Below are 487,587 nucleotides of genomic sequence, written 5' to 3' on the forward strand. Positions count from 1 at the left end.
CACCAACAAATCTAAATTTTTGTAACAAATTTTACCTAGGGTGGGATATTCAATTATCGAGAGATTTTGCAACATTGCTGTTCCACCCTCAGTTTTAAGCTCTGCCTATGAGACTACATATCAGAGAGTATGTCCTTCCATGCGCTGCCTCTCTCCCCATAATACACTTCTGTTATTTGTTCTTTGATTTTTACTAGCCTGGTGATGGAAGGGGAGGGTTTATTCTCCATTTTTCTCATTCTATCTGAATCTTAGAAACAACTTTTGTCCTTGTGCGATAGAGTTAAGGCTTTCTCGGTGATCTTGTCTCACCTTCAGCCTTAGGAGACAGCTCATGCTCTGAACCTAGAATGGTTTTCTGCCCCACAGAAACTCCAGGGCTAGCAACTTTTTTCAGTTTTCTTCCCTCAGCAATGAGTCTTCATCTTTCTCTAGGAAAGAACAGAGTTTTTGCTCTTTCTCCAGTGGCTCAGTGTTTTGTTCACCAAGGAAGGCAGACTTGGTAGGAGGGAGAGTGTTTTCTGCCTCCTATAGTAGACGTTGCTGTCTTTCCCTAGACCTGCACGATGAAGGAAGCTTTTTCTAGTTTTCCACCCTCCTCCAAACATTCTTGTTAAGACTGTTTAAAGTCTGAGGAGAAAATCTTGAGTATAAGTATGAACTCCTTTTCTATTTGTGGTTCCTCCCTCTCTACACTCATAGTACTCCTCACTTAGCCTTTAGCATTTTAGCAAAGCAGTTCTTCCCGGTTCGTATGTTGGCCTCACTTTTCTCCCATGCTCTGGCCTAGATAAGGCAGAGCTCATTTCCTGTGTCTCTTTGGAGGTATCTATCTTTCCTGAGTTTTCATGCTTGTAGGTTTCCCTGCAACTTTAGCTCTCTAATGAATTCAGAAATAGTTATGACTTTGTAGATTATCTGGCTTCTTCCTATTTAGAATGGAAGCAATGTTCTTTCTAGCTTTCTATAATCCATATAGACTCTAGACTAGAAGAAACTCAGTTATTTTTAAGGTCTGTTTTAACAGATAAAGCATAAGTGGGTAAATGTGTGCTAATTTTCAGCTAAATTCTTACAGCCATAGAATTTTTCCAGTATGACTCAAAGAAAATGTACTATCAACCATTTCAATTCTATGTGGGTATTTAGAAACTGGGGAGAAGGATGAGAAGAGTATTTACTTTTTCTCTTTATTGCCTGGAATATCACAGAACCTTTGTCAAAGTCATCCAGTGCTATAATATCAGAAGCTATGATAGTCTGATGGAATGAAGTAGTGATGTTACAGTGGGTAAGTATAGAAGATTTAGTAACTAAGTAAAGGATATCAGGGAAATAGATGAGTTGGCACGTGGATGATAGAATTCATCAACACGCGGGGGAGTAGTTAAGCAAAAGCATGAGTGAGTTTTGAGATGATGATAGTTGTACAATGAGTGCACAGGTAGATGGTGGTGCTGAGGAATTCCCAGGCATTTGACTGGGTAGCTGAATGATTAATGTATTAATAATTCACTTAAAAGGTGCTTGAAGGCCAGGCACAGTGGCTCACACCTGTAATCCCAGCACTTTGGGAGACCTAGGCAGGTGGATTGCTGAGCTTAGGAGTTCAAAACAAGCCTGGGAAACATGGCAAAACACCATCTGTATGAAAAATACAAAAATTGGCTGGATTTGGTGGTGCATGCCTGTAGTTCTAGCTACTTGGGAGGCTGAGGTGGGAGAATCACCTGAGCCTGGGAGATTGAGGCTGTGGTGAGCTGTGATCACACCACTGTACTCCAGCCTGGGCGACAGAGTGAGACTCTGTCTGAAAAAAAAAAAAAAAAAAAAAACTCATTTAAACAAACCCAGTAAAAAAAAAGGGGGGGGGTGCTTGAGGCATAAATAATATGTCAGAATGGTAACATGACTCTGTTCTTTCAAAATTGCATCAAACCTCTTCCTAGGTATTAAAAATTTAAAGAGATATAGAAAGTTAACCATTCCATGTTAAGGATTGTATTAGGCTGTTCTTGCATTGCTACAAAGAAACACCTGAGAGAGGGTAATTTATAGAGAAAATAGGTTTAATTGGCTCATGGTTCTGCAGGCTTTACAAACATGGCACCAGCATCTATTCGGCTTCCAGGGAATCCCCAGGGAGCTTTTACTCATGGTAGAAGGCAAAGTGGGAGAAGGCACATCGCATGGAAAAAGGAGAAGCAAGAGAGAGAGATTGCGGGTGGGGAGGTGCTCACAGTTTTTTTTTTTTTTTTTTTTTTTTTTTTTGGAGAGACGGAGTCTCGCTCTGTCGCCCAGGGTACAGTGCAGTGGCGCGATCTCAGCTCACTGCAACATCCGCCTCCCGGGTTCAAGCAATTCTCCGGCCTCTGCCTCCCGAGTAGCTGGGATTACAGGTGCACGCTGCCACGCCCAGCTAATTCCTTTTGTATTTTAGCAGAGACAGGGTTTCACCGTGTTGCCCAGTCTGGTCCCGAACTCCTGAGGTCAGGCAATCTGCCCGCCTCGGCCTGGCCTCCCAAAGTGCTAGGATTACAGGCGTGAGCCACCGCGCCCGGCCCCCACACTTTTATTTTATTTTATTTATATTTATTTATTTTTTTGAGACGGAGTCTCTCTCTGTTGCCCAGGCTGGAGTGCAGTGGCGCGATCTCAGCTCACTGCAAGCTCCACCTCCCGTGTTCACGCCATTTTCCTGCCCCGGCCTCTGAGTAGCTGAGACTACAGGCGCCCGCCACCACGCCCGGCTAATTTTTTGTATTTTTAGTAGAGACGAGGTTTCACTGTGTTATTCAGGATGGTCTGGATCTCCTGACCTCGTGTTCGCCCCGCCTCGGCCTCCCCAAAGTACTGGGATTATAGGCGTGAGCCACCGTGCCCGGCCCGCCCCCACACTTTTAAATGACCAGATCCTGTGTGAACTCAGAGAGAGACCTCACTTAACACCAAGGGGGATGACTCAAGCCATTGATGAGGGATCCACTCGCATGATCCAAACGCCTCCCACAAGGCCTCACCTCCAAAATTAGGGATGACAAGTCAACATGGGAATTGGCGGGGACATACATTCAAACTATATCAAGGATTTTGGATAAACTTTTGCTTTCTTTTCTTTCACCCTGTAGATCGTAAGACTTTCTTTATGTAGGTCTTATTGATAGTCTTAGCTCTTAATTAAAATCTTAAAATAATGCGATGCTGTTAGTATTGGAACTTAACACCATGAAAATATACTTAGTTTTCTATCCACACTTGCAATGGTCAGGGAAACTCTTTGCACAAAACTCTGGGGGTTGAAGCACGATTCTCTTATCTATAGACAGAGGTAAGGGCATCCTAGTGCCAAATATAAAAATTGGCTTGGTTCACCAGGTATGGATGGAGACCCATAACTGCTCATTGGAATAGGGGCTTTGAGGGCTAAAACTCAAGTTCAAGCTACAGGAGAACATCTTAAATCTCACAAAGCTGGCTTCTGTGACTTTTTAGAGTGATCTAAGGCTTCAGTGGAGTTTTTGAGGGGAGAGGGATGGAGGAGCACAGCTTTCCATAGGGACAGGAAGGGCCGCATGGAGGCTCTGCTCTGGAGAACTGGGAGTGGTGACAATTAGCACTCTAATGCATGAAGCTCCTGAGGGAACTCTCTCAGCCCTTCTGTGCAAAGTCAGCCACTAACACACTTCCGTAGGTCTGCGGATCAGCCAATTTGAGGGCGTCTATGAAGTTCCTCCCAGTAGTTTTTCTCTCAATCTAAACTAGTCTCAGGTGATTTCTGAGCCCCTGAGTCCGAGGAGTCTGGGATCCTTAAACTCCATCATCCATCATTTTGTTGGAGGAGAGCATTCTTTACAAAACAACTTAAACGTTTACTGAAATAGGTAAGTCCACTTTTTCAGGCTCTGATGAATATTTTAGACCTCTTAATAGAAATTTCAGCAGAGGGTGAGTGTCAAGAGAAGTTTATAGAGAGGTAGAAGTCATTCTTACATGCAATTTTAGGAAGTTTGGATCAGAAATATGAACCACGAATGATGAAATCGTCTCACCCTAAGTATTGAAACAAATGTAATAAAATAATTTTGTTTTCCAGAAGCTGGAGAACTAACTACACTTTCATTTTATGGGTTTCTCAATTTCAATCTTTATTACTAGTAGAAAAGAAGAGAGAGTGAAAACAGAGGTTGGGGAAGAAAATAATTATTAATTTTTAAATAGAGATACCATGGATGAATTCTACATTATTTTTGGGAAAGACACTTAGAGGAGAAACTCGTAGCTATAAAACTTTTACTTAGATGTTGATTGATATCCATGAACATGTGGCAGGAATATATTACCTTTCCAAATATGTATATTTCCAGATAAATTGTCAATTGTTTTAATGTCTTTTCTCTCAATTATTTCCCTAAGAGTATTTTGATTTTAATTTTCCTTTCTATGATGGAAATTTTAAATGTAAGATGATGAAATAAATTGATAGATGTCTACAGCTCTCAGAATATGAACTGGTACTACAGTTGATGCCCCTGACTCAGGCTTCGTTAATCTAGAGTGTGTTGTAGAGTTGAGACTATTGATAGTCACTGTTGAGACTATCCAGACTAAGGAAATTATGTGCAAAAGAATACCCTAGACTTAGATATAGAAGAGAGGAGATATAAAGAAGATGAGCATTTACAGAATGAAACCATGATAAAACATATCGGCAAAGGCGAATTTTAGGATTGCACCATATTTGAGACACTGGGTCTAATAATTGGACTCAGATTATATGAAAAGTCAACCAAATCAAGACAGGAAATAGACAACAAGGTCTCAAAGAAGAAAGACTAATTGTCTTCTCAGGATATCTAAAACCATCTTTGAGATCTCACCCACCCAGTGGCACTTGGGTTCTGGGTGTCCAAATGTTAGGATGATGGAAATACTTCTGCCCATGATGGATGCATTCAGCGTATACAACCAAGTGCTCAACCGCAGGTCAGATGCACCTTCCTCTAAATGAAATGAACATTTCTAATGACAGCCCAAGTCTGTAAAGGAAGGTGTCTGGTTTATTTAGAGCAGCATGAAAGAAAAACGTATGTTTTTTTGTGGGACTTAACCTTCATGTGCTCTGTTGAATACAGAGTATTCAGAGCTCTATTTGCCTCAGCTAAGATTGTAGAGGACTCCAATAAGAAGGGCAAATAGGATTAAAACTCAGTGGAGTATTAGAATCATGGTGTACTCATTTTCTGGAGAGAAAGTTTTTGGCTTTTTAGTCCTTAGCTTTAGGGAATTATCACTATAATGAATAAGAGAATATTGGTAATATGCCCCGAAGCCTCAGTATGTCTCAGAATAAATTTACAAGGCTCTTACAAGGTTTTATTTAACCATGCACTCTTTGAATTGATGTAAATATTGGAAAGGATTATATTCAGAAATATATTTTTGGAATGTGAGACATTGAGGAATGCTTTTCTGGCGTGCATACCTCCTGAGTCTTTCCAAGTCAACACTTCCCTCTTCCTAATATGGAGGAAAAGGGAGAAGTTAATGTCTTAAGCCAGCCAGTCAATAGAGGTAGAAAATTATGTTAGATACTTTAAAATGTATAATACACTGACTGGGGTAGGATAGCAAATCATGGAACTCAATGTTGCGAATGGAAAATATACCTAGGTGTCAAGCCCTGGACATTTGATTCCTTGCAAGAATAAATTGAATATATTTCAGTCTTGGTCCACAGAGTAGCAATGGAATTTAAATGCAATTAAAAATAATAAAACAAAAATGTGAACAGCAGCACGTGAAGACATTTCCAGAGCCCCACAAATTATGATCCTGTCTGCGTGGCACCAACACAGTGATAAGTTCTGTCAATGCCTGATTGATCTTTAACTATGGGTCTGGCTTCTCATCTTTTACTTGATGAACAGTGGCTCATGGTTCCTCCAACGTCTTCTCATTTCATTAAAGCAGCAATAGGGGGAGGATGTGGCAAAAGGCTGAAAAGGAACTTTAGGGGAGAAGTCATTGTTGCTTGGGGCTGTACCCTTTCTTCTCAGCATTCTGCAGAGCTGTAGGGAGCTGAGCATGGATGGCACCCCCATCTCGGAGATCAACTCTTCAGGGTTAAATAAAATTCTAACAGACTAGTTGGCGGAATGATTGCATAATTTCAAAATACCAGATGTTTACAACAAATATTAACATATATCACTGCCTAAGAATTTACTATGAGTAAGATATTTAACTTCACTTAAGATCTTGCCTTTCCCTGTGTTCTTTTTAAGAAGGGGAGAGGAAAAGGCAATTTTAGAACAGGGGCCACATCTGCTGGAAGGCAGGCCTGAATATAGAGAGCTACAGAGACTTGCATGGAGCTTTTTGGCTCATAGATAAGGGGTTAGAATATAAATTCAGAGAAAGGAAGGCAGGAACGTCTATATAGCCCAATTTTATCTACCCCATCCAGATAAAGGCTAGTCCAGGTTTGAACATCTGCTAACATGGTTCTGTGAATTTTTCACTCTTCATCTTCTTCAGGTGACATATATTTTCAGTCAAAGATATTATAAGATGGTAGTCGATTGAAACAATAAGAAAAAGAGTAATGGGTGAATTTACCGAGATAGGATAGGTTGAAAAAGAACATTTAATTTGTTGCAATTTAGATTTAATTTTTATAATAAAGAAAATAGATTCCATGGAATCAATGAATTGATTTGCTTTACTAAAGAGAGATCTTGACTGATTGAAATTTAACTGTTAAATTAGAGTTTTTTTGTTATGTAAAATGAACTGTGTGAGGAATCTAAACACTTATTTTTTTGTTCTTTCTTTGTCGTTGATAGAAGAATATTTCAGTCCTGATATTTGCTGTAACTAATAATTACTGGATAAACAGAGAAGACACATGGAGGATATTTTACCTGGGTCCAACAAAAGTAATTTTGTTTTATTTATTTGTTTGACAAATAAAAATTGTATATATTTATGGCATAGATTTTAAGAAATCTTGTTACAAAAATAATATGTATGTGATGTGATGCATATATTAATTAGCTTAACTTAGCCATTCCAATAAAGGTAATATTTATCTAGAAAATTTTGAGCTTTGCTATTCATACCTCTTCTCTGATTTTTTTCCTGTAATTTTCAGGTTATTTACATCTAAAACTCCAGCTTTTACTATTATGTGATGTAAAGGATCAGTGTAAGCTGTTATACCAGTTGATAATGTTTAGGTACTTTATATTATAAAAGTTTCATTTAGCATTATTGCATTTTTAAACATTTCACAAAAAAGGACAATGTGCAACATAAATGTAATACATTTCAGGAATTAGAGACAGGGCTTTAAAAAAGATAATCATTCACAGAATATTTCAATAGCACCTGTCTTACTATATCACACATTGTTTTCTATTTCTTATGGTCACAGTGATTATCCTACATTCACCCCAATTCATAAAACACAGGAAGCAGTAATTCCTTTTTTCATTGTGATCCTGTTTATGGAGGTGAACCACAGGGTATGCCATTTTTCAGTACTGTGTTCTGAGCAGGCAGCGTGAATTGGTTATTTTCAATGGTCAAAAGAAAGCTCAGAACACATATAGAAAAAATTGATTTGATGTTTGTTGAGTATGAAGATGATATAACTCTAAGAATGTAAAATAGAATTTTATTGCTTACTAAAGCAACATTAGATGCCTGGCAAAAAGGTAATGTTGTTGGTGTTGGACAAGTACTGTGAAGAGCACAAAAGTCACACTTGTACACCACAAAGAGCTAAATAGGACTATTAGCTGTGTTCATTGTCCAATACTGGTTTTGTAACTTGGCTGCATGCTTGTATTAAGAGGTTTTGGTAGTTGTGTTTGTACAGACAAATTGAAGAAATATTCTCACATTTTTTCCTTAGTTAGTTGACCTCAATGAATGTCACCGGTGTAGGGAAAGTATAGATTCCACAGATTAGAGCAGTAAAGATCAAGCTCTGGCTTCCTATAGAAGTGGTTGGATATGAAGCATGTTACCTGACACCTAGTCCATTCACCTTGATATAAGAATAGAAAGCCAGTTATATTTAGCTGGAAGGTGAGCCCAGAATAATATGGAGATGGTTTTAACTGAAGGTGCATTAAAATCATCTGGCTCATACATATTTCCTCCTTCAACTGGCTTTCCAAATGCAGATGATATTTACATTTTCTTTGTCTAACATCAGTCCATAAACATTCGAAACAAGATATATTTTTTGAATATTAATTATTTTGAAACCCACAATAGCCATGGAAAAACACAGCATACTTGATGGGTTAACATATCAGTGAAAGATATTTAAGTATTAGCAGCCTATTTTAATAAAAGACTGCTGGAAAACACAAGGCATGATAATAAATGCTATAGTTAATAAAATAAAGTTAGTCATAGAAGAAGAGCAGATTATGGATTGGATGAAAAGTATTCTGCCCAGGATAAACTTAAATCTTTACACACTTAGACATTATAGATCTTTTTGTGCTTAAAAAGGACATAAAAATTTGTATTTTATATAATTAACTTGGAGGTTAGAGTGTAGGATTTTGGGAGTGAATGGAAGTTACATTAGGGAAATTTACAAGTAAGGTCTGGCAACTCTAGCAGATGGGAATAAAGAGGGAAAAGGTAAGTGTGGCTGAGAGTAAGGAGGAGATGGGGGAGATATATAATAAAGGAAGAGAATGTATTCTGTGGCATACAGAAGAAGAGGGAAAAATAAAAGATGATTCATTGAGAGAGTAGGAGAAATCTAATTCTGCCGATAGTAAAAAAGAACTCAGGAGGGAATTTCATTCGTGGATAGAGGAGTACAGGCATTGGTGAGATATTTAGGAAACATTCATTCAGCTTTTCTGGAATACACTTGGAGCTTTGAAGAGAAATCTAGAAGGTAAATGTAAAATTGAGAGTGAGCCATATAGAGTTGATAGTAATTATTATAGCTAGAAATAAAAAGACTTCCAAGAAAAACTGTAGAAGTTGAGTACAAGTTCTGAGCACAGAACTTTAGCAAATGCTCATACAGCAGAGCAGGAGAAGGAGGAAGGTTAAGAATGGTGACAAGGCAAATTCGATTGGAGGAAAATCAGGACAGAAGTCCATGACAGAGTTGAGAGTTTGAAGGAACAAATAGGTAACATTGTTAAAAGCTAAGTAAAGAATGCAAATAGAATAAAAATATCTCTGGAACTGATGATGGCAGGTTATCAGTAACCTTTAAGTTTTCAAATTCTAAAGATTAGTGAGGGTAGAAATGTTTACAGTCTCAGGAATAAATATTAGGAAATAAATCCAGACAATGGATTCCAATCATTAGAGATGTGAAATGAAGGGGTATTTAGAATGCTATATACACAGTAAAGCTTCCTAAATTGAGATGCCTGTATATTTTCTTTTATAATGAGGGAGAAGGAGTTACTCAGGAACAAGAGGAACCTGAGGATAGTAGAGAGGGAGAGTAAATGAAGAAAGAATATTCTGAAAGAGAGCATGAAGTCAAGACTAAGGATCATCAGTAAACAATGGACACCTGCCTGTTTCGGCACTTCTGTAGCTTTAGTCCTTCAATTCCTTTAATTTCATCAAGGACCCTTCAGCTGGCCAATATCAGGCACATTTCACACATGAAGAAAATGAGGCTTAGAGAAGCTAAGTATCTTGCTCCAAGTCTCAGGAAGCAGAACAAACACATGTGTATCTAAAACAGGAGCTGTTAGACTCTGAAGTTCACACTTTCTCTGAGATGAGACACTGTCACTCATTTGTAATGTGACAAGGACTTAGTGGAGAGACATGTTGGGTGGCTGAGAGGAGCACAGTGAGTCATGGGCTTGCAGGGTCTCCAGTGCGGCAGAGGAGCAAATGATACGGTGAAGATCACTGTGTCTTTTCCCTCATGATAGGTCAGCTCTCCGTGAAAATTAAGGGTAATATTCACCCTAAAAATCCATCATCTAACAACGATGACACTTTATAGGTGTTTGCCAAGTTAATGGAAAAATGTCTAATTCAGATGCAAATCTGGAATCTAGTCAACAATAGTTGACAGGTTTTCTTTTAGTGAAATGTTTTTGAGGTTTTAGAATTTGAATTTGAATGTCTCTTTGAGGAAATCAAACGTATTCTCAGCCTCATTATGATTTTAGAAAAGCACCCTGAGGGGTGCTGGTGGGAGCATCAGGACAGAGCAGTAAAGGAGGAAATGTTGGAGAAGGAAGGTCTTGAGGAGGACATTAGGGAGAGTTTAGAAAAAATGGTTGTGAACTATGAAAGGGATGAGTATTTCTGGAACTACATGTTTTGCTTAATCCTTTATCACATAAGAGAGTTGAAGTATTGACAGTCTTTCCCTTGCGAGTAAGAGACCCTAGTCTGTCTGGACCTGTTTCTGTCCTTAATGCCTCCTGCCTCATTTGTTTCCTACTTTCCCTTATTGTGAACACTGCAATAAAAAGAACGCTTATGAAGAGGCAGACATGGAATAAGAAGGAATTGGTTCTATTTTTTTTTTACAATGTAATTTGTTTTTATTTATGTTCAAAATTGATGCTATAACATTAGTTTTACTGACAAAGCACTTGCTGAGCAAAAGTAAGAAGGGAATCTCCATTCCAATGTACATTCAAGTGAATTCATATCTCCTTCTCTGTCTTGGACAATGAAGAAGGGTACTTAGACATCTGCTTTCTCTTCCTCCCTTGTATCTAAAAAGCCTAAGCATTCATATGCATGTTTATTTTCTTTGGCAGCCATAGCAACAGCAGCAAGTTGAAAAGAGCAAAAAAAAAAAAAAGAGAGAGACCGAAGTACAATTACAATCCCATCCCACAAAAAGGTCAAGGGCTACCTGAAAGACCGGTGGCCCCAGGATCCTCAAAGCATCCAAACCATCCCTATACTCTCAGGTATGTTACAGATTGTCTCCAATTTTATTTGTATCTGAATTTGTGGAGAGGATGCAGGGAAAATCGTGTTTGTTGGCTTACCTGTCCCAACACAGAGATCATGTTACTACTAAAATCCATGATTCTAGAGTTGTATTACCAGTAACAGTTCAAAAAGTACTTTCCCCATATGTTATTGATAGTAATTATTATAGCTAGAAATAAAAAGACTTCCAAGAAAAACTGATGTTAAATGAACATCAGTTCAAAGAAACTTTGATGTTAAATATACTCGTGAGTTATGTAATAATGTCCTCTTGTATATATAATGTTTATCAATAAACCAACATCATGAATCTGCCTAATAAAATAAGGTTTAAACGTAGGTTTCCAGTTCCAGATTTTTCCTCCAGGCCTTGCTTCTTCCAAATCTTTCCTTTTGTAGTAGATTTACACATTTCATCAAGATGAGTCTAGTTGACATGTTTAAGGTAATTTGTTAACTTTCCAACCATATTCTTCTTCACTGCTTATCATTTTACCGCTGGTTGTCATTTGCAATTTTCTCCTTGCCCTGGAATCTGAAGTAAGTTGGTGAAGATGTAGAATTCCTAATGTTGCAATGCATTATTTCCAGGATTTAACTGGCTTCCCTGATATCAAATTGTGTCTTGTAAAGGCCATAGTTTGTCTCTCTGATGCAAAGTAAATATAATGCATGTTGGGTCAAGACTCTCATTTTGGCCAATAAATGATCTAAAATACCTGCCTAGGGCTGGCTGGCATGTACAGAATGCATTCAAACAAGTAATTCTTATAGTTATTCAACAGCTTCTGTTTTTTTCTGACTCCCTTCACAGATTAATAATCCTTGAATATTTTAATGGGAACAGATAACCAGACTTGGGTGAGTGAATTTATTCTCCTCGGCCTGTCCAGTGACTGGGACACTCGGGTCTCCCTGTTTGTCCTGTTCTTGGTCATGTATGTGGTGACCGTGCTGGGGAACTGTCTCATTGTCCTTCTGATCAGACTGGACAGCCGACTCCACACTCCCATGTATTTCTTTCTCACCAACCTCTCCCTTGTCGATGTCTCCTATGCCACAAGTGTAGTCCCTCAGCTGCTGGCACATTTTCTTGCAGAACATAAAGCCATCCCATTCCAGAGCTGTGCAGCCCAGTTATTTTTCTCCCTGGCCTTGGGTGGGATTGAGTTTGTTCTCCTGGCGGTGATGGCCTATGACCGCTATGTGGCTGTGTGTGATGCCCTGCGATACTCGGCCATCATGCATGGAGGGCTGTGTGCTAGGTTGGCCATCACATCCTGGGTCAGTGGCTTCATCAGCTCTCCTGTGCAGACTGCTATCACCTTTCAGCTGCCCATGTGCAGAAACAAGTTTATTGATCACATATCCTGTGAACTCCTAGCTGTGGTCAGGCTGGCTTGTGTGGACACCTCCTCCAATGAGGTCACCATCATGGTGTCTAGCATTGTTCTTCTGATGACACCCTTCTGCCTGGTTCTTTTGTCCTACATCCAGATCATCTCCACCATCCTAAAGATCCAGTCCAGAGAAGGAAGAAAGAAAGCTTTCCACACGTGTGCCTCTCACCTCACAGTGGTTGCCCTGTGCTATGGTGTGGCCATTTTCACTTACATCCAGCCCCACTCCAGTCCCTCTGTCCTTCAGGAGAAGTTGTTCTCTGTCTTTTATGCCATTTTAACACCAATGCTGAACCCCATGATTTACAGCCTAAGGAATAAAGAGGTGAAGGGGGCCTGGCAGAAACTATTATGGAAATTCTCTGGGTTAACATCAAAGCTGGCAACTTGACTCATGAGTATGACTTAGAGAAAACAGCTTTGCCTCAGTGTTCTCCACCCAGCTGAGATCTGACAGGTGTAAACTACATTGCCCTGGCAACCAGGAAGGAGATGACGTAGCATGTACTGTGGATGTTATGGAGGAGGGGGAGTGGTTCAATTGGATGGGGTGTGGGACGTGGGGTTATATTTATGAACAGTGGAGTTAGATACTGCTGTTATAAAACCTCCCACACTTCTTCCACCTCCACTCTTACAGCCTGACAATCGTTGAAAAAAAATTACTACTTACTGTTTTGATTTGTCATATCGTTTGTAATGATAGACCTACTCATGGATCTTACCTTGGACCACTGGTACTTACACATCCACATTTTATAAAAGGTTATGGGGCTTCCATTGAAAACAAAATGCATTTTTACATTTGAAGACTCACTTTAAATAATTTGTAGTGTATGTCATCACATGCAGTAATTGTGTGAGTCAACATTCTGAGAAAAGTGTTATTGTCAAGGCTGACTAAAATGTTTTTGTGCAGGACCTACAAAAGGTGAACATAATGTCTTCTCCTGAGTGCTGGAGCTAATTCAGTGAAAAAATATCAACTCAAGGTCTTGTTTCACCTCGATAGGGTGACAGTCAATGGTTGTTTGTACTGAAGACAATTATTGACCAAGAAAAGTTAAGCTTCAGGTGCTTCTTGACAGTATTCAAACAGTTTGAGAAGGATTTTACTGCATATATAGGTATATCGTTGAAAATATTAAAAATGATCAATCTCTGAAAAATCTGTAAGCTCTTTCTCAGAATCTTCAGAAACACACAAAAAAGCACACAAATTATGAGATACTGTGAAAAATGTCAAAGACATAGTTAATTTAAGGAAAAACTCTTCAGCCAAAGTCAATGAAGGGTAAGATAATTTAATATGAAGTTTGGAACGTCAAGGAAGGTCAGTCAACTATGCAAATGTTACCCTCAAGTCTTCACATTGAGAACTTCTCTTGCCACCTCCGTCTTCGTCACCTTCACACACACAACAGAGCCATAGGTGAATTTTTGTAAATCTTGTAACCTGGGCTTGTCTGAGAATGGACTTCCCTTTGAAAAGGAGCATAACTGATGTAAAAGGAGAAGACATAATTGAAAAAGTGGAAAGAAAAGAAAGAATATGATCATAGCTGCTCTTCCTACTCCCTTGAAGGAGTCAGTCTTTTCTTCCTTTTGTGTCTTCTTTAAGTCAGTTGATTTGCAGTTCTTACATTTGTCAACACATCATCATAGAATCTAAGAGTTTTTACAGTGTTGAAGGCATATAACTCAAAGCCCATTTGACATCTGAATTTTATATTAATAGTAATGCAATCTTAAATTTTGCAAGATAGGCAGGCATCCTAAAAGATGACAATGCTGGCAAATTAAATTTTTATTTTAAGTATTATCAGTGGAGTATCTATTCTGTGTCAGTGTCAATAAATGGTTGTTGCACACAATAGTCAATATGATACCATCATAACAAGGATAATCTCACATAGTAGGGAGGACAGATGATGAAACAATGATAATGCATTGTGGTAAGTGTTACAGTGAAGGGGAGCCCACTGGAAATGATTGCAGAAGGCTTCCTATAAAAGGACCCTTGGATTGAGACCAGAAATGTAAGAACAAGTTATCCAGAAGACAAGAAACCCAAAAAAGAAACAACCTGTACAAAGTTGTAGAGATGTGAGCAAGCATGAAAGTCCAAAAAATGTTGGAAGTTCAATTTCAGGGCAGAGAAGAGTGAGAGAGTAGTGAGGACGAAGCAGACGGGTTAGACACGGTCAGATCCTGGAAGGCGTCGAATGTCTAAGTATCTTTTAACTTTATTCTAATAGAAAACAATAGTCCGTCAAAAATTTTTAGAAGGAGTATAGATTGAAAACAATTACATTTTAAAAGTATCACTCTGGCAAATGAGATAGTGGAAGAAAAGATTAGAGGCAAGATGACCAGCCTGTCTGCTGGGTCTGCTTCAGTAATACTCTTGAGACATTCGAGACATCTGAATTAAGTTAGATGCAATTGGAAGGAGACAAGTAAAGTGGTGTCATTTAAAAGTGATGTCAGCTAAAACACTTCATCTCCCAGATTGGAAATGCCATCTGAATATCATTCCTCTTCTAAAATGTGAGGATGCTGTCTGAACATTCTGTAAATTGTGTAGTAAACTGGAAAATTCACCATCGTGAACATGCTCTATATGAAATGGTATGGGAAAGAGATAAGAAGAAAGTAATCAAAAATACAAACATACACATAATACATCAAGGAGGAAAATACGTGAAGATGCTATATCTTCATTTCTGCCAGCGGTCGTGTGGTCACGGTGTTCGTGACATTTCTCCATCAACCATCACACAATCCTTTGCCTTCAAACAACTCCTAAGCATGTTGGGGTTCTTCCTGGAAGGGTTATCCAAGTCTTGATATCTCAGGAAGCAGAAATGCTGAGAGTGGGCATTAGGTATGTAGAAATAGACTACTATAGTCTCATATTCTGTATTAGTCAGGTTTCTTTAGAGAGACAAGACTAATAGGATAGATGAATATATGAAAAGGAGTTTATTAAGGAGTATTGACTCACACGATCAAAAGGTAAAGTACCACAATAGGCCTTCTGTAAGCTGAGGAGCACAGAAGCCAGTTGGAGTTCCAAAACCTCAAAAGTAGGGAAGCCAACAGTGCAGCCCTCAGTCTGTGGCCAAAGGCCCGAGAGCCCCTGGTCAACCACTGGTGTAGGTCCAAGAGTCCGAAAGCTGAAGAAATTGGAGTGGAGTCTGATGTTTAAGGTCAGGAAGCATCCAGCACAGGAGAAAGATAGAGGCCAGAAGACTCAGGCAATCTAGTCCTTCCATGTTCCTCTGCCTGCTTTTATCCTAGCCATGCTGGCAGCTGATTAGATGGTGCCTACCCAGATTGAGGATGGGCCTGCCTCTCCTAGTCCACTGACTCAGATGTTAATCTCCTTTGGCATCACCTCCATAGACACACCCAGGAACAATACTTTGTAACCTTCAATCCAATCAAGTTGATGGTCAATATTAACCATCATATATTCCATCTATTAAATTTCAATTTTTATCTTTTTTATTTGATAGAGTTTTTAATTTCAAGGCTGCACTTTCTCGGTAACTTTAATCTTCATAAATTAAATTAGTTGGATCACCTTAAGACTACACACACTTCTAATTCATAGCTGCTTGTGAAGGACATTCCCAATAGAAGGCATGAACATTGTCTTGATACAGGAATACAAAATAAGATGCTATTCTAAACTTTATTGTTTATTTAGCCATTAAATAGAAAAAATTTAAAAAGACACTGAAAAGTATTTGAAAATAAAATATTTTTCATTAGTTAATAACCATAAAAACACCACTGAAGGTTTTCCTTAAAAATCTAATACATATAAAAATTACAGTTTGTTCAAATAAGAATCTAAATAAGACCCATATATTCCAATTGTCTACTATGCCTCTGAGAATTCTTTTACTCTATCAATTAATAAATTTATAGTAAATTAGTAACCTATAAATTCTACTTTTTTACTGTTGGAATTATTTTTTAAATAAAACTGTATCATTTGTTCCTGTTGGATTTCTCATACAGTCTAGATTTTTTGATGACATCCCTATAGTGTAATTTTACATGTTATTTTATTTCTGTATCTCCTGTTTAATCCAGAGGTTTCATCAGGTTTATTTTTTTTTATGACAATGGTATTTCATAGATGGTCACATGTACTTCTAGCAAGAAGCACACAATGTTTGTAGCAAGAAACACAATGTTCCTTTTTTTCTGGGGATTATTACAACTATTATATTGCATAGGTCAGGAGTTTTCAAAAGTGCCAAATATCTATTGACATTTTGGGCTGAATAATTATTTGTTATGGGGGCTATTTTGTGCATGGTCAACATTCCTAACATCTACCTACTAGATGGCCCTAGTACTCCCTCCCAACTAGGCAATGCCAATATTGCCCCTGATAGAGAAGTACTGACCTAGCTCTATTAATTTTTTAGGGGTTTCAAGGTGGTGAGAGTCTATCATCCTTTTCTCTTTATTATCTAAAATACATTTATAGAGAGAAACTTCCACCTCATCACTCTTTCATCCTCCTGAGGTATAGTTGGTATGAGAAAGGCAGAATAAATTTTTTAATTTTTCCCCTTTCGTTGCCACTTTTTAATACAACAAATGAGGTGAGGTTTTTTTCATTATAGTTATGAACTCACTGATGTGCATTTATTTGATGTGTCTTAATCCACAGCAGTTATTGTCTTTATTGATGTTCAAACTGTCCCATATTTGGTGAACGTGAGCCTATTTTAGTTTCTTCTTCCTGTTGTAAAAGTAGGAATTCCACAAGTTCCACCTTATCTTACAAAGTCCCACAAACTTTGTGACTCAAAACATTACAAAATTATTATCTTAACATTACAAAGGTCAGAGTCTGATACGGGTTCTACTAGGGCAAAATCAAGCTGTTGACAGAGCTGCGTTTCTCCCTGGAGACTCTGGGGAACATTCCATTTCTTGCTTTCTGCTTTCTGAGGTGACTTCCACTCCTTGGTTCCTGGCTCCTCCTTCCACAAGGCCAACAGCACAGCAAACCTTTCTGTGACTCTGATCCTCCACTCCATTCTGTCCTCCATATGATGACAGAGAAATGATCCTCTGTCATCACATATCTTTCTTCTGACCCTGATCCTCTTGCCTTGTTCTTTACAAGAAACTTGTGATTACATTAGGGCCACCCAGATGGTCCAGGACAATACCCCCATTTAAAAATCCTTCATTTAAATGCATCTGCAAGGCCCTTTTGTCATGTACAATAGCATATTCACAGGATATTCCATATTCACAGGATATTCCATATTCACACAGGAACCTTAGTGTGCTACTATTTGCTACCCCTCATTTTTGTACTTTTATTTTCAAAGATTTTACATTAACATAAGCTATGAATACAAATAATTGCTATGCTCTTTCAGCTTTTGCTGTGCAGAAGCTCTTTAGTTTAATTAGGTCAATTATCCTGTAGTCTGTTAAATATTTAAAAGTGAATTTTTTTTTTACTTTGTTATTCTTTTTTTTTATTATACTTTAAGTTTTAGGGTACATGTGCACAATGTGCAGGTTAGTTACATATGTATACATGTGCCATGCTGGTGTGCTGCACCCATTAACTCATCATTTAGCATTAGGTATATCCCCTAATGCTATCCCTCCCCCCTCCTCCCACCCCACAACAGTCCCCAGAGTGTGATGTTCCCCTTCCTGTGTCCATGTGTTCTCATTGTTCAATTCCCACCTATGAGTGAGAACATGCGGTGTTTGGTTTTTTGTCCTTGCGATAGTTTACGGAGAATGATGATTTCCGATTTCATCCATGTCTCTACAAAGGACATGAACTCATCATTTTTTATGGCTGCATAGTATTCCATGGTGTATATGTGCCACATTTCCTTAATCCAGTCTATCATTGTTGGACATTTGGGTTGGTTCTAAGTCTTTGCTATTGTGAATAGTGCCTCAATAAACATACGTGTGCATGTGTCTTTATAGCAGCATGATTTATAGTCCTTTGGATATATACCCAGTAATGGGATGGCTGGGTCAAATGGTATTTCAGTTCTAGATCCCTGAGGAATTGCCACACTGACTTCCACAATGGTTGAACTAGTTTACAGTCCCACCAACAGTGTAAAAGTGTTCCTATTTCTCCATATCCTCTCCAGTACCTGTTGCTGACACCTTTATCTTAGAAAATAAATTAGGCTACATCTCCTTCTTAGAACAAAATCCAAACTCTTCCTGTGCGGAGCCTGTTATGGTCCAGCTGCTCTTCCCTCCCCATTTGCACCTGCATCCTGTCTCCCTTCTTTCACTGCATGTGTTCATCCATCAAGGGTTGGGAGAAAACAGATAAATCTCTATAAAAAGAGAATGTATTTTTCTACAAGTCATATGTATTGATGGAGAAAATGATTCTAGACCTACAAGATATTTGTGTGTGTGAAATCTTGGACTTAATCTAATTTATTTATACATATTGCTTTTCAATGGAAATTTTGAATTCTATAGATTACTGTCATCAATGACTCGGCTAAAAATTGTGTAAATTTTCAAAAATAAAGCTGTTTTGATCCCCTACTTTTCAAAAGAAGAAAACCTGCTTTCGCAGTGGGCAAAAAGGGCAGTGCTGTCTTGGGAAGTTAGACTGTAAGCTTCTTGAGAGCAAGGAGGATGCTCCTTGTCGTCACAGTGCCTAACAATGCTGTTAAATTCATGCTCATTGTATAATTTATTGATGGACATGTTCTTTGCTATTTTAAGAGTTGCCTTTTATGAAGTATGTAAAGATCATACATGTTAGAATTTAGGATATTAGAAAATAAGGCTTTTTAAAATCTCCAGTGCAGAGATAATTGGTTAATAATACTCCTCAGTATATGGAATAACACGAGGGCCCTCTTACTAATTTTTGAAAATTTATTACAGTCATATATTGCTTAACAACAGAGACATGCTAGGAGAAATGTGTCATTAGGCGATTTTGTCATTAGGCAAACACCATAGAGTGTAGGTACACAAACCTAGATGGTGTAGTCTACTACACACCTAGGCTAGATGGTATAGCCTGTTCTCCTAGTTTACAAACCTGTACAGCATGATAGTGTACTGAATACCGTAGGCAATTTTAACACAGTGGTAAATATTTGTGTTTCCAAATATATCTAAACATAGAAAAGATAATGTGTTGCTATGACGTTCCAATAGCTGTGAAGTCACTAGGCAATAAGAACTTTTCAGCTCCATTATAATTTTATGGGACCACCATAGTATATGAGGTCAGTCATTGAGCAAAACATTGTTATGCTGCATATTGCATTAATTCTCTTTTATCTTATTCGTAATGTCCATTTCTTCCTGGTCTTTTGGCCAACTATTCTAATTTGTTTAATGCAATAAAATATGTTTGAGAGTGCATTTATGCATTTTTAAAAAAATGCATTATGTTGTTATCTGTTTGATTCTATGTATTCATTTTCTCCATTCAACACTATATTTTTTGGGTTTTTTTTTTTTGTTGTTGTTGTTGTTGTTTGTTTGTTTGAGATGGAGTCTCACTCTATTGCCCAGGCTGGAGTGCAGTGGCGTGATCTCAGCTCACTGCAACCTCTGCCTCCCGGGTTCAAGCAATTCTCCCCCTCAACCTCCTGAGTAGCTGGGACTACAGGCGCATGCTGCCTTGCCCGGCTAATTTTTTGTATTTTACTAGAGACGGGGTTTCACCGTGTTGCCCAGGCTGGTTGTGAACTCCTGAGCTCAGACAATCCTCCCGCCTCAGCCTCCCAAAGTGCTGGGATTACAGGTGTGAGCCACTGCGCCCAGCCTCAACACTATAAAGATTCATACATATTGCTAGTCTACAATTTCTAATTGTTCACAATGAGCAATTATGAATCCATGGTGTTCACAATATTCTAGCTTTCATTCCCGGTAGCTAAATATCCAATTCCCCAGCACCTTGGGATTCATATCATGACACAGGCTCACTTAAAGACCTGTGTGAAAATTTCTTTGGTGTATTTACAGAGGAACCGAGTTGCTAGGTCATAGTGATCCCCAGAATGGCTTTATAACTCTATACTCCTACTTCAGTGCACAATCTTTCCTTATGTACAACTTCAACAACACTTGGCATGTTTTGATTTTTTTTTTAGCTAAAAGATAAAATTGTTTTATGTTCCATTACTCTGAAAAGTAATCAGACACGGAGTTTTTTTCTCATGTTTTTCTCATGCTGAGTTCCTGATTCGCACCCATTCTCACTCTGTATCATTCTGTTCATGCCTTCCTTGTCTCAGTTCATGGTAACTTCGTCATTGCAGTGATGAGTCCATTCACCACTCCTTTTTCTCATACGGGACTCAAATCTGCAAAAATATCCTGTTGCCCCTACCTTCAAAATATGTGCGGAATATGATCACTTCTCACCTCTGCAGTCACTCCCTGGTGTGAAACACCACCATCTCCCACTTGGGTTACTTCAGTAGAACAAACTTCTCTGCTTCACTCTTGTGTCCCAGCAGTCAGAGGGAACCCTTTAAAATATAACTCAGCTTTGGGAGGCCGAGGCGGGTGGATCACGAGGTCAGGAGATCGAGACCATTCTGGCTAACATGGTGAAACCCCGTCTCTACTAAAAAATACAAAAAATTAGCCGGGCGTGGTGGCGGTGCCTGTAGTCCCAGCTACTTGGGAGGCTAAGGCAGGAAAATGGCGTGAACCTAGGAGGCGGAGCTTGCAGTGAGCCAAGATCCCGGCACTGCACTCCAGCCTGGGCGACAGAGTGATGCTCCGTCTCAAAAAAAAAAAAAATATATATATATATATATATGTGTGTGTGTGTGTGTGTGTGTGTGTGTACATATATACGTGTATATATACACGTATATATATATACGTATATATATACACGTATATATATATACGTATATATATACACGTATATATATATACGTATATATATGTATATATGTATATGAGTATGTATATGTGTGTGTGTGTGTGTGTGTGTGTGTGTGTGTATGTATATATATATATATATATATATATATATATATATATATATATATATATATATATAACTCAGGCCATGTCATTACCCTGCTCACACCCTGCATTTACTAAAAATAAAATCCAAAGTCTTTCTGTGGAGATGGGCCTGTTTTCTATCTAGACTCTTTTCCTGGGATGCTCTTTCCTTAGATAGCCACTTCCTCACCTCTGTCAATTTTTCATTCAACCATCATCTCTTCAAGGAGATTTACATGACTGACCTATTTGTTACAACAAACTTCCTTCCTGACCCATACTCCCACTCCTTCTCCCCTTGATTTATTTTCCAAAGAACTTATCTTTTCTAGCATTCTTTGCAATGTATGCATTTTTAAATATAGGTTTCCCTTCACTGCCCCATATATAAGCCCCTTGAAGGCAGGGCTCTTTGTTTTTTAAACTAGTATATGCCAAATATCTAAAATAGTGCCTGTCTTATAGAAGGCACAAAGTAAATATTTTCTGAGCGAGTGAAGCAAACTGTTAGCTATTTGGGTTTTTATTGTTGTACACTGCATGTTCATTTTCTTTGCCCATTTTTCCTTTGGGTTTTTTGCCATTTCTTTACTGATGGATATATTATAGGTGTTAGCCCTGTTGTGTCATACCTACTGCAAATACATACTTCTAATCTGCAATCCCTCTGTTCACTTTATCCATAGAGTCCTTTGTTGAACAGAAGGTCTTCATTTTGAGGCAATCAAATGCATCACTTTTTTATTCTGTGATTTGTGCTTTGGAAGTTTGTTTTTCTAAAAAAATAAAATCCTGCATGTAGGTCACAAAATACTATATTTTTTATTTAATTAGGTTTTTAGTTTTACCTACTATAATATTTCTTTAGTATATCTGACATTCACTTTTAAATATTTGTTAAATATAGATCCAGTGTTATGTTTTCCAGTGTTCCATTTATTAGACAATCAATTCTTTACTCATTCATTTGTAGTAATTTTAGTGTGTATTAAGTTTACCTATGTCTGGGTCTGTCTTTGAACTCTCTATTCATTCCTGTTTGTTATTTCATCTGTTCTTACACCATGCAATTCTAGCATTCTATTTTTTAAATTTAATAAGTCTTCCTACAGGGTATGTAAGATATCAAATAACATGAGCATATCCATTTTATTTGGTCTTTTTTCAAAGTTAATTCTGCTATTTATAGAGAGATTTATTTCTTATAAAATTTTGACTAATTTTAGTCTGAAGTTTCCCAAAAATTTCACCTGAAATTTTAATTGTTTATAGATTACTTTTGGAGAACTGATCTTTTAATATTAAATTGTCCAAGACAAAGCATGAAATGTCATTACAGTTATTCAGAAACTCTTTAATGTCCTATTTATAGTTTTAATACTTTCTCCATATTTGTTCAACAAATATTTGTTAAATATATTTTACATGCTGGACACCTTTCTAGGCAAATGAAAATATCTGTCCTCATGGAGTTTACTTTCAACTTAAGGGAAACAGACAATAAAAATAAGAAATAAGATACATGTTATGTTGGATGGTGTTAATTGCTAGGAAGAAAAATAATAAGGAAGGTAGATTAAAAATACTGGCCGGGAGTGGTGGCTCACGCCTGTAATCCCAGCACTTTGGGAGGCCGAGGCGGGTGGATCCCCTGAGGTCAGGGGTTCAAGACCAGCCTGACCAACATGATGAAACCCCATCTCCAATAAAACTACAAAAATTAGGCAGGCGTGGTGGTGCACTCCTGTAATCCCAGCTACTCAGGAGGCTCAGGGAGGAGAATAGCTTGAACCTGGGAGGTGGAGGTTGCAGTGAGCCAAGATCATGCCACTGCACTCCAGCCTGCACAACTGGAGTGAGATTCCGAAAGAAAGAAAGAAAAAGAAGGAAAGAGAAAGAAAGAAAGAAAGAAAGAAAGAAAGAAAGAAAGAAAGAAAGAAAGAAAGAAAGAAAGAAAGAAAGAGAAAGAGAAAGAAAGAAAGAAAGAGAAAGAGAGAGAGAAAGAGAGAGGGAGGGAAGGAGGGAGGGAGAGAGAAAGAGAGAGAGAAAGAAGGAAATAAATAAATAAATAAATGAATGAATATTGGGAGGACTGAAAGTTCTGGCAAAGAGTGCCATAGAAATCATGTATATTCTCTGTTAAAAAATTCCTACTTTATACAATTCCAACTTTATAATTTGTGTTGCTGTTATAAGTGACATTTTATTTTATTTTTCTAGTTGGTTATTGCTGGTGTACAGAAATTCCATTGATTTCTTTCTTTCTTTTTTTAAAGAGACAAAATCTGACCTTCTCCCCCAGGCTAGAGTGCAGTGGTGAAATCATAGCTCACTATAGCCTCAAACTCCTGGGCTCAAACCATACTCCTTGCTCAGCCTTCCAAGTAGCTGGGACTACACGTGTGCATCACCAATCATTGCTAAATTTTTTATTTTTTGTAGAAATAGGGTCTTTCTAGGTTGTCCAGGTTGGTCTTGAACTCTTAGTCTCAAGCAATCCTCCTGCCTTGGCCGCCCAAAGTGCTGAAATTACAGTTGTAGTCATTGATATCTCTGAGGTGGTCCTGTGTCTAGTTCTCTTATTAAGGCTAATAGATTGTTACAAAAATTTTCCTAGATATATAATCTTATCATCTGTAAATAATGATGGTTTTGCTTATAGTCTTTGTAAATCTTAATTATTTTCTTTTCCTATAGCATAGGCCAGGACCTCTAGTATCCTGTCTAATTGTAAGCTGTGAGAATAGGTATCTTTTCTTATTTCTGATTTAAAGAAATGCATCCAGAGAGTCTCCATCCAGTACACTGCTGTGGATTTGGAATATTTAACCTTTACCAAGTTAAGGAAGTTCCCTTCTAGTTCTATTTTTAAATGATTTTTTAAATCGATGGATAAATACTTCATCAAATGGTTTTTAATCCATTTATTGAAATAATCATATACATTTTCCAGTTTCAGTCTATTAAGTAGTTCATCATATTAGTCAATTATTTTATGGTGAGCTATCCCTGCATCCCTTGGGAAAACCCATATTTTATTATGATACATTATTGTTTAAAAATTATTAGATTGCTCTAGCTAATATTTTATAATATTATATTATATCATTATATAATATTTATTATATTTATATTATATGATATTTATTATATTTATATTGTGTATAAGCCCTAGTGGGCTTATAATCCCCTTGCCTAGCCACATTCTTATTGCTTTATAGAATAAATACTATACATGCTCATAGAACGAGATTAGCAGACATATGAATCAGATAGGGCAGAGATAATCCCAAGTAAAGACCAACCTGTAAAGCACAGAACTTACAACAATAAATATTTATTTTCCTTCTCAAGGATCTTCTGCATGTTAGCTGTCCAAACAGTCAAGTAGTCTCACCTAGGCTATAAAGAAGGTTGTGAAATGCCATGTATTGCATTAAAACTTGGAAGAAAAAAGTGGAAATTGGATATTGATGGACAGAAGACAGTTGATATGATTTGTATATCTTTAAAAGATCCAAGATATTCAATTACCAGATTAATAGAAATCATGAGAGCTCAGCAAGGAGGTTAGCATTTCTATACTCAAGCCACAACTATAAAAATAATAGAAACTCTCCTGTGTACAATAACAACATAAACCATGAAAGAATAAATATGAAATAAATCTAATGATACACATGTAGGACATTTAGTGAGAAAGCTCTAATGATTTTTTAAAAGATATTTTTAAAAGTCCTAAAATAAATGAAGTGACAGCTACTTCTGGCAAAAAAGCAATTAATATCACAAAAGTCAAATTTTCTCAGAGTATGTGAATTCAAGGAAATAGCAATCCAAATCTAGAAGACACTGTTAAAAATGGTACTTGACAGATTGATTTAAAACCTCACATGAAAGAAAAGCCATCAAGCAAGAGTAATTAAAAGATTTTTGAGAAAGAAGTGAAATAAAGTGAGAAAGTACCTGTCTTACACCCTATCAAAGCATATCATGAAGTAACTACAATTAAAACTATGGTATTGGTGTAGAGAAAGACAAATGCATTAGTGAATCAAGATGCAGTCCAAAAAGAAACTTTCACATGTGGGAATCTAATATATCATATATTCATAATTTCAAATAAATTTAGGAAAATATATACTACAAAAAATGATGTTGTCACAAGTGTCTATACTAAAAGGCCAAAGAAATGTCATTTTTTTGCTTATACACCATAGGAAAAAATTAATTCGTAGATCTGAAGGTGAGGAAGTGTATTTTACAAATGAGTTTCTATTTGTTTCCTCCTAGAACTGTATAAATAACGGTAAAAAGAATAAGAAATTAGATAAGAAAGCCACAAAGTAAAGAAGACAGTAAGTAAGAAAAAAAAATATAATGAGAGATATCAGCAACATTTCAGGAGCTAGAAAGCAAACTTCTTCTTTTCCCTGGCCCTGCACTCCTTATCTCTTTTCTTTTTAAGATCCAGAGCTACCTCGGGCTCTAATGAATTTCTCTCTCCAACTCCAGCACTCACAGGGGTGGGGAGCTCTGTTTAAGCAGATTGTTCATTGTGCTTAGAAAGTGGTTCTCAGACCACTGGCCAGAAAAAGATACCATTGTGTCAGCTTCAGAACAAGCCAGGGAGAAGAAATTATAAGCTGTCTTTCCTAGGGCTATGCCAGGTAGCTGAGCAGACAGTAAGAACAGCCTGCGGCTTTCATATTAACAATGCACACACGGAAATCTCCACTCTCACCCTTGGGTAAGGGGAGATAGAGAAATGCATTGCAATTCTACAGGTTTTGCTGCACAATGCTTAGTATCCTCACTAAAGATCTATTATTAATGCTTCTGGGAAGTAAAATTTCTAAGTTAAAAACCAGGATAAGGTCTGTCTTCCTCCAAGTAAAGACAAGACAAAAGTTCTAAGAAGGTTACCGAAGGTTGTGGTAGAATTCCAAACCCGGAGAGCAAGCAGCCCACTATAAAGCAACATCTCACTGGGGACTGGTATAAAAAAGTTTCACTGCCCATGCTCAGACCAGATTATCCACACAGAGCATTCCAATGGTCTCCTAAGTTGCCTGGACCAGGAGCTATTGCTCAAACAGAAGTTGAAATGGGCGAATTGGAATGAGGAAGTAGAGATTTAATCACATTTACAAGCCCATAAAGTGGGATCAAAGTTCTCTCCATCCAAAGGTGGCATCACTGAAGACTCAAACGTAACCCTGTTGGGAAATTAAAGTTTGGTGAGCCCCTTCCCATGCTCCAGGGACAAGGAGATAAAACTTGTATTTGCAAAGTTGAATGTAGGTTAGGATATTAGGTGCATACATGACCATACAGAGGGGGAGGGAAAATAAAAGAAGTCAAATAAACAAAATATAATTGGCCGCCTGAGATTTCATCCCTAAAGTTAGAGAAAGTTATCTGTTCCAACTGCACTTTCTTCAAATTCCACGACTTTCCCAGCCCTGCCATCCTTCCAAGGTACAGGATGGCGTTCTTCACTCTCCACAGGTGAGTCAGGAATTTTCCTTGATTCTTCAACATTTAATTGTCAACACAAATGATGAAACCAGGTTTCTGTAATCCCTGGCCTTCTCCCATAGTCTTCAGGCCTGAGGGTATGGTGGCTTGATAAAGTTGTCAACCAGTGGAAATCTGTCCTAAGAAAATGTGTTCTGGGTATTCAAATTAGGAAGCCAGAACTTTTCAAGTGATTTAAGGGTTCTCAACCTTTAGGATGGGGCTAAGCTTCCTAAGGAGTGAGCACCAGGTCCTTTTTCCTTTATGACCATTAATTCTTTCTTAGAGAAGAGTTAGACTTTTCACTTTCTCCCATAGATAGCTTACAATAAGTTTCTTCATTTATTGATTCTTATTTACATTTCAGTATCCACTTCCCTTTCCCCATTTTCTCATTTTGTATAATTTTCTCTCTCAGGTATTTATCCATCTATTTATTTATTTATTTATTTAAATTTGGGATAATTTTTTTGAGAAAGGCTTTTAATGTATATATATATATATATCACAGTACATGAAGATTTTTTTAAATTGAGATGAAATTTACACAACATAAAATTAACAACATTAAAGTGTACAACTCAGAGACATTTAGTTCATTCACAGTATTGAGGTTCCATGTTTGTATGTGTACAGGCAAGGAGGCATGAAAAGTAATGTGTGGAAAGCTTGAGCATGTGAGTGTGTCTGTATGTGGAATCCAAAGGGGGCGACATGGAGAGCATTCTTGTGATTATGCAAAGAACCCCTGGTTCTTTCCTCCCTCTACAGGGATTTTGAGGTAACCATGTGGCCACTCAGCATTATACCTCTGCCTTTGGCATGATTAGCAAGTAACCTGGAAACACAGCCCCCTTTTTATTCTAGTGTGACTGTAACTACACAAATAGTGGGAGATATGTTGGCATGATCTATAAGCTCTCACCACTACAAAGAATAGATTCTAAGTTCCCGATGGGAAACAGCTAAGAAGGAACAAATCTTTCCAACTGGGTAAGACTCATCTCTTCAGTACAGGATCTCTTATCAGTCTTCAACTTTTTCTTGTTTTACCTACACAAAACTATGCTGAAGTTCAAATTTTCTTCTGAAGGCTAATTTTTAAATATAAGTACTCACCTTTATCTACTTCTGATATTAGCTCATTTGTAATTAACAAGTTAAAATTGTATACATTTATGTGTACAACATGATGTATTTATGGTGTACATGTTTTGATACCTGTATACATTGTGGAATGGATAAGCCAAGCTAATTAACATATGAATTGCCTCACGTGCTTATTATTCTTTTGTGGTGAGAATACTTAAAATCTACTCTGTTAGCAATTTTCAATTATATCATGTATTGTTATTAATTATAGTCACCATGATGTATAATAGAGCTCTTGAATGTATTCCTCCTGCCTAATTGAAATTTTGTATTATTTGACAAACAGCTCCATCGTATTCCCATTATTTTCCATAATCAGAGCTCTTTAATTTTTATTAGAGGGGAAAAACAGTCTCTCCAACATGTACCCACTGTAAGCTGTTGTGCTCATTACTGTATCAGACATAAAGCATGATTACCTTTTCAAATGTGTAAAAGAGGCTAGTTAATCATATACAACAAAAAGAATCCCTAAATGAGGAAGATGCTGGTGTTTCTCCTCTTTGACCTGTTCCCCATGAGGCTAGAAAGCCAAATGTCACCTTCATGGGCAAGTGGGGATAAGCGTACTCCGGTGCACTGTGACTCTTGGAATAGTCAGTCTCTGAACTGAATGAGATCAAAAGTAGAAACTCAATTAGTCCTCTTGATTCATCTGATTTTTACATTCATTTACTCCTTGGCCTTTAAACCAGGCTTATCCAACCCATGGTCCATGGGCTACATGGATGGCTTTGAATGTGGCCCAACACAAATTCATAAACTTTCATAAAATATTATGAGATCATCTTTGCAATTTTCTTTTTAGCTCATCAGCTATCATCATTGTTAGTGTATTTTATGTGTGGCCCAAGACAATTCTTCTTCCTTTGAGGCCCAGGGAAGCAAAAAGATTGGACACCCTGCTCTAAACAGTGACTATCATTGTGCATGACACAAGGCCATGCTATAGATAGGAGTGGCACAATGGATGCACACCAGATTCACAGATAATCCTTGGTTTCCTACTGACTCCCACTTTCTAGGCATATCACCTCCTTTTCTCACCTGTAAAATATAGACAACAAGCAAAAGTTTGAAATGATGTTGTGATTACACTATATTATATTATGTGAATAGATGTATATTTAGCATAATGACTGGCACAGAGTATGTTCTCAGAAAACAGTAAGTATAAGGTTATCCCAATGTCATATAGAGATCAATGCACTCACAACTTAATTATTCTCCTAATATTCTTTCCACCCCATGAACTTTGGACTTTGCCTAGCCAAGAGTGCTTCAGGAGCTTGCTTGTTTTCTTCCCACCACTTTCCACAAAAATAGTAGACAAATTGAAGAAAATTTTCTGAAACCAAATCCAATCATTCAATGATTTACTGGGCAATTGAGTTGGGTAAGTTATTTGAAACGATTTTACGAAGAAACTGGTTTTGCTTTGACTTTAATGCCTGTCACCTTAAAAAATATCAAATATATTTTTTGTGGGGAAAAAACCCAAATCGACTACATTGTTTCTGAGCAAAAACAACATGGCTTGAAGTATAAATACTCTCCTTTTGCATAGGTTTTTGGAGAAAGGTAGAAAAATACATTTTGTTTGTTCAATGTTTGTTCACTTTTTTTCTTTAAGCCTTTGTTATAGAAGTGTCAAGTATAAACGAATCCAACCTTAACCATAATTTCCACATGGATGCCACCTGTGTGCACGTCATCCCCAATGATAGTATCTGGAAAACTTGCTGCATCACAGTTGCGTTTGAGCTCTTGGTAGGCAGCACTAAAGAAAGGGTATTTGAAGTAAGTCTTGCATACGATGTAGGACAAATCACTGGTATTCCTTTAAAGAGCAGGTCACCATAGAAACATTTCCGAGAAATTCTGCATCCCATTTTGGTATGTTTTAAGTTTTATTTGTGATATACATAGTTGTTTAGTTCATTTGTTTAAATCCTATAACAAAATAGTAAACATAAACAACTAGTACTTCCTTCAGTATTCATACTGTCAGCAATAAGCAATTGGAGAGTGTGTATGTGTGTGTAATATATATAAGTGTGTGTGTGGATAGATAGATAGATAGATAGATAGATAGATAGATAGATAGATAGATAGATAGATGATAGAGAGTTATAATTCCCTTCTAAACCTGAAGATTTGCAGATATCTGCAGCCATCATGATGTTAGGTGGGAAGGAGAAAATGAAGGAAAAAAGCAAACGCTCCCATATGGAGGAAATATAGTTCAAATCTTCAGATTTAAAATAACACCCCCAGAGAAGGTACTTATAATGAATTTTTTAGAAAACTCCATTGCCTGTCAAAATGAACCTAGCAACCCCCCTCAATCTGAACTGTATTCTGAGAACTACAGTGTAGGAAGCCCTAGGTTGGGAACAAAGTAGTAGGAAGAGGAAGAACGGATGGGTCTTACACTTAGTGGTATTATGTAATATAGTCTCTTCAGCTGTTGGTAAATCTCTAAAAAGCATTCGGGTACCACAAGTACATTTACACCAGGATAGATGGACATTGTAAACATCACCAGTGCATATTTGTATCAGGCCTTTCATGACTAGGAAATTTCCTGACTCATATGTCTCTAGAACAAATACTTTTTATGCTAGTATAAAATGGGGCAGAACAAAAAGAAATTGATGTACAAATAGATATAGCACAACAGAAAATTACAAGAAAGGAAACAAAATAATTAACAATGTTATTATTTTTAGTTATGGGGATTAAAATCTGTTAACTCTGAACATTCGAGCAAAATATTGCTCTTAATTATAAATTACCTATTTGTGATATTTTGAATCCTTTTATCTTTTCACACCATGAACAACCTTACACCTTTAAGCATTGTGCATTTTTTTCCCCAGTCTTATAGCTGAGCATTAATTGTCTGATGATTTTGGGATGGATGACTGAAAACTCTCAGTGCAAGGTATTGAATGTGGTGCCTCATGTTAAGTGATCATTTTCACGAATTTTTATTTGACACCCAGTTTCTGAAAGCTCTATGTTTTTAATAAATTCCTTGGTGTCTCGGACCCTATTAAACAAACAATACTAAATCCTGAATATTTTATGAGCAACCATCTGAATATTGCTGTCTGCATAATAATGAACTTTAAAGTACCCGTATCCCCTGTGTTATAAGTCATGTGATCTCTGACAGTCATTTCAATAGTTTTTAGGCTGAGACTAGAACCTTTCAATAAATTCAACTGTGGTATGCTGTCCCTTATGGTTACATCATGACTAGGGTAGAGCCATTGGAATGCCAACCAAATTTTGGTGTAAATCCTTTATGTACTTTTGCAAGATTCTCTCCAAGACCTCATACCCTGTCTAAATTCTTTGGTTATGAATCACTTCCTTCAGTAACTAAGCAAATATTTAAAAAGTTTTGATTTGGTGTTCAAAGAACTACTACTAATGTGAGGTGATATCTTCTTGTGATTTTTCTTAGCATTTCTCTGGTAATTAGTGATGCTTAACATTTTTTCATATACCTGTTGGCCATTTGTATGTCTTCCTTGGAAAAATATCTATTTAGTTCCTTTGCCCATTTTTAACCTTTTTTGGGCTGAGCTGTGGGAATTTCCTGTATATTTTGAATATTAATCCCTTACCAGATACATGGTCTGAAAATACTTTATCCCATTCTGTAGGTTGCCTTTTCATTTCATTGATTGTTTCCTTTGCTGTGCAGAAGCTCAAAAAAGTAGTTTTTTAAAAAAAAAAAAAAAACTACTACCTATGTCACTATGTTCTAGAATTAAAGCCTTATCTTCTATCTTTCTATCTTCACTGGTGAGAACTGATCCATTTTCTACAAGAAATGAATAAACTATCCTATCCCTGAGAAAACATCAATATTGAGTAATAATCTGACGTCACTAACCACTTCATTAAGTTCACCTTGTGGGGGATAAGAGATTAATTTTAGCAATTTTGTATATCTTATCTTCGTGCAACACCTGATCCCTGGAAGTTGGCCACCTTGTGTTGGTCTTGGCTTACTGGGCCCCTTGCATGAGATAGGCAGGGAGGAAGCATTTCCACTTGACACTCTAAAGGCAAAAGGGCAAATTACAGAAAACAAACTCAAAATTGTTCAGTTATAAAATGTCTATGAAGACTATTCAAAATGTTCAAGATCTCATGGATGCATTCCACTGAGGAGAGGTGAGTAGAGTTGTGTCTGAGATGTCCAGAGGAAAAACCCAATAAACAAAAAGAAGTTAGATGGTGGTGAACAGCAGTCAGAACTCAGACATATATTTCATATGGATAAAAAAACTTTCTCATTTCTTCTGTAAAAACTACTAAACTGAATAAGACTTTAAGTCTAAATACTGCATTAATTTCCTTCCCCTATTTAAGAGCAGATGTTTGGGAGAAGAAATTATATTCCAATAAACTGAATTTTAAGAATGTAACTTCTTTTTTCCTTGATTTCCCTGCACAGCTGGGTCCCACTGTGGTCCTCATGCCTGGATGCATTGTTCAAGCAGAGTTTGGATGGTGATTTGGCTGAGACATTCTAGGTGGACTTTATGTTCAGATGGGTGGGTTCTCCATATGCCCTACGAATCATCTTCTAATCCTTCATTTCCATGACTGGTTATTTCTACATCTTTAGTGTGGTCCTTGGAAGCTCATGGGTCAGGAAAATAAAAACCAGACATGGGTGAGTGAGTTCATTCTGCTGGGGATTTCCAGTGATTGGGGCATTCAGGTATCCCTCTTCGCCCTGATCCTGGCCATGTATTTGGTGACTATTTTAGGAAACACCCTCATTCTTCTTCTGATCAGACTGGACAACAGGCTTCATACCCCCATGTACTTCTCCCTTAGTGTTCTGTCATTTGTGGACTTTTGTTATACAAAGAGTATTGTCCCACAAATGCTGTCCCACTTGCTCTCAGCCCGAAAGTCCATCCCATTCTACAGTTGTGTGCTCCAGCTCTATGTTTCTCTGGCATTGTGTGGGTCTGAGTTCTTCCTGCTGGGGGCCATGGCCTATGACCGCTACGTGGCCGTGTGCCACCCACTGCACTACACGGTCATCATGCATGGAGGGCTGTGCCTGGGGCTGGCGGCCAGCCGCCTGGTGGCTGGCTTCTCAAATTCCCTGATGGAAACAATTATCACCTTCCAGCTTCCTGTGTCACGGTGTTATCAATCACTTTGTCTGTGAGACCTTAGCAGTGCTACAGCTAGCCTGTGTGGATGTCCCCTTCAACAAGGTCATGGTGGCCATCTCAGGGTTTCTGGTGATCTTGCTTCCCTGTTCCCTGGTTCTATTCTCCTATGCTTGCATAGTTGCCACCATTTTGTGCATTCGTTCTACCCAGGTACGCTGCAAAGCCTTTGGGACCTGTGCCTCTCACCTCATTGTGGTTTGCATGTGCTTTGGGGCTACCATCTGCACCTACCTGGGGCCACAGTTGGCCTCCTCAGCAGAGGAAGAGAAGATGATTGCTCTCTTCTATGGAGTGGTGTCACCCATGTTGAACCCCTTGATCTACAGCTTGAGGAATAAGGAAGTTACGGCTGCTGTCCGGAAAGTTTTAGAAAGATGCAGATAAAGGGTCAAGACTCTAAGAACCTCTTGTTATCTATCATCAAAACCAAAAAGGAGATAAGATAATTGTAGACAGGACTCCCACACTTACACTAAAAGAAGACTATTACGGTCAAATCCTTGCATTTGAACCAAGTGTTCCTCCAAATGCTTAATTTGTTTTATATAGGCCAATATCTGAAGATATACATGTTAGGGATCGATAATATGGCTTCTTTGTAGACATCTTCTCTCAGATATCCAGTGACTTGGGGGCTTCACCTGCCCACTTTTGGTTTTATCAGTTTGTCAGTGCATAAAGGAATGGTCCCCATTATCAAGCAGACCTGACTCCTGATCCTTGTTCTGTCTCTCACTGCCTGTGCTCTCTGGCAAGTTATTTCAATAATATATGCCTTAGTTTTCTTTTTTGTTAGATAAGAAAATTGTACCTAGCTTCCCGAATGGAAGCCACTTTTAATGGGAATAATTTCCTCATGAAACAAACATAAGGATATGCCACACTTATTAATAAACACTTATTAATGCATTTATTTCAGTACAGTCAGATTGTGAGAGGCAGAAAATATTGAGAAATCATGGTTTAAATAAAATAGACATTAATTTAGATTTAGGCAAGGTAAGCCTGCCTAACTTAAAGTTATAGGAATTGAGGCTTCTTCTGTTTCTAATGCACTATTCTAGGCATATAACTTCTACCTCATAGTTCAAGAAATGGCTTGAATTTCAGCCAACACATTCACATGCTGTCCATCAAAAATAAAGAAGAGGCCAGGTGGGGTGGCTCATGCCTGTAATCCCAGCACTTTGGAAGGCCAAGGCGGCGGGAAAAATCACTTGAGACCAGGAGTTTCAGACCAACCTGGCCAACATGGTGAAACCCTGTCTCTACTAAAAATACAAAAATTAGCCGGGCATGGTGGTGCATGCCTGTAGTCCCAGCTACTTGGAAGGTTGAGGTGGGAGAATTGCTTGAACCCGGGAGGCAGAGGTTGCAGTCAGCTGAGATCATGCCACTGTACTCCAGCCTGGGTGACAGAGTGAGACCCTGTCTCAAAAAATAAATAAATACATAAAAATAAAGAAGAGAGGAAGGAGCATACCCACTTCCTTTAGAGACCTTTTAAAAAACTCACACAAAAAAAATTGTTGCACAAATTCTGCTGGCAAAGTTAAACTTAGTTACTTGGCCACATACATACTCAAAGGTGATAAGTGTTACTGTTAGTAATCATGTGCCTAAAACACAATCAGAGCTTCTGATATTAAGAAGGAAGAGGAGAATAAATGTTGATAGATCTAATAATTTGTGACCATAGTACTTGCAAGAAAATTAAACACATCAGGTCAATGAAAGACGAGGTGATAGGACAGCAGAATGAGATACAAAAGGAGCTAAGGATTCCAGGTAAAGTAGGGACACACACACACACACACAAACTATTTCAGATTTTAAAAGGACATTAAAGCAGTAAACAGCAAAAATTAATAATATAGAAAAGTTAATCTGTTGTTTGGAATCCAAAAGAAGATAACTGATACAGACAAAAAAGAAACAACATATGGATAATTAGTATTTCTGATGAAAAGACTGAATAAAAATATTTTTTACGTTTAACTATAATTTATAAAAATGTCATTTAAATAAAGGAAGAATTTGTTATTTAGATGAAAGAGCCTTGCCATGTACCTGAAAATTAAAGAAAAGTAAAAGTATTTATGGATATATTGGTAAAAATGACTGAATTTCAAGTATAATGAAAGGATAATAAAGATTCAGAAAACAAACAAAACAGAAAAGTCACTTAGAAAAATGTTAAGCAAGTGCATTAATTTTCTAGTGCTGTGTAACAAATTGTAATAAATTTATAAGTTTAAAAGAACACAAATTTTTTATCTTAACATTCCTGCTGGTGAGAAGCATAGCCAAGTTCTGAACTCAGGGTCTCACAAGGCTCAAATCAAGGTATCAGCTGGGGTTGTGATCTCATCTGGGACTCAGAGTCCTCTCTCAAACTCACCAGTCATTGGAAGAATTCATTTTCTTGCATGTGTGTGACTGAGGTACCCATTATCTTGTTTGTTGCTGGCTGGTGGCTCCTCTAAGCTCCTGGAGGCCACCCTCAAGTCCTTAACCCATGGCCCACTCCTCTCACGACATGGCAGCTTGCTTCGTCAAGAATGACAGGAGAATCTCTATTGTGTCAAATCTCTCTGATGGCTAAGAAAGTCTGGACACTTTTGAAGTTCTCACCTGATTAGGTCAGGCTCACTCAGGATAATCTCCCTTTTGTGTAAATCCAATTCAGCTGATTAATTACATCTTCGAATTCTGTTTTTCCATGTAGTGTAACATTATCACAGGGGTGAAATCCCATCATATGTCACAAGTCCTGCTCATATTGAAGGGGAGAGTATTGTACAGGACATGTACACCAAGAAGTGAGACTCTTGCGGGCCAGGTTGGAATTCAGCCTATGACAGCTAGAATCGGTCTTTGAAATATTAGATGACAGGGACAATAACATCTTTCTATAGAATCCTGAGTGAACATATTGTTAAATAAAAGTTGCATACCTAGTTAAGCCATCATTCATTTTTAAAGGCTATAGATATATACAATTCCATATGCAAAAGTTCAATAAAATTATTACCCATATACCCTTCATGAAGACTGTAAAAACTCTAACAAAAATGTAGGCCAGATGCGGTGGCTCACACCTATAATCCCAGCACTTTGGGAGGCCGAGGTGGGTGGATCAACTGAGATCAGGAGTTTGAGATGAGCCTGGCAAACATGGTGAAACCCCGTCTCCACTAAAAATTAGCTGGGCGCGGTGGCAGTTGCCTGTAATTCCAGCTACTTGGGAGGCTGAGGCAGGAGAATCACTTGAACCCTGGAGGCAGAGATTGCAGTAAGACGAGATTACGCCATTGCACTCCAGCTTGGGAGACAGAGCAATAATCCGTCTCAAAAAAAAAAATGGTAGGAACAACTTAGGATGGCTTAAAATAAAATGCTGGGAGGCATGAAAGTTAAGTTGTGATAGGATAGGTAGCAAACTAAAGCCTTTTGAGTAGATAATTGCGTTTTTAAAAAGACTGCAAATTGACAAGGCAGCCACTCCAGCTCAACCAGAAAAAGTGGCAAGCTGCGACTTGACTAACTGGCCACGTGGGTACTTGAACCAGCCAATGAGGCAGCAAGAGAAGGATGTGAGCGTCACTCTGGGCTCTGCAGAACTCCAGCCCCTGCCACTGCCTCACTCCTATGCTCAGTGCTGCAAGCTGGAATTTTTCTACACTTAAAATGCCACCAGCAGTTGGAAGTTCAGTTGGATACACCCCTTCAGACAGATGTTGGGGGTGGGCAGTCGTAGTGGAAGCTTTCATTTCCATCAACTTCTCTTAGCATTTCTCAAATATATTACTGTCTTCTTCAAAGAGATGGAAGGTATACTCCATGCCACCACCAGCAAAGTGTCACAGATATGCTCCATCATGCTGCCTGTCATGTATGGTGGAGGTCTCATCAGCAGTATCCTGGTGAATAATTTGGCAGTTGTTCAGTCATGATTGTTGGTGTTGCTTGTCAGGCTGTAGCTTGATTGTGGCTTCTTTCTGTAGCATTATACAGGAACTTTACTTGTGTATAGGAATCATTGGAGGTCTTGGGCTTTCCTTTAACTTGAACCTAGCTCTGACCATGATTGGCAAGCATTTCTATAGGAAGTGACCATTGGCCAACAGACTGGCCATGGCAGGCAGCCTCTCTATGCTGGCCTCCTCAGTAAGGCTTTCTTTGGTATCTACGGATGGAGAGGAAGCTTCCTAATTCTTGGGGGCTTCCCTGCTAAACTGCTGCGTAGCTGGAGACCCGATGTGACCAATAAGGTCCAAGCCAACAAAGGCAGGGAAAGAGGTCTAAAGAATTCCTTCAGGAAGCTGAAAAATCAGATGCAAAAAAGGTGCAGGTGATACAATACAGATCTTATTGGAGGACACCCAAAAGAAGGGAAATGATTAATCTTCCAAACAATTAATACATTCTTGTACTCATCCCTGTTTACTCAGAGAGATTTTTTTTGCTGTACCTCTCTGGAAATGTGCTCACATTTTTCTGGACTCTTTACACCTTTGGCCTTTCTCAGTAATGATGGCAAGAGTCAGTATCACTCCAGGAGAAGTCTGCCTTCCTTCTTTCCCTTCTGGCTTTTGTTGACACACAGCAAGGCCTTCTATGGGACTTGCAGCCAACACAAAGCAGATAAGGCCTCAAGTTCTCAAGTTCAGTATTTCTTTGCTGCTTCCATTATCATGAACGGAATGTGCCATTTGCTAGCACCTTTATCCACCAGCTATATTGAGTTCTGTGTCTCTGTGGGATTCTTTGGATTTACCTTAGTGGCTCAGTTCCATATTGTTTGAAATACTGATGGACCTCATTGGACCCAGAGGTCCTCCAGCACTGTGGGTTTGGTTTACCATTGTGGGATGCTGCTGTGTGGGATGCTGCTGTGTCCCCCTGGGGCCACCATTTTTAGGTAATCTCAATGACTTATTGAAATTACAAATAGACATATGGGCATATGGCATAATCTTAATTATTGCAGGTGTCTAGCTCTTCATTGTTAGGTGATAGGTATCAATTATCAACTTTTGGTAAAAGAATAGAAAGCAGAAGAGAAACAGGAAAAGGAAAGTAAAAAGAGAAGAACAGCATAGATGTTACTGAGAAGTCCAAAGTAGTTACTAAAGAAGAGGACTCCCCTAACTAGAAAGGTACAGAAGATGGCCCCAGTGAAGAGGAGAGTCCAGGCTGTACCCATTCAGCTAAAGGGTAAATGGAGCAGTTCATGACCCAAGATATCTGAAAATATTCTCCTGGCCTGGGATCTACCAGTGGTGCTCAATGCAGATAACAGACATTTGTGTGGAAACCATACCAGGTGTTCATTGATGGAATTTTTGTTTCACTCCTTACCAATAGCTTAAATTTAAAATGCCATATGCTTTGGGGAGGGGGTGGTTGATGGTAAAGGATGAGGGAAGGAAGTAGGTTTTGTTTTAATCTTAGCTTTTAACAGTGTCATGAAGATTTTAACATGTGCCTTACAGTTTAGTCTTTAGAAATCTTCAGAGAACTTTTAAAATAATTCTGCTGAATTCATGTATTTTGAGTGTTGTGTTAAAAAGAAAAACCATAACTAACTTGAGATGAATTTAAAATTTAAAAGTAATCTTGCTTCTTTGGCATTTGTAATGTATTGTCAGATATGGTCACTGGAAGATTTATGAATAGAAACGTTGGTTGAAAGTTGGAGATTTTATAAAATGCTGATGAATATGTTTTTCCAGCATCAGTAGTTTTTCTGGCATATGGTTCTGCTATCTATATATTTAGGAAATTTGAAGCATAAAACTTTGGAAGCATCTTGGCTGTTCTAGCCAGATTGTACTTGTCGACACTTCTTGGGTACCATTTCTTGGGATACTTATTAGAAGTCAAATAAGTACTTAAGGGTTGTTTTTATTAAAATACTACTTTGCTCCCCTGTTTAAAGACAGATTTTGAATGGTTATAAATTATTGCCCCTGCTCAAATCACTTGGTATTATTTTTCTCACTGTAAAGGTTAGTATTAAAAATTTCAAAACTATGTATTTGTGACTTCTTAGTAAATACAGCACATCCAATTAAATGTAGACATATTTCAAACATCAGTTGAATTCAGTTTAGGTTTTCCCAAAGCCTTGGTTAAATCATGAGACTATTGGATCTTTTTTGTGAAAGTTTTCTCCTTTGATTCACAGAGGTCTCATTTATATCTGATTCTAGCTTAGTGCTGTGTGTGAGATATACTCTCTGTGTGTTTGGTGGGGTTTTTCTTGTTTTGTTTTGCTTACTTTCACTTTTAGTTTGAATCTTTGCAAATTAAAGAGGGCCAGAAAAATGTGGCACCAAGCAAGCAGATAAGGATAAGGTTATGAGAGAAATTGCTAAGTGTGCCTAGTTTTAATGACTATTTTTTTTTCTTTTTTCTGAGAAGGCCTTAAAGAAAATCATGGTATACTTAGAATTATTGGACACATACTTACTCTCCACACAAAGCTAAAAATTATGTGACCCATTTCACTGACCTGAAAAGTAGAGAAGTAGAAGTAGATTCTACATCAGGATAAAAGAGGGGGTGGACCAAAACAAAAACTAAATATTTCTTATATTCAATGCATTTAATTGACAGAATGAACATATTAGATACAAAACCTTGTGTAAGAGGCTGACTTTTCCAAATAAACTTCTTTTATGGAAAAATAAAAAGCTGTACATTTCTCTCTGTTGAAAGGAAAGAAATAAAAGCCAAAGTGATAACTTAAAAATGAAGCTGCCACCCACAGGGGATGAGGACTTGGATGGAGCCCAGCATCAACAAGTAAGTTTTAATTAGGTCTGATTAAGCACTTCCCTCTAGGAGGCCATCCTAAACAATTTCTTCCTGCATCACAACCCTGTTTATTTGAACTCAGCAGGAAGTTCATACTTTACAGGTGGTCTTTCTTCGTCTTGGTTTTTATCTCCATTTGGCTTACACATCTGAGCAAATTACTCACCTCCTGTGATTCCAAAATCAACCCGAAAGTGATATTACAAAGTTATTGTCATGAAAATGTGATCAAATAATAGGTAGCCAAAACATAGGGAGCAGAGATTTAGAGAGTTGTGTCAGACATCTAATAGATAAAAATATTTTATTTTTATAAACTTTTGATGTTTAAGGTATTTTCTACCTTATAAAACTTAGTTATCCATCATTTTACACTCTAAATAAATGTTTATTTTCATACAATCTTTGTTTATTATTTTATGTTCCTTTCCCTAAAGGGTACCTCGTAAATTATCTGTTTCATACCCCACAAAACCTGAATGTATTTTTACCTGAATTATTTAAATCATAAATTTTTCATTTTCTCCTGCATCATTTCCATAAGCACAAATTTCATATGCCTTTGCCATCTGAAGGAAAAATGAACCTCCTTAAGACCACATCACACCTACCACTTGAGAATAAATCATTTTTAGATTTAAAAAAATAGATCACATTATGTATCACCTTACAGACATGGTCCCATTTCACTATGCTCCTTTACATAGAGATTCCCTGAAGGAACTAACTGCACCTTTCATTCCCATGTTCTCCCCTTCAATCACTGCCCATGAGGTGGAAATTAAAGAAGAAAAAATAAAATTAAAAAGAAAAAGAAACAAACTTTCCTGTATTCAGCTGACTTATCCCAGAGGCAGCAACAGACATGGCCCAGACCCAGGAAAAGCCTCAATAAACACTATCTGAGAAACTAGGACACAAAGGAATGTGCTCTGGAGACTCTCCCAGCACTCCCTCAACATAGGAAGGAGAAAAACAAATTTTCTTTTCTCTTATGGTATGAGTTTATAGATTTCTGTTCTCTGCAACTAGTAACTTCAAATTTTCTGTTTTATCTAAGCAGTACAGTGAAGGTCATGAGCTGTTTGAGCAGGCCTGAGCAACAGCCACCTGGGTGTCATAGCGAAGGTTATGAGATAAGCCCATGCAAGATGCTAGAGCAAAGCCTAGATAACAGCCATCTGGGCTGTGCATCAAGGGTCATGTGTAATTCTGGGTTATGCACCTGTCACAATTTGATTAACTGCCTTTGTTCTGCCTCTGTATCCTTGCTTTCATGCCTTTACGCTTCATGCTACTGTACGCTTGTTTCAAGCTAGCCCACTCCCTTTCAAAGGTGTGTATGTAAGTCAAGTGCTGTCTTTGTTCTTGGCCCAGTTTTTGGATGTTAAGTCTGCTGGGTCTGCGTGCACTCAATAAGGATCCTCTGGTATTCACCCCGTGGTCTCTCTTGTCCTCCTGATTCCTGCAACACTCAGTCTAAACTAAGATTTTGATCCCACCATTCGTCCAAAATAGCTAGTGTATAAATCACTAGAATTTTTCATGTTGCTAAAACCAATGGTCAATTTCAGTCCTCATCTCACTCGGCCTCTCTAGCAGCATATGACACAGTGGATCCCACATTCTCCTTGAATTCCTGTTACCTCATCAGAAAGTTCTCAGACTCCTGTGCAGAAGCCACATTCTCTTCTAGATGTCTATATATTAGATGATTAAGGATTCAAATACAATCTCAAATCCAAGTACACTAATACCCAAGTTGATCTCATCTAATTTTATAATATCAGTAAACACTAAGGACTCCCAAATTATACACATCCAGCGCTGCTCCAGTATCCAACTGCCTACTTGATAACTCTATTTAGATTTTCACATATGCAAGCAAGTCTCTACTTTTACTCCCCTCACCAAAATATTCCTCTTTCTTATCTTAATATATGGCATCATAATTTTTATACTCTTGTTTCCTCCATTTTCCTCATTACATATTCAATCCATAATAAGCAAATCCTATTGTCTCCACATTCAAAATATTGATTTTAGAAGCCATGTAGAATTATGCAAAGATTACCTGCCATGAAAAATTAAAGAGCTTCCTAAGCAAAAAAAAAAAAAAAAAAAACATAAATAAAATCTCTTTTTCAGTGTTTGAATCTCATCTTTCATGACAGGTAATTTTTGATTGAGTGTTGGACACTGTGTTTGGAAAACTGAAGGAGTAATTTGAGGCTCTACATAATGTTATCCTCCTCAAGAGAGGATTTATTTGACTTCTATCAGGCAATTATCTATGAGCTTCTTTATGAAGCATTTTTATTTTTGTAATTTCTTCTTACTCCCAGAGAAGAATACTTTAGAAATCCCAGCTGACCATATAGATGTTTAGAAAAGATCTGTTCCTTAATGAGCCCAGAAAGGTAGCTGTTGCTTTCTCAGTTCTTTGAGTCTACCATAAGTTCTGCCCATTTTCTTAGTCTCTTGACCACTGTTAGACTCAGTAACATTGGTTTTAAGGCATTTTTCAGTTTTATGATTCATGGTAAAAACAATTCCAAAGAAATATAGACATTGACACAATCAGACATAACTATAAAATAACTGATTAACATATTAACATGTTTAAGAAAAGAGAAACCATGTTGGAGAATATTATCAAAAATCTGGAGTCTACTAAAAGGAATCAAATGGTGTTTTTAAATTTAATTTTTTAAAATAAAATTAACAGTCTCAATAGCAGACTAGAGAGAACTGCAGGGGATTTGTGAAGTAGAAGATAAGTCAGTAGAAAATAACCTGATTCAGGGGAGAAATAAAAAAAGAAGAAAAATTTAAAACAGCATTAGTGATTTATGGGATACGCTAAAAAGGTTTAACATTTGGATCATAATGAAAAGGTCTAACCTACTTGTAATTGCAGACTCTAACTGAAAGAAGAAAGATAATGGGAAAAAGAAATTTGTAAGACATAATGGCAAAACATTTTCAAAAATTTAATACAGTCATCAAAACACAGATGCATAAAGTGTTACAAATCTCAAACGGGAAAAATACAATAGAAACATACCTAGGTATATCAGAGTAAAACTGCTGCAAACCAAAGGTAACACAATTTTTCTTTTTCTTTTATTTATTTATAATTTATTTTTTAATTTTTTTGTGGGGTTGGTGCGACGGAGTCTCACTCTGCCGCCCAGGCTAGAGTACGGTGGCGCAGTCTCAGCTAACTGTAACCTCCATCTCCCTGGTTCAAGTAATTCCCCTGCCTCAGCCTCCCAAGTAGCTGGGATTACAGGCGCATGCCACCACACCTGGCTAACTTTTTTGTATTTTTAGTAGAGACGGGATTTCACCATGTTGGCCAGACTGGTCTCGAACTCCTGACCTCAGGCAATCCACCCACCTCAGCCTCCCAAAGTGCTGGGATTACAGGGGTGAGCCGACGCGCTCAACCACAATTTTTCTTTTTAAAGTATTCAGAGAAAGAAATAAAATTATCTTTAAAGAACCAAGATAGAAGCAAAATGTTTTCTTCCCTGAAGGAGGATGGGAAATCTCTCAGCTCCTACCATAAGCCTTGCAAACAAAATCAACATTTGTTTACCTCTGGAGAAAGGTCAGAAAGCCTTCTTGCCACTTGTCCAGACAAAAGTGAGTTGCTACTGAGGGAAAAGTAGAAGTAAAAGCAGTTTGCTCTTAGGGAAGAGGTAGAAATCCATTCAAGCTAGGATCCTGCCCTGCTACTAGGAGTCCACTAGGATAAGGGCAGAAACTCCCACCCATGACCAGTCACAAATAAAAAGTAGAGTCTGGCTGCCATGACTGGTGAGATGAGGTAGGAACACCACTTCCCAAGTCTCAGGTTTATAGGGGCTGACTAGGATGGAGGCTGGATCAGGGAAAACAAGGATATCTTTGCCCCTGTCACAAGCCTTGCACCAAGAAAAAATCAACAGCACCTATTTCCGGGAAAGAAGCCAAAGTATGGAGATACCTTGTATTACAAAGGCAATGCTACGCTTGGTAAAATTTGGGTAGAGCAGGAACACTGATTAAAATCTCCTATTTAGGTTCAACAAAGCATCATTCTTCATGGTCAGAAGAATTTGAAATCTGTGGAGCACTGCAAGTAATTATAGTAACAATACCCAAAACACCTCAACCACTTACACACATAGTCTGACAGAAGGACCAGCACCCCATTTTTAAGTATAAATACTCTATAGCCTAGTCTCTACTGTTCTTTTACCAACAATTTCCAGCATTTAATAAAAATTATATTTCAAAAGCAGCAAGAAAATACTTACTCATTGTTAAGTGAAAGCATTCAAAAGAATCAGAACCAGGAATGATCTAGACTGGATCTATCTATCAAACAGGAATTTTACCCTAACTATAATTAGGATATAGCAGAAAACATAAGCAATGTGCATGAGAACATGAGAAATTTTAGTAGAGCAATAAAACTGTTTCTTAAAGTAAAATAGAAATGCTAGAAACAAAAAAAAACAACATAAAAATAGATTATTTCTTTGATGGAGTTAAGACTATCACACAGGGAAGAGTCAGTGAACATGAGGTTATGGAAACAGAAATTATCCCAACTGGAATAAAAAGAGAAGAGTGAGTGGATAAAAATAGAACAAGCTGTACAACAACATAAAACAATCTAACAGATGTTTAATTTGAGTCTAAGAAGAAGACAGAGTAACAAGGCAAATGAAATATTTTCAGATATCATGGCTAAAAGTTTTGCAAAATCAATGAAATAAATCCCAGATTCAAGAAGCTCAGAGAATCCTAAGCAGGATAGAGAAAAAAATCATATTCAAATTGCCAAAACTCAGATACCAAAATAAAATCTTGAAGATGTGTATAGAAAAAGAAATATTATACACACATACAAAGATAAAATTACAACCCATTTATCATCAGAAATGAGGCACAGCATAAGACAAAGGAGGGCACCTTTAAAATGCTGACAAGAAAAAAACTCTCATCTAGAAATCTATACACAGTGAGAATTTCTTTCAAATATAAGCATGGAATACTTTTTCAGATAAACAAAACTGACGTACTTTATCACATGTGAGTACACTGCAAGAAATATTAAATAAAGTTCTTCAGGAAGAAGAAATGTGATACCAAATGGAAATTTGAACCTACAAAAGAAATGAAGAGTGCCAGAGATGGCAAAAATAATGAAGGCAAAAAAGATTTATTTTTATTAATTGTAAATAAGAACTGACTGAATAAAGTAAAAGTAGTAACTGTATTGTGGAGTAAAAGTAAATGTATTGTGAAGTTTATAACACACTTAGAAATAAATGCCAACAACCATAGCACAAAGATGAGAGGGAAAAAAATGGAAGTGAACCGTTGTAATATTTTTACATGTTTTGTAAAGGACTATAATATTATTTAAAATTGGACTATGATAGACTAAATATTTATGTTTTAGGCTGGGCACGGTGGCCCGCGCCTGTAATCCCAGAACTTTGGGAGTCCGAGGTGGGTGGATCACCTGCAGTCAGGAGTTCGAGACCAGCCTGGCCAACATGGCGAAACCCTGTCTCTACTAAAAATATAAAAATTAGCTTGGCATGGTGGTGGGCACCTGTAATCCCAGCTAATCAGGAGGCTGAGGCAGAAGAACTGCTGGAACTTGGGAGGCGGAGGTTGCAGTGAGCTGAGATCACGCCATTGCACTCCTGCTTGGGTGACAAGACCAAAACTGCGTTTCAAAAAAAATAAATAAAAATAAAAATAAGTTATGTTTTAAAATTTAGAGCAACTAGTAAACACATTTAAACAAAGGTATAACTAATAAGCCAATATTAGGTATAAGATGAAATTATTAAAATTAATTAATAAAAAGGCAAAAGTGTAGAAAAAGAAAACAAAAGCAAAAGCAACAACAACAAAAAAAACAAATAGCAAAATGGTACACCTAAATACACCTTCATCCTCTAATAGCAGTAAAGGTAAATAATCTAAAACACAATGATTAAAAAGCAGAGAACAACATATAGAATTGAATAGAAAGACCCAACTGTGTGCTCTCTACAATCAATGAACTCATTTTTAATATAAAATAATAAATTGATTAAATGTAAAAAGATAGTGAAGATCTACCATGCAACACTATGTCAGAAAGCTGGAGTGACTATAATAATTTCTAATAAATTCCCATAAGAAGGTATATTACCAGAATTAACATAGGATATTGTATAATAAGGGAGTTGATTTTTCAAGACAATATAATAATTTTAACAATTTAATAATAGCACTAAAAATACAGAAAGAATAGACAAACCCATCATTATTAGTGAAGATGTTAACATAATTTTCTCAGTATTTGATAGATCAAGTAAACGATAAGAAAGTCAGCAAATATGGACGACCTGAACAACACCATCAACTAGATTAACCTAATTGACATTTTTATAAAATTCTACTCAGCAATAGAAGACTACAAATGTCAACATATTTGAAATTGAAATTATACAAATATTTTCTTTTAACATAATGATATTAAATTAGAAATAAGGAAGTGATATTAAATAAGAAATAAGGAATAAACCAAAACCTCTGGAAAAATCCCCAAATGTATGAAAATTAAACTCTATACTTCTAACTAATCAATAAGTCAAGGAAATCACAAAGAAAATTAGAAAACATATTTCAAATTGAACAAAAAACAGAGCCTAGAGAAAAATGTGAAGCACTAAACGCTTTTGTTAGAAGTGTCTCAAATCAATGACTCAGAGTTTTACCTTATGAAACTAGACTGAAAAGATAAAACTAAAGACAGAAGATGCAGAAGAAACAAAATAAAATATAAAATGATGCAGAAAAACAGAAAAATAGTAGAGAAGTTCAATGAAATCAAAAGCAAGCTTTGAAAAGATCAATAACGTTGAAAAATCCGTAGTCAGACTGATCAAAACAAAGAGAGAAAACACAAATAAAGACACATACAATTAAAGAGAACACATCTCTACAGATCCTGCAGACATTAGAAACAACACTAAGGTAATAGTTTAATAGCTTTATACCAAAAATTCAAAGAACTTGAGTGAAATAGTTAAATTCCTGAAAAATCAAAAGCTGCCAAAGCCCACATAAGAGAAAATAGGTAGCCTGACTCCCTATCTATGAAGGCAATTGATTTTTTTTTTTTTTTTTGAGACGGAGTCTCGTTCTGTCGCCCAGGCGGGAGTGCTGTGGCGCGATCTCCGCTCACTGCAAGCTCCGCCTTCCGGGTTCACGCCATTCTCCTGCCTCAGCCTCCCGAGTAGCTGGGACTACAGGCGCCCGCCACTGCGCCCGGCTAATTTTTTGTATTTTTAGTAGAGACGGGGTTTCACCGTGGTCTCGATCTCCTGACCTCGTGATCCGCCCGCCTCGGCCTCCCAAAGTGCTGGGATTACAGGCGTGAGCCACCGCGCCCGGCCGGCAATTGATTTTATGGTTAAAAATCTTCCTTGTGGAAAAATCCAGGTCCAGATGCCTCCACTAATGAATTCTACCACATATAAAAAGATAATATAGTGCTACTTCTACACAAGTCTTTCAGAAAATAGAAAAGAATACTGACTATTATTTTATGAACCCAGATTTACCTGATAACAAAACCAAATATATAAGAAAAGAGGCTGGCCACAGCGGCTCACACCTGTAATCCCAACATTTTGTGAGACCAAAGTAGGCAGATGCTTGAGCCCAGGAGTTCAAGACCAGCCTGGGCAACATGGCAAACCCCATCTCTACAAAAATACAAAAAAGTTAGCCAAGTGTGGTGGGGTGCACCTGTAGTTTCAGCTACTCAGGAGGCTGAGATGGGGGGTGAAGGGGTGGCCTGCCCCTCCACACCTGTGGGTATATCTCAGCAGGTGGGATGAGAGACTGAGAAAAGAGATAAGACACAGAGACAAACTATAGAGAAACAACAGTGGGCCCAGGAGACCGGCCCTCTGTTCCCTCAGCACCGGTCTCTGAGTTCCCTCAGTTTTTATTGATTATTATTTTCACTATCTCAGCAGGAGGAATGCAGTAGGAGAGCAGGGTGATAATAGAGAGAAGGTCAGCAAGAAAACATGTGAGCAAAGGAATCTGCTTCACAATTAAGTTCAAGGGGAGGTACTATGCCTGGATGTACACGTTGGCCAGATTTATGTTTCTCTCCGTCCAAACATCTCAGTGGAGTAAAGAATAACAAAGCAGCATTGCTGCCAACATGTCTCGTCTCCTGCCATAGGGTGGGTTTTCTCCTATATCAGAACTGAACAAATGTACAATCGGGTTTTATACCGAGACATTCAGTTCCCAGGGGCAGGCAGGAGGCAGTGGCCTTCCTCTATCTCAACTACAAGAGGCTTTCCTCTTTTACTAATCCTCCTCAGCACAGACCCTTCATGGGTGTCGAGCTGGGGGACGGTCAGGTCTTTCTCATCCCACGAGGCCATATTTCAGACTATCACATGGGCAGAAACTTTGGACAATACCTGGCTTTCCAGGGCAGAGGTCCCTGTGGCTTTCCGCAGTGCACTGTGCCCCTGGTTTATCGAGACTAGAGAATGGCGATGACTTTTACCAAGCATACTGCTTGCAAACATTTTGTTAACAAGGCACATCCTGCACAGCCCTAGATCCCTTAAACCTTTATTCCGTACAACACATGTTTTAGTGAGCTCAATGTTGGGGCAAAGAGGCTAGGGTAAAGAGGTTAGGGCAAAGTTACAGATTAACAGCATCTCAGGGCAAAGCAATTGTTCAGGGTACAGGTCAAAATGGAATTTCTTATGTCTTCCCTTTCTACATAGACACAGTAACAGTCTGATCTCTCTTTCTTTTCCCTACAGGGCGGATCACTTGAGCCTGGGAGTTTGAGGCTGCAGTGAGCCATGATTGTGTCACTGCACTTCAGCCTGGGAACAGAGCAAGACCCTGTCTCAAAACAAACAAACAAAAACAAAAGAGTCCAATAACCTTCATGGACACACAACCATTCTTAATAAAATGTTAGCCAATCAAGTCCATCAAGTTACAAAAATATAATAGATTGTGACCATGGGGAGTTTATGCAGGAAATGCAATGTTGATTCAACATCCAAAACTAATTCTAATCAATGTTATTTCATTTATCAACAGACTAAAAGGAAAAACCAATTCATCATCTTAATAGATGCAGAAAAGACAGTAAATATAATTCAATACTCATTAATGACAAGGACTGTAAAAGACTAGTTATAGAAGATACTTCTTAACCAAGGATGGTGTCTAATGAATAACTTGCAGCTAACAACAGCTAACATTATGAAAGATTAATTTTCCTCTAACATTGAAAAAATGACCTGTATGTTTATACTCATCATTTCTCTTCAACTGAGAGTCCTAGCCAAAATCATAAGGTCAGGAAAAAATAAATAATAGGGATACAAATGAGAAAGAAACAAAATAAAACAATTTTAAACTTCAGGCAATGTTATTATATACATAAAACATAAAGACTCTACGATAAAGCTTGTAGACATAAAGGAGTTTGGCAAGGTTGCAAGTGGCAAAGACAATATATAAAGTAAATATATACACACACACACACATATACATATAAGTATAAAAAACACACCATTAAAAAAATGAAGTAAGGAATTCCATTTCTTCATAGCTCCATAAAAACAACTAACAAGGCCGGGCATGGTGGCTCATGCCTGTAATCCCAGGACTTTGCGAGGCCGAGGCAGGTGGATCATGAGGTCAGGAGTTAGAGTCCAGCCTGACCAACATGGTGAAACTCTGTCTCTACTAAAAATACAAAAAGTAGCCACCATGGTGGTGCGGTGCCTGTAATCCCAGCTACTCAGGAGGCTGAGGCAGGAGAATCACTTGAACCTGGGAGGCGGAGTTTGCAGTGAGTGGAGATTGCACCACTGCACTCCAGCCTGGGCAACAGAACAAGACTCTGTCTTAAACAAAACAAAACAAAAAACAAAAAACAACTAATAAGATGGCAAAAACTGTCAGAATTAGCTTTTGTTTAACTATGGATTCTAGCCAAAAGTTTAAAACAAACAATGGAAGATTAATGAAAACAGAAGCTGCCACATTGCAGTAACAGAGTTTTGGGCATTTAAACTACCCACCTATCCTCGCTCACTTCCCAGATTGGTGTCAGCTGTGAAGATAACAACCCACACTTCTGGCACAGATTTAACAATGTGCGTGAGAAAGAGCAATATGAACCTTATTCTCAAAGAAAACTGGTTACAATTTTCTAACCATTTGGAAGCCAACTAAAGGGCTTACCTTTGTGTTTCTTGAATGGAAGTTTTCCCAGGGCTGGGGTAGCTTCCTAGGTACCATTTGCTGAATGCAGTTAAAAGCAAAAGCATTGGTTGCAGCAGTCTTGGTCTAGGGATAAAAGTGGTAACAAGCAACAGACAGAAAAGATTGGGAAGAAAATAGGTTGGGGAAGAAGGTACATTGGAAAATAAGGGATTTTTTTATAACTCAGGTGTATGCCAGAAAACAAAGAAAGCCAGGTGTATATCCAGAGCAGAATGCATGCTCAGAAAAGGCCTGAGAAGGCCCTAAGATTTCACCTCTGAATGACCTTCAGGGTCTGCCCAATAACAATTGACAGCTAAAACCGAGTTGTAATGGCCAAAGTGTGGAGGTGTGCCCCAAACAGAACTAGTGTCAACCCCAACAGAGAACAATAATAAAGAATAAAATGCTCCTTATAATAAAAACAAACAACAACAAAAAAAGTGGACATAACAACAAATATACGTGGACTCCGAAAGAAGAAGGCAGATAGCCAAGGGACCTCAGGCACAACACACAGGTTCTTGGAGTTTCCCTATTGCCTCCCGTATGTATTGAACAGGAATCTGCAGAAGACTTCAACCTGAAACCAATTGGTATAGGAAAAAAAAAAAACTCCAAGGAAAGCCTGTACAGCTGAATTCTAGGATAAGATCGTGTCAACATGTCCCAGAATACAGCCAATGTTTATCTGCTAAATATCTCCATTCTAGAATTGCTTGTATAAAATGTTGACTCCAGGAGTCAAAAATGATTGTCACAGTAACTCACAGAATCTTCTCACAGTAGATGGACATTTTCTATCTTTGGAGGAGAAATGTGGTCCCCCTCAGTGACAACCATATCACAGCAGCTTAAAACCATGTTGAAAAATTGTGGTTAATATAAAATAATACATTTTAGAGAAGTCAGTTTTTCTGAGACTTGGAGATAAATCAAGGCCAGAGACTTGAAAGAGATGCCTTACTTTTATTTGCTACTACTTGGTTTTCATACTTCAGTCCTGTAAGAGAAATTGTACTGAAGGCTGCTTGCTTAATTACCATAAACATGTGTGGCTCTCCACACTGAACTGTTTATAACTTTTAATATATTCATCTACCATTGCATCAAATCACAGTGAATCTGATAGCTTTTCTTTGTGAGAGGGCAACTTAAGAGTTCTGCCGGCTACAGAAGAAGTGATTTTTAGTACACTAGAGCTTTGTACCAGAATGTGAACTATTGGTCAAATGGTACCCATGGGCAGCTGACAAAGTGACAATAATTCCATCAGGATAAATTTACTTAGTGAACAAGTTGACATAAGTATCTAAAACAAAAACTGTCATTTAAACTTGTACTAAAATGTACTAATATCAGTCTCCTTTGGGCATCAATATCACATTTGGAGCACTTGCATGATCATCCTGTTTCAAGTAAGCCAAAGATGGAAGAATATTCGAAAGTCTGTATATAGAGATTTCACTGCAGTACATTTTTCTCTTCATCTGTCAAAAAATATGGTTCTTTCCAAAGTGCGTGGTCATAAGTGGACCTTTTTTTCCTATGGAACTAATAACATATAAAACAATTAAGATCACCACAATGGGCAAATGGAAATTTCTCTTGGATCCCACAAGAGAACTGAACTGCCATTGTCAAGGTTCTTTTCTCTTGGGTCTTGGCAGATATGTAGGGAAAGTCTTGGTACTCTATAAAGCCCTCAGAATCCAAAGGTCTTCACAGCTCAGTGTGCCTAAAATCACTGCCATGTTCACCAGGAAGGTGATGGGCACCCTAGTCCCAGGGTGCTGGACGAAGCAGCCTCGTGCCACATCAGATGCAGATGTGGTCCTAGTGCCTAGGGCTCTCCTGTCATCTTATCCTGGCTTTCAGCTTGAAAGCAGTGGGGCAATCTGTACCCAGTCACTCTTTCTAGGTTTAGAAAGTGGGTTCCTCACATCTATTCAATACCTGAATCTTTTTCTTCTGCATCTTCCTATTTTAGAATTGGTGAAGGCTTTGTTTTCACATTTCATCCTATCAGAGGCTGCTGTGCCAAGGTAAGTGCTCCCTCTCAGAGCATTACTTTCTCACTATGCAGGCAGCCCTGTTTCAGGCTCCTACAGCGCAGCAACATTTAAACTCTAAAATGTTTAATGCCTCTCTGTTCTATCCACTCTCAATTCCTAGCAATCGGTCCGGATAATATTCTTGTCTCCTGAAATCTAAGTGCAGCCAGTTATGCAGTGAGCTGAGGGAGCAGGCTCCTCTTGCCACTTTGGAGACATCTCTCTGTGTGGGATCAAAAATTAGTGCCCCAGATTATGATCCCAAACTTTAGATCCCTACCATTGACCCGATGACCTGATATCCCTGTGCTGCAACCACCACATCTTCCTGGCAACTTGTTTCTGGTGGTGGCTACAAAAACTGCTGCTATCTTGGCAGGGGCGGAGGTTAAATGTTCATCAAATTCAAATTACTTGGAACCTACGTATGTATAGAACCCTGACAAAGTTGGGGAAAAGTGCATAGCAGCAGACATAAGAAACAAAGATGTTTGATTCTAGACCAGTGGTAAATCTGCTATGAGGGGTAACATGTTTGAGTATGCTTAATGGAGTAAAAACTATTATAAGTAAAAAGGCTGTACATATTTTGCAGTAAGGTGATACATAAAAATACCAGTATGCAATAATTAGTGCCAGTGCACCTTCATTCAGTTAATGAGAAATAAGGAATTCTTTGTTTTTCTTGTAGAGCTTCCTCTAGAAGTGAAAACTTATGTAACTTGTGAACAAGTATAGCTAAATATGTCCATCTTTGTTTCTTTGACAAATGTTATAAGCTAGAATGATTTTTCTCTTCTTTGTGTGTATCTTTAAGTGTATGCTATGAGGGTGCTTTCTAACGGGTCTATGAATCTCTGGTTTGGCAACCTTGTCCCATCCTAACCCATCCTCCCACATCAAAAACAAGAATATAATAAGAGGATGTTGTCATCCTGCTGACAAACAGTGATTACTTATTGTCTATACTTCAGGATAATTCTTAAATGCCTCACTATTCCATGATCTGGTCCGTGACAACAGAGTCTCTCTCTTTCTCTTTCCATCCATCTCTTTTCTGCTCATTCACTCACTCACAACTTGCCCACTCACGCAGCAATTATGAGTTGAGTTCCTGAAAATTTCAAACTGTTTCAGATCTCCGTGCCTTTGTTCACTCTGATTCATCTGCCAAAAATGCCTTTTCCTCCTCCTAATTTATATTTCAAAACATATCCAATCATTATTCTCAGATACATTTACCAAGCATTTCTATACATTCATTTCTGTTATGTGTGTCTGATTGAATATGTACTTGTATCATGTTGCTTTCTTTTTAACATTTGGGTTCATCTCTAATAGTCTCAGCTTATAATAAAATTTCAGCAGGATTAAAGAACACTTCCTAAAATAGTCAGGAATTTTAAATGTAAAATACATTGGTAAGTCCAAAATGTGATATTCTTCATCAGTGTGTTTCACTCTAGTGGTTAAGGACATGCCTTTGTAGTCGGACCTGGGCTTTATGATTCTGATTTTATCACTGTCTAACTTGGAAATATTATTTAATCTATCTAAACCACAGTGTCTTCTTTGAAATTAGAATAGCAATGTCTAATTAACATTATTTTGTGGATTAAATGGGATATTGCATGAAAAGAACTTCCCAGCACCTATTAAATACTCAATAAATTATTATTAGAAGATTTTCTGAACTGATAGTAAGACAGTTAGTAAAGATAGTAAGATAGTTAGTAAATGATGCCATCTAACTACCTTAGTAAATGGCATCACCTCTAGGTAATAAGCTCTATATTTGGGGTTCCTCCGTGATTTCTTTCTTTCTCTCACCTTCCATATCCAAGTCACCAATTACTGTTAAAGATTCTGCTTCTAACGTGTATCTTAAATCTGCTTCTCTGGAACCACAGTATTTAAGTTCACTGTCACCTATTCTGAGTAGCCTCCAACTAGTTTCATAGCTCACAGCTCATGCTCTTGCCTCCAAGGAGTCCGTTTTGCAACGACAGAGTTATCTTTCCATTGCGTAAATCATATCATGTCCCATTCACCTTTAATCTTTTGCTTGTTTCCGACTGCTTTTAGACCACTGTTCAGATCCCTGATTGTTATAACCTCTGGGGTCCTGCACCTTCTGGCCCTGGCTTCCTGCCTTCTTCCTTGGCTCCTTTCCCATCCATCACAGCATGGCAATCATATCTCCTTCAGCACAGCTCCCTACAACCTCAGCCCTTCAAAGAGCTGGGGTCCTAGAATCCTTCCCAGCCTTAATATTACCTCCTCAAAGGTCAGAGGGACCTTTCCTGATTACCTTAGTATTATGTTGTGTCTGTTAACCTTCATAGAAAATATTTCAAATTTTATAATGCATCTCTATCTTTGTTTGCTTGTCTTTAAAAATCTTCACTCAGTGATCCCCATTTTCACTCTCAAGAATGTCAAATTCCCTGAATGAGCCCATGTTTACTTTGCTCATGGCTTTGCCTTGGATCACAGCAGATCCTCCCCTCCCTCCAGTTAGTGTATTCCTACCTTCATCACTGCTCTAATATGGGGGAAAATCCCCTTTCACGATTATTGCCATTAGTTTATATAAAATTTCATTTACATTAACTCATTTGGATTTTGATCCTCAATGAAATAAGCTGAATAAATATTAATATTCACATTGACGGAAGAGAAAACTCAATCTCAGAGAGGGTAAGATTTCAAGGTCATAGCAAATCGGTGGCAGACCTTAGACTTGAATGAGGTCCAGGAGGTCTTTAATACTGAAAAGCCCAAATCTCTGCTACTCACTTTCTCATGTACCTCATAGGTGATGACAGCTACTCTCTATCTCCAGGGATGGTAGATGAAAATAATAGCATGTGAAGGATAAAGGAGTTGTAAGGAAGAACTTCCAGAGCTCTGGGTAGGTGGAGAGACAGGAAGGTCAGGTGTATCTTTTGGAATTGGCAATTGTTAGGTGTCAGATGGTGCAAGATATTAGAAGGAGCGTGGGCTTTAGACTGAGACTTGAATGTGATTCCTGCCCTGCTACCAGTGACAACGTGGTCAGTTACTTAATTCCTCTCCAAGACACGATTTCTTCATCTTTAAAACAGATACAATCACACACACACACACACACACACACACACACACACACGGCTATGTGGAAATTAAATTACGTTGTGTGCCTCACGTACCCAGTTCATGGTCTGACCTGTAATATGTATTAATAAATGATAACTATTACTGATAGAGAAGACAAGTATGGAAAAATATAGCTGGGCCATGGAGTCTGATCAAATGATTTTTCCTCCCCAGGAGAGCTAAGCCCTGTGTCTCCAATATGGAGTTGGAGAACCAGACACGAGTCACCAAGTTCATTCTGGTGGGATTCCCTGGGAGCTTGAGTATGCGGGCAGCCATGTTTCTGATATTCCTTGTGGCCTATATTCTGACAGTGGCTGAAAACGTGATCATCATCCTATTGGTGCTGCAAAATCGGCCACTGCACAAGCCTATGTACTTCTTCCTGGCCAACCTGTCCTTCTTGGAGACCTGGTACATCTCTGTGACTGTGCCCAAGTTACTGTTTAGTTTTTGGTCTGTGAACAACAGCATCTCTTTCACACTCTGTATGATACAACTGTACTTCTTCATTGCTCTCATGTGCACAGAATGTGTGCTTCTGGCCGCCATGGCCTATGACCGGTATGTGGCCATCTGTCGCCCACTCCACTACCCAACCATAATGAGCCATGGGCTCTGCTTCCGCCTCGCTCTTGGTTCCTGGGCCATTGGCTTTGGCATCTCCCTGGCGAAGATCTACTTCATCTCCTGCCTCAGCTTCTGTGGTCCCAATGTCATCAACCACTTCTTCTGTGACATCTCTCCAGTACTTAATCTCTCCTGCACAGACATGTCCATAACTGAGTTGGTAGACTTTATCCTGGCACTGGTCATCTTCCTATTCCCACTCTTTATTACTGTCCTGTCCTACGGATGCATTCTGGCCACCATATTATGCATGCCCACAGGAAAGCAGAAAGCGTTCTCCACTTGTGCCTCCCATCTTGTGGTGGTCACCATTTTCTATTCAGCCATTATTTTCATGTATGCTCGACCTCGAGTTATCCATGCCTTCAACATGAACAAAATTATTTCCATCTTCTATGCCATTGTCACTCCTTCTCTCAACCCTTTCATTTATTGCCTAAGAAACCGAGAGGTCAAGGAAGCTCTGAAGAAACTGGCATATTGCCAGGCCAGCAGATCTGACTAGTCAATTACAGCTGATTAGAAAGAAAGGTCTGAGTGGGTGCCTGTATGTCTTCCTCCATCCTTTCTCCTTTAACGACTCAGTTAGGACACTGCCCATGTTAATATGACATCACCATGTCTACTTCAATCTCAGGCGCTTGGGTATCTGCATCTGTGCATATGGTCAGTGCTCTAAGGCCATACACCTTCTAGAGAGCTAGAGAAAACAGTTCTCAATGGTTGTGACCCCAAATGGGGTTTCTAAGACTGTGAGTAAATTTATAACTGAGTTAAGTAGGAAGAGAGATGGTGATGGGTGAGTTAGCTGTTTTTGGATCTGCCATACACTAATAGCTCTGGGGCCAACAAAATAGGTGGTAGCTTCCTGATTTCCCATCTTTCTAAGACAGAGGTAGCAACTCCCTCAACAGTCTCATTCTTGATGTTCTGGGAGTGAATTTTGGTGGCAGAGACTGCTTCCTGAGTTTTTGCAACACTTTTTGCAAGCACTTACTAACCTGTATTAAATCCCTTTCTGCTTAAACTAGTTAGAGTGCTTTCTTTTATCTGTAAGTGAATTGTACCTTACACAATTGTGTTTTGTCTTCTGATATAACTCACACAGTTGCCTTTTATTGAATTTTATATTTCCCTTCTAGGTGCCACAATGTATCCTTTAGTGGATGAACATAAAATAGATGATAAATAAATATCATCAAATATATGAATTGCCAAACAATAATTGCCCTCATTACTTCTCTTTTCTTTTGATCTTGATATCCTCTTGTTCCCGCCCCGCACCCCCCTTCCCGCCCTCTCTTTTATCTTCTCTTGGTTTTCCACTTTCTCCACACTCAACTCAGAGATAAGTAACAGGTTTCAGGAATTGACAGAGATTTTCATTCCATGCCATAGTGATTCTCAACTTTCCTTACCTATATATCTAACACCCTCTACACACACGCTAGAACCTCATTGATCAAATGTGCTTTACACCCATAGAAGGTACATAGATATGCTTGCTCTTGGTTCATAGTTTTGCCATTGGCAAAGGGAGATATATTTTTAAGCTGTATTCAACATAGTGGGCCAACATCAGTGGGAATTTAATTCTTTTATTGTAACAGTTTTAAACAGGAGAGTTTCTTGCATTAATAACATCTTTTAGCTAAGAACAAACCACACTTTCAAGAATGCTTTCTCTTTCTTCTTAATTAAGAAACGTGAGGCAGAATTATTTGTTCCATTTTATAAACTTCCAGAACAGATGTTCAAGGAAGTAAATAACATACAACCACAGACAGTGGGAGAGCAGAGGTCAAAGTCCCAGTTCCCTGAATCCAAACCCTGGGTCTTTCTCTAGTGAATGGGCTCTCCCTAGAGAGAAAACATACTTCTTTAGAAGCCAAGTATGAAAGCTAGTTGTAAAGGAATATAGTTGGAATTATGAATTACTATACCTGCAGAACAGTAATAAAATAAAAATGAAAACATGTGAATTATAGGTCCCAGAGGAAAAAAGAAACAAAAATAAAATGCAAGCACAACTTGCTTTAGGGAATAAATGTGCAAAAGAGAACAATGCTTAAAATGGAAAGGATTTAATGTTTGCTTCTGGAATGTAGTTTGGTCCCTTGATGCAACAAGTAAGTTGTGATGAATATATTTCTATTTAAAATCTAGACACACAAAAAAGAGATTATTTTCTGAAAACTTCAAATGAATCAAAATATAATTGCATAGTCATATAGGGATATTAAATGTGTGCATTAAGAAAGGAAAAGACATGTTCAGTAGGGATTAGGAAATGAAAGATAAAAAAACTCTGGCAATAACTTGAATTTTAGCCCTGGATATATATTCACCATGTGACCTTGGCCAAACCATCTATACTTTTGGAAACACTGAGTCTTTATGTGTAAAACAGGAGTAATAATAGTTGCTTGGTGTTTCTTACGCAATGGTTATGAGGATCAACTACCATGATGGAAAAGACATTGATTGTTAAATATCTTGGGCAGTGCATGATCTAAGCAAGCTGCCACTAGATTAGGGTTTGCATGGGAAAACTGTTTGGGAAGGCTATGCTCTCTGGACCTGTCTAAAACAATTCCACACCTAGTTGACTCCACATACTATAGTTATAGTTAACCTGGGAGGCTACAACTATCAGAGGCAGTTTATTTCTTTATTATTTCTCATGAATATCTTGGAAAGGGAGAATGTAGAAGTAGGGTTTCTTGGGGAATTCTATTAAATTTTTTTTTCAAATAACAGATGGAACATTGAGCTCCTTCCCCTTTGTGGAAGGAATACCTAAGTGCACAGGCTCAGCAAAGTAAGGACACAGACCAATGTAGAAATCTGCCTCAACAGAGAAAATAATGTATAGTGGATTACTGGTTAAATTCACATAGAAACAAGCTATTTCTAAGGTGACACACAAAGCAAGCCGGAAGTTTCAGGGCATTTGGTGATCTTGTTGGGGTAACCATCATAAAAGGCTGGTAGTCAGTTTCAGTAGTTTATCCAGAGAACATGCCCTGAAGATTTGATTATCACCATCCAAACTCATAAGGAACCCCACAAAATAAAATATAAATATATATTAATTACACATGCAGTATATATTTTAAATCACTATATTTATTCATTCATTTAACTAATATATATTAAAGATCTATTATGTACGTGTAGGGATACAATAGCAAAATATTAAAACTTGTTACCTTTGTGAGCAGAAACAGATAGCAGATAATACCTTTGTGTGTGTGTGTGTGTGTGTGTATACATATATATATCTAACATACATACATATTGTAATGGGTTGAATGGTGGCTCCCAAAAATATATTTTCACACTTTCAACCTGGAACTTGTGATTGGGAACTTATTTGAAAAAAAAAGAGTCTTTGAAATATAATAAAGTTAAGGACCTCAAACTGAGACCATTCTGGATTATCCGAGTGGACTCAATGTCCAATGACAAGTTCCTTATATGAGAGAGAAGAGAAAACAGAGAAGGTGATGTGAAGGTAGAGATAGAGATTGGAGTTCTGCATCCACAAGCCAAGAAATACCTTGGGCCACCAGAAGCTGGAAGATATAAGTAATGATTCTCCCCCCCTAGAGCTGTCAAAGGAAGAGAGCCCTGATGACAGCTTGATTTTGGACTCCTGGCCTCCAGAACTATAAGACAATATATTTCTGTTGTTTTAAGCTACCAAGTTTGTGGTAATTTGTTATAAAAACCCTGGGAAATAAATACACATCCCAATTTGGGTGGCAATAAGTGCTATGGATGGGGAGGAAGAAAGCATGAAAGTATAATAGGAAGTGCTGCTGGAGATGAGAAATTTTAAATAAGATGGTCACAGAATCACCAAGTGAGGAAGAAATGTTTGAGCAAAAACCTGGAGAAGCTGTGAGAGTAAGATATATGGCTACTTTGGCAAAGAACATTCCAGGTAGAGAAACAGCAAGGGAAGATATGGAGTCTTGTGTAGTATGTTTGAGGGACATTGAAGAGACTGAGCAGCCAGAGCAGTGAGAAAAGGGTAAGCAGGTGATATGGTCTGGCTCTGTTTCCCTACCCAAATCTCATCTTGATTGTAATCCCCACATATCAAAAGGGGAACCTGGTGGGAAGTGATTGCATCATGGGGGTGGTTCCCCCATGCTGTTCTCATGATAGTGAGTGAGTTCTCACAAGATCCGATGGTTTTAAAAGTGTTTGGCAGTTCCCCTCCCACTTTCTCTCTCTCTCTCTTGCCGCCATGTTAGATGTGCCTTCCTTCCCCTTCGCCTCCTGCCATGATTGTAAGTTTCCTGAGGCCTCCCCAACCATGTGGAACTGTAAGTCAATTAAACGTTTTTAAAGTAAATTACCCAGTCTTGGGTAGTTCTTTATAGTTGTGTGAAAATGAACTAATACAGAAAATTCATACCAGGAGTGGGGCACTGCTATAAAGATACCTAAAAATGTGGAAGCAACTTTGGAACTGGGTAATGGGCAGAGGTTGGAACAGCTTGGAGGGCTCAGAAAAACACAGGAAGATGTGGAAAAGTTTGGAACTTTCTAGAGACTTGTTGAATGGTTTTGACCAAAATGCTGATAGTGATACAGACAATGAAGTCCAGGCTGAGGTGGTCTCAGGTGGAGATAAGGAATTTCTTGGGAACTAGAGCAAAGGTCACTCTTCCTATGCTTTAGCAAAGAGATTGGCAGCATTTTGCCCCTGCTCTAGAGACCTGTGGAACTTTAAACTTGGGAGAGATAATTTTCTGGTACCTGGCAGAAGAAATTTCTAAGCAGCAAAGCATTCAAGATGCAACCTGGCTTTTTCTGAAAGCATATAGTCATATGCTTTCATAAAGTGATGATCTGAAATCTGAACTTACATACAAAAGAGAAGCAGAGGATAAAAGTTTGGAAAATTTGCAGCCTGACTATATGGTAGGAAAGAAACAGGCATTTTCTGGGGAGAAATATAAGCCTGCTGCAGAAATTTGCATAAGTAACAGGGAGATGAATTTTAATCACAAAAACAGTGGGAAAAATGTCTCCAGGGCATCTCAGAAATTTTCACAGTTGCCCCTCCCATCACAGGCCCAGAGGCTTAGGAGGGATAAATGGTTTCCTGGGCCGGGTCCAGGGCCCAACTACTCTGTGCAGCCTTAGGACATGGAGCCCTGTGTCCCAGTCACTCCAGCCATGGCTAAATGGGGCCAACCTATGGTTCAGGCTATTGCTTCAGAGGATGTAAGCCTAAGCCTTACTGGTTTCCACATGGTGTTGGGCCTGCGGGTGTGCAGAAGACAAGATTTGAACTTTGGGAGCCTCTGTCTAGATTTAAGAGGATGTATGAAAGTGCCTGGATGTCCAGGCAAAAGTCTGCTGTAAAGGTGGAACCCTCATGGAGAACCTCTACTAGGGCAAATGCAGAGAGAAAATGTGGAGTGGAGCTGTAAGAAAAGGGCCATCATCCTCCAGCCCCCAGAATAGTAGCTCCACAGTTTGCACTGTGCACCTGGAAAAGCCACAGCACTCAATGCCAGCCCATGACTATTGGGGGAACCCTCCCCCAATATTTCAACGTAGGTTCTTTCTATTTTCCATAAGTGTCAGCCATCTGAGAAATAAAGAGAAAGAGTACAAAGAGAGGAATTTTACAGCTGGGCCTCCAGGGGTGACATCATATATCAGTAGGACTGTGATGCCCACCTGAGCTGCAAAACCAGCAAGTTTTATTAAGGATTTCAAAAGGGGAGGTGGTGTAAGAACAGGGAGTAGGTCACAAAGATCACATGCTTCAAAGGGCAAAAAGGAGAACAAAGATCACACACTTCTGAGGAAACAGGACAAGGGCAAAAGCAGAACTCCTGATAAGGGTCTATATTTAGCAGTGCACATGTTGTCTTGATAAACATCTTAAACAACAGAAAGCAGGGTTCAAGAGTAGTTTGGTCTGACCAGAAATTTACCAGGGCAGAGTTTTTTCCCCACCCTAATAAGCCTGAGGGTACTGCAGTACATCAGGGCATATTTCAGTCCTTATCTCAACCACATAAGACAGACACTCGCAGAGGGGCCATTTGTAGACCTCCCCCCAGGAATGCATTCCTTCCCCAAGGTATTAATTATTAATATTCCTTGCTAGGAAAAGAATTTAGCGATATCTTCCCTACTTGCACGTCTGTTTATTGGCTCTCTGCAAGAAGAAAAATATGGCCCTATTTTTCCCGACCCCGCAAGCAGACAGACCTTATGATTGTCTTCCCTTGCTCCCTGAAAACCGCTGTTATTCTCTTCTTTTCCAAGGTGCACTGATTTCTTATTGTTCAAACACACATGTTTTACAATCAATTTGTACAATAGTGGTTCTGAGGTGATGTACATCCTCAGCTACAAAGATAATAGGATTAAGAGATTAAAGTAAGACAGGCATAAGAAATTATGAGAGTGTTATTTGGGAACTGATAAATGCCCATGAAATCTTCACAATTTATGTTCCTCTGCCACAGCTCCAGCTGGTCCCTCCGTTCAGGGTCCCTGACTTCCTGCAACACATGAAAGCAGCCACAAGGGCTGTACCCTGCAGAGCCACTGGGGTAGAGCTGCCCAAGGCCTTGGGAGACCACCTGTTGCATAAGCATGCCCTGGACATGAGACACAGAGTCAAAGGAGATCATTTTGGAGCCTTAAGATTTAATGGGTGGCCTGCCAGGATTCAGACTTGCATGGGGCCTATAGCCCTTTGCTTTGGCCAATTTTTCCCATTGGGAATGGGGGCATTTGCCAAATGCCTGTACTCCCATTGTATCTTGGACATAACTAACTTGTTGTTGATTTTACAGACTTATTGGCAGAAGGGACTTGCCTTGTCTCAGATGAGACTTTGGACTTGGACTTTTGAGTTAATGCTGGAGTGAGTTAAGACTTTGGGGTACTGTTGGGAAGGCATACTTGTGTTTTGAAATGTGAAAAGGACATGAAATTTGGGAGACTCCAGGGGTGTAATAATATGGTTTCACTCTGTGTCTGCACCAAAATCTCATCTTGATTGTAATCCCCATTTTGTCGAGGGAGGGACCTGGTGAGAGGTGATTGGATCATGGAAGCAGCTTCCTCCATGCTGTTCTTATAATAGTGAGTGAGTTTTCACAAGATCTGATGGTTTTAAAAGTGTTTGGCAGTTCCTTCCTCACTTTCTCTTTCTCCTGCTGCCATGTAAGACGTGCCTTGCTTCTTCTTCACCTTTTTGCCGCGATGGTAAGTTTCCTGAGGCCTTCCCAGGCATGTGGAACTGAGTCAATTAAGCCTTTTTAAAATGAATTACCCAGTGTCAGGTAGTTCTTTATAGCAGTGTAAAAACAGACTAATACAGCAGGGTAGGAGATAAGATAAGAGAGACAAGAATAGGCCAGACACTGTTGAACCTGTAGCCACTGTGAGAAAATATTGGGTTTTACTCTGAATGAGATGGGAAACCATTGGTAGGTTTAGAGCAGTGGGGTGATATGATCTTTTTGCTTTAAAAGGATCACCCTAGCTTTTGGTGAAGAACAGGCTTGCATAAGGCAAGGGCAGGAGAAGAAAGAATATTTATGAGTCCATTATGGTATCATGGTGACACACAGCGGTGGATATGATGAACAGTAGTTGTGGAAATGGGGTGAAATGGTCTGATTTTAGATGTATTTTGAAGATGGAGACAATGCAGCATGTATATTCATGTCCATGTGGACCAGCTTGATAAAATATTCAGAGCACACTTTGCAAAGAGCTCTCATTAGTTAGATTTTGCTGCAAACAAACCACCCCAAAACTTAGCAGCTTAAAATTATTAAGTTTAAGTCTGTAGTTTGAAGTCTGTAGATTTGCTGGGCAGGTCTACTGATTATGTCTGGGCTTGCTCATCTGCCTGCAGTCAACTAGCAGGTCACTGGGAACATGCCTGTGAGGTCTTCCCTCCACCTGGTCTCTTATCCTCCAGCAGGCTGTCCTGACCTTGTCATATGGAGATCAAAGTGCTCTAAGAGAGGAGAAGCTTGACAAACCTCTTAAGATCTATACTCAGCATTCACATTCTATTGGCCCAAGCAAGCCCATATTCAAGAGGTAGAGCAATAGACTCCACTTTTTGATGAAAACACCTGAAAAGAATTGTGGCCTATTTGTAGTCTGTCACAGCTTTTTCCCTGAAACAAAAATAAATTTTAAAAACGACCTTTTCCAAACTATTTTTCCACTGCTTTTTTATAGCTGTTAACAGATGCAACTCATTTTATACATGTCACTATGAATTTTTATAAGAGGCAACTACAAATATGAAAAACAGTACCTCTATAACACTGATGGAAAGAGACAGTAAACCTGAGGAAGCACAAAAGATAGGATCATTTAAATTTTTTTAGAAGTTTTCATTTAAGCAAAAATACTAATATCCTAAGTCTACAGCTCAAAGCATTTTCACAAATTGAACACAGCCCATGGAACCAGCACCTGCATCAGAAGAAAAAGAATCACCAGAAACTACACCCCCATGTGCATTTCCAGTCATAATTCTAAGAGTAACTTTTGTCCTACTTCAAACAGCAGAGGTGGATTTTGCCAGATATTTTAGTTAAAAAAATGAATTAGACAATATGCAATTCTCTGTGTATAGCTTCTTTCACTCAATTTTATGTTTCTGAGATCTTTCCTGTTGTTCCATGTAGTTGTAGATAACACATTCTTATCATAGTATAGTATTTCACTGTGTGAAAATACTATTATTAGTCAGAATGGTGATTATTGAAAAGTCAAGAAACAGCAGATGCTCGTGAGGCTGTGGACAAATAGGAATGCTTTTACATTGTTGGTGGGAATGTAAATTAGTGCAACCATTGTGGAAGATATTGTGGTGATTCCTCAAGGATCTAGAACCAGAAATACTATTTGACCCAGCAATCCCATCACTGGGTATATACCTAAAGGAATATAAATAATTTCTTTATAAAGATACATGCATGCACACTTATGTTCGTTGCAGCACTATTCGCAATAGCAAAGACATGGAATCAACCCAAATGTCCATCAATGATAGACTGGATAAAGAAAATGTGGTAAATATGCATTACGGAATACTATGCAGCCATAAAAATAAGTGAGATCATATCCTTTGCAGGGACGTGGATGAAGCTGGAAGCCATCATCCTTACCAAACTAACACAGGAACAGAAAACCAAACACTGCATGTTCTCACTCATAAGTGGGAGTTGAACAAGGAGAATACATGGGCACAGGGAGGGGAACATCACACACCAGGGCCTGTCGGGGATGGGGAGGGGAAGGGAGAGCATCAGGATAAATAGCTAAGGCATGTGGGGCTTAATACCTAGGTGATGGGTTGATAGGTGCAGCAAACCACCATGTAACACATCTACCTACGTAACAAACCTGCATGCTCTGCACATGTATCCCAAAACTTAAAATAAAATTTTAAAAAAGAGAAAATACTATAATTTATTTATCCTTCTCACTCTTTTTGTATAGTGTCCAGTTTGGGACCATCAGGAATAGCATTGCATGGATATTCTAGTACATATCTTTGCTGAACCTATAGATGTATTTCTGTTGGGCATATAACTAAGACTGGAATGCTAAATCACAGGATATGAATATGCCCAGCCTGATAACATATTGTGAAATAGTTTTTCAAAGTGGGCTGTACCAATTTACACTCCCATCAGCACTGTATGAGCAGTTGAGAAGGTAGTTTTAAATGATTAAAACTTCTAAATTAAGTGGAAACATTCTATTATAAAGAGACATGCATGCATATGTTCAGTGCAGCACTATTCGCAATAGCAAAGACAGGCAATCAATCTAAATGCCCATCAATGATAGGCTGGATAAAGAAAATGTTGTATATATACACCATGGAATACTATTTAGCCATAGAAAGAATGAGATCATGTCCTTTGTGGGAACATAGATGGAGCTGGAGGCCATTATCCTTAGCAAGGTAACACAAGAACAGAAAACCAACTACCACATGTTCTCATTTATAAGTGGGAGTTAAATGATAAGAACACATGAATGCATAGAGGGGAATAACACACACTGGGGCCTATCAGAGGGTGGAGGGTGGGAGAAGGAAGAGGATCAGGAAAAACAACTAATGGGTACCAGGCTTAATACGTGGGTGATGAAATAATCTCCACAACAAACCTCCATAACACAAGTTTACCTATGTAACAAACCTGAATTTGTATTCCTGAACTTAAAATAAAAGTTAAAAAAATCAAATGAAAAGTTTTTTTCCAAATGGAAAAAAATTCCATGCTCATGGATAGGAAGAATCAATATTGTGAAAATGGCCATACTGCCCAAAGTAATTTATAGATTCAAAGCTATTCTCATCAAGCTACCATTGACTTTTTTCACAGAATTAGAAAAAACTGCTTTAAATTTCATATGGAACCAAAAAAGAGCCTGTATAGCCAAGACAATCCTAAGCAAAAAAACAAAGCTGGAGGCATCACACTACCTGACTTCAAACTATACTGCAAGTCTACAGTAACCAAAACAGCATGGTACTGGTACCAAAACAGATATACAGACAAATGGAACAGAACAGAGACCTCATAAATAACACCTACACATCTACAACCATCTGAACTTCAACAAACCTGAAAAAAGCAAGCAATGGGGAAAGGACTCTCTATTTCATAAATGGTGCTGGGAAAACTGGCTAGCCATATGCAGAAAAGTGAAACTGGATGCCTTTCTTACACCTTATACCAAAATTATCTCAAGATGGATTAAAGGCTTACATGTAAGACCTAAAACCATAAAAACCCTAGCATAAAACCTAGGCAATACCATTCAGGACATAGGCATGGGCAAAGACTTCATGACTAAAACACTGAAAGCAATTGCAACAAAAGCCAAAGCAGACAAATGGGATCCAATTAAACTAAAGAGCTTCTGCACAGCAAAAGAAACTATCAGCAGAGTGAACAGGCAACCTACAGAATGGAAGAAAACTTTTGCAATCTATCCATCTGACAAAGGGCTAATATCCAGAATCTACAAGGAACATAAACAAATTTACAAGAAAAAAAAAACCCCATCAAAAAGTGGGCAAATGATATGAACAGACACTTCTCAAAATAAGACATTTATGGAGCCAACAGACATATGAAAAAAAGCTTATCAACACTGGTCATTAGAGAAATGCAAATCAAAACCACAATGAGATACCATCTCACGCCAGTTAGAATGGTGATCACTAAAACGTCAGGAAACAACAGATGCTGGCGAGGATGTGGAGACATAGGAACACTTTTACACTGTTGGTGGGAGTGTAAATTAGTTCAACCCTTGTGAAAGACAGTGTGGCGATTCCTCAAGGATCTAGAACTAGAAATACCATTGACCCAGCAATCCCATTACTGGGTATATATCGAAAGGATTATAAATCATTCTACTATAAAGACACATGCAAACATATGTTTATTACAGCACTATTTACAATAGCAAAGCCTTGGAACCAACCCAAATGCCCATCAATGATAGGCTTGATAAAGAAAATGTGGCACATATATACCATGGAATACTATGCAGCCATAAAAAAGAATGAGTTCTTGTCCTTTGCAGGGATGTGGATGAAGCTGGAAACCATCATTCTCAGCAAACTAACACAGGAACAGAAAACCAAACACCACATGCTCTCACTTATAAATGGAAGTTGAACATTGAGAACACATGGACACAGGGAGGGGAACATCACATACCTGTGCCTGCCAGGGGGTGGGGGTGCAAGGGGAGGGAGAGCATTAGGACAAATACCTAATGCATGCGGGGCCTAAAACCTAGATGATGGGTTGATGGGTGCAGCAAACCACCATGGCACATGTATACCTATGTAACAAACCTGCATGTTCTGCACATGTATCCCAGAACTTAAAGTATAATTTAAAAAAAAGAAAGAAAAGTTTATTTTCATAATGAGAAATTCATATCACATTAAAATATAATAATATAATAAAATATTTTAAAAGTAATTATAATGTAGATACTTTATATTTACACATGAATACAAACAACTGGGACTAAGAGTTATTATTATAATCTTATTTTTATGTTTATTTAGGAAGTTACAGGATAGTTACCTCTGTACCCATTAGGAAGAAAAATTGGGGGATATAAATAAATACCTTTATGCTTGAGTTTGGAAACCACTTGGAAGAAGTTGTAACATCCAAGGATTGTGAATATTCAAACACAGTATATCTAGTCTAATCTATCTAAAATTACAACTCTGGAAATTTAGATTGCAAATAATACCCAATTAACACTCCTGAAAAAGCCTCTCACACATAGAAAGACAAAAATTTACAGGTATATTGATAATTAGCTATATAAAGGAGCTCTTAACATTTAGTTTGTGCTTGTCTCGCAAACTGGGAAAAGAGAGCTGATGAGAATCCTCAGCACAGTCAGTACAACAAACTTAAGATGAGCAACACGGTCAATGGCTGTGATGCTGCTCTAAGAAAAGACATAGAACTTTCCATGTGTCCTTGCTGCCCCAAATATGTAGAGATATGTTCATTTCCAATAATGTTTTACACTCTAAGAAAATCAGAAGCAGTTGGGCCAATGAAAAGTAACTTCCTACCTCTGGTGACAGTGACAGCATGGCACGTGGGGTTATTATAGGTATAAGTAAGCTGAGCCCTGGTCACAGGAAGGGAAGCTGTGAGAACTATCCTGCTTGCCCAGATAATGTTTTGAGTTCCAACACTTGAATAGACATCTAAAGTCAGGGCCAAGAATGGTTAAAACACAGCCAAGAGGCTGGGTGCGGTGGCTCACGCCTGCAATCCCAGCACTTTGGGAGGCCAAGGCGGGCGGTCAGGAGTTCGGGACCAGCCTGACCAAAGTGGTGAAACCCCGTCGCTACTAAAAACACAAAAAAATTAGCCAGGTGTGGTGGCGGGTGCCTATGGTCCCAGCTACTCAGGAGGCTGAGGCAGGAGAATCACTTGAATCCGGGTGGCAGAGGTTGCAGTGAGCCGAGATCACGCCATTGCACTCCAGCCTGGGTGACAGAGCGATACTCCGTCTCAAAAAACAAACAAACAAACAAACAAACAAACAAAAACATAGCCAAGAGAGCTGTTATTTATTCTCTCTAATCACCTGTACCCTGAGAGTATGAGCAGACTGCATCCTTCCTAGGAACCAAGAGTGGGAAATTGGGGACTGCTTTCCTATTTTGTCCACTATAACTTAATTAACTGTTTTTTTTTTTCTTAAATAGATCCCTATGTTAACAATCTACTACCTTGTATATAGTGGGTTTCTCTAACCAGATCCCTCTAATCTGGGAATGATCACCAGACCGAAGCCCAAGACTGGCACTGCCTAATGCCATAGTCTGGGCTGAATGAAACAATTATAAGGAAGGAAACTGGTCCTGTTAAAACTTATTTTGATTTGATTTCATGAAAGAAAAGATCTGGAAAAAGATAGGAAGATGCTTTGAACCTCTGTATTGAATCTTGGCAAATTTCACCTTAGTTAAAGATGAGCTAGAGCAATGACAACAGCACATACCTATGGACACGAGGAAGCCACAGCGTGGAAAGACCAAGGGAAAGAGTGTATTTCTGAAAATGGCATATGGCAGAATCTACAGGAAATTCAAGGAAACTGTTTTGCATTCTCCCAAGAGTCCAAGGATTTATGGCTTTTATCATTAAAGTACATAGTCAGGGAAAAAATAACATGACATATATGAGATGAAGAGTCTAGTGTATAAACAGGAAACAGATTATTAAGAAATGTTTTAGATGCAAGCAGTGGAGGTTTGACTCAAGCTGGATTAAACAGTAAGGAGAATGTATTGTCTTGAGTAACCTAACAAAGGATGGACACATTTTAGGCGAGCCTTGATCCTCAGGTCGGTTGTATCTCCAACATCCCGTTTCCTTTTATCTGTCTTTCTGCCTTCCACGTAGTTTGGTTCCACTTGGAACTGACTTCTTTGTGGTCATAATATGTCTGTCAGCATCTTCTGGGACCCCAGACTTCTTCTAGTAGGAAGAGAATGCCTCTCCTGGCACTTATTTCAAACAAACAGACATTTCTTTCCTAGAAACCCTTATAAAATTTCTCCTCAGGTGTTATGGGTTAGAATTTAGTCATATGTCCATGCCTTCCCCTGAAACCATCTCTATGCCCAAGAGACTGAAACATGCTAATGGGCTTAAGCGAGTCAGGGATTACACCTGGGACCAGAAATGGAATCGACCTCCAAAGCTCATGGGCTACACAAAGGAGAGTACATACCTGAATTAAAATTGTGATTCTGTTACCAACAGGAGTGTGTTAGTCCGTTTTCACGCTGCTGATGGGAAATTTACAAAAGAAAGAGGCTTATTGGACTCACAGTTCCACATGGCTGGGGAGGCCTCACAATCATGGCAGAAGGCAAGGAGGAGCAAGTCACATCTTACGTGGATGGCAGCAGGCAAAGAGAGAGCTTGTGCAGAAAAACTCTCGTTTTCAAAACCATCAGATCTCATGAAACCCATTCACTATCATGAGAACAACATGAGAAAGACCCAACCCCATGATTCAATCATCTCCCACAGGGTCCCTCCCACAACACGTGGGTATTATGGGAGCTACAAGATGAGATTTGGGTGGGGACACAGAGCTAAACCATATCAAGGAGGGAGCAGTTGATGCTGAATGGCTCAAAATAGTACATACCCACTATACTACTTCATTTTGGTTGTGTAAAACCCTCATTTATTTTACTTCCCAAGATGAATGGGGAATTTCTAAAATGCTCATGCTAAAAAAACAGAAACAAAACAGAATAAAACCAAACACACACACACACACTCACAACTTCTCACACTACTGCTGAATGGAGATAACATAGAGTCCCATCGATCACATCAAGCTCCAGGTCTAAAATAAAATATCAAGCAGTCCTGTTCATATGTGCAGATAAAATTGTTGGTTTTTTTTTCCTTTTAAAATGTCTTAAACTTGGAAACAGACAAAATAAACTTTGATTGCCTCTTTTTGTTTCTGGGAGGATCTCCTGTTCATTGTCTCCCATGGTTACATGTGAGTTACACAACAGGGAAATTTGTTTTTCTAAGCATGCTCTGCTCACCAAGGGCATCTTCACTGGTTTATTTAAGTATTCAAACTCAAAAGACTCCCGAAGGCCACATTAGCCACCAATGACTCAGAAGGATATCAGATAAGAACAGCTGCTATTTAGTAAGACAATGTCAGGCATTTCTCTCAGCAGAAGCTTTTGCATCAGCAATCTGTGTACTGGTCCACATAGCCGCCCACAGGCTGTCCTCTTCATAGGTGACAATTTAGATCAAAGGTTGAGATTCACATTGGAGGGTGCAGGGATTTTCCTAACTTAAAAGCCACATGATCCATAGGAACCAGTATGTCCTATAAGAACTGCAGGGACATAGATTGCAGGATTCTCATAACAGGGACGTGCCCCTTATAAGAATCACCAAACACACCAAAAAATTGCCATGCCTATTAGAATAACTATTTATAATTATTTTATTGTTACTCCAAGTCCAGATGTAACTTAACAATCAAGAGTCCTTTTTTGTTTTGTTTTGTTTTTTCAAAATCATTGTGAACCAACCATACAGTTGACACATTCCATCTTAGCTAGTTTCCAGGTTAACAGAGTCAAAATCACATAACTAAACAGTCCAGAGCACTTAAATGAAGGTGCTTCCTCGCTGATCTACAAGGGACCATGGTGTTTTAGAAACCCACTTCTCAGTTCACTTTTAGCATTCTGCAGACACTTTAGAAGTTGAGTTAAGCAGAGGCTATTAGCAATCTGGCGTGGAATTTCTCTGTCAATACTACCACACATTTCTCTGTCAAAACTCCCACAAATGTATAGTGGGGTTTTATTCTCTTTGGTCCCATCAATTTGGGCTAGTGACCAAAGTGAAATACTTGATTCTAAAATTAGGTTTGGGAATTTCTGCATGGCCTAGAAATGGGCCTTCAATGTTCATTCCCCTGTTTCTCTTCAATGACGTACACTTTGTCTTCTACCCCTGAAAAAGAAGAAATAATGATCCCATGAGGACTCACTAATAAGCTGCACTTGGCCCCGGGGCTGTATGTCTGTGAATAAATGACCTTCTATAACAGGAATAACAACTTTGTGTCAGGAATAACGTGTATTTCAGAAGTTCCCTGAATGGAGTTACTTTGGGCTACAACTAGAGAGTTTAGCTTTTTTCTTCATGCCAGCTCAAGACTACCGGGGTCTTTGACAGTTTGGATTGCTGGTTAAAGGCAAAAAAAAAAAAAGCTTCATTTGGACAAGGGAGACCTATGTGCCATCCCCCTCTGCCTTCAGACACTGACAGTCGAAGGTCATTTCTTTCTATCGGAACCACAAGAAGTACTTAATGTACTCTGATAGTCTAAAATTTTCCTATCAAGTCTATTTTCCTATCTATCCTATCTATCAAGCTAGTTTCATAGTCTGACTCACAAGACAGCATAGGTGGCATTTTAACCAGCTGTTTTGCAAACACGTAATGCAGATCACTAACGTCCCAGCATGGGAAAGAGACATGCCCACGACCCTCCATCCTATCTCATTGTAGCCGATCTCACCTCTTAGGGCCTCCTTGCCTCACGCATCTCTGGTACCAGATTAATTATCAGTTAGGAACCTTTCCAATATAAGTAACAGAAAATTCAGCTCAAAGTGGCTAAAACAATAGACTGTATTCGTTCACATAACTAAACAGTTCTGATGCCACAGGTGAAGAGGCTAACTCACTGATCCTCAGTGCACAAGGTCAGCGGTTACATTCCAGCTGGCTTTCTGTGCTGTGTATCATATAAAGGAAGTCCCTCAAGGGCTTGGCCCCTTGCGAGGAGGGGACTCCATGGCTTTTCCTCACTCTTGTGCTGAGTCTTCTCCCTCTGTCTTTATTTCTCTTCCCAAAGCCATCCTCCTTATCAAAACTCTCCGCTAAACCCCAGTTCCCCCGCCCACCCCATCTTCCAATTCCTCTTGGTGAAAATGCAGCCCCTTCTACCGGGAGGTCTTGCTGCTCCTCAGATCTTTTCTTGCCCAAAGCTTCAGCCAGACAAGCCTTAGTATTCACTGCCATTCAATCCCTGAGGATGAACGTGGGTTCTCTAATTAAAATTCAATTTTTTTACCAGTGCTAACCTCCAGCCTGCTTGTTCCATTTCTAGATTGCCTGTTAAATAACAACAATTTTCAAAGAAAAATGTTGACTTTAATCAGAGAAAATACAGGACACTGATTGTTGGGCTCCAGCCATGGCCTTCAATCAGCGGCTATTAGTAAGTGTTTTGAGAGGCACCTTTGAATTGGTCTCCCTGGAACTCAATGTCTATTTTATAGACTGTTTGTTTGTTTCAGGATGCATCTAACAAAAATATTTTGACTTAAGGCCACTCTTTGACAGAAACACAGACATATATATATATATATATATTTTTTTTTTTTTCTGGAGGGCAATTTAATATGTAGACCCTTTAATAAATAAACACATAGATAAGTAAGTATGACAAATATTTATTGCATGCTGAGGAAACAGAGTAATGGAATTCATAAATTCCATTTATGAATTTTAAACTTGAAGCTAGAGAAACACAGTATACACATGTTGACTTCAGATTATAAAAAAGTAGCATGAAGAAAATAAAGAGAATATATTGATTCTATTAGTCAGGTTCTTGCCAGGAAACATAGTTTATCTCAGATGATTCCAATGAAGAGATTTTAGTGAAGGCACCACTTACAGAGATGTGAACTGGGATACAGGAACAAACAAGGGATGCTGAGGCACCCAGAGACCAGCAACATTAGGAAGCCATTAACATCTCTAAGAGCTGGCAGAACAGGCAGCTCTTCTAAGAGCTGGAGGGATTCAGTTATGCTAGAGACATAGTATAAAGCACAGGGAGAATTGGAAGGAAATCCTGCTATCTCAGTCTCCTTTTGTTCTTTTATCTCCAAAGGGAGACTGAGATAGCAGGATTTCCTTCTAATTCTCCCCATGCTTATTCTGTTGGCTGAATCTATCCAGAAACCAGGCAGCAAAAAAAAAGTTGGGAGATGTAAATGATAGGACCCAGTCTCTTGGGGAAAGAAAAAGTCAGAGAGCAGATTTGGGGTAGTGGGGCAGGGCAGGTCAGGGTAAGCATAGACTGCTTTAGGAACAATGATCAAGGGAAGGACAGGAGGAGGTAGCATTGTACACAAAGCCCAAATGATGAGCTGGAGCCAGCTGTGGGAAGTATAGGGCAGTGGCTGCAAAAACCTGTCTCTGGGCTAGACTTCTGATTTGAAGCTAGTTCCTGGTGTGTAAACTTGGATGACTTTACCCTCTCTGTGCCTCAGTTTCCTCATAATTGAAACAAAGCTAATAATCACACCGATTCCATTGCATTGTTTTGAAAACTCCATTAAATACAGATAAAGTACTTAGACCCATGCTTGGTATATAGTCAGCGCTCAATGAAATATTATTTTATTTGTATTTGGGCAAATGTTTATGAGCAGAGCAAGTACTGAGTGTAAAAGTTTGTAGTGAGAACTAGAGTAGCATGTCCCATGAATAAGGCTGATAATGATGTGGTTAAAGTAAAACTTGCAGTATAGGAATTCCAATTAGAAACTTATACTAAGAAAATGAAGTTATGTAAAAGTAAAAATGGGATGCTCATTGCAATGTTGTTTATAACAGAAAAATCAGGGAATGGGACAGCATTTCAAAAAATATAGTTCAATGGAGTAAAATGTAGCATATTCTTATATTGGAAAAGGTAGCTAATGACATGGAAAGTGGCGTATAGTGATGATATATTATTGTTAGCTCAGCAATAATATAAATTACATATTTAGATTTAATATTATAAATTTAATGATTTATATTTAATAATATGAATTAAATATAATTTAATTGCACTGCACTCCAGCCTGGGTGACAAAGTGAGATCTTGTCTCCAAAAGAAAACAAACAAACAAAAAGATGTCTGGTGTAAAACATGGCTTTTGTAGGAGGAGGCTGGCCATGATTTACTTGATATTAAAAATTATCAGAGATCTTCTGGATCAGAGCAGCTTCATCAATCTTTCCTTTTGTTATGTTGTCATGGTAACAATAGGGCTCAGGCTAAAGCAGCCCTTATAGTTCAGTGTAAATCATATTTAACATTTGAGAAGTTTCCCCTTTTGACTCATGCTTTGACTGAGACGTTGAAAGATCCGCATGGTGTGCTGAGACAATATGGTCAATAACGATCTTGATCCTAAAATCTAGATATACTAAAATTTAAAAGGTGTTTGTCTAGGAGTGGATGGCTTGCCGGGTTTTTGTATCTCTTCCTCTTCACCCTGACCTTGCTTCTTCTTCACTACAGTGTATTTTCTACTTTTTTTCCTGTTTAAAAATGCTGTATCACTTGTTTTTAAGATAAAATAATTCCCTGTCCCCTCCACCCTGCAGATTAAAATGCTAATCTGATGCTGTTGGCCTCCTCTTCAGAACACCTCAGTGTTTCTCTCCACCACCTGCAGTCAGAGGCAGGGTCCTGTGCTTCGCAGCATCGCTGTACCTCTCAGCGTCACCTGTACCTCTCAGCATCGCCTGTACCTCTCATCATCGCCTGTACCTCTCAGCATTGCCTGTACCTCTCATCATCGCCTGAACCTCTCATTATCGCCTGAACCTCTCATCATCGCCTGTACCTCTCAGTACTGCCTGTACCTCTCATCATCACCTGTACCTCTCAGCATTGCCTGTACCTCTCAGCATCACCTGTACCTCTCAGCACCGTCACCTGATACTCCCAACTAGCACTTGATGTTCTCAATCTTCCTGTAGTTTCCAAAACACAACTTGCTGTTTCAGGCCTCCTTGTCTTTGTTCAGGCTGTTCACTGGGCCTAAAGTATCACTTCCTCTTCAGCTATTCGTATTTTTTATTCTTCTAGTTTATTTAGGCATCACCTCCTCCAAGAACCTTACTCACTAGCAACCCCTCTTCCCACCCAAGCCACTCAGCTGTCCTATCATCTATTCTCTGAACTCAAAGAAGCAGGAATCTTGTGTCATTCATCACTGTGTCCCTAGAGCCTAGCATAGCACCTGGGATATAGTTGATGCTCAAGTAACATTGTTAAACTAAGCTGAACTGAATCAAGGGGGATTTGTGCTTCCTACAAGAGAGAAAAAGACAAAACATTTTTCTGGGGCCATGTACAGGTATTTTTCTGATACGATTCTAAATGTCTTGAAAATTTCCTTAAGAGAAGCATCCAGAAGGTCACACAAGCTGTTTCTAACTGACTCCACAAAGACTCAGCTATGAGTTGTTTGCTTTAGACAGACTGCAATCATAACATGGGCTCAACAGATCTAGAGGCTTTTTAAGGCATCAGCAAACATGTAGCATGCCACAAAAGCAGCAGGTGGGTTTATTGAGGGAGAGAAGCCAGAGTGTCAGCTTCTCAAACTCAAGATGTTAAAAACTCATCATTTTTTGATTCCTTCATCACTCACAAAAACAAAACAGACTCTAGTTTTCTCCAAGGTATCCAGTTTATTGTTTGTTCCCATTTTCCTTGCCCTCCACTTCAATTTATCTTCCCTACATTTTTTGATGCTGTGTGTCCTCCATCACCGTGTCCATCATCCACCTTCAGGCCACCATCATCTCACGTGAACGTGATGTCACATCCCTTCAACCTGCAGCCCTGTTTCTTTCCTATCATTCTCATCAAATAGCCTCACTACCAGCAGACATATCTTTCTAGAACACAGGTCTGATAATGAGTCTATGTGTGAAGAAGTCTTCAGTGTTTTCCCTGTTACCTACTGAATGAAATCTAAAGACCTGAGTTTGACATTCAATGTCCTCTACTATCCTCCACTATTTGCTTTTTTATGCGACTAAGCAAAATTGAGCCCATAACCCGAAATTCATCTAAAATACCCCAATTTCCATGAATATCAGTGATGATTTCTTCAACTGAAGGTCATATCGGACCCCTGAATGTTCTCATTTTTAAGTTTTTTTATGGTTTTAAGCCTTTTTGTTTCCTTTTTCTTTAACAGCATCCATACATGATTTATCATTGTGTATCCTCAAACAACTATCCTATTTTTTTGTGTATACAGAGTAAGCCATCTATAAATATTTGTTAAATAAGGCATTTGGGGCTAATTTCATAAACATTACTCCAAATAATATTTTTTGAGGCTACACATTAAATTATTTATAGTCAACTTCCCAATTGAAAAACTCTGTGGTTCTCTATAATTATTTAGCTTTATTGTGATATAATTGATATGTGAAATTTACATATTATATCTCAATAAAGCTAAAAATGTTAGATAATCAGAGTTTTTCTGCAATGTACAATTTAGAAAATGTACACAATGTACAACTAAAGACAAAATGTGCAATTTAATGTACACATTTCATTGAGCTTTGACATATGCATACACCAATTATACCATCCTTTACAAGGTATCTAAAGTAGTAAAAGTCATAGAAACAGAGAAGAGGGTGGTGGTTTTTAGGGGCGGGCTGAAGAGGGAAACAGGGAGTTGTTGCTTAAATGCTTAATTTTAGGTATCGACTAGGCAGGATTATGGAATATCTAGAGAACGGGTAAAGCACTGTTTCTGGGTGTGTCTCTAAGGATGTTTCCAGAGGACAGTAGTGTGCGAGTCAGTGGACTGAGTGGGGAAGATCTGTCTTTAATGTGGGTAGGCACCATGCAATCTGCTAAGGGCCAATTTGATAGAATAAAGAGGGAGAAAAGGATTGTCCTCTCTCTCTCTTTCCTAGAGCTGGGACACTCTCCGCACCCTGCCCTTCCACATCAAAACTCCATGCGCTCTGGCCTGGGACCCTGAGACTGCAGCACTTACACCAGCGCCCCCTGGACCCCCAGGTTCTCAGGCCTTCAGACTTGAACTAAAGATTAAACATTCTGCTTCCCTGATTCTGAGGTTTTTGGACTTAGACTGAGCCACAGTGCTGGCATCCCAGCAAGTCTGCAGCTTGATGGCTTGTTACCATACTCCTCAGCCTCCATAATTGTGTGAGCCAATTCTCCTAACAAATCCCCTCTCAAATTATCTATCTATCTATCTATCATCTATCTATCTATCTATCTATCTATCTATCTATCTATCTATCTATCTATCATCTATCTATCTATCCTCACACATATCCTATTGGTTCTGTCTCTTTGGAGAACCCTAACACATGGGCATAAAGTTTCACTTATGCAAGATGAATATGACATAGAGATCTGCTATATACAATACAATATTGTGCACTTTAAAATATGTTAAAAGGACAGATCTCATGTTAAGTGGTCTTACAAAAAAACACACACTCAAAAGAATACAAGTACATTTTTAGAAGTAATAAGATATGTTTGGTTCCTTGATTGGTTTGATGGTACCACGGTTGAATGTATATGTCTCTAATGTATTTTTCCAATTAGAACTGTTGTACATAACAGGCTACCCATCCTGATTATTCATCTCTGCCACTCAAAAATATTATCGTTTTTCTTGAAACATAATAATGCATCTCATGCTGTAGCTATTAGTTTATGTTCAGCTATACCAACAGTAGACTGTTGTATAGTATCAGAAAAAAACGTGTATTTTGTCTTATGTACACGATAAATAATTAGTCCAGGACAAATAAAATAGTGCAGTGACCTTCTGGGGAAAAATACTATCAATTTTCTCAAGTAGTGTTTGTTTGGTGTTAGTACCATCTAGTGGGAAATGTGAATAGTGTTCAAGAATTAAATCGGCATTGGAGAGTTAGTATTGAGACAGGCCTTGAACATTCACCTGGTCCAATATTCTCTATTATTCAAAGGAATAAACTGAGATTTAGAAACTTCAAGGACTTTCTCAAGATTTAGGTAAGGCTGAGCACCTATTATGTGAAATAAACTGTTAGGTGAAATGCAAAGAATTGTGTTTACCACCAACATGGAGATATAAGATATTAGTAAGTAAAATGTGATGATAAAATATTTGAATTATTCAATATGAGTAAAAAACTACTAATAAAATGAACACAAATTTCTATAAGAACTCAGAAGAGTAAGAAAAACATGCTAAACGTGCCGTGAGTAAAAATGCAGTTTTAGAAGAAGCGTAATTTGTGTTAAATCTTGAAAGCTGTGTAGGATTTGGATAGCTAGAGAAGCAAGGAAGGAATATTTAATGCAATGGAAAGGAGAGAAAAGGAGATATTCAAGGAACAAAAAGCAAAAGAGTAAGATGAGAAAGTAAAAGGGCATTAACTAATTTAAGTGAAATAGGTATGAGTAAATCAATTTGATATGAGAAGATAAAGAATAAATCACAAACTCTAATCACTAAATTGGGTCAGTGTAATGAAGGACTTTGTAATTCAAAGGCACAAAGCTTGGAATTGGTAATTCAAGTTCTTAAAGTAGCAGTGGTTACAGTTTCAAATTATGACTACATATCAATAATTTTTTAAAAGGCAAATATCTTAATGGTTTATGAAAGAGTACTTCTGGCTTGAAATAAGATTTCCACTAAAGGAACACACATTGATTCAAAAGGTGTTATATTTCAAATAACTTAAAGGGAAGTGAAAATGATGTGCTTTGGAAAATTGTGTTGGATGATTCACAAAGTAGCTCTGATGACAAAGACACTAAGGTCAAAGACGTAGGTGAAAAGTTAGAATGAAATTGTGGCATGAAGTCCAGCTGAAAAAGGATTCTGACTAAATCATTCAACTTTATTAAGTATTACATGTGACTTAAGTGTGGAATAAAATGAATAAATGAAATAGAAACATAAAAAGAAGTGTAGTAATAACTGCCATTTATTGCTTTTTGGCATTATTGGGATTGTGCTTTACTCTGTCTCAGTTATTTTTGATATGTTCTGCATTCCTCACATTTTTATAACATATTTTTTGTATAATCAGAAAAATACATTTTTCAAAACTGAATAAACAAAGAAGCTTTTTGCATTTAATTTTTCTTTAAAAGTTATACATTGACATGGTTTAACATTCTCAGGAGTATATAGTGAAGGAGTTTTTCTTGCTTGCCCGTGTCTTGGGAATGGATCTTGACTCCTGGGAGACACAGCGTAAAGGGAAAGCCATAAATCCAACATTATTATTTTTCTAGCACTTTTAGTGGTTTCGGTATGTTTATTGAGTAATCAAACTTTGCCTTACTGATTTGTGATGTCATAATCATCATAAACAAAATTTCAACATATATTGAAAATTATGTGCTTTATAATTCAACATATATTGAAAATATGTGCTTTACTTAAAATCTTTTTATTCTGATCCATTGATGTGTCTCTCTAACCATGCACCAGTAACAGTCTTCAAATCACTCTGATTTTATAATGTTTGAAAATACAAAAGACCAGGATTCCTCATAACTCTTCTCTTATAGAAGTGTCCTGCTGTTCATTCTTTTTTCTTTTCCATGTGATTTCAGCATCATCCTGTCTACAGTTAAAACAAATCCAGTTGCAACTTTCACTGGGTTTGCATTATAATTATTAAATTGCTTAGGGGAAATTGGCATATTTATAATGTTCAGTCTTATTCAAGAACATGGTCAAGTTTGTTGCTTTAGTAAGCACTGTTACTAAGCTTTTTTCAGATAGTATTTACATGTTTTGTTAAATTTTGGAAATTTAATTTTCTTATTTTATTAGTAATTTGATTTTTTTGAATTGTGTTTAGAAAATAATGCAGGCATTCATTTTACTTTTGGAAATTAGGTTTATTTTAGGCTTGATATGTGGCCCTTCCTTCCTTCCTTCCTTCTTTCTTTCTTTTCTTTCCTTTCTTTCTTTCCCTTTCCTTATGAGTTTTCTACTGGCATTTAAAAAGAAGGTTCGGCCGGGCGCGGTGGCTCACGCCTATAATCCTAGCACTTTGGGAGACCGAGGTGGGTGGATTATCCGGGGTCAGAAGTTCAAGACCAGGCTGGTCAACATGGTGAAACCCCGTCTCTACTAAATATACAAAAATTAGCCTGGCGTGGTGGCAGGAGCCTGTAATCCCAGCTATTCAGGAGGCTGAAGCAGGAGAATTGCTTGAACCTGGGAGGCAGAGGTTGCAGTGAGCCGAGATCACGCCATTGTTCTCCAGCCTGGGCAACAAGAACAAAACTTCGTCTCAAAAAAAAAAAAAAAAAAAAAAAAAAAAAAGAAAAGAAGAAGAAGGTTCATTGTCTGTTTTCAGGTTTCAGAGACTGTGAAGTATTAATTATATCTATTTTGTTAATTATGCTATTTAGACCTCTATGTGTTTTTTCCCATAATCTGATACAGAGTGAAAACAGTTGAATTCCTCACTCCTGCTAGTTCTATGTTCCTATTACCTCTTGAGTCACTTCTAGATTTTGCTTTATAAAGGTTGACTTTATTTCATTTGAAGTTTATGTAGTTATAACTATAATATCTGCTGTGTTAATTATATTATTTGGTCTTATTACATGCTCTTATATGACATTAACTTTTTTGTCTGATATTAAGATTACAATTCTTGCTTTACTCTGATATTAAGATTACAATTCATAATTTTACTGTTTAAAAGTGTAATACTAAAGTATTGCATAGTGTCCCTAAGTACAAGAAAGCTGTGATGTGCTTTTACAGAGAAAATATAGGTGTTAAATAACCTTTGGCACACCATGAGTTCAATGTTAACAAGTCAACAATGTAGTACTTCCAAAAACAGAAACAGAAAAAAAGAAAAAGTATGCCACTACTCATGCTTTTCTTTTTAAATATTATAAATCTCTTTGCTTTAACTCTGTTTCTTGTGAACAGAGTAAAATTGAACTTTGTTATTTATATCGAAACTCTAAGTTACTTTAATAAGTGAGTTTGTCTATTTATAACTGAAATGTTTATTTTAGGATAGAGCATTGGATTTTATGTTAAGCTTGGTGGATTTGTAGCTTTAAAAAACATGTGTTGTATGTTTTATTTTTTGTGTCATTCTAACATTGAAGATTTAAGATCATTCTAACTTAAGATTTAAGTTTCATTCTGGAGGTTATGTTTTAGATCTCTAATTTTGTGCAATATCCTTAAGCTTCTGTTTCTTTACATTGAATTAATTACTTCCCACATGAATGTAATTACCTGTTATGGACAATAATGGAATTTGTCTATATACTCTTTATCCTGCCTTCCTGTCTCTCCTCTCTCATCTGATTTTAGTTGAGCATATTACCATTCTTAGTATTTATTCTTATCAATTAAATGTACTTATATCTGTTTTACTTGATTTGCCAGATTTAAGTGAAATACTTTTGCTCTCAGACATTAAAGATGAGGAAGTCAGCATTACACAATCTCCTATCTTCTTTTCTTCCATTTTTTGTCATTTGTACTTATTTCTATATTTTCAAGTCATGTTTTTGGCATTTGCATTCTGCCCTGCCAGCTAAGTCCTCATATTTACTTTCATCACAGTCCTACAAATAAAAAGATTCAATGCTCACTGCCACTTCTGTCACTGATTTTCTGGGACTGACATTCTTTGGTTTCTGTTATGTTCTATACTATTTGTGTCTTTTCATTTGTACAAACATTTGGCTGGGTAAAAAACTTGTGTGATACTTTCTTTCCTGGAGGATTTTTGTAAATGTTCCTTCACAAACTTTAGCTATGCTATTGGATATTGCTATGAAAATGTACAAATCTAGACTGACTCTATAAGTAGCTTTACTTTTGCCTAGCTAACCACATGATTCTCTCTTTATATTTTAAATTTAGTAACATTACTAGGATGTATCATTATACTTCCATTCTGTGTCAATTTCCCAAGGACATAGTTTGCCTTTTCAATATCTAGATTCATGTCTAATTTTTACTTCAGAAGAATATTCTTGAATTATAACTTAAACTACTTTTACTTTATGACTTAAATTTTCTAGAAAATGAACATATCAGCACTCTTACACCTATCTTCCACATTTTTCATGTGTCAATTTAAGAAAAAAAGACACCAGAGAAGATTATCTCCCAACAAAACAAATGTATTTGGGAGTAAATAAAGAGAATTATAATCTGGGATGTACTATGGCAAATACAGTGAGGGAAGAGTAAAGGAAAACTTTTATTGCCAATGGTTGAAGTTTACGTAAACTGCTCAGAAATAGAGTTCATTGGATTCATTGGCTCAAAGCCAGAGATATTGGTTCATTGGTGGAGATGCTATTACTCGGCAAGTGTTAAGGGAACATCTTATCGGAATTGCTGCAATCCTAAAGAATGTTTAGTGATAAACCTTATCATAAAAGTATGTGTATATATGAGAAACATGCAAGAATTTCTCGTGGGGTTATTTTTTAAAGTCCTTTAGACTGTGTGTGTGTGTGTGTGTGTGTGTGTGTGTGTGTGTGTATCTCAGACAAGTAAGCATGAGTTCCTTTCCTTCATGCCCTCCTGACCCCAATTTGTGTGTGTTTGACTGGTTACTTCATCCTGGTATCGGCAGCTTTCACATTTCCCCATTCTGATCAAGATCTTTCTCCAAAAGCATTGCTAATTCATTTTCATTCTCTATTTCAATTTGGGTATACTTGCTTTTATTATTTATATGCTCAATATTCCTTTGTGTGTTTCCAGCAATGTCTCTATTCTCCTTATACCTGTTCCAATTTCAACTTTATTTCTGAAGTATTTTTGTACAAAATTTCATTTCTACTTTAAAATTTGTGTGATCATACTTTATTTCTTTTTTATTATACTTTAAGTTTTAGGGTACATGTGCACAACGTGAAGATTAGTTACATATGTATACACGTGCCATGTTGGTATTTATTTCTACTACATCAAGATATTTGAGTATTTTTGAGTCTCTGCAAAGTCTTGAGTCTCTGAAAGCTCTTCTTATTTTGTAAAGAAAAGGGCTTCCTTTCAGAAGTGTTTGCCTACCACATTCATCTGTATTGTAAAACAAAATTCTCTTGTGATTTTTTTTAATCAGCCATTAAGTTTTCCAGCTTTTTCCTTGTAGAATAATTTGTAGATGCAGATATTCTCTTTATTTACAGATTCCGTATTTGTAAATATGCCTACTTGCTAAAATGTGTTTGTAGCCCCAAATCAATACTCAGGCTACTTTTGTGGTTATTCAAGGGCGTGTCCAGTGTGGCAAACATTTGAGTCTCCAGATGTGCATGTTTCTGGCTGAGATCAAACAGGACAACGCTCTGTCTTCTTGGTTCAGCTCTCAAACTGTAAACTAGCGTTCTTTCTGCAGGCTACCCCGGTGCCACATTTTCCATGTTCTTGTGCTTTTTGTTGATAATTTTACTGTTTAAAATGGCCCTCAAGTGTAATATTGAAGTGTTATACAGTGTTCCTAAGCACAAGAAAGCTGTAATGTGACTTTACAGAGAAAATAAATGTGTTAGATAACCTTTGGTACCGATTTAATGTTAACAAGTGAAAAATACAGTACTTCCAGAAAAAAAAAAAAGAGAAAATTTACCAATCTGTATGTGAGACTACTCAAGAAAGTGCTAAAGTAGCAACTATAGTGTGCTATGAAGCTATGGCAGAGATGAGTGACTAAATGTGTGCATGCATAAAATAACAGCTAATAAAAAGAAAACAAATAACAGTCACAACAGCAAAACCACAGTGGGCAGCACTATTGTGAGGTTGAAAGCCAAAGAAATTTATGATCATATTATCTAAGATCAAGAAAATCTTAAACCCTTCTCAGCTAGTGCTGGCTGGGTCACATGTTACCAAAGGAAATGCAGCATGGAAAATGTTAAACTTGCAGGAAAGATAGGTTCTGCAGGTAAGAAAGCTGGAGAAGAATTTTTAAAATAAAGGCTAAGTGTTATACAGAAAAAGGATTACATGGACGAGTTGTTTTTCAACACTGATGAAACCAGCTTGTTTTACAAGGATATTGGCAAAGGAACTCATATAATGTGAATGCAAATTGTATTTAAGTTGATGAAATGCTGCTGTGAAAGGTTTGCAGGACTGTAACCCTGTATTTATTTCCCCTAGGAGCAATAGCTGAGGTTTTGTTAATTCCCCTCAGAGCAATAGCTGAGGTGATTGTATAGAACATAATCCCTGTAAATAACAAGAATTACATTATTCTGGTTTTCTTTATTTTTAAAGCAGATGACTTTATTCCCCAGACAAGCATGTTTCCAGGGATTTGTATGATGGAAGAGCCAAAACCAACAGAACATTTCCTTATGATCCAGGGTTTTCAGTGTGTTTGAGCTTTACTTTCTCACAGCCAGGGAGAGTGTGCAACTTCAGGTTTTGTTGTTGTTGTTGTTGTTTTTAACAATAAAGAATATCTTCTTTTAGCCTTTTCTACAAAGATAATCCTTTTCATGCAAATGACACTTGCGGCATGGCTCCATATTTAGTCCATCTCTTCTACTTTCTGATCCAAGCCAGCTCCCTGGATGATCTTCCAAGAAACATTCCAAGCCAAATTCAGTAATTGCTTTAGCTTACTGCGTAGAGAGAGGTAGAGAGAACTCACCCTGTGGTCTCATGAAGTTCAGGAGAAACAGTTCAACTTCCTAAATGCTAAGCTGATTAGTATTAACATGGCAAGGTACCAGAGGAGAAAGACATCTCAGAGAGATCGAGTTAGAGATAGAGAGAGACAGACAGAGAGAGAGAGAGAGAGAGAGAACTTTGACAGAGAGACAGAGAGAGAGAGAACTCCAGATATCTTCAGAGAGTTCTCCTCAAACCTGTGGCTGAATACTGATCAGCCCATCTCTATAAGAAAACAAATGTGGCTGGGGAAAAACCATCAGAAACAAACAGGGAACAGTTATTCTCAGAGCTCACACCAGGCCAGGAAGAGTTCATGTCCCCATCAGCTAGAGTGAAACACCTCTTAACATATGGCCATTGAATAGAGTCCTGGAAAGTGGCAATAAACAATGGCATCAATAGTTGGATTCAATGGTGGTAATAAGAATAACCCCAGATTAAAGACTGCTGTGGGCTTAACAAGGATTGCTAGCAAGCCCCAAAGGTCATTCTTAATGGGAAATTATTAAGTCTTTCACTTTCACCATGTGAAGGGGTTGCTGCTTATTCCTAGTTTGATGGAAGTTTTATTATGAGTAGATTAATTCAATTTTTTTTCCTTTCTATTGTGAAATTTTTAAATATATAGAATTTTAATAGAATAATATAATGAACACCCATATCTCCTTCTACATTAACTAATTCTTAATTGTTAATATTTTGACATTTTCTATATATTTATTATCCATTTATATTGCTTCCTCTTGATACAGATATAGATGTAGATATAAGATATAAATACATCAGTGGATATATATATTATATATATGCTGAATCACTTAAAAGTACGTTTTAGACATTGTGAGTAAATCTTAATAGAATATATGTACACGTACATGCACACACACACACCCCTATATACCACGGAATAATTTAGCAAGTATTTTCTAAGAACAAATATTAAATACAATATCATTATCACACTCATGAGTTTAACATTAATATGATAACACTATCTAAAAATGCCTCTTTGGGTTTCTATCTTGTTATTCAATTCAGGATCTAATCAAAGATTGTTTCAGAGCATTTAGTTTCTTACCTGTTTAGTCTAATTTTATCTCAAACCATTCTCTTACTCTTTGTCTTTCATGTCATTGGGATTCTTTGAAGAGTGCAGTCTACTTGTTTTGTAGAAGGTCCTGAAATTTGGAATCCTCATATCCAGATTCAGATAAAGCTTTTTTGGAAGTAATTCTACATAGACATGTTGTATGCTTCTCAGTGCATCACATCAGGAGACATATGATGTCAGTGTGCCCCATTATTGATAATGCTATTTGGTGATTTGTTTAAGTGTTTTCCACCATTTCTTCATTGTAAGGGTATCTTCTCCTTTGGGAATTCATAAGTACTCTACAGCATGAATCTGGGAGACTACCTGAAGATCCTGTCAGAGGTGTTTAAACCAGAGAAACTCTATCTTGAATAGGGGCTGTGTAAAATAAGGCTGAGACCTACTGGGCTGCATTCCCAGGAGGTGAAGGCATTCTTAGTCACAGGATAAGACAGAAGGTCAGCATAAGATACAGGTCATAAAGACCTTGCTTATAAAACAGGTTGCAGTAAATTAACAAGCTAAAACCCACCAAAACCAAGATGGCTACCACCTCTGGTCATCCTCACTACTACACTCCCACCAGCACCATGACAGTTTACAAAAGCCATAGCAACGTCAGGAAGTTACCCTATTTGGTCTAAAAAGGGGAGGCATGAATGATCCACCCCTTGTTTAGAATATAATTAAGAAAGAAACACAAAAATGGGCAACCAGCAGCCCTCGGGGCAGCTTTGTCTAAGGAGTAGCCATTCTTTATTCCTTTACTGTCCTAATAAACTTGCTTTCATTTTATGGACTTTTCCTGAATTCTTTCTTGCATGAGATCCAAAAACCCTCTCTTGTGGTCTGGATTGGGATCTGTTTCCGGTAAAAATCCTATCTCCTAAGATATTTTCAGTCAATTATTTTAGCATCCACTGTTTGCTTGAATAAATTATTAAGTTGGCTCCAAGGTAGTCATTTCATAATTCTTTCAATTCTTTTTACATTTATTAGTTGGCATTCTTTTCTCCATATCCACCCTCCATCTTTACCTTGCTCTCTGCCCTGTAAGACTGATCTGTAAAAACTACGGCTCTGCAGCCCTCTGGCTTCCTAAGTCTGGCTTATTGGAAGCAAAGACAAGAGAAACAGGAAAGAGGGAGAACTGTGAGGTCAAGAATTTATTCACTTCCTGCAGGGTAAATATGGACTGAACCAACTGACTCTGATTCAAGTTCCTATTTAGCCAACCCTTCTACATAGTCATCCTTGTCTCCAGGTTCTAATAACAGCCATCCTCTCTTCTCATTTAGGCCTAGAGGTTGTATAGGAGTTTTATTACAAGCTCAGAATCCTGCACTATCCTGGTATCTTGCACCCTTGCTTGTGGTTTTCCCATATTCCTCTCATACCTTTGTAAATAGTCCTTTTATTAAACTTTTCTCAAATGGCGTAACTTGTGTCATTGTTTTCCTGCTATGACCCTTGGTGTTTCATTTGCTTTGCTCACTTCCTTTTATTTCTCTTTCACAAGAATCACAGCTGCATTCAATGGCTCTTCCAAACTTCTCTGGATTCCTGCTCATTTTTCCTCATGATGTTTTTACAACAAATCTTTTGGACATCTAGTCTATCTTGGCATTTGCTGCTTGGAGGACCTAGACAAACATTGTAGTTTATTAACTTCAAGCATTCCCATGCCATAGACTTTAGTTAAAGCTTATAGAAGAATTGAAAGAGTTGAATATGTTGCCATCAATTTAGTATCTATCAAGAAAGATTCTCTTGTACTAGCATTTCAATAAAGGTGCCTGAATTGAGTGTGTGTCAAGGGGGTGGTTAGACTTGGGGTTAAAAACAACTGGGAAAGATATAAGCTAGCAGCATATGTTAAAATCAGAACCGTATTAACTTGAAGAAGTTCTAACTCATATCCTTTACTCTTATGTCTTCAGTTAATGTTGCCCTGTTTTTGTCTTCCTTGCTGTTTCCAGGGAAAGAATATTCAAGGCATTTGTTTGGATGGTGGAACTAGGGTCTATGTGTAGGTCTAGAGATGGCACATGCACCTTCATGCTAAACTCTCCATCAGCAGAAAAGTGGAAAAGACTTTAGAATGAGTTTTAATTTCTGGGGCTGTCACTTATATGACCTTGGAAGAGTTCTTTAGCTTCGATGAACTTGTCTCTTATTTTATGAACAGGGAGGTAATAAATATTCACTTTTAAACATTTTTTTGAGGATTGGTGAAACTGCCTATAAAGGACTTAGCACTGTGCCTAGAATATTGTAGGATATTTGGTCTATTATTTTTGTCTACATGTGTGAATTAGAAAAAAGCCCAATCTATTGATAAGATGTTTGGATCTCCAGTCTCCAAGGAGAGTGTCTCCTCACTCCACTTAAACACCAATGCTGGTGCCCCACAGCTGTGTAACCAGGACTTGTTCCCAAAGGCCAAATGCCTGTGGTCTCTGGAGCAGTTGCCTGAAGAGTGCTGCTGCTGTAATTAATTGTGGTAAAGTTTTAATGAACCCCATAAGGATATTTTTTTCTGACACTTACTTTGTAAAACCTAAAATAGTTTCTATTCCTATGAGATCAATTATAAAGTTTTTTTTTTTATCTTTACCAAGATGCCTGAGACAACTTTCCAGCTGTGTCTTTTTAATGAATTCTCCACATGGCTCCTGGGCCATTGGTTCTTCCTACACTGAGACAGCAGGAGCTCCCGGGGAGCAAGGCATGGAAACTTCTGAGATCCAGAAGATGATTTCCCTGGGAAGGCTCAGAAGTGCACATTCCTTTCAACTTAGAATCTCTCTAGATTCATTCACAGCCACTGAGGGAGGGAGGAAGTGATGGAGAGTACTCCAGAAGGCCTTAATATGTCTCTTATAGATCAGGCCTTTCTCATTAGTTTTATATTTGAGTCTAGACTTTGGGCCTCTCAGCTCTGTCTTGTTGACTAGCAACTAGAGGAGGTGTGCTATAGATCAAATCCTCAATATAGATATGAAAAGCATATCTATACTCTTACTAACCCCAACCCCAGACTCAGGCTACCTCTGGTCTTTAATTAACCTGATGGATGTGCCAAATGATCCCTCACTCCCAGGAAATGTGCTTATCCACATACAGGCCAGTTTGGACATTCAATTGAACGAATTACTCAATTTGTGATGAAAAACATTTAATTTAAGCTACTTTGGAGAAATAAGTTTAGGTCTATAAGGCCAATTTATGAAATAGACTGACATTTATTGCTGAAGTAACCAATTCTTTTGAGCTTTCATTCACATTGGTTTTTACACTTACCATCTGTCTGACATCTCAGCAGCATTGAGATTAAGGTAATTGAAAAAAGAAGCCAGGGTGGATTCGATTTAATATAGACAGTCCAGTCAGTAGAGGTATTGCCAAGATATATCTGATGGAATTTTATAAAGAGGCTTCAGCTCATTATTGAAAGGTAAACAATACTGACACTTATAAAATACTTCCTGGAAAAAAGTAAGCCAGCAAGGTACTAATAGTCAAAAAAGTTTCCTGGATATGTTAGGCAATTTTGTTTAGATAAATTCAATTTAATTTATATAGGGTGATCAGATGGTCAGAGGTTTTAGAGAGAAAGTTCTTAGAGTGAAGAATTAGTTAACAGAAATATACAATTTTAGGTGATTATAAGTGGTCTCTTAAAGCAGAGAACATTTATCATACATGCTTATCTCTTTTTCCTCCCCAGCTACCACTAAAATGGCAAAAAAGCAAAGGTATAATCCACAGAAAAATATAAAATTAGAGGGAAGACAGAAGCAGACCAGAGAAACTGCAGATTTCTTTTTCAATACAGAAAGGCACAAGGGGAGTAGTAACCAACTTATCAGATAAGAAGCTACCAGCTAACAAGCACGCAAAAGAGAAACCACTTAGAAGCACAGTGCATTCCTTTCAAGGGTCCTCAGGAAACTTCAGACTAGCAATAGTTGAGAACGAGAATACAAAAAGGGTGAAAACAGGGGTGTAAGCTGAAAATCTATTATTACAGCAGCTGAATCCTCTGTCCTCTTTACCACCACCACTCGGTTAGGCAAAAACGTGCCCTAAGCAGGAGCCTAGAGGTTATTCTATGGAAAAATTGAAGATAAGGCTTAGATTGCAAAATCTTAGAGCAGAAGACAGTGAGGCTTGGGACTGAACTCAGAGAAATCAATAACCAATGTGAAGACCCAGGGAGGAGAGTACGCCCCATGATGCTCCCTGCCTCTCAGTCTTTCATACTCAGGTACATTCTCTTCTTTCTCATTTTATAAATTAACAATATGTTAGAAAGATCATTCATCATGACCAGTGGGATTTATCCCTGTGATGCAAGGATGGTTCAACACACAAAAATCAATCAGTGGAATACATCATATCAACAGAATGAAGGACAAAAACCATATGATTATTGCAGTTGATGCTGAAAATACATTTGATAAAATTCAACATCCCTTCATGATAAAAAAACCCTAAAAAAACTGGTGATAGAAGGAACATACCTCAACATAATGAAAGCCATCTATGACAGACCCACAGCTAGTATCACAACAAATGGAGGAAAACCTGAAAGCCCTTCCATTAAAATGTGGAACACGACAAGGATGCCCTCTTTCACCACTGTTATTTGACGTAATACTGAAGGTCCTAGCTAGAGCAATCAGACAAAAGAAGGAAATACAGGAATCTGAATTAGGGAGATACAGTAGCTGTCAGTAGTATATTTGCAACTTTTTGTAAAATTATTTTAAAATAAATTATTTGTAAAAATTACATAATATTATGACAAAGAGAAGAAATTTTATTCTTAAAACAAAGTCATCCTTTGAAACTATTAAACTTATAGTAAATTTTTTAGATGTCAACTTAAAATAATGCAAGGGAGTTTGGAAGTTTTCAAAATTCTTTCAATGCCAATGACTTATATCATGCTTGAATTTTCTACCTAAACATAAACTCATTTCTCTAATTCTAATTCCAATTAGATATCTTAACCTATTTCTATTTGAAAACAAAGGAATTAATAATCATATAATCCACTGGATGAATTTGTAAAATTTAAAATCAATGAAAAATCTAAAAGAATTACAGTTTCTCCATATAAAAACCCAAACATTAAATGGAAACATATTTGTAGCAAACAAAAACACAGAATCCATAACTCTAATGAATAAAAAGTGCATGTAAATTAATAACAAATATTGTTATATGCACGGTTTGCTGATATTAACTACTTTTTTCATTCATTCAGCAAGCATTTATTGAGTGCTTTCCATTGGCCAGGTCCTGAGCCAGGCACTCTGGATAGGAAATGCAAATGCCCAATAATACAATAATGTTACATTCAAATTTCCTAGTAATCAGACATATCCAAATTAGAAAGTTGTAGTTTTAGACTATCAAATTGTTGAAGACAGTTTAGAAATTATATGCAGGCACACTGAGAGAAACATGAAAGCAGGGAGTTGTTTAAAAAATTGGTTGGGAGGCCGAGGCGGGTGGATCATGAGGTCAGGAGATCGAGACCATCCTGGCTAACAAGGTGAAACCCCGTCTCTACTAAAAATACAAAAAATTAGCCGGGCGCGGTGGCGGGCGCCTGTAGTCCCAGCTACTCGGGAGGCTGAGGCAGGAGAATGACGTGAACCCGGGAAGCGGAGCTTGCAGTGAGCCGAGATTGCGCCACTGCAGTCCGCAGTCCGGCCTGGGCGACAGAGCGAGACTCCGTCTCAAAAAAAAAAAAAAAAAAAAATTAGTTGGGAGGGAGTGCATCAGGATAAATAGCTCATGCCTGCAGGGCTTAATACCTAGGTGATGGGTTGATAGTTGCAGCAAACCATCATGGCATATATTTACCTATATAACAAAACTGCACATTCTGCACATGTATCCCAGAACATAAAATAAAATAAAATAAAATTTTAAAAAAATTAGTTAAAAATGGAAAAATTAATTGAATCAATCTTTTTAAAGAATAACTTTATAATATTATAATAACTACCTCTTTATTTTTCAACTTAGCTCTAATGAGAACTCTGCAATATTACTTTATACCCAATTTACAGATGGAAAAACAATTTGGAGATGTTAGTTATCTTGTCCAAAGCCACATAGAGAATCATCAGTTAAAATTATATTGATTGATAGATTGCCTAGATTATCATGGTAAGTGGCAAACAGCATCAGAAATTTTATGTATAATGTGAGGTCTATTAAGCTAAAAATATATGAAAATTGGGAAAAAGAAACCACCAAATGTCAACAAATCTACCTTTGAGGTGTGGCCTGATGGGTGAATTTCATTTTCTTCCATGATGAGCACAGGTGGTATTTTAAAATAAAAGAAAGACAAAAGCATTTTAAAAGTTGTTCTGCATGAGAAGCACTAAGGCCCGTGAAACTCAATCAGACAGCAAGACCATCTTTCCATGTGACACTAATGTGCCTCCTAACGCTTCCCAAAGGCAACATAATAGACATGGAATAGGGCAGTGGTTAAGAGCATGGAATTTGATGTGCATTTAAGGTTACTTAAGCTCTTGGATTTTTAATTTTCTTATTCATATAAAGTCATTTCATTTTGGGTATGCTGCATGAGAGTATATATACAAGGTTCCTGCCACATATCAATAATAGAACCAATGTTTCAATTATGGTTACTAGTAAAGCTTAGAAGGTGGGTGTTGTTTTTCTAGAGATAAATGTGTACTCAATTCAAGCCTTTCAGATACAGTTAACAACTAAACATGTAAAGAATACATCTAAGAAGAATATACAAATTTAAGTTAGATAATTTTTATTTATTTCAAGTGAATTCAAAGGGAGGCTGACTGATAAGTAATTCACTGTAATGGATAATTCCAACTCCTCTGTAGTTGTTCAAATACTGAGAACTGAGCAAGATACACCAAATCTCAAACCTCTAAACTCCTCTGAGTGACGAAGAGGAGATATCTTATGGCCTGGAGCCCTTGGGGATATTGAACATTCTGTACGTGGGTCCTTTCCATATCAGTAATCATTAAATCTTATGATTTGCAACCAGATATCAATCTAGAAAACTGAAGAAAAAACTTGCTTTGAACTCCAGTTTCCAGGCACTCTTGAATTCTCTTTGACTTATGCCCATTCTAATTATTAAAATATGAAACTCCTCTTACTCTCTTGATCAATGATAAATCAATAATCTTTGATTAATATACAGGCATTTCAGATTTTTATACAGTTATGCAGGTTGTTTTTAAGAACAGAAAAGACATTTATATTGCTACTTTCCGTGACAATAATGTGTCCAGACTTGAAAACATGAAACAACTTAAAAATTAAAAAGCCTTGGGAGTGGTGGCTGCTATCCCACAATAACACTGGGTCACAAATGAGCCCTCCTGGATACGGGTACATGGCTTATGCCCAGCCAACATTTAATGTGGAATGTTGGTATAAATGTGAGGAATTCAGCATTAGACTTTTGCAAAAGATCTATTGGTTAATTATGTTATTAAAGATTAATCTATAAGCTATTTGTCAAGAAAGAGGGAAGGACAAATTAAAATTATATTTTTCTTGAAATGAAGAATCAGGCTACCTGTGAGAGAAGGAATCACTGAGTCAGTGGGATTTCTGCCTAAGGTAGCCTACGCATGGTCTCACATTTGTGCCTTCCTAGGGATAGGTAGACTGGGGAGGTAGAGGACATGTGTACACAACATTAGTTAACACCGGAGCTTTGGGATCTGAGGCTGCTGATAAGTTTTTGTTGTTGATATTCTGGGTGGGGGTCATTCATTTATTTTTGCTATTTGTTATCTCATTACCTCAAATCCCTTGTTTGAGATTCTTCATTAAATTATGATCTCAATTAAATCTGGAAACAATTTACATTCAGAAGAGAGAAGATACCCTGCTGTGGAGACAGGACCCGAGAGAATATATGGAAGAAAAGTGACAATGAGGAAAGGTTAAAGATAAAAGTAAGAGAGGGAGGTGAGAAGGCAAGCATGCAAAGAAAACGACAAGGGAGATGGGAGAAAATGATGGAGAAGAAAGAAGTCAAAGGGAGATCAGGAGAAAGAAACAGGATAGAACGTAGGCAGAGGAAGAAGCTCTGCAACTGAGTTTCTTGCAAGTCATTTTAATAGCAGTGGCAATTCATGAGCAAAAAGATATGAGTACAGTCTGCTTTTCTAAGGCCATAAAAACAAGATTTTTAAATAAAAGTGCATATTTCATGAAAAACGTAAAGAAAGTGACTAACATATAATGATCTTGATGTTTTTCAATTAGTCACTATGAAATAAAACTAAGCATCATTTATTTTTTCACTTATTTATTCAGCAAGTCAATTGAGCATCTAACTACTGTGACAAGCTAGTGGGACTTCAGTATAATGGACAAGCAGACATAGTCCTTGCCCATAATGAACTTCGCTTCTAGTAGAAGAGGCAAAGAAGCAAATAATGAAAAGACACACAAATTCTAGTTTACTGTATGTGCCGCTCTGCTAGATAATAGCAATGTGGTTGGGGGAGGAAGGGATAAGAGCTAATTAAAGTGATAACTCTTGACACAGGGACCAGCATATGTAAAAACACTGATGCTGGAAATAGGTTAACGTGACCTAGAATTTGTTCTAGGTTCGGTGTGGCAATGACACACTGATCAAAGATGAGAACAACCGGAGTTATGATTTAAGAAGCAGGGAGGGCCAGATCATTTAGTGCTTTTAAAGCATTCAAAGGGAATTTGGATTGTACATTGCTCAAAGAGAGGGCACTGAAGATTTCTAAGCAGGAGAGATAATATACTATATACTAGTATATACTGTACTACATATACTATATACTAGTATATACTGTACTACATATACTATATACTAGTATATACTGTACTACATATACTATATACTAGTATATACTATACTACATATACTATATACTAATATATATTTTACCAGATATACTATACTTTGCATTTTAAAATACTAATAGGATACTTTTATTAGTTTAGTGGATTTTGTCAAGTTTGCCCAGAATGAAACCTCACAGAGGTTAAGAAAGGCACAGATCAAGTGTTCTCATTTAACCAATAATGATTTTAAGACAAAGGTTCCATTTATTTCTGTTACTTATAAGATAATTATGTAAATAATAAAACATTATGTATAGTACACTACAGGCTGTGCGGTCCAGAACGGGAACCAAATCTAAGGTTATACAATAAAATTTTATTTTGTATAGTGAATCTGTATCTGCTTACATCATTCAATTTGGAAATAGTGTGAAATATATAAATTATAAATATGAAGGTCAACACTCTCTCTTTTTTTTATCCATGCACCCCAGGAGACTGTAGATTGTGGTGGTGGCATTAAAGAGCAGGTGAACAGACTTCAACTTTGGAGAGTAAGATGAATCAAGAATGACTCAGTTTTTCATTTGAGTAACTTGCAGGTGGCAGTGATGCAACTTATCATGATAGGTAAGACAAGGAAAAGAAAATTATGCATTCCGTTTTGAATACACTAGCTTCAAGATGCCTGGGTTCTCATCTTAAATCTGCCCTTAGTCTTAATGAAGTCATATCTTCTCTAGCTTCAGAGTTACCTTTAAAATGACATCTGTGGATAAAATCGTCTTTAAGATTCTTTGCATGCCTAAAAGTTTCTTAAGTAGCACTTTACATTTATGCTGAGCTTTAGCATTTGCAAGGTACATTTTGATGCCTCATAAAAGGTATAGTACTCTTTTTATGCTGGTAGCGCATGAGCCATGCTTTCAGAAACATTTCTTCATTATCTACGGTGTCAACCAAATGCTTAGCAGTTAGAGGCAAAGATTGATAATTGAGTGGTTTTCAAAAAAACAAGAGATTTATAATCCTTTGGGTGTATACCCAGTAATGCTGCTATAAAGACACATGCACACGTATGTTTATTGCGGCATTATTCACAATAGCAAAGACTTGGAACCAACCCAAATGTCCAACAATGATAGACTGGATTAAGAAAATGTGGCACATATACACCATGGAATACTATGCAGCCATAAAAAATGATGAGTTCATGTCCTTTGTAGAGACATGGATGAAGCTGGAAACCATCATTCTCAGCAAACTATCGCAAGGACAAAAAACCAAACACCGCATGTTCTCACTCATACGTGGGAATTAAACAATGAGAACACATGGACACAGGAAGGGGAACATCACACACCGGAGACTGTTGTGGGGTGGGGGGAGGGGGGAGGGATAGCATTAGGAGATATACCTAATGCTAAATGATGAGCTAATGGGTGCAGCACACCAACATGGCACATGTGTACATATGTAACAACCTGCACGTTGTGCACATGTACCCTAAAACTTAAAGTATAATAATAATAAAATTAAAAAGAAAACAAGAAATTAACAGACATACAATTTATCTTCGTGAATTATATTTACTAATGCACTCAATATCTAATACTGTTTTTTCTGCATTTGAAGGTGTTATTGGTCTTTAAGTCCATACTGTGGTCCCAGGAAATATGAGATTGTGTTGACTTTTGTCCTATAATTGGAGAAGAAGCAAAAAGGTGCGAAATTCCATTAGTCTCCCAATCATCAGCCTTTCTGAGTGTGTTGTGGAATTAAGAATAATGTTTATGGGTTGCCAGAGTATAAGATGTGCTCCCAAGGTACTGTTAAAAGCTCTTTTGAGCACAGTGGATTTCTGCCTCTGAATTATCGATGAGCCTCACTTCGGAAATCTTTGGTCATCTGCCATCTCTGCCCTTGGAATGACATTCTTTCAGTTGAGCCCTCATTTCATTTATAGAATAACAATTACTTTTAATTTTCACAATGAAGTTGCTGCAGATTTGTATTGTATTTCTGATTAACAGCCTTGTACCCCTTGTAAGGGTCAATGAAATTGGGAAATTATGCTAAAAAGCTGCTATATTTTTCTTGAAGGATAGCAACAGCTTTCTGTTAGTAACTTTGATTTTATTTTATGTTTACTATAAGTATTAACTTAAATGTAGCTTTTTACAGAAAAATATTCTTGTTTCTAAAAAATAGAGTTAGCATTATTGATATGGTTAAAATGAGTACCTTAGTTTGCCTCCTGGGATAACATAGAGCATAGCTTGTTGATTTTCTTTATTTTTATTTTTTTAGTTTCCCACCTATCTCTCTGATCTTTCTTCTTGTTCCCTTTTGGAGATGTATCTTTCTCTGTCCATCTTTAAAATATTGGTTATTCTTAAGATACTGTTCTTGACCTTCTTTTTTTTCTCGCTAAAACTGCTTTGCTCTCCTTGAATACTCTTATCCATTATCATGACTTTAACTATCTGTTAAATCTGTACTTTGACCCGGATGTCTCTAATAAACTCCAAAACTATTTAGTTAATTCTTTATTTTTCGTCCACCTAAATATCCATCATGTTCAAAATTATATTCTTTTTTTAACTTTTGCTTTTAAATAATATCTTCCTTAGTTATTCCTCATATAATTGAGTGAAAACACTTTATATACAGCCACACAAAACAGAAGCCTGGGGAGCACACAAACCAGAAACCTGGGGAGCACCCCAGCTCTGCTTGGCTTCCTCACCACACACCAAGTCACTGAATGCTGATAATTACATTTCCTTCACATGTTCCATACCCATTCCCTCCAGCCTGTCCCCATGGATACCATCTCAATTCAGGTACTCACTGTCACTTGAAAATGCAGACTCTACAGATAGCTTGGGCTCACAGTATCCAATCTCATTCTTTTAAACAATCCTTCACATTAACCAAACATTAATCTTTGTAATAACATATCTTAGTCAAATCGTTCTACTCTTTATTTCCAATGAAGTCCAACAGAAGCTCATTTTTGAACCTCTTTCCCAGTATTATTATTGGTTTTATTGCTGTGCCCTCCTTATACCTTAAGGTGCATCCTGGTGTGTCTTTTTTTCTTGTGGTTACTTCTTTATTATTCTTACTCAGTTTTACAATTTTCACTGAAATCTCTTAACTCCTCCATGCAAAGTCAAAGCCTTCCTAGATTGGACCTAATTCCTCCGGTACCAATGGGAAAATAACTTATAATCTTCTAAATCTCCAGACTCAGATGTCACTTCAGGCATAATTGAATAGGTGAGGTCCAGCCTGGCATGTCTTCCTGAAGAGTGTCTAAACTTTCCATCCACAGCAAAGCCTTTCCCTATCCACTTTCAGAAGGATCTACCCCACCTTTCCTTGCTGCCTGCAGTATACTGTGCACACGTGTATCCCAGGTCCTACACCGCTTATTTGCATGGCTCACTTGTAGGCAGACCGTAAACTCTTGGAAGATGGAGACAGTATCTCACTAGTGTTTGCTTTTCCAGTGTCTAGGATGATCCCACACAGAGCAGATGCTCAATAAATGTAAATTGAATGAGCGAATTAATAAATGAATGATTAATTATTCAGTATCTACACATGGATAATTGTGGATATAAAATATCTATATGTAGATAATATATGAATAATTGAAAAGCATCCTGGCAATATTTTATTTAGTCCTCCAGTTTTAGGTAGTTAGTAAGCTTACTTTATTTTTGTTAAGTGCTTCAGCTATTTTTTCTAACCACTGTCCATAGTTACAAAACTTTTCTTGTTATTCTTCCAGAGATTTCAGGACAAATATTCATTGAGCTTCTTTATTCTGTGCATAGAAATACACCTGCTTTGAAACCTTTATAGTCTGTGAGCCAAAATGATAGGCATATTTCCGAGTCTCCCCTGTTAGCTCACACATTAACAACCTACATCTCTCTGGAGTAAAGAACCCAGTGTGTTCTGACAAACGAGATTTGGATGTTTCTCTCTAAAATGTTGCCCAACCAGCAAACACACACACACACACACACACACACACACACACAGATATATACATAATACATATACACATAAGGGACGTACACATAAAGGGGATAATCAGAAACATTTTCAAGGCATCCTCTGTCTATGCTTTATTATGTGAATATAAACACAGCCCTTACACCTGAGGCATCATTATATCAAAAGTTTTGTTGAACTTTAGGAGTATATCATAGTAAAGGTGAAGGTGTGAGTTACACATTTGCTGCCCTTGAAACACCAGGGCTTCTCCCATGACACCTCTTCAAGGCCAGCCTTACTCTGGCTTCTGTCTTCTCTTATTTCCTACACCCTATATCAAATCTCAGGTACTATGTGGAAAGGCCTCAATCTTTCTCACCACAGTGTGGGAGGGTTGATAGAAGTATTTTTTTTCTAATCTATCAATACCAAGTTAGAATTAACTAAGAAGGAGAAGATTTTCAAGCATTTATGACAGAAGCATGATGCTCTGCCTCCTCCAAGCTCCATTTAATCCATCCAGGGCAAGACTGAGATCCACGAACTTATCACAATCCAAATACTTACGGGGTGTAATTTGCAATGTGGCCCCTGGAGAATGCATGCTCTTGTTACTACAAGAGTTTTATGTGTAGAGATCCAGCTGGTTATTAAGCCATCACCTGCCAGCTTTTTTTTTTCTGAATGCCCATCCCCAGGGCCCAGAGAAATGGAGACAGGAGGATAAACTACTTTTGTTTGTTCTGGTAGACACAGAGTCTGACTGCTGTGTATCCTGTTTCCCTTAGGGACTCTACCTTGTCCTCAGGGACAATCCGTGAAGGCTTGAGTGGAGATAACCCCACCATAAAACCTATACTGCTGGTGTTCCCAGAGAGCAGGCTGCAGTCTGCATCAGCCTATGCTAAGAAAAGAGAGACAACTCCTGCATCTGGAAATTCCTTCTCTCAGGGGCTGCTGGTGGGAGCAAGATCCTCAGCTCTGGCCTTCAAAAGCTCCTGTGATCTCTGCACAATTTCTCTAAATAGAATTATATTTCTGAGACAAGACCAGGCCTGATACCACAGTGAGTAAAGGGTCTTTTGCAAAGTCTGGTAGTTTAGAGAAGCTAGGGTCTGGATGAAGGCAGGGCTCCAGAAATCAGTACATTGAATGGGAGATACAGAGGTAATTTATTGGCAGACAGTTTCCTGGGCTAAAGGTGGAGTTAGCATTTGCAGAGGTGGAGTCATAAGCTGCACATTGAGAATGACGCATTGATCATTTAACATTTGTGTACTTCTATGAAACATCCTGGTTTCCCCTTTCTATAGCCCCTGTGGCTATGTGGTTGGGGGAATGACAAGCAGAGAAAATTTAAGAAGAGTCTGAAGACTTGATTGAAATCTAGGATATGCTCTTTGAATGTTATTCCTAACGTAATGCCTTTCATTCGTCCATCCATCCATCCATCCATCAATTCATCCAACAAGTGTAGTGGGCATTGTGCCAGCAACAGCACCTGGTAAGAACCAGGGAAGCAGCCCTGCAAAGGGGTGGGGTGAAGGCAGGAATCAGAATATTATCCTGTTAACTCTTCACATAGATAACCACTTGCCCTGGCCATATATCAGAAATGACTTCAGTGAATGCTTGCTGGATTAGTGATGGCAAACTTTCTTGGCTTGCATGCAAAGGGAAACAGCCAGATTTTCCTGAGTTGCTTCAGGAAGTAAAACATTTAATGCAAGCTTTATTTTCCCTAAAACTAGTAAACACAGGGAAGGAAACCTCTTTGAAATTGCATTTGTAAACCTCATTTCCTAATTCATGCTTTTACGTATTTTCTCTAATCATTTACTGGAGCACCTGCATGTGCAATGCACTCTGCACAAATTACAAAATAATTGAAAACCAAATATGGAAGAGAAAGTGGGGGAAAATATGCAAAGTAAATAAATTAGAAAGTAAAACACATAAGAACATGGCTGTGATCCTTACTCTAAAATAAAATGGCTAGCCATTCTGAAAAACAACTTACTCTGTGGCTGCCCTTCTGATAGCAAAAATGTGGGTCTTGCAATCCAAGTTAAGTAAAATTCTGTGGGACTGGATATAGTATACATCACCCTGTCTGCATTTACACTAGTTCTCTGAACCAAATTTATTTTCTGCTTTACTCTGGATTAAAGGATTTGGCATAATGGCTCCGAAAAACCTTGCTGACTGAGTCAGCACCCTGTGTGCACCATAAACCCCCTCCTTCTGTTAACTGACTAATCCGGATCTGCATTTGCTCCTCAGCACATAGCTCATTGCCACAGCAGAGTCCAACGCAGGTACTGTCACAAGGGCATGACAAAAAATCAGACATGGGTCACAGAATTCATTCTCCTGGGATTTCCACTCAGCCTAAGGATTCAGATGCTCCTCTCTGGGCTTTTCTCCCTGTTATACGTCTTCACCCTGCTGGGAAATGGGGCCATCCTGGGGCTCATCTGGCTGGACTCCAGACTGCACACCCCCATGTACTTCTTTCTCTCACACCTGGCCATCATTGATATTTCGTATGCTTCCAACAATGTCCCCAAGATGCTGACAAACCTTGGCTTGAACAAGAGAAAAACAATCTCCTTTGTCCCATGCACAATGCAGACCTTTTTATACATGGCTTTTGCTCACACTGAGTGTCTCATCTTGGTAATGATGTCCTACGATCGGTACATGGCTATCTGCCACCCTCTGCAATATTCTGTCATCATGAGATGGGGAGTGTGCACAGTCCTGGCTGTCACTTCTTGGGCATGTGGTTCCCTTCTGGCCCTGGTCCATGTGGTTCTCATCCTGAGGCTGCCCTTCTGTGGGCCCCATGAAATCAACCACTTCTTCTGTGAAATCCTGTCTGTCCTCAAGTTGGCCTGTGCTGACACCTGGCTCAACCAGGTGGTCATCTTTGCTGCTTCAGTGTTCATCCTGGTGGGGCCGCTCTGCCTGGTGCTGGTCTCCTACTCGCGCATCCTGGCGGCCATCTTGAGGATCCAGTCTGGGGAGGGCCGCAGAAAGGCCTTCTCCACCTGCTCCTCCCACCTTTGCATGGTGGGACTCTTCTTTGGCAGCGCCATTGTCATGTACATGGCCCCCAAGTCCCGCCACCCTGAGGAGCAGCAGAAGGTCCTTTCCCTGTTTTACAGCCTTTTCAACCCGATGCTGAACCCCTTGATCTATAGCCTGAGGAACGCAGAGGTCAAGGGTGCCCTGAAAAGAGTGTTGTGGAAACAGAGATCAAAGTGAGGGATGCCAGGGAAAGTCTAGAGGGTTGAAGATTTGCTCCCAATGAGATTTGTAGGAACAGTGGTGTAAATGCCTTACAGTCTCATCTCTTAGATTTCTGATATCAAGAATGTATATTGATTGGATTCTATCCCTAAACGTGGAGTACCATGCAGATCACAAAGCACATGCAGACAGGCGCTGAGCCGTGTGGTGCAGCAGAGGTGCAAAGTGCCATGAACTCCTACTCCCAGGTCCCACCCCTACCCAGGATCTGCTTTCTGTTCTTTTGAGGCTTAGTTCTCTCAAGCTTCCTCTTAAATTCCTCTATTATTTCCATCTCTTTTTGCCATAAGTATATGCTGGTAATCCCATACCATATGCTACTATAAGAGAGTACTTGTAATCACACAGAATAAATACTGACCTTGGTTAAGCAGCCCTCTACTGGGAATGTAACAACAACTAAGAGTATAGAAAATGCCTGGTTTGGAACCTAAAGCCTAAGGATGATGATATTAGTACTGGAAGTTCATCTAAATCACCCTAACAAATCTAATTCTGTAAAAAGCAAAGTTTAATTGTATAGATTTTTTTATATAAAAGGCAGAGAAATATCAGGATCTTTGTTTCATTTCACTTAATTCTGCACCATTTAATTAGAAAGAGTTTGGAAAGATTTTGCATTTAAAATAAATATGAGAGAATGTTATTAGGGATAGTTACCTTTTTCATAATTCAGATCGCAAAGCCGGGTGTAGGTGACAATTTATCATTACGGTGATTACATAAAATATTGTAGTAGTAAGAAAATACTGCAAAGGAAGAAAGCATCAAGGGAAACTGACAGCTTGATGTAACATCATAGACCACCGCTTAGAACCAAGAACATGTCAAGTCTTGATAAAGACTTTCAGGAACCTCAACAAAATTCCAAAGAGAAGCTATTCCAGGTGACATAAATCACTTTTCCTGGACCCAAGTGGTCAGAATGACATGGACAGGTAATTTGTTTTATTTTAACACAAGTCTGAGTCCTAAATGATCAGCATAATATGATAATATGATTTCTTTAACACATTGAGTATGGTACCTTTTGGAATTCTCTCTTTTTTCTCTCAACCCTTGTAGTATTGTGTGAATTCAACTGTATGACCCATGATGTTATTACATTATCTGCTGCCTGTACCTTTTCTATTTTTACAATTTTAAAATATATTCTTATCACTTCATATATTTCTTCTTCCATGAAAGAAAGAAGCAAAGGGGGAACTCTTTCCTCCCACCCCCTCTCCAAATGCACTGTTTTCTTTTCAGTTCTCAAAAAGCCTAGTTGCTGACTATTCTGCTCATCCATTCATCTCGGTTAAACATTCTGCCTCTGGTGATGGTCTTTGTTTTCATATCTCCATACTGTGAGGACATTTTTTGGCCTGCAGAAATTCACAAACCTTGCTCTGCCCCTCCCAAAGAGAGCAATTTGAATTTAAAAAAAAATACTGGATCTAAATTTAACTATCAACCACTATGGAATTATTGTGTGCACTACTCTGAAGCTAGAAAGAGAAAACAGGCAGTATTTTCATATAGAAAGGACTTTCTAACTATATCTGAAAAAAATTATTACATTCCCTAAAATATGTATACTTCATGTTCTGCTTAAAACCTTTAAAAGAAAAGGGAAAGAGGAAACATATAGAATAGTTCATCTCATATAAAACATAAGCAATAGATTTGGATTCAGAATTTTTTTACCTAGGGTACAGTGGAAAAATCAGGGGGTATAATTCATCCTATGTCAGTTCTAAGTGATTGGGAAAGAATAGACCAAAAAGACTACATTTCTACAGAAAGTGACAAATATAGATAAATTATAAAGAAATGTTCTCTAGCAGGTCTTAATAGTGGCTCTAATTTTATATATATATATATATTGAATACATTACAGAAAATACCTGAGTATATGAAAAATTTCTATTAATTGTTTCCATATTTGAGTTGTAGGATTTTAACAAACTAATTAAATGTTGGTGTTATGACCGCTTTATATATACATATTTTCAACATTAATCAGTTTTTAAAGGTCTGGGGGAAAGTGAAAGAAACAATTGCATTGTTTTAGGCTGCAAGTTCTACTGACTGCTTCACAAATGTTACCCCGTTTATCTTGCATAAACATCACAATGGAGTCGCTATTATTTTCTCCACTTAATAGATAAGTAAACAAAGTTCAGAATGATTTAATAACTTATCCTATACTATGCAACCAGTAATAGAACTGAGTGTTATGGATCGTACTGATTGCAAACCCAAGCTGCTTCTTAGCAGCTTTCTGCCCAAAACATTACAAATTTTAGCTCAACAGGGGTTAGACTCAACATCCACATGATGGGGCAGAGTCTGGAACAAAACGGAGTTTACAGTATTATAGCCAAAGTCTTAACACCAGAAAGAATACATCCTGTAGCCAACCCATCTTTGGAGGATTCATTACCACCTTTGGGAAGAGTAGAAACACTCACATTAGCAGCATCATCATTTTCCAATAGTAACTCCCTCCTAATGCCTGTCTGCAAAATCACATGGCCTCATAAGGCATTGCCCCAAAGGGACAATCTGAACGAGAGACACCCTGCTGTTCTCAGTGATCATCTTACCTATGATTCTGGTCTTCTTTCTATCATTAGGTGTACCCACCTGTGTTCTTTACCTTTATGATGTGATTAATGCTTTTCCAGGAAGTGTCCCCATCTCTCCTGTGTACAGATCCGTGATGGACCTACCTTACCAGTGCTCTAGGCTGCTAGGACTGAGAAAGGGGGAACCCAGCACAGGTGCAAGCTGAGATGCTTGCTATGTTAGATTCACATCTCAATTGTGCTACAACTTGCTAAATAGGTCTGCTTCTAGGAATAATATAGCCTCCTCAATCCTGAGTTTTATTTTAGGTCAGATGTGGCTAACAAGGTTTCAGCTAGGTGCCTTATATAACTTTTATGAATGCTAAATGAAAGACTTTATGTGACTCTGATTTGAAGTGATGTATTTTTGTGAGAAGGATATAAGGACAATGAAAATGAAAAATGATTACATAGTAAGACTAAGAGCTGGTAAAATTCATGACTAAACAACTATAAAACTACAAAATCCAATTTTATTTTAATGATTCATAAATTATTATGATACTTACTGAACAATGGAAGTTTCTCAAAAAATCTCAGCTCTTTGTGTTTGCAACTTTCTGTGCCTGTCTTTGTTTTTATTTGGTTGGTGATATTGGGGAAGGTCTCCACCAAAGGAGGTTGAAGGTTAGTACACAGGAGGTTGGGTATGAAATGGTGTTCATTGTTCCTGCTAGTAGACAAAACTGTAAGAAGAATCCTACATAAAATTTTACATTCTCTATATAGCTTCAATTCGAAAAGGATTCTTGAGATAGCATCCAGATAGGAAATATATACAAAAATAATTAGTCCATAGCTTTGTTACGTTCATTCTCCTACCCACACACTAAGAATTCTCATCAACTGTGTATCTAGAATAGCTCCTCTAGGAAATCTCAGTCTCTGTATGTAGAGATAGAAACTCACCCTGGTGACACCTTGTTAGTTGGCTGAAATTTTGGCACTCATAGTAGCCAACTCCTTATATTGGTCTCCCTGGCCTTACTATTGCCCTGGATACTAATCATATTAGGAAAGAAATATATAGATGAGCAAATAAATGAGTGCATAGCCATAAATAATTTTTGAAATGACTGTGTTTCCATAGCCCGGAAAAAAGGAGGAATAAAGCAAACAGGATAATTGTCTTCATATGTCCCATCGAGAATCTTGCAGGAGGCAAACATAGTTGTTTATTGCCTTCCACAAAGTGGGGAAAAATACCCTAGAATCAAAAAGTAGGTTTACATAAAAGTGGAATTAACATCAATATGAGAAAATATTTTTGAACATTATAAGTTATGCAACAATGAGGTCTTGTGAATTATTGTGCAGCCTTACTATAAATAGAAACATAAAGGTTGAGTAAAATATAAATACGTTGAACAGGCATTTGCAATAGAGTCTTTCCAATGTCTCTTCAATCTTGAAAATTTAAGATTTCATAATAAACTTTTTCATCTTTTTAATGAGGGGCGGAGTTTAACCTGATTTTAAACAAACTTACAGTCATTTAAAGATTTTTAAATGGTAATTCTAAGATAATCTTTTTTCTGTCAAAATCCCGTCTTGTTCTTCCGAGGATTCAGCAGAGTCATCAAAAGAAAATATTCAAGTAGGAAAAAATTGTTGTATAAGCTTCATACTTGTGGTTCTCATACTTTTATTCCCACAATGCCATCACAACTTTATTTCTAGATATACATGGTTTCACATTTTAAAATATTAGCCTGATATTCAGTGATAGTGGCTCAATGACTTTTGCCTTAAACACAGGCACAGGGGCTTGCACATGTAATCCCAAAAACTGAAGAGATTGAGGTGGGAGGATCGCTTGAGCCCCGTAGTTTGAGGCTGCAGTGAGCTATGACCATGCTACTGCATTCCAGCCTGGGCAACAGAGTGGGACCCCATCTTTGAAAAAACAAACAAACAAACAAACAAAAAACCCCACAGAGCAGTGACAGATTAAACCACAAGGAGAGGAAATGAAAAAGACAAAATTAGCCCCCAAGGCAAGATAAACATCTCTGTGGATCAGAAACAAAACATAAAATCAGATGTGTGAGTGATGCAGAAGCCACGGGTTAGCCGACTGTTTGTAAGCTGGCCTGAGTGGAGATAGCTTTGCTCTTAGGAACTAAATATATTAAAGTTCTTCATGCAATAATGGGGAACTGAGGCTTAGCACCTTCCTTGAAAATAAGGTATGGAGGAGGGTGGGAGGGACTGACTTCCTTTGCTTACTAATGAAGACCAAAAAATGTACTGTGCTGTACTGCTTCCCTATGTAGCTAGCTGAAGACTTGTGAGAACCCAGGCCCTGCGCTGCAACCAAATGTGGAATCCAGACACCCACTCTGGGTGCTGGGATTCCCAATATACTCAGTCTCACTATAGGTACATAATTCTAAACCATTTACGTAAGATCCAGGTCTGGATAGGAAGCCCAAAGAGCTGGGCCAAGACAACCCCTGAGCTTCTAGATGAGAGAAGAGGGAGGGAGAGAGACAGACAGAGAGAAATGGAGAGAGAACTGGGTTTTTAAATCTATTTTCAGAAGCTGCCAAGAGAAGCAGCCCAAAATATCAACAACTGGAAAATAAATTCACTTCTGATGATGTCCCTTGTGCATGTTCAGGAATGAACAATTGATAAATATTTATGTTTATGTTTAAATGCATAAAAGATTTCTTAAAGATATGCTAACTATTTTAGATGGCCAGGGATTAAGACGGAAAATAATTAGAAAATAACAGATGGATCCCAAAAGATAACAATTACAGAGCTTAGAAATAAAACACGCATTCCCTGAAATAAGGACTAACTCTTGTTTTTTTTTTTTTTTTTTTTGAGACGGAGTCTCGCTCTGTCGCCCAGGCTGGAGTGCAGTGGCACAATCTCGGTTCACTGCAAGCTCTGCCTCCTGGTTTCATGCCATTCTCCTGCCTCAGCCTCCCGAGTAGCTGGGACTACAGGCGTCTGCCACCATGCCCGGCTAATTTTTTGCATTTTTAGTAGAGACGGGGTTTCACTGTGTTAGCCAGGATGGTCTCGATCTGCTGACCTCGTGATCCACCCACCTCGGCCTCCCAAAGTGCTGGGATTACAGGCGTGAGCCACCGCGCCCGGCCAACTCTTCTTAAATATGAAAAAAATTCAACTAACAGGATAAATTCTAGATGGAGTACATTATGGGAAAAAATGTGAAATAGAACATGGAATGCATAATTTTCCCAAAATGCAACAGAGACTATTTTTTAAGAAAATGGAATAAAAAGCACATAGAATCTAGACTCAGATATAATATCTATTTATTTTATAAGGACGTAAAAATAATGATGAAAATAGGATAGGACATTATTGCTGAAATTTTTTTCCTGATGGCTAAACACATGAATTCTCAGAACAAAAGATACTCTGAGTATCAAGCTACATGAATAAAAATAAATTAATATCTAGACATATCATAATGAAAGCACAGAACATTAAGGAGGAAAAGAAAATAATAAAACCTTCAGAGAATAAAAGAATAGCTACAAAAGAATAACAAATAATAGTGGACTTCCCCTCAGCAAAACAGATGCCAAAAGAGAATATTCAAAAGGATTAGGAAAACTGTTACTCTACAATTTCACACACAGTTAAACTGTAATTCAAGAAAAAGAGAAAAATGAAAATGTTTTCAAACAAAGTCTAAGGAAAATTACCTCCCTTAGGTCTTCAACAGAATTATTAATAAATATATTGGATAGAAAAAAAGATGAAAACAGAATAAAAGTATATAGGGTACATGCGAAGCATACGAGTTGATAAAGAATAATAGTAAATATAATTGTTGAATGTAAACAAAATAGCTTTTTATATGAAATAATAAAAGCTCTTAGCAGCTGTAACAGGTTGATGTAAATAATACCAATGAATAATTAAATCACGGTAAAGCTCTTGACTTGACTAGAAAGGTGAAAATGCTGAATAATTGTAGATTGCATTAGAAAAATTTATAATTTAGTGTGTGTTAAAAATTCAAAAGTAGATCACATTTGCCATCTTTGAGCCCCCCACCTCTGCTGCAGTTGTAGCAGGCAATACGTCTGTCATCCACTCCTCAGTGGCTTCACCAGCCTTTCAGCCAGATACAAGGCTGTTGTCCTAGTGATTACAGCCACATGAGTCACTGGTCAGCTCAGCGGCTATCCCGACCTGCTGCCTGACTCCCATAATCTTCACCCATTTATGAGTGAGAACATGCAATATTTGTCTTTCTGTGCCTGGCTTGTTTCACTTAAGATAATGATCTCTAGTTTCATCCATCTTGTTGTAAAATACATAATTTCATAGTTTTTTAATGGCTGAATAGTATTCCATTACATATGTATAATACTTTTTTTTATACTTTCATTTATTGATGGACACATGTTGTATTAGTCTGTTCTCATGCTGCTAATAAAGACATACCTGAGACTGGGCAATTTATTTTTAAAACAGGGTTTAGTTGACTCACAGTTCAGCATGGCTGAGGAGGCCTCAGGAAACTTACAATCATGGCGGAAGTGGAAGCAAACACATCCTTCTTCACACGGTGGCCAGAAGAACTGCCAAGCAAAGCAGGGAAAGCCTTTTAAAAAACCATCAGATCAGCCTGGCATGGTGACTCACACCTGTAATCCCAGCACTTTGGGAGGCCGAGGTGGGTGGATCGCGAGATCAGGAGTTCAAGACAAGCCTGGCCAATATGGTGAAACCCCATCTCTTCTAAAATACAAAAATTACCGGGCATGGTGGCACGTGCTTGTAGTCCCAGCTACCTGGGAGGCTGAGGCAGAAGAATCGCTTGAACCCAGGAGGCGGAGGTTGCAGTGAGCCGAGATTGCACCACTGCACTCCAGCCTGGGTGACAGAGAGAGACAGACTGTCTCAAAAATAAAAAAATAGCATAAAATAAATAAAAATCAGATCTCGTAAGAATTCACTCACTATTATGAGAACAGCAGCATGGGAGTAACCACCCCCATGATTCAATTACCTCCCACCAGGTCCCTCCCACGACAGAGGGGATTATAGGAACTACAATTCATGATGAGACTTGGGTGGGGACACAGCCAAACCATAACATTTCACCCTTGGCTCCTTCCAAATCTCATGACCTCACATTTCAAAACCAGTTGGCCTTTCCAATAGTCCCCCAAAGTCTTAGCTTATTCTAGCACTAACCCAAAAGTCCAAGTCCAAAGCCTCATCTAAGACAAGGCAAGTTTCTTCTGCCTATGAGCCTATAAAAATCAAAAGCAAGTTAGTTATTAATACTTCCTAGATACAATGAAGGTACATGGATTGGGTAAATACACTCATTCCAAATGGGAGAAATGGGCCAAAACAAAGGGGCTACAGGTCCCATGCAAGTCTAAAATCCAATATGGCAGTCGTTAAACCTTAAAGTTCCAAAATTATTTTCTTTGACTCCATGTCTCACATCCAGGTCACGCTCATGCAAGAGATGGGCTCCCATGGCCTTAGGAAGCTCTGCCCCTGTGGCTTTGCAGGGTACAGCCCTCCAACTCAGCTGTTTTCATGGAGGCTTTGGGTGTCTGTGACTTTCCCAGGCACAAGGTGCAAGCTGTCAGAGATGAGGCACTTGTCGGGGACTGGACTAAACGTGACTCTTGCTATGCTTTATCAAAGAGACTGGTGGCATTTTGCCCCTGCCCTAGAGATCTGTGGAACTCTGAACTTGAGAGTGATGATTTAGGGTATCTGGCAGAAGAAATTTCTAAGCAGCAAAGCATTTAAGATGTGATGTGGGTGCTGTTAAAAGCATTCAGTTTTATGTATTCACAAGGATATGGTTTGGAATTGGAACTTATGTTTAAAAGGGAAAGAGAGCATAAAAGTTCAGAAAATTTGCAGTATGACAATCCAATAGAAAAGGAAAACCCATTTTTCTGGTGAGAAATTCAAGCCCACTGCAGAAATTTGCGTAAGTGACAAGGAACCAAATGTTAATCACCATTTGGGGATTATGTCTCCAGGGCAGTGAGAGGTCTTAATGGCAGCCACTCCCATCATAATCCCAGAGGCCTAGGAGAAAAAAAAAGTTTCCTGGGCCAGGCCCAGGGCCTTGCTGCTTTCTTCAGTCTTGGGACTTGGTGTCCCACTTCCCAACCATGGCTAAAAGGGGCATACACAGAGTTCAAGCTATTGCTTCAGAGGGTATAAGCTCCAAGCTTTGGTGGCTTACATGTAGTGTTGAGCCTGTGGGTGCACAGAAGTCAAGAACTGAGGTTTGAGAACATCCACCTAGATTTCAGAGGATGTATGGAAATGCCTGGATGTCCAGGCAGAGGTGTGCTGCAGGGGCAGATCCCTCATGGAGAACCTCTGCTAAGGCAGTGTGGAAGGGAAATGTGGGGTTCAAGCCCTAATACAGAGGCCTCATTGGGGCACTGCCTACTGAAGTTCCTCCAGAACCCAGAATGGTAGATCCACAGAGAGCTTGCACCATGTGCCTGGAAAAGCCACAGACACTCAATGCCAGCACATGAATGCACCCAGGAGAGGGGCTGTACCCTGCAAAACCACAGGGTCAGAGCTGTCTGAGACCATGGGAACCCACCCCTTGCATCAATGTGACCTGGATATGAGACATAGAGTCAAAGGAAATCATTTCAGAGCTTTAAGATTTGACTGCCCTGCTGTTGTGGGAAGTCAGGAACACCAAACAGATGGACCAGCTGAAGCCATCTCAAAAGAACATAAATTGTGAAGATTTCATGGACATTTATTAGTTCTCCAAAATTAATAATTTTGTAATTTCTTATGCCTGTCTTTACTGCAATCTCTGAACATAAATTGTGAAGATTTCATGGACACTTATCACTTACCCAATCAATACCCTTGTGATTTCCTATGCCTGTCTTTACTTTAATCTCTTAATCCTGTCATCTCGTAAACTGAGGAGGATGTATGTCGCCTCAGGACCCTGTGATGATTGCATTAACTGCAAAAATTGCTTGTAGAGCATGTGTGTTTGAACAATATGAAATCTGGGCACCTTGAAAAAAGAACAGGATAACAGCAATGTTCAGGGAACAACAGAGATAACATTAAACTCTGACCACCGGAGAGCCGGGCAGAACAGAGCCATATTTCTCTTCTTTCAAAAGCAAATGGGAGAAATATCACTGAATTCTTTTTCTCAGCAAGGAACATCCCTGAGAAAGAGAATGTGTCCCTGAGGGTAGGCCTCTAAAATGGCCCCCTTGGGTGCGGCCATCTTCTATGGTCAAAACTGTAGGGAAGAAATAAGCCCCAGTCTCCCATAGCACTCCCAGGCTTATTAGGATGAGGAGATTCCCGCCTAATAAATTTTGGTCTGACCGGTTGTCTGCTCTCAAACCCTGTCTCCTGATAAGATGTTATCAATGACAATGCATGCCCAAAACTTCATTAGCAATTTTAATTTCGCCCTGGTCCTGTGGTCCTGTGATCTCGCCCTGCCTCCATTCGCCTTGTGATATTCTATTACCTTGTAAAGCATGAGATCTCTATGACCCACACCCTATTCATACACTCCCTCCTCTTTTGAAAATCACTAATAAAAACTTGCTGGTTTTACGGCTCAAGGGGCATCACAGAACCTACCGACATGTGATGTCTCCCCCAGACGCCCAGCTTTAAAATTTCTCTCTTTTGTACTCTGTCCCTTTATTTCTCAACCCAGCTGATGCTTAGGGAAAATAGAAAAGAACCTACGTGACTATCAGGGGCAGATTCCCCGATACCCTGCTAGAGTTTGGACTTGCATGGGGCTTGTAGCCCCTTTGTTTTGGCCAATTTCTCCCATTTGGAATGGTTGTATTTACCCAATGCCTGTACCCCCATTGTATCTAGGAAGTAACTAACTCACTTTTGATTTTACAGGCTCATAGGCAGAAGGGATTTACCTTGTCTCAGATGAGACTTTGGACCGTGGACCTTTGAATTAATGCTGAAATAAGACTTTGGGGGACTGTTGGAAAGGCATGATTGGTTTTGAAATGTGAAGACATGAGATTTGGGAGGGGCTGGGGAAGAATAATAGGGTTTGGCTGTGTCCCCACCCAAGTCTCACCTTGAATTGTAATAATCCCCACATGTCAAGAATGGTGGCAGGTGGAGATAATTGAATCATGGGGCAGTTTCCCCCATAGTGTTCTCATGGTAGTGAGTAAGTCTCAGGAGATCTGATGGTTTTATACATGGGGGTTTCCCCTGCACACTCTCTTGCTCTCTTGCCAGCCACCACGTAAGATGTGCCTTTGCTCTTCCTTCACTTTCTGCCATGATTGTGAGGCCTCCCCAGCCATGTGGAACTGTGATCCATTAAACCTCTTTCCTTTATAAATTACCCAGTCTCAGGTATGTTTTTATTAGCAGTGTAAGAACCGATGAAAACACCCACATTATTCTGTCTTCTGAGCTATTCAAACTGTTGCAACCTCTGCCTGTTACCCAATTCCAAAGTCACTTCCACATTTTTGGGTATCCTTATAGCAGTGTCCCACTCTCTGCTGCACCAATTTACATGTTGGTACCATATCTTTGCTATTGTGAATAGTGCTGTGACAAACATGAATGCAGTAATCTTTTTGATACATTAATTTATTTTCTTTCAGGTAGATACCCAGTATTGGGATTGCTGGATTGAATAATAGTTTTGTTTTTAGTTGTTTAAGAAATCTTAAAGGTTGGGAAGTTTAAAGTTCAAGGCATTAGAGTATCTTTATGCACTGGTGACATTGCACCTTTAAATTTCTGGTACCACAGTGGGTAACACCAGACTGGCTGGCCTAAATTCCATTCTGCATTCTTGGAGTGAGCTATGGAGATACTGACCTTGAATTCACACAGTTTGCTCACAGGCTCAGAATGCTCCACTCCTACTCCATCACTGAGGGCTCAGAATTTTTTAATGACATAGTTGTCCCTTCAATGTAAGATATCCAAATTATAGATTACACAGGAAAATATGGAATATTTTATTAATATACATGTAAAATGAGTCAAAGTAACTCCCGAGAAGATATATCCCTTATTTTGTTTAATGAAGGAAATGACCAATAGAAATTACCGTAAACCCAGAGAATAAGAAAGCAATTTTAAAAACATGTACCTGGAAAGCTCTGTCTGTATCTGGAGATCAGGTTTGCTTAGATACTCAAAGTGCAATTAAAGTGGTTTGAAAATTCAAAGCAGCTTTAGAGTACCATTATAGGAGCACTGGAAAAATAAAATGATATAAAAGAAAATTAGTAAGCTAGACAAAGGGAGACACTTCCTTACGAGAAAGCTTAATATCTTAGAAGAAGGATTCGGTAAATACAAAAGAGGAAAAAAGTGGTGCCCATGGTAATGGTTCTTAAAGTTTTCGTTTTTAAAAAGAGATGTTTTTGTCATTGGTGGAACTGAAAAGGTAACGGGTAATCAAAGAGCAATTTGAGTGAAAGAGGCATGATCTTAGTGAGCAAATTAAAGTGCTGCCTCAGAAAGTGATATGATCCAGAAATTAGTAGATGGTGAAAAACACCTCCTGTATAGAAGGTCTATGATAACATCAGCCAGAAGTGCATACTGTGAGTCCTCTAGAGGTGGATACAATGAATATTAGGATTTTGTGTCAATTAAAAGGTAGCGACATCTTAGTATGTGGAAAGGCTAGTTGCATCATACCTAACTAAATCATAAAGTTGTTATTGTTTAGATGTTTAAATGTATATAAAAGTGTGTTTATAAATGCCAAGCTGCCAAAGGGGGATACTGTACTAATTCCTAAGTTACTGTCTTTCTGCTCCAAACTCATCCTTCCACTCTATGCTTAGTGGTAGCTGAAAGTCCCCAAATTACCTTTGCCTTTTGCCCGGATGACTTCCATTTAGGTTCTACCAATAGGGGGCGCTAGAGGAAACTGGGAGCGTTGAGAGGGCAAAAGAAACTTGCTCCTCCTACCTGTGTGCTTGCTGCTCTTTTTGGTGTTACCTCAACTCTTCACTTGGGCAGTTCCCAGAGTCAGCCTCATCACTCCCAACCTGGGGCCATAGTTTTAGTGGGGTTTGTGGGGGGCACTTTCTCCTCAGAGGTTGAAGTTCCCACACCGTCTCTCCTCTGAATCTGTAAATTGTAATCACTCTAACCTCTGTTCTTTCCTGACTCTGTCCTGTCTGTTCGTCTGAGAGCTTCTTTGTTGCTGCTTTCCTTCTTCAATGTTCATTTAACCACGTATTTATCTAAATTCTCCGTTGAAGTACCAGAGTGCTTTGTTTTCCTGGTGGATTCCTGCTGGTTCAAAAACAAGTTAGAAAAACATTTAGAAATTCGGGACAATTATTCAAGTAATTATAAAAAAAAATCTGGCCATGTATGGGAGTTTACAAACAGCATTAACATAAAATATTTTTTATCTGGTGTGTTGCAAAGCAATCTAGTTATTATAGTTTGGTGTATGCATTACTTGCATGCTGAATGAACATGCCAAAGAAATTTAGGAATTGACTGCCAAGCAAAGGCAAAATGATGATGAGCCAAAAAAGTGGGAGCCAGGGTTGACAATCTTATACCACCTCTTTATTAAACTAGCAGAGGGAGAGAACAAATATAAAAGCTAAGTAACAGGATGCTAAACACAAAACACAAATAATAGAAAGCCCAAATATCTCAATATTTACACTGAGAGAAAATTGATTATATTTTCCCATTTTCATATTGTATTGTATTTCATATTTTTAAGCCCATAAAATACAGTTATATATTATTTGTAAGACTAGCTAAAACACAATCACAAAGAAAGTCTGGGAATATGAGAATGAAGAACACAGCCTATGCAAATATTTAATAAGTTGATGCGGCAATATAAATACAAGCTGGATGTTTGCACTCATGTTTATATCAGGCAAATGCACTAATTGGTATGAAGAGTACTCCATAATAATAGAGGTAAAACTCTATCAAGAATATGTAACAATCATAAATATGTATATACAACAATATAACCTTAATGTAGAAATAGGAAAAAAAATAGAATTACACTGAAAAGATTACCAACTCAACTTCTTAGTGGGGGAATTAGAAAAATGCTCTCAGAAAATAATAGATAATCCTGACAAAAATTGGAAATAAAAACTACAAAAAATTTACATGCTTGATCAAACAGATATATAAAGATTCCTACATTCCCTAAAATAAAGCATATACATTAAAGTCAATATAACAATTGCAAAAAGTGAATATATACAAAACAAAAAAACCCCTCATATTTTCAAAGAATCAGTATCACAAGGATTCATTCTCTTACCACAGGTGATAATAAATGTAAAATTAACAACAGAAATGTAACAAAAATATTTGGAAACCTAAAAATGCACTTCTTCATAATTTGTCCTTTGAAGATGAAATCAACCATAATGAAAGTTCTAAATGTCAGACTTAAAATGTATGGCTAAAATGGTGGGGGAAAATAAATTTACAGCTAAAATTACATTTATTTTAAAAGTAAGATTTATAATAAGTTAAATATTCAACTCAGAAATATACAATGACCAAAAATTAAAATAAAAATAGTATATAATTTATATAAGAGCAAACGTTATTGGAAAAATAAAGAATGATAAACATTATTAAAATAGAATCTTAGTTCCTTTTTCAAAAAATACTAATAAAATAGACTGATCAGAAAAAAAGGGGAAAAGATGTGTATATAGAATATTAGGTACAAAAAGTTATAAAAACAAGATGTAGATTTTTTAAATGACAATAGAATGTTATAAGCAAAACTTATTTCAATAAATTTAAAAGATTTGAAGATATTCCAGTTCTCAGAGGGAATGCTTTCAACTTTTTCCCATTCAATATTATGTTGGCTGTGGGTTTGTCATAGATGGCCTTTTTTACATTAAGGTATGTCCCTTGTATGCCAATTTTGCTGACAGTTTTAATCATAAAGGGATGCTGGATTTTGTCATATGCTTTTTCTGCATCTATTGAGATCATGTGATTTTTGTTTTTAACTCTGTTTATCTGGTGTATCACATTTATTGACTTGCATATGTTAAACTGACCCTGCATCCCTGATATGAAACCCACTTAATCATGGTGGATTATCTTATTGATATGTTGTTGTATTCGTTTAGCTAGTATTTTGTTAAGGATTTTAGCATCTATGTTCATCAAGGATCTCGGTCTGTAGTTTTCTTTTTTGGTTATGTCCTTTCCTAGTTTGGGTATTAGGATGATGCTGGCTTCATAGAATGAATTAGGGAGGGTTCCTTCCTTCTTTACCTTGTGGAATAGTGTCAAAAGGATGGGTACTAATTCTTCTTTGAATGTCTAGTAGAATTCTGCTGTGAATCCATCTGGTCCTGGACTTTTTCTTGTTGGTAATTTTTAAATTACCATTTCAACCTTGCTGCTTGTTATTGGTCTGTCACTCTCACCACCCCTCTTCAACGTAGTACCGGAAGTCCTAGCCAGAGCAATCAGACAAGAGAAAGAAATAAAGGGCATCCAAATTGATAAAGAGGAAGTCAAACTGTCACGGTTTGCTGACTATATGATTGTTTACCTTGAAAACCGTAAAGACTCCTCCAGAAAGCTCCTTGAACTGATAAAAGAATTCAGCAAATTCTCTTTGGATACAAGATTAATGAACACAAATCAGTAGCCCTTCTATAGACCAACAGTGACCAAACAGAGAATCAGATGAAAAGCTCAGCCCCTTTTACAATAGCTGCAAAAAATAAAATAAAATACTTAGGAATATACGTAACCAAGGAGGCAAAAGACCTTTACAAGGAAAACTACAAAATACTGCTGAAAGAAATCATAGATGACACAAACAAATGAAACACATCCCATGTTCATGGATGGGTAGAATCAATATTGTGAAAATCACCATCCTGCCAAAAGCAATCTACAAATTCAGTGCAATTCCCATGAAAATACCACCATCATTTTTCACAGAATTAGAAAAAAAAATTATAAAGTTCATATGGAACCAAAAAAGAGTCCACATAGCCAAAGCAAGACTAAGCAAAAAGAATAAATCTGAAGCCATCACACTACCTGATTTCAAACTACATTATAAGGCCTTAGTCACCAAAACAGCATGGTACTGGTATAAAAATGGGCACATAGACCAGTGGAACAGAATAGAGAACCCAGAAATAAACCCAAATGCTTACAGCCAACTGATCTTCAACCAAGCAAACAAAAACATAAAGTGGGGAAAGGACACCCTTTTCAACAAATGGTGCTGGGATAATTGGCTAGCCACACGTAGTATAATGAAACTGGATACTCATCACTTATACAAAAAATCAACACAAGATAGATTAAGGACTTAAATCTAAGACCTGAAACTGTAAAAATTCTAGAAGAAAACATTGGAAAACCCTTCTAGACATTATCTTATGCAAAGATTTCATGACCAAAAACCCAAAAGTAAATGCAATAAAAACAAAGGTAAATATTTGGACTTAATCAAACTAAAGAGCTTTTGCATGGCAAAAGAAACAGTCAGCAGAGTAAACAGACAACCCACAGAGTGGGAGAAAATCTTCACAATCTATACATCTGACAGAGGACAAATATTCAGAATCTACAACAAACTCAAACAAATCAGTAAGAAAAAACACACAATTCCATCAAAAAGTGGGATAAGAACATGAATAGACAAGTCTCAAAAGAAGACATACAAATCGCCAACAAACGTGAAAAAATCTTCAACATCACTAATGATCAGGGAACTGCAAATCAAAACCACAATGTGATACCACCTTACTCCTGCAAGACTGGCTATAATAAAAAACTCAAAAAACAGTAGATGTTGGCATGGATGCGGTGACCAAGGAACACTTCTACACTGCTGTGAATGTAAACTAGTACAGCCACTATGGAAAACAAGTGTGGAGATTCCTTAAAGAACTAAAAGTAGAACTACCATTTGATCCAGCAATCCCATTACTGGGTATCTGCCCAGAGGAAAAGAGGTCATTATATGTAAAAGATACTTGCATATGCATGTTTACAGCAACATAGTTTGCAATTGCAAAATCGTGGAACCAACACAAATGCCCATCAATCAACGAGTGGATCAAGAAACTGTGTGTGTGTGTGTGTGTGTGTGTGTGTGTGTGTGTGTGTGTGCATATAAAATAGAATACTACTCAGCCATAAAAAGAAATGAATTAACGGCATTTGCAGTGACTTGGATGAAATTGGAAACTATTAATCTGATTGAGGTAACTCAGGAATGGAAAACTAAACATTTTATGTTCTCACTGATATATGGGAGCTAAGATATGAGGATGCAAAGGCATAAGAATGATACAATGGACTTTGGGGACTAGGGGGAAAGAGAGGGATGGGGACGAGGGATGAAAGACTACAAATAAGGCGCAGTGTATACTTCTCAGGTGATGGGTGCACCAAAATCTCACAGATCACTAAAAAACTTACCCATGTAACCAAATACCACCTGTACCCAAATGACTTATGGAAAAATAAAAAATATTTGGAAAATATTACTTACACTGCCTTATGTAGAAGTAGAAAATCCAAAACCTTAATGTTCAAAAAATTGAATTGGTTACCAGAATTTTCTTCTAATCAAAGAACACCATGCCATATAGTTTTAAAGACAAATTTTACCGATCCTTAAGGAACAGCTAATTTTCATACTATGTAAAACTTATTGAGAATAGACAAAAGAAGTACAGCAATCCAGCTTGCTTTATAGGGCTAGTATAACAATGATAACAAAACTAGAAAAGTACAGTAGAAGAAAAGTGATTTATTGAACAAATCTCAAAAATGAACATAAATGCAAATTAGCCTAAGTGTTAGTAAACCAAGTTCAGCATTGCTATTATCAAACAAAATACATCTTTTTCAGATAAAATATAATTTTAGGCAAAAAAATTATAAGACATATAGAAGGCTTTTATATTTATAAAATTAGAAATAGAAAAAGAAGAGATATAATTTATGAGTTTATATATTTAATAAATTGGACCGTGGACAACATATGGGTCACAGTGATTGTTTCTCTCCAGGCATTAGATGCCCTTGGGCATCAATATGAGGAAGCAGCATCTTTTCAGTATATGAGGACACAATCTGAACACCAATCACCAACAAGCCTCTTACTGAACAGGTCTGATGGGGAAAAGCACATTAAAACCTGCTACAGGTGAGCTCTCTCAAGGTTAAAATAATAGGTTTTTTTACTTTCTTAGTTGGCAGTCATAAACATTAAAAAAACTTTAATTTAGCAAATTACATCCTGCCTCCTTTATATTTAAGTATAAGAATGGATTTAGGTAAAAGACTAAAAGAAAAATTTAAAGCACAAAGACACCATCGGATTGTCTCAGCTGGATTTCCGGAAATTATAAAATAGGGTCAGTTCATTTTCATTTCTTCATTCTCAGAAGACAGAGAAAATAGTAATAGTCACAGACCTCAGGGATTATGGTCGTCCTCACTTCACCTCACACTCCCCTTGCATTCAAAATCACTAGAAATTAAAGAACAGGGATTGCTTCTTGGTAAGAACTGTCCTTGTTTGTGCTCCAGTTAAATCTTACAAAAAGGGTTCAACAAATCCCACTGGGATGCTTTATCCTTCTTTCTGATCCCTTAACATGTTGCCCACAGCTTCTATAGCTCTTGCTACCTGGTCCTACTTTGGGAATTGGATTCCTTGTGGAGATTTGATGGAAAAAATTACAGAATATATGTTCGGGTTGCACAGAAGATAAAACTCAGTCAAAATGGGATGGGAATACTATATGGGTTCCACCTGCCCTGAAACAAGTGATTCTATTTGGAAGGTTGAATCTATATGAGTTCCACCTGCCCTAAAAACAAGTGAATCTATTTGGAAGGTTAGTAGGTGGGGATATTTTGGAGTTCCTGAAACTAAAATAAGCCTGGGGAATCTGTAATGTATGAAGAGGTCCTGGAAGTAATTGTATTCCTGCTTAAATTTCTGATCATGAATCCTACACTGACTGAAGAAAGTAACAGCAGCAACATCTTGACATCAACATCCTTCCAGAGAAAACCAGAGAGATAAGTACAGGGAGAGCCCTTTTCCCTAGGACAGGAGCAGATGGCAGTGTGCGTGATGGGTCTTTATCTCTCCACTGCAACACACTTTCATAGCATACTGAGGCATGGTTGATCTAAGCAGAGAATAACGTCATCTCTTCTGAGAGCTATCCAACCTCCACTGGGGCACTTTTTTCCCCCAATAATCTTTTTGGAATGAAAGAGTTTCAACACTAGCTTACAGATGCTTTTTACTAATTTGTGAAGCTTTACCTAACTCATATCCACCTTGTTTTCTCATTTTTAGTTGTTAATCCTGATGTAAAATGTAAGTTTTTATATTATCCAACCTTTATTTATTATACAATTTCAGAAGCACTGTAATAAAAAATCACAATGCAAACTGTAATTCTTACCTGTTAATGCCAAATTTCTGCTATTTACAGACTTAGCTACTAGACTAATTTAACATTTTTCTCTTTCAGATATACCTAATGTAGATAATTTATTTTGATGCTTTTGGTGTTGAATTTCTTGTTTAAATTGTAAGGTAAAATAGTTGTTTGTGGGGGGTTGCCTCATGTTTCTATTGCCTCATGAAATTAAGTAGTGGTTTTATAGAACAATGGGCCTAATTGACTGCAAACTAGATTTATGTTACATAAGAAGAAGAGTGACACAAAGGATTTGTTTTAAAATATGAAATTCATTTTTCTGAGCTATTTAAACATGAGAATTATCATATTTGTGAGTCCCTTTTTTCTAAATTTTTGTAGGTACATAGTAGGTGTATATATTTATGGGGTATATGAGATGTTTTGATACAGGCACGCAATGTGAAATAAGCACATCATAGGGAATGAGGCACCCAGACCCTCAAGCATTTACCCTCTAAGTTACAAAAAATCCAATTACATTCTTTAATGTGAATGTAATCCAATTACATTCTTTAATGTGAATGTAAAGAATTACATTCTTTAATTATTTTAAAATTACAATGAAGTTATTGACTATGGCCACCCTATTTTGCTAACAAATAATAGGTCTTATTCATTCTTTTTAATTTTTTTGTACCCATTAATGATCCCCACCTCCTCCCAATACCCCTGCTACCCTTCCCAGCCTCTAGTAACCATCCTTCTACTCTGTATGTCCATGAGTTCAATTGTTTTGATTTTTAGGTCCCGCAAATAAGTGGGAACATGTGATGTTTGTCTTTCTGTGCCTGGCTTATTTAATTTAACATAATGATTTCCATTTCCATCCATGTTGTTGCAAATGACTAGATCTCATTCTTTCTTTATGGCTGAATACTGCTCCACTGTGTATATGTACCACATTTTCTTTATCCATTCATCTGTTGATGGACACTTAGCTTGCTTCCAATTATTAGCTATTGTAAACAGTGCTGCAACATAGGAGTGCAGATATCTCTTCGATATACTGATTTCCTTTCTTTTGGGTATATGCCAGTGGGACTCCTGGAATATTTGTGAGTATTTTTAATAGTCTTATCAATCCAACCAGGTTACATGTGCCTACAAACAAGTACAGTCTTATATGCCCTCAGCTAAGACATGTAGCAGGACGTAATATATGTTCAGTTAATACCTGTGGATTTATATTTTGTGATTTAGCTACTTGGAGATGGGGGAAGATGAGATGACACCATTGGTCCTTCTATTTTATTGTGTGCCTTTATTATATGAAATTTTAAAAGTAGCATTGTTATCTTCATTGGACTCAGATATTGCAAGGAAGTTGAGGTGAAAGTGAATAACACTTTTCTATACATTTGGGACCACTGAATCCTATTGTTGGAAAGGATCTTGGCATTCTTCTAGTTCAACTTCTCACATGACAAAGGAATCCCATCTTGAATAGATGGTTAATTAATCTATGAATTAAAACACTCACTGAAATCTTCATTCCTAATAAAATTACTAATTTTCAAGAAGGCAATTTCAATAATGATCAGATTATTTATTGACTAAGATAATATCACCTTCCAATAATTTCTACTTTGAATTATGATTCTTGCTTTGAAGCAAAACTTATCTACCTTTGCTGATGAAATCTTTCAAATATTACTTGAATAGGGAACTCATTGATAGGAACTCAATTATGAATTTTTCTGTTTTTATTTTAGTGAAATCCAGATGGATTATGGGCTGAAGAAGGCTATAGAGTCAGGCAAAAAAACAGAAGCAATAATTTAGAAATTACAATGATTCAAACCTCAGTATACCCTCTTGGCTTTGGAAGGATTTTAAAACATTTGATAGGCCACAAAAAAAAACTAAAGAGTCACCATAAATAATAAGTAGTTATTTATTTGTACATGATAGTTAAGAAGCTATAAAATATGTTAAACATTCTATGAATATAAGTATATGGTTAGAGTTTTAGCTCTAGTTTTGGATAGAGATCAGTATTTTTTAAATCCCAGGCTATGACCCATCATGAAATAATTCAGCCAGCACTTTTACTAATGAAATAGAATACATTAGACTAGAATAAAACAGAAAACAAGCACATTACACAGAGTAAGGATTCAATTGTATATGTACTCATGTGTGTATGTACTGGGTAGACATTTATTACTGTAGGAATATAGCAGAATTTTAGAAATTTCCAAATGCAACTAAATAAATCATATGTAACAATTTCACTGCTGGGTATATATCCAAAAGAAATGAAGTGAACATATCAAAAAGATATCTTCACAGCCATGTTTATTGCAGCACTATTCACAGTAACCAAAATATGGAATAAGCCTAAGTGCTCATCAATGAATGAATAAAGAAAATGTGATATATATACACAATGGTATATTATTCAGCCATGTAAAAGAATAAAATCCTGCCATTTTCAGCAACATGGATGGAACTGGAGGTCATTACATTAAATGAAACAAGCTAAGCACAGAATGACAAATATTGTATGTTTTCACTTATATGTGGGAGCTAAAAATGTGCATCTCATGAAGACAGAGAGTAGCTTGGTGGTTACCAGATGCCAGGAGGGGTAGCAAAAGGGAAACAAAAGAGAAGTTGACTAATGAGTACAAACATATGGTTTCATAGAAGAAATAAGACCTAGTGTTCAATGGATTAGAAGAGTGACTATAGTTTACAGTAATCTATTGTATATTTCAAAATAGCCAGAAGAGAATAATTTGAATGTTTCTAACATAAAGAAAAGACAAATATTTAAGGTGACAGATAGCCCAAGTACACAGATTTGATCTTTATAAATTAAATGAGTATATTAAATTATCGCATGTACCCTAAAACTATTTACATCTATTATGTATCAATTAAAAATTGTTAAAAATAAATTTGCAAAAAACAGAAAAATATATATACAAATAAATAATATAAATACACATTTATAGTATAAGAAGTATACTATATATACAGTAGATTACTGTATGATGAAATGTACAATGAAATATACAATAGATTACTGTAGTCCAAGAAAGGTGACAGGTAACTACATTCTGATCATAAGACAACACAAACAGAGTAGACCCTCTATGGGTACAAAAGTCAAGACACAAAGATCTCTGTTTAAATCCAGCCAAAGTTAGGGCAAACTGCCATTCTCTTAACTTAATTCAAGATTATGCAATCAGTAAAAATCACAAGTTTAAAAAATAATTCATAAAACAAAGGCACAAATTGGTGAGAAGACCTGATAGCAGGATCATTGACATGGTCATCATCCCTCTTTCTATCCTTATATATAGACATAGACACCAGCACACTTCCACATGCATGGATATAAGTACCCTGCAATGAAGGAATACAGAAGGCAAGCATCTGATGTAATCATCACAAACTGAGGAAAGAGTCCATGCTATTAAGGCAATTTAAGTATTAACATATTTTGAACTGTAACGAAAGTAGATTTGAAAATAAGATGTAATGAATACTATAATATCATACTAACATTGAATTTATCATAGATGACAAAATGTCCTTGTGCTTCATTTGTAATGCATAATTTTCTCTTAGTAAGTGACTAAGATCAAAATATAATTGAAGGTGTTTTCTTAGAAAACACTCAAACAATAATATGTACAGTTGCAGCATGCTTAAACATTTGCCTTAGACATTCAGACTTGGTGAGCTCCTTGTTTCTTCTACAGGGAAATGGGGGGAAATCAGACTTCCATCACAGAGTTCCTCCTACTGGGATTTCCCATTGGCCCAAGGATTCAGATGCTCCTCTTTGGGCTCTTCTCCCTGTTCTACATCTTCATTCTGTTGGGGAACGGGACAATCCTGGGGCTCATCTCACTGGACTCCAGACTCCACACCCCCATGTACTTCTTCCTCTCACACCTGGCGGTCGTCGACATCGCCTGTGCTTGCAGCACGGTGCCCCAGATGCTGGTGAACCTCCTGCATCCAGCCAAGCCCATCTCCTTTGCTGGCTGCATGACCCAGATGTTTCTGTTTTTGAGTTTTGCACATACAGAATGTCTCCTCCTGGTGGTGATGTCCTATGATCGGTACGTGGCCATCTGCCACCCTCTCCGATATTCTACCATCATGACCTGGAAAGTCTGCATCACTTTGGCATTGACTTCCTGGATTTTAGGAGTCTTATTGGCCCTTGTCCATCTAGTGTTACTGCTACCACTGTCCTTCTGTGGACCCCAGAAACTTAATCACTTTTTCTGTGAAATTATGGCTGTTCTCAAACTTGCCTGTGCGGATACCCACATTAATGAGGTAATGGTTTTGGCAGGGGCAGTGTCTGTGCTGGTGGGAGCCTTCTTTTCCACTGTAATATCTTATGTTCATATTCTATGTGCCATTCTAAAGATCCAGTCAGGAGAGGGGTGCCAGAAAGCCTTCTCCATCTGCTCCTCCCACCTCTGTGTGGTTGGACTCTTTTATGGCACAGCCATCATCATGTATGTTGAGCCCCAGTATGAGAGCCCCAAGGAGCAGAAGAAATATCTCCTGCTGTTTCACAGCCTCTTCAATCCCATGCTTAATCCCCTAATTTATAGTCTTAGGAACAAGGAAGTCCAAGGTACTCTAAAGAGGATGCTTGAAAAGAAGAGAACTTCATGAAAGCCTGAAAGAATAGTAAAATAGCTGGCTTCAAAGGGCTTTGAGATTACATCTGAACCCATCCCTACTCAGGATACATAATCACACTCTAGAGAACCCTTTCCATCTTCTTGAAATTTTCCTATGACTACCTCCCGAGAAAGCCCATTCTGCTTTCCTCTCTCCAGCATTGAAGGTCGGAGCTGCACAATTAATAAAAATATGTTTATACTAGCTGTATAGTGTACACACTTTTAATATAATTATGTGAAATATTCTGAAAGTTGGAAATAAATGTGTATCTTTTTGTTCTGTAAATAAGACTTGAAGGCGAATTTTTGTAGAATAAGGATATGGGAGTTAGGAGAGACTGATAACAAAGTCATTATTTAATTATTCTTAATTTAGAACGTGCCGGCCAGACACGGTGGCTCACGCCTGTAATCCCAGCACTTTGGGAGGCCGAGACAGGTGGATCACGCGGTCAGGAGACCGAGACCATCTTGGCTAACACGGTGAAACCCCGTTTCTACTAAAAATACAAAAAATTAGCCGGGCGTGTTGGCGGGCGCCTGTAGTCCCAGCTACTCGGGAGGCTGAGGCAGGAGAATGGCGCGAACCCTGGAGAGGCGGAGCTTGCAGTGAGCTGAGATGGCGCCACTGCACTCCAACCTGGGGGACACAGCGAGACTCCGTCTCAAAAAAAAAAAAAAGAAAGTGTCATATTTAGGCCAGGCGTAGTGTCTCATGCCTGTAATCCCAGCACTTTGGGAGGCCAAGGCAAGGAGATCATGAGGTCAGGAGATTGAGACCATCCTGGCCAACATGGTGAAACCCCGTCTCTACTAAAAACACAAAAATTAGCCAGGCATGTTGGCGCAGACCTGTAATCCCAGCTACTTGGGAGGCTGAGTCAGGATAATTGCTTGAACCCAGGAGGTGGAGGTTGCAGTGAGCCAAGATCGTGCCACTGCACTCCAGCCTGGGTGACAGAGCGAGACTCCATCTCAAAAAAAAAAAAATGCTATATTTAAAAATAGGTCTACATATAAAATATTTGCACATATTTCTCTGGTGGTGACATTTTCTAAGGTATAATCCACGTAGATTAGAAAGAGCATGAGCCATGTCTTCACAGGAAAGAGAATGGAGAATATAACTGTAATGCAACTAACAAGAAAACCTGGGCAGATGTCATGCTAGTAAATATATAGACATATTGGAGCCTTCTCCGTTCCTTTTTCTCTGCTTGTGGAGTGCAGGGGAAAGCCATGGGACGTAGAGCTGAGAGGAAGAGAGCACAATGGGAATAACAGAGCTCATGGAAGAACTATATGTTTTCTCTCATGGGTTTGGTCAATTGTCTCCTATTGAAAATGATTAAAACTCAGAGGAGATAATCCTGAAAAGTAAGAACAGACTGTAACTGTTGTGGCTAGTTGATCAATATTACTACAGCTGGAAATTATCAGGAATAATTTAATTTTAAATTGAGGTATTTGAAGTAATTTTAATAATCTTTTTATTCAAACATGAAACTCTTCCACTTAGTTATAAAGTGATAGAAAATAATAGTGAAGAAGTATTAGGAAAGGATGTATAAAGATACTTCTGTTTCTCAACTCTTCTCTCAAATTAAGTATAACTTAATTAAGCCTAAATATGCAAACTGTATAAAAGGGAAATATTCAACTTTGTTAAAAAGATGTTTTTTTGTGAAAAAGTATGTTGATGAGGAAAATACATGGATTTTTCTCTCACAAAGCATCCCTTTTGTTAGGACATCTGTTATTGCAGACATGATCACATAACCAAAAAAAAAGTGGGGGAGTAAAAACACATGTACTTTGGGTTCAGCTAGACCTGGGATTTTACAAAGTTCTGCCAGTTGCTAGATGTGGAAACTTTTGTAATTTACTTAAATTCTTCAGAAATTATTATGTATAAAATGAGGTCAGTAATGCCAAGCTCACAGATTGTTGGGAAGATTAGAGGAAATACATGAAAATGTTTAGCAAGATCTATAACTCATAATAACACAGTAAGTAGTATTCATTAATATTATCCACTACATATACTTATTATGTCCTTAAAGAACTAGAACACCAACTTATAAGTGCAATAACAAAATATCAGATTTCCCATTTTACCAGAAAGAAGGAGGAATGTTGCAAAATTTAGCGTTTTATCTGATACAAAATGCCATGATGTCAAATAATTTATGAAGTAAATGATTCACAGAGCTTTTCCTTTGCAATCTCAGTTCTCTGAAAGAGTAATGACTATTTTAAAATACATGGATAAATACAATTCAAAATTGCTAAAATTCATATATGTGTGTGTATATATTACACACACACATACACACACACATCAGTGCTAGGTCCTGGAAACAAAAGGACGAATAGGGCACATTTCCTATTACTTTATTCATGTGTAGTAGGAGAATTAAATGGATATATGATGGAAATTATCAACTTATATAATAAGTTAATAACTGAGCTCTGCCCAGGATGCTATTGTAGCCCAGAGGAAGGATAACTCCCCCAGAATGGGAGTGTTTCAGTAAGACTTCCTGGAGTGGAAGTCTGCATCACTCTGGCATTGACTTCCTGGATTTTAGGAGTCTTACTGGCCCTTGTCCATCTAGTGTTACTGCTACCACTGTCCTTCTGTGGACCCCAGAAAGTTAATCTTAAGTAAGCATAAGTAAGAGTTAGCCATCAGGGGCTGGGAGAAAGGCGTGGTGTGGCAGGAAGGGGTGTTCCATCCAATGAGTGAAAGAAGCAAAGACCCAAAGGGAGTAAGCAGCTTGTAAGCTGCGGGGGAAGCAAACATAGCTCAGGGTTTTCCAGGTATAAAATACAAGGCAGGGACTGATGACAGGTGAGCTTGGAGAGAACAAGCATGGAGGAACACATATTCCAGGCTAATGACCCTGAAGTACGGCCTATATGAAATGCGAAGCCAGATTATAAGTATGAAAATGCCAAGTAATCAGACCTGAATTTAGAAAGATCTTCTGGAGCTATGAGGACTGAGTATTTGAATTGACCAAACTGATATCAGAGCTACTGTAATATAAAGGCTATCATATCAGTTGAAGCAAGAAATGCTGGCAGAGGCTGAACGGAAAAGTACACATGAGAATAAAGTGGGGGTGATTTCACTGGGAGATGATAAAGTAAAATGAGCATAATTTGGTGGTTGGTAAGTATAAAGAATAAATGGAGGAAAGAATTTTTTTTTTTTTTTTTGAGACAGAGTCTCCCACTATCAACCCAGGTTGGAGTGCAATGGCGCGATCTTGGCTCACTGCAACTTCCGCCTCCTGGGTTCAAACGATTCTCCTGCCTCAGCCTCCCAAGTAGCTGGGATTACAGGGGTGCATCACCATGCCCAGCAAATATTTTGTATCTTTAGTAGAAATGGGGTTTCACCATGTTGGCCAGGCTGGTCTCGAACTCCTGACCTCATGATCTGCCCACCTCAGCCTCCCAAAGTGCTGGGATTACAGGCGTGAGCCACCGCACCCAGCCGAATAATTTTTTTAAAAATTTTTTAAATTAAAGACACACAGAGAAATGTATAAATCATAAGTTAAATTCAGTGAAAGATCATGAAGTAAACACATTATGTAACCACTTTCGGGGAGGAGAAATAAAACATTCTGGCCTTCCGGAGCTACCATCATGCTCTCTCCCAATTACTGCACCTTCCCTCCTCCCACAAGATACCTATTACCCTAACTTCTAACAGCACATATTAGCATTGTATTTTCTTGGACTTTATATAAATTGGATAGGTACATAAAGAGTGTACATTCTTTTCTATCTGCCTACTTTCATTCATTATTGTCTTTGTGAGATTCACCCAGGTTGCTGTATGTAGCATAATTTATTATTTTTCTTTGTTTTATAGCATTACATTGCACAAATATTTCATAATTTATTCACCACATTCCTAATGGATATTTGAATTGCCTACAATTTTAGCTATAACAAATAATTATTCCATGAATGGTATTATATGCACCTTTCAGGAGACATATATAATCACTTCTGTTGGCTACATATGAATGGGAATACTGGGTTATAAAAACTCTAGACTTTCGGTCAGGCGCGGTGGCTCACGCCTGTAATGCCAGCACTTTGGGAGGCTGAGGTGGGGGGATTACAAGGTCAGGAGATCGAGACCATCCTGGCTAACACGGTGAAACCCTGTCTCTACTAAAAATACAGAAAATTAGCCGGGCATGGTGGCAGGCGCCTGTAGTCCCAGCTATTCAGGAGGCTGAGGCAGGAGAATGGTGTGAACCCAGGAGGCGGAGCTTGCAGTGAGCGAAGATCACGCCACTGCACTCCAGCCTGGGTGACAGAGCAAGACTCCGTCTCAAAAACAAAACAAAACAAAACAAAAAAAACCAAAAAACAAAAAAAACCCTCTAAACTTTCATCTGCTTTGGAATGAACTCTTGAACTCTTGAAAGTCAGCCTATAGAATTGTTATTATTATTTACTCATGACCTGCATTGTGTCTCACACTGAGCTCTATATTGTAAATACAATGATGAGCTCTCTCTATATATACAGTTTCTGCCCTTTGGTGTTTCATCCCTCCCTATCTTTCTCCTTGCTGGTGCTATGAACCTCTGACTTGGTTGGATGGCCCCAAAGACCTCTTGTATGCAGTTTTTTCTCTTGCACCATGATGTTTTCCTCTGAAGTCACTATCCTTACTTTTCTGATATTTGCATCTACCACCTCTTAGACAATAGCTGACTTTCATGGGCACTGTGTTGCTCTGGATTGAAAAGAAAAGAAAAAAAAATTCTGGCTGTGAAAATCTGGGTATAGATTGACTCTTTGTGCTTGCATATTTGCTATAATTATCTTAAGCCCATTGGAAAACTCTAAGTTTGAATAATTACAGTGTGGCTCTGTTCGTAGCATGTAACTTATTTTCAAAAGAGAATAACATGGCTCCCTTCTGCGATTATTTAGTTTTTGCATTTCTCATTTCTGTTTCCAGGAATAGAAAATCATCTTACGACAAGACACCTAAAAATGCTTGGTAGAATGTTAAGCAAACCAACATCACTTTAAATGTAGAGCTGTGTCTGCAGGAGAGTCAATAAAATTCTCAAGAGGACAAAGATTAGACAGAAAATAAATGGACAATTATGAGAACACAAGCTAGCAACTAGCAGAAAAACAAGTTAGGAAAACGGAAGACTATACCTGCTTTTAGGGTATTTGTCAATCCCCCAAATCACAGATTAAAATGACTCCAGAGGTCATATTTTATAAACCCTTCACCTGTGTAAGGTGTTATGTTAGAGTAAGAATGCCTTCATAAAAACTGGAACCTCTACCCATTGCTACCAGGAATCAATAATAAGAGTTGTGACTGACATTTGATTGAAGCTAAGGAATTCAGAGGAAAATAAAATATTATTTAAATTGTTGAAAGAATTAACTGCCAACCTAGAATTCTACATCCAGAAAATATAATTCAAATTTCAGATGAAAGAAAGATGTTATCACAGAAGATAAGAAAGAAAAAAAGAAACACCTCAGAGTGTTCATGCACTTCAGGAGACACAAAAGGAGATTTTTTCTGGCTGAAGAAATGCTCCCGGTGGTGTTAATGAGTGGTTGTGTTTTATGCTCCTGAACACGATGATTTTTTTTGTGTCCTTGGTTTTTTTAAGTGAGGCTGTGATACGACCATGATATGCCTATGTCATATTTTCTTTGCATGTATCCTGACGTGAATTGTTAAACTTTCTAAATTCATGGAAGGGTTGACTTTATATATTAGAAATGCTCAGACAAAATGTGATTTGGGCCCACTTTATTTTCTCTTCCTCTTGGGAATATGATGGCGTTTTTTTTTTTTTTTTTTTTTTTGAGATGGAGTCTCACCCTGTCGCCCAGGCTGGAGTGCAGTGGCAAGATCTTGGCTCACTGCAAGCTCCGCCTCCCGGGTTCACGCCGTTCTCCTGCCTCAGCCTCTCGAGTAGCTGGGACTACAGGCGCCGGCCACCACACCCGGCTAATATTTTGTATTTTTAGTAGAGACGGGGTTTCACCGTGTTAGCCAGGATGGTCTCGATCGCCTGACCTCGTGATCCACCCGCCTCGGCCTCCCGAAGTGCTGGGATTACAGGTGTGAGCCACCGCGCACGGCCTATGATCGACTTTTAACATCAACCTACATAATCTGCTCCATATCTGTTATTTTGCTTTTATGCGTTTATCTGCATGTTTCCTATTTATCTTTACTTGACTTTAATAATCTTCTAATGAATCAGGATAATCAGTTAAATTATCCAATGTTTCTTAATTTCAGATATTACAGTTTGTTGTTTTAGAATGAATATTTGATTATTTCTATAGATTATATTTATCTGTGGAATATGACAATTTTTTCAATTTTTTATATCTCTGCCTCCATTTTCTTCAAAATATGAATTATTGTTACTTTGAAGCCTTTATTCAGAGCTTTGGTATCTGTGTTATGTTTGGCAGTCTCCCAGTGACTACATTCTCTCTTGATTATTGATCAGTTTTTTTTCTTTTTTTTCAAGTTTTCAATGAAAAGTTGTAGAGGCTTTCTGTTATGTAATTTTCCTCTAAAGATTTTTGGTATTTTTTTTTCATAATTACGATTGTGGCAGATCTACTGTTGTTTGTAGGGCACAATTTCTCTTTCTATAATGTGGTCTTTATCAAAATCTCTCAACCCTGGTAGATTGTAACTCCAACATCCCCAGCACTTCGAAATTTCTAAAATCACTTTTCAGTTCTGTTCAGCACTTCTCAGCAGTCAGCCCCACAGAAACCAGCCTTTGCTATGCCTCCAGGAATCTTGCATGTTTGGATTCAGCCTAGACTTAGGAGAAACACCTATGCATACTTTGGAAGTTCCTTTTGTACATATTCTTCTTCAGTGCCCTACCCTGAAATCTCAGTTTCCACATTGGCCCTCAACTTCCCTGTTATTTGTACCCAAGGAGACTTCAGCTTTCTCCTTGGACTCCGTTTTGCTAGTTGCTGCTTGGAAAATGACTCTTGGGAGGAAGTCTGTTTGAATGTGAGGCTTGTGTCATATTTCCCTTCTCACAAGGATCACATCACTGTACTATCTACTTTCCTGCAACTGAAAATGGCTGTTCCATATATTTCATTTAGTTTTATATTTACAGTGGGAGGGAAAGACTGATACTACTCCAAGTTCCTTACAGTTATTTTCTTCTATCTCACTTCTTGATTTTCTGACCTTTTTAGGACTGGTAATCTGGCTGTTACCAATCTATATTCTCTATAGTTATTGCATGAAAATTAGCGACTGAATTTACTAAGGACACAATTACTTCTAAGACACACTCATTAGAAGCTTAAGCTCACATCAGATTGATTTGGCAGCTTTAGCTTGCTTGAGAAAGCACTGAATTTTGTGAAAGAAAAAATTCTTTGGCAAATTAATGTTCAGGACTTGGCAAATGTTTCATAAGTTAACTAATGAGTGAAGTGGCGGAAAGAGATTGTGCCAATTTAAAGAGGCACGTGTGTCCAACCATTTCAGTTCTTAGTTTTGTTTTTTAGAGTAGAGTTTGTATTTGTAGTTAGGTAAGAATTGGGACACAAGAAGAAACAAGAGAGGACTCAAATTACTAAAATCAGGAAAGAAAAAGGGGACATTGCCACTTCCTTATGGAAATAAAATGTTTATAAGAAATATGAGCAATTGTATGCCAAAAAATTAGATAATCTAGATGAAATGAACAAATTCTTAGAAAGATACAAAGTATAATACTGACTCAATAGGAAATAAAATGTAAATAGAACTATAAAAGTAAAGAAATTGCATTGATAATTTTAAAACTTTTTAAAAAGAAAATCCCAGAACTGCGTGGCTTCCCTGATGAATCCTACTAAAGGTTTAATGAAAAATTAACACTAAATCCTTCACGAAGCCTTCCAAATAGAGAATGGAATACTTCCCAGTTCATCCTCTGAGGCCAGTATTATATTCATACCAAAACCAAGAAAAAGATATTACAAAAAAGAAAACTAAAGAACAGTACCCCTTTTTATATACATGCCCAAATCCTGAACAATATGTAATACTAGCAAACGAGTTTAAATTGCATATCAAAGGTTTTACATATTATGACCAAACTGGATTCATCCCTAGAATCTGAGGTTGCTTTCATATCCAAATACCAAATCAATAAAGTATACCACATTAATTACATAAATGAGAAAAACAACATGATCATTTTAATAGCCAAATTAAAGCATTTGACAAATCTAATAATAATAAAAATACTCAACAAAATAAAAATGAAGAGTACTTTCTCAACCTGTCAAAAGGCATAGATGAAAAAGCTCACAGCTAACATTGTACTTAATGGTGAAAGATAGAATGCTTTTTCTTAAGATCAGGAACAATACGTGGATGTCCACTCTCACCACTTTGATTCAACATTGTATTGGAGGTGTATAGTGGGACAGTTAGACTTGTCTTGTTCCAATAGCTTGGAACCTTAGCCATGAGATAGCAATACCAGCTTGCCGGTTTTACTTTGCCCCAACAGACAATCCAATGAAGACTGTGAACCAAAATTTTGGGTAAAACAGTCTCCATGGCAGTTTGATTTTTAAAGGCCAAACCTCCCCAGACTCCATAGATCACTGGGGCCAAACAGTACCAAAGGAGGGTGTCATACATTAACCAGGCCCCCTGCTTAGAACTACAGCACAAAAGCCTGGATACATGCAATGCTGTTCCACTTTCCCAGTAGACATTGAACCCCAGGTTCCAAATAATGTTGGGGCCAAGCAGCATTGCAACTGTGAGAGAAAATTCTAACGAGGGCTTAATACTAGACCGCAGAACCTCTGCCAAGAGCGTCCTCTTTGGAGAGTTTGAGGTCTAGAGGATTCCCCGGGGTGTCCTCCTGTGGGGTCCAGTCTTAGAGTTCCAGACCTCTCTGGCCTCAGGTGGGCACTGGTGCCACCTTGCATGCATTCCCTCCAGAACCTACTATGAGCTTTAGAAGAATAGCCATGAACTGTAATGTGAACTGGATGCTGGGTGGGCCTTTATGTTCCTTAGCCAGTTGAGTAGATAAGGGAAGATTTTAGCATAAGAAAAGAATGTTCAAGTTGCTTGAAACACATGCGAGTTTGCTGTGAGCTGGTGCACCACACGTAGGGATCAGGGACCACGCGTGGAAAATATGTATATATATATAAAAGTTTTTCCCCCTATGGGTAGGGTAATTATAACCTCATTCCTAGGCCTTAAGACACTACCAGGGAGTGACCCCAGCCAATTGCCCTCAATTTCCAAGGAGCTACTAGGAAACAGCACTGAAAGACTGAAAAAGAAAGACAGGGAAAAAAATGAAAAAGATCCTGGTCCCTTAAGCGAACCGGCGGCGGCAGTCAGTCTTCTCCACATGGAAAGCCCCTAGTTTCACTGGCCATGGCCAGAAACCTGCAGTTGCTTCCATGTTTAGTTGCTGCCCACCAAGGGTCCTGGTTTGGAAAGAAAAACAGAAAGAGATTCCCCTGTATGGAGCAGAAGGAAAAGAATAAATCCCAAACTTTGGGCTTACCTCTTACTCCTGGGTGGCTCGCCAAAATATGCTAACGGTGGAGGGTGTCCAGGTTCTTGGCATCTTGAACAAAAGAATTGGACAAAATGCACAAACAAAGAAACGACAAAGGGCTTTATTGAAAATGAAAGTATACTCCACAATGTGGGAGCGGGCCTTAGCATCAGGGTTCAAAGGCCCTGTTACAGCGATTTTGTGAGTTTAAATGCCCTCTTCTTGGGGTACACCCCATTTAAATGAAGAGGATGAAGTAAAGTTAGAAAGTCATTTATGGTGTATGCCCTATAGAGAGGATATTTCCTGTTATAGCTGAAGTATGAATCGGCCTTATGTTTCCTCCCTCCAGACCCTATTTTCCTGCCCCACTGATCACCCTCATAATACTGAAGTTTCTTATTAAAGTAGCTACAGAAGATTTTGACGCACTTGATTCTAGTAATTGTAGGGAGATACTTTAGGCCTGAGGGTATCATTAATAAAATAAGTAAGAGAAATAGTTCCTTATAATATCTCTCTTTAAAATCAGAAATGACAGAAAAATCTTGGAAATTACAGGTAGGGATTGATGAGAAATATATTATATTGTAATTCAAATATACTTTTTTAAAGAGAGTGTCCTAGCGGCATCCTCTTTAAATAAGGGTCCAACTGAGATGAAAAATCATGAACTTAAAATTCATTATGGCTCTGTGTTTTTCTCCAAGTCTGTTGTCTACATGACAGACATGTCATTTGTCTGCCATATAATTTTAATCAAACACCGAAATGCTTAGAGTTGAGAGATCTTTATTATTATTATTATTATTTTGAAACAGAGTCTTGCTCTCTAGCCCAGGCTGGAGTGCAGCGGCACGATCTCGGCTCACTGCAACCTCTGCCTCCCGGGTCCTGGTTCAAGCAATTCTCCTGCCTCAGCCTCTTGAGTAGCTGGGATTACAGGCACGTGCCAACATGCCAAGCTAATTTTTGTATTTTTAGTAGAGATGGGGTGTCACCATGTTGGCCAGGCTGGTCTTGAACTCCTGACCTTGTGATCCCCTGCCTTGGCCTCCCAAAGTGCTGGGATTACAAGCATGAGCCACTGTACCCGGCCGAGAGATTTTTTAAAAATTGAATCTAAAGGTAGGATACATATTTGAAAGAAAAGATATGTTTTTTAAATGGAACAAATAGAGAGTGGCTTGAAATTGAAGGAAAGGAAAAAAGCACAGGGGAAATAGAATCTGATCTCTATCAGCTTCCAAATTTAAAAATATACTGCAATGGAAATTTTTGCAATTCACACACAATAAGACTTTCGGCAGACCAAGACTCCTCTCCTTGGAGGAGATACAGTCCTCTGAGGTGCTGCCTTAACAAGCTCCATGGGGGCCACATTTATCACATCATCAAATTTCAACCTTTTTGAAAGGGGGGTATGTAGGCAGGCAAAATTTTGAGATCACAATAAGTCTAGATGCTTGGAGACTGTGCCATGTGACATAACCCATATAAGGTGACTTATCTGTGAAATGTGCATGCCAAGATTCTCCTGGGTAGGAACAACCTTGCCATTCTTCCTGAGTTCTCACTTCTTTGCATAAGCAGGAACACAAGTGCACATGCGTGCACACACACACAAACAGAGGCATACACACCTGCCCCACACCTACACACGCTGACACTCATACGAATAACAAAGCTGGAGGATAGAGAGGAGAGGGGAAGGTGTTACACTGCTCAGTAGGGAAGACATAGGATGGTGGGAAGACGCTTCATATGTTGTTCTCTGGACTCCACAGGTATGTCTCTGGATAATGGGCCTCTTTTAAGTAATCAGAGTATAAAGTCTACATATCTAGAAGCCCCCTGAACATCCCTGGGTCCTGTCCCAGTCCTCAGGATAGAAAGAGATCTGGGACTCATCGTCTACCCAACCTGCTTCAGGTGCAGGCAATTCAGCTCCAACCTTTCCGCATCTCTGTGTTTTCCTGTGCATTCAAGGGCAATTTGAGGCAAATACCAGAAATAGTATCTTCCTTTGTATTAATCATTATTTATACACTGATTAGTGGTTTCCAGGAGAAGGCAGAAGACTGGCAGAAATGTTCAGGTTTAGGATGGAGGAAAAAAAGAGAGAGCGAGCGAGAACACCTTCACGGAGACCCCTTCCTGGCACTATGCCAGGTCTCAGAGTAACATCTGATACTTACAGTGTCAAAACGTTACATAGGTTTCAGACTTGCCTTTGTCCCACCCTTTTCCTATCACTTGTGGGAAGGAGCTGGTAGCAGTAGATCACTCTGGTTCATGGTGTCAAACTGGAAGAGGCATAAGAGTCATATATATATTCCTGCTGCCTCCTTTACAAATGAAGGAGGTGAAGCTCCAGGTGTTACATAGTTTTTCCTGTGATTTCTTCATTTCTTCTACCGAGAATCATCTGCTTCTGCTACATCCTAGGAATACCCTCCAGCCAGCAAAGTAACATTAGGGTTCCTTTTCTTTGTTGCCCTGGAGGGAGATGTCAGGTGCCAGGGGAAAGTCCTAGAGTTATTTGACAAGGATTTCTCTCCTATTTCTTCTAATAGCAGAGAAGCCCATATAGGTGCCAGACAAGCCAGATAAGCTTTTCCTGATTTGTGTACCAAGAATGGTTGTCTTCATCTTATGGAAACCCTTTATCAGATCCTAGAGTGGGATAACTTGACTATGGTGTCACATATTAAATTTTGGGGAAAAGTCCTGGCTAGTGGAAATACGGTAAAATATTCCTACTACAAAAATAACTTCTCTGATTCACATGTATCTGGCAACACATTAAGTGAAAATTTTGCTTTTAAAAAATAAACACAATTGAATGCATTCTTATTCCCTTTACATCCATTTAAAGGGAGAGATGTTTCTCACTTTTGAGAAGGAAGTTTTTTAAAATAATGTGTTTTCTTACAATTTAAAAATGGAAAAGGAAAACAGAATCCTGTCTGTATTTGTAACACTGTAATGACACAATCTTTTCAGTGTGGATTGTTTAAGAAACGTTCGCTACTCTCAAAAACATACCCCTAGCTTGTATTCTGGAGAGTTTGTTTTGATCCTTCCTATTTAGATCTAAAACTGACCTGATGTTTATTTTTGTGCATGGTGTGTGGTAGGGGCCATGTTTTGGTGTTCTTCGACATGGATAGCCAACCGACACAGCATAATATTATTTTTCAAAAACACCAGTGCCAACTTTGTCTTAGATCAAGAGTGTGCATATTCTTCTGGATTTTGTTTTGTTTTGTTTTGAAACAGCGTCTCGCTCTGTCTCCCAGGCTGGAGTGCAGTGGCACGATTTTGGCTCACTGCAACCTCTGCCTCCTGTTCAAGCAATTCTCCTGCCTCAGCCTCCCGAATAGCTGGGACTACAGATGCCCAACACCACGCCCTCCTAATTTTTGTATTTTTAGTAGAGACAGGGTTTTGCCATGTTGGCCAGGCTGGTCTCGAACTCCTGACCTCAAGTGATCCACCCACCTCGGCCTCCCAAAGTGCTGGGATTACAGGTGTGAGCCACCGCGCCCAGCCGTTCTTCTGGATTTTTGAGTTAACCACTCTGTGTCACTGGTATATTTGTTTATCCTTCTTCCACTGCCACATTCACTCAATTGCTGTGGCTTTATAAGTCTGGAGAGTCAATGGAGTAAGTTCTTCCATTCATTCTTCTTTCTCAAGATTTCCTTGACTATTCTGGACCTTCTGCATTTCATATAACATTTAGAGTACAATTATTAATTTTCATTGATAAAAAAACTTGCTGGTATTCTGATTTGAATTTCATTGAAAGTATAGATCAAATTGAATAGGTTTAGAATCTTTACAAAACTTCCAATCTATAAACACACAATTATATTAATGTATACATGCATATATACATATCTCATTAATTTTGTACATTGACCTTGAATCCAGAAGTTTTTATAAATACACAGTAATTTTAATAGTTCATTGATTGAGTTTAAAATTTTTCTACAAACAAAATCATGGTGGTGTAAATAATGACATTTGATATTCTTCATTTTAATTCTTATGCTTCTTACTCTTTCTTTTGGTGTTATTACTGGCTACTTTATTAATCAACATTAAATAGAAGTGGTTAGTACCTTCTTCTTCTTCGAAGAACACCAAAACATGGCCCCTACCACACACCATGCACAAAAATAAACACCAGGTCAGTTTTAGATCTAAATAGGAAGGATCAAAACAAACTCTCCAGAATACAAGAGGAGCACCTTATATTCTAATGCAAGGGGAAAGCTTTTAAACATTCACCGTTAAGTATAATGTTTCTGTTGGTTTTATGGATATTCTTTTTCAGATTTAGGAAAAGTTTTTGTCTATTTGAATCTTGCAGTCTTTTCATAGGGCATAAATTCTGAATTGTCTATTCTTTGTGGATTTTTCTTTTCATTATTATTGTATAGTATCACCTACATGCTTACACATGCTGATAACAAAATTGCTACTACCAGTTTCTACAACATGTTTTCCATTATTTTATTTTTAATCTCGGTGTGGGGGTGTGCGTGTGCATGTGTGTGTGTGTGCGCGTGTGTGCGTGTGCGTCTGCGTCTGTGTGTGTGTGTTAGAGAGAAAAAAGAGAATTTATGTTTAAGGGGTTTAGGTGTGGCACATAAGGATTTTGTAACTCGATTTTCTGTTTTCAACTAAAGTGCCTAACTCTGTCTTTTAATGCCCTATAAGTACATATAATGTGATAATTTATATACACAGACTTATTTATACTTGCTTATTTTGTGTTTTCTATTTGTCAAAAAAATTGCTTTTTTTTCTTTTTTGGCCTGCTGTTGGATTGATAACGTTTTCAAATTTCTTTTATTTACTTTGTAATTTTGGAAACCACATATTTTGTTTATTTTTTATGATTCTCACTAATTGCTAATACACAAGTTTAATACATTATTTTAACAAATCTAAAGTCACTCCTAGTTTCAATTTTCATCAAGAGTCTTAGCATTCTTTATTTTTCACACATCTCCCTCTGTTTACTTATTATTTCCAAAAGATTTAATTTTACCCTTTCAAAACACCAAAATAATCATTTTATAGCCCATTGTTTATAAAATTTACTGAGATATTCTATTTGAAATTATGTGTAAATATTGTTTTCATATATTCGATTCACCTCTGGGTTCACTTTTGTTCTTATTAAGGAATATAGGGCTATATTGAGGATCTATAGGTCCTCAGTGCCCTTCTGATTTGTATATCCAATAATATCTTACTTTGCTCTCATTCATTCAAGAGAGTTACTGCAGATATAAAATTGTGGAATGACAGCTTCTCCCCTTCTTGGCAAAGTAACAACAGTAGCTCATTATCTTCTGAACTCTTCTTGTTGATGAGAAGTCTCTGTCAGTGGAATTGTTGCTCTTATTAGATCATTGCTTTTACCTTTGATAATTTTTAATATTACCTCTTACTACTAGAAAAATTAAATTTTAAGAGAATATAACAAAGGCTTTAAGAGACAAATAAAATTATAGTTTCTATTAGAAATCAAAAAGGTTATGAAACAAAAAGGCACTATAATGAACCAAGAAATATGTGTAGATATGTATTATAGACATATATAAATATATATATTTATATGTATACATACATATGTGTATCAACTTAAAAATCTAAGAAAAACAAAGTTATTAAATTTTTAAAAATTAAGATGAGATAAATTTTAAACCGATGTCAGTCATAGGATAAACTCTGTAGGTTTTATGGATACTCTTTTTCTTCTTTTAACTTTTAAATTCAGGTGTACATGTGCAGGTTTGTTACATAGGTAAATTCATGTCATAGGGTTTGTGGTACAGATTATTTCATCACTCAGGTATTAAGCCTAGTACCCATTAATTGTTTTTCATGATCCTCTCTCTCCTCTCACCTTCTGCCTTCTGATAGGCCCCTGTGCCTGTTGTTTCCCTCTACGTGTCCATGTGTTCTTATCATTAAGCTCCCACATATAAATGAGAATATGTGGTATTTGATTTTCTGATCCTGTTTTCATTTCCTAAGGATAAAGACCTTCAGCTCCATCCATGTTCCTACAAAGGACATGATCTCATTCTTTTTCATGGCTGCATAGTATTCCATGGCGTATATGTACCACATTTTCTTTATCTAGTCTACCAGTTTTTAATATTTAGGTTGATTCCATGTCTTTACTATTACGAATAGTGCTGCAGTAAATGTACATGTTTATGTGTCTTTACAATGGAATGATTTATATTTCTTTGGGTGTATACCCAGCAATGGGATTGCTGAGTCAAATGGTAATTCTGTTTTTAGTTCTTTAAGAAATCTCCAGGGCTGGGTGCGGTGGCTCATGCCTGTAATCCCAGCATTTTGGGAGGCCAAGGCAGGCGGATCATTTGATGTCAGGAGTTCAAGACCATCCTGGTCAACATGGTGAAACCCTGTTTCTACTAAAAATACAAAAATTAGCCAGGTGTGATGGCGTGTGCCTGTAATCCCAGCTACTCAGGAGGCTGAGGCAAGAGAATCGCTTGAACTTGGGAGGCGGAGGTTGCAGTGAGCCAAAATTGTGCCATTGCACTCCAGTCTGGGCAACAGAACAAGACTCCGTGTCTAAATAAATAAATAAGAAAGAAAGAAAAAGAAAAGAAATCTCCAAACTCCTTTCTGCAGTGATTGAATTAGTTTACATTCTCACCAACAGTGTATAAGTGTTCCCTTTTCTCTCTGCAGCCTTGCCAGCATCTGTTATGTTTTGACTTTAACAGTAGCCCTTCTGACTGATGTGAGATGATATCTCATTGTGGTTTTGATTTGCATTTATCTGATGATTAGTGAGGATGAGGATTTTTTCATATGTTTGTTCGCTGCTTGTATGTCTCCTTTTGAAGTGTCTGTTCATACCATTTGCTTACTTTTTAATGGGATTTTTTTTTGTAAATTTGTTTAAGTTCCTTTCAGATGCTGGATATTAGACCTTTGTCAGATGTATAGTTTGCAAATAATTTCTTCCATTCTGTAGATTGTCTATCTACTTTGTTGATAATTTCCTTTACTGTGCAGAACTCTTTAGTTAATTGGATCCCATTTGTCAATTTTTGCTTTTATTGCAATTGCTTTTGGCATCTTCATCATGAAATTTCTGTCCATTTCTATGTCCAGAACAGTACCACCTAGATTTTGTCTTCCAAGGTTTTTATTGCTTTGGGTTTTATATTTAAGTCTTTAATCCATCGTGAGTTGATCTTTGCATATGGTGTAAGGAAGGGGTCCAGTTTCAATCTTCTGCATATGGCTAGCTAGTTCTCCCAGCACCATTTACTGAATAGGGAGTGCTTTCCCCATTGCTTTTTTCAGTCAGCTTTGTTGAAGATCAGATGGTTGTAGGTGTAAGGCCTTATTTCTGGGTTCTCTATTCTCTTCCATTGGTCTATGTGTCTGTTCTTGTACCAGTACTGTGCTGTTTTGGTTACTGTAGCCCTGAAGTATAGTTTGAAGTCAAATAGCATGATGCCTCCAGCTGTGTTCTTTTTGCTTAGGTTTGCCTTGGCTATTTGGGCTCTTTTTTTTTGTTTCATATGAGTTTTAAAGTAGTTTTCTCTAGTTCTGTGAAGAATATCATCGGTAGTTTGATAGGAATGCCATTAGGCAGTATGGCCATTTGAACAATATTGATTCTTTCTATCAATGAGCATGGAATGTTTTTCCATTTATTTGTGTCATCTCTGATATCTTTGAACAGTGTTTTGTAGTTCTCATTGTTGAGATCTTTCACCTCTCTGGTTAGCTGTATTCCTATGTATTTTATTCTTTTTGTGGCAATTGTGAATGGGACTGCATTCCCGATTTGGCTCTTGGCTTGACTGTTGTTGGTGTATAGAAATTCTAGTGATTTTTGTATGTTGATTCTGTAGGTTTTATAGGTACTCTTTTTCAAATTAAGGAATTTTTTTTCTATTTAAATTTTGCAGTCCTTTAGTCTGAGTAGTAAATGAGTAATGAAAAAAATGAATTTTGCAGTTCTTTTGTAGGAAATAAATTCTAAATTTTGTATTCTTTGTGAATTTTGTTTTGAAGAAAATGTCAAGAACATGGTGAAGAGTGAGACAAAAAATATCTTAAAGGGCAGATAAGAGACATACAAGATATGTTGATAGATGATAATATTGATCCAATAGAAATTCCAGAAAGTCTACACACAGTGAAACGTAGAGTATGGAGGAAAGATAGTCATCCACGAAAATTGTCGGTCATTTACATTTATTTAGAATTTATTTTTTATTTATTCTATTTTGTTCTCAGGGTTCATTTTTAATCTAAAGACTCAGGTCATCTTCAGTTATGAAAATTTCAATTTGCTTGAGTATAAATTTACCTTTATTGTATTCATTAAGTGGAATGCATTTTTTTAGTGATTTAAAGACAAATTGTTTTCAATTCTCGAACATTTTTGGTGAAATCTCTTCAAATATTGTTTCTTCCCCATTTTCTTCATTCTTTTGCTTAGGAAACTATCACATCTAAATTTAGCCTCTCAATCATTTATGTCTCTAAGTGGTGCTTTCAAAATGTTATCCCTTTGCCTATCTGTATTAAAATCTGGGTAGATTCCTTCATGACATCTTCCACTACACAACTTCTTCCCTTTAATGGTAGATGTGGACATTATCCTCTTTATTGTTTTTTAAAATTGTGTGTTATATTTCTCTTTTTTTTAATACTTTAAGTTTTAGGGTACATGTGCACAACTTGCAGGTTTGTTACACATGTATACATGTGCAATGTTGGTGTGCTGCACCCATTAACTCGTCATTTACATTAGGTATATCTCCTAATGCTATCCCTCCCCCCACCCCCCACCCCGCAACAGGCCCCAGTGTGTGATGTTCCCCTTCTTGTGTCCATGTGTTCTCATTGCTCATTTCCCACCTATGAGTGAGAACATGCGGTGTTTGGTTTTTTGTCCTTGTGATAGTTTGCTGAGAATGATGGTTTCCAGCTTCATCCATGTCCCTACAAAGGACATGAACTCATCATTTTTTATGGCTGCATAGTATTCCATGGTGTATATGTGCCACATTTTCTTAATCCAGTCTATCATTGTTGGACATTTGGGTTGGTTCCAAGTCTTTGCTATTGTGAATAGTGCCGCAATAAACATACGTGTGCATGTATCATCACTGGCCATCAGAGAAATGCAAATCAAAACCACAATGAGATACTGTTGTTCTATACATTTAATTGCATCTTCAATGAATTTAAGGTTCTAATTATTTACTTTGTTTTCCCTTTTTAGTGTTAAATTTGTGTTTTAAAACAAACATGTTTATTAGGCAAATTTTGAGTGGAGAAGTTTTTGTTTTTATTGTTGTTATTATTATCATCATTATTATTATTTGATTTTCCTATCTTGTTTCTCCCTCTTGTGGTCTTTAGATTTTGTTGTTCTTCACCTGACTCCAAGGGCCCCTTATAAAAATCAGGTCTTATAACACTTTCTCAGGTTCTGTTGATCAAATTATAGAGCCGGCAAGCATATTGACTTCTTGAAAGTCACTTTATCCAGCAAGCCAATAGTTGTTTTAAAACTTCTTTCATGGCCCCAATCCAAGCCCTGAGCTTCAAACAATCACATCAGTACCACATCTCACAACAACTTGCCTTAACCCCATAAAAGCTAAGTTCCAGGTATTACTGTCTGCTTCCAGACTTGGAGCATATTATGTTTCTGATTCATTTCCAGTGTATGAAGGAGTTGTCACATTTTAAACTCTTTAGGGTTTGCATTTTGTATTTTATCTCTCATATCCATGTATTTGAAGTAGAGGAGAAATTGGGAACCCATCTTGAGCAAAAATCTTCACTCTCTTCTTATGTAAATATGTCATCAGTAGAGTAGGTACAATGATAAAATTGTTCAGTGTCACTGAGCTCAACTTCTGGGAGAAAATAAAGATTGGTGAAAACAGTGGTAAATGAAAGAGGACCAGCCTCTATCTATTGCCTCATTAGATTTAGCTGATTATTGCTTTCAATGAATATCATGAAATGACAAATCTTCTATTTTTCTCAAAAGAATCTAGAGACACCAATTTTATCATGAAATCGCCTAGTTTTTAATATTAGTCAATAACTACAGATTTTAAATATCTCTAAAAGCCAAATTTGTAAGTCAACATCATAGGACTTTGGGCTGGATGTACCCATGAAATACTGATTTGTGGCCTCTGGCATAAAATTCATGCTCTATAATGAAATGTTTTTTATTTTCTCCCATTAGCTGTGAAATTTCTGTCTTAAGTACATCACAAGATTTTTCTGTCACGAGAACATGGAAAGCAATCAGACCTGGATCACAGAAGTCATCCTGTTGGGATTCCAGGTGGACCCAGCTCTGGAGTTGTTCCTCTTTGGGTTTTTCTTGCTATTCTACAGCTTAACCCTGATGGGAAATGGGATTATCCTGGGGCTCATCTACTTGGACTCTAGACTGCACACACCCATGTATGTCTTCCTGTCACACCTGGCCATTGTGGACATGTCCTATGCCTCGAGTACTGTCCCTAAGATGCTAGCAAATCTTGTGATGCACAAAAAAGTCATCTCCTTTGCTCCTTGCATACTTCAGACTTTTTTGTATTTGGCGTTTGCTATTACAGAGTGTCTGATTTTGGTGATGATGTGCTATGATCGGTATGTGGCAATCTGTCACCCCTTGCAATACACCCTCATTATGAACTGGAGAGTGTGCACTGTCCTGGCCTCAACTTGCTGGATATTTAGCTTTCTCTTGGCTCTGGTCCATATTACTCTTATTCTGAGGCTGCCTTTTTGTGGCCCACAAAAGATCAACCACTTTTTCTGTCAAATCATGTCCGTATTCAAATTGGCCTGTGCTGACACTAGGCTCAACCAGGTGGTCCTATTTGCGGGTTCTGCGTTCATCTTAGTGGGGCCGCTCTGCCTGGTGCTGGTCTCCTACTTGCACATCCTGGTGGCCATCTTGAGGATCCAGTCTGGGGAGGGCCGCAGAAAGGCCTTCTCTACCTGCTCCTCCCACCTCTGCGTGGTGGGGCTTTTCTTTGGCAGCGCCATTGTCATGTACATGGCCCCCAAGTCAAGCCATTCTCAAGAACGGAGGAAGATCCTTTCCCTGTTTTACAGCCTTTTCAACCCGATCCTGAACCCCCTCATCTACAGCCTTAGGAATGCAGAGGTGAAAGGGGCTCTAAAGAGAGTCCTTTGGAAACAGAGATCAATGTGAAGAATCATTTGAGATATCCTGAGTGTGTAAGCATGGTTCTCATGACCCTGGGTCCTGAAATTTCCTTTTTAATTCTTTAATTTACCACACCCAATACTGTTTATCTTTAGACTTCTTATAAAAAGAGAAACTGGCCTGGCGTGGTGGCTGAAGCCTGTAATCCCAACACTTTGGGAGGCTGACCTGGGCGGATTACCTGAGGTCAGGAGTTCGAGACCAGCCTAACCAACATGGCGAAACACTGTCTCTATTAAAAATACAAAAATTAGCCGGGCGTGCTGGTGGGCGCCTGTAATCCCAGCTCTACTTGGGAGGCTGAGGCAGGAGAATCGTTTGAACCCAGGAGGCGGAGGTTGCACTGAGCCGAGATTGTACCACTGCACTCCAGCCTGGGCGACAGAGCAAGACTCCCTCTCAAAAATAAATAAATAAATAAATAAAGAGAGAGAAACTAATTACTTTTACTATTTAAGGCATTGATACCAAACCTGAGATAAACTTATGAAACAGAAAATCACAATCTAATCCTACTCATGAACATAGATGCAAACCTCTTAAAGAAAATATTAATGAAACAAGTCCATCAGAATGAAGTAAGGATGTATTATAATGAAACTATGTATACCCTTAAAATGCAGCAATAATTTAACATTAAAACAAACAACAAAAATAACTTCCCCACATTAACAAATTAAAGAATACATTTCATATGAACATCTCAGTAGATCCAAGAAAGTGTTTGACAAGATTTAAGATCAATTCTTTATAAGCTAATATCGCAGTAAGACTTTCTAAACAGAATCTACCAAAAACAAAACAAAAATAAAAACAAAGCAGACGTCATGGTTAATGGTGAAATGTTAGCATCTGTCCTTTTCGGGTAAAGAATCAGACACAAAAAAAATCACTTGTTTTTCTTGATTTCACTTTTTACTAGAGATCCTAACCAATACAGTTAGACAAAAAGAACAAATACACCCATGCATGCGCACACACGCACACACGCACACACACACACACTCACACGTGCACACACATTTGAGAAAGAAGAAACAAACTGTAATTACATACAAATGACATTACTGTATATGTAGGAAATTCAAAAGAATTATAAGAAATTTTAAAGTAGCTTGATACAAAATCAATATAAAAATATATTATATTTTTAAAGCAGTAACAAACAATTAAAATGAAACTTGAAAAAACGCTACCATACACAACAGGATTTAATTCTCAAATGCTTAGGAATAATTATAACAAAGATTATACAAAAGCTCTAAAGAGACAATTAAAAATTTATTGAGAGACTATGGTAAATAAATAGATACACAATGTGTGGTATGCCAAGTTCTTGGACTGAAAAACATAATATTACAAAGATTCAATCTCCTTAAATTGATTATTAGATTTAATACAATCCCAATCAATATCGCAGCAGGGTGTGTGGATGTGTGCAGAACTCAACAAACTAATCTTAAAATTCAAGGGACCAAGGCTAGCTCAAACTCTATTAAAAGAGAAAGAGTACAACGTGGGAGGATTTGATCCTTCAGATATCAAAACACACTATATAGTGCTAATAAACAGAACAGTGTGGTATTTATACACAGATAGACCAAAAAACAAACAGAATAGAAAGAAAATTAGTGTATATTTGCTTTTATTAGCACTTGCTATATTAGAGGTGTGGCATGGCATATCACTGGGGAATGAAAAAGCTTTGAAGTAAATGGTGTTGGGACAACCAAGTCTTTATAAAGATATTCAAATCATGCAGAAAATTCAACTTCTGGTGTATTCAAGATTTAAGTGTCAAAGGCAGAACTCTAAAGCTTTTAGAAGATATACAAGAGAAGGATTTTTTAAACAATACACATAATTGCTATTGTGAAATAATATCTGATATTATAAAATCTTTAAGCTGCATTAAATAAAAATATTAGTGTATGTGACTGGGTTGAAATTAAGAACTTATGTTAATCAAAACAGGGCATAAAAAGTGAAAGGACAAGCCACAAAATCTTCTGGAAGACTTTCTGATTTATCAGCTCTCAAGCAGTACATCCCCAAAGACCAGCATATTTCAGAGTCTCATGCATTGTCTTGACTAGGTGACTTTCAATCATATCTCTTCAGTCTGTCTTTTTATGGCATTATTAAGTACTTGAAGTTTTTCCCTTTATATATTTTTTTCACATGTGTGTTGTCAGTTTACAATCAGTAATATACAAGATCGTCGTACACATCAATTTTGTCTTGTCATAGCTGTGTCTCTAGTATCTAGAGCAGAGCTAGGTACAGAGAAGATTCTCAACAATTATCTGTTGACAGACGACCAATAGGTATCCCCAGGAAAGTGTAAGCCTATCCACATTCTTCCTGAAACCAAGAAGCAACCAAGTTAGGGGGAGAGAGATGCATTTTTATGTTCTATTTATTAATAATTTCTATTTTGCACATGAGAAGATCGAGGAACACAGAGGTTGAGTAACTTACCCTGAGTCATTGAGTTAGCATAATCAATGGAAAATATAGAGTTTAAAAAAATAGGTTCTCTGGCTCCAGAGCTGGTATTCTTTTATTGTTAAACAATAGAAATTTATGTCCAAGATCAGGTGCCAAGCATCGTCGAGCTCTAGTGGGGACTTTCTTCTGGCTTTCAGAGAGTGTCTTCCCACTGTGTCTACACATGGCAGAGAGAGAGAGAGCCCATATTCTCAATACAATACTAACTCTATGTACAACTGTAGCTTACACCAATGACCCATTGATTCAAGACAAAAGATAAACATATCTCCCTTCTACCACCAGGAAGGAAAGTTATCAGGATCATTGAAGGAGGACTTTCTTTCTCTCTTTCTTCCTTTCTTTCTTCTTTCTTTCCTTCCTTCCTTCCTTTCTCTTTCTCTTCCTTCCTTCCTTTCTTTCTCTTTCTTTCTTCCTTTCTCTTTCTTTCTTTCTTCTTTCTCTTTTCTTTCTTCCTTTCTTTCTCTTTCTTTCTTTCTTCTTTCTCTTTTCTTTCTTTCTTTCTTCTCTCTTTATTTTCTTTATTTCCTTCCTTCCTCCCTCCCTCTTTTTTTTAATGAAGGAAACATTATTGTCTCCTATGGAATTCTCAACTGTGAATACTCTATTGGAAATAATTATTATTATATTGGACCACTGTCAATGAAGGGAATTAATATTCCCTTCAACCATGAGATCTAGTGATCATTAATTACCATGTGAGATATGGGGGGTGGTAGTTTTATAAACTTAACAAAAAAATTATTTGTCAAAATGTAAGTAAAAGAGAACTTATATTAAAGGTAATATAGACACTAGGCTTGAAAAACTAAAATTAGTAGGGGAAAAAAGATAAATCATTCAGGTAAAAAGAACAGCAAGAGTCATCATAATGTATGGCATCTACAAAAATTAAGATAAGACAAAAGTAGGATAAAAATAGAATTTTTAATTCTAAAATCACCTTAAAATAAATTTTAAAATGAAAACAGAATAGAAGGTTTTTGACAATACAGTATATGAATCATTTTCAGATTTTGTTGTAATGAGAAAATTTTCTGACATAACAATGTCTAAAACTAATAAAGAAACAAGAGAAACTTATTTTTTGTCTTTCCCCCTTTTATCAAGAAGAAAAATCTTTTCCAGAAAGACTTACTCTCAGCAGATTGTTTGCTCGTATTGCTTTGGCCAAGAATGAGTCAAATGGAAGTCCTTAATCCACTTACTAACAAAGAAGATGAGATCAAATTCTTGGCTTATATCAGTCATGGTTTAATCTCCCCTGGCTCATAGCAAGGACCATGTTCTCTGATATCTGCACTGCCTGAGAATCAGTATAGGGTCAGTAAGGAAGTGGGCAATGACCACTGAGCACACAACTGGCTTATCGGCCAAATGGTTTAAATTCTGAAGCTAACCTCTTGAAAAGAAGTAGGCCATTGAAGTGTGCAAATTTTCTCATCCATCAATTTTTGGGACCCAAATGATACTCTGTGAAAATAAGGCACAATGTTTAAAACTATAATGGCTACAATCTGTAAATATAATAAAAAATTATTCTCACACCAAAGGGACTCCTTTAAGAACCTAATCTGATACTGCTTAAAAAAAAAAGATTCTGAATTAGAATAAGTATTTTAGTTACACAGTAGATGCTCTTCCTTCTGCTATATTAAATATATACATATATATACTTCAAAAAGCGTGAGGAGTATGAAAACAGTTTTATAAATATATCTAAGATTGTCAGTTTATCCTTCTAGCCATATGTTTCTTTAAGATCACAGAAGTATCTTCAATTCAATTAACCAAATGTGTAAGGGATGTGATTGTATTTTCCCTGTATTGCCTAACTTATTTTCATATTGGGCAAATGTTCTTTTTACACAAAAAATAAAAGTCAAAATGCTTTCCTGAAATATTGTCGGATCTCATTTTTGCTAAATTATTTATCTGTCTGTCCTACTGTCTTTGCATCTGTATATGTTAATGAAGAAATTTGGGGGATATTGAGCTATCAATCAGAATTATTTCTGGGTGCTGTGACCTAAAATAATTTTAATTTTTTTCATTGAACTTTAAAAAATGTCTTTATTTTGTACATGTTGAGCTTAAGTCCTTCTTACCAAAAAGAAGGCAGTTTTTTTTCCCTTGAAGTGGGTAGGGAGACAGGATGATAAAGAAGTATTAAGACTTTTAAGAAACAGGCAACGTGAGTACAGATTTCCTGTTTACCACCAGCATGTGAGCAAAGGGAATGCAGACAATTTTCTCTCTTGATCAGTCGTATCCCTCATGCCTATAACCTGAACTATGCCTGACACATTACTAGTGTATGATAAACATTTGATTAAGGTAGACACTGGGGGCCAGCACCAACTTTCTAACTGTTGAACAAAGTGGAATGCAATACTATTGTCCCATTAATAAGCCCAAACATGGAGACTAAATCGCTGGAGAAGTCTGTGGCTGTAAGAGAGAAAGGCAACATCCCCCTTCAAGCCTGTTCATCTACAGTATATCAACAGTGGCAGCAAGTTAGAAAACTCTCTATTTGGCAGTATTTTTCTCTCACTTGATTTTCTAGGAAGGAAGTATGTATTCATTAGAATGCATCAGCTGCAAGTAACAAAAGTCAAGTTAATTAATTGCCCCTTCCCTCCTCTGCATGGATTCTTTGTGCCAATTGCTAAGACTGCCTACCTCTTCCACCCCCTCATATGATACATCCATTCCAACTTTTTATTGAAGACTTCCCTTAATAGTCTGCTATTCTCTTTCTGTCTGGACTGGTTCCATCCCAACAATTCCATCTGCCTTTACCTTCTGTTGGACTCTCCAGTTCATTAATCATGCCATCCTCTTTTTTGATTTACTCCTTTGTTTTGATGGAGCACCTCCTACAAAAGCTTTATAAGGTTAAGGTGAGATGCAATCACAGAATTGATGGCAAAAACAGCCCTTAACATTTCAAATCCCTTCTCATCATTTATATTATTTTATCTTCTTCAATAACCCATTGAAATCCTATGAAGGAAGTAGAATTTTTAAAAAAGAAATAAAAACAGTAAAAACTCAAGCCCTGCAAAGGAGCTATTTCTCTCTCGAGACAGCAAATGTTAAAATATGCTTAGGCCAGCTGTAGGTATAGTAATTGATATAATCCACAAACACCTACTTCAAAATTGACTCACTTAATAAAGGTCCATCACCACTGATGGAGCCATGTATACTTTACAGTATTTATTATTGCTAAAATATAAAATGTTAATCAGTGTAAATTTAACACTCACAAGAAGTCTAAGACTTTCCATGAAAAATGTTTTGCTGTCACCTTTTCAAAGATTAGAAGCAAAAATAGACAAATTATGATATATGAGTTCGTATCTATAGTAGACTGTGTTAAATGTCATTATATTGTACTCAACAAAAGGAATAAAATTGTGCTACTAATGCCAGTCTGAACAAATATGCAGCAGAATATTATTCTTAGCTCTATCCAGGTGTTGGTGAGTCAAATTTATTTTTCTGTAATAACCTCATATGAAAGATGAGCAATAAAAAATACTAAAAGTAAAATATTACTTAAACACAATCTTGAAGCATTCTTATAATAAGTGCTCCTTTGGTCTATCACAGAAGGGAGACTGATTTGGGCTGAAGTAGTTGAAGAGGGCTCCATGAGTGCTTTGAAGGATTGGTGTTATGTATGAATTCAAGTGGGTAAAACAAGATTAAATGGACTTGAAACAAGGAATAGGAATTTCAAGAATGGGAGCTGCTGGGAGATAGTACTTGAAGGAAATAGAGTGTGTGCATTGGAGAATAAGGAGGTAAGTGGAGGGAAGCTCTACTGGCCCACAGATCATTTTAAAAGAAAAATAACCCCATTAGCCTCCTCTTGAATAGATATATTTTAGTGTTCTCCACAATAGATTAAATACATTACTATTCTTGTGAAGTGCTTCTTCCACCATAGTTCAAAAACTAAAACTCTATAGAGAACTAGATTGAAAACAGACATGTAGTAAGAAAGAACTGGAAGGATTTTTGCAATCATCACTCAGTGAAAATGAGAGAAAGAGAGAGAGGAAAAAGCATGCTCATTTTATCTGTAGACCCTAACTTAGGATGAGGAAATCAAAATGTGGCTAAGAAATTTAGAGATGTTTGAGATAAAGACACATTGACGAAATTTAAGGAAGAAGATGAGGTATACCTGAACTGCAGAGTCAAAAATATTTGTAAGTGAGAAATGTGGAATGATTACCAAGAAGTCACGGCCTCTCCTCTACAGTCAAACAGCAGGAATTGGAAAGTGGGGCAATTTTAAGGCTGATAAAATAAGTAAGTTTTAAGAGAATTTAATTGATATACTATCTTGAATATTTTGTTTTCTCTCCAAGGTCTTATCTCATATACAGAAATCCTGTCCCCATCCAATTTCAAGTTAACACACTAAAATAAATCCCATGAGAATACAGAAGGAACAAAATGAATAAACATGTGAGATGCTTTGATTGGTTTACTTGCTAATAGAAAAGCAATAAATTCTATAATTCCCTCTAGGGAGAATGTGAGTAGATGCAATCTCACATGGTTCTGTTCACTGAATCATTATTTTTGTCTGGAGAGTTAGTTGTAGACAAATGATAATAGAAAAAGCCCTGGCTTGCACAAACTAAGTCTATCATAAAGTTCAGGAGAGCTCTGTTGCTGGGCTTCACCTCCCAAGGAGGCCCCTTTAGAGACAAGAATCAATCTCAGTCTATTTATCCTTCCCTCCTGTCATTGAGGTTTCTTCTAAGCCTAAGGCTGTGTTTGAAGAAAAGACTACATATTATGCCACTGTAAGTAAAAGTGGCTCATTGACGCTGAGAAGAAGTTTGCAGGTGGGAAAAGGGAACCAGAAGTGAATGACATTTCCAGCTTAAGGTATTTTTGACAAAACACTGCCCTCGTGTAGTTTCCTTCTGGCCCTAAGCCTATGTTTATAACTGGGGTCCTGAGAGGAGCTCTGGGGACCACTACTGGTCCTTACAACCATGGGGTGGCCATGGTTCCTCTCACCCTCCTGGTCCCTCATCCTCACATGCCAGTGCCTGGCTTTGTCATGACTCCGCCAGAGAAGAGGAAGAGATAATATCATGTAGGATATTATCTGGCTAAAGGGCTAAAAAGAACTCCAGAGACTACATGGCCCAGGTTCCTCTTCTTACAAATAAGAAAACACTAAATCAGAGTTATCAAGTAGTTCACTTGTCCTGAGATTGATTGATCTTCCTTCTGCCATTGCTAACTGTCTGCCCTTCCGATTCTTGAACCATTGTCTGGCTAACTAGGACCCACTGCTCAATTGTTCAAGACAGAGATGCCACTCTCTCATAGGGCAACCCAGTGCCTGTGGGGAAAAGATTCTCTTTTTGTTTCCTTATTTAGCAGAGGAACTGTTAAACATATAACGCATTTCCTTGTTATTATTGGACCCAGAAGTCACTTTCCAATGATTGTTGCAAATCATCAATAATGGTTTTTATGCACTTATTAAGTGTCTTATGATAGATAACTCATTTAATCCTCACAACCATCCTATAAGGTAGGGTTTGTTACCCACCCCATTTTGCAGATGGGGGCACTGAGGCACAGTAAGGCACAGAAAAGTCGTAAATTTAGTGTGTAGCAAAGCCAGGATCTGAACCCAGGCAATAGGGCTCTATCTAGAATCTTTGCTTGTTTTTTTTCTAAATTATGCTATTCATTAGGATCAAATTGAGTATCAAAGTAACTACTGAGATGGTAAGTAATTTTTGAGTGATTGCAAATATTTGAAAAATCTGTGCTGTCCCAGAACCCCGTCTTTGATAGCCATGGCTTCCATTCTGACTAAAATATCAATAAAAATGTTTACTTTTGATCGGTGTTAAATATCCTAAATATGTCCCCTTTTCTTCCATAAGATTCTCTCTCTCTCTCTCTCTCTCTCTCTCTCTCTGTCATAGGCATGGCAGAATAGCACTTTGAGTTTTGAAAACTTGTATTTTCTTCTTTAATACAGGAATGAGGTTACATTAAATGATTCTTTTCATCTCTTCAAGTTTCTTTTTAAACTTAATTTTATGAATCAAAATAGAAAAACAATGGCAATGAAAGCAAAATGTGTTTTGATTTAAATTCAAAAATAACCAAAAAGGAATGCAAAATAAATGTGAAAGAGTTTGCAAAACTGTAATGATTGCATTGGATTTTTAATTCCAATGATTTAGATTCTTTCCTCAATTTTGTGGTCTCCATAATGCTGTTAATAACAGCTAACATTTATTAAACCATTAACAGGTATCCTAGTGGTACTCATTCTTCACATCAGCCCTTTAGATATCTGTTGTCATCATTTTACAGATGAAAATAGTGAGGTTCAGAATAAGGTACTCAACTTTGTAATGTTCACCGTTCAGAATCAAGGTCAGAATGATTGTCTAAAGAGCACTGCTAACAATGCTTATCTCATTGTTCTTCAGAGATCATATTTTTTTTCAATTACTGCTACTTTTGTCATGCTATGGAAGAATAGAGAACAGTATCCATGAAGGCTTTTTCCTCATTCTATGCACTGAAGATCTTTCTTTGATGTGTAGCTGGAGTACACTCTCAAAGAAAACTTTATTTCAGGCAACTGTGTCTTTATTGTATCTGCTCAGGCTTTTTACTCAGAGAAAAAAATAATACTGACTTCTTAAACTATGAAATCCAAAATGCAAAACCATGCCAATAATGAAAAAAAATGTGTTCAGTTTATAGTATACTTTTCTATCATCCTTGGCTTCACAAATGAGCTGATACAACATTAGTGTGTGTGAAGAATCACCATTATGGAGTTGTCACCTTATGACCCTTGCTAGCAAACTCTTAAATGTACATTTGACATCTCATGTTAGATGTGGTTTGGATGCAGTTCACATCTAATTAAATAAGACTAACAGTTCTATTTGCTCCTTTATTTATTCCATTCCTTTAGAAATAGTTTATTTTGGCTACTACTTTCTTTCAGAAATGTCATACCAAAAAAATCACATGTAAAATTCTATAAATGCAGATTATTTTACTTATAAACTTTGATTAGTCAAACAATTCTAACCATTTGGCAAAAGGAAGCTCATGATGCATTTGTAACTGCTGAGGCATCCAAGTGCTTGCTACCCTGGGTCCCTGAACTGGGTGCAGAAACACAGAGATGCACACAGCACAGTTGACAGCCACGGGGTTTGTCACATCCCACTCCCAGGATTCTGTCTCAGGCTGCCCTCCCTCTGTAAGTTGTGACCCTGCTTCACCTCTGGGAGGTCTCCTATGTCTCATCGAAAGACTATCTTTGGAAAGAAATTTAGTCTTTTCAGTTCCCTGTTTCTTTCTTTTGATTTTTAACCGGAAATTCCCAGAAGCTACTTTACAGATGAGAAAATTAAAAGACATTGAAATGTAGTTCTCTGTATGATGAAGCTCATTTTCTTTGACCTGTGCAGATTTATAACTTGGCTTTGCTTCTGCCCTTGTTCATAATTTGGTGGACGTGGCAAAAATTTTCAACCTGGTTTAAGATCCACTTCCACTTTTAGTCAATAGATGATGTTGATTGTTTCTCTATCAGGACAACTCGGGAAAAAAGTACATGCTTCTGTAGGAGAAGTGATACTGAGATTTTTCAATTTCTACTTACTTGTTAAGGATTAATACTTTCCCATAATTTAGTGACATTTCTCCCATTTGAAGCTCTAAGAAAGTCTTCTAAGTTCAGATGTTCCTGTTAAAACTTGGTGAGAAGACCGGGCACAGTGGCTCACACCTGTAATCCCGGCACTTTGGAAGGCCAAGGTGGGTGAATCACTTGAGGTCAGGAGTTCGAGACCAGCCTGGCCAATATGGTGAAACCCCATCTCTACTAAAAATACAAAAATTAGCCAAGCATGGTGGTGCATGCCTGTAGTCCCAGCTACTCTGGAGGCTGAGGCAAGAGAATTGCTTGAGCCCAGGAGGCAGAGTTTGCAGTGAGCCGAGATTGTGCCACTGTTCTCCAGCCTGGGCAACAGAGCAAGACTCCATCTCAAAAACAAAAAAACAAACAAACAACAACAAAAAAAACAACTTGGTGAGATGCATAGAAATAGTGTAAACTTTAACTCTGTATTTCACTGTGAAGTTTTTCTAAATAAGAAATGCCCTGTTTTGTTTCCTGTAAAGCACAAAGTTCATTAAAAACAAATGAACAGGTGTGCAATTTATACAAAAGATAAGTCGCTGAATATTCCAACTTTGTAGAGATCATCAGTATAAATAATTTCATGCTTAAAGAATTTTCCTGCATATATGTGAATAGATACAAAAGACCTAAATATGTTTATATTCTAAAATATAAATCAGGTCATATAATACACACATACGTTAACTTCATGGAATGACCTAAAGATCAAAATTGTCCTTTTTCATGGCTGCATGGTATTCTGTGTTGTAATAACAGCCAAATGAAAATAATTGATCCCCAACTGATAAACTTTTAAGTTGATTCCAATCTTTTTATTTTTTTATTTTTTAAATTTTTGTGGGTATATAGTAGGCATATATATTTATGGGGTACATGAGATGTTTTGATAGAGGCATGCAATCTGAAATAAGCACATCATGGGGAATGGGGTATCCATCCCCTCAAGCATTTATCTTTCGAGTTACAAATAATACAAATACAATTACACTCTTTAAGTTATTTTAAAATGTACAATTATGTTATTACTGACTATAGTCACCCTATTGTGCTATCAAATCATAATTCAAAATTTTTAAATATATAAACAAGATTACGAAGAATAAGTATGACCTTTTGCTCACTATGCTTCAGTTTCATTGTGTTTCTTTCTCTTCCCAGAAGTCACCAAGCGCTTCTTGCCCAGAGACTTTGCCTTTACTGTTCCCTTACTGTTCCCTGTGAAGAGAATGGTCCTCCTTTGGCTCTGGGCAGGGTTGCGGCCTTCATTGTTTAGGTTCCTTTCACCTGACTCTGCTTGAGAGAGACCTTTCCTGACCATCTCATCTAAAGGAGTCTTCCTCAAACCAAGCAACTTTCTATTATTTTACCCAGATTATTTTTTTACTGTTCTTTTCACAGTCAGCAATTATTTACTCATTTACTCCTGGTGTTTTAGTGGTAGTAACTAACCATTCCCTCTCTCTGCTCCAGAAAAAAATCAGTTAAGAAATGCACACAAGAATCAGATATAATTTTAAAATATATATATTTTATATATTTTGCTAGTAAGGCTTATTGAAAAGCATGGTTCATATCTTCAAAAAAATTTCTCTCCAAATTAAAATCATAACCATTAGCTGACACCTCTCCCGACCTCCAAATGGGAAGAAACATGTTCCTGATGCCTTATGCTAAAGGGGGTGGAAATTCGTGTGGGTGAAACAGAGAAGGGGTATCCTTAGTTTCTCTTTCTGGTTCACAATCATATAAATTAGGGGACAGAGAAAAGCAGGTATATTCCAAGACAATTTCATCCAGGGGCATAACAATTTCCTCCTCTAAATGGGAATGTGAGGAGTTGAAGAGAACACTGCCTTAACTTCACTTCTTCATGACCTGGTCCCCTTCTGAATGCATCTACCTCCACCACTGTGCCTCCTGCGCTTAGAACAGTGGCTAAAACAGATCATGCACTCCAGGATCGTTTGTTAAAGGATGGATGAAGTACAAATTGACACTGGATAATATTGTTCTCTTATCGAATTAGCAAAGGTTGAAAATAAAAATACATGGTTGTGATGACCATGTGGGAAAGAGGCATGATTCTGAGGTACACATCAGTGATATATTATATTGGTATAAAATAATAGAATTTATATAGATAAAAATTAGTAGAATTTGTATTGGTAAATTTTCTGAAGCAAAGCTGGAAATAGATATCAAAAGCTTTGAAATTTCAATATATTTAGCACCTGCAAATTCACTTTTAGAATACATTCTCAATTAAAAATCATCAATATAAGCCAAACATAAGCTTGTAAGAATATTTATCTCAATGCTACCAAACATAAGAGAAATAGAAACCAAAAATTTCTGACAAGAAAAATGATTCAATAAATTATAATAAAAAGGATATTGTACTGCTTTTATATATTATTATATATTTGTATATTGCCTTTTTATTTTTTGTATATTATATATTTACTATTTTGATTTACAGACTTGAAACTATTTTCCTACATTTTCTTCCATTTTAATTCTTTCACGTGTGACTAAATTTTAGCATCAAGTGCTGATGAAGAATTAAATAAAATACTTGAAATAGAACTACAAACCCTAGAGATGGAAAATAGGTACCAGAGGTGCTTCCAGGGAGTATGGGCCAGTGGCTGAAAAAATGACGGTTGTAGGAAGTTTTAAAGAAATTACAAAGTTGAAAAGCTATTTACAAAAGATTTTCAATCTTAAATATGAAAGTAGAATTCATGTGAGAAGGTAAATGGGTTGCTAAGCAAGAATATGAAGAACAGAATGCCCTAACCACTTCATACTGGGTAGAAAAACTCAAGCATGCCCAGGATATAAAACCATCTTGTATTGCAGCATTTTGTCAGTGTCATCTCTAATTTCACTATGTTAATAACTAAGGATTCCACCCTATAAAAGAAGCAGAGTACCTGAATTCTCCTAAATGACACGTGTTTCCATGCATGTATGTGTATACAGTAATACAAGATATATTATATTACACCTTATGTTAATTTTTTTTTTATATAAGAAGTATTATAGCTATACTTTTTTTCCGATTACTCTGTTGGTAGAAGAGGATTTTTTTAATTTCATGAGCATAATTGAGTTGGTTCCAGTAACATATTTGAAAACAAATTCAACAAAGAATCCATTCAAAATAATACATTTCTTAATGCTCCCTCTGAAACACTCAGCAAATATTGTGCATCTTTGACCCACAGCTCTGACCTTCCTGTCCTAGATGAGGGTTTGTCTTTCTCTGCCACAAGAGCATGGAAGGCAACCAGACATGGATCACAGACATCACCCTGCTGGGATTCCAGGTTGGTCCAGCACTGGCGATTCTCCTCTGTGGACTCTTCTCTGTCTTCTATACACTCACCCTGCTGGGGAATGGGGTCATCTTTGGGATTATCTGCCTGGACTCTAAGCTTCACACACCCATGTACTTCTTCCTCTCACACCTGGCCATCATTGACATGTCCTATGCTTCCAACAATGTTCCCAAGATGTTGGCAAACCTAATGAACCAGAAAAGAACCATCTCCTTTGTTCCATGCATAATGCAGACTTTTTTGTATTTGGCTTTTGCTGTTACAGAGTGCCTGATTTTGGTGGTGATGTCCTATGATAGGTATGTGGCCATCTGCCACCCTTTCCAGTACACTGTCATCATGAGCTGGAGAGTGTGCACGATCCTGGTTCTCACGTCCTGGTCATGTGGGTTTGCCCTGTCCCTGGTACATGAAATTCTCCTTCTAAGGTTGCCCTTCTGTGGGCCCCGGGATGTGAACCACCTCTTCTGTGAAATTCTGTCTGTCCTCAAGCTGGCCTGTGCTGACACCTGGGTTAACCAAGTGGTCATATTTGCTACCTGTGTGTTTGTCTTAGTCGGGCCTCTTTCCTTGATTCTGGTCTCCTACATGCACATCCTCGGGGCCATCCTGAAGATCCAGACAAAGGAGGGCCGCATAAAGGCCTTCTCCACCTGCTCCTCCCACCTGTGTGTGGTTGGACTATTCTTTGGCATAGCCATGGTGGTTTACATGGTCCCAGACTCTAATCAACGAGAGGAGCAGGAGAAAATGCTGTCCCTGTTTCACAGTGTCTTTAATCCAATGCTGAACCCCCTGATCTACAGCCTGAGGAATGCTCAGTTGAAGGGCGCCCTCCACAGAGCACTCCAGAGGAAGAGGTCCATGAGAACGGTGTATGGGCTTTGCCTTTAAAACATGTGGTTTGCTGAAGCAAGAATTTTGAATATATTTTGTAGAAGAAGTTTAATATAAAAATGGTGAGTGATTGAATTCAAGCTTTGAAAATAGGGCAATATTCAATGGAATGTATGTTCTCTAAAATCGAGGAATCATCTCAGTAGATAGGAGAGCAAAATTATCAGAATATTTAGCCTTTCCTTTAAAAGTGTTAGAACATCTTTTTGCTTTTATTTTTATTTATTTACTTTTTATGTCACAGTGCCATTTTATATAATTTCCTGAAATAGGCAAAATGAAACTCTGATGTTAAAGGAGATAACAGCATTGTTTCATAATAGCTAAAACCTGAAAAGAATCCAAATATCTATCAACAGGGAGAAGTTGAGTAACTTGTATATTCACACAGCAGAATACTAAGTAACAAAGAAAATGAATGAACCTCAACATACAGTAACATGGATGAATATTACAAACACAAAATCTGGAGTGATACAGATCTGGAGTGATACAAAATCTGGAGTGATAGAAGCCAGACACAAAAGGATGTATGATTCCACGCGTACATAAATTTCAAACATAGGCAATAACTAAACTATAACGTTAAAGCTAGGATATTAGACATCATTAGGATGAAGGGAGTAGATAGTGACTGGGAGGGGTAGGAAGGCAGCTGGGTAATGGCCATTTACTGATAATCCCTTGCACTATACATTTATGCTTTGTGTACATTTCTCTTGTGTACATTTTAAAAATAATTTCTACATTTATTTTAGATTCAGGTTGTACATGTGCAGGTTTGTTACATGGGTGTATTGTGTGATGATGAGGTCTGTGGTACAGATGATCCCTCCCCCAGGTACTAGGCATAGTACCCAATAGGTTTTTTTTCGGTCCACACCCCCTTCCTCCTTACACTCTCTAGTAGTCCCCAGTGTCTACTTTTCCCATCTTTATGTCCATATGTACTCAAAGTTTAGCTCCCAGTTATAAATGAGAACATGTGGTATTTGGTTTTCTGTTCCAGTATTAATTTGCTTAGGATAATGGCTTCCATTTGCATACATATTGCTGCAAAGGACATAATTTCATGTTCATTGGCTATGTAGTATTCCACGGTGTATATGTACCACATTTTCTTTATCCAGTCTACTTCTGATGGCCACCTAGGTTGATTCCATGCCTTTGTTATTGTGAATAGCACTGTGATGAACATACACGTGTATGTGTTTCTTTGATAGAAATATTTCTTTTCCTTTGGGTATATACCCTGTAATGGGATTGTTGAGTTGAATGGTAGTTCTATTTTTAGTTCTTTAAGAAACCTCCAAACCTCTTTCTGCAATGACTGAACTAGTTTACATTTTCACCAGCAGTGTATAAGTGTTTCCTTTTATCTGCAGCCTTGCCAACATCTGTTATGTTTTGACTTTTTAGTAATAGCCATTCTGACTGATTTACGATAGAATGTCATTGTGGTTTTGATTTGCATTTATCTGATTATTAGTGAAGATGAGCATTTTTTCATGTTTGTTGGCTGCTTGTATGTCTTCTTTTGTAAAGTGTTTGTTTATATTCTTTGCCCATTTTTAATGGGGTTGTTTTTTGTTTGTTGATTTGTTTGTTTCTTATAGATTCTGAATATTAGACCTTGTTGGATGCATAGTTTGCAAATTTTTTCTCACATTCTTTAGACTGTCTATTTATTCTGTTGATAGTTTCTTTCGCTGTGCAGAATCTCTTTAGTTTAATTACATCCCATTTGTCAATTTTGGTTTTTTACAATGGCTTTTGGGGACCTTGCCAACAATTCTTTGTCAATGCTGATGTCAAGTAGGGTATTTTCTAGATTTTCTTCTAGAATTTTTATAGGTGTGATTTTACATTTAAGTCTTTAATCCATCTTGAGTCATTTTTTATATATGGTGAAAGTAGGGGGTCCAGTTTCACTCTTCTGCATATGGCTAGCCAGTTATCCCAGCACCATTTGTCAAATAGGAAGTCCTTTCCCCATTGCTTATTTTTGTTGACTTTGTCAAAGACCAGTGGTTTTAGGTGTGCAGCTTTATTTCTGGGTTTTCTATTCCGTTCCGTTGGTCTGTATGTCTGTACAACATCTTGTATCCCTTGATGAAATAATTTAGGAGTAAAAGGGAATAAGATACGGAAAGCTTTAGATCAATACTAAACTGTGTAAAAAACCCTAAAATATATTAAAGCTTTAGGATTTGGTAAAATGAAGAAAATCCATGAGTAAATATTCAAATGGCCCAGGAGACAACAATGGTTTTGAGCATTATTCAAACTTTACACTTACTCTTGGGTGATGCTAATTACTGAAAAGGCAAGATTTAATCACCTGTTGAAGCTCTTGAAATTTTTTTCATCAATACTTTTTAATGTTTGAACCAACTTGTATGTAGATGGTGACACCAAACATCCCAACACAGCTTTGTTATAACCAACATCATTTATCTTTCATGGTGGCAAAAGATCTCCTAGATTCATGAGATCGGATTGAAATGTTGTGTTTATGATGCTGATGGTGATAAAATAAATAATGAATACTCTTTGTGTAGTTGTTAGCTAAGGCAGTATATTAATAAATCAGTTTTACAAGTATTATCTTTATTTAGGATTTTAAAAACTGTGATTTCCTTTGGATGTACAATACTGTCAAGTTATTAATTTCTTTTTCAATTATTATTAGGGTGTCTGACACAGTTGGTAAATTTTTATATTTTTATAACACACTAAAACTATGATCTACCAAAAAGTCAAATTTTTACTAAAGGTGTAAATATTTAAACTTTTAGCAAGGAGACATGGTTGTTTCAAAGCTATCAGGTTAACCATTTCAGCAGATTAATATTGGAAAAAGAGGTAATTTCTACATATATATTTAACATTTATGGCATATACAATGCAAAGGATACATTGATTATTTTTAAGTATACAAGTGATAATAAAGAATGACATGTCAGGGTTAACTAACAGAATGTACCTCAAACTAAAGGAGGAGTCATTTAGAATTTGAACAAGTTATAGACAATCACGAGGTTCACCTTGATCAGAAGAAGAAAGCAGGTAAATGAAGTGGGTTAGAGCAATATTTAACAGTAAATATGGGGGGCAGATAGTCAAGCTTTGATAGGCATTAGTATAGTTGGCCAAGGTCAGTTATTTTTATGAATATTAGGACTTTTACCACATGAGGGCCCTTTTAGACAGAGCTTGCCAAGGCTTTCATCAGTTTGGGTAAGATTACTATGGAAATGAAGTGTAGAATGTCATACAGAAGGTCGTGAACTATGGTAAGTAAACAATGTCTTGTGATGAATTCATAGTTGTTTGTAGGCATATCTATAGCACATTGTTTTTCATGTACAAACCATGAGAAAAGTTTAGCTTATTTTTTAATGCTCTTCTCCAGGATTTGCTGTAATGTATGATAAGAAAGGAGAAGCCTATTCAACACTTGGATCTCAGCTATGGGCTACTCAGCTCAGAAAGAAGTTGCATTAATCAAATATGGGACATACCAAACAGGACTATTTTTATCATTTTTTAATAAAAAGAAGGAACAAATCATCATGGATACTTAGTAATATATGGAAAACCCTAAATATAATTTAAGTGTAGAAGCCATGAAAAGAGTTTTATTACTTGAAACCTAGGAGTCATATTAGGAAAGAAAAATGAAAGAAAGAAGAAAGAAAGAGAGAAAGAAAGAAAAAAGAAAGAAAGAAAGAAAGGGAAGGAGAGAGAAGTTGTTAGATAAAAATCAGTTATCATATTGAAATTAGGTCATATTTTTAGGTGTTGAAAGACAACAAAGTCTTCAGCCTTGCTGTAGAATAACAATATTTAATCACCAGTAAGATGTTTTTAAAATTTTGTTATGAGAAACTCTTTTAAATACAAAAGTCTGTCAAGAGCATACAGTATATAAAATGTCAATCTATTGTTGAACTATTACATTTCTTCTTTATATTATTAGTAGGCATTTCATCTACTAAGCTTGATAACATGTGATACATAACACATGCTACAACATCAATGAACCTGAACGACATTATGCTAATAAAATAATCCAGTCACAGAAGAACAAGTACTGCATGATTCTACTTATAAGAGTTATCTGAAAATAGTCAAATTCATAAAAACGGCATAGATTCTTGTTGCCAGGGACAGAGGGCAAGGGGAGACATGAAGTTGCTATTGAATGAATATGCATTTTCAGTAATGCAACATGAGTAAGTTCCAGAGATCTGGTGTACAACATTACGCCCTATAGTTGATCATACTACATAGTGCAATTAAAAACTTCTTAAGAGAGTAGAACTCATGTTAAAGCCTCTTGACAAAATAATAAATAAATAGATGATAAATAAACAGATAGATAAATAAGAAATCCTAACCTATGTCATTCAGGAAAGATTAGGGACTTGGTTGGGATACATTCCTTTATAATTTATTTTAATTGAGAACTTCTGGAAATATGATGCCTTAATACAGGGGAATAAATCTCAGTCACTCTGAAAGCCCAAAGGATAAGATGCTGTGGGGAGAGAAATGTATTTTATTGACACCTTTCAAGTCATGAAAACAACTTTACCTAATTATACAGCTTATAATATACACTGAAATAAAATACTCTTACATTTCTCCATGCTTAGTATTATTCATTTGTAATTATCCCACCTGTGTATCACAAAACATAAACTTTACAATCCAAGTCATTTAAGTACTGTGTGCTTCTAAGTAACTCAGAGTGTGATGAACTTGAACTGTAATTTAAATAAAAAATAATTTTAAGATAAAATGTTTTGTATTAGCTAAAATCAACATTAAGAAGGAAAAACAAAATATTAGTAAGTCAAATTTCGCAAAATAAAGTAGTAGCAGATTATGATTAAGTTGTTTTTATCCCCAGAAAGTAGGAAATATTTAACATGAAAGCAAATAATGAATATAATTTGTCACATTAATAAATTAAAGGATGCATATAATATGGCCATCTCGGTAGATCGAGAAAAGTATTTAACAAAATTCAACGCCAAGTCATGATAAAACTTTTTATAACTTATATGGCAGTAAGCCTTCTTAAAGATAACCTACAAAAAAAAAAAAAAAAACACCAAACAAACAAAAAACGCAGCAGATAGCCTACTGAATGGTGAAATGCTAGCATCTTTCCATTTAATATAAAGGACAAGGTAAGGATGCACATCATTGTCACTTTTTTTCCTTTTTCTCAGTTTCTTACTAAAGATTCCTACCAGTACAATTAGGCAAAAGGAATAAATAGACACCCATGCGTGTGCGCGCACACACACACACACACACACACACATTTGAGAAAGAAGAAACAAACTGTAATTAACGCAAAGGACACAATTGTCAGATATGCAGAAAATCTAAAATAATCTTCTAACATATTATTAAAATTATATGAAAAGTTAAGGTAGCTTGTTACAAAATTGATATGAAAATCTATTATATTTTTGAAAAGCAAAAACAATTAAAATAAAATTTTACAAAATTCATACAAGGATGTACCAAGAAACAAACTGAATAGAATATAAATTATGGAAGTAGATTTATGCCTCTTTTAGCTCTTGCTAAACTACAGGTAGCACAGCATGATCAATCATTGGAGAAGGAAGGACTTTGCAGTAAATGGGGCTGGGACAATTGAGTCTCCCTAAAAATACTCAAAGCCTGCAAAATCACTCAATTCCTGTGTATTCAAGACCTTTGAATATTCAAGACCTATTTCAAAGACACAAATATAATGTTTTTATGACATATCTAAGGGAAGATTTTTAAAAATAATGCACAAAGTTGCTTTTGTAAAATAATATACCAAGTTGAAAAATCTTCAGATTGCATTAAAAGCAAATATTGATAAATTGGACTAGATTGGAATACTGTTGACAAGTTATGAAATAGATTTATTTTTGTTTCATTTTGCTTTTAGAAATCAGGGATTCATCGTTTCATAAGCTTGAAGTTTACAATCAGAAGGTATTTTTTCATATTTAAATTACATCACTGTACTTCCTTTATTACATGTTTTAAGACAAATGGTAGCTAGGAATGCCCAAATCTTTTTGTGAGAAGATGGCAAACCAATATTTGAAAGCAAATGGCACAGAGCATTTTATCCATGGAATATTATGCACCAGGGAGCTGGGAGACACTGAGAGAATGTTTATGTACAGGTATATGAAGGCTAGAAATGGGTGTGTTGATTTAAAATTGGCTGAAGAGAAACAAGAAAGGGAGAAGAAAATCATAACACATACTGTTACACAACAATTTATTTCAGGGTAAGAAAAGAAGCTTGATAGATGTAAAATGTTCTGAGATGACAAATTAAGATAACTCAGTCTCTGAATATTGGAGTAATTCTCAGCTTTAGAACTTTCCTGCCCTATTAGGGTATGTGATTCCCCTCTTTACACGGAAAAAGTTTCTCCACTATAAGAACTCCAACTTGTCCTGAGGCTTAGTTATTTATAATCTTTCCTTGTGATTCCCTATGCAAAATTATTATCAGCTATCAGATGAGGGTCAAGAATTACATTACCTAGTAATCCACGATGAGATAAGAGTGACTTTCTGAATGTATAATTAAAACTAGAATGATTTTAACATAAAGGTATAAACAGCTTCTAGTAAATTGGCTGTAAAGTTTTAAAGTAAATAACTAAAAATCTAAGTCCCTGATATGTCCAGCACTGAAAAAGCTAATCTGTACCAGATGTCTCTGTGCTTGTTTTTATTGGATTGCTAATGTTATTATTGAATTATATTGGAGCAAGCATGGGTATTTATAGTCCATAAGCCATTATGTCATATATTTTATAAGTTATCAAGAGAAAAGCCTCACTCTAGAATGACTCCAAAGTGACCACTGGGTCTTGTTCTTAAAACACATCTAATCATATGGTATGGTCCCTGAGGCCCTACCCGGTGAAGGTCTCTGACTTTGAATCGGCTGGACCTAGACTAGCTCATAGATCTAGAACAAGTATTGGCAGTCTAGTGTCCTTGGGCCCCTTTGATCAGTCATTGTTTTTGCAAAGAAAATTTTACTAAAACACAGCCACACCCATTCATTTACACATTGTCTATGACTGCTTTTGCCAGAGTTGACCTTTTACGATGAAGAAGATGGTCCTCAAAGTCTTATATATTTTTCTGTGGACTTTTACAGGAAAAAGTCACTAACTATTGACCCAGAGAATATATAATGTGCTCTAACATATTAATTCAATGGGTACAAACTTTACTAGTATTGGCTGTTTCCCAATTATTGGAGTTAGATTTCAAATCATTTCAATAACAAATAATCCATTAAAAATTTTAGACAGTTGAGGGGATATAAAATGCTACCTGATGGTGACTGTAATTTACATTTTCTTGCTGACTAATGGTGAAGAGCAGCATTTTACATGTTTATTGACCACTTGTATTTCTTTGGAGAAGTTTCTATTCAAGCGCTTTGCTCATTTTATAAAATTTGTTTGTCTTTTAATATTAATTTGAAAGAGTTCTTTCAATATATTGTCTTTAGTTTCTTTGCTAGATAAAGAACAGTGAATTTTATCACTTTCTGCCTGCATTTCTTGTTTCTTAATGGGGACTTTGATAATCACAGTGATTAATTTCAAAGATTTTCAATGTTAATGAATTATTCAAATTTTACTTCTATGGATTATTGTGTCTTTTCTACAAATATATTTCTACTTAATTAATGAAAATATTCTTCTATTTTCCTCTCAAGAGTTTAAGATTTCAGTTTATATGTTTAAGTCAATAAATAGTTAATTTTAAGGTGGCATTTATCCTAGCAGAAAACAAAAAAGCCAACTTACACATTTTGTACGGAGCAGGGCCCTCTCCTCGTGGTGCCCTTTGAGATGTCTTACATCAGCCTCTCCTTCCTCAGTGCCCTCTTCTGGGCACTCTTGACCTCTGCATTCCTCAAGCTGTAGATCAGAGGGTTCAGCACCTGATTCCAAAGGCTGCAAAACAGGGAAAGGACCTTCTGCTGCTCCTCGGGATGGCGGGACTTGGGGGCCATGTACATGACAATGGCGTTGCCAAAGAAGAACTCCACCACACAGAGGTGGGAGGAGCAGGTAGAGAAGGCCTTTCTGCGGCCCTCGCCAGACTGGATCCTCAGGATGGCCGCCAGGATGCCCAAGTAAGAGACCAGCACCAGGCAGAGTGACCCTACCAGGATGAACATGCAGGCTGCAAAGATGACCACCTGGTTGAGCCAGGTGTCAGCACAGGCCAACTTGAGGACAGACAGGATTTCACAGTAGTGGTTGATTTCATGAGCCCACTGAAGGGCAGCCTCAGAATGAGAACTAAATGGACCAGAGCCAGGAGGAAGCTGAACACCCAGGAAGCCACAGCCAGGACAGTGCACTCTCTCCAGCTCATGAGGACATTGTAACGTAAGGGGTGGCAGATGGCCACATAGCGATCATAGGACAAAACCACCAAAATCAGACACTCTATGTGAGCAAAAGCCAAATACAAGAATGTCTGCATTATGCATGGAAAAAAGCACATGGTGCTTTTCTAGTTCGCAAGATCCACCAGCATCTTGGGAACATTGTTGGAAGCATAGGACATGTCAATGACGGCCAGGTGTGAGAGGAAGAAGTATGAGAGTGTGCAGACTGTGGTCCAGACAGATGAGTTCCAAGGCTATTCCAAGGGAGAAGCTCCAAAAGAGGAGCACTTCCATCTCAGCACTGAGCTGGAATCCCACCAGGATGAATTCTGTGACCATTGATTGGTGACATCCCATTTCTTTTTTTTTTTTTTTTAATTATTATTACACTTTAAGTTTTAGGGTACATGTGCACAATGTGCAGGATAGTTACATATGTATACATGTGCCATGCTGGTGTGCTGCACCCATTAACTTGTCATTTAGCATTAGGTATATCTCCTAATGCTATCCCTCCCCCCTCCCCCCACCCCACAACAGGCCCCAGAGTGTGCTGTTCCCCTTCCTGTGTCCATGTGTTCTCATTGTTCAATTCCCACCTATGAGTGAGAATATGCGGTGTTTGGTTTTTTGTCCTTGCGATAGTTTACTGAGAATGATGATTTCCAATTTCATCCATGTCCCTACAAAGGACATGAGCTCATCATTTTTTATGGCTGCATAGTATTCCATGGTGTATATGTACCACATTTTCTTAAACCACTCTATCATTGTTGGACATTTGGGTTGGTTCCAAGTCTTTGCTGTTGTGAATAGTGCCTCAATAAACATACGTGTGCATGTGTCTTTATAGCAGCATGATTTATAGTCGTTTGGGTATATACCCAGTAATGGGATGGCTGGGTCAAATGGTATTTCTAGTTCTAGATCCCTGAGGAATCGCCACACTGACTTCCACAAGGGTTGAACTAGTTTACAGTCCCACCAACAGTGTAAAAGTGTTCCTATTTCTCCACATCCTCTCCAGCACCTGTTGTTTCCTGACTTTTTAATGATTGCCATTCTAACTGGTGTGAGATGGTATCTCATTGTGGTTTTGATTTGCATTTCTCTGATGGCCAGTGATGATGAGCATTTTTTCATGTGTCTTTTGGCTGCATAAATGTCTTCTTTTGAGAAGTGTCTGTTCATGTCCTTTGCCCACTTTTTGATGGGGTTGTTTGTTTTTTTCTTGTAAATTTGTTTGAGTTCATTGTAGATTCTGGATATTAGCCCTTTGTCAGATGAGTAGGTTGCGAAAATTTTCTCCCATTTTGTCGGTTGCCTGTTCACTCTGATGGTAGTTTCTTTTGCTGTGCAGAAGCTCTTTAGTTTAATTAGATCCCATTTGTCAATTTTGGCTTTTGTTGCCATTGCTTTTAGTGTTTTAGACATGAAGTCCTTGCCCATGCCTATGTCCTGAATGGTAATGCCTAGGTTTTCTTCTAGGGTTTTTATGGCTTTAGCTCTAACATTTAAGTCTTGAATCCAACTTGAATTAATTTTTGTATAAGGTGTAAGGAAGGGATCAAGTTTCAGCTTTCTACATATGGCTAGCCAGTTTTCCCAGCACCATTTATTAAATAGGGAATCCTTTAACAGGATCTGAAATTGTGGCAATAATCAACAGCTTACCAACCAAAAAGAGTCCAGGACCAGATGGATTCACAGCCGAATTCTACCAGAGGTATAAGGAGAAACTGGTACCATTCCTTCTGAAACTATTCCAATCAATAGGAAAAGAGGGAATCCTCCCTAACTCATTTTATGAGGCCAGCATCATCCTGATACCAAAGCTGGGCGGAGACACAACCAAAAAAGAGAATTTTAGACCAACATCCTTGATGAACATTTATGCAAAAATCCTCAATAAAATACTGGCAAACCGAATCCAGCAGCACATCAAAAAGCTTATCCACCATGATCAAGTGGGCTTCATCCCTGGGATGCAAGGCTGGTTCAATATATGCAAATCAATAAATGTAATCCAGCATATAAACAGAACCAAAGACAAAAACCACATGATTATCTCAATAGATGCAGAAAAGGCCTTTGACAAAATTCAACAACTCTTCATGCTAAAAACTCTCAATAAATTAGGTATTGATGGGACATATTTCAAAATAATAAGAGCTATCTATGACAAACCCACAGCCAATATCATACTGAATGGGCAAAAACTGGAAGCATTCCCTTTGAAAACGGGCACAAGACAGGGATGCCCTCTCTCACCACTCCTATTCAACATAGTGTTCAAAGTTCTGGCCAGGGCAATTAGGCAGGAGAAGGAAATAAAGGGTATTCAATTAGGAAAAGAGGAAGTCAAATTGTCCCTGTTTGCAGACGACATGATTGTATATCTAGAAAACCCCATTGTCTCAGCCCCAAATCTCCTTAAGCTGATAAGCAACTTCAGCAAAGTCTCAGGATACAAAATCAATGTACAAAAATCACAAGCTTTCTTATACACCAATAACAGACAAACAGAGAGCCAAATCATGAGAGCCATTCACAATTGCTTCAAAGAGAATAAAATACTTAGGAATCCAACTTACAAGGGATGTGAAGGACCTCTTCAAGGAGAACTACAAACCACTGCTCAATGAAATTAAAGAGGATACAAAGAAATGGAAGAACATTCCATGCTCATGGGTAGGAAGAATCAATATCGTGAAAATGGCCATACTGCCCAAGGTAATTTATAGATTCAATGCCATCCCCATCAAGCTACCAATGACTTTCTTCACAGAATCGGAAAAAAACTACTTTAAAGTTCATATGGAACCAAAAAAGAGCCCACCAAATGTTGGTGATCAAATTAATTTTCTGTGGTAACTTTTTAGAAAACGTTAATGATAAAAATACTGGGAGTAAAAAGCTATTTATGTACAACCTGAAAGCATGCTAAATGTAAATGTTATGTTCTATTTCACAAGGGAGACCAGTTTGGGTTGGATTGGTGAAGAGGGCTCCAAGAGTGCTTTGCAGAATCAGTATTAAGTATGAAGTCAAGTGGGTAGAACAGTTAAAATTGTCTTGAAATAAGGAATAAGAATTTCAAGACTGGGAGCTGCTAGGGGTAGTACTTGAATGAAGTAGAGTGTGTGCTTTGAAGAATAATGAGGTAAGTAGAGTAAGCCTCTATTGGTCACACAGATTATGTTAAAAGAAAAATAACTCCAATTATACTCCTCTTGGATATATCTTTTACTGTTCTCCATGATAGGTTAAATCTATTACTATTATTTTGAAGTGCTCCCTCCACCATAATTTAAGAATTAAACCTCTATTGAGATCTAGGTTAAGAAAAGACACTCAGAGGGTAAGAACTGGAAGGATTTTACAATCGTCAAACTTTATCACTTAGTGCAAAAAAAAAAAGGATAGAGAAAGAAAGAGTATGGCCATTTTATCTGTAGGCACTAACCCACAATAAGGAAATAAATATGTGGCTAAGAAATGCTTGAGATGGAAGGCACACTGAAGAAATTCAAGGAAGAAGATGAAGTATACCTGAACTACCAAGTCAATAATATTTGTGAGAAATTTGCAGTAGTTATTTTACAATGACGTTTTCTCCATTGAGAGAAAGCTATTTTTCTGAAGTGATGCTTTAACAGAATTCAGGGACCTCTAACCAGCAGAGACCAAGAGATCATTGGCTCTCCTCTAGGGAAACTAGGAATTAGAGAGTGGAACAATTTTAAGATTGATAGAATAAGTATTGAAAGAAATTAATTTAAGACATGATCTTGGTTTTTAAATCTTCTGTGCAAGAGTCTTGTCTTTTAACAGAAATCCTGTCCCTGTCCAATCCCAAGTAAACACACATAACACATCCCATGGGAATGCTGAAAGAACAAAATGAATAAACATGGGCAATGCCTTCACTGGTTTGCCTGCTAATAGGAAAGTAGCAAATATCTTTAATTGTCTCTGGAGAGATATGATTAGAAGTATTACCACTGGGTTCTGTTCTCTCAATTATTATTTTTCTCTGCAGGGAGTGAGTGTCTAGTCAAATGATGGTAGAAAAAGCCTGGCTTACACAACTAATTGTATCATAAAGTTCAGGAGAGCTTTGTATCTGGGCTTCACCTCCCAAGAAGGCCTCATTAGCGAGGAGAATCAATCCCAGTCTATCCATTCTGCCTTTCCTGTCTTTGAGGTTCCTAGCAAGCCCAAGGGTATGTTAGAAGAAAAGACCACAGATTATTGTACTGTAAGTAAATGTGGTGTATTTGCCTTGAGAAAGGGTTTACAGATGGAAATGGGAAAGGGGCAGTGAATGAAATCACTGGCTCCAGATAGTAGCGATGAAATGCCCGTGCTATGTGGTCTCCTTCTGCTTCTAAGTCTGTATTTATAGCTAGGGTCCTGAGGGGACCTCTAGGGGCCACCGTCTATCCCAGGATATGGCCATGTACCTCTGACCTTCTCGGCCCCTCCATCCATATCCCCTCATTACCCTGTGGCAGCTCCTGGCTTTGTCATCACTGTGCCATAGAAGAGGATCAGATAACCATCCCTATAGGGTATGATCTGGCTAAAGGGCTCCAATGATTGTCAGGGGCTATGCGGCTCAGGTGACTCTTTTTTACAAATAATGCTAATTTTAAAAACTGAAGTAGAGTTTGTAAGTGGTTTGCTTACCCAGGGATGTATCCTCCTTGCCCCTCTGCTAACTGCCTAGTCCTGCACATTCTCAGAAGCGTTGTGTCACCAGACAAGATCCCCTTCTCAGTTGTTCTGGATACAGGCACCATTCACTCACAGGGAAAAGCCAGTGCCTGTCAGGGTACAGGTTCTCTTTTTTTTTTCTGATTTTAGCAGAGGAACCATTGAGCACAGAACATGTCTCCTTATGATGACTGGATCCAGACATTCTCCTTAACGATGGTTCTCATATCCCTAATTATATATCTAAAAAACCTAAGTTCTTATGTGAGTTAATGCATTTAATCCTCACAACTATGTTATGAGACAGAATTTATTACCCCATTTTGTAGATTGGGAAACTGAGGCATGAAGAGGCACAGAGAAGTCATAAAGCTAGTATGCAGCAAAGCCAGGATCTGAACCCAGGCTGCAGGGCTCAGGAATCCATGCTTGTTCATTTGTTTTTAACACTAGGCTGCGGCCGGGTGCAGTGGCTCACGCCTGTAATCCCAACACTTTGGGAGGCCAAGGCAGGCAGATCACCTGAGGTCAGGAGTTTGAAACCAGCCTGACCAACACGGAGAAACCCCATCTCTAATAAAAATACAAAATTAGCCAGGCATGGTGGTGCATGCCTGTAATCCCAGCTACTTGGGGAGCTGAGGCAGGAGAATTGCTTGAACCTGGGAGGCGGAGGTTGCGGTGAGCCGAGATCTCACCATTGCACTCCAGCCTGGGCAACAAGAGCGAAACTCCGTCTCAAAAAAAAAAAAAAAAAAAACTAGGCTGCTCCCTAGGACTAAGCTCAGTGTCAAAGTATATTATTGGAGATGGCAAGTTATTTCTGAGTAATTGCAAAGATTTGACAAATCAGTGCTGCCTTACAACCCCACTGCTGGAGGCCCCAGGGCTCCCATTCTAAGACAATTTTCAATAGAAACTTTTCTTTTGTGTCAGTGCTAAACACCCTAAATACGCCCCCCTTTTCTTTCCAAAAAATTAATCCTCTCTCTATCATTGGGATATTTAGCATGGTGGGATTGACCTCTTACTATTACAGCCTGTATTTTTTTTTCTTCAGTAAGGGAGTGTGGTTACTTCAAAGGAGTCTTCCATTTCTTTAAATTGCTTTTTAATTTTAAAAATCAAAATATAGGAACATTTATATTAGGAAATCAAAGCAAAATGTGTGTCTTATATTTAAACTCAAAAACAGCCAAAAAGAAAAGCAAGATAAACGTGAAAGTGTTTGCAACACCATGATGATTGCACTGGATTTCCAATTCCTATGCTTTAATACTTCCCTCAATTTTACGATCTCTTTAATATCATTAGTAACAGCTGACATTTATTAAATTCCTATAATGTACCAGTGCGATGGTATTTCTTCTTCACATCAGTCCTTTTGGTATCTGTGGTCAACATTTTACATTTGACAATAATGAGCCTTAGAATACGTGACTCAAATGCGTCATGTTCATTGCTCAGAATCAAGACTGGAATAGTGTTCTGGCCAAGACTGTTACTCCTGTTGCTTTCATTCTTATTCAGAGACCATATTTTTTTCTGTCACTGCTAAATTTGCTTTGCTCTTTAAGAACAGAAAAATGTATCCATGCAGTTTTTTCCCTTACTCCATCCACTGAAGATTGTTCTGTAATGTGTAACTGGAGTGGATGCCTAAATAAATCTTCCTTTCAGATATCTGATTCTTTATTGAACTTCCACAGGCTTTTCTAAAAGAAAAGTCTGACTACTTGAACTGTGAAATCCAAAATACAAAAGGATGCCAATAAATAAAAGGAAAAAAACTATTTTCCTCTTATACTGTATATTTGTTTACTTAACTTCACAATTGAACAGATGGACAATTTTTGTGTGTAGGTAGCCACCATTATAGACTTTTCTCCTTGTGGCCTCTTGTACACAACTGTTAAAAGCACAGTTGATAACCAGAGTTTTATACAGTTTGGATGTAGTTCACGTCTGATTAAATTTCACTTTCACTAAGAATTCTATTTGTTTCTTTCTTTATTCCTGCTCTTTAGAAATAGTTTATTCTAGGCTGCTGGGGTTTTTTTCCCCGAAATTCCTTACTTTACAAAAATTACAAATAAAACTATAAACCCAGATTTGCTTAATTATGAATTTAGATTAACCAAACAATTGTATTTATTTGGTAATGACTGGATTTTTTTTTTACTCCTAAAGCATCCAAATGCCTGCTACCTAGGTCACTGGGCCTTGGAACAGTAGGAGCACAGATGTGTACACCACAGATGGGAGCCAGGAGGGACTAAAAATATGCAAAATATCCATGTGCTTGGAGGTCTCAGGGATAAAAGGCTTCTCCTTTTCAGCTTGATTCATTGGGACATTAACACAACATTTGCTGTGTCCAAAAATTGACAACTACCATTCTGGCATTAAAATTATATTGTGCAGAAAATTAAACAGTTTCCTATTTCAAATATGTGCTCATTGGAAGTTCTGTACATACATATCTTTTAACTGTATTCTGCTTTCATGAATCTAAAAGTAAATCAATTATTATAAAGTCAAAAGTATATCAGCTAAACTGATGAATTTTTTATGTCAATTTCAGATTGTTAAAAATATAAACAAGGTTACAAAGAATAAGTACAATCTCCTGCTCACTATGGTTCAGGTACATTGTGTTTCTTTCTTTCTCTTCCCAGAACTCACCAAGTGCATCTTGTTCAGAGACTTTGCGTTTACTGTTCCATTACTGTTCTCTGTGTAGAGAATGATCCTCTTTTGGCTCTGGGCAGGGTTGTGGCCTTCATGGTTTAGGTTCCACTCACCTGTCTCCTCTTAAGAGAGACCTTTTCCAACCATCCCATCTAAAGGAGACCCCCCTCAAATCAAGTAGCTTTCTATTATTTTACCTAGATTATTTCCTTCATTGTTCTTTTCATGGCCAGCAATTATCTTTACTTGTTTACTCCTGGTCTTTTACAGTGGTAATGAATCATGCCCTCTCTCTGTTCCAAGTCTGGAAAAAATGAGTTGAATAATACATGAAAGAATCGGATATAATTCAAAAAGGTATTTTATTAATAAAGTCTGTTGAAAAGCATGGTTTATATTTTCAACAAAGTTTCTCTCCAAATTAAAATCACAACCATTAGCTGACACCCCTTCCCCACCTCCAAATGGGACTGAACATGCTCCTGATACCTTAATCCCAAGCAGATAGAAATGCATGCAGGTGAAACAGAGAACAGAGAAAGGTCACCCTCAGTTTCTCTTTCCTGTTTCACAAATCATATAAATTAGGGGAAAGAGAGAGGCAGGTATACTCTAAAACAATTTTATCCAGGGGCATAGAGGTTTCCTTCCCTAAATAGAAATGTGAGGTGTGGAAGAGAAGCACATCACCTTAATATTACTTCTTTATAATCTGCCTCCCTTTCAGAATGTGTTTACATCATCCACAGCTGGGCCTCTAAAGCTTAGAACAGTGGCTGAAACAGATCATGCACTCAAGGATCATTCGTTAAGGGATATACAAAATACAAATATAAGTTACAGAACATTGTTTGCTTATGAAAGTAACAGAGATTGTAATTGGTAATGCCTAGTACTGACTATGTGGCAAAGAGACATGATTCTTACACACTGTGGGAGGGAATTGCAATTGGTCAGATTTTCTAGATGGAAGTTAAAATAGGGATAAAAACCTTAGAAATGTCTGTATATTTAGCATCTGCAATTTCACTTTTAGAATATGTTCTAATAAATAATTATGAATATAGGCAAATCTTAAGTTTAAGAGAAATGTATCTCAATGCCAATAAAAATAAGAAATAAACAAAAATTCAAACAGTAAGAAATTCAGTAAATTGTGACAGAATATTGTGCCCCTTTAAAATAATGTCCATAAAATATAATTTCGATACAGGAAAAGTATTATATTAAGTGAAAAATTGTAATGTTTAAATACTCTGTACAATACCCTATTTTAATATATAAATTTGAGGATCTACGTATTTACTAAAATAAAAGACATCAAAATTGTTTTTTTAAAAGTATCCTGTTGGATTTGAACCTTTAGCCTGATTTGAAAATAAAGATAGTCCTCAGGCTGTTTCTGGAATAAATGTGAAGTGTTAACAGAACAGCACCAGGTCACATGGTTTCTCCACCTGATGAGGCCATCCGTCCTGTTCATGGCCCTTGGTCGCCCCCTGCTGGCTGGATAGACCCAGACCCTCCAGGAAGAGCTCCTTAGAAAGAGCTCACCAGCTGGGGCTGCACCTGATCCCATCCCCATCACATGCTCAGATTCCATCTGAACAGCAACAGGGCTGCTGGCATGATCACAGGTGATGGAGAAGAATACAGTTAGGGGAACCGACAGCAACCCCAGTTGCCATAGCTGGGAATATATTGATGACAAAAGACTCTGTCACACTGGAAAGTAAGATAAGCTCTGAGAGATGTCAACATATTAAGTTATAATCGAGAAAAGAGTCCAATAAAATACAATTACGATACAGCGATCATCTTTAAATGTAACCACTTAATGTAAATTGGTTTTTCTTTTGAATTTCTTATTTAAAAGACCTCAGAAATGTCACCATGCTTAGTTATTTTAAAGATATATACATGTATTCATTGTATGTAGCCAAGAATTATTTCACTCATGCCTAATTTACAATAACAGATGCTGATGAAGAAGTAAGGAAAACTCTCAAAATAAAACTACAAACACCAGATATGGAAAAGAGGCACCTAAAGTTGCTGCTAGGGAGTACTGGCCAGCTTCTGAAAAGGAGCGTCTTATCTCAGAAAGCTTTAAAGAAACTACAAAATTGAAAGCTATTTAAAAGTGATTTCAAATCTGAAATAAGTGGGTAGAAAAGCCTGTGAGGAGGTGAGGGACAGTGAGCAAGCCCATGGCAAACAGAGGGTCCCCGTCCCTGCACATCTCAGACTGAGAAGGAAGCAGGATGAGCAAGTGAAACCACCTCATAATGCAACATTTGTCAAGGTCCTCTCTTCTCAAACTACGTAAAAATCAAGATTTCACACTGAAAGGGAAGCAAGGATACTTGAGTTCTTCAAAATAACACATGTGCGTGTGTATCCCCTTATGTAGGGTATATTATAATAGATCCTGTTTTGTTATATTTTATTAAATGTTATATACATGTACACATACACACACAAATATATATACACATATACATGTATGTATTCTTATTATTCCATTGATACAATGCGATTTTTTCTCATTTTTATGAGCACACTTGGTTAGTTTTGGCAACATATCTGAGAATAAATTCTAGAAAATTCATTCAAAGTTATAATTTCTAAGTGCTCCCTCTGTGCATCTTTGACTGGCCCACAGCTCTGACCTTCCTGTCCTAGATGTCCACAAGAGCATGGAAGGCAACAAGACATGGATCACAGACATCACCTTGCCGCGATTCCAGGTTGGTCCAGCACTGGAGATTCTCCTCTGTGGACTTTTCTCTGCCTTCTATACACTCACCCTGCTGGGGAATGGGGTCATCTTTGGGATTATCTGCCTGGACTGTAAGCTTCACACACCCATGTACTTCTTCCTCTCACACCTGGCCATTGTTGACATATCCTATGCTTCCAACTATGTCCCCAAGATGCTGACGAATCTTATGAACCAGGAAAGCACCATCTCCTTTTTTCCATGCATAATGCAGACATTCTTGTATTTGGCTTTTGCTCACGTAGAGTGTCTGATTTTGGTGGTGATGTCCTATGATCGCTATGCGGACATCTGCCACCCCTTACGTTACAATAGCCTCATGAGCTGGAGAGTGTGCACTGTCCTGGCTGTGGCTTCCTGGGTGTTCAGCTTCCTCCTGGCTCTGGTCCCTTTAGTTCTCATCCTGAGCCTGCCCTTCTGCGGGCCTCATGAAATCAACCACTTCTTCTGTGAAATCCTGTCTGTCCTCAAGTTGGCCTGTGCTGACACCTGGCTCAACCAGGTGGTCATCTTTGCAGCCTGCGTGTTCATCCTGGTGGGGCCACTCTGCCTGGTGCTGGTCTCCTACTTGCGCATCCTGGCCGCCATCTTGAGGATCCAGTCTGGGGAGGGCCGCAGAAAGGCCTTCTCCACCTGCTCCTCCCACCTTTGCGTGGTGGGACTCTTCTTTGGCAGCGCCATTGTCACGTACATGGCCCCCAAGTCCCGCCATCCTGAGGAGCAGCAGAAAGTTCTTTCCCTGTTTTACAGCCTTTTCAATCCAATGCTGAACCCCCTGATATATAGCCTAAGGAATGCAGAGGTCAAGGGCGCCCTGAGGAGGGCACTGAGGAAGGAGAGGCTGACGTGAGACATCTCAAAGGGAACCATGGGGAGGGAGCCTTGCTCCCTGCAAAATATAGAAGTTGGCTTTTTTTTTTTGTCTTCTGCTAGAATAAATGCTACCTTAAACTGGAATACTATAGACCTATACATATAAACTGAAGACACAAATCTTTTAGAAAAGATAGGTAAATGCATTTATAATACTGGATAGGCATAAATTCATAAAGAAGACACAAAAGTCCCTAGATATAAAATTTTTAAGTTCGATAAATATAGGACCTCTTCACATTAATCATTGTGCTCATCAAAGTCACCATTAAGAAAGAAGAAATGCAAGCCACAAACCAAGTGATCGTATGGAAACTACATGTACCCAGAAATGGAACTATTGTTCATACAGTACATAGAAAGAACTCCTTTAAATCAGCAATAAAAAATATAAACAACCAAATTTTATAAAATTAGCAAAACATGTGAACATATACTCTTACAGAAAATACAAGGGGCTGATAAACATACAAATGCTGCTTTCCACCATTAGTAAGCAAGGAATTGTAAATTAAAACCACCATGAGATACTATTATATACCCACTAAGATGTCTGAAATTTTTAATGGCTTATTTATCATTGAGGTTATTGGAAATCTATTTCTAATATTGGAAATGGTCGATACTAGCAGAGTTTGTGCCAATAGTAGCCAAGTCACATTGAGTTAACAGGAGCATAGTACACATCCTCAAGATCAATAATTAGTGACACTTCCTGTGAAGATACACAGGTTAATGCTTAAGGCTTTGAGGGCCATCTTCTGCGTCAAAACAACTCAACTCTGACAAAAGCAGCCATAGACAATGTGTAAACAAATGGGTGTGCCCGTGTTCCAATAAAACTTTATTTGTAAAAACAGGTGGCTGCTGGAATGGTGCCCAGGGACAGTAGTTTGTGAACCCTTGTTCTAGATCTTAAAACTAGCATAGTTCCAGCTGATCCCACTTTAGAGACCCTCACTGGGTGGGGCCTCAGGGAGCATGTGATTAGACATGTCTTGCAGTCAAATTCCTGTGATCACATTGTACTTACTTGAGAGTGAGACTTTTCCTCCTTTGACACTTTCTAAAATATGCCATGACTCAATAGCCAGTGGACTGTAAATATTCATGGTTTCTCCATCACACAGGAATTAAGAGCAGGCTCCTCATACTCCATCACTAATTTGAGCCTGAGATCTTAGGATAAAAGTTTGCAACTCAACATTCTAATTGGAGCACAGCAGTCCAGTGAAAACAAGCACAGAGATATCTTGTACAGATTAATTTTTAAGAGTGGATTTAACAAGATCGTAGATTTTTAATTGTTTTCTTTTATATTTAGCAACCATTTTATTAAAAGCATCTTATATCTTGATATTGAAAAAGTCCTAGTTTTAATTATATTTTGAGAGAGCCACTCTCATCTTAGCCTGGAATACCCAGAAATGTAACTCTTAACCCTAAGCTGATAGCTGATAATAATTTTGCCTGGAAGAGAACATAGAAGGAAAAATTACTAATATCAAAACCTCAGGATATGTTAGAGTTCTTTTTAGGATGGAGTCTTGCTCTGTCACCAGGCTGGAGTGCAGTGGCACGATCTTGGCTCACTGCAACCTCTGCCTCCCAGGTTCAAGTGATTCTCCTGCCTCAGCCTCCCGAATAGCTGGGATTACAGGTGCCCACCACCACACCCAGCTAATTTTTGTATTTTTACTAGAGACGGGGTTTCACCATGTTGGCCGAGATGGTCTCCATCTCCCGACCTCATGATCTGCCCGCCCCAGCCTCCCAAAGTGCTAGGATTACAAGCGTGAGCCACTGAGCCCGGCCTGGAGATCTTATGCTGTAGAAATCTTTACTATGTAAAGAAGGGAATCACTAGACTGATACGGCAGGGATTTCTAAAGCTGAACACTACTCTGATATTCAGAGCACAAGTTATCTTACTTTCACTAATCTCAGAAAGTATTAACCTATCTTGCTTCCTTTTTATTCCTGAAATGTAAAGTGTTGTATACTAATGTATTATTGTTTCCATTTTTTTTTCTTGGTGCTCCTCAGCCAATTTTAAAATCAACCTGCCCATTTCTAGCCCTCGCACAATAGCATACGATTTTCCTCTCAGTGTCTACCATCCATTATGACAAAATATTTCACTGATAGAATTCTCTGTGACATTTGATTTGACAACAAAAAGAATGGTGACTGTCCCACAAGATAAGAAAAGCTTTTAGGGGAAATAGATGCCTACCTAGGCATCCTGGGACAAGCTGAATTCACTTTAAGAGGGGGAGAAATGTTAACTAGAATAAGCAAAAAAGAGGGAATTCTCTTCCATGAGGAAGGCAAAGGAGTGAACTCAACATAGAAACGTAATGAAGTTCAGGTGGAATGGGTCATGCAGACTCAGCAAATAACGCAGGATACTGCTAGGACTCAGTGTTAGAGGAGGGGTTTGTGCCCTGACCCAACAGGACTTATTGGCTGATTTTTTTGTTGCTTGTCGGTTGGTTGGTTGGTTGGTTTTTTTGTTTGTTTGTTTTGGTTTGGTTTGTTTGTGTGTGTGTGTGTTGTTTGTTTGTTTGTTGAGACAGGGTTGCTCTGTCACCCATCAAGGCTGGACTACAGTGGTGTGAAGTTGGCTCACTGCAACCTCTGCCTCACAGGTTCAAGTAATTCTCCTGCCTCAGCCTCCCAAGCAGATGGGACTACAGGCAAGCACCACCATGCTCAGCTAATTTTTATATTTTTAGTAGAGGCGGGGTTTCACCATGTTGCCGAGGCTAGTCTCAAACTCCTGAACTAAATTGATCCACCCGCCTCAGCCTCCCAAAGTGCAGGGATTACAGGCGTGAGCCACTGTGCACTGTCCCTATTGGCTGTTGTGATGCAGACAGAAGCAAAAGCAGCCCTGGGGCAATGGCCTTCCATTCTACTTGAATAGGCACAAGGGGATCACTGAAGGGAACCTTGTAGACCTTATAACTTATCGAAGTTCTCTGAGGCACTGATAATTTTCACTGATGGACTATGACTGCCTTCATCCCAAGAGTAGATCTGAGTAAGATATAACCTGTAGTACAATTAGGAGTTCTGGGAACTATTCTGAAAACACCGTGCCCTCACCTGAGGACAGAGGTGGGTCCCGCTATATAGCAGCACACAATAGAAACTAGTTTCAGTGGAAAGCTTTTAAACCTAGATAGGGTAACTGAATTTGTCCCCAACAGAGTTGGAACCCGGAAATAACCAAATCATGGCTAATTGTAACGATACTTGTCAGTAATAATATGGTGTACGAGCATGGGCCACAGCTGTTAGAAAGGGATAGTAAATACTTCTCTAATTCTTACTGATTTGTTCTGGAATGAAACTGCTTATACCATGATCACACTGCAGTATGGTATAACATTGGCATTGTTGGTAATATTCAACTATTTTATGTAAATAACTCGTGTTAATATTGAAACTGATGATGAAATATATTGCAAAATCAGGTTAAAACTTCCTGATACCAATGGAAAAGGATGGCCTGTAGAAGAACTTAATATAACTAACCATCAGCTAATATCTACGCTAAATTGTTCTGTATAAGGTTATCACAGGGTGCAAATAAAGGGGGAAGCCGGTAATCAGATTAGTGCGAAAACATGAAAATGTATGTGTATGTCACGACTTTATAGGATGGATTAGCTGTTTTCTTAGGTCTTTCCCTACCCCACAGTGACTCACAGATATTAGACATATTTATGCTGACACTATTGCTGTATCTGTTATATAAATGCTTTTCTAAATATAGATACTCTGAAAAGTGTGATCATTCTGGTAAAAGAGCCTAAGCCAAGTGCCTGGTGAGTGAACTGTACAAGAAAGGGTTAACTCAGTTAAATTTATATAAACTCATATAAAACTTTAAAATACTCTAATCATATCACTTAGAGTAAGACACAGAAATGGAAATTTTTCCCTTTGGAATTTGGATTCAGGGCCATGTTATTTTGGGTGGGAAATCTGAAGCAATAGCTTGAGGCCTATAATAAAGATAGCATTGATAGAACAGCATGTGTTCAAGGAAAAAATATAGGATCAAAAAATGAAAACAATGCTCAGTGGTTAAGATGAAATGGCTTTATGGGATAGGCAGAATTCTCTAAATGGCCCCCCTTAGACTTTTGTTATTTAATCAAACACTAATCTAGGTTCTGCTGTGAAGGGGCTTTGTAGATCAATGGGTCCTAAAATGTGAAGGTTACCATGGTAACAATCAGGTGAGTCTTCTAAAGGCTGGGAATTTTTTTCACCTAGTAACAGAGGAGGAAGTCAGAGAGATTTGAAGTGTGTGAAGCACTCAACAAACATTGCTGATTTAAACACGGAGGTGGTCCCATGTAGGCACCAGAGTGGCAGCAGGCAGCTCAGGCCATCCCAGATCCCAGAGGACAGAAAACAGCAGTGACAAATGGACAGAGATTTCAACCCTACAACCACAAGGAATCTAATTTTTCCAACAACCATTAAACTTGAAAGAGGATCTCAAGTCTCAGATGAGAATTGCAGACCAAGCTAAAATCTTGATTTTGTTTTAAAGAGAATCCAGCTGACCACCAGGACTTCTGATCAATGGAAACTGTGAGATAATAGATATGTGCTGTTTTAAGCCATTAAGTTTTTGTTAATTTGTTGCAACTGCAATAGAACGTGAATGGTGAATACACTTTTGGTATTAAATAAAGATCATTTGTTTCCAGCTCTAGTCCTTGCTAGATTGGTGATCCATAATTTAGCGCAATAATTCTCTAGCTCTTTGGTCTCAGAACACTTTTAAATTCTTAAAAATTACTGAGGGTCTGAAGATATTTCATTTATGTAAGTATATTTGTTGATGTTATAATAGAAATCAAAACTGACAAATTTATTATTTACTTTTAATTAATTTAAATGGCTTCCAATATAGGTTAATATGATATTCTTGATAAGATATTCTTATAAATAATATATTTTATAAAAAGTAACTTTATTTTACATTTTTGCAATTCTTAAAATATTCAGCTTAATAGAAAGCTGCATTTTACGTTTCCTTCATTCTATCTGTTGCCATATCAGCTAGCCTCTGAAAAAATTCAGTGTGCACTCGTGAGAGAACGAGGGTAAAAAAATATTAAAACTATCTAAATAGTATTGTGAAAATAGTTTTTATCCCACAGACTCTTTGAAAGCTTGTCAGAAATTTTCAGAGTCCCTCAACCACACTTAAAGAATAGCAGACAGCATATCAAAATGTCAGTCTTCATATATGTAAAATGAGGATAATGATCAGATTAAAATATATAGTCCATATAAAGCAGAAAATGTGTCACATTTTCTGAAACACAAAAAGGGCTCAATAATTGATACTTATGTCTATTTTAATCCTTTTTCATTTGTATCTATCACTTCCTACAGGAAATAGAAATTTATGTTGGCATTGAGAGATCTGTTCCTTCTCAGAGTCCCCATACCAGGTTCCATGAAAACCACCTCTCAACTATCTGAAAGTCACGGCCTCTCTTATACCTTCATGGAGATTGTAGGGAAGTATAAAGTAATAAAACCATAATCATTTTAAGAGTTTGGATATTGTAATTTGTGATGTCTGCCTCATGTTTATGACCCTTGAGATCTGTGAAAGCTTGTGCAGAAATAGTGTGATGCCATCATCTGCCCTGCCTGGTCCTGATAATTTTCCTGTAAGGACAATCAGAAAATCTTTGTTCTCCTCCAGAGAGAAGATCCGGAGATCTTCCCTATACTCCTTAGAGAGAAGACAAATAAGTATATATTATTATCCTCCTGGGAATTTAATTCTCAATAGAAACTCAAGAATGTTTTTATTCATCTGATTCTAAAATAAAAGCTATGCTCCTGGAGTTAGCTAAAGAAACTTCAGTGAGTCCAGTGAATCTGTCTGTATCTGGGATTTAATCCTATGAAGGCTTCCAGAGGGAGTAGGAGTCTATATTCATTTTAGCGGTATGTGTCTCATCTCTGTAGGGTTTATTCTAGGTCAAAATATTATCCTGAGGAAAAGTCTAGTGCTAACATCTCCTTATATAGAAGACATTCATTTCTGCTGGGAGGTGTTTTCCTGTATAGGTAGTTGAACTAGAGCTGGATGACTGCAGAAATCACCATGGCTATGCTGGAAGAACAACATCCCTGGGTGACTTTCCCTCCTGAATCAAAGTGTAGATTGCAGGTAGTTGGAATACACACCAATGTCCCTCTCCTCCTCCCAGGGAACGTCTTCCTGCTCTGCTGTGAACAGGGGTCCCAAGGCTCCCCCAGCATCTCTCGCACCATCACCTGCCAATGTCCCTTGATGGTGGAGGTCAGAGCTAGCCCCATTGTCTCAATGAGAAGGAGCTCAGAGAAGGAGGGGCTTTGTATCCAGGTCTCTGAATAAGGCTTTGAAATAGCCAAATTAATGCAAGGACTCTATACATTACCCAGCCTAAATAAAGATATACATGGCCAGGAAAACCTTTCTCAATGGAAACGAAAAATCTATCACAGTTACATTACATCTTTTTCTATCTGAAAGAGTTTAAAAGGTAAGTCTGTCATAGAATTATGTCTTTGGGGGAACTATCCCAGGCTATCACTACTACTAAGAGTTGGAGAAATAGAATAAAGCACTCTAGCTGAAGAAACATTCTGGGTTGCAGGACTGCCTGGGTGGAAAATAGCTCATACTGATCAAGAAAACCTTTTATTTTCTGATCTGCTATTGTTTTATTTATTCTATTGGAAAGGTGAAATTTTAGGCATCATCACTGTGATATTTTGTTCTCCATTCCAGTGTGTTAGCCACTTAAAGATGTTAATCTGCCTGCAATTTTATTTTTTTTAATTTTGTCTGTTTTTCAACAGCAAATGGTAAGGGTAATGACAATAAAAAGATTTATAATCCAGAAAAAATAACTAGACTAAAATATCAAGAAACGAATGTTCCTACTGGGTAACAATAGATTGAATTATCTTCAATAATATTGTTATCCTTTATATTCAGAAATTAAATATGTTTCAGACATGAGTATTATGTCCAACTCTGTTTAATAAAGATTTTGCAATATGATGTTACTATCCCCACTTGGCGTACTATAGGAATATATCTTATTGTAACAAAATAATTTAATGCATATTTATATAGAACCCTCTTCAAATACAATGTATTTATAGAAATTTAAGAATTTGTGATTTTGCCTTTCTGTTTTATTGAGTTATTGATCTCAAAGAAACACTGCCCATGTGACTGATCCCTCTTAGGCTTAGTTTGCAAAAGTTCACAATGCTCACACATGTATCTTCAAGCTTACCTCTCAGGTTATTTTACCTCCATATGAAGTACTTGCTTCAAAAATCCATTACTCTAAAATTGTCCTCAAGCATTGATTCAAAGCAGGTATATGATACTATATTTGTTTTTTACAGCTTGTGTAACAAATTACCACAAATGTGGTTGAATAAAACAATAGAAATTCATTCTCTCACAGATCTGGAATCTAGTAAAATTTTGCTCCCTTTGGGAAACCTAAAGGAGAACATATTTCATCCCTCTTCCAGCATTCCTCAGTGTCTGGCCACATCTCTGTCTGCTCTGTCGTTGCATCACCTTGCCTCTGTGTGCCTTCAGCAGTTTGTTTCAAATCTCCTTCTGCCTTTATTGCATAAGAAATGTTGTCATTGGAATTAGGGCTCATCCATAAAATTCAGGATTATCTTAAGATTCTTAATCACACCTGCAAAGACCCTCTTTCAAAATAAGGCAATATTCACAGGTGCTGAGGATTAGGATAGGGCTATATCTTTTGGGGGTCACCATTCAATCCACTACACATACAGTACATTTAAGTGGGGCCATTTTATCTACAGACGCAATATAGTCCCTACCATTATGCTAATTTGAATGTATCCTTTGCAAATACTGTTTTTAATTATTTTGACATTTCAAATAATCAAATTGTAGCTGTAATGTTTTTTTAAAAAGTATAAATTATTTTTACACTTTTTTAAAAAAGTATAAATTATTTTTACACTTTTTTAAAAAAGTATAAATTATTTTTACACTTTTTCTAAAAAGTATAAATCATGTCCTGGCCAATAGACAAAAATATATATTATATATATTTACCATATATATTCTATATGTTATATATGTATAGTTTATAGAGTATATTTAATATACATATACATGAATAACTAAATCTATAAGTAAAAATGTCATTCATCTAAGTATTATACTTTTTTTAAAAAGTATAAATCATGTCCTGGCCAATAGACAAAAATATATATTATATACATTTACTATATATATCCCATATATTTTATACATATAGTTACAGAGTATATTTAATATACATATACGTAAATAACTAAATCTATAACTAACTAAAAATGTCATTCACCTAAGTAATAAGCATTTTCTGAGTGTCTACTTTTATCTACAAGTATACTACTTATTACAAGAGATGAAGAAGTATAAGATATATTACCATTCATTATCTGGTGAAGGCATATCTCCATTCAAATAAATGACATTTGATATCCTTGCCCCTTCATCTTTGATTTTACCTTGAGAATTGTCTATATCGTCATAGTGAGGACATAACTCTTTTAACTGTAATGATTGACCAAGCCTATACCTTTAATATGTGCCTAAAGAGCCTACCCTTGTGCCTCTACTCTAATTTGCTAGAATAGAAAAGACTCTCTTTATAGGCCGTCTATCAAGTAGGTTTTCAATGGGGCCTAGACAAGTTCAAGCAGGCTGCTTCCTTTCTTTTTATAGTAACTGGTTGTAAACATGCAAGAAAATCCTTCCAAGAAGAGGCTATGATTCCACTACAATTCCCCTTCACACTTATACAATGAGGCTAGTGGATAAGCATAGTAATGACATTAGTATTTTTGAAAGATTCATATGACTTTTGCAACTTAAATATAGGCCTGCCTGAGAATTTACATTTACCTATGCCTCAAATCCTCCAAACGGATAGTCAAAATTCTCAAAATTTTATTACTGAATCCATCTTACATTCTTATGCACTAAAAAATAAAGTCAGTAACAAGTATAAACTGAAAATATATCCATCATAGAAAGAGATTTATAACTATCTGGGAGTGTGTCTGCTTTATAGAAACCTTGCCATTTGCCATGTGTGATAAAATGAAATTATATTTATACAACATTTTAAGTGCTATGTTATTGATTATTTTAAATTATTTTTTAACTTGTCATTTCTGTGTGAGTAAAGATATTATCTTTTATTTAATATATATGAAGTGTTAACTCATTCTCAATGTCATTCACCTATGAAGCAGGACTTCCCCTCAAGGCAGAAACTGAAATTGAGAAGGAAACACTAGATTAGATAAAACATGAGAAATCTGTATTTGTTGTGCTTAATAATATATGTAGAAAGATGTCTAGGTGGGAAATCTGAAGTGCAATGTTAAGATGGTTCTTTCACATGGGACCGCATGGAACCTGGGGAGTAGCAGAAGGTTAATTTGAGATTACAGCATCATGATTGATAAATTAGACATCCTCTTCCACTAGGAGGCATCTTACAGTGATACACCTTAATATATTTGGGATTTTTGCTTGTTTGATTTTTAGATGAGTACACAGAGATATATAAATACATAAATTGATTGACTTGACTGAGCACTTCTAAGTCTCAGAATTTACTATTAAAAATGTCATGAAAAAAGACAACAAATACAAACATATACATATATAATTTAATTACTGAAGCATTATATAGCACACAATCTAATGATGAGATAATACATTAAGTCCATTAGAATATTTGTATTGAATAATAGCTGTTCAAACTATGTTTCAGAGAAATATTTTGACATGGGAAATGGTTCATGATATATGATAGAGCTAGTTAAACAAATAGCATTTTTCATATAATTTTTATAATAATGATATATATGAAATAAACAGTAGAAAAGTATAACTGCACAATTATTTAAAATGATCACTTTTGTTTGTATGTTTCAACATGTCATCTCTTTAGTCCTTTAACTAGAGTTTCACGTTTTTCTAGGTTTTTAAAACTTCAAGTCAAAATCTCATACAAAGTAGGTATCACATTGTTTACACAAGGGTTCACACAAAATCTAAAATATTCAAGATTCTAAAATTTCTAAATAAGAATAAAAGCAGGAAAATAATATAAAACCTGATGGTTAATAAGGTAGTAGAATTACAAACATGTATTTTTCACCAAAAATAAAATAATAAATATCAAAACCATTTTCTTCAATGCTAACACCATAAAGGAAGTCAGTTAAGTTATATTATTTTCAGAAGAATCTTGAGAATGTATTATCCCCATAATAATTTGTATGCTTTCTCAAATTATATGCTCTTGTTTTTAATGTAGAATACCAGAAATTCATGCTATCCTCATGATAAAAATCATGATAAAATACAAATTATCATGATAAAATATAAATTATTAAAAATCCAATAAAACCCAGATGAATATAAATATCGGCTTATAAATATAATTCTTTATTAAAAGTGATTATAACTTTTGGGGGAAATGGCTGTTTTGTGATTGAAGTGGGGAGTATACAAAGGGAGCTTGAAACATCTGGTCATATCAGAAGGAAATAACTGCTCAAATATTATGGGAACATGTTAAAAAGACAGAGGAGCATGCTTAGAAGGCCTAGATATAGGAAAATTAAGCACCAAAAAATGACAACAATGAAGCAACCCACTGAATAAAAAAATCCATGAGTCTATACTGATGGATAGATAGATGACAGATAGCAGATAGATAACAGATGATAGATAACAGATAGAGAGCAGATAGATAATAGATAGGTAAGTGAATGAAGAATTTTTTATACTAAAGTTGCCAACTAATAAATGTAAAAGCAATTATAGAGTCAGAACAACACATTTTGAATCATTATTAATAACTGAGTTAGGCAAGATAATCAATAGATGCTAAAACTAGTGACTGAAAGGAACTAGTGAAGTGACATTATGAGGAACAAGCTACATATATAATAATTTTAATGGGTACTCCAGAAACTAATTAGGGAAAAAAAAATCACATAATGGAGATATCTGGGAAGCACCATCTTCACCAAGTGATCCAAGTTAGCTTCACCCCAATAACAGGACAAATTAATATCATATACTTTCTCAGAACACACAGACGAGAATACTATTTTTCCTGCAGAAAGTGAATAATTTGAACAAAAACATTGAGGAATATTGTACACTCTCAATTTGTTGGACATTATGCTAAAGAACTCTTCAAAATATCAGTGTTCAGAAAGGCACAAAAAGGCTGAGTAAATATTACAGGTACAGGAGACTAAAGACAGATGACTTTAGATATAATGCATAATCTTGGGTTAGGTCCTAGACTGGTGTGGTTGGAGGGAGAATATTGTATATTAGAGAAAAGAAACATGTCAATATCAATATCAATATCAATATTAAACATGTCAATGTCAATATTAAATTTTCTGATTTTAATACTTATATTATGGTCAAGCTAGTGGGAATTAGTTTTTTCTTACTAAAAGATCAGAAATTTAAAATTAAATTGGTATTATGTCTACACTTTAATCTCAACTGGTTCAAAAAATAAAAATTACATAGAGAAAGAGAATAAGACAAATAATAAATGTTAATATTTGCTGAATCTGTATGAAATTAAGTGGGAGTTCTTTGAAAAATTTGTGACACTATTTTTAAGTTTAAATTTATTTCATAATTAAATGCTAAAAACAGAAAGGTAATAAATCTTGGGAATTTGAAGGGGCTTATCTAATAGGAACAAACATATATAGCCTTTATCTTAGCTCATTTTCAGATAAAAACTCAAATTTTCTGACCTTTCTATCACACTTCAGTCCTTGACAGACTTCCATTAAGGAATGGGAGTCAACCAATCATGGGTCACAGAATTCATCCTGGTGGGATTCCAGCTCAGTGCCGAGATGGAAGTGCTCCTCTTTTAGATCTTCTCCCTGTTATACATCTTCAGCCTGCTGGCAAATGGCATGATCTTGGGACTCATCTGTCTGGACCACATTCTGCCTACCCCCATGTACTTCTTCCTCTCACACCTGGCCATCATTGACATGTCCTATGCTTCCAACAATGTTCCCAAGATGTTGGCAAATCTGATGAACAAGAAAAGAACCATCTCCTTTCTTCCATGCATAATGCAGACCTATTTGCATTTCTCTTTTGCTGCTACAGAGTGTCTGATTTTGGTGGTGATGTCCTATGATAGGTATGTGGCCATTTGCCACCCTCTCCAGTACACTGTCATCATGAGCTGGAGAGTGTGCACGATCCTGGCTCTCACATCCTGGTCATGTGGGTTTGCCCTGTCCCTGGTACATGCAATTCTTCTTCTAAGGTTGCCGTTCTGTGGGCCCCGGGATGTGAACCACCTCTTCTGTGAAATTCTGTCTGTCCTCAAGCTGGCCTGTTCTGACACCTGGGTTAACCAAGTGGTCATATTTGCTACCTGTGTGTTTGTCTTAGTTGGACCTCTTTGTTTGATGCTTGTCTCCTACATGCACATCCTCTGGGCCATCCTAAAGATCCAGACAAAGGAAGGCCGCATAAAGGCCTTCTCGACCTGCTCCTCCCACCTGTGTGTGGTTGGACTCTTCTTTGGCATAGCCATGGTGGTTTACATAGTCCCAGACTCTAATCAACGAGAGGAGCAGGAGAAAATGCTGTCCCTGTTTCACAGTGTCTTGAACCCAATTCTGAACCCCCTGATCTACAGTCTGAGGAATGCTCAGGTGAAGGGCGCCCTCCACAGAGCACTGCAGAGGACGCTGTCTATGTAAGGAGTGGACAGAGTGTTAGTTGGATAGGACTTTGCTTTTAAACAAGTGGTTTGCTAAAGCAAAAACTGATAAATTTTTTTCAGTTAGAAGTTTGATATAAATATGGGAATTTTTCGAATTCTGGCTCTGAAAATACGACAAGATTACAGTGAAAAAAACAGCACATTATATTTTACACTACCTTTCCCACTGAAAACTCTATGGAGTATGAACCCAGTTTCTGGATTAAATTTTAGTGTTGAGAGTCACTTCTATTTGCAGAGTGGAAGAGATGGAAAAGCTATTTTCCTTTGGAATTTGCATCATTTTCTCAGCATTTTATTGCAAATCTCCCATTTTGAAAGAAAAGCAAACAAAACCCAAAGCAAGCATAAATAGATATAGATTAAAATGTGTATAAATAAAATAGAGAAATGAAAAAGAATAAGTAAAATCAGTGAAAACAAAAGTGCTTCTTTGAAAAGGTTAACAAAATTGACAAACTTTAGCTACATTTACCAACAAAACAGTGAAAGACTAAAATTACTAAAATTAGGGATATAGAAAACATCATTAACAATCTTACAGGTACAGAAAGGATTATCAAAGAACACTGTGAACAACTCTGTGTGAACAGTTAGAAACTTACTTAAAAGGAGAAATTTCAAGAAAGTCACAATCTACCAACTCACTCAAAAATAAATAGATAATCTGAATACACTTCTAGTAAGTAAAGAAGTTGAATCAGTAATTTTAAAACTAACACCAAATAAAGTTGCCAATCACATTGCTGTAGTAACAAATACTATTTAATTTTTAAAAGAATAATTACTACTATTTCTTCATAAAAATCTCTCAAAATAGAAGAAAATGGAACATTTCCCATCTTATTCTATGAGGCCAATATCACCTGATATCAAAAAAATCAAAGGCATCACAGGAAATAAAAACTATAGACCAATTTCTTTATGAATATAGATGCAAAATTATTCAACGAATACCAGCAAACCAAATGCAGCAAGCATAATTACCAAGTGAGGTTTATTCAAAGAATGCAAGGTTGTTTAAACATTCAAAACTCAATGTAATAGACCATGTTAATAAAATAAAGAAAAGAAAACACATCTAATTATACATACTAAAGGCATTTGACAATTCCAAAATCCTTTCCTGACACACACACTCACACACACACACACACACACACACACACACCAGACTAGAAATACAAGGGAATTTCTTCAAACTGATAAAGGGTAGATAAGAAAACCACAACTAAAATTACAATTAACTGTTAAAGACTGGGATGCTTTCCCCATAAGAAACATGATCAAGGAAGTCTTTTGTTGCTGCTTCTGTTCAGCATTAGACTGGAAGTTCTAGCCAGAGCAATTAAACAAGAAAAAGAAATAAAAGGCATCCAGATTGGAAAGGCATAAGGTGAAATGATCTTGTGAATAGAAAATTCTAAGGAATTTTTTAAAATCAGCTCAAACAAATAAATTCAACAATGCTGCAGAATAAAAGTTTTGTACTCAAATATCAATTGTATTTCTGTCAAGAAGCTGAGCTTGAGACAGCTGAGTTTCCAAGTGTCTGAGTAACCAAGCTAAGCAACCAGCCAAAATAAAAGCAACGGTCAAGTGTTTAATCATTTACTGTGATCGCATAAGCAAGAGGTTGAACTAGAGTAAGTTCCAACTCCCACACTGTTTCATTTATCCCTGTGGAACTGCACTGTGCAAAGGTCAGGTGGATCGATACAGAAGTAGGGATCATCTCACAGCTGAAGGATCCCCAAGCAAAAGGTCCTAATATTTTATGAGCCTGAGAATACAAGAGAGGAGAGAAGAGGGAGAGAGAAGGGGAGTAGAAACATACTAAATACTGAGTCAGAGTGGAGAAAAGGTGTCTTCAGGGTCTCCCCTTTTCCTCATAAGATCTAGGCCAAGCTTGTCCAACCCAACTCACTCAAAACTAAATAGATAATCTGAGTAGACTTGTAATAAGTGAAGAAGTTGAATTAGTAATTTTAGAACTTACACCAAATAAGGCCATCAATCACATTGCTGTAGTGGCAAATTATACTTAATTTTAAAAGACTAATACTATTTCTTCATAAAAATCTCTCAAAATAGGAGAAAATGGAACATTTCTCAACTTATTCTATGAGGCCAGTATCACTTGATACCAAAAAATCAAAGACATCACAGGAAATGAAAACTATATTTCCAAAGACCTATTGATCAACTGTTTGATGTGGCTTTCAGGGTATTCAATAATAGGGATAGGGCTGAAGAGGCTGAAAGAATCCAGCATGGCAAATGATGGGATAGACAACAAGCCCGATTGATAGCAGTCTCTGTAAGCAGCGCCCTGCAACCTCAGGGTCACCCAGGGGGATGCTTCACCCACAGATCAAAAAAGCCTAATAGCAAACCTGCAGGTAATGGCTGCTACTTTAAGTGTGGGAAGCCAGGACATTAGAGCAAGAACTATCCCAGTCAGGGCAGCCCACCCAACCCTGTTCTCACTGCAGGCAGGCGGGTCATTGGAAAAGGGATTGTCCTGAGCTGTGAAGGAAGAAGACACTTTATGCCATAATGGCCCTAACTGAGGACTGGCGGCCATAACTGAGGACTGGAGGGTCCAGAGGTTCCTAGCGACTCCCACAAAAGGCATAGTAAGGAGTCTTGACTGATTGTTAACATGACAGGTAAGAATATTAATTTCTTAATTGATATGGGGGCCAGTTACTCTGTCCTAAATGGCCACTCTGGGTTCTTATCCTCCAAAAACTGTACTGTCATCGGTGTTGATGGCACCCTAAAATCAAAGATTAAGCCATTTTTCTACAAAAAAATTTTTATGTAATCAGAAAGACATTACATTTAGGTTTTGGTCAGTAAAATTCCTAATCTTCTAAAGAAACAAAATGTGTTTACATAACCTCCCATCCATTGCTGTTTGATTACTGTTTAATCATCCATATATTTGTGTTTTTATAAAGATATTGAAAGAGATGGAAGATGCTTTCAAGGTCCCTTATAAAGGTCAAAGTGTCAATTATCAGTAAATACAAAAGAAGTCTACAATTGAATGAGGCGGTAGACAGCCTGATCAAACACAGAGCACAATGAGAAGTGCTCTTTCAGGGAATTACTTCATTGAAACCACAGACCTCACCTGAGGTATGTAGTCTAAGCTGAAGTTATTTTGTCCCATCACATTAGCTGCTTAAGCCTGTCCTTTAATTGTACACTAAAATGCTCACTCACATTTGCATCTTAGCCCTAGCTCCCTCAACAATGAGATTATTTCCCACATCAGTACTGATCCATTTGATCCTCAACTGATATTATTTCATCAGAGAAAATGAAAATTGGGCAGGCCAGCACTTACTTCTTCTTGGCCTCTTGCTTATAGTATCACACAAAGTGATTAAAGGCATAAGTGTTACTTTCATTTTGGCCTGTTGTTTTAATTGTCTACTCCAACACCTGGAGGCTCACCTCTCTCTAGTCTGTCTTAACTCTCATATACAAGCAATGAACAATCCTAAATAAACTGAAGAAAAGAATCCAATTTGCAAGACTGAGAAAATAAAATGCCTAAGAATACATCTAACAAAAAAAGAAAGACTTACATACTAAAAGCATAAAATATTGTTGACTGAAATTAAAATTTTAAGTAAATAAAAATACATTCCATGAACTATGAATTGGAAAACAATTGTGCAGGTTTTTGGCTTAGAGTGACATCAGCAAGATGGTAGAATAAGACTTTCCCATACTTGTCCCCTCTCAGAACCATCAATTTGAACAAGTATCCATGCACAAACATATTTTCACAGGAGCTAAAGAAACAAGGTGAGTGATTACAGCAACTGTGTGTAGCACAGAAATAAGAAAACATTCATTGTAAAGAGTAGGAAGGGCAGTTTCACAATACCTGCATCAACCCTCCCTACTCCAGGCAGAACAATGCAGAGAGAGATACCCTCTGCATAGAGGAAAAAGAGGGAAGTAAATAACAGATTTTGTCTCAGACTCCAACGCTGGGCCAGCCTAGATGCCAACAGTGGGTCTGCACCAGGCAGACTTTCACAACCACAGTCTCTGAGCTGTTACCCACAGATTCAGCCTATCTGCCACTGCCAAATAGGTCCCCACAGATTCAGGCTCCTGGCTGGCCCCATGGCTCCAGAATTCAGGCGGCACATGCAGACTCAGTCTCCAGTCTCACTCCAGCACTAGGACAGCCCACCCCAATGCCAGGCTATCCCAGCAGCTTTGGCCTCCTGACCACCTATGGGACTGGGCTGGCCTCCACAGCCCCACGTTTCAGTCCTGCCCCAAACTCTCTACTGGCCTAGAGTAAGGGTTCCCCTCATAACCCCAGCCTTCAGGCATGCCTCAGTGCCAGGCCAGGCCCTGGAGCCTCAGACTCCAGCAGACCCAGGGTTTAGGCCTGCACCAGCCAACTCAGGGTCTAGGCCAGTTCCAGCAGACCCCAGCACCAAGCTAGCCTCTGTGGACCCAGGTTCCAGGCCAGACCCAGGTTCCAGGAACTGGGCCCAACCTCATAGACCCAGGTACCTGGCTGACTCACCTACTGACCTAGGCACTAGGCCAGCTTGACCAAGGACTTCAACAGGCCCACCTACAGACCATGCCAGATGGCCTGCCTAAAATGATTGGACAAGTTGACATGTGAAGGGCTTATCTAGACAACTCCAGTCTGCAAAGACTGGAATAAGTCTCTGCTTCTTAAAGTGAGCAGACATCAATGCATGGCCATAAGGATCATGAACAATCACAAAACATGGCAACACCAAAGCAACAAATGAAGCACCAACAACTGACCTTACAAAAATGGAGATTTACAAACTGCCTGACAAATAATTCAAAATAATCATCTTAAAGAAGCTCAGTGAGCTACAAGAGAATGTAAATAGACAAACAGATACAATTAGGAAAACAATACCTGAACAAAATTAGAAGTTCAATAAGAGAAGGAAACCATAAAATGAATCGAAGAGAAACTCTGGCACTAAACAGCACAATAACAGAAATGAACAACTCCATAGAGAGTTTCAGCAGCAGACTCGATCAAATGGGAAATACTTGGTGAACTCCAAAACAGGTCATTTCAAATTACTCAGTCAAAGGTGGGGGAAAGAATGAAAAAGAGTGAAAGAATGAAAAAGAGTGAAGAAAGCCTGCAAAAACTGTAGGATACCATCAAGAACCAATTTAGGCATAATGAATGTCCCAGAGAGAGCAGAGAAATAGAAGGAAAAAAAGAAGCTTTTTAAAATGATAGAAAACATCCCAAATATGGGAAAAGATATAAATATCCAGGTACAGAAAGCTCCAAGGTTTCCAGTCAGGTTTAATCTAAATGAGACTACACCAAGACATATTATAATCAAACTGACAAAAATCAAAGACAAAGACATGATCCAGAAAGAGAAAAGAAGCATATCACATACAAGGGAGCACCAATATGGCTCTCAAAAGATTTCTCAGCAGAAATCTTACAGGCCGAGAGAGTGGTTGATTTACTCAAAGTGCCAAAGAGGAAAACAAAGACTGACAACCAAGAATACTCGAATGACAAAGCTGTCCTTCAGAAATGAAGGAGAGATAAAGACTGTCCCAGACAAACAAAAGCTAAGGCAATTTACCACCACTGCACCTGCCTTACAATAACAGCTGAAGGGAGTTCTTCTACCTAAAAGAAAAGGACCCTAATTGGCAACATGAAACATGAAAGGAGATAACTTAATGGTAAAAGAAGTACACAGTCTAATTCAGAATACTCTAAAACCATAATGGTGGTGTGTTAATTACTTATATGTATAGTATAAAGGTTAAATTATAAACTATTAAAAATTACTACAATAATTTTTAAGGGATACGTAACATAAAAAGATGTAAATGGTGACATCAAATATTCAAAATGTGTGGTGGAAGGGAGTAGAATAAAAATGTAGTGCTTTCTCAGAAATCTGTGGAACAAAAAAATGAAGAATAAATAAATAAATTTAAAATGTAGTGCTTTTTGTGGCCAAAGATAAGTTGTTATCAGCTTCAAATAAACTGTTATAACCACAAGACACTTTTTATAAGTGTTATAGTAACCACAAATCAAAAATCTATAATAGATGCTTTAAAAAAGTGAAAAACAAGGAATCAAAACATACTATTAGGGAAAATCACTTAACCACAAAGGAAGGCAATAAGAGAGGAAGAGAGAAACAAAGTATAAATAAAACAACCAGAAAACAATTAACAAAACGGCAGTAGTAAGTCCTTACTTTATAAATCATCACCTTGAATGTAAATGAATTAAATTCTCCAATCAAAAGGCAGAGTGGCTGAATGCATTAAAAGCAAGGCCCAGCTTGATGCTGCCTATAAGAGAGTCACTTCATGTGTAAGGACACATATAGACTGAAAGTGAAGTTATGAAAAAAGATTTTCCATGCAAATGAAAACCAAAGGAGAGTAAGAGTAGCTATACTCATACCAGATAAAATAGACTTTAAGTCAAAAACTGTAGAAAGAAACAAAGAAAGTCATTACATAAATAATAAAGGGGTTAATTCAGCAAGAGGGTATAACAATACTCTGATGGAATGTGCTGTTGAAGATCTCTGTAGAGTTGCTCATTTTTGTCAATGTGGTTTTTGGTGCCAGAATTTCTCTTTATTTTTTTACAGTTTCTTTCTTGATCGATCGATCTATCTATCTATCTATCTATCTATATATATATATATATATATATATATATGTTTGTGTGTGTGTGTGTGTATATATATATACCTGATATATATATGTGTGTGTGTGTGTATATATATATATGTGTATATCTATATATATATATGTATATATCAAGCACAGGATCACCTAAACATAGAAAGCAAATATTAATAGATCCAAGAAGAGAGAAGACTTCAATACAATAATAGTAGAGGACTTCAATACCCCACTTTTAGCAATGGACAGATTATCCAGGAAGAAAATGTTAAACTATACTCCAGACCAAATGGACCTAACACACATATACAGACCTTCCATAAACAGCTGCAGAATACACATTCTTCTTAACTGCACATGAAACAATGTCAATGTCTAGAATAAATCATATGTTAAAGCACAAAACAATTCATAATAAATTTAAGAAGATTGAAGTATCAAGGAGCTCTTCTGACCATGATGGTATCAAAATAGAAATGAATAACAGAAGGAACTTCAGAAAAAATACATGGAAATTAAATAATATGCTCCCTGACAACCAATGGGTCAATGAAGAAATAAAGAAAGATGTTTAAAATCTTTTTAGCCAAATGAAAACAGAAGCACACCATACCAAAACACATGGGATACAGAAAAAACAGTTCTAAGAGGGAAGTTTAAAGCAATAAATGCTTACATCAAAAAAGAAGAAATATTGCATACCAACAATCTCTGTTGTGCCTTAAGGAACTAGAAAAACAAGACTAAACTAAGCCCCAAATTAGTAGAATAAATAAAATAATAACGATCAGAGCAGAAATAAATGAAAACTAACAACAATAAAAGCATCAAAAAAGTCTTCTTTTTGAAACGTTAAACAAAATCAACAAACTATTAGCTAGTCTTAAAAAAGGAGAGAAGACTGAGATAAAGAAAATCAGAATTGAAAAAGGAGACCTTACAATGATCATAAGAAACAATTATAAACAATTATGCACCAAAAAATTGGATAATCTAGAAGAAATTGACAAATTTATTGATACGTTTTATTTACCAAGATTGAATTATGAAGAAATAAAAAATCTGAAAAGATCATGATCGGGTAAAGAGATTGATTCCACAATAAAAAATCTCTCTTCAAAGAATAGCCCAGGACCTGATAGCTTCACTGCTGAGTTTTACCAAATATTTAAAGAAGAACTAGTAAAAACTCTTCCAAAAAATTAAAGAGGAAGAAATACTTCCAAACTCATTCTTTAAGGCCAGCATTACCCTGATACCAAAACTAGACAAGGATGTGGCAAGAAAAGAAAACTACAGTTTAATACACCTGATGAGCATAATGTAAACATTCTGAACAAAATACTAGCAAACCAAATTTAACAACACATTAAAAGGATTTTTCACCATGATCAAGTGGGAATCAGCCCAGGAAAGCAAGGATGGTTCAACATATGCGAATCAACATTAACAGAATGAAGGACAAAAACCAAATGATCATTTCAATACATGCAGAAAAAGCATTTGACAAAATTCAGTATCCATTCATAATTTTTAAAAAAGATCTCTCAACAGATTAGGAATAGAAGGAATATATCTCAACCCAATAAAGGCCATGTATGACAAACCCACAGATAACATTGTACTCAATGGAAAAAAATTGGAAGTTTTTCCTCTAAGATCTAGAACATGACAAGGATTCCCACACTTTCCACTTCTAGTGAAAATTGTACTGAAAGTACTAGCCACATAAATTAGTCAATAAAAAGAAATAAAATGCATTCAAGTCGAAAAGGAAGGGGTTAAATTGTCCCTGTTTGTGGATGGCATGATCTTATATATTTAAAAATCCCTAAAGTTTTCACCAAACAACTGTTGGAACTAATAAATGAATTTAGTAAAGTTGTAGGGTACAAAATCACATACAAAAATCAGTAGTAATTCCATACACTAGCAGCAAACTATCTGAAAAAGAAATCAAGAAAATAATCCTACTAACAATAGGTTATAAAATAACATATTTAGAAAGAACTTCAGCAAAGGAGATGATAGGCCTGTACATTGAAAACGATAAAACATTGATTAAACAAATTGAAGACATGCCACTGCACCCAGCCTGCATTGATTCTTTTTAATTGTTTGGTTATAAGATGGCTTTACGCTTTTAAAAATTCCCAAGGACTCAAAGAGATTTTATGTGGGTATTCGTTGATAATTATTATTATATTACAAATTAAAACATCATTTTAAAGTATTTGGTTTTTATTCATTAAAAATAATCCCATTATATGATAATATATATAACATTTATTAAAAATAGCTTTTATAAAGCCAAATAAACTGAAAAGATAGCATTGTTTCACATTTTTATAAAATTCTTTGTCTGTTTTACAAAATGACTGGATTTGTAAGTTTTCTGCTGCATCTGATTTTTCATAATTTCAAACATCACATAACATTTGGAATACCCTGTTACACCTTCACAAGAGAACAAGAGTGGGAAAAACTAATGATATCTTAAATTCTTATTAGAAAAACTTTGTTTTTTGAAACTTAATAAGGGCTCAGTAACTGTTGTTTATGGCTATTATTTCCCTTCCTCGTTGTGAGCATATACATATTCCATTTCAGACAGAGATACACTTTGGCATTGGGAGATCAATTCCTTTTTAGGGTAGCCATAACAAGTTCTATGGGAACCAAGTCACAACCTCTCTTACACCTTCATGAGAACTAAAGAGGTGTGTGAATTCATAAAACTGTAGCAATTTTATGTGTTTGGATACTATAATTTGTGATATTTCTCTCAAGTTATTTACTCTTGAGATATTTGAAAATCTGTATGCATACTGTGTGATGCCAAGATGTGTCCTTCCTTTTTCCTACAATTTTCCTCCAAGGACAATCAGACACAATCTTTGCTCTCCTCCAGAGAGAAGAGTCAGGGAACAATTATTTTCCCCTTAGGGAGAAGGTAGAAAGATATGAGGTCTCATAATCCTTCTGGGAATTTACTTCTTAGCTAATTCTAAATAAAACCCTTATTCCTTGAGGTTTAGTTTAGAGCTTCTTACTCTATTTTGATAGCATCAGCAAGTGGAGTATATGCTGCCAAATCTGGGATTTGTTCCTCTGGAGTCAGCTAGAGTTTCTTATAGCACATAACTCATCTATGTAGTGTTTATTCTAGTTCAAAGTTTACCCCTGAGGAATATCTAGTGCTTACACCTTCTTATGCAGAAGAGATTTATTTGCACTGTGAGATGGTTTTCAGTACTGCTAAAGTAGGACAGAGTGGCAGCAAAAATCCTCATGGCTATGCAGAGAGGAATGACACTCCTGGGTGGCATATCCTAAGTTCTTCCTAACTTAAAGTTTGTGTACCAGGTAGATGAAATAGAAATATAGATGCACCCCACTCCCACCCAGCTCTGGGAGGTTCTGCCTGCTGTGTTATGGCCAGGAGCCTTCTGATTGCTTAGCAACTTTCTCTCCATCAACTCCCAGTGCGGAGGGATGGTGGTCATCTAAATTGGCCCAACTCTATTAATTGAGAAGGCAACTAAAAGTAAGAGAGCTTCAAATGCAGGCAATGCCTCTGGATAAGGATATTTTGGATAAGCCAAAAGGATGAAAGGATCTTAGATAGATGAGATAGATAGATGATAGATAGATAGATAGATAGATAGATAGATAGATAGATAGATAGATAGATAGATGATAGATTAACTAGACAGGCAGACAGAGAGAGAGAACTACATATACATAATATATATTTATTATATAGATTATATACATATGTAATCTATCACAGATGAAGATATTCGAAGAAACTTCTGTTACTAGAAAATAAAATTCTGGTAGCAGCTGCAGTAAATTCTTTCCCTTGCAGAAACAGTGTAAGAGGTAAGTTTGTAATATAGTTACTTCTTTTTGAAATTTTCTAAACTATTACTCTCACTGTCAAAAATTATTCGACTCAAAAATTACTGTATGTGATATGGGATTCATCCTACCACAAAATAGAGCAGAAAGAGTGCCAATTCTTCTGATCAGAGTTGAAGAAATAAGATAAAGCACAGTTACAGCTCAGTTACAGGACTGTCCCGGGAGAGTATTTTACATACTGATCCTTCATACTATTGTTTTCTGCATTTCTACTATTTTATTGGCTCTATTTGGAAGGAAAAAATTTATTTAGGTACCTTAAGTTTTTCTCCTATATTTCAATGCTGCACCTTCTAAAAAGTTTTGCTCTTTCTTCACTATTATTTTCATGTTTATTTTTTAACAGTGAAATATCTCCAGATGGCAATGGAGATAAAGGATTTAATAATTCAGAGAAAAAAATAATTAAACTAAAAAGTTAAGATGTTACTACATCCATTTTTATATTACAGGAATTTTCTTTAGTTGTAGCAAAAATTCATGTTATGAACTTCATGCACATTTATATAAACCTCCCAAAATATATTCATATTTATAGATCTAAGACTGTCTCTCATTTGAGTTTGAGCCATTGCTCTTAAGATGCCACTGCCATAAAATATATGCCTCTCTAAGGCTGATATTTTGCAAAAGTTCACAACATAGCCTTCAAGGTCTTCAAGGTCCCTTTTTACTTTATTTTACTTTCTTATAAACTAAGTTTCCAATAAAGCAATTATCCTGAAACTGTCTTCTTATATGCAACATTCAAAGCAGGTATAAGACATTAACCATTTATGTATTACCTGTTTTCCCTACAGATATAATACAGTTCATTTGTTTAAGCTTATTCAAGTATATCCTATAGAAATAATGTCTATCAAATTATGTGGATTATTCATGACATTTTAATAAATCCATTTTCAAATGATTAACTTATAACTGTGAACGTTTCCTAGTAAAGTTAAAATCATGTCTTGGTAATTGATAGAAACTGACAAATAGAAGACATTAGTATATGTATTTTTCAACTAAATATAACAATATGTTTAACTAGCATTTTCTATTTTCCTGTTTCATCTAATACTATTTTAGTTATTATCAGGGCCATAAAGATGTTTAATACTTATAACCCATCCATAAGACTTTTATAACTGAGTATAGAAGGCATATCAGCTCAAATAGATGACATTTGGTATCAAATGCCTCTTCCTTTTTAATTTTATCTTGAGCATGCAACATATCTTCAAAATAGGAATATAACTCTTTTCACAGTTTTTACTGACAAACCTGTATACACTTAACAGGTGTCTGAAGAGCTTCCTTATAAGAATCTACTCTCATTCCCTAGAAGACTCTCTTTATAGGCTGATTACATAGACTTTCAATGAAATGTAAGGAAACAGGCTATCACCTTCCTTTCTATGGTAGCTGGTTGTAGACAAACAAAAGAATCCCCCAACTTGAGGAGCCCTGTGTCTCTGCTGCTCTCTGAGCCACCCCTGTGGATTATACATTGAGGTAGTTGATAAGCACAGTAACAACACTAGTATTTTTGAATAATCCAGATTCAATTTCTAGCTTCATATATGCCTGCCTCATAATTTACATTTACCTATGCCTGGTATTCTCCAAAGTGATATACAATATTTTCCAAAATATTTATATTGTTAAATCCATCCCACTTTCAAGAACATAAAAAATAATGTCAATAATAAACATGAATTAAATTACATCCATCATTGTAAAAGAAATAATTCATATTTATCTGGGAATATGTTAGTTCTGTAGAAAATATACTTTGACTATGAGCAATAAAAATAACATCACAGTTATGCAATATTATGTATTTTAAAGCTATGGCATTGATATATTAAAATGTTGTTTACACTGTAATGACTGTATAGGTAAAGATATCTCTGTGTAATGGATGATGTGGATCTGAAAAATCAAGTCATTCCAGATGTCACTTATCTAGGAAACAGGAGTTCTTCATGGGCCATGAACTGAAATTAAGAATAAAATAATAGATGCAAAATAAAAGACATATAATTTGCTCTTAATTATATAGGTAAAAGGATGTCTAGGAAGGAAATCCTGAATGGTGGGTTTTGAGATAACGACTTTCACAGAAAGTGTCTAGATCCTGGGCAGTAAGAAATAGTAAAATGTCCCATAAAGCTGTAATCAGTGGATTTTATCCCAGGTTTGATGGAAGTATATTAAAACAGGACCAATGACCAATTAGCCAATGACCAATTAACCTCTCAGAGTCAGCATGTCAAAGCTGAAAATCTAAACGTAGGACAATGTCATAGGAAAGGTGAATGAGAGTATGATGCCCTGATTGCTAAGTCAGAGGCTTTTTACCAATAACTAGTTTCTTCCAGGGTACTATATCTGATTTTTTGTTAGTTTGCTAGACAGTAATGGTTATAACCCATTGAATTAAAAATTCCATGTGTCCACATTAATTGATTGACAGATAAATAGAAAGAAAGAAAAAGAAAGAAGAAAAAAAAGAGAGAAAGAAGAAAGAAAGAAAGGAAGAAAGAAAGAAAGAAAGAAAGAAAGAAAGAAAAAAGAGAAAGAAAGAAAGAAAGAAAGAAAGAAAGAAAGGAAAGAAAGAAAGAAAATAGGCAGATAGGCAGATAGATCAAGCTCATTCTCACAGTAAAGCCAACTAATAAATATAAAAGGAATGAGGGAGTTAGAATGACACATTTTGCAAACATCATTACTTATAATGGAGTCAGGTAAGATAATCAATAGATGCTTTAATGAGTGGCTGAGAATTTAATAAAAACAAGATATGTATATATTAGTTTTAATATATTTCCCAGAAATTATACTAGAAAAAAAGGATAATTTTATAATGGAGATAGACGATTTCAATATTGGAGCAAATTAACATTATCTGCCTACTAATAGAAGGCATTGAGATGGACACATAGATTCATCTCCTGTTAAAAATTTAAAGTCTGGATAAAAATATGGAGGGTCAATAGAAAACCCATTCATTTTGAGAACATTCTGTGAAACAACTTGTTTGTACTTTTCAAAAATATTAATGTCTAGACAGAGGGAGAGTGCCAGATCAGAATAGATTAACTGTGGGATATTGCATCACATCTTGAACAGGAAGGACAGAAGATGCTCTATTTAGAAAAGAATATTATGTCAAGATCACATTTCCTGATTTTGATAATAGTACTGTGGTTAGATAAGTGAATACCTTTGTTCTTGGATAAAATAGAGAACTTAGGAGTAAACGGGTATCATGGATACACAGTAGTCTTAAGTGTCCCAGAAAAAATAATAATATATATTAATATAGACAAAAAGAGAACACAAGCAAATATGAAAAAAATTATTAACAATTGTTGAATCTAGATGAAATGTGTATGAGAGTATTGTTTCTAATTCTTGGTACTTATCTGAAGGTTTGAATTACTTTACAATAAAAAGTTAAAAACAAAAACAGAAAGAAACACTGAGGGAAAAGGTGAGTCAAGTAGGCACAAATATATACATGCTTCCTCTGAGCTCATTTTGAAATAAATAACTCATTTTCTTTGATTCTCCAACCCTGACCTTTCATCACACTCTGGTCCTTTACAAAGTATCATTAAGGAATGGGGGACAACCAATCACGGGTCACAGAATTCATCCTGGTTGGATTCCAGCTCAGTGTGGAGATGGAAGTGCTCCTCTTCTGGATCTTCTCCCTGTTATATCTCTTCAGCCTGCTGGCAAATGGCATGATCTTGGGGCTCATCTGTCTGGATCCCAGACTGCGCACCCCCATGTACTTCTTCCTGTCACACTTGGCCGTCATTGACATATACTATGCTTCCAGCAATTTGCTCAACATGCTGGAAAACCTAGTGAAACACAAAAAAAACTATCTCGTTCATCTCTTGCATTATGCAGATGGCTTTGTATTTGACTTTTGCTGCTGCAGTGTGCATGATTTTGGTGGTGATGTCCTATGACAGATTTGTGGCGATCTGCCATCCCCTGCATTACACTGTCATCATGAACTGGAGAGTGTGCACAGTACTGGCTATTACTTCCTGGGCATGTGGATTTTCCCTGGCCCTCATAAATCTAATTCTCCTTCTAAGGCTGCCCTTCTGTGGGCCCCAGGAGGTGAACCACTTCTTCGGTGAAATTCTGTCTGTCCTCAAACTGGCCTGTGCAGACACCTGGATTAATGAAATTTTTGTCTTTGCTGGTGGTGTGTTTGTCTTAGTCGGGCCCCTTTCCTTGATGCTGATCTCCTACATGCGCATCCTCTTGGCCATCCTGAAGATCCAGTCAAAGGAGGGCCGCAAAAAAGCCTTTTCCACCTGCTCCTCCCACCTCTGTGTGGTTGGGCTTTACTTTGGCATGGCCATGGTGGTTTACCTGGTCCCAGACAACAGTCAACGACAGAAGCAGCAGAAAATTCTCACCCTGTTTTACAGCCTTTTCAACCCATTGCTGAACCCCCTCATCTACAGCCTGCGGAATGCTCAAGTGAAGGGTGCCTTATACAGAGCACTGCAGAAAAAGAGGACCATGTGAATGAGGGGAGAATTTTGGTTCAGTTGATCTACCTTTATGAGATGTGGTTTGCTTGTGCAATACAACTCAGAAAAAGTCCACAAGAAGAGGCTTCATTTAAGAATGAAAATTATCTAGATTTTGGCCCTGAAAATGGGAACAAATTTCATGGGTATGCCCATCTTCTTATATTAAGTAGCCTTGTTAGGATACAGAATAGCTATGTTAGAATATCTAATTTTTTGTTTAAAATAATGACATATTTTAAAAAATCAGAAATAGGACTACATGGAGATAAAATAATTATTATTTTATAATTTCAACTTTTGTTTTAGATTCAGGGGGTACATGTGCAGGTTTGTTACATGGTTATATCATGTGATGCTGAAATTTGGTGTGAGATAGAACCCATCACCCAGGAAGTGAGTATACTATCCAACAGAAAGTTACATCAACACATTACTCTTCGCTGATCAATCAGGACATATGTAACTCCTACCATTACCTGGTAGCAGCTAAAAACGGTAGATTAAAATCAATATTAAGAGAAAAAACTTCCAAGAGAAACCAGAACTTTAATAAACAGTAATGTAGAGCAATGTGTTCCTACTTCACTGATTATGAGGACAATGAAATAAATGACTGAGAAATTATAAATTCCTTTTGGGAATAATTCAGAAAAGTAAACAAGAAAACATTGTGGAAAACTTCAATGAGAAGAAAGAAAGAGAGAGAGAGAAAGAAAAAAAGAAAGAGAGAAAGAGAGAGAGAGGGAGAGAGGGAGAGAGGGAGGGAGGGAGGGGGAAGGGAGGGAGGGAAAGAGAAAAGGAGAGAAGGAAAGAAGGAAGGAAGGAAGGAAGGAAGGAAGGAAATAGATAGATAGAAAATAGATAGACAATTGTATATTTCAAGCTGTATGATATGACCAACTGAATGAAATCCATTTGAAAATGTTTAAATGGTCTGGAAGGCAAGAGTTCTAAGCGTGGCTCTAATTTTACATTTATTCATGGTTATGGTAATTACCAATATGGCAAGATTGAGTCACCTGTAGGGGATCTTGGGTAATATTCAATTTTTCTTAAGGTGGGTTGTGATAACACCAAGAGATATGAAACAACTCTGATATAACCAACATCGTCTGCCTTTCATGTTGGTAAAAAGTTCTTTGGATTTGTGAAACAAGATTGAGCAACACTCATTATGCTAATGATGGTACAATCAGTAAAGGTGGCTTTTCTATAGTCATCAGCTAAAGCATTTATTTTTTAAAGTATTCTCTTTATTATAAACTTCAATAGTAATAACTGAGATTTAAGTTGGTGTTCTATTGTCTCAATTTCCTTTTATCTACTAATTTCCTTTTATCTATTAATAAATTAATGGATTTAACTAATCCATTAGTTTTTAGTGCAATTTTATTTTTATTTTATTAATTTTATTTTATTATTTTTAGTGTAGTTTTAAGTTTACAGAAAAATTAAGTGCTAAGAGTTACATATACCCTCTAAACCCTCTCCACACAAATTGTGTCCCCTATAATTAATATCATGCCTTATGTGTGGTACAGTTATTACAACTGGTTGGTCAATATTTGTACATTAACATTAAATATAGCTCATAGCTTACATTAGGGTCCACTGTTTGTGTTGTACATTCTAAAGGTTTTAACAAATATATAATGTCATGTATCCAATATTACAGCATATAGAATAGTTTCACTGCCCTAAAAATCCCCTGTGCTCTACCTATTTATCTCGCTCTCCCTCCTCCAAAACTCCTGGAACCAGTAATCTTTTTAGTAGTTATATAGTTTTGCCTTTTCCAAATTATTTAGTTGAGATCATACAGTATATAGCCCTTTAAGAATGGCTCCTTTCTGAGAAACATGCTGTACTAACTAAGGTTCTTCCATGTCTTTTTGTGGCTTGGTAACTCACTACTTTTTATCACAGAATATGCTGTTATCTGCATATGCCTGAATTAGGCTGTTCTTGTATTGCTATAAAGAAATTCCTGAGGCTGGGTAATTTATAAAGAAAAGAGGTTTGATTGGCTCATAATTCTGCAGACAGCACAAGAAGAGAGGTGCTGGTGTCTGCTCCTGGTGAGAGCCTCAGGAGGCTTACTATCGTGGCAGAAGGTGAAGGGTGAGCAGACATCTTAATGATGAGAGTGGGAGCAAGAGAGGGGAGGTGTCACACACTTTTAAAAGCCAGGTCTTGTGAGAACTATCTCATTATTATGAGGACAGCACCAAGGAGATGGCACTAAGCCATTCATGAGAAATCTGCCTCATGATTCAATGACCTCCTACCACTCCCCAACTCCAACACTGGGGACTCCATTTTGAAATGAGACTTAAAAGGAACAATATCCAAACTCTATCAGTACCATAGTTTGTTTTTCCATTCACCTATTGAAATACATCTTAGATACTTCTGGGGTTTAACAATTATGAATACAGATGCTATAAACATTTGTATATAGGTTTTGGGTTAGCATAAGTTTTTAACTCATTTGGTTAAATACCAAGGAAAGCAATATGCTGGGTTATGTGGGAAGTATGCACTTAGTTTTATAGGAAATTTCCAAACAGTCTACCAAAGTGGCTGTACAATTTGTATTCCCACCTGCAATGAAGGAGAGTTCCTGTTGCTCCATATCCTTACCAGTATTTAGTTTTGTCAGTGTTTTAAATTTTCAACATTTTAATAGGTATACAAGGGTATTTCATTCTTACTTGAATATGAAATTTTCTGATGACAGATGATGTTGAGAATATTTCCATGTGCTTTCTTGCCATCTGTATATCTTCTTTGGTGAGGTGTCTCTTCACATATTTTGTCCACTTTTTTAATGCTTTTTTGCTCATTGTTGAGTATTAAGAGTTACTTGTATATTTTCTACAAGTTATTTTTTTATATTTGTTTTGTAAATATTTCTTCTAGTCTGTGGCTTATCTTTTCATTTTTTTAAACTTCAGTTTTAATGAAGTTCAACCTATCAATTTGTTTTTTGATGGATTATTCTTTTAATCCAAAGAGGCATTGCCAATCACAAGGTCACCTGTAAAGTCTTCTGTTTTCCTCTAAGGATTTTATAATTTTGCACTTAACATGTAAGTCTATGATCCAGCTGAGTTAACTGCATAAAATGTAGTATCTCTGTTCAGGTTTGGGGCTTTTGTTTGTTTGTTTTTTGTATTTTTGCATGTTCAGTTATCCCAGCATCATTTACTGAAAATATTAGCTTTTTTCCATTAAATTTCCACTGCTCCTTTGTCTAAGATCAGTTGACTATAATTGTTTGGAATTTTTTAGGGGCTCTCTCTTCTATTCTTTTGATCTATTTATCTATTCTTTGGCCAATATGACACAGCTGTAATTACTGCAGCTTTATAAAAAGGCTTGAAGTTGGATAGTGTATTCGTCCATTTTCACACTGCTATAAAGAACTGCCCGAGATTGGGCAATTTATAAGAGAAAGAAGTTCAATTGATTCTCAGCTCAGCATGGCTAAGGAGGCCTCAGGAAACTTACAAAAATGGCAGAAGGCAAAAGGGAAGCAAGGCACCTTCTTCACAGGCAGCAGGAAGGAGAATGAATGCAGGAGGAACTACCAAACACTTATAAAACCATCAGATCTCATGAGAATCCACTCATCATCACAAGAACAGCATGGAGGAAACCGCCCCCATGATTCAATTACTGTCACCTGGTCTCTCCTTTGACAGGTGGGGATTATTTATAATTCAAGGTGAGATTTTGGGTGGGGACACAACCAAACCACATCAGATAATGTCAGTCATTCATCTTTATTCCTCTTTTTCAACGTTGTGTGGCTACTCTGGGTCTTTTGTCTTTCCATATAAACTGTAAAATCAGTTTGTCGTATCCACAAATAACTTGTTAAAATTTGATTGGGGTTGTATTGAACCTATAGGTAAATTTAGAAGTTCCTGAAATCTTGACAATAAGTGAGATTTCCTATGTGCATGGAATATCTCTCCATTATTTAGATCTTCTTTGATTTCTTTCATCGAAGTTTTTCAGTTCCCTTTGTATAGATCTTGTACATATTTTGTTAGATGTATACCTAAGTACTTATTTTTTAGTGCTAATGTAAATGGAATAATATTTTTTAATTTCAAGTTCCAATTGCTCATTTCTGGTGTAAGAAAGCAATTTGTATGTTAACCTTATATCCTACAACACAACCTTGCTATATAGTTTATTAATTTCAGAAGTATTTTTGATAATTTGGGGGGATTTTCTACATGAATAGTCATGTCACCTGTGAAGAAAAGCAATTTTATTTCTTCTTCCCCAATCTGCATACTTTTTATTTCCTTTTATTTTCTTACTGCATTAGCAAGGACTTACCATACAATGTTGAATAGAAGTGGTAAAAGAGACACACTTGCCATGTTCCTGATTTTAGTGTAAAGTATTAATTTCTTCTTATGACATATGTTACCTGTAGGTTATTTGTAGATCTTCTTTATAAAGTTGAGAAAGTTCTACCCTATCCTTACTTTGCTTAGAGATTTTCTTCATAATGAACGTGTGTTAAAATTTGTCAAATCCTCTCTTTGCATCAATTGATATGATTATAGATTTTTCTTCTTTAACCTGTTTATTTGATGGATTACATTAATTGATTTTTGAATGTTGACTCAACCTTGCATACCATATAAATCTCACTTGATCATAATGCATTATGATCATTGTAATATCAGTATTATGATCAGTATACATTATAAAACTCTATTTGGTAATATTTTGCTGAGGACATTTGCACATATGTTCTTGAGTGGTATTGCTCTGTAGTTTTCCCTACTTGTAATGTGTTGTCTAGTTTTGGTATTATGGTAATACTGGCCTCCTAGAATTAGTTGGGGAATATTCAGTCTACTTTCATTTCTTGGAACAGATTGTATAGAATTGGTATGATTTCTTCCCTAAATGTTTAGAATTCACCAGTGAAGCCATCAGGGCCTTGTACTTTTTGTTCGGGAAAGTTATTAATTCTTGATTCAATTTCTTTAATAGATGTCAGCTTATTCAGATTATCTATTTCACCTTTTGTGAATTTTGATGGATTTTGCCTTTCAAAGAATAGTTCTACATTATCTAGTTAATCATATTTTTAAGCATAGAATTGTTCAAAATATACCTTTATTATCCTGTTAATGACCATGGGATCAATAATGGCCACTTCTTCAACTCTGTATTAGTAATTTATGTCTTCTTTCTTTGTTTCTTAGTTAATGTGGCTAGAGGGCTATCAATTGTACTGATCTTCTCTATTGATTTTTCTGTTTTCAATTTCATTGATTTTTGCTCTGATGTTTATTATTGCCTTTTTTGTTCTTTGCACTAATTTGCTTTTCCTTTTTAGTTTCTCAAAATGGAAACTTACGTAGAAGCGTAGATTATTGATTTTCTTTCTTCTAATGTATGCATTGAATGCTATAAGTTTCTCTTTAAGCACTGCTTTACTTCATCACACAAGTTTTTATATAAATTGTATTTTTATTTTAACAATATTGTAAATATCTCTTGAGATTTCTTTGACCCAGGCATTTTTTTAAGAAACGTTTTGTTAAAATTTCCAATTATTGGGATTTTCCTGATGTCTTTCTGTTATTGATAACCAGCTTAATTCCACTGTGGCATGAGAGCATACTTTGTATAATTTCTATTCTTTTACTTTTGGTAAGGTGTGTTTTGTGGCTCTGAATATGGTCTACATTGTTGAATGTTTTATGTGAACTTAAAAAATGTGTGTTCTCTTATTGCTAGATGAAGTAATCTGTACATTTCAGTTAGGTCTAGTTGATTCATGGTGCTATTCAGTTCAGCTGTATTCCTACTAATTTTCTGCCTGCTGGAACTGTCCATTATAGATTTGGATTATAATCCTGAAAGACAAAAATCCCAAACACTATAATTTCAAATGTTGAAATGCCAAAAGATCAAAATCTCCAACGTCTAAAATAGCTAATGTCTAAAATCCCAAAAATCACAATCTTAATATATTAAAATTCTGAATTATGAAAACCTGAATTCTGGGGAAGAGGTCAGTGCATATTCAGATGTATGCAGGATAGTTGCATCCTGATAGTTGCATCATGTTAGGCAAAATTATTACCTTGGTATTGTCTTCATTTGCATTTGGTGGAAAACTCAGATGAGTGGACTGGCCACGTGATACAGACCCGAAAAAGCTTTTGTTTAAAAATATGTCATTTGTCTGCATTAGCATTTCTCCCAGCTGATGAAATTCCAGAAGTTTTTATTGAATTAAGGACACATTTGTCTGAAGAAGCCAGCAAAGTTAACGACTAATTTGAAAATAATTATAAGCGCAGTAGATTAGAAGACATGTATGCAATGGAATTGCTGTTCAATCACCAGTATTTTTGCTGAGAAATTCATGGTCAGTATATGAGTGCATGCAAAATGGATTTTAGCATAACCAGAACAACAAAGAAGCATGCCACAGAAAATAGAAACATTTAATTGGGAATGCTCACGTCAAAGTATATAGAATCACAGAAGAATTTCAAAAAGACCAATGCCATGTAGACTATGAATGTGAACATAGTCTCCAAGGAAAGCCATGCTCTAAAAGAACAAAAGCAGCTATTCAACACGATGCAAGGCTTCAAAAAATAGTTAACGATAATCAAAGTTGGCCAGCTTTTATGGATTACCTCTGGGCAACTGCCCACAACTTAGTCCTGTAATACACTTTTTCATATGTCAAATATTCTTTTTAGTTTTTTTTGCATTTCTTCTCCTTTGTTTTTCTTGTTTTAATTTTTTCCACTATTTTATATTGTCAGCATTATTTTTTACAATAACTATACTGTGTATTTCATCTTCATTCCCAATACTGGAGGAATAAATTGTGTAAAGACTTTTAAATAGTTCTAATTTATTTTATGCATTTTTTGCAAATTTGAGTTTTTGAAAGTGCATTATAACAACATTGACTTTATGTTTAAGCATTTTGAGTGTACATAAAAAACATTGAAACTTCCTCAGTAAATTACAAGAAGTCCTTTTGCACATCTGCATTTGTGAGAGATAACATTTCTTGAGGTCGTAGCTTCTTGGATGACTGGTATAATGATGCAACGTGTCACTCCCAGGGTTTTTGCTTGATCTTGCCAAAAGACTTAGGTTTTCCATTACAATATTTAATATGACTGAAGTTATAAATTTCGGTGTACACACAATTACCAACCATAGTGACATGCGTTTATACATTTTGCTTTTTGACCTATTTCTTTCTGAACACAACTTGTCAGTTCAAAACTGTTATACCCACGCAACTGTCATTAGTATACTTGAGTGTTCATGTTTGCAAAAATATGTATCTTATTGCCTATTTTATTGCATAAACTGGCCTATAATGCATTCTGTCGTGTTTTCATGTTTCTTAAATAAATCTCCTTTAAAAATGTAAATAAATATCTTCTTTAAAAATTTTAAGTTATTTTTTCCAGAATTATATTTTTGGGATTTTGATCTTTCAGGATTATAATTTTCTAGACTTCATTTAAGGATTTTGACCCTCTGGGATTTCAACAGTCAGGATTATGGAGTTTGAGATTGTGTCTTTGAGGATTGTGATTCGCTCCCATCCATTACTAACAGAGGGGTGCATTTATGTATCTCCCTCATAGTTCTTTCAGTTTCTGTCTCATGTATTTTGACACTTTACTAGGTACATACACATTAAGGATTATGTCTTCTTGGGGAATTGATCATTTTAGTACTATTTATTAACTCTACCCTTGACAATTTTCCTTGCACTGAAGTCTGCTCTGTTTGAAATTAATTCATTTAAGCCTTTAATCCATTTTGAGTTTATTTATTTTTGTATGTGATGTGGGTTAATATACAAAAGATAAGGGTGCAATTTATGCATGTAGATATGCAGTTTTCCTAGACCATTTATTGAAGACTATCATTTCTCCATTGTGTGTTCTTGGCACCGTTGTCAAACATCAGTTGACCATAGATGTGTGGATTTATTTCTGGCTCTCTATTCTGTTCCATTGGTCTACATGTCTTGTTTTTATGCCAGTTCCACACTGTTTAGATTATTAAAGCTTTGTAATATATTTTGAAATCAACAATTGTGGTGCCTCTAGCTTTGTTATTATTAAAGATTGTTTTGGCTATTTAGAATTTTGTGGTTCCATTCATACACACACACACCATTTTCCTTATTTATTCATTTGTATATACACACAATAAAATATTATTCATTCATTTGTATACACACACACAATAGAATATCATTCAATCTTCAAAAGGGGAAATCCTGCCATTTGTGATAATGTGAATGAACCAGAGGACATTATGTTAAGTGAAACAAGCCAGACATAGACAAATAATGCATGATCTCACTTATATGTAAAATGCAAAATAGTCGAACTCATAGAAACAGGGAGTAGAATGGTTGCTGCGATGTGCTGGGGGGAGAGAAAAATGGGAGCGTATTGGTGAAAGGGTTAAAAATTTCTGTTATAGAAGATTAATAAGGCCAGGTGCAGTGGCTCACACCTGTAATCCCAGCACTTGGGAGGCTGATGTGGGTGGGCCACTTGAGGCCAGGAGTTCGAGATCAGCCTGGCCAACATAGTGAAAACCCATGTCTACTAAAAAATACAAAACTTAGCTGGGTGTGGTTGTGCACACCTGTAATCCCAGCTACTTGGGTGGCTGAGGCACAAGAATCACTTGAACCTGGGAGGCAGAGGTTGCAGTGAGCAGAGATCACGCCATACACCAGCCTGGACAACAGAGCTGACACTGTTAAAAACAAAAACAAAAACAAGAATAAATACTGGAGCTCTAATGTACAACAATTTGACTATAGTCAATAATACTGTAATGTATACTTGAAGTTTGTTAAGATCTTAGGTGTTCTCACCACACTCACACAAAAGGTAACTATGTGAGATGATGAGTATCTTAATTAGTTTAATTGTGGTGATTATTTCAGTATATATAGATATTAAAATATCAAGTTGTACATCTTAAATATATGCTTTTTGTCAATTATACTTCAGTAAAGTTGGAATAAAAAAGGCGGTTAGAAATAGCCTTCACAAAAATTGAAAGGTCTGCCACCCTAGTGAAATTTCTGAGGTCCAATATTTGAGACATGTTGCAATATTACCTTTAAAGTAAAGGAAACATTTCTGCCACTGTTAACACTGAGAGACACAATGTTTGTGGGACCCTTTAAAACTCTTGAGGTAATATATGCCACATTTTAATGTTCATTTCTAATAAAATTATTGAACAATCCATAGACTTGCAATTTAGAATGGGGACCAGAACAAGAGAAGATTCTGCACCTAGCCAAAATGGGTCAAATGAAACTCATAAGTATGAGTGTGGAAAATAAAGACGCAGTATGGTTATGTTTAAAAATTTCTAAATGAAAACAAACATCTTGCTTGGAGCAAAATCATTTTCTCTAGCAAACATAACTCCTCTTTTGAGACACAGCTCTTCTGGCTCAATACTGAACCCTGGTAGAAACCATGTGCCCCAACATGGTACTGTAAGTCAAGGCTCTCCAACTCCTGGGCCATGGACTAGTACTGGTCTATGACCTGTTAGGAACTGGGCTGCAGAGCAAGAGGTGAGCAGCAGGTGAGTGAGTGAAGCTTCATCTGTATTTCCAGTCACTCTCCATTGCTTGCATTACCTTCTGAGCTCACCCTCCTGTCAGATCAGTGGCAGCATTAGATTCTCATAGAAGTGCAAACCCTTCCAAACTGCACATGCAAGGGATCTACACTGCACGCTCCTTATGAGAATCTAATGCCTGATGATCTGTCACTGTCTCCCATCACCCTGAGATGGCACCATCTTGTTGTGGGAAAACAAGCTCAGGGCTCCCACTGATTCTACATTATGGTGAGTTGTATAATTATTTCATTATATATCACAATGTAATAATAACAGAAATAAAGTGCACAATAAATGTAAGCACCTGAATCATCCCCAAACCATTTCCCCTGACCCCCATTCATGTAAAAATTGTCTTCCACAAAACCACACCCTGGTGCCACAAAGGATGGGGACCACTGCTCTAAGTGACCATACAGCCTGTGATTCCCAGAAGGAACAAAAATTATCAGGTCCATTAAAACATAAATTTGGGCATGCAAAGAAGCACTCCGTTATCAAATGGAAGTTATACAGATGATATTAATATATTTATTTTGTTTTTTAATGATAGTCTATTAAAATATTTGTTTAGATAGACCTTTTATAAAACAATTACTTTTTAAATATTTTATAGATCTCTGGTCATCTTGGTCTATGAATTTATAATGCAGTGTGGTCAATGGTTACCTGACTGTGCAGTGTGTTAGGGGATCAGCTGAAGCCCAGACTTTAGTGTTATGTCACACCTGAAGAGCTTGCAAAGGAAAAGGAAGATGACCTCTCAGTGTAGAGCACATGAACTGAAAGCTATAATCTGTCAACTCTCACACTGCCAACAAATTTCTTGATTCGCAGATTTTATTGAAGCAATGTTATGTAGCAATCTGCTTAGACTATAACATGTGCCTAGGATTTTGCAGAAGCCATTGTTGGTTCTTTTCTGTTTCCCTCAGATAATCATTCCTGTAGCGTTTTTAAGATGCTTTGATTTTATTTTTAAGAACACTAAAGTAGTATCATGATTCTCTGCATTTTCTGAGAGGCAGATCTAGATGATCCTAAAAGCACAGTAGAAGCAAGCTTAGAACTCCCAAAAATACTCTCTCATCTTGCCTATGCACATCCTACCAGCCTGGATATTATGCAAGAGAAGAGCACCACCCATCTTATATGCCTGATAAAAACATTTTTTCCTTTCTAGAAGTTTCTCGCCATTCTTCCCTAATCTGCTTTTTTTCTCCTTTGTGATAACTGTGTTAATCTTGGGGAAATTAGTCCTTGGTAGTTTAGCAACATGGTAAAAAGTCTTAGGTTAATAATTGTGTCCTGAGTGTTGAAGTTTGCTTCGTTTCATTCTTCTCCCTCAGCCCATAAGCAGAATCATTTCCTTAGAGCCAAAGTTGTGAACATATTTTTCTCATTTGCACTGAGAGCCAATTTCCCTGTGTAATTCTGCTTTGTTGATTCCTTATATTAAGTTTTTATTAGTTGCATCATTCTTTGGAATATTTTACACGAGCTGATATGACCTCTTTATATGATGTAATATGATATAAAGAATGCTTCAGCTATCTTCATCTTGTGTCTTCCATCATACTAAACTCTCTGCTACTCATGTATTCACTGTCTTTATTTGTGAAACACAAATGTAATACATATATTGAAGTTTGTTTGAGGTTTACATGAGCTTTATCTTGCATAACTTCATTTAAGGGGATCTGGACATTTTTGAGAAAATAGGTACTGTTGAAAGGTCTCTAACAAGATAAATTACAAAAGGTAGCATGAGCACTATTCATGATAGCAAAGAAATGGAATCAACCTGAGTGCCCGTTGACAGTGGATAGGATAAAGCAAGTGTTGTACAAATACACCATGGAATATTATGTATTCATAAAAAGAATGAAATTGTGTCCTTTGCAGCAATACAGATGCAACTGGAGCCCTAATCCTAGGCAAATTAATGAAGGAACAGAAAACCAAATACCGCATATTCTCACTTATAAGTGGGAGCTAAACAATGGATACACATGGACATAAAGATGGCAACAGTAGAAGCTGGGGACTACTAGAGGGGGGGAATTTAACTATTGGATACTATGCTCATAGCTGGGTGACAAGATCATTTATATATCAAACCTCAGCATCACGTAATATACGCAGGTAGCAAACCTGCACATGTATTCCCTGAGTCTAAAATAAAAGTTGGAAGATAAAAAATAAGTAAATATAAATAAATAATAGCATATGATATGGTTTGGCTATGTCCGCACCCAAATCTCATTTGAATTCCCATATGTTGTGGGAGGGATCCAGTGGGAGGTAATTGAATCATGCAGGCAGGTCTTTCCTCTGCTGTTCTTGTGATAGTGAATAAGTCTCACAAGATGTGAGGGTTCTGTAAGGGGGAGTTTCCCTGCACAAGATTTCTCTTCTCTTGTCTGCCACCATGTGAGATGTGCCTTTTACCTTCCACCATGATTATGAGGCCTCCCCAGCCACATGGAACTGTAAGTCCAATAAACCTTTCTCTTGTAAATTGCCCAGTCTCAGGTATGTCTTCATCAGCAGCATGAAAACAAACTAATACAGTAAATTGGTAGCACAAGTGGGGTGCTGCTGAAAAGATACCCAAAAATGTGGAAGCAACTTTGGAACCAGGTAACAGGCAGAGGTTGGAACAGTTTGAAGGGCTCAGAAGAAGACAGGAAAATGTGGGAAAGTTGGAAACTCCATAGAGACTTGTTGAATGGCTTTGACCAAAATGCTGATAATGATATGAACAGTGAAATCCAGGCTGAGGTGGTCTCAGATGGAGATGAGGAACTTATTGGGAGCTGGAGCAAAGATGACTCTTGTTATGTTTTAGCAAAGAGACTGGTGGCATTTTGCCCCTGCCATAGAGATTTGTGGAACTGTGAACTTGAGAGAGAATATTTAGAGTATATGGTGGAAGAAATTTCTAAGCAGCAAAGCATTCAAGAGGTGACTTGGGTGCTGTTAAAGGCATTCAGTTTATAAGGGAAGTAAAGCATAAAAGTTTGGAAAATATGCAGCCCGGCAATGCAATAGAAAAGAAAATCCCATTTTCTGAGAAATCCAAGCCAGCTGCAGAAATTTGCATAAGTAATAAGGAGCTGAATGTTAATCGCCAAGACAATGGGGAAAATGTCTCCAGGGCATGTCAGAGGTCTTCACGGCAGCCCCTCCCATCACAGGTCTGGTGGCCTAGGAGGAAAAAGTGGTTTTATGGGCTGGTCCCAGGGTTCCCATGATGCATGCAGCCTAGGGCCTTGGTGCCCTGCATCCCAGTCACTCCAGCTGTAGCTGAAAGGGGCCAATGTACAGCTCAGGCCACGGCTTCACAGGGTGCAACCCTCAAGCATTGGCAACTTCCATGTGGTGTTAAGCCTGCCAGTGCACAGAAGTCAAGAATTGGGGTTTGGGAGCCTCTCCTAGATTTCAAAGGATGTATGAAAACTCCTGAATGTCTGGGAAGAAGGTTGCTGCAGGGGTGGGGCTCTCATGGAGAACCTCTGCTAGGGTGGTGCAGAAGGGAAATGTGGGGTTGGAGCCCCCACAGAGTCTCTACTGGGGCACCTCCTAGTGGAGCTGTGAGAAGAGGGCCACCGTCCTCCATACCACAGAATGGTAGATCCACTGACAGCTTGCACTGTGCACCTGGAAAAGCCACAGACACTCAACATCAGCCCATGAATGCAGCCGGAGGGAGGCTGTACCCTGCAAAACCACAGGAGCGGAGCTGCCCAAGACCATTTGAACCCATCTCTTGCATCAGCATGACCTGGAGATCATTTGTGAGCTTCAAGATTTGACTGCCCTGCTGGATTTTGGACTTGCACGGGGCCTCCAGCCCCTTTGTTTTGACCAGTTTCTCCCATTTGGAACAGCTGTATTTACCCAATGCCTGTACCTCATTGTATCTAGGAAGTGACTAACTTGCTTTTGATTAAACAGGCTCACAGGCAGAAGGAATTTGCCTTGTCTCAGATGAGACTTTGGACTGTGGACTTTTGAGTTAATGCTAAGATAAGCCTTTGGGGGACTGTTGGGAGGGCATGATTGGTTTTGAAATGTGAGGATGAGATTTGGGAGGAGTCAGGGGCAAAATATGGGTTGTCTGTGTCCCCACCCAAATTTCATCTTGAATTCCTACATGTTGTTGGAGGAACCCAGTGGGAGGTAATTGAATCATGGGGGCAGGCCTTTCCTGTGCTGTTCTTGTGATAGTGAATAAGTCTTATGAGATCTCACGGTTCTATAAGGGGGAGTTTCCCTGAACAAGCTGTCTCTTCTCTTGTCTGCTGCCATGTGAGTCATGCCTCTCATCTTCTGCCATGATTGTGAGGCCTCCCCAGCCATGTGGAACTGTAAGCCCAATAAACCTCTTTTTTCTGTAAATTGCCCAGTCTCAGGTATGTCTTTATCAGCAGTGTGAAAGTGAACTAATACGGCATGGAAGGAAAATTATACTATTGGCAGTACACAGGGTCTTGCTACAGCAAGTAAGACACGTGATTCAGAAGAACTCAGCAGGTTTGACAATCCATATGTGAAGAAATAAAAATCTGTAATTGAAAATAAGGAGCAAAAAGTGAGAGGAACACAGATACCTCCTGATTGTCAAAAGAGGAAAAACATTCATAAGACATTATCACTTGGGTCTATGTTGGGGAAAGAGGGATGTAAACTTTCCATGCAAATTTCACTCATCTTTCCTTATGAAATTCTAGCATGCTCTTCCAATCTGCTTACACTGATTTCCCTTTCCATGAAATCACATGGAGTAATTTTTACTAATTATTTTAGCATTTAATCATTGCTTTATATTTCTTCTCAACTAGGTAATGCATGTAAATTTTATATGACCACTGGGATCATAGGGTCATTAAAGGAGAATATAAGCATGAATATATTTATTATTCTAACAGAGAATATTAAGAACAGAAAACTAATATATGCATATTGAATTGAATAAGAAACTAATAACGACTGAATACTGCTAGAGACTGAATTAGGGAATGTGTGAAGAAAAGGATAAATTATACAATATGTTATCTCATTTGGTTATCATTACAAAATAATTTCCAGAAGATAATGTGCTCGAGTTTCACAGTAATTCTGTACATCTGGTTCATCTATTTCACATCAGCTATCAAGTCATTTAATTTACCGCTTCTGCTTTCCACTGGTAAAGTATATTTGAAAGAACTAATTTGCATGTCTTAAATATTAATGTGTAAGCTTTATATGGATTTAAATGTGCTAGGGCAAATGAAAAATAATGTCAATGCCTTCTTATGTCATCTGTCCAATGGGGCAGTATGAGCATCAATTTTAAAACTACTAGACAGTAAAGACGTTTTGAAGAAATTATTGAGATTAGAGTCATATACTGTAATCCAAAAAATCTTAGAGCAAGAGACAGAAAGAGAAGTTCTTCTCTTCTGGGGTGATGAGTCGTATCCAGGGGAACATGAGCAGAAATTTTAGGGGGCTACACAGGACTGGTGAGAGTTGGTAAGCATTGTGGAATGATGTGAAGCCTTTCTGAGAGAGAGCACTTTAAGATCATTTGAAAATGAGTTCAGTAGTTAGAAACAGAAAACGTAGTGTCTGTGTATATAAATCATTCATTGTGCTGGCGATTGTTAGACTGTGGAAATTTTTTTTCATTTCCCTAACTTCATAATCCATGCATGTAGTGTGGGTTAATGGTACTGACCAATTCACAGGATTAAATAACATAGTCTTACTGAGTCAGTTTGTGATGGAGGCAGATAGCTGGGCTGGCAGAAAAAGGTGTTCCCACATGAAGCTTATCCTAGATGGAGCAGGAGTGTGGGTCTCCTGACTCTCCTTGGTATCATTCTCTATGTCACTCCCAGTGAAAGTGATCAGATACAAAGGCAAAAAGAAAAAACTGGCACAAATGTAAAAATGAGTAGGAGAGGAAAAAAATAAGAGACTCCTTGCACATCATGGCCTCTGCAAGTGGCTCTCACAGAGATGAAAGGACTTCACACCCCTGCATGAAAGTACTGATGTCCAGAGATATTAGCTGACTTATTGAAAATCACGTAATGGCAGGATAAGGATAGGAATATGTGTTTCTGGATAACTTCTCCAGTAAAATTTTTACCGTAACACTTGCTACTAATCTTGATATTACTGAGCAAGCATCAATAGCCCTCAAAACAAGCAAAAAGTTGTAGTGACAGTGTCTCTCAGTGATCTTGTATTGACTTTTCTGAAACAGTCAGGTTGATGTTGACTTATAGTTATTTCTGTTTGATAGTCTCCCATTTTATCTATCAGTGTTGGCAGATATTATACCTTGCTAGATCTGTCTTTTAGGAAAAATAAATCTGGTCCTAGAGTTGGTAGGTTGAATGACAATGCTGCTGGCTGTTTTCTGAAAATACCATTGAGATGAAGAAATACAGTATCTTCTTTAACTAAAGAAACAGGCCAGGTGCAGTGGCTCATGCCTGGAATCCCAGCACTTTGGGAAGCCGAGGCAGGAGGATCTCCTGAGACCAAGAATTTGAAACCATCCTGGGCAACATAGTGAGATCCCATTTCCACAAAAATATTAAAAATTAGCTGAGCTTGATGTTTCATGCCTGTGGTTCCAGCTACTCAGGCAGCTGAGGTGGAAGTATCCCTTGAGACGAGGAAGTTGGGGCTGCCGTGAGCCATGATTCTGCCACTGCACTCCAGCCTGGGTGTCAGAGTGAGGCCCTGTCTCAAAAAATAAATAAATAAAAATAGCTCAAAAAATACTTTTCAGAGATCTTTATATTCTATGTTCAGTGGAAACCACTGCCCAAAGAAATGTTCATACTGGCTATACCATTTATTTCAATGAACTGATGCTCACTTTCATCATTTCTTTTGACAAGTTGAGGTTGTCATTCAACCATCAACTAACTTGACGTTTTCTTCTCTCTTCCAGTGCTGTAATAGCTTATCACTATTCTGTGACATCTTAACTTCTATTTTTAGATTTTGCTCAGTTTTCTTTTTCTTTTTCTTTTTTTTTTTTTTTAAGACAGAGTCTCGCTCTGTCACTCGGGCTGTAGTGCAATGGTCCGATCTTGGCTCGCTGCAACCTCCACCTCCTGGGTTCAAGAGATTGGCCTGCCTCAGCCTCCCAAGTAGCTTGGATAACAGACGCGCGCCACCATGCCCAGCTATTTGCTCAGTTTTTAGATACAAAATGTATACGATGGCAACTGAGATGAGAATCAAAGTATTTCTTAATTTAAAATCAGAAATAACCACAATTAAAAGTGAGAAAAGTGAGATAATCTGGCAGGCAAGATAATGTCTAGGATGTAAATATTCCTACTTTACGGAAATAGGTTATCATCACATACATTGTTAACCTTTCTGTTTAGATATGAAATATGTTTTCATTATTGCTGACTGCTTCTAACAAGGTCTAAAAACATGTATGTGTTATTGATGTTTCTTCCCAGTTCTGAACTCTTGTCAATTTTTTGGAGCTAAATTTAATATTATTACAATGGTGTGAATGTTCGTGTCCCCCCCAAAATTCATTGAAACCTAATCGACAATGCGATAGTAGGAGGAAGTGGGGCTTTTAGGATGTGATTAGGTCAAAAAGTAGAGCCCTCATGAATGGGATTAGTGTCCTTATAAACGGATACCAGAGAGGTTCCTTACTCCTGTGCCACGTGATATAACTTGGCTTTGCAATCTGGAACCATAATCTCATCTCGAATTGTAATCCCCAGGTATTGAGGGAGGAACCTAGTGGAAGATGATTAGATCATGGAGGCAGTTTCCCCCATGCTGTTCTCATGATAGTGAGTGAGTTCTCACGAGATCTGATTATTTTATAAGTGTTTGGCAAGCTCCTCCTTTGCTTGCTCCTCTCGCTCCTGCTGCCTTGTGAAGAAGGTGCCTGCTTCCCCTTCTGCCATGATTGTGTTTCCTGAGGCCTCCCCAGCCATACGGAACTGTGAGTCAATTAAACCTCTTTCCTTTATAAATTACGCAGTCTTGGTTATTTATTTATAGCAGTGAAAAAACGGACTAAGGCACCATGTGAGGACACAATTAGAAAGTACCATCTATGAACCAGAAAGTTGGCCCTCACCACACACTGTATCTGCCAGCACCTTGATCTTGGACTTCCAGCCTCCAGCACTGTGAGAAATAATTGTCAGTCTCACTACTGTGATCCACTAAGAATTTGTGTTCATAAGACATAGCTACAAGATGAGAGAGGGGTGCTTGTCCCACATCTGACTTTGTGTAAATTTAAATAAATCATTGCAGTATAAATGCACTAAGGCCCTGAGTGTGTCTCTTGTGGCAGATGAGTATCAGGGAGGAGAGTCTCCAGAGGGTAGAATGAGGTAAATTCTTCTGGCTGGTAATTATGGAAAGATCAAGGTCTCTCAGGCTGTCCCAGGTTGAATCCTCCAGAAGTGGCCACCAAGGTGGGGTCTGGCAGGCAGGATGTTTATAAGGGATAAACACATGTGGAAGGGAGGAGGAGACAGAAAACCTACAATGTAAGTGCAACAAAGACTCATTCAACCCCACAGGCAGCTCTGAAACACCTCAGAAATCGATGTAGATATTCTAGAATAAAATTGATTTTAGGAATCTATTATCCCATGATACTATTTTAATTATACGCTAAATAGGATGACCAACCTTTCTAAATGTGGTTTTTAAATAATTGCCAGATTAGGACTGAAAATAATATAGACATAATAGAGACTACTATACGTTTCCTCTAAATTATTTTGAATTAAATAACTTCCATTTTTATTGATTCTCCAGTTGTGACCTTTTCATTCATAGTTCAGTTCTTGACAAACTGTTATTAAGGAATGGGAGGCAAGCAGCCCTGGGTCACAGAATTCATCCTGGTGGGATTCCAGCTCTGTGCAGAGATGGAGATCTTTCTCTCTTGCATCTTCTCGCGATTTTATGCCTTCAGTCTACTGAGGAATGGCATGAACATGGGACTCACCTATCTGGATGACAGAGACGACAGACTACACACCCTCATATACATTTTCCTCTCACACCTGGCCATCAATGACATGTACTATGCTTCCAACAATGTTCCAAAGAGGCAGGTGAACCAAATGAACCAGAAAAAAAAAACTTTGTTCTATGGATAAAGCAGATATTTTTGTATTTGGCTTTTGCTCACACAGAGTGCCTAATTTAGGCAATGATGTCCTGTAATAGATATGTGGCAATCTGCTAGATCTTTCTCCAACCCTTTACGTTGAGCCTATGGGTGTTGTTATGTGTGAGATGAGTCTCTTGAATATGGTAGACAGATGGGTCTTATTTTTTTAATGCAAATTATCACTCTGTGCCATTTAAGTAGGCAATTAATCCACAGTTAATATTGGTATGTGAGGATTTGATCCTGTCATGAAGATGTTAACTGGTTGCTTTGTGGTTTCTATTGTGTAGTTGCTTTACAGAATCTGTGGGCTATGTACTTAAGTGTGTTTTTGTAGTAGAAGACATCATTCTTTTGTTTCCATGTTTAGAGCTCCCTTAAGGGTCTCTTGTAAACCCCGTCTAGTGGTAACACTTTCCCTTAGCACTTGCTTGTCTGGGAAAGATTTTATTTTTCCTTCATTTATGAAGCTTAGTTTGACAGAATATGAAATTTTTGGTTGGAATTTCTTTTCTTTAAGAATGCTGAAAATAGTTATCTAATCTCTCCTGGCTTGTAGAGTTTCTGCTGAGAAGTTCGCTGTCAGCCTGATGGGGTTGCCTTTGTATGTAATCTGACCTTTTCCTGTAGCTGCCCTTAAGATTTTTTTTCTTTAGCACTGACTTTGGACACTCTCATGACTATATGTGTTGGTGAGGTTCACTTTGTATAGTATCTCGCAGGTGTTTTCTGGATTTTTTGTATCTTGGTGTCTAAGTTTCTGGCAAGATTAGGAAAATTTTCTTGAATTATTCTATCATATAAGTTTTTCAGGTTGTTTAATTTTTCTTCCTCCTCTAAGGAATGCCAATAATTCATAGTTTTGGTCACTTTACATAATCTCATATTTCTCAAAAACTTTGTTCATTTTTAAAAATTATTTTAGATTTATTTTTCTCTGACTGGATTAGTTCAAAAGACTCATCTTCAAGCTCTGAAATTCTTTCTCCTGCTTGCCCCAGCTATTAATAATTCTTTCAATTGTATTTTGAAATTCCTTGAGTTTTTGAATTTCAGAAGCTCTGATTGATTTCTTTTTAATATTATTATCTGATTCTTCATTTTCTAGATTGCTTTAGAAGTTTCTTTGCATCGATTTCCAATCTTTTCTTGGATCTCATTGAACTTCTTTGCAGTCCACGCCTTGAATTCCTTATCTGTCAATTACGAGTTTCCATTTTGGTTAAGGACCGTTGATGGAGAGCTAGCGTAATGTGAATGTAGATTCAGATCTTTCATGGTGCCAGCATTCTTACACTGGTTCCTTCTTATCTGAAGATGCTAAACTTCTAATTTTTATAATTATTTTTGAGTAGGTAGGATTTTTTCTTTTTCTTCCTTTCTCTCTCTAGATTTTTATTTTTCTTTCCCTTTCCCTTTCCTCCTCTCCCTAGAGGCTGTGACTGAGTAGGGTCTTTTGACTTTGCTTCCATAACCCTATGCACTTCTGTCCGCAGGTTTTATATTGGGCTGGGTACTTTGACCTACAAGCCAGTAGATGGCGCTTATGGGTAACAGCAGGTTGCAGCCAGTGGGGCTGGGTATATACTTGATTCTTGTTTACCGAGAAAACACTGGGTGGGGCTGGACCTGGCAAGCCCATCTACAGGTCCCCCAACAATAAGCACTAGCACCAACTCTGAGGGAGAGTCCAGTGGGCAGCCACCAAGTGTCCAGCGGCGTGCCTCGGCGTGGAAGTTGGCCCCCAAATTCTCTGCATAAGGGTGCCAGAGGAAGCCTAATCTCTTACTCCAGGAGAGTGGCTGCTCCAAATGCCTGGAGATCTGCCTGGTTGTGGAGTGGAGAGGGTCTCCTTACACCAATATCCCTGCACAGGAAGGATGGGGTGGCTCAGGCTACTGCTCCAGGTGAGCAGATGCTCCAAATACCTGGAAATCTGTGGAGCAGAGAGGGTCCCACTACACCGCAATCTCTGCACCAGAAGAACGGAGCAGCTCAGATTGCTGATTCACGCTGATGGGCACTCTGAATCCCTGGATGTCTGCCTGGGCATGAAGTGGAGATGGTCCCCTTGCACAAGGATCTCTGCACAGGAAGGAAGGGGCAACCCAGGCTGCCAGCCCATGTGAGCAAGTGCTTTAAATGCTTGGCGATCTGCTTATGTGTAGAATGGAGAAGGCCCTGCTACACCACAGTCTCAAGGAAGTAGGCTGGGTCACCCAAAAATAACACACACAGACCAGTTCTAGTTCATCAAGCTGGCGCTGGCTGAAAGTCTCATTGTCCAGGAGAAACCACAGCCATAGCAGCTCTCCTCTTGCCCAAGGCCTGTGACTGGGGAAAACACAATTCCAGTGCCTACTGTTGAGATGTTTTCCACAGTTCTAGCTGTGGAGGACCCTACCCTGATCCAGAGCAGGTGCTCCAATCTCTATCAATAATGTTTGATATGAGTTGGCCCATACTCAACTGAAAATAAGAAAAATTTTTATGTGCAAGGATAGTCTCTGAGGTTGAGCATTTTTGTTCAGTGATGAGGCATTTGAATTACCAACATGCTTAATGCTATGGAAATCTATGGAACCCATTTCTTTAAGAAATGGATTCATATCTTAATAAAGAACAACTTTTTTATTGTTTAATTGCCGAAACAAGATGTCAGCCTATTACCCTAAGTAACCAGTTCAATCATAGCCATTCACATCATCTAGTACCAAGTGATATTTTTCACGGAAATGAACATGTGGAGGAAAAGTCCTTGACTGGAAAAAAAATTGATACATATAATCATTACAGAGCTGTATATTTATATAAGACTAACTGTGAGATGAATGGAGAAAGCTCTGAGATTCACTGTTGAGTAGCTTATAATTTCCAAGTCCTCTGCTAGACATGAAAACTATTTAGTGTAGAACAAAAATATGATGCTGTATCTCACAACTCCTATATAAATGTTTCCATTCCTACTTTATTTCTGCTTTCATTTTCACGGTGCATCTACAGTCTCTCTTCCAGCCTCCCATTTGTATTTTACAACATGCATAATTACAGATTTATTCTTTAATTATTTCATTTTCATATGATTTTTATATCTCTTGAAAGATTTCTTTGAAACTTCTGTCTTTTTTATTTTCCAGAGAAGCAGAGTATTTTTAGGCAATAATATTTTACCTTATGATGGCTTTCAACTATTAAAAGAAAAAAGGAAAGTAGTAAAATAAATAAATGCAGAGAGTCACCAACTTACAATGATTTCACTTAAGATTTTCAACTGTACAATGGTGGGAAAGTGATATTCATTCAGTAGAAACCATATTTCAAGTACTCATTTTACCATGATGTTTTTCCTTTTCAGTACAGTATTCAATAAATTACATGAAATATTCAACAGCTTACTATAATATAGGCTTTGTGTAAGATGATTTTGCCCAACTGTAGGCTAATGTTAGTGTTCTAAGCATGGTTCAGGTGGGCTAGGCTAAGCTATGATGTTTGGTAGGTTAGGTTTATTAAACATATCTTCAAGCCAGGTATAGTGGTGTGTGCCTATAGTCAGTCCCAGCTCTTCAGGAAGCTGAGGCAGGAGGATTGTTTGAGCTCAAAGACTTTGAGAATATAGTGTACTATGACTACACCTGAGAATAGCCACTGCACTCCAGCCTGGGCAACAGGACAATAGTCTATATTTTTTTAAAAAAAGCATCATCAACTTATAATATTACCAACTTATGATGGGTTCATTGGAACATAATCCTATCATAAGTTGAAGTGTATCTTTATATAGTAGAATATAGTAACATACTACAGACTTATTTTCTCAAAGCATAAAAATAAACCACACTAATGATCATCCATGGGAGAGGGACACCTAGACAATGTCCTGCAAAACGAGAAATACTGGTAAGACATACTTTACATTCCAGACTGAGTCTCTTTCACCATGAAATAAAATCATTAAGAAATTTTTAGTAATATTTTAATTATTATATTTTAATTAAAAATTTAGGTATAGAAAGAAGGTTGTATAGCTTTACATTAAAAATAAATTAGTATGTGACTTGGCTACTTGACACCAAATAGCTTGTGTCAGATTCACCCTCCCACCATAAAAAACTATACAATCTGGCCAAAATATAGAAAAAATTCTTGGCAGGTGTATTAGTCTGTTCTCATGCTGCTAATAAAGACATACCCAAGACTGGGTAATTTATAAAAGAAAGAGGTTTAGTGAACTCACAGTTCCACATGGCTGGGGAGAACTCACAATCATGATAGAAGGCAAAGGAAAAGCAAAGGCACATCTTACATGGCAGACAAGAGAGAGGGCATGTGCAGGGGAGCTCCCCTTTGTAAAACCATCAGATCTCATGAGACTTATTCACTATCACAACAACAGCATGGGAAAGACCCACCCCCATGATTCAATTACCTCTCACCAGCTGCTGAGCATGGTTCAGGTGGGCTGGCTACATGTGGGAATTATGCAAGCTACAATTCAAGATGGGATCTGCGTAAGGACACAGCCAAACCATATCAGCAGGCATTGAAGAACATTGTTGTAGCAAGTCAGGTATGAGATCTTTAAGGAAGGTGAGGCACATGAGGTTAGTACCACATTTGCCAGGATTTTCCAGAAAGGCATCTTCCTGACCTTGGTACAGGAAAATGGGACCCAACCAGGGGTTAGTGGTCTTGGGAACCAAAAGAAGCAATGAATAGAGTTCAAAGCTGCTAAATTGGTTAGGAATTGGGGGTCAATGTACCATATGGGAGAGAGAAAGAACCTAGAAATGGGTGTATACATGCCATTTTGGTCCTTCTGTGACTCCTTAGCTATGTGACAGTTGGCTAAGAAGAGGGGAGACCTTGGAGAAAGAAACTGCTGGGATACAGAAAGCAGAAGAGATCATCAGGGACTGAAAACTTCCTGGAAAGCTACTGGAGTTCAGATCCAGCCAAATGGGGAAATGTTGGCAAACAACTGAGAAACTCAGTTGGGACTCTAAAAATTCTCTTAGGAGAGGTGCAGTATCCCAGGAGTGAGGCATATGTTCTAAGAGGAAAATAAAATATAATTACCATAACACAGCTTAAAACTAGGTCTTGAGAGCAGCAAGATGATCTGCAAGTAATTACAAATTCTGCCCAGAAAAAAAATTCAAAATTCTTGAGTAGTTCTATATCATATTATCCATAAATTCAGCATACTTTAAAAAAAATACCAAATATACAAAAAAGCAAGTAAAACAGACTGATAAGAAATAAATCAGTTATTAAAAACAAACTCATAGATAATCCAGATATTGGAGTTAACAGATAGGGCATCATAACATCTATGATGAATATAAAGGAAAGAAAGAAAAAATGAAAGACAAAACAGGTTGTGTCAGATTTCTTTCTGGAAGCTTTAAAATGCTCACTTTATTTTCATAGATTCTAATTTCCTAAATTATGTTTGATGTTTCAAGCAAAAATCATAGCATTGTCTAGTGTTATTCTAAATGGATGTAAGACAATTATACTACAAATTTGATAGAGTAAAGAGACATAATATGACAGAAGGTTGCTATACTTCACTCAGACTGGAATAAAGATGATACCAATTGACTGTGATAATGTTTATATAAATGAATATACACTAAGCTGTAAAATGCAACCACTAAGCTATAAAATGCAACCAAAAAAACTATAAAAAAGAAGATACACTATAAACACTATAAATAACAAAATGGAATTCTAAAACAAATGTTCAAGTAACCCACATGAAGTCATGAAAAATAAGCAGAGAAACAAGAATTGATAGAGAAAACAAAAAATGTCAGGCTTACGCATTAAAGTATCAATAATTCATTTAATTATGAATGGTCTACCAAGAGATAGATAATAGAAGAGTGTATTTAAAAGTATGACCCTTTCTTGTATGTTTCTTGTATGCTGTGTACAAGAAACTCACTTGAATTTTACCAATACAGGGCAGGCCAAATTAACAGGATGAAAAAAGATATATTACACAAACATTAATGAAAGGAAAGCAAGAGTGTCTGTGTGCATATCAGATAAAGCAAAGAAAACTTCCAAAACCAGAGATTATATAATGATCAAAGGTTTAATCCATGAAGAAGACAGCAATTTTAAAAGTGTATTCACCAAAAAATAAAGCTTCAAAATATGTGATGTGAAAACTGCCAGAACTAAGGCGGGCCGGGCTCAGACCAGCGCTGCCTCAGGATGTGAAGTGTAACAAGAGGGCCAGGGGAGGTGGTGGGGGACAACATGGGCCTGTGAGGCCTGTGGGTGCCCGCGTTCCCCAGCTCCCCCCGCAGCCCGCTCCACAGTGGTCCGCTCCGGTTGGTTGTCACGTGCGCATTCGGGTTCCAGACCCAAGGCTGCGTGTTCTCCACCGCTTGTTGTGGCCAGTGTTACTGCGGTGACCGCCAGAGCAGCCTCGACGCTATGGAGGAGCCTGGTGCTACCCCTCAGCCCTACCTGGGGCTGGTCCTGGAGGAGCTACGCAGAGTTGTGGCAGCACTACCTGAGAGTATGAGACCAGATGAGAATCCTTATGGTTTTCCATCGGAACTGGTGGTATGTGCAGCTGTTATTGGATTTTTTGTTGTTCTCCTTTTTTTGTGGAGAAGTTTTAGATCGGTTAGGAGTCGGCTTTACGTGGGAAGAGAGCAAAAACTTGGTGCAACGCTTTCTGGACTAATTGAAGAAAAATGTAAACTACTTGAAAAGTTTAGCCTTATTCAAAAAGAGTATGAAGGCTATGAAGTAGAGTCATCTTTAGAGGATGCCAGCTTTGAGAAGGCGGCAGCAGAAGAAGCACGAAGTTTGGAGGCAACCTGTGAAAAGCTGAACAGGTCCAATTCTGAACTTGAGGATGAAATCCTCTGTCTAGAAAAAGACTTAAAAGAAGAGAAATCTAAACATTCTCAACAAGATGAATTGATGGCGGATATTTCAAAAAGTATACAGTCTCTAGAAGATGAGTCAAAATCCCTCAAATCACAAATAGCTGAAGCCAAAATCATCTGCAAGACATTTAAAATGAGTGAAGAACGACGGGCTATAGCAATAAAAGATGCTTTGAATGAAAATTCTCAACTTCAGACAAGCCATAAACAGCTTTTTCAGCAAGAAGCTGAAGTATGGAAAGGAGAAGTGAGTGAACTTAATAAACAGAAAATAACATTTGAAGACTCCAAAGTGCACGCAGAACAAGTTCTGAATGATAAAGAAAATCACATCAAGACCCTGACTGGACACTTGCCAATGATGAAAGATCAGGCTGCTGTGCTTGAAGAAGACACAACGGATGATGATAACCTGGAATTAGAAGTGAACAGTCAATGGGAAAATGGTGCTAACTTAGATGATCCTCTGAAAGGAGCTTTGAAGAAACTGATTCATGCTGCTAAGTTAAATGTTTCTTTAAAAAGCTTAGAAGGAGAAAGAAACCACATTATTATTCAGTTATCTGAAGTGGACAAAACAAAGGAAGAGCTTACAGAGCATATTAAAAATCTTCAGACTCAACAAGCATCTTTGCAATCAGAAAACATATATTTTGAAAGTGAGAATCAGAAGCTTCAACAGAAACTTAAAATAATGACTGAATTCTATCAAGAAAATGAAATGAAACTCTACAGGAAATTAACAGTGGAGGAAAATTACCGAATAGAGGAAGAAGAGAAGCTTTCTAGAGTGGAAGAAAAGATCAGCCGTGCCACTGAAGGGCTGGAGACCTATAGAAAGCTAGCCAAAGATCTTGAAGAAGAATTGGAGAGAACTGTTCATTTTTATCAAAAGCAGGTTATTTCCTACGAGAAAAGAGGACATGATAATTGGTTGGCAGCTCGGACTGCTGAAAGAAACCTCAGTGATTTAAGGAAAGAAAATGCTCACAACAAACAAAAATTAACTGAAACAGAGTTGAAATTTGAACTTTTAGAAAAAGATCCTAATGCACTCGATGTTTCAAATACAGCATTTGGCAGAGAGCATTCCCCATGTAGTCCCTCACCATTGGGTCGGCCTTCATCTGAAACGAGAGCTTTTCCCTCTCCTCAAACTTTGTTGGAGGATCCACTCAGACTCTCACCTGTGCTTCCAGGGGGAGGAGGAAGAGGCCCAAGCAGCCCAGGGAATCCCCTGGACCATCAGATTACCAATGAAAGAGGAGAACCAAGCTATGACAGGTTAATCGATCCTCACAGGGCTCCTTCTGACACTGGGTCCCTGTCATCTCCGGTGGAACAGGACCGTAGGATGATGTTTCCTCCACCAGGGCAATCATATCCTGATTCAACTCTTCCTCCACAAAGGGAAGACAGATTTTATTCTAATTCTGAAAGACTGTCTGGACCAGCAGAACCCAGAAGTTTTAAAATGACTTCTTTGGATAAAATGGATAGGTCAATGCCTTCAGAAATGGAATCCAGTAGAAATGATGCCAAAGATGATCTTGGTAATTTAAATGTGCCTGATTCATCTCTCCCTGCTGAAAATGAAGCAACTGGCCCTGGCCTTATTCCTCCACCTCTTGCTCCAATCAGCGGTCCATTGTTTCCAGTGGATACAAGGGGCCCGTTCATGAGAAGAGGACCTCCTTTCCCCCCACCTCCTCCAGGAACCATGTTTGGAGCTTCTCGAGGTTATTTTCCACCAAGGGATTTCCCAGGTCCACCACATGCTCCATTTGCAATGAGAAACATCTATCCACCGAGGGGTTTACCTCCTTACCTTCATCCGAGACCTGGATTTTACCCCAACCCCACATTCTGAAGGTAGAAGCGAGTTCCCTTCAGGATTGATTCCGCCTTCAAAGGAGCCTGCTACTGGACATCCAGAACCACAGCAAGAAACCTGACAATATTGTTGCTTTCTTCAAAAGTAATTTTGACTGATCTCATTTTCAGTTTAAGTAACTGCTGTTACTTAAGTGATTGCACTTTTCTCAAATTGAAGTTTAATGGAATAATAGTTCTCAGGATAGTATTTCGTAAATAAAGATGGTTTGAATATGAATCTTATGAGTAAATCATTTCCATTTTATTATATTCTAGATCATATAACTTTTAACTTGGTGAACTAATCCACTCTTAGAGAAACAATAGTGGGAGTTTTATATATGTAATCTTGCAGGTGAGGAGGCTTTAAATTCTAAAGGTTGTGGTGTCTTCATGCCAAGAACTGTATTCACTGTGGTTGTAGATAAATGTGAAAGTAACTTTATGCTTAATTTAATAAATTTTCATTGATTTTTTTTAAAAAAAGAAAACTGAAAGGAGATATAGATGAATCCACAATTATAGTTAGAAATTTCCTCATGCCTTTTTCAATAATTGATAGAACTAGACAGAAAATCAGCAAGGAGTGTTGGCTTTGGCAGCACTTTCTAAAATCAGAATGATGCCAACAAGATTAAAATGGTTCTTGAATATAGATTACACAAAATTTTGTGAAGCATTTCATGTTTTTAAAAAGAGGAAAAAAAAGAAAATCAACAAGAATATAAAACAACTCAAAATGCCATTAACCAAAAGAATCTATTTGGCATTTACAGAATATTCCACACAGTAACAGCAGAATACACATATTTTTTTTGAGTGCTGACGAAACACATGGCAAGATAGAGCTGTCCTAGGCCCTAAAACTCGCCACAACAAATTTAAAAGAGATAGTAATCATCCAGAGCAGATGAAAACCAGAAATCATTGTAGGGAATCCAATTGGAAATCAGCATAAGAAAGATATGAAAATCCCTAAACATTTGGAAATTTAAAAACACACTTCACAATAATCTATCAGTCAAAGAAGTCTCAAGGAAAAATTTAAAAATACATTGAACTGGATAAACATGAAACTGTGACATATCAAAGTACTGATAGAAGTTTTTCCTTGTCAGGTGACTCCTCAGTCAAAAAGGAGCCCAGTAGAGAAATGGGCTGGTGAGAGCATCTGATGGGCTCTAGCAAGGGAGACAGAGCTGCGGGGGACAGTTCCTCAGCCCTGGACTCTGTCTGAGTCCCGGGAATCTGAGTCACGAGATATGAGGCACCTGGAAACAGGTCACAGTGAGGAGAGTCCTCAGGGGCTATCAGAGCGGGCATTGAAGGCCCATGATGCTCATTCTCCTCTTCCCTGCTCCTCGCTCTTCCCACTGCCCCCAGCCTGCCCCCATCCCAACTCTCTGGCTCTTTCGCCTCCTGCCCGCTGACTGGGACCCCTTTCTCCTTTATACCATGATCTTCTTGCTTTCCAGTTACTTCCTCTGATTTTCCCAAAAAGGTTTGACTCTTTTCGTCCTGAGAGTCCGCCCTGTTCTCTTCTGGCACCTGCAGCTCCCTCTTCCTCTCTTCTCCCTGTTCTGGACCTCCCTGACCCTGAGCCTTCCTCTCCATATCCTCCTGCTCCCACTCACCGTCATTCAGACCCTCTGGCTCCCCAGTGAGCCCCATTCTTTCTCCTTGTCTCCCAAGCATCACATCTTGTACCTGTTCCTGTTTTTGCTTCTGTTCTCCCTTTTCATCATTAACCTGCTCTATCATCTGTTCCTCCCCTAATAGCCCATCGGCACAAACATCCTCCCTCAGAGTTCCTTCCCCCCGAAATCCTGCTTCCTGCTGTCCCTGCTCCTCCAGAACTTGGACCTCCTGGGGATGCAAGAGCCCTTGACTTTCCTGCAGCTCCTCAGATGGCAGCTCTTCCCCCTGCCTGATAGTCCCACTTTCAGCGCCTTCATTCTGGTTGGTCTCTGCAGGATGCTCTTCGCAGGGAGAATAATATCTGGTCTGACCAGAGTTATCTGAAGAGGTTTCCTCTTCTTCTTCTGCCTGTCCAGATCCCAATGTCAAAGAAGTAAGTCCTGGCCAAAATTCCACCTCCTCTTCTTCGCTTCCCAGGTCACTGGAAAATGGGGCCATGTCTAGATGCTCACTCTGAATGGGGCAGGCCCAGAGCTCTGGGGGAGCTAGAGTCCTTGCTTGTCGGCCTGCTAGGCTCTGGGGTACTGCCTCCCAGTGTTCCGGAGTGTCACAGGCCTCAGCCACAAGGCTTTCCTGATTGGGCTCCACATCTGCAGAACCTTCCTTGGGAAAAGAGGGCATCGTCTCAATCGCATAGTCACACACATCCCTTAACTCACTCTGCTGAGTTGCTGAGAGTCTGTGTTCCTCTCTCCACTTATAGGATGGGTCCTCATCTTCTTGAGCTTCAAGCCCCAAGGCAGAGACCTGGCTGCTCCTCATGGGAGCCTCAGGGATAATGCTGAATTCCTCTATGGCAGAGATGGGAGGAGAGGCTCCATGCTGGGCCTCCTCAGCCTCCATCAGGGCTGAATCCTAAGGAGGAATCAAAGACAAATGTTTCTAACAACTCTGCTTTTACCTATCAGAGGAAGAGACCATAAAAAAGAAGAGTGATGCATTTATTTGGTTCCATTTAGGGTCATTCTTTGAGACAACAGGTTCTCAACAAAATAAGCAATAGCCTCTAAAAAACTTGTCATTGATGTATTTATTTCATAAATATTTTCCTAGCGACCCTGTTAAGTGTGGGGCATTCAGTAGTGAATGAGATAAAGATCTTGTCGTCATGGAGACTGTGGTCTTGTGAGGGAAACAGGTCATAATGAACAATTAAATTATAGCAGAGGACCATTGTCAGAGAGTGCCCAGAAGCTCCCAGTTGTCAGTTCTCTCTAGACTCCATTATGTCATCTTCTGTCTCTCCCTGTCTACTCTTCGGACACTAGGAGTGACTCATCCTCATATAACCCCCAGACACAGCAAGGGACACACCTCAGATCTATTAGGCCAGAGAAGCAGTGTCAGGAGAGGGTCTTCCTCTTAAGCTGTGGACATCAGTTAAAATAGGCCAGGCTATGATAGCCAATGTGTGAGGTGCTATGGTTTCATCTTCTTTACAGAGGGTTTGGAGTTTACTCATCTTTCTGTTTTCCATAGTGTCTACTACAGCATTGTAACTAACAGTTTTGTTTCCAATTCTAGAGGCAGCTGTTGTAAAGTGGGATGATAACAGCCTTATTGGATTAGTGTTGAACTAGACACATTACCACCTTGAAGGAAGACCACAGAAGGGTGCTTTCTGCATCACCTTACTCTCCCCTTGGCCTCAGTATCCATATGAACTCTTCTCATTAATTCTTTTGACCTTCCTGTCTTTTGATTTCGACCTTCCTGCCTTTCTTCTCACTTCCAGCAGAACACCTCATCTCCTATTTTGCAAAGAAAATAGAAACTGATGGAACTGGGTTTCTCTCACCTCAATTTCTTGTGATCCAAAGCAACCTGTATTTCCACTCTTTCTATCTTCCGCCCTCAGTCAGGAAAAGACGTATCCCTCCTTTCCATGCTCTGTCATTTCTTGCCTGCTTCCCCAGGAACACTGTGCACTCATACCTTCAACATCCCTGCTGAACAACCCCTGGGGTATGGAAGCATTCCCACATTCTTCTCATCTTTCAAATGACTAGAAGGAGTTGCTCTTATCTGCTGTCTTCATACTCTCACATCCCACCTGCCTCCAACTGAGCTTTGATAGCGGCATTCTGCCAATATTCCCTACAATCAACATGTTGTTAATTCCAAAGAAGACCTTATGGATCTTCACTTTGGGTGGTTCTTGTCAGTATTTGACAGTACTGAGGTTAGAAATACTCTCTTGTTACTTGTGGTATTACATTTTCCTGGTTTTACCCCTTCAGTTTCCTCCAGTCTTTTTTTTTCTTTCTTTTTTTTTTTTTTTTTTGAGATGGAGTCTTGCTCTGTCACCCAGGCTGGAGTGCCGTGGTGCAATCTTGGGTCATTGCAACCTCCACCTCCGGGTTCAAGCGATTCTCCTGCCTCAGCCTCCCGAGTAGCTGGGACTATAGGTGTGTGCCACCACACCCAGCTAATTTTTGTACTTTTAGTAGAGACGGGGTTTCACCATTTTGGCCAGGATGGTCTCAATCTCCTGACCTCGTTATCCACCCGCCTCGGCCTCCCGAAGTGTTGTGATTATAGGCGTAAGCCACTGCACCTGGCCTCCCCTGATCTTTTAAGTAGGTTAAATTGTACCCCTCTTTGTAGCACTTACCAACTATAATTCACTTTACTTTTCCTTTGTAGCATTTATACAATTATAATTATATAATGATGTGTGTATTTTGAGTTACCCTCTATTGCAACCAATAGATAGTAAAATTTATGAGATTAAGAACTATGACTTGCTGAATTATCCATACTTAGCCTAATAGTGGCCTATACTCAGTGTTTAATAAATATTTTTCACATAAAGAATAAAATTCAGGTCAGAATAAAATGTGATCCTTTTACTTCAATGGAATATGCCCACCTTTTCCTAAAATCATGATTAACAGTTTACACAGAACTTTAAACATTTAGAGCTCTATACACAACAAATTAATTTTTCTTATTTTTCATTCTGAAACACTAAGGTTTTCCTGCATACATGTCATTAAAAATAATGAAATGCTTCTTTAAATATGTATGTGCCATACATCTAAGAGTCATCGTATAAGATGGGTACCATTATTCTGCCCATTTTACAGATGAAAAACTGAGTTTCCCAATGCACTTTATATATATAATCCTGACACTCTGGGAGGCTGAGGCAGGTTGACTGCTTGAATCTAGGAGTTTGAGACCAGCCTGGACAACCTGGTGAAACCCTGTCTCCACAAAAAATACAAAAATTAGTGGAGCATGGTGGCACGTGCCTGTAGTTCCAGCTACTTGGGGGCTGAGATGGGAGGATCCCTTGAGCCCAGGAGGCAGAGGCTGCAGTGAGCCAAGATCACATCACTGCATTCCAGCCTAGGTGACAGAGTGAGACTCTGTCTCTAAATAAATTAATTAATTAATTAAAATAAAATAAAATTCTTGTTTCCCTCCTGGCCCAGATTCCCCATATCTAATCAATCACCATGTGCTATTGACCTCGTCTGCTAAATATCCCTTAAGACTGTCCACTTCTATCCCATCCCTCTCCACTGGTGCATGCTGCTACCGTCTCGCCCGGGCCACTGCACCCGGCCACAGCTTGGGCACTGGCGTCCACCCATTTCACGTTATTCCAGTCCTTTCTCCATACAGCACCTAAGTGAGCTTCAAAAGCACCAGTTCTAGCTTAGATTCTTCAGCAGCCTCTGAATGCTCTTGAGATGAAATCTAAATCTTCAGCATGGGTTATACTCCCTGCACAACCTGGCTCTGCCTTCTTCTCTAGCAGCCTATTCACCTGTCACCATCTGTCCCTGCCCCCATCCCCCCCCCCCCCACTGGCTTTCAGTGTCTTTAGCTCACTTCTCTCTGTGTCTCTCACCTGTAGGCCTTTGTAGACACTGCTCCTCTGCCTGGAATCCTCTTTTGCAACAGAGAATCCTTTGCTTCTCCTCAAACACACCTTGCACTTGTCATGTCATATTTAATGTCTATTTTCCAGGCTAGATTATGAGCACCATGAAGGGACAAACACTGCCATATAACCCCCTCTGCCTGAAGCCTAGTTGGCCCTCAACAAAGATGTATTGTATGAATGAATGACGGAAGAATATAGAGTTAGAAGAGTGTGGATCAGTGTTTGGTTGTGCCTCTCTGGTATCTTTGCTGGTTTTAAGACAATTGTAGAAACCATTAAATTTATTTGAACATCCATTTTCTTATCTTTAAAAAGGAGATAAAAGGATTCCTTCACAGTTCTAGTAAAGATTAAATAAGGTAACATAAAAATGTACACTGCTATCTTTAAGGGTCATAGAAATGGTGGCTGTGGTAAATACTGTTGACCTGAGAGACAGAGAATAAGTGTAAGAGAGAAACACAGGATTCATAAAGCCGGAAGGACCTTCAGAGACACACAGAAACTGCTCAATTTACAGATGAAGAAACTAAAGGTCAAAGACCCTAGACCCTTGCTCAAATCTCCTAAGCAAATGGTATGGGCAAACCTGAAGCAAAGTCGCTTGATTTAAGTCTCCTGTAAGCACTTAGAGGTCCTACTGAAAGAAAGCTGGCAGGCCATCAGTCCAGAGAAGACCCCAGAATTCTATGGACCCAATGCTGCACCTGACCGTGCACCTTTCTTGTCTGGTCCAGGCTTAAACTGAAAACTCACCTGCTCAGAATACTGTCCTGCTTAGCCACTGTGTGTACACACACACACACACACACACACACACACACACACACACACACACACTGAGCCATCCTTACAAACTCTTGCAATAGAGCCTGACATAACCAAACAGGCAGGTCCCTAGCACACTGCAGAGTAGTATGTGACAAGATTCTGGCCATCCCAGAGACAGAGATACCATCTATATGGGGCAAAGAGATATGTCTGACATAATTGTACACAGGCAGAAGGACTTTTATGTCCTTTTCCAGTTAACTGACACCATATGCGATTGGCTCCCTATGTCTAGCCCTTAAGTACAAAATACTATAATCCCTATGGGTGATTCTGTGATGTGGCCCTGTTCTCTCAACCACACATCGAATAATATACTTGCTTACTTTAAGACACTTTCTGAAACTTGGCCTAAGGAGACCATGGGACTAAACCTGTAGTCTCTCCTCACTTACATCTGCATGGTTCAGGCCCTCTCCTCCATATACACCATCACGTCTTCAAAACAAGTAGCCTCTAAATAAAAGTGTGTTTCTGCCATATCTAGGGTATATCTATAAATACCATGTGCTACCTGGACATTTTCTGTTCCAATCTAGTGGCACAGTGCATGCCTGCCTCTGCAAGCCCATTGACACCGTTTCTAACTGTCTTTTTTCATTTGGAAATATCAGTGGTCACCTGCTCAGCCACCAGTTACCGCAAAGGGAGAACATACCCCACGTTCCCTATACTTGATCCTATCTCAGTGATCCCGTTGCAATCAGGCATGACAAAGCTAAAATGTGACAAAGTGAAAGGAAATCTGTAAATCATGGTCTTACTCACGTAAAGGCATCAGGAGAGAGTTTTTTGCAATGCTCATTACGTTAGAGTGCAAACATCCTCATCTCCTTCTCCACTGAGGGTGAATAATCACTGTTTATCTGTGTACAGGCAAAGCCAGGGCATGGGATTATGGGGATACGGCCTTGCTTCAGACCACAGACATTCTGCATCCACATAACCTCACCCACGTGTGACTTCTTGAGAGGCAAAGCTTCAAGTCATCCCTTTAACATAATGTGTGACAGAGCTCACTATCTTCCCTAGAGCCCCCCCACCAACACCTTAGCTCTTGTCTATTTCTAGTCACTAGAAACAACACTGTATTTCAAGGATACAACCCCTCCCCAATCAAACTGCCAAATCTTTGAACTGAGACTCAGTGCCATATATATATTTTTGAGGACCATGCTTCCTGGATTTTCTAGCAAGGTTGATTTCAAATATTCTGACTTACAAATCACTAAAATAATATTGAGGTTAAAATAAGATCACCACATAGATATATAACTTTATTCACTGTTTGACATCACTGCCCTCAATACTACAAAGATATCAAAACAGGGGTAGCTTTCTGGACCACTGACTACTACAATGTGTGTTCTATCCATTGCAGGAAAGTCCCACCATGCCAGTGAAAGCTGTAATACACATTTATCTATTCTCTAATGTCTGAAAATGTCACACCAACTGCCTTATAGACCAGATAGTTTATATAAGAACATTATTAGTGTCAATGCTGACTTACACTCTACAATCTCATCTGTGGTCCTGGTGGCATCCACACAGATAACATTAGTGTGAGTGACGTGTTTGTGTATTAACATAGACCTTGAGGGTGACTTTGTTCCAGTCTACCTTGCAGGCACTATAAGTGATCGGCTCCTGCTTACTCCACAGACACTGTGAGTGACCCAGCCCCTGTCTACACTAGAGCTGTTGGTCACCTGTTTGTCTACACCACTGACACTTGAGTAATGCTGCTCCCGTTGAACCCAAGACCCTACGAGTGACTCCATTCCTGTCCATACCACATAGCGACTGACCTCTCCAGACACCACAAATGACGTATTCCTGTCTATCCCACAGACACCACGTGTAACGTGGCCACGGAACCTCAGACAGACCGCGTTAAGGGCACTGATACACTCTCAGGACCTCTAATATATGAACACTCTTCTCTCTATTGAGAATCACTATATTCTGTTGATGAGAGGGATTCCTTTGCACTCCTCCTGATTTCTCTCTCCTCCCCACTAGGACCATGACATACATTCCTCCTGCATATCAGTCTCACCCAGAACTGACACGCCCTCATCCCATCTTCCCAGCTCCCCAGGACTCCTTCACTAGCCATGGCTTCACTTTTAGGCCCACAGATTGGTTAACAAATGACACCCATTTTGCTAAGGCCTATGCCAGGAACTTCTTCATGCTCCAAATGTGGATAAAACAAGACGTCTGAGACAGAGGCCACATCAAGAGCTTTTTAGCTGGAGCTGGGACCTCTGGATTAGGCCCAAGATGCAAGGCCAGACAGTGGAGTGCAGTAGGGGAGCAAGCTAGGGAGGAAGCTCGAAAGGAAAACCACCCTCTCTCATCTGTTTGACACACCCTTCTCTCTCAACCAGACAAGAGTCCTGGCCAGAGTTCACTTCTAGGTAGACAGGAGGGCAAATCTGTCTTTGGAACCCAAGATCCAGGAAGGGAAGAAAGGGACTGAGATCTGGAAATGACGTAGTATCACAACTGGCTCTCCTCCGGTAGTCTTGCCGGAAGGCAACTGCAAAAGATGCTCAGGGGTTCTAGAGCTCTGCGTCCGCATTCTAGCACCCCAACGCCTACCTCAGCCCCCAACTCTAAATAACTTCTTTCCACCTTGCTAAGAATGCAACGTTGTGATTCACATCAAGCTTTAGGAGGCTCCCCATATGTAGGGAACTGGGGTGAGGGGCAGGGCAGGATTCACTGTTCCAGGTTACGGAGCTTTGGTTAACACGGAGAGAAGCTACACATAGACTCACACAGTATGCAAATACCTATGGAGATACATAAGGAAAGGCCCCGGCCTGGTTAAGGAAAAGGAGCCGATAAAACCTCTCCAGGTAAGGAACAGCCTAGAAAGGGAATCTCAGTTATTCCTTCTGATATGGCTTAGCTTTCCCCAGGGCGCCTACTTTGAAGAAAGAGCCCTGATTATTGGCCCGGGGAACGTCTGGGGGCAGGGTGCCCATTTCCTAGGCGGGACCCGACCGGAAGCAAACTTGTAGGCAACAACATTTCCTCTAGTTCCTCTCCTCTTCCCCACCAGGGTCCTCAGCCACACACCCCGAGCCCTGCCTGCGGGCCCAGCCCCCCCATTTCCGGAGCCTGCGCCCCGGACCCAGCGGGGGCTGATCCCTGGGAAAGGCCTGGCTTCCTCTTCCTTCCTGTCCCTGCCCCACCTCCGCCGGGCTCCACAGCCGCCGGGAGCCCAGGGCCGAGACGGGAGGAGGGCACCCACCTGGTCGGTGTCACATGCTGCTTCGGCCCCAGCGTCCCCTCCAGGTCCCGGCGCCGGCCGCAGTCCCCAGAGCCGTCCCCAGCGCAGGCCCGGCCGCCCCACCCGCGGCCCGCCCCTGGCCGCCCGACGGGAGGGAGGGATCGGGTTCTCCTAGGAAGTTTCAGGTGAGGAAACAGGGACACACCTTCCCGGAGGAGGGGCAGGGCCCCTCCGCGCGCGAGCCCCATTGGTGTGAAAGAAGCTCCCGCGTCAGAGCTGGGAAGTGCCGGGCCGGCGGAGAGGGGAGCCCGGGCGCACGGGCCAGGCCGCGGGCTGTCCCAGGGAGCCCCGAGGGCGCGGTGCGCGGGCGCAGGTCGGGCGCAGGCGGGGTGACCCGGGGAAGGGGCGCGCACAGAGACAGAGGGAGCCAGCCGGGCCCCACGGTGTCCTCGGACGCCTCCGAAATCTCCCTGCGTGTTTGTTTCTTCGGAGCTTCACCGGAGCCTGACTCTGGAACCGGCCTGTCTGCCTGCTGCAGTCTGTATGTGTTTGTCTTTTGCCTTGGCCGTGCCTCTGGAAGTCTGACATCCGTGGTTGTACATGTGTCTTTATCTTCAGGCCTCATTGGTTTTTGGTTTGTTCGTTGTTGTTGTTGTTGTTGTTTTTTCTGAGACGGAGTCTCGCCCTGTTGCCCAGGCTGGAGTGCAATGGCGCGATCTCGGCTCACTGCAACCTCCGTCTCCGGGTTCAAGAGATTCTCCTGCCTCAGCCTCCCGAGTAGCTGGGATTACAGGTCCGCGCCACCATGCCCGGCTAATTTTTGTATTTTTTAGTAGAGGCCGGGTTTCGCCATGTTGGCCAGGCTGGTCTGGAAACTCCTGACCTCAGGTGATGCACCCGCCTCGGCCTCCCAAAGTGCTGGGATTACAGGCGTGAGCCACCGCGCCCGGCCAAGGCCTCAGTGTTGATTTCTCTTCCGTGATGTCTCCTCCTATAGAATAAAGAGTGTCTCCTCCATCTCCTCCTCCGCCCCCTTCTTCGTTTCTCTCTCTCTCTCCCTCCCTCCTCCCCCCTCCCTGTCCCTCTCCCTGCCTCTTCCTCTCCCCTCTTCCTTCTCCTACTTAGGGCCTAGAAGTGTGCCTCTCTGAAAGGACATGCCCGTGTCCTTCTGTATTCCCGAGTTTATTTTAGAATGAGTGCGTATCTCAGGGTGTATGTTCCTTCTAGGGCCTGTGTGTGTGTGTGTGTGTGTGTGTGTGTGTGTGTGTATTTAAATCTCTAAGCCCATGTTTGTGTGTTTTCTTATGCCTGTATTTTTTTTTTATTCTTTCAGGGAAACGTTTTGTTCTGTTAGTCTTGGAGGCCAAGGCTGAGTGGGTTTATCTCTGTGCCCCTCCAGTGACTTCAAAGAATGCCAAAAGTCTCTCGAGTGTGCCTGTGTGCACACACAGACACACACAAAGTAGGAATCCTTTACCTGGGGGACAGAGATTTCTGTTATTTTTGGTTGAATCTGACCACTCCCCAAAGCCATTCACTACTCCAGGGGTTTCCATGGTGACATAAGTCAAGTGAAATATTAATGGACTCCTTGCCTATTTAGCTCTTAGGAATGCCATGGTCTACAGCCCAAACAGCTTGGCTAGACCATTTCTAGATCACTGTGCCCATTGGCTGTTGCCAATGATCCTGGTTGAACGTGTTCACTAGTTATTTTGAGGTGGCTGTAGAATAGAATGTAATTAAGGAAGTATAGCCTCTTCTGTAATAGAGTCCTGAACAGCTTTATGTTAAAAAAGTGTGCTACTTCTGCCATGTTACTCTGAAGGATTAAGTCTTAAACAGTTCAGCAGTTTTCAGCCTACTCTAAGCTGCCATGGAGTGTATGGGAAACTATAGGAAAAATTGGGATTAAGACTCAAAAATCTGGATTAAGAAGGGCAGGCCTTGCATGTGTCCTAGGCTCAGCAAAAGGGTAAGAACTGGGAGTACAGAAAGGCAAAAAGTTCAAACTGGGACTGGCTCTACTTCTAGGCTGGAATACAAAACTCATTCCCAGGTATGAGAGGGTCCTTGATTTATACCGAGTGAGCAAAGTGAGTAAACTTCTGATCTAGGGCAGAAGCTGTTGACCTCTGGGTCGGGTGCGGTGGCTCACAACTGCAATCCCAGCACATTGGGAGGCCTTGGCCGGTGGATCACCTGAGTTCAGGAATTTGAGGCCAGCCTGGCCAAACATGGCGAAACCCCTTCTCTACTGAAAATACAAAAATTAGCTGGGCTTGGTGGTGGGCACCTGTATTCCCAGCTACTTGGGAGGCTGAGGCAGGAGAATTGCTTGAACCCAGGAGGCAGAGGCTGCAGTGAGCTGAGATTGCACCACTGCACTCCAGCCTGGGTGACAGAGTGAGACTCTGTCTAAAAAATACAAAAAAAAAAATTGTTGACCTCTGGCATATTTCATGCTGCCTACTGGGGGTGGGCAATGGGGTCAGAGGTACCAGAACTGCCTCCTGAACCAGCCTGGCTATTCTTTCTGCTTCCCTCCAGCTTCAGTTGGTTCTCCTTGATTACAGTGCTCTCTCTCTCTCTCTCTCTTCTCATCAACTCGACCTCCTCTTGTTCTGCCAGCTCTGACTTGTCAGCATATTTTTTTTTGAAGTCACAACCCTGGATTCTTGTGCGCTTGTCCAGAGAGTTAGCACACAAGGCTTTTCCTGACTTTTCAACTAGTAGGAAAGTTACAACCGACCATTTAGGGAGTTTGCTCTTCCCATCAAGCCTGTTCCTGTCTGCAGGGTGTATTTGCATGTGGAGGTCACTCTAGCTCTCCCAGGTATTCTTCCTTTCACTTTGCAGACTATGGTTCTCAGCATTTTATTATTTTTTTTCTTTTTCATTTCTTGCTGCGTGGTCTTGGTGACTGGGTTTCTTAATCAAGCCTGTCATCCCATCCTGAGATTTTGATATTTTATTTGGGCCTATATTTCCTCTATAAAGGCCTAGAGAGGAGAGAGAATGATGCCATGGAAAGAGAATGAGATTTAGATTCAGACAGGGGTAAATTTGAATCCTGCATTCCATTTACTTAATGTGAAATCTTGGGCATATTCACCTTCCTGTGCTTTCTCTGAATCTTCTTACGTTTCATTTCCCTAATGTCTTAATTGGGGATAATAATATGTAATGATACCTACGTCACTGGATTGTTGTGGTGATTCAATACTGTAATATATAGAAATCACCTTAGTATAAGTACCTGATGTGTAAAGGTGGTCAAGATGGGTTAGTTTCCTTTCCTAGCAGTGCCTGTCAGTGATGCATGTGGAATGAATATATTTATAAGAACAAAGTGATAGGGGCTGGGAACAGTAAATAGATTCAAAATAAAGCTATTTTAAAATGAAAGCCCTATTAGACGAGGCTGAATAAAAATAGCTTCTGGAACTTGGGACTACTTTAATTGACAATAATGCCTTTAAGATCAAGTTATGGGGCTTGGGGAGAGGCAGGGAACAATCCCGTATAGTTCTAGGTATCAGGACTAAAGGAATGACAATGACCTTTTTTGAAGCAGGAACTCATCAGCATTATCCCTGGGGCTGTCATTGTCCTGACTAGATACTGTCATGGTGCCACTATCCCACATGACTGGCTGCATTGTTCCCACGTGGTGAACTCTCTCTGACTCTCAGCTGGTCCAGTGCTAGTTCTTGGAACACTCCTAAGGCCTTTCTGCCTCTGCTTTTTGCCTGATCCTGTGACCCAACATTGAACCTTTCGAACTGATTTTGAACTCAGTTCTTCTTTTTTTTGAGATGGAGTCTCGCTCTGTCGCCAGGCTGGAGTGCAATGGCGTGATCTCGGCTCATGGCTACCTCTGCCTCCTGGGTTCAAGCGTTTCTCCTGCCTCAGCCTCCTGAGTAGCTGGGATGACAGGCATGTGCTGCCACACCCGGCTAATTTTTGTATGTTTAGTAGAGATGGGGTTTCACCATATTGGTCAGGCTGGTCTCGAACTCCTGACCTCATGATCTGCCTGCCTCGGCCTCCCAAAGTGCTGGGATTATAGGCATGAGCCACCGTTCCTGGCCCCAGTTCTTCTGTTAATGGGGCTGACCGTGGTCTCTCCATTCATCTCTGTTGAAGCCAGGCTGGCTTGACCACTGTGGTTCTTAGCTATCTTCTTCTATTCTGTTTTTTTGTTTTATTTTATTTTATTTTATTTTTCAGAGATGGAGTCTTGCTCTGTCCAGCCCAGGCTGGAGTGCAGTGGCACGATCTAGGCTCACTGCAACCTCTGCCTCCTAGGTTCAAGTGATTCTCTTGCCTCAGCCTCCCCAGTAGCTGGGATTACAGGTGCGCACCACCAAGCCTGGCTAATTTTGTGTTTTTAGTAGAGATGGGGTTTCACTATGTTGGCTAGGCTCATCTCAAACTATTGACCCCAAGTGATTGGGATTACAGGCGTGAGCCACTGCGCCCAGCCTATCCTCTTCTATTCTGATGAGCATGGTTTTATTTTCTATCCTTGGCTTCCCCTTATTTATTTTCTCAACCTTTGCACATTGATTGGCATAAGCCTAAATTTAATGCCATTCAAGGCATACATACTAATTGCCTCATTCATTTTTTCTTCTATTCATTTACTCAGTATGCATTCTTAGAAACCAGATATACAAAGACAAGATCTCTGCTTTCAAGAAGCTCTCAATCTGATTGAGGAGAGAAACAGGTAGCAAATAATGGCAGCAGAGCATGGTAAGTGTTATGTTGAGATGGACACAAAGTACAATGGAAGCATAAAGGAGAGAGTAGGTGGCACTCCTTGGGGAATCAGAGAAGCCTGAATGGATAAGGTGGATTATATATATTTTTTTCTTTTTGAGATAGGGTCTCACTGTGTCACCTAGGCTGGAGTGTAGTGGTGCAATCATGGCTCACTGTAGCCTCAAACTCCTGGGTTTAGGTGATCCTCCCACCTCAGCCTCCTGGGGCTGGAACTAGAGATGTGTACCACCATGCACACCTGGCTAATTTTTGGTATATTTTTGTAAAGACAGAGTTTTGTCATGTTACCCAGGCTGGTCTCGAACTCCTTGACTCAAGCAATTCACTCACCTTGGCCTCCCAAAGTGCTGGGATTACAGGTGTGAGCCAACGTGCCCGGCGAAGGTGAGATTTGAGTTGACTTGTCTTTTAAAAATATTCTGTTACTGGCCGGCATGGTGGCTCATGCCTTTAATCCCAGCATTTTGGGAGGCCGAGGCGGGGGATCACGAGGCCAGGAGATTGAGACCATCCTGGCTAACATGGTGAAACCCCGTCTCTACTAAAAATACAAAAAAAATTAGCCGGGCTTGGGAGACTGAGGCAGGAGAATGGCGTGAACCTGGGAGGCAGAGCTTGCAGTGAGCCGAGATCGCACCACTGCACTCCAGCCTGGGCGACAGAGCGAGAATCTGTCTCAAAAAAAAAAAAAAAAAAAATTCTGTTAACCTGGTATAGAGGAGGATATAGGAAAAGCATACCAATAGCAGAAGTGAAATATGCAAAAATACAAGCCTGAGCACCCTCTGTTCAGGGATGTGCAAATAGTGTGGGTTTAACATGAGATGTGGTGAAGAAATGGCAGAGAATGAAGTTGGAAGGGTAGTCGGGCAGCCAAATCATGAAAGGCCTTGTAGGCCATTCCTGCTACTGAGTTTGGACTTCATCCTTCTGGGGATAGGCCTCCTTGGAAGGGTTTCAAGCAAGGTCATGATGAGATCAGATTCTAAGGTTAGATTTAGAAAAAAAAGCTCTGGGGGCAGTTGAGAGAATGGACTGGTGTGGATAGTGAAGTGGAGGGGCAAGGAAGGCAATCAGCTGTTGTAGCAATTAGATGGATATTGTAGTCATGGAGGTAAGAAAAGAAGACACCTTGAACGAATGCAGGGGCAATGGGAAAATAAGACAGGGAATGGATTTTAGTATTGTGCTGACTGTTTTTTTTTTTTTTTATTTTATTTTTTTATTTTATTTTTTTTTTTGAGACGGAGTCTCGCTCTGTCACCCAGGCTGGAGTGCAGTGGCGGGATCTCGGCTCACTGCAAGCTCCGCCTCCCGGGTTCACGCCATTCTCCTGCCTCAGCCTCCCAAGTAGCTGGGACTACAGGCGCCCGCCACTACGCCCGGCTAATTTTTTTGTATTTTTAGTAGAGACGGGGTTTCACCGTTTTAGCCGGGATGGTCTCGATCTCCTGACCTCGTGATCCGCCCGCCTCGGCCTCCCAAAGTGCTGGGATTACAGGCGTGAGCCACCGCGCCCGGCCGTGCTGACTGTTTTTTGAAGATAAAATGATCAAGTCAGATTTGAAGAATTGACTGTTGGAGGTGAATAAAATGATGTCCTCTCTGAGTACTTCTCTGTTTGTGAGAGGACTCCTTGAGGAGTTCTGCTCTTGATTTTGCAGGGGCTGCCTCTAGAGCTCTGTGTTTTATTTGCAGAAAGAAGCTCAACTATTAATACTTTGCTGCTTGCTTTGAACTTGCATTTCACAGCCTGGCCCTTTTTTTTCTCAATGTTGCTACTTTGCTTTCAAGATGTAGAGGCCTATTGGCCAGATAGACACATCAAAGAGCCTTGCCTAGGAGTTTAGTCACAGCTGTCATCATTTGTGTCCAGGAGCCATGGGCTTCAGCTTGCCTGGTTTGATCGGCACTACCTGTTTTTCTTTTTTTTAATCAGTAGTGGTAAGAGTGGTAAGATGGGTGGTTCTGGGAAGGGTTACTGAGGAAATGGTCTGTTTTGCTTGTAAAAAGAATGTTTCTATTAACTCAGACATTTAGAAACTCACTTATTCTCAGAGATATTAAGTCATGGGTGTAGGAAAAGGATGGGAGTTTAAGAAGTGAAAGAGACCACCTCGACCTGAATGAATGAATGAATTGTGAATTTTTAATAATTCACAGTTGTGTTCACTTGTGAATTATTAATAATGTATATAACAACTAAGTGTGCGGAGGGTCTCAACGTATAGTTTGTGGATGTGCGGGTGATCCGGCTGTGACATCTGCCACACCATAGATCAAAGTGTAGTTTGTGGTACACCTGCATTGGAGTCTCCAATTCGCTTTGTGAGTCATTCTTTTTTTTTGAGATGGAGTCTTACTCTGTTGCCCAGGCTGGAGTGCAGTGGCATGATCTTGGCTCACTACAACCTCCGCCTCCCAGGTTCAGGCAGTTCTCTGCCTCAGCCTCCTAAGTAGCTGGGGTTGCAGGCGCCCGCCACTACGCCTGGCTAATGTTTTTGTATTTTTAGTAGAGATGGGGTTTCACCATACTGGCCAGGCTGGTCTTGAACTCCTGACCTCGTGAACCACACACCTCAGCCTCCCACGGGTCATTCTTAAGCACAGTAAAGCTTAGGACTCAGGGTGTTCCAGCTTGTATAGAAGGAAGAAGTACAGTGGACTGCAATGCCTGCTTTAAGGATATTAGGGAAACAAGAAAAGAAACTTTTGTGCCAGGCCACTGGGTATAAAGTTTTATGACCCGAGGATGGAAGGAAATTAGAAACAGGGATTGTAAGGCCAACAGGGAGAAAAGCAGAGCAAGTATTCAACAATTTCGTTAGACAGTACATGTAATCAGTTGTAGTTTAACACTGGACATGCATGTGTGATGTAATTTTTGAAGTTATGAAAGTGTAAGCAATCTTTTGTTCCGAGTTTACCCCTGGATGCTGTGGGCAATGAGGGATGAGCCTGGTGCAATGAAGAAGTAAATTGCTGCACAGCATGGTGCCTCAGGCCTGGAGCTCTTCACATCCTTTAGAGCTGGATTAAGAGATGCTGTGTTAGCTCCAGCAAAGGTCACTAGGAGTCTTTGGGTTAAATTTTTTTTTTTTTAATCCACAAATTCTTGTAGTTCACTGAACTTCTTTAAGAGGAGGAAAGCCCAACTTGGGGTCGATAAATGGTATAGTAAATATTTGTTCAAGTTCTAAAATGGACTATCATTTTAAAGAGTTGATTAGCAAAGTTGAAAATACCTGATATTCTCTATGGTTTGTATCTGTGGGAGATGTTTGGTGGAATGGTCAGGAGGAAGAGATGGAAAGAGTGCCATTGCCTTAAAAAAAAAGAACAGCCCTGGCCGGGTGTGGTGGCTCACGCCTGTAATCCCAGCACTTCGGGAGGCCGAGGTGGGCAGATCACCTGAGGTCAGGAGTTCAAGACCAGCCTGGCCAACATGGCGAAACCCTGTCTCTACTAAAAAAAATACAAAAATTAGCCAGGCTCAGTGGCTTGCACCTGTAATCCCAGCTACTCGGGAGACTGAGACAGGAGAATCGCTTGAACCCAGGAGGTGGAGATTGCAATGAGCCGAGATTGCACCACTGCACTCCAGCCTGGGCAACAAAGCAAGACTCCATCTCAAAAAAAAAAAAAAAAAAAAAAAGAATAGCCTCTTACCAGCTCTGCTGGGTTCTAAAAGATGAATAGGTTGCCTACCCTGATGTCAAGGAGCTCACAGTGTAATGGATGTGACAGATGAACAACAGTGTTGAAGTGCAGTGCACTTTATGCTAGAGGTGCCATGGGAGTTTGGAGGAGGAAAAGATTATCTTGTCGGTGAGTTTATAAACCAATGCCAAAGTGATGATGCCTCTGTGTGATGCTTGTAGGTCAGCAGTTACACCATCACTCTTCCTAAGTCTCTAGACTAGAGGCTCATATTTTTCGAATCTCCTGTACAAAGACATTTTTAACTTGAGTGCATATATCATAGAAAAATATGTATACTTCCAAATCTCATTCAGTTGAACATTTCCAAAACGTCTGGTACATAATGTCTGAGAATGCCCAGGTCCTCCTGGAGGCTGGTTATAGCTATGGTGAGGTGTTGCAGTCATGAAGAGGGAGTGGGTCCTTGCCTGCCTGCCCTACAGTGAGCAATCCCTAGAAGCGCTGTTATTCAGGTTGTCTTGCTTTTTGTCTTTTGAAATGTTTGGATTTGGGATGTTTTGGAAATTTCCCCATCCAAAATTTTTGGAAGATAGGGATGGGGATGGGAATGATCCCTGTTCCTTATTTTTTATTTTTATTTTTTTGATACAGGGTCTCGCTTTGTTGCCTAGACTGGAGTGCAGTGGTGCTATCATGGCTTACTGCAGTCTCCACCTCCCAGGCTCAAGCAATCCTCCCACCTCAGCCTCCCGAGTAGCTGGGACTACAGGTGCACACCACCATGCCTGGCTAATTTTTGTATTGTTTTGTAGAGATGGGGGTCCCACTTTGTTGCCCAGGCTGGTCTCAAACTCCTGGGCTCAAATGATCCACCTGCCTCAACCTCCCAAAGTGCTGGCGAGATTACAGGCGTGAGCCACTGCACTCAGCCAATTCCTGTTCTTTTGAAATGGAGTCTCGCTCTGTGGCCCAGGCTGGAGTGCAGTGGCATGATCTAGGCTCACTGCAAGCTCCACCTCCCGGGTTCATGCCATTCTCCTGCCTCAGCCTCCTGAGTAGCTGGGACTACAGGCGCCCGCCACCACGCCCGGCTAATTTTTTGTATTTTTAGTAGAGGCAGGGTTTCACCGTGTTGGCCAGGATAGTCTTGATCTCCTGACCTCATGATCCTCCCGCCTCAGCCTCCCAAAGTGCTGGGATTACAGGCGTGAGCCACCGCGCCCAGCCCAATTCCTGTTCTTAAAGAGACTATAACCAGTAAAGTTCATTTAGTGGAGTTCTGGCTCTACTGTATTTGTTACCAGAAAGAGGTTCTGGTCCCAACCCCAAGGGAGTGTTCACGGGCCTTGCACAAGAACGAATTTGGGGCAAGCCCGTAAAGGGAAAGCAAGTTTATTAAGAAAGCAAAGGAATAAAAGAATGGGCTGTTCGACTGAGTATACTTACAGTTATTTCTTCATTATATGCTAAACAATGGGTGGATTACTCATGAGTGTTCCAAGAAAGGTACAGGCAGTTCCCAGAACTGAGGGTTCCTCTCCACTTTAGACCCTATAGGGTCTAAAGTTCAGACACTGCCTGGCATTTTTAAGTTGTCATGGCACTGGTGGGAGTGTCTTTTCGCATGCTAATGAATTATGAGTAGCATATAATGAGCAGTAAGGATGACCAGAGAGGTCACTTTCATCACTGTTTTGGATTTGGTGGGTTTTGGCTGGTGTCTTTACTGTATCCTGTTTTATCAGCAAGGTCCTTGTGACTTGTATCTTGTGCCGACCCCTATCTCATCCTGTGACTAAGAACGCCTAACCTCCTGGGAATGTAGCCCCATAGGTCTCAGCTTTGTTTTATCAAGTCCCTATTTATGATGGAGTCACTGTGGTTTGAACACTTCTGACACAGTGGCTCCCAAACCTGGCAAATCAGCAAAATTTCCTTAAAATCCATCTGTCTATCAATCAATCTATCTATCTATCTATCTATCTATCTATCTATCTATGAGACAGAGTCTTGCTATGTCGCTTAGGCTGGAGTGCAGTGGCGTGATCATAGCTCACTGCAGCCTTGAACTCCTGGGCTCAAGCCATCCTCTCACCTCAGCCTCCCTGGTAGCTGGGACTACAGGTACACACCACCATGTACAGCTAATTTTTAATTTGTTTGTAGAGATGGGGTCTCAGTACTCTCTATTTTCCCAGACTGATTTTGAACCCCTGGCCTCAAGGGATCCTCCTCCCTTGGCTTCCCTGGGTGCAGAGGTTACAGGCATGAGCCACTGGGCCTGACTGTTGTTTGTTTTTAAGATGATTATGATTAGGATGAGAAGCCAGGTTTAGGAATCCTGATAGAAAAGCAGTGGTTCTTTAGCAGAGGCTTCCATCATAATCATCTGATCAGCATTCTGAATTTGCCATTGCCCTAAACCCACGGAGTTTTAATTCTGTAGGTTTGGGGTCAAACAGAACTATTTGAAAATAGCTCCTTGCTGATTTGGATGCCTAATAATAGTGGAAACTCTCTGACCCACAGCAGTGATTTTTAAACATCTTTCATTCTACCTCCTGTCAATAAAAAAATTTTGAGCAGGCATTTCCCCAGTATATGCATGTTTTATTTATTTATGAATTATATATGTGTACTTCTGTATGATATGCAAACACAGATGTTTTAAAATAATGAGGTACAAATAAATGTCATTGAAAGCTCTAATATTTTTATCTCGTTCCCCCAGTGGATACACTGAGGATCCCATTGTGTAGAACATTGAGAGAAAGAACAGGGCCAGTGGTTCCATAATTGACCCCAACTCTTATTTAGCTGCTACTATCACGGGTAGCTGTCTGAAACAGAATCACTGGTTCCCACCCCAACCAAAGCACTCCTACTCCATTCCTTAATTTATGCAGTCATTCAACACATGTATAGGTTTAGCAGACCTAATCCCCAAATCTCAAATCCAAAATGCTCCAAATTGTGAAATATGATACTCAAAGGAAGTGTTCATTGGAACATTTGACATTTGGGATTTTTGGACTTGGGACGCTCAACTGGTTAAGTACCTGCAAATATTCCCAAATCCAAAGAAATCCAAAATCCAAAACACTTCTGGTCCCAAGCATTTCAGATAAGGGATACTCAACCCATATTGTGCAAAGCGTTGAATGAGGGGCTAGGGATATAGTTGTGCACATGGTCTTTGATCTCAAGGACCTAGGTTATGCCCGCATAAACATTAAACAAATGATTACTTAATAATAAATTACTATAATTTTGATGGATGCTAAAAAGTGTGAACTCAAAAGTACCTGAGATAAGTCTCAAAGAAAGTTTAGAAAGTTTATTTTGCCAGAGTTAAGGATATACCCATGACAGGGTTTCAGGAGGTTCCGATGACGTGCCCGAGGTGGTCAGGGTACAGCTTGCTTTTATACATTTTTGGGGAGACATAATACATCAATCAATACATGTAAGATTTACATTGGTTCAATCTGGAAGGGTGGGACAATTTGAGGGCGGGGGTAGGAGGGCTTGCAGGTCATAGGTAGATTTATAAATTTTCTGATTTGTAACTGGTCAAAATAATTATTATCAATAGGAATGTCTGGGATATGTTAAGGGGTTGTGGAGACCAAGGTTTTATCATGTAGATGAAGCTTCCAAGTGGCAGGTTTCAGAGAGAATAGATGGTAAATGTTTCTTTTTTTTTTTTTTTTTTTTGCCAGGTCATTCAACATTTATTCAACCAAAAATACTAAGTCAGCTCTATACAAACTAATGGAAGGATACAGCTATGCAAATATAGAACACTAAAGTGTTACATGACAGATGTATGAGGTAGGTATTATTTTCATGCGCGTCCGTGTGAAGAGACCACCAAACAGGCTTTGTGTGAGCAACATGGCTGTTTATTTCACCTGGGTGCAGGCGGGCTGAGTCCGAAAAGAGAGTCAGTGAAGGGAGATAAGGGTGGGACCGTTTTATAGGATTTGGGTAGGTAAAGGAAAATTACAGTCAAAGGGGGTTTGTTCTCTGGTGGGTAGGAGTGGGGGTCGCAAGGTGCTCAGTGGGCAGGAGTGGGGGTCGCAAGGTGCTCAGTGGGGGTGCTTTTGAGCCAGGATGAGCCAGGAAAAGGACTTTCACAAGGTAATGTCATCAGTTAAGGCAAGGACCGGCCATTTACACTTCTTTTGTGGTGGAATGTCATCAGTTAAGGTGGGGCAGGGCATATTCACTTCTTTTGTGATTCTTCAGTTACTTCAGGCCATCTGGGCCTATACCTGCAAGTCACAGGGGATGTGATGGCTTGGCTTGGGCTCGGAGGCCTGACATTCCTGCCTTCTTATATTAATAAGAAAAATGAAACAAAATAGTGTTGAAGTGTTGGGGTGGCAAAAATTTTTGGGGGGTGATATGGAGAGAGAATGGGCGATGTTTCTCAGGGCTGCTTCAAGCGGGATTAGGGGCGGCGTGGGAACCTAGATTGGGAGAGATTAAGATTTTAGTTTCCTGACTCCGGACATGTTGAGTAAAGCTAATTTGCCAGTCCTGGGTGGGGGCAAATCCTCGAGCTTGCTGTGTAGGGAAGGAAGGGGGCCTGAATAATCCCTGAGGAATAGTAGAATAGCAGATGGAACACTGAGAAATTATTTCCTTGAGGATAGATTTCCATGATGGAAAGGAAATGAGAGGTTCTGAAAGGCGGGCTAGTGGCTTGTACTATAGCATAGCCTGCCTTTGCTGGTGTGTGGCGATTAGGCCTGGTGGAGCTGCCATCAGTAAATGAAGCGTGATCAGGGTGAGGAACAGGAAAGATATGGTAAATGTTTCTTATCAGGCCTTAGGTCTGTGTTGATGTTAGTGCCGGTCGGCTCTTCCTGAATTCCAAAAAAGAGGAGGGCATAATGAGGCATGTCTGACCCCCACTTCCATCACAGCCTGAAACAGTTTTTCAGCTTAACTTTGGAATGCCTTTGGCCTAGAGGAGGTGTCCTTTCAGATGGTTGGGAGGTCTCAGAATTTTGTCTTTGATTTCTGAAAGTATATATATATAAAACCTGAGAATGACCTCTTCTGGAGGGTTTGAGAAATCTGTAATTTGGAGGCAGGAGTGTCATTGAAGGAAAGCTAGAAAATTTCAGATCTGGAGGACAGAGGTGGAAATCCCATAGCAGAAGATGAAACTGAAGATGTGAGCAGAGACCAGGGATCACGTGGGCCTAGTAGACCATGTTAAGGAATTTGATCTTTATTTTGAGGGCAAGGTAATCCATTGAAGGATCTAAGGGAGAGTGACAGGGCCAGATTTTCATCTCAAAAAGATCACTTAAAGGTGCAGCAAGTTGTATCAATTCTTTCCCTTCTTTCTCTTTTTGAGATAGGGTCTCATTCTGTCACCCAGGCTGGAGTGCAGTGATGTGATCATGGCTCACTTCTGCCTCAACCTCCTGGGCTAAAGCCATCCTTCTACCTTGGTCTCCCCAATAGCTGGGACTACAGGCAGGCACCACCACACCTGGCTCATTTTTAATTTTTTTTGTAGACATGGGGTCTCACTATGTTGCACAGGCTGCTGTCAAACTCCAGGGCTCAAGTGATCCTCCCACCTCAGCCTCCCAAGGTGCTGGGATTGTAGGTATGAGCCACTGCACCCAGCCTATTCTCTCCTTTCTTATCTTTTGCTTGTATTTAGAAACCTTTGCTTTTACAGTTGCCCTCAGATTACACTCCCCTTTTCCCTACTTTCTATGAACTCTTACAAGTCCTCCAAGATCCATCTCTGTTGTTACCTTCTTGGTGAAGCCTTTTCTTATTCTCTCCTCCAAACATCCACACTCTTTAGAGCTAATGTATTTTATGTATGTATTTTTTAATTTATATGGTATACGTGCTGCTGAAGCGAGCACTAGAGCTAATCTCTATAAAGGCACTTTGTAGGTTTTATTGCAGTGTACCTATTTTGGTAAATTGGGGGAGGACAGTTGCAGAAAATAGAATTCCTTGAAATCTTCATGGCACGGTATCATTTGGTTTCTTTGGTTTGTTCAAGCTCCTGCCTTAGTTTACTTATTCCTTTCTTATTATAACGAATTCTGCACTGTTTGTATGTGTTTTTAATTTACATAAATGCTGTCTTTTATCGACTTTACACTTTTTACTTTTTAAAATTAGGACGAGTTTTAAACATCTACTCATTTTCCTTTGTGTATCTGTAGTCTTTTGCTTCTAACCAGTGCTTTTGTTCCACAGTCTGAATTCATCATATTTTACCTATTCTCACTTTCAATGGTGGCCACCCAAATCCTTTCACCTTCCCTGTATCACAAACGATGCTGTAATGGGCAGCCTTGTATACATCCTTTACGGACCTGTGTGAGAATTTCTGTGGGATGTGAACATCCAAGATCAGAATTCTGGGGTTGGAAAGCGATGGTGTGCTTATTTAGCCAGATCCTGGCTGTTGCTCCCTCGAATGGCTGCACTGACTGTGTGTTCATCACAGTGCAAGAGTCTTTGTAGCCCCATGTCCCCAACAACACTGGGCATGTTTTGATCAGTTGAGTAGCTTCAAAGCGGTATTACACTGCTGTTTAATTTTCATTTCTCTGGTTACTAGTGGGTTGAGGATCTCAGTAAATTTGTTGTCATGTGATTATTCACATTGCCTATCATGCCTTTGTCTACTTTTCTGTTGAGTTACTCTCATTTTCCTGTTGCCTTGCAAAACTTTCTTGTATCCTTGCAAAACTTTCTTGTTGCCTTGCAAAAGCCTAGGTGGAAGGATGGCTTGAGCCAAGGAGGTTGAGGCTGCTGTGAGCCAGGATCATGTCACTGTACTCCAGCCTGGGTGACAGAATGAGACCCTATCTCAAAAAGAAAAAGAAAAAGAAGAGAAAGAGTAGATACAGTTTGCTGCACCCTTAGGTGATCTTTTTGAGTTGCAAATCTGGCCCTGTCACTTGTATAATCTCAATGTTAGTTATCTGTAAGTTTTAGATATTGAAAACATTGTCTCCTAGTAATCTGAACAGAAATGTGTAACAATTTTGCCACACATTAATTCTTCTATATTATCTTAACAGCTTTATTTTCCATCCTGAGTCTGTTTTTTAGTCTAATGATATTGAGTAGATACTTAATTATGTCAGTCTATTATGTCAGTTTTTAAACTCCAATGTTCATCTTTTCTTGATTTATGCTACCAACTTTATTATGTATTACATTCTTATAAGTAGATGAGTCTGTTTCTGACGCTTGCCCTCTGTTCTGTTCTACTTGTCCATTTAAATGTTCTTGCTTGAAATTGTTTCTATGACAGTGGCTTTGTAGTACATCCATGGATTTGGTTGGGACACTCCCTCCCCTACTTCTACTTTTCTCCTCTTTCTCAACGTTTATTTAGTTATTTGTGGACCTTTATTTTTCCATGTAGATTATAGAGGTTTTCAGAGATCCTCAGAAAACCCAACTGAAATCTTACTTGAGGTTAATTTGGGGGAGAATTGAGATTTTATGATAATAAACCACCCTTCCCAAAAGTATAGACTGTCTCCCCAATTATTCTTCTCATCTTATATGTTCTTTAGACTAATTTAAAACTTTTTCTTTATTTTTTTATTAAATAAGGTTATCAATACTTTATAGATTTTTATGCTATTGTGAATTAGATCTTATTTTTGAATTCTGTTTTTCTAGTGAGTTTTCCTTGTCTAGAGAAATGTTCTTGATTTTAATTTATTCGCTATGCTGTGTTTCTCAAGAGCAGAGGCTGCATCTTTCGTCTCTGTATTCCCAGTGTTTAAAACATTGCATGGTAAGTGATCAATGAATGTTTGTTTGTTGAATGAATGAATGAATGAGCAGGATACATAAAGCAGAATGGGCTGCTATGATATTTGGGTCCATATAGAGGCTTCATGGCAACATCCACGACAGTTCCAGTAGACACCCCACCACAAGGACCAAGGGAAGGGGCAGCCAATTCCTTTACATGGCTATCTTCCTCGGTGTGATCAATTAATTCCCCAAAGTGGCTCAATTAGCCTTAGTTGGTACCCTCCCCAGTTTTCCTCAGACCACATAGATGTTTTTGAACATAGCTTTTTGCTATTTACTATGGCTTCTTCTGGACACCCACTCTTAGCTCAAATTTACACATGCATTTTGGAAGCCTTCACTGCCAGAGTGGTGGTCAGACTAAAAAGCTTGACTTGGGTCTCCAAGCCATAGTTATGAAGTACCATAGGATTGGTTGTCTTCCTGGTACTTTCTTCTCCTCAGAAATGAAGCAAGCACTTAGACCTCTTAACTGCTGATGAGCTGAGCTTGGATCCCTAAAAGCGGAAAAGAGAATTTGAATACCAAGACCCAGCTACCCTTAGGACTGGAGCAAGATTGGACACAGGTATAGGTGCTCTTGGTAATGTTAGACAAAGGCAAAGGCAACACACAAGGAAAGTTAGGCTTTTAAAATGACAGTTCATTTATTTTACAAAAATTGTACTGAGTGCAATATAAAGGCCTTTCACAGTCTGACTCCTGCCTTCATTCCCAGGCTTCCCCTTGGTCACTATCTTTTTCTGTCTCTACCATACATGCTTTGTGCTCAAGCCATACCTGATTGTTTGTCAAACCATTATATGCCAGTTCTTTTTTTATTCCTGGATCTTCCTAGACAGTATTCTCTGTGTCTAAAATGCTCTTCCTACCTTTCTCTGTCTATTTATCAAACCTCTATTAATTCTTTTCAATGATGAATTCATGTTACCTTATCTCTGAAACTTTTCCTGACTTCTCCAAGTAGAATGGTTATCTTTCATTCTGTGGCACCTTAACGTATTCAGTATAGCCTTCTGTTAGTACATTTTTAATGCTGTGATATTGTAACTAATTTATTTTTATTTTCTTGTCTGCTTATTTTCCATTGCAAGCTTCTTAAGATTTGGGACCATACATTCTCTATCTTTGTGACTGAAAGCTGAGCATAGCTTCTAGTATGCAGTAGGTGATCAGTTAGCAAATAATTGATTAAGTTGAACAAATAATTGAGTAAGTTCACCATGAAGAGAATGAGATTTTGATCCTATACTGGTCATGTGGTTCTAGAAAAGCAACTAATCTTTCTATTCATCTGTAAAATAAATTTATATATGTATTTGCTGAATTGTGAAGATGTTATATTAGTCATCTTGGGTTGCTGTAACCAAATCCCATAGGCTGGTTGGCTCAAACAACAGACGCTTATTTCTCACAGTTCTGGAGGCTAGTAAGTCCAAGATCAAGATGCCAATAGATTTGACTCATGATGGGGGCTCTCTTCCTGGCTTGCAGATGGCTGCCTTCTCATATTCTGCAGAGAGAAAGGTCTGGTGTCTCTTCCTCTAGTTATAAGGGCACTAATCCCATCAAGGGGGATCTACCCTCCTGACCTCATCTAAGCACAATTATTTTCCAAATGCCCCACCTCCCAATACCATTGCATTGAGGTTAGAGCTTCCTATGTGAATGGGAGGGTGGAGGAAAGAACACGAACATTCAGTTTATTACATATCTTATAAAATATTATGAATCTGGTTAAAGTATTTTCAAAGAAATGTTTTAACTATGGAGACCAGATGAGTGAACAATGAACCTTGCCATAAATATGACAGCAGAGAAAAAATGACTATCCTTGATATGGTTTGGCTATGTCCCCACCCAAATCTCAACTTGAATTGTGTCTCCCAGAATTCCCACATGTTATGGGAGGGACCCACGGGGAGGTAATTGAATCTGAAATGCTCTTCCTATCTTTCTATGCTTATTTATCAGTCCTCTGCTAATTCTTTTCAATGATTGATTCAATGATGAATTCCCATGCTATTCTCATGATAGTGAATTAAGTCTCACGAGATCTGATGGGTTTATCAGGGGTTTGCACCTTTACTTCTCTCTCGTTTTCTCTTGCCACTGCCATGTAAGAAGTGCCTTTTGCCTCCCACCATGATTCTGAGGCCTCCCCAGCCATGTGCAACTGTAAGTCCAGTTAAACCTCTTTTTCTTCCCAGTCTTGGATATGTCTTTATCAGCAGTATGAAAACTGACTAATACAGTAAATTGGTACCAGTGGAGTGGGGCGCTGCTGAAAAGATACCTGAAAATGTGGAAGCGACTTTGGAACTGGGTAACAGGCAGAGGTTGAAACAGTTTGGAGGGCTCAGAAGAAGACAAGAAAATGTGGGAAAGTTTGGAACTTCCTAAAGACTTGTTGAATGGCTTTGACAAAAATGCTGATACTGCTATGGACAATAAGGTCCAGGCTGAGGTGGTCTCAGATGGAGATGAGGAACTTGTAGGGAACTGGAACAAAGATGACTGTTGTTATGTTTTAGCAAAGAGACTGGTGGCATTTTGCCCCTACCATAGAGATTTGTGGAACTTTGATCTTGAGAGAGGTGATTTAGGGTATCTGGCTGAAGAAATTTCTAAGCAGCAAAGCATTCAAGAGGTGATTTGGGTGCTGTTAAAAGCATTTCATTTTAAAAGGGAAACAGCATAAAAATTTGGAAAATTTGCAGCCAGTTGATGCAGCAGAAGAGAGAAACCTGTTTTTTGAGGAGAAATTCAAGCTGGCTGCAGAAATTTGCATAAGTTACAGGGAGCTGAATGTTAATCTCCAAGACAATGGGGAAAATGTCTCCAGGGCATGTCACAGGTCTTCATGGCAGCCCCTCCCATCACAGACCCTGAAGACTAGGAGGAAAAAATGGTTTTGTGGGCCAGGCCCAGGGTCCCCATGCTGTGTGCAGCCTAGGGACTTGGTGCCCTGCATCCCAGCTGCTCCAGCCATTGCTAAAAGGGCCGAGGTACAGCTCTGCCCGTGGTTTCAGAGGGTGCAAGCCCCAAACCTTGGCAGCTTCCATGTGGTGTTGAGCCTGCAGGTGCATGGAAGTCAAGAATTGAGGTTTGGGAACCTCCATCTAGATTTCAGAAGATGTATGGAATCACCTGGATGCTCAGGCAAAAGTTTGCTCCAGGGGCAGAGCCTTCATGGAGAACCTCTGCTAGGGCAGTGTGAAGGGAAATGTGGGGTTGGAGCCCCCACACAGAATCCCTACTGGGGCACCACCTAGTGGAGCTGTGCAAAGAAGGCCACCGTCCTTCAGACCCCAGAATGGTAGATCCACCGACAGCTTGTACCGTGCACCTGGAAAAGCCACAGACCCTAAACGCCAGCCCGTGAAAGCAGCCAGGAGTGGGGACTATACCCTGTGAAGCCACAGGGGCAGAGCTGCCCAAGACTAAGGGAACCTACCTCTTGCATCATTGTGACCTGGATGTGAGACATGGAGTCAGAGGAGATCATTTTGGAACGTTATAATTTGACTGCCTCGCTGGATTTTGGACTTGCATGGGGCTTGTAACGCCTTTGTTGTGGGCACTTTCTCCCATTTGGAATGGCTGTATTTACCCATTACCTGTATCCCCATTGTATGTAGGAAGTAACTAGCTTGCTTTTGATTTTACAGGATCATGGGTAGAAGGGACTTGCCTTGTTTCAGATGAGACTTTGGACTACGGACTTTTGGGTTAATGCTGAGATGAGTTAAGACTTTGGGGGACTGTTTGGAAGGCATGATTGGTTTTGAAATGTGAGAACATGAGATTTGGAGGGGCCAGGGGCAGAATGATATGGTTTGGCTGTGCCCCCACCCAAATCTCAACTTGAATTGTTATCTCCCAGAATTCCCAGGTGTTGTGGGAGGGACCCAGGGGGAGGTAATTGAATCATGGGGGCCGGTCTTTCCCATGCTATTTTTGTGATAGTGAATAAGTCTCAGGAGATCTGATGGGTTTATCAGGAGTTTCTGCTTTTGTTTCTCTCTCATTGTCTCTTGCCGCTGCCATATAAGAAGTACCTTTTGCCTCCCACTGTGATTCTGAGGCCTCCCCAGCCATGTGCAACTGTAAGTCCAATGAAACCTCTTTTTCTCCTCAGTTTTGGGTATGTCTTTATCAGCAGCGTGAAAATGGACTAATACGATCACCCTCTTCTTTGTTCTCCTTTCTATTTCATCTCTAATTTTTTTTGGCATTTGGAGGGTGCTATACATTGCAAAAGTTGGGGACTCACTAATTCCACTGCTCACTGTATATCAAGGTAATCTGTCAGGGGTTTGGTTTTATATAAGAAACAAATGAGTCCCCAGAACATACAAGTTAAGATTATTCAATCAAGGGAGGCAGTCATTACCCTTTAACCTCTGAAAGAAAACTGCAAGTAGGCATCAAACTAACCCTGAGATGGGAGAGAGTAGAAGTTCCCACACCCAGTGAATTGTAGGACATTAGGTAATTATTGGTGGGAAGTAAATTTGAGTGGGGAACTGAATTTCAACTGACTTTTATCCTTGAAGATGGTGCTTCTATTTTCTCAAATTAGAAGGTTATGAAAATTGCATCTGAACAACAAGTTGTATTAGCATAAGTTCTAGAAGAAACTGAGAAAGCAAGGCTAGTCTGAGGAAAATTTATACCGCTCACATTTCCCTTCTGAATTGGAGAATAGAATTGAATAGCAAAATTGTAACCTACCTTTCAAAGATGCATTTTATAGTGAAGTATATTTTGTGAACTTTTATATCTTCTATTCTTATTTTTCTATTGCCCTATTTTAAAATCTATCTTGAATTTATTAAATGTATATGTCTCTGTTTATATATTTATGAGTAATATGGTAGTCTTTTTGGTATCAGATGAGAACCCAACACACACAAATACATACTGACACATACAAAGATGTTTATACTGCCTCTTACATCTGTCGGAAGAGAGAGGGTTCCAAGAATTCCTGTGATGAGGGCTTAAAGCCAAATATTTTTGTTATCATTTTATACATATATATTTTATTTTTTTTCTATTTGGGAGAAGCTAGAAAACACACATTACTTTTTTTTGTATCTTTTCTGTTTTAGACTAAAATCTGCTGCTATTCAAAGAATAAATTGTATCTTTGTGTATTCTGATAGACATAATAAGTAAGTTGTGTAAGTTATAAGTATGTATAAGTAAGTTGTATCTTTGTGTACTCTTCTTCTGATAGACATAATAATATAAGACAAACCCAATAACAGCATGCTGTTTATTTTGAACACAGAAATGTCTTTAGTTCAGCCTAACTCTGTCCTTCCTTTTTGCTGATAGAAAGTCTTCGGCCTCATCCCTCGTCTCACGTCCTTGATGCCTATTTCTTGAGGTGTTCCATCCACTGTCAAAGTCCCCAGTCAGTGATTGTTCTTAGGTATGAGTATTCTTTTCCATCCTAATCCATGTTATCCCACTTATCTTCCAAAAGGCATCCTCTACTCCTAGAGCAGCACAACAGGTTTCCTTCTCTACTCTTGATGGTGAGCCCAGAGTACCCTGTTGTCTCTGTGGCCCTAGGCTTCCACTTACCCTGCCCTTACCTCTGTGGCAGTGGAGAGGATATGGTAGCAAAAGAGAGCAGGAGTGATCCACCATGTCCAGTCATCCTAGGGGATTGGTTCCAAGGACCCTTCCCACCCCCTGCAGATACCAAAATCCCCAGATGCTCAAGTCTCTGACATAAAATGGCTTAGTCTTTGCCTATAACCTATGCACATCCTCCTGTACACTTTAAGACATCTCTAGATTAATAGCTAGTACAATGTAAATCCTATGAAAATAGTCGTTATACTGTGTTGTTTAGGGAACGATAACAAGAAAAAAAGTCTGTACATTTTCAGTACAGACACAACCATCCATTTTTCTTTCCTGAATTTTTTGATCCATTGTTGGTTGAAGCTACGATGTGGAGCCTGTGGATAAGGAGGGCTGACTGTACAGCTATGTCACATTTTTGACTGCCAAGGCACAGAGGCACAGAATAAAATAGAGAAAAATGGAGACAAGAATAAAGATGAGACCGGTGTAGTGGCTCACGCCTGTAATCTCAGCACTTTGGGAGGTGGAGGCGGAAGGACTGCTTGAGCCCGGGAGTTCAAGACCAGCTTGGGAAACATAGTGGGACCCTATCTCTATTTAAAATTTTTTTTTTCTTTTTGAGACAGAGTCTCGCTCTGTCACCCAGGCTGGAGTGCAGTGGTGTGATCTCAGCACACTGCAACCTCCACCTCCCAGGTTCAAGCGATTCTCCTGTCGCAGCCTCCCGAGTAGCTGGGACTATAGATGCCCACCACCACTCCCGGCTAATTTTTGTGTTTTTAGTAGAGGTGGGGTTTCACCATGTTGGCCAGGCTGATCGCAAACTCCTGATCTCAAATGTTCCACCCACCTTGGCCTCCCAAAGTGCTGGGATTACAGGTATGAGCCATCACGCCTGGACAGAAAAAATTTTTTTAAAGAATAAAGATGAATAGGAAGGGAGGTGCCATTCACTTCAGCAGAGACATCCTTCTATTTCCCTTGTGATGCAAATATTCCCACCTCTATGACTCTGTCAGGAGAGGGATACTGAAGATGTTAAAGTCATTAAAACAAGATATTAAAAAAAATCAGAACAGTTTAATCCTGTCCTGGTAGAGATGATCAAACAACTCCAAAGAGGTGATGACTTAACATATTTCTAGGTCCAAGTAGTGGCCAACCGGGGCCAGCATCCTCCCAGTCACCCAGGCTGCCAACCAAGGTGGCTGAATACTTGCTTGAGATTGCCAGCATTTGTGATATCATCACTGTGCATAATTTCAAGGTAGGATCCTCATTGCTGTGGGCTATAAAATGGACTCTGCCCACCACACCCCCCCGCCAACACTTGGCACACTTAGATGGAAATGGAAAAATGGTATTCTAAAACATTCTGTTGCATTATTATTTGTACCCCTAGGCAGGTGTGATTCATGTAGGACAGAGTGGCAAGGAAAGGCTCTATTGAAGGGGTGAGCCTTGAGCTGCCCCTGGGTGGAAGTGTGGGTGGCCATGGGAGCTGCATTTCCATGGTGGTGGGAGCTCTGGGCCACTCCTCAATCCCATGTCTGACACACACACACACACACACACACACACACCCACTCCTGATAGTAGGAAGAGCAGTATTTTGGACAAAGAGGAGGCTGAAGGCTGCATGACGCCTTGAGACATCAACTCAGGTATGTGTGGAGGTGGCGGAAAGTATTATTACCTGGAACAATCTTCACCCTTTAGGCCTAAATCAACCTCCACCTCCACCGGGACGTTTTTGCACAATGTGTTTCTTTGACAGACTCACCAGAGCGTATGCACATTTGGTTCTCCATTAGAAACATATTTTGTATTTCTAGTTCCTAAAGGAAATGTGAGTTTTGTACTTAGCAGAAGCTATAGCACCATCTTGTGGAAATAAATGCATTGGATCACAAGCTTGCTCTGAAAATTTTAGTCATCTTAAAAAAAAAAGTAAATCTTGATATGACTTCATAGCTCTAAATCACTCCTGGAATGCACAATCTATTAGTAGCAAAAGACTTCTCATATATTCTAATTGTATGAGGGTGGAGTTAGCATTCTCCACCAGCTGCAGCTTTCTTTCTGTTTTGCTTTCGAGGTAGGGTCTTACTCTGTCCCCCAGGCTGGAGTGCAGTGGTGTGATCATAGCTCAATACAGTCTCGAAGTCCCAGGCTCAAGCAATTCTCCTGCATCAGTCTCCCGAGTAGCATAGTGTGCCACTATACCCAGCTAATTTTTTGTAGAGATGGGGTCTCTCTATGCTGCCCAGGCTGGCACTGGCAACTTTCTTCTTTTTAGAATAATTACCGTACTTAGGATCCAATATTCTTCCCATCTCACTTGTTTTAGAATGTGTGTCCTCAGGTTTGGATTTTAATCATGTCCCGAGGGATCTTGCCTTCTAAATAAAGGAACACTCACTGGGTACCAATGTTCTTTTCTGTCTCCTCTGGTGAATCAGACACTTCTCTTCTTAATAGAGTTCATTGATAAAGGGCTTGGGAAAAGGAGGTCCCTTCATTATTGAGAATCTAAAGCATTGGATTGGGAGCCCACAGAAGAACTGGAACAGAGGCTGAGGCAGGAGGATCACTTGAGCCCAGGAGTTCGAGGTTGTAATGAACTGTAATCGCACCACTACACTCCAGCCTGGGTGACGGAGTGAGACCCCATCTCAAAAAAAAAAAAAAGTCCCTGGAAAAGGTTTTATTTAGAATCACGAAATCATTGAATCATTTAATAAATAATGAGTCTTTTTAATGTAAGTAGTATACCCTCCAGTGGAGGGGAAAAAATGCCCAATGTTCTCAACCTTTCTTATCCCTAGTTTGATCTGCATCAAACGTGGAATTGATGTAAAGCTTTGGGGCTTCACCAGGCTTCCCTCTGAACAGTCTCAGGCTTGATTAGAATTTAAGGCTGGTGTGAATTTTGCAAATTTTAAAGATCTATGTTTATCTTCAAGACATATTTTGAAAAAATTACACATTGACATCCTTCAAAAAAGCTAAAAGCACAGAAGTAAATGTCTGCCTCCACATGTTTCCCAGCTATCCAATTATCTTCTCTCAAGGCACCAATATTACAAGTTGTTTGTGAAATGCTTCCAAAAATATTTTGCACTTACAGGAAATATATTACATCAATGATAGTCCACAAAATATTTCAAAACTTGCATTTTTCATTTAAAAATATAGGTTGAAGATTGTTCTATATTAGCACATAGTTTCCTTATTTATTTTTCAGCTGTACAAGATTTTATTGAATGGGTGTAGTCTCCTGCTGAGGTTTTTCCCAGTAGTTTGGCAGTACAAACAATGCTGCAGTGAATAACCTTTACATCTGTTGCATAGCACACATGCTAGTCTACCTGTGGGCTATATTCCTGGAAGTAGAATTGCTGTGTCAAATGGTGCATTTGTAATTGTGGGAGACTTTGGCAAACTTTTCTCCATGCAGGTCATTTATACCAAATTACAGCAATGTATGACACTCCATGCCTCACTAACTGTATGTTTTTAAAACTTTTTTTTTTCTGAGACAGGGTCTCACTCTGTTGCCCAGGCTGGAGTGCAATGGCGTGATTACAGCTCACTGCAGCTTCGACTTCCCAGGCTCAAGTAATCCTGCCACCTCAGCCTCCCACAGGAATGCACCACTATGCATGGCTGATTTTTTACTTTTTGTAGACAGAGTCTCCCTATGTTGCCCAAGGTAGTCTTGAACTCCTGGGCTCAAGTGATCCTCCCACCTCAGCCTCCCAAAGTGCTGATATTACAGGCATGAGCCACCACACCCAGCCTTTAAAACTTTTTGACTTTGCTAATGTAATAGGTGAAATATTATATTTCAGTGGTTACTGTTGTCATTTTTGCAGTGTTCCTTTTATGAATTTGGTTATAGGAACTCAAATTTTTCATGAGGCCTGGTCACCTAGTCAGTTATCTTTCTCCAGAGCTATTTTGGCAAATACATTGATTTTTTTAAAATTAAGTTTTATGAATAGATATAAATGACTCAGATTTCAATCAGCTTTCAAAAATATTTTTTTTGTATTCTCCCTTTCCTACTTGTCCCCAGTAGTGGATTTACCATGAAGCTAGCAAAGCTTAAGCTTAGAACCCCTTCCAAGAGTCCCTTCCAAAGCTCTGAACTAATTTTGTATTCATACATTCACATTCTGTTTCTTAAAGAAGCTGCCCCAAATTGTATAAGCTTCAGGCCTAGATATGCCGCTGCTTGTCACCGTCTTCCCTGTTTTCAACCTCTCTCTTCCTAGTTTCTTCTGTATTCCTCTAGAATGACTTTATGCATATGTAAGCACATCTAGATAGAGTTTATCCACCCCCTTCCTTTTTTCTTGCTTTTCTGAATGGGTCTTGGAGATTTTTCAATGTAAGATCTAGAGACCATCCATATTGTTTACTGTTGGTTGATAATTTTATGGTATTCCATTGTATGAAGATACTGGTCTTTACTTAATCAGTCCTGTATTGGTGGAACTTAGTGGACATTTGTTTTGTTTGTTTTTTGCATTAAGAAAAGCTCCTGGCAGGTTTCAGAGACTTAAATGACAGCTAAAAATCTGGTGGGATTACAGGTTTCAGAAGTGACAAGGTTTAAAATAGATGAAATTGTTGGGGGAGCCCTAGCCTCCCTTCCTGCACACCCTCTTCAGGTATCTAGGACTCGAAGTCTTATCAAAACAGGACACTTATTACCTGCTAGTCACAACCTATCTATATGAACATATACATTGGCGTGGGAAGTTTGTCTGTGATTGTGAAACAAGATTGTCTTGCTAAAGACATTCTGAATATGTGAAGGCAGGAGGGAGAGATAATTGTAAGGCTTTGAGTGCCTCTAAAATCCTACTGGATAGTTGTTGGCTTCAAAAAAAGGCAGATAGCTTCTGAGGTCATAGTATTCCATCAGTGGCATTGCTACAGCCTGCTAACTGACTTTCATTGCCCACACGCTAACATTTTGTTCTGCTGTATCTGATGGGGAAGGGTTGAGCCACGCAGGCATGGAGTGCTAGATGTCTTCTGCATGCCAGAAGAGTTCATTACTTAGTATTTTAACCCTTCATTTACCTGATTTTATTTATTTATTTATTTTTGAGACGGAATCTCCCTCTGCCACCCAGGCTGGAGTGCAATGGTGCAATCTCGGCTCACTGCAACCTCTGCCTCCCGGGTTCAAGTGATAATTCTGCCTCAGCCTCCCGAGTAGCTGGTTTTACAGGCATGCGCCATGACGCCCGGCTAATTTTTGTATTTTTAGTAGAGATGGGGTTTCACCATGTTGGCAAGGCTGGTCTCGAAGTCCTGCCCTCAAGTGATCCACCCGCCTTGGCCTCCCGAAGTGCTGGGATTGCAGGCATGAGCCACTGCACCTGGCCTTTCATCCACCTTAGTCATCACTTCCTTTCTTCTCTTCCAGTTCAATGCAAACACCATGGGAAACACATTTGGGATAGCTGGAAATTCAGCCTGTTTATTCTCTCTACCCCCTTAAAGCATGGAATGGCTGATCTCCTATCACAACCCACTTTTTGAGAAGAAAGGATCATACACCTGTCTGATTTGGTTACCTCAAATCCAGTCCTATTGCCCAGTATTACCTTTTGTTCATATGTCCTTGTTTGGCTCTTTCCTAGAACTGCCTTCCCTGGGACTAAATTGTAGTGGGTTTTAGTTTAAGATACCACATTAAATTTTTTAAAACACTTTTAATATTTGTGGGTACATAGTAGGTGTATATCCTTTACCTCTTTTATAAGGGATCAGGTAAATAATACATAGAGAAAGTAAGGAAGGAGAAAACAAAGGTGAGAGAAGAGAATAGATGGATCTCAATGCTTCATGATTAAGAATAACTTTTAGTACTTCTTTTCAGCTTACAAAGTGCTGTGTATATTACCTTTTGTGAAGCTCACATTTCCTTGAAATAAATGGGGTGGTGTCTTATCACCATTTTACAGACAGGGAAGGAAAATTAGGATAAGGCTGATCATGGCGCACCTGAATCCAGGTTTATAGGATTTCCCAACATCTTGAGACTTGATGGTTCAGGGTTGACTTTGTCTGGGTCCCTCAGAAGGTAATCAGGGCAGTAGCAGTTTCAGAATGTTTGTACTGAAATGGGGGCTAGGGGATTTGTCTTGAAGCTCTATTTGGATTGTATTTCAGATAAAATTGAAAAAAAATCTACTGTCTGATAAAATTGAAAAAAATTCAGGTAAAATTGAAATATTCAGATAAAATTGAAAAAAAATTCTATGGAGGTGCTGATGATGGAGAGCTGTGGAGGAGTCCCAAGTCTCTTGGTCCCTCTACTTCTTTTGAGTTTTACTATTGTCCTGAAGAGGCAGAGAGCTAGAAACTCAGAACCTCTGATTCCCTGTGGCACAGGCTGCTAGATGTTTATCAGAATTGTTCCTCTTATGCCTGGGTATACAGACCACATTTCTCAGAATCACTTGCATTTTTTATTGCCATGGTGACCAAATTTTAGCCAATGGGATGTGAGCAGAAATAAAGAGTCCACTTTTGGGCCAGGTCACTGAAACTTTCATGCTTTGTCTCCCTCCAACACACATGACAATAATGGGAACCATGTGGAAATGAGGGCAGATCCATGAGGTGTAAGGACCCTGGGTCCCTGAATCACCAATTGATGGCGTGATGTCTGCTGGTCAGGAAAACCTCCTCTGAACAAGGAATGAACATTGGTTTACTGTAAAATTTTCAAATAATGCAATATTCTTTCCCATGGTTCAGTCTACATTTTGAGAGGTCTCTTCTTTAAGTCTTTAATGTGTATTATTTTAAACATTTTCCCATGCTTTAGTATATGTCTCTATATATATTCTCACACATACACATATCTATAGGTTTTTAAGTGAATGAGAAAGCACAGTATCAATATACTTTGTTTCCTCACTTCACATTTTGTGAAAATTTTGCTTATGGTAATATTAGTTTATATGTTAACTGTACATTAATATCTAATTAGATGTTAATATACTAGTAAAACTTATTTATATTAAGAGTTGCATAATATTTCATTGTATATATTTGCAATGTTTTATTTAATAACCTCACTATTGATATTAGGTTATTTATCAATTTACAAGTATTGCTTCTGCTTAAAATATATGTACATGTATATATTTATGCATATGGGAATATTTCTGTAGGATATGTTCTTAGAATTGAAATTGCTGCATCAAAAGGTATGCACATTTTATTTTTTGAGGCCGGGCACAGTGGCTCATGCCTGTAATCCCAGCACTTTGGGAGACTGAGGAGGGAGGATCACTTGAGCCCAGGAATTCAATACCAGCCTAAGCAATATAGACCCCATCTCTACCAACCAACAACAACAAAATTAGCCAGGCATGGTGGCTTGCACCTGTAGTTCCAGCTACTCTGGAGGCTGAGGTCGGAGGCTGTTTTCAGCTCAGGAGTCCGAGGCTGCAGTGAGCTGTGATTGCATCACTGTACTCCAGCCTGGGCAACAGAGTGAAACCCTGTCTCTGAAAAATCAAAACAAAACTAACAATTTAGTTTTTGAAGAGACATGACCAAATTTCCCCGAAATCTATTAAGACTGTGGGGAAGTATCCACTTGCCTACATGCTTAGCGATGCTAGAAAGTATCCATCTTTTAATTTTTGTCCATCTAATGGGTGAAAAATGGTATCTTGTGCTTTAAAATTTATTACTTACTAGAGGAACTATACATCTTTCATTACATTTATTATTCTCTGTCACTTGTTCTACTGTAAATAGTTTATCTGTCTCTACTTGTATCTATGTGTTTTTTTCCAATAAAAAACTGGTTTGTGTATTACTATTTTGCTTGTTATATATATTGGGGACTACGTTAGCTATATTTTAATCATTTTCTTAAAGCTGATTTTCTTTTCTTTGTGTGTGGTAAAGATGGTGGACTTTTTAAACGTTTTATTTTTTTCTGCCGGCTGCAGTGGCTCATGCCTATAATCCCAGCACTTTGGGAGGCTGAGGCGGGTGGATCACCTGAGGTCAGGCATTCAACACCAGCCTGGACAACATGGTGAAACCCTGTCTCTATTAAAAATGCAAAAAAGTAGGCAGGCATGGTGGTGGCCGCCTGTAATTCCAGCTACTCAGGAGCCTGAGGCAGGAGAAGCCCTTGAATCGGGAGGTGGATGTTGCAGTGAGCTGAGATTGTGCCATTGCACTCCAGCCTGGGCGACAAGAGCAAAACTCCATCTCAAAAATAAATAAATAAATAAATAAAATTAAGTAAAATAAGTGTTTTATTTTTTAATTGACAAAATTGTATAGATTTACCATGTAGAAAATGATATTTTGAAATGTATGTACATTGTGGAATGACTAAATTGGGCAAATTACCATATGAATTATCTAACACCCTTGTCATTTTTATGGTGAGAACACTTAAAATCTACTCTGTCAACATTTTTCACAATACAATCTATTGTTATTAGCTATCATCACCAAGTTGTACAATAGATCTCAAGGCTGATTTTCTTGATCCTTACTTAACTGTTCACAGAAAAAGATTCTGTAAGTCCAGGATAGAGGGAGGCCATATGACCCAGTGGTTATGGAGTCAGGCTCACCTGGATTAGAGTCCAAGTTATGTCAGATACTTGCTGTGTGACCATAGAAAAGTTTCTTACTATCTCTGAACCTCTATCTCTTCTTTTGTAATAATAATAATAAAAGTACTAGAATTGTTATGAAGTTGAGACATGATAATGATGCATGTACCTTAGCACAATGCCTGACATTTCATAAGCTCTCAGCAAATACTAGCTCTTAAAAGTATATCTACAATGTGGGTAATATGGGTACAAAACTAGATATTTATGTTTTAGTCTAGTTCCTAGAACCATTCCCAATCAAAGTTATTCCTAGTAATATTCTTTCCTTAAGGTGGGCATTTCGTGTTACCTTTTAGCCAGTCTTATGAAATTTCTATTTCCCAGAGCACTAAAATAGTCAACTAATTAATTACTTCAGTATGTACTATTTTTTTTCCTTTTCTGAAACAGAGTCTCCCTCTGTCACCCAGGCTGGAGTGCAGTGGCATGATCCTGGCTCACTGCAACCTCTGCCTTCCAGGATCAAGCGATTCTTGTGCCCCAGCCTCCCAAGTAGCTGGAATTACAGGCGCATGCCACCATGCCTGGCTGGTTTTTGTATTTTTAGTAGAGAAAAGGTTCATCATATTCGCCAGGCTGGTCTCAAACTCCTGGCCTCAAGTGATCCTCCTGCCTCGGCCTCCCAAAGTGCTAGGATTACAGGCATGAGCCATCGTGCCTGGCCAGTACGTATTTTTGGGATTCTACTGTATTTAAGGTCAGAGAGATTCAGTTAGCCTCAGAAGTCCATTTCATTTTCTCTGTATGGAATTTATTTTATACTCCTTTGACAAAAGTGAAAATCCAAATTAATATGAAATGTGAAGAAACTAATAAAGACAGGGAATTAGAAAACAAGAGGCGACCTTAAAGTTTTTCTAGTTCAATTCTTTATTTTATATGTGTGGAAATGGAAGTCCAGAGGAGTTAAGCAACTTTTCTAAGGTCACACAGTGTGTAAGTGAGGGAATTGTCGTGAGAGCCCAGACATTCTCATGCTGAGCCAGTATTCTGTTGACCAAATCATACCGTGTTCAAGGATTCACTTCTTCTTTTGGCACAACATGATTTCAAAAATTAAAAACAGAGAAACACAGCTTGGAAAAACACAGATAAAAATGAGCCAATGCTATTTAAAATTTATGAAGAAAGCAAGGGATGTAAGACACTTCTCTGCTGGCTGCGAAAACATGAGAGCTGTGAAGTCCAGTGAGACAGCATTCCAAATGTCTTTCCTTTTTGTCTATTCTCAAGAACCTGTATTTAACAATGGTACTCTACACTCACAGCCAACAGTAAACACCAGTCCTACAGGTCGGCAGTTGGCAATCCCTGGTCCACGTGCCAGAGATGCTGCAGGTGCCAATCTCAGGCGGCAAGGAAACTGACTACAACACACAAATTCCCATCCCTTTCATTCCCAGTAGTTATTGCCTACAGTTGTCTCCACCCTCTTGCCAGAGTTTTCAAGATCAACACCCTGACATGACTTCCTGTGTAGCACCAGTACCATCCTGGCCTTCTGGAATCACAGTTTCAGTCATTTGGCACACTTCTGTGAGAAGGCAATCGCCATGGACTCCTACGATAAAACATAAATAAGTATTCCCAGCATTTTTAATAGTAAATGCTAAATTTCAACCCTAAATTGTTTCTTTTCTTCTCTGTGATCCTAGAGCAATAGGATATTCTTGATTATTAATATCTACTGCATAAGAATATGCCAAAAGGATGAATTGGACAAACCAAATGCACAAGATATCCAAACTTAAAAGAATAGGCCAGGCACGGTGGCTCGCGCCTGTGTTCCCAGCACTTTGGGAGGCCGAGGCGGGTGGATCACCTGAGGTCAGGAGTTCGAGACCAGCCTGGCCAACATGGGGAAACCCCCTCTCTACTAAAAATACAAAATTAGCCAGGCATGGTGGCCCACGCCTGTAGTCCCAGCTACTCAGGAGGCTGAGGCAGGGGAATCACTTAAACCTGGGAGACAGAAGTTGCAGTGAGCCAACAACTGCACTCCAGACTGGGCAACAGAAGAAGACTCCTTCTCAAATAAATAAGTAAATAAATAAATAAATAAATAAATAAAAAGAATAAAGGGTAACACATCCCTAGGCCTATATGATGTGAGTAGAAATTTGAACACAACCACTCATTTGTTCATTTAGTCAAAGTTTATTGAGTGTCTACTATGAACAGGCCTGTTGCCAACCATTCAGGAGATGAATATCAGGAGGTCCTCTGCAAGAGAGTGGCTCAGAATTTATTTACAGTCAGACTGCCTGGTCTTGATTCATGTTTCTACCACTGAATGATTTGGCGACCTTGAATAAATTAATTAATTACACTAAACTTTATTTCCCCCCCCCCTTTAATGTTAGGATAGTATTAGTACCTACTCCACATATTTGATGTAAGAATTTTTCTAAAGCATTTTATGCAGTGCCAACCACATAGTAAGTGCTCAATAATTATCAGCTACAATTAAATTTCTACTGTAGTATGACCTAAAATTAGAGGGATTTAAAGAAGTTTAGAAATCAGAAGATGGCTCAACACTGAAAATTTGGAAATGGGGTCAACAGATAAAGTGTCCTCTATGTATTCCGTATGTTTTTTGTGAGTACTCACTCTGTGCTAGGAATGTATAGGTGTAAAGAGATGAACCAGTGCTTGTCCTTCCCTTTGTGAAGCAATGAATGAAACATAATTGAGACATGCACTGTAAATCCCAGGTTGAGGATTACAAAAAGTTGGAAACCAAAACCAAAATCTGAATTCCTTGACCTTGGGAGAAGTCTCCTGTTTTTTCCAAGTGAACGGGCTAGGACCAGATTCAGAGACAGGCTCCCCGGGAGCCTTTGCCAGCTGACTCACAGAGGTTCCCTGAGTCTGGGCCACAGCTCATGCTCCTGGTCCAGCTATGCCCTCCAAGAGTGAGTGGCCTCCTGTGCCTCTAGGGGGGACATGGGGAAGCCATGAGGGCAAAGGCGTAGGTGACCTACCAGCACCAATGCTCTTCCTGTTTAAAGAGCAATTTTGGTTCCAGATCAGAAAGTTTAGCAACCCTGACAGGTTTAAAATAACTTCTGACAGCAGGGTAATCATAACAGTTTATCTTATGTTCACATAGCACTTTTAAGTCTTCAGAAAAAAAATGTGTCCATTTGCATCTTGCTTTGGGTTTTCAGTGGCACTCTGTGGTGTCCTAAACAGCTTCCATATGCATAATTTTCAGATGAAGGACTGAAGCTTAAGCAGTTTAAGGGACTTCTCTGCAAAAAACACAGCTAGCAAATGGTACATCTGGAACTAGAACCAGGGCCTCCGGTACGCACCTTGTGTATTTAAGGGGTAGGCAGCATCGTGGGCTTCCTGGATGCCTGGGCCAATCCTAAGAGAGGACTGCACACACAGAATTTAGGGTCCACACAGGCAACCGCCTGAGCATGGTTTCTGCACACCATGATTTCCTGCTGCTCCTCTGGTACCAGGGGAGTATTCATCCCTTGAAACCTACCCCTGGTATTAGAGCTCCTCACCTTTGTCCTGCCACTTGAATGTATCCCTTCCCAGTGTTAGTTGCAATGCAGTATGCAGCATCTGCCGTGAAACTAAACAACCGTTTAAAAACTGTTCGGCAGCAATGGAATTACAAATTGTATATCCAGTTTGGGTAATTTTAAAAAATTTAATAAATTATTTCATTGTTATTATTGTTGGAGACAAGGTCTCACTCTGTCACCCAGGCTGGAATGCAGTGGTGCGATCATGGCTCACTGCAGCCTCAAAATCCCTGGCTCAAGTGATCCTCTTGCCTCAGCCTCCCGAATAGCTGGGGATGTAGGCACACGTTGCCATGCCCGGCTAGATAATTTACAAAAACACTTTCTAATGTTCTTCAATTGATGAACCATCAACTTAAAAGTTTTATCCATTGTTTTTGGTTTCACCATCCTGCCCGTCAAGAGGCTCCTCCTCCGTCTCTGACCCTTGGAGTCACAGTTCCTTCTTGCTACCACCTCATCTCATTTCACGCACCAGTATAAAAAAAGCTGTTTTTTGTTTGTTTGTTTGTTTGTTTGTTTGTTTTTCCCCCAGCTTTAAGTACTTTTCTGTCTGGAGCCCAATGCCTATCTTTGGCTAGAGATTGAAAATTGCTTTTCATCTCTCCTCCTCTTCATCTTTGGAAATTTCATGATCTCTTTGATTTTTATATAATGGTTACGATTATGGGTTCAGCAGTCATATTGCCTAAGTTTGATTCTGGACTAGGTACTTATTAGCTGGGAGCATTGGTTAAATTATATAATCTCTCTATAGTTCTGTTTTCTCGCCTAAAAATAGTAGTAATAGTCTCTACCTCATAGGGTTTTTATGAGGACTTAAAGAGCTCTTACTTGTAAGGTTCTTGGAATAGTGCTTCACTAAGCACTGTGCGTATATGTGTGTGTGTGTGTGTGCGCGCACGCATGTACGTGAGCATGTGAGTGTTGTACGTGAACTAGAGATGTCTTTGTTCTGGATCTTACCACCCAGAACCAAGTATAGTTCTAAACTTACTCTCTAATCTCATTGAGAACAGCCTCTACTCCCACCCTGTCTGTGTTCTGTGTTCCTCTGAATCTCTTAACCTCCTTTGCAGCCATGCCCACAGGACTCGTCAAACAGGATAAGAAGCCTTCCATAAATAATCTCTGACTCTCCTGGCCTCATCATGGCACATTCTAGATGGGGAAGAAACCCACATTCACTTAACATATCCTACGTTAGGATTGGTTAGACTTATTCTTAATTTGAAATGTTGCTAATAAAGTCCCACATTGTCCTGGTTAAGTAAAGAAGGCTTGGGAGCCAGATTGTTTGGGTATGAGTCTAACATTTACCATCTGCTTGAAGTTCACATCTATAAAATGGGATAATAATGGGAAATGAATTGGCTATAATGATAAACTGAGGTTATCTCTATAAAGTACCTATCAATGTGCAGTGGATGGTGCAGAGTAATTTATAATAATGCTAACTATTAACATTATTATTAAAACGCTTTTTTCCATTGAATTGTCTCTGTGTGGGGCTTTCCATTCGTCCCCAGCAGTGAAAAGTTGTGTGGTGGTACTAACTTCCTCTAAGTGAAGAGCATGTGCTTATTTAGAGACAATCATAGACAGTCCCCTGGAGGAGGTGAGAAGAGTAGAAACAAGTGACCATCACAGTCTCAGGGCAGGTTGGAAAGTGGATTTTGTTGTGTAATTGCTTCAGATTGCCAGCTGAATGTTTATGGATTCACTCTCTCTGACAACAGAAATTGTCAGTTTGTAGGATTTTATAAAAATCAATTTCCCTCCAAGCTGAAGTAGGCACTTAGGTACATTTACTGCTTATAAGAAAGGAAGTACAATTGAGGGGAAACATCCAAATGAGGATGAAAATGGACAGAGGTATCAATGGGTTCTGGAGTCTCTGCCTGTGGCTGTATTTTTAAAAACTTTTTATAGATATGACTTTATCTGGTAATAACTGCTATTCCTCTACTACTGAGCATACCTGACTAAGTCACAGGTGGAGTGTCTGTTTTAAACTTCTGGACTCATAGCAGTGTACAAAATAAATCTTTCCCCAACATTCTCAACTCAATAAGTGCTTAAATTAAAAAATGTTAAGTATAACAAATGCATCAAAAACTAAATACTTCCCAGGCAGGAAAAAGGAATGCTTTGCAGAGTCTCTTGGTTCATTCAGTCTCAGATATAAAGAGAGTAGTGAACTTAGGTGGTATTTGGTACCAAGATTCCAGGAGATGACTGAGGAGGGAGAGTCAAATGTCACACCAGTTAGGAATGACTTTCCTTGCCCAGTGCTCTCCTCAGGGCACCCTTGACCTCTCCGTTCCTCAGGCTGTAAATCAGGGGGTTAAGTGTTGGGTTGAAAAAACTGTAAAATAGAAAAAAGACCTTTTGCTGCTCCTCAGGATGGCGGGACTTGGGGGCCATGTACATGATGATGGCACTGCCAAAGAAGAGTCCCACCACGCAGAGGTGGGAGGAGCAGGTGGAGAAGGCCTTTCTGCGGCCCTCCCCAGACTGGATCCTCAGGATGGCCGCCAGGATGTGCGAGTAGGAGACAAGCACCAGGCTGGGTGGCCCCACCAGGAAGAACACGCAGGCTGCAAAGATGACCACCTGGTTGAGCCAGGTGTCAGCACAGGCCAGCCTGAGGACAGACAGGATTTCACAGAAGAAGTGGTTGATTTCATGAGGCCCAGAGAAGGGCAGTCTTAGGATGAGAACCACATGGGCCAGAGCCAGGAGGGAGCCACACGTCCAGGAAGTGACGGCCAGGGTGATGCAGACTCTCCAGGTCATGATGACGGAGTATCGGAGAGGGTGGCAGATGGCCACGTAACGATCGTAGGACATCAGCACCAGCAGGAGACATTCGCTGTGTCCAAAACTCAAACAGAGAAAGGTCTGCGTCATGCAACCAGCAAAGGAGATGGGCTTGGCTGGATGCAGGAGGTTCGCCAGCATCTGGGGCACCGTGTTGCGGGTGTAGGCGATGTCGACGACAGCCAGGTGTGAGAGGAAGAAGTACATGGGGGTGTGGAGTCTGGAGTCCAGTGAGATGAGCCCCAGGATGGCCCCGTTCCCCAGCAGGGTGAAGATATAGAACAGGGAGAAGAGCCCAAAGAGGAGCATCTGAATCCTTGGGCCCAGGAGAAATCCCAGTAGGAGGAACTCTGTGACCATTGTCTGATTTTCCCCCATTTCCCTGTGAAAAAGAAAAAGATCACTTAGGACCAGATTGTCAAAAAACACCTAGACATTATTTTATGAATTTAGTCATTTTTAAAAGATAAACTTTTAACATTAGTGATTGAGCTACACATTAAGTTAATTACTGATTGTAAGTATCCAGTGTTATAGAAGGGATTGTGTCACCAATGATAGGATACATAGAGCCATTGACACATCATGGGAAGAAAGAATGTCGTACCAAAAGTGGAAGTAAAATGACCATCTAATAAGGATTGTCTTGAAGCTGCACATATAAAAATTACTAAGAGAATTCCTGAAGTGTAGAAATAATCAGTAATGGAAGAACTCCAAATATGGGAATTAGAGTAGTCCTAGAAAAAAAGATGATGTAATCCCAGTTTCTCAGTAGAAATATCAACTATTTTGCTTTCAACATCTGAAATCAACCTTTGCACTCTGGAGCAGTTTATATAATAACAGAAGAAGTAGAAAGACAAAAAACAATTTTAATGACATTGTGATTGTTTGGGTTCCTGAGAAGGAACTAATGGATGTGCTACAAATGGGTTCTAATTGCAATCTTTATTTTACAATGGGTCATAAATAGGAACCGATAATTGGTGATTTGGCAGTTAATCTACTGATTGATGCACAGTTACTGATTTACCAAAAACTGGTTTTGAATAACAACTCACACAATTTGTAGAAATTAGATTTTTCTGGGCGAGTTTGTACATACGTATCATTTAAAACATTCACAATGCCTGAATGTTATGTTTGCCACTGCATTATATATCATTTCTTTTCTAGTCTCTCCTTTCACTTTTGCCAACCCTTTGGTAAATTTAATCCATTTGTGTTTAAGTAAGATGTTCTTTTTACATGTAGAATGAAAGAAACTATGGAGAAAAAATTTAAATGAAGTATCTTTCAAAAACACCAGAAATGACCATTCATAAAAAATTAATTGTGCTTCAGCAACATAAGAATTGCTAAACACTTTACAGGTGGCTAATTAAAACTTTTTTTGCAAAGAGCTAATTTAGTGACTTCATTATTTTGCAGATTATTATAGCAATAAATTGTCAGGTAATTGGTATTTGTGAATTGGTGATGTGCCAAATAATATTTGGGTTTTTGTCCTTAAGTCCTAGATAACATTTTCCTCAATATACCATGTAGAAATCCAGTATTTTGCCAGTGCACATGTTTTTGTTAGTGCCTTTGCTAGGCAAAAATAACCTGCGGCTGAGCCGTTGAACCTGCTTATCTCTGAAGAAAAAGCTTCTCTGGATTAAGGAGAACTTCTCCAGATTAAGGAAATATGCTGCTTTTGATAAGACCCTGGTCCAGCTGTCATTGGAGCAAAGACATGGAACCACCCTAAATGTCCACCAACGATAGACTGGATAAAGAAAATGTGGTACATATACACCATGGAATACTATGCAGCCATAAAAAAAGAATGAGATCTTATCCTTTGATGGACATGGATGGAGCTGGAGACCATTATCCTTAGCAAACTAATGCAGGAACAGAAAACCAAATACCGAATGTTCTCACATATAAGCAGGAGCTAAATGATGAGAACACATGGACACATAGAGGGGAACAACACAGTACTGGGGCCTATCACAGGGTAAAGGGTGGGAGGAGGAAGAGGATCACAAAAAATAACTAATGGGTACTAGGCTTAATATCTGGGTGATGAGATAATTTGTACAAAAAACCCTCAAGACACAAGTTTGTTTACCTATGTAACAAACCTGCATTTGTACCCCTGAACTTAAAAGTTAGAAAAGAAAAAGTTAAAAAACTAATCTAATTGGAGCCCTAAAGAACGTTCCCACTGGATCCTTTTCCAGTGGTAACAAATGATTGTATACTTATAAGCATTATCAATAAATTGTTGATTATTATCAGCAAGACACAAATAAATTCTAGTGAATATTGTAACTTCATAACACATGGCCAAGGGTTATATTTTTTTTTTCAGGATTCTATTAAAAAAATACTCTCCTAGGCCAACCTTCTACATTTAATTGGAAAACACGCAAAGCATATGAAATATTTGGTTGTGAAATGCATTTGAATTTACACCTTATAAACATCTTTATTTATTTATTTATTTTTTTGAGACGGTTTCCCTGTGAAACCTGCCCTGGAATGCGGTGGTGTGATTACGGCTCACTGTAGTTTTGACATATCAGATTCAAGTGATCCTCCCCCTCAGCCTCCCAAGTAGCTGGGATTACAGGTGCATGCCACCATACCTAGCTAATTTTTTTAAATAAATATTTTTTGTACAGACAATGTATTATTATGTCACCCAGGCTGGTTTCAAACTTTTGGGTTCAAGTGCTCCTCCCACCTCAGCCTCCCAAAGTGCTGGGATTGTAGGCATGAACCGTGTACCCAGTCTACATCTTATAAAAAACTTAATTTCTTTATTTAGTCCTTCATTATTTCCTTTTGTAACTCCCCAAATGATTATACAAAGAAAAAAAATCCACTATGCACAAGTATGAATTTCTTTGAAAGCTAGATGGAGAGTCAAGAAGAAAGGAGAGCTTGGTGAAGACACTCAGATTCTTTAAGGACAGTTGCCACATGGGTTGAAACCCTGATTTCTTTTACAGGACTGGGTTGTTAACACACTCCTTGTGAACAAGGAAAAGGTGCTCTCACTTTTGTAATCCTGACAGTAAATACTTACTGTGTGGACAAATTAATCAATAAATACAAATGAATAAATGAATGAATGCATAGTTTTTTTAACCATCCTTTGACTGAATCTGGAATGTCTACTATAATCTGAATACTTGAAAGACACTTTTGTTTTCTTTTTCTCCCCCATAGTTTCTTTCATTCTACATGATACAAAGAACATCTTACTTAACTCAATGGATTAAATTTACCAAAGGGTTGGCAAAAGTGAAAGGAGAGACTAAAAAAAAAAATTAAATATAACCCAGTTGCAAATGTAACATTCAGGCATTGTGTATACTTTCAGGGGTGTCCAATCTTTTGGCTTCCCTGGACCATGTTGAAAGAAGAAGAATTGTCTTGAGCCACACATAAAATCCACTAACACTAACGATGGCTAACGAACTTAAAAAAAAAATCACATAATATTTTAAGAAAATTTACAAATTTGTGTTGGGCCACATTCAAAGCTGTCCTGGGCCACCTGCAATTTGGACAAGCTTGCTTTAAGTGATATATATGTACAAGTTAGCCATTTAAAAATTTGGCAAATTATTTGATGACTAATAAATTAACCAACGTTTCCATGGCTTCTAAGTAAATATGTAAGACTGAAATCATTTCTTTACACATGACGAAACCTGTCTACTTCAAAAGGTAAAACTTAAGATCTGATGAGCTGACAAACTCCTTTCTAATGAGTCACACAACATTCTTAAAATGAAAGCTATTTTTAAATCCTCAGGTCAAGTAAAGTATTAGATGATTTATTTCCAAGAATCAGAAATATTTGAGGCTGGATGCGGTGGCTCATGCCTGTAATCCCAGCACTTTGGGAGGCTGAGGCAGGAGGATTGCTTGACACCAGTAGTTTAATACCAGCCTGGGCAACATAGTGAAACCCTGTCTCAAAAAAACAAGTAAAACAGAAACAAAAACAGTAGCTGGGCGTGGTGGCACATGCCTGTAGTTCTACCCGCTTGGGAGGCTGAGGCAGGAGGGTTGCTTGAGCCCAGCAGTTTGAGGTTGTGGTGAGCTATGATAGAACCATTGCACTTCAGCCTGGGCAATAGAGTGAGACCCTGTCTCAACAAAAAGAAAAGGAAAAAAAGAATATTTGTTAAAACTAATACACTCATAACACTCCTTTGTCTTTTTTTTTTTCTTTCTCTTTTTGAGGCAGGATCTCGTTCTGTCACTTAGGCTGGAGTGCAGTGGCGCAATCATAGTTCGTTGCAACCTCAACCTCCCTAGGCTCAGGTGATCCTCCCACCTAGCCTCCCCAGTAGCTGGGATTACACGTGTGCTCTACCATGTCTGGCTACCTTTTTTTAAAAACTTTTTTTTAGAGATAGGGTCTCACTGTGTTGTCCAGGCTGGTCTCAAACTACTGGCCTCAAGCAGTCCTTCTGCCTCAGCCTCCCAAAGTGCTGAGAATACAGACATGAGCCACTGCACCTGGCCTCAAATATTCTTATTACTCGGGAGTAAAGCATCTAATACTTTATTTGACCTGAGGATTTAAAAATAGCTTTTATTTAAAGAATATGATGTGACTCATTAGGAGTTTGTTGGCTCATCAGATCTTAAGTTTTACTTTTTGAAATAGACAGGTTTGGTCATCTGCAAAGAAATGATTTCAGTCTTACATATTTACTTAGAAATCATGGAGATGTTGGATAATTTATTAGTCATAAAATAATTTGCCAAATTTTTAAATGGCTAACTTGTACATATATATCATTTAAAACATACACAATGCCTGAACGTTATGTTTGCAACTGGGTTATATTTAATTTTATTTTTAGTATCTTCTTTCACTTTTTCCAATCCTTTGATGAATTTAATCCATTTGCATTTAAATGAGATTTTCTTTGTATCACATAGAATGAAAGAAACTATGGGGTGGGGGTGGGTGGAGAAATAGTAGTGTCTTTCAAGTATACCGATTACAGTAGGCAAGATTTAAGCAAGCCAGAAATTCCAGATTCAGTCCAAAGACGGTAAAAAAACAAACAAACAAACAACAACAAAAAAAAAACCAAAAAATGATATTTAGGCATTCATTCATTCATTTGATTTATTGATCTAGTAAGTGACTAAAAAGGTGAAATACATTTGACTATATATTGTGCCTGGAATATGGTAGGTGTTCAATAATTATTTATTGACTAACTAGATATCAATTTGATTAAATATGAGAAAGCAAAACATTAATGAACTCTCCACATTCTTCTGTGAATCAGGTTCTCAGGCAGAGTAAACACTGAAAGAAACAAAAAAAGTAGCAATTAAAGAGCCATGGGCTTAGTGGTCAGATGCACATTTATTAGTTATATGACCTTGAGCACATATCTTAGCCTCTCCAAACTCGTTTCCTCTTTTTTAAAAAGGAGAAAAGTGATAGTACCTATTTTATGAGGTGGTTGTGAAGATTAATTGAGATGATCTGTGTTATACATTGAACACATTTCTGGTATGCAGTGAACACTTAATGGCTGAGATCAATTATTATCAGTCTTTAACAATTTCTTGAGTAGCCTGAAGATTGTATGAACCTGACAAGCATTGCCTCTTCAAGGTTCACAATAGTCCCTTAAAACCATGATCCTCTAAAGCTGATTTTGTAGTCTTGATTATGGCAGTGGAAGTCAACATGTTAATTTTATGGATGATGTATTCTTTATTTATTTAAATCTGGCATTGATGTTTATAGTTTTGTTGCTTTCATGCAGTTACTTCTCCATCATATAAAAAATTAGCTTAATTCTCTACATACATACATTATTTGTGATAATATGTTCAAAGAAGTTAGCATGAACTTTCCCTCAAACTATCCCCATTGCAGAAAGATAATCAGCACATAATTAGAGAGGAGTGAATTTCCTTACCAATGTTTGTAGTGGATGTGAAAGTTAACCAAGACCAGGAGCTACAACATGTCTAGGAGGAATTCATGGTAAAGTAAAAAGAGGCAACCTGGTTAGCTCCCACATTTGGACTCAAGGATCTCAGAAGAGTGAAGCACCTGAAGGTTTCTGGGAGTTTCTGTGGGAGCTGCAGAATCTTTGCTTCTGTTTCTGATTGAAAATGTATCAGAATCCTCAGAAAAGGAGGTGTTATTCTCTGATGTGCTCAGCCTGGTTGACAGCTGAGGGATCACTGGAGGAGCTGGGCCATGAAACCTCCTGCATGCTCATCTCCTTGGGGAAGGAGAGACAAGACAATTGGTTTTTTCTATTTCTGTTCTTAACCCCAGCAGGATGCACAATTAACAAACACCGACAGCCACAGAGCACACCTCTGAGACAACATCTTTCATTATAGTCCCGGAATGCTTGGATTTCATGAATCCCAGCACTGCCCTTGTTCCCCAAGCTTCAGATGGTTCAAGTGAACCTGTCAGGAAGCAGAACCAGTGTGACAATGAATAAGCTCCTGGCAGGAACCTCTGTAGCTCAGCCTCTCCCTGATGTAATCTGGGTTACTTGTGTTGCAGCAGAACTGGGAAGAAAGGACCCTGAAAAGTTAGCTGGTTCCAAGTGACCCTCCAAGGTATGGAGATGCTTTGGGGAGCTGGTGAGGGAGGCACAGAGCAGACTGGGGAGTCAACGGAGGGGCCAAGGTGTCCCGGTGGGGCTTATTAGAACCTGCCTGAAGGGAGGGTCTCCTAAGACACAAACCACCACTGTAGATCGTGTATTAGAATTATTCTCTAATCTTTATTCTGAAAGGGGAAGAGTGCTGGATTCAGAGCCCACCTCAGGGGAAGACAGGACCCTCTCCAAGATGGTTTCCCTAGAAGCTACTACCTCTCCCTGGAGGGTGGAGATATTTGCTGGTCAAAGGTATTTTCATGTTTATTTCTACTTCTTTCTTCTACTGGACATAGGAGGATTATGAATTTTATATTAAGCAATTATGCAATTTACAAACTAATGAGTTTATTACAATGTGGTCTTTGACCTGCTGGGGTTATGGTATAAACCCAAGGAAAATCTTGCCCAGGTAATCAGGGTGTGAGAACACGCTCACCTGTGTTCCAGCTGTATATGTCCACAGTGAATTGCTTTGGGGACACACAAAAATGCTCCTGATCATATGAAAAGTCTAGTGCCTAGTAGGCCATCCATAAACATTAGAATCTTTTCTTTATTTTTCTTTCCACACCCCGGTGAAGTGCAACAGATATAAATGACAAGCCTGTGAAAACAACAATTTTAGAACTTTTTTCCATATTCCTCATCATATGAACATCAGTTAGAAAAAGTCATTTTAAGGTAGAAAACAGAAAATGTGAGCTAAAACAAGTTAAATATAAGGTTTTTATGATGCCAAACAAACTAATTTAGGAAATGCATCGCCTCAAATTACATGATTTATCACATATCAAGTTGAAGAAGCTTAAGCTTCTAAAAATGGTCAGAGTAAACACATACAAAACGTAAAAGTATACGAAGGAAAATAACACAGACAGAACAGTCCGATCTTAGTAGAAATGGATATGCTTACAGATGTTTGCATGATACGCCAGTATGCAGAAATCAGGAAACTGCCTTTTGGGAGCAAGTAGTCAGCTGAAAGTTCTGTGAATAATGGCTTTAGAGAATTCATTTCTATATAACCAACACCTTAGGAACATTGGTTATAAACACACATTTGAGGGTATAAAAATTAAAAAGATAGAAAATAATTAGTAAGTAAGTATAACATTTGGGAATGTCACACAAACAAAAACTTAGCAAAAACCCTTTAGGAACATGAATATCAATAGCTATAACTCAAAATTGTCAATATTCTGTTAAAATTAAATTGAAATAACTTCTGTTGAAGACAGTAAAAATGACACAAAAGTATATGAAAGAACTCAGCACATAAACGACACAGCCAATATTAATTGAAATGAGAAATATTTACATGATCTTCCAGCATTGGGCATTTGATTTCATTGAACATTTATAACTTCTATGCTTAAAGTACTTTTAGAATTTGACCACAGAGTTCATTTGAGAGTAATACAGACAAAAGCTAACATAAGATGGGTGGGTTTAGCCACCTTACAGAGTAAATTATCCTAAGAGATGTTTTATAAAAGAGCAGCTAATAATGTTCGGAGAAACAGCCAAGACATAGGTAAATATATCTTCAGGATGGCATGACAGAAGTGGAATGAGAAGAGAGTGAAAATGCTAATGTTCTCAATTATATTTCATGAATAATTATGAGTTAAAAGGGCAGAAGTTCATCTGAAATCCTTTGAAACAGAGAACAAAAGAGAAATAATTGTAAGGACTTACTTTTAGGGTTTGTTTCAGCTGCTAGTGTTACCTTAACTAAGACAAATTCCTTAAAAGATGTGGGGTCTTCTTCCCTTGCACAATTGTCTCTGGACTTAACTGCCAGTGTGGGATTGCATTTCCCAGCCCTCTTATATTTAGGTGGGGTCATGTTCTTACAAAAGGTATACAAGCAGAAGAGATTTGTGCAGCTTCCAGGGCTGCAGTGGAAGGAGGGCATGCATGGAGGAGGAGGGCATGCCTCCTCCATGTTTGGCCTTCCCATCACTGGCTGGAAGTGAAGGCCTACAGGGCTCTAGGATGGCGGGACCATGCGATGGAAGGTGCCTGGGTCCCTGCATCACCAGTGGAAGGCTGTCTGTCATCCCTGCCTAGGACTTTACATGAGCAAGATGTAAAGTTTTATTTTGTTAAATCACTGTGATTTGGGAGTTTACCTGTTGCTGTTTATCCTACCTAATACATTATTTAACATTACTATGGCGATGAGAGGAATGAGGAAGGGCTAGTAACTCTAAAGCTAAGGTATTAGGAGCTCTCGAGATCAATTCATATTCTAAAAAGCATCAACATATGGCATGAAATACTGACTTTTTGCTTATGTCATGCAGTTATCTTAGAGTCTGAGGAGTCATGGTTTATTTTGTGTGCTATTTGGTTTCTCATGCAAACTATTTTAATTAATAATATAGGTTAACTTACTTAAACATAGCCCAATATTGAATAATAATGTAAGTGATACAAAATGATATTTTTGAGGAAACACTTTGATACAATTTAGCACAATCCAACAAGATTCTAAACTGCTTTTAATAATTGCTTAATTTTGGCTTTTACTAAAATATATGAGAAATGTGTACTGTTTTGAGAACTTAAGGGGCCAGACGTTTTTTGAGAAAAGGCTTTTTAGAAATTCTAACATTAATACGTGTTTCCTGTAATATTATTGAAAAACATAGAAGGGTTTATTTCTCCTAGTTCATTCCTCTGCCTAAAGCAACTTCTGTTGACTACTTAATGTACATCATTCCAGATCACGAAATTAAATACAGATGTATGTAAACACACATGTGCATACATGTGTACTCACATACACATATACAGGTGTACGAATTTATGTATAGCTAGGAGATTTCCCTGCACAAATGACAAAGTCTTATAAAAATGTTACTTGCTTTTTTCATTTAGCTATATTTGATGAGCTATTTTCATTGCAGCTCATTTTAGATAATACTTGTTCTATTTAATAGCTGTGTAACATTTTTCATAATTTAGTAATTTCAAAATTAACACTTGATCTTTTGAATTTTTGAAATCAATTTAATACCAAATCCATGTACACATTTCTTTGTGCAGTTACATATGTAAGTATTTCTGTAGAATGGATTCTTAGAATTAGTATGCGTGTTTTAAATGTTGGGTAAATAATTTCAGTTTTTTAAATCCAAAATGTGTGCCAATTTATACCTCCACCAACAATGTGTGAGTGTCATCAACATCACATGTAACACCATTTTCCCCTCACAATCTATTGAGTAAAAAAATCTCATTTTATAGTAGATTTCCTGATTGAGATAGATGACATTGTCATATTTATTGGTATGTTGTGTTTATTCTGTTGTCTGTATCTACATATTTTTGTCCATTTTTCTCATGGATTTGTGTATTACCCTTTTGGTTTTTTCACCTATGTTAAAATATATTAGCTGCATTACTATCCTCTTTCTTAGGATGAAATTTCAGGCCAGTCAAAAATTCAGGCTCATTTTTCTCAAGCTTTTAATCATGGGTAGAAAAGACTCCATATGTCCAGGCTGGAGGAGATTGGTATAACTTAGTATAATAGTTACAGACATAGTCTCTGGCCTTTGGAACACCTAAAGAAAAGTCCTCCTGTGCCACCTACTAGCTGTCTGAGGTGTACTTAACATCTCTGTGCCTTGATTTTTTTCATGTATAAATTGTATATAATAGTAATACTTCCCTCTGGCAATTGTTATGAAGATTAGATTAGACATAAATGCATATGTGTAAAACATTGTTTGATATGAAACAAGTACTCAATAAATGCCAGGAATTAATATTATTATGTCACTTGTGCAATGCCAGCACAAATGTACAGATCTGGGAAACTCTGTGAATAAAAGTTATTCTTAATCTTTTTCAAATAGGGTAATGAAACTGTTTTTACTTCCTTAGAGAGGACAGTTAATGTGAAACTTCTTTTGCCTTATTCTGCAAGTCTTATGCCATTCATAGTTCATACAGCATAAATATATTGAAATCAATAATTAATTTTGTGGTTACTCTTGAATTCCTACTATTTGTGAGGCTCAGGAGTTCGAGAATAATTCTCAAAAATTATTCTCAAAAATTCCATTTAATTTTGTCTCCTATGTAAAAGAAAAACAACATACATTCTAGGAAGTTAATAAAAAGGCATAGAATTTGAGAACTAAAAGGAACTTAACAATCATCTAGTCCGACATTTCATTTTATATGTGGGGAAACCAATGTGCAGAGGAATTAAGTGACTTCTCTAAGGTCATGCAGTGAGTAGGTGGTAAATTGGGAGAGGAACCCATAATTTTGTGAAATATATATTTGGTCTTTGTCCCCATTTCTTGGCGTACAGTTTCTAAAACTCTAGGAATCCCCAGAGTGATAAGAGTATCTTTTGTATGTTCTGTGGTTTGAATGTGTCCCCCAAAGTTCATGAGTTGGAAACTTAATCTCCAATGTAACAGTGTTGAAAGGTGGGACCTCTAAGAGGTGATTAGGTCATGAAAACTCTGACTTAATGCATGGATTAATGGTGTTGTCTCAGGAGTGGATTTGTTATGTGGAGATTGGGTTAGTTACAAAAGCAAGTTTGTCCCTCTCTCATCCTCTCACCTTTCACCATGCAGCAAGAAGGCCCTCTGCAGATGCTGACACCTTGATATTGGACTTCCCAGATTCCAGAACTCTGAGAAATAAATTTCTATTTTAAATAAATTACCCAGTCTGTGATATTCTGTTATAGCAACACAAAATGGACTTAGACGGTATGCTAATGAGATGACTGCTGGCAGGGAGCTCTGAAATAACTTTAGGATAGGGGCTGGTTACTACAAAAACAAAGGCATGTTTAGTGGGTTGGGACTTTCAGCCTATACCTCAACCTCTGGGGAGGGGAGAGGGCCTGAAGTTTGAGTTGATCACTAATGGCCAATGATGTAATCAATCATGCCTGTGTAATGAAGGCTTTACAGAAAACCAAACAGGGTTTGCAGACTTTCTTGATTGCTGAACACATGGAGGTTCCTGGAGGGTGGTGTGCCCAGAGAGGTCATGGAAGCTCCATGCCCCTTCTCCAATACCTCACCAGATGCATCTCTCTCATCTGGATGTTCATCTCTATCCTTTGTAATATCCTTCGTAGTAAATGGTCAAACTTAAGTAAAGTGTTTCCCTGAGTTCTGTGAGCCACTTTAGCAAATTAATTGAGCCTAAGGAGGGGGGTCATGAGAGTCCCAATGTATAGCCAGTTGAACAGAAGCACAGGTCGCAACCTGAGGCTTGCAATTACCATCTGTAGTGTTGGGTGGGGGGAACAGGCTTGTGGGATCTGACACTGTCTCCCAGTAGATAGTGTCAGAATTGAATTGATTTTTAGGGCATGCAGTCGGTGTCCATTGCAGATTGCTAGGTGTGTGGGGAAAAACCTCAACGTATCTGTTGTTAGAAGTAAATTGTTGAGTGACTGTGTGAGTATAAGCAAAGGAGTAGGAAAAGCACCTTTGGTTTTTTCAATATTTTAGAGAATCCAGATGTCTTGGCTCTGAGCCAGTCATCTGAGGACCAAACCAGGCCGTGCCTAGTAGTGAACCTCTTCTCTTGACCCAACAAGATTACAAAAATTAAAAACAAACAAATAAACAGAGACAGGTCAAAAAAAGTAAACAAAAACCAAAACAGCAAGTCAAATGAAAGCAGGGCTCTTAATCAAAGTTCATCAAGAAGGTAAGAAAAATTGATATGGTCTGGGAAAACATCAGAGCTGTGAGACAGCATTCCAACTCTTGTTTTTCTCCCACTTTTTCTTTTTTCTTTTCTTTTCTTCCCCCCCCCACCCCCCCCATTGAGACAGGGTCTTTCTCTGTCACCTAGGGTGGAATACAGTGGTGCAACCATGGCTCACTGCGAACTCAACCTCCTAGGCTCAAGCAAGTTTCCCATCTCAGCTTTTCAAGCAGCTGGAACCATAGGCGTGTGCCACCTCACCTGGCTAATTTTTTTATGTTTGAAGTTTTTTGAAGAGACAGAGTTTCACTATGTTGCCCAGGCTGGTCTCAAACTCCTGGGCTCAAGCAATCCTCCTGCCTCAGCCTCCCAAAGTGCTGAACTACAGATGTAAGCCATTGTGCCTGGCCTTCACTTTTTCTTAGGAACCATAGATTTAACAATGAATCTCTATATGATTAATATTCAAAGTGTGGTCTATGGATCCGCAGCATCAGCAAGGTATGAGAGATGATAAGAAATGCAAATCTCTGCCTATTTCATTTAGACCTGTTGAATCAGAACCTGTATTTTTGCAAGATCCCTGAATGATTAATATACACATTGACATGTGAGAAGCACTGGTCTACATTACCTAGCAAAGAGTAAAGAATGGTCCTACAGGTCAGTGATGGCAGTGCTCACTCTACATACCAAGGACACCATGGGGGCCAATTTAAGGTAGTGCATGCACTGACTTCCACTCCCAGGGTGTCATCCGTGTCATTTTCAGTAATTACAGTGCCTTATGCTCTACTCTTTGGCAAGACAGAGGAGGGGAACACTCTCTCCATGGCTACTGTGCCAGCACAATCACGTTGTGTCATACTATAACCATAGGGTTTGGCAATTTGGGACAGTCTTTTTGAAAGACCTATAACCTTTGTTCTATATGATAGGAACAAATATATATCATCCTAGTTTTCTTTTATATTAGTCTCGAAATATCCTCTCTGAATGTGTTTACAATTTCTCTGTGGCCACTGACAGATGAGATGTAGTTTATTAATATTCATCTCAGAAGAAACTTTTGCAAAAACGGAATGTATCTGGAGCTAAACATGATTAAATTGACTGACACTGTATTTAATTACATATTTTATGGAGATCCTTTTTTAAAAATATAGAAGTGTGGACTACATGATTACTCATTTATTTATTTAGTCAACATTTATTGAGTAACTACTATGAAACTGGCCTGGTCTAGCCACTGAAGATACAAATATCAATAGGCCCTTTCCAAAAGAATGGTTCTCAGTTAATGTAGAGTAGATTGACTGGACTACAGTTTTATTTCTACCACTTGATATTTCGTTGACATCGAGTAAATTAATTAATTCTCTAAACCTCAATTTCCCCTCTATAAATGAGGATATTATTAGTACTTAATTCACAGTGTTGATGTGAGGATTATATCAAAAACATTTAACATATTGTCTCGTACACAAGTGCTAAATAATTTTTAAGCTACAATTACTTTCTACTATTCTGTGTTATTCAGATAAAATGATTTTTATTTTTATTTTTATTTTATTTTATTTTATTTTATTTTTTTCTGAGATGGAATCTTGCTCTGTTGCCCAGGCTGGAGTGCAGTGGCGTGATCTTGGCTCACTGCAAACCCCGCTTTCCAGGTTCAAGCAATTCTTCTGCCTCAGCCTCCCAAGTAGCTGGAATTACAGGTACATGCCACCATGCCCGGCTAATTTTTTTGTATTCTTAGTAGAGACGGGGTTTCTCCATGTTGGTCAGGCTGGTCTTGAACTCTTGACCTCGTGATCCGCCCGCCTTGGCCTCCCAAAGTGCTGGGATTACAGGCATGAGACACCACGCCAAGCCCAAGGATTTTTAAAATACAGAAATCAGAATATAGTTTAACACTGACAATTGTGTCTAAGTACTCAGCAGATAGTTAAAGGTGCATGAATTGGTGCAGCCAGTGCTTAGTGAGTGCCTACTAGGTGCTAGGCAATGTGCTCATGTTACTGATAAATGAATGAATGGATTCCAATTCCTGCTGTTGCGGAGCTCCCCATCTTAGATGTGAAATTTGATACCTACCTGAGCAATGTTCTCAGGTAAACTTTCAGGTAAATACCACCTGAAAGATTATAACCATTTTAAATATCAATAATGAAACTGAATTCCTTTTTCTTGGGGCTGTTTTTAGATAAAATGCTATAAAACATCCATTTTAGTTCTCATCAATTGGTAAGGCACTGCTGTAACACTGCATTGTCGGTCTTCTCGTTCAGTGTTGTCTGTTTCACTCTCCAGCTCAACCCCAGAGTCCTCACGGCCATGCATCCCTGACCCTTGGAGTCACAGTTCTTTCTTGCGACCACTCCCCCACTTTTTTCACATCTCTGTTTAGAGTCAAGCTGCTTCCTTTAGAAGATGTATACCCCTTTCTATCTAAAGCTGAATATCCATAGTTTGGTCTTAATTATGTGTTTTCTTTCACTGTCACGAGTTCTTTGATCTTTATTCACAGATATGCTCTATAGAGGCCGTGCTGTGTAGTGGTTATGGCTATAGGGTCAGGGATCAGATTGTCTTAGTTCAATCCTGGACTGGGTAATTGTTAGCTGTGAGGTACCAGGCAAGTTGCTTAATCTCTCCGTGCCTCAGTTTCTTTATATGTAAGGTAGGATATTGATTATCTTCTGACTCAAAGTGTTATTTTGAGGATTAATTGAGGTAATACATGTAAAATTCTTAGAGCAGTGACTGGCACAAAGTAAATAAGCTCTGTGTGTTTGTGTGTGTGTGTGTGTGTGTGTGTGTGAGAGAGAGAGACAGAGAGAAAGAAAGAAAGAGAGAGAGAGAGACTGACTATGGGTGTGTTGGTTCTGGGTCTTAGCTGAACTAAATAGCCAGTCTCAGTGAGAACTACCTTTATTCTCATCTTCTTCATGTTCTGCATTTGTCTAGAAGTCCAGTGCTTTCATGTGACTCAGCACATAAGAGTCACCATCCAGGACAACCAGCCTCTCATACATGATCTCTGGTCCTCCACGCCTTAGAGAGAACAGATCAGCTCCCTGTGGCATACATCAGACTATAAAGAAAGCTTCCTTCTTTTAATAGTTCTGCCTTGGGATACATTTACCTTATCCTTTATTTGATAACATAGATATTAAAATTCTACATTGATGTGCTATGTACAGAGGCTGGGAGCCAGACTGTCTAGGGATAAGTCTGACACTTGCTGCTTTCTGGTTTGTGCATACATAAAATAGTGACAATAGGACCTTCTTCCTGGATTTGTTATGACTAAATGAAATGGCCCATGTAAAGTGCTATTAATATGTAGCATATGCCATTGAGTGGTGAGTCAAAATGTTAGCTATTATTACAAAAACTCATTTTGTTTTTACATTTAATAAGTTCTGCCTGGGTATCTTCACCCACAGGGAATAATAATGAGTTGGGTGGAGTACTTGTTAACCCCTATGAAAGGCATACACTTATTTTGCTGAAAAAGTATTAACATGCTCTCTTGTAAAATTGAGAAAGACTCTGGAAGCAAGTGGCATCCTAATCTTAGGGAAGGTTAGAAAGTAGAATTTATAGGTAACACTCTGGGAAGCCACCTAAAATGCATGGGGACTCATCTCTAACCATTAGATTTGTAGTGAAGATTTGTTAAAGAAAATTAAAATGGAAACCAGACATGGAGAATCACTTAGATGATTCAGGCTGGGTTAGGTCACTTATGGAATCACTTTTCCTGGAGCAGGGAAAGCCAGTTAGGCCTCATAAGTGACCTAACCCAGACTGATTTGCAAACACAAGTGAAAATTAACTTGAACTATTTCTTATAAATACTTGTATTAAAGCAAAATGAAATTTAAGATTAACCACTCAGAAGCTGCCAACTAAGTTATATAACTAAAGACTTTCCAGCAGTATAGGCCAACTAAGGCAATTGTATAAAGGTAACCAATCAAATATTTTCTTTGCTTTAGTTCCGTGGTTGTCCTGTAAAAGCCCTCCCCTTGCATTCCTTTAGTGGAGCCCATGAACCACTTATAGTTTGGAGCTGTCTGATTCATGAATTGCTATTTGCTCAAGTAAACTCTTTAAAATTTTATTGTGCCTCAGTTTACCTTTTAACAGGAAAATAGATTGGCTCAGCAAAAATTTCTTCACCACCATGGTTGAAGAGCTAGCTACATACCTACACTGTCTGGTGAAATTTCCTTTTTCAGGGGTAAGACATTCTAATGAGGGAAATGATCCACAACTGGACTAACCAAGGTGGAAGAGCTGATGAAAAGACACTGGAGAATCACGCTTAGAGACAGATGTGCATATGTACAATACACAGCTCAACACTCAATGTTTTCTGAAGAAACCATAAACAACCCAAATAGTTTTCTTGGATACTCATTTTCAGCCTTTTCAACAGGGAATGCCCAGTTTTGCCTCTTTGCCAGCTACTAGCTACTGAGTTTACCCTGAACTTTGTAAACACTGTTCACTGTTCCCACACGGTCTGTAGTGTTCTTTTGCTTCTCTTCTCTCTTTTCCCTTATATATGTTCTTTTTGTTTTCCTTTTTTGTTTTCTTTTTTGAGACAGTGTCTCCCCGTCTCCCAGGCTGGAGTGCAGTGGCGCAATCTTGGCTCACTGCAACCTCTGCCTCCCAGGTTCAAGCAATTCTCATTCCTCAGTCACCAGAATAGCTGGGATCACAGGCATGCACCACCACGCCCAGCTAATTTTTGTATTTTTAGTAGAGATGCAGTTTTGCCACATTGTCCAGGCTGGTCTCAAACTCCTGGCCTCAAGTGATCCACCCACCTCAGCCTCCCAAAGTGCTGGGGTTACGGACATGAGCCACTGTGCCTGACTTATCTCTTCTTTTAAGTTTGTTCCTTCACTCAGCCTACTAGTTAACTCCTGTACATGAGTTAATAAGTTTTACACAAAATTTCTCAGCGCATGCAACACAACTAACTAAATCCCTCTATTTAACAGGGAAAGTGCAATTGTGTGAGAATGGACAAGTGTGCTGCTGGGTTTTGGGAATCACTTCTTTGGCTGAACCTTTTTATTTTCTTTTAAATCTTATGACATATGCCGTTAGTGAGTTTATATAGTTCGGTGTATTAGTCTGCTTTCACACTGCCATAAAGAACTACCCGGGACTGGATAATTTCTAAAGAAAAGAAGTTTAATTGGCTCACAGTTCCACATGGCTGGAGAGGCCTCAGGAAAGGTACAATCATGGCGGAAGCCACAGGGGAAGCAAGGCACGTCTTACCATGGCACAGCAGGAGAGAGAGAGCAAAGGGAGAAGTGCTGCACTTTTAAACCATCAGATTTCGTGAGAACTCGTTCACTATCAACAGAACAGCAAGGGGGAAATCCCTCCCCATGATCCAATCACCTCCCACCAGGTCCCTCCGCTGACATGCGGGGATTACAATTTGACATGAGATTTGGGTGGGGACACAGAGCCAAACTATATCATTTGGTTAAAGAAGTAAGTGGCCTGTATTTAACTTTTGGGACTGGGAAAATGAATTAAAATAATTCTTTATTTTACAGATATTAAAGTAATTGTGAAATAAAAGAAAAAATTGTCTGATAAAACCACATCTCATAGAAACCCAATGAATGCAACACATCTAAAATTTTATCTGCAAAAAACGAGAGAAGACTTGCCCTTCTGTCAGTAAAGCACAGATAAAGAGAAGTAAACTTTTCTGGATTGAGGCAATAATTGGGCATCAAGAGTCCACGTGACAACTGAGGCTGGCAGTTCAAATGTCACACCTCTTAGGAATGACTTTCCTTGCACAGTGCTCTCCTCAGGGCACCCTTGACCTCTACATTCCTCAGGTTGTAAATCAGGGGGTTTAGCATCGGGTTGAAAGAACTGTAAAATAGAAAAAGGACCTTCTGCTGCTCCTCAGGATGGCGGGACTTAGGGGCCATGTACATGACGATGGCGCTGCCAAAGAAGAGTCCCACTACGCAGAGGTGGGAGGAGCAGGTGGAGAAGGCCTTTCTGCGGCCCTCCCCAGACTGGATCCTCAGGATGGCCGCCAGGATGTGTGAGTAGGAGACCAGCACCAGGCAGAGTGGTCCCACCAGGATGAACATGCAGGCTGCAAAGATGACCACCTGGTTGAGCCAGGTATCAGCACAGGCCAGCCTGAGGACAGACAGGATTTCACAGAAGAAGTGGTTGATTTCACGAGGCCCACAAAAGGGCAGTCTTAGGATGAGGCTCACATGGACCATAGCCAGGAGGGAGCCACATGTCCAGGAAGTGATGGCCAGAGTGATGCAGACTTTCCAGGTCATGATGATGAAATATCGGAGAGGGTGGCAGATGGCCACGTACCGATCGTAGGACATCAGCACCAACAGGAGGCATTCAGTATGTGCAAAACTCAAAAAGAGAAAGGTCTATGTCATGCAGCCAGCAAAGGAGATGGGCTTGGCTGGATGCAGGAGGTTCACCAGCATCTGGGGCACTGTGTTGCAGGCATAGGCGATGTTGACGACGGCCAGGTGTGAGAGGAAGAAGTACATGGGGGTGTGGAGTCTGGAGTCCAGTGAGATGAGCCCCAGGATGGTCCCATTCCCCAGCAGGGTGAAGACATAGAACAGGGAGAAGAGCCCAAAGAGGAGCATCTGAATCCTTGGGCCCAGGAGAAATCCCAGTAGGAGGAACTCTGTGACCATTGTCTGATTTTTCACCATTTCACTACTAAAAAACAAACAAAGAAACAAACAAAAAACAAGCAGCTGTGTGACACGCTTTTTTTTAAAGTCTATTTTATTTATTGTTTTATAAATTTTTAGTTTGTGGAAAATTGTTAGTAAATGTCTTTAAGAACTCATTCAGTTATACATAAGTAAAGTTTTACTTGAAAACTTGCTGTTAATTCAAGTCCTTCATATTTGTAACAATCACTATACCTGAAATCCCAAATGCAAGAAATTGTTTTTCAAATAGAAAAAGTGTAGCTGACTTCAGCAACAAGAATTGCAATATACTATATAAGTAACCAACGGAAGGAAATTATTGACAAATCAATAATTCAATTTGGCACTTGACAAATGGCAGCATCAATGAATTAGCAGTAAGATGCTTAGCCTGTGAGTTGGTGGTGTGCTGAATTGATGAATTTGTTTTTTTGACCTTGGATCTTGGATCACAGTTTCCTTAATGAACTTCAACATGGTTTTTGGTGCAAACATTTGTCAATGCCATTGCAAGAACAAAATAACTTGAGTCTTATCTACTTTAGTGAGATTAAAGTGAGGAAAGGCACTGTTTTTGGCCAGTCCCTAGTTTAATTTTTGTCAGTACTAACTGGGATATAAAGGTGTGTTTCCCGAGGATATAAGAGACAGACTTGCATTCTGAGAAATAAATTTGTGAAACCCACATGTAACTGATGAGAATAACAATCTAGAGGTGAGAAACACGACACTTTCAGGAAACATTGAGTGGAGAGTTTGAGGAGCCTCCAGAAGGCCACTGCGGGTGCTTTGATGAAATCTCTGGGAGGCACAGCAGAAGAATGTGATTCATTCAGTGAGCCCAAGTGTAGTCGGTTGTATGGCGTGCCTGTCTGGAGGAAGACTGTAGGAAAAAGAAGGCAGGTGACCAATATGGAGTGTAGTCATCAGGCCAGAGGGGCAGCATTTGGCAATGCATCCTTAATGACATTCAGGGTAAGGAAAAAGGGGAACCAGCTGCACCAGGATCCTAGCCATCTGGTGATTCTATGTCTACAGTCTGGATAGATGGTTTGGGTAAATAGCCCTAGCTAGTAAAATCTCTAATTAGCCCCTCTTGCTCTGATTTCATATTCATCAATCAACTGTTAGGTAACAATTTATCTTCTTGAGCAGTTATTTCTACAAAGAAGAAATGTGTTGAGTACTAAACTTCTTGACTCCTTTTGCAGTCACATTTTCAAGTTTAAATAAATGAACATTTAGGTATCCTGGCTTATGCATTTTCCTCTTTTGCTTTTGGGTTGTATGATGCAGTTCCTGAACAAAATTCCCAAAGCTGAATCTAAAATGTGAGGACCAGACTCTGGGTCAAGGAAACCTCATTGAAGCAAGAACTGGGGAAAGAGACAGATTCCTTTCTAACAGCAACAGATGAGATATCTATTTTCTTATAAGCATTATTGATAGGTGATCAAGTTACCTTGACACAAAAATAATCTAAATAACAAATTAAAAATTCCTCACTTGTGACCAGGACTTATTAAATTTTAGGTTGATAGTAAAAATTTCTCAGTAGGTGCCGTCATATGCACCTGTAGTTCCAGCTACTTGGGAGGCTGAAAGCAGGAGGATAGCTTGAGCCCAGGAGTTCCAGGACAGCCTGGATAACATGGCAAGCCCTCATCTCATAAAATAACATAAAATAAAAAATTTCTGTGTTTATCAAACTTTCTAAATTTATTTTTTAAGCTCATAAGGCATAGAAAAATATTTGACTGTGAAAGATGTATTCAAACCCACCCACTTATAAAATAATAATTTCCTTTCTCAATTTTTCATTTCCCTCAAAAGGAAGACATAAAGGAAAAAAGAAACACAGTAAAAGCCATGATTTTTTGAAGCCAACTGAAAGACAGGTGTAAAAGAAGGAAAATAAGGTACCTCATAGTCTGAGTATTCTTTCAGAACAGTAGTCCTGTTTGATTCAGCCTTGATTTCTTTTAAAGAAATGGAGAGGGCATGTTCATTTTTATATCCCTTTAATTGTGTATGTTAATACACATTTTCAAATGACATATAAATATAAGCAAATGAATTAATAACTAAGTATTGATGTCCTTATATTAGATCTGGTTTCTTTTACAGTATAGTCAAGTATAATTATGCCAAATTCAGCCCCTTCTTCCCAAAGGAAATAAAATGCTACAATTCAGGAGAATTTCATCCCTAATGATCTGAATTAAAATGAAATTTTAAAAATGTGTCAAGAACAACGGGAAGATTCATAAAGTGTTTAAACACTTGAATTTTGAATCACTTCTCTTTTATCTATTTTTTTTCTTATTTTATTTGATACCTATGTGACATACTTATTGTTAATTAAAGACAATCAAGAGGAAACCAAACAGAGTAAATTTCTAGGGGGTTGGAAGGAGTGGACTGGGGGATTTTGCTCTACCTTGACACACGTTGTAATTCCAAATGTACCTTTCAGGCATAGAGATGTACATTAATTTATATATGTACAATTTCAGAATTTAAAAAATGACAGATTATCTGGCTAATACATGGTAAGGAAACTAGAATTTTAAAGTAAATATCTAAGAAGGCATTTGTTGCTGTATATATAAGCAAAACAGCGTAACTTTATGGAACCTGCATTTTAAAAAGCAAATCTCAAAATTTAATGATCTGTCAGGTTCTTTTTTAAAATCTTGGGCATGGGTAAAGCAGAATCGCTGAAGTGATTACCTGTAGTTAATCTGTAGCTCAGCTGAGCTGCAGGGCTGTTTACTTGTAAGTAACAAGTGAGAAATGAAAACTAAGTTATCTCATTGCTTACATAGTTATGAGCCAAGACTTTGCAAAGTTGTCTTATGGAGTCAGAGTTGATAACGTAAGTACGTTTTCTGGATATAAGAACTATCGTGGACCATGAAGAACTGAGTGTCAGTTTCATGTAACGACCGTCTATTCAATAATCTGCTAGAGGTTGATAACAATTGATCCTACTCTTGAGTGCTTCCTGTGAACTGGGCACTGGAGGAACACAGTGTAGCAAGTTGATGGTTCTGAGCTTGTGAAGATTTCATTGTGAAGATGTGCCTCGGGAGGAAAAGCAGAAATAAATAAAAAGGTACACATTAAACAAAAATCCTATAAAAAGAAAATTTAAAGTATTATTAATTATTACATCGTTTTCCTACTTTGTTACACCACCACCTACCACCTGAGTTCTTTTTCTGTACTCTTTCCATGTGCACCACAAAAACTTATCCTCCAGTCTATGGAAAATCTAATATTTATACATATTTATCTAGTACATTGCAGGTGCCTTATGCCCTCTTTAGTGCCATGCTTAATGAAAGATAAGACATAGATTTAGCATCCATTTGGGTTTATATTCTATTGCAATAAATATATTCTCATAGATTAGCATGTATTGTGACTGTACTGGCAATAATTAAATGCATAATTTATTAAACAGCTGACATGTATTAATTTTCCTGAGCTGTAACATCTCTCCATAATATACTGTGCTATACTTTCCTTTGGCTGCGAAAATTATTTCATACATTTTATCAAAATCTATAAAACAGAAATTTCTGGCTTTTTTTGTGAGTGTCATCTTTCCCAAAGAAATCTCTATCACATAGATATTTCTCCACCAAAGAAACATATATAGCCAAGTCCTAAACACTTTTACATAATTTGCACATCAAATGTGCATCTATTTTTCCCCTGGAACCATTGATATATAATATGAATAATGAGCATATATGTTTAGCCATAAAATAAATGATTTACTTCCCTTCCCATTACTTAATAAAAAGTGTTAGTAACAGAGTGAGAGTGAACCAAAGCCTAGGTGCCACCACGAGTCTAGGAGGAATTCATGGTAAGTAAAGAAAGGCAACCTGGTTAGCTCCCACATTCGGACTCAAGGATCTCAGAAGGGTGAAGCACCGCAAGGTTTCTGGGAGTTTCTGTGGGAGCTGCAGAATCTTTGCTTCTGTTTCTGATTGAAAAGGTATCAGAATCCTCAGAAAATGAGGTGTTATTCTCTGATGGGCTCAGTCTGGTTGGCAGTTCAGGGCTCTCAGGAGGGGCTGGGCCATGAAACTTCCTACATGTTCAACTCCTCGGGGAAGGAGAGATAAAACAATTGTGTTTTTCAATTTCTGTTCTCAACCCCAGCAGGATGCACAATTAAGAAACACATATTAAGAAACCGCATATTCTCACTCATAGGTGGGAATTGAACAATGAGATCACACGGGCACAGGAAGGGGAATATCACACTCTGGGGACTGTTCTGGGGTGGGGGGAGGGGGGAGGGATAGCGTTGGGAGATATACCTAATGCTAGATGACGAGTTAGTGGGTGCAGCGCACCAGCATGGCACATGTATACATATGTAACTAACCTGCACAATGTGCACATGTACCATAAAACCTAAAGTATAATTTAAAAAAAAAAGAAAAGGAAGAAAACGCAAGCTCAAGGTCAGTCAACCACAGAGCACACCTCTGAGACAACCATTCCCATCCCGGAATACTTGGCATGATTTGAATTTCATGAATACTCACATTGCCCTTGTTCCCCAATCTCCAGATGGTTCAAGTGAACCTGTCAGGAAGCAGGAACAGTGTGACAATGAATAAGCTCCTGGTGTGAACCTCTGGAGCTCAGCCTCTCCCTGATGTAATCTGGGTTCCTTGTGTGGCAACAGTAATGGGAAGAAAGGACCTGAAATATTAGTTGATTCCAAGGGACCCTCTAAGGTTAGAGAGGCAGAGAGCAGACAAGGGTGTCCAAAATGTCCCAGTGGGGCTTATTAGAACCTACCTGAAGGGAACGTTTTTCTAGGACACAAAACACCGGTGCAAATCCACTGTTGAAAATGTTCTCCAATGTCTATTGTGAAATGGAGAGATTTTGAGTTCAGCTCCTTTCGGGAGGGGAGGAAAGAATCCTCTCCAAGGCAGCTTCCTCTAGCAGTTTCCTGCCTCTTGTGGGATGAGAAGATTTGCTGTCTAAGATATTATCATATTTATTTGTATTTTGCTGAGTTCTTTTACTGGATGTAAGGCAGTCCAAATGTTATTTGGAAATCTCCTATCAATCAATCATGCAATTTAGATAGAAGTTAGTTCCATACAGTGTGATCTCTGACTTGCTAAGGTTTAGAATAAACTCAAAGGGCAATGTGGCACAGTTATTAAGGTTTGAGAGTATGCCCATCTGTGCTCTGACTCTACACATCCACTGCGAGAAGAAACATCCATATAACACCAAAAACACTATATGAAAATCTTGTTGCACAGTAGGCCACCCATCAATATTACAGCTTTTCTTTTTCTTTTGATGTTCCAGGTGACCTGCAGGAAATGTAGAAATCAGGAAACTGACATACAAAAGAAAAAGTTAGTAGCAAATGGAAACAACTTTATAAAAATATAATATGGTATATAGTATAAAAATTATACTACAGTATACTTTTTACTTTATAAAAAGTATACCATAAAATAGTTTTAAAACTATTTTTATACTATATAAATAGTATAAGCAGTATAAAATAGGCTGGGCAGGATGGCTCATGCCTGTAATCCTAGCACTTTGGGAGGCCGAGGCAGGTGAATCAACTGAGGTCAGGAGTTTGAGACCAGCCTGGCCAACACGGTGAAACCCTGTCTCTACTAAAAATACAAACCCTGTCTCTACTGAAAATTAGCTATGCGTGGTGGCACATGCCTGTAGTCCCAGCTACTTAGGAGGCTGAGGCAGGAGAATTGTTTCAACCCAGGAGGCAGAGGTTGCAGTGAGCCGAGATTGCACCACCGCACTCCAGCCTGGGCTATAGAGCAAGACTGTCTCAAAAAAAAAAAAAAAGGATAAAATAGTTTTAGGACATAGTTTTATATCTAACATGATATGACACTGAGTTATTGTGTAAAAAGTTATTTTAAAATATAAAAGTAAATTCTTTGAACTAAGACAATGAGAAATTAAATATAAATGTTTAAGACCAAACTTAAACCTAGAAAAAACATCATCTCAAAATGACATGTTTCCCATGGCATAAGAAGCTGCTACAACTTTTAAGTGTGTAGGTGGTGGATTTTGAAATCTTTCTAGATTTTTCTTTCTTGAGAAATCTGGGTTTATCTTGAAAACCCTGAATTAGAAAAATTAGATTGATTTCATTCAGCGGCAAACACAGGCAGATGTATACTGAATCATATTTCTTAAAAATCTCAAATTTAGAAGATTGTGAGGTTGAATGAGGTCATCTCCTGAAGCTTCTATAGCAGGAATGCCGATCCATGATGAAGGACAGGATTGCATTTATTTTCTTTAGATGATCTACCATTGAACAGTAGAGACAGGGTCCCTCACGGTCTGTATCCAAACAGAACCCGGATTTTTACAGACTGATCGAGGCATAATGCTCAGAACTACATCTCTTTAGAGGCTCACTTTGCAAGGAAAAAAGAAATCATTCTGCCCTAGAAGGGGGCTGTAGGAAGTATTCACAATGAGTCAATTAATATCAAGATCTCCTGTTCCAGGAAACTGTTACTAAGTATTACAAAGGAAATTTTATGTGCTCACATAAGTTTAGAAAACACTGGCTTAAAGCTGGTATAGAATTATTCTTTCCTAGAGAAATATTTACAGCATTCACTATGCTAATATGAATTGTGATCCCTAGACAGAGGCATCTGATGTGAAGTAAGTCTCAAACTTATTTGACTATAGAACTTATTTTTAAAGTCCTCTGAAGGGACCAGTGTTTTGAGGAAAACATTATGGGAGGTATGGGACTGGATCAAAAGCTAATGAGGATATTGTAAGGGGTATTGTCCTGGTGTGGAGTGGCTGCAGCACAACTTGAAGAGATCAATTTCTAGAATTTCATCCCACATCTGCTGAAATCAGTCATTTAAAGGTAGGGCAGGAGATAGCTCCATTTTAAATAAATGTCTCAGATAATTCTCATGTCCATTGAGGGCAGAGGTCCCACCAGTGCAGAGATGGGTTAAGAACCGCTCAATGATGTAACTTCCTAGGTCACTGTCAGTCACAATGCCATAATCCTTTTCATAAAGCCCTTTCTACTCCCAGCACTCTCTTCAAAGTATTCTTCACTTCTGAGTTCCTAAGACTACAGATAAGGGGATTGAGCATGGGATTAAAGAGGCTGTGAAACAGCAGGAGATATTTCTTCTGCTCCTTGGGGTTCCCATATCTGGGTCCAACATACATGATAATGGCTGTGCCATAAAAGAGTCCAATCACACAGAGGTGGGAGAAGCAGGTGCAGAAGGCTTTCCTCTGAACTTCCCTTGATTGGATCTGAAGGATAGCACAGAGGATGCACATATATGAAACTACAATTGTGGACAAGGGTCCCACCAGCCCAGAAATTGCTCCGGCCAAGACCATGTTCTCATTGATGTGGGTATCTGCACAGGCAAGTTTGAGAACAGCCAAGATTTCACAAAAAAAGTGATAAATTTTCTGGGGCCTACAGAAGGGTAAAGGTAGAAGTAACACAAGATGAATCAAGGATAAAAGGACTCCAGTGGTCCAGGAAGTCACCGCGAGGGTGATGCAGACTCTCCAGGTCATGATGGCCAAATATCGGAGGGGGTGGCAGATGGCCACGTACAGATCATAGGACATCACCACCAGGAGGAGACATTCTGTGACAGCAAAAGTGGAAAACAGAAAGGTCTGCATCATGCGGCCCGCAAAGGAGATGGGCTTGGCTGGATGCAGGAGGTTCACCAGCATCCGGGGCACCGTGTTGCAGGCGTAGGCGATGTCGACGACCGCCAGGTGTGAGAGGAAGAAGTACATGGGGGCGTGCAGTCTGGAGTCCAGTGAGATGAGCCCCAGTATGGTCCCGTTCCCCAGCAGGGTGAAGACGTAGAACAGGGAGAAGAGCCCAAAGAGGAGCATCTGAATCCTTGGGCCAACGGGAAATCCCAGTAGGAGGAACTCTGTGATGGATGTTATATTGTCCCCCATATCCCTATGACAGAGGAAATCAAGTTAATGCTCATGGTTTAGGAGAAGTGTTTAAAAACAGATTCATTTTAACTTGTTCGGCACTCTTTGGTGAAGTAGAAAAGTGTTCAGACAGCTGCAGTGAGTTTTTGTGTTTTTAAATGAATGCTTCAAGACAATTTGGTAACGCTAAAATAAATGTTTAAAAAATATATGCAGGCCGGGTGCGGTAGCTCACGCCTGTAATCCCAGCACTTTGGGAGGCCGAGGCGGGCGGATTGCCTGAGCTCAGGAGTTCGAGACCAGCATTGACAACACGGTGAAACCCCATTTCTACTAAAAATACAAAAAATTAGCCCGGCGTGGCGGCGTGTACCTGTAGTCCCAGCTACTCGGGAGGCTGAGGCAGGAGAATTGCTTGATCCCAGGAGGCGGAGCTTGCAGTGAGCCGAGATCACAACACTGCATTCCAGCCTGGGTGACAGAGCCAGACTCTGTCTCCAGAAAAAAAAAAAAAAAAAAAGAAAAGGAAAAAAAACGCATGCACACGTATACATAGGTTTCTTTTTTATTACGTTAATTTTTTAATAAAGGCTAAAATTTAAAAATAAACGTGTCACATATTAATATATCCTTTTGGTCTTTTTTTAAAAAAAATTTGGCTCAGGCCTTTCAGGGATGAATGTCACATGTCAATGTAGTACACAGTTTTTGTTTGATTCAGTGAGCTATCTCATATCCTTCAAATAAATTCTTCTTTTCCTTGGTCGTATTATTCAGAGTTTTTCTCTGCTATGTTTCAGAAACAATGAACACTAACTGATACACATGTCAAAGTCTTAAAACCACATTAAGTTTAATCTTAAAGTGGAAGGTTTAATTAAGGGCGGGCTATACTAAGGTTCGACATACCATCAGCCAAATACACCAGTGGTCATTCACCTCTTAAACTTTCCACTCTTGCACTGATCATCACCTCCACAGCAAATATCTCACAAAATCTTTTCTTATCCAAGTGTAAAGACTTATTTTTTAGCCCAGAACCTTATTTTTTGTTATTTACTTTCCCACAATGTTTAGATGAGCATTTATGTGAATGACTGAATAGATTTGCACCGTGTCATTATCTAAACACGAAAACAGGATCAGTAACTTTTGTTGGATTTGGGCTTACTATTGATAAACACTCTAGAATACACAGTTTTAAGCATTGTCTATGCAGGTGATTGGCAATAGTTCGATGAATTTATGAGGAATGCTGCAGAAAGAGTCTCTGAATTCTCTGATTGAACTCAGGCCTCCTTGATCCCACAATTAAAATGTTAGCATAAGCATGATATTGTCATTTTTGCTTAAATTTTATTCTCATTTTTTATGTAAAATTATATTGTCTTGGAGATAGGAAGGATGAGCAATAATCCTCCATTTAAATGTCCATAAAATTATAAATTTAATCCTGCAAAACCGACTAAAAAGTATTTCATTTGCATTGGATTTTTCCTACCACCATTCCAAGGATAAGTATTATGCTCATGTTGAAAAAATAAAATAATTTAGTTATTTATTGATTTCTTGTCATTTATTTCATGTTGTCCTGAGATTGGATCTAAACTTTGAGCTCCTAATCATCGCTCAGATTGTGTGGCCTCGTAAGATTGTGCGTAATAAGTAAACAAGCATCTGTACACTTGTTAACTTAATGAGCTTCTGTATGTGACACTTTAAGCCTTTTTAAAAATTAAGTGCTGGGCTATGCTTGGTGTCTCATGCCTGTAATCTAAGCACTTTGGGAGGCTGAGGAAGGAGGTTCGCTGGAACCCAGGCATTTGAAACCAGCCTGGGCAGCATAGAGACCTCATCTCTTTTAAAAAATTTTTAAAATAGTAATTATATGAAAAAAAAATTTTAAAGAAAAAAAGTGCTGGTCTTTTTTGTTAACGTTGAACATTTACCAGAGTCAGTTGCACACAGATATTTCTTGAACTTAAAAAAAGCTACCAGCCAAAATAACCATTAACATATTGATTGCTTTAATATATTAATATACTGATAGATAATATGCTGATATCTATTAATATATTTTAGTCATATTATCCTATTATCTAAAACTATTGGTGAGCAAAATTTGAGCATTAAGAGAGTAGAAATGTACTTTTGCATGATATTAAAGTGTGACGGTAAAAGCAAACAAGCAATGAAAATGACCTTAAATTATATTTGACCAGAACTCACAAAGGCAGTTAGGAAATCCAGGTGTCTAGAGATGACTGCTGTGTAAGAACCTAGATAATCTTCATATAGAAAAGGCAAACATTTCTACAGTGTGGCTGAGTTTACTGATGGTGCTGGGAACTCTGCTGCCCATCTGAGAAATGCCAAGGAAGGATCTTGCTTCTTCAAGTGCTTTTGAGAAGGGAAGGTGTTATTAAGTCATCACCTCCACAGAGTACCTTCCAATTATCATGAGAGCTTTGTGTGACGCATGAGAAAATAGGCTTCACTTGCACCAGCATGATTTCCATAGAGACATGAAGAACCCAACCACTGTTATTCTTCTAGGGGCAGAGAATTGAGCTTCTGTCTCATTCTGTCTCTGAGGAAGCCACAGTGATAAAGAGAATGAGACTAAGGCAAGAACAGAAAATGCCTTTGTAACTGAAAGGATACATATATTATCTAAAGTAATATCCTGGGACCACGTGGCTATCACAGCTACCAAAATATGTGAATTTGTTAGAGTTTCATGAATATTTATGCTATTCCTTCCCCAAACATTCAGAAAACACTTGGGAGATGCAAAGATCCATGTCTAGGTTTGTTTGGCGGTTAAAATAAAACCTTGACATTAATTCCTGCAGTCATTTCTTTTAGTGTAGTCTGCTTTCCCAAATACCCAAAAGCTGTTGGGAGAATAAACTTGAATTCCAAGGTCTTAATCATTAGGTCATTTTACATAGAAACTCAGACACTTTATTTTTAAGCACCAATCTGTAGATGTTGGAGATTCATTTTAAATAATCTGTGGGGCTCATTGACCTGTCTAGAAGAAGAATGGATAAGGCATAAGGATTGAGCAAAATTTACTTTTGAAAATTTTCTTTTTTTTTTTTGATAATATCTGGTCCTGCCCTTATGGGAAGGATAAAGCTCTGTAAAAGCACAGGGCCAGCTCCTGTTTTCTGAACCCTTTCTATGGATGGCGATGAATCTATGTATTCTACTTATCAGAGTAGGTTTACCCTCATGGATTATATTTGAGGTCCCACATCTGAGTGGTTGACATATTGTGCCAATATACCTAGCCAAAGTGCCCTTGCATTAGGCCTGGCTTGTTTACTAAGGTATCAGCTGGTTGGAAGGACCTAGGAGACTGTATGTATAAGCTGAGAGAGAGGCATCAGTGATATAGGGATCTGGGCCAACTGTTCATTCAGCCTACTTTTGTCTTTTGCATTTTCTCTTGCCCTAAAACATATTGCATCCATTATAGGATAGATGGTTGCAGTGACCATTCAGTCTTATGACTTGGTAGATCTAATAGCACTTCAGCTCAAGTTGGACAACTCCGGATTTATACTTACTTGGCATGCCTTTCTCACTTAGCTTAATAATTTCTAGCTTTTAATTTAATGACGTTCACTTGAACATTTAGAGGACATTATAGGGTGGTTAATTGGCTTAGCTTCAACATTGTTGTGTCTCAGGGACTAGGGAGGCCAGAAGAGGAAGAGAGAGAGGGAAATGGCCTGTCGGTGGAGCAGTCAGAACACACACAACATTTATCAATTAAGTTTGCTGTCTTATGTGGACGTGCTTATGCTGCCCTAAAATAATTACAATAGTAACATCAAAGATCACCTATCACAGATCATCATAGCAGACAATAATAATAAACCCATTTAAAATACTGTACAGATTATTAAAATTTGACCTAGGACACAAAATGAGATCATGCTGTTGGAAAAATGGTGCAGATAGACTTGCTTGAGGCAGGTTAGCCACAAAATTTTAACACAATGGAAATGCAATATCTATGAAGCACAATAAATTGCAGAACGATAAAATGAGTTATGTCTGTATATAGAAATGGAATTAATTTGATTGTGTTTATCTTAAATTCTGTGACCTTAATGGACTCACTTCTTAATTTAAGGAGGTTTGTAAAATAGATTTATTTGGATTTCTATGTAGAAAGTCATGTCTGTTGTAAGTAGGGACTGTTCTATTTTTTCCATTCTGATCTGTATGTCCTTTAATTATTTTCTTGTCTTATTGCAGTGTATAACTTCTAGCACTGTTTTGCATAAGGGTGATAAAAGCAGACATAGTTCCTTTATTCTTGATTTTAGAGAGGAACCATTCAGTTTTTCACCACTAAATATGATGTTAGTATAGCTATGTCCTACATAACACTTTGGTCGGTGATGGACTGCATATATGAGAGTGGTCCCACAAGATTATAATGGGGGTGAAAAAATCATATTGCCAACTGATGTCATAGCCGTAATAATATTGTAGCACAATGCATTACTTACATGTTTGTGGGATTGCTGCTGTAAACAATCCTACTGCACTCCCAGCGTGGTTAAAAGCAAACAACTATGTATTTTACTATGCATTTACTACACTCTACTAAACTTTTTGTCATTATTTTATTTTATTTTATTTTGGAGGTGGAGTCTTGTTCTGTTGCCCAGGCTGGAGTGCAGTGGTGCAATCTCAGTTCACTGAAACCTCTGCCTCCTGGGTTGAAGTGATTCTTGTGTCTCAGCATCCCAAGTAGCTGAGATTATAGGTGTGCAACATCATGCTTGGCTAATTTTTTATATTCTTGGTAGAGATGGGGTTTCACCATGTTGGTCAGCGTTTTCTTGAACTCCTGACTGCAGATGATCTGCCTACCTCAGCCTCCCAAAGTACTGAGATTACAGGTGTGAGCCACTGTGCCTGGCCTTTGTCATTATTTTAGAGTGCACTCCTTTTACTTATTAAAAAAAGTTAACTGCTAAACAGTCTCAGGCAAGTCCATCAAGAGGTATTCCAGAAGAAGGCATTGCTATCATAGGAGACGACAGCCTCATGCATGCTCTTACCCGTGAAGTCCTTTCTGGATGTTCACACAATGTCAGAATCACTTGACCGCACATTTCTCAGAACGTATCCGCATCATTAAACAACACGTGATTGTATAGTGTTAGCTTTTTGTAGATGCTTTTTATCAAGTGGATGAAGTTTCCTCTATTCCTGCTTTATAGAGAGCTTTTATCATGAATGGATATCGAAATGTGTTAAATGTTTATTATGCATCAACTGATATAATGTAACTTTCCTTCTTTTGTTTGTTAACATGGTGGATTATTTTGATTGACTTTTTGAGATTTAATCAGGTCTGTTTTTCTGGAAACAATCCCCCGCTGGACATGGGTAAATTTTGAAAAATATACTATAGAACTCTATTTATCAAGTAAGTTATACATATCTTTATATATATATATGTATATATGTGTGTGTGTGTGACACACACACACACTCTCTCTCTCTCTCCTGGTTTTGGTATCACTGTAATAATAGCTTCAAAAAATAAATTGGGAAATGCTCTCTCTTTTACTGTTTTCTGGAAAAGATTGTGTAGAATTGGTGTTAACTTTTTAAAAACATGTTAGAATTCTCCAGTTAAACCATCTAAGCATAAATATTTATTTATTGGTAGTTTTAAAATTATGAATTCTATTTTCTTAATGGTTATAGAGTTATTCAAATGATCTATTCATGCCTGGTGAGTTGAGTTAGTTTGTGTTGCAGGAGGAACACTGCATTTTGTCCATTTTGTCTATTGTCTAATTTATGTGTGTGGAGTTGTTTGTAATATTCCTTGATAGTCCTTTTTTATGTGTGTTTATGTCTGTAGTGATATCGCCTGTTTCATTATGATATTTAAAATTTGTTTTTTCCTTTTAATTTATGCTTGAGTTTGCTAAATTTTATTAATCTTTTAACATAGCTATCTCTTTGTTTCATTGATTTAACCATTGTTTTTCTCTTGTAAATGTAAGTGTTTTCTGTTCTTATCTTCATTAATCCCCACCCTCTACTTGCTTTGAGTTTATTCTGCTCTTCTTTTTCTAGGTTCCTGAGGTGGAAATCTATTGCTCACTAGAGACTTTTCCTCTTTACTAATGCGTGCATTTATTGCTCTAAGTTTCCTTCTCAGTACTTTGATATGTCACAGTTTCATGTTTATCCAGTTCAATGTATTTTTAAATTTTTCCTTGAGACTTCTTTGACTGATAGATTATTGTGAAGTGTGTTTTTAAATTTCCAAATGTTTAGGGATTTTCATATCTTTCTTATGCTGATTTCCAATTGGATTCCCTACAATGATTTCTGGTTTTCATCTGCTCTGGATGATTACTATCTCTTTTAAATTTGTTGTGGCGAGTTTTAGGGCCTAGGACAGCTCTATCTTGCCATGTGTTTCGTCAGCACTCAAAAAAAATATGTGTATTCTGCTGTTACTGTGTGGAATATTCTGTAAATGCCAAATAGATTCTTTTGGTTAATGGCATTTTGAGTTGTTTTATATTCTTGTTGATTTTCTTTTTTTTCCTCTTTTTAAAAACATGAAATGCTTCACAAAATTTTGTGTAATCTATATTCAAGAACCGTTTTAATCTTGTTGGCATCATTCTGATTTTAGAAAGTGCTGCCAAAGCCAACACTCCTTGCTGATTTTCTGTCTAGTTCTATCAATTATTGAAAAAGGCATGAGGAAATTTCTAACTATAATTGTGGATTCATCTATATCTCCTTTCAGTTTTCTTTTTTTAAAAAAATCAATGAAAATTTATTAAATTAAGCATAAAGTTACTTTCACATTTATCTACAACCACAGTGAATACAGTTCTTGGCATGAAGACACCACAACCTTTAGAATTTAAAGCCTCCTCACCTGCAAGATTACATATATAAAACTCCCACTATTGTTTCTCTAAGAGTGGATTAGTTCACCAAGTTAAAAGTTATATGATCTAGAATATAATAAAATGGAAATGATTTACTCATAAGATTCATATTCAAACCATCTTTATTTACGAAATACTATCCTGAGAACTATTATTCCATTAAACTTCAATTTGAGAAAAGTGCAATCACTTAAGTAACAGCAGTTACTTAAACTGAAAATGAGATCAGTCAAAATTACTTTTGAAGAAAGCAACAATATTGTCAGGTTTCTTGCTGTGGTTCTGGATGTCCAGTAGCAGGCTCCTTTGAAGGCGGAATCAATCCTGAAGGGAACTCGCTTCTACCTTCAGAATGTGGGGTTGGGGTAAAATCCAGGTCTCGGATGAAGGTAAGGAGGTAAACCCCTCGGTGGATAGATGTTTCTCATTGCAAATGGAGCATGTGGTGGACCTGGGAAATCCCTTGGTGGAAAATAACCTCGAGAAGCTCCAAACATGGTTCCTGGAGGAGGTGGGGGGAAAGGAGGTCCTCTTCTCATGAACGGGCCCCTTGTATCCACTGGAAACAATGGTCCTCTGACTGGAGCAAGAGGTGGAGGAATAAAGCCAGGGCCAGTTGCTTCATTTTCAGCAGGGAGAGATGAATCAGGCACATTTAAATTACCAAGATCATCTTTGGCATCATTTCTACTGGATTCCATTTCTGAAGGCATTGACCTATCCATTTTATCCAAAGAAGTCATTTTAAAACTTCTGGGTTCTGCTGGTCCAGACAGTCTTTCAGAATTAGAATAAAATCTGTCTTCCCTTTGTGGAGGAAGAGTTGAATCAGGATATGATTGCCCTGGTGGAGGAAACATCATCCTACGGTCCTGTTCCACCGGAGATGACAGGGACCCAGTGTCAGAAGGAGCCCTGTGAGGATCGATTAACCTGTCATAGCTTGGTTCTCCTCTTTCATTGGTAATCTGATGGTCCAGGGGATTCCCTGGGCTGCTTGGGCCTCTTCCTCCTCCCCCTGGAAGCACAGGTGAGAGTCTGAGTGGATCCTCCAACAAAGTTTGAGGAGAGGGAAAAGCTCTCGTTTCAGATGAAGGCCGACCCAATGGTGAGGGACTACATGGGGAATGCTCTCTGCCAAATGCTGTATTTGAAACATCGAGTGCATTAGGATCTTTTTCTAAAAGTTCAAATTTCAACTCTGTTTCAGTTAATTTTTGTTTGTTGTGAGCATTTTCTTTCCTTAAATCACTGAGGTTTCTTTCAGCAGTCCGAGCTGCCAACCAATTATCATGTCCTCTTTTCTCGTAGGAAATAACCTGCTTTTGATAAAAATGAACAGTTCTCTCCAATTCTTCTTCAAGATCTTTGGCTAGCTTTCTATAGGTCTCCAGCCCTTCAGTGGCACGGCTGATCTTTTCTTCCACTCTAGAAAGCTTCTCTTCTTCCTCTATTCGGTAATTTTCCTCCACTGTTAATTTCCTGTAGAGTTTCATTTCATTTTCTTGATAGAATTCAGTCATTATTTTAAGTTTCTGTTGAAGCTTCTGATTCTCACTTTCAAAATATATGTTTTCTGATTGCAAAGATGCTTGTTGAGTCTGAAGATTTTTAATATGCTCTGTAAGCTCTTCCTTTGTTTTGTCCACTTCAGATAACTGAATAATAATGTGGTTTCTTTCTCCTTCTAAGCTTTTTAAAGAAACATTTAACTTAGCAGCATGAATCAGTTTCTTCAAAGCTCCTTTCAGAGGATCATCTAAGTTAGCACCATTTTCCCATTGACTGTTCACTTCTAATTCCAGGTTATCATCATCCGTTGTGTCTTCTTCAAGCACAGCAGCCTGATCTTTCATCATTGGCAAGTGTCCAGTCAGGGTCTTGATGTGATTTTCTTTATCATTCAGAACTTGTTCTGCGTGCACTTTGGAGTCTTCAAATGTTATTTTCTGTTTATTAAGTTCACTCACTTGTCCTTTCCATACTTCAGCTTCTTGCTGAAAAAGCTGTTTATGGCTTGTCTGAAGTTGAGAATTTTCATTCAAAGCATCTTTTATTGCTATAGCCCGTCGTTCTTCACTCATTTTAAATGTCTTGCAGATGATTTTGGCTTCAGCTATTTGTGATTTGAGGGATTTTGACTCATCTTCTAGAGACTGTATACTTTTTGAAATATCCGCCATCAATTCATCTTGTTGAGAATGTTTAGATTTCTCTTCTTTTAAGTCTTTTTCTAGACAGAGGATTTCATCCTCAAGTTCAGAATTGGACCTGTTCAGCTTTTCACAGGTTGCCTCCAAACTTCGTGCTTCTTCTGCTGCCGCCTTCTCAAAGCTGGCATCCTCTAAAGATGACTCTACTTCATAGCCTTCATACTCTTTTTGAATAAGGCTAAACTTTTCAAGTAGTTTACATTTTTCTTCAATTAGTCCAGAAAGCGTTGCACCAAGTTTTTGCTCTCTTCCCACGTAAAGCCGACTCCTAACCGATCTAAAACTTCTCCACAAAAAAAGGAGAACAACAAAAAATCCAATAACAGCTGCACATACCACCAGTTCCGATGGAAAACCATAAGGATTCTCATCTGGTCTCATACTCTCAGGTAGTGCTGCCACAACTCTGCGTAGCTCCTCCAGGACCAGCCCCAGGTAGGGCTGAGGGGTAGCACCAGGCTCCTCCATAGCGTCGAGGCTGCTCTGGCGGTCACCGCAGTAACACTGGCCACAACAAGCGGTGGAGAACACGCAGCCTTGGGTCTGGAACCCGAATGCGCACGTGACAACCAACCGGAGCGGACCACTGTGGAGCGGGCTGCGGGGGGAGCTGGGGAACGCGGGCACCCACAGGCCTCACAGGCCCATGTTGTCCCCCACCACCTCCCCTGGCCCTCTTGTTACACTTCACATCCTGAGGCAGCGCTGGTCTGAGCCCGGCCCGCCTTAGTTCTGGCAGTTTTCACATCACATATTTTGAAGCTTTATTTTTTGGTGAATACACTTTTAAAATTGCTGTCTTCTTCATGGATTAAACCTTTGATCATTATATAATCTCTGGTTTTGGTAGTTTTCTTTGCTTTATCTGATATGCACACAGACACTCTTGCTTTCCTTTCATTAATGTTTGTGTAATATATCTTTTTTCATCCTGTTAATTTGGCCTGCCCTGTATTGGTAAAATTCAAGTGAGTTTCTTGTACACAGCATACAAGAAACATATAAGAAAGGGTCATACTTTTAAATACACTCTTCTATTATCTATCTCTTGGTAGACCATTCATAATTAAATGAATTATTGATACTTTAATGCGTAAGCCTGACATTTTTTGTTTTCTCTATCAATTCTTGTTTCTCTGCTTATTTTTCATGACTTCATGTGGGTTACTTGAACATTTGTTTTAGAATTCCATTTTGTTATTTATAGTGTTTATAGTGTATCTTCTTTTTTATAGTTTTTTTGGTTGCATTTTATAGCTTAGTGGTTGCATTTTACAGCTTAGTGTATATTCATTTATATAAACATTATCACAGTCAATTGGTATCATCTTTATTCCAGTCTGAGTGAAGTATAGCAACCTTCTGTCATATTATGTCTCTTTACTCTATCAAATTTGTAGTATAATTGTCTTACATCCATTTAGAATAACACTAGACAATGCTATGATTTTTGCTTGAAACATCAAACATAATTTAGGAAATTAGAATCTATGAAAATAAAGTGAGCATTTTAAAGCTTCCAGAAAGAAATCTGACACAACCTGTTTTGTCTTTCATTTTTTCTTTCTTTCCTTTATATTCATCATAGATGTTATGATGCCCTATCTGTTAACTCCAATATCTGGATTATCTATGAGTTTGTTTTTAATAACTGATTTATTTCTTATCAGTCTGTTTTACTTGCTTTTTTGTATATTTGGTATTTTTTTTAAAGTATGCTGAATTTATGGATAATATGATATAGAACTACTCAAGAATTTTGAATTTTTTTTCTGGGCAGAATTTGTAATTACTTGCAGATCATCTTGCTGCTCTCAAGATCTAGTTTTAAGCTGTGTTATGGTAATTATATTTTATTTTCCTCTTAGAACATATGCCTCACTCCTGGGATACTGCATCTCTCCTAAGAGAATTTTTAGAGTCCCAACTGAGTTTCTCAGTTGTTTGCCAACATTTCCCCATTTGGCTGGATCTGAACTCCAGTAGCTTTCCAGGAAGTTTTCAGTCCCTGATGATCTCTTCTGCTTTCTGTATCCCAGCAGTTTCTTTCTCCAAGGTCTCCCCTCTTCTTAGCCAACTGTCACATAGCTAAGGAGTCACAGAAGGACCAAAATGGCATGTATACACCCATTTCTAGGTTCTTTCTCTCTCCCATATGGTACATTGACCCCCAATTCCTAACCAATTTAGCAGCTTTGAACTCTATTCATTGCTTCTTTTGGTTCCCAAGACCATTAACCCCTGGTTGGGTCCCATTTTCCTGTACCAAGGTCAGGAAGATGCCTTTCTGGAAAATCCTGGCAAATGTGGTACTAACCTCATGTGCCTCACCTTCCTTAAAGATCTCATACCTGACTTGCTACAACAATGTTCTTCAATGCCTGCTGATATGGTTTGGCTGTGTCCTTACGCAGATCCCATCTTGAATTGTAGCTTGCATAATTCCCACATGTAGCCAGCCCACCTGAACCATGCTCAGCAGCTGGTGAGAGGTAATTGAATCATGGGGGTGGGTCTTTCCCATGCTGTTGTTGTGATAGTGAATAAGTCTCATGAGATCTGATGGTTTTACAAAGGGGAGCTCCCCTGCACATGCCCTCTCTCTTGTCTACCATGTAAGATGTGCCTTTGCTTTTCCTTTGCCTTCTATCATGATTGTGAGTTCTCCCCAGCCATGTGGAACTGTGAGTTCACTAAACCTCTTTCTTTTATAAATTACCCAGTCTTGGGTATGTCTTTATTAGCAGCATGAGAACAGACTAATACACCTGCCAAGAATTTTTTCTATATTTTGGCCAGATTGTATAGTTTTTTATGGTGGGAGGGTGAATCTGACACAAGCTATTTGGTGTCAAGTAGCCAAGTCACATACTAATTTATTTTTAATGTAAAGCTATACAACCTTCTTTCTATACCTAAATTTTTAATTAAAATATAATAATTAAAATATTACTAAAAATTTCTTAATGATTTTATTTCATGGTGAAAGAGACTCAGTCTGGAATGTAAAGTATGTCTTACCAGTATTTCTCGTTTTGCAGGACATTGTCTAGGTGTCCCTCTCCCATGGATGATCATTAGTGTGGTTTATTTTTATGCTTTGAGAAAATAAGTCTGTAGTATGTTACTATATTCTACTATATAAAGATACACTTCAACTTATGATAGGATTATGTTCCAATAAACCCATCATAAGTTGGTAATATTATAAGTTGATGATGCTTTTTTTAAAAAAATATAGACTATTGTCCTGTTGCCCAGGCTGGAGTGCAGTGGCTATTCTCAGGTGTAGTCATAGTACACTATATTCTCAAAGTCTTTGAGCTCAAACAATCCTCCTGCCTCAGCTTCCTGAAGAGCTGGGACTGACTATAGGCACACACCACTATACCTGGCTTGAAGATATGTTTAATAAACCTAACCTACCAAACATCATAGCTTAGCCTAGCCCACCTGAACCATGCTTAGAACACTAACATTAGCCTACAGTTGGGCAAAATCATCTTACACAAAGCCTATATTATAGTAAGCTGTTGAATATTTCATGTAATTTATTGAATACTGTACTGGCCTAGAGTTCCCACCCAGCCCTTTAAACTCCTGTATCCAAAGGTGACATCTGACCCTGCTTTCTTTTCTCTCCCTCTTAGACCCTCACTCACTGTAACACTCCAGAAGGTCCAACTCCTCTCTTGGCATGGCCAAGGCTGAGATCCACCGAAGCTTTTCACTTCTGAGAAAACAAAGCAGGGTCATAGCATCAATTGTGGGGGTGTAGGAGGAGGGCCAAGGATGGGGATGGCAAAAGACTGTGGGAAGGACTTATCTAGTTCCATGACTTCTATCAAACACTATATAGGACTCTTTTTGGTTGGAAACATGACACAATCTTGAACTATATGTGAATGTGTCTTGTCACACTTTACTTTTCCTCTTCTCTTTCCAGAATTATCCTCCTAATGGCTTCTCATATCTTCCAAGTTGGGGCGTAAAGTTCATTAGTCATAAAGTCTGGAGATTTTCTGTTTTGGAAATTGTGCTAAGCGAAGTGTTCATTTCAGTTTAGATTCCCTCCATCATTTGGCATGATTCTTGACACTCGCTTGCCTATCTCCCTTCAACTAACTATCTCAGAGATGATCATTGTTTCATAATAATAATTAGATCAGGGAGATATGTCTACTGTTTTATTTGTTGTTGTTGCACGGTGTAATCCAAGCTTAGGTTTGTAATCATCTGAAGGTTTCTGCATTCTGTTAGCCTCTGTGCCCAGTTGTGCCTAGGTAACTGGGAATGGACTATTACTGTTCCAGGCACAGTGCCCAAAGCACCAAACCAACAACATGCATCTGCACCTGATTATTTGACTTATGTGCTGTTTTGCACACAAACTCCGATACTAGTCCTTCTGTTCAATAAATGAGAACAGGTGTTATCGGTCCCACTCTGAAGTATCTTCCAAGGGACAAAACTGAAAAAGTGTCTACAACATAGGGATCCTCAAACACTTAGATACGTCAAACTTTTAAATGACTGTTCATATATCTTTTATAATAGCAATAACAGCTACAGGCTTTTACATGTTCATTATTGCAGGCACTGTGTTCCAGATTTTATAGGTACTATTAATACTCTCAAAAATGTATGTCTGTGTGAATGTATTTTATTTTATTATTATTGAAAACATGAGCAAATCAGCATTCTCAACACTATGGATTTCTGGTCAATAGAGGACTGGTTTGGAAGATGGGAGCACAGAAAGTAAAAGTCACCCAGCACTTGTCTTATTCACATCTGTGCCCACCAGCTGGGGCATAGAAGGGTTTCTGCCTCAGGCATGGAGGCATGTGCTCACAGATACCAGTATTCCAATTCCTTGCTCACTCCATACCAGTCCTTCTCCTTTCTGATACTACACAGACCTTGTCCTTCTTGAGTAAAGAGTATAAAATAGATGCTAAGCCTCGGTGGTGACTTTGTACCCTCTCCCACCCCAATCTCCTGCAAGTTATCCATTAGTTTTAGGAGTTTGAATTTCTCTATGGTGGTCCCCAGTCCAGAATGGGCTAAATGAGGCTGTGGCTGTCTTCTGGACACATTTTCTGCCTTGGTCTCACTTCTTTTCTCGGCTGCCCATCTTCCCCCACCCCCAGCTCCTCTGCCCAGCCCCATCTCACTGAGTCTCCGTGCGGAAGAGGAACTCGGCCTGGGCGCCCTGAGTGTTCTGCCGCAGAAAGAGTCGGAACAGGTTTTTGTGAGGTCCATGTAGCTTCATTTCACACTTTTCCCCCCGAATGGAGGAGAAGGGAGCATGGTCAAATACCAGGAATCGGCTACCCCTGCAAAATACAAATCTTTTCAACCTGATTCTAGAGTTTCCATACTTCACCTACCCTCATAACCTTGGGTTCGAAATCCCTACATCTACAGCCTGCAAATTCCCACAAAAACCATAAGATGGTCCTAACTTGCTCCCAAGATGGTAGCTCCAGGGTCCTCAGGGATTTGTCCTAGTCTGGCAAACCACACACCTAGTGCAGTGGATACATTACCACTTTAAAGAGGTGAAGAGATGGAATTTATATACATTTCCCAAGAACCTTAAGACCAGAGACTTAAGATCTGGAATTAGCTAAGTATCTCTAGAATAGCAGGTTGAGGCCAGTCCAAAGAAGCCACAAATAGACTCATGTGAGAATGTGATAAGCTAATTTGCTACATTTTGCTCTGTGTCTATACCATATTACATGTCCTGCTATGTGGTCTCATGATACAGTTTGATGGGATCCCCTTTTTGCTTTGGGCTTGTTTTTCTCTTCTCTAGGCTATGACCTGGGCTCTATGGGTTAAGCCATTGAGAAGGGCTCTTCTAGGAACATGACCCTTCTCTCTCCCTTTCAGACCCCCCTCTTTCCTCATCCCCTTCCCCTCTTGTGCCCTGGCCTGCCACTCCAGTCACTGACTCTCGGGGCCGAGACAGCAGCAGACAGTCATTGAAGAGGTGCAGGTGGACTGGACGCGTGTTCAGCTTCCTTCGTAGCCCTGGGGAAGCACTGAACTCCAAGGCTGTCAGCTCCCCACTTTTCACCAGCCAGCGTGACTGAGAAATGAGCGGGAATATCTACAGGGCAGAGGAAGAGAGAGAAGGCAGTGTCACAGATGGGAGAAGCATGAGGTTTGCTCCCAGTCCCACCCTCCTCCCCATGCCACTTCCATGCAAGTTCCACTTAAACAAGCATCTCTTCCACATCTGCCTTCTGGCTCATAACCCATCACTTAGATTCTCTTTCTCTCTGAACCCTCTAACTACCACTGTCCACTGGTGTGTGGCTCCCATGGTTGTATGCTCAGGTAAATAGAAGATGCCTATGGTCCAACTCAGGATAGTGAGTGTGTGGGACAGCTCTGCCCTAGAAGCCTGAACTGAAGGAGGGATGGAAGAGTCCAATCAGGGTATGTGATGGAACAAGTCAGTGAACACTATATGTGTCTTAGAGGTTAAAATAAAATATTAGAGGCAGGTCTGGTATCAATTCCATTTTTTATACCAGAGATATGTGAGCAGCTGGAATCAAACATGGGGGTGAGAAGAACTAGGTGGGGCGTCTTGGAGCTGGAATTTGGTTAAAGATGAGGGTGTGGTCTATGCTTAGTATGTGAATAAGGGATTTTCCTTCTTTTTCAGGAGTGTAAAGATAGTATGTGTTCTAAGCACGGGCGTGGTGGCTCACGCCTATAATCACAGCACTTTGGAAGGCAGAGGTGGGTGGATCACTTGAGGCTACGAGTTGGAGATCAGCTTGGCCAACATGGTGAAACCCCATCTCTACTAAAAATACTAAAATTAGCCAGACATGGTGGTGCAGACCTGGAATCCCAGCTACTCGGGAGGCCAAGGCATGAGAATCGCTTGAACCTGGGAGGTGGAGGTTGCAGTGAGCCAAGATCGCACCACTGCACTCTAGCCTGGGGCGACAGAGTGAGACTCTGTCAAAAAAAAAAAAAAAGATAGTATCTGTTCTAAGTTGGAATTTGAATGTGGAATGTCTATTTTAGATTTGTATTTCAATGAGGGATGCTGGCTCTAAATTTGGATCCAATCTTATGTGGGTTTGATTAGACTAGAAAGAGATTTGATAAAGTAATAAATGAATCAAGCACCAAAACATTCTTTTATAAAGGCTCATCCTGAAAAGTTCTCTCTCATTTGCCCATTTCTCAAATGCACCCCCCTTGTCCTCAGGTAACCACTGTTCCTTTTTTTCTTGTTCTCCTTCCAGAGTTTCCTTATGCACACACAAGCAGACACCTGTATAGATTTGTATCCTCCCACTTTTATACCAAAGGTGATATAATATACACACAATTCTTTACCTTCATCTTTTCACTTAGCAGTATGTCTTGGAGACCCAAGTAGGCCTCCCAGAAATAGGACAGAATAGAAGGTGGGCAGAAATGAGGGGAGGGGCTGGGGATAATGTGAGCAAGGTGGTTCCAGGTTAGGGGGTGATCTGCAGGACATGTTAAGGGAGTTCATGGGCAGGGATGGGGTGCATGGGACCGACTCACTTTGCACTCAAACTCAATCTTCTGGCTCAGGTAGATTAGCTCCTCTGTCCGTCGCATACTCTGGACATTGTTATTGCAGTCCCGGATCAGCTAGGGGTGCAGAGAGTGAGGAAAGGGGAAGGGCACTGTGTTAGAGGCTTTGACCTTTGAGTCCCTTGCAAGCAATCTGGAAATAGGTTATGACAGCCTCAGTCATTTTTCCCAGGCTGGAATTGGGCAGGCAGTATCAAGCACAAGTCCTAGGCAACTTTGTATGACTTGGGAGAACATTCCTGAACTGAGTAAAAGTGAGACTGAATGTGGGGGTGATGGTGGAGAGGGCACAGTCCCTTGATGTGGAGTGTGCTCGGCGTGGGAGAGGTGGCCGTGGGGTGTGTATGTTTGGAAGTTTGGCGGATGCAGGGAGGTGGCTGAGCTCTCCCAACAGGGTCCCACCTCCCATGCTCCCTGGAGTCATGGGCCTAGGTGGGAAAGACCTCTCTGAGAAGAACACACAGAGGGTCAGAGTGGAGGTGGTGGCTGCCTACCTGCTCCAGGGCGTGGTGTGCCTTCGTGGCCTCTGCCTCCTCCGAGGAGCCAGGCTGTGTTCTCTTCAGAATGTTCTATTGAACAGACAGTAGGCAGGAGTGAGATGGGAGGAAGAAATGGGAAACAGGAAGAAATGATTGGGGGCTGGTGAATGGAGAAGCTCAGGGACCACATTTTAGCAGCAAATATTTCCAAGCAAGCAGGCAGTGGGCAGCAGGGAGACAGGATGTGGACACCTGGCAGAAGAATGGTTGGTCCTTTGTTGTGGGTCTTCCTGAGGGCATCCCTTTGAGTTAAGGGGAGAGGATCAAGGTAGCATCTGCCCTACCTGGAGCAGCAGTTTGAGGCGGGTGATGCGTTGGAAGGGCAGAATCAGAAAGGACTTGAGGGAAAGGCGCTGGCAGACGGGGTCGCTCTCCAGCTTCTCCAAGACCTCCCGGAAATTGCTGTTGCTATTCCTGCACGGAGAGTGAGCCTTAGGGGAGGGGGGATATGGGGAGCAATGGGGGATGCAGTGAAGGTGCGGGGAAGGGAGGTCAGTGGAGTATCTGTGGGCTGGGAAAGAGCGGTGGGAGCTGATGTACAGGGCGCTCAGATGTGATGCTGGGGTAACCAATACAGAGGGCGGAATGGGGAAAGTGTGCTCTTGGGATAGCCCTCTGGGCTGGGGACTGGTGCATGGTCACCTCAGGGCCTACATGGGGATTAAATGGGGGATGAGTCTCACATCAGGCTCTGGAAGGTGCGTTCCTGATAGGTCTGGTTGGTGACATAAGGCAGGTAGACCCGGCGGAAGTCTGGGGCGTGGTTCAGGACTACGTCACATACTTGGAAGGAGAAGATATTGTTCTCAAAGTTCTCTTCCAGGTCTGAAAGGAACCTGTACAGGATTTAAACGAGTCTCATGAGACTTCTGGACCTCAGCTAAACAGCTGACTGGCCCCTGGTGTACACTGAGCTGGTGACTTCTTCACTCCATTAGCCAATAACTTCTATTGACTCTCTGCTCTGTGCTCCTTGCTATGCACTAGAATTCGCTCCAAAACTGTCCTGAGTTTGAGCCTGATTTAACACTTTTATTCTAATATTCCATTTCTCATTCTTCTTTTGACCCTGTTCAGGTTTTCTGATCTTTAGATGGTTTTTCCACCTCATCTCCAATGCAGTGCATGACCACAGTAATCCAAAACCTCAACCCAGGAAGCATTGCTCATTTACTTATCCATTAATGGATCTATCCACCCACAGACCCTCTCCTCTTCTTGCCATTCTTCTTCCTATAACCATCGGGAATCATGGAAGAAACTGAGGCCCAATTTCTTCCCATAACTGTGAAAATGAAAGGGTTTCTAAGAGGGGAAAAAAATAACGGAACATTTAAAGCCTAACAACAGTGAGGCTGAGTGAGTGGTATTTAGGAGAAGGGGAGTCTCACGTGGCGCTGACGTCTCGCACATCCTGTAAACGAGAGAAGAGCCATTGGTGCTCCTGGTTGGAAAGTGTGGCCCGGAGTGAAGTTGAAAGTTGGAAATGATCCACAGCTATGTTTAGACTGCGCAGGTAGGAGGCCTCTGACACAATCAGCTCAAATTTGACTTAGGAGGTTGGAGATGAGGAAGATTAATTAAGGATTTTATTTACCCCCTGGAATATGCCAGCCACTGTGTAATGTTTTGGGGATAGAGCAGTGAGCAAGATCCTTTTATGGTTCACAGTCACACCAGAACCTAAGTTGATCTGCGGGGAGGGGAAGAGCATTTGAGTAGGATTTAATCTAGGGTACAGGTACAGGCCTTCAAAGGTATAAAAGAAAAATATGCTTTCAAGAAATCTAAATAACAAAAACAAGAACAAAAAATGAGTAACAAAGTGAGATGGATATGTTAATTTGCTTCACTAGGGTAATTCTGTTACTATTTATATGTAGCCCATAACATCATGTTGTATATCTTTAATATACACAATGAAATTTATATTAAAAAAGCTAAATAGACTGGGTGCAGTGGCTCACGCCTGTAATCCCAACACTTTGGGAGGCTGAGGTGGGTGCATCACTTGAGTCTGGGAGTTCAGGACCAGGCTGGGCAACGTACAGAGACCCTGTCTCTACAAAAAATACAAAAATTAGCCGGATGTGATGGCGTGCACATGTAGTCCCAGCTATTTGAGAGGCTGAGGCGGAAGGATTGCTTGTGCCTGGGAGGTGAGGTTGCAGTGATCCCAGATTGCACCACTGCACTTCAGCCTGGTGACAGAGTGAAACCCCATCTCAAAACAAACAAACAAACTAACTAAACTAAATAAATTGAGCATTTTTTGAACCAAGTGTACAGCAGTAGTGGCCAGAGATGAAGCTGCAGCAGTCGAGGAGGCCTGAAGGGTAATGTAAACAATGTAAAACTGTTTGGACTTAAGACAATGGGACAATGAAAACAGGCTTTACATAGGAGAATAACTTGACCACATTTGTTTTATATAAAGTTATTTTTTTTTATTTTTTGGAATTGAGATGGAGTCTTGCTCTGTCACCCAGGCTGGAGTGCAGTGGCACGATCTCAGCCCACTGCAACCTCCGCATCCCAGGTTCAAGCCATTTTCCTGCCTCAGCCTCCTGAGTAGCTGGGATGACAGGCATGCACCACCACGCCCAGCTAATTTTTGTATTTTTAGTAGAGACAGGGTTTCACCATACTGGCCAGGCTGTTCTCAAGCTCCTGACCTCAGTTGATCCACCCGCCTCGGCTTCCCAAAGTGCTGGGATTACAGGTGTGAGCCGCTGCGCCCAGCCTGTTTTTCATAAAGTTATTTCTAAGCAGAATGAGAAGAAAAGATGAAAAGAAGCAAAAGCCATCCATGTTAAGAAACTGTTGTAATAATTCCACATGAGAGATGAAGGTCTGAATAGCCATGGAGCTGAAGAGAAGTAGATTAATTTTATAATTATTTATGAGGTAGAATTGGAAGGGTTGGATTATTTGCTAGAAATGGGGCCTCAAAGAGAAGGAAGGTTCAAAGCTAATGTTTTGTACTCACAGCAAAAGCTTTTTGAGTCGGGCACCTGGGTGAATGATGGAGTCATTTACTGAGCCAGAGAACTTTGAAAAGGCATAGATTTAGGGGATGAAGGTGATGAGCTCAGTTTGAGGTTTGAGGACAGATGAGAAGCAGGAGACAGAAGCAGGATATCTGAGAACAAGATGGCGCGAGAAGCAGGAGACAGAAGCAGGATATCTGAGAACAAGATGGCGCAGCTGTGGTTTAATGCATGCCCAGCATGTGAGAACTTGTCTGGAGGTTCCAGCAGGGGGCGCTATGACTCATGACCGTGCCTCTAGCTGGGCTCCTCATGCTTTTCATCCAAGCATGTGGCCTCAAGAGAGATGCCTGGATAGAAAAGAGAAAGGAGACACACCCTGGTGATGACTTGGATGACCAATGACACAGCCAGATGACCCTCCCATACAACAACCCTGAACAGGGACACTGAAGGCTCATTTGCATCCTTGCTCTAACATTCACTACACGACTGACTTTGGGTGGCTCATTTAACCTCTCTGAATCTCACTTTTCGTGTCCTTTTATGTGGATATAGTGACCCCCATCTCACTGTGGAAGATGCAACAGTTGAAAGAAATGGAGCCTGTGAAAGCACTTTGTGAACCCCAGAGGTACTACTTTATAAAATGAATATGTGTGTTTAAGAGATAGAAATGTAAAGCCCTTTCTTCTCACAAACATGAGACCAGGGCTGGAATAGGAGTCCTGCTGGACTTCCCAGCATGCTGGAGTTGGTAAAAGAGAGCTAGAACTCGTGTCATCTCCCACTGTTTGGTCAACAAATATGGGGAAGATGAGTTATTTTCTAAATATCTTCTCTGTGCTTAAAAATTTGCAGCCACAACAGGGCTCTCAAGTCTGAACTTTGCAAAGTCTAAAAATGTATTCTCTCTCTGACTTGGTAAAAGCATTGTCTATCCATAAGTCCTCCTGGCCCAAATTTTACTCCTCCCTGCCTCTGAAAGGCAGAGAGTATGGCACTAATATTTATCAAACTATACATCAAATATTACTGCTAAATTAGATATGCATTATTTCATTTAAACCATTCAGCAACCCTGAAAGGTAGGCATTATTATCCTCAATTTGCAAGTGAGGAAACTGAGATTTAGTGATGTTATAAGGCTGCCTAAGCTAGCAAATGGTGAAGTCATGTTTCAAACCTAGGTCTGGCTTACTTAAAATGAAAAGTCAACATTTTTTGAGAAATTACTATGTACCAGGCATTCATGTTTCTTGATCCTTGCAGTAACTGTTTGTATCTCAGTTTTACAAATGTCATTTGGCCAAAGGTAAATTGGAAATATTAAAGTGGGCTCTGGGGCTGGGCTCAGTGGCTCATGCCTGTAATTCCAGCACTTTGGGAGGCCGAGGCGGGAGTATTGCTTCAGCCCAGGAGCTCGAGACAACTGGGCAACATAGTGAGACACCATCTTTTCAAAAAATTAAAAAATTAGCTAGGCATAGTGGCACATACCTGTAGTCCTAGCTACTTGGGAGGCTGAGGCGGGAGGATTGCTCGAGCCCAGGAGGTTGAGGCTGCAGTGAACAATGATTGTACCACTGTACTCCAGCCTGAGTGACAGAGCAAGACCCTGTCTCTAATAAATTAATAATTTAAAAAAAAAGTGGTTTTCATATCCAGGTCATTTCTTCCAGAACCTAATTTCTTAAACATTATTCTATTCCATTGTTCCATACTGTCTTTCTGGGAAGAAAGGTTTTACCCCATATTTCAGACAAATTAATAAGAGGCGCTCTCCATGTAAAACTTACTAATGGTAATAGCTTAGAATCAGACAAACAGCCTCTAGTTCAGTCTTGCTGTTGGGAGTAACAATCAAGCAGGGACTGATGATCACTCTAAGGCCCCTGTTAGATTGATGGACCACAGGACAGCTGCAAAGGGCCCTCTTCAAGGGACCCAACAAAGAGCCCCGGAATGTGCCTTGGCTAAAGAGGAAAACTGTAGTGTAGCCTGAAACCCTGGTTGAACAGGGAAGCTTTCCTCTACCCTGAAACAGCAGTGATGATGGGATTAACTCCACATTCCTCCACACAAATTCAGAGGCAATGGCCACCATGTATAGCCCAGACCAACATCAGGTAGGAGCAAGTGGCCTATGGCATGAGGAGGTGAGGATGAAAGGGGAGGTGGTGAAATCCAGAAAACAATTCAACTTCTTCAGAATGGACATGACCCACAGCTGTGGCATGTACACGCGCCTGTGTGGTGGGGACAGCCGACTCTTGGTGGCAGTGGTGAGCAGGAGAGAAGGATGCTAGCAAACAAGACCTTGTCATCTTTTCTGTAGCCCCCTCCCCACCGTGGCCTGCCCAGTACCTCTTGCAGCTTTTGGTCTTCATGGGTCATGGAGAGCAGCACGGTGCTGTTGCGCACCACGGGGATTTCCTGCCAGAGGGAGCCGCTGGAGGCCATGGAGAGCCGCTGCAGGTACGACTCGGAGGAGACCAGGGCCTTCCGAGGCTGCCGCGGAGAGCTAGGCCCGGGTGTCTCGGACAGGCTCTCCAGCCGCTGCTGGCTCTGGATCTCCTTATTCAGGACAACATCACTATACTCCTGGTAAAGCAGCTGGGCTGCAGGGCAAAGAAGCATGGGAAGGAAGAGAAGCAGGAAGAAGGGACGGTGAGCGGAGGCAGGGAAACAGATCTTCTGCAATGCCTTCTCGCTAGGGACATCCCCACCCCACTGCTGACATCCACAAGCCCCTCTCCAGTGCTGGGCAGAATGCCCACCTGGGTCTATAGTTCCACTTCAAGGTACTCACAGGAGTTGATGAGTTTGGAGCAGCGTCTTGAAAAGCCTCCCATCACCTCCTTTGGTTTTTTCTCCCTGTGGAGTAAAGAAGGGCTCTGGGGTACCTACTGGCCATTAGACACAGAGCACCCCAGGTGACTGTGGGGGACAAAGTCTCTAGCCTCTGGGATGTGTGCTGGGATGTCAAGACCAAATCCCCCGGAGAGGCACAGAGTTGCAACTTGACCCACTTGGGCTAACATGGAGCTTTTGTGGGGTTTAGTTCACAGCCATAGGGCTTGGGAAGATGGATGACTCGTAGGCTCGGCTGACCGAATGAGGTAGATAAAGACAATCTCCCTAAGCTGGCATCCCGGCATCTCTCTCTTCTCCTCCTTACACCAAGAAGAAACAGGAATGAGCCATTCGGGGTCTCAGAACCCTTATCAACTGAAATCCTCACTAGGGGACTCTCAGTATCCCAAGTGAAGAGAGTACAGTGTGGCTGTTAGGGGAGAGGGTGACTTACCGAAAAACAACAGTGTCTGAGGGTCCCGGATGTTTCTCCACGGCTGGACCTCTTGAATCTAAAAGTGGAAATGGGGAAGATAACTGAGATTTCAGAGGGATAGAGAGAGCCAAAGAAGATCTAGAGCAGGAGATGTAGGGGTCCAGAAGGGAAAATGGGCTTTATTGGGAAACTGGGAGGGAAGAAAGTGGCAAAGCAGAGAGCGTGAAAGAGATCAGTACCAGTGACGTCCCGAGCCACGGGTCAGGATGGGACTGGGACAAGTACAGAAGGCCTTTTCTACTCCCCAGGAGGAGAGCAAGCAGGGACTGTAACTGAAGAGTAGAAGGGAGTCCAAAATAACCTTGGGACATCCAAAGAAGGTGCTGGTTGAGGGAGAGACAGGGAGATAGAGGGGAAGAAGAAGGAAGAGCATCCCAAGGAGCTTGGAGGGCACTTCGGGGCTCTCTCTGTGTTGAGGTTAGGCACACATGTGAGCGAAGCCAGCAGAGAGAATGTTAGGAACCCTAGGGACAGAAGATGGGATGAGGTGGGAAGAGCTGGGAAAAGCTTGGTCTGATGTGTCACTGTGGTCCCGGTTCTTGCTCACCTGAAGAGCCCTCAGGCAAGATGGAAGGTCTGCGCAGGCCCTGCCGGCTCCAGCCCTTGTGCTTGTTGGCCCCCTCACTAGGAGCCACAGCCTGTCCACTGCTGTCCCCTGGTGGCCTCCCTGAGTCCCGCCTGTGGGGCCAGCTGGACGCCTTCTCCAGGTGCAGATGGCTGGGTTTTTCTGGCTGCCTTGCTTGGCCCACAGGTGACCTCCCTGGGCCACTGGCTCCTTGCTGAGGGGTTGTCCTTCTCAAAGGTTCTCTCGCAGGGGCCTCAGGGTGTTCTGAGACCCCTGCTTCATCCTTAGAGGTGGGTCCCTGGAGCTCCGGAGTCCAGGGAGTGGTAGGGGAAGAGGGGCATAGGAAGTTTGTCATGTTGCTGAAAGCCATGCCAGGGGACACTTCGCTCTTACTCCTGCTGGTGGAAGTGAAAGACTCTGTTGATCTAGCTGTGGCCGGGGGCCAGGAGGTGCGTCCAGCAGAGGCAGGGAGGGGGACTGTCCAGTCTTGACAAGCAGGTCTTGTTTTGGCATGACCCCCTGAGTTCATATGTCCTCCCCAAGTGCTCCTGCTCCTCCCCCTGGACTTTGGGGGCAATGGGGGTGGTTCGGTGGGAGGGTCTATGATGGGTAGTGGGGGTAGAGGCCTGTAGATCCTTGAGCTACCAGGAGCAGAAATGGGAGGAAGGTGGGGCTGCGGCAAATCAGGGGTAGGGGGTAGCGGCTTGTTGTATCTCCACCTGGGGGTGGCCTGAGCATGGTGGGAGCTGTCTGGGGTAGATGGCAGAGGTCGGTGCTGCCTGGCCACAGCGGGGTCAGAGGCTTGGGGAAGTGGGCCTTTATGGGGGGCATGCAGCCCTGAACCTAGGGCCAATGGAGGAGGGTGGCTATGCTGCTTCAGCGTGGGAACCACTACACGAGCATGGCCATCTGTCTCCACCACGGAGGGATGGGTGTCCCTCCTCTGTGGGGGAGGAGGGGGCAGAGGTTCGTGGATCCTCACATCCTCCATGGAGACAAAGGATGGGGAAGAACCGTAGGCGGGAGACTCTGTGGCAAAGGCTGGATTATGTGGGGAGACCCAGGGCTGGATGCTGGGAGGACTGCTGGGTCTCTCTAGATTTGAGATGGATTCTTGAGAGTCCTGCTTCAGCGTGGATAAGGCAGTAGGGGATGCTGAAACGGTGCTGTAGTCCCTACCACTCCTTCTGTCCCTTCTTGGGGTCACAGAGCTGTAGATGGCAGGTTTGGGGGGCCTCTGGGGCAGCTCTGAGTGGGAGTAGGAAAGCAACATTCCCACCAGGTCTGGAGTCTGCTCTGTCCTGTGAGAACCAGGGAAGGAGTCACTCCGTAAGTGCTGGACGGTGCCTGTGGAGTTGGCTGGGGGCCTCGGAGGGCTGGTCCCGGTGGAGGGGAAGCCATAGAGGGCAGCCGGGCACATCTCAGAAGTCCCACAGGGAGATGGGTCATCCATTGAGAGAGGGGCACTGGCAGTTTCTGGAGCACGTGCAGCACAAGAGGTTTCCCTCCTGGGAAAGGCAACTGGGGGCCTGGCAGATACCGAGGCAGGTGTGATGGGGTAGGCTTCAGCAGGACTGGGAGGAGCTGAATCTGGTGTCCTTGGAGGAGTCACAGATGCACTGGCAAAGACCACCTCAGTCCCTTGGCTGGACACTGTTCCCTTCCTCAGCCTGGATCCCTCTTGCTGGCTGTTTTGATCTATTTCCTTGTCAGGTGACTCCTCAGTCAAAAAGGAGCCCAGTAGAGAAATGGGCTGGTGAGAGCACCTGATGGGCTCTAGCGAGGGAGACAGAGCTGCGGGGGACAGTTCCTCAGCCCTGGACTCTGTCTGAGTCCCGGGAATCTGAGTCACGAGATATGAGGCACCTGGAAACAGGTCACAGTGAGGAGAGTCCTCAGGGGCTATCAGAGCGGGCATTGAAGGCCCATGATGCTCATTCTCCTCTTCCCTGCTCCTCGCTCTTCCCACTGCCCCCAGCCTGCCCCCATCCCAACTCTCTGGCTCTTTCGCCTCCTGCCCGCTGACTGGCACCCCTTTCTCCTTTATACCATGATCTTCTTGCTTTCCAGTTACTTCCTCTGATTTTCCCAAAAAGGTTTGACTCTTTTCGTCCTGAGAGTCCGCCCTGTTCTCTTCTGGCACCTGCAGCTCCCTCTTCCTCTCTTCTCCCTGTTCTGGACCTCCCTGACCCTGAGCCTTCCTCTCCATATCCTCCTGCTCCCACTCACCGTCATTCAGACCCTCTGGCTCCCCAGTGAGCCCCATTCTTTCTCCTTGTCTCCCAAGCATCACATCTTGTACCTGTTCCTGTTTTTGCTTCTGTTCTCCTTTTTCATCATTAACCTGCTCTATCATCTGTTCCTCCCCTAATAGCCCATCGGCACAAACATCCTCCCTCAGAGTTCCTTCCCCCCGAAATCCTGCTTCCTGCTGTCCCTGCTCCTCCAGAACTTGGACCTCCTGGGGATGCAAGAGCCCTTGACTTTCCTGCAGCTCCTCAGATGGCAGCTCTTCCCCCTGCCTGATAGTCCCACTTTCAGCGCCTTCATTCTGGTTGGTCTCTGCAGGATGCTCTTCGCAGGGAGAATAATATCTGGTCTGACCAGAGTTATCTGAAGAGGTTTCCTCTTCTTCTTCTGCCTGTCCAGATCCCAATGTCAAAGAAGTAAGTCCTGGCCAAAATTCCACCTCCTCTTCTTCGCCTCCCAGGTCACTGGAAAATGGGGCCATGTCTAGATGCTCACTCTGAATGGGGCAGGCCCAGAGCTCTGGGGGAGCTAGAGTCCTTGCTTGTCGGCCTGCTAGGCTCTGGGGTACTGCCTCCCAGTGTTCCGGAGTGTCACAGGCCTCAGCCACAAGGCTTTCCTGATTGGGCTCCACATCTGCAGAACCTTCCTTGGGAAAAGAGGGCATCGTCTCAATCGCATAGTCACACACATCCCTTAACTCACTCTGCTGAGTTGCTGAGAGTCTGTGTTCCTCTCTCCACTTATAGGATGGGTCCTCATCTTCTTGAGCTTCAAGCCCCAAGGCAGAGACCTGGCTGCTCCTCATGGGAGCCTTAGGGATAATGCTGAATTCCTCTATGGCAGAGATGGGAGGAGAGGCTCCACGCTGGGCCTCCTCAGCCTCCATCAGGGCTGAATCCTAAGGAGGAATCAAAGACAAATGTTTCTAACAACTCTGCTTTTACCTATCAGAGGAAGAGACCATAAAAAAGAAGAGTGATGCATTTATTTGGTTCCATTTAGGGTCATTCTTTGAGACAACAGGTTCTCAACAAAATAAGCAATAGCCTCTAAAAAACTTGTCATTGATGTATTTATTTCATAAATATTTTCCTAGCGACCCTGTTAAGTGTGGGGCATTCAGTAGTGAATGAGATAAAGATCTTGTCGTCATGGAGACTGTGGTCTTGTGAGGGAAACAGGTCATAATGAACAATTAAATTATAGCAGAGGACCATTGTCAGAGAGTGCCCAGAAGCTCCCAGTTGTCAGTTCTCTCTAGACTCCATTATGTCATCTTCTGTCTCTCCCTGTCTACTCTTCGGACACTAGGAGTGACTCATCCTCATATAACCCCCAGACACAGCAAGGGACACACCTCAGATCTATTAGGCCAGAGAAGCAGTGTCAGGAGAGGGTCTTCCTCTTAAGCTGTGGACATCAGTTAAAATAGGCCAGGCTATGATAGCCAATGTGTGAGGTGCTATGGTTTCATCTTCTTTACAGAGGGTTTGGAGTTTACTCATCTTTCTGTTTTCCATAGTGTCTACTACAGCATTGTAACTAACAGTTTTGTTTCCAATTCTAGAGGCAGCTGTTGTAAAGTGGGATGATAACAGCCTTATTGGATTAGTGTTGAACTAGACACATTACCACCTTGAAGGAAGACCACAGAAGGGTGCTTTCTGCATCACCTTACTCTCCCCTTGGCCTCAGTATCCATATGAACTCTTCTCATTAATTCTTTTGACCTTCCTGTCTTTTGATTTCGACCTTCCTGCCTTTCTTCTCACTTCCAGCAGAACACCTCATCTCCTATTTTGCAAAGAAAATAGAAACTGATGGAACTGGGTTTCTCTCACCTCAATTTCTTGTGATCCAAAGCAACCTGTATTTCCACTCTTTCTATCTTCCGCCCTCAGTCAGGAAAAGACGTATCCCTCCTTTCCATGCTCTGTCATTTCTTGCCTGCTTCCCCAGGAACACTGTGCACTCATACCTTCAACATCCCTGCTGAACAACCCCTGGGGTATGGAAGCATTCCCACATTCTTCTCATCTTTCAAATGACTAGAAGGAGTTGCTCTTATCTGCTGTCTTCATACTCTCACATCCCACCTGCCTCCAACTGAGCTTTGATAGCGGCATTCTGCCAATATTCCCTACAATCGACATGTTGTTAATTCCAAAGAAGACCTTATGGATCTTCATTTTGGGTGGTTCTTGTCAGTATTTGACAGTACTGAGGTTAGAAATACTCTCTTGTTACTTGTGGTATTACATTTTCCTGGTTTTACCCCTTCAGTTTCCTCCAGTCTTTTTTTTTTTTTCTTTTTTTTTTTTTTTTTTTTGAGATGGAGTCTTGCTCTGTCACCCAGGCTGGAGTGCCGTGGTGCAATCTTGGGTCATTGCAACCTCCACCTCCGGGTTCAAGAGATTCTCCTGCCTCAGCCTCCCGAGTAGCTGGGACTATAGGTGTGTGCCACCACACCCAGCTAATTTTTGTACTTTTAGTAGAGACGGGGTTTCACCATTTTGGCCAGGATGGTCTCAATCTCCTGACCTCGTTATCCACCCGCCTCGGCCTCCCGAAGTGTTGTGATTATAGGCGTAAGCCACTGCACCTGGCCTCCCCTGATCTTTTAACTAGGTTAAATTGTACCCCTCTTTGTAGCACTTACCAACTATAATTCACTTTACTTTTCCTTTGTAGCATTTATACAATTATAATTATATAATGATGTGTGTATTTTGAGTTACCCTCTATTGCAACCAATAGATAGTAAAATTTATGAGATTAAGAACTATGACTTGCTGAATTATCCATACTTAGCCTAATAGTGGCCTATACTCAGTGTTTAATAAATATTTTTCACATAAAGAATAAAATTCAGGTCAGAATAAAATGTGATCCTTTTACTTCAATGGAATATGCCCACCTTTTCCCAAAATCATGATTAACAGTTTACACAGAACTTTAAACATTTAGAGCTCTATACACAACAAATTAATTTTTCTTATTTTTCATTCTGAAACACTAAGGTTTTCCTGCATACATGTCATTAAAAATAATGAAATGCTTCTTTAAATATGTATGTGCCATACATCTAAGAGTCATCGTATAAGATGGGTACCATTATTCTGCCCATTTTACAGATGAAAAACTGAGTTTCCCAATGCACTTTATATATATAATCCTGACACTCTGGGAGGCTGAGGCAGGTTGACTGCTTGAATCTAGGAGTTTGAGACCAGCCTGGACAACCTGGTGAAACCCTGTCTCCACAAAAAATACAAAAATTAGTGGAGCATGGTGGCACGTGGCTGTAGTTCCAGCTACTTGGGGGCTGAGATGGGAGGATCCCTTGAGCCCAGGAGGCAGAGGCTGCAGTGAGCCAAGATCACATCACTGCACTCCAGCCTAGGTGACAGAGTGAGACTCTGTCTCTAAATAAATTAATTAATTAATTAAAATAAAATAAAATTCTTGTTTCCCTCCTGGCCCAGATTCCCCATATCTAATCAATCACCATGTGCTATTGACCTCGTCTGCTAAATATCCCTTAAGACTGTCCACTTCTATCCCATCCCTCTCCACTGGTGCATGCTGCTACCGTCTCGCCCGGGCCACTGCACCCGGCCACAGCTTGGGCACTGGCCTCCACCCATTTCACGTTATTCCAGTCCTTTCTCCATACAGCACCTAAGTGAGCTTCAAAAGCACCAGTTCTAGCTTAGATTCTTCAGCAGCCTCTGAATGCTCTTGAGATGAAATCTAAATCTTCAGCATGGGTTATACTCCCTGCACAACCTGGCTCTGCCTTCTTCTCTAGCAGCCTATTCACCTGTCACCATCTGTCCCTGCCCCCATCCCCCCCCTCTCCCACTGGCTTTCAGTGTCTTTAGCTCACTTCTCTCTGTGTCTCTCACCTGTAGGCCTTTGTAGACACTGCTCCTCTGCCTGGAATCCTCTTTTGCAACAGAGAATCCTTTGCTTCTCCTCAAACACACCTTGCACTTGTCATGTCATATTTAATGTCTATTTTCCAGGCTAGATTATGAGCACCATGAAGGGACAAACACTGCCATATAACCCCCTCTGCCTGAAGCCTAGTTGGCCCTCAACAAAGATGTATTGTATGAATGAATGACGGAAGAATATAGAGTTAGAAGAGTATGGATCAGTGTTTGGTTGTGCCTCTCTGGTATCTTTGCTGGTTTTAAGACAATTGTAGAAACCATTAAATTTATTTGAACATCCATTTTCTTATCTTTAAAAAGGAGATAAAAGGATTCCTTCACAGTTCTAGTAAAGATTAAATAAGGTAACATAAAAATGTACACTGCTATCTTTAAGGGTCATAGAAATGGTGGCTGTGGTAAATACTGTTGACCTGAGAGACAGAGAATAAGTGTAAGAGAGAAACACAGGATTCATAAAGCCGGAAGGACCTTCAGAGACACACAGAAACTGCTCAATTTACAGATGAAGAAACTAAAGGTCAAAGACCCTAGACCCTTGCTCAAATCTCCTAAGCAAATGGTATGGGCAAACCTGAAGCAAAGTCGCTTGACTTAAGTCTCCTGTAAGCACTTAGAGGTCCTACTGAAAGAAAGCTGGCAGGCCATCAGTCCAGAGAAGACCCCAGAATTCTATGGACCCAATGCTGCACCTGACCGTGCACCTTTCTTGTCTGGTCCAGGCTTAAACTGAAAACTCACCTGCTCAGAATACTGTCCTGCTTAGCCACTGTGTACACACACACACACACACACACACACACACACACACACACACACTGAGCCATCCTTACAAACTCTTGCAATAGAGCCTGACATAACCAAACAGGCAGGTCCCTAGCACACTGCAGAGTAGTATGTGACAAGATTCTGGCCATCCCAGAGACAGAGATACCATCTATATGGGGCAAAGAGATATGTCTGACATAATTGTACACAGGCAGAAGGACTTTTATGTCCTTTTCCAGTTAACTGACACCATATGCGATTGGCTCCCTATGTCTAGCCCTTAAGTACAAAATACTATAATCCCTATGGGTGATTCTGTGATGTGGCCCTGTTCTCTCAACCACACATCGAATAATATACTTGCTTACTTTAAGACACTTTCTGAAACTTGGCCTAAGGAGACCATGGGACTAAACCTGTAGTCTCTCCTCACTTACATCTGCATGGTTCAGGCCCTCTCCTCCATATACACCATCACGTCTTCAAAACAAGTAGCCTCTAAATAAAAGTGTGTTTCTGCCATATCTAGGGTATATCTATAAATACCATGTGCTACCTGGACATTTTCTGTTCCAATCTAGTGGCACAGTGCATGCCTGCCTCTGCAAGCCCATTGACACCGTTTCTAACTGTCTTTTTTCATTTGGAAATATCAGTGGTCACCTGCTCAGCCACCAGTTACCGCAAAGGGAGAACATACCCCACGTTCCCTATACTTGATCCTATCTCAGTGATCCCGTTGCAATCAGGCATGACAAAGCTAAAATGTGACAAAGTGAAAGGAAATCTGTAAATCATGGTCTTACTCACGTAAAGGCATCAGGAGAGAGTTTTTTGCAATGCTCATTACGTTAGAGTGCAAACATCCTCATCTCCTTCTCCACTGAGGGTGAATAATCACTGTTTATCTGTGTACAGGCAAAGCCAGGGCATGGGATTATGGGGATACGGCCTTGCTTCAGACCACAGACATTTTGCATCCACATAACCTCACCCACGTGTGACTTCTTGAGAGGCAAAGCTTCAAGTCATCCCTTTAACATAATGTGTGACAGAGCTCACTATCTTCCCTAGAGCCCCCCCCCCAACACCTTAGCTCTTGTCTATTTCTAGTCACTAGAAACAACACTGTATTTCAAGGATACAACCCCTCCCCAATCAAACTGCCAAATCTTTGAACTGAGACTCAGTGCCATATATATATTTTTGAGGACCATGCTTCCTGGATTTTCTAGCAAGGTTGATTTCAAATATTCTGACTTACAAATCACTAAAATAATATTGAGGTTAAAATAAGATCACCACATAGATATATAACTTTATTCACTGTTTGACATCACTGCCCTCAATACTACAAAGATATCAAAACAGGGGTAGCTTTCTGGACCACTGACTACTACAATGTGTGTTCTATCCATTGCGGGAAAGTCCCACCATGCCAGTGAAAGCTGTAATACACATTTATCTATTCTCTAATGTCTGAAAATGTCACACCAACTGCCTTATAGACCAGATAGTTTATATAAGAACATTATTAGTGTCAATGCTGACTTACACTCTACAATCTCATCTGTGGTCCTGGTGGCATCCACACAGATAACATTAGTGTGAGTGACGTGTTTGTGTATTAACATAGACCTTGAGGGTGACTTTGTTCCAGTCTACCTTGCAGGCACTATAAGTGATCAACTCCTGCTTACTCCACAGACACTGTGAGTGACCCAGCCCCTGTCTACACTAGAGCTGTTGGTCACCTGTTTGTCTACACCACTGACACTTGAGTAATGCTGCTCCCGTTGAACCCAAGACCCTACGAGTGACTCCATTCCTGTCCATACCACATAGCGACTGACCTCTCCAGACACCACAAATGACGTATTCCTGTCTATCCCACAGACACCACGTGTAACGTGGCCACGGAACCTCAGACAGACCGCGTTAAGGGCACTGATACACTCTCAGGACCTCTAATATATGAACACTCTTCTCTCTATTGAGAATCACTATATTCTGTTGACGAGAGGGATTCCTTTGCACTCCTCCTGATTTCTCTCTCCTCCCCACTAGGACCATGACATACATTCCTCCTGCATATCAGTCTCACCCAGAACTGACACGCCCTCATCCCATCTTCCCAGCTCCCCAGGACTCCTTCACTAGCCACGGCTTCACTTTTAGGCCCACAGATTGGTTAACAAATGACACCCATTTTGCTAAGGCCTATGCCAGGAACTTCTTCATGCTCCAAATGTGGATAAAACAAGACGTCTGAGACAGAGGCCACATCAAGAGCTTTTTAGCTGGAGCTGGGACCTCTGGATTAGGCCCAAGATGCAAGGCCAGACAGTGGAGTGCAGTAGGGGAGCAAGCTAGGGAGGAACCTCGAAAGGAAAACCACCCTCTCTCATCTGTTTGACACACCCTTCTCTCTCAACCAGACAAGAGTCCTGGCCAGAGTTCACTTCTAGGTAGACAGGAGGGCAAATCTGTCTTTGGAACCCAAGATCCAGGAAGGGAAGAAAGGGACTGAGATCTGGAAATGACGTAGTATCACAACTGGCTCTCCTCCGGTAGTCTTGCCGGAAGGCAACTGCAAAAGATGCTCAGGGGTTCTAGAGCTCTGCGTCCGCATTCTAGCACCCCAACGCCTACCTCAGCCCCCAACTCTAAATAACTTCTTTCCACCTTGCTAAGAATGCAACGTTGTGATTCACATCAAGCTTTAGGAGGCTCCCCATATGTAGGGAACTGGGGTGAGGGGCAGGGCAGGATTCACTGTTCCAGGTTACGGAGCTTTGGTTAACACGGAGAGAAGCTACACATAGACTCACACAGTATGCAAATACCTATGGAGATACATAAGGAAAGGCCCCGGCCTGGTTAAGGAAAAGGAGCCGATAAAACCTCTCCAGGTAAGGAACAGCCTAGAAAGGGAATCTCAGTTATTCCTTCTGATATGGCTTAGCTTTCCCCAGGGCGCCTACTTTGAAGAAAGAGCCCTGATTATTGGCCCGGGGAACGTCTGGGGGCAGGGTGCCCATTTCCTAGGCGGGACCCGACCGGAAGCAAACTTGTAGGCAACAACATTTCCTCTAGTTCCTCTCCTCTTCCCCACCAGGGTCCTCAGCCACACACCCCGAGCCCTGCCTGCGGGCCCAGCCCCCCCATTTCCGGAGCCTGCGCCCCGGACCCAGCGGGGGCTGATCCCTGGGAAAGGCCTGGCTTCCTCTTCCTTCCTGTCCCTGCCCCACCTCCGCCGGGCTCCACAGCCGCCGGGAGCCCAGGGCCGAGACGGGAGGAGGGCACCCACCTGGTCGGTGTCACATGCTGCTTCGGCCCCAGCGTCCCCTCCAGGTCCCGGCGCCGGCCGCAGTCCCCAGAGCCGTCCCCAGCGCAGGCCCGGCCGCCCCACCCGCGACCCGCCCCTGGCCGCCCGACGGGAGGGAGGGATCGGGTTCTCCTAGGAAGTTTCAGGTGAGGAAACAGGGACACACCTTCCCGGAGGAGGGGCAGGGCCCCTCCGCGCGCGAGCCCCATTGGTGTGAAAGAAGCTCCCGCGTCAGAGCTGGGAAGTGCCGGGCCGGCGGGGAGGGGAGCCCGGGCGCACGGGCCAGGCCGCGGGCTGTCCCAGGGAGCCCCGAGGGCGCGGTGCGCGGGCGCAGGTCGGGCGCAGGCGGGGTGACCCGGGGAAGGGGCGCGCACAGAGACAGAGGGAGCCAGCCGGGCCCCACGGTGTCCTCGGACGCCTCCGAAATCTCCCTGCGTGTTTGTTTCTTCGGAGCTTCACCGGAGCCTGACTCTGGAACCGGCCTGTCTGCCTGCTGCAGTCTGTATGTGTTTGTCTTTTGCCTTGGCCGTGCCTCTGGAAGTCTGACATCCGTGGTTGTACATGTGTCTTTATCTTCAGGCCTCATTGGTTTTTGGTTTGTTCGTTGTTGTTGTTGTTGTTGTTTTTTCTGAGACGGAGTCTCGCCCTGTTGCCCAGGCTGGAGTGCAATGGCGCGATCTCGGCTCACTGCAACCTCCGTCTCCGGGTTCAAGAGATTCTCCTGCCTCAGCCTCCCGAGTAGCTGGGATTACAGGTCCGCGCCACCATGCCCGGCTAATTTTTGTATTTTTTAGTAGAGGCCGGGTTTCGCCATGTTGGCCAGGCTGGTCTGGAAACTCCTGACCTCAGGTGATGCACCCGCCTCGGCCTCCCAAAGTGCTGGGATTACAGGCGTGAGCCACCGCGCCCGGCCAAGGCCTCAGTGTTGATTTCTCTTCCGTGATGTCTCCTCCTATAGAATAAAGAGTGTCTCCTCCATCTCCTCCTCCGCCCCCTTCTTCGTTTCTCTCTCTCTCTCCCTCCCTCCTCCCCCCTCCCTGTCCCTCTCCCTGCCTCTTCCTCTCCCCTCTTCCTTCTCCTACTTAGGGCCTAGAAGTGTGCCTCTCTGAAAGGACATGCCCGTGTCCTTCTGTATTCCCGAGTTTATTTTAGAATGAGTGCATATCTCAGGGTGTATGTTCCTTCTAGGGCCTGTGTGTGTGTGTGTGTGTGTGTGTGTATTTAAATCTCTAAGCCCATGTTTGTGTGTTTTCTTATGCCTGTATTTTTTTTTTATTCTTTCAGGGAAACGTGTTCGTTAGTCTTGGAGGCCAAGGCTGAGTGGGTTTATCTCTGTGCCCCTCCAGTGACTTCAAAGAATGCCAAAAGTCTCTCGAGTGTGCCTGTGTGCACACACAGACACACACAAAGTAGGAATCCTTTACCTGGGGGACAGAGATTTCTGTTATTTTTGGTTGAATCTGACCACTCCCCAAAGCCATTCACTACTCCAGGGGTTTCCATGGTGACATAAGTCAAGTGAAATATTAATGGACTCCTTGCCTATTTAGCTCTTAGGAATGCCATGGTCTACAGCCCAAACAGCTTGGCTAGACCATTTCCAGATCACTGTGCCCATTGGCTGTTGCCAATGATCCTGGTTGAACGTGTTCACTAGTTATTTTGAGGTGGCTGTAGAATAGAATGTAATTAAGGAAGTATAGCCTCTTCTGTAATAGAGTCCTGAACAGCTTTATGTTAAAAAAGTGTGCTACTTCTGCCATGTTACTCTGAAGGATTAAGTCTTAAACAGTTCAGCAGTTTTCAGCCTACTCTAAGCTGCCATGGAGTGTATGGGAAACTATAGGAAAAATTGGGATTAAGACTCAAAAATCTGGATTAAGAAGGGCAGGCCTTGCATGTGTCCTAGGCTCAGCAAAAGGGTAAGAACTGGGAGTACAGAAAGGCAAAAAGTTCAAACTGGGACTGGCTCTACTTCTAGGCTGGAATACAAAACTCATTCCCAGGTATGAGAGGGTCCTTGATTTATACCGAGTGAGCAAAGTGAGAAAACGATGTAATAATTAATAATACTTTAAATTTTCTTTTTATAGGATTTTTGTTTAATGTGTACCTTTTTATTTATTTCTGCTTTTCCTCCCGAGGCACATCTTCACAATGAAATCTTCACAAGCTCAGAACCATCAACTTGCTACACTGTGTTCCTCCAGTGCCCAGTTCACAGGAAGCACTCAAGAGTAGGATCAATTGTTATCAACCTCTAGCAGATTATTGAATAGACGGTCGTTACATGAAACTGACACTCAGTTCTTCATGGTCCACGATAGTTCTTATATCCAGAAAACGTACTTACGTTATCAACTCTGACTCCATAAGACAACTTTGCAAAGTCTTGGCTCATAACTATGTAAGCAATGAGATAACTTACTTTTCATTTCTCACTTGTTACTTACAAGTAAACAGCCCTGCAGCTCAGCTGAGCTACAGATTAACTACAGGTAATCACTTCAGCGATTCTGCTTTACCCATGCCCAAGATTTTAAAAAAGAACCTGACAGATCATTAAATTTTGAGATTTGCTTTTTAAAATGCAGGTTCCATAAAGTTACGCTGTTTTGCTTATATATACAGCAACAAATGCCTTCTTAGATATTTACTTTAAAATTCTAGTTTCCTTACCATGTATTAGCCAGATAATCTGTCATTTTTTAAATTCTGAAATTGTACACATATAAATTAATGTACATCTCTATGCCTGAAAGGTACATTTGGAATTACAACGTGTGTCAAGGTAGAGCAAAATCCCCCAGTCCACTCCTTCCAACCCCCTAGAAATTTACTCTGTTTGGTTTCCTCTTGATTGTCTTTAATTAACAATAAGTATGTCACATAGGTATCAAATAAAATAAGAAAAAAAATAGATAAAAGAGAAGTGATTCAAAATTCAAGTGTTTAAACACTTTATGAATCTTCCCGTTGTTCTTGACACATTTTTAAAATTTCATTTTAATTCAGATCATTAGGGATGAAATTCTCCTGAATTGTAGCATTTTATTCCCTTTGGGAAGAAGGGGCTGAATTTGGCATAATTATACTTGACTATACCGTAAAAGAAACCAGATCTAATATAAGGACATCAATACTTAGTTATTAATTCATTTGCTTATATTTATATGTCATTTGAAAATGTGTATTAACATACACAATTAAAGGGATATAAAAATGAACATGCCCTCTCCATTTCTTTAAAAGAAATCAAGGCTGAATCAAACAGGACTACTGTTCTGAAAGAATACTCAGACTATGAGGTACCTTATTTTCCTTCTTTTACACCTGTCTTTCAGTTGGCTTCAAAAAATCATGGCTTTTACTGTGTTTCTTTTTTCCTTTATGTCTTCCTTTTGAGGGAAATGAAAAATTGAGAAAGGAAATTATTATTTTATAAGTGGGTGGGTTTGAATACATCTTTCACAGTCAAATATTTTTCTATGCCTTATGAGCTTAAAAAATAAATTTAGAAAGTTTGATAAACACAGAAATTTTTTATTTTATGTTATTTTATGAGATGAGGGCTTGCCATGTTATCCAGGCTGTCCTGGAACTCCTGGGCTCAAGCTATCCTCCTGCTTTCAGCCTCCCAAGTAGCTGGAACTACAGGTGCATATGACGGCACCTACTGAGAAATTTTTACTATCAACCTAAAATTTAATAAGTCCTGGTCACAAGTGAGGAATTTTTAATTTGTTATTTAGATTATTTTTGTGTCAAGGTAACTTGATCACCTATCAATAATGCTTATAAGAAAATAGATATCTCATCTGTTGCTGTTAGAAAGGAATCTGTCTCTTTCCCCAGTTCTTGCTTCAATGAGGTTTCCTTGACCCAGAGTCTGGTCCTCACATTTTAGATTCAGCTTTGGGAATTTTGTTCAGGAACTGCATCATACAACCCAAAAGCAAAAGAGGAAAATGCATAAGCCAGGATACCTAAATGTTCATTTATTTAAACTTGAAAATGTGACTGCAAAAGGAGTCAAGAAGTTTAGTACTCAACACATTTCTTCTTTGTAGAAATAACTGCTCAAGAAGATAAATTGTTACCTAACAGTTGATTGATGAATATGAAATCAGAGCAAGAGGGGCTAATTAGAGATTTTACTAGCTAGGGCTATTTACCCAAACCATCTATCCAGACTGTAGACATAGAATCACCAGATGGCTAGGATCCTGGTGCAGCTGGTTCCCCTTTTTCCTTACCCTGAATGTCATTAAGGATGCATTGCCAAATGCTGCCCCTCTGGCCTGATGACTACACTCCATATTGGTCACCTGCCTTCTTTTTCCTACAGTCTTCCTCCAGACAGGCACGCCATACAACCGACTACACTTGGGCTCACTGAATGAATCACATTCTTCTGCTGTGCCTCCCAGAGATTTCATCAAAGCACCCGCAGTGGCCTTCTGGAGGCTCCTCAAACTCTCCACTCAATGTTTCCTGAAAGTGTCGTGTTTCTCACCTCTAGATTGTTATTCTCATCAGTTACATGTGGGTTTCACAAATTTATTTCTCAGAATGCAAGTCTGTCTCTTATATCCTCGGGAAACACACCTTTATATCCCAGTTAGTACTGACAAAAATTAAACTAGGGACTGGCCAAAAACAGTGCCTTTCCTCACTTTAATCTCACTAAAGTAGATAAGACTCAAGTTATTTTGTTCTTGCAATGGCATTGACAAATGTTTGCACCAAAAACCATGTTGAAGTTCATTAAGGAAACTGTGATCCAAGATCCAAGGTCAAAAAAACAAATTCATCAATTCAGCACACCACCAACTCACAGGCTAAGCATCTTACTGCTAATTCATTGATGCTGCCATTTGTCAAGTGCCAAATTGAATTATTGATTTGTCAATAATTTCCTTCCGTTGGTTACTTATATAGTATATTGCAATTCTTGTTGCTGAAGTCAGCTACACTTTTTCTATTTGAAAAACAATTTCTTGCATTTGGGATTTCAGGTATAGTGATTGTTACAAATATGAAGGACTTGAATTAACAGCAAGTTTTCAAGTAAAACTTTACTTATGTATAACTGAATGAGTTCTTAAAGACATTTACTAACAATTTTCCACAAACTAAAAATTTATAAAACAATAAATAAAATAGACTTTAAAAAAAAGCGTGTCACACAGCTGCTTGTTTTTTGTTTGTTTCTTTGTTTGTTTTTTAGTAGTGAAATGGTGAAAAATCAGACAATGGTCACAGAGTTCCTCCTACTGGGATTTCTCCTGGGCCCAAGGATTCAGATGCTCCTCTTTGGGCTCTTCTCCCTGTTCTATGTCTTCACCCTGCTGGGGAATGGGACCATCCTGGGGCTCATCTCACTGGACTCCAGACTCCACACCCCCATGTACTTCTTCCTCTCACACCTGGCCGTCGTCAACATCGCCTATGCCTGCAACACAGTGCCCCAGATGCTGGTGAACCTCCTGCATCCAGCCAAGCCCATCTCCTTTGCTGGCTGCATGACATAGACCTTTCTCTTTTTGAGTTTTGCACATACTGAATGCCTCCTGTTGGTGCTGATGTCCTACGATCGGTACGTGGCCATCTGCCACCCTCTCCGATATTTCATCATCATGACCTGGAAAGTCTGCATCACTCTGGCCATCACTTCCTGGACATGTGGCTCCCTCCTGGCTATGGTCCATGTGAGCCTCATCCTAAGACTGCCCTTTTGTGGGCCTCGTGAAATCAACCACTTCTTCTGTGAAATCCTGTCTGTCCTCAGGCTGGCCTGTGCTGATACCTGGCTCAACCAGGTGGTCATCTTTGCAGCCTGCATGTTCATCCTGGTGGGACCACTCTGCCTGGTGCTGGTCTCCTACTCACACATCCTGGCGGCCATCCTGAGGATCCAGTCTGGGGAGGGCCGCAGAAAGGCCTTCTCCACCTGCTCCTCCCACCTCTGCGTAGTGGGACTCTTCTTTGGCAGCGCCATCGTCATGTACATGGCCCCTAAGTCCCGCCATCCTGAGGAGCAGCAGAAGGTCCTTTTTCTATTTTACAGTTCTTTCAACCCGATGCTAAACCCCCTGATTTACAACCTGAGGAATGTAGAGGTCAAGGGTGCCCTGAGGAGAGCACTGTGCAAGGAAAGTCATTCCTAAGAGGTGTGACATTTGAACTGCCAGCCTCAGTTGTCACGTGGACTCTTGATGCCCAATTATTGCCTCAATCCAGAAAAGTTTACTTCTCTTTATCTGTGCTTTACTGACAGAAGGGCAAGTCTTCTCTCGTTTTTTGCAGATAAAATTTTAGATGTGTTGCATTCATTGGGTTTCTATGAGATGTGGTTTTATCAGACAATTTTTTCTTTTATTTCACAATTACTTTAATATCTGTAAAATAAAGAATTATTTTAATTCATTTTCCCAGTCCCAAAAGTTAAATACAGGCCACTTACTTCTTTAACCAAATGATATAGTTTGGCTCTGTGTCCCCACCCAAATCTCATGTCAAATTGTAATCCCCGCATGTCAGGGGAGGGACCTGGTGGGAGGTGATTGGATCATGGGGAGGGATTTCCCCCTTGCTGTTCTGTTGATAGTGAACGAGTTCTCACGAAATCTGATGGTTTAAAAGTGCAGCACTTCTCCCTTTGCTCTCTCTCTCCTGCTGTGCCATGGTAAGACGTGCCTTGCTTCCCCTGTGGCTTCCGCCATGATTGTACCTTTCCTGAGGCCTCTCCAGCCATGTGGAACTGTGAGCCAATTAAACTTCTTTTCTTTAGAAATTATCCAGTCCCGGGTGGTTCTTTATGGCAGTGTGAAAGCAGACTAATACACCGAACTATATAAACTCACTAACGGCATATGTCATAAGATTTAAAAGAAAATAAAAAGGTTCAGCCAAAGAAGTGATTCCCAAAACCCAGCAGCACACTTGTCCATTCTCACACAATTGCACTTTCCCTGTTAAATAGAGGGATTTAGTTAGTTGTGTTGCATGCGCTGAGAAATTTTGTGTAAAACTTATTAACTCATGTACGGGAGTTAACTAGTAGGCTGAGTGAAGGAACAAACTTAAAAGAAGAGATAAGTCAGGCACAGTGGCTCATGTCCGTAACCCCAGCACTTTGGGAGGCTGAGGTGGGTGGAACACTTGAGGCCAGGAGTTTGAGACCAGCCTGGACAATGTGGCAAAACTGCATCTCTACTAAAAATACAAAAATTAGCTGGGCGTGGTGGTGCATGCCTGTGATCCCAGCTATTCTGGTGACTGAGGAATGAGAATTGCTTGAACCTGGGAGGCAGAGGTTGCAGTGAGCCAAGATTGCGCCACTGCACTCCAGCCTGGGAGACGGGGAGACACTGTCTCAAAAAAGAAAACAAAAAAGGAAAACAAAAAGAACATATATAAGGGAAAAGAGAGAAGAGAAGCAAAAGAACACTACAGACCGTGTGGGAACAGTGAACAGTGTTTACAAAGTTCAGGGTAAACTCAGTAGCTAGTAGCTGGCAAAGAGGCAAAACTGGGCATTCCCTGTTGAAAAGGCTGAAAATGAGTATCCAAGAAAACTATTTGGGTTGTTTATGGTTTCTTCAGAAAACATTGAGTGTTGAGCTGTGTATTGTACATATGCACATCTGTCTCTAAGCGTGATTCTCCAGTGTCTTTTCATCAGCTCTTCCACCTTGGTTAGTCCAGTTGTGGATCATTTCCCTCATTAGAATGTCTTACCCCTGAAAAAGGAAATTTCACCAGACAGTGTAGGTATGTAGCTAGCTCTTCAACCATGGTGGTGAAGAAATTTTTGCTGAGCCAATCTATTTTCCTGTTAAAAGGTAAACTGAGGCACAATAAAATTTTAAAGAGTTTACTTGAGCAAATAGCAATTCATGAATCAGACAGCTCCAAACTATAAGTGGTTCATGGGCTCCACTAAAGGAATGCAAGGGGAGGGCTTTTACAGGACAACCACGGAACTAAAGCAAAGAAAATATTTGATTGGTTACCTTTATACAATTGCCTTAGTTGGCCTATACTGCTGGAAAGTCTTTAGTTATATAACTTAGTTGGCAGCTTCTGAGTGGTTAATCTTAAATTTCATTTTGCTTTAATACAAGTATTTATAAGAAATAGTTCAAGTTAATTTTCACTTGTGTTTGCAAATCAGTCTGGGTTAGGTCACTTATGAGGCCTAACTGGCTTTCCCTGCTCCAGGAAAAGTGATTCCATAAGTGACCTAACCCAGCCTGAATCATCTAAGTGATTCTCCATGTCTGGTTTCCATTTTAATTTTCTTTAACAAATCTTCACTACAAATCTAATGGTTAGAGATGAGTCCCCATGCATTTTAGGTGGCTTCCCAGAGTGTTACCTATAAATTCTACTTTCTAACCTTCCCTAAGATTAGGATGCCACTTGCTTCCAGAGTCTTTCTCAATTTTACAAGAGAGCATGTTAATACTTTTTCAGCAAAATAAGTGTATGCCTTTCACTTAGGGGTTAACAAGTACTCCACCCAACTCATTATTATTCCCTGTGGGTGAAGATACCCAGGCAGAACTTATTAAATGTAAAAACAAATGAGTTTTTGTAATAATAGCTAACATTTTGACTCACCACTCAATGGCATATGCTACATATTAATAGCACTTTACATGGGCCATTTCATTTAGTCATAACAAATCCAGGAAGAAGGTCCTATTGTCACTATTTTATGTATGCACAAACCAGAAAGCAGCAAGTGTCAGACTTATCCCTAGACAGTCTGGCTCCCAGCCTCTGTACATAGCACATCAATGTAGAATTTTAATATCTATGTTATCAAATAAAGGATAAGGTAAATGTATCCCAAGGCAGAACTATTAAAAGAAGGAAGCTTTCTTTATAGTCTGATGTATGCCACAGGGAGCTGATCTGTTCTCTCTAAGGCGTGGAGGACCAGAGATCATGTATGAGAGGCTGGTTGTCCTGGATGGTGACTCTTATGTGCTGAGTCACATGAAAGCACTGGACTTCTAGACAAATGCAGAACATGAAGAAGATGAGAATAAAGGTAGTTCTCACTGAGACTGGCTATTTAGTTCAGCTAAGACCCAGAACCAACACACCCATAGTCAGTCTCTCTCTCTCTCTTTCTTTCTTTCTCTCTGTCTCTCTCTCTCTCACACACACACACACACACACACAAACACACAGAGCTTATTTACTTTGTGCCAGTCACTGCTCTAAGAATTTTACATGTATTACCTCAATTAATCCTCAAAATAACACTTTGAGTCAGAAGATAATCAATATCCTACCTTACATATAAAGAAACTGAGGCACGGAGAGATTAAGCAACTGGCCCGGTACCTCACAGCTAACAATTACCCAGTCCAGGATTGAACTAAGACAATCTGATCCCTGACCCTATAGCCATAACCACTACACAGCACGGCCTCTATAGAGCATATCTGTGAATAAAGATCAAAGAACTCGTGACAGTGAAAGAAAACACATAATTAAGACCAAACTATGGATATTCAGCTTTAGATAGAAAGGGGTATACATCTTCTAAAGGAAGCAGCTTGACTCTAAACAGAGATGTGAAAAAAGTGGGGGAGTGGTCGCAAGAAAGAACTGTGACTCCAAGGGTCAGGGATGCATGGCCGTGAGGACTCTGGGGTTGAGCTGGAGAGTGAAACAGACAACACTGAACGAGAAGACCGACAATGCAGTGTTACAGCAGTGCCTTACCAATTGATGAGAACTAAAATGGATGTTTTATAGCATTTTATCTAAAAACAGCCCCAAGAAAAAGGAATTCAGTTTCATTATTGATATTTAAAATGGTTATAATCTTTCAGGTGGTATTTACCTGAAAGTTTACCTGAGAACATTGCTCAGGTAGGTATCAAATTTCACATCTAAGATGGGGAGCTCCGCAACAGCAGGAATTGGAATCCATTCATTCATTTATCAGTAACATGAGCACATTGCCTAGCACCTAGTAGGCACTCACTAAGCACTGGCTGCACCAATTCATGCACCTTTAACTATCTGCTGAGTACTTAGACACAATTGTCAGTGTTAAACTATATTCTGATTTCTGTATTTTAAAAATCCTTGGGCTTGGCGTGGTGTCTCATGCCTGTAATCCCAGCACTTTGGGAGGCCAAGGCGGGCGGATCACGAGGTCAAGAGTTCAAGACCAGCCTGACCAACATGGAGAAACCCCGTCTCTACTAAGAATACAAAAAAATTAGCCGGGCATGGTGGCATGTACCTGTAATTCCAGCTACTTGGGAGGCTGAGGCAGAAGAATTGCTTGAACCTGGAAAGCGGGGTTTGCAGTGAGCCAAGATCACGCCACTGCACTCCAGCCTGGGCAACAGAGCAAGATTCCATCTCAGAAAAAAATAAAATAAAATAAAATAAAATAAAAATAAAAATAAAAATCATTTTATCTGAATAACACAGAATAGTAGAAAGTAATTGTAGCTTAAAAATTATTTAGCACTTGTGTACGAGACAATATGTTAAATGTTTTTGATATAATCCTCACATCAACACTGTGAATTAAGTACTAATAATATCCTCATTTATAGAGGGGAAATTGAGGTTTAGAGAATTAATTAATTTACTCGATGTCAACGAAATATCAAGTGGTAGAAATAAAACTGTAGTCCAGTCAATCTACTCTACATTAACTGAGAACCATTCTTTTGGAAAGGGCCTATTGATATTTGTATCTTCAGTGGCTAGACCAGGCCAGTTTCATAGTAGTTACTCAATAAATGTTGACTAAATAAATAAATGAGTAATCATGTAGTCCACACTTCTATATTTTTAAAAAAGGATCTCCATAAAATATGTAATTAAATACAGTGTCAGTCAATTTAATCATGTTTAGCTCCAGATACATTCCGTTTTTGCAAAAGTTTCTTCTGAGATGAATATTAATAAACTACATCTCATCTGTCAGTGGCCACAGAGAAATTGTAAACACATTCAGAGAGGATATTTCGAGACTAATATAAAAGAAAACTAGGATGATATATATTTGTTCCTATCATATAGAACAAAGGTTATAGGTCTTTCAAAAAGACTGTCCCAAATTGCCAAACCCTATGGTTATAGTATGACACAACGTGATTGTGCTGGCACAGTAGCCATGGAGAGAGTGTTCCCCTCCTCTGTCTTGCCAAAGAGTAGAGCATAAGGCACTGTAATTACTGAAAATGACACGGATGACACCCTGGGAGTGGAAGTCAGTGCATGCACTACCTTAAATTGGCCCCCATGGTGTCCTTGGTATGTAGAGTGAGCACTGCCATCACTGACCTGTAGGACCATTCTTTACTCTTTGCTAGGTAATGTAGACCAGTGCTTCTCACATGTCAATGTGTATATTAATCATTCAGGGATCTTGCAAAAATACAGGTTCTGATTCAACAGGTCTAAATGAAATAGGCAGAGATTTGCATTTCTTATCATCTCTCATACCTTGCTGATGCTGCGGATCCATAGACCACACTTTGAATATTAATCATATAGAGATTCATTGTTAAATCTATGGTTCCTAAGAAAAAGTGAAGGCCAGGCACAATGGCTTACATCTGTAGTTCAGCACTTTGGGAGGCTGAGGCAGGAGGATTGCTTGAGCCCAGGAGTTTGAGACCAGCCTGGGCAACATAGTGAAACTCTGTCTCTTCAAAAAACTTCAAACATAAAAAAATTAGCCAGGTGAGGTGGCACATGCCTATGGTTCCAGCTGCTTGAAAAGCTGAGATGGGAAACTTGCTTGAGCCTAGGAGGTTGAGTTCGCAGTGAGCCATGGTTGCACCACTGTATTCCACCCTAGGTGACAGAGAAAGACCCTGTCTCAATGGGGGGGGTGGGGGGTGGGGGGAAGAAAAGAAAAGAAAAAAGAAAAAGTGGGAGAAAAACAAGAGTTGGAATGCTGTCTCACAGCTCTGATGTTTTCCCAGACCATATCAATTTTTCTTACCTTCTTGATGAACTTTGATTAAGAGCCCTGCTTTCATTTGACTTGCTGTTTTGGTTTTTGTTTACTTTTTTTGACCTGTCTCTGTTTATTCGTTTGTTTTTAATTTTTGTAATCTTGTTGGGTCAAGAGAAGAGGTTCACTACTAGGCACGGCCTGGTTTGGTCCTCAGATGACTGGCTCAGAGCCAAGACATCTGGATTCTCTAAAATATTGAAAAAACCAAAGGTGCTTTTCCTACTCCTTTGCTTATACTCACACAGTCACTCAACAATTTACTTCTAACAACAGATACGTTGAGGTTTTTCCCCACACACCTAGCAATCTGCAATGGACACCGACTGCATGCCCTAAAAATCAATTCAATTCTGACACTATCTACTGGGAGACAGTGTCAGATCCCACAAGCCTGTTCCCCCCACCCAACACTACAGATGGTAATTGCAAGCCTCAGGTTGCGACCTGTGCTTCTGTTCAACTGGCTATACATTGGGACTCTCATGACCCCCCGCCTTAGGCTCAATTAATTTGCTAAAGTGGCTCACAGAACTCAGGGAAACACTTTACTTAAGTTTGACCATTTACTACGAAGGATATTACAAAGGATAGAGATGAACATCCAGATGAGAGAGATGCATCTGGTGAGGTATTGGAGAAGGGGCATGGAGCTTCCATGACCTCTCTGGGCACACCACCCTCCAGGAACCTCCATGTGTTCAGCAATCAAGAAAGTCTGCAAACCCTGTTTGGTTTTCTGTAAAGCCTTCATTACACAGGCATGATTGATTACATCATTGGCCATTAGTGATCAACTCAAACTTCAGGCCCTCTCCCCTCCCCAGAGGTTGAGGTATAGGCTGAAAGTCCCAACCCACTAAACATGCCTTTGTTTTTGTAGTAACCAGCCCCTATCCTAAAGTTATTTCAGAGCTCCCTGCCAGCAGTCATCTCATTAGCATACCGTCTAAGTCCATTTTGTGTTGCTATAACAGAATATCACAGACTGGGTAATTTATTTAAAATAGAAATTTATTTCTCAGAGTTCTGGAATCTGGGAAGTCCAATATCAAGGTGTCAGCATCTGCAGAGGGCCTTCTTGCTGCATGGTGAAAGGTGAGAGGATGAGAGAGGGACAAACTTGCTTTTGTAACTAACCCAATCTCCACATAACAAATCCACTCCTGAGACAACACCATTAATCCATGCATTAAGTCAGAGTTTTCATGACCTAATCACCTCTTAGAGGTCCCACCTTTCAACACTGTTACATTGGAGATTAAGTTTCCAACTCATGAACTTTGGGGGACACATTCAAACCACAGAACATACAAAAGATACTCTTATCACTCTGGGGATTCCTAGAGTTTTAGAAACTGTACGCCAAGAAATGGGGACAAAGACCAAATATATATTTCACAAAATTATGGGTTCCTCTCCCAATTTACCACCTACTCACTGCATGACCTTAGAGAAGTCACTTAATTCCTCTGCACATTGGTTTCCCCACATATAAAATGAAATGTCGGACTAGATGATTGTTAAGTTCCTTTTAGTTCTCAAATTCTATGCCTTTTTATTAACTTCCTAGAATGTATGTTGTTTTTCTTTTACATAGGAGACAAAATTAAATGGAATTTTTGAGAATAATTTTTGAGAATTATTCTCGAACTCCTGAGCCTCACAAATAGTAGGAATTCAAGAGTAACCACAAAATTAATTATTGATTTCAATATATTTATGCTGTATGAACTATGAATGGCATAAGACTTGCAGAATAAGGCAAAAGAAGTTTCACATTAACTGTCCTCTCTAAGGAAGTAAAAACAGTTTCATTACCCTATTTGAAAAAGATTAAGAATAACTTTTATTCACAGAGTTTCCCAGATCTGTACATTTGTGCTGGCATTGCACAAGTGACATAATAATATTAATTCCTGGCATTTATTGAGTACTTGTTTCATATCAAACAATGTTTTACACATATGCATTTATGTCTAATCTAATCTTCATAACAATTGCCAGAGGGAAGTATTACTATTATATACAATTTATACATGAAAAAAATCAAGGCACAGAGATGTTAAGTACACCTCAGACAGCTAGTAGGTGGCACAGGAGGACTTTTCTTTAGGTGTTCCAAAGGCCAGAGACTATGTCTGTAACTATTATACTAAGTTATACCAATCTCCTCCAGCCTGGACATATGGAGTCTTTTCTACCCATGATTAAAAGCTTGAGAAAAATGAGCCTGAATTTTTGACTGGCCTGAAATTTCATCCTAAGAAAGAGGATAGTAATGCAGCTAATATATTTTAACATAGGTGAAAAAACCAAAAGGGTAATACACAAATCCATGAGAAAAATGGACAAAAATATGTAGATACAGACAACAGAATAAACACAACATACCAATAAATATGACAATGTCATCTATCTCAATCAGGAAATCTACTATAAAATGAGATTTTTTTACTCAATAGATTGTGAGGGGAAAATGGTGTTACATGTGATGTTGATGACACTCACACATTGTTGGTGGAGGTATAAATTGGCACACATTTTGGATTTAAAAAACTGAAATTATTTACCCAACATTTAAAACACGCATACTAATTCTAAGAATCCATTCTACAGAAATACTTACATATGTAACTGCACAAAGAAATGTGTACATGGATTTGGTATTAAATTGATTTCAAAAATTCAAAAGATCAAGTGTTAATTTTGAAATTACTAAATTATGAAAAATGTTACACAGCTATTAAATAGAACAAGTATTATCTAAAATGAGCTGCAATGAAAATAGCTCATCAAATATAGCTAAATGAAAAAAGCAAGTAACATTTTTATAAGACTTTGTCATTTGTGCAGGGAAATCTCCTAGCTATACATAAATTCGTACACCTGTATATGTGTATGTGAGTACACATGTATGCACATGTGTGTTTACATACATCTGTATTTAATTTCGTGATCTGGAATGATGTACATTAAGTAGTCAACAGAAGTTGCTTTAGGCAGAGGAATGAACTAGGAGAAATAAACCCTTCTATGTTTTTCAATAATATTACAGGAAACACGTATTAATGTTAGAATTTCTAAAAAGCCTTTTCTCAAAAAACGTCTGGCCCCTTAAGTTCTCAAAACAGTACACATTTCTCATATATTTTAGTAAAAGCCAAAATTAAGCAATTATTAAAAGCAGTTTAGAATCTTGTTGGATTGTGCTAAATTGTATCAAAGTGTTTCCTCAAAAATATCATTTTGTATCACTTACATTATTATTCAATATTGGGCTATGTTTAAGTAAGTTAACCTATATTATTAATTAAAATAGTTTGCATGAGAAACCAAATAGCACACAAAATAAACCATGACTCCTCAGACTCTAAGATAACTGCATGACATAAGCAAAAAGTCAGTATTTCATGCCATATGTTGATGCTTTTTAGAATATGAATTGATCTCGAGAGCTCCTAATACCTTAGCTTTAGAGTTACTAGCCCTTCCTCATTCCTCTCATCGCCATAGTAATGTTAAATAATGTATTAGGTAGGATAAACAGCAACAGGTAAACTCCCAAATCACAGTGATTTAACAAAATAAAACTTTACATCTTGCTCATGTAAAGTCCTAGGCAGGGATGACAGACAGCCTTCCACTGGTGATGCAGGGACCCAGGCACCTTCCATCGCATGGTCCCGCCATCCTAGAGCCCTGTAGGCCTTCACTTCCAGCCAGTGATGGGAAGGCCAAACATGGAGGAGGCATGCCCTCCTCCTCCATGCATGCCCTCCTTCCACTGCAGCCCTGGAAGCTGCACAAGTCTCTTCTGCTTGTATACCTTTTGTAAGAACATGACCCCACCTAAATATAAGAGGGCTGGGAAATGCAATCCCACACTGGCAGTTAAGTCCAGAGACAATTGTGCAAGGGAAGAAGACCCCACATCTTTTAAGGAATTTGTCTTAGTTAAGGTAACACTAGCAGCTGAAACAAACCCTAAAAGTAAGTCCTTACAATTATTTCTCTTTTGTTCTCTGTTTCAAAGGATTTCAGATGAACTTCTGCCCTTTTAACTCATAATTATTCATGAAATATAATTGAGAACATTAGCATTTTCACTCTCTTCTCATTCCACTTCTGTCATGCCATCCTGAAGATATATTTACCTATGTCTTGGCTGTTTCTCCGAACATTATTAGCTGCTCTTTTATAAAACATCTCTTAGGATAATTTACTCTGTAAGGTGGCTAAACCCACCCATCTTATGTTAGCTTTTGTCTGTATTACTCTCAAATGAACTCTGTGGTCAAATTCTAAAAGTACTTTAAGCATAGAAGTTATAAATGTTCAATGAAATCAAATGCCCAATGCTGGAAGATCATGTAAATATTTCTCATTTCAATTAATATTGGCTGTGTCGTTTATGTGCTGAGTTCTTTCATATACTTTTGTGTCATTTTTACTGTCTTCAACAGAAGTTATTTCAATTTAATTTTAACAGAATATTGACAATTTTGAGTTATAGCTATTGATATTCATGTTCCTAAAGGGTTTTTGCTAAGTTTTTGTTTGTGTGACATTCCCAAATGTTATACTTACTTACTAATTATTTTCTATCTTTTTAATTTTTATACCCTCAAATGTGTGTTTATAACCAATGTTCCTAAGGTGTTGGTTATATAGAAATGAATTCTCTAAAGCCATTATTCACAGAACTTTCAGCTGACTACTTGCTCCCAAAAGGCAGTTTCCTGATTTCTGCATACTGGCGTATCATGCAAACATCTGTAAGCATATCCATTTCTACTAAGATCGGACTGTTCTGTCTGTGTTATTTTCCTTCGTATACTTTTACGTTTTGTATGTGTTTACTCTGACCATTTTTAGAAGCTTAAGCTTCTTCAACTTGATATGTGATAAATCATGTAATTTGAGGCGATGCATTTCCTAAATTAGTTTGTTTGGCATCATAAAAACCTTATATTTAACTTGTTTTAGCTCACATTTTCTGTTTTCTACCTTAAAATGACTTTTTCTAACTGATGTTCATATGATGAGGAATATGGGAAAAAGTTCTAAAATTGTTGTTTTCACAGGCTTGTCATTTATATCTGTTGCACTTCACCGGGGTGTGGAAAGAAAAATAAAGAAAAGATTCTAATGTTTATGGATGGCCTACTAGGCACTAGACTTTTCATATGATCAGGAGCATTTTTGTGTGTCCCCAAAGCAATTCACTGTGGACATATACAGCTGGAACACAGGTGAGCGTGTTCTCACACCCTGATTACCTGGGCAAGATTTTCCTTGGGTTTATACCATAACCCCAGCAGGTCAAAGACCACATTGTAATAAACTCATTAGTTTGTAAATTGCATAATTGCTTAATATAAAATTCATAATCCTCCTATGTCCAGTAGAAGAAAGAAGTAGAAATAAACATGAAAATACCTTTGACCAGCAAATATCTCCACCCTCCAGGGAGAGGTAGTAGCTTCTAGGGAAACCATCTTGGAGAGGGTCCTGTCTTCCCCTGAGGTGGGCTCTGAATCCAGCACTCTTCCCCTTTCAGAATAAAGATTAGAGAATAATTCTAATACACGATCTACAGTGGTGGTTTGTGTCTTAGGAGACCCTCCCTTCAGGCAGGTTCTAATAAGCCCCACCGGGACACCTTGGCCCCTCCGTTGACTCCCCAGTCTGCTCTGTGCCTCCCTCACCAGCTCCCCAAAGCATCTCCATACCTTGGAGGGTCACTTGGAACCAGCTAACTTTTCAGGGTCCTTTCTTCCCAGTTCTGCTGCAACACAAGTAACCCAGATTACATCAGGGAGAGGCTGAGCTACAGAGGTTCCTGCCAGGAGCTTATTCATTGTCACACTGGTTCTGCTTCCTGACAGGTTCACTTGAACCATCTGAAGCATGGGGAACAAGGGCAGTGCTGGGATTCATGAAATCCAAGCATTCCGGGACTATAATGAAAGATGTTGTCTCAGAGGTGTGCTCTGTGGCTGTCGGTGTTTGTTAATTGTGCATCCTGCTGGGGTTAAGAACAGAAATAGAAAAAACCAATTGTCCTGTCTCTCCTTCCCCAAGGAGATGAGCATGCAGGAGGTTTCATGGCCCAGCTCCTCCAGTGATCACTCAGCTGTCAACCAGGCTGAGCACATCAGAGAATAACACCTCCTTTTCTGAGGATTCTGATACATTTTCAATCAGAAACAGAAGCAAAGATTCTGCAGCTCCCACAGAAACTCCCAGAAACCTTCAGGTGCTTCACTCTTCTGAGATCCTTGAGTCCAAATGTGGGAGCTAACCAGGCTGCCTCTTTTTACTTTACCATGAATTCCTCCTAGACATGTTGTAGCTCCTGGTCTTGGTTAACTTTCACATCCACTACAAACATTGGTAAGGAAATTCACTCCTCTCTAATTATGTGCTGATTATCTTTCTGCAATGGGGATAGTTTGAGGGAAAGTTCATGCTAACTTCTTTGAACATATTATCACAAATAATGTATGTATGTAGAGAATTAAGCTAATTTTTTATATGATGGAGAAGTAACTGCATGAAAGCAACAAAACTATAAACATCAATGCCAGATTTAAATAAATAAAGAATACATCATCCATAAAATTAACATGTTGACTTCCACTGCCATAATCAAGACTACAAAATCAGCTTTAGAGGATCATGGTTTTAAGGGACTATTGTGAACCTTGAAGAGGCAATGCTTGTCAGGTTCATACAATCTTCAGGCTACTCAAGAAATTGTTAAAGACTGATAATAATTGATCTCAGCCATTAAGTGTTCACTGCATACCAGAAATGTGTTCAATGTATAACACAGATCATCTCAATTAATCTTCACAACCACCTCATAAAATAGGTACTATCACTTTTCTCCTTTTTAAAAAAGAGGAAACGAGTTTGGAGAGGCTAAGATATGTGCTCAAGGTCATATAACTAATAAATGTGCATCTGACCACTAAGCCCATGGCTCTTTAATTGCTACTTTTTTTGTTTCTTTCAGTGTTTACTCTGCCTGAGAACCTGATCCGCAGAAGAATGTGGAGAGTTCATTAATGTTTTGCTTTCTCATATTTAATCAAATTGATATCTAGTTAGTCAATAAATAATTATTGAATACCTACCATATTCCAGGCACAATATATAGTCAAATGTATTTCACCTTTTTAGTCACTTACTAGATCAATAAATCAAATGAATGAATGAATGCCTAAATATCATTTTTTGGTTTTTTTTGTTGTTGTTTGTTTTTTTACCATCTTTGGACTGAATCTGGAATTTCTGGCTTGCTTAAATCTTGCCTACTATAATCGGTATACTTGAAAGACACTACTATTTCTCCACCCACCCCCACCCCATAGTTTCTTTCATTCTATGTGATACAAAGAAAATCTCATTTAAATGCAAATGGATTAAATTCATCAAAGGATTGGAAAAAGTGAAAGAAGATACTAAAAATAAAATTAAATATAACCCAGTTGCAAACATAACGTTCAGGCATTGTGTATGTTTTAAATGATATATATGTACAAGTTAGCCATTTAAAAATTTGGCAAATTATTTTATGACTAATAAATTATCCAACATCTCCATGATTTCTAAGTAAATATGTAAGACTGAAATCATTTCTTTGCAGATGACCAAACCTGTCTATTTCAAAAAGTAAAACTTAAGATCTGATGAGCCAACAAACTCCTAATGAGTCACATCATATTCTTTAAATAAAAGCTATTTTTAAATCCTCAGGTCAAATAAAGTATTAGATGCTTTACTCCCGAGTAATAAGAATATTTGAGGCCAGGTGCAGTGGCTCATGTCTGTATTCTCAGCACTTTGGGAGGCTGAGGCAGAAGGACTGCTTGAGGCCAGTAGTTTGAGACCAGCCTGGACAACACAGTGAGACCCTATCTCTAAAAAAAAGTTTTTAAAAAAAGGTAGCCAGACATGGTAGAGCACACGTGTAATCCCAGCTACTGGGGAGGCTAGGTGGGAGGATCACCTGAGCCTAGGGAGGTTGAGGTTGCAACGAACTATGATTGCGCCACTGCACTCCAGCCTAAGTGACAGAACGAGATCCTGCCTCAAAAAGAGAAAGAAAAAAAAAAAGACAAAGGAGTGTTATGAGTGTATTAGTTTTAACAAATATTCTTTTTTTCCTTTTCTTTTTGTTGAGACAGGGTCTCACTCTATTGCCCAGGCTGAAGTGCAATGGTTCTATCATAGCTCACCACAACCTCAAACTGCTGGGCTCAAGCAACCCTCCTGCCTCAGCCTCCCAAGCGGGTAGAACTACAGGCATGTGCCACCACGCCCAGCTACTTTTTTTGTTTCTGTTTTACTTGTTTTTTTGAGACAGGGTTTCACTATGTTGCCCAGGCTGGTATTAAACTACTGGTGTCAAGCAATCCTCCTGCCTCAGCCTCCCAAAGTGCTGGGATTACAGGCATGAGCCACCGCATCCAGCCTCAAATATTTCTGATTCTTGGAAATAAATCATCTAATACTTTACTTGACCTGAGGATTTAAAAATAGCTTTCATTTTAAGAATGTTGTGTGACTCATTAGAAAGGAGTTTGTCAGCTCATCAGATCTTAAGTTTTACCTTTTGAAGTAGACAGGTTTCGTCATGTGTAAAGAAATGATTTCAGTCTTACATATTTACTTAGAAGCCATGGAAACGTTGGTTAATTTATTAGTCATCAAATAATTTGCCAAATTTTTAAATGGCTAACTTGTACATATATATCACTTAAAGCAAGCTTGTCCAAATTGCAGGTGGCCCAGGACAGCTTTGAATGTGGCCCAACACAAATATGTAAATTTTCTTAAAATATTATGTGATTTTTTTTTTAAGTTCGTTAGCCATCGTTAGTGTTAGTGGATTTTATGTGTGGCTCAAGACAATTCTTCTTCTTTCAACATGGTCCAGGGAAGCCAAAAGATTGGACACCCCTGAAAGTATACACAATGCCTGAATGTTACATTTGCAACTGGGTTATATTTAATTTTTTTTTTTAGTCTCTCCTTTCACTTTTGCCAACCCTTTGGTAAATTTAATCCATTGAGTTAAGTAAGATGTTCTTTGTATCATGTAGAATGAAAGAAACTATGGGGGAGAAAAAGAAAATAAAAGTGTCTTTCAAGTATTCAGATTATAGTAGACATTCCAGATTCAGTCAAAGGATGGTTAAAAAAACTATGCATTCATTCATTTATTCATTTGTATTTATTCATTAATTTGTCCACACAGTAAGTATTTACTGTCAGGATTACAAAAGTGAGAGCACCTTTTCCTTGTTCACAAGGAGTGTGTTAACAACCCAGTCCTGTAAAAGAAATCAGGGTTTCAACCCATGTGGCAACTGTCCTTAAAGAATCTGAGTGTCTTCACCAAGCTCTCCTTTCTTCTTGACTCTCCATCTAGCTTTCAAAGAAATTCATACTTGTGCATAGTGGATTTTTTTTCTTTGTATAATCATTTGGGGAGTTACAAAAGGAAATAATGAAGGACTAAATAAAGAAATTAAGTTTTTTATAAGATGTAGACTGGGTACACGGTTCATGCCTACAATCCCAGCACTTTGGGAGGCCGAGGTGGGAGGAGCACTTGAACCCAAAAGTTTGAAACCAGCCTGGGTGACATAATAATACATTGTCTGTACAAAAAATATTTATTTAAAAAAATTAGCTAGGTATGGTGGCATGCACCTGTAATCCCAGCTACTTGGGAGGCTGAGGGGGAGGATCGCTTGAATCTGATATGTCAAAACTACAGTGAGCCGTAATCACACCACCGCATTCCAGGGCAGGTTTCACAGGGAAACCGTCTCAAAAAAATAAATAAATAAATAAAGATGTTTATAAGGTGTAAATTCAAATGCATTTCACAACCAAATATTTCATATGCTTTGCGTGTTTTCCAATTAAATGTAGAAGGTTGGCCTAGGAGAGTATTTTTTTAATAGAATCCTGAAAAAAAAATATAACCCTTGGCCATGTGTTATGAAGTTACAATATTCACTAGAATTTATTTGTGTCTTGCTGATAATAATCAACAATTTATTGATAATGCTTATAAGTATACAATCATTTGTTACCACTGGAAAAGGATCCAGTGGGAACGTTCTTTAGGGCTCCAATTAGATTAGTTTTTTAACTTTTTCTTTTCTAACTTTTAAGTTCAGGGGTACAAATGCAGGTTTGTTACATAGGTAAACAAACTTGTGTCTTGAGGGTTTTTTGTACAAATTATCTCATCACCCAGATATTAAGCCTAGTACCCATTAGTTATTTTTTGTGATCCTCTTCCTCCTCCCACCCTTTACCCTGTGATAGGCCCCAGTACTGTGTTGTTCCCCTCTATGTGTCCATGTGTTCTCATCATTTAGCTCCTGCTTATATGTGAGAACATTCGGTATTTGGTTTTCTGTTCCTGCATTAGTTTGCTAAGGATAATGGTCTCCAGCTCCATCCATGTCCATCAAAGGACAAGATCTCATTCTTTTTTTATGGCTGCATAGTATTCCATGGTGTATATGTACCACATTTTCTTTATCCAGTCTATCGTTGGTGGACATTTAGGGTGGTTCCATGTCTTTGCTCCAATGACAGCTGGACCAGGGTCTTATCAAAAGCAGCATATTTCCTTAATCTGGAGAAGTTCTCCTTAATCCAGAGAAGCTTTTTCTTCAGAGATAAGCAGGTTCAACGGCTCAGCCGCAGGTTATTTTTGCCTAGCAAAGGCACTAACAAAAACATGTGCACTGGCAAAATACTGGATTTCTACATGGTATATTGAGGAAAATGTTATCTAGGACTTAAGGACAAAAACCCAAATATTATTTGGCACATCACCAATTCACAAATACCAATTACCTGACAATTTATTGCTATAATAATCTGCAAAATAATGAAGTCACTAAATTAGCTCTTTGCAAAAAAAGTTTTAATTAGCCACCTGTAAAGTGTTTAGCAATTCTTATGTTGCTGAAGCACAATTAATTTTTTATGAATGGTCATTTCTGGTGTTTTTGAAAGATACTTCATTTAAATTTTTTCTCCATAGTTTCTTTCATTCTACATGTAAAAAGAACATCTTACTTAAACACAAATGGATTAAATTTACCAAAGGGTTGGCAAAAGTGAAAGGAGAGACTAGAAAAGAAATGATATATAACGCAGTGGCAAACATAACATTCAGGCATTGTGAATGTTTTAAATGATACGTATGTACAAACTCGCCCAGAAAAATCTAATTTCTACAAATTGTGTGAGTTGTTATTCAAAACCAGTTTTTGGTAAATCAGTAACTGTGCATCAATCAGTAGATTAACTGCCAAATCACCAATTATCGGTTCCTATTTATGACCCATTGTAAAATAAAGATTGCAATTAGAACCCATTTGTAGCACATCCATTAGTTCCTTCTCAGGAACCCAAACAATCACAATGTCATTAAAATTGTTTTTTGTCTTTCTACTTCTTCTGTTATTATATAAACTGCTCCAGAGTGCAAAGGTTGATTTCAGATGTTGAAAGCAAAATAGTTGATATTTCTACTGAGAAACTGGGATTACATCATCTTTTTTTCTAGGACTACTCTAATTCCCATATTTGGAGTTCTTCCATTACTGATTATTTCTACACTTCAGGAATTCTCTTAGTAATTTTTATATGTGCAGCTTCAAGACAATCCTTATTAGATGGTCATTTTACTTCCACTTTTGGTACGACATTCTTTCTTCCCATGATGTGTCAATGGCTCTATGTATCCTATCACTGGTGACACAATCCCTTCTATAACACTGGATACTTACAATCAGTAATTAACTTAATGTGTAGCTCAATCACTAATGTTAAAAGTTTATCTTTTAAAAATGACTAAATTCATAAAATAATGTCTAGGTGTTTTTTGACAATCTGGTCCTAAGTGATCTTTTTCTTTTTCACAGGGAAATGGGGGAAAATCAGACAATGGTCACAGAGTTCCTCCTACTGGGATTTCTCCTGGGCCCAAGGATTCAGATGCTCCTCTTTGGGCTCTTCTCCCTGTTCTATATCTTCACCCTGCTGGGGAACGGGGCCATCCTGGGGCTCATCTCACTGGACTCCAGACTCCACACCCCCATGTACTTCTTCCTCTCACACCTGGCTGTCGTCGACATCGCCTACACCCGCAACACGGTGCCCCAGATGCTGGCGAACCTCCTGCATCCAGCCAAGCCCATCTCCTTTGCTGGCTGCATGACGCAGACCTTTCTCTGTTTGAGTTTTGGACACAGCGAATGTCTCCTGCTGGTGCTGATGTCCTACGATCGTTACGTGGCCATCTGCCACCCTCTCCGATACTCCGTCATCATGACCTGGAGAGTCTGCATCACCCTGGCCGTCACTTCCTGGACGTGTGGCTCCCTCCTGGCTCTGGCCCATGTGGTTCTCATCCTAAGACTGCCCTTCTCTGGGCCTCATGAAATCAACCACTTCTTCTGTGAAATCCTGTCTGTCCTCAGGCTGGCCTGTGCTGACACCTGGCTCAACCAGGTGGTCATCTTTGCAGCCTGCGTGTTCTTCCTGGTGGGGCCACCCAGCCTGGTGCTTGTCTCCTACTCGCACATCCTGGCGGCCATCCTGAGGATCCAGTCTGGGGAGGGCCGCAGAAAGGCCTTCTCCACCTGCTCCTCCCACCTCTGCGTGGTGGGACTCTTCTTTGGCAGTGCCATCATCATGTACATGGCCCCCAAGTCCCGCCATCCTGAGGAGCAGCAAAAGGTCTTTTTTCTATTTTACAGTTTTTTCAACCCAACACTTAACCCCCTGATTTACAGCCTGAGGAACGGAGAGGTCAAGGGTGCCCTGAGGAGAGCACTGGGCAAGGAAAGTCATTCCTAACTGGTGTGACATTTGACTCTCCCTCCTCAGTCATCTCCTGGAATCTTGGTACCAAATACCACCTAAGTTCACTACTCTCTTTATATCTGAGACTGAATGAACCAAGAGACTCTGCAAAGCATTCCTTTTTCCTGCCTGGGAAGTATTTAGTTTTTGATGCATTTGTTATACTTAACATTTTTTAATTTAAGCACTTATTGAGTTGAGAATGTCGGGGAAAGATTTATTTTGTACACTGCTATGAGTCCAGAAGTTTAAAACAGACACTCCACCTGTGACTTAGTCAGGTATGCTCAGTAGTAGAGGAATAGCAGTTATTACCAGATAAAGTCATATCTATAAAAAGTTTTTAAAAATACAGCCACAGGCAGAGACTCCAGAACCCATTGATACCTCTGTCCATTTTCATCCTCATTTGGATGTTTCCCCTCAATTGTACTTCCTTTCTTATAAGCAGTAAATGTACCTAAGTGCCTACTTCAGCTTGGAGGGAAATTGATTTTTATAAAATCCTACAAACTGACAATTTCTGTTGTCAGAGAGAGTGAATCCATAAACATTCAGCTGGCAATCTGAAGCAATTACACAACAAAATCCACTTTCCAACCTGCCCTGAGACTGTGATGGTCACTTGTTTCTACTCTTCTCACCTCCTCCAGGGGACTGTCTATGATTGTCTCTAAATAAGCACATGCTCTTCACTTAGAGGAAGTTAGTACCACCACACAACTTTTCACTGCTGGGGACGAATGGAAAGCCCCACACAGAGACAATTCAATGGAAAAAAGCGTTTTAATAATAATGTTAATAGTTAGCATTATTATAAATTACTCTGCACCATCCACTGCACATTGATAGGTACTTTATAGAGATAACCTCAGTTTATCATTATAGCCAATTCATTTCCCATTATTATCCCATTTTATAGATGTGAACTTCAAGCAGATGGTAAATGTTAGACTCATACCCAAACAATCTGGCTCCCAAGCCTTCTTTACTTAACCAGGACAATGTGGGACTTTATTAGCAACATTTCAAATTAAGAATAAGTCTAACCAATCCTAACGTAGGATATGTTAAGTGAATGTGGGTTTCTTCCCCATCTAGAATGTGCCATGATGAGGCCAGGAGAGTCAGAGATTATTTATGGAAGGCTTCTTATCCTGTTTGACGAGTCCTGTGGGCATGGCTGCAAAGGAGGTTAAGAGATTCAGAGGAACACAGAACACAGACAGGGTGGGAGTAGAGGCTGTTCTCAATGAGATTAGAGAGTAAGTTTAGAACTATACTTGGTTCTGGGTGGTAAGATCCAGAACAAAGACATCTCTAGTTCACATACAACACTCACATGCTCACGTACATGCGTGTGCACACACACACACACACACACACATATACGCACAGTGCTTAGTGAAGCACTATTCCAAGAACCTTACAAGTAAGAGCTCTTTAAGTCCTCATAAAAACCCTATGAGGTAGAGACTATTACTACTATTTTTAGGCGAGAAAACAGAACTATAGAGAGATTATATAATTTAACCAATGCTCCCAGCTAATAAGTACCTAGTCCAGAATCAAACTTAGGCAATATGACTGCTGAACCCATAATCGTAACCATTATATAAAAATCAAAGAGATCATGAAATTTCCAAAGATGAAGAGGAGGAGAGATGAAAAGCAATTTTCAATCTCTAGCCAAAGATAGGCATTGGGCTCCAGACAGAAAAGTACTTAAAGCTGGGGGAAAAACAAACAAACAAACAAACAAACAAACAAAAAACAGCTTTTTTTATACTGGTGCGTGAAATGAGATGAGGTGGTAGCAAGAAGGAACTGTGACTCCAAGGGTCAGAGACGGAGGAGGAGCCTCTTGACGGGCAGGATGGTGAAACCAAAAACAATGGATAAAACTTTTAAGTTGATGGTTCATCAATTGAAGAACATTAGAAAGTGTTTTTGTAAATTATCTAGCCGGGCATGGCAACGTGTGCCTATATCCCCAGCTATTCGGGAGGCTGAGGCAAGAGGATCACTTGAGCCAGGGATTTTGAGGCTGCAGTGAGCCATGATCGCACCACTGCATTCCAGCCTGGGTGACAGAGTGAGACCTTGTGTCCAACAATAATAAAAATGAAATAATTTATTAAATTTTTTAAAATTACCCAAACTGGATATACAATTTGTAATTCCATTGCTGCCGAACAGTTTTTAAACGGTTGTTTAGTTTCACGGCAGATGCTGCATACTGCATTGCAACTAACACTGGGAAGGGATACATTCAAGTGGCAGGACAAAGGTGAGGAGCTCTAATACCAGGGGTAGGTTTCAAGGGATGAATACTCCCCTGGTACCAGAGGAGCAGCAGGAAATCATGGTGTGCAGAAACCATGCTCAGGCGGTTGCCTGTGTGGACCCTAAATTCTGTGTGTGCAGTCCTCTCTTAGGATTGGCCCAGGCATCCAAGAAGCCCACGATGCTGCCTACCCCTTAAATACACAAGGTGCGTACCGGAGGCCCTGGTTCTAGTTCCAGATGTACCATTTGCTAGCTGTGTTTTTTGCAGAGAAGTCCCTTAAACTGCTTAAGCTTCAGTCCTTCATCTGAAAATTATGCATATGGAAGCTGTTTAGGACACCACAGAGTGCCACTGAAAACCCAAAGCAAGATGCAAATGGACACATTTTTTTTCTGAAGACTTAAAAGTGCTATGTGAACATAAGATAAACTGTTATGATTACCCTGCTGTCAGAAGTTATTTTAATCCTGTCAGGGTTGCTAAACTTTCTGATCTGGAACCAAAATTGCTCTTTAAACAGGAAGAGCATTGGTGCTGGTAGGTCACCTACGCCTTTGCCCTCATGGCTTCCCCTTGTCCCCCCTAGAGGCACAGGAGGCCACTCACTCTTGGAGGGCATAGCTGGACCAGGAGCATGAGCTGTGGCCCAGACTCAGGGAACCTCTGTGAGTCAGCTGGCAAAGGCTCCCGGGGAGCCTGTCTCTGAATCTGGTCCTAGCCCGTTCACTTGGAAAAAACAGGAGACTTCTCCCAAGGTCAAGGAATTCAGATTTTGGTTTTGGTTTCCAACTTTTTGTAATCCTCAACCTGGGATTTACAGTGCATGTCTCAATTATGTTTCATTCATTGCTTCACAAAGGGAAGGACAAGCACTGGTTCATCTCTTTACACCTATACATTCCTAGCACAGAGTGAGTACTCACAAAAAACATACGGAATACATAGAGGACACTTTATCTGTTGACCCCATTTCCAAATTTTCAGTGTTGAGCCATCTTCTGATTTCTAAACTTCTTTAAATCCCTCTAATTTTAGGTTATACTACAGTAGAAATTTAATTGTAGCTGATAATTATTGAGCACTTACTATGTGGTTGGCACTGCATAAAATGCTTTAGAAAAATTCTTACATCAAATATGTGGAGTAGGTACTAATACTATCCTAACATTAAAGGGGGGGAAATAAAGTTTAGTGTAATTAATTAATTTATTCAAGGTCGCCAAATCATTCAGTGGTAGAAACATGAATCAAGACCAGGCAGTCTGACTGTAAATAAATTCTGAGCCACTCTCTTGCAGAGGACCTCCTGATATTCATCTCCTGAATGGTTGGCAACAGGCCTGTTCATAGTAGACACACAATAAACTTTGACTAAATGAACAAATGAGTGGTTGTGTTCAAATTTCTACTCACATCATATAGGCCTAGGGATGTGTTACCCTTTATTCTTTTTATTTATTTATTTATTTATTTATTTATTTACTTATTTATTTATTTGAGAAGGAGTCTTCTTCTGTTGCCCAGTCTGGAGTGCAGTTGTTGGCTCACTGCAACTTCTGTCTCCCAGGTTTAAGTGATTCCCCTGCCTCAGCCTCCTGAGTAGCTGGGACTACAGGCGTGGGCCACCATGCCTGGCTAATTTTGTATTTTTAGTAGAGAGGGGGTTTCCCCATGTTGGCCAGGCTGGTCTCGAACTCCTGACCTCAGGTGATCCACCCGCCTCGGCCTCCCAAAGTGCTGGGAACACAGGCGCGAGCCACCGTGCCTGGCCTATTCTTTTAAGTTTGGATATCTTGTGCATTTGGTTTGTCCAATTCATCCTTTTGGCATATTCTTATGCAGTAGATATTAATAATCGAGAATATCCTATCGCTCTAGGATCACAGAGAAGAAAAGAAACAATTTAGGGTTGAAATTTAGCATTTACTATTAAAAATGCTGGGAATACTTATTTATGTTTTATCGTAGGAGTCCATGGCGATTGCCTTCTCACAGAAGTGTGCCAAATGACTGAAACTGTGATTCCAGAAGGCCAGGATGGTACTGGTGCTACACAGGAAGTCATGTCAGGGTGTTGATCTTGAAAACTCTGGCAAGAGGGTGGAGACAACTGTAGGCAATAACTACTGGGAATGAAAGGGATGGGAATTTGTGTGTTGTAGTCAGTTTCCTTGCCGCCTGAGATTGGCACCTGCAGCATCTTTGGCACGTGGACCAGGGATTGCCAACTGCCGACCTGTAGGACTGGTGTTTACTGTTGGCTGTGAGTGTAGAGTACCATTGTTAAATACAGGTTCTTGAGAATAGACAAAAAGGAAAGACATTTGGAATGCTGTCTCACTGGACTTCACAGCTCTCATGTTTTCGCAGCCAGCAGAGAAGTGTCTTACATCCCTTGCTTTCTTCATAAATTTTAAATAGCATTGGCTCATTTTTATCTGTGTTTTTCCAAGCTGTGTTTCTCTGTTTTTAATTTTTGAAATCATGTTGTGCCAAAAGAAGAAGTGAATCCTTGAACACGGTATGATTTGGTCAACAGAATACTGCCTCAGCATGAGAATGTCTGGGCTGTCACGACAATTCCCTCACTTACACACTGTGTGACCTCAGAAAAGTTGCTTAACTCCTCTGGACTTCCATTTCCACACATATAAAATAAAGAATTGAACTAGAAAAACTTTAAGGTCACCTCTTGTTTTCTAATTCCCTGTCTTTATTAGTTTCTTCACATTTCATATTAATTTGGATTTTCACTTTTGTCAAAGGAGTATAAAATAAATTCCATACAGAGAAAATGAAATGGACTTCTGAGGCTAACTGAATCTCTCTGACCTTAAATACAGTAGAACCCCAAAAATACGTACTGGCCAGGCACGATGGCTCATGCCTGTAATCCTAGCACTTTGGGAGGCCGAGGCAGGAGGATCACTTGAGGCCAGGAGTTTGAGACCAGCCTGGCGAATATGATGAACCTTTTCTCTACTAAAAATACAAAAACCAGCCAGGCATGGTGGCATGCGCCTGTAATTCCAGCTACTTGGGAGGCTGGGGCACAAGAATCGCTTGATCCTGCAAGGCAGAGGTTGCAGTGAGCCAGGATCATGCCACTGCACTCCAGCCTGGGTGACAGAGGGAGACTCTGTTTCAAAAAAGGAAAAAAAATAGTACATACTGAAGTAATTAATTAGTTGACTATTTTAGTGCTCTGGGAAATAGAAATTTCATAAGACTGGCTAAAAGGTAACACGAAATACCCACCTTAAGGAAAGAATATTACTAGGAATAACTTTGATTGGGAATGGTTCTAGGAACTAGACTAAAACATAAATATCTAGTTTTGTACCCATATTACCCACATTGTAGATATACTTTTAAGAGCTAGTATTTGCTGAGAGCTTATGAAATGTCAGGCATTGTGCTAAGGTACATGCATCATTATCATGTCTCAACTTCATAACAATTCTAGTACCTTTATTATTATTATTACAAAAGAAGAGATAGAGGTTCAGAGATAGTAAGAAACTTTTCTATGGTCACACAGCAAGTATCTGACATAACTTGGACTCTAATCCAGGTGAGCCTGACTCCATAACCACTGGGTCATATGGCCTCCCTCTATCCTGGACTTACAGAATCTTTTTCTGTGAACAGTTAAGTAAGGATCAAGAAAATCAGCCTTGAGATCTATTGTACAACTTGGTGATGATAGCTAATAACAATAGATTGTATTGTGAAAAATGTTGACAGAGTAGATTTTAAGTGTTCTCACCATAAAAATGACAAGGGTGTTAGATAATTCATATGGTAATTTGCCCAATTTAGTCATTCCACAATGTACATACATTTCAAAATATCATTTTCTACATGGTAAATCTATACAATTTTGTCAATTAAAAAATAAAACACTTATTTTACTTAATTTTATTTATTTATTTATTTATTTTTGAGATGGAGTTTTGCTCTTGTCGCCCAGGCTGGAGTGCAATGGCACAATCTCAGCTCACTGCAACATCCACCTCCCGATTCAAGGGCTTCTCCTGCCTCAGGCTCCTGAGTAGCTGGAATTACAGGCGGCCACCACCATGCCTGCCTAATTTTTTGCATTTTTAATAGAGACAGGGTTTCACCATGTTGTCCAGGCTGGTGTTGAATGCCTGACCTCAGGTGATCCACCCGCCTCAGCCTCCCAAAGTGCTGGGATTATAGGCATGAGCCACTGCAGCCGGCAGAAAAAAATAAAACGTTTAAAAAGTCCACCATCTTTACCACACACAAAGAAAAGAAAATCAGCTTTAAGAAAATGATTAAAATATAGCTAACGTAGTCCCCAATATATATAACAAGCAAAATAGTAATACACAAACCAGTTTTTTATTGGAAAAAAACACATAGATACAAGTAGAGACAGATAAACTATTTACAGTAGAACAAGTGACAGAGAATAATAAATGTAATGAAAGATGTATAGTTCCTCTAGTAAGTAATAAATTTTAAAGCACAAGATACCATTTTTCACCCATTAGATGGACAAAAATTAAAAGATGGATACTTTCTAGCATCGCTAAGCATGTAGGCAAGTGGATACTTCCCCACAGTCTTAATAGATTTCGGGGAAATTTGGTCATGTCTCTTCAAAAACTAAATTGTTAGTTTTGTTTTGATTTTTCAGAGACAGGGTTTCACTCTGTTGCCCAGGCTGGAGTACAGTGACGCAATCACAGCTCACTGCAGCCTCGGACTCCTGAGCTGAAAACAGCCTCCGACCTCAGCCTCCAGAGTAGCTGGAACTACAGGTGCAAGCCACCATGCCTGGCTAATTTTGTTGTTGTTGGTTGGTAGAGATGGGGTCTATATTGCTTAGGCTGGTATTGAATTCCTGGGCTCAAGTGATCCTCCCTCCTCAGTCTCCCAAAGTGCTGGGATTACAGGCATGAGCCACTGTGCCTGGCCTCAAAAAATAAAATGTGCATACCTTTTGATGCAGCAATTTCAATTCTAAGAACATATCCTACAGAAATATTCCCATATGCATAAATATATACATGTACATATATTTTAAGCAGAAGCAATACTTGTAAATTGATAAATAACCTAATATCAATAGTGAGGTTATTAAATAAAACATTGCAAATATATACAATGAAATATGCAACTCTTAATATAAATAAGTTTTACTAGTATATTAACATCTAATTAGATATTAATGTACAGTTAACATATAAACTAATATTACCATAAGCAAAATTTTCACAAAATGTGAAGTGAGGAAACAAAGTATATTGATACTGTGCTTTCTCATTCACTTAAAAACCTATAGATATGTGTATGTGTGAGAATATATATAGAGACATATACTAAAGCATGGGAAAATGTTTAAAATAATACACATTAAAGACTTAAAGAAGAGACCTCTCAAAATGTAGACTGAACCATGGGAAAGAATATTGCATTATTTGAAAATTTTACAGTAAACCAATGTTCATTCCTTGTTCAGAGGAGGTTTTCCTGACCAGCAGACATCACGCCATCAATTGGTGATTCAGGGACCCAGGGTCCTTACACCTCATGGATCTGCCCTCATTTCCACATGGTTCCCATTATTGTCATGTGTGTTGGAGGGAGACAAAGCATGAAAGTTTCAGTGACCTGGCCCAAAAGTGGACTCTTTATTTCTGCTCACATCCCATTGGCTAAGATTTGGTCACCATGGCAATAAAAAATGCAAGTGATTCTGAGAAATGTGGTCTGTATACCCAGGCATAAGAGGAACAATTCTGATAAACATCTAGCAGCCTGTGCCACAGGGAATCAGAGGTTCTGAGTTTCTAGCTCTCTGCCTCTTCAGGACAATAGTAAAACTCAAAAGAAGTAGAGGGACCAAGAGACTTGGGACTCCTCCACAGATCTCCATCATCAGCACCTCCATAGAATTTTTTTTCAATTTTATCTGAATATTTCAATTTTACCTGAATTTTTTTCAATTTTATCAGACAGTAGATTTTTTTTCAATTTTATCTGAAATACAATCCAAATAGAGCTTCAAGACAAATCCCCTAGCCCCCATTTCAGTACAAACATTCTGAAACTGCTACTGCCCTGATTACCTTCTGAGGGACCCAGACAAAGTCAACCCTGAACCATCAAGTCTCAAGATGTTGGGAAATCCTATAAACCTGGATTCAGGTGCGCCATGATCAGCCTTATCCTTATTTTCCTTCCCTGTCTGTAAAATGGTGATAAGACACCACCCCATTTATTTCAAGGAAATGTGAGCTTCACAAAAGGTAATATACACAGCACTTTGTAAGCTGAAAAGAAGTACTAAAAGTTATTCTTAATCATGAAGCATTGAGATCCATCTATTCTCTTCTCTCACCTTTGTTTTCTCCTTCCTTACTTTCTCTATGTATTATTTACCTGATCCCTTATAAAAGAGGTAAAGGATATACACCTACTATGTACCCACAAATATTAAAAGTGTTTTAAAAAATTTAATGTGGTATCTTAAACTAAAACCCACTACAATTTAGTCCCAGGGAAGGCAGTTCTAGGAAAGAGCCAAACAAGGACATATGAACAAAAGGTAATACTGGGCAATAGGACTGGATTTGAGGTAACCAAATCAGACAGGTGTATGATCCTTTCTTCTCAAAAAGTGGGTTGTGATAGGAGATCAGCCATTCCATGCTTTAAGGGGGTAGAGAGAATAAACAGGCTGAATTTCCAGCTATCCCAAATGTGTTTCCCATGGTGTTTGCATTGAACTGGAAGAGAAGAAAGGAAGTGATGACTAAGGTGGATGAAAGGCCAGGTGCAGTGGCTCATGCCTGCAATCCCAGCACTTCGGGAGGCCAAGGCGGGTGGATCACTTGAGGGCAGGACTTCGAGACCAGCCTTGCCAACATGGTGAAACCCCATCTCTACTAAAAATACAAAAATTAGCCGGGCGTCATGGCGCATGCCTGTAAAACCAGCTACTCGGGAGGCTGAGGCAGAATTATCACTTGAACTCGGGAGGCAGAGGTTGCAGTGAGCCGAGATTGCACCATTGCACTCCAGCCTGGGTGGCAGAGGGAGATTCCGTCTCAAAAATAAATAAATAAATAAAATCAGGTAAATGAAGGGTTAAAATACTAAGTAATGAACTCTTCTGGCATGCAGAAGACATCTAGCACTCCATGCCTGCGTGGCTCAACCCTTCCCCATCAGATACAGCAGAACAAAATGTTAGCGTGTGGGCAATGAAAGTCAGTTAGCAGGCTGTAGCAATGCCACTGATGGAATACTATGACCTCAGAAGCTATCTGCCTTTTTTTGAAGCCAACAACTATCCAGTAGGATTTTAGAGGCACTCAAAGCCTTACAATTATCTCTCCCTCCTGCCTTCACATATTCAGAATGTCTTTAGCAAGACAATCTTGTTTCACAATCACAGACAAACTTCCCACGCCAATGTATATGTTCATATAGATAGGTTGTGACTAGCAGGTAATAAGTGTCCTGTTTTGATAAGACTTCGAGTCCTAGATACCTGAAGAGGGTGTGCAGGAAGGGAGGCTAGGGCTCCCCCAACAATTTCATCTATTTTAAACCTTGTCACTTCTGAAACCTGTAATCCCACCAGATTTTTAGCTGTCATTTAAGTCTCTGAAACCTGCCAGGAGCTTTTCTTAATGCAAAAAACAAACAAAACAAATGTCCACTAAGTTCCACCAATACAGGACTGATTAAGTAAAGACCAGTATCTTCATACAATGGAATACCATAAAATTATCAACCAACAGTAAACAATATGGATGGTCTCTAGATCTTACATTGAAAAATCTCCAAGACCCATTCAGAAAAGCAAGAAAAAAGGAAGGGGGTGGATAAACTCTATCTAGATGTGCTTACATATGCATAAAGTCATTCTAGAGGAATACAGAAGAAACTAGGAAGAGAGAGGTTGAAAACAGGGAAGACGGTGACAAGCAGCGGCATATCTAGGCCTGAAGCTTATACAATTTGGGGCAGCTTCTTTAAGAAACAGAATGTGAATGTATGAATACAAAATTAGTTCAGAGCTTTGGAAGGGACTCTTGGAAGGGGTTCTAAGCTTAAGCTTTGCTAGCTTCATGGTAAATCCACTACTGGGGACAAGTAGGAAAGGGAGAATACAAAAAAAATATTTTTGAAAGCTGATTGAAATCTGAGTCATTTATATCTATTCATAAAACTTAATTTTAAAAAAATCAATGTATTTGCCAAAATAGCTCTGGAGAAAGATAACTGACTAGGTGACCAGGCCTCATGAAAAATTTGAGTTCCTATAACCAAATTCATAAAAGGAACACTGCAAAAATGACAACAGTAACCACTGAAATATAATATTTCACCTATTACATTAGCAAAGTCAAAAAGTTTTAAAGGCTGGGTGTGGTGGCTCATGCCTGTAATATCAGCACTTTGGGAGGCTGAGGTGGGAGGATCACTTGAGCCCAGGAGTTCAAGACTACCTTGGGCAACATAGGGAGACTCTGTCTACAAAAAGTAAAAAATCAGCCATGCATAGTGGTGCATTCCTGTGGGAGGCTGAGGTGGCAGGATTACTTGAGCCTGGGAAGTCGAAGCTGCAGTGAGCTGTAATCACGCCATTGCACTCCAGCCTGGGCAACAGAGTGAGACCCTGTCTCAGAAAAAAAAAAAGTTTTAAAAACATACAGTTAGTGAGGCATGGAGTGTCATACATTGCTGTAATTTGGTATAAATGACCTGCATGGAGAAAAGTTTGCCAAAGTCTCCCACAATTACAAATGCACCATTTGACACAGCAATTCTACTTCCAGGAATATAGCCCACAGGTAGACTAGCATGTGTGCTATGCAACAGATGTAAAGGTTATTCACTGCAGCATTGTTTGTACTGCCAAACTACTGGGAAAAACCTCAGCAGGAGACTACACCCATTCAATAAAATCTTGTACAGCTGAAAAATAAATAAGGAAACTATGTGCTAATATAGAACAATCTTCAACCTATATTTTTAAATGAAAAATGCAAGTTTTGAAATATTTTGTGGACTATCATTGATGTAATATATTTCCTGTAAGTGCAAAATATTTTTGGAAGCATTTCACAAACAACTTGTAATATTGGTGCCTTGAGAGAAGATAATTGGATAGCTGGGAAACATGTGGAGGCAGACATTTACTTCTGTGCTTTTAGCTTTTTTGAAGGATGTCAATGTGTAATTTTTTCAAAATATGTCTTGAAGATAAACATAGATCTTTAAAATTTGCAAAATTCACACCAGCCTTAAATTCTAATCAAGCCTGAGACTGTTCAGAGGGAAGCCTGGTGAAGCCCCAAAGCTTTACATCAATTCCACGTTTGATGCAGATCAAACTAGGGATAAGAAAGGTTGAGAACATTGGGCATTTTTTCCCCTCCACTGGAGGGTATACTACTTACATTAAAAAGACTCATTATTTATTAAATGATTCAATGATTTCGTGATTCTAAATAAAACCTTTTCCAGGGACTTTTTTTTTTTTTTGAGATGGGGTCTCACTCCGTCACCCAGGCTGGAGTGTAGTGGTGCGATTACAGTTCATTACAACCTCGAACTCCTGGGCTCAAGTGATCCTCCTGCCTCAGCCTCTGTTCCAGTTCTTCTGTGGGCTCCCAATCCAATGCTTTAGATTCTCAATAATGAAGGGACCTCCTTTTCCCAAGCCCTTTATCAATGAACTCTATTAAGAAGAGAAGTGTCTGATTCACCAGAGGAGACAGAAAAGAACATTGGTACCCAGTGAGTGTTCCTTTATTTAGAAGGCAAGATCCCTTGGGACATGATTAAAATCCAAACCTGAGGACACACATTCTAAAACAAGTGAGATGGGAAGAATATTGGATCCTAAGTACGGTAATTATTCTAAAAAGAAGAAAGTTGCCAGTGCCAGCCTGGGCAGCATAGAGAGACCCCATCTCTACAAAAAATTAGCTGGGTATAGTGGCACACTATGCTACTCGGGAGACTGATGCAGGAGAATTGCTTGAGCCTGGGACTTCGAGACTGTATTGAGCTATGATCACACCACTGCACTCCAGCCTGGGGGACAGAGTAAGACCCTACCTCGAAAGCAAAACAGAAAGAAAGCTGCAGCTGGTGGAGAATGCTAACTCCACCCTCATACAATTAGAATATATGAGAAGTCTTTTGCTACTAATAGATGGTGCATTCCAGGAGTGATTTAGAGCTATGAAGTCATATCAAGATTTACTTTTTTTTTTAAGATGACTAAAATTTTCAGAGCAAGCTTGTGATCCAATGCATTTATTTCCACAAGATGGTGCTATAGCTTCTGCTAAGTACAAAACTCACATTTCCTTTAGGAACTAGAAATACAAAATATGTTTCTAATGGAGAACCAAATGTGCATACGCTCTGGTGAGTCTGTCAAAGAAACACATTGTGCAAAAACGTCCCGGTGGAGGTGGAGGTTGATTTAGGCCTAAAGGGTGAAGATTGTTCCAGGTAATAATACTTTCCGCCACCTCCACACATACCTGAGTTGATGTCTCAAGGCGTCATGCAGCCTTCAGCCTCCTCTTTGTCCAAAATACTGCTCTTCCTACTATCAGGAGTGGGTGTGTGTGTGTTTGTTTGTGTGTGTGTGTGTGTGTGTGTGTGTGTCAGACATGGGATTGAGGAGTGGCCCAGAGCTCCCACCACCATGGAAATGCAGCTCCCATGGCCACCCACACTTCCACCCAGGGGCAGCTCAAGGCTCGCCCCTTCAATAGAGCCTTTCCTTGCCACTCTGTCCCACATGAATCACACCTGCCTAGGGGTACAAATAATAATGCAACAGAATGTTTTAGAATACCATTTTTCCATTTCCATCTAAGTGTGCCAAGTGTTGGCGGGGGGGGTGTGGTGGGCAGAGTCCATTTTATAGCCCACAGCAATGAGGATCCTACCTTGAAATTATGCACAGTGATGATATCACAAATGCTGGCAATCTCAAGCAAGTATTCAGCCACCTTGGTTGGCAGCCTGGGTGACTGGGAGGATGCTGGCCCCGGTTGGCCACTACTTGGACCTAGAAATATGTTAAGTCATCACCTCTTTGGAGTTGTTTGATCATCTCTACCAGGACAGGATTAAACTGTTCTGATTTTTTTTAATATCTTGTTTTAATGACTTTAACATCTTCAGTATCCCTCTCCTGACAGAGTCATAGAGGTGGGAATATTTGCATCACAAGGGAAATAGAAGGATGTCTCTGCTGAAGTGAATGGCACCTCCCTTCCTATTCATCTTTATTCTTTAAAAAAATTTTTTCTGTCCAGGCGTGATGGCTCATACCTGTAATCCCAGCACTTTGGGAGGCCAAGGTGGGTGGAACATTTGAGATCAGGAGTTTGCGATCAGCCTGGCCAACATGGTGAAACCCCACCTCTACTAAAAACACAAAAATTAGCCGGGAGTGGTGGTGGGCATCTATAGTCCCAGCTACTCGGGAGGCTGCGACAGGAGAATCGCTTGAACCTGGGAGGTGGAGGTTGCAGTGTGCTGAGATCACACCACTGCACTCCAGCCTGGGTGACAGAGCGAGACTCTGTCTCAAAAAGAAAAAAAAAATTTTAAATAGAGATAGGGTCCCACTATGTTTCCCAAGCTGGTCTTGAACTCCCGGGCTCAAGCAGTCCTTCCGCCTCCACCTCCCAAAGTGCTGAGATTACAGGCGTGAGCCACTACACCGGTCTCATCTTTATTCTTGTCTCCATTTTTCTCTATTTTATTCTGTGCCTCTGTGCCTTGGCAGTCAAAAATGTGACATAGCTGTACAGTCAGCCCTCCTTATCCACAGGCTCCACATCGTAGCTTCAACCAACAATGGATCAAAAAATTCAGGAAAAAAAATGGATGGTTGTGTCTGTACTGAAAATGTACAGACTTTTTTTCTTGTTATCGTTCCCTAAACAACACAGTATAACGACTATTTTCATAGGATTTACATTGTACTAGCTATTAATCTAGAGATGTCTTAAAGTGTACAGGAGGATGTGCATAGGTTATAGGCAAAGACTAAGCCATTTTATGTCAGAGACTTGAGCATCTGGGGATTTTGGTATCTGCAGGGGGTGGGAAGGGTCCTTGGAACCAATCCCCTAGGATGACTGGACATGGTGGATCACTCCTGCTCTCTTTTGCTACCATATCCTCTCCACTGCCACAGAGGTAAGGGCAGGGTAAGTGGAAGCCTAGGGCCACAGAGACAACAGGGTACTCTGGGCTCACCATCAAGAGTAGAGAAGGAAACCTGTTGTGCTCCTCTAGGAGTAGAGGATGCCTTTTGGAAGATAAGTGGGATAACATGGATTAGGATGGAAAAGAATACTCATACCTAAGAACAATCACTGACTGGGGACTTTGACAGTGGATGGAACACCTCAAGAAATAGGCATCAAGGACGTGAGACGAGGGATGAGGCCGAAGACTTTCTATCAGCAAAAAGGAAGGACAGAGTTAGGCTGAACTAAAGACATTTCTGTGTTCAAAATAAACAGCATGCTGTTATTGGGTTTGTCTTATATTATTATGTCTATCAGAAGAAGAGTACACAAAGATACAACTTACTTATACATACTTATAACTTACACAACTTACTTATTATGTCTATCAGAATACACAAAGATACAATTTATTCTTTGAATAGCAGCAGATTTTAGTCTAAAACAGAAAAGATACAAAAAAAAGTAATGTGTGTTTTCTAGCTTCTCCCAAATAGAAAAAAAATAAAATATATATGTATAAAATGATAACAAAAATATTTGGCTTTAAGCCCTCATCACAGGAATTCTTGGAACCCTCTCTCTTCCGACAGATGTAAGAGGCAGTATAAACATCTTTGTATGTGTCAGTATGTATTTGTGTGTGTTGGGTTCTCATCTGATACCAAAAAGACTACCATATTACTCATAAATATATAAACAGAGACATATACATTTAATAAATTCAAGATAGATTTTAAAATAGGGCAATAGAAAAATAAGAATAGAAGATATAAAAGTTCACAAAATATACTTCACTATAAAATGCATCTTTGAAAGGTAGGTTACAATTTTGCTATTCAATTCTATTCTCCAATTCAGAAGGGAAATGTGAGCGGTATAAATTTTCCTCAGACTAGCCTTGCTTTCTCAGTTTCTTCTAGAACTTATGCTAATACAACTTGTTGTTCAGATGCAATTTTCATAACCTTCTAATTTGAGAAAATAGAAGCACCATCTTCAAGGATAAAAGTCAGTTGAAATTCAGTTCCCCACTCAAATTTACTTCCCACCAATAATTACCTAATGTCCTACAATTCACTGGGTGTGGGAACTTCTACTCTCTCCCATCTCAGGGTTAGTTTGATGCCTACTTGCAGTTTTCTTTCAGAGGTTAAAGGGTAATGACTGCCTCCCTTGATTGAATAATCTTAACTTGTATGTTCTGGGGACTCATTTGTTTCTTATATAAAACCAAACCCCTGACAGATTACCTTGATATACAGTGAGCAGTGGAATTAGTGAGTCCCCAACTTTTGCAATGTATAGCACCCTCCAAATGCCAAAAAAAATTAGCGATGAAATAGAAAGGAGAACAAAGAAGAGGGTGATCGTATTAGTCCATTTTCACGCTGCTGATAAAGACATACCCAAAACTGAGGAGAAAAAGAGGTTTCATTGGACTTACAGTTGCACATGGCTGGGGAGGCCTCAGAATCACAGTGGGAGGCAAAAGGTACTTCTTATATGGCAGCGGCAAGAGACAATGAGAGAGAAACAAAAGCAGAAACTCCTGATAAACCCATCAGATCTCCTGAGACTTATTCACTATCACAAAAATAGCATGGGAAAGACCGGCCCCCATGATTCAATTACCTCCCCCTGGGTCCCTCCCACAACACCTGGGAATTCTGGGAGATAACAATTCAAGTTGAGATTTGGGTGGGGGCACAGCCAAACCATATCATTCTGCCCCTGGCCCCTCCAAATCTCATGTTCTCACATTTCAAAACCAATCATGCCTTCCAAACAGTCCCCCAAAGTCTTAACTCATCTCAGCATTAACCCAAAAGTCCGTAGTCCAAAGTCTCATCTGAAACAAGGCAAGTCCCTTCTACCCATGATCCTGTAAAATCAAAAGCAAGCTAGTTACTTCCTACATACAATGGGGATACAGGTAATGGGTAAATACAGCCATTCCAAATGGGAGAAAGTGCCCACAACAAAGGCGTTACAAGCCCCATGCAAGTCCAAAATCCAGCGAGGCAGTCCAATTATAACGTTCCAAAATGATCTCCTCTGACTCCATGTCTCACATCCAGGTCACAATGATGCAAGAGGTAGGTTCCCTTAGTCTTGGGCAGCTCTGCCCCTGTGGCTTCACAGGGTATAGTCCCCACTCCTGGCTGCTTTCACGGGCTGGCGTTTAGGGTCTGTGGCTTTTCCAGGTGCACGGTACAAGCTGTCGGTGGATCTACCATTCTGGGGTCTGAAGGACGGTGGCCTTCTTTGCACAGCTCCACTAGGTGGTGCCCCAGTAGGGATTCTGTGTGGGGGCTCCAACCCCACATTTCCCTTCACACTGCCCTAGCAGAGGTTCTCCATGAAGGCTCTGCCCCTGGAGCAAACTTTTGCCTGAGCATCCAGGTGATTCCATACATCTTCTGAAATCTAGATGGAGGTTCCCAAACCTCAATTCTTGACTTCCATGCACCTGCAGGCTCAACACCACATGGAAGCTGCCAAGGTTTGGGGCTTGCACCCTCTGAAACCACGGGCAGAGCTGTACCTCGGCCCTTTTAGCAATGGCTGGAGCAGCTGGGATGCAGGGCACCAAGTCCCTAGGCTGCACACAGCATGGGGACCCTGGGCCTGGCCCACAAAACCATTTTTTCCTCCTAGTCTTCAGGGTCTGTGATGGGAGGGGCTGCCATGAAGACCTGTGACATGCCCTGGAGACATTTTCCCCATTGTCTTGGAGATTAACATTCAGCTCCCTGTAACTTATGCAAATTTCTGCAGCCAGCTTGAATTTCTCCTCAAAAAACAGGTTTCTCTCTTCTGCTGCATCAACTGGCTGCAAATTTTCCAAATTTTTATGCTGTTTCCCTTTTAAAATGAAATGCTTTTAACAGCACCCAAATCACCTCTTGAATGCTTTGCTGCTTAGAAATTTCTTCAGCCAGATACCCTAAATCATCTCTCTCAAGATCAAAGTTCCACAAATCTCTGTGGTAGGGGCAAAATGCCACCAGTCTCTTTGCTAAAACATAACAACAGTCATCTTTGCTCCAGTTCCCTACAAGTTCCTCATCTCCATCTGAGACCACCTCAGCCTGGACCTTATTGTCCATAGCAGTATCCGCATTTTTGTCAAAGCCATTCAACAAGTCTTTAGGAAGCTCCAAACTTTCCCACATTTTCTTGTCTTCTTCTGAGCCCTCCAAACTGTTTCAACCTCTGCCTGTTACCCAGTTCCAAAGTCGCTTCCACATTTTCAGGTATCTTTTCAGCAGCGCCCCACTCCACTGGTACCAATTTACTGTATTAGTCAGTTTTCATACTGCTGATAAAGACATATCCAAGACTGGGAAGAAAAAGAGGTTTAACTGGACTTACAGTTGCACATGGCTGGGGAGGCCTCAGAATCATGGTGGGAGGCAAAAGGCACTTCTTACATGGCAGTGGCAAGAGAAAACGAGAGAGAAGTAAAGGTGCAAACCCCTGATAAACCCATCAGATCTCGTGAGACTTAATTCACTATCATGAGAATAGCATGGGAATTCATCATTGAATCAATCATTGAAAAGAATTAGCAGAGGACTGATAAATAAGCATAGAAAGATAGGAAGAGCATTTCAGATTCAATTACCTCCCCGTGGGTCCCTCCCATAACATGTGGGAATTCTGGGAGACACAATTCAAGTTGAGATTTGGGTGGGGACATAGCCAAACCATATCAAGGATAGTCATTTTTTCTCTGCTGTCATATTTATGGCAAGGTTCATTGTTCACTCATCTGGTCTCCATAGTTAAAACATTTCTTTGAAAATACTTTAACCAGATTCATAATATTTTATAAGATATGTAATAAACTGAATGTTTGTGTTCTTTCCTCCACCCTCCCATTCACATAGGAAGCTCTAACCTCAATGCAATGGTATTGGGAGGTGGGGCATTTGGAAAATAATTGTGCTTAGATGAGGTCAGGAGGGTAGATCCCCCTTGATGGGATTAGTGCCCTTATAACTAGAGGAAGAGACACCAGACCTTTCTCTCTGCAGAATATGAGAAGGCAGCCATCTGCAAGCCAGGAAGAGAGCCCCCATCATGAGTCAAATCTATTGGCATCTTGATCTTGGACTTACTAGCCTCCAGAACTGTGAGAAATAAGCGTCTGTTGTTTGAGCCAACCAGCCTATGGGATTTGGTTACAGCAACCCAAGATGACTAATATAACATCTTCACAATTCAGCAAATACATATATAAATTTATTTTACAGATGAATAGAAAGATTAGTTGCTTTTCTAGAACCACATGACCAGTATAGGATCAAAATCTCATTCTCTTCATGGTGAACTTACTCAATTATTTGTTCAACTTAATCAATTATTTGCTAACTGATCACCTACTGCATACTAGAAGCTATGCTCAGCTTTCAGTCACAAAGATAGAGAATGTATGGTCCCAAATCTTAAGAAGCTTGCAATGGAAAATAAGCAGACAAGAAAATAAAAATAAATTAGTTACAATATCACAGCATTAAAAATGTACTAACAGAAGGCTATACTGAATACGTTAAGGTGCCACAGAATGAAAGATAACCATTCTACTTGGAGAAGTCAGGAAAAGTTTCAGAGATAAGGTAACATGAATTCATCATTGAAAAGAATTAATAGAGGTTTGATAAATAGACAGAGAAAGGTAGGAAGAGCATTTTAGACACAGAGAATACTGTCTAGCAAGATCCAGGAATAAAAAAAGAACTGGCATATAATGGTTTGACAAACAATCAGGTATGGCTTGAGCACAAAGCATGTATGGTAGAGACAGAAAAAGATAGTGACCAAGGGGAAGCCTGGGAATGAAGGCAGGAGTCAGACTGTGAAAGGCCTTTATATTGCACTCAGTACAATTTTTGTAAAATAAATGAACTGTCATTTTAAAAGCCTAACTTTCCTTGTGTGTTGCCTTTGCCTTTGTCTAACATTACCAAGAGCACCTATACCTGTGTCCAATCTTGCTCCAGTCCTAAGGGTAGCTGGGTCTTGGTATTCAAATTCTCTTTTCCGCTTTTAGGGATCCAAGCTCAGCTCATCAGCAGTTAAGAGGTCTAAGTGCTTGCTTCATTTCTGAGGAGAAGAAAGTACCAGGAAGACAACCAATCCTATGGTACTTCATAACTATGGCTTGGAGACCCAAGTCAAGCTTTTTAGTCTGACCACCACTCTGGCAGTGAAGGCTTCCAAAATGCATGTGTAAATTTGAGCTAAGAGTGGGTGTCCAGAAGAAGCCATAGTAAATAGCAAAAAGCTATGTTCAAAAACATCTATGTGGTCTGAGGAAAACTGGGGAGGGTACCAACTAAGGCTAATTGAGCCACTTTGGGGAATTAATTGATCACACCGAGGAAGATAGCCATGTAAAGGAATTGGCTGCCCCTTCCCTTGGTCCTTGTGGTGGGGTGTCTACTGGAACTGTCGTGGATGTTGCCATGAAGCCTCTATATGGACCCAAATATCATAGCAGCCCATTCTGCTTTATGTATCCTGCTCATTCATTCATTCATTCAACAAACAAACATTCATTGATCACTTACCATGCAATGTTTTAAACACTGGGAATACAGAGACGAAAGATGCAGCCTCTGCTCTTGAGAAACACAGCATAGCGAATAAATTAAAATCAAGAACATTTCTCTAGACAAGGAAAACTCACTAGAAAAACAGAATTCAAAAATAAGATCTAATTCACAATAGCATAAAAATCTATAAAGTATTGATAACCTTATTTAATAAAAAAATAAAGAAAAAGTTTTAAATTAGTCTAAAGAACATATAAGATGAGAAGAATAATTGGGGAGACAGTCTATACTTTTGGGAAGGGTGGTTTATTATCATAAAATCTCAATTCTCCCCCAAATTAACCTCAAGTAAGATTTCAGTTGGGTTTTCTGAGGATCTCTGAAAACCTCTATAATCTACATGGAAAAATAAAGGTCCACAAATAACTAAATAAACGTTGAGAAAGAGGAGAAAAGTAGAAGTAGGGGAGGGAGTGTCCCAACCAAATCCATGGATGTACTACAAAGCCACTGTCATAGAAACAATTTCGAGCAAGAACATTTAAATGGACAAGTAGAACAGAACAGAGGGCAAGCGTCAGAAACAGACTCATCTACTTATAAGAATGTAATACATAATAAAGTTGGTAGCATAAATCAAGAAAAGATGAACATTGGAGTTTAAAAACTGACATAATAGACTGACATAATTAAGTATCTACTCAATATCATTAGACTAAAAAATAGACTCAGGATGGAAAATAAAGCTGTTAAGATAATATAGAAGAATTAATGTGTGGCAAAATTGTTACACATTTCTGTTCAGATTACTAGGAGACAATGTTTTCAATATCTAAAACTTACAGATAACTAACATTGAGATTATACAAGTGACAGGGCCAGATTTGCAACTCAAAAAGATCACCTAAGGGTGCAGCAAACTGTATCTACTCTTTCTCTTCTTTTTCTTTTTCTTTTTGAGATAGGGTCTCATTCTGTCACCCAGGCTGGAGTACAGTGACATGATCCTGGCTCACAGCAGCCTCAACCTCCTTGGCTCAAGCCATCCTTCCACCTAGGCTTTTGCAAGGCAACAAGAAAGTTTTGCAAGGATACAAGAAAGTTTTGCAAGGCAACAGGAAAATGAGAGTAACTCAACAGAAAAGTAGACAAAGGCATGATAGGCAATGTGAATAATCACATGACAACAAATTTACTGAGATCCTCAACCCACTAGTAACCAGAGAAATGAAAATTAAACAGCAGTGTAATACCGCTTTGAAGCTACTCAACTGATCAAAACATGCCCAGTGTTGTTGGGGACATGGGGCTACAAAGACTCTTGCACTGTGATGAACACACAGTCAGTGCAGCCATTCGAGGGAGCAACAGCCAGGATCTGGCTAAATAAGCACACCATCGCTTTCCAACCCCAGAATTCTGATCTTGGATGTTCACATCCCACAGAAATTCTCACACAGGTCCGTAAAGGATGTATACAAGGCTGCTCATTACAGCATCGTTTGTGATACAGGGAAGGTGAAAGGATTTGGGTGGCCACCACTGAAAGTGAGAATAGGTAAAATATGATGAATTCAGACTGTGGAACAAAAGCACTGGTTAGAAGCAAAAGACTACAGATACACAAAGGAAAATGAGTAGATGTTTAAAACTCGTCCTAATTTTAAAAAGTAAAAAGTGTAAAGTCGATAAAAGACAGCATTTATGTAAATTAAAAACACATACAAACAGTGCAGAATTCGTTATAATAAGAAAGGAATAAGTAAACTAAGGCAGGAGCTTGAACAAACCAAAGAAACCAAATGATACCGTGCCATGAAGATTTCAAGGAATTCTATTTTCTGCAACTGTCCTCCCCCAATTTACCAAAATAGGTACACTGCAATAAAACCTACAAAGTGCCTTTATAGAGATTAGCTCTAGTGCTCGCTTCAGCAGCACGTATACCATATAAATTAAAAAATACATACATAAAATACATTAGCTCTAAAGAGTGTGGATGTTTGGAGGAGAGAATAAGAAAAGGCTTCACCAAGAAGGTAACAACAGAGATGGATCTTGGAGGACTTGTAAGAGTTCATAGAAAGTAGGGAAAAGGGGAGTGTAATCTGAGGGCAACTGTAAAAGCAAAGGTTTCTAAATACAAGCAAAAGATAAGAAAGGAGAGAATAGGCTGGGTGCAGTGGCTCATACCTACAATCCCAGCACCTTGGGAGGCTGAGGTGGGAGGATCACTTGAGCCCTGGAGTTTGACAGCAGCCTGTGCAACATAGTGAGACCCCATGTCTACAAAAAAAATTAAAAATGAGCCAGGTGTGGTGGTGCATGCCTGTAGTCCCAGCTATTGGGGAGACCAAGGTAGAAGGATGGCTTTAGCCCAGGAGGTTGAGGCAGAAGTGAGCCATGATCACATCACTGCACTCCAGCCTGGGTGACAGAATGAGACCCTATCTCAAAAAGAGAAAGAAGGGAAAGAATTGATACAACTTGCTGCACCTTTAAGTGATCTTTTTGAGATGAAAATCTGGCCCTGTCACTCTCCCTTAGATCCTTCAATGGATTACCTTGCCCTCAAAATAAAGATCAAATTCCTTAACATGGTCTACTAGGCCCACGTGATCCCTGGTCTCTGCTCACATCTTCAGTTTCATCTTGTGCTATGGGATTTCCACCTCTGTCCTCCAGATCTGAAATTTTCTAGCTTTCCTTCAATGACACTCCTGCCTCCAAATTACAGATTTCTCAAACCCTCCAGAAGAGGTCATTCTCAGGTTTTATATATATATACTTTCAGAAATCAAAGACAAAATTCTGAGACCTCCCAACCATCTGAAAGGACACCTCCTCTAGGCCAAAGGCATTCCAAAGTTAAGCTGAAAAACTGTTTCAGGCTGTGATGGAAGTGGGGGTCAGACATGCCTCATTATGCCCTCCTCTTTTTTGGAATTCAGGAAGAGCCGACCGGCACTAACATCAACACAGACCTAAGGCCTGATAAGAAACATTTACCATATCTTTCCTGTTCCTCACCCTGATCACGCTTCATTTACTGATGGCAGCTCCACCAGGCCTAATCGCCACACACCAGCAAAGGCAGGCTATGCTATAGTACAAGCCACTAGCCCGCCTTTCAGAACCTCTCATTTCCTTTCCATCATGGAAATCTATCCTCAAGGAAATAATTTCTCAGTGTTCCATCTGCTATTCTACTATTCCTCAGGGATTATTCAGGCCCCCTTCCTTCCCTACACAGCAAGCTCGAGGATTTGCCCCCACCCAGGACTGGCAAATTAGCTTTACTCAACACGTCCGGAGTCAGGAAACTAAAATCTTAATCTCTCCCAATCTAGGTTCCCACGCCGCCCCTAATCCCGCTTGAAGCAGCCCTGAGAAACATCGCCCATTCTCTCTCCATATCACCCCCCAAAAATTTTTGCCACCCCAACACTTCAACACTATTTTGTTTCATTTTTCTTATTAATATAAGAAGGCAGGAATGTCAGGCCTCTGAGCCCAAGCCAAGCCATCACATCCCCTGTGACTTGCAGGTATAGGCCCAGATGGCCTGAAGTAACTGAAGAATCACAAAAGAAGTGAATATGCCCTGCCCCACCTTAACTGATGACATTCCACCACAAAAGAAGTGTAAATGGCCGGTCCTTGCCTTAACTGATGACATTACCTTGTGAAAGTCCTTTTCCTGGCTCATCCTGGCTCAAAAGCACCCCCACCGAGCACCTTGCGACCCCCACTCCTGCCCACTGAGCACCTTGCGACCCCCACTCCTACCCACCAGAGAACAAACCCCCTTTGACTGTAATTTTCCTTTACCTACCCAAATCCTATAAAACGGTCCCACCCTTATCTCCCTTCACTGACTCTCTTTTCGGACTCAGCCCGCCTGCACCCAGGTGAAATAAACAGCCATGTTGCTCACACAAAGCCTGTTTGGTGGTCTCTTCACACGGACGCGCATGAAAATAATACCTACCTCATACATCTGTCATGTAACACTTTAGTGTTCTATATTTGCATAGCTGTATCCTTCCATTAGTTTGTATAGAGCTGACTTAGTATTTTTGGTTGAATAAATGTTGAATGACCTGGCAAAAAAAAAAAAAAAAAAAAGAAACATTTACCATCTATTCTCTCTGAAACCTGCCACTTGGAAGCTTCATCTACATGATAAAACCTTGGTCTCCACAACCCCTTAACATATCCCAGACATTCCTATTGATAATAATTATTTTGACCAGTTACAAATCAGAAAATTTATAAATCTACCTATGACCTGCAAGCCCTCCTACCCCCGCCCTCAAATTGTCCCACCCTTCCAGATTGAACCAATGTAAATCTTACATGTATTGATTGATGTATTATGTCTCCCCAAAAATGTATAAAAGCAAGCTGTACCCTGACCACCTCGGGCACGTCATCGGAACCTCCTGAAACCCTGTCATGGGTATATCCTTAACTCTGGCAAAATAAACTTTCTAAACTTTCTTTGAGACTTGTCTCAGGTACTTTTGAGTTCACACTTTTTAGCATCCATCAAAATTATAGTAATTTATTATTAAGTAATCATTTGTTTAATGTTTATGCAGGCATAACCTAGGTCCTTGAGATCAAAGACCATGTGCACAACTATATCCCTAGCCCCTCATTCAACGCTTTGCACAATATGGGTTGAGTATCCCTTATCTGAAATGCTTGGGACCAGAAGTGTTTTGGATTTTGGATTTCTTTGGATTTGGGAATATTTGCAGGTACTTAGCCAGTTGAGCGTCCCAAGTCCAAAAATCCCAAATGTCAAATGTTCCAATGAACACTTCCTTTGAGTATCATATTTCACAATTTGGAGCATTTTGGATTTGAGATTTGGGGATTAGGTCTGCTAAACCTATACATGTGTTGAATGACTGCATAAATTAAGGAATGGAGTAGGAGTGCTTTGGTTGGGGTGGGAACCAGTGATTCTGTTTCAGACAGCTACCCGTGATAGTAGCAGCTAAATAAGAGTTGGGGTCAATTATGGAACCACTGGCCCTGTTCTTTCTCTCAATGTTCTACACAATGGGATCCTCAGTGTATCCACTGGGGGAACGAGATAAAAATATTAGAGCTTTCAATGACATTTATTTGTACCTCATTATTTTAAAACATCTGTGTTTGCATATCATACAGAAGTACACATATATAATTCATAAATAAATAAAACATGCATATACTGGGGAAATGCCTGCTCAAAATTTTTTTATTGACAGGAGGTAGAATGAAAGATGTTTAAAAATCACTGCTGTGGGTCAGAGAGTTTCCACTATTATTAGGCATCCAAATCAGCAAGGAGCTATTTTCAAATAGTTCTGTTTGACCCCAAACCTACAGAATTAAAACTCCGTGGGTTTAGGGCAATGGCAAATTCAGAATGCTGATCAGATGATTATGATGGAAGCCTCTGCTAAAGAACCACTGCTTTTCTATCAGGATTCCTAAACCTGGCTTCTCATCCTAATCATAATCATCTTAAAAACAAACAACAGTCAGGCCCAGTGGCTCATGCCTGTAACCTCTGCACCCAGGGAAGCCAAGGGAGGAGGATCCCTTGAGGCCAGGGGTTCAAAATCAGTCTGGGAAAATAGAGAGTACTGAGACCCCATCTCTACAAACAAATTAAAAATTAGCTGTACATGGTGGTGTGTACCTGTAGTCCCAGCTACCAGGGAGGCTGAGGTGAGAGGATGGCTTGAGCCCAGGAGTTCAAGGCTGCAGTGAGCTATGATCACGCCACTGCACTCCAGCCTAAGCGACATAGCAAGACTCTGTCTCATAGATAGATAGATAGATAGATAGATAGATAGATAGATAGATAGATTGATAGACAGATGGATTTTAAGGAAATTTTGCTGATTTGCCAGGTTTGGGAGCCACTGTGTCAGAAGTGTTCAAACCACAGTGACTCCATCATAAATAGGGACTTGATAAAACAAAGCTGAGACCTATGGGGCTACATTCCCAGGAGGTTAGGCGTTCTTAGTCACAGGATGAGATAGGGGTCGGCACAAGATACAAGTCACAAGGACCTTGCTGATAAAACAGGATACAGTAAAGACACCAGCCAAAACCCACCAAATCCAAAACAGTGATGAAAGTGACCTCTCTGGTCATCCTTACTGCTCATTATATGCTACTCATAATTCATTAGCATGCGAAAAGACACTCCCACCAGTGCCATGACAACTTAAAAATGCCAGGCAGTGTCTGAACTTTAGACCCTATAGGGTCTAAAGTGGAGAGGAACCCTCAGTTCTGGGAACTGCCTGTACCTTTCTTGGAACACTCATGAGTAATCCACCCATTGTTTAGCATATAATGAAGAAATAACTGTAAGTATACTCAGTCGAACAGCCCATTCTTTTATTCCTTTGCTTTCTTAATAAACTTGCTTTCCCTTTACGGGCTTGCCCCAAATTCGTTCTTGTGCAAGGCCCGTGAACACTCCCTTGGGGTTGGGACCAGAACCTCTTTCTGGTAACAAATACAGTAGAGCCAGAACTCCACTAAATGAACTTTACTGGTTATAGTCTCTTTAAGAACAGGAATTGGGCTGGGCGCGGTGGCTCACGCCTGTAATCCCAGCACTTTGGGAGGCTGAGGCGGGAGGATCATGAGGTCAGGAGATCAAGACTATCCTGGCCAACACGGTGAAACCCTGCCTCTACTAAAAATACAAAAAATTAGCCGGGCGTGGTGGCGGGCGCCTGTAGTCCCAGCTACTCAGGAGGCTGAGGCAGGAGAATGGCATGAACCCGGGAGGTGGAGCTTGCAGTGAGCCTAGATCATGCCACTGCACTCCAGCCTGGGCCACAGAGCGAGACTCCATTTCAAAAGAATAGGAATTGGCTGAGTGCAGTGGCTCACGCCTGTAATCTCGCCAGCACTTTGGGAGGTTGAGGCAGGTGGATCATTTGAGCCCAGGAGTTTGAGACCAGCCTGGGCAACAAAGTGGGACCCCCATCTCTACAAAACAATACAAAAATTAGCCAGGCATGGTGGTGTGCACCTGTAGTCCCAGCTACTCGGGAGGCTGAGGTGGGAGGATTGCTTGAGCCTGGGAGGTGGAGACTGCAGTAAGCCATGATAGCACCACTGCACTCCAGTCTAGGCAACAAAGCGAGACCCTGTATCAAAAAAATAAAAATAAAAAATAAGGAACAGGGATCATTCCCATCCCCATCCCTATCTTCCAAAAATTTTGGATGGGGAAATTTCCAAAACATCCCAAATCCAAACATTTCAAAAGACAAAAAGCAAGACAACCTGAATAACAGCGCTTCTAGGGATTGCTCACTGTAGGGCAGGCAGGCAAGGACCCACTCCCTCTTCATGACTGCAACACCTCACCATAGCTATAACCAGCCTCCAGGAGGACCTGGGCATTCTCAGACATTATGTACCAGACGTTTTGGAAATGTTCAACTGAATGAGATTTGGAAGTATACATATTTTTCTATGATATATGCACTCAAGTTAAAAATGTCTTTGTACAGGAGATTCGAAAAATATGAGCCTCTAGTCTAGAGACTTAGGAAGAGTGATGGTGTAACTGCTGACCTACAAGCATCACACAGAGGCATCATCACTTTGGCATTGGTTTATAAACTCACCGACAAGATAATCTTTTCCTCCTCCAAACTCCCATGGCACCTCTAGCATAAAGTGCACTGCACTTCAACACTGTTGTTCATCTGTCACATCCATTACACTGTGAGCTCCTTGACATCAGGGTAGGCAACCTATTCATCTTTTAGAACCCAGCAGAGCTGGTAAGAGGCTATTCTTTTTTTTTTTTTTTTTTTTTTTGAGATGGAGTCTTGCTTTGTTGCCCAGGCTGGAGTGCAGTGGTGCAATCTCGGCTCATTGCAATCTCCACCTCCTGGGTTCAAGCGATTCTCCTGTCTCAGTCTCCCGAGTAGCTGGGATTACAGGTGCAAGCCACTGAGCCTGGCTAATTTTTGTATTTTTTTTAGTAGAGACAGGGTTTCGCCATGTTGGCCAGGCTGGTCTTGAACTCCTGACCTCAGGTGATCTGCCCACCTCGACCTCCCGAAGTGCTGGGATTACAGGCGTGAGCCACCACACCCGGCCAGGGCTGTTCTTTTTTTTTAAGGCAATGGCACTCTTTCCATCTCTTCCTCCTGACCATTCCACCAAACATCTCCCACAGATACAAACCATAGAGAATATCAGGTATTTTCAACTTTGCTAATCAACTCTTTAAAATGATAGTCCATTTTAGAACTTGAACAAATATTTACTATACCATTTATCGACCCCAAGTTGGGCTTTCCTCCTCTTAAAGAAGTTCAGTGAACTACAAGAATTTGTGGATTAAAAAAAAAAAAATTTAACCCAAAGACTCCTAGTGACCTTTGCTGGAGCTAACACAGCATCTCTTAATCCAGCTCTAAAGGATGTGAAGAGCTCCAGGCCTGAGGCACCATGCTGTGCAGCAATTTACTTCTTCATTGCACCAGGCTCATCCCTCATTGCCCACAGCATCCAGGGGTAAACTCGGAACAAAAGATTGCTTACACTTTCATAACTTCAAAAATTACATCACACATGCATGTCCAGTGTTAAACTACAACTGATTACATGTACTGTCTAACGAAATTGTTGAATACTTGCTCTGCTTTTCTCCCTGTTGGCCTTACAATCCCTGTTTCTAATTTCCTTCCATCCTCGGGTCATAAAACTTTATACCCAGTGGCCTGGCACAAAAGTTTCTTTTCTTGTTTCCCTAATATCCTTAAAGCAGGCATTGCAGTCCACTGTACTTCTTCCTTCTATACAAGCTGGAACACCCTGAGTCCTAAGCTTTACTGTGCTTAAGAATGACCCGTGGGAGGCTGAGGTGTGTGGTTCACGAGGTCAGGAGTTCAAGACCAGCCTGGCCAGTATGGTGAAACCCCATCTCTACTAAAAATACAAAAACATTAGCCAGGCGTAGTGGCGGGCGCCTGCAACCCCAGCTACTTAGGAGGCTGAGGCAGAGAACTGCCTGAACCTGGGAGGCGGAGGTTGTAGTGAGCCAAGATCATGCCACTGCACTCCAGCCTGGGCAACAGAGTAAGACTCCATCTCAAAAAAAAAGAATGACTCACAAAGCGAATTGGAGACTCCAATGCAGGTGTACCACAAACTACACTTTGATCTATGGTGTGGCAGATGTCACAGCCGGATCACCCGCACATCCACAAACTATACGTTGAGACCCTCCGCACACTTAGTTGTTATATACATTATTAATAATTCACAAGTGAACACAACTGTGAATTATTAAAAATTCACAATTCATTCATTCATTCAGGTCGAGGTGGTCTCTTTCACTTCTTAAACTCCCATCCTTTTCCTACACCCATGACTTAATATCTCTGAGAATAAGTGAGTTTCTAAATGTCTGAGTTAATAGAAACATTCTTTTTACAAGCAAAACAGACCATTTCCTCAGTAACCCTTCCCAGAACCACCCATCTTACCACTCTTACCACTACTGATTAAAAAAAAGAAAAACAGGTAGTGCCGATCAAACCAGGCAAGCTGAAGCCCATGGCTCCTGGACACAAATGATGACAGCTGTGACTAAACTCCTAGGCAAGGCTCTTTGATGTGTCTATCTGGCCAATAGGCCTCTACATCTTGAAAGCAAAGTAGCAACATTGAGAAAAAAAAGGGCCAGGCTGTGAAATGCAAGTTCAAAGCAAGCAGCAAAGTATTAATAGTTGAGCTTCTTTCTGCAAATAAAACACAGAGCTCTAGAGGCAGCCCCTGCAAAATCAAGAGCAGAACTCCTCAAGGAGTCCTCTCACAAACAGAGAAGTACTCAGAGAGGACATCATTTTATTCACCTCCAACAGTCAATTCTTCAAATCTGACTTGATCATTTTATCTTCAAAAAACAGTCAGCACGGCCGGGCGCGGTGGCTCACGCCTGTAATCCCAGCACTTTGGGAGGCCGAGGCGGGCGGATCACGAGGTCAGGAGATCGAGACCATCCCGGCTAAAACGGTGAAACCCCGTCTCTACTAAAAATACAAAAAAATTAGCCGGGCGTAGTGGTGGGCGCCTGTAGTCCCAGCTACTTGGGAGGCTGAGGCAGGAGAATGGCGTGAACCCGGGAGGCGGAGCTTGCAGTGAGCCGAGATCCCGCCACTGCACTCCAGCCTGGGTGACAGAGTGAGACTCCGTCTAAAAAAAAAAAATAAAAAAAATAAATAAATAAATAAATAAAAAAACAGTCAGCACAATACTAAAATCCATTCCCTGTCTTATTTTCCCATTGCCCCTGCATTCGTTCAAGGTGTCTTCTTTTCTTACCTCCATGACTACAATATCCATCTAATTGCTACAACAGCTGATTGCCTTCCTTGCCCCTCCACTTCACTATCCACACCAGTCCATTCTCTCAACTGCCCCCAGAGCTTTTTTTTCTAAATCTAACCTTAGAATCTGATCTCATCATGACCTTGCTTGAAACCCTTCCAAGGAGGCCTATCCCCAGAAGGATGAAGTCCAAACTCAGTAGCAGGAATGGCCTACAAGGCCTTTCATGATTTGGCTGCCCGACTACCCTTCCAACTTCATTCTCTGCCATTTCTTCACCACATCTCATGTTAAACCCACACTATTTGCACATCCCTGAACAGAGGGTGCTCAGGCTTGTATTTTTGCATATTTCACTTCTGCTATTGGTATGCTTTTCCTATATCCTCCTCTATACCAGGTTAACAGAATTTTTTTTTTTTTTTTTTTTTGAGACAGATTCTCGCTCTGTCGCCCAGGCTGGAGTGCAGTGGTGCGATCTCGGCTCACTGCAAGCTCTGCCTCCCAGGTTCACGCCATTCTCCTGCCTCAGTCTCCCAAGCCCGGCTAATTTTTTTTGTATTTTTAGTAGAGACGGGGTTTCACCATGTTAGCCAGGATGGTCTCAATCTCCTGGCCTCGTGATCCCCCGCCTCGGCCTCCCAAAATGCTGGGATTAAAGGCATGAGCCACCATGCCGGCCAGTAACAGAATATTTTTAAAAGACAAGTCAACTCAAATCTCACCTTCGCCGGGCACGTTGGCTCACACCTGTAATCCCAGCACTTTGGGAGGCCAAGGTGAGTGAATTGCTTGAGTCAAGGAGTTCGAGACCAGCCTGGGTAACATGACAAAACTCTGTCTTTACAAAAATATACCAAAAATTAGCCAGGTGTGCATGGTGGTACACATCTCTAGTTCCAGCCCCAGGAGGCTGAGGTGGGAGGATCACCTAAACCCAGGAGTTTGAGGCTACAGTGAGCCATGATTGCGCCACTACACTCCAGCCTAGGTGACACAGTGAGACCCTATCTCAAAAAGAAAAAAATATATATAATCCACCTTATCCATTCAGGCTTCTCTGATTCCCCAAGGAGTGCCACCTACTCTCTCCTTTATGCTTCCATTGTACTTTGTGTCCATCTCAACATAACACTTACCATGCTCTGCTGCCATTATTTGCTACCTGTTTCTCTCCTCAATCAGATTGAGAGCTTCTTGAAAGCAGAGATCTTGTCTTTGTATATCTGGTTTCTAAGAATGCATACTGAGTAAATGAATAGAAGAAAAAATGAATGAGGCAATTAGTATGTATGCCTTGAATGGCATTAAATTTAGGCCTATGCCAATCAATGTGTAAAGGTTGAGAAAATAAATAAGGGGAAGCCAAGGATAGAAAATAAAACCATGCTCATCAGAATAGAAGAGGATAGGCTGGGCGCAGTGGCTCACGCCTGTAATCCCAATCACTTGGGGTCAATAGTTTGAGATGAGCCTGGCCAACATAGTGAAACCCCATCTCTACTAAAAACACAAAATTAGCCAGGCTTGGTGGTGCGCACCTGTAATCCCAGCTACTGGGGAGGCTGAGGCAAGAGAATCACTTGAACCTAGGAGGCAGAGGTTGCAGTGAGCCTAGATCGTGCCACTGCACTCCAGCCTGGGCTGGACAGAGCAAGACTCCATCTCTGAAAAATAAAATAAAATAAAATAAAACAAAAAAACAGAATAGAAGAAGATAGCTAAGAACCACAGTGGTCAAGCCAGCCTGGCTTCAACAGAGATGAATGGAGAGACCACGGTCAGCCCCATTAACAGAAGAACTGGGGCCAGGAACGGTGGCTCATGCCTATAATCCCAGCACTTTGGGAGGCCGAGGCAGGCAGATCATGAGGTCAGGAGTTCGAGACCAGCCTGACCAATATGGTGAAACCCCATCTCTACTAAACATACAAAAATTAGCCGGGTGTGGCAGCACATGCCTGTCATCCCAGCTACTCAGGAGGCTGAGGCAGGAGAAACGCTTGAACCCAGGAGGCAGAGGTAGCCATGAGCCGAGATCACGCCATTGCACTCCAGCCTGGCGACAGAGCGAGACTCCATCTCAAAAAAAAGAAGAACTGAGTTCAAAATCAGTTCGAAAGGTTCAATGTTGGGTCACAGGATCAGGCAAAAAGCAGAGGCAGAAAGGCCTTAGGAGTGTTCCAAGAACTAGCACTGGACCAGCTGAGAGTCAGAGAGAGTTCACCACGTGGGAACAATGCAGCCAGTCATGTGGGATGGTGGCACCATGACAGTATCTAGTCAGGACAATGACAGCCCTAGGGATAATGCTGATGAGTTCCTGCTTCAAAAAAGGTCATTGTCATTCCTTTAGTCCTGATACCTAGAACTATACAAGATTGTTCCCTGCCTCTCCCCAAGCCCCATAACTTGATCTTAAAGGCATTATTGTCAATTAAAGTAGTCCCAAGTTCTAGAAGCTATTTTTATTCAGCCTCGTCTAATAGGGCTTTCATTTTAAAATAGCTTTATTTTGAATCTATTTACTGTTCCCAGCCCCTATCACTTTGTTCTTATAAACATATTCATTCCACATGCATCACTGACAGGCACTGCTAGGAAAGGAAACTAACCCATCTTGGCCACCTTTACACATCAGGTACTTATACTAAGGTGATTTCTATATATTACAGTATTGAATCACCACAACAATCCAGTGACGTAGGTATCATTACATATTATTATCCCCAATTAAGACATTAGGGAAATGAAACGTAGGAAGATTCAGAGAAAGCACAGGAAGGTGAATATGCCCAAGATTTCACATTAAGTAAATGGAATGCAGGATTCAAATTTACCCCTGTCTGAATCTAAATCTCATTCTCTTTCCATGGCATCATTCTCTCTCCTCTCTAGGCCTTTATAGAGGAAATATAGGCCCAAATAAAATATCAAAATCTCAGGATGGGATGACAGGCTTGATTAAGAAACCCAGTCACCAAGACCACGCAGTAAGAAATGAAAAAGAAAAAAAATAATAAAATGCTGAGAACCATAGTCTGCAAAGTGAAAGGAAGAATACCTGGGAGAGCTAGAGTGACCTCCACATGCAAATACACCCTGCAGACAGGAACAGTCTTGATGGGAAGAGCAAACTCCCTAAATGGTCGGTTGTAACTTTCCTACTAGTTGAAAAGTCAGGAAAAGCCTTGTGTGCTAACTCTCTGGACAAGCGCACAAGAATCCAGGGTTGTGACTTCAAAAAAAAATATGCTGACAAGTCAGAGCTGGCAGAACAAGAGGAGGTCGAGTTGATGAGAAAAGAGAGAGAGAGAGAGAGAGAGAGAGAGAGAGCGCTGTAATCAAGGAGAACCAACTGAAGCTGGAGGGAAGCAGAAAGAATAGCCAGGCTGGTTCAGGAGGCAGTTCTGGTACCTCTGACCCCATTGCCCACCCCCAGTAGGCAGCATGAAATATGCCAGAGGTCAACAATTTTTTTTTTTTTTGTATTTTTTAGACAGAGTCTCACTCTGTCACCCAGGCTGGAGTGCAGTGGTGCAATCTCAGCTCACTGCAGCCTCTGCCTCCTGGGTTCAAGCAATTCTCCTGCCTCAGCCTCCCAAGTAGCTGGGAATACGTGCCCACCACCAAGCCCAGCTAATTTTTGTATTTTCAGTAGAGAAGGGGTTTCGCCATGTTTGGCCAGGCTGGCCTCAAATTCCTGAACTCAGGTGATCCACCGGCCAAGGCCTCCCAATGTGCTGGGATTACAGTTGTGAGTCACCGCACCCGACCCAGAGGTCAACAGCTTCTGCCCTAGATCAGAAGTTTACTCACTTTGCTCACTCGGTATAAATCAAGGACCCTCTCATACCTGGGAATGAGTTTTGTATTCCAGCCTAGAAGTAGAGCCAGTCCCAGTTTGAACTTTTTGCCTTTCTGTACTCCCAGTTCTTACCCTTTTGCTGAGCCTAGGACACATGCAAGGCCTGCCCTTCTTAATCCAGATTTTTGAGTCTTAATCCCAATTTTTCCTATAGTTTCCCATACACTCCATGGCAGCTTAGAGTAGGCTGAAAACTGCTGAACTGTTTAAGACTTAATCCTTCAGAGTAACATGGCAGAAGTAGCACACTTTTTTAACATAAAGCTGTTCAGGACTCTATTACAGAAGAGGCTATACTTCCTTAATTACATTCTATTCTACAGCCACCTCAAAATAACTAGTGAACACGTTCAACCAGGATCATTGGCAACAGCCAATGGGCACAGTGATCTGGAAATGGTCTAGCCAAGCTGTTTGGGCTGTAGACCATGGCATTCCTAAGAGCAAAATAGGCAAGGAGTCCATTAATATTTCACTTGACTTATGTCACCATGGAAACCCCTGGAGTAGTGAATGGCTTTGGGGAGTGGTCAGATTCAACCAAAAATAACAGAAATCTCTGTCCCCCAGGTAAAGGATTCCTACTTTGTGTGTGTCTGTGTGTGCACACAGGCACACTCGAGAGACTTTTGGCATTCTTTGAAGTCACTGGAGGGGCACAGAGATAAACCCACTCAGCCTTGGCCTCCAAGACTAACAGAACACAACGTTTCCCTGAAAGAATAAAAAAAAAAATACAGGCATAAGAAAACACACAAACATGGGCTTAGAGATTTAAATACACACACACACACACACACACACACACACACACAGGCCCTAGAAGGAACATACACCCTGAGATACGCACTCATTCTAAAATAAACTCGGGAATACAGAAGGACACGGGCATGTCCTTTCAGAGAGGCACACTTCTAGGCCCTAAGTAGGAGAAGGAAGAGGGGAGAGGAAGAGGCAGGGAGAGGGACAGGGAGGGGGGAGGAGGGAGGGAGAGAGAGAGAGAAACGAAGAAGGGGGCGGAGGAGGAGATGGAGGAGACACTCTTTATTCTATAGGAGGAGACATCACGGAAGAGAAATCAACACTGAGGCCTTGGCCGGGCGCGGTGGCTCACGCCTGTAATCCCAGCACTTTGGGAGGCCGAGGCGGGTGCATCACCTGAGGTCAGGAGTTTCCAGACCAGCCTGGCCAACATGGCGAAACCCGGCCTCTACTAAAAAATACAAAAATTAGCCGGGCATGGTGGCGCGGACCTGTAATCCCAGCTACTCGGGAGGCTGAGGCAGGAGAATCTCTTGAACCCGGAGACGGAGGTTGCAGTGAGCCGAGATCGCGCCATTGCACTCCAGCCTGGGCAACAGGGCGAGACTCCGTCTCAGAAACAACAACAACAACAACAACAACAACAACATCAACAACAACAACAACAACAACGAACAAACCAAAAACCAATGAGGCCTGAAGATAAAGACACATGTACAACCACGGATGTCAGACTTCCAGAGGCACGGCCAAGGCAAAAGACAAACACATACAGACTGCAGCAGGCAGACAGGCCGGTTCCAGAGTCAGGCTCCGGTGAAGCTCCGAAGAAACAAACACGCAGGGAGATTTCGGAGGCGTCCGAGGACACCGTGGGGCCCGGCTGGCTCCCTCTGTCTCTGTGCGCGCCCCTTCCCCGGGTCACCCCGCCTGCGCCCGACCTGCGCCCGCGCACCGCGCCCTCGGGGCTCCCTGGGACAGCCCGCGGCCTGGCCCGTGCGCCCGGGCTCCCCTCCCCGCCGGCCCGGCACTTCCCAGCTCTGACGCGGGAGCTTCTTTCACACCAATGGGGCTCGCGCGCGGAGGGGCCCTGCCCCTCCTCCGGGAAGGTGTGTCCCTGTTTCCTCACCTGAAACTTCCTAGGAGAACCCGATCCCTCCCTCCCGTCGGGCGGCCAGGGGCGGGCCGCGGGTGGGGCGGCCGGGCCTGCGCTGGGGACGGCTCTGGGGACTGCGGCCGGCGCCGGGACCTGGAGGGGACGCTGGGGCCGAAGCAGCATGTGACACCGACCAGGTGGGTGCCCTCCTCCCGTCTCGGCCCTGGGCTCCCGGCGGCTGTGGAGCCCGGCGGAGGTGGGGCAGGGACAGGAAGGAAGAGGAAGCCAGGCCTTTCCCAGGGATCAGCCCCCGCTGGGTCCGGGGCGCAGGCTCCGGAAATGGGGGGGCTGGGCCCGCAGGCAGGGCTCGGGGTGTGTGGCTGAGGACCCTGGTGGGGAAGAGGAGAGGAACTAGAGGAAATGTTGTTGCCTACAAGTTTGCTTCCGGTCGGGTCCCGCCTAGGAAATGGGCACCCTGCCCCCAGACGTTCCCCGGGCCAATAATCAGGGCTCTTTCTTCAAAGTAGGCGCCCTGGGGAAAGCTAAGCCATATCAGAAGGAATAACTGAGATTCCCTTTCTAGGCTGTTCCTTACCTGGAGAGGTTTTATCGGCTCCTTTTCCTTAACCAGGCCGGGGCCTTTCCTTATGTATCTCCATAGGTATTTGCATACTGTGTGAGTCTATGTGTAGCTTCTCTCCGTGTTAACCAAAGCTCCGTAACCTGGAACAGTGAATCCTGCCCTGCCCCTCACCCCAGTTCCCTACATATGGGGAGCCTCCTAAAGCTTGATGTGAATCACAACGTTGCATTCTTAGCAAGGTGGAAAGAAGTTATTTAGAGTTGGGGGCTGAGGTAGGCGTTGGGGTGCTAGAATGCGGACGCAGAGCTCTAGAACCCCTGAGCATCTTTTGCAGTTGCCTTCCGGCAAGACTACCGGAGGAGAGCCAGTTGTGATACTACGTCATTTCCAGATCTCAGTCCCTTTCTTCCCTTCCTGGATCTTGGGTTCCAAAGACAGATTTGCCCTCCTGTCTACCTAGAAGTGAACTCTGGCCAGGACTCTTGTCTGGTTGAGAGAGAAGGGTGTGTCAAACAGATGAGAGAGGGTGGTTTTCCTTTCGAGCTTCCTCCCTAGCTTGCTCCCCTACTGCACTCCACTGTCTGGCCTTGCATCTTGGGCCTAATCCAGAGGTCCCAGCTCCAGCTAAAAAGCTCTTGATGTGGCCTCTGTCTCAGACGTCTTGTTTTATCCACATTTGGAGCATGAAGAAGTTCCTGGCATAGGCCTTAGCAAAATGGGTGTCATTTGTTAACCAATCTGTGGGCCTAAAAGTGAAGCCATGGCTAGTGAAGGAGTCCTGGGGAGCTGGGAAGATGGGATGAGGGCGTGTCAGTTCTGGGTGAGACTGATATGCAGGAGGAATGTATGTCATGGTCCTAGTGGGGAGGAGAGAGAAATCAGGAGGAGTGCAAAGGAATCCCTCTCATCAACAGAATATAGTGATTCTCAATAGAGAGAAGAGTGTTCATATATTAGAGGTCCTGAGAGTGTATCAGTGCCCTTAACGCGGTCTGTCTGAGGTTCCGTGGCCACGTTACACGTGGTGTCTGTGGGATAGACAGGAATACGTCATTTGTGGTGTCTGGAGAGGTCAGTCGCTATGTGGTATGGACAGGAATGGAGTCACTCGTAGGGTCTTGGGTTCAACGGGAGCAGCATTACTCAAGTGTCAGTGGTGTAGACAAACAGGTGACCAACAGCTCTAGTGTAGACAGGGGCTGGGTCACTCACAGTGTCTGTGGAGTAAGCAGGAGCCGATCACTTATAGTGCCTGCAAGGTAGACTGGAACAAAGTCACCCTCAAGGTCTGTGTTAATACACAAACACGTCACTCACACTAATGTTATCTGTGTGTATGCCACCAGGACCACAGATGAGATTGTAGAGTGTAAGTCAGCATTGACACTAATAATGTTCTTATATAAACTATCTGGTCTATAAGGCAGTTGGTGTGACATTTTCAGACATTAGAGAATAGATAAATGTGTATTACAGCTTTCACTGGCATGGTGGGACTTTCCTGCAATGGATAGAACACACACTGTAGTAGTCAGTGGTCCAGAAAGCTACCCCTGTTTTGATATCTTTGTAGTATTGAGGGCAGTGATGTCAAACAGTGAATAAAGTTATATATCTATGTGGTGATCTTATTTTAACCTCAATATTATTTTAGTGATTTGTAAGTCAGAATATTTGAAATCAACCTTGCTAGAAAATCCAGGAAGCATGGTCCTCAAAAATATATATATGGCACTGAGTCTCAGTTCAAAGATTTGGCAGTTTGATTGGGGAGGGGTTGTATCCTTGAAATACAGTGTTGTTTCTAGTGACTAGAAATAGACAAGAGCTAAGGTGTTGGGGGGGGCTCTAGGGAAGATAGTGAGCTCTGTCACACATTATGTTAAAGGGATGACTTGAAGCTTTGCCTCTCAAGAAGTCACACGTGGGTGAGGTTATGTGGATGCAGAATGTCTGTGGTCTGAAGCAAGGCCGTATCCCCATAATCCCATGCCCTGGCTTTGCCTGTACACAGATAAACAGTGATTATTCACCCTCAGTGGAGAAGGAGATGAGGATGTTTGCACTCTAACGTAATGAGCATTGCAAAAAACTCTCTCCTGATGCCTTTACGTGAGTAAGACCATGATTTACAGATTTCCTTTCACTTTGTCACATTTTAGCTTTGTCATGCCTGATTGCAACGGGATCACTGAGATAGGATCAAGTATAGGGAACGTGGGGTATGTTCTCCCTTTGCGGTAACTGGTGGCTGAGCAGGTGACCACTGATATTTCCAAATGAAAAAAGACAGTTAGAAACGGTGTCAATGGGCTTGCAGAGGCAGGCATGCACTGTGCCACTAGATTGGAACAGAAAATGTCCAGGTAGCACATGGTATTTATAGATATACCCTAGATATGGCAGAAACACACTTTTATTTAGAGGCTACTTGTTTTGAAGACGTGATGGTGTATATGGAGGAGAGGGCCTGAACCATGCAGATGTAAGTGAGGAGAGACTACAGGTTTAGTCCCATGGTCTCCTTAGGCCAAGTTTCAGAAAGTGTCTTAAAGTAAGCAAGTATATTATTCGATGTGTGGTTGAGAGAACAGGGCCACATCACAGAATCACCCATAGGGATTATAGTATTTTGTACTTAAGGGCTAGACATAGGGAGCCAATCGCATATGGTGTCAGTTAACTGGAAAAGGACATAAAAGTCCTTCTGCCTGTGTACAATTATGTCAGACATATCTCTTTGCCCCATATAGATGGTATCTCTGTCTCTGGGATGGCCAGAATCTTGTCACATACTACTCTGCAGTGTGCTAGGGACCTGCCTGTTTGGTTATGTCAGGCTCTATTGCAAGAGTTTGTAAGGATGGCTCAGTGTGTGTGTGTGTGTGTGTGTGTGTGTGTGTGTGTGTGTGTGTACACACACAGTGGCTAAGCAGGACAGTATTCTGAGCAGGTGAGTTTTCAGTTTAAGCCTGGACCAGACAAGAAAGGTGCACGGTCAGGTGCAGCATTGGGTCCATAGAATTCTGGGGTCTTCTCTGGACTGATGGCCTGCCAGCTTTCTTTCAGTAGGACCTCTAAGTGCTTACAGGAGACTTAAGTCAAGCGACTTTGCTTCAGGTTTGCCCATACCATTTGCTTAGGAGATTTGAGCAAGGGTCTAGGGTCTTTGACCTTTAGTTTCTTCATCTGTAAATTGAGCAGTTTCTGTGTGTCTCTGAAGGTCCTTCCGGCTTTATGAATCCTGTGTTTCTCTCTTACACTTATTCTCTGTCTCTCAGGTCAACAGTATTTACCACAGCCACCATTTCTATGACCCTTAAAGATAGCAGTGTACATTTTTATGTTACCTTATTTAATCTTTACTAGAACTGTGAAGGAATCCTTTTATCTCCTTTTTAAAGATAAGAAAATGGATGTTCAAATAAATTTAATGGTTTCTACAATTGTCTTAAAACCAGCAAAGATACCAGAGAGGCACAACCAAACACTGATCCACACTCTTCTAACTCTATATTCTTCCGTCATTCATTCATACGATACATCTTTGTTGAGGGCCAACTAGGCTTCAGGCAGAGGGGGTTATATGGCAGTGTTTGTCCCTTCATGGTGCTCATAATCTAGCCTGGAAAATAGACATTAAATATGACATGACAAGTGCAAGGTGTGTTTGAGGAGAAGCAAAGGATTCTCTGTTGCAAAAGAGGATTCCAGGCAGAGGAGCAGTGTCTACAAAGGCCTACAGGTGAGAGACACAGAGAGAAGTGAGCTAAAGACACTGAAAGCCAGTGGGAGAGGGGGGGGATGGGGGCAGGGACAGATGGTGACAGGTGAATAGGCTGCTAGAGAAGAAGGCAGAGCCAGGTTGTGCAGGGAGTATAACCCATGCTGAAGATTTAGATTTCATCTCAAGAGCATTCAGAGGCTGCTGAAGAATCTAAGCTAGAACTGGTGCTTTTGAAGCTCACTTAGGTGCTGTATGGAGAAAGGACTGGAATAGCGTGAAATGGGTGGAGGCCAGTGCCCAAGCTGTGGCCGGGTGCAGTGGCCCGGGCGAGACGGTAGCAGCATGCACCAGTGGAGAGGGATGGGATAGAAGTGGACAGTCTTAAGGGATATTTAGCAGACGAGGTCAATAGCACATGGTGATTGATTAGATATGGGGAATCTGGGCCAGGAGGGAAACAAGAATTTTATTTTATTTTAATTAATTAATTTATTTATTTAGAGACAGAGTCTCACTCTGTCACCTAGGCTGGAGAGCAGTGATGTGATCTTGGCTCACTGCAGCCTCTGCCTCCTGGGCTCAAGGGATCCTCCCAGGATCCCTCTCCTGCCTCAGCCTCCCGAGTAGCTGGAACTACAGGCACGTGCCACCATGCTCCACTAATTTTTGTATTTTTTGTGGAGACAGGGTTTCACCAGGTTGTCCAGGCTGGTCTCAAACTCCTAGATTCAAGCAATCAACCTGCCTCAGCCTCCCAGAGTGTCAGGATTATATACATAAAGTGCATTGGGAAACTCAGTTTTTCATCTGTAAAATGGGCAGAATAATGGTACCCATCTTATACGATGACTCTTAGATGTATGGCACATACATATTTAAAGAAGCATTTCATTATTTTTAATGACATGTATGCAGGAAAACCTTAGTGTTTCAGAATGAAAAATAAGAAAAATTAATTTGTTGTGTATAGAGCTCTAAATGTTTAAAGTTCTGTGTAAACTGTTAATCATGATTTTAGGAAAAGGTGGGCATATTCCATTGAAGTAAAAGGATCACATTTTATTCTGACCTGAATTTTATTCTTTATGTGAAAAATATTTATTAAACACTGAGTATAGGCCACTATTAGGCTAAGTATGGATAATTCAGCAAGTCATAGTTCTTAATCTCATAAATTTTACTATCTATTGGTTGCAATAGAGGGTAACTCAAAATACACACATCATTATATAATTATAATTGTATAAATGCTACAAAGGAAAAGTAAAGAGAATTATAGTTGGTAAGTGCTACAAAGAGGGGTACAATTTAACCTAGTTAAAAGATCAGGGGAGGCCAGGTGTGGTGGCTTACGCCTATAATCACAACACTTCGGGAGGCCGAGGCGGGTGGATAACGAGGTCAGGAGATTGAGACCATCCTGGCCAGAATGGTGAAACCCCGTCTCTACTAAAAGTACAAAAATTAGCTGGGTGTGGTGGCACACACCTATAGTCCCAGCTACTCGGGAGGCTGAGGCAGGAGAATGGCTTGAACCCGGAGATGGAGGTTGCAATGACCCAAGATTGCACCACGGCACTCCAGCCTGGGTGACAGAGCAAGACTCCATCTCAAAAAAAAAAAAAAAGAAAAGAAAAAAAAAAAAAGACTGGAGGAAACTGAAGGGGTAAAACCAGGAAAATGTAATACCACAAGTAACAAGAGAGTATTTCTAACCTCAGTACTGTCAAATACTGACAAGAACCACCCAAAATGAAGATCCATAAGGTCTTCTTTGGAATTAACAACATGTCGATTGTAGGGAATATTGGCAGAATGCCGCTATCAAAGCTCAGTTGGAGGCAGGTGGGATGTGAGAGTATGAAGACAGCAGATAAGAGCAACTCCTTCTAGTCATTTGAAAGATGAGAAGAATGTGGGAATGCTTCCATACCCCAGGGGTTGTTCAGCAGGGATGTTGAAGGTATGAGTGCACAGTGTTCCTGGGGAAGCAGGCAAGAAATGACAGAGCATGGAAAGGAGGGATACGTCTTTTCCTGACTGAGGGCGGAAGATAGAAAGAGTGGAAATACAGGTTGCTTTGGATCGCAAGAAATTGAGGTGAGAGAAACCCAGTTCCATCAGTTTCTATTTTCTTTGCAAAATAGGAGATGAGGTGTTCTGCTGGAAGTGAGAAGAAAGGCAGGAAGGTCGAAATCAAAAGACAGGAAGGTCAAAAGAATTAATGAGAAGAGTTCATATGGATACTGAGGCCAAGGGGAGAGTAAGGTGATGCAGAAAGCACCCTTCTGTGGTCTTCCTTCAAGGTGGTAATGTGTCTAGTTCAACACTAATCCAATAAGGCTGTTATCATCCCACTTTACAACAGCTGCCTCTAGAATTGGAAACAAAACTGTTAGTTACAATGCTGTAGTAGACACTATGGAAAACAGAAAGATGAGTAAACTCCAAACCCTCTGTAAAGAAGATGAAACCATAGCACCTCACACATTGGCTATCATAGCCTGGCCTATTTTAACTGATGTCCACAGCTTAAGAGGAAGACCCTCTCCTGACACTGCTTCTCTGGCCTAATAGATCTGAGGTGTGTCCCTTGCTGTGTCTGGGGGTTATATGAGGATGAGTCACTCCTAGTGTCCGAAGAGTAGACAGGGAGAGACAGAAGATGACATAATGGAGTCTAGAGAGAACTGACAACTGGGAGCTTCTGGGCACTCTCTGACAATGGTCCTCTGCTATAATTTAATTGTTCATTATGACCTGTTTCCCTCACAAGACCACAGTCTCCATGACGACAAGATCTTTATCTCATTCACTACTGAATGCCCCACACTTAACAGGGTCGCTAGGAAAATATTTATGAAATAAATACATCAATGACAAGTTTTTTAGAGGCTATTGCTTATTTTGTTGAGAACCTGTTGTCTCAAAGAATGACCCTAAATGGAACCAAATAAATGCATCACTCTTCTTTTTTATGGTCTCTTCCTCTGATAGGTAAAAGCAGAGTTGTTAGAAACATTTGTCTTTGATTCCTCCTTAGGATTCAGCCCTGATGGAGGCTGAGGAGGCCCAGCGTGGAGCCTCTCCTCCCATCTCTGCCATAGAGGAATTCAGCATTATCCCTGAGGCTCCCATGAGGAGCAGCCAGGTCTCTGCCTTGGGGCTTGAAGCTCAAGAAGATGAGGACCCATCCTATAAGTGGAGAGAGGAACACAGACTCTCAGCAACTCAGCAGAGTGAGTTAAGGGATGTGTGTGACTATGCGATTGAGACGATGCCCTCTTTTCCCAAGGAAGGTTCTGCAGATGTGGAGCCCAATCAGGAAAGCCTTGTGGCTGAGGCCTGTGACACTCCGGAACACTGGGAGGCAGTACCCCAGAGCCTAGCAGGCCGACAAGCAAGGACTCTAGCTCCCCCAGAGCTCTGGGCCTGCCCCATTCAGAGTGAGCATCTAGACATGGCCCCATTTTCCAGTGACCTGGGAAGCGAAGAAGAGGAGGTGGAATTTTGGCCAGGACTTACTTCTTTGACATTGGGATCTGGACAGGCAGAAGAAGAAGAGGAAACCTCTTCAGATAACTCTGGTCAGACCAGATATTATTCTCCCTGCGAAGAGCATCCTGCAGAGACCAACCAGAATGAAGGCTCTGAAAGTGGGACTATCAGGCAGGGGGAAGAGCTGCCACCTGAGGAGCTGCAGGAAAGTCAAGGGCTCTTGCATCCCCAGGAGGTCCAAGTTCTGGAGGAGCAGGGACAGCAGGAAGCAGGATTTCGGGGGGAAGGAACTCTGAGGGAGGATGTTTGTGCCGATGGGCTATTAGGGGAGGAACAGATGATAGAGCAGGTTAATGATGAAAAGGGAGAACAGAAGCAAAAACAGGAACAGGTACAAGATGTGATGCTTGGGAGACAAGGAGAAAGAATGGGGCTCACTGGGGAGCCAGAGGGTCTGAATGACGGTGAGTGGGAGCAGGAGGATATGGAGAGGAAGGCTCAGGGTCAGGGAGGTCCAGAACAGGGAGAAGAGAGGAAGAGGGAGCTGCAGGTGCCAGAAGAGAATAGGGCGGACTCTCAGGACGAAAAGAGTCAAACCTTTTTGGGAAAATCAGAGGAAGTAACTGGAAAGCAAGAAGATCATGGTATAAAGGAGAAAGGGGTGCCAGTCAGCGGGCAGGAGGCGAAAGAGCCAGAGAGTTGGGATGGGGGCAGGCTGGGGGCAGTGGGAAGAGCGAGGAGCAGGGAAGAGGAGAATGAGCATCATGGGCCTTCAATGCCCGCTCTGATAGCCCCTGAGGACTCTCCTCACTGTGACCTGTTTCCAGGTGCCTCATATCTCATGACTCAGATTCCCGGGACTCAGACAGAGTCCAGGGCTGAGGAACTGTCCCCCGCAGCTCTGTCTCCCTCGCTAGAGCCCATCAGGTGCTCTCACCAGCCCATTTCTCTACTGGGCTCCTTTTTGACTGAGGAGTCACCTGACAAGGAAATAGATCAAAACAGCCAGCAAGAGGAATCCAGGCTGAGGAAGGGAACAGTGTCCAGCCAAGGGACTGAGGTGGTCTTTGCCAGTGCATCTGTGACTCCTCCAAGGACACCAGATTCAGCTCCTCCCAGTCCTGCTGAAGCCTACCCCATCACACCTGCCTCGGTATCTGCCAGGCCCCCAGTTGCCTTTCCCAGGAGGGAAACCTCTTGTGCTGCACGTGCTCCAGAAACTGCCAGTGCCCCTCTCTCAATGGATGACCCATCTCCCTGTGGGACTTCTGAGATGTGCCCGGCTGCCCTCTATGGCTTCCCCTCCACCGGGACCAGCCCTCCGAGGCCCCCAGCCAACTCCACAGGCACCGTCCAGCACTTACGGAGTGACTCCTTCCCTGGTTCTCACAGGACAGAGCAGACTCCAGACCTGGTGGGAATGTTGCTTTCCTACTCCCACTCAGAGCTGCCCCAGAGGCCCCCCAAACCTGCCATCTACAGCTCTGTGACCCCAAGAAGGGACAGAAGGAGTGGTAGGGACTACAGCACCGTTTCAGCATCCCCTACTGCCTTATCCACGCTGAAGCAGGACTCTCAAGAATCCATCTCAAATCTAGAGAGACCCAGCAGTCCTCCCAGCATCCAGCCCTGGGTCTCCCCACATAATCCAGCCTTTGCCACAGAGTCTCCCGCCTACGGTTCTTCCCCATCCTTTGTCTCCATGGAGGATGTGAGGATCCACGAACCTCTGCCCCCTCCTCCCCCACAGAGGAGGGACACCCATCCCTCCGTGGTGGAGACAGATGGCCATGCTCGTGTAGTGGTTCCCACGCTGAAGCAGCATAGCCACCCTCCTCCATTGGCCCTAGGTTCAGGGCTGCATGCCCCCCATAAAGGCCCACTTCCCCAAGCCTCTGACCCCGCTGTGGCCAGGCAGCACCGACCTCTGCCATCTACCCCAGACAGCTCCCACCATGCTCAGGCCACCCCCAGGTGGAGATACAACAAGCCGCTACCCCCTACCCCTGATTTGCCGCAGCCCCACCTTCCTCCCATTTCTGCTCCTGGTAGCTCAAGGATCTACAGGCCTCTACCCCCACTACCCATCATAGACCCTCCCACCGAACCACCCCCATTGCCCCCAAAGTCCAGGGGGAGGAGCAGGAGCACTCGGGGAGGACATATGAACTCAGGGGGTCATGCCAAAACAAGACCTGCTTGTCAAGACTGGACAGTCCCCCTCCCTGCCTCTGCTGGACGCACCTCCTGGCCCCCGGCCACAGCTAGATCAACAGAGTCTTTCACTTCCACCAGCAGGAGTAAGAGCGAAGTGTCCCCTGGCATGGCTTTCAGCAACATGACAAACTTCCTATGCCCCTCTTCCCCTACCACTCCCTGGACTCCGGAGCTCCAGGGACCCACCTCTAAGGATGAAGCAGGGGTCTCAGAACACCCTGAGGCCCCTGCGAGAGAACCTTTGAGAAGGACAACCCCTCAGCAAGGAGCCAGTGGCCCAGGGAGGTCACCTGTGGGCCAAGCAAGGCAGCCAGAAAAACCCAGCCATCTGCACCTGGAGAAGGCGTCCAGCTGGCCCCACAGGCGGGACTCAGGGAGGCCACCAGGGGACAGCAGTGGACAGGCTGTGGCTCCTAGTGAGGGGGCCAACAAGCACAAGGGCTGGAGCCGGCAGGGCCTGCGCAGACCTTCCATCTTGCCTGAGGGCTCTTCAGGTGAGCAAGAACCGGGACCACAGTGACACATCAGACCAAGCTTTTCCCAGCTCTTCCCACCTCATCCCATCTTCTGTCCCTAGGGTTCCTAACATTCTCTCTGCTGGCTTCGCTCACATGTGTGCCTAACCTCAACACAGAGAGAGCCCCGAAGTGCCCTCCAAGCTCCTTGGGATGCTCTTCCTTCTTCTTCCCCTCTATCTCCCTGTCTCTCCCTCAACCAGCACCTTCTTTGGATGTCCCAAGGTTATTTTGGACTCCCTTCTACTCTTCAGTTACAGTCCCTGCTTGCTCTCCTCCTGGGGAGTAGAAAAGGCCTTCTGTACTTGTCCCAGTCCCATCCTGACCCGTGGCTCGGGACGTCACTGGTACTGATCTCTTTCACGCTCTCTGCTTTGCCACTTTCTTCCCTCCCAGTTTCCCAATAAAGCCCATTTTCCCTTCTGGACCCCTGCATCTCCTGCTCTAGATCTTCTTTGGCTCTCTCTATCCCTCTGAAATCTCAGTTATCTTCCCCATTTCCACTTTTAGATTCAAGAGGTCCAGCCGTGGAGAAACATCCGGGACCCTCAGACACTGTTGTTTTTCGGTAAGTCACCCTCTCCCCTAACAGCCACACTGTACTCTCTTCACTTGGGATACTGAGAGTCCCCTAGTGAGGATTTCAGTTGATAAGGGTTCTGAGACCCCGAATGGCTCATTCCTGTTTCTTCTTGGTGTAAGGAGGAGAAGAGAGAGATGCCGGGATGCCAGCTTAGGGAGATTGTCTTTATCTACCTCATTCGGTCAGCCGAGCCTACGAGTCATCCATCTTCCCAAGCCCTATGGCTGTGAACTAAACCCCACAAAAGCTCCATGTTAGCCCAAGTGGGTCAAGTTGCAACTCTGTGCCTCTCCGGGGGATTTGGTCTTGACATCCCAGCACACATCCCAGAGGCTAGAGACTTTGTCCCCCACAGTCACCTGGGGTGCTCTGTGTCTAATGGCCAGTAGGTACCCCAGAGCCCTTCTTTACTCCACAGGGAGAAAAAACCAAAGGAGGTGATGGGAGGCTTTTCAAGACGCTGCTCCAAACTCATCAACTCCTGTGAGTACCTTGAAGTGGAACTATAGAACCAGGTGGGCATTCTGCCCAGCACTGGAGAGGGGCTTGTGGATGTCAGCAGTGGGGTGGGGATGTCCCTAGCGAGAAGGCATTGCAGAAGATCTGTTTCCCTGCCTCCGCTCACCGTCCCTTCTTCCTGCTTCTCTTCCTTCCCATGCTTCTTTGCCCTGCAGCCCAGCTGCTTTACCAGGAGTATAGTGATGTTGTCCTGAATAAGGAGATCCAGAGCCAGCAGCGGCTGGAGAGCCTGTCCGAGACACCCGGGCCTAGCTCTCCGCGGCAGCCTCGGAAGGCCCTGGTCTCCTCCGAGTCGTACCTGCAGCGGCTCTCCATGGCCTCCAGCGGCTCCCTCTGGCAGGAAATCCCCGTGGTGCGCAACAGCACCGTGCTGCTCTCCATGACCCATGAAGACCAAAAGCTGCAAGAGGTACTGGGCAGGCCACGGTGGGGAGGGGGCTACAGAAAAGATGACAAGGTCTTGTTTGCTAGCATCCTTCTCTCCTGCTCACCACTGCCACCAAGAGTCGGCTGTCCCCACCACACAGGCGCGTGTACATGCCACAGCTGTGGGTCATGTCCATTCTGAAGAAGTTGAATTGTTTTCTGGATTTCACCACCTCCCCTTTCATCCTCACCTCCTCATGCCATAGGCCACTTGCTCCTACCTGATGTTGGTCTGGGCTATACATGGTGGCCATTGCCTCTGAATTTGTGTGGAGGAATGTGGAGTTAATCCCATCATCACTGCTGTTTCAGGGTAGAGGAAAGCTTCCCTGTTCAACCAGGGTTTCAGGCTACACTACAGTTTTCCTCTTTAGCCAAGGCACATTCCGGGGCTCTTTGTTGGGTCCCTTGAAGAGGGCCCTTTGCAGCTGTCCTGTGGTCCATCAATCTAACAGGGGCCTTAGAGTGATCATCAGTCCCTGCTTGATTGTTACTCCCAACAGCAAGACTGAACTAGAGGCTGTTTGTCTGATTCTAAGCTATTACCATTAGTAAGTTTTACATGGAGAGCGCCTCTTATTAATTTGTCTGAAATATGGGGTAAAACCTTTCTTCCCAGAAAGACAGTATGGAACAATGGAATAGAATAATGTTTAAGAAATTAGGTTCTGGAAGAAATGACCTGGATATGAAAACCACTTTTTTTTAAAATTATTAATTTATTAGAGACAGGGTCTTGCTCTGTCACTCAGGCTGGAGTACAGTGGTACAATCATTGTTCACTGCAGCCTCAACCTCCTGGGCTCGAGCAATCCTCCCGCCTCAGCCTCCCAAGTAGCTAGGACTACAGGTATGTGCCACTATGCCTAGCTAATTTTTTAATTTTTTGAAAAGATGGTGTCTCACTATGTTGCCCAGTTGTCTCGAGCTCCTGGGCTGAAGCAATACTCCCGCCTCGGCCTCCCAAAGTGCTGGAATTACAGGCATGAGCCACTGAGCCCAGCCCCAGAGCCCACTTTAATATTTCCAATTTACCTTTGGCCAAATGACATTTGTAAAACTGAGATACAAACAGTTACTGCAAGGATCAAGAAACATGAATGCCTGGTACATAGTAATTTCTCAAAAAATGTTGACTTTTCATTTTAAGTAAGCCAGACCTAGGTTTGAAACATGACTTCACCATTTGCTAGCTTAGGCAGCCTTATAACATCACTAAATCTCAGTTTCCTCACTTGCAAATTGAGGATAATAATGCCTACCTTTCAGGGTTGCTGAATGGTTTAAATGAAATAATGCATATCTAATTTAGCAGTAATATTTGATGTATAGTTTGATAAATATTAGTGCCGTACTCTCTGCCTTTCAGAGGCAGGGAGGAGTAAAATTTGGGCCAGGAGGACTTATGGACAGACAATGCTTTTACCAAGTCAGAGAGAGAATACATTTTTAGACTTTGCAAAGTTCAGACTTGAGAGCCCTGTTGTGGCTGCAAATTTTTAAGCACAGAGAAGATATTTAGAAAATAACTCATCTTCCCCATATTTGTTGACCAAACAGTGGGAGATGACACGAGTTCTAGCTCTCTTTTACCAACTCCAGCATGCTGGGAAGTCCAGCAGGACTCCTATTCCAGCCCTGGTCTCATGTTTGTGAGAAGAAAGGGCTTTACATTTCTATCTCTTAAACACACATATTCATTTTATAAAGTAGTACCTCTGGGGTTCACAAAGTGCTTTCACAGGCTCCATTTCTTTCAACTGTTGCATCTTCCACAGTGAGATGGGGGTCACTATATCCACATAAAAGGACACGAAAAGTGAGATTCAGAGAGGTTAAATGAGCCACCCAAAGTCAGTCGTGTAGTGAATGTTAGAGCAAGGATGCAAATGAGCCTTCAGTGTCCCTGTTCAGGGTTGTTGTATGGGAGGGTCATCTGGCTGTGTCATTGGTCATCCAAGTCATCACCAGGGTGTGTCTCCTTTCTCTTTTCTATCCAGGCATCTCTCTTGAGGCCACATGCTTGGATGAAAAGCATGAGGAGCCCAGCTAGAGGCACGGTCATGAGTCATAGCGCCCCCTGCTGGAACCTCCAGACAAGTTCTCACATGCTGGGCATGCATTAAACCACAGCTGCGCCATCTTGTTCTCAGATATCCTGCTTCTGTCTCCTGCTTCTCGCGCCATCTTGTTCTCAGATATCCGGCTTCTGTCTCCTGCTTCTCATCTGTCCTCAAACCTCAAACTGAGCTCATCACCTTCATCCCCTAAATCTATGCCTTTTCAAAGTTCTCTGGCTCAGTAAATGACTCCATCATTCACCCAGGTGCCCGACTCAAAAAGCTTTTGCTGTGAGTACAAAACATTAGCTTTGAACCTTCCTTCTCTTTGAGGCCCCATTTCTAGCAAATAATCCAACCCTTCCAATTCTACCTCATAAATAATTATAAAATTAATCTACTTCTCTTCAGCTCCATGGCTATTCAGACCTTCATCTCTCATGTGGAATTATTACAACAGTTTCTTAACATGGATGGCTTTTGCTTCTTTTCATCTTTTCTTCTCATTCTGCTTAGAAATAACTTTATGAAAAACAGGCTGGGCGCAGCGGCTCACACCTGTAATCCCAGCACTTTGGGAAGCCGAGGCGGGTGGATCAACTGAGGTCAGGAGCTTGAGAACAGCCTGGCCAGTATGGTGAAACCCTGTCTCTACTAAAAATACAAAAATTAGCTGGGCGTGGTGGTGCATGCCTGTCATCCCAGCTACTCAGGAGGCTGAGGCAGGAAAATGGCTTGAACCTGGGATGCGGAGGTTGCAGTGGGCTGAGATCGTGCCACTGCACTCCAGCCTGGGTGACAGAGCAAGACTCCATCTCAATTCCAAAAAATAAAAAAAAATAACTTTATATAAAACAAATGTGGTCAAGTTATTCTCCTATGTAAAGCCTGTTTTCATTGTCCCATTGTCTTAAGTCCAAACAATTTTACATTGTTTACATTACCCTTCAGGCCTCCTCGACTGCTGCAGCTTCATCTCTGGCCACTACTGCTGTACACTTGGTTCAAAAAATGCTCAATTTATTTAGTTTAGTTAGTTTGTTTGTTTGTTTTGAGATGGGGTTTCACTCTGTCACCAGGCTGAAGTGCAGTGGTGCAATCTGGGATCACTGCAACCTCACCTCCCAGGCACAAGCAATCCTTCCGCCTCAGCCTCTCAAATAGCTGGGACTACATGTGCACGCCATCACATCCGGCTAATTTTTGTATTTTTTGTAGAGACAGGGTCTCTCTACGTCGCCCAGCCTGGTCCTGAACTCCCAGACTCAAGTGATGCACCCACCTCAGCCTCCCAAAGTGTTGGGATTACAGGCGTGAGCCACTGCACCCAGTCTATTTAGCTTTTTTAATATAAATTTCATTGTGTATATTAAAGATATACAACATGATGTTATGGGCTACATATAAATAGTAACAGAATTACCCTAGTGAAGCAAATTAACATATCCATCTCACTTTGTTACTCATTTTTTGTTCTTGTTTTTGTTATTTAGATTTCTTGAAAGCATATTTTTCTTTTATACCTTTGAAGGCCTGTACCTGTACCCTAGATTAAATCCTACTCAAATGCTCTTCCCCTCCCCGCAGATCAACTTAGGTTCTGGTGTGACTGTGAACCATAAAAGGATCTTGCTCACTGCTCTATCCCCAAAACATTACACAGTGGCTGGCATATTCCAGGGGGTAAATAAAATCCTTAATTAATCTTCCTCATCTCCAACCTCCTAGGTCAAATTTGAGCTGATTGTGTCAGAGGCCTCCTACCTGCGCAGTCTAAACATAGCTGTGGATCATTTCCAACTTTCAACTTCACTCCGGGCCACACTTTCCAACCAGGAGCACCAATGGCTCTTCTCTCGTTTACAGGATGTGCGAGACGTCAGCGCCACGTGAGACTCCCCTTCTCCTAAATACCACTCACTCAGCCTCACTGTTGTTAGGCTTTAAATGTTCCGTTATTTTTTTCCCCTCTTAGAAACCCTTTCATTTTCACAGTTATGGGAAGAAATTGGGCCTCAGTTTCTTCCATGATTCCCGATGGTTATAGGAAGAAGAATGGCAAGAAGAGGAGAGGGTCTGTGGGTGGATAGATCCATTAATGGATAAGTAAATGAGCAATGCTTCCTGGGTTGAGGTTTTGGATTACTGTGGTCATGCACTGCATTGGAGATGAGGTGGAAAAACCATCTAAAGATCAGAAAACCTGAACAGGGTCAAAAGAAGAATGAGAAATGGAATATTAGAATAAAAGTGTTAAATCAGGCTCAAACTCAGGACAGTTTTGGAGCGAATTCTAGTGCATAGCAAGGAGCACAGAGCAGAGAGTCAATAGAAGTTATTGGCTAATGGAGTGAAGAAGTCACCAGCTCAGTGTACACCAGGGGCCAGTCAGCTGTTTAGCTGAGGTCCAGAAGTCTCATGAGACTCGTTTAAATCCTGTACAGGTTCCTTTCAGACCTGGAAGAGAACTTTGAGAACAATATCTTCTCCTTCCAAGTATGTGACGTAGTCCTGAACCACGCCCCAGACTTCCGCCGGGTCTACCTGCCTTATGTCACCAACCAGACCTATCAGGAACGCACCTTCCAGAGCCTGATGTGAGACTCATCCCCCATTTAATCCCCATGTAGGCCCTGAGGTGACCATGCACCAGTCCCCAGCCCAGAGGGCTATCCCAAGAGCACACTTTCCCCATTCCGCCCTCTGTATTGGTTACCCCAGCATCACATCTGAGCGCCCTGTACATCAGCTCCCACCGCTCTTTCCCAGCCCACAGATACTCCACTGACCTCCCTTCCCCGCACCTTCACTGCATCCCCCATTGCTCCCCATATCCCCCCTCCCCTAAGGCTCACTCTCCGTGCAGGAATAGCAACAGCAATTTCCGGGAGGTCTTGGAGAAGCTGGAGAGCGACCCCGTCTGCCAGCGCCTTTCCCTCAAGTCCTTTCTGATTCTGCCCTTCCAACGCATCACCCGCCTCAAACTGCTGCTCCAGGTAGGGCAGATGCTACCTTGATCCTCTCCCCTTAACTCAAAGGGATGCCCTCAGGAAGACCCACAACAAAGGACCAACCATTCTTCTGCCAGGTGTCCACATCCTGTCTCCCTGCTGCCCACTGCCTGCTTGCTTGGAAATATTTGCTGCTAAAATGTGGTCCCTGGGCTTCTCCATTCACCAGCCCCCAATCATTTCTTCCTGTTTCCCATTTCTTCCTCCCATCTCACTCCTGCCTACTGTCTGTTCAATAGAACATTCTGAAGAGAACACAGCCTGGCTCCTCGGAGGAGGCAGAGGCCACGAAGGCACACCACGCCCTGGAGCAGGTAGGCAGCCACCACCTCCACTCTGACCCTCTGTGTGTTCTTCTCAGAGAGGTCTTTCCCACCTAGGCCCATGACTCCAGGGAGCATGGGAGGTGGGACCCTGTTGGGAGAGCTCAGCCACCTCCCTGCATCCGCCAAACTTCCAAACATACACACCCCACGGCCACCTCTCCCACGCCGAGCACACTCCACATCAAGGGACTGTGCCCTCTCCACCATCACCCCCCCATTCAGTCTCACTTTTACTCAGTTCAGGAATGTTCTGCCAAGTCATACAAAGTTGCCTAGGACTTGTGCTTGATACTGCCTGCCCAATTCCAGCCTGGGAAAAATGACTGAGGCTGTCATAACCTATTTCCAGATTGCTTGCAAGGGACTCAAAGGTCAAAGCCTCTAACACAGTGCCCTTCCCCTTTCCTCACTCTCTGCACCCCTAGCTGATCCGGGACTGCAATAACAATGTCCAGAGTATGCGACGGACAGAGGAACTAATCTACCTGAGCCAGAAGATTGAGTTTGAGTGCAAAGTGAGTCGGTCCCATGCACCCCATCCCTGCCCATGAACTCCCTTAACATGTCCTGCAGATCACCCCCTAACCTGGAACCACCTTGCTCACATTATCCCCAGCCCCTCCCCTCATTTCTGCCCACCTTCTATTCTGTCCTATTTCTGGGAGGCCTACTTGGGTCTCCAAGACATACTGCTAAGTGAAATGATGAAGGTAAAGAATTGTGTGTATATTATATCACCTTTGGTATAAAAGTGGGAGGATACAAATCTATACAGGTGTCTGCTTGTGTGTGCATAAGGAAACTCTGGAAGGAGAACAAGAAAAAAAGGAACAGTGGTTACCTGAGGACAAGGGGGGTGCATTTGAGAAATGGGCAAATGAGAGAGAACTTTTCAGGATGAGCCTTTATAAAAGAATGTTTTGGTGCTTGATTCATTTATTACTTTATCAAATCTCTTTCTAGTCTAATCAAACCCACATAAGATTGGATCCAAATTTAGAGCCAGCATCCCTCATTGAAATACAAATCTAAAATAGACATTCCACATTCAAATTCCAACTTAGAACAGATACTATCTTTTTTTTTTTTTTGACAGAGTCTCACTCTGTCGCCCCAGGCTAGAGTGCAGTGGTGCGATCTTGGCTCACTGCAACCTCCACCTCCCAGGTTCAAGCGATTCTCATGCCTTGGCCTCCCGAGTAGCTGGGATTCCAGGTCTGCACCACCATGTCTGGCTAATTTTAGTATTTTTAGTAGAGATGGGGTTTCACCATGTTGGCCAAGCTGATCTCCAACTCGTAGCCTCAAGTGATCCACCCACCTCTGCCTTCCAAAGTGCTGGGATTATAGGCGTGAGCCACCACGCTCGTGCTTAGAACACATACTATCTTTACACTCCTGAAAAAGAAGGAAAATCCCTTATTCACATACTAAGCATAGACCACACCCTCATCTTTAACCAAATTCCAGCTCCAAGACGCCCCACCTAGTTCTTCTCACCCCCATGTTTGATTCCAGCTGCTCACATATCTCTGGTATAAAAAATGGAATTGATACCAGACCTGCCTCTAATATTTTATTTTAACCTCTAAGACACATATAGTGTTCACTGACTTGTTCCATCACATACCCTGATTGGACTCTTCCATCCCTCCTTCAGTTCAGGCTTCTAGGGCAGAGCTGTCCCACACACTCACTATCCTGAGTTGGACCATAGGCATCTTCTATTTACCTGAGCATACAACCATGGGAGCCACACACCAGTGGACAGTGGTAGTTAGAGGGTTCAGAGAGAAAGAGAATCTAAGTGATGGGTTATGAGCCAGAAGGCAGATGTGGAAGAGATGCTTGTTCAAGTGGAACTTGCATGGAAGTGGCATGGGGAGGAGGGTGGGACTGGGAGCAAACCTCATGCTTCTCCCATCTGTGACACTGCCTTCTCTCTCTTCCTCTGCCCTGTAGATATTCCCGCTCATTTCTCAGTCACGCTGGCTGGTGAAAAGTGGGGAGCTGACAGCCTTGGAGTTCAGTGCTTCCCCAGGGCTACGAAGGAAGCTGAACACGCGTCCAGTCCACCTGCACCTCTTCAATGACTGTCTGCTGCTGTCTCGGCCCCGAGAGTCAGTGACTGGAGTGGCAGGCCAGGGCACAAGAGGGGAAGGGGATGAGGAAAGAGGGGGGTCTGAAAGGGAGAGAGAAGGGTCATGTTCCTAGAAGAGCCCTTCTCAATGGCTTAACCCATAGAGCCCAGGTCATAGCCTAGAGAAGAGAAAAACAAGCCCAAAGCAAAAAGGGGATCCCATCAAACTGTATCATGAGACCACATAGCAGGACATGTAATATGGTATAGACACAGAGCAAAATGTAGCAAATTAGCTTATCACATTCTCACATGAGTCTATTTGTGGCTTCTTTGGACTGGCCTCAACCTGCTATTCTAGAGATACTTAGCTAATTCCAGAGCTTAAGTCTCTGGTCTTAAGGTTCTTGGGAAATGTATATAAATTCCATCTCTTCACCTCTTTAAAGTGGTAATGTATCCACTGCACTAGGTGTGTGGTTTGCCAGACTAGGACAAATCCCTGAGGACCCTGGAGCTACCATCTTGGGAGCAAGTTAGGACCATCTTATGGTTTTTGTGGGAATTTGCAGGCTGTAGATGTAGGGATTTCGAACCCAAGGTTATGAGGGTAGGTGAAGTATGGAAACTCTAGAATCAGGTTGAAAAGATTTGTATTTTGCAGGGGTAGCCGATTCCTGGTATTTGACCATGCTCCCTTCTCCTCCATTCGGGGGGAAAAGTGTGAAATGAAGCTACATGGACCTCACAAAAACCTGTTCCGACTCTTTCTGCGGCAGAACACTCAGGGCGCCCAGGCCGAGTTCCTCTTCCGCACGGAGACTCAGTGAGATGGGGCTGGGCAGAGGAGCTGGGGGTGGGGGAAGATGGGCAGCCGAGAAAAGAAGTGAGACCAAGGCAGAAAATGTGTCCAGAAGACAGCCACAGCCTCATTTAGCCCATTCTGGACTGGGGACCACCATAGAGAAATTCAGACTCCTAAAACTAATGGATAACTTGCAGGAGATTGGGGTGGGAGAGGGTACAAAGTCACCACCGAGGCTTAGCATCTATTTTATACTCTTTACTCAAGAGGGACAAGGTCTGTGTAGTATCAGAAAGGAGAAGGACTGGTATGGAGTGAGCAAGGAATTGGAATACTGGTATCTGTGAGCACATGCCTCCATGCCTGAGGCAGAAACCCTTCTATGCCCCAGCTGGTGGGCACAGATGTGAATAAGACAAGTGCTGGGTGACTTTTACTTTCTGTGCTCCCATCTTCCAAACCAGTCCTCTATTGACCAGAAATCCATAGTGTTGAGAATGCTGATTTGCTCATGTTTTCAATAATAATAAAATAAAATACATTCACACAGACATACATTTTTGAGAGTATTAATAGTACCTATAAAATCTGGAACACAGTGCCTGCAATAATGAACATGTAAAAGCCTGTAGCTGTTATTGCTATTATAAAAGATATATGAACAGTCATTTAAAAGTTTGACGTATCTAAGTGTTTGAGGATCCCTATGTTGTAGACACTTTTTCAGTTTTGTCCCTTGGAAGATACTTCAGAGTGGGACCGATAACACCTGTTCTCATTTATTGAACAGAAGGACTAGTATCGGAGTTTGTGTGCAAAACAGCACATAAGTCAAATAATCAGGTGCAGATGCATGTTGTTGGTTTGGTGCTTTGGGCACTGTGCCTGGAACAGTAATAGTCCATTCCCAGTTACCTAGGCACAACTGGGCACAGAGGCTAACAGAATGCAGAAACCTTCAGATGATTACAAACCTAAGCTTGGATTACACCGTGCAACAACAACAAATAAAACAGTAGACATATCTCCCTGATCTAATTATTATTATGAAACAATGATCATCTCTGAGATAGTTAGTTGAAGGGAGATAGGCAAGCGAGTGTCAAGAATCATGCCAAATGATGGAGGGAATCTAAACTGAAATGAACACTTCGCTTAGCACAATTTCCAAAACAGAAAATCTCCAGACTTTATGACTAATGAACATTACGCCCCAACTTGGAAGATATGAGAAGCCATTAGGAGGATAATTCTGGAAAGAGAAGAGGAAAAGTAAAGTGTGACAAGACACATTCACATATAGTTCAAGATTGTGTCATGTTTCCAACCAAAAAGAGTCCTATATAGTGTTTGATAGAAGTCATGGAACTAGATAAGTCCTTCCCACAGTCTTTTGCCATCCCCATCCTTGGCCCTCCTCCTACACCCCCACAATTGATGCTATGACCCTGCTTTGTTTTCTCAGAAGTGAAAAGCTTCGGTGGATCTCAGCCTTGGCCATGCCAAGAGAGGAGTTGGACCTTCTGGAGTGTTACAGTGAGTGAGGGTCTAAGAGGGAGAGAAAAGAAAGCAGGGTCAGATGTCACCTTTGGATACAGGAGTTTAAAGGGCTGGGTGGGAACTCTAGGCTTTCATTTATTGATATTCCGTAAAATGTCAGGGTGGAAGATTGGCCTCTAGAGCTTAAAAACCTGAAATATATCGCCTAAAACTGCTCATCACTATGGCAGTCCCCCTTCCCCATACATTCCCTTCCTTGGGCAATAGTTTGCTCTTTTTAAAAATATTTGTCCCCTTAAGTCTAAGCTGACATTATTTTGCCTAGATTTTACCTGCTTGAAGGTCTTGTTGGGGTAGGGGAAGAAAGCCTGACGGTGGTAGAAGGTGTGCAGGAGGATAGCACCCCAGATCTATCTTGACCACACCTAAGAGGATGACCTGAGGTCACCTACCCCAGGCTTCTGGGTGCCCATGGGGAGCCACAGGCACACACACATTATGTATGTGTCTGTGTTCACACCAAGACTGGACTTCTTATGCCTCTCATGTCAGCCCCACAGTTGTCCTCCAGCAAAGATTCCCTAATTTAAATCCAGAGAGAATCTGACCTCAACCCTGGACCTTTAGTGACTGAAAAGAACAAACAACTACAAGGAACCCTGGGAATGAAGTAGGAGAGCCGTGTAGTAACTGAACGCTGTTAACTTGCTCACTGTGCACTCCATCTGCTGGCTTCAGTTCCCCAGTGGGTGAGGAGGGCAGGAGCATTCTTCCTCCTTCATTTTGACCTTGTGAATGGCAGATGGGGAGGATCTTGAGAAAGCAAATAGTAATGCAGTATTCCATTTATTTTACAAGAGAATCAAGGCAGTGTAGTAACAAAAAAGAGCCATAAACCCACATATGATGGAATACTGATAGGTGAAGCATTCTCTGAGGCTTGTTTTCTTGAGCTTCAGATCTATGGACATGTCTCCTGGTTCTCAAAAACATAGAAATAGAGAAATCTTGAATGTCCTCAAGATTCATCTGATCAACCTTGATCAATAACCATCTTGATCACTGATAGATGAGTAAACTGAAGCTCCAGGGCTTTCAGTCTCTGGCTTAGGTCAAACCTGGGACACCACTAGTTAAGTCTTTCTTGGTTCCACATCTGGTACTGGGAAGAAAATGAAGAATAAGACACAGACTCAGATTTTATAATCCAGTTGGAGAGGCAAAACACGTCCATGTAGCAGTTAAATAAGGGATAAATGCCTTGGCATGAACAAGCAGTCTTAAAAGAGTTCAGAACCCATTGAAGACTAGAGTCAGGGACGGTTTCAGAGGGAAGATGGGTCATTAGCTGGATCTCAGGTATTTGAGATGATCACATGTATTTCTCAACCCGTCTCCTCTGGAGAAGTGGAATTTTTGGTCCATTTCATTTCTGGTATGTCTATTTCTTTATTAACCATTTTCAAATTTCCTCTTTTGTCTGTGACTTTCAACAGCCCAAATCTGTCTCTATCTCAAGTCCTCCCACGCCACCCCCCTCCAAGTCCCTGTCTGTGTTCCAATCCCCTGCCTCTCCTAACCTCTCTTCACACTCTTCTCTTCCAAAGACTCCCCCCAGGTACAGTGCCTTCGAGCCTACAAGCCCCGAGAGAATGATGAATTGGCACTGGAGAAAGCCGACGTGGTGATGGTGACTCAGCAGAGCAGTGACGGTAAGCGGGAGCATGCGTGAGCAGCAGGCCAGGCACTGCAGGCAGGGCAGTGCTGGGAGTGTGTTCACTTCCTGCAGCTGCCATGACAAAGTACCATGGACTGGGTGGCTTATGGCAACAGAAATGCATTCTCTCACAGTTCTGGAGGCAAGAAGTCCCAAATCAAGGTGTGGGCAGAGCCACGCGTCTTTTGAAACCTGTAGGGAAGATCCTTCCGTACCTTTTCCAGTCTGGTAGCCCCAGCTGTTCCTTGGCTTGTGGCAGCATCCCTCCAATCTCTGCCTCTGTCTTCCTGTGGCTAGCTGCCTTCCTGTGTCTGTGTCCAAGTTTTCCTCCTTTATTTTTTTATTTTATGTATTATTATTATTTTTGAGACAGAGTCTTGCTCTGTTGCCCAGGCTGGAGTGCAGTGGCGCAATCTTGGCTCACTGCAACTTCCAACTCCTGGGTTCAAGTGATTCTCCTGTCTCAGTCTCCCAAGTAGCTGCGTGAGCCACCACACCTGGCTAATTTTTGTATTTTTAGTAGAGATGGGGTTTCACCATATTGGTCAGGCTGGTCTTGAACTCCTGACCTCAAGCAGTCCACCCACCTCGGCCTCCCAAAGTGCTGGGATTACAGGCGTGAGCCACCACGCCCAGCCCAAGTTTTCCTCCTTTATATAGACACCTGTTATACTGGATTAATGGCCACCTTACTCCAGTATGACATCATCTTAACTTTATTAATTATATTTGTGGCAACCTCATTCCCCATAAGGTCACATTTTGAGGTATAGAGGATTAGAACATCAACATAAATGTTAGGAGGGACACGATGCAACCATAACAGTGGTGAAGGCTCAGGAATGGACAGCTGTAGACTTGGCCACACCCAGGGCCGCCATGTTAGGACACTTGGAGGCTGGGTTTATGCTGGAGGCTCCCCAGTTCACTCAGCCTGAGGATTCAGAAAACTCTCCAGGAAGGTGATCCAGAGAAGCTATCGTGAGCCTTTCCCAGGTAATTCTTCCCACTCACCCTGTGCCCACAGGCTGGCTGGAGGGCGTGAGGCTCTCAGACGGGGAGCGAGGCTGGTTTCCTGTGCAGCAGGTGGAGTTCATTTCCAACCCAGAGGTCCGTGCACAGAACCTGAAGGAAGCTCATCGAGTCAAGACTGCCAAACTACAGCTGGTGGAACAGCAAGCCTAAGTCTTCTCTGAGAGGAGTTTCGTGAGCTGAAGAACAAGCTGCTCATGGCAAGGGCTGGCCCCAGAACCCTGCAAGAGAGGCCTTCTGTGGATGGAGAACTAGGCCTTCTCAAAGCTCAAGGACAAAATCCAGCTAACCCAGTCCCTCGGCCCAGGCCTCCTTTCGTGCTTTGTGCTTGGTGGGGGGGATTTCGAGGGACTTTGCACTGGACTCTGGGAACCTTTCATCATTAAAAAAAGGGGGACCATTGGGGCCTGAGCCAAGGAACTTTCCTTCTACTGCCTTATAGTGCTTAAACATTCTCCGCCTCCAGGGTGCAGATTCAGAGCTGGCCAGAGTTTCAGTGATAGCCGTATGTTAAACAGAATCTCACCTCAGTCTCCTGGAGGGAGATGTTTAAGAGGGGTTAACACATCAGATGGGAGGGTCAGCCCGGTGACCTCTAAGGTATCTTCTAACCTAGAAATTCACCATAATTATGGTGCAAGGTCAGTGTGTCTCTGAGATCTATGTCTGTTGGTGGCAATGTGAGGGTGATACTCTCTCACTCTAATAAACTTGGCACTTCTCCGAGTATTTTCTTCTCAAACTCCTCAGCACTGAAAAAGGTTCAAAACATGGAATCCCGAGAGTTCCTGCCTGTTGGGTTTAGGTGTCATAAAAGTCTAAGGTGGTGCATAGGTGATGGCAGTTCCTGACTCCTGCTTTCTGACCCCTGAGAGTTTGGACAGATTTTCTGCTTGTTACAGCTTCAAAGGTTGTAGAAAAAGTTAGAAGTAATTGATAGGTGATGAAAACCCCATCTTTGCTGTACCCATAAGGTATAGGTATAGACTAGTTTGGGTGGATTGGGCAAATCCGACTCGGACCATCCATGATTTTATATTGTGACCTGAATTATTGTGAAAATATCTTCTCAGCTGCTTTAGCTTTCTTCTTTGTGAAAGGCAGAATGGAAAGAGGCCTGGGATCCAAGTCACAAGACCCAAACTGCAGGCCCCACACTGCCACAGTTCAACCCTTCTGTGTCTCTGTGCCCTGAAATGTAAAACATGGGCTTGAACCAAGTAACGTCCAAAGCCCTACTTAACTCTAACAAATGTGTTATTCTCTAGTTTCTTTCAGGTTGCCTGTCTCAGTTGAAGAATATGACTAAATTTTTTTCTCATTAGCATCCATATATAACAATACCATAGTCATCTTTTATGCCATCTTTTCATCTATAATAGTCCTTCCTTTGATACTCTACTACTCTGTTTCATATTTAGGAGGCTCAAAAGTAGAATTGCATTGCAGCCTCGTACAGAGGTAAGAATGATGCTATAAAATTTGTCCTAGGCCCACTTAACAATGATGTGACATATTTGTCGTCCTTTTAATAACACACACTGTTTTCAATGTATCCTAACATGTTAGCTTGCTTAATTTTTTATTTTTTAAATGTTTTAAGTTTAATTAATTTTTTTGTAGAGACAGGATCTTGCTATGCTGCCCAGGCTGGTCTCAAACTCCTGGCCTTAAGCAATTCTCCTGACTTGGCCTCCCAAAGTACTGGGATTACAGGTGTGAGCCACTGTGTTTGGCCAGTTTACTTTATGTTGAAAAAAATCATCACCATAACCATTAAGATGTGGGCTAGGCTGGATGTGGTGGCTCATGACTGTAACCCTAGCACTTTGGAGGCCGAGGCGGGTGGATCACCTGAGGTCAGGAGTTCGAGACCAGCCTAGCCAACATGGTGAAACCCTGTCTCTACTAAAAATACAAAAATTAGCTGGGCATGGTGGTGCATGCCTGTAATCCCAGCTACCCAGGAGGCTGAGGCAGGAGAATTGCTGGAACCCAGGAGTCAGAGGCTGCACTGAGCCAAAATTGTGCCACTGCACTCCAGCCTGGGCAACAGAGTGAGACTCCATGTCAAAAAAAAAAAAAAAAAGTTGTGGGCTAATATTATTTTATCATAAACAAGATGACATTGCTAAAATATCCAAAACAGGATGGTTTTAGAGAAGTTCAATTGAGGTTTTTCACTCTTTTCAAAAAGCCAGATTTTTAAAGTAAATAACATGTATTATTTGTATATGCTATAATTTGCATATACTAACATATAAAATAATAATTGATTCATATTGATTGCAATAACAATAATTATAATCCAAACTATTTGTACAAACCAGTATTTGAATACTGGCCATATGGCTCAAACAGTTCCATATCCAGCCCTATATTATTTTCAAGGCAAATTCTCCATTATTTTCTCAGAGAGGTACAATAGCAGCTTCTGAATGCAAATAATTTTTTTGAGTTGCATGGCTGCTGCTTTGCTTGAAGTTGTTAAGGCTTTCTCATCCTTTTGAACATAAGTTCTGTAAGACTTCTAACTAAAACTATTCTTTAGATTTTTAATATGTATTCATTTAATTGGGTTATACTCACCTAATCTGGGATATTAGAAAGCATTAGGCTTTACCTGTCTTTTAAGTCCTTGGTTAAAAAAAGAAAAAGAGAAATTTAGATATGAGTAATGTCTCTTCGGTTGAATTACTGAACTATACTTTAGGTTTAGAAAAATTGAATATAGGTTCACTCATTGTCCTCTCCGTCTTCAAATTTCCAGAATTGAACTCAACTTCTTCAGTGATTACTGGAACCATTACATGGCCATTTCTTAAAAGAGATTATGAAAACAATCATTAACCAAGACTTTTTGGACAGAACTGCATTTGAAGCATGTATGATTATACAGTATTTTGTTGCTTTCTTAAGCAAAACAATGCATTGAGTAGTGTCTTCAGGAGACAAAAATAGTTCTATTCATAGAACCTTTTCTGAATTGTAATATGCTTGGAGCTTAAAATCATATAGATGTGTGCTCAATTATTTTATTTGTGCACTTGACCACACTGGACTTCTGTCATTTTTGCCTAAGCACACAGCTTAGAAAGCTATTTTTTTAAGTTTATTTTTACTACCAACTTTTACTTAAAGTTAACTATGACCTTTAGCTTTTAGCTGTGCACTACTTGCTCTGTCTTGGCCATTTATAGTGATTTTAATAAGACCAGCCTGCAAGTATCTGGAAGGCACACCGTTTAATATGTGTTTATTTTCCCTAATTTTGTTTTTTGTCTCAAATAACTTTTATATCCATGACAGATAAAATGAATCTGAGTTCTATGACTGATTTTGTTTTAAATTAGCCTTTAGGATAGAAGTGGTTAAAAAGTCTTTTAAGGCTGGGTACAGTGGCTCACGCCTGTAATCCCAGCACTTTGGGAGGCTGAGGCGGGCAGATCACGAGATCAGGAGATTGAGACCATCCTGGCTAACCAGGTGAAACCCCGTCTCTACTAAAAATACAAAAAATTAGCCGGGCATGGTGGCAGGTGCCTGTAGTCCCAGCTACTCGGGAGGCTGAGGCAGGAGAATGGTGTGAACCCGGGAGGTGGAGCTTGCAGTGAGCTGAGATCACGCCACTGCGCTCCAGCCTGGGCAATAGTGTGAGACTCCATCCCCCAAAAAACAACAACAACAACAAAATGTCTTTTAAAACCCTGATTACATTTGCTGGTTCCCCTTCCTTTGCACACATATTTACCCCCTTAAATAAACTTGATTCCCTGAGGGACCTCATGTTGGTCTGTTCTTTTTTTTTTTTTCCCTGAAATGGAGTCTTGCTCTGTCACCCAAGCTGGAGTGCAGTGGAGCGGTCTCAGTTCACTGCAACCTCCGGCCCCTGGGTTCAAGCAATTCTCCTGCCTCAGCCTCCCGTGTAGCTGGGATTACAGGCGCATGCCACAAAATAATTTTTGTATTTTTAGTAGAGACGGGGTTTCACAATCTTGGCCAGGCTGGTCTCGAACTCCTGACCTCGTGATTCACCCACCTTGGCCTCCCAAAGTGCTGGGATTACAGGCGTGAGCCACCGTGCCCGGCCTGGTCTATTCTTGATAGTCTGTGTGCTTTTTAAGTATTTAGTGATGTTGCCCTTATCATAAACTCCTCTTGTTTATGGGGTCAAATGAGAATTCCAGTGTTTTGATATAGTGGCCCTTCACAGACAGTTATTCCCCACCCATCCCCTCAAGACACACCACTGAGACTTGTGCAGGTTTATACTTGTTGATGTTTCAGACTTACACGTAAATATCTTTTGTGGTGGTAACTCTGCTCTATCGCTAACACAGTCCAGTGACCCCAGAGCCACACTGGCTGTAAACATGACTCAGAAGCTGTGTGATTACAGCAGTTCCAAGCCTGTAGTTGAGGGTAATCTTCTAACTCTGAAGTCAGGTGTGTGGAAGGGCCGAAGGTTATGAGTAAATGAGCTGAAGAGAGACAGATGCCAAACTCAGTCGTGATTCAAATGCACTTCTTGCTTAGATTTAGAAAACATTCTCTATGCTTAATAGTCTTTGACCCATTTTTTCCAACCCGCCCATTGTAAATGACAGTCATGGAGTGGAAATTTCCCTAGCTTCTTCCTTGGAAGAGCATCCATTCACCCTGCAGTTCCCAAGGAGCGTCGCAAAAACGAGGCTAAGGGCACAGACAAAACTCGGGCAGTGAAGGTGAGTGAGTGAGGTTGTTGATTCTGGGTGGCTGTGAGTGGGGCATCTGTGTAGGAAAGGAGCCGGGTTGGTGTGCGTTACAAACTTTTTCCGCGCTGCTGGGGTGGGGGTAGCTGGTGTCTGCTGCTCCATGAATGAGTCATGGGCTGAGGGTAGAACTTGCTCTAGGGAGGGGCTGCGTCTGGCTCACAGCATTCTCCAGGAGCACCAAGGGGCAGATGAATATTTTCTGGCAGTTTACCTGAGCATTTCAGAGAGGCAACTAGCTCTGAACAATGCAGATGGAAACCCAGAAGGAGAGAGGGAGCCAGTCCACATGGTGTGCTGAGATGGGGGCTCTGCATTTGCTCAGACCAAGGGGCTCCTGAGCACCAGGGAGAACATTCAGACTGTTGGGGAAAGGGTGGGCAAGAGCAACAGACCGTGGGATATTGTGGGAGAGTCATAGCAGCTCAACAGGACAGACTGTAGGCTATCCCAGAAGCAGACAGTCTCAGGGAGAAAAGGGAAATGCAGAAAGCAAAGAAATGATGGGCCCTCAGTGGGACTCAGCCAGCCCGTTCTAAAGTACTTTCTTATTGAGATCAACGTGTGGTGCAAATGAGAAAATTATCCACTGCTGGATTTGAAAGAACCTTGAAAGTCTTTGTGTCTAACACCCTCACTGGTTACAGTGGAGCCTGGAGAGGGGAAGTGATTTACCTAAGGTCATACAGTCGGTTGCTTATAAAGGACAGATTTGTCCAGCTCTATGTCCACTGCTAGGATGTAAGCAAGTGACCTGCTGAGCTTGTGCTCATCACCCAAAGGGTGAAGGTGACCTGCCATACACTGCAAAGGTTGAGTGAACAGAAAATGCACAGGCAGAATATTTTTGAGAGAGCAGGAGGAGGTGGTGGTCAGACTTGTGGAATTGTTAATAAGCAGGTTTGGGTTATGGAATTGAGCTTAGTCAGGCAACATGATCCAGAAAACACGAATCAAGGTGGTGTTTTCAAAGCAGTTCATTGTCCTTGCACAAGCAGGGCCTTAAAGAACTGAAGAGTCCTCTGTGTGTGTGTGTGTGTGTGTGTGTGTGTGTGTGTGTGTGTGTGTGTGTGTAGAGGTGGCTGCTTAGATTCAAGGGAGGAGAGTACAAACAGATCTTTGGGAGAAATGGGATTTATGCAGTAAGACTGGGCTTCCTCCCCGAAATAAAATAATACTTGTGATGGGCTCAGTGGCTCACCTCTGTAATCCCAACACTTTGGGAGGCTAAGGTGGGCAGATCCCTTGGGCCCAGGAGTTTAAGACCAGCTTGGGCAACATGGCAAAGCCCCATCTCTACAAAAAATTTAAAAATTAGCCAGGTGTGGTGGTATGCACCTGTAGTCCCAGCTACTGGGGAGGCTGAAGTGAGAGGATAGCTTGAGCTCAGGAGGTTGAGGCTGCAGTGAGCCATGATCACGCCACTGCATTCCAGCCTGGACAACACAGCAAGACCCTGTCTCAAAAAAATGGATTAAATAAAATAATATTTGCATTAACAAATATTAGGGGAAAAAGATAAGGTGTGTTCCAGTTAAGAAACCAAGAGAAATGAATATATATATTGAGATAGGATGTCACTCTTGCCCAGGCTAGAGTACAGTGGCATAATGTCAGCTTACTGCAGTTTTGACTTCCTGGGCTCAAGTAATTCTCCCACCTCAGCCTCCCAGAGTAGCTGGGACTACAGGCATGTGCCACCATGCCCAACTAATTTTTTTGATTTCTAGTAGAGATGAGGTCTTGCTATGTCACCCAGGCTGGTCTTGAACTCCTGAACTCAAGTGATCCTCCCACCTTGGCCTCCCAAAGTGCTGGGATTACAGGCATGAGCCACTGCACCCTGCCAAATGTATATTTTTTTAAAGTGTTTGACAGTCATCTTTTGAATATGGTTCTGGGAACATTTTTTGTTTATCGGGTATGAAAATATACCTGATCTCACCAATTTAAGTAATTTATAGGAAGTAATAGAAAAGTCAGACTAAAATGAACAATCTGTTTTGTATGGGGCAATGAAGTGAAATAATGAAATAGTCAAATTGGAATGCTTGGAAACATTAAATGCTTGTTGTGGTTGGTAGCTCAGATGAAGGGGCTTTTGAGAAACAGAGGATTGTATCCCTGGCAGGCTAGATGAATATGGGTTGGGGTAAGGGTGCAGGAGCTTGAGAAGGGGCACTTTGGGTAGAATTATGTGGAAAGAATGACATAAAAACCAATAGAATGAAAGTGTACCAGAAAGCACTCTAGAATCTCTGTGGGTGGAAATTCCATTCTTAGATAATGAAGCTGTGGCAGTAGGAATGTATGTGAGGCAACCTGCCAGGGTAATGAGATGAAGAAACAAATAAAATGTAAAGGCTACAGAATGAAGAAGCAAGTAAGGTGTAGATGCCACAACCCTGGGTCTGACACCAACTCCTCCCCTGGGCTTGTGTATTTTGCACATCTTACTCCCAGATGCCTGGGCTCTGAAACCCAGAGTCCGTTTGATATTCTCTCCTCCTCACTCATGCAGTCAACTCATTGATTTCTTCACAGCATTGATCACATTGACTGCTTTCCTATTTCCCTACTGCTGTTTTGGTCTCGGTCCCCTCATCTCTGGGTACTGGAATGACTTCCCCACTGGTCCATCTACTCTCAGTCTTTTCACCCACAATCTATCTGGAAGAGTGTTCCACAGTCTCAAATTTGACTTTATATTATTTACCCCCCTCGTTGTCTACCAGGTAATAATGCTGGGCCCAACCTAGCCATCCAGCGTCCATGAGCCCCCTCTGTTTCTCACACTGCTCCTTAGGTTACACGTTCACTAACCTCACTACCTGTTCTTCTCACACATCCCAACTCCCTTTCTAGTTTTGGAACATTCAGCTTCCTGCTCCCTTTGACGACTATTCTCTCTTGCCTCTTACATATCACAATAATGTGTCTATTTCTTTTTAAATCAAACTAAACAGTACTGAGTATTTAAGTTATTTAAACACAGACCCAGGGCCTGTGGAAAGATTTGATTCTAGCTCAAATCTAGCTTATACCCACTCTTTTCTGACATGTCCCACCCAATCCCAGCTTTTGACCTTCTTTAACACCTCCTTCTAAAACTATCACTAGACATTGCTTATTGCAGTTGACACCTCATGAATGGGCTTAAATCATGTCCAGAATGTATTCCTTTTGCAACTTTGGGCAAATAACTTCAATCTCTCTGAGTCTCAGATTTTCAGTTGTCAAATAAAGAATACCTTATACGGTGGTTGTGAAATAAAATTACCTAGCAGAGAGCTAGATACATGATGAATGCCAAATAAATAGCTAGCATCATCATTAATATTTTGCCTAAGGACCAATTTCTGGATTAAGTAAGCTATTTCAGCTCCTGATGGTTTTGTAAAACATACAAGCACACAAAATTGGCTATCATTTATAGCCTTTTACTTGTTAAGGCTCTTTCAGTTTTTTCAAAGATATATTAGCATTCCCAAAGCAAGACTCTTCTATCTGCACTTGCTGAAGTGGAGAATAAAAAACTAAAAGACTTCTATCTAGACTTGGTCAAGGCATTTATTTTAATTTCATTTTCTTAAAAGATAATTGTAAGATAATTTTTAAAATAGAGATGGGGGTTGGGAGGGGGGGGTGGTCTCGCTATATTGCCCAGGCTGGTCTTGAACTCCTGGACTCAAGTCATCCTCCCACCTCGGCCTCCTAAAGTGCTGGATTACAGGCATGAGCCACCACACCTGACCTTGGTTAAGGCATTTTTAGGTAATCGTTTAAACCTGTTTCTTGCTCTGTGAATTTGGATAATTGCATTTATATTTTCACACCTGTTCAACCTCCCTCCCCAGGACCTATGGCCCTGTTTGGGCTTTTGATCATTTCCCAATCCAGCACCTCTTGGAGCTCTTTCTACTTGTACTCTCAGGCTGTCCCTGACCCATTATCAATGCCACTTTTTCTTCTGCCCAGTGCTCCTTCACTATGTTGTTCTTTCCGTAGGAAACATAGTGAGCCTGCCTAAGACCAGTTTTCTTCCTGCTACGTGCTGTGCCTGCGTGACTTTCTCTTGACTTGAACTAGTGTTCTCTATGCTGAATAGGCCTAAGAGCTGCCTTTGGTCTTTTTAGTCCTTGTCTCTGTTACAGACCCTAGTTCTATATTTTTCTTACAACAAAGATCTGTAAGTTCTACCCTATGGGGGGAACTTACAGACCCTACTCTACCCAGATAACCACTTATCTAACCAGATAACTACAGAAATTTTATCCTCAACATATATAAACGAACTCTCCTTTTCCCTAAATTTGCTTCATCTCTGATATGGTCTGGATGTTTGTCCCTTCCAAATCTTACGTTGAAATGTAATTCCCAATGTTGGAGGTGGGGCCTGGTAGAAGGTGTTTGGGTCATGGGGGAGGATCCCTCATGAATAGCTTGGTGCTGCCTTGCAATCATGACTGAGTTCTCGCTTTGATTTCATGCCATATATGGTCATCTGGTTGTTTAAAGGAGTGTGGCACCCTCCTCCTCTTCCCTTGCTTGTTCCTGCTCTCCCTTTGCCTTCGCCATGACCCTGCACTTTCTGAGACCCTCACCAGGCAAATGCCGCCACCATGGTTCCTGTACAGCCTGCAGAACCGTGAGCCAGTTAAACTTCTTTTATTTACCCAGCCTAGCAATGCAAAAATGGCATAATACAATCTCCATTATTTTTTCTCAATTATAGCATTTCTTAGTTACCAAAGTCTTATTTTCTTTCAGTTAATTATCTACCACATTATATTGATTCTGACTTAAATATTCGTCAAAGCTGGGCACAGTGGCTCACACCTATAATCCCGGCACTTCGGGAGGCTGAGGTGGGTGGATCATCTGAGGTCAGGAGGTCGAGACCATCCTGACCAACATGGTGAAACCCTGTCTGTACTAAAAATACAAAATTAGCCAGGTGTGGTGGCGCATACCTGTAATCCCAGCTACTTCGGAGGCTGAGGCAGGAGAATCGCTTGAACCTGGGAGGCGGAGTTTGCAGTGAACCAAGATAGTGCCATTGCACTCCAGCCTGGGCAACAAAAGTGAAACTCCATCTCAAAATATTCCTCAAGTCTGTTCGCTCTTCTCTCTTCACCCTGCCCTACTCTACACATCTCTCAGTGAGGCTGTCTCAGCAGCCTTGGATTATGTCCCTGCATCTCCTCTTTCCTTCTATCAATCTCATTCTCTGTTCAACTTTCTTTTTTTTTTTTTTTTTTTTTTTGAGACAGAGTCTCGCTCTGTCACTAGGCTGGAGTGCAGTGGAGCAATCTCGGCTCACTGCAACCTCCACCTCCTGGGTTCAAGCAATTCTCCTGCCTCAGCCTCCTGAGTAGCTGGGACTACAGGCACACACCACCATGCCCAGCTATTTTTTGTATTTTTGGTAGAGACGGGGTTTCACCATGTTGGCCAGGATCATCTCAATCTCTTGACCTCGTGATCCTCCCACCTCAGCCTCCCAAAGTGCTGGGATTACAGGCATGAGCCACCGTGCCCGGCCTGTTCAACTTTCTAAAACACAAATGTGGGCGAGTCATGCCCATGAGTTAAAACTGCCAGTGCCACTGTTTGCCCAAAGAATACATGCAAACACTCAGCATCGTGTGAGGCCTTTCCCAATCTCCCTGCCAGCCTCATCTGCCACCCCAGCCCCTCCACTCAAACCCTACCACTCTGAGCATCTCTCTCATCCTCTTACCAATCTCAGTGGTCTTATACTGGCTATACTTTCTGCCTGAAATATCCTTCCTTCCTTCCTCTGCTTATCCAGATTCCACTGTTCCTTCACGAGCTAGCTTTAATGCCTTAGACTCTAGAGCTTTCTTACGTGGCTTTTCCTCCATTTGAGTTCCTGCCACTCTTTGTTCCCAGGCTGGCACCTCACAGCATTGGCCCCCTGTATTGTAACTGGTCATGTGATTGTCAGACTCCCCAGAGAGAGTGGCAGTTCCCTGAAAGCTGAGACGAGATTTTGTTTATCTTTGTGCTGACCCAGTACTGTCTGTGCCTGTAAACCCCCGTCACCTGATGGAATGGATGTCTGCCCTATATCTCAGGGCTTTGTTATAAACTCAAATGAAAGGATATTTATGAAAGAACAGTATGAACTAAACTACAAACACAAGAACGCTGAATCTCCCGGACTGGCCCTCTGGACTCGAATATCAGCACTTGGGGATGAATGAAGAAGGTGCATCATTTCCAGGGAAGCAGATTTGCTGTTGACTAATAAAGACCATTTACTTGGAGTGGGGCCAACAAAAGCCTAATTGTCTTTTGTAGCCTGTTTCTGTTTTGTGTTCCATTTCCGCAAATAATATTTAAATAGACATTTAAAATTAATTCTAATGGGCTATCTCATAAAATTATCTGAATAACTAATATAAAAGATTCAGGGCCAGGTGAAGTGGCTCAGGCCTGTAATCCCAGAACTTTGGGAAGCCAAGGCAGGAGGATCACTTGAGCTCAGTCTGGGTAACATAGTGAGACCCCAACTTTACAAAATATCAAAAATTTAGCCGGGCGTGGTGGTGCTTGCCTGTAGTCCTAGCTGCTCGGGAGGCTGAGGCGACAGGGTTGCTTGAGTTCAGGAGGTCAAGGCTGCAGTAAGCCATGATCATACCACTACACTCCAGCCTGGGTAACAGAGTGAGACTCTGTCTCAAAATTAAAAAAATATTCAGCCTACAGGAACAAAAAATAGAATGGGGATCAAACAGTTTTAGAACATGAAAGGAAATGATTTTTTTGGACAGTTGCAGAGCCTGTATGAGAGTCCTAATGGTGAGGGGTGGGGTGAGGAGTTACTAAAATGCCAGCAGTGAACCCAGGGCTGCCTAGGCGTCTGAACAGTAAGAAAGTTGGGTAAAACATGGAGGCCAACTTCAGGATTATCTGTTTGAACTGCAAAACTAACATGGATGTAGATGTCCTTAGCAAAGTGCTACAACTAGGATTTGCCAGGTTTAGCAAAAAAAAAAAAAAAAAAAAAAATTAAAAATGCAAGATATCCAAATAGTGCAGGGAACAGGCTTATGCTACAAAATTATTTGTTGTTTTTCTGAAATTCGAAGTTAACTGCACATCCTTTTTTTTATCTGGAAAACCAAGCTATAACCCAAATGACTTCAACAACTTTGAGCCCGATATTATTGACAGGATGGGGCTCTGGGGCATTTTGGAGAAAGAATTGAGGAAGATTCGCGTGGACTCTTCTTGCTGTAAACAACCAGAGTAGTTTAGGGCCACAGTGAAACTGGTGGTAGATTGCCATCTAGTGGAAAGATATTAGTAGTGAAAGCTAAAATTGGAGGACTGGACAGATTTTTTGTTTTTTGTTTTTTGGTTTTTTTTCCGGAGTTTGCCAGGAAGGATTCCGCTCTGGCCAACTGCAAAGTCCTGAGGTTGCACTGTTAGACGAGGAGGACATGGGTGGGGGGAAGGGAGGGTAGGAAGCAGATGGAATAGGAGCAAGGCTGAAATGCGTTTACCTCGTGTTCTAAGCAGAGTGCCTGGACCATTGTTCCATTCCAGCATGCAGAAACTTTGCTCCCTCTCCACGCAAAACCAGAGCAAAAGCTAGAGCTTCCTGTAAGAAGCGCAAGATTCTTCCACCTGAGGATGGCTCAAAGTGATGTGGAACTATCAGAAACAAAATTGTAAAGATATAATCACTCATCGTTACAACCAGCGACAAAGGAAGTCATCCAAAAGGTGACAGTGTGGCTGGCTACACAGGCAAGCTCAGATCTTGAAAAGGTTGAAAAAATGCAAAAGTTAAAAGAAAGCACACACTGGAATTCCAAAGACGGTATCTCAAAGTGAGAAGCCTGGAAGAAACTCCGCTCTGCAAGCATGCTGAAGACCAATACGAACAGTAACACTAGCAATGATAATAATAAAGCCAAACTTGGGACAGGAAGGAGAGAGAAAAGAGAAATGTACTCCTGCGGGCAGACATCATAATGTCAACATACAATACAAACACAGCAGATGCACTTGAGTTTTATTTCAGACTATCTTCCCAAAGAAATGAAAATATTCTAGAAATTAAAAGAGTTGGGCCGGGCGCAGTGGCTCATGCCTGTAATCCCAGCACTTTGGGAGGCCGAGGCAGGTGGATCACGAGGTCAAGAGATTGAGACCAGCCTGGCCAACATGGTGTAACCCCATCTCTACTAAAAATACAAAAAGTAGCTGGGCGTGGTGGCACGTGCCTGTAATCCCAGCTACTCGGGAGTCTGAGGCAGGAGAATCGCCTGAACCCGGGAGGCAGAGGTTGCAGTGAGCCGAGATCATGCAATTGCACTTCAGCCTGGGCAACAGGGTGAGACTCTGTCTCAAAAAAAAAAAAAAAAGAGTTGGATAAAAAAAAAAAATAATACTAAGATGGACTTAAAAACCCAAATTGGAGCCTTATAACTTTTAAATCATCCTATATGTTTTCTAGTACAGGACAAGAGAGGGTTTCTAAGACTTACTAGAGGCAAATATCCTAATTTCCAATGACATGATTTGTTGAAACTAAAGGACAATAAATTTAATGTAAAATCTTATGGAATTCTATGAGATTCTTGAAAAATGGCTTATGAACACTTAGGTAAAAATTAGCCAGAAAAGACAACAGGTGTTCTAAGCTAATCTGTCTCATTTGTTATATATTTAGGTTTACAAGAATGTTATATTATCAGAGTGCTATACAGAGAATATGTTTTTGATTTTATTGAATCATAGAGGAGTTTTATTCCTAAATCCTTGAGGGAGATAGTAAAGGATGGTATGGGATGATAATACAGTTAAGGAAGATTTGTAGCTAGTTTAACCCTCTATACAAAAAAAGAAGTACCCATTAATGGAGTATTTTCAAAGAGGAGTACCAAAATGTCCTGTGCTGACCTATATTCTGTTTACTAATTTATTAATGATTTGATTATAAAATGTGTAAAACATATTGATCAGATCTGCAGGCAGAACAAAACTGCAAAAAAATGGCTAATATTATATAAGAACTCCAGAGCATCTTAAGCTCAATATTGGGCTAAAATTAACAAAATGAAACTGAACAGGCCATATAAATCTCTGTATGTTTAGATTAGAAATGTTAATTCTCCAAGTGCAAAATGAGGAGGGTGAACTGCCTTTAAAACAGCTTCTGTTTAAATGACCTAGAGGTCATAGTTTTGGACCAAGAATATGAACCAGCTGCACAAAAATGCTAATGTGTTTTAATAGAGACACCATTTGTAGGGTATCCTATTTAATGGAGATGACAGCTGTACCAAAATGTTGACCAGACCACATTCAAAGTAGGCTTCATTTCTGACACCACTCCTAAAAGGAACATGGGCAAACTCACATTTATTTGAAAAGAGGCATACAGGGTGGCAAAGAGCCTGGAGCCCGAGCCCCATGAGGGCTAGCAGACAGAGCTCCCACCATCACCTGTAGAAGGCAAAGCTTTTATAATAGGAATGATATACAGTCCTTAGATTTGTGATTTATTTTTTGTAGTACTTGGAAAACAAAACCCAGATCAATCAAACAAGATATTGGTTTATTTCTAGTAGAAGAATTTTATAATAAAGCTCTTCAAAAATTCTGCAGGTTCTTGTGAAAGGGAGTTAGCCCCAAGCCTCGGGCCCTCCACTGGGAAAACAATACTGAATGATGCCCCATCAATGGTGGGTAGAAGAGATTCCTGCAAGTCAGGAGCTTGGATTTTTTCTTTCACCCCTAAGTTTCCATGCTTCTAAGAAGTTTTCACGATTTTCTCTTTGTTTAGTGTTTGTTTTTAATTCTCAATTCATTTTATTTTTAGTATACTATTAAATCAACACTTTTTATCTAAGAGTTGCATGTAAGGACAGATGTCAAAGTTGATTTCCGTTCGATTCTTGGTGTTAGATGCTGTATTTGCTCCATACAAAGGTGCTGCTAATCATTGAATAGCGGGAGCATGAACCAATTAAGATCTGGAGGAGAAAATATCCAGCCACCATGTAGGGCTTTGAAAGCAACGGAATGCTCTGGTGATTAATAGAAAGAGCAGTTACAGTCTTCCATCTATTTTGCCCTATGTCTGTCTTTAGGCTGTTCATTTCATGAGCCTCATGAGACAGAATGTGAAAACAAAATGAGATATGTAAATATATACTTTTAAAAACTCAATTGTTATGCATCATAAAACATTTCATAATTTAACAAATACATATCCTAATCCCTAAATTAAGGGTACTGAAACCTGGCTATTACAATCTCCATCACATATCCGCCAAGTCGACCTTCTGGTTTTCTCCTGACTTCTGCCCCTCTGGTGGATTTCTGCATTCTTTCAGAGACATTTTCTCATTGGCTTGCACTTATCTATTGTTTTAATCACACCTCTCTAATCCCTAAACACTCCTCTTCTTTATCTATTAGGAGGACATTGATCTTTATAACTATTTACTGACTCTCCCCCTTTTCATATTCATCTTCCTGTCCCTTCAGCTTTTTTTTTTTTTTTTTTTTGAGATGGAGTCTCGCTCTGTCTCCCAGGCTGAAGTGCAGTGGCGGGATCTCGGCTCACTGCAAGCCAAGCTCCACCTCCCAGGTTCACCCCATTCTCCTGCCTCAGCCTCCTGAGTAGCTGGGACTACAGGCACCCGCCACCACACCTGGCTAATTTTTTTTTTTTTTTTTGGATTTTTAGTAGAGACGGGGTTTCACCATGTTAGCCAGGATGGTCTCGATCTCCTGACCTCGTGATCCACCTGCCTCGGCCTCCCAAAGTGCTGGGATTACAGGCGTGAGCCACCGCGCCCGGCCTTTCTCTGCTCGTTTTCCATTCCACTTTCTGACTCCTGTGCCATCTCCTGTCTCTCCCGCCCCCTAGCCTCTTTCCTTTGTTCCCTTCCTGACCTGTTCTTTCCTACTTTAGTACCTCTCAGGTCCCTTTCCTCCAATCTCCAGATCTGTGCCTTACCTTTTCTTTTCTGTTTAGATGTATTTTAGGATAGATTTTTCTTCTGTGGTTATCTTTCTCTTTCATCACCCAGTCAATGTTTTGCTGCTTCTTATACTACTGTCTTCACCCTTCATTCATCTTTCTGGTCCTTTTCAGTCCCATCTCGCCCTTCTCCCAGGCACCACCCACTTCTCTTTTTATACAAATTGGTTGTTTACCCTCCTTCTCATGCTCCCTTTAGCCCTTAACATACTAAAGCAGGATCTCAAGCATAGAACCAATAAGGTCTAATTGATGTTTCTTCCTTCATTGCCTAATTTGTCATTTGCCTAATTTGGCTCACCACCAGAGGACGGAAGGAAGTTATTCAAGTTCAATGTGGATGCAGAATCACTCTGTGCAATGGAACAGGAGGGTGGTACATCCTCAGTCAGTGTCCATTCTTTCCTGAGCTCCTGACCCCTTGTGCAGACATCTAGGGAGCATTCTCCATCTTTGGTTAAGTTCTCTCTTGTTCCCTCCTCTTCCTACATCTCAACCTATAACCAAACCTCCCGAGATTAGCACCCAACCTCAAACGGTAACCATAAACAAATGGAGGAGGTAAAATTGCAGTCTATGGGTGAGAGTTAAGCATGAAATGGTTGGTGATCATTTTAGGGGGTGATCTCTCAAGGTGCTTAGCAAAGTGTCTTTTGGTGCCTCTGCAAGCTAGGGTGGGAGAGACAGAGAACATTCTGGACCCTTCGTCCTGGCCCAGTGAGGTCTGGGCCATTATAGTCTGGGGATGCTGTCACATCCTCCTGTGCGGGAGAGAACTGTCTACTTGCTATCCTCGGAGTGCTCCCCAGCCCCGCCCCCCATACACAAAAACAAGAGCTGTGGGAAAATAAGTCCTAGTTCACAATACTAGAGAAGTGACTTCAGATATTCTCAGGCTTCTCTTGTGATCCTGTCCCTATGGGGCCCAACTTCCAGAGAAAGGCCCAGACTCAGATTTGCTCAGAGTCAGTCATGGGTTTGGGAATAGAATATGGTTAAATGTCAGGACCGAAGGAAAAGCCCAAGATGCCCAGTTCCTTCTTTAGTGGGAGAGATGAGCCCAGGGAAGAGGCCCTCCATGTGGTCATGCCTGGTGGTGCCCACTTGAGAATGGCATCCAATGACTGCTCAGCCAAGTGGAATAAAAGGACGAAAATGGAGCTCTTCATTAGTGTGAGTGTGGAGACACATAATGGAGACACATAACCACAGAGAAAACCGCAGGACGGACTAGTTTACTGCTTACGGTGGACACTCCAGCTCATTTGTCAAGCAAGGATAGGAAACAAACAAAAACACCTGATACAACATTCAGAAGTAACACAGGCCACCTGCTTCCTTCAGGACCCCCACACAGAGTGTGAAGAAAAGGGAAGCGCCAGCCCTCTTTCTTCCTTCTCATATCAACAAGACGAGCCTACACAGGGGAAACGTCTAACTCTCCCCTCAGTCTACAGAGTCCACACTCTTTCCCAAACCCCCAACCCCTGTCCTCTCAGCGAGCCCAATCCTATCCCACCCAAGCAGCCTCTTTTCACTCTTTGACCCCCCAACTAGGGGACATGGCTATTCTTGTCATCCCCTCTGGCCTCCTCCAGTGCTGAGGGCTGATCCAGGGAAGCAGCTGGTGGTTCCTCTTTTGCCTTGCTGAGTAAGGGCCCAGTCCCTGGTCTGGCCCCTTCAGGCATCCATGAGAGAGCTGACGAAGGCTGCCTGCCCAGAGCCTGGGGGCAGGGAGTTGGAAATAGATCAGGAAAGTAGCCATCCCCTCCTGGGGGATGCCCCAGAGCTTGTGGGCAGAACGGACCAGGGAAGGGCAGCTCTGGCAAACAGGGGTCACTCCAGGAGGCTGTACCTGTGGGGTCGGAGGGTGTAGGAATTACCAGACAGGATGGAGAGTATCAACTATCATTAACAGTGTTCTACAACAGATCCCCCCGTGCCCCAACACACATAGACGCAGCTTAGGACCTCAGTGTAAGTCTGGGTCAAACTCTAGCCTCAGGGTCTGTCCTTAGGACCACACAGGCTCCAGCACTCAAGGTCCTGTGGTTTAGTAACATTGACACAAAGTGAACCATGGATCAGGCCAATGCTGTTTCGTACATGCAACAAGGAGACCAGGAACCACCTGATCTTTCCTCCCCTTCTGCTAGAATCTAGTCTTAATATGACAGATGTTTCTGGGATTTCAGAGGTCCAAGTGGCCCAGCAGAATATTAGCTGCCATCTACTCTAGGCCAAATATTTTCACTCCTATTGTATCTAATCCTCACCAAGTCCCTCCCTGACATAGAACTGTGAGTCCCATTTCAGAGTCCCAGAAACTGAGACTCAGGAGAGCTAGTAACTGGCTGAGCTGGACTTCAAGCCTGTTTTCCTGATGCCAAACTCCAGAGTTCTCTGCTAACTCTCACTGTGCTCTGCAGCCTCTGCAGAATTCGAGGGAGAAGAGCTTAATAGAACTAGGGGCAAACAGAAGGATTCATTCACCACCCATGACCTGCCTCAGTCTACCCTCCAGATAACTTGGCTCTTTGTCCCCTCCCACCTTCCTCAATCTCAAGGGGACCTTCTCTCCCAGCCTCAACTCACCTATATTCCCAGCAGGTGGTTGCATCAGGATCTGTCCTGAGGAGGCACCTGGGCAATAGCCCTGCGATGTGCCCCCGCTGGGGCCACAGGGAAACATAAAGAGAGAGTCTTCGGGCGGTGGAAGCGTCAGTGAACTGGGCATGGAGAAGGGGAAAGTGGGGAGGTAGGGCAACTTGGGCTGAGGGGACTGGAAAAGCGGGGGCTGTGGAGCCTGGGAGAACTGGAAGGGTCCTGGCTGGTTGCTCTGTTGGTAATCCTGGGGCTCCAGCTCCTCCAAATATGAACAGGGGGGTGGCAGGGTGATGCTGCAAGGACAGAGGAACAGCTGGTGAGGTGCAGGGGTGGGGGAGCTCCCCGTTCCTACCACAGTAGCGGAGTCCCTACCTCTCGCCTCCTCCTCATCTCCATGGTAAGCCCAGCCTTGCAAGGCTGCTGCAGCTGCCTCTTCTCCCCACTCCCGCTCCTAGCATCTTACCCTTGTTTCTGCTCTATTGCTGTGATCCCCTAGGTCATTCCCCAGATCCCCTTATCCCTTTCATCCCCATCTCCTGTACCACTCTGTGCTCCTCTCAGTTAACCCTCTCCTCTCTGTGTCTATCTTCTCTCCATCTACACCCCCCTACCCCCACCCAGATAACTAGAGTGACCTACCCCCGTAGGTTCCTTACCTTGTCCCCCAGGACCCACAGGGGCCGTCCTTGTGGCTGCTGTCACTGCCAGCAACATCCATCAGCAGTGGCATCAGTTGGGGGGTGTGGACAGGGCCAAGGGGGAAAGGAAGATCGGCCCTTCGCACAGGTGGGGGGCTGAAGAGTGGGGGGGTCACCACCCTCTGAGCACCCTCACTGGGTTGGGTGGGGGCCAAAGTCTGGTCAGAAGTCAGCAGCATGGGGGGCTCTAGGAACAGAAGGCAAAGAGGTGCTATAACGGTAAGGAAATGGGAGGCAGGTTTGGCATCGCTGAATGGTAGACACAAGCCATGCCCAGGTCCCCCTGAATAGGCCCTGCTGGCTGAAACACTGGAGGACTCCAGTCACTCCCACCTCCATCAAACAAGGCCTGTCTTCACTATCTTTAGTTGCCATTTTCCCCCAGCTCTGAAGGTGGGAACTCACCTGGAAAGGTATCCAGAGGGGACTCCTGAGGGAAAGGGTCAGGCTTTGGCTCCATGGGCACAGCAGGTAGGATCTCAGCTGCAGAGCTGGAGGCAGGAAGAATGAAGACTGTAGCTTTGGTGGTCTCTGGATTTGCACAGGTGCCTCATTGCCAGGAGAGACACCAATTCCCAAACTCTGCCTCCTACAGGGCATTGGCAACTTCCCGATCCCATGGCAGCCAAAATCCCTCTAAATCTTAGCTGGCAACCCTAGGACTCATGCCTAGCCTTCCAATGGTCTCCTTCTAGACCCTCAGGATCCCAGCTTGGACCCCACTTCTACCCACAGGGATGATACAGAAAGAGGAAGAATTCTGACCTGCATTGACTGCTGGCAGGGCCAGGGGCTGCAGGATTGTCCTTGCTTTCTTTCCCATTCAGTTTCTCCATTTTTCGCCACTTGGCCCGGCGATTCTGGAACCACACCTATGGGGGGAAAGGTGCTTGAAGAACTGGAGAAGAGGGGCAGAGACTGAGGCTTAGGTCCTGGCTGTTGCACAAGGAGCTACAGGACTTTGGAAGGTCACTCCAGCACTCTGCTTCTGAGCCCTCCGTCAGGCTGGTTTTATCAAAAGTCTCTGCAGTGCCTTCCTCTCCTAATGCTCTCAGGCTGTGGCACTCTGGAAACAGTCAGGGACACAGCCACGTCTGAGGCCTCAATTCAGCTCCTACCCAGGCTACCGCTGAGCGCTCACTCTGCAATTCGAGTGTTTCAATGGTGGGCCCTCCGCCACTCCACCCTGCCACCAGTGAGCCGGCCCCCTTTACCATGATGCGCTGGGGGGTCACCCCCACCGTCTGGGCAATCTCTCGGCGTTTATCACTGTCAGGATAGTGGTCTTCTTGGAATATCTTCTCTAGCTCCTCCAGCTGATCTGAAAGAAGAAGAAACTTGTGTGAGGAGGACAAATGCCAGTGACAGGTAGGTGAAGAGAAAGAGAGGTGCTCACCAAGTATCTCCAACAGATGGGGCCACTGCCCCTAACCCAACACTTTCCCAAAGCCTTTTTCCTATTGGGCTGGGCCTTCTCGCTCTTGGGTGCTACAGCAGAGAGCAGTATGTTTACTTTCTTTACTCTTCTACCCTGGTCCCAACATCATTTTCTTTTTTTCTTTTTTAGACGGAGTCTCACTCTGTTGCCCAGGCTGGAGTGCAGTGGCGCAATCTCAGCTCATTGCAACCTCTGCCTCCCAGGTTCAAGCAATTCCCCTGCTTCGACCTACCAAATAGCTGGGATTACAGGCACAGGCCAGCATGTCTGGCTAATGTTTGTATTTTCAGTAGAGGCGGGGTTTCACCATGATGGCCAGGCTGGTCTCAAACTCCTGACTTCAGGTAATCCACCTGCCTCGGCCTCCCAAAGTGCTGGGATTACAGGCATGAGCCACTGTGCCTGGCTCCAGCCTCATTTTCTGATGTGATAACCCAACCTTCCCTCTGAGGGTCAGAGATAGTTGCACTACCGCGGCCCAAGAGAGAATCCGGGACGAAGTGACATACAAACTAACCCCATCCCTCAGGTCTCCTGGGGGTAGATTCTTCACACAGCCCCACCTTTCCCCAGGATGACCCCAGATCTCTTCGGTTTCCTCTCTTTAGGGACTTACCTGAGCGGTATAGGGTTCGTGTCTTTTTCCTAATTTGGCAGGTCACTTCCGGGGGCCCCTGCTTGTGGTCTCTGTTTTGGTTGCTCTGCGCCAATGTACTGAGGAGATTGGCCAGGTGGCAGGGCCCCCGGCCTGACCCACAGGGCACTGGGTTGTGTGTGGCACGGGCTGAGTTAGGGGCACCCGGAGATGATGTTGGGGCCAGACCCATGGCATTAGGCTTTTTCTGCTTCCCGGGGGCTGGAGAATAGGACCTCTTTCCTATCTTCACCTCTCCCACTGGGAGGGAACAATCTTCCCCCTGAGTCTGGGGCCTGGAGCGGGCTAGAGTTCTGTCTTTGTGGGGAGCCCTGGAGCGGGGGGGCGGGCACAGTCTCCCAGCATCAGCCCCGGTGGCTTCTCCAGAGACTGCTGGCGGCTTCTTCTCTCCTGAGATGGTGCAGGAGGGTGGCAGTTCCTCACTCTGAGTGTCCTGAGCATGAGGGGCTGAGCCCCGGAGCAGTTCCTCCTCCCCGGGTCCTGCAGCCAGGGGCTTCTCTCCAGCTTTCTGGCCTGTGGGGAGCCAACATCCACTGACCTTAGCACCAGGGAGAAGGAAGAACTGGACCAAGAGGAAGTGCTGCTTCCTGCTTTGCAAACGGTTTGATCTTAAGCTTTAATTTGTCTACCTATCAAATGGGGTAATAATTCCACACTTACCTTCCTAGCTTGACTATTGTGAGGATTAAATCAGATAACCCAACTTCTTTGAAAAATGTAGACAAATTTATGCAATTCTGAGACGGCGTTAGCTCATGGTATCTCCTAATTTGGGGGTACTCACCCCTTGTGAGTTCCCTTTTCCCAGACACCAGGGGTATGAGTTTGAGGGACTGTTCAGGTATCTCTAAGGGATCATGTTGGGGCTGCGGATGGACCAGGAAGACAAAGAGAAACAGATTGACAGAGATTCTGCTTCTCCCAAGGCGGGATGCTGTTTCTGCTGCACAACAGGCATTATTGCTTGGAGAAGGGACAAGAAAGGATTCGATTGTCTCCAGCAGCCGAGGCAAGAGCATCAAAAGAGATAACAGGGAGAACCATGGAACTCTGTCTCTGCCAACTCTCCTCAGCTCCATACATGCCCCCCCGCCCGCACCCCCCACCCCACTACCATCCAGCACATCCACTTCCTCCCCCTCCCTGCAAAGCAGGATCTCACTCTCTGGTAAACCTCTCTTTCGAGTAAGGAAACTGGGACCCAGCTAGAACTAAAAACCCTACCACTCATCCCTAAAGCTTGCCTTCCTTTCTGTGAGCTGACTGATGCATTGGGAGCTTATCATGTTCCAGGCATGGCGCTAAGCACCTTTCAAAGATTAGCACAGTGCATATTTAATCTCTGCAAGAACGGCACTGCTAATATTCCCTTCTAACAGATGAAGAAATGAGGATGAGACAGCAGAGTAATATGTCCAAGATCACACAGCACCCTGAGCACGTACTCTGTGTACTTAATCACCACATGGAGTCCTTCCTGGGGCCATCAAATGATCCCCCCACTTTCACCTCCCAACTGACTCATAACTCCAAGAACCCTCAGCTCAGGGAGCTGCTTTATCATTTCCAACTAAATTGGAACATTTGTAATGAATGCTAAGTAACGACTAAGAGCTACTGTTACTTTAATGAAAATTGCATGAGATAGGTCTTAAGGAATAACATTTTTTTTTTTTTTTTTTTTTTTTTTGAGATGGAGTCTCGCTCCGTCGCCCAGGCTGCAGTGACATGGTGCAATTCTGGCTCACTGCAACCTTGGCCCCCTGGGTTCAAGCGATTCTCGTGCCTCTGCCTCCCAAGTAGCTGGGATTACAGGTGTGTGCCACCACACCCAGCTAATTTTTGTATTTTTAGTAGAGATGGGGTTTTGCCATGTTGGCCAGGCTGGTCTCCAACTCCTGACCTCAGGTGGTCCACCAGCCTCGCCCTCCCAACGTGCTGGGATTACAGACTTGAGCCACTGCGCCTGACCCTAGGAATGACTTTGTAACAGAGTGTCAAGGAAAAAGGTCATGGTCAAGGGTGCTGTTCCAAGTCCTTTCCTAGGACACAGGCTGGACCCGACTTGCATGAGAGGGTCTGGGCTGGTGAAGAGGGTGAGCAGGCCTCTATGGAGTGAAGGGACAAAGCTGGCTGGTGGTGTGGGGAAGCAGGGACAAATTTGTTTTACAGCATTTTAGGAGAGCTTGTACTGTAGCAAAAAGCCTGGTACCCAGCACTGTGGGTGCTCCGTAAGCACGTGTCCTATGGGAGTGATGTGCGCTAGTAAGAAGGGGACGGGTGTCAGACCTAAGACTAGAAGGGTCCTGGGGCTCCCAGGGTTCTCTCCCCTGCGCGCTGGGAGACTGGAGGCGGGCAGGGGGCGCGGGGGAGCGGGGAGGGGGGTTGCAATCCCAAAGCACAGGGGGCAGTGAGGTCGGCCTCCTCCCACCCTACCCCACCCGACTCCACCCGGCCCTCGGCCTACTGAAGCTCTTAGGTCGGCTAACGCTGACCTGGTGATCACAGGCCTCCCCCCCTCCCCGAACCCCCAAAGCCTGACCCCCTCGCACGACGGGGTCTCCACACTCACCCAGCGGTCCCTGGCAGGGATTCTCTGTGGGTTCCATGGCCTGGACTCCCGCCGCCGCGGCCGGCCCGTGATGCACAGGCGCGGCCTAATGAAGCCTCGCCGGGCGGGCAGGTGTGCAGCCCGCACGGGCCGGGCCGGGCCGGGGGAGCCGTAGCCCGAGGCTGCGCCCCCTCACCCCCACCCCCACCCCCAGGGCGAGGCCGGCCCGGGAGGCTCGGCTGGGGCAGCTGCGAGGGCGGGGAGGACCCGGGCCTGGGCGCCGCCTGCTCCGCTCCCCCCAGCCAGGAGCCCAGGCCCAGGTGCGGGTCTCCTTCAGGCGGCCCCTCCCGTGGCGGGGCTGGAGGGCGAGGCTGGGGTGGGAGGCGGGAGCGAGGCTACCCGGTGGTCTTCGGGGGGCTGGGCCCAGCCGTGGGGCTCACCCACACCCTATGGAGGACTCAGTCCTGGATCGTGGCTAAAGCCCTTCCCTGTGGACTGTGGAAGGCGATTTCTAGAGCCACTCCTCAAAGGGGAAGCGCTGGGTTGCCCAACTCCCATGCTAGGGCCCCTCCAAGCCTCAGTATTAAGGAGCTTCAAAGTCCCCTTCCTGATTTTGTTTGTTTTTGTTTTTGAGACGGAGTCTTGCTCTGTCGCCCAGGCTGGAGTGCAGTGGGGGATCTCGGCTCACTGCAACCTCTGCCTCCCGGGTTCAAGCGATTCTCCTGCCTCAGCCTCGCGAGTAGCTGGGACTACAGGCGCCCGCCACCACGCCCGGCTAATTTTTTGTATTTTTAGTAGAGACGGGGTTTCACCACGTTGGCTAGGCTGGGCTAGAACTCCTGACTTCAAGTTATCTGCCCGCCTGGGCTTCCCAAACTGCTGGAATTACAGGCGTGAGCCACAGCGCTCGCCCCCCGTACTGATTTGAGGGTCTCCAGAGCACAAAGGCTGCACCGGATGATGAAGAAGGAGCTGAAAGAGCCACAGACTCCGTAGATCCGGTACAGTCCACACACAGGAAATTCAGGTACAGCCAGGGGCGGCCCTGCCAGGGACGGTGTGGTTACTGTGTTTCCATCCATTTGGTGTTTCGATTTTATTCTCTGAGAATGGAAGGGACTTTCTTGGGGGAGATCTCACAGGGGTGCAGCCTTATGATTCCTGGTTCACGGAATGTTTCTTACTATCTTTATACAAACAAAATCAGAATTTAAAAATTCTTGCCTCTTCTGAGCGGGGAGGGGTAGAAAGTCGGAGGGCTGGTCAGATAGAAACAGGTGCTTGGAGCTGGGTGGGGAGCGGGGCGGCCTGGAACAGAATCCAGGTGTTTTGCTTTAAGGATTTAAAAGACTCTGGACACCACGTGCTTTCATGCTGAAATCAGCTGTGGGTACATTTTCCTATTCCTTTAATTGCCTTGAGGGGCTTGGCCTACACATGTGGACTTTGGAGGATTGTGAGACCTTTAGTTCTTTCTGAAACACAAAAATGTAAACTAACTTCGAATATGATCAAGACTTCAGGCATCTGCTGTTTCATTCTGATGCCTTCCATAAGGCGGATAGCTTCTGTTTTATGAGGCGTTCAGATAGATGGGGCCCAGTTTCTGTGCTAGAAATGAAGCATTCCAGGACAAGTGAGCAAGCAGTTGTGGGGCACTGACATTGCTTCCAGGATCATTTGATGGTGAAAAATCAGGACCATTTGGTGGCGACATGGTAAATGGAACCCAGGCACGTCCTTGCTCACAGAAGCTTACTGGTGGAGGGAAGATCATCAAATGATCATGTCAGGGTAGTGTGGTCAGTGGTGAGTTAGAAGTATGAAAGGCTACTATGGAGTACGGAGGAGCAGGAACCCCTTCTGGACTAGGATGGAAGCTTCTTGGAGAAGGTGACACGTGGGCTATGAGCTGTGGAGTTTACCACATCACAGTCCCGCTTAAAACCTGACAGTGACCCCTGACTGCCAGGATGAACGGCAAGCTCTGACATCTGGGTCTTTCCCCTGGATCCTCAGCTCCCCTGTGTTGCCCACCTGGGTATTTCAGTGGTGGTGTGTGTATGTCTTTTTTGGCCTAATGTTTCTCAAAGAATGTTCTTAAAACCCCCTGGATCAGAATTTCTTAGGGAATTTGTTTAAAATGGGGGTTCCAATCCCCAGAAATCTTAATTGGTTGGTCCAAGGAGGTACCCAGAAACATCCATTTGAATCCCCTCAGGTAATTTTTGTGCGTTTCAGAGTTTGAGACACTTTTAGACTTTGCAAAAACTAAGTCAGTTAAAAACTATCCTGGGGATAGGAGTAGGGGCAAGGGATGGTAGGGGCCTGTGTGGGGAAAGGAAATGACCTTTTGCCCTTTACTGAGGTGTCTGCTGCAGTGAGAAGCGGGTGCAATTAATTTCTTAACAGATTATCCTGTCACATTAAACTGAAAATAAGTCATCCTTCTCTGCCATTGTTTATGTTGTATTTCCTCTCTCTAGCTGGCTCCCCTCTGCCAGGGTGAAGGTCAGAAAGCAAAGATCCAAATTGCCCATAGGCTGTATGGCACCCTTCCACAAACTGAAAGATACAGGGTCTGAGTCTACAATAGATTTGCATAGGGACTTAGAGAATTTAAAATATTGGCATTTTTCCAGCGGGGCACAGTGGCTCATGCCTGTAATCCCAGCACGTTGGGAGGCCAAGGTGGGCAGATCACCTGAGGTCAGGAGTTTGAGACCAGCCTGGCCAACATGGTGAAACCCTGTCTCTACTAAAAATACAAAATTTAGCTGGGTGTGGTGGCACACGCCTGTAATCCCAGCTACTTGGGAGGCTGAGGCAGGAGAATTGCTGGAATCCAGGAGGTGGAGGTTGGAATAAGCCAAGATCATGCCACTGCACTCCAACCTGGGTGACAGAGTGAGACTCCGTCTCAAAAAAGAAAAAAAAAAAATTGGCATTTTTCCAAACATAGAAATGAGGTTTTTTTCCCCCACAAATAATATAGTTGGATGTTTTGTTTATTTACATGAAGAATTTTATTGGCTGCAAGTGAATTTTATCTAAGATGTACATTGCATGGGAAAATGTCTGGTGAGTTTTGTTGGGAAGGTGTTGTGTTTTTGATATATCTTGTTAAGTCATATCTTCCATGGATCAACTTCAAGTGAAGGAGGTTTGCTATGGAAGTTAAAATACGGGCTAGAGCAAAGAGACGGCTCAATTATATAGAGGACAACAAGGTATTGTTTTAGGGGAACTTGGGGCTGTTTCTTCCTAAGTCCTGTTTGGTTGCATTTCATCTTTGTGATCAGCTGACTAGTTCATAGCCTAACTCAACTTTGTTTAGAGGACAGGGAGGTATTTTTTTTTAATTTTTAATTTTTTTTTTTTGGTTTCTTAGTTTTCAGAGCTAGACTTTACACCATTACCACCATGCACTTAGAAAGAGTCATTTCTTCCAAAATCTTTTTTTCCCCTCACAGATATGAGAATGCCAGAACAAAAAGAAAGGTGTCTGATACTAAAAAAAAAAGTAGTTAATTTTTTTCAGTCTATGAAGAGTAAGTGAAATAAGTGTTCTTGATCCTTCTCCCTCTCTCTCTATAATGAGAAAAATAACCAGAAGAAGGCGGCTGATTGAGAACATTTTTTGAAGCAAAACCACAAGGTAATGTGTTCTTGTTCTATGGGCCACACCCCAGTGTAGGCAGCATCAGGTCATTGGAACACCTAGGACCAGAAAGGCAAGAATAAGTTGTGAAAGACAGGCAGAAATCTGCAGGGAGATTGTAGTCACAGCCAGGGAGATCGTAGTCACAGCAAGGTATGGGAGGTCAGGGCCCCCGGAAAACCACCAGGAAGAGATGACCTGTCCAAAGCAGAGAGAGCGAAGGGAAGCCTGAGCCAGGCACGTGCTCAGGGACCGGCACTGCCAGAGCCCGGGCAAATGGCCAGATGATTGGATAAATACTGGGGACCGATGACAGGGAAAAAGTGAATGGTCCCAGAGACTGGGAGAGACACTGGCAACTGCCAAAGTATCTGCCCAGGGGCTTCCTTTGAAAGCCCAGAAAAGGATGGTTTCAGGTTGCCTGTGAAGGGAATTAGGAACACCTGGCTAGAGTGGAAACTGCCGGGCAGGGCCAGGACAAGTTCTGGCGTGAATTAGCGTTGTAACTTCTAATGCCCTTGCCCCAGACACTCAGGATAATCTGCGTTTAACAAGAATGGTGACTGTGTTTTAAACATTCTGCTGCTGCTGCCATTGTTTACAATTAATCGCCACTGCTGGTGTTTTGTAATTTAGAATGTACTTTCACATCCATTCTAATTCTCCTGATGTGCCTGAGTCTGGGATGCACTTTCTTCTTTCTATTCTATTCTAGTCTTCTCCAGGATTGCAATCGCTGTGCTAATTATAGCATGGCATTCAAGGACCCCTCAAAACCCGGCCCCAACCTTCACTCAGGCTTCCTCTTTGGCCACCACCACTCCCCTGCCCTGCCCCAAAGTCTCCCCCACTCTTCCAGGTTTTTGTTCCAAGCTTTTACCCTTTAGAAATCGCCATGCCTTCTCAGGGTCACTGATCAAGCTGTATATCAGCATGAAACTTTTTTTTTTTTTTTTTCCTGGCAAAGTCTTACTCATCCTCCAAAACCCAACCCAAATATTCCCTTTCTGGGGAAGCCTGGCTCAGCCTTCCACAGCCAGAATTAACTGCCCCCTCCTAGGTCCTCCCCTTGTACTGTGTTTACATGTATATTACATCACTGCATACAGGCTGAACTGATTAGCGTTTTGTGTATTCTCCACTGGATTGGGAGTTCTTAGATGGTAACATGCATCTATTCAGGCCCGGTGCTTTCTTCTTGCTTTCTAAGTATCAACTCATTGAATTCTAACAACCTATGAAGTTCTATCATATGATTATCCCCATCTTATTGAAGAAAATGTAGCATAAAGAGTTTAATACTTCTCCGAAGGTGACAGTGGCCACCTCAGATTTGAACCCAGTTAGTCTGGTTCCTGCCTGCACTCCTAAACACTAGGCTACACTGTTTATTTGATTGTATCCATCACTGTACTGGCATAGTGAATCCCGCATGGGGGATGGATCATTGTTCAGTGACAAAAAGTTGACCATTGCCAGGAGTTAGGGAGCAGGGGAGGGAAGTGGCTGTGAGTTCAAAAGCGTAGTAGCAGTGATGGAACCGTTCTGAATCTTGGCTATAGTGGTGGTTCCACAAGTCTACACACAAGATAAAACTGCACAGAACTAAATACACACCAGTGCATGAAAACTGGTGAAATCTGAGTAAGGTCACAGACTGTATCAAAGTCAATTTCCTGGTGTGGTATTGTACTGGCGTGACAGAAGATGTAAAACGGGGAAAGTGTATATGGAATCCCTGTATTATTTCTTACAACTGCATGTGAATCTACAATTATCTCAAAAAGCAGGAAAAAAGTTGATCCTAGTGTTCTGACCACAAGTTTGGTTCTCCTGGACTTGGTTAAATATAATTCACAGAAATAATGTTTTGGTATAGTAGCATTATTAACTTTTGCTTAATAGTAACTTTAAAATATAGATTTAAATGATATCTACACCTTTAACAGGGGTGTGGGTGAGCAAGCAGGAGAATTTATATCTAATTTGTTCTAAAAGTAAAACAATAACATGTCTCATAATAGGAATGCAAATTTATTAGAAAAAAGGGTAAATACCGAACAACTGAAAAATGAAGAAGATGCTATTTCTCATCAAACAACAGTATCGGTTATTAACAATTTGGCACATTTCCTCACAGCATTTTTTCCATTATTGCTGTTTTGTATATGATTTTCATGATTGTAATTACACTCCATATATAATTTCAGGCATGTCTCCCTTAAAATGTACTATGAAAAGCACAGTTCTGTATTGTTTCAAAGTCTTCAGAATTTATTGAGTGGCAGTACTGTTATTTAACTATTTTTCAACTGTTGGAGCAATCTTTTGAACTTAAATATTATACGTTTTAAAAAATTAAAAAGGCAAATTTGAAATACAGCTTGCATATTTTTCCCTTAATGGCTTTTAAAAAATAAAAACCTCTTCCACTTGGTTATTCATCTCCCTCTAGATTTTTTTAATAGTCCCAAACCCATGAGAAGCCATGAGGCTGTTTATTTCACAGGAATAGACAGGCTGCCTGGCTGGCAAGTGGATAGCTAAGCGTAACTTCAAGAAGGGGTCCGGGATTCTAAGGTCGTAAACCTGACAGCCAGCAGGGCAGCTTTAGTGAGAGGCAAGAAATGTCCCTGAACAAGGTATTTTTTCCTCCTTTGGTATCTTGGGTCTGTACCAGTTCTGCTGGTGGCTTGATAGATTTTTCCAATGTTTGAGTCTAGGGTCACTGGCTCCCAAGAGGGGATGCTCTACCAAGAGTCCTCAGTGTATGGGAAGACAACTCTGTCTTCTGTTCAGAGTGTGGTGCTCACAATTTTGCTGTTGCTTCCAGGACATGAGCTCACCCTCCTGGGCTTTGAAGCCATCCTTGTCTCTGGTGTCCCAGGTACCCTCCAGGTCTGGTGATGTTAGTGTCAAAAGGAGAGCCATGTCATGGCCAGCAGGTTCCTCTATCCTTTTGGGGCAACACACTTTAAGCTCACTAACTTTATGGTGACAATTCTAGATCTGTAAAATTGAAGATACTCGAGCTTGTCTTTAAATATCTCCTTTGCTTGATGTCAATTGAGGGCAAGATCAGTAGTGTGGGTTAGAAGCTGGGAGCAGCTTCCTTTGCACGGAGGAGAGAATGGTGAAATATTAGGCTTGCGTTTAGTGAGGCGTAGAGATTAAACAATGATAGCAGACTAGATTGATTACCTGACAAATAATTAGGCCTGCAAAACCTGTCATTCCGTTGCTTGGAAGGAAGCAATCAAACTGGATAGGCTATGAGATCCAGCCTTTGTTTTGCAAAGGGATTCTGATCGTTTCTGTTTTACAAGCTGCATTGCTGTATGCTGCACATGTTATTAAGGTGGTGCAAGGCAGTGCAGGTTGTGAGTGGGCAACCTGGAGCTCAGTCAGGCTCTCATTCAGAGCAGTCCTAAGGAAAAGGAGAGCAGAGCAACAGAGAGGGAAAAGCCATATTTGGAACTAGAGATGTACTAGATATCACTGGATATGCATTCTTGAGTCAGGAGACCTAGTTTATGATCTGAGCTCTTAGAGATCCTGCTCCAAGGTCCAGTTCTTCAGCTTCTCGGTTGATGTGGGCTCCTGAGCAAGGGAAACACATCTCTCAAACTTAACCTGATTTTCAAACTGAATTCCTGATTCCCACCCGCAAACTTGTCACTCCTCCTGTCCTCCCGATCTTTGTATCCTCCACCCAGCTGGAATCACCCTTGATTTCTCTCTCACACACAGCATCTATAGAAACTGCCAGATTATTCCTGTTGCCCTCTTTTTACTCCCAGCCCACTGTCACCCATTTTCCAGAGATTTGCATGTGAAAGTCTTAAAATGTAAATTAAGGCCGGGTGCGGTGGCTCACGCCGGTAATCTCAGCAATTTGGGAGGCCAAGGCAGGAGGATCATGCGGTCAAGAGACGGAGACCATCCTGGCCAACATGGTGAAACCCTGTCTCCACTAAAAATACAAAAAAATTAGCTGGGCATGGTGGTGCACGCCTGTTGTCTCAGCTACTCAGGAGGCTGAGGCAGGAGAATCACTTGAACCTGGGAGGCTGAGCTTGCAGTGAGCCGAGATGGCGCCACTGCACTCTGGCTACAGAGCAAGATTCTGTTTCAAAAAAAAAAGAAAAAAAAAAAAAGGTAAATTAAGCCATATATGTTTTTCTCCTATTTGTATGCTTCAGTGATTTTCCAGTGTACTTACAGGAAAATTAAAACTTCTTGCTGTGGTCCTGTGTGATCCGGCTCCGGTTTACCACCCCAGCTTCATCTCAGGTGACTCTTCTGATCCTTCAAGCACTTGAAATAGATCAAATTTTCCCATTTCAAGGTGTTCACATATGCTGTTCCTGTGCTTGGCCAAACTATTCTCTTTGTTCTTGTGATTAGTTCATAGTCAGGATTGAGTTTAAATGGTATCCCTCAATGTCAAGTCCTTCAGCCACATTATCTGCTTAACATCTGCCTCCTGATACTTTCTGTTTCCATTACAACTCCTAACACAACATATAATTATATGTTTATTTGTTTACAATCTATCTCTTTTACTATATTTTAAGTTTCATGGGTACAGAAACTATCCCAGTTTGTTTCAACAATGTATACCTGTGTATAGGACATATCTAGCACAGTGGCTGGGCTCTAAGTGTTAACTGTTTGTTGAATGAATAAATGAACTAATAATGTGGACCTTTTAGTTGGAAAAAAGAGAAAATTATCAGATTTATGGCACAAATGGCAGTTTTGGGAAATTCACAATTTGATACATTACAGGTATTTGGTAAGCAGATTAAGTTACAATGCTTCCTGAAAATATGGATTGGCCATTTTGAGAACTGAAGAATCCAGAAACTAGGGATAAAATGTGGCATTTTAATGTCCATTCTAGAGAATATAATGAGACTTGCATTACACTTTGGTAAAGTCCATAGTCACCAGAGGCCATTGCTTTTCAGAGGCTGAGAAGAAAAGCAATAGTCAGAGCTACAGCCCATTAAGGCTGTTACAGTCTTCAAAGATGGGCACAGACAACAAAAAATGGCTTTGTAGGCAACATATAGTTGAATCTTGCTTTTTAAAATTCAGTCTGACAATCTCTGCCTTTTGATTAGGGCATTTAGACCACATATAAAAGTTGTTGAGCCTGTAATTCCAGTACTTTGGGAGGCCGAAGTGGGTGGATCACAAGGTCAAGAGATCAAGACCATCCTGGCCAACATGGTGAAACCCCGTCTCTACTAAAAATACAAAAATTAGCTGGGCGTGGTGGTGTGAGTCTGTAGTTCCAGCTACTCAGGAGGCAGAGTCAGAAGAATTGCTTGAACCCAGGAAGTGGAGGTTGCAGTAAGCTGAGATCGCTCCACTGCACTCCAGCCTGGCGACAGAGCAAGATTCTGTCTCAAAAAAAAAAAAAATTATTGATATAGTTGAGTTTAAATTTATGATCTTAGTGCTCTTTTTCTATTTGTCACACCTGTTCTTATTTCCTGTTTTCTCCTTATTTTTGAGTCATTGAATATTTTTATGACTTAATTTTATCTCATTTGTTGGCTTATTGAGTATATTATTGATTTATAAAATTCATTGATTTTTTTTTTAGTGATTGCATTGGGACTTAAAAGATATATGTTTAATTTATCAGAATGTGCCTTAAAGTGACATTAAATCACTTCATTGAAATATAAGAACCTTACAACATTAGACTTCTTCTTTTTTTTTTTTTTTTTTTTTGAGGCAGAGTCTCGCTCTGTCGCCCAGGCTGAAGTGCAGTTGCGCCATCTCAGCTCACTGCAACCTCCGCCTCCTGGGTTCAAGTGATTCTCCCAGCTCAGCCTCCCGAGTAGCTGGGATTACAGGTGTGTACCACCACACCTGGCTAATTTTTGTATTTTCAGTAGAGACAATATTTCACTATGTTGGCCAGGCTGGTCTTGAACTCCTGACCTTAGGTGATCTGCCCGCCTTGGCCTCCCAAAGTGCTGGGATTACAGACAACATTAGACTTCTGTGTCTCCCCTCTCAGCCTTTGTGCTATCATTATACAGTTTTCTTCTATGTGTTATAAACCCCACAACACATTGTTATTTTTTATTTCAATGGTCAGTTATCTTTAAAAATATTTTCAAAATAAGGAAAAAGAGTATTCTGTATTTACTTACATATTTATCATTTCCAGTGCTCTATCCTTCGGATATATCCAAAGGATATCATTTTCCATGTTAAAGCAATGTCTTCAAGATTTCCTGTAGTAAAAATCTGGTGACAATTTCTTTCAGCTTTTATATTTGTGAATGGTGTTTATTTTGTCTTCATTTCTGAAAGCTGGGTATAGAATTCTATGCTGATATGTTTTGTTGTTTCTTGAATACTACTATGAAGATGTTGGTCCATTTTCTTCTACCTTATATAATGTCACTAAAGAAAAAGCTGCTATCACAATTCTTATCTTTGTTTCTCTGCACAGGTGACTTTTTGTCTTTAGCTGATTTTAATATTTTCTCTTTATCACTAATTTTAAATAGTTTATGATGTGCCTTAGTGTAGTTTTCTGTATGTGTCTTGTGTTTGGGATTCATTTAGCTTCTTGAATTTGTGAGTTTATAGTTTCCATCAAATTAGGAGATTTTTTTCATTGATTATTTCTTCAAATATTTTTTTCCATCCTTCTCTCTCTCCCTTTCTTTGGGGCCACCAATTTTACAGATATTAGCCTTTTGAAGTTGCCTTATGGTTCCCTAAGGCAACTGTTTTTTTGTCTCTGTGTTTCATTTTGGAGAGTTTCTATTGCTATATCTTCAAGTTTTGTATTTTTTTCTTCTTCAGTGTCTGTAGTTATTATATCCAGTTTGTCATCTCAGACATTAATTTTTTTCATCCCTAGACATTTGATTTGGGTGTTTTATATCTTCAATGTCTAAACATGCAAATATTCTCCTTTATCTTCCTGAATAGATGAAATAAAATTATGTAACTGCTTTAACGCCCTTGTCTACTATTTTTATATCTATTTCTATCAATACTTTTGTCTAGATTATGGCTCATTTTTTTCTGCTGCTTTGCGTAGCTGGAAGTGTTTTATTAGATGCTAGACATTGTAACATTGTGAATTTTACCTTACCGGATTTACTGTGTGAGAGGGTGTGTGTATATGTAAGTGTGTGTGTGTGCTTGTGTGCTTGTTCTGTATCCTGTTACTTGGAAGTACTATCACCTTTTCAAGACTTACTTTTAAGTTTTTTAAGATAGAGAGGGATTCCAACTAAGGCTAATTTTCCCTGCCAAAGCAATATCTTCTAAATACTCCACCCAATGCCCCATGAATTACAATGTCCTTCCACTCTGGCTGGTAGAAATCCAAACTATTCCTGGCCCTGTGTGAACTTCACTGGTTATTTTACCTTTTCTTTTTCATTGGTTCTTTCCTCGCTAGGGTAGTTTCCTCACACACATGTAGTAATTAGTACCCAGCTGAGGGTTCTCTTTCTCCATCCTTCTCTCCTTCAGCTCCTCTCTGGGTGGTGCTCTCCTTCCCAGTACCCACCTTCGTCTTCCCAAATTCTCAATTCTGTATCCTCAACTCAGCTAGACCACCCTCTGGCCTGAAATCTGGAACTTTCCTCTAGACAATAAGCCACAGTAATTGTGGGCTCATCTTGTTTCCTTTTTCTCAAGAATGATTGTCTCGTACTGGCTGTTGTGCAATATCTGAAAACCATTGTTTTACATATTTTGTAAAGTGTTCTAATTGTTTGGGATGGTAGGGTAAATCTGGTTTCTGTTTGCCCATTTTGGCTGGAAGATGAAGTGCCCACAAACTGTACATATTGACTAGTTCTCCACTGTGTACAGGATAAAGTTCGAACTCATTAGTTTAGCATACTTAGTACATTACAAGCAGACTTCATGACAATCTCCTACCCACACCTCACCCACTTCTAGTAACTCAAGACGGCATGCCACCTCTTGACCATATCCATACTTTTTCATGTCTTAGTGCATTGCACATGCTCTTGTCTTTGTCTAGGATGACTTTATTCCCCTGTATCTTCCATCTTTCCAAATCCCGCTTGTTCCTCAAGACCCAACTCAATTACCAGTTCTTCTGTTAAATTTTACCAGACCTGAGTGTTAGTTGCTACAGGATATGATTTTATTATGTTCTTATAACACTATTATAGAGTGTCTTTATTTGACTTACACACCTGATGGAGATGTCTTCATCTCCTCAAGGGCAGTAACCTCGACATCTTATTCACATTTTCATCTCTCAGCCTAGCTTAGTGCCTGACTTAGGTTCTTGGCAAATGTCTACTTCTGAATGAATGCCCTGTCATAGTGCATAATCTTGCTTTCTGAAAATAGTATTGGCTTGCTTATTTGGAGGCATGTGGGAATGATTAAAAAAATAAAATAAAACTTGGACTGGAATAGCCACCATGGTCTAGCAGGTGTTCTGTGTTATGTTAATCACAGAGGATGCTGGGCAGGTGCTGGTTCCCTTCTAAGCCTTTATCTCAGCATTAAAACAATTCATAGCCAATAGCTGGGATTTTTCTCTCACAGATGGTGGAGTTCTGTGACTTATGTCTGGGAGAGGTAAGTGCAGGAAGAGTTGTTCCTTGGAAGTTCCATAAAGGGAATATAATCACTTCCAAAGCATCAGCTTCAACTGAAAGAGCTGGAATCAGCTACTTCTGGCCTGACCAAAGCCAGTATCTTAGACAGCTATGTCTCAGGTATGCCCTGAACTGCCTGGGGCATGTGTCTCAGGATAATGTATATTAAGGATTCAAGATTCTTAACTGTTCTTGAAGGCTAACAATTTAGGAAAGAGCAAACATTTTAGAAGCCCACCTCCTTATTCAAGATGGAGAAGAGTAATCAGATATGTCTCTGAATAAAACAAAGTCCACCAGAATGTTAAACACACACACACACACACACACACACTCACACACTCACACACTCTTACTCTTACTCTCTCTCTCTCTTCTGAGTTTGTTTACTTGCCTGCCAGACAAAGGAGTATACACTGTCAACAAAATTCACTGAATACTTAATGGGAGGGGGTCAGGGTGAGGAACAAAAGGCTTTATTCACTAGAAAAGGGCTTCAAGGTGGTTATACTAAGTAGTGATTGAAAACTCCCTCTCTGAATGGAAAAAAATGAGTTCTTGTCCATACATGTTTGGCTTAATCATGTCCCATTTTAGAAAGTAATCTGTACTTTGGTACACTGAGGTTCTGACATACCAGATTACTCACAATTCTGAGTCCTTTATCAGCTTGAGATGTTGGCTTGCTGAAAGTTCATGGCTGTTCAGTGACTTCATCTGATTGGAAACAGTTTTGATGAACCCAACACTCAGTTTTGACTTCTTCTATGCACATGTAGCTATAAGTGTAAAATTGTCCTTTTATAGATGTGATCATGTAATTTATCCCACGTTGAATTTGGGCAGGGGGCATACCTGATTTAGCTTGGAGAAGGGCACAACATGAACTGTATATTGGTGGGCGAAAATTAATGATATTTGATATATATAAGACTCTAAAAAATATAATTTATCAAATGCTGAAGAAAAGAATTTGGGCTTTGCAGTAAGGAAGACTTAGTTTTGCATTGCATTTCTGAACATATTCATCTTAATCTGTTTTTTTCATATAAAACAAAATATCAGTCTTATCAGCTAATGGGAAGATTAAATGAGATGATGTATGTAAGCAACTCCCACAGTGTCCTACTGTGTCCGGAATCGGTGGGTTCTTGGTCTCACTGACTTCAAAATTGAAGCCGCGGACCCTCGCAGTGAGTGTTACAGTTCTTAAAGGCGGCGTGTCCGGAGTTTGTTCCTTCTAAGGTTCGGATGTGTTCGGAGTTTCTTCCTTCTGGTGGGTTCGTGGTCTCGATGGCTTCAGGAGTGAAGCTGTAGACCTTCGCGGTGAGTGTTACAGCTCATAAAGGCAGTGTGGACCCAAAGAGTGAGCAGTAGCAAGATTTATTGCAAAGAGCGAAAGAACAAAGCTTCTGCAGTGTGGAAGGGGACTCGAGCAGGTTGCCACTGCTGGCTCTGCCAGCCTGCTTTTATTCTCTTATCTGGCCCCACCCACATCCTGCTGATTGGTCCATTTTGCAGAGAGCCAATTGGTCTGTTTTACAGAGAGCTGATTAGTCCGTTTTGACAAGGTGCTGATTGGTGCGCTTACAATCCCTGAGCTAGACACAAAAGTTCTCCACATCCCCACTAGATTAGCTAGATACAGAGTGTCAATTGGTGTATTTACAAACCCTGCGCTAGACACAGAGTGCTGATTGGTGCATTTACAAACCTTGAGCTAGATACAGAGTGCCGATTGGTGCATTCAAAATCCCTTAGCTAGGCATAAAGATTCTCCAAGTCCCCACCAGACTAACTAGATACAGAGTGCTGATTGGTGCATTCACAAACCCTGAGCTAGACACAGAGTGCTGATTGGTGCATTTACAAACCTTGAGCTAGATACAGAGTGCTGATTGGTGTATTTACAATCCCTTAGCTAGACATAAAGATTCTCCAAGTCCCCACCAGACTCAGGAGCCCAGCTGGCTTCACGCAGTGGATCCCGCACCAGGGCCGCAGGTGGAGCTGCCTGCCAGTCCCGCGCTGTGTGCCCGCACTCCTCAGCCCTTGGGTGGTTGATGGGACTGGGCACCGTGGAGTAGGGGGTGGTGCTTGTCGGGGAGGCTTGGGCTGTGCAGGAGCCCACGGCGGGGTGGGGGGCTCAGGCATGGCAGGCTGCAGGTCCCGAGCCCTGCCCCACGGGGAGGCAGCTAAGGCCCAGCGAGAAGTTGAGCACAGCATCTGCTGGCCCAGGTGCTAAGCCCCTCACTGCCCGAGTGTGGGGCCCGCCGAGCCCACGCCCACCTGGAACTCATGCTGGCCCGCAAGCGCCATGCGCAGCCCTGGTTCCCGCCTGCATCTCTCCCTCCATACCTCCCTGCAAGCTGAGGGAGCTGGCTCCGGCCTTGTCCAGCCCAGAAAGAGGCTCCCACAGTGCAGTGGCAGGCTGAAGGGCTCCTCAAGCACGGCCAGAGTGGGCACCAAGGCTGAGGAGGCACTGAGAGCGAGCGAGGGCTGTGAGGGCTGCCAGCAGGCTGTCACCTCTCAATCCCCCCTCTAAACAGGACACCCCAACTGCTGTTGGGAATTTGGCCGATGACCGCTCTAGCTACTTCCTGCTGGATAGGGGCAAAGAAGGGGCCCTGCAGTTGTAGTGTCCTCCAGAGGGGAACTCTCTAGGCCAGTGGAAGTGCCAGTGGATCGGTCCAGGGGTCCTTGGTAGAAGTTGTTAGTTGAACTCATTTGGGGTTCCATTTGTAAGACCATCTGTAGCTTGATGGCTTCGATCCTAGAGGAAACAAATTTGACAAGAAGGTTAAAAATACAGGGCCCAAAGGCGAGTAACAGCAAGATGGCTGCCATGGGACCTAGAAATGGGAGAAGCCATGTTGCCCAACTCCAGAGGTTGGTATAAGAGTTTGAAAGGCATTGTCTGATATCAGAAGCCCTTTCCTGTAAATGCCAGGTGGCATCTCGTACTATCCCTGACTGGTTAGTGTAAAAACAACACTCTTCCCCTAAGAAGGTGCAGAGTCCTCCTTTCTCAGCAGTGAGGAGGTGTGGGCCTCGGCGGTTTTGGAGAGTCATTGCTGCCAAAGAGTCTAATTGGGATTGTAAAGTAAGAATAGATTTCATTATTTCTTGCAAACTGTCTGAGAAATTCTTTGAGAGTGTATGGTAGTAGGATAATGAAGTAGATAAACCGGCTATTCCAGTTCCTGTAGCAGTAGCCATTCCTAACCCTATAAATAGGGATATTAGTTGTATGGCTCTGCACTGACGGACTTTAGCTTTGACAGGTACCAATAGGGTCTGATTTCCTGGGGCAATGTTAATGTTGGGACTTAGAAAGACTAAGGTTCAGGTGCCTGTCCAGTTAGTGGGGAGGCAGATATAGGTTGATGTTCCACATAAGAAGAATATGCCTTGGCTAGGTAGACAGAAATTTACCCTGGCTTTTAAAGGAATAGGGTATACTGTTTTTTCTTTACTACTTCTTTCTCTCTTCAAGTTCTTCTTTGTTTCTTCCTCTCTTTTTTTCTTTCTCTGACTTTCTCTTTTTTTCTTTACTTCTTGCTGGTCTTTCCCTACTTCTGCCAGCCACTTTTGCTGCTGTTTTCCCCTCTCCTTCCCCATTTTGATGGCTTTGGCAGTGTAAGACTGCCACCTCCTTGTGTTTTTGCATTGGGTGCAATAACTCTATAATTTCCTTGTGGTATTTAATGGTGGTTGCCCCAGAGGTTAGGAACTCCCTCTCTTTCCATATTGCAGCATAGGCATGTAGGATTAGATAAGCATACTTGCTATCTGTATACACATTTATTCTTTTTCCCTTTCCCAGTTCTAAGGCTCGGGTAGGTGCCACTAGTTCTGCTAACTGGGCACTGGTCCCTGGGGGAAGAGGCTTACTTTCAAGTATGGTTACATCACTAACTATGGTGTAACCTGCCCTTCGTATCCCATTCTCCACAAATGAACTTCCATTGATATATAGGTTAAGGTCAGGATTAGCTAAGGGGACTTCTAAGAGATCATCTTGGGTGGCATAAGTCTGGACTATAATTTGTTGGCAGGCATGCTCGATTGGTTTCCCATCCTCTGGGAGAAAAGTGGCAGGGTTGAGGGCCATGCACATGCATATTTGAAGCACCGGTCCCTCAAGGAGTAGCGCCTGGTATCTAAGTAGGCAGTTATCTGATAGCCATAAACTTCCTTTGGCACCTAGTATGCCATTTACATCATGAGTAGTCCAGACAGTGAGATCCTTTCCTTGTATTATTTTGATAGCCTCTGACATTAAGACGGCCACTGCTGCAACTACCCTTAAACAGTGAGGCCAGCCTTTTGCTACTACATCAGTTTCCTTACTTAGGTATGCCACTGGTTGTGGGGTTGTCCCACAAGTCAGTGTAAGGACTCCAAGGGCTATCCCAGCAATCTCTGTGATGTAGAAAGAGAAGTTTTGTCCTGTGGGAGGGCTTAAAGCTGGAGCTTGTACTAGGGCCTGCTTTAAGGTTTTGAAGGCTGTTTCTGCCTCTGGTTCCCATTCTACTAGATGAGTATTTGCCCTCTGGGTTTCCTTGATTAAAGTATAGAGGGGCCTGGCTATCTCACTGTATCCAGGGATCCATAGTCGGCAAAAGGCAGTAATTCCAAGGAACCCCCGCAACTGTTTTAATGTCTTAGGGTGAGGATAAGCCAGTATAGGCTGTATTCATTCCTTGCTGAGGGCCCTGGTCCCTCTGGAAAAGATTAGGCCTAGATATTTGACCTGCTGTAGGCAAAGCTGGGCCTTCGACCTAGACACCTTGTACCCTTGATTAGCTAGAAAGTTCAAGAGATCTACAGTAGCCTGCTGGGACGAGGCTTCTGAACTGGTAGCCAAGAGTAAATCATCCACATATTGAAGGACCAGAGTGCCTGGACTTCAGAAGTGGCCTAGATCTTGGGCCAGTGCCTGACCAAACATATGAGGGCTATCCCTAAACCCTTGGCACAAGACCATCCACATAAGTTGGGACGTGTGGTCTGTGGGATCCTCAAAGGCAAAGAGAAACTGGGAGTCAGAGTGCAGGGGAATACAGAAGAAGGCATCCTTGAGGTCCAGAACCATGAACCATTCTGCTTCCTCTGGTATTTGAGAGAGCAGGGTATAGGGGTTGGGTACAACTGGATATAGAGGAATTACTGCCTCATTGATGAGTCTAAGATCTTGCACTAGTCCCCACTGACCATTCGGTTTTTGTACTCCTAGAATTGGGGTGTTGCAGGGACTGCTGCATTTCCTTACTAAGCCTTGAGCTTTCAAATGTTTAACAATATTCTGTAATCCTTTATGAGCTTCAGGCCTTAAGGGATATTGCCTTTGATAAGGAAAAGTGGTGGGATCTTTTAACCTGATTTGGACTGGGCGGGCATTTTTCTCCCTTCCAAATTGTCATTCCAATGCCCAGACCTCAGGGTTGATTCCCTCCTCAAGTAGGGGACAACAAATGGGTAACTTGTTCCCCATATTCATGTAGATAATAGCTCCGGCCTTGGCTAATATATCCCTCCCTAATAAGGGTGTGGGACTTTCAGGCATAACAAGAAAGGCATGTGAAAAGAGCAAAGTCTCCCAATTACAACTGAGGAGGTGGGAGAAATACCTGGTTACAGGCTGTCTCAGAATTCCTCGGATGGTAACGGACCTTGAGGATAGTCATCCAGGACAGGAGATTAACACTGAGAAGGTCATGCCAGTGTCCAGGAGGAAGTCAATTTCCTGGCCCTCAATAGATAAACATACCCAGGGCTCAGTGAGGGTGATGACATGAGCTGGCGCTTGCCCCAGGCACCCTCAGTCCTGTTGTTGGATCATCTGGTTGGGGGCTTCTGACCCAGGGAACCTTCATCCTCTGGGGCAGTGCACCTTCCAGTGATTGCCTCGGCATTGTGGACATGGATGAGGGGGCAGCTTGTTTCTCATTGGACAATCTTTTTTAAAGTGTCCTAGTAAACCACACTGATAACAAGCCCTACCAGGTGATTGACCTGCCCCATTTTCTGTCCTCTCTGAACCACCAGGGTTTGTTTGTCTGAGGGCCATGACTAAGGCTGTGGCTTTCCTCTGATCTCGCTTTTCCTTTTGGGCCTGTTCCTCTTGGTCCCTATTATAGAACACCAAGGTTGCCAGGTTTAATAATGCCTCTAAGATTTTGTTCAGGGCCCAGGGCTTGCTTTTGGAGCTTTCTCCTGATATCTGCAGCTGATTGGGTAATAAACTTATCTTTTAGAATCAATTGACCCTCGAGTGATTCGGGTGACAGGGGAGTATATTTTCTTAAGGCCTCTCATAGCCGCTCGAGGAAGGAAGGATTTTCTTCCTTTCCCTGAGTTATGGTGGACATCATTGAATAATTCATGGGCTTTTTTCTAATTCTCCTTAGTCCTTCTAGAACACAGATCAACAGATGTTTATGACTCCATTCCCCATGATCTGAGTCAAGGTCCCAGTGGGGATCCATACTGGGGATGGCTTGCTGACCAGTAGGGAATTTGTCCCTTTTTTCAGCTGTCATTCTATCATTTACTGACTAAGATACCAGGTATCTCCAAACTCTCAGGCTGCAGCTAAAGCTGCGTTCTTTTCATTAAAGGCCAGGGTTTGAACTAACAGTAGCATGACATCTTTCCAAGCGAGGTCTAAGGTTTGCCCTAGACCCTGTAGGACATCTATGTACCTATCAGGATCATCTGAAAACTTCCCCATGTCTGCCTTGACCTGCTTTAAATCAGAGAGGGAGAAGGGGACATGTACCCGGGTTGGGCCAAATTCCCCTCCTCCTGCAGCTTGAAGGGGACATAACCGATAACCTGGGGGTCTTTGTGGTCCTTTGGAGATTTCTTTGCTTATTTCCTTCTGGGCAGGGGAGATTAGAGGAGGATTATCATTAGTAGGAAGGGGAGCTATTGGGAGGCTGGGATATGGGGGTAAGCTGAGAGGTCCTCCTGTGGGATGTAAATTGTAAGCTTTGCATAGTTGTGTATTCTCCCTCAATGAAAAGAAAGCTTGGATGTAAGGTATTTCACTCGATTTGCCTTCCCTCTTACAGAGAAGGTCAAGCTGCAGGATAGTATTGTAATTTGTACTTCCCTCAGGTGGCCATTTTTCCCCATCAGAGAGAATATTGGGGCCAAGCCATAGTGCAGAAAAAAATGAGCCACCTCTTTTTCAGGGTTTATGGGTCAAATTGGTCCCAATAGCTTAGGATGCATTTCAAGGGTGAGCCTGTTGATGCCTGAGTGTTTCCCATCTGAAAGACAAAACTGCCCATGGTTTTGATTTGTTTTGTTTCTCCCCCTGCCCAAGAACCCACAACAGTCCCTGGACCCTGCTGATCGGAATAGTTGTGCTCACCGACGCAGCAGCAGAAACACTAGTTTTCCTCCCAGACCACATGGAGGACCAAGGAAGGTTGGATTTAGTGGCCTTTACCAATGCATTCTCAAAAACCTGCATCCTTGCCTGTCCTCCTAGACCACAAGGAGGACTGACCAAGAAAAATCGGATTTAGTGGCCCTTACCGACACATTCTCGAAAACCTGCTAGAGTCCTAAGCATTCTCCTGTTAGTATTGGGACGTTACCCCTGTCCTATAAAGATGTTATGCCCCAAAAATGAAGTGGAGGGCTATGCCCTTAGGGAGGGAAGGGATCTCCAGGGTTGGAATAGCGACACCTTTTGTCCTCACTTATATGAATAGGAAGGATACAATTTCTGAGGCTCCCCATATTCTAGCTTCAGGAATAGGTTTTGTTAGGCCTGTTAGTCTGAGGAGGGATCCTAAAATTCCAAGTAGTCCCCAGGACAATGGGGCTTTGGGCAAAAATTATGTCTTTCTGATTGGTGAGCCCAGGTGCCTAAAGAAGGTAACAAAGTCCTGGAGTTTATACTAGAAATCATTTTTATAGAAGAAACTAGAAAAGCACCAGAGACAGGTAGCAATTTTTAGAAGCGGGACTAACCTTGGAGAAGAGAGGCAAGAGGAAGTTTGTCTGGCAGGCATTAGGACCCAGGGGGCAAGGGTCAGGATAGATAGGAGAGATGGGCGAGTCTTGCTTGGGCAACATGCCTTTGAGAGTTCCACTCATGGCCGCAGGGTCAACCAACTTGTTGTCGGGACCCCGGAGCTGCATGGCTTTCCTCTCTGTCAACCCTAGGCTCAGCCCAGAAGTACAAGAAAAGTGGAAGCTGGTTCGAGGCACACCAACGCTCCCAACTCCAAAGAGTCGGGGGTTGTTAGAGAGCCCTATCCCAGAAAACCTGACACCCATGTCTTTAGTCTGGCGGCCACGCTAGTCGCTTTTAACTGGCCGACAGGTACCCGGTATTTAGCCCCGGAATTCTAAGGAAAAATAGGACAGAATAGCAAGCGAAAGGGGTCCAATGGTACTCACTGCTTGGCAATAGGCGATTGTCTTGCCGCTCAGCAATAGGTGATGGTCTCACCGCCCACGCCTCTCCCTCCACACCTCCCTGCAAGCTGAGGGAGCCAGCTCCAGCCTTGGCCAGCCCAGAAAGGGGCTCCCACAGTGCAGCGGCGGGCTGAAGAGCTCCTCAAGTGTGGCTAGAGTGGGCGCCAAGGCCGAGGAGGCACCGAGAGCGAGTGAGGGCTGCAAGGGCTGCCAGCACGCTGTCACCTCTCACTACCTGCTTCTCATGGGATAAACAGTGAATAGCTGATAGCTTTTCTGTGGTGCAAACCCCCACCTACATGTACCCCACATATGTGCGTGCCTCCACTGTCCTTGCATACCCTCCTGCACTCTTTGCCTCCTTCTGACAATGTCCCTTCCACTTCTATACTTGCACCCCCCTTTTCATGTATAACTTATTTCTTGTTTCTCCCTAAAAACACACTATTTGCAGATCTAAAATATTACCTTAATTCATAGTCTTCATTAAAATTAGATTCTATTGTAACTTCAGTACACTGTTCCTGTTTATTATAAGATTCTGAATGCTTGGTGTTGGAAATAAGACTGCCCTGAGGAAGGCAAATCATCAAATGCATCTGCAAAACAGTTTTAGATTTGGGAACATCAGAGAACTAGCATCTTAGATGTTCAGAACCAGTGAGTATTACTCCCTTCATCCTCTATTCCCAATACGGGGCCCTACATGGCCTATGGCATAATTCTAATTTTACTCAAATGGCAAAGGCCTTCTTTGATACACTGAGAACACTGTGGAATATTTGGTACTTGTTGACCAAGACTGGGAGATCTGTCCTTCTTTCTGTGCACAGGAGAAAACAGTCATATTTGAGATCAAGGAATTTGTGCAATTATAAACCAACAAATGCTCAACTTCCCATAAAACAAGATGGAGAACTGGGTGCCCTATTTCATTAAAAAAAAAAAAAAAGCATATCCTTTGAGAATATATAAGAATCCTGGATATCTGGCCCTGAAATCTGAGGGACTTTCTTCACCATTTTCTCACCAAATCTAGTTTAAAGCTTTCTCTAGTGCATTTGAAAGGAGTGACAAAAGTACATGGTACAAAGTGGCTTAGAGTGACTGCAATGTTGTTTTGCAACATTTTAGGCAAGATTGGGACTGTAATATTCATTATTGTTTGATATAGTTTGACTCTGTGTCCCCACCCAAATCTCACCTTGAATTGTATTCCCATAATTCCCACATGCTGTGGGAGGGACCAGGTGGAAGATGATTGAATCATGGGGGTGGATTCTCCCATACTGTTCTCGTGGTAGTGAATAAGTCTCATGAGAGCTGATGATTTTATCAGGGGTTTCCACTTTCATGTCTTGCTCATTCTCTCTTTGCCTGCTGCCATCCATGTAAGATGTGACTTGCTCTTCCTTGCCTTCCACCATGATTGTGAGGCTTCCCGAACCACATGGAACTGTAACCAATTAAACCTCTTTCTTTTGTAAATTACCCAGACTTGGGTATGTCTTTATCAGCAGTGTGAAAACAAACTAATACACTGTTTGTTCAAAAAGAGCCATCCATTAAAGATGTGTACAGTGTGAAACTTATCAAAGAGGGAAAAGAAGACTGCAGTGTGACTGGGACAGGATACGTTATGCTGCAATTTAAAAAAATGAATCCTCAAATTCCAGAGTCTTGAAACAACACCACTCATTTGTCACTCATAGTACATGTCCATCACTGGTCAGCAGGGCATTCTGCTGCATGTACACAAAGGCCCAAGCTGACCATCTTACAGCTCCTTCATCTGGAAAGCACATCTTCCTCCTCAGCCCTGCCAGCAGGAGAAATGAAGGCCTTTCAACTGCCTCAGCTTCTTCTATCTCTCCATTCTTCCTGAAAACTTACTATCCATGGGTCCAAAAGATGATCTTTATTCATATTCCTCATTGGGAGAATGGAAATTGAAGACTGACCCCCTCCTTTCTGCTCATATTTTGTTAGCCTGAAGTAGTCTATGGTCATGATTAATTGGAAGGGAACCAGGAAATGTGTGAGAAAAATGGAATGGAATATTTGGGACAACAGTATTGTCTTTGCCTCAGCCTGCTCTTTTGATCACTGAATGTCTATTTACCCCCCATATTAGTCCATTTTTGCACTGCTAGTAAAGACATACCCAAGAGTGGGCAATTTACAAAATAAAGAGGTTTAATGGACTTAACAGTTCCACATGGCTGGGGAGGTTTCACAATCATGGTGGACGGCAAGGAGGAGCAAGTTACATCTTACGTGGATGGTGGCAGGCAGAGAGCTTGTGCAGGGAAACTCCCCTTTTAAAAACCATCAGATCTCATGAGACTTATTCACTATCAAGAGATCAGCATGGGAAAGGCCTGCCCCCATGATTCAATTACCTCCCACCGGGTCCCTCCCACAACAGGTGGGAATTTGAGATGAGATTTGGGTGGAGACACAGCCAAACCATATCATTTAGTCCCTGGCCCCTCCCAAATCTCATGTCCTCACATTTCAAAACCAATCATGCCTTCCCAACAGTCCCTTAAAGTCTTAACTTATTTAAGCATTAACTCAAAAGTCCACAGTCCAAAGTCTTATCTGAGACAAGGTAAGATCCTTTTGCTTATGAGCCTGTAAAATCAAAAGCAAGTTAGTTACTCCCTAGAAACAATGGGGGTACAGGCATTGAGTAATTTCAGCCATTCCAAATGGGAGAAATTGGCCAGAACAAAGTGGCTACAGGCCTCATGCAAGTCCAAAACCCAAAATGATCTCCTTTGACTCCATGTCTCACATCCAGGTCACACTGATGCAAGAGGTGGCTTTTCATGGTCTTTGGCAGCTCTGCCCCTGTGGCTTGGCAGGGTACAGCCTCTCTCCTGGCTGCTTTCACAGGCTGGTGTTGAGTGTCTGTGGCTTTTCTGGGCCCATGGTGCACGCTGTCAGTGGATCTACCATTCATTCTGGGGTCTGGAGGATGGTGGCCCTCTTCTCACAGCTCCACTAGGCGGTGCCCCAGTGGGGACTCTGTTTGGGCGCTCTGACCCCACATTTCCCTTCTGTACTGCCCTAGCAGAAGTTCTCTTTGAGAGCCCCGCCCCTGCAGCAAACTTCTGCCTGGGCATCCAGGCATTTCCATACATCTTCTGAAATCTAGGTGGAGGTTCCCAAACCCCATTTCTTGACTTCTGTGTATTTGCAGGCTCAACACCATGTGGAAACTGCCAAGGCTTGGGGCTTGCACCCTCTGAAGCCACAGGCAAGTTCTACCTTGGCCCCTTTCAGCCATGGCTGGAGCAGCTGCAATGTAGGGCACCAAGTCCCTAGGCTGCACACAGCACAAGGACCGTGGGCCCAGCCCATGAAACCATTTTTTCCTCCTAGGCCTCCAGGCCTGTGATGGGAGGGGCTGCCCAGAAGACCTCTGATATGCCCTGGAGACGTTTTCCCTATTGTCTTGGGGATTAACATTTGGCTCCTTGTTACTTAAGCAGATTTCTGCAGCTGGCTTTAACTTCTCCTCAGAAAATTGGATTTTCTTTTCTATTGTATTGTCAGGCTGCACATTTTCCAAACTTTTATGTTCTCCTTCCCTTATAAAACTGAATGCTTTTAACAGCACCCAAGTTACCTCTTGAATGCTTTGCTGCTTAGAAATTTCTTCCACCAGACATCCTAAATCATCTCTCTCAAGTTCAAAGTTCTACAAATCTCTAGGGCCGGGGCAAAATGCCACCAGTCTCTTTGCTAAAACATAACAAGAGTTACCTTTGCTCCAGTTCCCAACAAGTTCCTCATCTCCTTCTGAGACCACCTCAGCCTGGACTTTGTTGTCCTATTGCTATCAACATTTTGGGCAAAGCCATTCAACAAGTCTCTAGGAAGTTCCAAACTTTCCCACATTTTCCTGTCTTCTTCTGAGCCCTTCAAATTGTTCCAACCTCTACCTGTTACCCAGTTCCAAATTCGCTTCCATATTTTTGGGTATATTTTCAGCAACACTCCACTCTGGTACCAATTTTCTACATTAGTCCGTCTTCATGCTGCTGATAAAGATTTACCCAAGACTGGGCAATTTACAAAGATAGAGGTTTAATTGGATTTACAGTTCCATGCAGCTGAGGAGGCCTCACAATCATGGGGGAAAGCAAAGAGAAGCAAGTCACATCTTATGTGGATGGCAGCAGGCAAAGAGAGAGAGAGCTTGTGCAGAGAAACTCCCCTTTTTAAAACCATCAGATCTCGTGAGACTTATTCACTATCACGTGATCAGCATGGAAAAGACCTGCTCCCAAGATTCAGTTACCTTCCACTGGGTCTCTCCTACAACCTGTGGGAATTTGAGATGAGATTTGGGTGGGGACACAGCCAAACCATGTCACTTCCTTATTCTCAATTTCCATAGACAACCAAAAAGTTCAATTTGATCAATGCATCTGGCACCCATTCCAGGATCACTGAGTGCTATACAATAGTCACTATATCAGATTAGGACCTGGCTCTTCTTGGTCTGCAGATCTAAGAGCTAAGAAGACAAGTTTTCTGCTGCCCATATAACTAGTACCCAGTGGAAGAACAAGAACAGATTAACATCAATAAACACATTCTGGAAATCCAAGAATGGAAGTTATGAGCCTTCACTCTTCTGCTTTATTGGCCTCTTCTCACTAGAAAGAAGGAGCTCTTCTTCCACTTTCTGGCTTTTTTCTGCTGTCTGAAAGGGATCTCATAGTTCTAATTATAATCTATCCCACTGCATAATTAGTGTAAATGATGTTAAAGTGTCTGGTGGGGAGGAGAGAGGCGAGTATCTTTGAAAGGGGCAAAGACATTTCCCAAGGAGGAAGAGGTCATGGTGGGAACCCAGGTACTGCTTTGGCAAAGTTTTATGCGGAGGGAGAGGAACCCCACAGGGTTGGCTTAGTTTGTATCTCAGGACACCCAGGGGAACTGCCATTCCACCTGTTTTTCCTTTTTCAAGGCTCAGTCTTTCCTTTCTTCTTCCCTGCCTCCCTTACATAATTCTGGAGCACACGCTGTGTGCAGACAGCCCTTGGAAGTGGCCTGTGGATTTTTCAGGGAATACGTGATAGTTCTTACCCTGTTGGCACCAACAGTCTACTGGGAGAAATAATTATAATATTGTATGATAATTCTTAAAATAGAAATATTATCAATGTAATCTGGGAGGAGAGAAAAGGAAATGGCCAGCCCTAGAACATCGGTTTCTTCAGTGAACTCTTTATTAATTTCTGTGGTATTGTGCTCTCCTGAATCCTTATCTCAAGAAATTATCTGACTCTTTGTTTTTTGAATGTGCTTTCTCTGTCTCATATCTTTGTAGTTCTTTTTAATATCCAGAGGAATTTATCATGGGTCTGTTTTTGTCCTCTAGGGTTCTTCAAATCTTATAAACTGATGCAGTATGGGAATTTATGGAAAAATATATAAGTAGCTCATAGATTCTAGCAGCAGTGAAAAACAAGACTTGGAAAATGGCTTAGCAGAAGAGAAGTTCCTACTCCAGTAAGATTCTGGGTAGGGCATTACCGTGGGAACCTTGACACTAGAGTGGTGGTTGCTGGGACATCTCTCAACTCTTTCTGCTTTGAGTCTCCAATTCAACACACCAAGTCCTGAGTGGAAGCATCTAATTGACCTCACCTTGATGTGTGTTTACATCCTGGTCACTAGAGGGTAGGGGGAGGGAATAACTGACTTCTTTGCTCCCATAGTGAGGGGTGGGGCCCTGCTCCCACCAAGATCCACACAGTAAAGGTTCTTCCAAAATAGGAGAGTGTTTGGATATTGAATATATAGACAAGCAACTTCTCCCTGTGTCATTGCCTGCCTCCATTTTATCAGAAAATTCTGATTCATCCCGGTTCTATAACAACAGCTCTGACCATCTACTCCTGTTTTTCCAAATGCATTCGGGGCATCCTCTTGGGTGCTCCATGGCATCTAAACTCACATAGGATAATGACCAGGCACATCATTCTTCTTCCCCTTCTCAGACTGTTTCTTTGAGAATCACCTGAGAAATGAGTTAAAAATGCAGATTTCCTAGACTTCCTCTCCCTCCTCTGCAATGCTGATTTTTGAGCTTCTGGAGGAAAGCCGAGGAATCTGCCATTTTCAGCAGGTAGCCCGGGAGATTTTCAGACTAATAATGGCTATGCTCTTTGGGAAACAGGGTTTTCACCTATTACAAATTTTTGCCAATGTTTTCTCTGCTGTATCTCTCAAGTCTTCCCACTCTATTCCCTAAAACAGTATGTCTTCTCTATTGCAAAGACTACTTTCACGCCATCTTTATTATTGGCTTTATACTGTATATGTCCCACCATCACCAGTACAGAACTTCTCATAGGCCTCTCTACCTATTCTGTGGCGATAGCATCAGGGAGAGCCAGGGAAACTACCTTCTACTTTCTGCATCCCTTGGAATTTGTCTGGATTTCCAGAAATTGAGTTTTGTGTGGCTGTTTCGGTTGATACAGTATGAGATAACTGGAGGCCGGGCTTGGTGGCTCATGCCTGTAATCCCAGCACTTTGGGAGGCTGAGGCGGGAGGATCACTTGAGCCTAGGAGTTCAAGACCAGCCTGAGAAACATGGTGAGACCCCATCTCTATAAAAAATAAGAAAATTACCCGGGTGCAATGGTGCATGCCTGTGGTCCAAGCTACTGGGGAGACTGAAGTGGGAAGATCACTTGAGTCCAGGAGGTTGAGGCTGCAGTGAGCCATGTTCATGCCACTGCACTCCAGCCTGGGTGACAGAGTGAGAACCTGTCTCAAGAAAAAAAAAAAAAAAGATAACTAGAAAGGCACAGGTACTGACCATTTAGAATGGATACTGAATAGAAGCAATAGGTGACTGATGCAAAAGTGGCCTGAATCCTCATCATAGTAAACAGTAACTCTTTGACTAGACTTCTGTTTCTGCAACCCAACAGGTTTTCACTAAGGCAGATTTGCACAAGTCATGCCATAAGTCAAATTATTTGTCCATGTGACCTGGCCCTGCTCAAGGGATGTTCTGTATGACCTGCGGTGAATATTCACTCTCTCGTTTGGGCACAGTATGGGCACATTATGATCCAGCCCTTATGATCTCCTTTGGATCTTTCTTTTCAGGCATGATGGTTTAAAGGATTGTTTTGTACCATGGAACTATCCATAGAAAATTATTTTCAGGGTTCTTCTATTGTTCACTAGCCTGGCTTAAAAGTATAGCTTTACTTTCTGTCTTTACAGTAAGCGAGAGGTTAGAAGGATATGCTTGAATAAGGAGACTGCCTTCCTCTACACTGCCAGTATTTTATTAAGAGTATTAGAACATTTTCTTTGTCTTGTATTTTATATATTGATATGATTTTATGTCTTCTCTCACCTTGAAACTTTCATTGTAGATTTTAATTTAAAAGGTGAAGAGGTAGGCCTCAATTTCCTTGATTCTTCGAACTCTGAGTTGGAAGATGATGGTAGTAAATCATTGGAGGCTTAGAGGTGAGAGAGTACCATTTGTTCTGGGAGGATTCTACGTCGTAAATTTGTACTTAGATGTACAAGAATGTTAAACACCAAAGAAAGAAGCCTACATGATCTCTATTCTCGACCTTGAGCAAGGATTAGCATTGTCCTGGGCAGCCTGTAGGAACACACAGTATCACTGCTCCCTTGCGTTTGTACACTAAAGCTTTGCTCTTCCTGGTCAGTCAGAGCAGTACAACCAACAGCTGAATAATATGGGAACTTATCCTGAGAGCTTCCAATCTATTTAACAACATACATATTAATCTAGGTTCACATATTCATATTATGTGAGAAATACTATCTTTCCTTTTTTTTTTTTTTTTTTTTTTCGAGACGGAGTTTCACTCCTGTTGCCCAGGGTGGAGTGCAATGGTACGATCTCAGCTCACTGCAACCTCTGCCTCCTGGGTTCAGGTGATCCTCCTGACTCAGCCTCCTATGTAGCTGGGATTACAGGCATGCACCACCACACCCGGCTAATTTTGTACTTTTAGTAGAGACAGGGTTTCTCCATGTTGGTCGGGCTGGTCTCGAACTCCCGACCTCAGGTGATCCATCTGCCTTGGCCTCCCAAAGTGCTGAGGTTACAGGCTACTATCTTTCTTTATGTTCTCCAAGTCAGTCTAATTTTGACTTTGTAGGCTATATCTCTCCAGGCTGGCAAGAAATTGGGCATGTCATGCTGAGTGTTTCTTTGGGTCCTGGGCCTTATACAGAAGAGACTGCCTGCTTGTCTGTTATTTGTCCTTATAGATCGTCAGAGACATCTGCTCTCCTTGTCTACACATTCTCTTTAGGTCTGAGATCTCTCTGCTTAGGAAAACAAGATATTCTGGGCCGGGCACGATGGCTAACGCCTGTAATCCCAGCACTTTGGGAGGCCGAAGCAGGCGGATCATGAGGTCAGGAGATCGAGACCATCCTGGCTAACACGGTGAAACCCTGTCTCTACTAAAAATACAAAAGAAAAATTAGCCGGGCGTGGTGGCCCGTGCCTGTAGTCCCAGTTGCTTGGGAGGCTGAGGCAGGAGAATTGCTTGAACCCAGGAGGCGGAGCTTGCAGTGAGCCGAGATTGTGCCACTGCACTCCAGCCAGGGTGACAGAGCGAGACTCCATCCCCCCCTCAAAAAAAAAAAGAAAAAGAAAAAGATATCTGTAAACTGTAATCTGTAAACTGGTTCAGTGGTTCTATCTCTGTAGAAGCAGCACAGTCCTCTTCTCTGAGGTCTTGCTTCTCCTCACTGACACTCCCCACCTCCTCAGCCCAGGGACAGATCTTTCTTTTATGAAGCTCCTTCCTGCTGTCTGCTTTCCCACTCCATTCTACAATTTCCCTCAAACCTTGTTCTTACACTGAATCATTAACGACAAAAATTTAGTTTCTCTTTCCTTGAGAACACAAGGACAAAGGCTCAGAAATTGAGGGGTCTATTTGCATCTTATCCTTCTAGTGTAGCAAAGAAAAAAAGAAGGCTGAAACTAGAAGTCTCATATCCTAACAACCAGGCATTTGTTGAGTTCCTACTATGTATAACACTCAATACGCATTCCTTCTTGTGAATTGGTGCTGATGGTAGCTCAGGCACTCTGTTAAGCATTGAAGGCATATGGTTGTCCTTGCCTACATCAGGTGGGGTTCAGGGTGCAGTCAAAAAAATCAATTCTTGCAAATTTAAGCAAAAGGGGCTGGGTGCATCAAAGAAGTCCCCACTCTCCCTCCACCGCCAAAAAAACAAAACAAAAAACAAAAAAAACCATGATGTGGAGTTAGCCAGATGAATGAGAGAAAACACTTAAGAAATATGTAGAGGCCAGGTACTGGAAATGAAGAAAGGCAAATAACAATGAATAATCTAGGCTCTGCCCTCAAAGGGCTTTACAGCTTGGTGAGGAAATGGACCTTTATACTCATAATACAAGGCAATGAATGAAAGGAGGCAAAGCTAGTCACGGTTCGGCTTGGAAATTGCAGCATCAGGGCTTTTAGAAGAAAAGTTGGTCTTGAGCAGCATATAACCTTTAAATACTAACACAGTGGTGGAGCTGATGTTCAAATTGTCTGGACAGATCAAATCTGTCTGGACAAGGGAGAAGAGAGTAGGCTGCCTTGCGTAAACAGTAGAACATTCTAAATGGAGAAGCCATTTTAAAATTCTCTTCCTTGAAACCTTGTCTGGTCAGTGGCAAAATGTCATAGCTGAGTTTGGAAGATTACATACCATTTGCATTGATTAAATTATTTTTGTTAATCAGGGCAGTTAATATTAACAGTGTAATGCTACATGCTGGATGGATGTGTTGTTATGTACTATTGCTACTTATAAAATAGCAACACCTGATCAATTTGGAAGAATAACTTATATTAAGGTGTTCATCTGTATTTTAGCATCATTGCTATAAACAAATCAGAAAGAATGGAAGCTCTTATTTCTTTGTGGACAACTCAATCCTCTCACCCCACACGTCAACATTTTCTTTACCTAACAAGCAGAAATTTGAACCCAAGACCAGGGATGGTGACAGTGGGGTCTTTGCTGTCCCTAGAGCAGATTTAGAGGAGTGCACTCCCTCAAATCTTTGAATCATGGTGTGGAGGAAAAAGGTAAGGGCTTTGAAGAGGCTGATGGGCCAAACCTGGAGGATAGTTTATCTGCAATGAGAAAAGGGGTAAGTTCATGACACCATTTCTTTCTCTCGTTTTTTGTTGTTAGTTTTTATCTCATGATCATAAACTTAACCCTGCAATCCAGCTAGATGTGGAAGAGAATAAGGAAAATATGGAACCCAAAGAATTATAGCAAGAGCACAACGATTATAGGATGCTGAGAGCAAATAGGGTAGAGGGGTGCTCTCCTGAGCTACAAAAGGAATGGTCTGGTAGCTAAGGTAAAACACAAAGCAAATTTATTAGATTTGTCCACAGTCAGCAGTGATGATCTTCTTGCTGGTCTTGCCATTCCTAGAACAGAAGCACTCCATGGCTTCCACAATATTCATGCCATCTTTTACCCTGCCAAAGACCACATCCCTGCCATCCAGCCACTCAGTTTTGGCAGTGCAGATGAAGAACTGGGAATCATTTGTGTTGTGTCCAGCATTTGCCATGGACAAGATGCCAGGACCCATAGGCCTCAGGATGAGGTTCTCATCATCAGACTTCTCCCTGCAGATGGACTTGCCACCAGTGCCCTTATGGTGTGTGAATTCACCACCCTGACACATAAACCCTGGAATCATTCTGTGAAAGCAAGAACCCTTATAACCAAATCCTTTTTCTCAAGTTCTTAGAACAAGACTGTTTTCTGAGGTCTTTGGAACTTTGTCTGCAAACAGCTCAGAGGAGATGCTGCCCAGGGGCTTGCTATGGCGATGATGAAGAACACTGTGAGGTTGAACGTGGCTAGTGGCAAGGGGCTCTGGGTAGCATGGGTGGCATACGCAAATCTCCCCTCATGACTATTTCATGTGTGTATGTATGTGCATGTGTGTTTGTAATCTGTGAATGGTAAAGATCCATGCCCCATTTACACATTACTTCTTATTTGGTTAATAGAATTCTGTCTGATGTGTGAATGCTTGGGGTGGGGATAGGAGATGAACTCTGAGATCCATGCTCTTGAGGCTTATCAAGAAGGATTGCTAGGCCTAAGCTTAGAATAATGAAATACACCACCTATCTGTGAATGAATGATGTGGGCTCAGACAGTAAGCATCTCAGCAGCAGTCTGCACTAAAGATTCTTATGCCCCAAACATTACTGAGTTTGAGTTTCTCAACATGCTGGTGCATGAGAGCTAAAGATCACATTTAATTTGATTCAGGTGTTATTACCAA

The 487,587-nt window shown here is 40.4% G+C and overlaps 15 protein-coding genes, 3 long non-coding RNA genes and 12 pseudogenes across 28 annotated transcripts, besides 15 other annotated features; 19 read left to right on the top strand and 11 right to left on the bottom strand.

Annotated features, from left to right (window-relative positions):
- The first annotated feature begins 6,678 nt into the window (after positions 1-6,678).
- On the top strand, positions 6,679-16,195 carry OR2F1 (olfactory receptor family 2 subfamily F member 1). The gene is made up of 3 exons (NM_012369.3): positions 6,679-6,938; positions 10,788-10,943; positions 11,783-16,195. The coding sequence occupies exon 3, from the start codon at positions 11,806-11,808 to the stop codon at positions 12,757-12,759; it is 954 nt and encodes a 317-aa protein (NP_036501.2). The 5' UTR covers positions 6,679-6,938; positions 10,788-10,943; positions 11,783-11,805; the 3' UTR covers positions 12,760-16,195.
- Positions 30,929-31,464, bottom strand: CAPZA1P5 (CAPZA1 pseudogene 5; annotated as a pseudogene).
- On the top strand, positions 32,640-33,767 carry OR2Q1P (olfactory receptor family 2 subfamily Q member 1 pseudogene; annotated as a pseudogene).
- SLC16A1P1 (SLC16A1 pseudogene 1) lies at positions 36,956-38,548 on the top strand (annotated as a pseudogene).
- Positions 38,549-52,154: 13,606 nt separating this feature from the next.
- On the top strand, positions 52,155-60,628 carry OR6B1 (olfactory receptor family 6 subfamily B member 1). The gene is made up of 2 exons (NM_001005281.3): positions 52,155-52,485; positions 55,807-60,628. The coding sequence occupies exon 2, from the start codon at positions 55,832-55,834 to the stop codon at positions 56,765-56,767; it is 936 nt and encodes a 311-aa protein (NP_001005281.1). The 5' UTR covers positions 52,155-52,485; positions 55,807-55,831; the 3' UTR covers positions 56,768-60,628.
- Positions 82,217-82,417: a silencer, noted in NCBI's record as "peak6808 fragment used in MPRA reporter construct". NCBI's record gives its function as "represses an SCP1 promoter by STARR-seq MPRAs in K562 erythroleukemia cells {active_cell/tissue: K562}" and the evidence as "EXISTENCE:reporter gene assay evidence [ECO:0000049][PMID:32103011]".
- OR2A5 (olfactory receptor family 2 subfamily A member 5) lies at positions 100,783-110,680 on the top strand. Its single transcript, NM_012365.2, has 2 exons — positions 100,783-100,968; positions 102,186-110,680. Exon 2 carries the CDS (start codon positions 102,237-102,239, stop codon positions 103,170-103,172), a length of 936 nt encoding a protein of 311 aa, NP_036497.1. The 5' UTR covers positions 100,783-100,968; positions 102,186-102,236; the 3' UTR covers positions 103,173-110,680.
- Positions 110,681-121,645: 10,965 nt separating this feature from the next.
- Positions 121,646-127,705, top strand: OR2A25 (olfactory receptor family 2 subfamily A member 25). Of its 2 annotated transcripts, none has more exons than NM_001386096.1 (2): positions 121,646-121,731; positions 126,051-127,705. In NM_001386096.1, exon 2 carries the CDS (start codon positions 126,055-126,057, stop codon positions 126,985-126,987), a length of 933 nt encoding a protein of 310 aa, NP_001373025.1. In that variant the 5' UTR covers positions 121,646-121,731; positions 126,051-126,054; the 3' UTR covers positions 126,988-127,705. The 2 variants fall into 2 exon arrangements, with proteins under 2 accessions (NP_001373025.1, NP_001004488.1); NM_001004488.2 differs by lacking the exon at positions 121,646-121,731 and adding an exon at positions 122,148-122,225.
- OR2A41P (olfactory receptor family 2 subfamily A member 41 pseudogene) lies at positions 129,228-129,689 on the top strand (annotated as a pseudogene).
- Positions 138,057-138,257: a silencer, noted in NCBI's record as "peak6810 fragment used in MPRA reporter construct". NCBI's record gives its function as "represses an SCP1 promoter by STARR-seq MPRAs in K562 erythroleukemia cells {active_cell/tissue: K562}" and the evidence as "EXISTENCE:reporter gene assay evidence [ECO:0000049][PMID:32103011]".
- Positions 138,113-150,788, top strand: OR2A12 (olfactory receptor family 2 subfamily A member 12). Its single transcript, NM_001004135.2, has 2 exons — positions 138,113-138,378; positions 146,892-150,788. Exon 2 carries the CDS (start codon positions 146,943-146,945, stop codon positions 147,873-147,875), a length of 933 nt encoding a protein of 310 aa, NP_001004135.1. The 5' UTR covers positions 138,113-138,378; positions 146,892-146,942; the 3' UTR covers positions 147,876-150,788.
- Positions 150,789-161,417: 10,629 nt separating this feature from the next.
- Positions 161,418-162,374, top strand: OR2A2 (olfactory receptor family 2 subfamily A member 2). Its single transcript, NM_001005480.2, has one exon. It carries the CDS (start codon positions 161,418-161,420, stop codon positions 162,372-162,374), a length of 957 nt encoding a protein of 318 aa, NP_001005480.2.
- OR2A15P (olfactory receptor family 2 subfamily A member 15 pseudogene) lies at positions 170,299-171,195 on the bottom strand (annotated as a pseudogene).
- OR2A14 (olfactory receptor family 2 subfamily A member 14) lies at positions 175,011-183,023 on the top strand. The gene is made up of 2 exons (NM_001001659.3): positions 175,011-175,099; positions 180,914-183,023. The coding sequence occupies exon 2, from the start codon at positions 180,948-180,950 to the stop codon at positions 181,878-181,880; it is 933 nt and encodes a 310-aa protein (NP_001001659.1). The 5' UTR covers positions 175,011-175,099; positions 180,914-180,947; the 3' UTR covers positions 181,881-183,023.
- On the top strand, positions 193,770-194,976 carry OR2A13P (olfactory receptor family 2 subfamily A member 13 pseudogene; annotated as a pseudogene).
- OR2A3P (olfactory receptor family 2 subfamily A member 3 pseudogene) lies at positions 208,861-210,194 on the top strand (annotated as a pseudogene).
- On the top strand, positions 228,576-229,352 carry OR2AO1P (olfactory receptor family 2 subfamily AO member 1 pseudogene; annotated as a pseudogene).
- Positions 235,301-237,915, top strand: CTAGE4 (CTAGE family member 4). The gene has a single exon (NM_198495.3). It carries the CDS (start codon positions 235,339-235,341, stop codon positions 237,670-237,672), a length of 2,334 nt encoding a protein of 777 aa, NP_940897.2. The 5' UTR covers positions 235,301-235,338; the 3' UTR covers positions 237,673-237,915.
- A 2-nt stretch (positions 237,916-237,917) lies between these two features.
- Positions 237,918-247,714, bottom strand: ARHGEF35 (Rho guanine nucleotide exchange factor 35). Of its 2 annotated transcripts, none has more exons than NM_001368318.1 (2): positions 247,557-247,714; positions 237,918-240,230 (listed from the first exon to the last, which is right to left on the bottom strand). In NM_001368318.1, exon 2 carries the CDS (start codon positions 240,216-240,218, stop codon positions 238,764-238,766), a length of 1,455 nt encoding a protein of 484 aa, NP_001355247.1. In that variant the 5' UTR covers positions 240,219-240,230; positions 247,557-247,714; the 3' UTR covers positions 237,918-238,763. The 2 variants fall into 2 exon arrangements, with proteins under 2 accessions (NP_001355247.1, NP_001003702.2); NM_001003702.3 differs by having other exon boundaries at positions 247,373-247,668.
- Positions 247,156-351,424, top strand: ARHGEF35-AS1 (ARHGEF35 antisense RNA 1). Its single transcript, NR_126022.1, has 5 exons — positions 247,156-247,536; positions 259,528-259,639; positions 332,307-332,382; positions 350,319-350,515; positions 351,201-351,424. It is a non-coding gene; the product is annotated as an ARHGEF35 antisense RNA 1 (long non-coding RNA).
- Positions 256,273-256,835: an enhancer, noted in NCBI's record as "H3K27ac-H3K4me1 hESC enhancer chr7:143901531-143902093 (GRCh37/hg19 assembly coordinates)". NCBI's record gives its function as "activates a minimal SCP1, AML or CMV promoter by ChIP-STARR-seq in primed H9 embryonic stem cells {active_cell/tissue: H9 hESC(primed)}" and the evidence as "EXISTENCE:reporter gene assay evidence [ECO:0000049][PMID:30033119]".
- Positions 256,836-257,397: an enhancer, noted in NCBI's record as "H3K27ac-H3K4me1 hESC enhancer chr7:143902094-143902655 (GRCh37/hg19 assembly coordinates)". NCBI's record gives its function as "activates a minimal SCP1, AML or CMV promoter by ChIP-STARR-seq in primed H9 embryonic stem cells {active_cell/tissue: H9 hESC(primed)}" and the evidence as "EXISTENCE:reporter gene assay evidence [ECO:0000049][PMID:30033119]".
- Positions 259,272-259,900: an enhancer, noted in NCBI's record as "OCT4-NANOG-H3K27ac hESC enhancer chr7:143904530-143905158 (GRCh37/hg19 assembly coordinates)". NCBI's record gives its function as "activates a minimal SCP1, AML or CMV promoter by ChIP-STARR-seq in naive and primed H9 embryonic stem cells {active_cell/tissue: H9 hESC(naive and primed)}" and the evidence as "EXISTENCE:reporter gene assay evidence [ECO:0000049][PMID:30033119]".
- Positions 259,901-260,528: an enhancer, noted in NCBI's record as "OCT4-NANOG-H3K27ac-H3K4me1 hESC enhancer chr7:143905159-143905786 (GRCh37/hg19 assembly coordinates)". NCBI's record gives its function as "activates a minimal SCP1, AML or CMV promoter by ChIP-STARR-seq in naive and primed H9 embryonic stem cells {active_cell/tissue: H9 hESC(naive and primed)}" and the evidence as "EXISTENCE:reporter gene assay evidence [ECO:0000049][PMID:30033119]".
- Positions 261,157-261,784: an enhancer, noted in NCBI's record as "H3K27ac-H3K4me1 hESC enhancer chr7:143906415-143907042 (GRCh37/hg19 assembly coordinates)". NCBI's record gives its function as "activates a minimal SCP1, AML or CMV promoter by ChIP-STARR-seq in primed H9 embryonic stem cells {active_cell/tissue: H9 hESC(primed)}" and the evidence as "EXISTENCE:reporter gene assay evidence [ECO:0000049][PMID:30033119]".
- On the bottom strand, positions 280,079-291,440 carry OR2A42 (olfactory receptor family 2 subfamily A member 42). The gene is made up of 3 exons (NM_001001802.3): positions 291,411-291,440; positions 290,267-290,578; positions 280,079-284,682 (listed from the first exon to the last, which is right to left on the bottom strand). The coding sequence occupies exon 3, from the start codon at positions 284,676-284,678 to the stop codon at positions 283,746-283,748; it is 933 nt and encodes a 310-aa protein (NP_001001802.2). The 5' UTR covers positions 284,679-284,682; positions 290,267-290,578; positions 291,411-291,440; the 3' UTR covers positions 280,079-283,745.
- Positions 290,309-290,810: an enhancer, noted in NCBI's record as "OCT4-NANOG-H3K27ac hESC enhancer chr7:143935567-143936068 (GRCh37/hg19 assembly coordinates)". NCBI's record gives its function as "activates a minimal SCP1, AML or CMV promoter by ChIP-STARR-seq in primed H9 embryonic stem cells {active_cell/tissue: H9 hESC(primed)}" and the evidence as "EXISTENCE:reporter gene assay evidence [ECO:0000049][PMID:30033119]".
- On the bottom strand, positions 290,408-407,553 carry OR2A1-AS1 (OR2A1 antisense RNA 1). The gene is made up of 5 exons (NR_126023.1): positions 407,173-407,553; positions 395,022-395,133; positions 363,426-363,539; positions 291,411-291,578; positions 290,408-290,578 (listed from the first exon to the last, which is right to left on the bottom strand). It is a non-coding gene; the product is annotated as an OR2A1 antisense RNA 1 (long non-coding RNA).
- Positions 302,488-302,988: an enhancer, noted in NCBI's record as "H3K27ac hESC enhancer chr7:143947746-143948246 (GRCh37/hg19 assembly coordinates)". NCBI's record gives its function as "activates a minimal SCP1, AML or CMV promoter by ChIP-STARR-seq in naive H9 embryonic stem cells {active_cell/tissue: H9 hESC(naive)}" and the evidence as "EXISTENCE:reporter gene assay evidence [ECO:0000049][PMID:30033119]".
- Positions 302,509-303,438, bottom strand: OR2A20P (olfactory receptor family 2 subfamily A member 20 pseudogene; annotated as a pseudogene). The gene has a single exon (NR_002158.1). The product of NR_002158.1 is annotated as an olfactory receptor family 2 subfamily A member 20 pseudogene (transcript).
- OR2A7 (olfactory receptor family 2 subfamily A member 7) lies at positions 309,498-316,627 on the bottom strand. The gene is made up of 2 exons (NM_001005328.2): positions 316,536-316,627; positions 309,498-311,467 (listed from the first exon to the last, which is right to left on the bottom strand). Exon 2 carries the CDS (start codon positions 311,461-311,463, stop codon positions 310,531-310,533), a length of 933 nt encoding a protein of 310 aa, NP_001005328.1. The 5' UTR covers positions 311,464-311,467; positions 316,536-316,627; the 3' UTR covers positions 309,498-310,530.
- Positions 310,831-337,838, bottom strand: ARHGEF34P (Rho guanine nucleotide exchange factor 34, pseudogene; annotated as a pseudogene). The gene is made up of 13 exons (NR_033942.1): positions 335,648-337,838; positions 335,059-335,116; positions 334,561-334,625; positions 334,116-334,369; positions 330,150-330,309; positions 329,442-329,594; positions 329,043-329,172; positions 328,714-328,788; positions 328,187-328,276; positions 326,581-326,738; positions 325,795-325,956; positions 324,280-324,350; positions 310,831-311,467 (listed from the first exon to the last, which is right to left on the bottom strand). The product of NR_033942.1 is annotated as a Rho guanine nucleotide exchange factor 34, pseudogene (transcript).
- CTAGE8 (CTAGE family member 8) lies at positions 318,509-321,123 on the bottom strand. The gene has a single exon (NM_001278507.2). The coding sequence runs from the start codon at positions 321,083-321,085 to the stop codon at positions 318,752-318,754; it is 2,334 nt and encodes a 777-aa protein (NP_001265436.1). The 5' UTR covers positions 321,086-321,123; the 3' UTR covers positions 318,509-318,751.
- Positions 336,110-336,993: an enhancer, noted in NCBI's record as "H3K27ac-H3K4me1 hESC enhancer chr7:143981368-143982251 (GRCh37/hg19 assembly coordinates)". NCBI's record gives its function as "activates a minimal SCP1, AML or CMV promoter by ChIP-STARR-seq in naive H9 embryonic stem cells {active_cell/tissue: H9 hESC(naive)}" and the evidence as "EXISTENCE:reporter gene assay evidence [ECO:0000049][PMID:30033119]".
- OR2A9P (olfactory receptor family 2 subfamily A member 9 pseudogene) lies at positions 351,356-352,340 on the top strand (annotated as a pseudogene). The gene has a single exon (NR_002157.1). The product of NR_002157.1 is annotated as an olfactory receptor family 2 subfamily A member 9 pseudogene (transcript).
- Positions 363,914-374,572, top strand: OR2A1 (olfactory receptor family 2 subfamily A member 1). 2 transcript variants are annotated; one of them, XM_047420323.1, is made up of 2 exons: positions 363,914-364,245; positions 369,956-374,572. In XM_047420323.1, exon 2 carries the CDS (start codon positions 369,960-369,962, stop codon positions 370,890-370,892), a length of 933 nt encoding a protein of 310 aa, XP_047276279.1. In that variant the 5' UTR covers positions 363,914-364,245; positions 369,956-369,959; the 3' UTR covers positions 370,893-374,572. The 2 variants fall into 2 exon arrangements, with proteins under 2 accessions (XP_047276279.1, NP_001005287.1); NM_001005287.2 differs by lacking the exon at positions 363,914-364,245 and adding an exon at positions 364,254-364,382.
- Positions 394,481-395,405: an enhancer, noted in NCBI's record as "OCT4-NANOG-H3K27ac hESC enhancer chr7:144039739-144040663 (GRCh37/hg19 assembly coordinates)". NCBI's record gives its function as "activates a minimal SCP1, AML or CMV promoter by ChIP-STARR-seq in naive and primed H9 embryonic stem cells {active_cell/tissue: H9 hESC(naive and primed)}" and the evidence as "EXISTENCE:reporter gene assay evidence [ECO:0000049][PMID:30033119]".
- Positions 405,017-405,516: an enhancer, noted in NCBI's record as "H3K27ac hESC enhancer chr7:144050275-144050774 (GRCh37/hg19 assembly coordinates)". NCBI's record gives its function as "activates a minimal SCP1, AML or CMV promoter by ChIP-STARR-seq in primed H9 embryonic stem cells {active_cell/tissue: H9 hESC(primed)}" and the evidence as "EXISTENCE:reporter gene assay evidence [ECO:0000049][PMID:30033119]".
- ARHGEF5 (Rho guanine nucleotide exchange factor 5) lies at positions 407,237-432,467 on the top strand. 2 transcript variants are annotated; one of them, NM_005435.4, is made up of 15 exons: positions 407,237-407,336; positions 414,493-417,658; positions 418,190-418,247; positions 418,681-418,745; positions 418,937-419,190; positions 422,996-423,156; positions 423,712-423,864; positions 424,134-424,263; positions 424,518-424,592; positions 425,030-425,119; positions 426,567-426,724; positions 427,349-427,510; positions 428,955-429,025; positions 430,597-430,701; positions 431,734-432,467. In NM_005435.4, the coding sequence occupies exons 2-15, from the start codon at positions 414,505-414,507 to the stop codon at positions 431,889-431,891; spliced, it is 4,794 nt and encodes a 1,597-aa protein (NP_005426.2). In that variant the 5' UTR covers positions 407,237-407,336; positions 414,493-414,504; the 3' UTR covers positions 431,892-432,467. The 2 variants fall into 2 exon arrangements, with proteins under 2 accessions (NP_005426.2, XP_016868112.1); XM_017012623.3 differs by lacking the exons at positions 422,996-423,156; positions 424,134-424,263; positions 424,518-424,592; ... (4 more) ...; positions 430,597-430,701; positions 431,734-432,467 and having other exon boundaries at positions 423,712-423,827.
- Positions 417,449-418,017: an enhancer, noted in NCBI's record as "H3K27ac hESC enhancer chr7:144062707-144063275 (GRCh37/hg19 assembly coordinates)". NCBI's record gives its function as "activates a minimal SCP1, AML or CMV promoter by ChIP-STARR-seq in naive H9 embryonic stem cells {active_cell/tissue: H9 hESC(naive)}" and the evidence as "EXISTENCE:reporter gene assay evidence [ECO:0000049][PMID:30033119]".
- Positions 430,182-431,381: an enhancer, noted in NCBI's record as "BRD4-independent group 4 enhancer chr7:144075440-144076639 (GRCh37/hg19 assembly coordinates)". NCBI's record gives its function as "activates an origin of replication core promoter dependent on BRD2, P300/CBP, MED14 and CDK7 cofactors, and independent of BRD4, by STARR-seq in HCT116 cells {active_cell/tissue: HCT116}" and the evidence as "EXISTENCE:reporter gene assay evidence [ECO:0000049][PMID:35650434]".
- Positions 436,217-436,417: a silencer, noted in NCBI's record as "peak6811 fragment used in MPRA reporter construct". NCBI's record gives its function as "represses an SCP1 promoter by STARR-seq MPRAs in K562 erythroleukemia cells {active_cell/tissue: K562}" and the evidence as "EXISTENCE:reporter gene assay evidence [ECO:0000049][PMID:32103011]".
- LOC124901817 (uncharacterized) lies at positions 438,298-442,792 on the top strand. The gene is made up of 2 exons (XR_007060649.1): positions 438,298-438,872; positions 442,406-442,792. It is a non-coding gene; the product is annotated as an uncharacterized LOC124901817 (long non-coding RNA).
- Positions 448,729-462,062, bottom strand: NOBOX (NOBOX oogenesis homeobox). 4 transcript variants are annotated; one of them, XM_017011742.3, is made up of 10 exons: positions 461,978-462,062; positions 456,391-456,515; positions 453,704-453,785; positions 452,881-453,432; positions 452,041-452,147; positions 451,592-451,698; positions 451,232-451,317; positions 450,785-451,013; positions 450,117-450,421; positions 448,735-449,376 (listed from the first exon to the last, which is right to left on the bottom strand). In XM_017011742.3, exons 1-10 carry the CDS (start codon positions 462,060-462,062, stop codon positions 449,075-449,077), a joined length of 1,980 nt encoding a protein of 659 aa, XP_016867231.1. In that variant the 3' UTR covers positions 448,735-449,074. The 4 variants fall into 4 exon arrangements, with proteins under 4 accessions (NP_001423330.1, NP_001423331.1, XP_016867231.1 ...); NM_001080413.3 differs by having other exon boundaries at positions 449,075-449,376; positions 451,945-452,147; NM_001436401.1 differs by lacking the exons at positions 453,704-453,785; positions 456,391-456,515; positions 461,978-462,062 and adding an exon at positions 455,492-455,528 and having other exon boundaries at positions 448,729-449,376.
- On the bottom strand, positions 486,661-487,149 carry PPIAP83 (peptidylprolyl isomerase A pseudogene 83; annotated as a pseudogene).

This window comes from Homo sapiens, chromosome 7, assembly GCF_000001405.40.
Source record: "Homo sapiens chromosome 7, GRCh38.p14 Primary Assembly".
NCBI lineage: Eukaryota > Metazoa > Chordata > Mammalia > Primates > Hominidae > Homo > Homo sapiens.

Bases quoted from the DNA above. Each gene is read 5' to 3' on its own strand.
- OR2A5 (NM_012365.2), top strand. From the start codon at position 102,237: ATGACAAAAAATCAGACATGGGTCACAGAATTCATTCTCCTGGGATTT.
- OR2A2 (NM_001005480.2), top strand. From the start codon at position 161,418: ATGGAAGGCAACCAGACATGGATCACAGACATCACCCTGCTGGGATTC.
- OR2A14 (NM_001001659.3), top strand. From the start codon at position 180,948: ATGGAAGGCAACAAGACATGGATCACAGACATCACCTTGCCGCGATTC.
- OR2A12 (NM_001004135.2), top strand. From the start codon at position 146,943: ATGGAAAGCAATCAGACCTGGATCACAGAAGTCATCCTGTTGGGATTC.
- OR2A1 (XM_047420323.1), top strand. From the start codon at position 369,960: ATGGGGGAAAATCAGACAATGGTCACAGAGTTCCTCCTACTGGGATTT.
- CTAGE8 (NM_001278507.2), bottom strand. From the start codon at position 321,085: ATGGAGGAGCCTGGTGCTACCCCTCAGCCCTACCTGGGGCTGGTCCTG.
- CTAGE4 (NM_198495.3), top strand. From the start codon at position 235,339: ATGGAGGAGCCTGGTGCTACCCCTCAGCCCTACCTGGGGCTGGTCCTG.
- OR2A7 (NM_001005328.2), bottom strand. From the start codon at position 311,463: ATGGGGGACAATATAACATCCATCACAGAGTTCCTCCTACTGGGATTT.
- OR2A42 (NM_001001802.3), bottom strand. From the start codon at position 284,678: ATGGGGGAAAATCAGACAATGGTCACAGAGTTCCTCCTACTGGGATTT.
- OR2A25 (NM_001386096.1), top strand. From the start codon at position 126,055: ATGGGGGGAAATCAGACTTCCATCACAGAGTTCCTCCTACTGGGATTT.
- ARHGEF35 (NM_001368318.1), bottom strand. From the start codon at position 240,218: ATGGAGGCTGAGGAGGCCCAGCATGGAGCCTCTCCTCCCATCTCTGCC.
- OR6B1 (NM_001005281.3), top strand. From the start codon at position 55,832: ATGGAGTTGGAGAACCAGACACGAGTCACCAAGTTCATTCTGGTGGGA.
- OR2F1 (NM_012369.3), top strand. From the start codon at position 11,806: ATGGGAACAGATAACCAGACTTGGGTGAGTGAATTTATTCTCCTCGGC.
- NOBOX (NM_001080413.3), bottom strand. From the start codon at position 462,062: ATGGCTCTCCTTTTGACACTAACATCACCAGACCTGGAGGGTACCTGG. The intron at 452,148-452,880 runs GTAAGTCCCTAA...TTCTTCTTTCAG, and splicing joins ACGAACCCTATACCGCTCAG to ATCAGCTGGAGGAGCTAGAG. The intron at 451,318-451,591 runs GTCAGAATTCTT...TCCTGCCTCCAG, and splicing joins CCTGCCAGCAGTCAATGCAG to CTCTGCAGCTGAGATCCTAC.
- ARHGEF5 (NM_005435.4), top strand. From the start codon at position 414,505: ATGGAGGCTGAGGAGGCCCAGCGTGGAGCCTCTCCTCCCATCTCTGCC. The intron at 423,157-423,711 runs GTGAGACTCCCC...AATCCTGTACAG, and splicing joins GTGCGAGACGTCAGCGCCAC to GTTCCTTTCAGACCTGGAAG. The intron at 424,593-425,029 runs GTAGGCAGCCAC...CTGCACCCCTAG, and splicing joins CACACCACGCCCTGGAGCAG to CTGATCCGGGACTGCAATAA.